Source organism: Dreissena polymorpha, chromosome 12 (genome assembly GCF_020536995.1).
Source record: "Dreissena polymorpha isolate Duluth1 chromosome 12, UMN_Dpol_1.0, whole genome shotgun sequence".
Taxonomy (NCBI): domain Eukaryota; kingdom Metazoa; phylum Mollusca; class Bivalvia; order Myida; family Dreissenidae; genus Dreissena; species Dreissena polymorpha.
This window is the reverse complement of record NC_068366.1, coordinates 22,629,854-23,177,447: the sequence shown is the minus strand read 5'-3', so window position 1 is coordinate 23,177,447 and position 547,594 is coordinate 22,629,854. Positions and strand designations below refer to the sequence as shown.

The 547,594-nt window shown below is 34.9% G+C and overlaps 16 protein-coding genes and 4 long non-coding RNA genes across 28 annotated transcripts in view; 8 read left to right on the top strand and 12 right to left on the bottom strand.

Annotated features, from left to right (window-relative positions):
• Positions 1 to 7,670: 7,670 nt before the first annotated feature.
• On the bottom strand, positions 7,671 to 33,524 carry LOC127852438 (transient receptor potential cation channel subfamily M member 2-like). Its single transcript, XM_052386393.1, has 8 exons — positions 33,062 to 33,524; positions 31,928 to 32,007; positions 29,490 to 29,664; positions 28,900 to 29,080; positions 27,452 to 27,615; positions 26,539 to 26,728; positions 25,845 to 26,049; positions 7,671 to 7,767 (listed from the first exon to the last, which is right to left on the bottom strand). Exons 1-8 carry the CDS (start codon positions 33,164 to 33,166, stop codon positions 7,671 to 7,673), a joined length of 1,197 nt encoding a protein of 398 aa, XP_052242353.1. The 5' UTR covers positions 33,167 to 33,524.
• A 2,498-nt stretch (positions 33,525 to 36,022) lies between these two features.
• On the top strand, positions 36,023 to 76,208 carry LOC127853061 (WD repeat-containing protein 3-like). Of its 2 annotated transcripts, none has more exons than XM_052387185.1 (24): positions 36,023 to 36,148; positions 40,904 to 41,088; positions 42,187 to 42,396; positions 42,730 to 42,848; positions 44,303 to 44,381; positions 44,941 to 45,039; positions 46,329 to 46,490; positions 47,250 to 47,347; positions 48,658 to 48,787; positions 49,217 to 49,407; positions 59,403 to 59,496; positions 60,992 to 61,093; positions 63,252 to 63,337; positions 63,707 to 63,848; positions 65,600 to 65,757; positions 67,001 to 67,112; positions 68,099 to 68,233; positions 68,797 to 68,847; positions 70,083 to 70,148; positions 70,814 to 70,903; positions 71,618 to 71,712; positions 72,791 to 72,919; positions 74,338 to 74,431; positions 76,022 to 76,208. In XM_052387185.1, the coding sequence occupies exons 2-24, from the start codon at positions 40,924 to 40,926 to the stop codon at positions 76,172 to 76,174; spliced, it is 2,760 nt and encodes a 919-aa protein (XP_052243145.1). In that variant the 5' UTR covers positions 36,023 to 36,148; positions 40,904 to 40,923; the 3' UTR covers positions 76,175 to 76,208. The 2 variants fall into 2 exon arrangements, with proteins under 2 accessions (XP_052243145.1, XP_052243146.1); XM_052387186.1 differs by having other exon boundaries at positions 36,037 to 36,148; positions 40,860 to 41,088.
• A 4,144-nt stretch (positions 76,209 to 80,352) lies between these two features.
• On the bottom strand, positions 80,353 to 81,988 carry LOC127853060 (uncharacterized). Its single transcript, XR_008036420.1, has 2 exons — positions 81,648 to 81,988; positions 80,353 to 81,561 (listed from the first exon to the last, which is right to left on the bottom strand). It is a non-coding gene; the product is annotated as an uncharacterized LOC127853060 (long non-coding RNA).
• A 1,283-nt stretch (positions 81,989 to 83,271) lies between these two features.
• On the bottom strand, positions 83,272 to 89,374 carry LOC127853058 (actin-binding protein WASF2-like). The gene is made up of 6 exons (XM_052387184.1): positions 88,820 to 89,374; positions 88,303 to 88,444; positions 87,569 to 87,695; positions 85,736 to 87,152; positions 84,964 to 85,133; positions 83,272 to 83,615 (listed from the first exon to the last, which is right to left on the bottom strand). Exons 1-6 carry the CDS (start codon positions 89,091 to 89,093, stop codon positions 83,610 to 83,612), a joined length of 2,136 nt encoding a protein of 711 aa, XP_052243144.1. The 5' UTR covers positions 89,094 to 89,374; the 3' UTR covers positions 83,272 to 83,609.
• Positions 89,375 to 120,679: 31,305 nt separating this feature from the next.
• LOC127852437 (jerky protein homolog-like) lies at positions 120,680 to 121,633 on the top strand. The gene has a single exon (XM_052386392.1). It carries the CDS (start codon positions 120,680 to 120,682, stop codon positions 121,631 to 121,633), a length of 954 nt encoding a protein of 317 aa, XP_052242352.1.
• A 98-nt stretch (positions 121,634 to 121,731) lies between these two features.
• On the top strand, positions 121,732 to 122,343 carry LOC127852436 (jerky protein homolog-like). Its single transcript, XM_052386391.1, has one exon. It carries the CDS (start codon positions 121,732 to 121,734, stop codon positions 122,341 to 122,343), a length of 612 nt encoding a protein of 203 aa, XP_052242351.1.
• Positions 122,344 to 127,782: 5,439 nt separating this feature from the next.
• LOC127853056 (uncharacterized) lies at positions 127,783 to 130,695 on the bottom strand. 2 transcript variants are annotated; one of them, XM_052387183.1, is made up of 5 exons: positions 130,476 to 130,695; positions 130,177 to 130,305; positions 128,691 to 128,807; positions 128,278 to 128,390; positions 127,783 to 127,885 (listed from the first exon to the last, which is right to left on the bottom strand). In XM_052387183.1, the coding sequence occupies exons 2-5, from the start codon at positions 130,207 to 130,209 to the stop codon at positions 127,825 to 127,827; spliced, it is 324 nt and encodes a 107-aa protein (XP_052243143.1). In that variant the 5' UTR covers positions 130,210 to 130,305; positions 130,476 to 130,695; the 3' UTR covers positions 127,783 to 127,824. The 2 variants fall into 2 exon arrangements, 1 of the variants encoding a protein (XP_052243143.1); XR_008036418.1 differs by lacking the exons at positions 130,177 to 130,305; positions 130,476 to 130,695 and adding an exon at positions 129,460 to 130,098.
• A 30,689-nt stretch (positions 130,696 to 161,384) lies between these two features.
• LOC127853057 (uncharacterized) lies at positions 161,385 to 163,495 on the top strand. The gene is made up of 3 exons (XR_008036419.1): positions 161,385 to 161,800; positions 162,972 to 163,027; positions 163,160 to 163,495. It is a non-coding gene; the product is annotated as an uncharacterized LOC127853057 (long non-coding RNA).
• Positions 163,496 to 180,217: 16,722 nt separating this feature from the next.
• Positions 180,218 to 192,724, bottom strand: LOC127852435 (uncharacterized). The gene is made up of 6 exons (XM_052386390.1): positions 192,612 to 192,724; positions 191,904 to 192,099; positions 191,549 to 191,695; positions 190,321 to 190,412; positions 190,028 to 190,098; positions 180,218 to 180,425 (listed from the first exon to the last, which is right to left on the bottom strand). Exons 3-6 carry the CDS (start codon positions 191,658 to 191,660, stop codon positions 180,218 to 180,220), a joined length of 483 nt encoding a protein of 160 aa, XP_052242350.1. The 5' UTR covers positions 191,661 to 191,695; positions 191,904 to 192,099; positions 192,612 to 192,724.
• A 1,077-nt stretch (positions 192,725 to 193,801) lies between these two features.
• Positions 193,802 to 196,574, bottom strand: LOC127854067 (uncharacterized). Its single transcript, XM_052389006.1, has 8 exons — positions 196,545 to 196,574; positions 196,058 to 196,433; positions 195,549 to 195,619; positions 195,134 to 195,217; positions 194,562 to 194,684; positions 194,267 to 194,401; positions 194,085 to 194,162; positions 193,802 to 193,921 (listed from the first exon to the last, which is right to left on the bottom strand). The coding sequence occupies exons 2-7, from the start codon at positions 196,069 to 196,071 to the stop codon at positions 194,125 to 194,127; spliced, it is 465 nt and encodes a 154-aa protein (XP_052244966.1). The 5' UTR covers positions 196,072 to 196,433; positions 196,545 to 196,574; the 3' UTR covers positions 193,802 to 193,921; positions 194,085 to 194,124.
• A 2,072-nt stretch (positions 196,575 to 198,646) lies between these two features.
• Positions 198,647 to 206,970, top strand: LOC127853896 (uncharacterized). Of its 4 annotated transcripts, XR_008036787.1 has the most exons (18): positions 198,647 to 198,819; positions 198,948 to 199,045; positions 199,323 to 199,351; positions 200,263 to 200,421; positions 200,734 to 200,823; positions 200,942 to 201,064; positions 201,349 to 201,477; positions 201,862 to 201,948; positions 202,303 to 202,421; positions 202,759 to 202,845; positions 203,137 to 203,226; positions 203,428 to 203,496; positions 203,728 to 203,908; positions 204,388 to 204,534; positions 204,788 to 204,864; positions 205,649 to 205,795; positions 206,260 to 206,339; positions 206,667 to 206,970. XR_008036787.1 is itself a non-coding variant. In XM_052388698.1 (17 exons), the coding sequence occupies exons 1-17, from the start codon at positions 198,808 to 198,810 to the stop codon at positions 206,683 to 206,685; spliced, it is 1,596 nt and encodes a 531-aa protein (XP_052244658.1). In that variant the 5' UTR covers positions 198,651 to 198,807; the 3' UTR covers positions 206,686 to 206,970. The 4 variants fall into 4 exon arrangements, 2 of the variants coding, with proteins under 2 accessions (XP_052244659.1, XP_052244658.1); XR_008036788.1 differs by lacking the exon at positions 205,649 to 205,795 and having other exon boundaries at positions 198,648 to 198,819; positions 206,265 to 206,339; XM_052388698.1 differs by lacking the exon at positions 205,649 to 205,795 and having other exon boundaries at positions 198,651 to 198,819.
• Positions 206,971 to 223,182: 16,212 nt separating this feature from the next.
• On the bottom strand, positions 223,183 to 230,661 carry LOC127854174 (uncharacterized). The gene is made up of 2 exons (XR_008036948.1): positions 226,739 to 230,661; positions 223,183 to 226,579 (listed from the first exon to the last, which is right to left on the bottom strand). It is a non-coding gene; the product is annotated as an uncharacterized LOC127854174 (long non-coding RNA).
• Positions 230,662 to 230,670: 9 nt separating this feature from the next.
• On the bottom strand, positions 230,671 to 473,811 carry LOC127854166 (uncharacterized). 4 transcript variants are annotated; one of them, XM_052389164.1, is made up of 3 exons: positions 473,684 to 473,717; positions 279,044 to 279,369; positions 230,671 to 235,915 (listed from the first exon to the last, which is right to left on the bottom strand). In XM_052389164.1, exons 2-3 carry the CDS (start codon positions 279,226 to 279,228, stop codon positions 233,371 to 233,373), a joined length of 2,730 nt encoding a protein of 909 aa, XP_052245124.1. In that variant the 5' UTR covers positions 279,229 to 279,369; positions 473,684 to 473,717; the 3' UTR covers positions 230,671 to 233,370. The 4 variants fall into 4 exon arrangements, with proteins under 4 accessions (XP_052245124.1, XP_052245121.1, XP_052245122.1 ...); XM_052389161.1 differs by lacking the exons at positions 279,044 to 279,369; positions 473,684 to 473,717 and adding an exon at positions 473,727 to 473,811 and having other exon boundaries at positions 230,674 to 236,257; XM_052389162.1 differs by lacking the exons at positions 279,044 to 279,369; positions 473,684 to 473,717 and adding an exon at positions 316,931 to 317,015 and having other exon boundaries at positions 230,674 to 236,257.
• On the top strand, positions 274,773 to 277,813 carry LOC127854173 (uncharacterized). The gene is made up of 4 exons (XM_052389171.1): positions 274,773 to 274,844; positions 274,953 to 275,147; positions 275,637 to 275,755; positions 276,085 to 277,813. Exons 2-4 carry the CDS (start codon positions 275,129 to 275,131, stop codon positions 276,508 to 276,510), a joined length of 564 nt encoding a protein of 187 aa, XP_052245131.1. The 5' UTR covers positions 274,773 to 274,844; positions 274,953 to 275,128; the 3' UTR covers positions 276,511 to 277,813.
• LOC127853026 (putative nuclease HARBI1) lies at positions 417,341 to 419,292 on the top strand (the record flags this gene model as incomplete). Its single annotated transcript, XM_052387152.1, has 4 exons — positions 417,341 to 417,439; positions 417,764 to 417,873; positions 418,220 to 418,321; positions 419,046 to 419,292. Coding segments are annotated over 4 exons (558 nt in total), but the record flags the coding sequence as incomplete, so codon positions are not given.
• LOC127854175 (uncharacterized) lies at positions 430,819 to 433,846 on the bottom strand. The gene is made up of 4 exons (XR_008036949.1): positions 433,406 to 433,846; positions 432,754 to 432,888; positions 432,215 to 432,333; positions 430,819 to 431,087 (listed from the first exon to the last, which is right to left on the bottom strand). It is a non-coding gene; the product is annotated as an uncharacterized LOC127854175 (long non-coding RNA).
• Positions 456,599 to 463,732, bottom strand: LOC127854171 (uncharacterized). Its single transcript, XM_052389168.1, has 4 exons — positions 463,526 to 463,732; positions 461,169 to 461,343; positions 458,951 to 459,135; positions 456,599 to 456,849 (listed from the first exon to the last, which is right to left on the bottom strand). Exons 1-4 carry the CDS (start codon positions 463,716 to 463,718, stop codon positions 456,608 to 456,610), a joined length of 795 nt encoding a protein of 264 aa, XP_052245128.1. The 5' UTR covers positions 463,719 to 463,732; the 3' UTR covers positions 456,599 to 456,607.
• Positions 473,812 to 497,541: 23,730 nt separating the features above from the next.
• Positions 497,542 to 504,708, bottom strand: LOC127854169 (uncharacterized). The gene is made up of 2 exons (XM_052389166.1): positions 499,532 to 504,708; positions 497,542 to 499,370 (listed from the first exon to the last, which is right to left on the bottom strand). Exon 1 carries the CDS (start codon positions 504,603 to 504,605, stop codon positions 503,205 to 503,207), a length of 1,401 nt encoding a protein of 466 aa, XP_052245126.1. The 5' UTR covers positions 504,606 to 504,708; the 3' UTR covers positions 497,542 to 499,370; positions 499,532 to 503,204.
• Positions 504,708 to 510,365, bottom strand: LOC127854170 (uncharacterized). The gene is made up of 2 exons (XM_052389167.1): positions 510,145 to 510,365; positions 504,708 to 506,100 (listed from the first exon to the last, which is right to left on the bottom strand). Exon 2 carries the CDS (start codon positions 506,085 to 506,087, stop codon positions 504,723 to 504,725), a length of 1,365 nt encoding a protein of 454 aa, XP_052245127.1. The 5' UTR covers positions 506,088 to 506,100; positions 510,145 to 510,365; the 3' UTR covers positions 504,708 to 504,722.
• Positions 510,366 to 539,994: 29,629 nt separating this feature from the next.
• The window catches only part of LOC127854167 (spondin-1-like), a 76,982-nt gene continuing 69,382 nt past the window's right edge, over positions 539,995 to 547,594 (top strand). The window contains exon 1 of the mRNA XM_052389165.1: positions 539,995 to 540,802. Coding sequence (XP_052245125.1) covers positions 540,607 to 540,802 — 196 coding nt within the window. The 5' untranslated portion in view covers positions 539,995 to 540,606. The remainder of the gene's footprint in view (positions 540,803 to 547,594) is intronic.

The window sequence follows — 547,594 nt, the reverse complement described above, 5'->3', positions numbered from 1 at the left end:
AAAAACAAACTTTCTTGCAGCTAGTTGCAAAAGATATGGGAAAAAGGTAAAGCTGAATATTTGGTAGACCCAACTACACGACTCATAAGTTGCACAGACTATGAGGAAATATTAAAGGACGTTCATTCAGAAATTATCCACAATTATTCAAGACACGAGAAGTTGTTAAAGAACTTTGCTGGGCCTCAATGTAATGAGGATCGTCTTAATAATGAAAGGGTCAACTTTGATGTCAAATTTACATCTGCCTCTTCTAAGGCAAAACAGGAACTTAAGACAGACTCGGACTTGCCTTTACAAAAAGTATTAGAACCAACAGAAGCGATACGAGCGAATTTTACCTTAGAAAATGCAATCTTTGCAGCAAAGTCCGATGGTTAGGAAAGAGAGCAGCTGAAAAGTTTGTCTTGGGCTCATATGTATATGGTAACCTTCATAAACAAGTACAATTCTCTTGCAATCTGCTTCATGGCACTTCATGTGATGAGGAAAATGACATTATTCCTCTTCCATGTTCTGAACAAAGTCCACAACTATGGGTAGCATACAACAGTCTGCACGAGTCAAAACTTACACCAGTTGCTTTTGTGTTGAAAACAATAAGCGAAGTTAGTGCAGGTGTTGAACATGTTCAGATAATGGCAAAATATGCATGCACGAGTCAAGAATTTGACATAATCAAAGGCAAGGCAGTATACACTCAGTCTCTGCCTTCGGCATGTGTGAAGTTTGTTCAATCTTTGACTACTGGTCGATTTAAGTCTTGTAAAGAAATACCTACTTTGAAAAAAGGAAGCTTAATATAATGAAACCACGCGAAGCTCTTGTTTGTCAATCATGGTTAGATCATAGCAAGCTGTCATCTGAAAGACCCATCTGCTCAGCACACTGTCCTAAATCTAAGTGGAATTCGTGATCTCCATGCAACATATGGTGCCATGAAGATGATCCATTGCTCTCAATGTGGAATGTGTTCACCTGGCTTTGAAGCAGATGCAGCTACTTGTATAAACGTCCCTGAAGCTGGCCAACAGGTTTCCACTGTCAAACTCTTTTCTTCTGCAAGCTTTAAAGCAAGTCTCAGGTCTTAGCAGGGTCTAGTGTCACTCTCGACTCAGCATTTTCGAGTGCTAGAGTTTATAATGATGAAACAGTAACAGGGGTATGTACAAATTGTTCAAAATTTTGCAAAATTGATAATGGAATTGTAACATTGCTGCACAAAAAGTCTGCTGCTGAAGAGAGTTCTCAGGGAACCACTGTTGATAGTCAGCAATCTATTGATGACAATATTTCAAATATAAACCCTTACGGTCCTGAAAATCTGATGGCTCTTGATATTTTTCAAGATGAGGCCTCATATCAGCATACAATGTTCATGGACACTTTATCCCAGGCTGAAAAACTTGTTCTGTCACCGATCCATGCTGTAATAGTTATATTGCGTTCTCGAACAAATAATATCCCATTCTCCAGATATGGATCAATATCTTTTGCGATAAAAGAACCAGTCAAAACTAAAGCTCTTCCTTGGCACACTTTTCAAAAGTTGCCATTTGTTATCATGGTCTCTAAGCAAGAAGATGGGAGCATTAATGAAGCTAAAATTAATATGGCAAAGATTGTTCATGCAAAAGAGCTTATGGAGCGTGAAGTGACTTGTCCTGTGTATGGTACCAAAAGACCATTTTACAGGTACTGTGATAAGGTTCATACACCTTTTACAGTAGCTGCCATGGAGAATCTAGCAAGTCAGCTATCAGATACAAGCACAGCTGTTTACCCAAATGGTTTGAGAAAAATAAATGTTGAGCTGATCCATGAGCGTGCTTCTAAAAGATTAACTATTCAGCTGTTCTCTGAATGGATAAACTCTGGTTTTATTATCGGAAGTGGCATAAAAGATGCGATTCTAATTGAAAACCAAAAAGCCACATCCAGCTGCCTTAACATGGAACAAATTGCAATCTAATATGGAACGATCTAGCAAAGTTCATACAAGAGAGTCAAACTAATGACAAACTTAATCATGATGAAGACCCAAATGAAACCATGAAAATAACACTCACTGATGTTGTCTTGTTCGGTGTTCAGAGGAAATGGCTCAATCCTAGCACAGATGTTTCAAATGCATCACAAAAAAACCTTCAACAGGTATTATTACCTGAAGATGAATTGAAAAACCTAACGTACCTATGCTGTGAAGAAGTAGAACTTCTCCTGAGGGAGAGCAGCAATGATGAAGGAGATTCAGGTAGTGTTGCACAGGGTGGAGTTTCTAACTTGTCTGAAAACCCAGAGCAAATTCTCAAGAATGGAATGCAAAACACAGTGTTACAAAGGATCTCAGCACCAGATGTGGACCGCCAGAACCCTGTTGCTGAGGATACACAAGGATACCTACAAATGGCTTTCCCGGATGTCTTTCTTACTGGTGATGCATGTCCACAACAAGAACGTCCTCGTAGCATTAAAAATAAATCAGGCAGCTACAAATTTGCTTACCTGTATTGGGTATGCGCACAAAAACGAGCGATGGTCAATACTGAGCTTCAATTTCTAGTTCATAGCATGATTAAACGAGAACATAGCAAGGGAAAGGCCAAGCTCGCTCTGAAAAGTGATGCCTTTGAAACAACTGGAATACCTGTAAAAGAGGATTTAATGCAAAATGCAGAGCTTCGTGACTGGACCGTATCAAACCTAATGATGTTCAAGTCATCAATACCGGATACAGCTCCATTCTGGAAAAGGTCAAGGGATGATGCAATAGCTGTTCAACGGGATTGGGAAGAAAGTGTTCCTTGGCGAAAAGACAAAATGCCAATGTCAATTATGCTGTTCCAGACTCGTGCTCCACCGTATAACCATCACCCGGCAATTCACAACGTCTGTCCAGGTACAGAGACCCTCTCCATCCAGAGTGACCAAGAATTTTTGGAAGGTCGGCGAAGAAACGTACTACAGTATCCAAGCATCGTATCGTTTATGTGCGCATTGATGGCAGAGATGGACACAACGTTTTTATCTAGAATTAGATATGATGGTGATGCCTATTTACACGGTTTGAATGGGGTGCAAATGCCAATCCACATGCTCATAGGCTGTATTTTAGTCGTGAATTCAGTCAGCACATGGACAGCTTGAAACTAAATATACAAAACTGCCTTCAGAGTGCCAAAGACGAATGCTTTAATACTGGCCAGGATCTCGACAATCCTCTTGTTCAGGACAATATCCGTACTAGGGTACTCGACTGTTGGGATCATGCTAGGAAGGATTACATTGAATATATGCGACCATTCTACACCAACTGGAATGCAGGTTTACTAGCAGATGGTAAAAACAAGACATATGATTTCATCTATGAAAGGACCTCCGCCATCTGCAGACTGAACATGGCAAGTGTGATAGACAATGCCCTCACAACCGGTGATTTTTCAACATTGGACACAATATATGTGACTGTTGTCAATGGAACATGTCGCCACTTAGGTCATACAGGAATAAACGATCAGCCTTCAAAGACAGATAAATGTGCAGTGGTTAAGAAAAAGCAATCAACATGCAAGGAAACAGGGAATAAACAGTCCACAGAGGTTATTACCTGTAAAAGGCGAAAACCGCAACCAATGAATAAAGTACCCACCATTGAGCCTGACAAACACAATAAGAAAATTTTTCAACTTCAGTTTGAATGTAACGACAAATGGTTTAATGGTCATGATCCTTTTGAGATTCTGCATGTTCTTAGCAATGCTGATGACAAAGCTGTTGTGCCAGAGTTTCTCAGAAAACCTCCAGTAATAGAGGTCAGTTGTTGCCAAAATAAAGACAATGGGGTGCAGGACTTAAATCTTGAGTTCTTTTCAGATACTGGTGACTCTGCTACAGAGTATGTAACTAAATATGCCTTTAAAGATGCAATTCCCACTAAAACATCTAACGAAGTGCTCATAACTGCAATGGAGAAGTTGCAAGATGGTGAACCAATAAATCAAGGTGCTGTTCAAAAAATGTACAATAGCCATGCCATTGCTGGAACAACATCTATCTTTCAGGCAACTCACCTCAATCAAAATATCCCACATGTTCTTTCAAATGTTAACATCAAAAGTTGCAGTGTATCTGGTTTGTCTCTGCTGAGAACTGACTATGATAAAAAAGATGGCGAAGATTACATTCTCCCACCTCTCATTAAACAATTTGATGGGCGACATGGCACAACAGCTGTTTTCATCGAATGTGGCAAAGAGTCGCCAAAACTGAAGGCAGAGATACAATGCAACATGTGTCTACATCAGTTTTGTGACTTGTTTGATGTTAAAGAAATTAAACCCAATGATGGCGGTGCAAGATTCTTACAATTTAAAAGAAGAAGTACTGCAAGAAATGGCAGATTGAATGCATTAAAGCTAATACCTTGCCATGGTATAAGAATGGCAAATCCCCGTGGAAAACTATATTGGCACTATTGTAGAACACTCTGCCTTTGGAAGATTCCTTGCCACAAAACTACTGACTTCTCACCAATTGCTGAAGATGCAGAATCTTTAAAGAAAGCTTGGATTGATCTATTCAATCAAACATTTCTTGATGGTAATGGACTTCCACCATGGGCATACAAATTTTGGAAACATCACCATCTTCCTCGAAACAACAACTCTGATTCAGATTCATCCTCAGAGGAAGATGTCGAAGAAAACCAGCAAGCTTGTGCAGTAGATGCATCTGATGACACTAATCTTAGCAAAATTAAAAGCAGTGAATACGATTCCGCTTCAAAACCGATAGCACGCCCCGGAAATGAACAGTTTTATCAAAACCCTGTTGATCGCTTGCGGTCTGCCCCGCAGCAGGGCATAGATTCCAAGCCATGTTTCAGTGATTCTGACGTTTTAGCCAATCCTGAAGGCATTGATTTTATGAAGAGCTGGCTAGGAGAGAATGTTATACCTTCTACGGCTGAAATACATGCTCATATTTCAAATCTCACAAACACGCAAGGAGTTTTGTCAAGTAATTCATTTGAAGCATCTTCATTAAATGATAAACAAAAGATGGCTCATGACATTGTTGTTGATTATGTTAAAATTAGATTAAATTGGGAAAAAAATAAACAAGCACCTCCCCCAAACCCCTTGCGTCTCATTCTAATGGGCAATCCAGGTACTGGAAAAAGCTGGACACTAAAATGCATTATAAGCAGTGTAATAAGCCTCTTACAATCTAACCCTGATTCAGATGCACAGGCAAGCACTTGGACAGACAGAATCAAACTTTCAGCTCCCACGGGAGCTGCATCAAGTCAGATGTACTTCAAGTCAGAGACTTTGCATCGACTTTTTTGTATACCTGTCCATCTAAATGAAAAAGATTTGCGTCTGGAAGAAACATCTGCCACATATTCCAGACTTATGCTCAATTTTGACCCCAAAAAATTCTTTCTCCTCATTGTTGATGAGTTTTCCATGCTGTCACGAGAGGTGTTTGCCTTTGTAACTGAACGACTGATTCAGTGCAACATTGATCTCGACAATATTGGCATTGTTCTTATTGGGGACCCAGCACAGATTCTTCCGATTGCAGCTGAACCTCTCTGGAGCGCTCGTTCATACACGCATGAAAACAAAAAATGCAGTTCCCTTTCTATTAATGGTTTGATAAGGTTTCGACAGGTCTTCAAATTTCCACCGTTACAAACAATACCAAACTATGCTAAATGGCAATCCTTAACATCGCCTAAAGATCGTCTTTTATCAGATGATATTACTGCTTGTCGGAAAGATCTGATGCTGGGCCAATTTGATGCTGTGTTTTTGACTGAAGTCAAAAGAACAGATGTTGATCCCATTAGTCAATGTTTCACTGGAAAAGTGCTTGTCAATATGAGGTATGGTAAAAAATGCAGGGAAAAAGAAATGCTTTTCCTTAGAAAAAACTGTGCAACAGAACGTGATATGAAGATGGACGGGAAGTGGAACAGTGCACATATCATCCATGGGTATCATTTTCATTCAAAAAACCATGAAAATAGGTCAACTGTTGAGTCTGAAAATGCAAAAGCTCTTCTCAGACATCACAAAATAACAGGAAATCCGATAATGCGAATAGACTCAATACATCGTCCAGCAGCGAAAGAAAAGAAGCTGAGAGCAATGTCTGCAAAAGAATTTGAAGGTGCCCCACCCAGCTGGCACGCATGCAGGGGAATGAGAGTTATGCTCTTACGTAACATTGCTCCAAGTATAGGTCTGTACAATGGATCATTACATACTTTGGTGGGTCCAATATATAACAGGGACAGCATTGTTGCTTCTTTAACTATTGCAGATTTGAAAACAGGAGAATTACAGGACTGCATTACTACAAAACCAATTGATACATGTGGAAAAGTACAGCAGATTCCCCCAAAGAGTGTATTGCTTTCTGTTGATGATGTTCCTTATTGTAAGGATACTGTTGATGAGTTTCCTTCAGGCGTACACATGACCTGTAAGTTTCAGGGTCCTAGTAACCCACCAGAAATGCCTGATTTTATGGTAATAGAAGCTTCCAATTACTCGGGCCCAAATATTTTAAGAATACCAGGATGCGAAAATTATGTCCCAATTCCTCCTGTTGAAAGTTATAAACAAAAAGCTGGAAAGACAAAGTCAAACATACCCATGACTAGAATCGCCTTGCCACTCGAAGGAGGAGATGCAGCAACAAGTTTTAAAGGACAAGGAGCTAATTTCCCATTGGCTGAAGTTGATCTGGATGGCTGGTTTCATGTGCCTGGCATATTCCTGGTTGCCATTTCTAGGGTTAGAAGTCCCGCCCATCTTCATATACGTACTTTTCCAAATTACATGGACCTTAAAGTACAAAGGCTTAAGGAAAATGTTCTTGATGCACAAGCATTTGAAGAAGCTGTAAAAGTTAAGTCTGAACGCATGTACCGACATAAAAACTGTGGCGACCCATTTTGGACTACTCATTATAATCATTTGGCAGACAGTATCATAGATCAAGCTTTTGCAAAAAGGCTAAGTATCAAAAAGGACAAAGAGGAACTGATTCGCATCGTGCAACTTATGTTTATAGACACCGATACAAATGTTATTATGAGAGTGCTTGAAAAGTTGATCGAAACCCAGGAATATCTGGTAGCTGAAGCAGCACCACACATAAGTCAAGAGGATTATGAAACCTTGACTAATTACCAAAAGAAGAAATCTGTTAAACCAAAGGTTTTAAAAAGACAATTTAACGATAAGTTATCTCTCGGAGGCCCATCATGTGACAAGAAAAGGAAATTACCAACCCCCCCAAAAAAATTGTCACCTCTTGATCCCATACCTAATGAAAATTTGCTGTCCCTAAAAACTCGACCTGATATTTCCAGACAAACATTTAAAGGTTTGCAAAACAGTGGAAATAATGTGTGCTTTTTGAATGCCCCAATTATAGCTCTTTGCCATACCAGAAGTTTTGATGCCTTCTTAAGGGAGTGTCAATACTTGCACCAGCAATGCTCTGGTTACCACCTTCAAAATGAGATTTGTCCTCTTTGTGCACTGAATGAGGTTGTAAATCGTGCCTATCGGCATCACAATTTACCCCTAAGGGATCTCCCTAAAATGCCAATTATAAAACTAACAGAGTCCCTGCTCCCTGGTTGGCGCCTAGGAATAGAACACGATGCGGATGAGTTCCTTGTTAAACTTTTTGACCGTCTTGATCAAACATACGATTGCCAAATCCACAAGGGAACTGTCAAAACTACAAAAACATGTCAAAGTTGCAGTTCCTCAAAAATCAAAGAACAATTCCGATCCCAAAGAATCTTAATCAATCTTGTAGATCTAGCAGAAACACAAATACGTATACAAGAGGGCATCAACAAATGGCTAATGGAACAGAAATTGCTTAATTGTGAACATTGTGGTGAAAAGTTACATGATGTCAAACGTGAATTGGTCAGACCGCCCAGTCTCCTGATAATAAATATTCATCGTAGTGCACAAAAGAGAATCTCTCTTGATAATAACATTTTTATTAACAATGAGACCTATGAGTTCAAAGCGTCTGTCAATCATCACCACCAACACTACACTACTGTTGGGTGTGTTGATAATAATCACTATATTTTTTACAGTGATGAGCGTGTTCAATTGTGCCACGGAAATTTAGAGGAAACAGAACAACAAAATTTTTCCATAAATACAGTGAGAACACCACTTGAAGAATGTGCCATTGTTTTAATATATGAACGACAATTGCATTTATAACTTAAAATTACATCCAGGAAATAAAAGCCATGTCTCTAATGGAACAAATTATATTCAGAAAACATGAGTACATGCATGTATGTAGGCACCTAACATACAACTGCTAGGCACATATAATCAATTTTGTTTACATAAATCTGATATTACAGACAAAATCATGTTCACCATCATATCAGAGATTTACGTATTAAATGCAAAGAGCGCATACGACACAATGGATGAGTCATCTTCGTCAAATCTATTTAACAAATAAACAAAAAACAAAATATCTACAAACATGTCGAGTGAATACAATCACAATAAATAGGTTGTCGGAATAAACATAGGAAATTTGTATCAAAACATAAATAGACTACTTATAACCTGTATCTTGTCGGCCCACTCTGACCCATCAACAATAGCCACGAGAGGTGTCGCCGAGCAGGGCATAGATGACAGGTCCCTCGGCAAGCGTCATCGGCTTCTTGTCTATTCGCCCTGCTCTGGCTGCATCTGTTGAAAGGCACATAAAATCGACAATTTTTACATAAATCTGAAATTACCATCATCAAATCTATTTAACAAATAAACAAAAAACAAAATGTCTACAAACATGTCAAGCAATAACAATCCCAATAAATAGGTTGTCGGAATAAACATAGGAAATTTGTATCAAAACATAAATAGACTACTAATAACCTGTATCTTGTCGGCCCACTCCGACCCATCAACAATAGCCACGAGAGGTGTCGCCGAGCAGGGCATAGATGACAGGTCCCGCGACATGCGTCATCGGCTTATTTGTCTATTCGCCCTGCTCTGGCTGCATCTGTTGAAAGGCACATAAAATCAAAAATTTTTACATAAATCTGATATTACCATCGTCAAATCTATTTAACAAATAAACAAAAAACAAAATATCTACAAACATGTCAACAATAACAATCCCAATAAATAGGTTGTCGGAATAAACATAGGAAATTTGTATCAAAACATAAAAAGACTACTTATAACCTGTATCTTGTCGGCCCACTCCGACCCATGAACTCAATCTTACTTTACTCTATGCTGGAAAATGCTGGATAACGGAAAAGCATCTTCATGGGATTGAAGGGTGATGAGTTACATGAAAGTTTATGTTGTGTGTTATGTAAATATATACACGTTTCATTGGGTTTTTGTGCATGTAAATATTGTAAAATTAATGTTGTTTGTTATGTAAATATACATGATGTTTGATTAGGTTTGTGTTAGCATTGGATATTAATTATTAATATATTATTGCATGTAAAATTGTAAATACTGTTAGATTAATGTTGTTGTGTTTTGTAAATATAATGTTCTCTAGTAATTAGTTTTTATGCTCTCCAAAATAAAATTTCGGCGGAGCATATAGTTGCCAGTTTGTCCTTCCTTCTGTCACACTTTTGTTACATTTTCTCATAGCACCTTTAAAACTTAACCAATCTCTTTCTTATATTTCCAATATTTCTATGAAAGTTAATAACAAATAATTGTTTTCATCATCAGTATAACAGGGTTTTTTTTTACTAAGAAAGTGACACCGATATTCGGCGTCTTCCCCTACCAGAATTTTTCCCCTAAAAATACCATTTCCCCTCCAAAAATATAATTTTTCGCCAAAATATAATATTTTACCCTCAAAGAATTTTTTTTCTTTTGGGAAGTCTACACTTATCCAATTTGTACCATGTACAACGATCTCTCTCTCTCTTTCTCTCGACGAACACTCAAATCTGGGAATCCCAGTGATTCTATATATAGCTCTTAAATTACGTCATGGAAACCGGGCAACTAATCGTATTAATCATGTGATTATTTTACTGGATTCCGGTCTTGCGCGAGAAGGGTGTTTCGTCAATTAATTACCGGAAACCAGTCTAATTTTTATATGGGTTATGTAAAAGCCAAGATATAAAATTTAAAACAGAAAAAAGTCTCACAATTGGCGTTCATACACGAACAAAATAAAACGTTCGGACTCGGAAAATATTAATTGCGTTGACGCATTTTTTAAGAATGAATTATCAAAAATCGTTGAAACTCAGCAGGATTCGGAAGTACATGTAATCAACATCGATTAATACTGTTGGATTATTGTGAAAGTGAAAGTAGACAATCGGCAGCTGCCGCACCTTTCCCTTCCAATACTGTAGCAGATCTAGATCGTCAACCCATTCATCATGAAATTGAAATCATAATATTGACATCGTTCCCCGGCCCCAGTTGAAAACATTTCCCATTATTAGATCAACACCTGCAACTTTATTTAGGACTTTGACTTTAATATCATACTTGTTCATGTGTTTAAGAACAAAAATGTCAGAGACATGCCTCTTTTTCTAAAAATCCCTTAAGTCTGTAGGCGAGTTATAGACATTGAAATGAACAGTTTTTATTTTTCCCCAAATATGTCTCTTTCGCGCTCGATTTTCCCCTTTTACCCAGCGTCCAGCGTCTTCCCCTTTTTCTAAAAAAAACCCCTGTACTATATGTTAATCTAGCGAAACACGAATACATTTATTTATTTTTTATTATTAATACTTGTAAAACAAATCTTTATTATGTACAACTTCTTTTTTAAATTCATGTATGTATGAATATAACACTGTATTATGTGAATTTGGAATAAGACATCAAACTGCGAATGGACATCATTTTGGTGATTTTCTCAAACAAAACTATTCATTTCATGATCTACATATATTTTGTAATACATTATCTATAATTTAAGCTTAATAAGAAATTTTCCATGACTTTTTCATTAACAGTGATTGAATTTGTATCATTTAAAGTGTATTTTGAAACCGTGTGCATGCGCGGCATGGACACAGTATCATTTCATGAGTTTGTTTTTTTTTATTAATAAGAAATCCAGTTTTGAAGTATAATCAATTTTAATGATGCTATTATATATGCAAGTATATGTTTAAAGTATAATTTGTAAAACTAAAAAAATGCAACATATAAAACTGCATATTATGCACTTTTGATAAAACACAATTTATTCCCAAATTGATGTCTTATTCCCAATTCACATAATACAGTGTTATATGATCTTTACGCGATCAATATGATATTTAAATATTCTTATTTGTTCTCACATTGACTTAATGCTTTGTATAACTATTTTGTAAATGACAAAAAACTGCAAAGTTTACGTCAATAAAACAATCTGTGTGTCTGTCTTATTTGGCATGTACATGTAGGTACCTTGCATGGACCTCTACCTTATGATGAGGTTTGAGGTCAATGGGGTCAATGTCACTGAGGCTAATAATAGATTCTAATGTCTCACTTTTTTTACAGTTTGTCATAGCACCTTCAATACCTAACCGATCTCCTTCATATTTGGCACGTATGTACCTTGCATGGACCTATACCTTTTGATTAGGTTTGAAGTTACTTGGGTCAAGGTAACTGAGGCTAATAGATTTTTCTGTCACTCTTTTGTTACAGTTTCTTAACAGATCTCTTTCATATTTGGCATGAAGGTACATTGCATGGACCTCTACCTTATGATGAGGTTTGAGGTCATTGGGGTCAAGGTAATTGAGGCTAATAATAGATTCTTCTGTCACACTTTTGTAACAGTTTCTCATAGCACCTTCAATTCTTTACTGATCTCTTTCATATTTGGCATGTAGGTACCTTGCATGGACCTCTACCTTTTGATGAGGTCACTGGGGTCTTGGTCACCAAGGCTTATAATAGTTTTTTTAGGTGGTTATTAACACATAGATTGACAAAGCCCGTCATCGGGGAGCATTCATCAGTTTCACTGATATTCTTGTTTTTAAGGCTTTTGTCAGTTGATTTTCTTAATTTTAAGTAAAATAGCATTTGCAAGCAATATCAGAAATGGAATAATTCTTTGACCGTGAAATAAAATTGTATAACTGAGCAATTGTTAAATTGCTAATAACATTTACAGGGTGCTGCATCAACGGGGTTCAAAATAATGTTGTGGTTACGGTTCCCCAACGGGGCCTTTTATTTTGCTGCGACCCTACATCATTATATTCAAAATTAAAAGCCAAAATAAAAAAAATCGCGATAAAATTAAAACTGTACTGGAGGAACGTTTTTTAGCCACGTCAACGTTTTTAACGGAGTGCGATTTTTATGCACGCACCGTTAGCATCATCGGCGAGGCACTTTATGTATTAAATGCATAGAGCGTCTGTGTTGCAATGGAGAAATCATCTTCTTTGTCAATGTTATTTAATGTTTTACGTAAATAGTAGTGCTGTGCCTCCGAACACAAGTGACACTCGGATTAATGTAGTGCTGTGCCTCCGAACACACGTGACACTCGGATTTTTTTTAAGTGCTGTGCCTCCGAACACATGTGACACTCGGATTTTTTTTTTTAAGTGCTGTGCGTCCGAACACATGTGACACTCGGAATTTTTTTTTAAAGTGCTGTGCCTCCGAACACAAGTGACACTCGGATTTTTAAACTACAAATGGGAGAAGAAGCCCGATAAGGTGATATAAGCCGAGCCTAGGAACATTGAATCGGATGGCGCCCGTTGATACCCCTGCCACTGAGCAGCTAATACGAGTTATAACTATAATTAAATGCGTTGATTCGATTACGATGCCAATCCTACTAAATTCGATTTAATTCTTTAATATATAGCCATAGATAGTAGAGTGCCCTGTACTCTGACTATTTGATACAGAAAGGTCAATGTTTTATCTTTACATGAAATAACGACGCGAGCTTTGGTTAATTATTACTTTGGTCATCCAATCAATAAGCGCGTAACAGTCTACTTTCGGACAAAGAGTAAAAATGGCTGAAAAAGTTGTGGCCAAAAAATTGTAATTATCAGATGCGCCTATGAAGCTAAAATAAAATGTGGCAGTATTTTGGGTTTCGGGATGGTAGCCCTCCCTATAAAATTACACATAAACTTTGCTTCACGTACCTGATTTACTCTATTTTTAGCTTACCTGTCACAAAGTTACATGGTGAGCTCACAGTACAGGCAATGTGTACTTTTGACAAAAACGCGTGTCCGCGGTGTTCAATTGTCCCAATGTGTGACATTTTGGGGGGGGGGGGGGGGGGCGGACACCTGAAATTGCCGCGATTGCACGCTATCGTAAACGGGAACACCCGTGATCACCGCGATGCTGCGCAGCCACCGTAAACACCTGTCTGTGAGGGTCATTCACACGTTTTAAATGTACATTTACAAAATAAAATCATATACTTTATGTACATGTTGATATTATGTGCACATTTTTTATGTGTACTTAAACTCGGGCAGTACGTTAAGTCGGAAACTGAAACTAAGCGTTTAGATGATCAATACTATTAACTTTTATGGTATTAATCAATGCAATTGCCCTTTTTGTTTTCACAAAATTGGGTTTCATTTTTCCCGATTTCCAGAAAATGACTTGTACATGTTGCATGAAATCTAAATATAGCGTGTTACAGCGTGTTTGATTTTTATTATATTCAGATGAAATGTCAATTCCAAATAATTTGCGAGCTACCCCGGTACTTGAGAAGAAATTCACTACGAAACTTTAAATCGAAATTAAAAGATCCCAATGTTGTCTGCGCTACGAAGATTTTGTGTCAAAAATAAATACACCCACGCCAATTTGTGCGCGCTTTTTATGGTTCAGAACAAAGAAAATGAAAATATCATGGGCATATATACATGTATTTATTTGTGGCTACAATTTGTAACAGAACATGAACTCTACACAACGCGCACACTAGGCGTCAGGTGATTTACGAATGTTGCAATACACCTGTTCTGATTGGGCGCTTATTTCATCAAATCTTTAAGTAGAAACATGCAGAAATTCATTTGAAAGTTTAGAGATATGGCGAATGTTGTGATTTTTGCGTTTCTATCACACTTTTATCTGTTTAAGCGAACAACGTAAAATGAACACCGCAACGAGTGGCGTTTGTTAAAGTACACGTTGCCTGTACTGTATGTGATTGTGTGTTGTCTGGCGTCCGTGCGTGCGTCTCTCAACAGTGTGTGTGAACAGTAGAGGTCACAGTTTCAATCCAGTCTTTATAAAATTTGGTCAAAATGTTTATCTTGATGAAATCTGGATTGGGATTGTTTTAGGGTTGTCTGGTAAAAAACTAGGTCACTAGGTCAAAAACTAGGTAACTAGGTCAAATAATAGAACAACCTTGTATAAACAATAGAGGTCACAGACAGACAAACAGACAGACAGACAGACTTTTTTATTCAAGACTTGCACATTGTACATCGTCTAAACACATATATTTACAACTAATATGTCAACATGTTTTCATCAAATATGTATGAAATTAAGTCAGAATGTTATCTTGATGAAATCTGGGTTGGATTGTATTTGGGTCATTTGGGGTAAAAAAACTAGGTCACTAGGTCAAATAATAGAAAAACGTTGTGTAGGCAATAGAGGTCACAGTTTTCATATATAATTCGATGAGAATGTTTATTTTGATGAAATCTGGGTTGGGATTGTATTTGGGTCATCTGGGGTCAAAAACTAGGTCACTAGGTCAAATGATAGAAAAACCTTGTGTAGACAATACAGGTCACAGTTTTCATCCAATCTTTATGAAATTTAACCGGAATGTTTATCTTGATGATATCTGGATTGGTGTTTTATTTAGTTCAAATAGGGTTAAAATCTAGGTCAAATCAACAACGACGGGTAAGACACCCCCGAACTCAGAGTTTCGGTTCGAGGGTGGGGAGGTGCCGATGTGTCACTCCTTAATGTGGCTTCCTGTGAACGCTTTGTTCTCAGGGAACGGTCCAAAGCCCGTGTAAACACAGATGGGGGAGAACACAATTTATGTGAGTAGGAATATAAACATACTAATGAAAGATTCCCAATCAATGTTTACATTTAGCATTTGTTATGCGTTATTTTGCCATTTACAGGAGACTTTTCACCCAAGAAAAACTACATCGCAGTCAGCGCACCAGGTAAAAGGCCTGGTAAATGGCCCAAATATCAGCCTCAGCGTAGTTTCTTTTCCTGTTCTTCTTAACTTTAATTTTATTTGATATTGAAATATATGTATTATATATAATATGTTTTTTACACATTTTATATAAATTCATAAATATTTAACAAAATCGTATAATCTCGCTTTAAAATTATTGTTGTTAGTTTAAAAGTTATTTAGCAGTTTTAAAGTTGTTCTGTTGACTCAAGTTGATGGTGTTTCTCCAACTGATGAGTCCCGGAAACACGGTACGAGTCGACAAAACATTAACAGTAAGTAAAGTTTGTAACTTCTGGTCATAAGCATTATTTCAATATGACCTACTGTAAGAGAAAGACGTATGGGAACCTTTTTATGCCCTCAAAGGGTGGCATATATTTTTGAACTGTCTGTCTGTCTCTCTGTCAGTCTATCTGTCCGTCCGAAAACTTTAACATTGGTCAATATTTTTGCAAATTTGAAGATAGCTACTTGATATATGGCATGCATGTCTATCTCATGGACCTGCAAATTTTGACAGGTGAAATGTCAAGGTCATTCTTCAAGGTCAAAGGTCAAATATATGGCTTCAAAGTGGTGCAGAAGGGGGCATTGTGTTTCTGACTAACACATCTTTTCTTATACCCTACTTAAAAGCAATTATTAATTAATGTAATTTTTGTGCTTGATCCAGAAGTTCACAAGTTTACTTTCTGTAATATTGGGCAGTCTGCAAAATTAACCCAAAGCCTGATTGCCAATGCGATGAAATCTCGGCTCTAGCGATAGAAAAAATGAATATATATTGCCTGAATTGCAATGAAAAAAATTCAGAGCAAATAAACCAATTACATGTTATAATCAATTACGCATTCCAGGTGTAAATTCTTACAGTGACAACGCTTAATTACTTCCCTTAGTTTTCTATCATTAGTCATCTCCCTTAGATATTATAGAGAGTGTAAAGTCTGGCTCGCCTATTTAAAAGTAATACTTTTGGTAAACTGAACTTGCATTCTACGCCGATAAATAAAATAATAGTGCGAGGGGTTTTATACATTAAGTAAAACGTTTAAATGTCTTTATTACAATAGCTTTGAAATAACGAAATAACCGTAACAGTGTTTATCATTCATATCATAAATAATGAAAATAATATTTCAAAATATTGTAAAAATCTCTCAGTGTCAGATGTGATGGAATAAAAGTTTGAAACCTGGGATACTGATTAGTTTGCAATCTTACCCCCCCCCCCCCAATTGCAATTGATATATAACGACTGTTGATATTACTTTCATAATAATGTCACTGTAAATTATTTTTTCTGGACATGAAACTCTTCTGGCTATGACATTTTAAAAGATTCATAGCCACATTGGCTATGAAGACAAAAAACTTAGTTTTGCAGACTGATATTGGGACGAAACACACCAGACGTTCGGGTCCATAATTTTCAAAATCCTCAAATATGAAATAGTTAATACGCAAATTTACTTAAAGGTTTTCCAAAATTTAGCAATTATAAATGTTTAATCATGAATTTGGTACATGTAAGTGTCTGGGGTGTCTTGGAGAGTACTTTTTTGTCAATAAGATAATAGAGCCAATGTTTGCACTATTGGTTTTATTTTCCCTAAGTATACACTGATGAAATTGAACACTTATCATAACTTATGGTTATAATAATAATATATTGTGTAGGTTGTTTAAAAAAAAGATATATACAGTCTAATAATCATATTAAGTCATAAGACATGTATTTCTTAAAAAAGAATGACATTATGTGTGTTCGCTGTAAAAATATTTTACAGAAAAAATCGACTTAAGCTCAATGTCACCCGAGTTGTTAAAGTGCATTTTGACGATATTGCCCTTGACTTTTGCCCATTTTGTAACAATGCCCTATTTTGAGAGGCCATTCTGAATTAAGTTCATGTCAAAGGGAAAAGTTATGCCTTAATAAATGAATATTACGAAACTAAACATTGTTACACTGTCGCTAATTTTTATGACACTTGATTGTTTATGGCTTAAAAAAGCTAGTGGTCCGGCCGAAATAACAACATCTGTAATTAAGTGGCCTAGGCTTAAATATAAACAATCTCTGCAAGAAGTACTGTATAGTTGCAATCATCATTTGCACAGAAAAAAATCTCAAATTTATTTGAACTCCACACTCATTCCATCACGCGAAACCCTTAAGGTGTCGCAATACTGGTATGGAATGAGTGATGTATTGGACGTCATCATTGATGACGTTCATTCGAACGAATGATAAAGGGGGCTAAGTTTCGTTAAGTTGAGGCATATAGTCGCGATTTGTGCTTCTTGAAAACTGGCCTAGCACGTTTGCTGAAATTTGACATGTATATGTACCAGAATGCGATCTACCTGTTGGCGTAGGCGTTATACCTGGGAAAAATCAAGTTTTTTGATTAAATCACGAAAAAGTTTCGCAAGTTTTACATAACCGGAATTACAAAATGCTCTATGTGGATATACCGAAACCCTACCGAAATCCCCGAAATCAAACTTTGATAAAAACAATGTTTCATTAGTGATTTCAGCGTATTTCGCAACGATCTATATTAAAATACGCAGTTTTTCAATACACAATCAATATTAATGGGGATTTCGTGGGATCTCGTGGATTTCTGAGGATTTTGGTAATTACGGGAAATTCGGTATTTCTTCACACCCGTCAAAATGGTCGACTTCGTCAGAATGAACGCTTAGAAAGTATTTACAAAAAAACATCATCTCAAACGATGTAAAGTGAACGCTACTTATCTGTTTTGTAGATAAGTATACGATCCATTGGAAAACACTAACATTTGACATAAAAAAATGCCAGTGGATATGGAAATCTTCATCGTTGGAAATAGCAGACGGCGTCGACCAATGGCGAAAAGAACGCGAGAAAGTATTAACAAAATAACATAATTAAAAATGATGTAAAGTGAACGCTAATTCGCTGTTTTGTAGATAAGTATACGATCTATTGAAAACCATAACATTTGACATAAAACACCCGTGGATATGCAAATCTTCTGCGTACCAAATACGAAATAGCAGACATCATGCGGCGTCTAATCTGAGTCTACGCTGTTTGCCAAGGCCGATAGTATAATGAATGGAAATGCACAAACTCAGCAACTGGCAAGCATATATGCATTAGTAGATTGTTTCGTGATTATTTAGAAACGACTACATAATTCTTTTGGTTCAGCCAGTGCAACTTAACAGAAATAAGTATAATAGTTTCTACACCTGACAACAATGTGCCAACTTTATACAAGGTAAGTTGTTTACATTATTTAAAATATTTCAAGCTTACAGTATACAACAATAAACAGCTGGTACAATGTAATGTCATCGTTTTAATTTTAATAAGCCCGTGGTTAATTACCCTTTTTAATCTTATGGTTCAATGCATCTCTAACACCTTCAATTGACATTCTCGGCTCGGGTACTACTTACCGGTACATGTACCCCGGGTACTCTTAACTTTACTTACATGTAGCCCGGGTACGGTAAAGAAACTTAAACATACCCGCAAATATTAGATTGTATCCGAGTTGTATATCTGCCAAAAATCCGATGTCGTTAAACATGCTAGCGATTAAAGTAAAACAATATTGTTTACCTTAAAGAAACTTCTCTTTAAAAAAAATCTGCATCAACATGCTTTTTAGTATGAGTGTTGAGAGGACGCTGTAGGAATAATCAAGTAATCAAGAATACGTCTCTGTTTGTGCTTTTATTTCCTTCATGTATAATGACGATAAGGATTGACGACTAACATTGACGGCAATGATAACAAGCATTGAAAACTAACACTAACGACAAGGATTGGCGTCTAGATGTAACATTGACGATTCTCTACAATAAATGAAATTAACAATAAAGAATGAATAATACGATTATAGTACAACAGATCTGCTATTCGAAGTATAATATGATAGCATACACTCATTAGAATAAAAGGTTTCATAAATAACAATTTGAAACATTTTCAATAAATATCGAAATATCTTATACAATATTTATTACACAGCATGAATTATTTGTTAAAACATAATATAAATACCAAATATGGTGTTCCCCATTTAACGGACCTCGCAAACCAAAAAATGTTTCTTTAAAAAAATCTATGACGGTAAAAAGTGAACGTGCGACATCGCGGAAAATATACTTGACAACGTCATACAATGACGCGACTTTAAACAATTTAAGATTTTAAATTGAATCACATTAATGATTGTAAAAATGAGTTTTGATAATACATTGTATAAATGCCATTTAACAGAAAATTGACATAAATGTAAACATAATTAATTTTTACAAAATAGCCGACAACAACCGATTTAGTGTTAAAATTCCCGGGTATGTTTTAGTATATTTACCGTACCCAGGGTACGAGCCTTACTAACTGTATTATTATTATATCTCACCGACTACCTTTACCTTGTTGTGTTTCAACCTGAAATTTATGTAAAATCCGGCTTTCTTTACTTTTATTTTTCATTCATTTGATTACGCAATTGTTGACGTATCTCGTGGAAAATTATTTGAATCTTTGGATTTTAGTGACGACAAGCTGGAAGTGTCAATTTATTTTTTACAATGAATCTAAGATGTATTTAATTTTTGTGTGTTTGTCATGCATAGTTCAGTGTTTTCCAGAAAAATTTGAGTAGCCAGTTATATGGCCGGCAACTATGCAGTAAAACCAAAGCATTTGTGACATTTACTTGATATATTTGGGAAAAGTAGCCGGCATCAAGATTTAATGTAACCGGCAAGATCGCTAGCAGCCGGTATTTAAAGAGAACACTGATAATAGTAAACTAAATCTCTACGACGGGATTACAGCTTTGTAAAATTGTTTTTTGGGTGATAATGGTTAGTAATTCATACTAATGTTATTAAAAAATATCGGCTTTAAATTTAATTTTGAGAATGGGATGGAAGAACAGGAAATGAAGAGCATACAGGGATGGAAATAAGTGGTTTACCGTGAACCCGGGGCAAGTAGATTTTGGCCTGGGCAACTCAATTTCAAAAGTTGGTAAACTTCTTTTTTTTAAAGCTTAAAACAATTCACTGCAATAAAAATTGAAATACAATTGATCACCATGGATCAATACTAGTTAAATAACATTCATTATTTAGGAATAGGACATGATTCAATTCAGGCTCATAATCAAACATCATGCATTGAACATGTGTTGTCACCAAATGTATTTAATTATCTATTATTTTATTAAAAGAATGTATAATATTCACATGTTCATATTTCTGGGCTCGTTATTCTTTATCTGGGCAACCAAAATACTAAAGATGGTTGCCCACAATAGTAAACAGTTAGTTTCAATCCCTGGCATATCATTGTATCTCTATTGTTATAAGCATTGCATTAAAGTTGTGATTGAGGTTAGCCTGTTGTTTATGGTATATTTACATTTTAGCTTGACTGTTATATATGAAATATATATAGTCGAGCTATCCTACTCAACCCGGCGTCGGCGTGCGCATTGGAATGTTTGCGTACCACCTCAAATATATTTCCTATGTCCATTGACATATTGCTTTTATATTTTGCATACTTCATTACCGACATAACCCCAATCTATAAACAAGAGCAGACAACTCATTTACTGTATCAAGCATTTTAACAGAATTAGGCCCTTTTTCACTAAGAATAATATGCATATTATTGATAAATCTATGTTAAAGTTTGCATATGACCTCAAATATTTTTTATGTCACTTGACATATTGCGTTCATACACCATGTATTTTGCTTATTAACCAACATGACCCCAATGTATAAACAAGAGCAGATAACTGTATCAAGCATTTTGTAACAATTATGGCCTTTTTTTCACTTAGAATAAGCATATAATTGATAAATGTATTATTAAGTTTGCGTACCACCTTTAAATTGCCATAACTTGTTTATTATGCTCCCCCCCCAAATTTTTTAGGGGGAGCATATAGTCGCCGCTTCGTCTGTCCGTCGGTGCAAAAATTTGTTTCGTACCCAATTTTTTTTGTACCCAAATTTATATATGTACCCTTTTTTTTTCGTACCCAAATAGTTTTTTGTACCCTAATTTTTTCGTTCCCTATAGGTTTTCATAACCAAATTTTTTTTCGTACCCAATTTTTTTTTACACAAATTTGTTAGAACCCAAATTTCTTTGAACCCATTTGTTCGTACTCAAATTTTTTTCGTACCCAAATTCGTTTTGTTCCCAATTTTTTTTGTACCCAAATTTTTATTTGAACCTTTTTTTTCGTACCCAAATAGTTTTTCGTACCCTAATTTTTTTTATAACCAATTTTTTTTCCGTACCCACATTTTTTTGTACCCAATTTTTTCGTACACAAATTTGTTCGTACCCAAATTTCTTCGTACCCATTTGTTCGTACTCATTTTTTTTTCGTACACAAATTTTTTCGTACCTTATTTTTTATTTGTACCCATTTTTTTCGTACCAAAATAGTTTTTTCGTTCCCTTATTTTGTTTGTACCCTTTTTATCGTACTCAAATTTGTTTTCGTACCCAAATTTGTTTTTTTTTCCTACCCACATATTTTTTCGTACCATTTTTTTATAGAAATAATCGATTTTCAATTTGATTTCATCTCTCCACTCATTCCATCACGCGAAACCCTTAAGGTGTCGCAACTCTAGTACTTGACGTAGGGGTACACATGTTGTAAGTTGAAAATGACAGCTATCTCATTATGTTGTCTTATGATTTAGTGACAAGCATTTAAGTTTTAACAAAACCCTGTGTGTTCTTCTAGGGTGCGTCACCTTTGAAATGCTGATTACATTTGAATCGAGGCATAAAGCGATATTTTGTCTTGTTGCTCTGCTTTTGCATTTATTTGTTGAGAACTATTTCGCGCGGCATACCCGGAAAATATCACACATAATTGTGATATCAACGGTGGCATAGAGGTGACATTCACTCCTCTTTTTTTAAATTGCACTCCTCTTTTTTCTATCTCGTGGCAACGACTTAGTAACTCGGGATCTCGAGTAAGCTATGTCGTGGCAACGAGATAGAAAAAAGAGGAGTGCAAAACTAAATAAAAGAGGAGTGCAATTAAAAAAGAGCGGTGCAGTAAATAAAAGAAGGGTGCATGAAACAAAAGAGGAGAGAATTTCGAGATCTCGAGATCCCGACATAGCTAACTCGTGGCCACGAGTTAGTCAGCCAATCAAATACTATCTTGTTCCCTCAAATTAATCAGCCAATGAAAACGTCCTAAAGGCAAGGCTCTGACATAACATAACATACTACTATTAGTACTACTATTACTACTACTACTACTACTGCTGCTGCTGTTGTTGTTGCTGCTGCTCCTGCTGCTACTACTACTACTACTACTACTATTACTACTAATACTGTTATTACTACTACAACAACAACAACTACTACTACTTCTACTACTACTACTACTACTACTTATACTACTACTACTACTACTACTACTACTACTACTACTTCTACTACTACTACCACTACTACTACTACTACTACTTCTATTACTACTATCGCTACTGCTGATACTGCTCCTCCTCCTACTACTACTACTGCTACTGCTACTGCTACTGTTGCTAGTAGTAGTAGTAGTAGTAATAGTAGTAGTAGTAGTAGTAGTACTAGTAGTAGTAGTAGTAGTAGTAGTAGTAGTAGTAGTAGTAGTAGTAGTAGTAGTAGTAGTAGAAGTAGTAGTAAAAGTAGTAGTAGTAGTAGTAGTAATAGTAGTTGTAGTAGTAGTAGTAGTAGTAGTAGTAGTAGTAGTAGTAGTAGTAGTAGTAGTAGTAGTAGTAGTCGTCGTCATAGTAATTGTCGTAGTCGTCGTCGTTGTCCGTCGGTCGGTCGTCCGTCGGTCGTCCATTGGTCGTCCATCGTCCTTCCTCCGGTCGTGGTCCGTCGGTCGTCCGGCCTCCGGTCGTTCGTCGGTCGTCCGTCGGTCGTTCGTCGGACGTCCGTCGGTCGTCCGTCGGTCTTCCGTCCTCAGGTCGTCCGTCTGTCTTCCGTCCTCCGGTCGTCCGTCGGACGTCCGTCGGTCGTCCGTCGGTCGGTCGTCCGTTTGTCGTTCGTCGTCGTCCGTCGTCGTCGTCTAAGTGGTAGTCGTAGTAGTTGTAGTGGTAGTAGATATCACAGCGCGAGGTTGGATTCAATTAATTTAATATATTTTGCTCATTTCTTTTAACAATAATACGCTAGTATTTTTATTGTCTCATCAAAGATGTGTTTTTAAAAACATATTGCAGGATAAATAGAATAGCAAGCCTCGCCGTGTTAACCACTCTTAAACTCGTCGGATAAATCCACAATAACACTAACATATTATTATCTTTATGATAGACAGAAATAAAACGAACAAAAAGTCAGTATTTACATATCTCTTTGATGTTAAACCTTTTATTTAGCCCTTAAATTTGTTTTGTACATGAATATAAATGTTTTTTATTTGGCTAAATGTTAATGTATGCTATCTCAACAAATAATGCATCTTCAATTTTATTTAACATAGGAGTACTTTAAATACTCGCAACTATTTGTTAAAGGAACACTTTTAGTATTGTTTTCCTCGCATGAATTTGAATATACATGAGTTTATATACACTAGATTTAATATGGCATGATAATATATTCAGTTATCAGATGACATTGGTCCTAAATGTTGCCATATTTGCGCAGGTTTTTGAGAGCTGTTTTCAAATTACCCTTACGCTTACTTTTACTAGTTATATTTGTTCGCTAAAAAAATAATGAATATCACCAAGCTATTTATAGAAACATAGTGGTTAAAAGTTTTAAGCTTAAGGTCAGTTTTTGGCATATTTATGTTCTAGAAACATATTTGGCATTTCACTTTTCCAAATTGTACAATAACACCCCTGCATTCTTTAGCTGCCCAGATTTCTCACATATGAGGGTAAATTATTTGTTTGGTATTGTATAAGCGTGTGTATGGACATAGTTTTGAGAAGATACAACGGTCTATACCGTTTTTCTACAGGCCTACAACTGACATTTAGCTTTGGACAAACATATTTATTGTGGTCGAATCTGTCCTTCTATTTTCAATAGGGCTGCTATAAATGTAACTTAATTGTCTGTATATCTTATGTAGAAACATCGCATAATTGTTTAAAGTATGCTTATAGACGCCGATAAATGTTAAACCTATTAAATATGCTGAAAACAATAATACTTATATTATTTTTAGCTTTCCTTAATATATCATGTCGGCAGAAGCAAATTTTTTAAGGGGGGCATGTCAAGATTTATTAATAGCAGTAGAAACCAACAAATGCATCAGGTCAGCATAGGTTTTTAGTAAAATCTAAACGATTGATACCAAATTGTATAATTATTCTGTGGTAAAGGTGTGAACAGTTGAGTAAGTTAATCACCATACTACGTGCAAAAGTATACACAGTTGGAAATGATCATCGTCCTCTTCAATGGAGTACGGTAATCATGTGGCAAACGTGTGAATAGTTAAGTATGGAAACAAGTTTTCGTTGTTGAGATATTATGTTAGGTTCAGTACTGTAATCCTAACTGTGTTAAGGGATGGAAACTAACGTTTTACACGGGCAACCATCTTAAGCATTTTGGTTTCCCAGCTAAAAACTTCGAGCCCAGTACCATCTGCATGTAGTGTCATGTGTAACTAATTCTGCCTTTAATTTAATACAATAATAGATAACTAAACAACACAATTGCTAACGTGACACATTGTCTGTGTAAAATGTTGAAACATCTCCTTGGCCTTTGTATTTGAATATTCTTAAAACAAATAATCCACAGTCACCAGTTTTTGCCCAGCCGGACTACTAACTATTGAATTTGAGTTGTCCAGGTCTAAATCTTCTTGTCCCGGGCACACCGTCAACCACTAATTTCCATCCAAGGTGTTGAATATGTGAAATTTGAAAATGGCAAAGACCTCATACTGTGACAAGTGTGAACGATTATATGATCACATTGTGGGGGAAAAGATAAATATCACTTCATATCTTGGAAAAAGTTTGCAAAGTAAAGCATTGTCTCAATCTGTGGAAAATTGCGAAAATATTAGTACAGTTATCATTTATCATGTTCAAAAAGTATTATTAAATTTTAAGGAACAAACTGCGAACAGTTGAGCAGCCTCTCTTATCGCGAAGAGATAAGAACATATATATCTTTAATCTGTGGAAAGCTGTAAAAAAGTTTTTGGACCATAGTGTGGTATTGGAAAAAGTTAATGCTGTGAGAGGTTCACATATTGTTTTGTTCTCCATTAAAATAAAGTGAATAGGAATGACATGTTTGTTCAATTTCAAAATACTGTGAAGGCAAATTCCAAACAACTTACATAAATAACAGTTTCAACACATCGGTCTCAAAATCATTTTGCTTATTGCTAGAACTAATGAATACAAATGAACACTTATAAATCTAAGAATGTCGTCAACCTCAATTATATGGCAGCTACGCAAACCTGACCTACCGTGATAATCAAAATTAATAGTTGATAAAAAAATCATTTATAATAATAAAAGGTTTATAATACTTTTTCTGCTTCTTTCCAGTACGGTCTTTGGCTTCAACTTCTTCTTCTTCGGCATTCAGGTAAGCGTAAGCAAGAATATCGGCTGCTCTGTTCGATCCCTTTATGATCACGGTGGGAGTATTGTTCTGTATGGCATGATGGACAGTCTCAAACGTGTCTGCTCTCCCTCCAAGAACCAGCTGAACAATGGGAACCGATACAGCATCTGAACATAAAGGTCATGTAGAGATATAACATTTAAGTTTGTTTCATTAATGTTTGTGATGGCCGAACTTACCGACACGCAGGCAACATTAATTTTATTATACAGATAAGTTGATGCAAAACAAATTTTAGGGCTAAATAAAAGATTTAACATCAAAGAGATATGTAAATACTGACTTTTTGTTTGTTTTATTTTTTGAAAGTTTGCAACTATTTATTCATAAGAATATTATATTTATGAACGCCTGCCACATAGAAACCTGCTCTATTACATAGACAAACCTATTTTGCTCATAACAACAGGTATTGTTTTAATCGTTTGACTATTTAATATGAATGTAATGGAGGTTTAATTCAACTTTCATGTATCAGATAATAATTCCTTCAGAAAAGAAACAAACTTTCACATGTAGCAAACAAAACAAGGCGATGTCAATCAAATTCCATCAAGGGTATTTACGAATTTGAGGAAAACACACTCAAAACTTACTTTCCCCAGTCTCCGTCTTCATGTGAGCAATCTCCTTCTCAAGTTTAGAACGGAATGGAATTTCCACATCAAACTTGTGTTGTGTAGCATTGTCCACGAGGATGAAGTGCGAGTGGTTTGGGTCAAGGAAGATTTCGTTTGGTTTCTGCTTTTTTTCTATCCTGTAGTTTGCGGGCCTGAGACCTTCACTCTGAAAAGGGGAAAGTTTCATTTATAATTGATAATAACCCAAACAGACAATTAATACCAGGACTTTAAAAGCTTAACTTATTTCACATATATGTTTAGCTACTTTTAGGAAGACAGTTAAAGTGCAATGTTTGTTTTCAGCAATAGTACCATACAATCAATGTTTACAAGACAAGACAACACACAAAATCGCTGCTATAGAGCCACTTTAATTATGTCTTCTGTACATGTTTATCCTTTGGAGAGCTTGTGGCATGCAGTTAGCCGCCCAGAGTTTTTAAAACTGAAATGTGACCATTTGGATTTATAACAAACGTTTACAGCGAAAACTAGTGTAAATTATGATCGTATTAACGAACGAAAATTTTATACAGTATGAATTTTAACTATCTCTTTTATAACACTCTAAAACAATTATTATTTTGTTTAAATGTACATATATTATTAGAATCTATCCATGGCAAAACATGCAATACATTCTTACATTACACGTTTTTTATTTCGACAAAGAAGACAATCAAGTGTGGATTTTTATGGGCATATCATTATGTTTTATAAATAAAACATTTATTGGAAATGACCACTGAAGTTCACATGCTAAAACTTAACATATTAAAATTGTTACAAATAAATGTTCATGTACAAAATAATTCATAAAGTATTCATAGTAGAAAACTAAACCCCATAATAGTCATTTGTACATAAGACATTGAAAATAACACACATTCTCCTCAATGAGCGACTCCTTGTTCTGAATGCAGCCCCAGGGCGCTATTCCAATGGCGATGGCCGGGTTCGTGGACGTAGAAGCAACCCTAAACTCCTTCACTGCCTCCCCCACGCCACGACCCACACCAGCGTGTATCCCTCCTGTCACTATCCAAGCTCCTTTTAAACGAGGCAATGACAGGGCTTTTACATACACATCAATTTGTAGTCACCAGAAGTTGGAAATTCCATATTCTGGTATAAGATGTTTGGTATATTTTGATAAATAGACTAATACGTAACGGGGTACTGTTAACGTGGCTGCTTATATCTCTGTATTCAACAAAAATCACTTACAGAGGTCAATATTTTAAAATAAATTTTCCTATTTAATCAAAACCATTTGACCCCTCAGGCATAGCCATTTCTGACCAAGGGCACAATTTGAGCAGACTTTAAAGAGTAACACTAAAGAATGATACATTTTAAATCTGAGAGCTTTTGGCCTCGTTGTTTGAAAAGAAAAGTTTTTCCAGCGATTTTAAACGGTGTACATAGTTATTACTCTATAAGCTTCATTTAACAAAAAACAGTTTGTAGAGTACACAATCGGATGTTACAACCAAATATTCAACAATGTTGGCCTAGGGGTTTCATTTGTGTGTGTTTTTTCACTTAACAATGCATTATTCAGTTCTGATGACCTATATTCAGTCAATGTGGCGATTTATATAACTCCGAAATATATTCACAAACGGATGACTAAATAGTGTGAACGTTCATGAATTTTTTTTGGAAATGCTGTTTTAGAAAACCTTGACGACAGATGCAAAAACGTTCTTTCAAATAAATATCAAGCGATACTAACCTAACCCTTAAATAGCAATTTTATTGCATTTTAACACTGAATTGCACAATATTATGTGGCTTACAAAATTTGTTTGATACAGACACACGTACGACGAAAAAAATGCCACAAAAAGCGCACCATGGGCACGTTTTGCTGAAGTGAACTGAAATATTATATAAATGTATTTTAACATTTAACTCAAAGCGTTTGAACGCTCAAAGACTGTATTTTCGATGTAAGGTTATGTTCAGATATTAACATATTTTCGAGAAAAACTACTTTTCTGACATATTTCTTTAAAGTCAGGTAATTTATTGGTGACAAGTTGCTATTTTTTTATTACCTTTTACATGTAAAGATAGTATAACATGTAAATGATTCCACAATGCAGAGCAATCAACAGAATATGAATAAAATGTATGTGCAAGATTGACCTTAAGCGAATAGTGTGTGGCCAGTTCTCTAACCATCTCAATGATATTGAAAGCAGTGAAACAGGGGAGGTCACTGCGCTAGTTTGAGGTCAAAAGCGATACACGTTTGAATTTGTGGCACTAAAGACTACGGTTATCGCAGGTGTCTACAAACGCAAGCATTATTTCTCACAATCCTACCTGTGGTGAGAGAGATCTTCATGAGACCTCGCCTCAAGGTGTCACGAAGTCGCTTATCTAGCATGAAGTTGTTTGCGCCCCCAGTGACTGAAATTAGCAGTGTGGGCTTGTCGAGACCCCACACGCTCATTAACAACTCCAGCATGCGACTCATCTTTGTATCCACGTCCACACGGATGTACTGTTTGTCGACAATGTAACAAATGTGAGACTCATCTTTTGTAAACATGTCAGGGGCAAACATTAAACTGGGCTCCCTCTCTCTGGCTCAACATTTGGCAAAATTCATTTGACTAAATTGTTAAAATGTGTCTTATTACATGTGAGCCAAAGGTCTTGAGTACCTCGCTGTCGAGATATGGAATCACATGACATACTATTTAATTTGACGTCTGCAAATACTTACATCGAAGTAAGGGGGTGCAACAAAACTGGAGAAAAAATTGCTTGGCAATAATAATCATTATTTTAACTTGTTTGAAATTGGCTTCATTCGATTTTGATTTTAGTGTTTCATATGACGTTCTTTTCTCTTTTGCCAAACGACTATCTATGATTTCAGCACATTGATTGGTATTACATTCACGTACCTTTCCAATGTTGCCTCCGTATCCAACAAACTCGATCTCTCCAAAAGCATTTGTCATTTTCTGTTTGGAATGCTTCTTGTAATCCCAATTCATGTTGGGACCAACGGGTTTGTCCTTTGCACATTCACTGTGCTGGCTTAGCTTGTAAGCACACTTGCAGTTTTCACCTTCTTTACTGATAAAAACAAATAATTGAACAGGCTAGTTGAATGTCGATCAAGAGATTTGTTTATTTTGAAGGGCTGAGATCACCAGATTTGTGATTATTACACATTAAAGTGATACAATAAGTAAATAAATTACCATGACCAATCAGTTAATTTTCATAGTTAATTTTCACAATTCTCTGAAGCTAAGAATTAAACAAAACAATTTGATTTAATTATGTTGCTGAAAAGGCAACACAGCTCAGTTGCGACCGGTAGACAAACAAGACAGTTTATCCAGTATTTGTATATTGTCAATAACTTATGCGAATACATGAATATGTACGAACACACTCGTGAAATAATAATGTTAAGGACATAAAGGGCCAGTTTAATGTTTTATAGACCATTCATATTTTTAAAATTTAGAATTAGCTTTTTATATATGTCAACTGATGAACATAATCGGTCTAACGTTAAAGTTTAAGAAACAAAACACTCAAGACTGCGATAAGATTATCTTGGTAAACCAACATCCTTTTCATTTCAAAACAGGACGTGCACTTACTTTTAACACACTTGTTTTTTTCCGTTTGAACAATACATGAAATGTGTTTTGATTTATGTTTCAAAACAATGAAATAAAAAATGACGAAATCGGAGTTCCTACATGTAAACAACATCTCAATAAAGACTAACAATATAATACAATTTAACTTCTACATTAACGGAATAATTTCATCATAGTATGCACAGTTATTTCATCACAACAACCAAGTCAATTCACCTAAACACACTGTACCTCAAAGCGAAACTCTCTATAGACCGAAATCCTCTAAATTACGAACAGATGCTCTGGTCCCGTTTCCCCCTATATATTTGAATGGACTACATGTGTATGACAACGAAAAAATGGATTCCTATAAAAATGGAAAATATATTTGTTTTACAAAAATTCACTTTGCAAAAACGTATGAATAAAGTTGATAAAATATATTATTATAATAAATTACAAATTATATAGAAGCAAATAGCAACAAGTCAGAAAATAATAAACAAGGAATCGACTTAGGAGGTAACCAACTGCGCTATCCTGATTGGTAAATAACCCTGTCCAACCAATGGATATAGAAAATAGAAAATCAAAATTATGACATTAAAATGCAAACATTAAAAGGGCTAAACAATCAATCCCAAATGATATACATATATAACAAAATGCTAATTAATGTTGTTCACAGAAGCGGCCTATTTGGTGGCTTTTTTATTGACCTAGTCCCTTTCATGGGCGAAATAAAGCGGTCTCTTATATGTTCCGATAACAGACAGTCATGTGAAGCGGTTCATTGCTTTGTTTCAATGCACACATTTGCCTCGGTAAACCGAAAAGGGTGGGAAATTACGCAAAACACAACAACAGTTGAACAGTTTTCGATTTTTAGGCCCCGCTTTGGGATTCGGACCACCTAAAGCGATACCTATGGAAAAAGGTTTTACACTATATTGCGACTCTATATAAGAATGTATAGTTTATAGTTAAATGAAATTGAATTTCATATACAATTATTTAAAAAACAATAGTTATACTTTCTAACTATAGTTAAACGTAACAATTATTTGTGGTTTAACATTTTCTCTACTTATGCTTTAAAAATGTTATGCACATTACAATATTGTATAATTTATTATGTTCAAACTAACACATAAATGGGTATAAAATCTAACAAAAAGTATAGACACTGATCACATTGATTACTATCCATGTACGTGTTCAGAAACCTCATATTTGCTTCTTAGGTCCCAAACAAATGACGATGAAGTTTACGTTTACGTTATTTTCTCTGCAATGCATTTCGGCATGATACTCAAGGCTAAAGCGTTTTATAATTAATTTAAATAGTAATTATGTAACAAATAATTACATTTTTGTTATAATATAACATATTGAAATAAATCTGAAGGACATATGCACATGTTTTATTGCGATTACCTTTAACTCTTAGTAAATTACACCTTCCTGAAAACCGGACATTTGGTCCGGTCGAGTTTGTGCTTGGTATAACGGGTTTTCACTCGGACCCATCCAGAACAACAACTATATACATTGACCACAATCTAAATTCATCATCAAAACCAAATCAAAACCAAATCATATAATAACAGAATCCAAACAAAAAACATCACAGAAATCATATAATAATACCACGTCAGTCAACTTCAACAAAACAACATAATTTAATCCAAGCAACTAAATAATATTATCAAAGCTCCTAATCATTTCACCACACTTACTCAGAAGAATCAGGTATAAAATAAGAACACTCCCGCATTTTGATATGCGTTCGGATCCATCTCGTCTCCTCGTCCATGTTCTGAAATTACAAGCAAAAAGATTCAATAGACGACAACTTGTTTGTAACAAATATCTGACTGTATTATATATAACAACAAGTGTTTTTTTAGAAACATTGAATAGTGATGGCCCTGCCATTACTGCTTCTAAAATATAACGAGAGGTCAAGAGGTCGATCACGTGAGACTGGAAGACGCTTATGGTTCTAAGCAGGTTTTCGTTTGTGTCCATTACACTACTATAACTTAACCGAGATATCATAAGAACAAATGCACTAAGCAATTATGATGAAGTTTGGGCGAAACATTTTACTTCTTAAGTTGCCACAACATTCCACTATAGCTATGTAATGAACGGCCCTATCCACGTGCTGTCAAAACGGACCGGAATCATTTTTAAATTAATCTTAGATATAATTGAAGCAAATGTTTCGATACGGTTTAATGAATATAGGTAAAAATGACTCTTAAAATGTTGACAACTTTTTAATGTAGCCATATTTTTAAAAATACCCGCCTACTTGAGACAATGTTTTGAAACGGACATAAACCATTTTGTAATTCCGCTAACATGTCAATTGAACAAACGTTCTGAGCAAGTTTCGTGGGGGTCGGAACGAAAATGTGAATTCTAGAGTGTTCTCAAGGTTTTATTATAATAAAAACTGGCACGTCCCCCGGCAGCAATTAATGCCAACGGACCAGATAATTTTCCCAACTTGTCCCAGATATCATAAGAACGAATGTTATTCACAAATTTCACAATGATTGGGCAAAACGTGTGACTAGAGTGTTAATAAGGTTTCACTATCGCTATGTAAAGAAAACGGACATAGTGACCTATTGTATTAACCCATCCATGCTTCTAACCCTGCCGATATGCCAGTATGACAATATGTCGGTCAATAAATGTGGCTTGTAGAATGTTCACAAGTAATATGTTGACGACAGACAACGGACGGCACATGAGGCACGACGAACGACGGACAAAAGGTGATCACAAAAACTCACTAAAGCTAAAATAGGTGTATGCAGAATGTAAACATGAATATTTAAATATCTATAACAACCCACTGAATGAAATTTCTTCATTTCTGCCATGACGCCACGGAATTTTTCCTGTATCGAAGGACTTCTCTCATAACTTGACTCATTTGAGTCAATTCTATCTGACTCCATCCTTATTGTATTTATCACGAATAAATATTCCAGTAAATAGAAGGCCCCTTAGTGTTTGATTGCATTAATTTATTTTATTTCATAGTATACAGACTTAACATTGCACAAAACACAGATGAACGTTTACTGTGACAGTTGAAAACAAAGCACTTCTTTACATAAATTTAAGCTTTCATCTGCATGACACAATAACAGCATATCATGCTACACAAGCTTATTACTAAACACCATGTTCCTATTCTAGTTTACATTGGTTTTAATGCGTTGAAAGAGCATATACAATTGACGTTTACATAGTCAATACGACACTTAAAATGGTTAATGAAACAACAGTGTTTATCTATCACGTTAATACTACGCGAAATCTGTAAGTGCGGCAGCCTTTACGAGAAGTAAGTATTGCACACTTGACTGGCAAGCACACATTAATTGCTATTTATAGGAACAATTTGAAATGTTAACTTGGTTTAAAAAAAACAGTGTTAGCCTATCTAAATGTAAGCAATACTTATCATTTCGAACTTAATTTAAAAGTATATACCTACATAATATGTTGTCAGTATTTTACTGTGCATGCGTTCGATGTATTTTCCCAGTTGATTGTGAATGTATTAGTATACAACCACCAGTTATTGGAGTATGTTGCAAGTATATTGTCTGCCTAATACCAGATCTGGAAACATTATTACAATAATCAAGCATTGAAGTGGCAGATAATTTAACCCTGAGTGAAGTATTTCATTATGACGTATATAATAAATTTCAGGCCTTTAACATTCACAAAGAAATTGTTATGACAACAGGCTGATTATACGCATCAGTTTTTGACATACCTGTACCCAAATATATGCAACCCGACGTTCATGCCACGCTTCGTCTATTTTCGCGACAATATTTTCTTATACAGTATAACTTATATTCTTATAACTGTACAGTAATTTTCTAAACTAAACTGTAACATAAATACTTCGACAGATGATATAAGTGCGAACATTAAATAAATTACTAACTCCATTTATTTGTGGCGAAACTTTCTCAATATTTACATAAAATATGTTTGTCTCCGCTGAAAATGCGTTGTTCTGGAACTATCAATACTTGCAACTGAAATATCATCAAGTGTGACCTTGTTAAACTGTTTTGTTGCTTTATTATGATGGAACATTACTGGACTGTATAGAAAATTCAATTATTATAACGAGTCTACGTCTGTATGTGTGTATGCAAAAGGTAATAACGGCATAAATAATATCAGATGTTCAAATACTGTGAAAGAAAAGTGAAATAATCAGCTTTTTTGTTATAGATGTATGTCAACCAGTGCGTTTGAAAAAAAGTAATGTACAGGTAGTGATCAAGATGCATGCAATAAGCAAGAAAGCACACTCAGAAAAGTACCATTGTGAAGATGATGACATGGATTGAGAAATTGCACTTTTAAAAAGAAGCAATTACCATGGTAGCTTGTTTTATTTTAAGATTTCTACTTTATTGCATAGTCGGCTGTTGTTATTGTACGATGATAAAGTTTTTTATTAAATTTGCATGATTGTGAAATCGTTCAATTGCAAGGGAATGTTGTGCTGCTTCATACACTTTTACAATCCCCGAATAAAAAAATACACATCATGCTGTTTTATTTTTTAATCAGTGTTACAATAGCAATAGTTAAAATCATGTTTTAATTTCTGAGACTTTAGATATTTAACCACCAGGGCGCACAATTTAAGAACACACACTCTTGCAGTGTGGAAGACATGCAGATAGAATAGTGTCCGTAGTTTCACAAATGTATGACTTTACGCAGTCCATGATGGATATGCCATACTTTTGAGATGGAAGTAAACACTCCAGTAAGAATTGTTAATTAAAGTTTACTAATATTAAATAAATGAAATTCGTTATCGATTTATATGGAGCGTTTTTATTTCATTTAAAGCTGTGCTTGAAATGAAAAAGTACAAAATCCGGCAACTTGTTTCAAGTTATAAAAAAAATTAATCGAATTTGCTTTTGGAAATAATTTGCCTTCATAAACAATTGAATTCTATTCCTTCATATGTAAAAGATCAAAAAACACATTTGTAATAATAAAATAAAAAAAGTTTGGAAATTATTTATTTTTTCCGCGGACTCTTACTTAGCATATGCAAATTTTGTCAAAATAGCTTGCAGTAATCCGTTTCTGGCATAGGAATGAACGATAGCATTGATGTCAATCCTCGGTAAACACACACTTGTAGAAATAGATCAAATGTTGTTGGGGCAGCGATTTAATTATGCCCAATACGTTGTCACGAATTTTCCTTCAATATTCCAAAATTCATTTTTTCAAATGCGGTAACCTTTGCCATTCAGGCGACTTTTAAAAACTCGAAGCAAAAATCAAACTTGATATTAAATTGCTTGAAAACAGGACTATGGGTTTCTTTGTGCTAAGACCTAACTGCTCATTAAATTAGTTTTTGGTAATTGATCCAAAAACAAATTACTTTTTACTGTTTACTATTTTTACATATTTTTCTGTAAAGCATACTTTTACGATAATGTGCAGACATGTATGGCCCAAGTTATTTTTGACAGATATTTAATAAACTTTGGTCCGTAAATAACGTGGAACCTATACTCATATTAAATAGAATTCAGCAAAAATAAAGTGATTCTTACGCGAATGTGTATCTAATTAATGTACAAGTAATGAATGTTTAAAATAGATTGTTATCTCACAGATCTATACACATTTTTTATGATACGTGGCTGACATCGTGATACACAGTATGGGTTTCATCACTTGCTATCTGGGGAGTTTTTAGTCCAAAAACAAGGTGGTGTGTAACCTACGCAGCAACGGTTGATCCGAATTTTACAACGCAAGTTTATCTGTGCAATTGTTTATAATTTTGTGGAACCACATGGCAAATATATAATTTTGTTGAAGTCAACTTCTTTGCTGATGACACTTTAAAATATTATTCATATTAGGTAATTTACATTTGATTATAATTACTGGTTGAATATTACATTTGATAAACGATTACTTTCAAAATATTGTTTATTTGAAGGCTTTAGAGATGTAGTCGGGCAGTTTCATATTCGGACAAATTAAAGCATTAGCCTTCCCAATCAAAACACAACGTCAACTGCACATGAAATAGAATATTGTTAATATTTACTTCTTCAAAAAAAAATTGCTATATTATGCGACATAAAATGTTTGGGAACCTATAATTTTGACCACCCAAATTAAAAAGAATTCTTAAGCCTTAGGTAATACTTTTGTTTGGGCCTGATGTAAAAGTTTTAAAGTGAGACTGCACGATTTTCATAAGTGCTAAATTGTAATATATTGATAAAAATATGTTACAATAACACAAAATAGCCAAGAAAAATTATACATTGAAGAAGAATTTCATAAAATGCAGCAAACACAAATTAGCACCCCGAGCCAATTGTGACAAAGATATTTTGTACATATTTTCCTACAATAACCAAAGCATTTGTCTTTTTATCAGGATCAGAGTAAGTGTTCATGTGTCCTATGAATAGATATCTTTGGAGGAAATTAAAATGATCTGTAAAACAAAATTGTGTCATATGAACGAATCTGCACTAAAACTAAATATAGATTCACATCGTACATACATGATATACATGCTGTAGTCTTAGGGCCCTCTCTTGCTGCCAGGGGAAGCAACCCACAGCTGCCATGCGGGGGAATTTTCGCGTTGATTACCTTTTATGAGGGATTTTTTTACTTCGTCTCTCATTACTTCATTTTTTTTTGTACATGTTTGCACTATAATATTTTAATGTGATTTACATAGATATACATTTAATCAAAGGTAAGTAGCACGATACCAGCTGGCAACATAGGTATAAAAGTAAATTTATTTTTTTATTTTTGGGAGGAGGGAATTTTTAGCTGAAATAGGGGTAAAAAGTATACTTTTTTCATGGTGGAAGCCGCCGATATTCAGCGGAAAAAAGTGCAAAACGAGGTCCCTGAGTCTGCAAAACTAACTTTTTTGTCTTCATAGCCAATGTGGCTATGAAACTTTAAAACTGTAATAGCCAGAGGAAATATTTCAAAGCCAGAAAAAAAATGAATTAATTTACAGTGACATTATTATGAAAGGACGACAACAGTTGTTATATATTGATTGCAATTGGGGAGTAAAATGAAAAAAGTACAAGCGTGTATTTTTCCTTAGCCACATACAAATAGGACTAAATGCAACATACTTGCTGCTCATATTTCCTGCGTTTCGCTACAGTCTCATCCGTTCGAGGTGGCAACTTCTTTTTTCCAGGGACAGAACTAGACGTCATAGCTTTCAGTTTAAACCTTGTTCACCTTATCAGAACAATAAAAGTGTAATTCTCGGCAGCAAGTATTTACCAGTAAAAATAAAAGCAGGCGCTCATGAGTATCAATCTTAATCAAATGAACGATAAGCACTGTTACTGTTATTTCATAATTTCAAAGCTATTTATAACACACATTCAACCATTTTACTTAATTTATAAAAACCCTTGCACTATTATTTTATTTATTGACGTAGAATGCAAGTTCAGTTTACCAAAAGTATTACGACATTTTAAATACACGAGCCGGACTTTACATCCTCTATAACATCTAAGGGAGATCAGTAATGAAAGAAAACTAAGGGAAGTAACCAAGCAGAGTCACTGAAAGAATTTATACTTGAAATGCGTAAATTGATTATTTATTGGTTTATTTTCTCTGTTTTTTTTCATCGTAATTCAGGCAGTTTTTCTTTCGCCAGAGCCGAGATTTCATCGCATTGGCAGTCAGGTGATGGGTTAATTTTGCAGACTGATGCTGACGATTTTGACTGTACAGACATTTTCGATTTCAGAATTAAATATCTGGCTTATTTCGCATTTTTCAACACATGTTCTTCTTAAATTTCATTTTAATTTATATTGAAATATAATGTTTATAATGTAAAATAAGTTTTTTCCACATTTTATATAAATTCATAAATATTTGACAAAATCGTGCAATCTCACTTTAAGATTACAACATTTTCCTGGCGTATATACAGGTCCATAAAAGAACTCATTCCCAATTTAAAAAATCCCAATTAGATTTCAAATGAGTGTTAGACAGTCCAGTGAATATATCTCAGATGTATTTCAATATATCCAACAACGTATTTCACTATATTTTTCTCATAATTTGATAATATATTATAAAGAGTTATATTGAATTAGGTTTTTCCCAAATTAGTGGAATAGTGTGAGAAAAATTTCCCAATCCTGAAATTGCATGTTTCCCAAATGGCTAGGAAAAGGTTTCACAAGTACTTTGGTTTACCGGATCATGTTGATTATGGCAACAAGACATTGTGGTTGTCTTGTTTTTCAAATAATCACTGAGTATTTATTGGTAAAAATCATTTGCACATGTTTTTATGCCTCTGGTAGGGTGGAATATAGCAGTCGCAATGTTCGTCCTACTGTCTGGCATTCTGTTTTCTGGAGGTTTTTTACCCAATGCTTTCAAAAAGTGAGGTGATTTTGGTATGTAAGTCTACGTACATAACCTACAGATGAAGTGTGAGTTTCAATCCAGTCTATTGATTTTTGGGGAAGTAACGGGCCTTGTACTTTCAAATTTTATCTATAGTAACTTAACATTATCCGGAGGTTTTTTTACTTGCATTCAGATATTGAGCTCATTTTTAGTATGTGAGTCTGCCTACATGACCTACAGATGAAGTATGAAATTCATTCCAGTCCATGATTTTGGGCGAAGTTATGGGCCTTGGACTTGAAATTGTTTTCTATAATAATTGTTTTCCGGAGGTTTTTCCACAACACTTTCTGATATTAAGCTGATTTTTGGTGTGTGAGTCCAACTACATGACATACAGATGAAATGTGAGTTTATTCCCAGTCCATTGATTTTTTGCAAAGTTATGGGCCTTGGACCTTTGAAACTTTCTTTATACATGTAATACAGGGCAACAGGCAACAGATAAAGAGTTAATGTCAATTAGTATTCACTACAAGGTTTTTGTAACATTTAGATTTTTTTCCTCAAAACTATTAGTCAATTATTTTTTGACAATTTGATAAAACTTACCTATTTTCTTCTCTGCATACTTTGTTCGGTACTACTTTTGTCCTTGACTATCATATCCTTTTGATTGAATATTGCATGATCCAGCTCTAGCCCAAACTGTTTTAACATTACCAAATTTCCAAACCCTCTCCATAAATGACAAGCTAGTGGAAATAATTTTACACAATATTATTTGTTTTTCAGAAACGGAATCGCTGCAGTGATTTGCACCAAATACTCTTAAAAGTGTATTTTCTGGATAGTTTGGGCCGCATAATGAATTGTAACATTTTCCAGCATTTTTACGACAAAACCAAAATTTTTAATAGACACCAACCCAAACCTGTGTCTATATTAACTTACTAAAAAATATTACAGCCGCAATAAAAGTAACAATATACACATGCAAATCAAATGCGATGCGGACCAAAACGGTACAACTTATATGACTAAGAATGAATTGCAATTTGTGTTCCCATTTTCATTATCACGTTATGTACAATCGATTTTTTATTTCAACTTGTTTTATTTTAGATACACGTACGTATCGTAAAAACAATAAAAGGATCCTTATCTGTTGCCCTGATAATAGTCGTTTTGTGGAGGGTTTTTATGCAACGCTTTCAGATATTCACCTGATATTTGGTGTGTGAATCTGCCTACATGACTTACAGATCAAGTTTGAGTTTCATTCCAGTCCATTTATTTCTGGGGAAGTTATGGGCCTTGGACTTAGGAATTTTCTTTAAAATAACACTTTCAAAATTGTTTCCTAAACGCTTTGAGATACTGTCCAAAGCCTGTTACTTTGTCAAATATCGATGTACTGAAACTTCGATGAATCGTCATGATGTTTTCGATTTGGATATAGCTTCTGTGTGGCGTCAAAATGCAGTAGAGGCATTGTGTTTTACAAACGCAGCTCTTATTTAAGTATTACTTAACATTAGTTGCTGTCAATTACAAAACGCAATGAGTATCAACTGCAAGTGCTTCAATGTAGACAAAAAATTAAAGGTGATGAGAAAGAAAAAAATTAACAGAATATTGTTTATTCCACCATTGTTTGTATCTAAATCCCTGTTAGAAAAAACTGCAATGTTACTGTTGGTAAATAATTATACTTCAGAAACTGTTAAGGTAAAGGTAATTTTGCAATAGATGTTTTAAAGTTATATTTTCATACAATAATTTATACTTTTATAGTAAAACCTTGTTTAATTATAATGTGTAGAAATAATTCATGTTGAAAGTATGTTTTCCCAAATTGGCAAACAATTTAAAAAAAACATTTCCAAAGTGTCAACCAATAATTTGAAAATTGAGTGTTGAAAATCCACCATTTTTGTTATTAAATGTGACATGATTTCTGATTCTTGAATGATTGGAGTTTTTTATTTGTTAGTGGAAGTTACAGGATTGCTATTGTTTACAGACATGTGGACACAAAAGAAGTTATAAAGTGCAGGAGATATAACAACATTTCATCATAAAAACTATATACAAATGGTCCAGGTGGAAGTAACATGCATATTTTCCTATATGTTTTTTGTTGGCATGAATTTTGGTTTATTTCTTGAAGATTTATCTGTTTTCATTTAGCAACAAGCACAAGTGCCCAATTTGTACATGTAGTCTTCTTACAGTCTGGCAGAGCTGTTGAGCCATGGGTCTCACCAAGCAGTACCTACGCTACACGGCGGATGAAGTGTTTGGTCTAGTGGGCACTGGCAAGTCCAACATTGTGTACATTGGTGCCATACCAGGCAAATACTGTGCCGTGGGGGCGTGTGAAAACGTCATCATCTGGGATCTGAGGACTGGAGAGAAAGTAACTATTAAGTGTACAGTAAAAATGCATTTAGTTTGTACTTTTTAAGTCCCAGCATGTACAGATGCCGGGGGCCTTATGGCCATTGGAAAATATGAAAAGTTTTTGTTTTACATAAATTATTTTTCGTAGGAAGCTTTGATACTTGAATGCATGATTTATGTGAAAACTATTACATCACTTAACTTACCTGACCTGCTTTTTGACCATGACACGGACCTACTTTTAGACTAGATTTATTCAAAGGCAGTGTTTTTTTCTTTAAATTAGGGGCAGGTATTCAGCCCCATTCCAAATGGGAAAAAATAGACATTTTTCCCGAATTGGACCTAAACATTCCCATTGAAGGTTTCCAAAAAAATAGTTCATCCCAGCTCTATAACGTTAACCTTAGTAAATATAATATTGATAACACTGTTATTCTCCATTTTGAAGCATTTGTTAGCAAAACAACAGCAATACTAATTTCAGCAATGCTGTGGTAAAAAGCTGAGACTTGTATGAATAGTATATATGAAAATTTTCAACAAACCAACATCACCAGACTTCATTTTGGCCCGGAAATTTACCAACATTTGGACTAATTCTTACCAGATCGGCCAATGAATCAATAGAGGAAGGCTTCTGCTGTGGCCATATGCATTTATTGAATGAGAATATCTTCAAAATTATGATTTAGGTCTTGTTCTTAAAAACGTTTCATGTTATGTTATATAAATGCCATTAAGTGATTTTTATTTGATGTTCATGTGCATTTATTATGCCCCCTTCGAAGAAGAGGGGGTCGTAAATTGTTTTGCACATGTCTGTCCGTCCGTCCGTCTGTCCACCAGATGGTTTCCGGATGATAACTCAAGAACGCTTAGGCCTAGTTTAATTTATAAAACTATAGTAGGTGAGATGGACTATTGGTGTGTTAATTTTTTCTTTCTTTATTGAAAGATTCTTAAAATATAGTTTTTATACATAACATATATTTGTTATAGTATATATATTTTGTTTTACCAGAAATATTGTTAATATGCAGCTTTAACTATTTTGTGTTTAGACATAAAGCAAAGATAACTACGGTGCATTTTACTTTAATTACATTCATAGCATCTAACGCTTAAAGGAGAAAAGCACGAAGTAACAGAACTTGCAGCGTCACCAGACAACCAGCATGTTGCTGTTGGTTACAGTGATGGCAGGATATGCGTGTTCAACTTGCAGTCTGGCGAGGCGGTGATCACATTCAGTGGTCACAAGTCTGCTGTGTCTGCGTTGGCGTACGACCAGACGGGATTGAGACTAGTATCTGGGGGCAAGGTATGGCATCTGTCAGGCCCATGGGAAGGTTTAATATTAAATAATGCATCTTTTTTTATTCCCTCAAAATGGCGGCAGATAGCAGTATCACTGTACATTTATGTGTGTGACTGTACGTCCATGTGGATGTTTGATACAAAATCCTTATCTCAGCCTTAACTTTGCCATGGATTTGAAATAACTTTGCAAAAATGTAAAGCTTATCAAGGGGGTGTGTAACATGCAACAGCTTGGTTGCCATCAAAAGAACAGAAATGGTAATTTAAATTTGTTGGTGTCTGTATCTATAAATGTATGAATCTACTACAACTGCGTTGTGGATTTTGTTGACAGGACACCGACCTGATTGTGTGGGACATTGTGAATGAGTGTGGCTTGTACCGACTTAAAGGTCATAAGGGCCTCATAACGGAGGCAGCGTTCTTCAAGCACAAGAACATCCTTGTTTCAAGGTGAGTTTATATTGTTCTCATGTATGCTGTGGTATAGGTAAGCTCCTGGTGTCTTCTTTAGGCTGCATGAAGGGATTGGGGGAAATTGTAAGGGAAGTATTAAACCCCTGCTGGTAATGGGTATAGAGGAGTTACTCTGTTGGTTAGTCTGTCAGTTTATCAGCACGAGTTTTTGCTTTCTTATTTCTTAGGCGATTAAATCGAAACTTGAAATATGTCATCACCATAATTGTATATCCCCATTGCTCAATTGGTTACAGAGAGTGTAGGATCTACATGTCCTGTTTCTAAGTTATTTGCCCTTGTACACAGCTGACAAAGCAGTGCAGGGTTATTTGCCTTTGTAAACAGCTGACAAAGCTGTGCGAGGTTATGTTTCATGTTTGTGACAATTCTCTTGTTTTTACTGCAATTCATTGTCAACCTCTGCTTAAAGTAGGGCATTTGTCAGAAACTGGTGTATGTAAATCGGATAAGCCATTAGTTAAGTAGGTTTACTGACCACTGTGATATAACTGAAATACTGTTAAATACAGTGAAAAGTATAATATATACAGGGAATAATCTACATGTGCGTCCGGCGTCTATGACGCACAAATATCGAAATAGACGCATTGTTTTGAAAAATGTGCGTCCACTGGGACGCATTGCTGAACTGTATCCGTTAACGCATACGCGAATCACGATAAGTACGAACCATCTTGTGTACGAGTCAAGAGTGTAGCAATGAACGCTGAGTTTAACAGAATGAGGCTTGAAGACTCCAACAAGTCTTTTGATTGGCTCTAGTCGAGCCGCTGCTGTATAATACGAACCAGTTAGAATCGACCTTTTAAATAGAATGTGTTATGATATTTTCTAGAGTCCCCGGATGAAACCTGCTTTAACTTTGTGTAACTTAGTCATAAATTATACAGAAAAAATGCCTCTGAAATAAGGTGTTGAAGCTAAATCCAAAACAAAAATCTAAACTTAAATAACGGTAGGTCAACGGCTCGCAATTCGGACATAAAAAATAATATTATCAAGCTCGCAATTCGGATGTTTACAATAATATTATCATCGATTTGAATCAAGTTGAAATGTTGTAACAGGTTACATTCATGTAACAGATAATGTTAAAGCCTATGTGAAGGCAAACAAGATACATGTAGTAATAACTCTGAATTTGTTTTTTTAGTTTCAACAAGTTTTTGAGATAATTAAAAGTTTAATGCAAGTATAGTTATTGAGCTAGTGTGATTTAGACTTATTTTCTTCACTACTTGGTATCTTGCAAAATTTGGGACCCTTTCTTTTTCAAGGTGGACTCATTAATTTTGGCCTGGGACTCATTGGTCTAAAATCTGCGAGTTCAGGGACCCATAGATAGTAAATTCTAGATTATTCCCTGTATATATAAACAACACATTTTTGATGTGCCGGTCATTCAACATAGCTGTTACTCATTTCAGCTCGAAAGACACATTTGTAAAGTTTTGGGACCTAGACACGCAGCATTGCTTCAAGACTTTGGTGGAACATAGGGCAGAGGTGAGTCATATTCAGTTCTAAAGGTATTTTCCTATAAAGACTCTAAAAAATGGAGTGAAATATTGGTTAAAGAGACAAAGAATGCATTCAATTTAATTGTATTTGACGTTTAATTTTTTAACTGTTGTATTATCATTTTTCCTTTACAGGAAGATCATATATTGTCTAGCTCTCCTTTTAAAGAAGATGTAGTGGAAAGGAATGATATTTTGGTACAATTTTTAAATGCTGTAAATGCAAATTTAAAACGACTTTAAATAAAAAACAGCTTCAACATATTGGTCTCAAAATAATTTTATTTATTATGAATTTAAGTAAAAACAACAACATCCAATGACATCATGAGCATAAACAAATGATGTCATCATACTGTTGGTGTGTGTTGTTTTCTTCAAGGCGGAAAACAAAATGTATGCCACAGACTGTTATTTCTTTAATGTAGACATGATATTGGGATGGAACTTAACATGAATTTGTTTAAGGGTAAGTAATAGTTGAAATAATCATATTTCTATACATTTTACCTACACCAATTCACACAGACACAATATTTCCCTAGGTGTACGGGTTTGTGTTGCTGCGTGATGACACAAGACTGGTCACTGGGTCAGCAGACAGTGAACTCAGGGTCTGGGACATACTGGACTCAGCACATCAGGTATCTCTCCAGCTTCCATAGGAGCATGAGCATAGTGTCATCCCAGCTTAGCCTGTGAAGTCCCCACAGGCTAATCAGAGACGACACTTTCCGCCTTAATTGGATACTGGACTGAGCACAACTGTTATCTCTCCAGCTTCCATATAAGCATCTACCCTTGTCCCATATATAAGCCTTGTTCTGGGAAAACGGGGCTTAATGATGTTTATAAAGTGCCTGCACAGGCTTATCAGAAATGACTCTTTACCCCGTAACTGGATTTTCCTTTAAGAGAGACTTCCTTAAAATGAAAAATTCCATAAAATTGGAAAGTGTTGTCCCAGATTAGCCTATGCGGACTACACTGTCTAATATGGGATCACACTCTACGCACATGCATTTAGCCTAGTTTTCCCAGAACAAGGCTTGTATGGTCATAACTATTGAAACAACCATCGCTCCTTTCCATGCATGATTGAAGGCTATAATTTTAAAAAAATTTGACATTGTTTTAGTTAATTAGAAGAATAGGGTCTTCATGTATGACATTATAGGTAGTTCTTTTGGAATAAGTCTGCACGTATGTAAATTAATGTGATTATCAGGACTGGTTTTATTACTGTTTGTGGATTTCAAGATTGAATCAGGTCAGACCAAGCATGGTCTATGAATCAGTTGAGAAACAGTCTCTTACGATTAACACAAACTGTTTAATATAAGAATCATGATGATATTTATGAGGGTTTTTATGCCCCCGGTAGTATGGCATATAGCAGTTGAACGTCTGTCTGTCAGTCTGTGCGTCTGAAAACTTAAACAATGGCCATAACTTTTGCAATATTGAAGATAGCAACTTGATATTTGGCATGCATGTGTATCTCATGGAGCTGCACATTTTGAGTGGTGAAAGGTCAAGGTCATCCTTCAAGGTCAAAGGTCAAACACAATAAATTCAAAGTAGCGTAGAAGGGGGCATTGTGTTTCTGACAAAGTGGTTTGGTACATAATACAGTAATGAGATTTAATTTGAGCCATGTTCTGGAAAACTGGGTTTAATGCATATGCTTAAGGTGTTGTCACAGCTTGGCCTGTGCTTATCGCACAGGCTATCCAGAGGCGACACTTTCAGCTTTTATGGAATTTTTCGTTTGAAGGCAATTCCTTCTAAACAAGAATGCAGCATAGAGGGAAAGTCTCGTCCCAGATGCATAATTCACGCTTATCTGGGACAATTCTTTACTCTCATGTTTTAAGTCCAGTTTTTCAAGATTGGGGCTCATTTACAACTCAATAGTGACTTATGTTCACAGGAGAGCCCCACTAAGAAGCCCCGTCTAGAGGTTAACCCCGAGGGGGAGGAGGAGGAGCTGGGTCCCCTGCACTGTGTCAAGGTCGGCTCAGTGTTCAGGTCAGGCCGTGACAGGCTGGTATCCATGGACACGGACAAGGAACAAAAAGCACTCATCTGCCACGTAAGGAAAACATTGGTAGATCTGGTAGATTTAACAAACATATATTTCCACTGCCTACAGGGCTTTTTGTCTTTTTTAACAAGATAAAAATCTTTTAAATAATATGATTATTACAATTTTAAAGTTAATTTTTAAAAATATAATCCTCTTGTTCAGAATTTTTTATTTATTTGAAGACAACAGGGCAAGCAAGTTCAGTTGCTATTGTGCTGGACTTCAATTGCAGTATTGCAGGTTACATCAGCGGCCCAATCTTGAAACTTATTTGGGGATTGATAATGAAATTCTTTCAACCCCTATTCTCACTCTATCTGTATTTTCATATTGGGCAGTCGTCAGTTACTGCTATAAGTAAGTGCACTGAGAGAGAACTGTTTAATTAGCTAAACCAGGAACAATGAGTTTGTGCACTGACTGCTGCAATATGACTAAATGAAAACTGTTTGCAGAAACTAGCATGCTTGCTTGGCACTTTCCCTAAGTCATGAAAAATGTGTTGGTTTATCCTTAAGCCTGCACATAATATCTTTGTATTACCAGAATATTGTTATGTCTTTTACCTATTCTCTCTGCGATAACACATGTTACTTAACAACTCACAAATGCTCCATTAATTATTCACAAACAATATTTAATAAAAATCAAACAAACACTGCCTTTTTCATGTGTAAGTAACCTTTTCTGCCAGACCAGATTGACTTGACCTGACTGCAAGGTCATATTGACTTGACTTATAGTGAGATGGCTGGGCTGTTTCAGGGAAGTGATAGAATACTGGAAGTGTTCACTCTGACATCGGAGGGGGACCTCAAGAAACGCTTGGCAAAACGCCAAAAAAAACAGAGGAAGAAAGATGGGTAAACATGGTTATGGTCTATATGCTTTGGCAAATAAAATGAAATACAATTCAGTTGCCTTATTTGCATTTGTGTGATTGTTAACCATGCAAAAGCAGGACTCAGAAGTTGAAATGCACAGTTTCTAGCGGTGCCTCCAGCTTGCATGTCTTGAATTTCGCATCTGCCGAGGCAAAAATATTTGAGACTTGTCCTGGGCAAACTTTTTAAAATGCTTTTGCATAGTGTTAGCCCTGATTAGTCGGCACAGGCTGAGCAGGGACAAAACATTCCACCTAAACCGGAGTGTTCTTTAGAAGATACTTTAAAAAAATAAGAATTCCATAAAAGCAGATAGTGTTGTCCCTGATTGCCCTGTGTGGAATGCACATGTTAATCTGGGACAACTTTTTTTGCACATAAATTAAGCCCAGTTTTTTCTGAGCAAGGCTCTCCAAACTCTTTCCAGCTCAGAAGCAAAGTGACAATGGCTATATGCAACCAGCATAAAGCCAGAACAGATTGCAAGTAACTCGCAGTTTTTTCAGGTTTAATGCTTGTTGCAGCTTATCAGTATCTAGGGTTGGAAATGAATCCTTTAAAACTTGAATCTAGTAAGAAAGGTCTCAAATTTAATTAGATTTTGTGAGGAACCAAAAATGTGTTGAAGTGCGTATTCAAGGTTAAATGGTTAATTGCTCTGTCTTTCAGTCTGCCTGCAGACAGCGAGGTCTCAGTGAGTCTCAATGCTCTGTCTTTCAGTCTGCCTGCAGACAGCGAGGTCTCAGTGAGTCTCAATGCTCTGTCTTTCAGTCTGCCTGCAGACAGCGAGGTCTCAGTGAGTCTCAAGGGTTAATTGCTCTGGGTTTCAGTCTGCCTGCAGACAGCGAGGTCTCAGTGAGTCTCAATGCTCTGTCTTTCAGTCTGCCTGCAGACAGCGAGGTCTCAGTGAGTCTCAATGCTCTGTCTTTCAGTCTGCCTGCAGACAGCGAGGTCTCAGTGAGTCTCAATGCTCTGTCTTTCAGTCTGCCTGCAGACAGCGAGGTCTCGGTGAGTCTCAATGCTCTGTCTTTCAGTCTGCCTGCAGACAGCGAGGTCTCAGTGAGTCTCAATGCTCTGTCTTTCAGTCTGCCTGCAGACAGCGAGGTCTCAGTGAGTCTCAATGCTCTGTCTTTCAGTCTGCCTGCAGACAGCGAGGTCTCAGTGAGTCTCAATGCTCTGTGTTTCAGTCTGCCTGCAGACAGCGAGGTCTCAGTGAGTCTCAATGCTCTGTGTTTCAGTCTGCCTGCAGACAGCGAGGTCTCAGTGAGTCTCAATGCTCTGTGTTTCAGTCTGCCTGCAGACAGCGAGGTCTCAGTGAGTCTCAAGCTGGAGGATGAGATCAGCAAGCACGCAGCAATCAAGATGTCCGCCAAGATTGTGGCAGCAGATGTCGTCATAGCAACGGGGAGTTCAGTCAAGGTGAATGTGACAGAAATATTTGGAAGACTGGGTCATGTAAAAAAACTGAGGAGCATTTGGGGTTCTTTCTTTGCTATTTATGCATGGTTAACTCTGAATTATTCAACGAACATTTTAACAGCAAAAATATTTCTTTATACCACTGAAACATAAATGTACAGGAATGGAATCTTACAAATAAAAAAGCATCTGTTAAGCTCAATATCTAAGTGTGTATATTATATGTGAAATTACATACTGAACATGTGATGGTTATAAGTAAAAAAGTAAAGTTGTGAACTTAACTTGTTGAACATTTTACAACTAACTTTAGTTACCATGTTATGATATTAATAAGTTTTCTGATCTTAACTTTTTGAAAAGGCATAGCATTTTGAAGTAAACCTCCTGAATTTCAAAAGAATTTGCTCAAAAGTGTCATAATTGTAGGTGGTGTGTCTGTTCACCAACAACACGGTGGGGTACTCTACAGTGGACCTGGTAGACAAGAAGACTACCACCAGTGGGGTGGGAGTGATCAGCCACTGCTCCCACCAGAGTGACGTGAGGACCCTGGCCTTCAGCTCGGACAATACTGCCCTGCTGTCAGCCAGCAGCGAGTCTGTGAAGGTCTGGAACAGGTAGGAACAATAGGATCATGTAATTCATGCAAACCATGCTCTTCAATTTTAACTTGATAAACACAGCCAGATAGATGTAATTTAGCCAACACCTGGACATTGGTCAACTCATGGACATTGGCTGGCATGTGGACATTGACCATGTGCTTTAGCCTTCATATAGATGGACTTGTTTTTATTGATATAACGTGTTAACATGTCCATTTTTGTATCACTGTTTGGACAAGCACTATTTTTGGGACTTGTTAATGTTTTATTACTGTCTTATGAACACAACATTATGAAAACTTCCATCTTGTATAAAAAAATGATGCCTTAAACATGTATTCCAGCTGCTGAAATGGTATAAGTATACACATCTTCTCAATAGATATTATAACATAAGGCTCATCAGGACCAGCTGGCTTAGTTGGCAGAATGCTGGAGTTCACATACTAGGATTGTTGGTTCCATGTTTGGCCTAGCCTAATAACTTTTGTTGTGATTGGTCATTAATTTTTTATCATTAAAAGTAAGGTATTTGTCAGTTAATAACAGAAAAATGTCCACTTAGAAATTGTAAACCAGCTTATTAGGAAAGGCTTGAGTCGTACTGAAATGTTATTGAAAACAGCAAAAAATCTGAATAAACAAACAAACAAATCTCCCTATTTCTGAAGTCATCTTTGTATTTCCAGGGCCTCCTTACAGTGTATCCGTACCATGTCATGTGACTATGCACTGTGCTCCCTGTTCTATTTCCAGGGCCTCCTTACAGTGTATCTGTACCATGTCATGTGACTATGCACTGTGCTCCCTGTTCTATTTCCAGGGCCTCCTTACAGTGTATCTGTACCATGTCATGTGACTATGCACTGTGCTCCCTGTTCTATTTCCAGGGCCTCCTTACAGTGTATCTGTACCATGTCATGTGACTATGCACTGTGCTCCCTGTTCTATTTCCAGGGCCTCCTTACAGTGTATCCGTACCATGTCATGTGACTATGCACTGTGCTCCCTGTTCTATTTCCAGGGCCTCCTTACAGTGTATCCGTACCATGTCATGTGACTATGCACTGTGCTCCCTGTTCTATTTCCAGGGCCTCCTTACAGTGTATCTGTACCATGTCATGTGACTATGCACTGTGCTCCCTGTTCTATTTCCAGGACCTCCTTACACTGTATCTGTACCATGTCATGTGACTATGCACTGTGCTCCCTGTTTTATTTCCAGGGCCTCCTTACAGTGTATCCGTACCATGTCATGTGACTATGCACTGTGCTCCCTGTTCTATTTCCAGGGCCTCCTTACAGTGTATCTGTACCATGTCATGTGACTATGCACTGTGCTCCCTGTTCTATTTCCAGGGCCTCCTTACAGTGTATCCGTACCATGTCATGTGATTATGCACTGTGCTCCCTGTTCTATTTCCAGGGCCTCCTCACAGTGTATCCGTACCATGTCATGTGACTATGCACTGTGCTCCTTGTTCTATTTCCAGGGCCTCCTTACAGTGTATCTGTACCATGTCATGTGACTATACACTGTGCTCCCTGTTCTATTTCCAGGGCCTCCTTACAGTGTATCCATACCATGTCATGTGACTATGCACTGTGCTCCCTGTTCTATTTCCAGGGCCTCCTTACAGTGTATCTGTACCATGTCATGTGACTATGCACTGTGCTCCCTGTTCTATTTCCAGGGCCTCCTTACAGTGTATACGTACCATGTCATGTGACTATGCACTGTGCTGCCTGTTCTATTTCCAGGGCCTTCTTACAGTGTATCTGTACCATGTCATGTGACTATGCACTGTGCTCCCTGTTCTATTCCCAGGGCCTCCTTACAGTGTATCCGTACCATGTCATGTGACTATGCACTGTGCTCATCCGTACCATGTCATGTGACTATGCACTGTGCTCCCTGTTCTATTTCCAGGGCCTCCTTACAGTGTATCCGTACCAAGTCATGTGACTATGCACAGTGCTGCCTGTTCTATTTCCAGGGCCTCCTTACAGTGTATCCGTACCATGTCATGTGACTATGCACTGTGCTCCCTGTTCTATTTCCAGGGCCTCCTTACAGTGTATACGTACCATGTCATGTGACTATGCACTGTGCTCCCTGTTCTATTTCCAGGGCCTCCTTACAGTGTATCTGTACCATGTCATGTGACTATGCACTGTGCTCACTGTTCTATTTCCAGGGCCTCCTCACAGTGTATCCGTACCATGTCATGTGACTATGCACTGTGCTCCCTGTTCTATTTCCAGGGCCTCCTCACAGTGTATCCGTACCATGTCATGTGACTATGCACTGTGCTACTTGTTCTATTTCCAGGGCCTCCTTACAGTGTTTCTGTACCATGTCATGTGACTATGCACTGTGCTCCCTGTTCTATTTCCAGGGCCTCCTTACAGTGTATCCGTACCATGTCATGTGACTATGCACAGTGCTGCCCTGTTCTATTTCCAGGGCCTCCTTACAGTGTATACATACCATGTCATGTGACTATGCACAGTGCTCCCTGTTCTATTTCCAGTGCCTCCTTACAGTGTATCCGTACCATGTCATGTGGCTATGCACTGTGCTCCCTGTTCTATTTCCAGGGCCTCCTTACAGTGTATCTGTACCATGTCATGTGACTATGCACTGTGCTCCCTGTTCTATTTCCAGGACCTCCTTACAGTGTATCTGTACCATGTCATGTGACTATGCACTGTGCTCCCTGTTCTATTTCCAGGGCCTCCTTACAGTGTATCCGTACCATGTCATGTGACTATGCTCTGTGCTCCCTGTTCTATTTCCAGGGCCTCCTTACAGTGTATCTGTACCATGTCACGTGACTATGCACTGTGCTCCCTGTTCTATTTCCAGGGCCTCCTCACAGTGTATCCGTACCATGTCATGTGACTATGCACTGTGCTCCCTGTTCTATTTCCAGGGCCTCCTTACAGTGTATCTGTACCATGTCATGTGACTATGCACTGTGCTCCCTGTTCTATTTCCAGGGTCTCCTTACAGTGTATCTGTACCATGTCATGTGACTATGCACTGTGCTCCCTGTTCTATTTCTAGGGCCTCCTTACAGTGTATCCGTACCATGTCATGTGACTATGCACTGTGCTCCCTGTTCTATTTCCAGGGCCTCCTTACAGTGTATCTGTACCATGTCATGTGACTATGCACTGTGCTCCCTGTTCTATTTCCAGGGCCTCCTTACAGTGTATCCGTACCATGTCATATGACTATGCACTGTGCTCCCTGTTCTATTTCCAGGGCCTCCTCACAGTGTATCTGTACCATGTCATGTGACTATGCACTGTGCTCCTTGTTCTATTTCCAGGGCCTCCTTACAGTGTATCCGTACCATGTCATGTGACTATGCACTGTGCTCCCTGTTCTATTTCCAGGGCCTCCTTACAGTGTATCTGTACCATGTCATGTGACTATGCACTGTGCTCCCTGTTCTATTTCCAGGACCTCCTTACACTGTATCTGTACCATGTCATGTGACTATGCACTGTGCTCCCTGTTCTATTTCCAGGGCCTCCTTACAGTGTATCCGTACCATGTCATGTGACTATGCACTGTGCTCCCTGTTCTATTTCCAGGGCCTCCTTACAGTGTATCCGTACCATGTCATGTGACTATGCACTGTGCTCCCTGTTCTATTTCCAGGGCCTCCTTACAGTGTATCTGTACCATGTCATGTGACTATGCACTGTGCTCCCTGTTCTATTTCCAGGGCCTCCTTACAGTGTATCTGAAACATGTCATGTGACTATGCACTGTGCTCCCTGTTCTATTTCCAGGGCCTCCTTACAGTGTATCTGTACCATGTCATGTGACTATGCACTGTGCTCCCTGTTCTATTTCCAGGGCCTCCTTACAGTGTATCCGTACCATGTCATGTGACTATGCACTGTGCTCCCTGTTCTATTTCCAGGGCCTCCTTACAGTGTATCTGTACCATGTCATGTGACTATGCACTGTGCTCCCTGTTCTATTTCCAGGGCCTCCTTACAGTGTATCCGTACCATGTCATGTGATTATGCACTGTGCTCCCTGTTCTATTTCCAGGGCCTCCTCACAGTGTATCCGTACCATGTCATGTGACTATGCACTGTGCTCCTTGTTCTATTTCCAGGGCCTCCTTACAGTGTATCTGTACCATGTCATGTGACTATACACTGTGCTCCCTGTTCTATTTCCAGGACCTCCTTACAGTGTATCCCTACCATGTCATGTGACTATGCACTGTGCTCCCTGTTCTATTTCCAGGGCCTCCTTACAGTGTATCCGTACCATGTCATGTGACTATGCACTGTGCTCCCTGTTCTATTTCCAGGGCCTCCTTACAGTGTATCTGTACCATGTCATGTGACTATGCACTGTGCTCCCTGTTCTATTTCCAGGGCCTCCTTACAGTGTATACGTACCATGTCATGTGACTATGCACTGTGCTGCCTGTTCTATTTCCAGGGCCTTCTTACAGTGTATCTGTACCATGTCATGTGACTATGCACTGTGCTCCCTGTTCTATTTCCAGGGCCTCCTTACAGTGTATTCGTACCATGTCATGTGACTATGCACTGTGCTCATCCGTACCATGTCATGTGACTATGCACTGTGCTCCCTGTTCTATTTCCAGGGCCTCCTTACAGTGTATCCGTACCATTTCATGTGACTATGCACAGTGCTGCCTGTTCTATTTCCAGGGCCTCCTTACAGTGTATCCGTACCATGTCATGTGACTATGCACTGTGCTCCCTGTTCTATTTCCAGGGCCTCCTTACAGTGTATACGTACCATGTCATGTGACTATGCACTGTGCTCCCTGTTCTATTTCCAGGGCCTCCTTACAGTGTATTCGTACCATGTCATGTGACTATGCACTGTGCTCATCCGTACCATGTCATGTGACTATGCACTGTGCTCCCTGTTCTATTTCCAGGGCCTCCTTACAGTGTATCTGTACCATGTCATGTGACTATGCACTGTGCTCCCTGTTCTATTTCCAGGGCCTCCTTACAGTGTATCCGTACCATGTCATGTGATTATGCACTGTGCTTCCTGTTCTATTTCCAGGGCCTCCTCACAGTGTATCCGTACCATTTCATGTGACTATGCACAGTGCTGCCTGTTCTATTTCCAGGGCCTCCTTACAGTGTATCCGTACCATGTCATGTGACTATGCACTGTGCTCCCTGTTCTATTTCCAGGGCCTCCTTACAGTGTATCCGTACCATGTCATGTGACTATGCACTGTGCTCACTGTTCTATTTCCAGGGCCTCCTCACAGTGTATCCGTACCATGTCATGTGACTATGCACTGTGCTCCCTGTTCTATTTCCAGGGCTTCCTCACAGTGTATCCGTACCATGTCATGTGACTATGCACTGTGCTCATACGTACCATGTCATGTGACTATGCACAGTGCTCCCTGTTCTATTTCCAGGGCCTCCTTACAGTGTATCCGTACCATGTCATGTGACTATGCACTGTGCTCCCTGTTCTATTTCCAGGGCCTCCTTACAGTGTATCTGTACCATGTCATGTGACTATGCACTGTGCTCCCTGTTCTATTTCCAGGACCTCCTTACAGTGTATCTGTACCATGTCATGTGACTATGCACTGTGCTCCCTGTTCTATTTCCAGGGCCTCCTTACAGTGTATCCGTACCATGTCATGTGACTATGCTCTGTGCTCCCTGTTCTATTTCCAGGGCCTCCTTACAGTGTATCTGTACCATGTCATGTGACTATGCACTGTGCTCCCTGTTCTATTTCCAGGGCCTCCTTACAGTGTATCCGTACCATGTCATGTGACTATGCACTGTGCTGCCTGTTCTATTTCCAGGGCCTTCTTACAGTGTATCTGTACCATGTCATGTGACTATGCACTGTGCTCCCTGTTCTATTTCCAGGGCCTCCTTACAGTGTATCCGTACCATGTCATGTGACTATGCACTGTGCTCCTTGTTCTATTTCCAGGGCCTCCTTACAGTGTATCCGTACCATGTCATGTGACTATGCACAGTGCTCCTTGTTCTATTTCCAGGGCCTCCTTACAGTGTATCTGTACCATGTCATGTGACTATGCACTGTGCTCCCTGTTCTATTTCCAGGGCCTCCTTACAGTGTATCCGTACCATGTCATGTGACTATGCTCTGTGCTCCCTGTTCTATTTCCAGGGCCTCCTTACAGTGTATCTGTACCATGTCATGTGACTATACACTGTGCTCCCTGTTCTATTTCCAGGGCCTCCTCACAGTGTATCCGTACCATGTCATGTGACTTTGCACTGTGCTCCTTGTTCTATTTCCAGGGCCTCCTTACAGTGTATCTGTACCATGTCATGTGACTATGCACTGTGCTCCCTGTTCTATTTCCAGGGCCTTCTTACAGTGTATCTGTACCATGTCATGTGACTATGCACAGTGCTCCTTGTTCTATTTCCAGGGCCTCCTTACAGTGTATCTGTACCATGTCATGTGACTATGCACTGTGCTCCCTGTTCTATTTCCAGGGCCTCCTTACAGTGTATCCGTACCATGTCATGTGACTATGCACAGTGCTGCCTGTTCTATTTCCAGGGCCTTCTTACAGTGTATCCGTACCATGTCATGTGACTATGCACTGTGCTCCCTGTTCTATTTCCAGGGCCTCCTTACAGTGTATCCGTACCATGTCATGTGACTATGCACTGTGCTCCCTGTTCTATTTCCAGGGCCTCCTTACAGTGTATCTGTACCATGTCATGTGACTATGCACTCTGCTCCCTGTTCTATTTTAGGGCCTCCTCACAGTGTATCCGTACCATGTCATGTGACTATGCACTGTGCTCCCTGTTCTATTTCCAGGGCCTCCTCACAGTGTATCCGTACCATGTCATGTGACTATGCACTGTGCTCCTTGTTCTATTTCCAGGGCCTCCTTACAGTGTATCTGTACCATGTCATGTGACTATGCACTGTGCTCCCTGTTCTATTTCCAGGGCCTCCTTACAGTGTATCCGTACCATGTCATGTGACTATGCACTGTGCTCCCTGTTCTATTTCCAGGGCCTCCTTACAGTGTATACGTACCATGTCATGTGACTATGCACTGTGCTCCCTGTTCTATTTCCAGGGCCTCCTTACAGTGTATCCGTACCATGTCATGTGACTATGCACTGTGCTCCCTGTTCTATTTCAAGGGCCTCCTTACAGTGTATCTGTACCATGTCATGTGACTATGCACTGTGCTCCCTGTTCTATTTCCAGGACCTCCTTACAGTGTATCTGTACCATGTCATGTGACTATGCACTGTGCTCCCTGTTCTATTTCCAGGGCCTCCTTACAGTGTATCCGTACCATGTCATGTGACTATGCACTGTGCTCCCTGTTCTATTTCCAGGGCCTCCTTACAGTGTATCTGTACCATGTCATGTGACTATGCACTGTGCTCCCTGTTCTATTTCCAGGGCCTCCTCACAGTGTATCCGTACCATGTCATGTGACTATGCACTGTGCTCCCTGTTCTATTTCCAGGGCCTCCTTACAGTGTATCTGTACCATGTCATGTGACTATGCACTGTGCTCCCTGTTCTATTTCCAGGGCCTCCTTACAGTGTATCTGTACCATGTCATGTGACTATGCACTGTGCGTCTTGTTCTATTTCCAGGGCCTCCTTACAGTGTATCCGTACCATGTCATGTGACTATGCACTGTGCTCCCTGTTCTATTTCCAGGGCCTCCTTACAGTGTATATGTACCATGTCATGTGACTATGCACTGTGCTCCCTGTTCTATTTCCAGGGCCTCCTTACAGTGTATCTGTACCATGTCATGTGACTATGCACTGTGCTCCCTGTTCTATTTCCAGGGCCTCCTTATAGTGTATCCGTACCATGTCATGTGACTATGCTCTGTGCTCCCTGTTCTATTTCCAGGGCCTCCTTACAGTGTATCTGTACCATGTCATGTGACTATGCACTGTGCTTCCTGTTCTATTTTCAGGGCCTCCTTACAGTGTATCCCTACCATGTCATGTGACTATGCACTGTGCTCCTTGTTCTATTTCCAGGGCCTCCTTACAGTGTATCCGTACCATGTCATGTGACTATGCACTGTGCTCCCTGTTCTATTTCCAGGGCCTCCTTACAGTGTATCTGTACCATGTCATGTGACTATGCACTGTGCTCCCTGTTCTATTTCCAGGGCCTTCTTACAGTGTATCTGTACCATGTCATGTGACTATGCACTGTGCTCCCTGTTCTATTTCCAGGGCCTCCTTACAGTGTATCCGTTCCATGTCATGTGACTATGCTCTGTGCTCCCTGTTCTATTTCCAGGGCCTCCTTACAGTGTATCTGTACCATGTCATGTGACTATGCACTGTGCTCCCTGTTCTATTTCCAGGGCCTCCTTACAGTGTATCCGTACCATGTCATGTGACTATGCACTGTGCTCCCTGTTCTATTTCCAGGGCCTCCTTACAGTGTATCCGTACCATGTCATGTGACTATGCACTGTGCTCCTTGTTCTATTTCCAGGGCCTCCTTACAGTGTATCTGTACCATGTCATGTGACTATGCACTGTGCTCCTTGTTCTATTTCCAGGGCCTCCTTACAGTGTATCTGTACCATGTCATGTTACTATGCACTGTGCTCCCTGTTCTATTTCCAGGGCCTCCTCACAGTGTATCCGTACCATGTCATGTGACTATGCACTGTGCTCCCTGTTCTATTTCCAGGGCCTCCTTACAGTGTATCTGTACCATGTCATGTGACTATGCACTGTGCTCCCTGTTCTAATTCCAGGGCCTCCTTACAGTGTATCTGTACCCTGTCATGTGACTATGCACTGTGCTCCCTGTTCTATTTCCAGGGCCTCCTCACAGTGTATCCGTACCATGTCATGTGACTATGCACTGTGCTCCCTGTTCTATTTACAGGGCCTCCTTACAGTGTATCTGTACCATGTCATGTGACTATGCACTGTGCTCCCTGTTCTATTTCCAGGGCCTCCTTACAGTGTATCTGTACCATGTCATGTGACTATGCACTGTGCTCACTGTTCTATTTCCAGGGCCTCCTTACAGTGTATCTGTACCATGTCATGTGACTATGCACTGTGCTCCCTGTTCTATTTCCAGGGCCTCCTCACAGTGTATCTGTACCATGTCATGTGACTATGCACTGTGCTCCCTGTTCTACTTCCAGGGCCTCCTCACAGTGTATCTGACCATGTCATGTGACTATGCACTGTGCTCCTTGTTCTATTTCCAGGGCCTCCTTACAGTGTATCTGTACCATGTCATGTGACTATGCACTGTGCTCCTTGTTCTATTTCCAGGGCCTCCTTACAGTGTATCTGTACCATGTCATGTGACTATGCACTGTGCTCCCTGTTCTATTTCCAGGGCCTCCTTACAGTGTATCTGTACCATGTCATGTGACTATGCACTGTGCTCCCTGTTCTATTTTCAGGGCCTCCTTACAGTGTATCTCTACCATGTCATGTGACTATGCACTGTGCTCCCTGTTCTATTTCCAGGGCCTCCTCACAGTGTATCCGTACCATGTCATGTGACTATGCACTGTGCTCCCTGTTCTATTTCCAGGGCTTCCTCACAGTGTATCCGTACCATGTCATGTGACTATGCACTGTGCTCCTTGTTCTATTTCCAGAGCCTCCTCACAGTGTATCCGTACCATGTCATGTGACTATGCACTGTGCTCCCTGTTCTATTTCCAGGGCCTCCTTACAGTGTATCTGTACCATGTCATGTGACTATGCACTGTGCTCCCTGTTCTATTTCCAGGGCTTCCTTACAGTGTATCCGTACCATGTCATGTGACTATGCACTGTGCTCCCTGTTCTATTTCCAGGGCCTCCTTACAGTGTATCTGTACCATGTCATGTGACTATGCACTGTGCTCCCTGTTCTATTTGCAGGGCCTCCTTACAGTGTATCTGTACCATGTCATGTGACTATGCACTGTGCTCCCTGTTCTATTTCCAGGACCTCCTTACAGTGTATCCGTACCATGTCATGTGACTATGCACTGTGCTCCTTGTTTGCCCCTGGAGACAGACACATTATACTGGGCACCAAGGTACAGTGAAATATGTTGAGACAGTATGAATTTGTTATGAACATGTAATTATTTCTCAGGAGACTTAATTATATGCATTTCTTGATTTTCTTTAAAAAAAATAAATTAATATTCATTATAGCCCCGCAAACAAAGTTTTTGTGGGTATTCTGAAGTCTGTCAGTTTGTAATGTACGTAAGTCTGTCATGCTGAACATGTGAACTTTGTGAGAAAACTAGCTAAGAGTTTCCCGCCTTTCAAAGTGAACTTTATAGATATGTTTTTTAACTAGGCAAAAGTGCAGGGTGTTTTTTGTATGTGGCGATATTCTTTGTATTGTTATGTGCCCTTGAACTTTGGCAAATTTTTAATACTTACATGATTGTACAGGAGCACACACTGTCGTGAACTCTTCTCTCAGTTGTCTGCATGTCATCATGAAACATTACAGATATGTTGTTCATCCTTTAGAATGCAAGACAATATTTTTGTGTCTGTCCTATTATTTTCAGAGTTATGTGCCCTTGTACTTATGCAAATGTCACCTTCAATTACTGTTCTTTTATAAACTGACCTGTATTGGGAGTGTTAGGATTCTGTTTGTTAGTAACAATAATGAATTTTACACAGGAAGATTTAACTTACTAACACATTAACATGAACAATAAATGTTTTCTAGATTGTTAAGATTTATTTGTGATCAGAATAAATTCCTAAATCCTGGAATTGGCTGTTTTCTTAAAGGAATACTGGAAGATAGGGTGAACTTCATGACTTATTAATTGAATTTAGACCTAGGGACCATGAGCTGCCGCAAAGATCTATGCCCTCTGTTTGGTTTATTTGGGCGTTTTAGAACTGGTAGGAAATAACACTGGTATTTTCTGTAAATGTGCCGTTTTAAAAAGTACCATTTCCACATGGTTAATAATATCAAAGTTTGATGTTGATGTATTGCTTTGTATACAGAAGAAACAAAGTATTATGAAGATAAGAAATTGTGTTTATGACATAGTGGCAAGTTAAACTGGCAAAGTAATGCATTAGAGTATTGATGGAAAGGTATTGATGTAAATGATGTTCTTTTTAGCACGACTATTATTTATGAAATATATATTGTGGAGCTATCCTACTCACCCCGGCGTCGGCGTTGGCTTTTCGGTTGGCGTTTCCGTGAGCGTGCAAATGTTAAAGTTTGCTTACTACCTCAATTATTTTCATTGTCCCTTGACATATGGCTTTCATATTTTGCATACTTGTTAACCATCATGACCCCAACCTATAAACAAGAGCAGACAACTGTATCAAGCATTTTGACAGAATTATTGCCCCTTTTTTACTTAGAATATGCATATTATTGATCAATCTATGTTAAAGCTTGCGTACTACCCCAAATATTTCCTATGTCCTTTGACATATTGCTTTTATATTTTGCATTCATTTTGTTTATACAGAGTGGCAAGCTGCAGGTGTTTGACATAGGCAGTATTAATGTGAATGTATTTGTTGATACAGAGTGGCAAGCTGCAGGTGTTTGACATAGGCAGTGGTTCTCTGCTGGAGGACATCGCAGCTCATAGCGGTTCAGTCTGGTCCATATGTATGGCTCCTGACAAGGTGGGCAGTTGCATCAGTTAATGAGTCTTGCTTTTGGAAAAATGGGCTGAATGCTTGTGCCAAAAATGTTGTCTCCAATTAGCCTATGCAGACTGCACAGGCTAATCAGGGACAAGACTTTCCGCTTGTATGAAATTGTTCATGTGTCAAGGAAGTATTATCTAAATGAAAATGCAGTATACACAGAAAGTGTTGGCCATGATTAACCTATGTGCACTGCACAGGCTTATGTGGGACGACACTTTAAGCACATGCATTTGTTCCCAGAGCAGGGCTTATATTTATAATATATAATGCTCAAAATGTTTTAAATCAGCCTTGTAAGTACTTATATCATACTCAGTTTAGTTAGTGCAGTTAGGACGAAATGTATGATAGCATTGTTTTAATGCCCCCGGATCGAATGATCTGGGGTATATTTTTTACCTGTCATTGTATACTGGATGATTTAACCTTGGTTAAAGTTTTGCAATGATGAATAACTTTTGCAATATTGAAGATAGCAACTTGGCATGCATGTGTATCTCATGGAGCTGCACATAGTGGTGAGAGGTCAAGGTCATCCTTCATAGTCAAATATATGGCTTTGAAGCGGCGTCAAAACTTTAACCTTGGTCATCACTTTTGCAATATTGAAGATAGCAACTTGATATTTGGCATGCATGTGTATCTCATGGAGCTGCACATTTTAAGTGGTGAAAGGTCAAGGTCATCCTTCAAGGTCAAAGGTCAAATTTATGACTTAAAGCGGCGCAAATGGGGGCATTGTGTTTCTGACATACACATCTCTTGTTTAAACCAGATTTTACACAGAGTCGAAAACGCCAGATTTTGGTGAAACTGTAGGTAGAGAGAGCTTTCATGGAGGGTAGGTTGGGGGTGTACTTTAGGTCATTAAGGTAGTCAAGGTAAATGTTATTTAAAAAGTTTTCTCTTAATTACTTCAGTTTGAATGAAGGTATTGCAATAGATTTTTTTTGGAAGATGCTCACATGCAGAAAAAGCTTGGGATTGCATTTGGGGTGAGTTGGATCAAGGTCGAGAAAATTGTTACTAAAAATAGAGAACGTACCGAGAGATTGCTTCTAGTTAATTTCTTTAGTTGAATTGACAAATTTTGATGAAATGTTCTATAGCTATCCTGCATGGCATTGGTAAGTTCAAGGTGAAGGTCGAGGTGACCATTACTTGATAAGTAAAATTTGTGTGATTGCAATGTTTTATTATTTGTATGAATAAAAGATGTATTATTTTTATTCAACTGTAATGGATAAAATATAAATTTGTGATGATTTATTTCAGGAAAATGGTCAAGTTAAAAAAAATATATATATGATTACTGTATACAAGAAGATTGAAATACAATATGTGCATTGTATAGTGGATGATTTAATTGATATGTATATTGTATACATAATAATTGAATGAATTGTAGTTTTGCGGATGATTGACTTTATATTTGTATACTTGTCTACTGAATGATGGTATTTAAATGAGTGATTGAATTTAAATGGGTTGCATTTTGGGAAAACCAGGCTTAATGCATGTGTGTTAAGTGTCGTCCCATTCTAGCATGTGCATGTTCTGCTTTTATATATAGGATCTTGCATGAGTGGTCGTTTTGTATTGAATTTATTAAACAAGTCATCTAAATAAAGATAAAAACGAGGCTTGCCGAGTTTTTATCTTTATTTAGATGACGAGTTTAATAAATTCAATACAAAATGACCACGTATCTAAGATTCTATTTATAACATGACCAACACATTTTCTTTTTATTTTATGCTCTTTTCACCGTTTCTTCACATTGTAAAAGAGTTTAACTGAAGAAATTCGCTGGAATAATGACGTCATTTCGTTAAAAAAATTACGTCATTTCACAGTTATATAACTAGTGCAATAACACCCGTGTAATAAATAAAATTGAGCATTACGTTATTTCACTCCTGGAGCGTAGGTCATGTTATAAATAATGTTTTAGTTAAAGGGGGTCTCTTCTAAACAAAAATACAGTCTAGGTGGAAAGTGTCGTCCCTGATTAGCCCTTGCGATTAGTGTGTGCGGACTGCACAGGCCAATCTGTGAGGACACTGTACACACACGCATTCAGCCCAGTTTTCTCAAGCGAGTCTTATTAGATTACTTTATGTATGTGTAGAGAGGGCTGATATCTGGGGGAGCTGACAAGCAGGTGAAGTTCTGGAACTTTGAGCTGGTGGCTGATGAACAAAACCCAACAGCAAGGTAACCATAGCAACACATTTGTAGATTTTCAGTCTGTATCTTTAAAGATTTTTGTAAATTAATTATATTCTTGTATTTGCCCTGTAAGGTATTCCTCATGAAAATTCTTCCCATGAAAGAATTTAGCCTCACGCAGCAAGGAGTGAGAATATGTCCTGTATCATATTGAATGCCTACCATTTTTAAAATACCAATGAAAAAATCATGTTCTAAAATAAGCAAAAGGATAAGGCTTAAGTTCGTAAATTGGGTTTATATGCTATCAATTATGGTGTCTATAATCAGATGTAGTAATGTCATTAAAAATTGTTATTCCATTGCCATTGTACATTATAATACCATGTGTACTAGTATGTTCATCCATGTCAGCAAACAGTTGAGCCTGGCCCACATGCGCACCCTACAGATGGATGAGGACGTGCTGTGTGTGCGGTGTAGCCCAGACCAAAGGCTGCTGGCCGTCTCCCTGCTAGACAACACTGTCAAGGTGTTTTTCCTGGACACTCTCAAGGTACACCTGTTTATTGCATAGACCAACTCAAGGTACACCTGTTTATTGCATAGACAATCTCAAGGTACACCTGCTTATTGCATAGACAAACTCAAGGTACACCTGTGTATTGCATAGACCAACTCAAGGTACACCTGTGTATTGCCTAGACCAACTCAAGGTACACCTGTTTATTGCATAGACCAACTCAAGGTACACCTGTGTATTTCATAGACCAACTCAAGGTACACCTGTTTATTGCATAGACCAACTCAAGGTACACCTGTTTATTGCATAGACCAACTCAAGGTACACCTGTTTATTGCATAGACCAACTCAAGGTACACCTGTGTAATGAATAGACAAACTCAAGGTACACCTGTTTATTGCATAGACCAACTCAAGGTACACCTGTTTATTGCATAGACCAACTCAAGGTTCACCTGTTTATTGCATAGACCAACTGAAGGTACACCTGTGTATTGCATAGACCAACTCAAGGTACACCTGTGTATTGCATAGACAAATTCAAAGTACACCTGTGTATTGCATAGACCAACTCAAGGTACACCTGCTTATTTACATCTGCCAACCTCGACTTTTTCTGTAATTAGCTTAAACCTGACTTACTCATGGTACCGCTGCTTATTGATGTCTGCCAACCTTGACCGGTCTCGTCCTGTAATTATCTAGAAGCTGACATACTCATTGTATGCCTGTTCATAGCCAGAGCATTGTGCTCCCTGTCTGGACTCAAACACAGACCAGCTTGATATCACGGCGAGCGCTATCCCAGTTGAGCTATCCAGGACGCCACACAAGCTTCCTCCATCAGTGACCATGTTCAGGCCTTGACAGGGTCATCTTCCTATCAAGAGTTGCCTTGTTTTGTCAGCATCTTTCTGATACTTTTTACTGACAATATATAACTCACTTGATTATTTCTCCAAGCAACCCATATTTATAAATTTTAGCCGCCAAACATAAGTATTGTGAACGATAAATAAATAACAGTTTGTTCGTTTGGTATAAGAAAACAAATATTCATTTCCTTGAGGTTGACCCTGCGTTTTGGTCAACCCTCAACAAACTCTGTCAATGTTTGGCTAAAGCCCTAGTTGTCAGTGTTGGCTTCAGGATGACAAATGCTCTGTCACCCACAAGGAAGTCAATCTTTATAGAAAATTTCATTAATTACTTAAACACATATTATAATAATTTGCTATGATCAGCTGAGGTCCGAAATGTTTTTTTACAGAGCCGGTTTCTGGGAAAACTGGGCTAAATGGTGTGTGTAAAGTGTGATCTAAGATTAGCTTGTACTGACAAAGAGACTTTATTTGAACACAAAATTCCATACAAGTGCAAAGTGTTGACCTTGACTAGACTGCACACTTATGGCACATAATTTTAACAGGATTTTCCTTTAAACTGGCTTAAATGTGAATGGGTCAATTTGTTTGTTCATCAGCAATTTGAAAACTTAATAACGAAGGATATATTTTAATGTGTTATTGTGTCAACTTATTTCCTTTGATAAATTTTTAAGTAACATTTTTATGTATTTCTATAAAAATTCATACATTGCTGCATAAACTATAACTTTTTCAATAAAGAATGTCAATATATCTTTGTTTTAATATTATTTTACACTTGGAATAAATAGTTTTGCTATTAAAATTATTACATTACTGCAGAGAGTATTGTCGTTTCATAATGCATATAAAAGTCTGCCATATGAATCATCACTCTTTCCTTGTATTGCTCCGCAGTTCTTCCTGTCCCTGTACGGCCACAAGCTGCCTGTGTTATGCATGGACATATCAGCTGACAGTACCCTCCTTGTGTCGGGTTCAGCGGACAGGAACATCAAGATCTGGGGCCTCGACTTTGGGGACTGTCACAAATCTATATTTGCCCATGACGACAGGTATACTATTCACATGCTGTACAAGTTGATTGTATGAAAATTGTCATAAAAACAGTCTTATATCAGCCTGATCTTCCTTTAGACTGCAAACAAAATTTGTATTGAAAAATGACTCATACAAACTCAGATAGATGTTTTAATTAAGGGGCAGCATAGAAACATACAGTTCTCATTGTATTTTTACAAATTTAATTAAAAGTGAAATAATATTTTGCATTTCATTATTAAACAACTTTTTGTTTAATTCCCCGTGCATTAGAACAGCCATATGGTTTTTTGTTATGAATAAACATTGTTTTATCAAAATTTATTTCTTATATCTCATTAGGATACACAAACTGCTATGTAAAATTTGCCATTGATGGTGTCAATCATTGATTTTGCATTTTAGTATAACGAGTATGAATTTCGTGGCATCAGTCATTAATTGATTCACTTCAGTGTAAAGTGTATGCAGTTTATTGTATCAAAATCATTGATTGTTATATTTCAGTGTCAAGTGTTTGCAGTTCATTGTCTCAATCATTGATGGTCTCATTTCAATGTAAATTTTTTGCAGTTAATTGTATCAGTCATTAATAGTCTCATTTCAGTGTAAAATGTTTGCAGTTCATTTTATCAATTATTGATAGTCTCATATCAATGTAACATGTGTACAGTTCATGGCATCAGTCAATAATTGTTTCATTTCAGTGTGACGTGTGTACAGTTCATTGCATCAGTCAATAATTGTTTCATTTCAGTGTGACGTGTGTACAGTTCATGGCATCAGTCAATAATTGTTTCATTTCAGTGTGACGTGTGTACAGTTCATTGCATCAGTCAATAATTGTTTCATTTCAATGTGACGTGTGTACAGTTCATGGCATCAGTCAATAATTGTTTCATTTCAGTGTGACGTGTGTACAGTTCATGGCATCTGTCATTTATTGTCTCATTTTAGTGTGACGTGTGTACAGTTCATTGCATCAGTCAATAATTGTTTCATTTCAGTGTGACGTGTGTACAGTTCATTGCATCAGTCAATAATTGTTTCATTTCAGTGTGACATGTGTACAGTTCATTGCATCAGTCAATAATTGTTTCATTTCAGTGTGACATGTGTACAGTTCATTGCATCAGTCAATAATTGTTTCATTTCAGTGTGACATGTGTACAGTTCATTGCATCAGTCAATAATTGTTTCATTTCAGTGTGACGTGTGTACAGTTCATTGCATCAGTCAATAATTGTTTCATTTCAGTGTGACGTGTGTACAGTTCATTGCAAAGACTCATTTATTCTTCTCTGGTGGCAAAGATAACAAGATCAAAGAGTGGGACGCAGACAAGTTTGAACATATCATCACCCTTGAGGTAAAGCCGTATGTATAACATGAGCATTTGAGTCTGGATCTGGGAAAATTGGGCTTAATTCATGTGCTTAAGGTGTCATTTGGATCAGCCTGTACATTCCGCAAAGGCTTATATGGTACTACGCTTTCCACTAAGACTGGATTTCTGTTAAGAAGAGATTTTATTTGAACAAAAAAAAATCGAAGAATAAAAGTGTCTTCTCAGTTTAGCCTATACGAGCTGCACAGGCTAATCTGGAACTGCACTTAACTCTGCATTAAGTCTTGTTTTCCCTGAGCAAGTCTAATATGGATTATGTCACTGAGTAATAGTCTCTGCATGTTATGGTAGTACAATGGCTACATTGTCAGTCATCAATGGATCAGGTTTTTGGACCCTCAAGTCCTACTTTATCATGCATTCTCACAGGGTGCCATGATTATAATCTGACTGTGACCTTTTTGCATGATTGTTTTGAAATATTGTTACTATCAATATATTGGTTTCTATACATGAATCAAGTGAAGTAGATGAAAGTGTTACTATCAATATATTGGTTTCTATACATGAATCGAGTGAAGTAGATGAAAGTGTGAAATAGTGGTATAATATTATTAAACTATAAAACTGATGCAAACATAGAACTGAGTATGAATATTGTAAACAAATAAATATACTAGTGAGGTTAACAACTTTTGGGTTTTTATAAAGTTTTCTTGAGTTACGGGTAATGATTGATGTTTCTCTCAGATTTATATAAAACTGAAAAATCTGAGAAAACCCATAATATTCCAGTAGTTAGATTTTGGGTTAGATTCGGTGCTGGAATTGGAATATCAATTAGCATGAGCCCTAAAGTGATTGGCCTCTTAAATTTGTGATGAGCCATTTGTTTTCAAATAAAACTCTTATATAGTCCTTTGAGAAATTACTGACAGAATAAATGTTGGCAAGTGTTTAAACAATATTTTTTAATAACAAGTTTATAATGTAGTGTTTTGTTGCAGGGTCACCACGGTCAGGTCTGGTGCCTTACTGTCAGTCCGAGCGGTAATGTGCTGGCCACAGCGTCCCATGACAAGTCCCTGCGCTTCTGGCAGAAGACTCATGAGCCCCTCATACTGCAAGAGGAGCGGGAAATGGTAGGCAGACCAACTAGTTAGCTGTTCAACATCGTTTGTAGGCTTTCTTTCTGTTCAACTGTGAAACATCCCTAGTCTATTATCGTATGTAGTATCAAATCACCGATTGGATGCAAAAAGGTACCTTGTGACATTGTAATAAGAAGGCACATGGAACCATTTTGCACCAATGGGACGTTCTATTGACATCAAAATTCTAAATGTGTATTAAAACATGAAAGCCTCTTGCTCTCCATTTTTGTATTATTTCTTACATTTATAGCATGTATTGTGTTAATATATGAGACAAGCTCTGGGAAAAAGGGGCATGATGCATGTACATAAAGTGTCATCCAAGATCAGCCTATGCAGTCTGCACAGGTTAATCAGGACCAACTCTATGCCTTTACTGGATTTTCATTAAAAAGAGACCACCTTAAAAAAAATGTCATGAAGGCAGAGAGTGTCGTCCCTGATTAGCCTGAGCAGACTGCACAGGTATATCTTGAAAATACTTTATGCACATGCATTTAAAGTCATTTTTCCCTGGGCCAAGGTAATATATGTGTATATGTCTGTTGCAGGAGAGGGAGAAGGAGTTTGAGAACACATTGGGACAGGAAGGAGAGGCTGTGGTAACTATGGAAACCGGGGATTCTTCTTGGGGCTAATCAGTTTACCCTTTCCGCTCTGAAACAAAATGAAAATGGCTATATGAAACCAGCATAAAACCGAAACAGCCTGAAAGTAACTGGCATATTGTTCAGGTTTTATGCTGTTTGCTGCTCATCAATAAATTAGGTTTGAAAATGAAGCCTTTCAAATTTGAATAAAGTATGAAAGGTCTATAATTTGATTTTCTTAGGGACAACAAACGCATCAAAATGCTTATATGAGTAGGGAAAGGGGGCTATCAAAATGTTGGCATATAATTCATCCATATTATGTCATTAATATATATTGACAAGTATGTTTAGAGTTGTTGTGCTTTTTTAAGCAAACAATGTCAACATATTTATTAGCATCTATGATAAATTTCCAAATGCAATATTTTGAAAGGAATGGTTGTGCAAAATTATGCTTTACCTGCTTGATGATCATATTTTTATTACATTTTAATTGAATGTTTAACCACAGTTTGTATTTTCGTCTCTGTTGAATTTTCATCCCCCCACAAACGAAATTTAGGGGGTATATAGGAGTGAGCTTGTCTGTCTGTCGGTCGGTTGGTCAGTCGGTCTATCGGTCTGTATTTAGTGTCCGCTCTCTAATTCAAGTTGTTTTCATCCGATCTTCACCAAACTTGGTCAGATGTTGTATCTAGATGATGTCTAGGTCAAGTTCGATATGGATCATGCCGGGTCAAAAACTAGGTCATGAGGTCACTTGGTGCGTTTTAAACATTCAGCATGGTTTCCGCTGTTTTATTTGAAGACAACATGCAAGATATTCTGTGTCAATGCGGCATGTGGGGGTATTCGTCACGTCTGTGAAAAAGCTCTAATTTGTTTTGATGTGCTACAGATGTTTTTTCGATTGTATGTGCCTCATTTTGGAAAACATGGGCTAAATGCAAGTGCGTAAAGTGTCAACATAGGCTAGCTTGTGCATTCTGCACAGGTTAATCAAGAACGACACTTTTCACTTTTATGGAATTTTTCGTTTAAAGGAAATCACTTCTAAATGAAAGTCCATTCTGGGCGTAAAGTGTTGTCCCTGTAAAGCCTGTGCAGACTGCACAGGCTAATGTGGGACAACACTTTTAGCACATGCATTAAGCCCAGAAATCACGTGTGTTTATCAATACAAAAAATACAACAGACACACAAAAAATACCAACTGTGGTCAACCTTTAAATTACATGTTCCAGGTTCCAGGGGAGACAAACACAGACACGGGACTGGCTGGCAAGAAGTCTGTGGAAACTGTGAAAGCAGTAAGTTAACGTTTGATATGTGCTGCATTGTTGTAATATAGTTTGCATTAAATATATTCCTGATTATGCTGTTCATGTTGATAGTGAGATTTAACAGTATGTTACATCCCATAGAGGATGAAACAACATTTTGTTAATATTTGTTCAATTTGGAAAGTTCTGTTATCTTTATATTTTGTGACATAAGGAGAAACGCTTATGTTAGGAATAAAATACACATTCTATGATTCGTAAGCATGGCCTAGTTTTTTGAGTGCTAGACTTTTACTCCAAGGGTCAGTGGTTTGAACCCAGCTGTAGATTACTTTTTTTTTTCTTTCTTTAATTTTATTTTTGTTTTATACTTTAACTATTTAGATCCAATGTTTACATTTATCAATTTAAAGCATTACATGACAACATTCAAAACATGCAAAAATCTGTGCAACGGTCCCTTTAAGCAGTCCAGAAATCTATTGTCCTTACAGCGTAGTATATAGGTATCCACACTAAACATGTGAGATAATTGTTAAAAAACTGTTTTTGCAAACATCTTTAGGCAGAAAGTGGCGTCCCTGACTAGCCTGTGCAGACTGCACAGGCTCATCTGGGATGACACTTTAAGCACATACATTAAGCATTGTTTTCTCAGAAGAAGGCTCATATTTTTTCTTTGTTGTTTACAGGCTGAGAGACTGATGGAAGCCATTGATGTGTACAAGGAAGAGAAATACAAGTGGTCAATCTACCGCCTGGAGGCTCAATCAGGCAGGAAGGTAGTATGAATAAGCTGAATGGATATTATTTAAGAGTTGATATGAAATATAGCATGCATTCATGCTCATACAAGCAAATGAGCGGCTATGAGAAAACGGTGCTGAATCAATGCATCTGGGTCAAGTGTGATGGCTGACTTCACAGGCTAACCTGGCACCACACTTTATGCACGTGCATTAAGCCCTGTTTTCCCAGAGCGATCTATTACCTCTAAATAAGGATGGTACATACACTTAAAATCCCCTTTAAAAGAACATGTTTAGCTGCTTGTTATTTAGGTTGATTAAAATTGTGGGTTTTTCATCTGTCTGTAAACAGTTTATGGTTACAATTCACTGCAATTTAATCAATAGGTCATAAGCCAGATGCTTAAATATTCATGCCTCAAAATTGTTCAGAGTTCTTAAAATAGTTGTAAAATAACGATACACATTTTGTATGCATTTGAATTTATCTAAAATTGCTTTTGTGTTGGATTGTCCCAGCCATGCTTTAGAACCTCAAGGAATTGTTTATTGGGCAGTAAACATTATTATTTTGATTCTTACATGTTTTGTTTAATATTTGTATGATATGATGGAAGTTTGCTTGGCTTACAAGATTTTAACACTATTTTTTTCTTCTACGGTAATATTGGCAGGTAACAAGTAATCAGGTTTTATAAAACTCGTTTAATCAAGTACAACTACCTTCTACGTACGTATGCCTTTCAGATTTCAGAACCGGACCCACATCCTATGATGCAGGCATTCAATGCCCAAACTCCAGAGAAATATGTGCAGCTTGTGTTGCGGAAGGTGAAATCCAGGTGTGTGCACCAGATTATTTATTGTTCAACATATGATTAATTGATCACAAGATGATTAATTGATCACAAGATGATAACCAGATGATTAATTGATCATCAGATGATTAATTGGTCACCATATAATTAATTGATAACCAGATCATTAATTGATCACCAGATGGTTAGTTGTGCACCAGATGATTAATTGTACACCAGATGATTAATTGTGCACCAGATTATTTAATGTTCACTAGATTATTAATTGTTCACCAGATGATTAATTGTTCACCAGATGATTAATAGTGCTTTTGTCAATAGCTGTGTTAATGTAAAGGAAGTTTAATAAAAAGAAACTATGAACTTTGATCAAATTTATATAAAGACATAATTATTAACTTTACTGAGGAATATTTAATAGTGAAAATGTCAAACATAGATAGTAAACAATTTTAAATTATCTTGTTTGGCATAGTTTTCCACCCTAATACATGTGCAGACCCTGAGGATGTATGAGTTGCCTTAGAAAAACTATGGGACCAGCTTTACTTTAAGTGACCAAGTCTCTGCGAAATCCCCAAACCATTATTCTCCACAAGGGTTGTAAATGTGTAACTGTTACCAACCACAAGGGCTGTGAAATTAGTTTTAAACCATGTGCAGTTTTACTGGCTTTGTCCCAGTGCTTACAGACTTTGACGTACACTAAGGGCCGTTGGCCAGAGGTCTACTGCTCATTTCCATCTCTGATATATTATAGTTATTGGATAACAAAACTGTGTACATGTATGCTAGTTTTTATTACAATTATAAACGGATAACAAAAGATTGTACTTAGGTTTCTATGGCAATTACAAACTGAAAATAAAATGTTTTATGCCGATTGCTATGGCATTGATAAACAGAAAATAAAAAATATGCCAGTTTGTTATAACAATGATAAACAGATAATAAAACTTTTCATACTGGTTGTTATCATGATGATAAACGTATAACATGCTATGAAAATGCTAAACAAGTAATAAAACGTTGCATGCTCGTTACTATGGCAATGATAAACAGATGACAAAACACTTTATGCTAGTTGCTATGACGATTTCAGCGAACTAGAGGAGGCATTGCTGGTGCTGCCGTTCCAGTATGTGATAGAGCTGCTTAAACTGCTTGACGAGTTCATCACCGCAGGCTGGGATGTGGAACTCAACTGCAGATGCCTGTTCTTTCTGCTAAGGTAGGCATGTGCGTAAAGTGTCGTCCCAAATTAGGCTGTGCAGTCAGCACATACTTATCAAGGACAGCAATTTCCACAATGGATTTTCATTACATAGAGACTTCCTTTAAAGCCGAAAGTGTCGTCCCTGATAAGCCTGTGCGGAGTGCAAGGCTAATCTGGGAAAACACTTAATGCATATCCAATAAAACCTGTTTAATCAGAACGAGGCTCATATAGGTTGTGCCCCCTTGTTCAGCTAGTAGGACCCATTTAGTACATAGCTTGTATAAAGAAAAGGAAACCTGTTTCAATACTGGTTAGAATGATTTAGTTATCTGTAATTCTCAGTGCCCTTTTCATCTGAGTATATTTTCACACAATTCCTTAGTTACAATTTCAATAAATACATAAATATCCAGCTAAATTATTGTTATGCTGCTTATTATCCAGTAAAACCCATACACGAATAAAAATAAAGTAAAGAATGGCACAATTTATGCATGTAAGTTATGCTAAATTAAATAGCTTTATCAGGTATTCGGTTTTATCCTGCCTCTGTTACAAACATTGACCTAATAAAGCAGGGTCGAATAAATTTTCCTTGGATACCTACATGCTTTTGTATGTCTCTACCACATATACAAACATGGCATCTCCGGTCAACAGTAAGTAGTGTATTCCTACGCACGCTGTGAAACATAGTTGAGTGTAACCTTTCCATTACACTACACAAGGGTGTAGTATTTTACCAATATCAGTTGCTATCGTAATTGTAGACCAAGAAAAATATTACATTCTCGATTCGTTTTTTATTTCTTCTCATATTTTCAATAGGAAAGTATTAAAAGGAACAGTTTAAAGTGGAACTAATTTTTACGTGACACAATCGGTAGTTATTCGGTCGTCAGGAATGTTGTGTACATGTAGGAGGCTCCACAAGAATAATTATATTGTTATGTCAATTTATCATTTGTTTTTTATAAAATGTGTCAACGGCATGAAGCAGGATAAATCTAATACATGGTTGGTGCCGAGAGGAGAAAGTTTATCCGGTTCGGCCCGAAAAAGAAAAATAGGGCTCGCTTTTTATTTTATTTTTCTAAGCCTCACCGGATAAACTTTCTCCATCTCGGCACCAACCATGTATTCTCTATCATGTTGGATAGCAAACATGATATGTATGACATCATCGAGTCTCACTCTGGGACAAGGGGTTTAATTCCTGTGTGTGAAGTGTTGTCCCAGATTTGCATGTGCAATACACACAGGCTTATCTGGGAGGACACTTTCCGCCTATAATGGACTTTTGTTTAAAAAAGAATTCCTTTGAACAAAATATTCTGCAAAAGCGAAAAATGTTGGCCCTGATTCGCCTGTGCAGACGAATTAAGTCAGGTTTTACCAGAGAGCATTTCACATGAATTGTTTGGTTCAAGGGTGCACCATGGACAGATCACCTCCTGCTCAGAGCTGCTGACTGTCATTGACCACATGAGGAAGGCTACACCGGACAGATTGTCACAGCTCAGAGTGAGTGAAACCTATTGATTGTAGCCTTGTTAGTGCCACCATTACCTTGTAAGTAGGGATTAAGTGAGTTTAGCCTTTTGTGTTTCATACCTAGTATTACCTTGAAAGTATGACTTAATATGTGTGTAACTGGATGAATGTAACTTAGTAAATGTTACTTATTAACTGTACTTAGTTAAAGCGGGTATATACGATTTTTATATGTGCTGAATTGTAAAATATTGATACAAATATGTTATAATAACACACAATATGCAAGAAAAATGATACATTTAAGACGAATTTCATAAAATACAGCAAATACAAATTAGAGCCCCGAGCCGATTGTGACGAAGATAATTCGTAATTATTTTCCTACAATAACCGATGCATTCGTCTTTTTAGTAAGTGTTCGTGTGTCGTATGAATCGATATCGCTGCAGGAATTTCAAATGAACCGTTAAACTAATTTTAGATTCACATCGTACATGCATGATATACATGCTGGCGAATTCGGCTGTACAGCCTTTTTCGATTTCAGAATTAAATATCTGGCTTATTTAGCATTTTTCGACGCATGTTCTTCTTAACTTTTATTTTAGTTTATATTGAAATATATGTATAATAAGTTTTTACACATTTTATATTAATAAATAAATATTTGACAAGATCGTATATACCCGCTTTAATGTTACCATAACCTGGTAAGTAGGGATTAAGTTAGTCTAACAATAAGAGTCTTACTGTGTATGTTTCTTAGTGTTTCTTATTAAGTATGTGTGTTACCTGATGAATATTACTTAGAAAGTGTAACCTATTAAATCTTACTTAGTTGTCATCATAATGTGGTGCGTAATTTACTGAGTGTAACCTTTTGTTTTCCGTAGTAAGTGTTACCTTGTTATTATGACTAAGTGTAAGTGTAATTTTTTTGTAATCGAGTACCGGTAAGTGTCACCTAGTAATGCCTAGTAATTGTAATCTTGAAACCTTGTGATTAACAAGTTTCTGTGCAATATGTTTAACCTTAATCATGGAAGCATTTTACAATACCAGTTATTTTTATGCCTCCCTTCGAAGAAGAGGGGGTATATTGTTTTGCACTTGTCGGTCGGTCGGTCCGTCCGTCTGTTGGTCCGTCCACTAGATGGTTTCCGGATGATAACTCAAGAACGCTTAGGCCTAGGATCATGAAACTTCATAGGTACATTGATCATGACTGGCAGATGACCCCTATTGATTTTCAGGTCACTAGGTCAAGTCACAGTGACTCGAAACAGTAAAATGGTTTCCGGATGATAACTCAAGAATGCTTAGGCCTAGGATCATGAAAATTCATAGGTACATTGATCATGACTGGCAGATGACCCCTATTGATTTTCAGGTTACTAAGTCAAAGGTCAAGGTTACAGTGACTCGAAATAGTAAAATGGTTTCCGGATGATAACTCAAGAATGCTTACGCCTAGGATCATGAAACTTCATAGGAACATTGATCATGACTGGCAGATGACCCCTATTGATTTTCAGGTCACTAGTCTTCAATTGTTTTTGCTTAATATTGAATGATTGATGCAGTCATATTGTTTTATCAAATTATTCAATTTTTCAGGACCGAGTTGGTTTTAATCTTGCTGGCCTGCAGTTCATACAGCGGGACATTGAGCTGTCTGAGGACACTGTGTTCTTTATGGATGCCACGGACCGCTTCAAAGAGAAAAAGAAAAAGTCGCAAAAGAAAGCAATATTAGCTATTAAGACATAGTTATGTATACAAATAAATAAAAAGCGTAATTTTATTGAAGTGTCATTTTCTTTATGTAAAGCATTGTTCTTAGTTTGTCTCATATTGATTTGCAACAGTGTACCTGTTAACATCACTTCCGGACCAGATTCAACGAACACCTGGTAAGAGTGTTGAGTGAAGATGGCATTATGTTGGCTCAAACAGGCATAGTGTGCAGTAAAAATAGAATAAGGCTGATTCACGTTGTCTTTTGGTTGAGTCTATTATACATTTGGTTGAGTAAATTTGGCATTATGTGTGGTCCAAATTTCATAATGTTGGATGAAAATGGTATTATGAATTGGTAAGGTTGAGTAATGCAGGCATTGAGTTGGGTCAAGTTGATATGACTGAGATTGAGTCTTTTTGGTGAAAGGAGCATGATGTTTAGTCAAGATTGCATTAGGTTGGGTCAAATGCATTATGTTCAGTCATGTTGTTATTTTATTTGTTCAAAAGGCAAAATATTTGGTTGAGTGAAATTGGCATTATGTTCGGTAAAGTAGATGCTAAGTTGAGTTAAATTAACCCAAGATTGATCAAAATTGTCCTTATATTGGGTAAAGTAATCATGGTACTAGTAAGTCTAGCTCAATTGGTCTTTTTCAGCTCAGGTACTACTTAATAGTACTCTGGGTATTCTTAAGCTTACCACAATGTACCCAGCATATGGAAAATACATGTAAAGGCACCAGCCATATTTTTTGTACATTTTTCATACCCCGGGTACTTTGTTGAGTACCCAGGGTATTTTAAGTAGTACCTGAGCCTATAATGACCAATCAAGTGTAAGTCTAGCTAACATAACGTCTGGTCAAGTTGGCATAGAGTTGCATTATGTGCATTATGTAAAGTCAAGTAAAAATTGTGTTGGGTCAAGTTTGTTTAAGGTTGAAACCAGTTTCTATTATGTTGATTTATGTTTGTATTATATTGGATCATTTGCACGATGTTTGGTCAAGTTAGCATGAGGTTCAGTCAAGTTGACGTCGTGTATGGTAATGTCGGCATCAGATTGAGTTAGTTCAGCATAAGGCCTTATCAAAAATAATACATGTGTTTTTATGCTCCCGGTAGGGTGGCATATAGCATTCGCACTGTCCTTCCGTGCGTCTGTCTGTCCGTCACACTTTTGCGTTTAGGTTTCGAAAAATGCTAATAACTTCTATGTCCCTTCAGATGTAACCTCCATATTTGGTATGCATATGTATATGAACAAGGCCTTTCCATACGCACACACATTTTGACCCCCTTGACCTTGAACTTAGGGTCCGCTTTTAGGTTTCGAAATGTGCGTTTAGGTTTTAAAAAAGCATTTTTCGGGGGCATATGTCTTCACATGGAGACAGCTCTTGTTTTTTATTATTTTTGTAAAGTCATTGTAGTGTAGTGTTTCTGTTTTAAACTCTTTATTCAATATAACGCATTGTATTACTATGCCTTGAACAATCCAACCATAGATAACATAAACTGATGACAAGTTGCTGTACCACTTGCCTGTTTGTAGCATCAACCAAAAAAAGGAAACATATTCTTAATAGTGAATTTTATTGGCAAACGTTTTTATTTCTGGAACTCAACTCAAGTACACCGACTTGACCTAAGTAAATACCACTAAACATTTGCTTTTGGCTAAACATAATGCCACTTTGACTCAATCCAATGTCAGGTTAAACAATTATAATGACATTTTTATTCCATAAACCTGTTTTTGACACAACAAAACTTAACTAAACCTATTGTCATATAGACACAACTTAATGCCAAATCAACTCTTATCATATGTCAGCTGAACTCCACATCACATCAACTTGTTTCAACTAGGTGTCTGAACTGAACATTATGCCATCTTGACCCAACATTATGTAAAATTTACTACACATGCCATTTTGACTCAACACAATGCTAACTTGAATGAACCAGCTTGACTCTACAGAATGAAAACTGGAATCAACGTTAAGCAAACTTGACCCAACATTATGTCAACTTGGCTCAGAAAAATGCCGACTGGATTCAACTAAATGCCAAGAACATAGCAGTTTCTTTCAACAAAGCAGTTTTGATGTTCTATGATAATCGGTGTGTTTTGTATTGTTATTGATTTTTCTCGAAATAAATGTTCTGTTTACAGTTTTAATAAGGCGGTTTATGCCCGCCATGGGTGTTGTCAACTTTTAGGTCACTGCTCCTCTATGCATATTCACCAAAAAAAATATGTTTCAACTTTGTTAGAATGTTTATCTTGACAATATATATGGCAATGTTAGATTTCGGTTCAAGTGTAATCAAAACTAGATCACTGGTTCAAAGCTAGGAATACATTGTTCACAATCTAGAAGACAAGTTAATATAAAATCTATGTGCGACCTAATTACGATAAAATTTAGCCTGAATGTTAATATCAAATCAAGGTCAAATTCTACTGGGTCACATGATGTAAAAAAATGAGGTCAAAGGTGAAATCTTCAACAATTATTGTACCTTAAATTTGGATGTTTGGGGTCATCATGTCCCTCTTGTTAGCTCGACTTTTCGAAGAAAATTAGAGCTATACTACTTGCCCCAGTGTCGGCATCGCCATTGGTTTAAGTTTTTTTATAAAGTCAAATAACTATCAAAGATAATTAACTCAAACTGGGAATACTTCTTTATGACAACAAGACGATTGTGTAGGTCAAGGTGCATAACTCTGTCAGATTTATTTTTATGCCCAATTTTATACTTAGAAAATTAAATTTTTTGTTTAGTTTTGTGTTAATGTCCACTTTATTCCTAAAGTATCAAAGCTATTGCTCTCATACTTCAAACACTTACTTACTATCATAAGGGGACTGTGCAGGCAAAGTTATGCAACTCTGACTGGCATTATGACAGAATTATGGCCCCTGTTATACTTAGAAAATTGAAAATTTGGTTAAGTTTTGTGTTTTGGTCCATTTAACTCCTAAAGTATCATAGCTATTGCTTTCAGACTTGGAACACTCGCTAACTATCATAAGGGGACTGTACAGAACAAGATGCATAACTCTGGTTGGCATTTTTACGGAATTATGGCCTATTTTTACTTAGTAACTTTGAATATTTTGTTAAATGTTGTGTTTAGATGCACTTTACTTCTAAAGTATCAAGGCTACTGCTTTCAAACTTCAAATACTTTCATACTATCATAAGGATACTGACAGTATTACTGTACCTAGCAAGTTGAATTTGACCTTGACCTTTAAATGACCTCAAATCTCAAGGTCAAATAAATAAATTTTGCTTTAATTGCCATAACTTCTTTATTTATGATCAGATTTGATACATACTTTCACAAAACAACACTTACCTGGTATACTACAATGGACTCCACCCAAACCATCCCCCACACCCCACCCCAAAATCCCCCCCCCCCCCCCAAAAAAATATTTTTTTTATGTTATTTTTTCCTTTTTTTCCCTTATTTTTGAAATATCATCTAATAAATGACCACACCCCCACAGTATTCCCCTTCCCCCCCCCCCCCCCCCCCCCACACACACACAAAAAGATTTGTTTTAAACATGGTAAAAAAACACCAATATTTATTTTTATTATTTTATTTTTGAAAGACCGTCCAACCATCCAAACCAAGCTATTGCTATCAAACTTGAAATATAATCTTATTAGTTTGTTTTATGTCTTTCCAAATGTTCAATAGATTGTGGAAAATATACCTAAACTCAGAATCGTCTATAATGTACCACTTTTTTAAAACATTAGTGCTCAATATGATTCAATTATGGTCCTCTTCCAGTTAAAATATTACTATATTACCTTGACATTATTGAATATGAACAATTTCCCCATGATGGCTTACGCTATACTGTCAATCACTCGAAAAGTCGAGCGCTCTGTCTTCTGACAACTCTTGTATATAGATAAATTCTGTTCAAACCAAACCAGCAAGCAACCGTCCAACGCAACGGAAACAGTTTGCTCTTTACCAGTAGTTGGCTTATGCATAGTGGTTATAAATTTTCTTTTCATTGACATAAATGTTACTACTTATTAAATGTTATATTTCTGTTCAGTTCAGTTACTCCCATGTCCGCGGGGAATGTTATGGTGATAACTTGATTTTCTCCATAAAACAAACACACATATTTAACCGTAGTAGTAAAAAAACAAAACCTGTGTGTGAAGTAAAAATTTAATGATAAATCAAATACCAATTAAGAATAATTTTCCATATTAGCCTCTTAAGATTTTACTATTCAAACAAAGCCATCTTTTTACAAATAGTTCCAATACTATTAAGAGTTCAACGCTATTTGTATATAACATGCGAAAATATTGGTAATATTTAAGTGTACACTTTATAATTAGCAACAGCAAAGTTTACATGATACAATCATCACCTTAGTTATATATCTGTTCATTCACGTTTTTAAATTGCTCAATCATCAAACCAACAAGCAATCATTCAGAGACTTGTTATCTACGTCTCTGATACAATTTATTTGACAGGAAATCTCTGTGTACATGTATGATGTAATATTTGTAAGAAGTCTTTAGCTCACCGTTTCTTCGATAACAGTAATTCGGTTGTAATAGTTTGTAATTGTCGTAACGATAGCTTTATCAGACTGGCATGTTTGGGTCTCGCTTCTTACAAACTCAATCTTCACTGAAATACTGACGTTGATTCTTCCTCCGCCGATTCTTGGGACGCTGTCGCGATGAAGGAGGTACTTGCCCTCTTTCACTTTTTCTCCAGACGACGAGTCACCCGATTTCAGCGTTAAAAATCGGCTGACGTCGGAGGGCAGTTGCCGCAAAAAGCTTCCTTTTGCAAACGCGTTGGACTCCATGTGCTTGTTCAATTTATTTTCCCAAAGCTTCCTTTTTTGCTCTTGGAATTTTTTTATCGCTTCCATCTCCTGGTCTTTCACCTTTTTGTTTTCAGTATTGTGCTGCATTCTAAACAGACTTGACGACCTCTCTAGGAATGAATACCTGCCACCCACCGCCAAGGTAACCTTTTTGGCGCCCAACAAACCCTTCGTACATATGGACACCCCTGGGGACGATAAGCTCCACGGCGTGCTCCAGTGTGTTCCATGGTTTCAATACAGCAGCGTCGTGTCGATATCCGTCATTGCCTTTTCTAGGCTCAAGAGTCCAATGCTGACCCTCGGCAGTCGCATTTCCTCCATAAAGTCGATACAGCATGATGTTATCCTCTTTTGGAGTTGTCATATAGTAGCTTCCGCCGGTGAAGTTGTTGAAGTGGTCGCCGTCCAAAACGTTGAACGGACCATAGTCGGCAGGATTAAATTGATAAACCACGTTCGTTTTACCATGGTGGTGGTCTCCTGATGCCATTTCAGCCTTTTTTATTTCGACTGAAACATGAAAGAAACAACTTATAATCAGTGACGATAGAACATGCAAATAATATGCGTATTATAATTTTTTTTTAATCTCATACCTGTGACTGTCCCTGTGCCTTCGTAGCTTATTGTGTATTATCAATACCCAAGGGAGCAGTTTAATTACGTATTGATAAGTTCGCTCATGACATCGTCATTCGTGGAAATGTGTGTGTTGATAAAACATATTGGTATGTTGTGCTCGACGATTTTATCATTTAGAACATTGATTACAAAACTGTTTTGTGTTTAAAGTGAAAGATATGTGTTATGGTAATGGCCCACATTCAGTACATATAATTTCAGTGACGAGCACGAGCGAATATCTAATCAATCATACATAATGAAACATATTTTACTTCGAGATAAAGCACAATCATTTTAAATTGTTTTCTGTCTCGAAATTAATGCAATCAAAATATCGTAACGCTATATATGATAATTACATGTGTTAACAAACAGTGTGTGTAAACATAAAAATATATAAAACATTACGTGTTTTATTGTTTTTAGTGTTTTATTGAAATTGCTGCTGGAATCACAAAAAGATTGTCAGACAAAAAAAAAGTTGTGTGATTAATTAACACAAACAGTAAATTAAAAAACAAAAACAAATGAAGAACAACATATCATAACGCCATTGTATAATACGCGCACGAATTCCCCTGTCATGTTGAAATACTTTAATGATTTACCGTCAAGTTATTGGTATTGTGAGCTTTACATGTTCACTGCTGCTATGGGGGAGGATTTCTTCCGCACATTCTCGGTGCGTCCTATAGGTAGAAACCTTACCCTTAAAGCAACGAGATCTCAGCCAGCTTACAAGGAGATCTCAACCGTAAGCCGTTCTTCAGAGATGGGATCCACAAAGACCTATGGGTACTGATTCGAGTGCTGTCCCGCTTCACAAATCTCGAATTATTGTAATAGTGAATATCAAACAATAAATTAATTTATTCAAATGGGATTCATAATTCATATAGACCTAGAAATGTGTCCGAATGACAGGGATGCTTTCGTAATTTATCACTCAAACTAATGTTGTTGTGTCGAGGTTTAAATTACAAAGGCAATTGGGTCCATTTGCGTTCAGATACCGTTCGACTGCCAGGGGACGTGTCATTTGAATGGCTGTGTTCGTACGAATTTGTACAATTTCGACGGCGACTATGCGGGCCCCTTCCAGATGCCGGCAGACCTCCGGAAAGGCATCAACCAATGTTTATTTATCGTCAGTATATCTATTAATTCTTACGCTTTTCAATACGATTACCATCCATATTTGTAATTGGAAGTTTACGAGGTAATTCCGAGCTAGAGGCTTCATGCTGGACAGAGTTTGCACATCAACCATGAAAATCAACTTAGTTTACTTAGGACAATTAGAACAAATGTTAAATTATGGCCGCAATTTCCATATATTGATTTTTTTACTGAGAGATTACTAATTTTTGGTGTGGTCCGGGTGAGCCGGAGAACTTGGAGGAAACCCCACCAGTATGGTATGGCGACCACCAACCAAGCTCTCATGCCCCTTGAAATTGGATCGAACCCGTGTTTACTAGGTGAGATGCGCGGGTATCAACTACTGCGCTAACCGAATAGCTACCACACCGGTATACACACTCCGGCTAATATAAAGGAACACGAATACAATCTATGGATGTTACACTTAAAATGTTAAAAGTATAAACTTTATTATACACCCACACCGACAACAAATAGTTTGGTTAATAGGAGTTATACATACAAGTAAATACTTGTACTTTGGTAAGTATTTGGAAATAAAACCAGTGTTGCATTTATAAGAGTTATACGAAGCATACAACATTTACCGTATTTTCATTTTATTGTAAAATTGAGTCAAATATAGCTCGTAAAAATAAATATTGAATCAGTGCTTAATGGCTGTGTCTCATATATAACATTTTACACATAAGTGATATGGAGGAGTCTGTGCGAGCTGAGGAGTCTTCCATCTCGAGGCTCGAGTTGGTGCCTCTGAATCCAGCTTTGTGTTACGACTGAAATGTACAAACATAAAAACCTGTGTTTATCAACAAGTGCAACCAATTAAAGTATACAAAGTATAACAAAATTAATACGGTACTTTTAGTCTAAGTTCAGTGTTTTATTCGTACCAATCAATCTCGAAGATAATTTTGCTTGGTATTGTTGTTGTTTTCGAAGTATAATTACATAACCGAAACGTTATATTTTCTAATTTTTCATTTTAACTTTCTTTTTATCGACAAATAAAAAACGTACTGTTGTGAATCTTACAACTAAACACATTTTGGCACTATCCGTGTTTTTCGGCAAAATTACCCTGTTTCGCTCTGATCCGTAGATTAGAAGATCAACCGGCCGTACGGCTTCCTGGTTCGATTACTACGCATAACAACTATTCAGTCGTGTAGTGACCGATAAACAATTATTATACCAACATAAGCTTGTTGTTTTTTAATTCATTATAACCAACGCATAATCTACTCACATGCTATCGGGGAACATGTAAATAGATTTACCTCCGCACTATGTTGAAAACTATTAACTTTGTATTTCAATAAATCTAAGCAGTACAAGTATGAGTTAAAGAAGCATAGTAAATATGCTTGAAAATAAATCGAGCAGAGATAGTTATAAATTTACATCTTTGCAATAAAAACGCATTTAAATCCATAAAAAATAATAGTAGTGCTTATCATATAGTTTCTGTTTTGCAAAAGCTGTGTTCTACGTACTGATGTTTTTCAAAAGCTGTGATCTATGGACTGCTGTTTTGCAAAAGCTGCATTCTACGACTCCTGTTTTGACAAAGCTATGCTCGACGGACAGCTATATTGCAAAAGATGTGTTCTACAGACTGCTGTATTGCAAAACTGTGTTTTACGGGCTACTTTATTGTAAATGCTGTGTTCTACGAACTTCTGTATTGCAAAAGCTGTGTTCTACGGACTGCTGTATTGCAAAACCTGTGTTCCATAGACTGCTGTATTGCAAAACTGTGTTTTACGGGCTACTTTATTGTAAATGATGTGTTCTACGAACTTCTGTATTGCAAATGCTGTGTTCTACGGACTGCTGTATTGAAAAAACTGTGTTCCACAGACTGCTGTTTTTCAAAAGCTGTGTTATACGGACTCCTGTTTTGCAAAAGCTGTGTTCTATGGATTCCTGTTTTGCAAACGCTGTGTTATATTTACTGTTCTATACAAAAGCTGCATTGCAAAAGCTGTGTTCTAATGACTACTCTTTTGAAAAAGCTGTGTTCTACGGACTTTCATATTGCAAAATCTGTGTTCACGGACAACTGTAGTGCAAAAGCTGTGTTCTACAGCTTAAATTGTTAAACACCAGCGATGAGCGTACATCGGATTCCCAATCGCTGCTGGACGAATTGCTCTCCTCGTCGCTACTTCCAATAGCGGGCCGCCTCGCGTCTATCATCGCCATCATGGCCGCCTGCACGCCGCCTCCAACGCATTTCCGAAGCGCCACGGTAGGTTCTGGTGCCGCCACGTGGTTCAGGATTTTCTTACCTACTCATGAAATTGCTTCAATTAAATCTAAGGAAAGTTGTTAATATATTGAGCCAAAAATATGCCTGAAACATGAAATATATGCTGGCTTTTTTCTTTTCAAACTATATACCCGACACACCGTCAAGTTTTATTTACTTAAAGAGAATCATGTTTTGAATGTTTAATCATGACAACGGTAACCTAACGATAACATAGACTTTGAACATATTAATGTTCAATGCAGATAAATGTTATCGAAAACAATCGCTTAGACGATGCAAAGCATAAGCATGTGTGCTTTTAATATCGTGTCGTGCTTGATAAACCTAATCTAAGACGCGCTATGGGAAAACGGGGCTTAATGCACATGCGCAAAATGTCGTCCAAGATTAGACTTTACAGCCCGCACATCTCATCAGGGACGACACTTTCCGTTGTTATGGTATTTTCCTTTAAAGGAAGATTCTTCTTCGCTTATCCTTTATGTACATGCATTAAACACCGTTTTCACAGAGCGCGGCTCAATTGTATAATTTATTTAACACTGCATAGCTCGCTAATGTGTATTTAACCCAGTCCCCCAACGACAGCACTTATGAGCTGATTGTGTACCACTGTACCTGATCTTATATCACTTAGTAAGGACAGCATATTAGGTCGTCCACTGGATCTAATGACGGGCGGGGGGTTGTCTGATAAATCAAAGAACGTGGACGCGACACGACATCGACGAGCCTGGAGGCTGTCTTGCTTGTCTTGCCGAACCAAAAGAGCGCCCATCAGTGGTGGCGGAGGCGGTGGAGTTTGTACATGCGTCGCCGAGGGAACACTTCCGGTAGAAGTTTTGCCGCCAGGTTGGGGTATCCGTTCGGCGTTTTTGTCTGCGTGGACAAGTGACGGCGGTGGTGGTGGTGGTAGTTGGGTCGATGTGCTAGTAAGCCCGACTGATGTTGTTTTTGCTGGCACTTTGGAATCCAACCGCTGAGATGGTGGCGGGGGTGGTGATTTAAGTGATTCCTTTTTACTGCAAACACTAGTTTTGTTTCCTTTGCTGGATATTTTGTCTTGGGACTCGAAGCGAATTGGCGGTGGAGGCGGAAATCTAACACTGGACTTTATGTTGACTGCTGGTGTAACTCTCATGCAATCGTCTTCGGGCAATGGTTCAAATATTGGTGGCGGGATCGCTTTTGGGATGGGTTCATCATCATAAACGAAGAGTGGTTCCGGTGGTGGTGGAATGAAATCATCTATTACTTGTTCATCCTCTTCCGATATGGAATCGTTCAACAGAAAACTTGGCGGGGGTGGTAGAGGCAGACCGGTGATCGACACACTGTTATCGTTTGAACAGGTTTCGTCGTCGTCCGGTTGTGAGTTTGATGCGATCGCACACAATACACGCGACTTCCGGTTGACCTGTTTGTACGAAACTTGTCCAACTGCCAACCGTGCTACGAGAGCGACTCGAGGAATCGCATTGTGGTTCGTTGCAGGACACATGTTTTGTCGTGAATCTGCCTCCGCTTCGAAGTGGTTAATTTTTATACCAGTATCAGCTTCAGTTGTACTTATATTTCGATCCGTAACAGGTTGTGCACATTCGGGCGTGACATTGACCACAGGAAGGGAGTCGTTATGCGACTGAGCCTTAATCAAAGCACCTCCAAGCGTGTGTTCTATCAAAGATGCGGGTGGAGGTGGTATGTTCTCGGCGAGTGAAGGCGCTTCAATATAACAAGCTGTGGACTGTTGGCTTTTATCGTTGTTGCCTTCATTCGTGTGAGTCTCATTTTGGACCGTTTTACTTCTTTTCCTGTTCCTATTCTTCTTCTCTCGATATTCTTCTTTTGACCTCTCCTCTCGTTTCTTCTTCTTCTTCTTTTGCATCTCCTTCCGCTGCCCCATGCTAGGCGAGTGCTCGATGGCTCCCGGCTTGTCCTTTGAGGCCCCCATTCCCTGTATGCGTTCCTTGTCCAAGTGGTAGTGCACGTGCGCCGCCACCTTTCGCACGCGCCGCTCGCGATTCTGTGTGTGCTGAAAAGTATTAAGATGCAGTAACATAACATTTAACAGAATTAAATGTGTCTTTACATATTGAATAAGCATAACTGTACGACTCTGGACGAATAGTTCGCCTTCGTCAACATGTAAATGAAGCTTAGGCGCAATATACTCTGAGGCGAAATCCTAGAGTTAGAAAGGTAATACATATTTTGTATATGTATAGTATATCTTATATTTTACTTTTTATAATTACATATTTTACTTGACTATAAAGAAACCAAAAACGTTGAGTTTCTGGGCAGACTAGTATATAAATGAAACTGAAACATCATAGCAAGCCGTTTGCGTTACGCTGCGATGTCCCTTGGACCTCCCCCTCCCCCTCACTGGTATGTATTGGCATGGCGATGTCCCAATTTATATGTTTATAACAAAATCACGCCTACCAGTTGCTTGTGGTGCCGATGTCCCTTGGCTCTCTCCTTCGCCACCACCTCCTGGACCTGCGAGTACCAGAGGTCGAAGAAGAACGAGGGGTTCGAGTAGAGCTTCATACTGGACAATCCATCATCCCTGAATGAAATAAAACTCGATGTGGGAAAACGGGCTTTAATACATGTCCGTTAAGTGTTGTCCAAGATTAGCCTGTGCAGTCCGCATATGCGAATTAGGGATGACACTCTACTGATCTTAGTTTTCGGTAAGATGGGACTTTCTTTACATGAAATTTACAATAAAAGCGGTGTCGTTCCTTATTAGCCTGTGCAGACTACACAGGCTAATCTTAGACGACACTTTACGCACATGCATAAAGCTCCATGTTTCCAGAACGAGGCTCAAACGTATTATAATAACAGGGTTAAAACGTTCTTGATTGACGTATGTTTACAGTATACAAGTTCTTTGTTAATCTGTGTATGCATCCTTGCACCCTTTCCAAATTTACATATTTTAAAACGAACGACATGTATGCGTACAGCCAAAGGTTTATAAGGACGACAATCCTGTCTATAGTTCACTCAGATTTCACGCGTTTGGTCGTTTAGATGGATGTGTGTTAAAAATCAGCTGGAAGACGACCCGATCCTCCGCATCACGAAACAAACAAGAAAGGCCTTAAGAAGGATTCACTCACATTTCTGGCTGTAAACGTAACATCATACAATCAGTGAATAGCTACCTAAATCTATCAAGACTGGAGAGGTCGGGTGGCATCTGGCAAGCGTTGTAGAGGTCGCGGACGGCCGCCGGCCGCCTGTCACGTGACACGATCTCTTGCTCAGCCTCCACGTACATTTGGTGGGACTCGAACAGGTGGAAATCTACAGTTATAAAAAAACGTACGTTTTTTAGAAACAACGCGCGTTAAACAGCGAATTTAAAATAGGAAGATCGTAGACAAACAAATAAACATACTTGAAAGGGGCGATTAAAGTTTCTGCTGCAGGGGAGATATATATAGTTGGTGGTATAAAGATAAAGATAAGATAAATAAGTAGACTTTAAAAACACCATTGCGAATGTTGTGTCAATTGCTTGTTCTAGACTGCAATGCTTAGAGCAAAGGACAACATATGAAAGCTTTTTCAGATTACTGAGCATACACGTAATAAATACTGACCCGTTATATATTTACTATATCGTAACTATTAATCAGCCACCACCTATACTACAAGAGAATGTGTTAAATGCTTTACCTAACGTTAGCGTCTCTGCCTTGTTCGTTAACGTCCGTACACGTTGCTCAAGAGCGCTTAGTCGATCAGTGATACTTAAACTCTCCTCTTTCAGTGCCACAAACATGTCCTCGGCGTGATGACGTAATGAGAGCAGCTGACGTATCACATTGATGAGCGTTACGTTCGTGACGTCAATTAGACAATCCGACTCAATTTTAAAGTCAACTTTAAACGCTTCAGACCCACATCGACTGACGTAAATGGGGTCAACAATCCGCTGAATAAACGGCATCTTTACTCTTAAAGTCTCAGTTGTCTGTGTGCGCGCGTCTTTTTAATCTTTCTTATTTCTTTATGCAATCTGTTTTCAGGTATTTAAAGTTCACAAAATGCGCATAATTTGCCTTGAAATAACATTACCAATTGTTCGTGTTTTTTATTGTTTGTCTTGCGTGTGAAGTGACCAATAAAATATCGAGTGCTTGTAATCCAGTACATAAACGTTGTTCACTCTTTACCATGACTTAATACGTTTCCTCAAAATGTATTTCGATAAGATTCACTCAGTTTATATTCCGGGTTCATACTAAAAGTTTAAAACGAAATTTGAACAAGCGTAAAACAGGAAAACTATCGCTCGCCGAGTTCACAAAGACTTGTCCGCTTTTTTTATTATCTAGTATGTATTTAAGGCAATTAACATGTGTGACCATTATATTTCGACTATTGTAATACATACGATAGAACTTTAAAAAAAAAAAGATATCCCCCCCTTTTCAATGGTTAATGTCACATTTTTTTGAGGCTTTAGAAAGTGTGCTTCTGATGAAAATGTCTAACTGCACGTTCGAACATTCTCCGGATATCAATTAAACTTATTTTATTTGAATGCATCATTTCCGCAGACTGGTGGAAGTTTCAAGATATGTTGAAGGCTTCATCTTTGTAAACAATCGTGAATTAAGCGATTTTTTTTATTTTAACACGTTAATCAAAACCACGTGTTACAGATGTGATAACGTTCACAGATCTTTTACTTGCCTATCAAAACGAAACAAATATATTAGGGTTAGGGTTTTTCCGAATCAATTTCCCTTTATTAAATAATGAGTTTCATATTTAATTAAAATAAAGAAATATCAATTTTTTCCTCGTTATACCTTAACGCTCAGTTGAGCTTTTTACTGAATTGCAGTTGTTGAAAAGCATTTGGGATTTTTCTTTAACTTGTATGTTTAGAGATACATGTACTCTCATTTTAAACTTCCTTTTTCAAGGCGTCCACAATGCCAAATGCATTATCAGCATTCAAGCGCAAAGGCCTTGTTTACATCAAATATAAAAATGTCTAATGTGCGAGAATTCAATCCCTATTGTTTACATACGGTAGTTTATTACATTTAATTTCCATGTTCAACTTCACGAGCGATTCGGTGTAAATACTGCGAAAAGAACGAATAGTTAAGAACAGGACAGTGCACTCATACCAGTACTTGATGTGATGTTCCGCCCATTTGGTTGAAGACCCCGTGTCACATTCGAAAGGATCTTATAATGAGACAGAGTACGATATAGCAATCATATAGAACGGAACCCATTGCCTCTTCGTGTACAAATGTATTGCCTTTCACTATAATACATAAGAATGTCGGAGTTTATTTAACAGTTACGTGGTAGTTTTGTGTTCAATACAGGGAATGGTTCCTAGGGCACATAAAACGATTAATTACGCAAAGAAGCATTGGTGGACAAATTTATCAACTTTATTTCGTTAATTCATAACATTTTATTTCCAATTTATTATAAGCTATATTTTTGGATATTAAAAAGCCTTAAACTATTCTAAAGATGCTACAACAATCATTTCCTTGATATTGCTTTTTAAATTAAAATAATTTTTATACAAAATTTGAAGTCAAATGATCATTAGATTTGCAATATTATATCCGTGGCGAGGTATTATTTTGACAAAATAATATGAAAGAAAACCAGAAATTAAATATTTAATAAAATTAGTGTTTAGTAAACATGTCAGGTAAACGATTGATAATTTAACATGTATGACAGAGGTCTATTTAATCATATTTTCTTTTTAGTTAATTGTTCACAAATTTTATACTAAAGTTCAAGAGGATATGAGGCCACAGCGGACAAACACGGAAACACGTCCGAAAGCGCTCTAGAAGCATGCACACCATTACTGCTAACTAAATCCCTGATGGATTTCAATCAATATATAATGTTCAATTCTTGACTAGATTGTCATTAGATGTGACGAGGATCGCGATTTCGATTCCTCAGCCGGCAATATATCTTTTGAGGTGTTTGGTTGTGAAATTATTGTACGGACATTATGTCATACATTTCATTCAAGAATGACCCCCCCCCCCCCCCCGCCTTTATATATTAACTGGTGCGAAAACGAAATCAGTATGCATATTTACGCCAGTGCAGATCATGTTTCAGTTTTTTAATTAAAAGCCTTTAATTTTGTAATCAAAGTCGGCATACTTATCGCCAATGAGCAAGTAGGAATAATCCGTTTAAGAAAATTTATTTTTCTCTGAACTCTGTTTGCATCTAAAAGTGTAACCAATGAGTAATGAAGGTGTTGTAAACTTACGTGGCGGCCAAATATATATAAGATCCAGAATTATTGAGAAATATATAACCCGTTCATGTGTCAAGTTGTCTATAGTAGTTGCTTTGTTTTATTCATTATATTGGTAAGTATACCGGACTTTATTTGGCGTTTGAAATATAGTGTTTTAAGTCGTGTAAATTATACGAATTTCTTCACGAGTAATTAATTTGTTGTGTGTTGATATTGTGTGAGTGTTGTGGTATGAGCATTGTTATAATCGTATAACACGGTCAATGTCGTCAAAAAGTGGCATACACACTATATAGTTATACCGTTATTCTTGATTACTATGTTAAACAATATAATAAATATACGCATATGGATTAGTGACTGCTAAAAGACAAATATTTAAAATATTTAACATATATAATTAAGTACATAATATATCATTATAAATTATTAATTTTCTCTTAAACTATTTTTTTTATTTTTAATATATAAGAAGTTGAAAGAATTTGCATGTACACAAAAAACTCGCTAATCAGACCGGGTATCCAAGTGTCAAGGGTCATTCACAGTTTGCAGCATCTGTTTTGATAACGGATTAGTAGAACGCCCACATATGGTGTAAAATGACACTCATTGGCACCTTTTGATAATTACTTGCGCATTTTAAAATAGTTTCTTAACTTTTAACGATATAAAACTAGCTACATTGAATTCGGAAGACTTAAACCGAAAGAAATAAAAATGCTTTATTCTATGTGATATTATTAAAAAATTTAACAGATTGTCTATATTATTACGTATTTCATTAGCATTAAAAATATATTATGCAAAGTTTATAATGTCTTTTTTATTAGCCGACTGCATTAGAATGTCAAATTTATTTAACGTTGGCCACCTTTGAAAATATAGTTTTAAATATTCCTTCTAATTTCTCTATATAAAGGACAAACAAGTACAAAGTGACACTCGTTTTCTATAGCGTGTCCGTTGCAAAACTTACATTTTCTATTTTCGCGTAGTATCAATTATTACAACAACAACAACAACAACATTTATTCAGCAGTAAAGCTTATACAATCTCATAGCCTACATTATATATATGCATTATACAATTTATAAGTAATGGTAGAATATAGAACTTGGACGATAGTGTTAACATGGTTAGTTATGAAGGGAATACATAAGTGCATCTGATATTGCAACTGCACATCTTATATTAATTAATTACTTACAAGACATACGATTGGAAGAATTTTCACTATTATTTGGAGAAATAAACATTTGTGCATACGAATGTTATATGTGGTTGTGTCTGGAATACAATTTAAAGAATCTTATCTACGTGGAATGTTTCAAATAAATTACTTAAAAAATTTAAGTAAATTACATAATGCACTGTTTTGTCATATTAAAATACAATTCTTTTTTGTGTATGTTATGAGATATATACAACGAAAACAACAACAACAACATCAATGAAGCTAATACGAGTTCATAGCCCTCACATATGAAAATGTGAAACCTTTGGTGTGCCTATTGTGAGTTAGGGATGGTAATTCTTATGGGTGATTTTAATTGTTCTGTACTTGATGACAAACCTAGAAGTTTGCTTATTGAGCAGTTCTTTTCAGACTCGCAGAATATACCTATAAACTGTTTGCCAGCTTGTAATGTTATGAAGTCTACATTTGTAGCATATGATGGTGTATATGAATCAGTGATTGACTATATTTGTTTTTCTTGTGACTGTATTGATCTCGTTTCGCATTGTGAAATTTTAGATGATGATTGTCTTAATGTATCTAGACACAGACCTGTCACAGTGGGCATTAACTTTCCTGTGTCAGACGATAAATTTAACATCAGTGAAGAATCTTTTAAACGTATTAGCTGGAAAAGAGCCACGGATGCACAAATTAGTGACTATGTTGGAAATGTTACAAACTCTTTGAATCAATGTACATTTATGTGACGTGCTGACAGGAGCGGCAGGAACTTGCATCGGTCATAGACCATTTCAGTCTCATTTAAAGCCGTACTGGGATAGTGGTTTACGTGAGTACCATAAATAGATGCGTTATTATAGGTTCCAGTGGTGTCGTGCTGGACGTCCGAGGAACAAAACTACCACAGAGTATATGTCCTATAAGACGGCAAAGAGGGACTTCCGGCGAGCCCATAGAAAAGCAGCAAATGGGAATATGATGCAGCTGAACCGGGAAATTGACGAATCTGCAGAAATGAATACAAATGATTTCTGGAAACAGGTCAACACACGTCGTATGGCCTATAACTGTAATAACTCCACATCGGGTATCAAGTTCGGTGAAATTGTACATCGTGACCAGAAAGCGATTACGGAACAATGGGGGTTTTATTTTGAAAGACTATATTCGCCATCTAACTCTGAACATTTTGATGACATATGGCGTGATCATGTGTCACAAAACGTTGGGCAACTGCGTGAGACATTGATACCTGACAACAACGCCACAGTAATGCCCGAAGGCATTGAGAGGTGTATACGTTCTTGTCCAAATGGAAAGGCTCCTGGATATGATGGTATAACATACAAGCATCTGAAGCCAGTAGCGAGTGCTATTTCGCCATTATAAGCTAATTTCTTCACTTCAATTCTTCATACAGTGTACATTCCTGACATTCTCAAGCGTGGTGTTATAATAACGCTTCATGAAGGAGGATCGAAACCAAAGGACAATCCGGATAGCTACAGAGCTATAACCCTTACTTCTATTGTGTTAAAGCTCTTTGAATCTGAGCTTTTACAACGATGTAGTACAATTATGATGGCCGACATTAACATTCAACAGGGTGGTTTCCAGGAGGGCCTTGGCTGTCTGATGACGTCATTCATGTTACGTGAAAGTGTCTATTTTGCACGTGAATATGGATCAAAGCTAAAGTGTGCTACCTGGATGGGAGACAAGCGTTCGATAAAGTGTGGCATGACGGCCTCTTTTACAAGCTCGAAACAAAAATAGACGACACTTCACTGCTCGCATTCATGGAATTATACGCGAACATGACTAGTTGTGTCAAAAATCGCGGCCATACATCGAAATAGTTCCCTGTTGGTCAGGGAACTCGCCAAGGCGGAAAAAGTTCACCAAACTGCTATCTAGTATATATAAATGGACTAATCAATGAACTTGAACATTCTGGTCTAGGTTTTTGTATGTACGGAATGAATATGAACAGTCCTACAGTAGCAGACGACATGATTCTAATTGCATTTTCAAAGCACGCACTTGATGGCATGATGTAAATATGCTATGACTATTCGTGTAAACGGCGCTTTGAATATAATCCATCAAAATGTGCAGTTATAGTATTCAACGAACAGCGATTCAGTCGACCTGAACGTACTTGGACACTCGGGCGTGAAGCTATACAGGAAGCAGAAACGTACACACATCTTGGACTGAAATGTGACCGTAACATGTCGAGCGGTGCACTTATGTGTGAAGCTTCGTCGAAGATGAGAGGTACTGTCAATTCTATCCTTCATTGTGGATTTAATCCTGCTGAACTTAATCCTATAACACTTCGTAAAATATATGTTAATGTGGTCTTGCCCAAAGCTTTATATGGCTCGCCGCTATGGTGCAACTATTCTAATGGTGACATAAATCAACTTGAAATATCCCATAGAAGATGTGTTAAACAAATTCTTAGCGTCGGTAGGTACACAAACACCGATGTTGCATTGTCATGCTTAAACATTGAATCCGCGGAAGAACTTTGAGAAGCTTGAGTTTTTCGGGCAACTGTGCCGGCTTCCAGTTAGATTCTTGGCCAAGAAAGTGTTCATACATAGACTAACACGATATTGCTTAGGGTGCATTAATATGCAAGGGCTGATTCCTGACATCTACAGACTATTACAAAAGTACAGTTTGATGCCTACCCTAGAAACATATCTGGAAAGTGGTGTATTCCCCGGAAAGATGGCATGGAAACGGACAATCAAAAACAATGTTAGAATTTCAAACAGACAAAGACGCTCAGACATTGCAAATAAAATTACATGTCGCGATGATTTAAAGCTATTTGAAGCTGATAGACCGCTTACCGCCATCGTCATTTCTTAGACTTCACCTTCACTTTCTGTGAACCACAAGTCAACGAAGATCCTAAGTATGGCGATGTCGAGGCAATTTGCAAGTAAATGTGCAATCTGTTACAAGTTCACCGACAGTATTGTGAACCATACTCTCTGGTTTTGTGAAAAACCAGAATCCAAAAGGAATAAGCTTATTGTTGAACTGTACAGAGTGATCGGGCACTGCAAATTTATGCAATTTATGGCTCTTCCCGTATTGACAATGAGTACCGGTAGACATCTAGTGTGTCTTGCATTAACAGTAACTGAAGATGGCCTGTTTAGCAATTTCGTTTCACTAAAATTCATATGTGATCTGTTTTAACTTGTTTATATTATATTCGCTGAAATGGACTATAATGTTTCTTTGTAATAACTTACAGGATGATATTGTCAGTATATTATGGATAACCTAACTTTAGCTTGAATTTTCGTTTAACGTAAAGTAAATTAAGTTATCGATAATAGCTTAATAGTGTGGTTTTATTGAATACTTTATAAGTTTATACGTTTACAAATATTACACCAACTTTCGCTTTCGACTTTGGTATGCGATATTGTAAATACATGTATAACAACAGCTGAAATGATATGTGTGTGTGTGTGGGGGGGGGGGGGGTGCGTGCGTGCGTGCGTGCGTGCGTGCGTGCGTGCGTGCGTGCGTGCGTGCGTGCGTGTGTGTGTGTGTGTGTGTGTGTGTGTGTTTGTATTTATTCATGCATATATATATTGTAAATTATGCCACTCTTCCTATGTTGGACATGCTTTGTGATTATTGTATAGTTATGATGTTCGAATCTTCGATATCGGAGGAAATAAAGAATATATTTACAATTAGGTAATCAGTTACACTCAAGCCACGTGTTGAGGAAAATGTGAACTGGTTTTCTTGTTCACTGTTTAGACGACCATTTATAATTATGTGGTTAGTGGATTTACATAAGTTAATTAATTTTTTGCCATTGCTATCAATGACTTTGTCTGGATTATTCCGTACGATCGATATAATATCGTTTGTATTTTCTGTGCTTGTAAATTCTAGAGAGTCAAGATGTTTGTCGAATTCTAAGATATCTGTTAAATTACCTGGCCTTGCATTAAGATGTTTTGCCTAACAACCCGTACTTTTCAATTCCTTTTTTCTATTTCATCAAAAAAAAATCAAAATCCTTATCAATAAAAACTTTTGAATTAACAGGTGGAATATGTGTATGACATATATACATATTAGAATCTAGGGCAAACAAATCATTTTTTAGCTTTACCGAGACTATTCTATATTGATTTACCTCTAGTATTGACATATCGATATATATTATATCGACCGCGTTCGATCTCTAATTTATGTGAAAAGTATGAGGCGAAACAATGCACTCCCTTCGAGTTCCCGACCAAGGTCGGTCAAGTGTGCGGTGTTGTGCTGGAGTAATGCACATGTATATTGTTTAAATTCTGTTGTGTTTTTTCACGTTCACTGTATATTCTATGTATTTTTTTTGTAAATGTATTTTTTTTTTGTAATAAAGAAAAAAAGTTTTGTTTTATGTCGTACCCCATTTTGATTTAATAGAAAATAGAATTCCATGTTAAACAATATTATTATGTAATTGAAATTAATTGAAATTATGTATATTTTGTAATAAAGAAAATAAAAAACTTCATTCATGTTTTATGTCGTACTCCATTTTCAATTAATTGAAATTATGTATATTTTGTAATTTAGAAAATAAAAAAACTTCATACAATCATGTTTTATGTCGTACGCCATTTGATTTAATAAAAATATAATTCACATGTTTAACAATATTTATCTAGAGGATAATACACGGCTTAGACGGGCCGGGCAGTGATAATCGGCCCGCAGGGAGCATAACGGCCCGAGGGCCGTTTGCGACCTGGGGCCAGTTATCACTGCCCGGCCCCGCTCAGCCGTGTATAAACGTCTATAATATATATCTTACTTTGTTTTGTTTATCTATGTTTTGTTTTCTCTTAAATTTATTACAGAACTAGCTTTCCGTACTTTTATTATCATTCAATTGATTACGCAGTTTGTAACCTATCATTTTATTTTATGCTTTCCGGTGGTTCATAGAGAAATATCAGTGAATTAAAACTGATAATTTCACTGTTTCAAACAATGAAAATTATCAGTGAAAATTATCGATAATTTTCACTGTTTACTGTGAAATGACGTCATTTTTTTGACGAAATGACGTCATTATTTCAGCGAAATTCTTTAGTTAAACTCTTTAACAATGTATATAAACTGTGAAACAAAGCATAAAATAAAAAGAAAATTTGATGGATTCGGTGGATAATCGATTTTAATTCACTTGTGATCATAAAAAAAATATATTTTCACTCGTGGCTGCGCCACTCGTGAAAATATTATTTTTTATGATCACTCGTGAATTAAAATCGATAATCCACCGAATCCAACAAATATCCTCTATATAATAGGGAGGAGTCTTTCTGATTTCACTTCCGCGCGCGTAAAGATCTGTGGCGGTAACAGGCTGAAAAAACTGACGGTATAAATTTTGTGTATATTTATAAAGCTTAGGACCCCAAATGATAATATATATTTATAGAAGACTGTATATTGTCGCACGGTTGTAATAAACGTGTACTTTACAGATTGAAAAAGTTCAATCATAATAATAAAGACTGTAATATTTGTTAACATTAAAAATTACAAATCTCACGATGTCATGAGACCACTAATGACGTCACAAACACGAACTTCGTGTGATATGTTTTACTTAAAATAGTACCATTTAAATAAATAATAATGTATTTGATATATTTATGGAATACTGTATATTGGTCGCACAGTTGTAGTAAACGTGTGCTTTCTGCATGCAGTGATTCATTTTGAAATCCACATCAATGAGTCCCTGGGCCTGGGACTCGCATATTGTGAAACAATGGGTCCAAACTGAAAACAATGGGTCCCAGATTGTGTCTTTGTAAATTATTTACAAATAATCTACTTAACATGATACGCGTTAGCCAGGGGGGACGATTGAACTTTACCGGTACGCAACACTTTACATCAAACAGCGTACCCTAACCCTTACAGGTTTTTTTTTTACTAAGAAAGTGATGCCGATATTCGGCGTTTTCCCCTACCAGAATTTTTCCCCTAAAAATACCATTTCCCCTACAAAAATATAATTTTTCACCAAAATATCATATTTTATCCTCATAGAAATGTTTTTTTCTTTTGGGAAGTCGACACTTATCCAATTTGTACCATGTACAACGATCTCGCTCTCTCTCTCTCTTTCTCCCGACGAACACTCAAATGTGGGAATCCCAGTGATTCTATATATAGCTCTTAAATTACGTCATGGAAACGGGCAACTAATCGTATTAATCATGTGACTATTTTACTGGATTCCGGTCTTGCGCGAGAAGGGTGTTTCGTCAATTAATTATGGGAAACCAGTCAAATTTTCATCCGGGTTATGTGAAAGCCAAGATATAAACGATAAAACAGAAAATAGACTCACAATTGGCGTTCATACACGAACAAAATAAAACGTTCGGACTCGGAAAATATTTATTGCATTGACGCATTTTTTAAGAAAGAATCATCAAAAACCGTTGAAACCCAGCAGGATTCGGAGGTACATGTAATCAACATCGATTAATACTGTCGGATTATTGTGAAAGTGAAAGTAGACAATCGGCAGCTGCCGTACCTTTCAATTCCAATACTGTACAGGGGACAAAAATTCCACTCGTCCGCTCGTATTGACGACTGAAATCTTGAAAGGACGAGTGAATTTCCCTAACGCTCTCGTCCTACAGGACGAGTGAAAAAAAGCTGATGTTAAAAATGAATTTTCTGACCAGTAAGACTATTTTTCATTTAATAAAATCATTTTCTAAAAGCATATCTATTTCGAAAGTAGAATGCGAATGAACCGGAAATTGTAATTGTAAATTTTATACAGCAGGTGCGTGTTGTTATGCGAGACTTGTGTCCCGAGTAAATATTGGCTTTTTGGTGTAAGCTTTGCGCTTACATGTTGAAAGGGAACCATGCGACTGCAGTCACTGTTAGTATTGACTTTTAAAGAATTATTTAAGCGCCAAGTACGGTTTTAAACCAGATTTCAACCAGTCTGAATTTCGTTTGAAAAATGTCTGCCATACGAGCGTTCTTAAAAGGGGGCGGGGGCGATGTTCAAACGTCCGAAACGGAAAGCACGCGAGCATTAGAAAAAATATTTATTTTGTGTTCCTCATAAATAAAGTAACTTATTTCACTGCTTAGCAGTGATATACTTTAGGAAATTTTATAAGTCATATCAGCCCTTTGCAATCTTTATTTCACACATATTTGAAGGACGAGTGCGTGTGTTTGCAGGACGAGTGAAAATTTTAATGCACTCGTCCTGCAGGACGAGTGCAGTTTATGAATATTTTTGTCCCCTGCTGTAGCAGATCTAGATTGTCAACCCATTCATCATGAAATTGAAATCATAATATTGACATCGTTCCCCGGCCCCAGTTGAAAACATTTTCCATTATTAGTTCTACACCTGCAACTTTATTTAGGACTTTGACTTTAATATCATACCTGTTCATGTGTTTAAGAACAAAAAGGTCAGAGACAGCTTCTTTTTCTAAAAAAAAACCCTGAAGTCTGTAGGTGAATTATAGACATTGAAATGAACAGTTTTTATTTTTTCCCTAAATATGTCTCTTTCGCGCTCGATTTTCCCCTTTTACCCAGCGTCCAGCGTCTTCCCCTTTTTTTAAAAAAAACCCCTGCCTTAACACCTAACACATAACAACTAACGCAACACCTTATAATCCTTTTTATCCTATATATTTCCTTAGTATCGGGGGCTACCGCCCCCAAACCCCCGCTTTGTCGATAGTGGTAAACAACTGCGTACCGGTAAAGTTCAATCTAGCCTAGCCAGGGCTCTTTTATGCAATTTTACAGCTAAAAACAGAAATAGGTTTATAGCAAGTAAAATCTTTAATACAGTCTTCACGCTAAATAATTAAGCCAAATTGCCCTTCAGGCTAATGAGCTGAAATTTTGAATAGCCCGAAGACATGTTCAAGAGCCCGAAGAGGTCAATATAAATTTTATTACTTTTTTGGCCAGGAACACCAAAATAGTTATTAACAATCAGAAAATTTACTTTCATTAGTAAAAACAGATGCATATTAATTGCGTTGACGCATTTTTTAAGAATGAATCATCAAAAACCGTTGAAACCCAGCAGGATTCGGAGGTACATGTAATCAACATCGATTAATGCTGTCGGATTATTGTAAAAGTGAAAGTAGACAATCGGCAGCTGCTGCACCTTTCCCTTCCAATACTGTAGCAGATCTAGATCGTCAACCCATTCATCTTGAAATTGAAATCATAATATTGACATCATTCCCCGGCCCCAGTTGACATTATTAGATCTACACCTGCAACTTTATTTAGGACTTTGACTTTAATATCATACTTGTTCATGTGTTTAAGAACAAAAAGGTCAGAGACATGCCTCTTTTTCTAAAAAAAACACCTGAAGTCTGTGAGTTATAGACATTGAAATGAACAGTTTTTATTTTTCCCCAAATATGTCTCTTTCGCGCTCAATTTTCCCCTTTTACCCAGCGTCCAGCGTCTTCCCCTTTTTCTAAAAAACCCCTGCACTCTCTTATTTTCAGTTCAGAAATCAACCCAGTTCCACCAGCAGAGACGTTCTCCATGGCCTGTGCGGCTTTACTTTGACGAAGACCTTGCAGTGAGCGAAATGTTGCAGGAAGCATAGACAAGGTGCAAAGTCATTTGGGCATCGGCCTTCTTAGCTGGTCAGTAAATACATTGATGGGTGTGATATAGTGAGTGAAAAAAGGTAAGAATTTAGCATTGAAAACAGCAAGCAGAATTAACATGTATTGAGCTCACCTCACAGCACAAAGCTAGTGGGTTGAGCCACTGTGGTCATTCTTTATCTGTCCTGTCATCAACATTTGATGAATAACTTAAGTGTTGCTGAATGATGATGTGGATTTTTTTGGAACGTTTGAACAAAAGGCTAAGATCAACCACCTTATGACTAAGAGAGTAAACTGAAAATAACGGTTGTCAATGGTTGTTCTTGCAACCAATCCTTAACATTTTCAAATGTTAAAATTCTTGTTGGCACAAATAGCTTGCGTGAGTTATCAGCTAAAATTTTATGAAGACAAACTCTTCTAGTGGTTATACCCCTATTAATTCATCAGGTTGTGCATAGACCTTGAAAGGGCTATTTGAAAATGAAGATTTTCCTGAAGAATTGCTTAATTCATCAGGTTGTGCATAGACCTTGATAGGGCTTTTTGAAAATGAAGAATTGCTGGAAATCAATGTAGGGCGCTTTAAAAACCTTATTTTCAATAAAAACCTGAAAAAATACTTAGAGAGTGCTTCAATTTGGTTTGAAATGTTTTAAAAATAACTGTGTGTTATTCTGATTTAATCCAGAAATCTGGATTCTGCACATACTGCACATTTTAAAGAGAGATATATATCTTGGTATTTTAAAGGGGTTTTCAGGAAAAATGTGAATGATATTAAACAGGTTGTGAAGGAAAATTAACCAGTCTGGTATTTACCAGTAATGCCAGTTATGGAACCACCCGATTTTCTGTTGTAGACATATTTTATATATGCTGGCAGCGAATGAGATATCTTGATGCATGTAGAACTGTAGCTTGCCATATCTGAAAGAATTTATATGGTTTGTGGAAAAGGTGTGCAAAAAACAATAGATGCATGACTTTTAACAAAACAATAGAAACACAAATATGTTTTCTGTTATTAGCGACATGAGGCACATTATTATTTATTCTTAATATCATTTTTTTTGTTTATCTTCAGATTTTTTTTTGGCTGGGGTCAAATTTGGGACCAAAATATAGCCCCATTCCACTCTAAAAAAGTATGTAATTTTCCCAAATGACTGATAGTAATTTCCAATTGAAGGTTTTATACAAACAAAACAAAAAACAATTCTTCTTTAAATCTTAAATTTTAGTTCATCTCCCCAGTCAAATCCAAACTAGGCAAATTTTTACAGGACAGTAGGTCCCGTAAAATGGGAAAAAATACATGACCTCTTCTTTTTAGCTCACCTGAGCGATAGCTCGGGGTGAGCTATTGTGATCACTCAGCGTCCAGCGTCCGTCCGTCCGTCTGTCTGTAAACAATTTGTAAACATCTTCTTCTACTAAACCATTGAGCCAATTTCAACTAAATTTCATGTGGAGCATCCCTAGGTCATGGGACAAAAGAATTGTTAAAAAAAATTTGATCACATAACCAAGATGGCCGCCATGACCATATATGGTAAAAACCTTAAAAAATCTTCTTGTCAGAAACCGCTCATCAGATTTTCAAACAATTTCACAGGGATGACCTTTGAAGGCTCCCCTGAAAAAGTTGTTCAAAGAAATTTGATTCGTCAAAAAACATGGCCGCAGGAGCTCGTTGAACTTTGCATGTTTATTCGTTTTTGCCTATTTTGTGAAAACTTTCAAAAATCTTCCACATTTTTTGTCCGATCCTTTCCAAATTTGCACAGTGTCTTTATATCAATGAGGACACGAACCCTACAAAAAATGAGCATTATTGGTCCATGAAGTACAGAATTACCTCCCCTTGAATTGAGAAAATGGTGTTTATGCAATAAAGCCCAAATTTTTCATCCAATTCTTTCCAAACTTGTAAGGATTTAGCATGGTTCAAACAAGGGAAACAACTACGGTTTATGCATTTTCTTTTTATTACAGATTTGCCTCCCTTTAATTCATTCAAAATCTCATTTTACAGCAGAGATTCCAAATCTGACCTTTTCCCATTTGATTATTCTTAAGTATTGGTCTTGTAATGCTGCTACTGCTTCTGCTACTTCTACTGCTACTACTACTACTACTACTACTTCTACTACTACTACTTCTACCACCACCACCACCACCACCACCACCACCACCACCACTTCTACTACTACTACTGCCACTACTACTACTACTTTTACCACTACTACTACTACTACTACTACTACTACTACCACTACTACTACTACTACTACTACAACTACTACTACTACTACTACTACTACTACTACTACTACTACTACTACTACTACTACTACTACTACTTCTACTACTACTACTACTACTACTTCTACTACTACTACTACTACTACTACTACTACTACTACTACTACTACTACTACTACTACTACTACACCACCACCATTCACAGTGACAAAAAACGTATTCACACAATGGCTGCTACTACAACTTATAGCCCATATAGACCGTTCCATAATTTAGTCATTACATAATTATCTCCCCTGAATTCTCTCCGCGTCCGCCATTACACTGCTGCTTTACAATCGGTAACATATATAAGAGAGCATCGATTATTCAACGGATGAATTTCTTTCTAAATTCTAAGGCCGTCATTACATGGTCTTGGTTGTCTTGGAAAACTAACACATTGACACATTAAAAAAGCATTTAATTAAATTAAATGCAATATTTTTCATTTGATTATTTGCATCAATCTTTAAATCGTGTATGCCTTTGCATTCCAGTGTTTAATTGCCCCTTTGTTCTGCATAATCCGATTATCTCGTTTTGATCAGATATTGTCCAGACTTAACTAACCACATGGTGTCATAAACCACACTGGGTGGCAGATGACAATCTGGTCATTAAACACAATTGATGATGCCACCATGTCTCATCTTCCTGGTAGTATTAAGCAGTCATTTGGTAAGATAATTTACCTCCGACATACTTAACAGTTGCGTAAATAAGATATGTTACATATTTTACAAATTAAAAGTTATGTCCAATATAGAATATCAGAAATTGTACACCGTAAAGATACTAGCCCGTTTAATTTATGAAAAAATAAAGTATTAAAAACAAGAAATATCTTTTAAAAAGATATACGGCGTTGATTGTGGTTTGAGTTTGTGAAAGGTAAAGAGTTCTAAAAATGAGACCAAGGATAGCGAATGTCTTTTTCTGTGCAGTTCTTAGCTGGATCACACGCAATACGGGATGGTACGCGGAGTTTTCGCGGCTTATTTTACATAATTACATATTGCTGGTCATAAACCTATAGATACAAAACAGAAAACCAAATGAAGAATGGAAGTGAAATTTAAACATATGAGTCAACCGGCCACACGCGAAGTATCCGTACATATTTTAAATATTTATACGCGCGTTCTTCGAACAAACCTGTTTTAGTGGTTTGTCGGGCATTGCTTTTTGATTCGATTATTAACAGTATCGAGAATCATCGCGCTCATGCTTAATACATTAGGCAATATGGTGGAATAATTCTTGTTAAATTAATTAAAAATAATATTTATCATGGTATTGTTGAAAACACATAAAGACTCTATTATTGACATACCATAATTATATCGCTGAATATCTTCATTTAACATCTTTTGTGGTCTAAAGAAAATCTCAGTTCACCTAGTTCACGGATAGGGTCTATATTATATAACAAACTGGCCACGAACTCAGGTCAGCACATAAGAGTCTTCGGACGCAGCAATGACCTGTAAATAAACCCTGATAACTCGCGGGTTGAAATGCAATTCATTAAAGTGAGGCCACGCTTCCACTGCTTTTTATACTTTTACATGTTAACATGTTGATAGGAATATGAAAGTCAGTACTAAAATGAGAACATAGCCTTTAAGTAAAAACGCCTCTGAAAATAAAAGGTGGACGCACAAACTGTATTGATGTCGAGATTGAGTGTAAAATTGTTCTATCTATTAAGCCTTTTCATTAGAGATAAAATTGTTTCATGCTGAACACGCAGTAAAACAGTATTACAAAGACGCGGACATGTTTCCAATGTTCTGATGGTATGCTCATATCAGCCTATGGGATAACTGAAGTGTATTCATTCTGAACTAGCCGCGGGAAATTTTATTTGAATTTTATTGGACAGTTACAAAGGTCAGGTAAGGTGAAAAGCTGGCGTATACAGCTAACGCCGAAAAAATTATAAAAATAAAACATTTAACGTATTAAGCGGGTATCGGTTAATTAAAACTACGTCATTCCGCATGAAGATTTGATGTTACGGCAATGCACGAACGATATCATAAAACAATAAATTACATTTGACACCAAACAGAGGTAAAAAATATTAAAAAAAATATATATGTATATAAATATGTGTGTTAAAATGTTAGATATGTGTCACTCATACTCACTAGTAACGAGTTTTCAATATACATGAGTACAGAGTTCAATTTGCATCATATGAAGTTGTGTTTTTTCAGTTGTATGTTAATATTCCTCAATAGCGTCATTATTTGTACAAAACCCATCAAATTAAAATTACATGTAAATACTGTCATGTCCTTTGCTTTTAATATGGCTTTGTAGTATGTTTATTTTCAAAGCACTCCTTACACTTTCTAACACTCATTTATTTATCACACTAGCGTCCTCATGCCATTGATAATTATATTTTTATAATTAGATGTATTACTATTGTAATTTATTGAAGCTTTTCTGCAAAAAAAAATATTACAGCTTATGCATAGAGCTCTTTATTGTGTCAAATTGTCGGCCTTTCAGTCTTCAGATAATCTTTAATTTGATGCTTATGCCGCATTTTTAAAGTTGCAAATAAATGTATTAATAAATTCGTTTGGCGCTTAATAATATATTTTTGAAATATTATTTAGGTGTTTTTTTATCGGAGTTTTTTTGTGTGGATTAATTGACTAAACATTTAGTGTCGTTATCCATATGTTTTGCGTTACTTCAAAGACCTATAAAATACAATTTTTAGTATTTTTAGCTTTATAGCTGTTAAATGATTCAAAGATGAAAATATAGATATATCACATAGATTGCATTCTCTTCATCTTCTGAATAATCACATAAAAGGTCGTCAAGATTAATATCACTCTCTCATGATAAAAAGCTCGTTTTTTTAACGTGACAAAATTCCATCTAAAAAAATTAATATAAATCCAAACCACATTTTTTTATCTCTGATATCAGTTAGAACAAGAAAAATAATGGAAGGCGTATCAATAATATCATACTTAATATAATATGTAATGATTTTGGAATGTAGATTTTTACCAAATGAGATCAATTACAAACAATTAGCGGTAATTAATTGCGCGAGAATCTTTTATAAGTATTAATTAAAATATAATCTGCTTGATGTTGCGGCTATTAAAATCAACACAACAATACATGCGTGAATTGTTTGTGAAACGTTAAAAGTAACAAGTCTAATCAAAGACATAGTATGAGCGACTGAACCAGCAAATTTTCGCCGATGATTACCACTTGATTACATATAAACAAAAACAAATACACGAAAGCATTTTAAACATTCTATTTGTAACAATCAATCTCAACTTCAAACAATCATTTTAACAACAAAAATGTGATAATCGCCTCACATTAATTCATTAAGTAATTTATTTATCCGACAACGGTGAAGCGGGTATTCTCTACGTCTTTGGCTTTTGGAATCACAGACTCGCACAAGTTAGCAGCAGTGTAATGGCGGACAGTCACGTGACTGACAATATGGCGGCGGTCAATTTAGCGATTATGGAACGGTCTATAGGGGGGCATACATGTTTTACAAACAGCCCTTGTTTCTATGGGATTTTAACCACAACTGTTCATGTTTATCTCCGACACATATTTTTAGGTCACCTGTCATGAAGTGACACGGTGAGCTTATGTGATCGTGTGATGTCCGGCGTCTGTTGTGCGTGCCTGCGTGTGTCCGTCCGTCAACAATTTGTTTGTGTAGACAGTAGAGGTCACAGTTTGCATCCAATCTTGATGAAATTTGGTCAAAATGTTTATCTTGATGAAATCCGGTTTGGGATTGTATTTGGGTCATCTGGGGTCAAAAACAAGGTCACTAGGTCAAATAATAGAACAACCTTCTGTAGACAATAGAGGTCACAGTTTTCATCCAATCTTTATGAAATTTGGTCAGAATGTTTATCTTGATGAAATCTGGGTTGGGATTTTATTTGGGTCATCTGGGGTCAAAAACTAGGTCACTAGGTCAAATAATAGAAAAACCTTGTGTAGACATTAGAGATCACAGTTTTCATCCAACCTTTATGAAATTTGGTCAGAATTCTTGATGAAATCTGGGTGGGATTGTATTTGGGTCATCTGGGGTAAAAATCTAGGTCAAATAAATAGAAAAACCTTGTTTTGACAATAGAGGTCACAGTTTTCATCCAATATTTATGAACTGTGGTCAGAATGTTTATCTTGATGAAATCTGGATTGGGATTGTATTTGGGTCATCTAGAGTCAGGAACTAGGTCACTAGGTCAAATCATAGAAAAACATTGTGTAGACAATAGAGGTCATAGTTTTCATCTGATCTTAATGAGTCAGGTGAGCGATTCAGGGCCATCATGGCCCTCTTGTTTAATTACAGGACCTACTGGCAACAGAATATAATAGTAAAAAACTTGGTATCATTGCTGGGATCAAGGTGTTATGATATAAAATGATTTATGATTAAAAAGCTATTAATTTCAATGAAACGAAAGTAGCTGATACTTGTTAACCTATTAAGCTACGCGTAGCGCGCATGTCAGATATGAGTGGTCAATACGGCCTAAACCGACAACGGCCTCGATAAATGACAACCAGCCTTTTTGGACATTGACAGCCAGATAATAACGGTTTGAATGACAATGATCATTATTATACATTACTATTGCTATTACAACCACACAAATTGATATCTGTATCATTTAAATTTTAATAATCAGATTTATGATTATCTTGTTAAGCGACTAGGCCGTCATGGATTTTGACCGTCCTGACCCGCATTCGTAAGATGCACAAAAATGGGCCAATCAGGTACCCTCGGAAAATTCTGTCAGCAGAAAGAGCGTTGGTACGGAAAAGCACGTGTATAAAGACGCTATCGCTATTTTTGCAACTCAGAAAACTGTCAGAGTTGTAAACAAACCTAGACAAACCAACGAATTTGTTCTCTTTTTTTTACGGACAATTGGTCCTGTAAAATTCCTCGACAAGCCGGACCTTACAAAATTTTACAGGACATGTCCGTCGGTCCGGCCATGTTTGGCTGAGACTGTCTCCCTATTTAGCTGTATTAGTTGAATAGATCTTAGTAAATATAATATTGAAATACATTAATTATAAATTTCATAGTATTTGTTAGCAATAAACAACAACAGCAATATCCCAATATAAGTGAAAGCTATTGGCCATTTCCCACAATTGTGAGAAAACACACCCTTAGATTCTAGCAAAAAATACTTTAGTCTTGAAAATGAAAGCATTACCCCACCCATAGCATCTTCTCTTTAAGAGACTTGAATTAACATATATGCTGATACAATTATATTCATTTGTCTTAAGTGTTTTTATGCCCCCGGTAGGGCGGCATATAGCAGTTGAACTGTCCGTCAGTCAGTCAGTCCTAACACTTTAATGGTCATAACTTTTTCAATATTTAACATAGCAACTTTATATTTGGCATGCATGTGCATCTCATGGAGCTGCACATTCTTAATGATGAAAGGTGAAGGTGAAGGTCATCCTTCAATGTCAAATGTCTAATATATGGGGTCTGTCCGTCCGTCCGAAAACTATAACATTGGCCATAACTTTTTCACTATTGATGATAGCAACTTGATATTTGGCATGCATGTGTATCTCCTAAAGCTGAACATTTTGAGTGGTGAAAGGTGAAGATCAAGGTCATCCTTCAAGGTCAAATGTCTAATATATGGCGTCTGTCCGTCCGTCCGAAAACTTTAACATTGGCCATAACTTTTTCACTTTTGATGATAGCAACTTGATATTTGGCATGCATTGTGTATCTCACAGAGCTGCACATTTTGAGTGGTGAAAGGAGAATGTCAAGGTCATCCTTCAAGGTCAAATGTCAAATATATGGCGTCTGTCCGAAAACTTTAACATTGGCCATAACTTTTTTAATATTAAACATAGCAACTTGATATTTGTCATGCATGTGTATCTCCTGGAGCTGAACATTTTGAGTGGCAAAAGGTGAAAATCAAGGTCATTCTTCAAGGTCAAATGTCAAATATGCTGTCTGTCCGAAAACTTTAACATTGGCCATTACTTTTTAAATATTGAAGATAGCAACTTGATATTTGGCATGCATGTAAATCTCATGGAGCTGCACATTATGAGTGGTAAAAGGTCAAGGTCATCCTTCAAGGTCAAAGGTCAAATTTTGCAATATTGAAGATAGCAACTAGATATTTAAAATGCATGCGTATCTCATGGAGCTGCACATTTTTGAGTGGTGAAAGGTCGAGGTCATCCTTCAAGGTCAAAGGTTGAATATATGGCTTCAAAGCGGCGCAATAGGGGGCATTGTGTTTCCGACAAACACATCTCTTGTTTATTTAAAATTTTCATTTTTTAATACATTAGTCTCTAAGGCAACATGCATAGCTACAGAATAAACTGTGCACAGATCCACTTGATACAATCAATTTCCAAGTAATGCTCATTTATTGCATTTTAGAAGGATGTGCAGAATATTGCTATATGAAGTAGTAATAAGGCCAAAAAGAAAAATAGTTGTGTTTCAGGTCACCTCCTGAAAAAAAGTAGGGTCGGTAGGTAGGAAAAACTTATTATTATTTAAAATTCTTTTTATTTTTCATGAAGGTCATTGACTACATTTAAATTGATCCTCGCTGTTTGTCAGAAATAAAATGATTGTTTTTGTTTATCTCTAAATTACGTGTTGCTACAAATTAGTTGACAGGAGCAGGCCAATCCCGAAGGAAGGCTCATTGTAAGCTCGACTGTCCAACAGACAAAAAAAAATCACCTTTTCTTCAGCAGCAAACCCACGAACTTCCAGTTTCGATCGCTTCGACTGTGCTGGGTTTTATCTGTGCCATACATTCTTTAAAGTCATGGAGTTTGAATAAGAATTCAAAGACTTTGTTCCAGCATGATGAAAACATTTGTTCAAATTGACAGACAAAATGGACGACGCCGTGTTTACAATCAAACGGAACGCCGGATATCGATTTTGCGGGAAAAACAGGCTGGTCCCCCGATTGCACAATGTGTATAATATAAAGCGTTCGCGGCGACGGGATGTTATTTTGCAGGTCACAATACAATAATTCTGGTAATCGCCGAATTCGACCGGACGGAGATGGAAAAAAATCGCCGAACTCGGAACTCGACGGGGAAAAATTAACAAAAAAGGCAAATATTGGATAAGTTTTTGGGTCGGCCCCAATAAGAAAGGGTCGGTCGGGTGACCGGAAACACAACTATTTTTCTTTTTGGCCAAAGGCATCAAACTGGGAATAACTTTGTGTAGTGAATATTCTGGTTAATTCTGGTTTAAAACACAAAATGATCCAAATGGTGTCATTTCACAATGATTCAGTGTCATTTCACAATGATTCAGATTTGTCCCACTTTCCTCGGGACAGTTATAGGCCTAGCCTCATTTTATTTAGCCATCTTTCTCCTGGGATTTAATAAACCAGAAACATTCACCATAGCATGTAATTTATTAAATTAACTTCTTTAAATGGATTGAAATATTATTACTAACATATATTAATTATGTTTCATATTAAAATCAAAGTGGTGAGTGGTTTCCTGCTGTTTTTATTAACACTAAACAATAACTTTATATAACTTAACAATCTTTTAACAGAAGGCTTGCATTGAGAGCATCATCTGTCTGTTTTGGGATTCTGCGCCTCAGGTTCCATTGGATAACCTGCCTCTGACCTAACCAGGTTTGCGTCAGTAGACTTGACCTTTGATAAAATGTCGGTATAATCAACATCTTACAATTTGTTTGCCCAAGTGATAATCCGTACCCAAAATTGGTTTGGTAACATAATATTTAACAAGTAATATTAGATTATGGCTCCACAACACTGAAGATGCGAATGATCGTGAATCAATCATTCGTGAATCACTGTCACTATCAATGGATATTGTAATGCCGGTCCGTCTGGTGGCCGTCAGACGGTGCCAACACCACAAATAACTAGTTGCAGCAAAGTAAAATATTAACATTGAATAATTTAAACAATGACTTTATATACATTAAGTCATTATATGTTTCTTTACTTATTCTTTATCTAATCGCTAGTCTCACAAGCAAAAGTTATCTACCTGAAAATCCATTGTCCAGATCAAACCATTCTCTATGAGTGCCCAAAAGGTACTGAAGCCAACGACAGTTTGGCCCTATTTATACTCGTAGTAAGATGACGTCATAAGCACTATTCTATGAATGACATCATAAGACTAAGCACAATCTCAATGAATGACATCATATAATAATAAACACTCAAGATGGCGGAAAAGAGAAAATACCGCAAAATCCTTGAGAGTTAAAATGTGATTTATGACAAAGGTAATCATTATAATATGATGAATTTATTAATAATATGCATAGAACTTATCAATATATTTATATATTGATTATGATAATATGGCATTTAATAATTAAAAAATAAACAATGATTTATCATGACATTGACATTCGTACCTAATGTACATTGTAACAACAAAGTAACAATATGCTTTTACATAGGTCATAGCAATATTTTGAGTGGTTTTGTGGCATTTTGTTGGTGTTGCTATATCTACCACACTTATCAGTCCTTACAGTGTACTACTCCTCCACACAAAAATTATGGCCAGTTTTTTATGCTCCCCCAACATTTTTGGGGGGAGCATATAGTCGCCGCTTCGTCTGTCCGTGCATGTGTCCGGCCATGCACAATTTTTGTCCGTTCTGTTTCTCAGCAATTAATGACCGGAATTCAATTAAACTTTATGGAAAGCTTCACTACCAAGAGGAGATGTGCATATAATCAGCCGGTTCTGGGCGGATGATTTTTCAGAGTTATGGCCCTTTGAAATTTTCCATTAACTGTACATAAAGTGCAATTCTTGTCCAGGCTATTTCTCAGCAACTAATGACCGGAATTCAATGAAACTTTATGGGAAGCTTCACTTCCAAGAGGAGATGTGCATATTATCAGCAGGTTCTGGTCAGATGATTTTTCACAGAGTTATGGCCCTTTGAAATTTTCCATTAACTGTACATATAGTGCAATTCTTGTCCGGGCTATTTCTCAGCAACTAATGACCGGAATTCAATAAAACTTTCTGGGAAGCTTCACTACCAAGAGGAGATGTGCATATTATCAGCCAGTTCTGGTCGGATGATTTTTCACAGAGTTACGGCCCATTGAAATTTTCCATTAACTGTACATATAATGCAATTCTTGTCCGGGCTATTTCTCAGCAACTAATGATGGGAATTCAATGAAACTTTATGGGAAGCTTCACTACTAAGAGGAGATGTGCATATTATCAGCCGGTTATGGTCAGATGATTTTTCACAGAGTTATGGCCCTTTGAAATTTTCCATTGTACATATAGTGCAATTCTTGTCCAAGCTATTTCTCAGCAACTTATAATGGTAATTCAATGAAACTTTATGGGAAGCTTCACTACCAACAGAAGATGTGCATATTATCAGCAGGTTATGGTCAGATGATTTTTCACAGAGTTATGGCCCTTTGAAATTTTCCATTGTACATATAGTGCAATTTCTTGTCCGAGCTATTTCTCAGCAACTTATCACGGGAATTCAATAAAACTTTATGGGAAGCTTCACTACCAACAGGAGTTGTGCATATTATCAGCCGGTTATGGTCGGATGATTTTTCACAGAGTAATGGCCCTTTGAAATTTTCTATAAACTATACATATAGTGCAATTCTTCTTCGGGCTATTTCTCCCCAACTACTGACTGGATTTCAATGAAGCTTTATGGTAAGCTTAACTACCTTGAGGAGATGCGCATGTTATTAGTGGGTTCTGGTTAGATGATTTAATTAGAGAGTTATGGCCCTTTGAAATTTTTAAGTTGCTAAACCATCCATCGTATTATTTTGTCCAAAGTTATGCCCCTCAAGACGTTTTTTTTTTATCTGAATATATAGTGCAATATTGTGACAAAAAAAACCTTTGGGGAGCATCACCCGTCTCCGACGGTTTCTTGTTACTTTGGCAGTCAAAGGTTCGAACTCACCAATGGGTGCAATATCCCTCCGTGCAAGTGTCAATAGTGTGGTACGTAAAATAATTTTCTCTTGTTTAATGGCAATGGTGTCTATTTTACGTTAATTTCTAATAAAAGACCTAATAATTATATATTTACTATGTTGCGCCACTTGTGTTGACCTGTTGAACAGTCTGCACCCCAATCCCACATGCATTCATTTTATTTCCCTTACCAAAAAAATTTATATGTCGCATTTAAGCAGTTTTTAAGCTGACAGATGATTCTTATTTGCAAGCTTGTGTAAGCTTGCATTTCACGAAACTTGCGCAAGCTTAGAATTTGAACCTCGCAGCAAGCTTGCGTGAGTTTGCGCAAGCTGGTTGATGATTCTTATTTGCAAGCTTGCCGCAAGCTTACGCAAGATTGCACTTTTCCATAGAATAGTACTTTTAAGTTTGTATACAACCTTCAAATCTGAAAATAGAAAAAGATTACAAATTAACAATTTATATTCACAGTTTATTTATTGTAGTTACATATCTACATAATTGACACATTCAAACATTTCAATGAATCTTTTTTCGGTTTATTAAAGGATATGTTGTACTCTGTGAGTCTGTGTTAAATATATTTCTGTAAGCTGATAATATGGCAGGAACAACATTGTTACTATTACACTTCTCAACATAGATGTCGTACATTTTGTGCACGATTTAGGCTGCCTTCAAAGTAATCTTTACCTGTCAAAGCTCTACAATAATGGGATTCCACACGCAGAAAGCTTTCAATGTGACCTTTAATGTCTTCAATAACTATCCTTGGAATGGCATTTCCTCTCATGGCATGTCTGCCTCTATTATCCGGACTTGTTATGGCAGTAGCTAAGCGACTTTTTAGAGCTGTTAGAATTTGCGCCTCGGACAATGCACGAGTGTCAATGAAGAATGTATTACAAACTTTAAATTGAATATTCTTGACTGAAAAAACATAGTGATTTGTTTGTGACCGTTGACTTGGCTTGTTTTGTTACGCATTTGAGACGTAACTTTAATCAGTTGTGATAAAATTTCTTTTCTTTCTTTGCTATATGTCCACTCCAAAAATTGTGAAAAATCATCTCTCTTTCTTCCCTGTTTATGTTTGTATGTTTATATGACATTTTCTTTTACACATTAAGTCACAACCTTCATGCAGGACTTTTCCTGATTTAATGACTCCTGAAGGTGTTACATTACTTTTTCCATCATTTCTTCTTCTCTTGGCTACATTTCTTATCCAGTCGCTTTCATTTCTAGTACCTTTTCGTGATTTTCGCTTCTCCTTCAATCATATCAGGCTTCATCACCTGTGAGGATGCATTTAAAAAATCTTCTAATCTGTTTGTGTCCTGTTCATGTCCCATTATGTCTGTCCCTAGGTCGTGTTCATGTAGTGTAGTATATGTCCCTATGTCCTGTTCATGTCGGGGAATGTCTGTTCCTATGTCCTGTTCTTGTCCGTTAATGTCTGTCCCAATGTCCTGTTCATGTCCAGTTATGTCTGTCCCTATGCCATGTTCATGTCTGGAAATATCTGTCCCTATTTCCTCTTCATGTCCCTTAATGTCTGTCCATATGTCCTGTTCTTGTCCGGTAATATCTGTTCCAATGTCCTGTTGATGTCCAGTTAATTCTGTCCCAATGCCATGTTCATGCCAGAAATGTCTGTCCATATGTTCTGTTCATGTTCCATAACATCTGTCTCTATGTCCTGTTCTTGTCCGGTAATGTCTGTCCCAATGTACTGTTCATGTCTAGTTATGTCCGTCCCTATGCCATGTTCATGTCCGGAAATGTATCACTGCTTTCAGTTTCGGTGACTCGTTCCCACATTCAACAAAAACAGCTGTTGTGCCATGGCAACAAATCAAATTGTTAATTGAGATGTGGGAGAATGTAATCTTCACTATCATTATTATCATAGTCAGTTCTCAGCAGAGATAGACCAGATACACTGCTATTCTTGATGATCACATTTGATAGAACATGTGATATATTTTGATTGAGGTGAGTTGCCTGAAAGATAGATTTTGTTCCAGCAATGGCATGGCTATTGTACATTTTCTGAACAGCACCTTGATTTATTGGTTCACCATCTTGCAACTACTCCATTGCAGTGATGAGCACTTCATTAGATGTTTTAGTGGGAATTGCATCTTTAAAGGCATATTTAGTTACATACTCTGTAGCAGAGTCACCAGTATCTGAAAAGAACTCAAGATTTAAGTCCTGCATCCCATTGTCTTTATTTTGGCAACAACTGACCTCTATTACTGGAGGCTTTCTGAGAAACTCTGGCACAACAGCTTTGTCATCAGCATTTCTAAGAGGATCATGACCATTATTTAAACTGTTTGTCATTACATTCAAACTGAAGTTGAAAAATTTTCTTATTGTGCTTGTAAGGTTCAATAGTGGGAACTTTATTCATTGGGTGGAGTTTTCGCCTTTTACAGGTAATAAGCTCTGTGGACTGTTTTATTTCTTGTGTCCTTGCATGTTGATTGCTTTTTCTTAACCAGTGCACATTTACCCATCTTGGAAGGCTGATCGTTAATTCCTTTATGACCTAAGTGGCGACATGTTCCATTGACAACAGTAACATATATTGTGTCCAATTATGAAAAGTCACCTGTTGTGATAGCACTGTCTTATCACACTTGCCATGTTCAGTATGATGATGGCTGAAGTCCTTTCATAGATGAAATCAACTGTATTCTTTTCCCGTCTGCTAATAAACCTGCATTCCAGTTGGTGTAGAATGGTCGCATATATTCAATGTATTCCTTCCTAGCATCATGCAGGCTTCTTGAAAAGGCCGGACCTCTGGTCTAGTCCGGCAAATTTTTTTACGGTCCGGCGAAGTTTCTAATATTGCCGGTCCTTATGACAGGCCAACCAACTAAATACCGAAAAGTCTTATACTTGCCAAAAGAACGATTACATCCAATTGGAATCACTCTTTTCGTGAATTTCGAGCCTTTTTGTCATTAAGAACACTAAGGTGTTGCTTGTTCCTAAGAGTACTCTCCGTTTGTTGTTGTTTTTCAAAAACCTCAATTTCATAATTCCGACATATTACCATCTATCCAATTACAAAGGTTGTAACAAAAAACTACACATGAAAAAATGCTTATACAAATGATCGAAATTGTCAAATTTGAAGTTGTCATCATCATATATAAGCAATGTTTTGCTTTATGTATCGTTGGAACGCATGAAATAACACGGAAATGTGCTTATATCAGTGTAATATCGCATTATCATTTTATTTTTGATAATATAAAACAGATAGTTTTGTAAAAGATTGATATTGTACGGAGAATATACAAGAGTATATTTTGTACAAGTTGACTTCATAATTACATATTATATTGAATGAATCACATATTTTAAAGTTACAGTGATTTACATTTGCATAAGAACACATAATGATTTGATGTTATATGTTCCAAAATCAATTACTTATAGTTGTTTAATACTTATACACAGGCTGCACATTGCAACAAATATGAGTTAAACTTTACTAAATTCTTCAGTTATAAACTCACGCTGTTCGGTCAGGTGAATTTTTGTCCGGACAGGCTTACTTTTCCATCAGCCTGTCCAGTTGACAGACACTGTTTGGGACTTTTCAGGAAGCCTTAGATGGCATGATCCCAACAGTCGAGTACCTTAGTATGGATAGTGTCTTGTACAAGAGGATTATTGAGGTCCTGGCCAGTATTTAAACATTCGTCTTTGGCACTCTGAAGGCAGTTTTGTATGTTTTGTTTCAAGCTGTCCATGTGCTGACTGAATTCACAACTAAAATACAACCTATGAGCGTGTGGATTGGCATTTGCACCCCATTCAAACCATGTAAAATAGGCATCACTATCATATCTAATTCTAGATAAAAACGTTGTGTCCAGCTCTGCCATCAATGCGCACATAAACGATATGATGCTTGGATACTGAAGAACATTTCTTCGCAGACCTTTCAAAAATTCTTAGTCACTCTGGATGGAGAGGCTCTCTGTACCTGGACACAGTGAGAGGTTGTGAAATGCCGGGTGAAGGTTGTATGGTGGAGCACCAGTCTGGAGCAGCATAATTGACATTGGCATTTTGTCTTCGCGCCAAGGAAAACTTCCTTCCCAATACTACGGATTATTTGGCTAAACTACGCACTACAGATTGTACTGAAAAACTACGGATCCATCGATCAAAATGGTCAAATTTCAGTTTTTAATCGTACTTTCGCTTATTTTCGGTCTTAACGGGTAATGTATCAATCATAATCATTTTGGCGCTTGCGTAGTAAAAAACGTTGAAATTCAAGCCTCCTGGGGAACGAGTGCTGATCGAGCTTGTTGAGTCGTCAACGAACGACAACTGACTTGCGTATTGGTTCGCAAATTTAGCCGAATATATACGATTTTACGTTGTTATCCAGTATACACATCTCTCTGTCTATTGCGGAGAATACCGACAATAGTCGATGTATCAGGATTGAGCACGCCTGTTTTAACACACGTCCAAGATGGCGGCAAGCAGACAAGAAATTGCGATTAACGGATATCATATGGTAATTGGGGAAAAATGTAATGCGTGTGTCAATTAACGCAAAATACTACGTTTGAGATTTAAAAAAAATATTTATCAGAAATCTGCAAAGTGAATGTGCGTCATGGAAACGAGTGTTGGAAAATTGTCTACTCACAAAGTTAAAGCATTTATTATAATAAGATGAGTATTGTTCGAAAATGGAAAGAGACAAACATGATTTTATTTATATGTTAGTGGATCTGTGTTTAATCAGATTCAAATGCGTATTCTGCTTTATTATGTTTGTCACGCTGTACAGTTTAATAAAATAGCATTGAACTGAGGTTGTCAAGTGCAAAATATTGAAAGCTAAACAAAATATATTATTTGAACTCCATTTAATACATCATTAACACAACAAGAACACTAAAAAATTGTTTGTCAATATTTGTTTGTTTTCCCCTTATGATATTTAATTAAAAAAAATACTTAATTAAATTAATAGCTATTCTTAAAGAGCTTATAACAGTCTATTATGTAAAGTTGGAAAACGACATGAATTCTAGAATGGACTGTTTCAGCTTCATTTGCTTTGTTTTGACCATGCAAATGTCAGTGGTCATAAAAACAAAGATTAAAGCCATAGATTACAGAGTTCTCTTTTAAAAATAGATGGACCTTTGCTCATGCACCGTTTGGGCAAACCCTCTTTGCTCATGCACCGCATGGGCATACCCCCTGTGCTCATACACCGCATGGGCATAGTCAGTACACTCCACGCGTTTTCCCCAAAAAACACGCTCCCTCCGCGTTTTTTTTCTGCTAGCGAGTGTTCACACGGCGTTTGGAGAGCGAGGTGAACTCGATAAAACGCTCGGCGTTACGCCGCGTTCGGTAATTCCCGTGGCGTGTATTCCTTTAGCCTAGTCTGTAAATGCAGACAATTTCCGTTCTTATCAGTGACCGCCGCGCAACGCCGCATTAGCAGTGTGCTACTGGGCATGCCAAAAAATAAAAATATTGTTATAATGAATTGTTTAAATACTGTAGTACATGTATAAAAAAGATAATTGTATAGAAAATTGATACGTATAAAAATTATGTTTTTTTATTCACAGGTACGTCTACAATATGAATGAATATAAGATATTTGACAAATTAATATTTAAATCATAACACATATAACACAAGAATAAATGTTCCGTAAAATTTCCAAATGAGAATAATAATAAGTAATCCGAAACACACTACGATTTTTAATGTTAACACGACGTTTACAAATGCTTCCAATATACAGTCATCATGTATATTTCCTGACAAAAGCGCGCGAAAATTATGCTGCAATGTGCAAGGTTAAGGTATACTCCTGCAAAGCGTGCGTGTATTGATTTTTTTATGCAAACTTTGTAGCGCAGAGAACATTGAATTTTGTTGATTTCGGTTAAATGTTTCTTTGGTATTTTTAACAAAATTATATCGCGAATAGGTTGATATTTCCTCCAAAATAATTTCATATCGAACACGCTGAATCTTTATCGTTACGGTATTTTAGTAGAGCAAAGCTTGTCTACTGACCTATTGTGTAGACTGCTGTCTGCGGTGTTTTGACAAAAGGGATAAACATGTGTGAATGTCACTCTGCGTATTTGGTCCATAATTACTGGTAAACATTGTTTTGAATGTCAACGCAACAAGAATACAACTGTGAATATTAAATGCAACTATCAACTCAATAGTTACCACCTTCTTTTAGCAATCAATGGAATAACATACCTACAAAGAGAAAATAAATGCAATAGCGAGCAGAGAATTGACTTTGTTCCGACAATTAAAACCATTCCTTATGCATTCGTTTAACGTGTTTTCTTGAGTAAGTTATGCCTTTAGACAGGAAGCGGCTTTTCTTTGATTACGTCAAACTGTCAATTCACACAGATTTGCGAGATTTTTAGGGTCCTTGGTCATTTGTTTACATGTTCAGTATAGAAAATCACCAGGTCCTGCTAACATGAAAACTTTGGATTAAATTATCAAAATAAAAACAATGTTGCAAACTGTATTTATATTGATTGGTAAGTACACTGCAACGCCGATATATCGCGGACCGGTATATCGCGTTGTCCAATATATCGCGCTTTGGCTATGGATCCCAAAATTCCAACAAGCATGATCACAAAATGACATGTTTTAATCTGAGAATTCGCTAACTTAAGCAAAAAACCGGTTCTACCTAGTATTAACACCCTATATTTCGCGGCTTACTATGGCACACAATGAAGCGTGAAAAAAATCGATAAGTGACAGCGTTGTTTGCACTCGGACGGGGTTGTTTTTAACACTTAAGAAATGAGCAATTCGTGTCACTGCATAGGTAATAATGGCAGTTTACTGGTATATAAAGCGTTAAATTTCGCAACTGATCATTCTGTCTCTGTACACGAAATAAATCGCAAATATGGCTACGAGCAATAGTGTCACACGCAAACGTAAACAGTTCTCGATTGTTGAGAAGATCGAGTTTATAGACAAGATAAAGGCTAGTCAATCCCGTACATCGATAATAAAGGAATTAGGTGTCCCCGAAGGTACGCTAAGAGGGTGGCTAAAAGATGAAGAAAAGCTACGAACAGCAATATCGGAAATGGACACCCCAGACCAGAAACGCAAACGGTTTAAGGGTGCTAATGATACTGAACTCGATAAAGCAGTAATAACCTGGTTCACACAGGCGCGTACCGAAGGTATGCCCATATCTGGCCCCAATATACAACACCAGGCCCTAAAATTCAACAAAATGTTACACCCTGAAAACAACTCGTTCGAGGGCAGCACCGGATGGTTGCGCAACTTCAAACACTGCCATGGTATAAAGCAAGTAACCATCCGGGGTGAGGAGCGTTCTGCGGACACAGAAGCAGCTGAAGCGTACCCGGAAGAGCTCCGAAAAATGATTGAAGATCAAGGTTACATTGCGTCGCAGGTATATAACTGCGACGAAACGGGACTCTACTACAAAATGCTACCCGACAAAAGCCTCGCACAGTCGAGTGACAATAAAAAAACACTCGGCTTCAAGCAAAGCAAGAACAGACTCACCGCTCTGCTATGCTGCAATGCGTCGGGTACCCACAAGCTCCAGCCACTGATCATCGGGAAGTACGAAAAACCGCGTTGCTTCCACCATGTCAATCTAAAAACGCTACCAGTCCACTACGACTTCTCGAGTAACGCGTGGATGACGGGGGCAATATTTGAAGACTGGTTCCACAAGAAGTTTGTGCCTGAAGTTAGGAAGTATCTTCGTCAGAAGAAACTCCCACTGAAGGCGCTCCTTGTGGACAACTGCGCCGCCCATCCTAAGGATCTCAAGTCGCGGGATGGACAGATAGTCCGCGGGATGGACAGATAGTCGTGTCTTTCCTGCCAAAGAATACCACATCTAAAATACAGCCATGTGACATGGGAATAATATCCACAACGAAACGGAACTACAGGCGACAACTAATCATGGCCATAATAGACAGTGACAAAAACCTGACGGACTATCTAAAGCAGGTCACAATCAAGGACGCTATGTACCTGTTCGCTACGGCATGGAGCGAAGTGTCCGCCTCCTGTATAGCAGCGTGCTGGCGGAAAGGCCTGGGTGACGCTGTCGGTGAACAAGCCGACAGTGACAGTGACTTCGATGAAGCCGATATAAGGGAAGCCGAACAACGAGTTGAGGACTACTATGGTTTCAACAACCACGACATGCTCAACGCCAAGCAAGCCCTGGGACCAGTGACGGAAGAAGACATCAAGACGTGGCTGACAGTGGACGACGAAGAACAAACATCAGCAGTGCTTACCGACGAACAGATAATACAAACAGTGACGGAACCCGAAGCGACGAAAGAAGAAGAGGAGCAAGAAGAAGAAGACGAGGAGCCCATTCCTGCTATGGCAGAAGTAGTGCGTTGCATTCAGGTGGGGTTACGCTGGGTAGAGAAATCTGCGAAAAGCACCCCAGCTGAAGTCATGCATTTTAGAAATGCACTTTACTGTGCGAGATCAGAAGCACGATCATCCTTGATACAGAAGGAATTAACTGACTTTTTTAATTTTAAAAGACAGTGATGTATATTTTGTTTTGAATATGTATGCTCTTGTAAATATGTGTATATATAATTGTTTTTATCTATATAAATGTTCGTTCTTGTAAATGTATTTGAATATGTTCATATGAACACCATATAAATAAACATGTACATATGCTTTATTAAACAATTAAAAAAAAATCGTATTGTCCGATGTATTTTTGTTCAGACTGCATATTCTTCTTGCTTGATATCTCGGTATGCGTGTAAATATAAAATAAAAACAAATGTAAACAAAAGTGGCATGCAGCCTATGTATTCTATACGACTATTTGTAACGGTAAACTCGTATTTGACAATAATAATTCTTCTTTAAGCTGATTCGCGAGCGATCGTACCTGAAAGTAAAAAAATATATAATTAACATTTTGGTTTTACGACAAAACTAATACAGATACGTATGTAGTTATGAAAATGTCATCTAAGAATTGGTTTGCAATAATTACGATACAAATATATAGCAGCGCCGCATATAAAATGAAAACATTGGGGAAATTTGACAAATTAATCGCGGATACGATTAAGTTAGACATTTCTCGAGCTACAATCTCTATATCACGCGCCGGATATATCGCGCTCGCCATCTTTGGACCCCACCAACCGCAATATATCGGCGTTGCAGTGTATTAGTTAAAAGATAACGTTTTGTTTGTCGTAAATCAACGAGTTTTCTATACAACAACAACTACTTCTACAACCACGTCGGGATCAATCTATCTTGGTTGTTTTTTGTTTTTTATTGTAAATATTATACTACATGTACATGTATGTACTTGTAATAAATGTAATTTTATTTAAAAATCAGGAAGTCAAACAAAACTAAATTGATCGTTATCTCGTAAAACGCGGAGTTTCCCCCGCGTTGCCAACGCCGAGGGCCACCGCTTCGGCTTATCAGTTTTGCCGATCGTTAACCGCCGCGTCCAAAATCGTGCAAACGCCGCGTATCGCGGGATTTTCTTAATCTCCCTCCAGGTCAATTCCCGCGGAGTAGCGAGGGAAATTGGGGAAAACGCGTGGAGTGTACTGTACCTTCTTTGCTCATACACCGTATGGGCAAACTCCCTTTGCTCATACACCGCATGGGCATAGGACCCCTTTGCTCATGCACCGTATGGGCAAATCCCCTTTGCTCATACACCGCCTGGGTAAACCCTCTTTGCTCATACACCGCATGGGAATACCCCCTTTGCTCATACACCGCATGGGCAAACCCCCTTTGCTTATACACCGCATGGGCAAACCCCCTTTGCTTATACACCGCATGGGCAAAAACCCCTTTGCTTGACACTAAACATGCATGGATCAGGCTCCATTAGCAATATTTGCTCATATATGTATGAACAAACAATATGCAATTGATTTATGCTGAATGAGTATGTGAAATATAGATAGGATATTTGTTGGTTTGGTGAAGTGATCATAGAAATTGAAATTATTTTTTTTGTGTGTGGCGAAGTGAAAATATATACTTTTTATGATCACCAGCGAATACAAATCGACAGTCTATTGAAACTAACAAATTTTCTTATTATTTTATGCCCCAGTTGACAAACTCACTGCTATAAAATCCATGTTTATTGAAAAATTCTGCTGGAACACGAGTTATATGATGCTATGTCATTTCACAATTTTGAGCCAGACGTCATTTGTGGGCCGTTGCATTTACTGTAGAAGATCAGGATTAAAAAAAAGAAAAATAACAGTGAAAAATATTGATACTTTTCACTGTTTGAACAGTGAAATATACATTTTATGTCACACATATTTCACTGTAAACCATCAAAAAGCATAAAATAATATGCTGTTGTTGTATATTTTTCAACACATCTGGATGCCTCATTTCATAAATAAGCAACAATTTTCATTATGCAAAGTCAATTATTTTATTGTTTTCCCTGTTTTACTTCATTTGGAAAGTTTTTGACATGTATCGAGACTTGTACATTAGGTTTCATTACATATAATTATGGTTTTAAAGAACAACATGCAGTTTTCAAAATTAAGGTATTAATGTCAATAATGTTTCTAAAAGGTCACCTTATTTCTGGCTGGTTTAAAAAGTAAAAATGCTAGAATCATTTTATTGCAAACATGTTTGTTCTTTGAAAAATGGTCATTAGTTATGCAAATAATCATAGTGCATCAAATCACACATAAAAAGACAAATAAATTAGCAATCTTGCAGTATTAACAATGAGGATCAATACATAATGTGTTTCATAGTGTTTTTTTTTTACTGAAAATTTACATTTCGCCTACTGAATGTAATAAGTCATGTAACTGACATTTTTATAAATTTTTACTTTTTTAGCCGGATTTTTTTCGAAAAAATCTCGGCTTATAGATTGATGTTGTCGGGCGGGCGGGGGGGCGGGCGGGCGGGCGGGGTGGCGGCGTGCTCGAAAATGTTAAAGTTCTTATTTCATGGTATAACTTTGGTATGCTTGGACCTAGAGTCTTCAAACTTGACATGAAGGTTGGCCAGGATTAACAGATGACCACTGGTCATTTCAAGGTCATTCATTTGAAGGTCAAGGTCACTGTGACCTTCAATATAAAAAATGTTAAAGTTGTTATAACTTTGGTATGCTTGGACCTAGAGTCTTGAAACTTGACATGAAGGTTGGCCATAACTAGTTAGTAACCACTGGTCATTTCAAGGTCATTCATTTGAAGGTCAAGGTCACTGTGACCTTGAATGTAAAAATGTTAAAGTTCTTATTTCATGGTATAACTTTGGTATGCTTGGACCTAGAGTCTTCAAACTTGACATGAAGGTTGGCCAGGATTAACAGATGACCACTGGTCATTTCAAGGTCATTCATTTGAAGGTGAAGGTCACTGTGACCTTCAATATAAAAATGTTAAAGTTGTTATAACTTTGGTATGCTTGGACCTAGAGTCTTGAAACTTGACATGAAGGTTGGCCAGAACTAGTAAGTAACCACTGGACATTTCAAGGTCATTCATTTGAAGGTCAAGGTCACTGTGACCTTGAATGTAAAAATGTTAAAGTTGTTATAACTTTGGTATGCTTGGACCTAGAGTCTTGAAACTTGACATGAAGGTTGGCCAGAACTAGTAAGTAACCACTGGACATTTCAAGGTCATTCATTTGAAGGTCAAGGTCACTGTGACCTTGAATGTAAAAATGTTAAAGTTCTTATTTCATGTTATAACTTTGGTATGCTTGTACCTAGAGTCTTCAAACTTGAAATAAAGATTGGCCAGTACTAGAAGATGACCACTGGTCATTTCAATGTCATTCATTTGAAGGTCAAGGTCACTGTGACCTTAAATGTTAAAATGTTAAAATTGTTATAACTTTGGTATGCTTGGACATAGAGTCTTCAAACTTGACATGAAGGTTTGCAAGCACATTTATGTGTCCAATCTATCTGCTAGAACTGGTGTGATAGAAACCTTTTGGAGTGATCATAAGGGTGTCTGGATTTCTGTGTCGGTATGTGAAAGCAAAACAATAAATAGTATTATTTCATCTAAGTTTATTTTCTTACATTTGATAATGAAATTGATGGAAACTTCAAACAATATGTTACTAATTTGCTAATAAAAAAATTGAGATCAAACTTTCCTAATTGTCAATTCAAGTTCATATTTGTGACCTTAAATGTTATTGTTGTTCATGTATATGCATGCATTCAAAACATAACACAAGGTTTGCTCATGCCTTGAAAAGTACTTACATTTCATTTTGACCTTTGAACAATATTTCAGTAATTTAAGTATTGCATTGACAAAAACACGAAAGGTACTTTCCTGTCATTTAAATCAAAAATCCGGCTTCAATGCGGTCATCTCCGACCGCGGAACTCTTGTTCCATTTTTGTGTTTATTAAGGTGACATACATCAACTGTTAAAATATTAAGTCAACATTTTTTGTAAAAATAATGTTTTTATCAAATTTTTGAAATTGACATACAGTCATTGAAATTCAGATTTAAATCTACAAGCAAGTCGGGCTAGTAATACGGGAATTTGTACTAGCCCAAGTCAGATTTTACTAGCCCAAACATTTTATTTTAAGTGCAGATAAACATAACATAAAACATCCAATGAATCATTCATTTATTCAATCTTTAGAATACAATACAACTCTCTTATTAATTTCATCCTTGTCCAAGTCAGCTTCCTCGTCATCTGAGCATCCTTGTCCAAGTCAGCTTCCTCGTCATCTGAGCCAGCCTCTTTTGGATCCTGAAATAGGAAGAAATTTATTTCACACACGGATTTCAAGCTACTCACAATTATAAATATGTACATAAAAATTTAATTAAAAAATTAACAGTAATTTGAAAATAATAATAAAAATGTTATTGATATTCAAGAAATAAGACATCTACTTTGTTATCTAAAACTTTCCTTTTTTATAGGTTATTAGACGTTTCACTGTACAATACGGATATATAATTGGACAAGCACACAGTTTGACGTCATTTTGGACGAGCCGTTAGGCGAGTCCAATATGACTTCAAACTGTGTGCGAGTCCAAAAATATCACGTACTGTACAGTTTAAACGTCAAATAAGCTTTTTATTCTATATCCCTTTCTGCTGCTCTTTGTTTCATTTTAATTTTGATTTTAAAATGCTTTAATTGCATCTATGCTATTTTCAAGACAAGCGTCCGTGTGAGTCCATTTTAGTACATTCGGATACTTTTTCTCGGTAACGGCTTTTATCGTTATAAAACAATTGCTTAGTGCAGTTGTACTCGACTGTCCAATATGGAAAAAATACAGACTTTTTGGATCCAATACCGGAATATATTGGACGGTCACGTGGTACATATGAAGAATGCCGATTGGATGAATTTATTGGATATAGAATAATATGTTTTATAATATTGTTGATTTATTTGAAATTATATAAGTGTTATTTAACTATAAGAACAATTGCTCTGTTAACTCATGATAAAACCTTTTTTTGAAAATGTCAGTTTTTTTTGTTGGTGAAATTGTATTGAATATTTTAAATAACATACTGAAAAATATAAATTAAATATCATTGTCCATGCATCCTCTATGTGTACTATTGCTATATCATGTATGAAGGGGCTAGGCAATTTTAACTTGCCACAAAAATTGCATATGTTTTTTGGAAATTTGAAAGCATATACTTAAAACAAGTTTTGAAGTAAGGATTTGTAGGATCAAGGAAACATACAGTTGTGTATGAAATAGGGATTTGTTAAATATTTTTAAGCAGACTTCAGGCTAGGATTTTCAGGGTCTAATTGTCTAATTCTTAGGAAAGTAAAAAATGTATTTTATGATATGTCAAGCATTATAAAATGAATACAATTTTAGTTATCAGAGGATTAATAATTCCAAATAAGCCATTATTTTTAAAAGGCTATTTTTCCTCCAAATTATAACCTTTACTAAATAAGCATACCAGTGAACTCTATCATCTTGTCTGACAACGTATATGTCTCCTAAATATCTTCCCACGTCCCCATCTTTAATGTGGCCACAGCTAATTGCTTCATGTGGTCTCTTATGTAAAAACATTGGTGGTTGAAATGGGATTTCAAGTATTGACACAAATATCTGAGTGGCTGGCTATTTAAAATTAATCGAAAACAATGAAATTAATTAATGGTGTGTTATAGTTTGTGTTTAGTGTAAAACCATGTATTTCACCATTATGTATTTAATAGTCTTTGAATCAACTGTGCATACATGAATTGCAAGTGAGGTAAAGTTTATGACAAAAATATTACCAACTGCGAAGTTATGGGGCAAAACTCCTTATTACAAAATTGATCTTGACACATGAACAGCTCCAGACGACATAAAGATTTCCAAGGCCATAACAATATGCCCCACCTTCAGCTTGGTTAATAAAACTGAAAAACTGATGGACTTCAATGTTGACATAACCTTACTTTCTTTTATCTTCTGCAATTTCTGTGGCAACTTTTAATCCAGATGTCCCAACTGCCTTGATTAAGTAGGGTGTCCTTGATTTGTCTTGGACACCCTGCAGCTGTCTGAATAACTAACAATTAAACAAGAACATAATTACATTCAATGAACTGATATCTTTCACCATCACTTAAAGGATACAACTCTGAACTGACCAAATCATACTAACATATGTCAACGCAAAAACAATATCCCTCTGCCTTCGGCGGGGGATAATAAGATAATGAGCATTGCACCAAAATGTGTCAAAATGTTTATTATCAAATTAGCATTTGTATGTAAAACATGAAAGATGTGTTTCTTCGAGCAGTTAATAAATCTTAATTGTTCATTATTTAAGGGAACAGAAAATGTAAGATGCACAGATTCTTACGTTTTGAGCAAATGACTCTTGCGAGTGAGACTCGAAAATACGCTCTACTGCTGCCCAGTTTTCTTGGCTGTAGGCGGCAACTGAGAGGACTGTGCCCAGGCCCTCAAGCTTGTAATCCTGTTATTAATAAATTTATAATATTGAAGTTAAGTTGATGTTCACCATCGGGCCGTAAAAATGGGGTGAAGAGCCAGGGTTTACAGGGGTAGATCGAATCCTCCAGCAAGTATTGGTGCCTTTCTTACTCAATGTTGTCCTCCATGAACTGGTACACTCCACCAGCGATTTTCCTTGTCAAATTGGGAAAAGTACCCGTACCGGTCCAATTGGGAAAAATTGAGTCGTGAAAACCTCAAAATTGGGAAAAATTGAGTCATGAAATCCTTAAATTGGGAAAATCGTGTCTTGAAGTTTGGGTCTTATTATATATAATAAATAACAAAATATTATAAAGAACACACAAAATCAATTACTAGTTGTTTTAATCTCTTATAAAGCAATGTCTCTCTCTTTCATTTTTTTGAAAATTTCAACAATCTTTGATGTTTGATCATCACTCACTTGCTGGCATCCCTCTCTGCACAACATCATTAGTGCTGTCAATGTGTCCTGTGATAGACGGTTCTGATTGGTCGTGCAAAGATTGTTTGAAATCTTGAAACCAAACTGCGTCAGTAAACGGGATCCACTTGCCTGATGACTCTTTTTTAGTTTTTTTGCATAATATTTGCTATTATGACTCATTTCAAACTACGATAAGGTTACAAACCGATGTAAAACAGTACGCTGGCTGCCTGACAAAAGAACCGGAAACAGTAAAGACTCTATTGATTGAACACGCTGAATAATAAAACCCGAAATTAATTGAGCGCGTGGTTACACACAACTATACGATTTTCTTTGTTTGCTCGCCGAAAGTTGGGTTTTGTTTCGAAACTTTCGATCGTTTTGAGAAAAAATTCGGACGCCGATTGGGATTTTTTCAGATGCCGATTGGGAATTTGGGAATTTTCGCTTGATTGGGAAAGTACCGTTTATAACTGGACCTTTATAAAAGAAATATTGTTTTTACAAACAATGAACTTTAACACAAAATACGTTTTTACATAAAATTGCAGCAAAAAACATCTCTAACTGCAACAGGTTTGACCTTGAAATTTATCTTGGTTCTTGCAAGGCCAAGATTCTGTGGACAATATCTTGGTTGCCTTGACTAGTGTCATTTCAGATGTTGTCTCAAGGCAAAAACGACTTTTAATTGCCACAAGAACACCATCAATGAGGGGGGCTATAAATGTCAAAGTTGCCTTTGGGCCCCGCAGCTGAATGTCTTGGTAGATTCTATTTTCCACCACCTCATTCACTTTTTCAATGGCCTGAGATAACCAACCAAAGTATACAGACTGAGGCATATGTGCAAAATTATCTTTTTTTGATGTAAATTTAAATATTCAAAAATTCCAAAAAGAATAAGTTAGCCACAAACTACGGTTATAGTGGATCTCAGCTCATCCACCATCTCGGTAGCTGTTTCCACATAGATCTGGGAATCTGCAAGGGCTATTGCTCTTTGCTGCAGCTTGGATGAGAGGATGTTCAGTGGCTCCAAACGTTCCTGTTAGTGTTAGATATAATTTTGTTGTTGATATGCTTAAACGAACTTTAAGTCACATAAGTTGTTGAGCATTGTTATTTGCATTAAAAATAATTAAGAAAGATTATTACGACTTGATTTTTCTATTTTATATGACAATCATTACACAAATAATGTTCACTGTATCAAACCTTTACAAAAAGGACATAAGGGACCACGCTCTTCTGTCTAAAAGCAATCGTGCCAGGCCTTCAGCCTTTGGGTTGGTGTGACTCACAGTTGATAGGTGGGCATGGTATGCTTTGAAGTTGTGTACCAAACTATCAACACCCTTGCCAAGATGTGGCAGCCATCGGGTACCAGTGGCTTTGGGAGGCATCAATGGTTTAACTTGTACAGCAGTGAAAGCGTTCATTAATCCTTTTTTGTTTTTGTACTGTTTGTGATACATAAAATAAGTCCAGTCAGCAAAGTAATCAGCTTATCATGAGTTTTGTTTTGTTTTATGGTGTCATGCCAGGCCAGTTCTAGACGGTTGAAGCAATGAATATTTACAAAATGTACGCCGATATCCTGTTTGAGCTTTGCAGCTAAACCATTGCGTACCCCTACCATGTTTGCTGCCCCATCAGAACCTAATCCGATCAGCTTTTCTGAAATATTAAGATTCATTTTAATTATATGTTTATAGAGTTTGATGTGTTTTTTGCATTATATCTGACATGATTTTATGACATAATGATTGAGTAGAGATACAAATTGGGACGAGTCCATTTGCCATTAAGTTTTTGTTATACCCCCTATAAACATCTACATGAAGTATTCAAAGAACAACTTTTGGCTACTGAGTGCATAATTTTGGATTGTAATCATGTAACTCATACCCAAAGGGTTTCATGATTGTAAAATGAAACTGGTGGTATTGTTTTCCAAATTGTCAGCTTTGCTGGTAACAATGTTCTATACCTTTCTCAAGGCCGTTTTCCACCAGTACATCATCGACAAAGGCCTTTAGATCACCCGCTGTTGTGCTACTTGGGGAGCCAATGGTCAAAAAGCTTTCTTGCACAAAGTCATGTCCATTAATTGCAGCCCTTACAAATACACACTCCTGTTCGTAACCAGAAAAGTCTGTTGTTCCGTTGATGAGCAACGAAAAACCCTTGGCTGCTTCCTTCATAGTTACCGTCTTGTCTTTTTCGGCACCTGCAATGTAAGAAAGAAACGCAAGAGCAGCTTTTCCATTGCGATAGGTTTAGCCAAGGTCAACACCATTGGCTTCAGTGACATTGCAAAGCCATGTGTAATCTGTTATGGGGCGGCCTTTTTTTCCCACAGCATGGGCATTTCTAAACAAATGCATCAACCGCTGGCGCTCTGATAAATGTAGTGATAGCATGGCTTTACCAGCTTGTGAACTGGCAATAGCTGCACTATCACTACATTTAGCAGCCGTGTTTGCCGTAGCGTCAATGTGGGCTTTGCTCAGCTCATGGTCACTGACAGCTGATTTTTTCAAATTGGTGCTACCAGTGAGGAAGGTGTTGCATCCTTTCAGCCCAGAACCTATGCTTTTTGTTCCATAAAACTCAATGCATGTAAAGCAAGTCATGGCCCCTTTACTTTCATCAAAATTTAGCCACGATCTCCCTTCTTTCCATGACTCTTTAAAAGGCCTGTCATTCCTTTTTTCCTCATATTTTGACCAACGCTTTTTGTTTTCCTCATTTTTTTCATCCTCAGTTTTTTTAATTGAAACATTTTGAGATAATTAACAATAAAATAAAAACGAAATCACCTGTTATATATCTGGATACTCTGTTTTCATTCCAAGTAATGTGTGTAGATGTTGACAGATTGCTTCAAACTCTTGCGTAGCTTTTAGCACTGACAGATCGCGGAAAGGTCACACTGACCTGTGGTATTGACCGGCTTGCTTACGAATTAATCGGATATAACGGGAACCAAACGTACATGGTATTATCTCCCTTTGCGAATGTACTCATATAGTGTTGACGTAGTGTGTAATTTGCCTTGACGACGAGGTAAACATCTTGTACAGCGTATATTCACTTACGTCATTAAAAAAAATGCAACCAATGAAAACATGTTTACATGAATGGAGTATTTATAAATAATTCGGTAAATTCACACTTTTGTCTTGAAACTTTTCTGAAAATAGCTTATGGAATTCCAAATTTCGCCATAATTTTTTACCGGACATGAGGTCCGACAATATTAGAATCATTTCCGGATTTTCCAAATTATTATCGGAAAAATCCAAGGACCGACGGTATTTCGGAAAGACTATAAATTGTATGATTTAGTTGAGAATTTAAACTACACCAACTATGATAGATTTTTCTAACAAATCAAAATATGTATGTATATTTTTTAAGCATATCAATATTAAAGTCCAAGTGATATGCAAGTATTTTACTGTTACTGTAGTACATGTATGCGCGTCAATGTAAACATTTTTTATATGCAACTACATACAATGACGCTTTATTGGACATTGTCGGCTTGGGTGCTTATCACATTTACCCCGCATACTCTTAAGTAAACTTAGCATATTACCCCAATACCCAGGAATTATAACGCTAAATCGGTGGTTGTCGACTATTTTTTTAATTAATTGATGCAGTTTTCTTAAATAGAAGTTTGTTTAAGATAAACAATATCGTTTAACTGTAATCGGTAGCGCGTTTTACTACATCAGTTTTAGGTGGAAATACAACTCGGGTACAGTATAATATCAACTGGATACGTTTAAGTATATTTACTCTACCCGAGGTTCATGTAAGTATACTTAAGTGAGTACCCGAGGTACATGTAAGTTACTACTTACCGAGCCGACAATGACCAATCAAGCTACAATGACAAATAGATGTGCAATATATAATAAGTGGTCCTCATGTAATGCAGCCAATGAGTGGACAGACTTTAAAGTAGAAAACACGCACAATGTAATGTATTATATTATACTATAATATATACTGTTTATATGAAAACCGTCTTTCTCAGAGCATGGCATATACAGTTTACCTGTGTGTTAATGGAGTGGAACCCATTTTATTGACATATTGGGGTTCACCAACTGTCGGTGCCTGTATCTGTATATGTGTTCCATCTACAACTCCAATGACATTGGGAAAGCCAGCAACATTAAAAAGTCTGTTTTCTGTTGTCTGACATCCCATAATGTTGTGGGCAGACAAATGTATTGCCTTACAATTTCAGGCAGTGTCAGGGCATCGATTTCTGCAGTAATTGACCGAGAGACTGTTGGTTGACTTACTGCATGGATGTCATTATCATTTAGTTGTATGCTTGATGAGGCAAAATAGCGAAGTGTTAATAATATTTTTTCAATGCTGTTGAGACTGTGGTTTCTTTGAGTTTGTGGAGATATAATATGTTCAAGCTGCTGGTTTAAAAATAAAATTCCATCTCTGTCAAATCTGTATCTTTCAATCAATTCAGTATTATTCAATTTATATAAGACATCTACACGTTCACGGAAGTTTTTTTCTTGGCATTCTGCAATGAAATGGTTTACAATTCAGCAGATGTTGTCATGTTAAACTAAATATACTATAGATAAACAGTACCTTTTTGCTGAAACTAATATAAAGGCTGTCCAGTTGACACTAATCATCAAGGTTGACACAGGTAAGATTCATGCTCACAGGACCTTGGGACAATATATCGGACAGATTGGATTTCAACTGGATAATGATTTTTATTAATCCAGTTCCAATGCTCCACAAACACAAAATTAAAAAATATATCAATTCTTCGACATTTGAACTTCTAGTTCGATTTTAAATGTTGAACAGTCTGGATGTACATTAAACATACCGAATCTTTTGATGACTTATTTCACAAACAAAAGAATGGTTCACGTTATCATACACCCAGACATCGTTTGAACCAAACAAACACTGCCATTGATTAAAAAAAAGTTGGTGGAAATTTTGATCCGCCATATTTGTTTTGAAGTTCTGGTGTGAGTAAATACCGACTGACTGAGTGTACAATTTCACTATATAACAGTTGTCTTAAACACCGAACCACAAAAGTACAAAATACATACCTTTTTATAAAAATTAAACGCAGAAAGGGTTGAAAATGAAAATATCATCTGTTATGTCGCCATATTTAAGGATTTTATCGAGAAGTTAAGGCTGCTATATATAATGTACGAACCTTAACTTCTAAGGGAAAAATAACAGTCCTAAGGATTTTCCTAAGGTTAAGATTTTTATGAATACAAACTTAGGGAATTTCGCAAAGTTAAGGGAGAAATCGCAGAAAACTAAGGAAATTATTTGTAACCTTAGGTAATTTTCACCTTAGGTGCTTTATGAATACCGGCCCTGACCCACATATTTTAGATAATGTGCGAAATGGACCAATCAGGTGACATTAAATAAGTATCTTAGGGAAAGGGGCCTTTATAAGGCCTTTGCTACAGAAGGCAAAACAGCCCTGTAGCATATTAGTGACATTGCATGTTTTATTTGTGTGCATATAATTGTAAGACTACATTGAGTGTATTTTTTTTCTACAAGACTTTAAAAAATAATTATATCGACTTTTAAGAAAATAATTTATTATGGAGAATTTCTAAAATTACAGAATCCTTTTGGATTTGAATAATTAGCATTACATGTGCATTTCATATAATTTTGATTATTTGTTATTTCTACAGCGCATTGAACAAGTATTGACGCAAATATGGGTGACAAATCAACTTTAGATGAAGAGTTTAGTGAATGCATTGAAAACCTCCATTTTAATAGCTCTTTTGACAGTATTGATGGAGAAATTAGTAAAGTTGATGGAGAAATTGGTAAAGTTTAATCATCAGCTCAGCTAAAAGAAATAACATTGAAGTAGCCTTCTATTCAAACAGAAAACAATTGCATATGGATAGTTTCGAATGCTTTGAGCGAGGTAATAAGTCGTTAGGAAGTGGTTCCCCTTGTTTATCGCTTTCTGTCAATAGAGATGACAGCATGCAATTGTATCCTGCAAACAGAAACAGGTAACGAAAGACTGTTTTTGATGCAAAAGACACAACTTTGTAAGAATTAATACAGAAAATCAAACATTTACTAATGCCACTACATTGCTGTGAACAATTCTCCAAGAAAAGAAACGCCTGCAAATTTTGATTCTCATTCATATAGAAAAGTACCAAAACAATTTAAGCAAATACAAAATCAAGGGAGCATTTTGAACTTCTTCATGCAATCCCCAAATAAATTAGAATGTCCACCAGGTTCCGTCTTCAATACTTTAACTCGGCCTACAATCCAGGTTATGAAAGACAAAATCGTGGATTCTACAGCACCCATTGATGAAATAGTCCCAAAACTGAACATTGAAATGGATGATGATAAAATACCAGCCTGGGGAACAGGTCAGTCATCTATTTGCCCATAAAAAAAGCTGGGAATGACCGTGTCTCCACCTGTATTTATATCAGTGACGATAGTGATTCAAACAGTCGGTACTCCTCACAAGCATCCAACGAAACTTTGCAAAAGCCTAAAAGTGATGCTGTAAAGCAGCTGTTTGATGCACAAAGGAGTTTACTTAAAGATTCCAAGCACAAATCTAAAGGGAAGAAGCAGACATGAAAATCATATACCAGAATTTCAAAAACTGAAATTGAAAGTGTAAAGAATGAAGCTGCAAAATATTTGCTAGGCGACAGTTTTGACATGAATACAGTTTTTAATTCTGATGTGGAAGATATTTTTAGTCCCATTCCTCAGTCTAATGTCAAAACAAAAGTGTTGCCAAAAGCTGTGATATCTGATAAATATGGCCTCCTAGGAACTGGTAATTATCCAAGATATTTAGATGAAAATATCAATTATTTTGAGCATCTCCCTCCAGAAGTTTTAAACCAACATATTTAAATAAAAAAAGTAAAATAGAGGCCCTACCTTAACTTAAGACACTACAACACATGATAACAATTTAACACCATAATCTTAACACCAAAAGTAATATATGTATGGGCCTCGAAGTCAGATGACCAGTAAACATCATGAAGTCCATGTAGAACAAATACACAGTAAATATAAAACAAACAAAATAATGTTGTAGTAATTTATAATAATTAATGGAATTATTATTTTTGTCATTTTAGTTAATCAATATTCATGAGGTATCAAAATTGTGTATGAATATTCTGGGATGAGTGATTTAAGCAACAATAGTATTAGTACAAACTAATTTGCATAGGCTTAATCTTATTTAGGATAATCTTACTTTTGATGGCCTTCATAATTTTGTTGGAGGTCGCCATCTCTACAGCCTTCCTGTCAACAAGCTGTTCTGGCTCAAAGAAGCCTTTTATCAACTTCTTAAAGGTGAAGGCAGCTCCTTTGCATTTGCATTTGCTGAGGACGCAGGAGAGACTATTCCTTGGCACACAAACCTCCTCATTCTTCGCCAGCCGCTCCATATTAGCTGGTGGGTCGTCAGTCAATGGGACGAATTGCTGGGAAAAAAATGATAGTTAACTTACAAAATTTTGCCTATCAAGCAAAAATGCCGATTGGTGTCTGTTTAAAATTGTAATAAAATGTCAGCACACTTTCTATTGTCATCCATTTTATATATGTCTACATATGCATCAATTATCTGTTCTGCATGGCCATTAATAATATGATGATCTGCAGCCTTAACTTTCTGAAATCACTGTATTGATGACATGATTGTAATTTCTGCGCCATTGAGTAAAATTTTGTTCTGGCTAAGTATATCGGCAGGTTTGCCGTTACCTATTTTTAAAATGTCCATACCCAGTAAAACATCATCTTTTATAATTATCTGTAATAATAACTTCACATTTTGTTTTATATCCATCAATTAGCAATTCTAAATCACATTTGCCAAAATCTGTCAATGGTTCCCTACCTGCATGTAGTAATTTGCCTTTTTTGATAAATGTGGTTTACATAAATCCTCAATTTTATTATAAATATTTTTAGAACCCACTGATTTTTCTGCACCAGTATCAACAACGTTATAAACATGCATCCCTTGAACACATCCAGCAAAATATATACTTTCTTGGGAAACCACGCCTAATTGGATTATTTGTTGGATTAGCAACACCAGGGCTTTTCATCAGGAAATTGGGAAGAGGCCAGGGGCCTTTCAAATTGGGAATTTCATGCGCGATAACTGCTCATTTTGGGAAGACCGTGTTTTTTAAAGTTTTTGAAACAGGGTCTTTTCATTGTGCAGAAGTATTAAAAGACACATTTTGGTGCATTCTTAAATCATATTAGAGCTCATTGCTTTCAATTTGGGAGATGCCCAATATGTCTTTTGAAGAAAAAAAAAAACCTGTACGAAATGTTCCGCCCGAAATCGGCACGGAATCGCAAACTAAATTCCGGGCGTAAAAAATATTTCCGGGCGTATTTTTCTAAATATGATTTTAAGAAGAGGGGCAGATTCCGGGCGTAATCCGGGCGGAAAACAGGGGCGAAATATTAAATGAGGTGGGACGGAATTTCAAATTACGGGCGGAAAGCAGTTTATGGGCGGAATTCAGATTACAGGCGGAATGTTAAAATTACGGGCGTAACTTATATTACGGGCGTAATTTAGATACCGGGCGGAAATCGGATTACATGCATATTGTAAATATACCCATATACCCATATAAGGACCGGCCATTTGAAAAAACAAAAGGCGATCGCAAAAGCTCACCATGAGCACTTTGTGCTCAGGTTAACTAAAAACTAGTCAAAAATATGACAAGATACATTTAACATAGTATCTTTATTTTTATTTTAAAATAATACATTTTAAAAACATGGATCACCATTTTATACTTCTGCAAATGCGGAACAAATGCTGAAAATCCCCGCATTTTTCCGCAGTCACAAAAAATGTGGAACTTATGCGGAAAATGTACGCATTTTCGTTCCGCATTTTGATGATACTTTTAAGATACAATGTAGCTTTTAAAGACAAACAACAAAAATATTCAATATAAATACATAAAAAATAATTTGATAGACATGCACTTTTTAAAAAACAAACTGTTCTTATACAAGCCAAAAATAAAAAAGTTCACTCTTTCACATTGAATGCGTTTTTTAAACTGCTTTCTTGAGTAGGAATTCCTCTCTATCACAGTATTGTTCAGGTCCACGATTCTCCCCCATCTTATGTCATAATCTGAAATGCAATTTGATATTTAGTACAACTACAGTTCACCAATTGCAAATACTGTTAACAGCTTATGTAGAATTAATTGCTTTTTCAAACTTTTTATCTGATCCAGGGCCCCTGAGCTAGGATTTGAAAAAGACAGGGTCAAAACTTGGCAACTAAGTACACTTTTGAACGTGCTTGGATATTTATCCCTGTGGAATATTTCAAACAACATGTGCTATATATGCGCATATTATTTAATATTACATGCATTTTCATTTAAATTTTTTTTTTTTTTAATTGATAAAACTAGTTTCACTGTTAAAATAAAATTAGTTTATTGAAAATTCATTGAATATTCTGTAAAATAATGTGATCAGAACCAATTAAAAACATGACTCGGGGTCAAAGGGGGCAGGTTTGGATCTTAGTGCGGCAAGGTACTGAGACACTCTGTTATAATTGACAGGCCTAGCCCTAAGAGGATCACTAATCATATAATTCGAATTAATCTTTATTTTGAACTTAACTATTTCAAACTTATAATACAATAACTTGTGTAGTAAAATTGTGATTTACCTATCAACAAATCCAGCTTTCCTTTGTCAAGGACCGCTTTGTGCTCATCATCCGGGCGCGCACACAGAGCAAATATAAAAAAGTTCATTTTTTCACAACTTGTTTTTTCATTCATGTAACAGTCTGTGCTTTCTTGCAAACAAATTCTTCAATTTGTGACGTGGCTTTTGAGGTCCGAGATGGGAAAATTTGTTATGCCACCAGCAACCTTTCTCACTAATGCTATGACATAATCTGAAAATGAAATGTTAATTTAAGTACTTACTATATATTTTAAAGAAATTTGTGTATTTCATTTTAGTTTCAAACTGTGTTGTTTTTCCTTCAGATGCCCGTCTTCTTTTCATCATCCTTTTACATTTCCCACTGGGACAGTACACAAATACAATTACAATTATATCAGTTAATAATCTAAATAATAGAGGAATGAAGGAGTAAAAATACAAACCTTTTATGCTGTTCTGCAGTATTCCAAAACCACAGGAATTTGGTGAGACCAAATCACAGTTAAACCTGAGCCAATTTGAACCTCTTTTGCAACGATCTTATTTTTCATTTCCACATTATGTGTATTAAATACAAATTGTTTTTGACACAGTACTCCCTGCAAGACATTTTTTCACTACAGTTTAGTCCTCATTTTGCTTAAGCATTATACTGACAATTTAGTTCCGAGTCAGTAATTTGCTTAACCGCTCGTTTTCAAACAGCAACTTCTACCACTCACTTCCTGTACCACTGAACCAATCCACTGAAGCCTGATAAGCCCAGATGGTTTATAAACATGTACAGATGTGACTCAGCATTTGGTGAATATTGAATGGGCAGCACAATACCTGAGATCAACTTTATCATTGTTTTGTTGAAAACACATTAAGAATCTACATATTTCTGGTCTAAAGAAAATTCCAGGTCACCTAGTTCACGGATAGCGTATTTATTATATAACTATTATTTTACTGGCCGCGAACTCCGGAGATGACCTGTATATAAACTCTGACATTCATACACTGGCCGCGAATTGACCCGGGTTGAAATGCAATGTATTAAAGTGAGGCCTCGCTTCCACTGCTCTTTATACTTTTACATGTTAACATGTTGACAAGAATATGGAAGTAAGTACTAAATATGAGAACATAGCCTTTAAATATAAACGCGTTGCGCTGGTAATTCTCTGAAAATAAAAGGTGTACGCACAAACTGTATTTATGTCGAGAATTGAGTGTAAAACTGTTCTATCTATTAAGCCTTTTCATTAGAAATAAAATTGTTTCATGCAGTAAAACAGTGTTACAAAGACGCGGATATGTTTCCAATGTTCTGGTGGAATACTCAAATCAGCCAATGGAATAAATGAAGTGTATTCATTCGTACCTAGCCGCAGGAAATTTTATTTGAATTTTATTGGACACTTACAAAGGTCAGGAGAGGTGAAAAGCTGGCTTAATTCAGCTTACGCCGAAAAAAATAATTTATAGAGTAACATGGAGAGAAACTGCATTCATATTGATGATATAAACAAATAATATTAAACTAGACTGTAAGTGGAAATTAAAAGTCAGCAATAGATAAAATATATTTAATTAAAATGTGTTATTGTTATCTCCTATTTTTTTTACCAGCAATATTGCCAATAATAATGCAAAATCTAAGAGTATAATTCATGATCACAAGTTCACAAGTCTGTCTCCTTTTCAGCTTCTCACAAATTAAGTATAACAAGAAATATCTTTAAAAAAGATATACGGCGTTGATTGTGGTCGATGTTTATGAACGATCAAAAGTTATCTCTATGAGATAAAAAGTAGCGGATGCCTTTTTTCTGCGCAGTTCTTAGCTCCATCACAAGCAAATCAATTACGGGGTGGTGCGCCAGATTTCGTGGCTTATTTTGCTTTATGTGATATTATTACTCAGATATCTATATTTACAGAATAGAAAAACACAAGAAACATGAAAATAAACGAGTGCATATAGGTAAGCCGGCAATACTCGAATCTTATTTAATTGCATAATTATAGTATAGTGAATTATTGTGCTCATGCTTAATAAACTGGTCTAAATGGATAAATATTTCTAATTAATTTTATCAAAATTGGTCCTTATCATGCAAACGTTGAAAACATATTAAAAATCGATGATTGACATACCACACTAATATCGCTGAATATCTTAATTTAGTATCTTTCTGATCAAAACAGACTTCAAGTGCACAAAGTTTACGAGACGGCGTTTATATAAAGATTTCTGCAACTGACCGCAAACTGACCTTGATACCTTGCGGATTGGCATGCAATGCATTAAAGTTAGGTAACAATTCTGCTGCTGAAACGACGGCTTGTTTAAAGCTTTAAACATTTTCTTGTTTAACGGTTAATTAAGTTAACGATTTTTAATATGTTCTTCAAAGCGTATATCAGGTTACTTAACAACAATTCTTATATGATCTAAAATTTTTGCGTGCACATAATGCAATATCGTAGTAATTACCAAATATGAGAACACAGCCTTTAAGCTCTGGCGCTGACCTTCTTCTAAATATAAAGGGACACGCACTCTGTATTGATGTCGAGAATTGAGTGTGAAACTGCTCCATCTCTCAACCCTAATTATTAGAGATAGAGCTACAATTGTTTCATGCTGAATACGCAATTAACTTTGTTGCTAAACGAACTGTAGTATCCCTGTCCCTACACTTCCCCAAAATAGAAAGTCGATGGAATAACATATTGATGTTAATGTGAAATCTGTTTGTAGATTGACCGTTTTCTACTGCGAAAAGTTTCAGGCCTACCGGCGGAAAATTTTATATTCGAATTGATTGGTCGTTTACAAAGGTCAGGCTAAGGTGAAAAGCTGGCGTATACAGCTAACGCCGAAAAATACTACAAAAAATGTTTTAGAATCTGAACATGAAAATCATAAATTAGATCAAAGCTTTATGCTGAATTAATTATACTGTGACTGAAATAGTTGTGTCTATAATGAATGTTCATTGATTGTACAAATGTATAAATAAAATTAAATATTTTTATTTAAAAACGTTTATTTAAAGTTATCAGTAACTGGTAATATTTTGTTCAGTACTTTGGTTTAAATTAAATTTATTAAGTTATTGTTCAGCTTCATAGAAATTAGAAAAGTCCAATATTACTCTCTGTAAAAACTACTAAGTTCAAAATTCCGTCATGTGGCTTCACAAATATTTTATAAGTATGAAATTCTGCCCCACGAAAGAAACAAAGTGCAAAATTCCGTCCACAAATCACCATCATACAAATTTTAAGTATAAAAATACGCCCGGATTTGTTTTACGCCCAGAAAAAACAGTTGAATTACGCCCAGAAATAATTTTAGTTCCGGGCGTAAAACTCATTCCGCCAGTTGTACGGGCGTAATTCCAACATTACGTGCCAATTCCGCCCTGATTACGCCCGGAATCCGCCCCATTATTTCGTACGGGTATATAAAAGTAAACATTCAAGATGGCGGAAAAGAGAAAATACCGCAAAATACTTGCGAGTTAAATGTAATTTATGACAAAGGTAATCATCATAATATGATGAATTAATAAAAAATATGCAAAGAACTTTACAATATATCAGTATATTGATTATACTAGTATAATATTTAATAATTATAGAATAAACAATGATTTATTCGTGACATTGACAATCGTACTATGTGTACATCGTAACTGACTATTTAAAGGTAATAATAGGCATTGACATAGGTCATAGCAGTATTATGTGAAAGTCTAAAATATATATGGTGCCAGGTTTTTCCAAATTATGCTTTCTAACGTTTCTTATTTTGTGAAATTCTAAAATAGATATGGTGCTTTTGATTAAAAAACCCATTTGTTTTTGCAATCTAACCTGCCTCAGTTTATCTTACACTATTTGCAAGGTCATCTTGCCTCCATTGGGCTGATCGCTTTTGACAAAGAACTCTTATTTTGCAGGAACAAAGCTTCGCCAAGTGCTTTGAACATATTTTCTGATATTTCCCAGTTATTGTCTGAATACGAGGTTACAGAAAATATTATTGACAAAAACACTTTTCCGAGCGCTTCAATCTTGTACATCTGTGAACAGTCAACTCTTTTACACAAATTTTGGGCATGGGTTGTAAATTTAATCATAAAAATAGCTTAATTTACCCAACAAATACATCATTACTATCGGTCCAAATGACGAGAAATTCACAGATACTAAGAGATCACTTAGTCAGTTTTCATGCTAAGGGCTTTATCAAATAACAAAGCTTTTTTTCCAGCAATACAAAAATGTAAACAGCTAATATTAAACTGAAGAATTTGTAGTCATTTATACATGTCCAATAATGCCATTTTATGATTGGGTTGTTTTATTACTTGATTCAACAAGTTGATACATAAAGGATATACATAAGCTTAAGCCTTCAAGCCCTTAGACAATAACATGTGTGCTTTGCAAGAAGATTTTCATCTAAAAAACCTATGTCATGTGTTCCAAGACTACGTACAGGCAGAGATCCAGATAAGATGCGTATCTATGTATTTTGGCATTGAAAAAGAAAAAAAATGCTTTTAAAATCGTCCCAGTACGTAACATTACGCAATACAAATCTTGGTACGTATTTGTGATTCAATTATAGTTTGAAAACCGTTTAACCAATAATCCAGTGGAGTGTTTACTGTAAGTTTAGCTATGAATCAAAAGTAAGTCAATCAAAAGAACTTTGTAATCAAAATGGCGGCCCATCGTGTTCTTATTTGTGAAAAGGGACGTTTCAAGCGAACAGCGGCTCCTGCAGGAAGTAACTGTATATTGCAATATGCCAGTTAAGTGATAAATATGATGATGCTTAACAAGAAATATCTTTAAAAAAGATAAACGGCGTTGATAGTTCAATGAATGAGATCAATGATAGCGAATGTCTTTTTCTGTGCAGTTCTTAACTGCATCACACGCAGTAAGGGATGTTACGCGGAGTTTTCGCAGCTTATTTTACATTATTACATATTGCTGGTCATAAACCTTTAGATACAAAACAGAAAACCAAAAGAAGAATGGAAGTTAAACTAAAACATACAGGACACTTGGGTAAATTTTTATATATATTCATGCACATTTTAAAGAAATTAAAGTTGATTAATGAAGAATAGTAGAATTCTCTACTATGTTTGTTCAAATAAATTGTTATCCATTTGTCCTCACACTCATATTGTAAGATATATTATTGTCCCAATCACCAAAGAGAAATATCTTTATTGGAATACAATTACCTTGAGAAGTATTATGAGGAAAAAACAAATAATAAGTATTGCTGAATAAAATGTAGCTTTTTCAGAAGTCCAACAGGGTATCAACATTCTTTTGAAGGTTGTCTCCCTTGGTCTTTGAAAGCCTGGTTACAGTAAGTGGACATAAGTGCAACTTTGAAGGAAGGTCCATTATAATGTCCCAAAATACTGCAGTGAAATGTTTATGAATCTTGACTCAATGACAGTATGACAGAGTGAAAATTAAAAAGTTCAAGATCTATAAGTTTCTCTTAAGTGTTTTACGAGTTATCGCTTTTCTTTTTTGCTAGTGCGTAGCTCAATTACATTGTTTTAATCATGACTACAAAATATTAAAGGAATTCAAATGGAACTTTACATTGCAGGCTCGGCCTTATTATATAGTATCTACAGGTTGAGCAATTTCTCAAGGCAATGAACTATACTAAAAAAATTAAATGGTATATTAAAATACAACGATAAAAAACACATTTTTTCATAAGCAAACTGAAAAAGATCTGGTAAATGGCTGGAGAAAATTGTAACATGACAAACAGTGAAGTTAGTAAATATTTGAAGTAATCATTAAATCAAGCAAAGACAGATGAAAATGTTAAAACTTTGACTTTTCCACAAATAAGTGATTCAAAATGCCAGTAATGCAATCTATAGAAATTCTTTTAAAACATCAAATTTCTTTGAAACATTTCCTTTTAAGTTTTAGCATGTGAAGATGTAAATTTTGCTACTTCTACTTTCCATGTAATTTATGGAGATTTAATGTAAGCTGAGCATTTTCTTTCATAATAGTCTTCACTATTAAGATCAACTTACTTAAGCAAATACCTTTATACCTTTATTTATTTTTATCAACTTACTGTTATATGAATTTGTAAATATGCTTAATTTCCTTCACAAATTTAAATCAGTATCAATACCAGGGAGGTAACCCATGACAAACCTAAGAATTAATTCTTCTGTCTGTCATGACTAAACCAACTCTTCACAAACAAGAGTGTACCTTTTATGGAATATTTATCTACAGGGGACAAAAATATTTCTAAACTTCACTCGTCCGAGTTCATTAGAATTTTCACTCGTCCTGCAAACACATGCATATGTCCTGCAAATATGAAATAAAGATTGTAAAGGGCTGATCTGACTAATAAAGTTTCTTTATATTACTGCTAAAACCACGCGTTTTGGACAGTTCGCGAACGTTTGGTCTTATCGTACACCGACTGCTGTGTTTTCCTTTTTTTAAATGCTCAGGTTTTTTTTCACTCGTCCTGTAGGACGAGAGCTTTAGGGATATTCACTCTTCCTTTCAAGATTGCACTCGTCAATACGAGCGGACGAGTATGATCCTCTACTATGTTTGTTCAAATAAATTGTAATCCATTTGTCCTCACACTCATATTGTAAGATATTTTATTGTCCCAATCACCAAAGAGAAATATTTATATTGGAATACAATTACCTTGAGAATTACTAATTGACAATTTTCACTTGTATAAATATTCAAATACATCACAATATAAAGAAGTGAAACTCCAGCTGCTGGAGCAGTATTGAATTCTTATTATAAACAATTAGTTGGTCCTTTATTTAAGGCAAGTGACCGATTGCCCAAACAGTACAAAACAGCACAACACAAAACAACATAAACACATATAAGAATAAAGCTGGTTTCACCACCTTGGAACGGTAAATGCAAAGCATTGGGGGTTAAAACCGGTTTTAGAGCGCTCAACCTCACACTTGGCCCAGAAATACTCATGATACATTGAAGTGTAAATACAATTTAACATAGCATTGTAACTCAGATTAAACAATAATAAAAGGGAATTGAAACGCATTCAATTTAATTACCATTTGATTACTCAAAAGTAGGAAAGAAACATTAAACCATTGATCAATTATTCAATACATTAATTAATTTTAAAACATTACTTTATGTTGTTGTCTAGTTCATTTAGATCATCCAAAAATGAGCACAACATCCTTGACACTGTGCTTTTGCTCACTCCATGCGAGTTTCCAACTTCGGAGTATAAGTTGGCCAGATAGCGTAAACTAATCTTAAATTCCTAAAAAAAGTTTTGGGGGGTACTGCATGATTTCTTTGGCTTCTTCGTTTATCCCGGATTTCAAGTAGATGGTGAATGTACTTTGGACTCCAGCGCTGTCTTTGAGTTTCTTGTGTATTAGATAGATGTTCAATATCTGATCTAACTAAAAAAAACACACTCTGTCATCAGCGCAATTCACCTAACATGACAAACGTGGAAACCATATTTTCCAACCTTAAAACACCTCTTTACCATCATTGACTTATGTTGGAAGTCATGAAATCCTATCAGATGGTTGCATAAGATTTGTTTATGGAATGTAAGTTTATTCTTACAAACTTCAAAAGATTTCTTAGTTTAGTAAACAGCTCGTATGAACTTTATGAAATTTGCCCAATATCTTTACAATAAAAAAATATTCAATGTATTTCATTCCTAGCATGATCCCAACAGTCGAGTACCTTAGTATGGATAGTGTCTTGTACAAGAGGATTATTGAGGTCCTGGCCAGTATTTAAACATTCGTCTTTGGCACTCTGAAAGCAGTTTTGTATGTTTTGTTCCAAGCTGTCCTTGTGCTGACTGAATTCACAACTAAAATACAACCTATGAGCATGTGGATTGGCATTTGCACCCCATTCAAACCGTGTAAAATAGGCGTCACCATCATATCTAATTCTAGATAAAAACGTTGTGTTCGGCTCTGCCATCAATGCGCACATAAACAATATGATGCTTGGATACTGAAGAACATTTCTTCGCCGACCTTCCAAAAATTCTTAGTCACTCTGGATGGAGAGGCTCTCTGTACCTGGACAGAGGTTGTGAATTGCCGGGTGATGGTAATACGGTGGAGCACGAGTCTGGAACAGCATAATTGAGCTTGGCATTTTGTCGTCGCGCCAAAGAACACTTTCTTCCCAACCCCGTTGAACAGCTTTTGCGTCATCTCTTGACCGTTTCCAGGATGAAGCTGTATCTTGTATTGATGAATTGAACATCATTAGGTTTGATACTGTCCAGTTACAAAGCTCAGCATTTTGCATTAAACCATCTTTATCAGGTATTCCAGTTGTTTCAAAGGCATCACTTTTCAGAGCGAGTTTGGCCTTACACCTGCTTTGTTCTCATTTAATCATGCTTTGAACTAGAAATTGAAGCTCAGTATTGACCATTGCTGGTTTTTGTGCACATACCCAATACAGGTATGCACATTTGTAGCTGCCTGATTAATTTTTAATGCTACAACGACGTTCTTGGTGTGGACAGGCATCACCAGTCAGGAAGACATCCGGGAAAGCCATTTGGAGGTATCCTTGTGTATCCTCAGCAGTTCTGGCGGTCCACACCTGGTGCAAAGATTGCATTTTCTAAGGAAATTTGCTCGTGTCTGCTTTTGTTGGTTCTAATAATTTTTGTAGAGACAAGTTCGAGTCTTATCATCCTGTTTTGCCTTAGAAGAGGCAGATGTCAATTTCACATCATAGTTGAGCTTTTTTTCAGATTTAGACGATCTTCATTATATTGAGGACCAGCAAAGTTCTCTAACATCTTCAGGTCTTGAAAATTTCCTGGTGAGTTCCTTCTGTATGTCCTTCAAAATTTTCTCATAGTCTGTGCTACTTATGAGTTGTGTAGTTGGTACTACCACATATTCAGACTAAGCATTTTCTCCATATTTATTTCCAACTTGCTGCAAAAAACTAGTTTTTCTGTAGTGTTTTATTGTACCCTTTCCATAATAATAAACGCGCTCTAAATTGAAAGCATCTTCATCGGGTTGTGGTCAATGATTAGGCTCTAAACCTTCATCTCTACAAGCTTTGGAATTTTTAATGTAATAAAAATTTACTTCGTGTAGAAGGGACATAAATTGACTCTCATTTGTCAGCACTGAGTTTATTGACATTTGTTTTTATTTGCTATGGCCTTCATTCAAATCTATGAATACCAACGGAAAGCTAGAGATGATCATTCTTTAATTGGTATTCCTCTTGTTAACATGTGATCAATTCGAATCGAATGACTGATGTACTCTGAGCCTTGAATGGTAAACTTAATGATGCAGTTGTTTGCATTCATACTGTACACTTTAATGTCGCATTTTATTCCTGTTTGCCAAAAAGTGCATTAATGAATTATCCAAGATACATTTATGAGTATCAATCCAATGATTGCATGCAATATGTTAGTGCATAGGCTCCACTATATTGCAGGTGTGTGGTTTCTGTGAGAAAGATGCCGTGGAGATCATCCAAACTTTTTAATTATAAGAGATAAATGCATACATGTCGAGCGTGAAAGGTAGACCAGCATGTTAACTATCCATAAATGTTAACCCTTTACCAAACTACACATTTTGGACTGCCCCAAATTGAAACAGATTGCAGACGAGAAATAATGTTGTAAAGGACTATTTATAAATTGGCTGGGTGGGGTAGAAATCATTGTGATAAAAGGAGAAATTGCTCATCATGAGCAATTTCTCCTTTTTTAAACCGGAAGTCCTGTTTTCAAAACGAAAACAAACTCTTCAGAAGGAAAGAGAAAGTCACATGCTTGAGTACATTTCAACCCATGCACATTGCATGCTTTTTTCGCATAAAAAACAGTGGAGTGATACAGAGCCATCTTGTTATATTTTACTAAGGATGGTGCATCTCAAATTTGTTTACCAGGTAAATCTGTGGAGCCAAATTTAAGCCTGCATTTTGTTGTCCCAGCTTTATCAGATCTGAGACAATAATCAGAGCATCTGTGTAGATTAAATCTATTTGTAAACAACAGAATGATGGTCTTCAAAAAGTGTATCTTGTTACTGGCTTACATCCATTAACAATTTTATTAAAGGATTTTTAGCTCCACTGGCCAGAGGCCTGCGGGGCTTATGTCATGGTCCTGTGTCCGTTGTGCGTGCGTGCGTCTGTGCGTGCGTTAACTTTTTTCTTTAAGCATCTTCTTCTCATAAACTACAAGTCTATTTCTGATAAAACATCTCACAAATGTTCCTGGGGTGAACCTCTTTCAAATTTGTTCAAATTATTCCCCTGGAGTCAAATTTTACCCTGCCCCGGGGATCACAAAATTGTGATCACAAAAATCACTTAATCTCCATGTCCCAGTCCTCAGTCTTTGGAACCTGGAAGGTATTTGCTTACTCACAGATGCATGTGTTGCTCTCAGACTGCCTAATCTCCATGTCCTAGTCCCATTTTGGATTGGAATGACAGTGTTGTGGTAAACAATGAATTTTTAGCAGGTACTGGAGTTTTCAAAACATGTGCAAGTAAATTTATTGATAACATCATAACTAGGCATTAGGGGTATAGTCAGAGTCTAGAAGTGTGGACTATTACATATTACACTTCCCCTACCTTAAAGAATGAAACTCTTCCTGGAGTTTGAAATTTACAAGTACTTTTTTTGTTTACATTAGATTTAAACATTTAAAACATATAATAATATAATTATTTAAACTTAACTTCAAAGTAAATTCAAAGTTAATCAACCATCTTCATCCTTCAGGGCCTGGATGGAATGTTCTTGATCGTGGAAAGAAGAAGGTCAGCTTTGCGTTTTGAGAGGGTCTTTAGGATCATTGATTTAACTTCCGTGGGAAGAGAGCTGATGCCTCTCGCAATCTCCCTGACTGCTGTCCAGGAGAATACTGGCTGTACCAGGAAGCATCAGGTGTTAAAACTGATGGATCAGCAGACAGCAGTGAGTGATGCTCCACGAATCAGTAGTCGACTGGAGAATTGATATTGCTGCATATTCCAGCGCAAGTAGTCTGCAGTCTGCGGAAAGGTTCCTCCATCCTTTTGGGGGCCAGCGTAGCCATGGTGCAAGTGTAATTGACTCATCAAATACAGATGCCAAATCGCGTATAGAAGGGGGTAGGAGTGGCATTGCCTCACTGATCAGAAGGGCCTTGGCATGTGATTGCATGAACGTGTTGGCAGACGTTGGCACATAGGGTTCCACCATAGACAATGGAGCTGGAGAATACTTCTTGGCCCTTGATTATCAGTGTTTGGGGTAGAGATAATGGTGTCGAACCTCTAATGAGGCGATGATTGTAGTGACCTCTTTGGTTCTCTGGAGAGGGGCGATTGCGGTGGTTGAAGATGGTTAAGTTTTTTTTAGAATTTTCCGACAATAAATTTCACACCTTATACACATTACAATAAAGATTATATCATCTCAAAATTGATATCACATTTCAACTATATCACAGTTATAAACTATAGCTTTGTAAGAGAAGTGACAAATACCCGCTCCGCCATATGGATAGAAGCTCATAAACCTATATTATCAGCTATGTCCTCCGGCTCCAAAACCTATATAATCAGCTATATCATCTGGCCCCCAAACATATTATATCAGCTTTGTCACCTGGGCCCAAAACCTATATAATCAGTCTAATTCAGCACACATTTTATAGACTTGTTTTGTCTTTATCAGATGTAAATGAACACACATTTTTAAGACTTGTTTTGTGTATGTACCCCGACCCCAAAACCTATATAATAAGCTATGTTCCCTGGCCCCCAAACCTATAATATTATCTATGTCTCCCGGCCCCGTAACCTCATATCAGCTATGTCCCCTGGCCCCAAAACCTATAATATCAGCTGTTCCCTGGCCCCACATATAAATACATTAAATATTGCTTTAAAAAATTTGTCGGTTCCAGCAAGATGTCCAAGTATGACCTTCCTGCTGTCAATTTCAGTGATCCACTGATTTCACTCAGAATATCATTCTTCTTAATGATCTCCTCAAGCATCCGACGAGAAATGTCAAGCATCTCTTGATGACAATCACAACCTGCAAGTGGGATCAAATAAAAGTGATATTATAAACTATGTGATGAATCATTAATATTTTTTTTGTCTTAAAAGTTGTTATTTCAAGTGACTATCAGCGTTCATTAAAGGAGTGTAAATATGCCTATCTCCAAGTATGCTTCACGTCACCTTTCATAACAAAAATGTATGATATCAGTCAATTTATGAAGGTAAACATAGTTAGACATAACATTAATATTTATAACAAGAGCTATCCATGATCAGCCACTCCACTTATTAGGGGCTGGAAATTTTTATGAAAGTTATTTTTACAAGTGTAATAGAGGTTATCCGCCCTTGTTAATTGTGGTCCCCGCAGGATCCTGAACAAGCAAAGGTAGTTTAAAGTATATTTCATTGACATATTCTGAGATATGGATCTTTACAAAAAAAATTAACTTAAAATGAAAGGCTTTTTTGAAAAAGTGGCAAAACTGTAGAAAAAATAATTTTAGGGTTACATGCCCTTGTGTTTTGTTGTCCTCACATGATAGTAAACAAGCATAGAAAGTCTAGAGCAAATATCTTCAATTGTTTCTGAGCTATGGACCTTAACAAAAAGGTATATGCGCAATTACGTGTCCAGAGCTTAAAGAACTAAAGCTTTGTCACATAATTGGACTGATGAAAATTTGATCAACCCTTCATAGTTGTCTTCCTGTTGCTGGCAGGGGTACTGGCGATGCTTTTGGAGGTGGTTGGAACCGGAACAGGTTCACTTGGAACTAAAACATGAATTCGGACATAAAGGGTAATGTAAAAAGAGATGATGTTACCAGTGTGTGTAAGGGGGGGGGGGGGGGTTAAATGTCACAAAAAATGTTTATAAAACATCCTTACTGGTCTAAAATTGTATATTGGTAAAGCAAAATCAAATTTTCTAAAAAGTTATACTTTTTATTGTAACACAACAAAAATATAAGAAGCTAAGGGGTTTTTTAATTTCTGTGCATCGACAGAAATTATTCTCTTCTTTTAGCCTTTCATAAAAATTATCAAGTATGCAAAAATCAACTATATTCCCTTTAATCGATTTGTACAATTATTATTTTGATTATGCATATGTTTTCAATGGTTTGGCTAAAACAACAATATCATTTGGGATTTATTCGCGCATGAATTTAGTAAGGCATAGCACTTCCTTTTCCAATACACAGTATTGACCATGTACATGTCGCCAATTGCATATCAATATCGAAGTAGTCCCATGCTCAATTTCCTTGTGCTTCTCATTGAAGCAAATCGCTTCATCGAAAAATAAAGCCCACTCACATGATAAATTCTAGTCAATCAGAATATTGTTAAATAGTGAAACCAAGGGCAATTATTTCATTATAAAGACTCAGTCAACAGTCAATTAAAGGTGAGTGATATTTGTTGTTACAAATTTTATAACTTTAATAAATGACAATGACATACTGTCCGGTTTTTGGCGTTTATTTTCCTCTCCTTGGTCTTGGGTATCTGATATAAAAAATCAAAAGATAATAGGTCAAATCTTTATGATTGTGTTTCTATTAAGTACAGTGCTTTCCCCAGGATTTTTTTCAGACGCCCTGGGGCCGTTGGGGGGGGCGAGGTATGGAAGGACTGCACCTTCCATACGTTATTATCCCCCGCCATAGGCGAACGGATATTGTTTTTGCGTTGTCCGTCCGTCCGGCACTTTTGTGTACAGAGCCATATGTTAGAAGTGCTTTGGCGGATTTCATTGAAACTTGGTATGAGTATAAATATGGTTAAGAGGATGGTGCATGCCAAATGCATTGTACACGATATCTGTAAATAACGGTGTTATGGCCCTTTGTATCTTGAAAAAATGCTTTTTAATATAGCACTTTTGTGCCCGGAGCCATATCTTGGATGTGCTTCGGCGGATTTCAATGAAACTTGGTATGAGTATATATATGGATAAGAGGATGATACACCTTTTGTTAATAACAGAGTTATGGCCTTTTGTATCTTGAAAAAATGCTGTTTAATATAAGCCTAGATTAACACATGAGCCAGAGCCATGAAACTTGCCATAGTTGTTATCAATCATCTGGGGGTGCTTCATATTCAACACCCATAATCCGAGGGGCAAAGGTCATGTTTCTTTGTATCTTGAAAAAATGCTTTTTAATATGAGCTTAGAGCTTTATTTCCATTAACACATGATCCAGAGCCATGAAACTTGCCATAGTTGTTCTTAATCATCTGAAGGTGCTTCACATTCAAGACCTTTAATCCTAGTTACTAAGGTCAAGGTCACACATTGAAGTCAAAGGTCACAAATTTGATGAATTATCCATTATTTAGTCATTCCTTTACCATGCATCAAGGGATTGTGTAATAACTGCCCACAATTGTTCTCCATTATCTAGCTGAGTGTCAAATATAAGATCAAGGTTGCTAGGGTCATGATCAAAGTAACACACAAAGGTCAAAATCACGAATTTTGATTAAATATGCCTTATTTGGTAAGGATTCTACCATACTAAAATGGATTCTCAAAATGTCCTGATGTAATTGTTCTCAATTATCAGGCAGTGCAAGATCTATGTGTTTTTGACCAAAGCTAAGGTTACGCATCAAAGGTCACACATTTGTAGAAATATTTATTATTTAGCCATTATTTTACTTAATAATATTAATGTATCAGTGGATTCTGTAATAACCTTCCATAAGGCCAGAGTTTTTTAATAAATAGATTTTCGGACCCGCCGACTCCTATTTTTGACGAAACCAAAAAAAATAAAAAATATATAATTTCAATTTTGGATTTTTTTTCGGGTGCCAAAAGCCGGGTTTTAGACACAAAACGCGTTTCGGGTTTTAGAGAAGTAATTTATTTAAAGCGTTTACCGATATCGCGTGTAAATGTATCATAAGCGCTTCTGTAACATCGATCATTTTTACTGAAAACATGCAAAATGGTGGCGAGACCACAAATTAATGCCTTTATACTGGTTTGGACTTATTATTTACCAGGATGCTAAAACAACAAAACAATTTATCAAAGCCACTAGTGACCAATCAATTGGCGATGTTGTGCGCAAACATGTTAATGAACACGACGAAATCGCTTCACTTGAAGCGTCTAAGACAATGATTGACACAGATAAGGTTAAGTGTGACCCATCTATGCCAGTGAATGTTTTGGTCGAGAGCGACTTGAAATGCATACATGCTATTTTAAAGTACCAAACCACACAGGATCGTAGTATTATAAAAGAAAATGCATTTGATGTCCTAATGGCGATGAGGAGGAATTACTGCTACCTTCCATCTGCCAGGTAAACCATTTGTAAATTATTTAAGAAATTTTACAATTTAATATATCAGGGGTTTTTCTGCCTATTTTGGGAAAAGGAGTCTGACCAAATTGGGAATTTTTTATCGACAAAATTGGTCATTTTGGGAATGTTTGCTTCAATGAAACGGCTCATTTGGGAAAAAATTGTGAATTAATCATGCTTAAATAATTCAGTGGTTTAACAAATAAATTTGTTTTTATTTGGTTATTTTGTCTTCTTCATGTAAACAGATGCAATATTGGGCATGTTCAACGCTAATTCAATTACTGCAGTTTTGTTTTTCAGTTACAGTTACACTCTGTGATAAGAATTGAACAGTCAAAACCTTATAGCAAATATTTTTGACCAAAACAAACACTGGTTAGTCACACAAGTTATAAGACACTTCATTCTTAAAAAAAAAAAAAAAAAAATTTTTTTTTTTTTTTTTTTTTTTTTTTTGGAAATTGGGATTTTTTTTTATAATTTCGGTTTGGGATCAGGTCCGTTTGCTTTGGGAGTGCCTCCGTTGTCCGGAGGCGCAGACAGTGCTGAAAAACCCCTGTATATGCAATATATTCATTATTTGGCAAACCTGTCATTGCAATTAGCAGGCTGACCAAAAATAATGATTTTATTTATTTTTTATATTAACCCTTTCAGTGTGAGAACCAAATTTTGAAGGCCTTTGCAAACAGTTTGGATCCAGATGAGACGCCACAGAACGTGGCGTCTCATCAGGATCAAAACTGTTTGCAATTCTGATAGTATTCTTTGAAAAAATCGATGAAAATGCTATTAAATTGTAGCAATTCAGCAGACGCCATTTTAGCAGACCCCAAATTTCCAAGCATGCAAAGGGTTAATTACTGATTAATTGATAAAATACAAACCATTATTATGCCCCCCTTCGAAGAAGAGGGGGTATATTGTTTTGCACATGTCATTCCGTCGTTCCGTCTGTCGGTCCGTCCACCAAATGGTTTCCGGATGATAACTCAAGAACGCTTAGGCCTAGGATCATGAAACTTCATGGGTACATTGATTATGACTGACAGATGACGCCTAAAAGATTTTGCAGGTCACTAGGTCAAAGGTCGAGGTCACGTTTTGGGGGGCATATGTCTCTGACCGCTGGATTTAATAAATCCAGATAATCTTGTTCAGTTATAATGTAAATATTTACTGCAGATTAAGAGCTCGTTACAGAGACATATACTGTGTACTCTATGATGCGTTTTCAATATATTGTTTCTTTGCATATGTGTGCAAAATTTCCCCATTGGCCTATTAAAATTGATTTGTACTTGTGTCATGATCATGACTATGTTAACCATTGTTTGGTAATAACATTGTAAGATGATGATAATAATAATTCCATGCTATGCTGTGTGTCATGTTTTCTGCGTATTTTTATAAGTTGATAGTATTCATTATAATTTAGTTTCATACTGCATACATTGTAAAAAAAATGTGTTATTCTATCTCAACATAATTCCTCTTTGCTATAAGATTGTAGTGGGAAACTTGTTCAGCTTTGTGTTTTACAATTTTAAATATTAAACCATCACAAGCTTAATCTTGTTAATTTTGTAACTAATAGATTTTGGTTTGTATTTTCTTTTAATACTCGAGCAACACTTGGCGTGTTTCATTTTTGAATTACATGTAAAAGATGTTGTTTTAATAGAGGAATATTAAAGTGCCTAGGCAGTGACATGGGGGATTGGATGACAGATTAAGATTTTTCAATTTGAAGATTGACTTTGCCAGAGTTTTTTTTAATTCAGATGTTCATTTTGTCTCAATAGGAATTACTTGCAAAAGACATATTTGCGTGTTTGTGCATTTTCATTTGTAACAGAAACTGTTTCGGATAAAAGAAAATTATGCAACTATAATTATATTCGTATGAAATGCAGGTATGTTAATAAATGTGTTTATTGCTAAATATTTGTATGAGAATGTTTAGAACATAATAAATTTCATTGACATTTATTATTTTGGTCACGAAATATACAAAGAACTTCATACCATAACATTTTTAGCATAGTGCATTTTTGGTCACCATCTTTTTTTTTTTTTTTTTTTTTCCGTCCTCCTACTGGACATGTTTTGGAAAAAAATCCGAAAATCTTTTTATTAAAAAACTCTGGCCTAATTCTTCTCCATCTTCTTCCTTGCTGTTTGTCATATTTAAGATTCATATCTAGGGTTAAGGTCAAGGTTCATGTCTAGGGCAAAGGTCTTCACACAATATACTTCATGTAAGGTCATACGATTCACATCAAGAGACAAGGTTACACAAATGCTTCATGTAAGGTCGTCTGCACTTTATTGTTAGCAAACCCATCACAGGTACAAAAGGCACAACCCTTCACTTATACCTTTTCTTTTAGTTCTACACCCATCCATAAACACAATTTATCTGGCGGGGGATATCAATTTAACGAATGTGCTTGTTTAATTTATTAAAGAACACTAGTGACATACTGATGGTGTTTTCAGAAGCAGAGGCAGCGGGAATGCCACTGAACGACGGCGTGTCCTTCATAGTTTCTATGATTAACATCGTAATAGTGTCAGGTGCCGTCATTGGTTGTCCATTCCCTGTCTTCGTGGCGTTTTTCCTCTCCAGCGTAACTTACTCTCTGGCCTTCCCTACCATTTACCGATATTTTTCTAAATAAACAACACAAACTAAAATTACTGCGCAATGTGAAACTTGGCATTTCTTAACGAAAAAAGGCGAATTGTTCCTTTCTGAAAATGAAGGAATAACAAAAAAGCTATATACATTTTTAAATTATACATACCCTCTATACAATAGTCTCTAGAGATAATATACACATATTGTCTCATACGGCACATGGACGTTGATTTTGGACTTTTGCTTGTGGAATACTAACACTATCGTACAGTTACCGTCTTTCGAACCTCACCAGCTTTCAAACCTATTTCTATTTTCCGTTTACCACGCATGTGCAAGCGTTTACGCATCATCAATCTGTGTGTACCGGTGCCACGTGACCATGGTAAATCACATGTTGATAGGTTACACCACAGTAAATTGTTGTTAGTGTACAGTCAACATCGCTGATCCACTTTGCACAAATTGACATTAGAGAAACATTTCTCTTTTCTCTCTCCTCTTTTCTGGATAAGAGAGCTGCAACGATTCACCAAAAGCTTGATTCGATTTTGGACAGTCCGATACCGATTGTTTCGATTCGATTCATCTTTCAACCTAGTTTTATCATATATTCACTTTTCTGCCTCAAAATAAACATTTCTGTTCAAATGTGTTGCATAACTAGATATCTTGGGCATGTGTGTGTTTGTTAGATATAGTTTGGTTGGTTCAACAGTGTTTTAAAAACTGTTGAAAGTGGGTTAAATTAACATTTGTAAGAAATATTTAGCAAGAAACTGCCAATTTTCTGACAAACTATGTCAATATTTCAATAAAACACATACAAAAAAGCAAATTATGAACTCAATATTAATATCAATAAACTTATAACTAGAAGATTGTGTTGACTACACAATAATATAATAAATAAATAAATAATAATAAGGCTGGCGACTTGAGTAGTTGCACTAGTGCTACCTCCTGCCAAATCAACGTTATGTTTGCGTTTGACATGTTGCATTAGATTAGTGGTTGAGTCGGACTTAGGGTACGCCACGGCCGTGAAGCACAGTTTACACGTAGTATTATCGGGAGGAATACCATCCCGAAACCCAAAATACTGCCACACTTTTGATTGTAGCTTCTTAGGCGCATCTGATAATTTCAATTTGTCGGCCACAACTTGTTCAGCCATTTTGACGCTTTTTCCGAAAGTAGACCGTAACGCGCTTATTGATTGGATGACTAAATTAATAAGTAACAAATCCCGCTGTAAGACTTATCAGGACGGCAAGTTATATATTATAGTAGTCGCGTATGTATGGTTGATGATAAAGTAAATAACGAAGGCTTTTGACGGTTCACTAAGCGTTCTATTTTTGCCGTCTTTAAAAGTCTGGATCACCAGGCACACTTAACAAGTTTAACAACATTTGTAAATATAACGTGAATAATAAAGTACATCTAAGGCTCACCCTTTGACAGTTAATTTCAAGTTGGTTTAATTTGGGTATACTTAGAGTTTAAATTTACGATTTATTTAGATTATATTTTATTTATCTTATTTTTACTTGGTTGATGTTGTCGATTCAGAGTTGGAAATTTGAATGAATCTGCCCTCTGAAACTCCTTCTTTTATAGACAGTATCAGCCAATCAGGCCGCACGTTATGAAATCCAGACCAATGAAAACAATCGTTACAAAGTGACATTGGCGTTCTAAAATGAATGATTCCGAGAAAATTTAGCTTCTGATGCAAAACTACAATTTTTTACAATTTAAATGGTTCGTTTACTTGATATTTTAGAAAGAACAATATTTTATGAATAAAATGGCACCACATATGGTTTCAATAGACAAAAATGTGATATCAAACGCCGGTTTCCAAAATAGACATTTACAGCTTCAAAACAAGATGGCGGATGAGAATTACAATTGACAAGTAAGTTGATTTTGATAACATGAGAAAACTGCATTAAATGCATTTACCAAATACATTCCCATTTAGCCATCAGGCTAAAACAATGACATATTAAATAAATAAAAGGGTGGCCCTTTTCGACGTTTGCTTATATAGCTCATATAAGCCAAATTTCATTAACAACATATTCATAAATACATTTGCCACAGTAATGAAATCCCATTGTTACAATATTGGTTAGTGACATAACCGTTATATAAATATATGGAATGTATCGAATCAACATTGAGTTATGGCTTGAGTGCTGTAACAACTAACTTGTTACAGCGCGCATCGTAATTACAGGTAAAGATAAAACCTATACCTTTCCGTATCAAATAGTTAGAGTAATGCGCGCTTACGTATCTATGTCTATATATTAAAGAATCGAATCGAATTTGGTAGGGTTGGTATCGTTATCGAAATGACGCATTTAAAACCGCTTTTCGATGCATCGGATCGAATCGTTGCAGCTCTACAGGCTAAGCAATGTTTCAGGTGTTTCCACAAAAAAGAGTATCAAAACACAAAGGATACTCACCATCAGCTATGATGAATGCATACAAAATGGTAATAGAAACTGGTTCACCAGTAAAAACTGCTGCTAGACAGTACGGTGTACCACACAACACCCTAAGAGATGAAGTGAAAGAAAGGGTAGATCTGCAGACTGTCATGACAGGACAGGGTCCGTTATTCTCCACTGAAGAGGAAACAGAACTTGTCAGTCATGTTAAATATATGGCAAACCTTGGTATGGTTTCACAATAAGTGAGGTTGTAGCCAAGGCAACTGACAATGCAGTGTTCTTGAAGAAGCGAACACATGACAACCCATTGTCAGTCAAGTGGTTTCATGGTTTCAGAAGACGTTTGCCTGAAATAAAGGTAGCAAAACCTAGTTAAACCTAGACCCCTTAGTCAGTGCAGAGCAAAATCCACAGATGAGCAGGCAGTAAACTCATGCTTTGACAATCTAGAAACTGTCATCAACTGTGCCCATTAAGTGATCACAAGGGACACACAAGTCTTCATTCATGCGCTGCTCCTTGAATATAAAAATTGGTGGAATTTGTGTACCTAACGCATTGCCACCACCAATGATTGTAGTGATTCCTGATCTTGATGAGGTTATGGCTGGGGCTCATGCATTGCCACTTACACCATTTGGGGGAGTGTTCAGTTTGTACACCTTTTTCATCAATTTTGTTTATACATTTTGACTTATTATGTAGATCATTGTTCTTCAATTGAGACTTCAATGGCTGCTAACATTGGACACATCTCATATATCGCTGCAAGCAGCGAGTCATTCGGCCTAATGACATATTCAGCTGCCCTTGTCATGGCCAATCAAGCACTGAAGAATAAAAGCATTAGTATAAACATAATCTGTTTAAGTAGTTAAATGTTTAAAGTTATTAACCGATTCAAGTTTTGTTGTTTAAACCAAAAGTTATGAACAATACTGTAAATGTGTACATGGTTCGAAAGCAGGTGCTCTTTGAAGGCGGCCATATTGGATTTTTTTGTGATAGGGTGGTGGAAACGTGAAGAGGACAACGACAACTAGCTAGGCATTGTATATGGGAGATAACCCTGGGTTATGGTTAGGGTTAAGGTAAGGGGTCGGGTTAGGGTTAAGGTAAACACTTTAAGGCTAACCCTAACCAAAACCCGACCCCTAACCCTACCCCTTACCCTAATCCTCTAAACCCCCCCCCCCCCCCATGTGCATTACAATACCAAGCCTCGTTCGTTGTCGTCCGTTTCACGGTGGAAACTACCTAGTATATTTCAAAGTTATGATTTGGAATATCCATACTTTCCATTCAGGTATGTAGCAAATATTATTTTTTTTTGGATGCATTCTTTATTTCGTTGTAATTGTAATAAAATTATTTGATTGCATCTTATATTTAGGGTTCGAAAGCCGGTTCGTCCACGCTATACTAATTGATATATCAGTTAAGTATACATAGATAACTATATATAAGTATCACAGATTAATGAATGACCAAAAATATATATGTTGGCATTCGCATACCTTTCACTTCGTCAATCGTGCGACATGCACGACAACAGGCATTCACTTTTGGGGTTATATCTCCCAATGCATCATCTTGCAATATTTTTGTAACAAGGTTTGAGCCGCTCAAAAACTTTTTTGACAAAATGTTGTCAAACTTTAAAATCCCTTCACAAATGATCAACTTTCTTAGTAATCTTCATCCTTGGAACAACCGATCTTTGTACGATAAACTTGTATTTTAACTTTTTCCATGTACATAAAATACTACTCATTTACAAAAATGTTATATTGTTTAGAGTTTCAACGTTTCATAATATTTCATCGCGCAACACATATTTTCATGTTTGATAATTTGAGGTCAGGTAGTCGTCTATTTGTGAAGTGCTTTTTCTCCTCAAAAATAATTGTTTCTTATAAACAATCCTTCATATAGGCATCAGTATGAAACTTAATAAGGGATAATTGAATTTATGAAACAATCGTGTGTGTTTTTTACAGTTCGAGGTAGAGTGATTCCGGAAAAAACTCATATTGCTGAGCCTGTTGTGGATTCGAAAACGGGTTCGAAGGTCTCCACATATGTGAAACCATCAGTGCCGAATTCTGCTGAAGCCAAGATAGAAGCTGACAGCTCTGTTGATGCTAATTGCATGTATGTTTATAGTGGCAATGTGGATAGTGTCTCCTATATAACAAATATATTTTCCTATAAACGATTGGAAATACCTTGGCATTTTGTGCTGAAGTGCAGCTTTATGCATTGGTAACCTTTATTTATGTTCTATTATATCAATATTTAGCCGAATTTGATCATATATTATAGTGTAAAACTCGCTTTTAATAGGAAACTGAAAAAGAATAAAAATAGATGTGATATGCAAATATATACTAAAATCCATTGTAGGATAACAGTAGATTTCTTGAGATAGAAATGTTAAAACTTCTTGAATTCATTTATTATGTATACAATTTATTGTGTTAAATAAATATTTACATTGTATGCATTTAATCACACTACCAGTATTTTGGATATAGGGTTATATAGAAAACGCCCCTGTGGCGAGCGTCCTTTTATAGCCGTAGCTAACCGTTTCCCTGTACCCGGCAATTTCACTGGCTGATTCAGGGTTAAAACCCTAATTCAAATAACCCTAAGTAGGTGCATTTGGGGTTAGTGCCGCTAACTTTTGGCCAATGAACAAAGTTTTGTTCTAGGTCAACCGATTTGGGTCAAACTTGGTGGACGACTTAGTTGGGACGACTGCCATCCAAAAACACCAAAATTTCCCCCCGCCCTGCCTCCCCCTTTTTTCATGCCAAACTTTGCAGCATAAAACCCTTAAATGAAGAGGTGAAGGTCAAAATTCTAGTTCAATGGACAGCATTTATGGACGTCTTAAACCGACAAACTAACATTGGTCAACACAAGTCTCCGTCCCATAACCCTGGCCCCTAAATTATGCAAATAATTTCCAGACCTTAAACCAGGGTACTGGGGAAGACTCTGGCCACTCACTTTCATTGATTGGAAACTTCAACGCTAGGGGCAATAATTGTTTTGCACATGTTGGTCCGTCGGTCGATCAGTTTGTCCGTGCACCAAATGGTTTCTGGATGATAACGCAAGAACGCTTAGGCCAAAGATCATGAAACTTCATAGGTACATTGATCATGACTGGAAGATGATCCCTATTGATATTCAGGTCACTAGGTCAAAGGTCAAGGTGTTTGGGGGGGGGGTCATATGTCCCAGACCGCGTAACACTTGTTATATTATTCTAATATTAAGTAACAGCATTAAAATAGGCATAATTTAATTTCAGAACAAGTCACCCAAAGGCAAGCAGCCGGCCAGGAAGAAGGCAAGAACAGAGCAGCAGTAAGTTGCTGTAATATAAGATGACATTTGTGCTGTAATATAACTTCAGGTTCGCCAATGTTTAGCTATTGATGTTTATTAGTGTTTAAGTTTACAAGTATAAAATGGCGTTTTACATGTGTTCCTTTTCAGATCATACTCTGCTGTGAAGCCTTATGAGAGGTTTCAAATTATAAACTCTCAGGTGCAGGAGTTGGCGGCGTCGTATGTTAAGCTGACCCTCGTCGCCGTCCATGAACCGGCCCCGGACCTCCACACGGTCTTCAGTATTCCAAAGAAGACCGCCGCGTCGGCCCTGGTCGACTTTCTGAAAATCCCAGGACCATCAGACGCTGCACCTGCCCCCGAACCCGTTGTACAAGGGCCGGCACAGATGCCATAAAGGCGCTTCCGTCTGTTATCGGGGTGCATTTTACCGCAACTGACCACTAAGCGTCATGAGAGCTATACTCGGCCAGAAATAGTAGGTTAAGCTGCTGATTTCATTACTTGTATTATATTTCTTAACTTTTTTCAAAAATTATAACAGATTTGTGCTCAGACACATGACGGCATATAGACTTATATAAATATATATATATATATATATATATATATATATATATATATATATATATATACAAAGTAAAAAAAAAAATCATATATGATATCGAATATACACGTGTTTTATTCAGTTTCCACAGTGGACCGAGACATCTTATTCATCCGGTAAGTGGTCTGGATGTGACTATTGTTTTGTTATGTGTTATGTTTTTATGTATGTTTATGTTATAATTTATATGTATTAGTATACATTGTAAGTACTGGTTCTGCCCAGGAAATAACTTGATTATTTGTTAATGTTTCTTTTTATATGCATGTATCTCTTTGTTGAAATTAATATGTATTCGTATACATTGTAAGTACTGGTTTTACCCAGGAAAAGACTTGACTATTTGTAAATGTTTCTTTTTATATCCTTGTATCTCTTTGTTGAAATTTATATGTATTAGTAAACATTGTAAGTACTGGTTTTACCCAGGAAAAGACTATTTGTAAATGTTTCTTTTTATGTGCATATATCTCTTTGTTGAAATTAATATTTATTAGTATACATTGTAAGTACTGGTTGTACCCAGGAAAATACTTGATTATTTGTTCCATTTGTATGCATTATTATTGATTAGTACTGGTTATATTTACTACCCAGGATTTTTGTCTGAAAATAAAGAGTATTACACATTGTGTAATAATAGTACAGACAGTCACTTGTTGTTATCAATATCGCCTTGAGCTAAGCAAAAAGATTTGGTATATAAGCAAGGGGCTAGGACCAGTCGATTACTGGTAAAAAGTAATGTTATATTTTGTAATATTTACAATATACTAAAAAGGTTTTAATTATAAGATTAAAACAACAAATTAGCCTGTGCGGACTACACAGGCTGATCTGGGACGACACTTTACTCATAATTAGGCCTAACCATCATATTTAACTCCGAAAAACATGAAATGCAAAAAGATGTTAGCCTGTGCAGTAAGCCTGTGCAAACGGCACACACTAGTCTGAAACTTGACGTATATATATATATTTAACATTTAATCGTAACCCTAAACCCGACAATTTCATTGGATGATTCAGGGTTAAAACCCTATTTCAAATAACCCTAGGGGTAGGTGTATCCAACCAAATGTAAAAAGTCACGATCTCAAGGGGCGCCTAAAAGTTTGCATTTTCTGCATAATGGGTAGTCCGGTACTAGACATTTGTATTGTATTATTAGGGTACATTGTGGAAAGACGACTGACTAAATGTGCGCCACATGTGTAAACGTTAACCTAATTTAATACAGCGAAATAAATTCGTCTTTATAAGTTTGGTATTTAAATGGATTTCATATGAAATTTAGCCGAGCGCGGGATCGTACTACGTCACCATTGAATAAATATTTCTCTTACCGTCGCATGCAGGTCATCTGGTACAAAAAATTCTGGTTTAAATGCTTAGCAGATTATGAATATCTTTTTATACTATCTGTAAGTATTCTATTGATTTGAAACTATTTAACTTATTTGAAACTAGTTTATTTTTACAGTTGTATGTAGCTTAATACTGAAACAAAAGAACACACACAAGATTTGTTATTTAGCCCTTTACAAAAGTATTGCGACTTCTTCCCGAATTGCACGACCACGAAATGACTGTTAAACTGTATGAAGCTATGGCTCTCGAGCTTTTTAAATAAATACCAGATGTAGTTGATACTCGTTTTGGTTTCATTTCATCGTTCCTCATACAGTTCTCTGGACCATATAAAGCAAATGAGTAGTTGAATTATTAATACACATAGTTAAATCGAAAAGTATTCTCTTTGACAATGACGTGACAGTATTTGTATACTATTGTTTTCGAATAAAGTAGGCTTCCAACAAATTAGAAAAGAAGACATTGATTAAAATCTATACGCGTTTCTGATTTCTTAAATCTCAATAGTCGTTGGCTTCCACTAAACGGCAAAAACAATAGCACTGCATGCATTATTAATTTTGCGTTGGGTATTGTCGCTCCAGCGTATTCCATGTTATTCGGGTGACCTACTGATTTTTAGGGTTGTATTGATTTGTAGGGTGATATTAAAACAAATTGATGACATTACGAATATACATTCTAGAGCTATAGCGGTCGGACGTATAAAAAGCTTAATGGAAAGAATGGACAAATTCAGGTTTAATGTTCGTCTGACATTTGTTGTAATCCTACTGGTTGTTTTGGAATACTGGAATACGTCATTGCTGCAACAGGTTGGGAAACGATTTAATCCTTATCAGTACGTATGATATTGTTTCCGTTTTAGGTACAAGTTAAGGCATATTTGATCGGTTTCAGCTACACCGCAGTGGTATTCATTTGTTATAAACTAAGTTGTTTTATCAATTTTATAAATTTGTTTGAGTTGTAGTCAGCATGCTGTCCCTCAACACTAATCTGCTTCTGCCATTTCTTGCCGTCCCTTGAATCGTAGACTACGTTAAACGCTAGTTGCGCCCATAGTTTACGCGTGTCATTTACAAAGTATTAATTATAGTCGTCTCATAAAACTGTATACTGTATCTTCAATAGTTACACACGCGCAAAATCAAAGCGAATTGCGTCGCATTAGGTGCTCAAATGGGTGCAATATTATCCTAACATTCAAGTTGTTTCAGGCATTGACTATAATTTTATGTACACTAAACAACACAATAATAATAGTTAGAAAAATGAAATTAAATAAACAAAAAATAAGAATAATTCTAGTAATTTTTTGAAGAGGCAACACTTTATATTTATGTTGTATATGTCGCTTCCCGCAATACATCACAATAATAAACTTCATACAATACGTTTGATTTAATAATTTGTTTATGTTTTCTATTTTGTTTAATAACAGTATTCAATCGGAAACCAAAACAATAACTCAATACTTTATTTCAGTACTTAGCGAACACCTAAAGAAAAATGTTTCGGTCTTTCATGCTTAGTCTATTGCACGTAGCAGTTAATCAGTGGTCAATATTATTGTGTTGCTGTAAGGAAATGCAGTGACTGTAAATGCACCTTGAGGTTGTTGGTTGTTTTTTTTTATACAAAAATGCGTCTTCTGTCATTAACATTTACACTTTTCAGCAGGTATGCAAAAATGTAAAACAAAAACATGAGTATTCTGAGTTCATATCACGTTTTCTCAACTGGTGTTTTTGCGTCGTGTTGGCTTCATTGATTTCTCCATGACATGATCATGTATTTAACTACTGGCATTGTCCAGGCAACACAATACTAAAAGTCGACCGAATAGTGTGATTGGTTACATTACATTAAGACAAGACGAATTTATTATATCATATTTTCGCTTGAGCTATCTTAATATATCTTATATAACGACACGACCATGATACGTTATATGTTTATATTAAATCATCCCAAAATACCTAACAATAGTGTTTGATAACACATTTAGGCGTCTCATTCGTTTGTCAATTAAGATGGTGTCTGCTATTTGCTGGCCAGTACATCGCGTTGAAAATTTAAATACGACAATTTAATTTTTAATAATCACATTTTCAGTTTTAAATACCATCTCACTTTTTAAAGCTCGTCGCCAATGCAATCTAATGCCATAAAAAATTGTCACATAGAGACCCAAAAGGGAACATACGTTTATTCTACTCAAAAACAACTATTGCCATTTAGCCATTCATGATGATATATAATATGAAAGTTCTTCAGTATTATTGCTTTGAAGTGGTCGTGGATTTATGGCCATTTGATAATTGACTTTTCAGACATCTGTATTGTTTATGGCAAAAACGTGTTTAAAACACGTAATTATCTAAAGAATAACAAGCATTATTTGCAACAATAAAGTTTTCGATTTAAAAAATCCTTAAAAACACTGACTATTTTATCGATAGCTTTAATACGACTGGAAGATGTTTTCATTTTTGTTTTAACGGATGACACATGGTTTTAAAAGAACCGTTTTGTTTCCTTCTGTTGCTGGTTAATATTGTATATGAATAGTTTGAATATTAATGTCGAAGTGCAAAATTCACATATTTGGAAAATTGGAAGATTATGTAGTCGGATACTATATACACAGTAAACAAATAGCTTTAACAAAAAGCGTTATTCTATTTAAAATTATTAAACATTAAGTGTGCCGAAACTTTGTGTGAATGTAATAATATACTGTTTATGTGAGTAAGAAAATAATTATCATAAAAATCAATCAAAAATAAAATGCAGCATTTTACATACAAAAAAAAACAATATTATTAGAAACCAAATTCCATTTCTTGGCGATTACCCTGTGACTCAGTAAATCGTGCGATTAAACATATATATATAATATATGATAAAAACAGAATACAGCATACTTTTTTGATTTGATTAATAGATTAATATGTAGATTGATACAGAGGATTTTTTTGTTGAAAGTATTACATATTTTATTTTACATGGTTAAAGCTTTTTTTTAAATATTGCCGATTCGTTAAGTACAGACCGGAATTAATAAGCGCCGTCAATTAAGGGCAATTAAGTGACGTCACTATACACTTTTATCAGGCATAATCTTGTTCAACATCAACTAAATACTTTAGGGTCACGTAGACAAGTTTCGTTTAACACGTCTCATATTACTCTTTGTTAAACTTAAACACATGTTTAAAAAACAATCTCTGATTGGCTTTATAAACTTGCGACATGCACTGCTACAGAAAGCTCGTCATTGTCGTCAAAATGTGTACCCGAAGAAAGCTCGTTATCACAAACAGGAAGATTAAACATGGCGCAATTAGGAGCATAGGCGTCTTTCACACCGTAGATTGCAACTTGGTCTCATGTGTAGAGAAACGTAACTAGAATTGGCATCAGTTTCCACAAAACAATTGATCAAATTGAGACACGCTTATCTCTCTTCATAAGTTAAAAGTTTATGACAGCGACGTCAAATGACGTTATTTTTATTGGGACGCATCTGCGGTCGTCAATGTTTTTCCGTTATTCTGCTTCAAACACTTTTCAAACACTTTCGTCTTTGTAGCACCATCTCCACCAGTTTATGAGTGCTGGGAAAGATCAGCATTGTATTTACGTATATAGAATGAATTCTGAGTGAATGATATTTCGCGTTGGGTAGCTGAGCTAGATCAGCATTTGCCTTTTTACAAAAAACGAATGCTGATCTTTTAGGGTACACTGGAGTGCAAAACCATCATTATTTAGTTATGCTGATGTTGAGTGCTGAGCGGTGGGCAAACTTCACGGAAATGTTACTGTTTTTAAGCCAGCCACTGTATCTAAATCGGACTATACTAGTCTTGTAAATGACGTAAACTTAAACGATAATCAATGATTCACATGGGAATATAATTCATATGATCAAACAAGCCTATACAATTCACGCTTTTGAAGGAATCTGGCTGCTTTGTGAAATTTGACAATATAATATGAGTAGGAAAATCATATTATTTCGTAAACAATAAATAATTTAGATAAACCTTTGCTAAACATAACAATGCCAACAATGCACTTGTCATAACTATTTTTGTTTATTTACCGGTTGTTATGCTTTATTGCCGGTAATAAGAAGTTATTTACATAAAGCATGACACATCTGGGAGATTTACTGGCCTTGGAAAGCTAAATAAAGATGTCAATTAAAATGCCACATGTACGACTCTTTTAAACAAATAGGTTTTAATAGGTTACTGTCTTATTGTTTTGAAATATTACAGGTGGGGTTAAAAATACAATGATGGCCTTTTTTGTTAAAGAAAACAAAATCGCTGAGATTCTGCATTTTCAGTGCGAATAAATAAGTTTTATGACGCATGCTTTCCAGGATCAATTGCAGATTATTGTTTAATATTTGTAAAAATCGTTTTAGTTTGCTATTTTTATCGCTTTTCATGCATTCAATGTAGTACATCGTGGTTCTGATTATTTACTGCCGAGTCCGATTAAAATGACGAACCACCGAAATTTACTGATGCAAACTTTACTATCGTGATTAAAAAGATTATCTAACCTTGATGTACTCGTTTTTAATTGACAACGCCGGGTCACATGCTCATCATGGATATTTCCATTAGGTCAGAAGCTTATGATATTCAGTGTGTACGTAATATAATACAGTAACGATAAATCTACACAAAGTAAAACTTCAGGAGAGAAAGCATGCGGTCCTTTATTTATGGAAAGGAACATATTGTAAAACATGGATTCACAAAACAAATGTATTACAGTCACGAGACAAACATTTTTTAATTATGTCAATTTACCAAAACGTGAAAAGGTCCCTTTAAGTCGAATATCCTAACGGTTATTGACTATTATAAATTAAGTGTATTTCGGGCCAAGCTCATATACCCAGTTGGGTCCATGTATTCAAACTGTTGCAAAAACCGAACCAAACCACAGGGAACATCAAGCAACGTTTGAATGACATCTGGCTATTTAAACTTTTACAAATATCTCGCCAAGATCAAATACCCCGTTTAAGTATGGGTATTCAATTATGGCGAATATCTAACTAAATTAAATCATATGGAACATGAAGCCTAGTTCGATATTCGCAGAAGTGTAAATACCCTATAACGTTACTTATAGCACTTGGTTACCGTTCATGCAGGCGGATTGCGGAAATGACGTAAATATATGTAAATAGTGTCGTTTGCGTTATGCTTAATAATGTGGAAATCTATCGTGCTTATTGTTTCAGTGAATACATTTACATTTTGGTCCGACGCGAAGAAGATGTGGTTTGTATGGGAAACATAATTGATAAGCGTTTGCAAATATACGTATGGCTTTTTGTATTTAAATAATATGCATACTGCGCCATGTTATTGTCACGTTTTATTGTCATACTAAGTTTACATTTCATCGTGGGAACCACGAACCCTTTACATCAACCGTCGTACATAATTAAAATGATTTGACAATATTCATAGTTTCAAATGTGGTAATTGGCAAGCCCGCGACCTAGACGGATACGGCTTTTATTATACTACTCTATTTAATAACGCAATGTGGGATCAGCGAACGTGTTCATCACACCTTTAAATACACATGGGAGACTTTTCTTACGCAACGCTTTTCACTTTTGAATATCTGAGTAATGAGTTAAGATTTTGATCTTGTCTTGCACATAATACAGTCTAATGATCGCATGCGCAATTTAAATCTAACAAGAGATGTGTTTGTCAGAAACACAATGCCCCTAATTGCGCCGCTTTGAAATAAAATGTCAATATATCATTTGGCAGGTTTAGAAAGTATCTCCCTTTTAAAGCTTTTACTTCCCTTGGATTGTATTTTTTACTTTTGACCTTGAAGGATGACCTTGACCTTTCACCACTCAAAATGTGCAGCTTCATGAGATACACACGCATATCAATTTGCTATCTTCAATATTCAAAAAGTTATGACCAAACTTTAACCAAGGTTAAAGTTTTGGGACACGCACAATGAATGACAGACAGGCCAAAAACAATATGCCGCCGATCTTTCGATCCGGGGTTATACAAATCAATATGTCTCGTATAAAATTTCAGGAGCGCAACAGCACAATCGGCATGTTGCAGGCTACCTTCCCCACTTGCTGGAGCATCCGATCGTCACGGATGAATAATTTTGTGGTTTGCTTGCCCATACTGTAGTCAAACAATTTTATATTAAAATATTTACTCATAACTGAGTGATTAAAGTTTTAAAAATGCTGCGTTCGAAAAATCACCAAGTGTACTACAACGCTATATAATTCCTATTTAATTTCAATTTCATCTTTCTCGGTGGGTTTTTACACAGGAAAACATACTATTAATACGAAAAACAATATGGCTTGTATGAATATTCATGAGCGCAATTTTGGGAGCCGGTCGGCAATTCAGACGCGACAGTTAATGCGTTTTACCTTTCACATTATTATTTTACGATGTACGATTTTAAGAATTATACATTTTCAGTGGATGTTTTTTTAATTGTCATGTTTGATATTTTAATGTTCATAAATTTCATTTAAATTTACATGACGTGTTAGATATGTGTTAAATTGGTACTATTTCAACAAAATCCGTTCGAAATGAGGGAGCTTTATGGATTAACGTACGTGTTGCGTTAGAAAAGTCTTCAAGTGTACAAACTATTTTACTATACTCACAGTTTCAAATGTAGCACTTGGCAAGCCCGCAACTCAGACGGACACGGCTGGTGATGCTAAAGCGACGCTTGCAGTGGATGGCGATACAACCACGTGTTCAATAACAGCGTCCGCTACAGGAGAATGGGTACTGGATCTGGAGAACTATTACCTCATAGAGGAGGTGTCGATACTTTCTGGTATGCCTTTACTGTGTTATTGTCCGCATGACTTAAATACACTAATCGAATAAGATGATTTAAAGAAACACCAACTATACGTGTCATGTGAATGTATGTACAACATGGATTACATTTAACTCATTTAAAATGTAACTTGCAACTTTTGTTTATTGTATATTATATTGAGTCTGTTTCTGTTCGTCTTGTTACATGTGACCCTATCTGCATATACCGTTGTTAATTACATTCAGAAAGTATATAACAATGGGTGTTAAATGTTCGAGATATATATCCAATAGACACTTATGGGTAAGATATTACTTTTTACATATCCGAATGTAGATCAAATCTAAACATATGCGTTACATCATAGAAGGTATACTTTTTTGTTGCACTAAGTCGTAACAATATGTTGATAACATATGTTGAAATCATTATATTATTTTTCTTTAAGACGTGAACCTAAAGTGTATTATAATGCTGTTATGACAAGTAAAATACAAATATATATGAAGATTTTTACTATAATTTTAAATTGATACTTATTAAAATAGTTAGAAGCTTATAACGCCAGTGCATGAATAATGTAATAATATAACACTTGTTCATTCTAATATAACTGTCGAGAGCCGATTTGAAATTTGTTAGAAATCTTGCCCTTAAGTCGCATCTTTTCATGACGATATTCATAAATATATCTGTAAATATAGATTTGTGTTACAGGCTCATGAACATGGCAATTGTCATCGGCTCGAACGATAATGCGACATGTACCGGTAGTAAGATAGATGTGAGTATAACCAGATACTTTCAGTAGTTAGGTATTGAATTAGATTTACAAGCATAACACTATTGTGCGTTAATGGTCTTTCGTTTTGTTATTTGTGTATAGTAGTTACTGACAGATTAGTTTGTTTAATCAATTTGTTTGTTTAGTCGTGTGTAACGTTGTATGATTACAAGGTTGACTTTGCCACGGCAGTCGCGGTGTCAGGAATAGATATTAACGAGTCGATCGAGTGGGAGTTATTTATTGCTCTGATGGCGGCTGGAAGGTCATATAGAACAGGACAGCAACAAACACCATGAATAGTAGCGGAATATTTTCTCCCAAACTGGTAGGATTGTTTTCCTCTCTGTGTCTGTATCCGGGTGCGTTGATTTTATGAGCATATCGGTTGAAAAATAATTCGTGTAGGGGGCATTTGATTGTATTTCTGCTCGTGTGTATATATACGGGCGTGTATACAATTGGCCAACAATAATAAATGCCAATGTTTGTTTATTACCTTTTAGACGAATTCATGCTTTTCAAACAATATCTTTCTGGAAGCAAAGTATGATGTAAGTCATAGAGAGTTGCGTTTGGACACGATGAGCATCGACGCGGTTCTCTTACATGGGAGGGCAAGTGAGTAAACAAGCTAAGGAATATATTCAAAAGCATGCATTTTAGAGTTGTATAAGTATCTCTTGTACATGCTAATTTTTTTTTAAAGTTTTGTTTTACATCTTTCTGCAAGTAAAAATGAAGTGCTTGAAGTACCGATTTGCTAGTTTGCTATAATAATAATACGTTATTAAGTTTTTGCCACGCACTGGGAATAATAAGCTTAATACAGACCTAAACAGTACAATGCCTTTAAAATAAATTTTTCTCTGAAACCGCAATGTACCTACGTTTATTTTAATTTTTTTAAACATTCATATATACCAAAATAAATAAAATTTATCTCATTCTACGATGCAGTATTTGATATAAAACATTGTGCAATGGTCATTTACACTGTGTTTTGAAACCCTGTTTTTAAAACTGTCAACACGACAGAGGCTACATTTGTATCAACTTGCTAAATAATTCAAAAAGTGTATAACGGAACATTGTCACTTTTGTTACAATCTAATTGTGACAATCTGTATTTATTTATAGTATAAATTTGGGTCAAAGAAATCACGTTACCGATCATCTTTTTTATATTTTATTTCATGTATAATATCCAATATTAATTTCATTGCAGATTTCCTTTTTAAACACATTTTTTATCGATTTCACTTCTCTTTTAATAGCATAAGCGTTAATGGGAAAAACGGTTTGGGTCACATTAAGAAGTTGTTTGATATCCATGTTCATTAATTAAATGTAAAATATAAGACGATATTCTCGTTTTTTGCTCGCTCATTACACGACAAAAAGGAAATATCCGCGGCAAACACATCGTTCGATATATCTGTTCTTTAATTTTAGTGTCAGCTTGGGATAAAGGTGATTACATTTTGACGTCATTTTGACAACCTACATGAATTTGAGACTTATATTATTAATTTAACTATTTTTACTAACAAGCGCACAAAATAAAGTGATAATTGTAATACATTTTTGCGATTCGATAGTGTATCGAGTATATGGTGAAACGTTTGGTAAACTCGTTATTTTAGTATATGAATTTCGAATAACACAAAATAAACTTATAAATATAACTTCTTTATTTTACCTTTCCTTTGCAATAACAAATGACTAAAACATATGGACTAGGTTAAAATAAAATTATAGATGGAGAGAATGAGCCACAACATCAAAGATACGAAACTACATGTAAATCAGGAATGATTACTCCAAGTGGCCTTCCTGATTTTAAGTAGCTGACAGTCAATGATAGTGAGCAAATCTGCAACATTAATCGCATTGTTATCCAAATCCGCAAAGTAATCGCAATGTTATCCAAATCAGCAAAGTCCCGCAATGTAAAGCAATTCCGCAATTTGCAAATCCGCAATGTAAAGCAATTCCGCAATATGCAAATCCGCAATGTAAAGCAATTCTGCAAAGTGACTAACTATCCAGATAAAAGCCAAATAAGAGCTGGGAGTTACCTATATCCGAGAAAACCCCATCTCCACAAAACACTAGTTTTTGTAATAAACTAATTTTTGTAATAATCAGAAGGTGACCACCCAAGAATGGATTTATACACAGCAATCCTAAGACAACTGGCCACACAAAAATAGCAACCTCAGCATTTTTTTAATATTGAAATTTTCATTGTAATAATCAGAAGGAAACCACCCAAGTATGGATTTATACTCAGCCATCCTAAGACAACTGGCCACACAAAAATAGCACCCTCAGAATTATTACAATATTGAAATTTCCAAAAAACATGTGTCTACCAAAGGAGACTGTCAGCTACTTGAATTTATCCGCCACAAGAAATTTTCGCAAGAAAATGCTTTCTGGCTGCCTCCCTGATATTATACATATATTTCAACAAATTGGGAGCCTCATGCCTATGTGAAACAATATAAACGGACATAAAAATGATAAAAGCATCAGTCCATTGACTGATGTTTTGAATTTGGGACTTGTCCTACCTTGGCCTCGTCTAGATGGTCCCATTTGGTCCTTGGTAAAGGATCCCCCCACCAGAACAATAATCCTGCAACTCCAATGAACCTTTTAACAGTAATGTTAAATTTACGTAACAAACTGGTTGTTCCAAATGCGTTTTCGGAGCTGCATTGGAACATGTCCGAAGACCTCATCGCTCGTACAACGAGTTCGATTAAAAGTGGAACTTGGGAGTGACCCAGATGCACCACCACCACCACACCCTGTGACCATGTTGGGAGTTGAGACAGATTGAACAACATGTGATGTCCAGGGAACAATATTCTTATCACGATTAATCTGCTCAAAATCAATGATATTACCCGCAGGTTTTACTAACGCGGGCTCCAGCAAGGCTGCCTCCATCTCTTTCGCAGGCGTCTTCCGCTTTTGTCCTCGCGGCATTGCGATGCGATACGATTTTTTAACAATAATTTCAAATGCAACAAGTTTCTCCAGCGCTGGAGATGAAAAGGAAGTGACATCAACTATTATTTATACCGTTCCCGAATAATTTCCTCGTTGTCAGATAATTTGTTTACATGCCGTAGGTATATGCTAAGAGACGAAAAAGTTCGAAACTTCAACAAAATAACCCGGTTTATATTTTAAAGAGATAAACCACATTGTTTCCTAGTTTTGTAATCTGAATTGCAAGGGTTAAGGGTTGTTCGTTGTTTTGTATTGTCGACCTTGGGATCACATTGACAAGAACGCAAGAACAAGATACGAAGGAACGAAATAATTATGCGATAAAACGAGATCATTTGTGTGCAATATATGATGGGAAGACATTACATTGTTCTTTTAATCGATTCACTTGCATTTAAAACATTCGATTTCATAAGTAATGCTCTGAAAATTTCAGTCGGAACTATCTGTGAACAAAAAGAGTGTACTATTCAAGGAAACGAACGCTTAAACAAAAATCTTCAACAGGCATGAAGGTGGTAACTGATTTTGATTAAGGTCATGACAACGTCTGAACACTGAATGCGAAAGTAAGACTAAGAGATTTCCACGTTTCTTATGAATTTGTTTAATTTGCAATCTATGATGAGGTCGTCGTTTTCCACACTCAGATACTTTTATGACCAAGTTCTTCAGCTTGCACGAATTGTTTAGCTTATTAGATTTAATAATAGTATGATTTAAGTGTACTTCACATAGCCGTATTAGCCGACGGCCAGCGATCTTAGACTTATTATGGGGTCTTAGCCTTATAGCACATCAACTTAACTAATGAATGCCATTATGTTATGTAACACAATTAGTCACAATTATTGCAAGTTGATTGCATACGTATAACTGCAGCCTAATGGATAAGATCATATTATTATTATTTAAATATCACTTTACGAATACGTTTATTTGTCGATCGCTATTCTTGAACGTTGTGTATGAAATGAGATGATTGATGTTGTTTGTAATTTATTTACAAGCATAAAAGAGCGGCGCAAAAACTGTTAACTCAGTGATACTTTTGTATTTTATTTATTTTTATGTCGTTTATAGACAATCCCAGAAATCGATATCTCCCGGATTACCCGCCCCTGAATACTCGCGCGCGCCTCAAAAACGGTACTGAAGAAAAAAAACAAGGAAGTGAAACGATCTGATCGAATATATTGGAGAATTAATTAAATAGTTTCTGATATCGAAATGATAAAATAAACGCTACCATGCCTTATGAAAAAAGTGGAGGGAAAGCACTGTGAAGAACTATGCTTTAGGCGTGTGCGGCTAAACATTCCCGCAATAATGAAAGGCCGTGACCAACTTTCAGAAGAAGAGGTAGTTGATACTAGGCGAATTGCATCAAACCGCATTTATGTAGAAAGGGCAATCATGCGTTTGAAGTCGTTCAAAATATTAAATAGCAAGATGTCGAACAAAGCATTCAAAAAGGGTAATAAAACTATCCTAGTGATATCTGCCCTTTGTAATCTGAGAGACCAACTGATCAGAGAGGACAATGAAATCTGATTTTAATCAAGGGGAGTATTAGAGTGGAGTTTGAAACAATTATACCAGCATTGACTGTTTAGCATGTTTATGTGGACTGTTAATTTGGTGATTTTATCTATACAAACACAACAATTGAGAAATGGCATTGTTTTTATTGCAGTAAAACAACATTTTTTAATTTGTATTGCATCTATAGATAAATAAATTATCATGTTTTTTTTTTATTTGCAGTGCTTTGTTTTGTTATTAATTAAACATGATTAAATATTTTAAAATTGTTTACAGAAAATGCATAAATGAATTTCAAATAAATTCTAAATATGAACTTGATAGAATGCTTTTATTGTTTAATTACTGCCATGGACACGACACTTACTTATACTAATATTAAAACCAAATAATATTAATGTTGTTTGCTATCACCATAAAGTATGTTATATTCAAATATCAACAATACAATATAATATGCTAATGGGTTTTTTACATGGATCATAATTATCAGTATTGATTTCATTCATGAAAAATTAACACCTTGGCATTTCTTGGTAATCATGTTTGGATTAAATGTTACAAAGTTCGCAAAGGGGATTGCTCTCTTATTTTCTTAACTGTCACAAATATCTATGGAAACCAGCCAAGGAAATCTCAAATTGACACCAGTTCTGTGTATTACTCCGCACAGATATGCTATTTCTTTCATGCACTTTATGGCTATTAGATTGGTGAAGTGTGTCTTATCAGTTGATAAATCACAAGTTGTTTATTTCAAACCCAGTATGTGACTAGATAAGAGATTAACACTCCCCCCATTAAATCAAAGTTGCATCATATACATCTATCACTATGACTTTTGTTTAAAAAAAAGCATGAATTGTTTCCTTTTAAAATGATTATTCCATTATGTGAACAATAGCCATTGAACGAAGGATGGCAATATAATATCCATTATCCATATTGGTACATGCACTCCCAAATAAATAAATACTCATGTATCCAGTTTCTCAAAATAGTATACCCTGGTATTTAGATATATTGCGGATGTATTAAAGTATATTATTAAAAAACATCATTTTATTTTGCCCATTACACATTAAACCCTTTAATCATGATAATCAGGATATCAGTGGCTTTCACAGTGTGGTCTTATTCTGAGCATCTAGGTTAAGAAGTATTTAATATGTGTACATAACTAGAATATTTCAGAATTTCATCATTTAATTAAGCACTAAAACATGCAACCAAATGGTATTATAATACTCACTTTATATGCATTTAATATAAGCTTCTAACCATGATAAAATTAAAAAAATGCTTGATACAATGCTTTTATTATTGAATTGCACATAGTTTATTATTTAACAATTTTATACGGTCAGATAAACCTCTTATTTTTATGGTAAAGCACAAGAAAAGTCATATGATATTTACATGATATAATTGTAAACACATTGGTAAAATAAGTCTGGCAATCCATCATAGAACATACAGGCTTTGACGGAACCCTAACATCCTACTATAAGCATGGTTGTTTATCATGAAGCATTGAAGGCTGTTTGATGTCCATTCAATTGCAAAAGATAAATAATTTGTTTGCAAAATACCCAAATAAGTTTCCTGCTACAGCTTAATTTTAAAATTGTTGATAAAATTAAAAATGACAATAAGCATTATATTCTTCTTTAGGCGCTTCATGAAGATCACCCTGTTACAGCTATGTACATGTAATGTGTTAATTCATTACATTTAAATGGTTCACACAAGTAAGCAACCAATATAATGTCTCAATCCAGCATTACTATTACATTTATGTACACATATTTTTGAAGGCGGGTGAGAATTCCAATCGCTTGAAATGGTTCTCATCAACTATGCGTACAAGCAAGTGTTTAAAATAAAAAGCTCTAACGCGTGGTAATAAACTGTCCATGAATTTTTTGTCGTATGGTACATCAATAATAATCTGATCACTTTCTGTCCAAACTAAAAATTTGCACATTGTAGTTCTAGTGCGGTACATGGTCGTCTGAACTTGAGTATAATAGCCGTTCCTTCCAGTAGGGCTGATGTACGCTTTTTCAGAGGCATCGAGGCGGACATCATATTTGTCAGACTTAATTAGGTCCTGGACTGGCTTGGTGGGGCATTTTATTTCAAGAATTGTGCAGTCATTTATTAATCCATCAGGGCTTGCTGCTAAATATAGTTCGTTAGACCTAACAACTAAATCCGATTGCCTGACTGTGAGTTCTTGAGTGGTCTCAAACCTTCTTCTTGCGATTGGCTCACTTTTTGTTCCATGCCGTGTTGCTGCTGATCCCTTAAACCGATGGTGTATGTGCCCGGTCACAAACTTCTCTGGATTACCACGCGCGGTCTTTGGTATATTGTTTATACTGCTTGCGGTTAAACGCACTCTACGACTGTCCAGCCACAGTGTGGAGTTCTGTTCTTTAGTCTGTTCTTCCAACAGTTTCACCTTTTCATCGTTCAAAACTATATACTTTTGCATAAAGTGTATACATGGGGTGCATGTGGGTATACATGGTTTTGTAGCATCTGACAGGTCATGCCGGCTGTGTTGAAGCGGTTGTCTTACAGTTGGTTTCGTCTCCGGTGCAGTAATGACCTTCTTGAGCATTGATGAATCACACCGCCATAAAGCGCTGACACTGCACTTGGCCGCAAAGTCAGCTAGATCACTGTGGTCTAAGAACTGAGGCCGTTTTGGAATAGAATCACATTTGATCTTTTTTTTAGTGGTATGATCGTCATTCACTATTTCCTGGAAATCCTCACAGGCTGTAAGAATCTTCGAGGCACCTCTACCCCACACCTGCCTTCTGTCGGTGCATCCCTCTCCAGCGACTCCATATTCCCATACCATAATTACTGCATACATCACAGCAGCAATATGGCTGCAAGAACGCCCGGCACGTGCTGGACATGTACATTGTCCAGTCACAATTCCTGCATCCGACACAGCAGCCCAGGATTAGTATTCTGACCTCCCGACACCGGGTTGACTGGGGGAAACAGTTGCCTTCATAAAGTGTAAATCGCCTTCCTTACAGTGCCATACATCCTCTAACCATCCACTTTCCACATAGTTCTTGCCATACAGGACACGGAAAGCTCTCATTTCTTTCCCATCATATGCCTTCTTCAGGATCATATAGTACACCAGGTTTTCATACACAAGCCTGGGCCAACCTTGTGGATTGTTCTTGGACCACGCTGAATCATCTGGTGGTATTTCTGTGAAAAAATCAAATTTTTCAAGCATTTTTATATATTGATTATTTATAACTATACTTTTACTAAATTATATGTTTATTCAAACACAGCCAGTAAACAATTAGTTTCTATTGATTATGCGTTATGAACAAACCAAGTAAGAAAACCATTGTTCTGTGTAGCAAGTAATTAAATAATGTAATTGATGATGATGTACATCTCTAAGACCAATACGAATAAAATGATAACCTTTTTACTAAAAGCGGTTTACACTGAACCAAACTAATTTAAAAGTTACCATAATCGAACACAAAAATCGGAATCCATCTTTTTTCGATGTATGTAAACATCCGTTTTAACATGTTCGTACTGTGCATTTCTAACGAACTGTTCCATTAATGAAGTATTAATTTACAGTTGTATTCGTAAACAACATTCTACTGAAATATCGTTTTAAATAAATAAATAAAAATAGCTTACTTATATGTCTGGAATCGTCCATATTTGATGTTTTATGTTAGGCCTATGCAATGAAGAACTCGATCAGCTGTTATCGGTCAAAATTCTTCAGTACCGTTTTTTCAGTAGCGGGTCACGTGATACCAATATGGCGGCGGTCAATTTATCGATTCTGGGATTGTCTATACGTAAATACCATAGCATGTGATAAATATAATTGAAGATTAAGAGTCAAATAATAAATAAGCTTATTATGCATGGGCAGAAACGTGTAAGCGCTTGGCAAGCCTCGTGTCATTAATTTCCACTATTTCTTACTCTAACCTTATAGTATCCTCGTAAGCAAACGAGCAACATTTGTTCACATTTTTTTTCAATGCAGTTAAATCATCAATTACAATGGGCAGGTTGGCTACTCTTTTTTAATAACTTGTGTATGATTCCCACGTAATTACGAAAATTTAACGACGTGTTTAACGTCATTTTTGCTTCTCCATTTTGTTGTTGATAATATACATTTATTTTAAGCGAATATGGTCGAAGGTAACAATTGTTTCGCAAACTTCGTCATATATTAAGTAAATATGATAAAATTTATCAAACATGCAATCTGAAATACACAACACGTTAAGGGTCGGGTCGGCACAACGAATCAGGGTTCGACGGGATGGTGGAAACGAAGAACTTAGTTACGCCTTAATAAATATCGGATGTTTTCAGTATGAAGTCAACCAATTTTATGGGTCCAACAAAACAAAACAAACAATGTTTGAATATAGAGAAGTAACTATTATTTTTTGTGATACTGTTTTATCTCATATAAACTGTTTTAATGCTAATACAATACCAATATAAACTTTTTAGAACGTTGAACTTTTGTTCCATAATTCAATTTATAGTGTAAGCAGTTACAGATTTTACATACTGGTTTAAACTCAATTATTTGAAAAACTTTTGCAGCTAAATCCTATACAATCGAAATGGGACTTACACAAGGGAAGTACGATGCAGAAAGAGTCGGGAACCAATCTTCTACCAGCATAGGAATATGGAGTCCGTCTAACAAAGGCCCTTACAGATATATCAGAATCAAGGCGAATCCACAAAATGACACCCTGAAACTCTGCGAGGTCCAAGTCAAGGGATATACTCAAGCAGGGACACCGTGTAAGAATATTCTTAATGATAATGCTATATAAGTGGTTATCCTGTCTACTATCATTTACTGGTGTTTGCATTACGACGTGAGTACGTGTATGTTTTTGATAGACATGCATTCAGTCTCGATACTGGTGTATGCTTTTCATTATGAAGTTAATAAAACACTCACATATTGCAGAACATAACCATACTAGTTGATCAATTGCTTGAAGCAAGATGATACTAATAATACCAAATACATGTACTTGTTTTCTGTATAATTGAAGGATATAAGATTCATGTCCTGTAAATAACGTACACCTCTGTTTTTTTGTAGATTTCCGGATTTTTACTGGTATTGTTATATCCAACGCTCCTGCCCGTACAGACTTCAAGGTGAAGAGCGTGATCAAGTGCACATCTATTTGTGTGCATCAAACGAAACCAGCTTGTCTTATCGCGCAGTTCGATCAAGCGACACAGAGCTGTGCACAGTTCAATGGAATTGAGCACAACAGGGACCCCAGTTATTCAAACAAAACAGTTGTGTGCGAGTTCACTGCGCATTTTTTTTCATAAAACATGTGGTTAATGTATTCAAAGTTTCGTTGCGGATGTTTAATGAATTTATGCAGTGTTTGTGAAGTTTACGCTTTAAGTTTTGCACGTTCTTTGGCTTATTGGTTGATACTGTTTTTCTTTGTACTAAAACTATAAGTAAACCATCAGTGTGCAAGAGAAATGTGCGTTTATTTAAACGGGCCATGTACATTTGAAATCACAGAAAAAAGAAATGCACGTGAATGACGATCGGAGTTTTACGATTGCGGCGGTTCAACTCGTTATGTTAGCAACAAATTAATAATTGCAGTGGTTTCAGGGAATTTGGTTTTGTTCTGCTTTTAAGATGGCCATTTAAACCTATATCAGTTAAGTTGTACTATCATAGTTATACTTCTGGATTGTACCATAGCACTGGACTTTGTCATTAACCAAGATTGGATCAATCATCCTACAGTAAAACGTCTTTAAATCGAGCATCGATAGCTCGAATACCTACCTAAGGTCATTTGAACTTATCAAATAGCCTCTGCTTAATTATTAATAACTCTTTAATAAATTGCCAATTTAAATCGAGCATCGATAGCATCGAGTTCCGTTTATATTTCACTTTAATATTAGTTTTTTATGTAAACGAACACGTTGTTTGGCGAAAATATTTTCGACAAATGAAAACTGCATTCGTTTGCTGTCAGGTAAATAGCGTGAAATATTTGTATCTGTTAAGTAATATGAACTATTTTCACGAGAAATTACAGGATTGAAAATGTGTTAATTATTGAAAATATATCACTATTATGCTCCGAAAGTAAAAACATAATCTGTGACTTAAATCATGTTTACTGTTCTTTTTATTATTAGTCACTTATGACGGTACTTTTTCTCGTCAATAAATTTTGTGTACTTTAATAATTGTTAAAGGAATCATCATTCCAGCGCAATGTGCGATTTTAATGAATAATTGCTGTGGATCTCAAACGTAGTTAGTAGCCGCTGGTCTTACCAATATAAAAGCGATTATGACCATCTTGGTTTGAGTCATCTTTATCAGAGCATAAACATATATTAATTGACCTTTACAACAACAACAACGTAGACAGGTCAATGTCACACAAAAAGGAAACGCATATGAGTGTTCGTAAACAAGATCGACACATAGATGTATGCTCCTTAAAATGACAAACTGTCAAACATTCAAGATTGCAGAGTTTTCAGAAAGTGATTACTCATAAATATAACTTGTTGTTTTTTCCCTTTATTTCGCAAAGTCGATATAATTGATGTGGAAAATAGCATGAAAAACTAAATTGGTGATATTTGAACGCTGGGCGCAGAATCTATTTGAAAAATATTGAAGATTTTTTTAAATTAAATTTGTATCAAGATGACTAGCTCAATCTTTTGCTTGGTTTTATTAATACCCTCGAGAAATTGTCTGGTATTCATCTCGGCAAAAGACGACCGAGGAAACACCATAGCAATTATAATTAACAATGAAGGAAGACATTGAATTATTTTAATATTATCCAACTCAATGTTGAGTGTTGATAAGTATATGTGACTTGTAATTGTTTTTTTCCCCCACATTTGCTTCTATGTTATCTTTACTCATTTGTTGGTGATTTGCTATAATGAATAGTGGAATGATTACATCAAAACTATATTTAAAAAAAATTCTAAGTTTACAAGGTGGTCCAGATTCAGGCTTCAGAGAAGATATAATGTGCCCGTTTATTTTCAGTATTGCATCACTTAACATCATCTCAAGCTTTTTCATCTTTTGACACAAATGATTGAATTATAAAGTAGTTTTATGCTGCAAACTTTGTGTTGAATTTATTAAACAATTGTGCATGGAGCATAAAGAACGGGTCTATATTGGTTATTATCAGCTTTGACACAATATAATACATTTATTAAAATAATTAACGGCTGTAATATAATATTATTTCCAATCATACATATCACACACATATGCTGATAAGTTTGAAGATAAATAAATAAAATATGTAATTATTAAATTAGCTTTGATACAAGTTCCCTTTTTTTAAATCCAGAACATTATTTGTTTGCAATTTAGAAAAGTGTGTTGACGTTGCTTGTTTTAAACTGTAAACAAAAGTTGTGCTTAACAATGTATTTTTACTCATATATAATATTGTTTATATTATTTATGTATAAGATCTATAATATATGACATTGCATATTATCGTTTCAGTATTACACATGTCTGATCTTAACATTAAGTTTATAGGACGTCACAATTTAATGTCAGCTATTATGTTAACGTACAATTCAACATGAGTTTTTTTTAACAAATAATTCATGATAAGTTTCAATTAAATATTTTGGGAAGATAATCCCTTTTAGCTATAGCGAAAGTTTCCATGAAGTTTAAGTCTGCATTTAAAAAGATATGTTTTTCAATTGTGCTTGTGTTTATTAGTCAAATAAACTTATCATATTCTTGTTGTTTTCATAGTTTGTATTTAATTCAAACCATAACTAAAAACGTATTTTCAATGGAAATCAATGACATTTCAGAGGATGTGTAGAAAATCAGTTCGATGTGTATAAAAACTATAGTATAGTTTTAAGTGACAATACTAATCACTAACGAACGTGTTCACATAAACGTGCTTTTCAAAATTGCCCTAAAACATAGCATTAGAGATAGATATCATATGTTATAAACGGTCTTTAAATTGGATGAGTCTGCTTTTGTTGTTTAGTAAAACATATATTGTAACCGTTTGTATTTGAAGCCGGTTTTACAATTTACCAATATCTTGTGAGACATGTGTCTTGTTCCTCTATAAAATGCTATAGGCATATTTTTAAATCTAAATACAAGGTTTATATTCAAATCGCCGTATGTTTTCTCGGTGATTCACATTTAACAATTATGTCTTATATGGGCACAACTCTATACATGCAATTGCCTATCCACATGTCTATATGTATTGCATTGTTTCGTAAATAAATTTTGGCGCGATCAGAGTTTGGATGCGCATTATCCCAATAGATGTTATAACCTAGTCCAAATTACCGAATCGTCAATCAAAGGAAATTGTTTACCCAATGGTCAAACTTGCTAATGAGTTAAATCGTTAATGCTATATAAGAACATCTTACGTAATAAGTGTAAATGTTTTGTAAAATAAGTAAAATTTGTGTATATGTCTTATATTTTCCGATAAATTATATTGGACTGGTAGTTTATAATACTGCTTGATTACGAGTTACATGCAGAGAGAGATATTTTCTCAATAGCAGTAAATAGATGTTACTAATGGTCGCTATCACATCAATTACGCTTTGAATATTTACACATATGTTTTCCTTACAGTAACGATTATGGACCAACAACGACAACATTACACAATAATATAGCTGGACTTAGGTGTCCTGCAAGTTATCGAATTAGCGAATAATTTTTCATTAACACATTGCTATCGTAGGTAATGTTAACTTGACGGAATTCAATTGAAATTGTATGTTTGCAAGATGCTGTAAGTCTGAATTCACATGCATTATTATGTGTTGTAATGCGTATGTTGAGCTTGATTATTAACCGCATTGTTGTTTCTGGCATAATTGTTCAAACGAAGCGTTATTAAACCTCCATACCGTTTGTATATCTAGTTTTATTGGTAAGACAGAACTATTTGTCCACGTTTAATTTCTTAAACATAATATGCTAGAAGAGATCGTCATTAAAATGAACAGCCAGTCGATGTAAAGGGTTTGGTTGTGAATTAATTAAAATTGATATTTTATCAAGCAATTGCTACTACTTTTACTACTGCTACTATTACCAATAATACTTTTACTGATACTACTACTACAACAACTCCTACTTCAATTTCTACTACAACTACTTCTGCTACCACTAATGTTACTACTACTACTACTACTACTACTACTACTACTACTACTACTACTACTACTACTACTACTACTTCTACTACTACGTGTGCTACTACTACGTTTACTACTAAGACAACCACTACTACTTTTACTACTACAACCTCTCCTACATCAACAACAATAACTTCAACTTCTTCTACTACTACTTCTACTACTAGTTATTACTGCTCCTTCTTCAACGACTACTACTGCCTATACGATATTTACTCCCATGACTACTGTTATTATACAACTACTATTTATTTTATGCTTTCCGGTGGTTTATAGAGAAATATCTGTGAATTAAAACTGATAATTTCACTGTTTCAAACAGTGAAAATTATCGATAATTTACACTGTTTACTGTGAAATGACGTCATTTTTTGACAAAATGGCGTCATTATCCCAGCGGAATTCTTTAGTTAAACTCTTTAACAATGTATATAAACTGTGAAAAATAGCATAAAATAAAAAGAAAAGTGTTGGATTCGGTGGAATATCGATTTTAATTCACGAGTGATCATAGAAAACATTAATTTGTTATGATCACTCGTGAATTAAAATCGATAATCCACCGAATTCAACAAATATCCTCTATTACTTCTGTTGCTGCTGCCAACTGTTATGAAAAAAAACAACAGTAAAAGCACGTGAAAAAATGTAGTCTCTCATGTGTCAAGTTTTATTTACCTCAAATTTCCATTGCAGTATAAGAGATTCAAAATACAACACCAAACGAACAATACAAAATATGTGTCAAAAATGCATGACATTGATACTCAAGTACATAGTAACTGTAAATGAAAAATAACTTTACGTAGTATTATAATTAAAGTATGAATACAATTGCAAATACATGCAAAATGGCTTTTTGTTATATTATACAATACATTTTAGGATTAATTATTTGATAAGATTTATCGCCCAAAAATTCTGTAAGAAACTTAATCTTCATTTTATATATGCCACAGTTTATATTGGTTGAAGTGAGGTCAGCAATTATTTAACCACATTACATCTTGAAACAACGAAACTCTTTACAACTCTAGAAGTAAAAAATGTTAGTCAATTTTAATGATACTATAATTAGGTCAGGGTGAAATCTGTGCCAATCTAGGTTTCAAACCAAGGAGAACAAAACTAAGACATACACTAACTTGAAGCAGATTATTAACACTGCAAGGTATTTAATTTACATTGTGAACGTATCTTATGACGAGTGGATGTTCCTAATACAAAATGACACATTTCGAGTTGTTAGAAAAGTGCGAACAATAAAACTCAAACCGGTATACCTTCACTGATAAGTGATTCTGATGAATAGTATTAAGATATATTTGCGCTAAGTGATAGTAAGAAATGACAAATGTATATGGAAAAAAATGATTACGTTGATTATTCAGTTTTGAGACAACAAAGGGTGGCCAATCACTTTTTTAAAAGGTAAGGTATATTCCAAATAGAACAAATTTATGTAGAAGAGTGCATTGCTAATACCATAAATATATGGTAACATCACTGCTTATATGGAAAAAAAAGGGTTACGTTGAATAACCAGGTTTGAGACAATAAAAGGTGACCAATCACTTTTTTTAAAGGTAAGGTATATTCCAAATAGAACAATTATATGTAGAATAGTGCATTGCTCATACCATAAATATATGGTAACATCACTGCTTGATTCCCGCCATGGACGAGCGGTGTGTTTGTGTCTCTATGTACGAATTTATTACAGGTTCGATCAGCGTCTTTCTTGAATGCCTTAGATGCGGACCTAACCCTGTGGAATTTCAGCTGGAAAAAAGGATCCAAAGCAGATCAAATATATCCGGGCTGAACGGGTATTCGCCGAAGAACTAATTTTGATCCAAGTAGACAATTACAAGACAAATCAGGACTGGATGTAATTCCGTCGATAGGACAAGGCTGCTCCACCAAGGGAGTGCTTAAAATCTCCAAATACGTCCGCTCCAAACGCGCTGCGCCGTCTTTATTGCTTTTCCAGACTTCACCAGCTGTTCACCCGGAGACCAAAACTGTTTCCTCAGCACGTTTAACGTTAACTTAGTTTTTTTGAGCTACCACCTACACTGTCCCGCTGCTCCGGTTCCTCTTCCGACGATGTAGAGATACCCCCATCCGACCAGAATCAATAACCATCCGAAAGCAATAGAGGACGTCGAGCTCGATGGATGATTGTTCTCCCTGGATTCAAAGAACCGCCCGCAAAAGTTCCCCTATCAGACCATCTTCAAACGATGCAGATAAATTCTATCCACCCGCCGGAAATTATTATTTGGCTCGGTGATTCTTTCGATAAGTCTTCAAGAAGATAAGCTGCGAATGACGCTCGAGCTGCTGAGAGTACAAATTAGTTGAGTGTTAATGTTTACACTCGGAATTTTCCACGCATGCACATTGCAGGTTGGCTAAACACTGGTAAGAGTAACGGCAAACATATGCAACGATATTGTATTGATTATTCGAAATGCTGGAAAAAAAACGAAAGTATAAATTACGTATGCGTTAATATTTGCATTAACCTTATTCATTAATAAATATGCGCTGATCTTATCATTAACCTCACCGATGTAAGTCCAAGTTTTTCTTGATTATAGTTATTAACATGTATACCTTCAAATTCATTTTACCATCTCATGCGTATCATTTAGAACCATTGTGTTTGTTTGCAGGCGATATATCAATTTCAAATAACATGTTGTTTTTTTTAAACAGACAGTTTAAATTCCACAATATTTTTTTGCTACTCGAATAAATATAGTAAATCTAACTGATGCCAATGACATTTCAGAATCTGTTCAAGGTTAACATGTGAAGGGTCACGTGACTTTGTGGGGCTCCCGATTAAACGTTAAAGGATGTAAACAGTCCGGTACGTGGTGTTGTGTTGTTGTTTTTTTTTCAAAAAAACTTGTTAAAACAATTTTTCTTAAGAATTTTAACTAGTGCATACACTACAAATTTTTATTCTGTTTATGGCAATTTAAAATACATCAGAATTACTTTATTCAATGAGCCTGTTTTTTTGTTCAAAAGTGCCACGTGAAATGCACCGCTGTTGTACTGAAACGATGAATGGACACGTTTGCACTTCTACGATCATGTCCGATCTTGATGGACAACGATGATTTGTTTAAATAGTTCTTTATCACAGCATATTTCATGTTTAATCATAATGCAACTATTGCTAGCTTTTGTTAAGTATTAACTTAGTTAAATGTAAAATTGATACGCTGTTATTTTTTTATCCACTTCGACGATACATATTTATTACTGTGATATGAACACTGTTCTCGATTCGAAGAGAAAAATCCACTCACCATATTTCTATTTCATATCGACCATCATTTCACTGTGATATGTAAACTGTTATTGATTGGAAGAGAAAGAAGCACTCACTATAATTCTATTTCATATTGACCCTCTTATGACTGGGATATGCAAACTGTTATTGATTGGAAGAGAAACAAGCACTCACCAAAGTTCTATTTCATATCGACCATCTTTGCCATAGCTGTAATCTCCACGCTTGCCATTCTCCCAGCGCACCTGAATTAAATTAGATTCTTGTTTTATACTGGAGGTTTTTAGTTTTGATATTTACATTTATCAATTTAAAGCTTCTAATGACATATGTTAAAACACCCAAAATATGTGAACAAGTCCCTTTGAAACGAAATACGTAAAGATAAGACATAACACAAATTAAAATTTAAAATGCACATGTTACTTTTCATACAATACTAACGCAGTTTGGCATACGAGACTTACATGTGCCTTTTGCGAGCCCTTACGTATAACCACTCCTTGGGTGGAAAAGGCAATGTCGCTCCATATAGCATCTAGCATTCTAGCATCTCGACCTATACATTTAAAAATGAAATATTCTAACAATTAATCGCTACTGCATTATTTAATACAGTTTATCATAGCCAATCATAGGCTTAAAACTGTCGCATAATTTTTTTAAATTGAAAAGTATGTATTTATGTGTGTGTGGGGTTTTTTCTTCTCAATGCTAACACATAATAATTTCGAGATAAAAAGAATATTTAAATGTTTTTAATGTGCAAACGAGGTGCTTCCATGGGTGTAGCACTTTAATACGTATTGTGCGGGTCATTTGGCGGTCAAGGTTATGCGACCTTGATTGGTCCGTTTGCGGATGCGTTATACATAGTAATGATGGGCAAACAATAAAAATAGTCCACTTATTGTATTTTTTTGGCATAGATTTATTTTATATTTAAAAACACTATCGCCTAGTGAACTTTCACCTGGCGCGGTAAAATTAGTCATTGTAAAATCATTATGGATGAAATATCCTTTTTGCATCCATATGACCATGCGAAAAATCGATAACGTGACAATGCTGCAGTAAGATTATGCTTGAAGTACTACTACTTAGGCGTGGTTATATTCTTTTTTTATGAATTATTTTGGTATTATTCTTCATGATGCCGTCAATATATTACTGTTTCAATAACACTGTTACAAGACAAAATGGCTGCTTGCAAAGAGATATTGTGAATTGTATTAATACATGTTTATATTTAGAGGGAATACCGTTGATTTCCCCTAAATAATATGCAAGCTTTGTCCTGAAGATGATAAAATATAAATAGTATATGCCTAATTTTTTCCAAATAAATAGGCAAAAGTAAAATAACACATTTGATCGATTTTGAATTCCATATAGTACCATTTACACCCGATAGTGTAACTGGCTTTAAAACTCGTGAATGAATTCTTTTCGGCGGTTAAAGAAACGAGTTTTATTCTAAAAATAACTCGCGGCTTTGTTAGTTTGCATTGTAGTGGTTGTTTTGACTTTTTTATTCTTAGAAGATGAAGCTATGGTCTATCGTTTTACGACACAAATGACAATAAATAAATTTCAACGCCACAATCGTGTTGCTTTATAGATATTTCTATTTATTGCCATACATCATTTATGTATTATTTGTATTCAATCTTCATTAAACATTATTTTAATTACCTGGTTTCACCCTACAGCCGACCGCCATTGTCTTCCCTGGTTTCAACGTACGTGGCGCGTCTGTCACTATGACGTCAAATGCGCCTAGACCATACCGATAAACGGTGGTCATGTTATCGAAATCCCATGTGACCTACACTTTAAAATCTAAAATAACAAGTAAGAAAGAAAATGATGTAGTAGTTTATATGTTTTAAAAGTATTAATAATTCTTTATATAGCTGGTTTGAACAGTAAATGTCAATTGAAAATAATCGTAAAATGTCCCTTCAATCAATAGTTATCATTATTTACCATATCTAACAATACATTTGGCAATACAAAGTTGATACGGAATGACTTTAAATGGTCAAACCATCTTCTGAGTGACCGACGACGGTTCCAGGCCCATGATGGTCTTGATTATCCCACACCCAGTCGGGACCACGGCGCACGCGGGAACTAATGACCGGAAAAGCGTCATTTTTGCTTTCAGCGTAAACCTTTGTCTCTATTTCCTATTCATTTCGAAACCGTGTCATTGAGACTTCTTGAATGTCTCGAATATCCTCCTAAATGAATCGAAAAGCAGCGGTGTGTATATCGGAGTGTATATACCACAATACATTTGAAACAATAACATGCATGGTGTATAAACTGCACACTGTAAACTCCATAATGTTGATTTAACATGATTTTAGACTTCAAGAACACAAAACACTACGAAATAAATTAAGGGACATTATATAGCCTGTATGTGTCAGAAAAATATTAAATGTGACTTCATGAACTAAACGCACTACAGCATAACTATAGATTTTTAAAATGATTAATATGATGCAAACTCACGTTTTTACTTGAAGACATGTTCGTAGGAATCTTCATGAAAAGTTAGTTACACATACTGAAAATGACAACTGTGTTTCCGTATGTGTGAGACGCAATTAGCAGTCAATTGATGCAACAGCATTTCAATCATACTTGATATTTTTTTTACGCTACTCCGTTCAGCAATAGTGGTAAAGCAAACATTAAGTAACGCATGCTTTTGAAACGATGAATCTATTTATGTTGCGATATTTACCTCATCCTCAATTGATAGCCCAGAAGAACTGCGCATAAAGCCCATTGACAAATCATCAAACAGAGATGCTTTTGTCTACACTATATCAAGGTTACATGAGCGAATCGAATCAAATTGATATTTAATCAAACAGGCATGTTTACAATTTAAATCACTCTGATATGCGTGACTTACATAAACAATGTTGTATTTATTCAAGCACGTGTTTCCTGTGGTCATTAGGCTTTACCGAATTTATTATATATTTGTTTTGAAATCTTACAAACCAGTGAATTAAATGTATTTAATTTCTGATTGCTAGATTTTTTTATTTTTGTTTTCGAAATTAGCTCTACCTAAAGAGACGTGATATATTAATGCTTTTTTACTAACAAAGGAAACGAACACAATGACAAATTTGACAATATACACAAAAACTCCTCTTCGCTAACCTCCGTCCATCTTGGTAGCCAAACAGCTTCTTCCGCCTTTCGGAAGCAGTGACGAGTTTTAACAAGCTCTACAAAACAAAGACGATCTACTGCATCATTTGTTTTTTTAAATCAGAAAATGAGTCATTGAACGACCTATATTAACATTTTAATATGCCATATGCCAAAAAGTACTGAGCGATTTGTGTTTGTTTTAAGTTTAACTTACGTGAGCTTGGCAGGAAAATACAAGCACAAGGGAAAGATTTTATAATACTTGGTATACACAATATGGATATGTGGAACGGGGACCGATAGTGTAAAAGCTTTGCGATATCAGGGTGTACATTATACCTAAGTCGATAATACACAGACAAGTTCTATGTATGTCGTAACCTAGTTTTTTTATTGAACCTCATTATTAACATATGGACAGGTAACCGTATATAAGTTTTATTAGCTTCAAATAATGTTCAAACATCGTCAAAATCGCCAACGCCGACGAAAAATACCGGCGTGCCTTTGTCTTCGATTTCTTCTAAACCTCTCATCAAAGACATCAATGTCTAGAATGGATGGATACGAAACAATTTCATGGTGACGAAAATATATAATATTTCATTTTTCATACATATATAGTTTGTGTTTGAACGGTACTGAACTGTTATGGTCAGTTTGTGAATGCAAGATTTATAAACTAACCAAAATAAAGACTTGTGCTTATTGAGAATTCCAAACGTAATGTTTGTATTCGTGAAATATTATGTTTTGCAATAATTGCCTTGTCTGTTTCCGTTGTGATGTCGGGTCCAGCTCTCAACCAAGTTTCCGTGGGTTTGCCGTCTGTTATAACAACAATCCTTGGACTCATAACGATCCCGCTACCTGTTGCAGCAAGGGCTTCAAAAACATGACGAATTAGCATCATGCCAACATGTTTTCATTCATAAGTTATCAGATATGAATTGCTCTAATTGATTTTATTCGAATATGTAAAAATTATTGACATCGGAATTGTATTCATAATATGATCGAAGTCCTTCATAAAATAATATATACCTACCTCTGCAACACCTAGCACCTGCTACACTCAACCAAAGGCCTCAATATAATGGACTTGGTCCACCCAATCGAAGATTATCTATATAAATACAAATTGAAACAGTAATTCAAACACAGTAATCGAAAACGTGTTTAAGATTACTATATCCATGCAAACATTATAGTCTTCAATTGGTCTTTTACCTATTTCCTCCCGAATCAACGTGTAGTTTGACGTTGGAAGTTGATGTAATTGCGTTTTGTGACCAAATGTAACTACGCCGACATACTCCCTTGTAAGTCCGAAACGCCCGTATTGAGCTGTCATCATTTCTAAGCCTAGAAAAAATGCCGTATTCATTTCCATGGAAAATGATATTGACACGGTCATATTAAATGATTTTGATTAGCATGTAATAAACATCTTCAAACAATTTTATAGTATTATCGAACAGTGCTAGTTATTTATATATAAACAACGTTAGTTAACACACTTTACCATTAAGAAATTCGTTCACAAATGTTTTGGCCTGCGACCATGCGTTCCCAGAAGCCATGCTCTCTGATATGTCGAGACAGAGAACCGTTCGTATACTTTCTTCATCGCTTGTTAATTGACTTGCTTCAACATGAAATGTTATATTGTTTAATACGTAACATGAATACTTATATTCAGCAATACGATCATCCTTCATTATAAATGATTAATACATTAAACGCGTGAATATCGTGCTGGTTTTTCATATATTTTTAAATTACCAAATTTTGAAAATATCTCAGAAAGTAAATAAGTTGTTTATTGGATGTTTATACAAATACATACGCTCTTCTGTATAAAACCTACACAATTAAACTGCAACATGATTGTAACGCATCGAACTGCCGTTGTCCGACTAGACAAAATTAATACAGAAGCAGAAATATCTCCATTAAGTTTATCATGATTGTGCTCGTTACCAAACGAAATGTGTATAATTAGTATGTACTGAATTGATTGATAAATACAGTTTACTGAATTATATCTTGAATTGAAAGTAAGCACGGATAAAAGTAATAAAACCTAATAGTAACCTTTTTTCAGCTCACTTTGCGATAACGCCTTCCAATAGTCATCATATACGAAGTCCCGATGTGTTTGGTGGATAACGTTTGTTTCTAAATAATACAAGCAATAATGTACAGTTGATATATTTTCATGTGTGTTATATTGTAGTAAATATTCGAAAATGTAGGGTTTGCATTGGAAAAAAAACTATACCAAGAAATGCCATTTACCCATGCAAATTACATTTTGCTGTGTTTTTGGCTACATACACACTTAGGCATTTATTTGTTTGTAAACAGTATACCGATGCTTGTATACGTTAGTTTAAATGTCAAACAAGTATTTGGTTGATTAGGTTTTAATAACAGCGTGTATTTTAATAATCATGTATACTAGCCTTTCCGTTATACAGTCGAATCATTTTATGTGCTGATTGGATACCTGCCAGATTAACTGGCGCCGATGCCGCCGACGCCGATTGTTGTATCGACACGTTTGGCGATGTTGAGGAGCTAAATGTATACAACATAAGTTTATAATTGCTTCTATTTATTATAACGCGATTGCATTCAAACCCTAAGGCTTATTTTGAATGCTCTTGATTCCGTTTCCTAGGACTAGATGCAGTACTTGTTGTCTATGGGGAAGATCTAAAGAACGCTCCCACAGTTGGGATCGAACCTGTGACCTCCAAATCGCTATACGGACACTGTATCCACTACGCCACGGTGACTTAAACAATAGAGACATAACACACTGTAATATACACGTCATATCAACAACGAAGTATGCATGTGTTACAAATCGAATGTTTAATATCACACATGTCTATAATTTATAAAGTTTCAATAAATTGCCATCTAAATGTATACCATGTACACATTACTACCTCGTTTCCTTATGCATGAATTAGTTTTAATTTAACGCAGTTCTGTATTAGCCTTACACACCTTGGGATTTGCATTGTGGACCGATGGTCACCCGTTCGAATTCCAATATTGACAACAGTTACGTTCGGTAGATTGTTTTGTGACCCGTCCGCGCGCCAGATTGTTCCAAGAGCACTGTTCGACGATGAATCATGATTTCGAACCGCTGTGATCACTCCTGCCAGTACAGAGGACACATCACCTGCCGGCTCGGTTGAATATCGAGGTACCTGAACACCCGGCTGTGAATAACCTGACTGTAGAGTTAGTAATGATTGTTTCAGTTCACTTATTTTATCTTCGATTTGCTTCAATTTTTTCTCATCGCTCTCCTCATTTTGAAGATGGTTTACATCTGCTTGGAGTTTACTTATTCGTACGTCAGTATCCCGAAAGTCTATTAAAGCATTGAAAAAAAGATACATTTATGTTCGAAAATTGAAAATCTTCAGTATAACTGCATGAACAGAATGCCAATATAAAATATGAAAGTTATTTTTCAACTTACCAGTCTTGAGGTCTTCGAGTTATGAGCCACTACAAAGAACAAAACAATAGTTATGCAGGTTACGATTGTATTTTATATTGCTCAATACCACACGCCAAAACGAAATGTTGTACAATGCTGTCACAGACGTGAAGCAAATGGCGTAATTTTAAATTGCGTAGAAGACAATGGTAATTAAAATAAAACTAACGTCAAATTGTGAGCATAATATAAACGCTACATTTCAATCAAACATTGCACACGTATAGTTGTCAGTTCAGTTTGAAGCATTTGTATGTGTGTTTTTAATGTACCTGAAATTTAATTGTTCTTGCCATTATTTCTATTCTAAACTATAGGAATGTTGCGTCACTTTTGGTGATTTTTTCCCAGTAATATGTTATTTTCGCAAATAATGCATACAACTATTTTGTGAAAAATGAAATAAAAACATAGGGTCCCTGGCATTGTTATGATTTTATTTGTAATTGCGGAACAAGCACTTGTGCATTAAAACTGCCTAATGTTTACGAGTGTCAAACTGTATTATAATAATTAATCAAAATTGCCTGGCAGACAAGTGTCGGTAGTTTTTAAGCGTCAGCACACCTATTTATATTGGATGAACACATATGCATTAGATAACAACAATATAATAATTAAGAAATTGTGTTTAATAATCTTTAACCGATACAAATCGAACTATCTCAGCCTTGTAACTGAGATTTAAAAAAATACTTAATAATATAATTTTGACAAACTTTTTAAAAGTACTTCTCTTATCTATTCGATATTTTACAAAATAAACAATTTCGCCGAATAAACTACACAATTTCGGGCATTAATGTTCACATTTTGAATAAATACCATGATGCTTGATGGTATGATTACTAGTCACACAAAAGAAACCAAAACAAAACAATTAAAAATAAATAACAACAAGATTACAATCCACAAGCCCGACATAGCCGCAAGTCCGTAATTGCGTATCCTAATAATATGTTCATGTTTAAGTACGATTTCAAAATGTTTGCTATGTTGGTTTATATGTAAATATCATAATTACAGCGGAAACGACGACAATGAAAACACCCTTTGATATATATACCCTTTCTTTCAAAGTAAAGCTGTGTAAAAACAAACGTTCCGGAATGTTCCTAAAACACGTACTTAAACATCGCCATATCCGAAAATTAGCATTGTCTCGGTGATAGGGTTCAAATGTCATCGATGTATTAAACTGGCGCAACACACCCTTAATTATCGCATATATTATATGAAATACATTGTAGTTGTCGTTTGCCAATTAAAAATGTTTAGTTTTCACCATAATATAAAATGCGACCATTGCGTATTAAACACAAAAACATTGATGAAACATAATGCTAATAGGAAGACTAACCACGTGCAGCCCTCTCCGCATCCTGTTAATGTGTTAAGTCGATTCAAAATAAACTTCGTTGTTGTTTGAATCTCTTTCACACCAGCCACACTCTGAATTCCCAAAAACATATGTCAAATAATTAAGTTAACTTTTGTAATATCCCGCATGATTCAATTCCTACTTGTTGGCATACATACATGGTACTACATCTTGAATAAGTTCCTTTAATGACATTTGTTGCATGACCGAAAACATACTGGTAAAACAAACTAATTTAAATACAATCGCAAACATTAGAGAAACCTTAATTTATAACATCGATATTGAAAGAAGGAGCAACATAATTCATTATATAAAAAAGTTCAACTCAGTATGTGTTAATACAATTATTAGTCTAACCGGAGAGTCCATTTCTTCGTCAAACAGCAATGCAATCGAAACAGGAAAACAGTGTACCTGTAGGTATTCTAACATTATAAAAATAGAAAACACGTAAACCCATTCTTACAGGTCGGATGATGCAACACATTTACAGAAGTGATAAATTAAAAATAATAACATCTCTCTTGACTTTTCAATATTTAGATAACATCTGATCTTCGTTTTAAAAAAATATTACCATAACAAACGTATTGCAATTGCCGTACATAAACTTTATATTTTCCATTTGCTTCCATGTTATCAAGTCGACTCTTAATCGTTTTTTGCGATACCGAATTCGTACTTCAATGTTTTTATACCACACAACTTATTTAATATCTTCATACTATGTTTTGAGTGTATTATAAGATCATTTAAAAAATGATTATGTAGTTTTTACTTGCTGCCATGTTTACCGTATCTTGGGAAACCGCAAGTGTCATTTACAGATTTTCCAACTTTCGATTTTGAAAATTAGACATGGAACCTCAGGTAAAGCCTTTTAAAGCTATTAACATACTCTGTACAATACGTTTTATAAGCAATAATATTGCATAATAGATCAAAATCGCTGTGGATTCTACCTATTTTAAGTAATGTATTTGTGTTTTATACATTAGGTTTTCATCAACATAAAGGATATCCAGAAGTGTAACAATAACATTGTTAAAAGACTGAAGTCTCTAAACGATTGTACGAAATCAACATGTCAACAATGGTAAATTTCAATTTTACTATTTGAAATCAATGTTTTAATGAAAGAACATAGCGTAAACTGTATGTGAAAATATGTAAATATGAAAACATATGGATGCATCATCATAATGGTAAATTTCAATTTTACTATTTGAAATAAATGTTTTTACGACAGAACATAGTGTAAACTGTATGTGAAAATATGTAAATATGAAAACATATAGATGCATCATTAATGAAACATAACCCAATTTCTAGTCTTCCGGAGATGTAAGAATCGTGTTACCACTTAATTTCAGCCCATTGGATATTGCACGAATAGCCAAAGGTAAGTTATATTTAACATACTTATTTTTAAATACAGAATATAGACTTTGCCATCTTAAGACATGCGTTAAATTGAAGCATAATATTTGATTCCAATGAAATAGTGAATCTTTTGGATTAATTCGACATAGCTAATTTAGTAAACCCTGACCTAGATTTTGTGCGTTATCTTTGCAGCGGTACTATAGATTAGGCATATTTTTGCTGATTTATGATGGTTGATAATTTAGAGGTTTTAAACTTGAGTGTTTTGTTACGTTTACTCTATCTGTTTAAGTGGGTTACAATTGAACATGTAGAAAACATGAAGTTAAACATTAGTACTGTCATTTGTTGAATGTATGGCGTTATCCGACTTTATCCGATTCATTCTCATTTTTCTTATATTTAAAAGAAAGCCCACAGAAATGTTAATGAAATTAAATAAGCCTGAATATTCCACACGAACTAAGAATAACATTAATGCAGCGCCGATAAATCATATAGAGGGCTTTTATAGACATTAGCGTGCTTAGCCGATCTGACAGTAGTATAGTGTTTGTTTTATTAGAAAATGTGACATGGTTAATTTCTGAAATTGTTTTAATAAATAAGCGACAAAGCAATATGAACTTTGATTGAATATTTATAAGTGATATTTTATTTTACAAAAAAAGCATGGCATGGTATTAAAAATTTATACGGCAATAGTCTTGACAAAATACAGTTTTTGATCTAGAACAATTGTATAATTAATACACCGTTGACAAATATTACGTTATTAGGATTTTACATGAGTTACCAAATAATTTAATGCACTTTCGTGAAGTTAAATAAAAAATCAAATGTTTTAACGGTTATTAATCATTTTTTAAATATAATACCAATAATATATACATATAGACAAATGATATTTTACTTGATTTAATTGAGATGTTGCGGACTTGGAAACTAGAATGGAAACGCTCACAGCACACACAGATGACACAAATGCATCAGATATTGCACGCCGATTTGATGATATTAAGTCACAACTAGACGACATACAAAGACTGCTGCATTTTCCAGACGCCAACCATGAATCTAAAAATGGTATGCATATGCAAAAATAGTCGGCGTTGGGCATTTAACATTTCAATAAATGCCTGAAATCAAGTGTATTATCATCTACTATTTAACATATGAAGATAGTATATTTTGAAGAGATTTAAGGAATTAAGCAAATTGTAACCGCGAGTGACTTTGTGTGTGCTTATACGTGCTTTACCAGAAAGACATGCTTCGTAAAAAGTTAACTTTAATTATATATACAGAAGTCTTATATTCATGTGTTTTAAAACATATTTCTTTTTATTTTACATTTTACCAAAAAAAGTTTCGTCGGTTATAGTTGTATTATTTTAGTCACTCGGATTATCAGGCAACATAAAAAGTATTACATTCCTGGCAGAGAAGACACTTGGCGAGCAGTGGCAGATAAATCACAAGAAAGAGGTAATACTCCCATTTTAGATCCGCATTGTCCATGACTTTGACAAGTAATGCATGTTCAATTCCTGTGAATCCGTTGACATGTTAATATTAATTTTATTGTCATACATATTCGTGTCAGCATTACCAAACACTGTCCGCTCACGATTCATCCCTATGGTACTGTGTTTGGACATCTCCGAGAGTATGTCGAGCAACAATGGATGGGGCCAGACCTTGGAGTTTGTTAATGATTTCCTAACCGGTAAGTCATGCGTTTTTGAAAATACTAAATGCACTCTTAAAAAGAATCACAATACAAACATCTGCTTACAATTTCTTCCGATTGGTACAAACGTGCAAGGGCTGACCGGCTTCTTTTGCGTTGGGTTTGATGTGCCCTCTTCATACTCGCAGACTTAGTGAGGTCCAATATGTCTTTGTTCGTTATCAAATTTTTAATCTACACTTACTAAGATTATTGTATTCGATATGTAACGTTTTTGAATAATTAACCCATTTCTCTGTGAATGTAATACAATTTTATAGAACTAAAAGAACTGAAAACAAACGACGAAAGATTGTTAGATGAATACATTGCTGTGACAACATTCGGGCACGAAACAAAGTTACAGACGGCACTGACGAATAATTATGACGAAATTAGAGAGACCATACGTATGTTAATTCGAAAAACACATTACATTTTAGATAAATTAAAGTTGTTAACACTGGGTCAATAAGTAAACAACATCGCAAATGTTGATATAAATCGACCATTTATCGAAATTCAATAATTTGTTAGAGAGAACAACTTTAAACGGCAAAATAGCCAATACCATTTACAAATTGTATATTCGGCATTTTACTTTATTACATGAAATACATAGTTTGTTCATCTACGCACTTTTTTCAAAAACATGTCTCTAGAGAATTTTTTTTACCAAGCATCAAGGTATGTGTTCATGTGGTTAACATGGACTGATATATTGTAAGACTATATCTCTACGTGAATTTCGATATGACTGTATAATTTCTTATGTGTATTTATATCATTTGCAGAGGGACTTATATTAGGCGGACCGAGTCCGCTTTATGGCGGCTTGTTAATAAGCATGGCAACAGCACATATTGCTAAAAGAAGATACGGTACTTTATACGTTCATATAATTAAACGATTTGAAAATTGGGGAATAGGCATCTTTATTAATGACTTTTTTATTTAACCTTTGACTTTTCCGGGGTCTTAGTCGGTATACAACGAACTCTCAATGTTTCAGATTAAGATATAGTAAACTACAACTTAAGTATTATAATTAACATTAGCCTTTTTAAGCGCAGTGTGTGAAATCAAACATTCGGAAGTAGCTATACAATGATATATTTGGCATCCATGTTACCGAAATATGTTTTATAACTAATATCAATTACTCTGATGATAATACATTTTTCCATTATTCTTATTTTTAAGTATGTAATTATATAACAAATATGTTCCCCTAGTTCCAAATATAAACGGCTTAAATTTATCTCCGAGAATAATTGTAATCACTGATGGCTGTCCAACGGACACAATGCTGCATGCTGGGCCTGACATTCAGGACGAAAGTAAAGTGGAACAGGTACTGGGATGCTAGACTTGTTAAACTGTTGTTGGTTCGAATATTGACATTAAATAATTGATGACCAAACCTATATTTTAGTATTTTCATGACTTTACTAATGACGAGTGACTAATAATGCGTAAGGAAAATGAGTTAGTATCGATCTCCTTTCAACATATCTACTGAAATGTGAAGTGTCTTCTGGTAAAATGTCGAAGCACGCCTCTCCTTTCAACATATCTACTGAAATGTGAAGTGTCTTATGGTATAATGTCGAAGCACGCCTCTCCTTTCAACATATTTACTGATATGTGAAGTGTTTTATGGTATAATGTCGAAGCACGCCATTTTGCAGACCGAGTCTCACCTAGCAGAAGCTGTTGAAGAAATTGATAAACGAGACTTTGAATTGTTTTTCATCGGCGTTGGGAAATGCAGAAAAGTATGTCGAGTTTCAATCAACAAGTTTCCAAATACGTTTTAAAGATCAATTTAAAATTCAAACGTATACTCTTCTAAAATAATTGTATATCATCGCTTAACTTCAAAGCCATTCAAATTGAATGATACTTGGCATTGGTGTTAATCTTGTATTAAATAATTGCCATGTTTATTTTTCATCTGTTGTAAATCATGTAGGATCAATACATGTGGGATGATCGTTTCGGTATTTATCGATGAATATTTTATCACAGTAAGCACATGTTCAATATTACCATTTTTTCTGATGAAGACGTTCATACAAAACATGTCGACGCTTTGCCAGTCTAAGATTTACTCGTACAAAGATGGAAGGAGGCTTGCTCGCTTTGGGTTCTTTGAGGTATTACTTCTTAAATCGTTGATTATATATTCAATGACAATCGATTTCAGTTGTCATGTATTGATGACTTTGTTATACATGTATCTTTATTTAATACAATACACGTATTGTATCATAAAGTATATAGCAGTAAAATGATTCGTTAAATAAAGTTTTTGATAACATGAGCTCTGGAAAAAAAATCTAATATTATTTTTACAGTCACAGTTGGCTACACATGGACTTGCTTTGACTTTTTCGTTAACAAACAGGCTCTCCGTTTGGGATGAGGTATAACTGGTTTCTTGAAGTGTTTTAATTGTTAGATCATCTTGCAATGCATTCTGTGCTAAAGGTACAGATGATAGAGAGATGACATATTTGAGTGCTGCAGTACACTATGAAAAACAAATCACCTTGCTGACACATTGCTTATGTAGACGTTTTCTAATACAACCAAATATTTCTTCATCATTAAATCTCGCCTTTAACTGTAAATACCGTATCACATATCGTAACCAGGACGATATAAAATTCATTCGTGCTGACACGAAGAGACGTTGCGAAAGGCAGTACGGGCCATTATGTCAAGAGAGTAATGACGCTAGTCTGCTGTCACTTGGAACCCGGGTACGCAGGGGACTAGCTTGGAACGATGGAAACTTTGACCTTAATGGGCCTGGTACTGTCACCGGAAATTTTGGTTTGCATTCACTTCTACCGTTTCGTTTCACCTATATTATATACTAGTATCTTGAAATAATTGTGCATCGGGAAATTGAACGACGCTATGAATTCAATGTCATTATATACTGATGTAACTTGTTTGTGTGTAGCTTTCGCGGTAATTATTAAGTACACAAGAAAGCAAATGATAGAAGAGAATTTCAAAACATGAGTCATGATTGTATTTACTATTTAGTCTTTGTTCTTTTGTAAAATATATGTAAACGCATTGTAACACCTGTAGCATAAAGTAATTAGCATGGATAGTGGATAAACCGCGTAAATATGTAATGCATTATGTTTGACTGGATAGTTTGTGTCCTATTTATTTAGTATAATAATCCGTGAAAACGACTGAACTATAGAAATGTGTTGAATGGTGTGCACGTAAACTCTTTAAATTTTTAATTATTGATATAATTGGTAATACACAAACCAATGCCATAATATGTTTAGATGGGAAACTATTGGTCACATGGGATTTGAATGACCACACAAGCAGCTACAGGTACACCAGGGAATGTTGTGAAGTGCAAGCAGTGGATGAACCAAGAGTGCTAAATCCTGCTGAGAGAATGGAGACCGGTTGTAAAGTAAAACCAGGTACACTACAATGTTTCGAATATAATGTAATTGTACGCCTCAGTTTTGGAAACCCTAAATTGATGTATAAATGAATTGAAGTATGGCGAGACTTATTTCCTTACATAAGTAATTGCACTAATCAATGTTGTGTAAGTTTAACTATAATTACTATAAATATTGATGTGAACCGTTTTTAAACAGATTTTAGGAATCGCGAAAAGAACGGCCAATGGTTGCGTTAAATTAAATGTTAAATGTCGTGTTGTACTAGGTGGAGATTGCGTATCACGGGAAATAGGTAACTCAAACAGAGGAGTTGTTCTGAGAGTGGAAACACCACATGCAACGGTATGTGTTTATGCACTGACATGAAAACGAAACTATATACCATTAAAATGTCGCATACTCGTATATATTTACTACGTATTACGGGCACGTGTTTTTCTTATGTCATGTACACTGTTATTATTCTAGTTTTCTAGTAGGCTTACAGTATATTAATTATTGAACGAACACATATGAATTCATTTCTAAGTTTATGCTTAAGTTTTGCTTTTTATGAGCATGTGTACAGCAGTCTGCAAAATAGCTTTCATCATTAAGCTACAACGACATGAGTATAATGATGTCTTCTCAGAATACTTAAGAAAACGTTAATATTGCCGGTAAATTGTTTCGTCATCAGTTTAAATTATCATATCCATATAAGTGTATGACGTTAAGTACAATTCTGAGGCAATGCGTCGCGTATTATGAACTTTTCGAATCATATGCATGCCCGTATGGTATTGCTAAAGTATGCTGTTTTGGGCGAATATCATCGATAACGTTCGAGCGATTACCTGTACATTCAATTCTTTTTCATTAATACAGAATAAATATGAAAACCGCTAGCTATTGTATATTTCATTTAATATAGGTGCACAAAAAGTTATAATAACACAATATTACATTGTACACGAGTGTGTGTTTTAGAATAGTTTAATTTATTTTACGGTTAATAAATCTTCAAAGTATGTGCTGATTCCTATCTTTTTACTTTGTCCTATAATGCTTTAAATCACTGTCATTGTTACCGCACGCAGTTTGTATTCTTGCCCTTTTCGCGTGTTTGTTTTTTTCTATGTTTCAGATTTGTTTACATGTAATAGTATTTTCAACGTTGCTTCTGCCGCGGATTTAGATAATATACCACGATACAGCCAACATACTATTACGACGTCAAAATAAAGATGAAAACGTTCTAGCATGACATTTCTTTAGATGGACAAAATCAGATGTATTTTTTTTATAAATATTTTGAATAAAAACAAGAATAAGGAAAAATGATGTAACACAGAAAGAAACATTGCAAGTGAACTGCAATTAATTCCATAATTTAAAATTAAATTACAACATGGTTCCGTTAAAATTAAATGATTTGTGGGTTGTATGGAAAGCGAAAATGAGCATATATAATGAAATGTCATTTTTAACTGCCCTATGTTCAATATTCGGTGAAAAGCGCCACCGGTCTACTTCTACTTTTTAGCAAGTTATTAGCCTTTTAATCTCATACGAAATTTAGTCTTATATGTTTAGAAAGGAATATATTTTGAAATTTTGTACTTTATTACCCTGTATTTTCTTATTAAGTTTTTAATACTATCAATTGTATTTTCATACAAATTTATTGTATTTAATTTAAAAATGATAAGTTTAAAACGAGTGTATTTACTCCAAACGTATTACTTTTATATTCAGATCAGGTGGGATAACGGGCATATAGGGAAATATTGTTATGGTGTGGACACCAAATTTGAAATCGAGCTTGAGCAAATGAGGTATTTTTCTTCATTCTCATCCCTTTGCACTATTATATATATCAGACATTGTATTGAACATATGTAGTTCTCTTTCTCCGTTAAACGTGTCTAGCATAAATTAAATCGTTATTCTAAAGACGCTTGTCGTATTTCACTTAAATATTTAAAAATATATTATTCTTAAGCGAGGTATAGACGAAATTAACAAATAAAACCGAAGACAAAGTTCAAATAACAAAATTACAATACCACATAATAAATATTTTTGAAAAACAACAGCCAACAAACATCGAGTGTGTTAAATAACTGTCATCGAGATTACGGAGTATAAAATGTATATTTCAGCACCCCAGAAGGAGTATAATGACGGTACTGGTTCGATTGACATCAAATTAAAAAAACACAAGACATTCTGGATTGTCCAGACTGCGCCATTATTTACAATGGCTTACCTTTGTTACCAATTGCATGGGAATGTGATCATACGTGTTCTTTAAGCAATGCAAAGAACATGGAAGAATTCTATGATATGAAAATGTCGTATTTCGTTTTGAAAAAGTTTTTTATTGAATCAATTGTCTCATGCACGTGTTGTTCTGATGAAACATGGATTTTTTTATGAACCACAATAAATGGACTTTGTTTGTAATCAATCATTTATTATCTTTCAGTATATTATATAGCTATATAGCTGTTATTCTTATTATATACACGCTTCGGGCAATCTTAAATAGTGAATACACTGGACGTTTTTCTAATTGGCGTTTACATTTGCTTCATAAATAATACTAATTGTTTTGATCTGTAAATGTTAACAGCAATCTTGAAGTTTAAATGTAGTGTGTCTGACAAGAACTAGATGGTGTTGTTCTGTGTCTTCAGTGGGTTAGGTTTAGCTGAGAAAATCATCGGAGTACGACACAAAAGGCATTTTTATTTAAATACCTTATGCGCCATACGTGTGATCATTGTAAATGTTGTTTTATTTAATAATTGTGAATGCAGTGATGTTGGTGGAATTGTATGGTCTTTTTTGGGAAAGTGTTTACTTGCCTTAAAAACAAGACTTTTTAATGATGAAAAAAAAAATTCCGGGGTTTCAATATAACTTTTTAATTTGTACTTTATAAACTGTAAACATGGAGCCTAAAGAGGTGAGTTGTTTTGATTTTCCACAAATATGGTTTACTTAGAGATTTTTCTCCAAAAAAGCGCCATGCTTTTCGACCAAACACACAGTATGTATGGTAAATTTGTAAATATAGATTATTCTTTAGAATCCGTCCCGAAATCGTTTTCCTAGTTCTATCCTTAATAAAAAATATTGTTAGCATTTCGCAATGTTATCGAAATTCTTACTCGTTACAGTCGCATCTTTTATCCATGTTGCCATAATTCAATATTTAACATTACCAGCGACATCAGATCTTCTGTTTTGTCGCAAATCGTTTTTTAACGGACACAATTCATCAAAATCTTTTACAGATACCTAAGTAGTATTGGGATACATAAGTTGTATTCGTAATCAACAAATCTCTCTTTCATGTGAATTACTGGGGGGAGGGTCTCGAGTTATATTGACATGGAGCAAGAAGTTGCGACTACTAAGTTTTCTCATGCATTCTGATACTATCATTTATGGTGACACCATTATTATAACCGTATTTACTCTAAGTTTTCGGACATTCTAAGTTTTCGTAAACCCCCTTATTTGGCAAAAATATATATTTTTCGTGACTCTTAATTTTCGGACAAGTAATGCGCGTTTTCGTCTATCATTAATGACTCTAAATTTTTGGAATATATATTTTACAGTGCTATTTTATCAGATGTTGGCACTGTATTCGCGTATCGTGTGAGTGATACTTTGATAATGGGGCTTTACACACGGATTAAGGCAATAAAAAACATGGGGGACGCATGCCTGAGTGCAATGGACCATGCCACTTGCGTAATTTGGTAATCTTCCTATTAAGAAAGCAGTATGTTTAACTTTTTGTTTTTTTACTTTTTGTTCTGTATCATTTCAGGCAAGAGTAAGCAAAGCTTTGAAGTTGTTTATACTTTAAAGTAGAAACACTATTAGGCATGGATTTATTTCCTTTTATTGTAATATAATTATAATTTTCAAACATTTAATATGTGTTTCATTATTTTCGGACACCTGATTTAAAAAAATATTTTCCGTATCTTAATCTGAAAACTTATTACGGTACTGCAGGACTTATTTCTTGATGGTTTGATATTTAATTCATTTTTTTCTTACTTTAATACTGATTAACTAGACATGAAATAAATGTAAGCACTTTGTATCAGGGGTAGGGCAGTCAAAAGAAAAGTCAATTAAATTTTCAGGATTTCACCAATTCGATTCCGTTATGCTAACATAATCTCGCCAACTCCCCTGGTTTTGGGGTATTATATGTTACATAACTATATACACTTGGAGACATTTCTAACGCAACACCTAATCATATCAATATATCTCCCTTATTTTTGAACGGCTTGTGTTGAAATTTGGACCAAGATTAATTCAACACATATCTGATAATTCCTAAAAATTTCATTGAAATTGAAAACCAACAAAATATAAAACTTAACAAATTAAAAACGTATCTTCAAAAGTCAAATTCGCAAACTCGTACAACGTTAAATAATAACAATATGAAAAGTAAAACGCATAAACTTACACGACTTAATAACTGACCGGCTTGCAAAATGCCGATTGAGCCGTTTCGCTCCTGAATATTCATACGAGCCATATTGTTTTTCTTAAACTTATGTTATGTTTTTCTTGTGTATAAACTTGCCTAGAATTATGAAATTAAAATTAAATTGGAATAACATTTATATCGCCTTTTACTACACTTGGTGATTTTTCCAATGCAACTCTTTTAAAACATACAAATCTCAGTTATGAGTAAATATTTTAATTCAAAATCGCACATGTGATCATTTGACTACAATAGGTGCAAGCTAACGATAAAATCATTCATCCGTGACGATCGGAGGCTAAAGTAAAATGCAAAGTGCGCGATTGCGCGCCTGAATATTCATACGAGCTATATTGTTTTGTAAATTAATTTTATGTTTTCCTTGTGAAAGAAACCACCTAAAGTAATTAAATTGAAATAATACTAGAATCAAATCGCGTTTCAACATTTCCACGTGCAAAAATATGTCACCACACCTACCACACGTGCCAAAGCGCCCAATCGCCACGGATGGATGATTTTATCGTAAGCTTGCATAGAATGTAGTCAAATGAGCGCATCTAAAATTTACCATCAAAATCTTTATTCATAACTGAGAAATTCAAGTTTGAAAAGTGATGCATTGGAAAAGTGTACATGTATTGACAGGAAGCCAAACAAACAAAAATACTATGCAGGAGAGTCAAATAACTACAAATTGTGCCTCTTTATCGAATATAAGAAAACTTCACACACAGATACATAGATAGACATACACTAAGAATACAACTAGGAATATCATTCATTTTATAATGTGACAAAATAAGTGGTCAGTGTACATTATGACTTAAACTTTGTCTATTTGACACCTTCTAAAACAAGCTATTTAAATAAACACATTAAAATGAAATTCCATCATGCTGGATTCATTTGTCAGATTGATAGCAAAAGAAGCATATGCATTTTATTATTTTAAACAAATGTTTCTTAATAAGTTTGTTACAATACTCTGACGTTTTACAAACGATTATTGAACACAATTGTATATGAAAATGAATACATGATTAAGAGTAAAGTGAATCTGTGAGATAATCCGCTATGTCAGTAATAACATATTTAGTGATACTATTTTATGCATTTTGTTTCAAATGTTTATATGCCATACATAACTGTGCGTGCCCTCGATTGTTTGCCAAAACAAACTATTTGCTGCATCTAGTAATGGCCAGTGTTGAAACTTTGCAACTTTATGATTATTACTAATTCTTCAACATGTTCTTCAAGACAGGTTGTTGTTGATTTTTTTCACCAGCTCTTGGTTAATATAAACGCCGTTCTGTTCATCGGGTTTGATTTTAGCTTAAGCATATTTAAAGTGTTGTGAAAGTTTAGGTTCAATTCAAAATAAGCAATATTTAATTGTGCTGCAAATATATGATGCAGCATTCGTCAGTTCGCTCGTACATGTGACATGTCTATTGTTTGTTTTATACGCTCAATTATGTTGACCTTTTCCATTACCAATCTATAGATTCTCCGTATTAAATAGCCCCTTGAGTTTTGGAGTTGGTTAATTTATTAGACTGCTAAAAGAACTAAAGAATGGCTTGATATTTGTAAACATAAACTACGTTCAATAATGTACATAGCGATGTTACATAACAGCTCTTTGTTTAAGTGAAGTTTAAATATATGTAAACACTGTTTCTGTTTCCGTTTCTCCAGTATTTTTAACGGTTTGACGATTGGTATGAAATATGATTAGGATAAAAGCCTTTCGAAATCGTTCACCTGACAAAACGTACACGAAAAAGTTTACCTAGTTGTGAAATTTAACTATTGCAATTCCAAAAGCTGTATACAAATGAAAACGCATAAAGTCAGTTGCGTTGTTCATAAAAATAACATTGGGGTCAGGATACATAGTAATCCACACGTGTAAAAATACAAAAACAAAGGAAACAATTAATAGTGTTTTTGTAAGCATTCTCTGTTCTTCCTTCTTTTTGTCAATGATTTGTTTGTTACTTGTCATTGTAAGTCGATTTTTCGTTAGTACAGCCAGTCGCAATATTATTGCTATATTTGCTACTACAATAATGATAAGAGGCATTAATACAAAGTAAACAATCTCATAATACAACCAAAAGGTAAGAAGAAAGTTGGCGACGTAACACGTTTGCGTTCCCGACATAGAAATGTCGACGTAAAAGGCCCATAAATAGGGAATCGTAACTGAAAATGCCAAAATACACATACATACAATTATTTTTACAACTCGGCTAAATACAAACAAAGTTGACAATTTCAATGGGAACCACACACCACACAATCTCTCTATCGTCCAACACATCAATATGTAATTTGAACACACCGAAGTGCTGGTGACTAAGTACTGGAAAGCTCGACATGAATGTGTCGTCCAATTATAAGAAACAATAGATTGGAGATGTTGATATGTGAATCGCAACAGGCATACTATAAAATCATTGAAACTTTAATCGAGTATATACAAAGCGGTTGTGTTGAAAGGCTTTATTTGCAAAATTAATGCAACTGTTAGTGGATTTGTCATAAAGCCCGGAATATTGGTGAAATAATAATAATAATCGATGAAGATATAATACACTTTTGTTTTCAAAAGGTAATCCAATAGCGACCCAGCTGATGGTAAAGTTGTTGTGTCGGGTTCATCTTATTGAGTGCAATTCTCTTCCGTGTCCGTTAGATTAGAATTAAGTACATCACATCGATATTGATCTGATTGGCGAGTTTGAACATCTGTCGACGTTATGTAGGTTTTAGTTGTGTTTTCCACGTTTATTGTTGCAGAAAATAATGTCGTAGAATCTGCAAGTGTGGCTTTGCTTGCCATCGTGCAGATAAAGGAAAGAAACGTCGCCATGCCTAAATAAACAGAAGAAGAACATTTTCTTCGTATGTAAGTGTTAACAAACATACAGTAATTGAGATGCAACTCCATGTTTATATATTATTCACTCGTTTATATAGTTTACGGGTACGATGAGGTTTGATCGCGGACTATTTAGAATAGTTCGTTTTCAATATCATTTCGTGCTAAAATACGTGTAAATGTATTCTATGACCTATTGTACGAGAAAGGCGAGCTTCTCTTGTATTTATTTAGCCATAAAAATAAATATGTAACATATACTTCTACTTTTACATCATAAGTCATTAAAATAGAGATTAATTCATAGAGCATAAATTACCTATATCCATTTTGAAATTTCGATTCGAATTCAATGGTAGATTGAAAAGTTTAAACAGATTTGTACAATATTTGTCAAAGAACTAAGCATATAATGTCAGAACACGATGACATAATGAATATTTTTTATTTTGGTATCGTTTATATGTTTTTATTGATTCCTACGTTGTATGTGCACATAGAGAATACTAGGTTAGCGTTGAATACAGAGAAGTTTATGTTGCGAGGCTTAGAACGCCGGAAGCGCGAGCCTTGGCGAGCGCTTTCGGTGTTCGAGCCGAGCAACATAAACTTCTCTGTATTCAACGCTAATCCTAGTATTCTATTTATCCCATTTGATTTTTCAACATGACGTTTAACATAAATAGATCTAATAACCTTAACAATAATTTTAATTCCGTCATTAAAGCGCTTAAAGTCTAACAAATGTAACCATGCGTAGTGATATACATGTATTTGTTCTGGTACGCGAAATAGTCTTTAAAAAATTCACACACAAACTGTAAAACAAGTAAAAATATCACCATATGCCTACATTCAATTTTACGCAGTATGCGAATTTTAACAAATTACGACCGCGAAAAGAAGATTTTACTTTACTATAATTTATTTTATTTTCGAAAGAAAATGATCAAAATCCAATATGGCGGCCATTACTCCTGACAAAATGCTGTCGATGTCAACATACATGTACACCATCGACGACCTAGTTCTGGCTACCATTACTTTAAATGTCGCTTTTTATGATTTTTGACTGGCGCGACTTTGTACAGGTCTGTCAATACTAAATAAACTGTACGCTGAAGTTTCTTTAGCTATCGAAGACCTTGACAATTTTGACGAGTAAACAGACAATTGCAGCGACTGACACTTTATTTGACAAAATATACAGGGCAATACGTTTTCCGACTTCGGACGACGAATTTCAGGACGCGCAGAACGTGTTTTTTATATAATGTTATGGGTATGCCGTGTATGATCCGATGCATCAATGGCGCCCATGTTAAAATCATTTCCCCGAGATCAGGGAACGACAAAAGTACAATCAAAAATCAAAACATGTAAGAACTAGTATCTTACCTTTTATTATCCTTTAAAATCCATCTAATAATCCATTTAACTCAATTATTGACGATTTTGCATCTAGGGTCTTTAATAATTATTTTAGCATAGTTAAATAAAGACCCTTATGCCATTCTATCACTTTATTCAAATGAGTATATGAACGCGATAAACTTTCTTCTTCGTCACACGCTACGTCATGTACTCTACATTACTGCTGTTCAAATGAACCGGAGCAGTTTATCTAATAATAGCCGTTGGTAAACTCGGTTGCATTTGCAGATTTCTGCATATAAACATAATTATGTTTAAACTTGCACAATGTTTTATTTATCTATGGTAAATGCCCTTATTGTACGAAAAAATAATCTAATATATAAATACACAAAGAATGGAAAACATTCAAGTACACAACAGATGAATGAGTACAAAATACCCGTGTACAAATGGGACGTTCCCAATTCCAGTGTGGTGCTATTTTTACCATCTTATACTTTACACAGCTCTATGCCTAACGTGAATTAAATAGGAAAGCAAACATAGCAGATTATTCATGAACTGTGCGATATGTGTATGGCTTGTTGTACATTCTTAATATTTAAGTTACATGTCAAAAGTATATGCTTTGGTTATAAACAATGCACATTACACTAAATAATGTCATATGACTAGATTTAAAGGTTGAAGGTCGTATAATTTTGAAGCTCAAGTTTTGTCGACTTTGTTTCTTATGCAAAATCATTCAGTGGTAAAGTAAATATAAATAAAAAAATAACAAAACAAAAATCGTGTAATTTTATATTTTATTTCAACATTTCTTTTGGTGAATATGTCATATATATTTTTTTCTGCAAAATATGCACATTTTCTTTTCATGGGTGACCTTAAAATTCGATCAATGAACCAAACAATATCGACCTAATTTTAGCGCATATCGCATGACGTCATTTAAAAAGTAGTCCGTGCACGCGACAGGTATATTCCACAGTGTTGAATACAAGCAAGTATATTCCACAACGTGTTATACCGTCAATGTCGCGGTGAAAAATGGGATTAATGTTAATATATCTCCGACAATGGAGTGGCTTTAAAAACAAAATTGAAAAATAATGAAAATCGTAACTATTAATTAGTACTCATTACATTTACATGAATAAACACAGTATACCATTTCGAACGTATTGGTTAAATCATTTTAACGCATTATTTTAGACCATGAATTGCTTTCGAGTTGTTGTTGTGAACTTATCACGCTAAACAAACCAATTATTGATACTATCGGAGTTCCCTTTTGCTAACAAACAAAACTTTCAAAAAAACAAGCTTAATAAATTGTGAACGACTTCAGTGTAGCAGTTAGATCTTGGCTATAATCATGATCCCCGCCGAAATGTGTTTGCTTGTATGACAACATTTGTTTTAGAAAGAAGAATAATATTTGTAAAGCATGGCACCTTTGTCATATATTTATATTTCAAGGATCAATTAGTTATATAGAAATGGAGTTATGCTGTAGAGAATAAAATATATGGAAATTAAAGAAAGGGAGGTAATTAAAAATGAAGACTATAAACAGTTACTGTTCTTGATCACTGTACTTTTCCCTAAACTCATGTATTCATTGTACAGTGAATACTTTAGTGTTCAAACTAAAATATAACTGATAAATGGAGATATTAAAAATTGAAAAGGTAAAATATTGACTATGAAATTACATTAAACTACGACCGAAAGAGTGATGGTTCAGTTCATGTTCACTGCACTTCTCATAGTTGCCATATGTTTATATTTCTAGTTTCAAGTAAATCCCTTCAGTAGATTTAGATTTATGCTCCGGCGAAAAAATTACGTTGAAATTAAATAAAGGGAGATGATTAAAAAACTGAAGTGGATAGAGTGATGGTTCTTAGTCACTGCACTTCTCCTACTTGCCATCTGTTTATATTTCAAGTTTCGAGTAAATCACTTCAGTAGATTGAGAGTTATGCTCAGGACAAAAATTCTCTTTGAAATTAAATAAAGGGATATAATTCAAAAACTAAGGTACATAGAGTTACGGTTCTTAGTCACTACACTTCTCCTTCTTGTCTTATGTTTATATTTTAAGTTTTAAGTAATTCCCTTCAGTAGATTAAGAGTTATGCTCCGGACAATAAATTACTATGAAATTAAATAAAGGGAGATAATTCAAAAACTAAGGAAGATATAGTTATGGTCCTTTGTCACTGCACTACTCCTAGTTGCCTTCTGTTTATATTCTAAGTTAAAGTAAATCCAATGAAAAGATTTGGAGTTATGCTCTGGACAAAGGACGGAAGGACGGACAGACGAACGGACAGACGGACGGAGACTATTATTATATCCCCTACGATTTTTTTTTCGGCGGGGATACTAATCGAATAAAACTATCTTCGCTGGATAAAACAGATCAGCGTTATGTTTACCTACATAAAGCATACATATTACTTGATAAAGGTGAATTATCAAAGATCATCGAGTCAATAACTTTATAGTATAACCTAATATATACATAAACACAATTGTATTGACTAAAACGATGGTCGTCGAATGATACGATATATAAATCATCTCGATGGTCCGGTATTCATAGCCTAATAGATTGTTTGGTCTTAAATAACAGGCGTTTATGCCCGTTTCTACACGTTAGAAATAACGTGTGTATGAACATCGCCGGGACGCATCAATTAACGTTCATATTTTTTTTAAATTTTTTGCGCGCATTTCATTGTATCCACTCAAAATGCAAATATAGCAACATATTTAGATAACCGATTTATTGTAATTCAAACTATAGCGCAATTATTGATTAGACATACATTGAATATTAATAATTGTACTTAATATTTTGTCGCATAGCAAAATTCTCCGTTTATGCGCTTTTCTATCAATAATAATCACAACAGCTATTTCATGAAAACATATATTGAGTACATCGGACGATCGTATGGTTAATCAAAATGTTTGAAAGCATGTTTACTTTTGCGAAATAACAACAACAACACTGTTTCTCATTCATCTAAACTTAATCCCATGCTTAACTCGTACGCGATTATTTGTATCTGTTTTTTATATTATTTACCAATTTTGCAATACCAATTTTTATATTGATCGTTTGAAGCTTAAAATAACATTGTTATTTTCACATTATAAATAATATTTAATAAATTGCCATTCATAGCGAAATAAAATACTTACCTTATCTACATCCCTTTAACCTTAAAATGAATTCTGATCGCAGCATGTGTATTTATATGGCTTGTGCGTATTGTTTTTCCTCCTTTTGTCACGTGATGTTGTGTATTGGTGGTTTCCATTGGTGTGGGCATCAACGCCCACTGGATCGCGCGTAAATTAACATTTAAAAGCACGTCAAACAATAACTTCACAATATAACTAAGCACTGTGCATATTTTGGTATTATGCGTTATTTTCAACCATTATTATTTATCTCAAATATTTCATCACACGTGTCTTTAATAATTTAAGATAATCTTTAACAGCCTGTAATAACATGTTCACACAATTATACAACTTAACTTTGTTGATTCGAGTGTTTAATTGGGGGTTTAAACCACATATTTATTTATTTATTTATTTATTTAACTTGATTGATTAATTGATTGATTGATTCATTCATTTATTCTTGAATTTATACATTATGCATTCATCCATTCATTCACTAATTCATTCATTCATTAATTCATTCACCAATGCATGCAAGCATTAAATCATGCGTTTATTTATGTAATTAGTTTTTTTATCCATTTAGTACTTTATTATTATATTCATCTATGCATTTATTTTAATTTATTTATTTATTCATTTATTAATTCATACAGTTATTAATTCACTTATTTATTAAGCCAGCTTTTCACTTATTGCTATATTTAATCAATTATTTATTCGTTTATTTATGTTTAAATTTATTTATCTATTTATTTATTTAATGATTTATTCATTCATTTTTTTATTTATTCATTCATTTATGTATGTATAGTTCTGATGTAAAATACACGTCTAAGTATGTGCTATTGTTGTCTTATATACTAAGATTGTTTGAGTGCACGGTTTTTGTCATAATACTTTGGAAGCTTAACGTGTGCACCCTATTTGTACATCATGTTCTACGTTAGCGTCTTTTAAGTCGCTTTGATGATTTATAACAAAGTTCGTCGCCCAAACGTTGCTGACATGTAGCTAAAAAATTGGACACCAAGTCCCGATTATGTCAATGTGAACATCGCTGTTTCAATCTTAGATATATAGAAAAGACTTCAACAACACACACTGGTATTTCAACAGAAAATTGTTCAGAGGTATGCAAGATTGCTAAATGTGAACAGCATTCTATTTACATTTAAGTGACATGTCAATTAAATTTCCTGGTTTTGTCATCATATTCTTATAAGTACTGCGTTTAGATAAGTGTGGGAGATCAATTAAACAGGGAAACATATTGCTTTGTATTACCATGTTTAATTACAGCCTTCGTTTAACGTAGAATTTAGTCAAATATTGTTGTTGAAACTTGTAGACTTCCTTCAAGTGCGCATGTTCTTAGTGATTACATGGTTAATACTAAACAAAAACAATGTAGTTGTGATTTATGCACAAAGATCACCACTGTCGCTTTGAATATATTTACAGAATGTTTCCGTATTTTAACAACTTGTTTAATGAATACATGCGTGTCAGTGGGTTCTTTTATACACTTTAAACACCTTAATACACGCAGTCACATTTGATGCAGGTAAATATATTGTTGAAAAAGGGCGTAAAATAAACAAATCATGCCATAACATTTTAATTTTCTAATTGCTTTTGTTGTAAGAAAACAGCAGTTTGTTGAAGTTGCGTGTTTTTCTAGACAACTTCACTTAGCAATGCCCTATAAAAGTTCAATCCTTTATTCTGAAAACTAGAAATACTTCTAACTTGACGTTTGGAAAATCGGATTTATAGTTGTGATGCATGCTATGTTATTTCCTTAAAGTCATCAAAGTAACAATGTAATAATTATAATGATTCCTTTATGATAGCTATCCAAACGAATTTAATGTTATCAGCGCTTTGATAATGAATGATGTTTTATGAGCCTATATATATGCCTCATGTTTAAAAGTGATTCATATCAAACATTACGTGTTGACCATTTTTCGTTTCAAGGCACAAGTTTTGAAATATCAATATTGCTGTTATTAACAAATTACATATATTTACAACATGATATGAACATAAGGAATCTCTTTGGCGCTCTGTAAAAATTACGCGCGTTCATTAAGACTCTAATTACCGCGATGGCATATTGAGAGTGTATAAGAGCGAGTTGTCTTTGAAAATGGTAATTCGTGATTTGCATCTGAAAGAGTACAGATTACTGAAGTGAAATAATAATCATATATCCACGTTGAAGACAGAATGTAGTTATGTATGTTGAGTAATTGTGGATTGGAACATTATTCCGGTTAAAGAAGTGATCGATACAAATTATTATTTGCTGTGTAAACTAGTTAAGAAGATTATCATCCATTGTCATTGATCGAATATCACTATTTCTCATAGAGGTGTCAATCCGTCTCTCTCTCTCTCTCTCTCTCTCTTCTCTCTCTCTCTCTCTCTCTCTCTCTACTCTCTCTCTCTCTCTCTCTCTCTCTCTCTCTCTCTCTCTCTCTCTCTCTCTCTCCTCTCTCTCTCTCTCTCTCTCTCTCTCTCTCTCTCTCTCTCTCTCTCTCTCTCTCTCTCTCTCTTTGTGACTCTAAAACTCCATTGTGCACATGTGATAATGACAATTTGTTAGTGACACAGCTAAATCGATTAAAAGCAATATATAAACCATTTTACATATTCTGCAATCGTATATAATTTGCATTATTTTTCAGCATTATGACTTAACGTGTACCGGAAACTGTTCTTTCTAAACAAATCATTCAGCTGATAGTAGCTGGTCAATGCTTGTGATTATCGAATGCAAGTCAAGAAAGACTTTTAGCGCCCTCACCGACCGTCTAGGGTGTCCCAAAAGACTTATAATTATTAGCCAACACTGTTGGGCTTATGTTGCACATCATTTTTTAAATTAGAGTTTAAATGATGTGTTTTTTCTGACAATTTAAAAATAAATAAATAAACAATAAGAAAACAACCATTTTATTTTCTTGTTTGTATTAAAGAAGTTTCAAGACTCAAATCGTGCTTTTATTCTAATAATAGTGACTTCCATGCAACTAAACATCGATAGAAAATTCACAGCATTTGTTAACACACAAATTATCCAATCTGTTAATAAGTTCCGACATAAGTTAATTTATTTTGAGTTTCTTTTCACTTCTGCATAGCTTTTTAAATGATGTTGTTATTTTTTTCAAAACGGTATATTCCTATCTTTCCAAGCATCTCATGATTTTTTGGAAAGTAAAAATAAAAGATTGCAGGTTTTTTGCGCACGCGTTACTTTGTGCATTAACAGACTATTTCTAGGGGAAAAATGGCAGCAAGACAAAACGGCTTCAAATAAAACCAGTTATTCGTAAACCATTTTTTGTGTGGTTGTTATTTTAAAAGTATAAGTAAAACTATGAAGCCAAATTGTTCTAATTAGAATTTTAAATGGCGTCCAAAATGTCATCACGTACTTTTCAAGCTTATTGTAAAGTTTGAATTGTTGAATCTGGTATATGCCGAATAGATAGTGAATTCTGATCGGTTAAATATCGTACTTGCCGTTTGTACTCGTATTTGGCCGAGTCTTGTGATATATTGGCGAGGTTCAGGCTCTATCGGACTAACAAGTTAACAAGATTTTCGTCAAATATTGTAAAGACAATAACGTATAGTTCTTTGTGTTTTTAGGACGTCCTGCGTATTCGCCATGGTTTCCAATCACAAACTATATATATATATATATATGCCATACGATACGTTTACATATTATTGATGGTTTGTTTCGTTTCTGTAATGCAATTATTGAGTACAAGAAGTTTAGTCTGACGAGTGTAATAGTCAATCTTTACAATTAATCACTCACAAATCACTCACAAATTGTGCACATACTTTGCGTTGAAACCATGTAAAACTGATTGTCCAAAAGTAATGACGAATCTATAAACTTAAAAAATATATCTTGACATATCATTTTAATAAACTATTATAAAATATACTATGACTACTACTAAAATATACTATTTTGTCAGTTAGATTATTATTATTTCTAACTATTACTTATTTCATCTGTAATACATTTATTTGAATGCGTTTTTGCCGCTTATCGTATAAAAATTATTATCACAAGAATGTGCATAAACTATGCATATAATTAGACAGATTACCGTTAAACTACAATAAGCGTTTTTAAATTTCGGTCACTTAAAATTACAGCACACAAACATAATTAAAATGTATTGGTTTTGGAGCCAAAAATGATCTTAATTCTTACTTATCCCTTTGGGGACCGTTTCAATAAACATTGTAGTACACATTTTACGATACGATACATTTTTCATAGATGCATAATTGCTTAAGTCCAGATTATATAATTATATATTTTCATTCATTTATTAATTTTCATTGGCATCTCTCACGACGTATACTTTAGATGAGCATGGTGAGTTAGTTCGTCTACGTATTTCTATTACAAAATTCTCTCGTAAGTTAATATTGTCGTACGATCGTTTATGAAACGGCCCCCTGATTGTTAAGAGTGTCCCGCGTAACTTACAGTTAGATATTCAAAATACGTTAATTCATATAACCTGATACTGCAGCGAAAAAGGACGTCAAGTTAAAGCTTATGTCCGCAATTTATAAAGGTACCTTTATATGGTAAAAAGCCAATAATGCATATTTATACGGAGTACTTAAAAAAGTAAATTAAAAAAAATGCACGCAACGGGTCAACAAAGATACATTAAAAACAACAACAAAGAAAGAAAAAACAACAACAGAAAATGCTATCTAGTCACGATGTTCATAGTCTCATAATTATGTTAGTATTAAAATATCTTTTTAGAAATCCACTGGATAATAAACCGATAAGACATGTAGTCTTCGCCTTCTTTTACCTATATGTTTGCTTGATACCAATAAAGACATTACCATAACATCTATACACGGATCATACATAATGCATGTTTTTTTATGAACTTGAAATGCTTCACAATTCTAAAAAAAATTCTGTACTTAGAGATGTGTTTATTACAATACCTTGCACAAAACTACACAACAACGGTAAAATACATGTAGTAAACTCCGTAATTGATACACGTAATTTGATTCACGTATGGCAAGCTCTTGACCCGGAGATACATATCGGACTCCGGTATTTTCTGCAGTGACTGTAAATTCTTTGTTGATGTTTTTGTTTTAGGATTGCCGCTTATGTTGGCTCCTCGCACGTGGAATGCTCCCTCCCATACCCATCCCGTTCTACTTATGTTCGTACGGATATTGATGGCGGGAAAGTTGAGGCCTTAATTGACCAAGATGAATGAGGTTTTGTACAAATTGGTTTTCCCTGTGCTTTATACGTTATTTTTTGCTCACTTCTTAAGAAACTATTGTATTTTTATCAAATTTGCTGTAATAAAATATCAAATGAATGGCAGCAATGGTTGTAAACTAACCAGAACCTTTAAAGTACTCAGCTGTGATTTCTTCAGAACAAATGTTCTGACCAAATTTCATGAAGATTGACTTAAAATGTTCATTTTAAAGTGTGATAAGCTTTCCTTTAATTTGACCCCGCGCCCTAATTTTTTTACCTCACATGACCCAGTTTCATACGCTGTCGAAATACATGTATCATTCGGACCATTCTTCTAACCAAGCTTCATTCAGGTCGGACAATACATGCATGTGGCCTCTAGAATGTTAACAAGGTAAATGTTGATGATGCATGATCCACGACCATTATTATATGTATTATCGAATTGTCTTAGAAAATATATCTTTAAATAAAACATGATATTTGCTGATGTTTTATTTTATCACATGAAAACAATAGGGATTATAAATTGTGTTTAATTATGTTAATCAAAATTGCGTTTTGTTCATATATAAATAAACAAAATATATTTACTTGATTGTTTACTTAGTCTTCGTTTTTTTATCTTTTATCTATCAGTAAGAAAAAAACGTGATCATACGCGTAGCATGAAATACATCAATTGGTAAACAATTGGCAACTTTGATCTGCTCCACCTTAGCATGAAAGGCGTAAAAATTAACTTTCCATCGATATATACGAATGAGACTAACAATTAAACATGAACATTTACAAATTAGTAAAACAATAATACCACAACTCATTCCTTTTGTATTACTTTAAAATAAACTATTTTTTGTGTGTTTTTACTAGTAACCAATTTGCATTAAGTGTCATAATTGCCGAGACATAGACCATTGGCTTACTGCACTAATAATTATAATACCATGTTGAGTACGTGATCCCCACGTGTCATCTTAAAATAATGACCTTACTATGCACAAACGGGTCACTAAGTGGTCCAGTGTTCATATAATATTATGATCTAAAAGAACAATCTTTTCGACAAGGTAGGAATACGTCGATTACCAGTTTCGATGATAGAACACAAGTCTTAATGCATTGTTTCTCATTAGCGACTTGATATCCGCCTTAATTGACAATGTGAAACTTGTCTGTTCAGAACACGACTAATTTAAATACTAGGTTAAGAACATCTCGAAATTTAAGAGTTATTATTCCATTTAAACAAAAATGTTAAACATGAATAACATCCTTGATCTTTTTACATAAATATAATGCACAAGAAATGTAGCAGAAAAGAACCTCAGGCAATAACACTCTCACTCAAGTTTATAAAGCGAATACAACATAAACAGAGAATATATTTATTTTCAGATGTGTTGTTATGACGTTTCAAGGAATACAATCATACAATAAACATCAACAATTTCATTGATTACGCTTTTGGTATTCACTTAGTGTTAGTATTTTCCAAAAAAGGCGATCGACGTTATCTACAAAAAGATGATAATATGGGAACATCTATTTCAGTTCATGTTATTTCATTAATATATTATTTAATGAAAATCTAATTAGGACCAACAGCTGTGACAGCGTGCTCGACTTATCCAGTTTTTGTCAGAGTTTCCGGCGATTTTTTCTAAAATGTCATCAGTTGGATCTGACGGCAGCGAGCCGATTATAGACGTCCAACCCAGCACTGCCGTATGTTATGGTCTAAATATGCTGCATTACAATAGCTAAAGAAATTATCGGATTATTATGCCAACATCATATATATTGACCTTGATCACAACCGTCCCATATATATTCCCTCGATATAAGAATTCTCTATATCCAATTTCATTATAATTATTAAGGAGAAACAATTTCAAAATGTACATGTACTAACAGAGACCTTTACCCGTACACCCCAGATCCGATTCCATGCTATATCTAGATATAAGGCTGTAGGCTCAATACAATAGCTGAATTTGTTATTGGATTATTTACCCGAAGTCATGTATCTATATTTTGTAACAGTGACCTTGACCCCATCGGCAATATAAAATGAAGTTTTGATAGAACTCATCTATGTTTGCATTTACATTACAATACATGTATCTAAATTTGTTTTGAGTAACTAAGCAGAATCCATGTTCTCTATTCTAAGTAATGGTGGCATGACCCTGATGACTTCACGTATGTCACATGCAACAATTGCAATGACTAGAAATTAGGTATTTATAATTTAGTTGAATTACCCATCGCTTAATATATTCTTGAGTTTTTAGCAGAGTTAATGTTTCTTTATCTCTTTAACTAACAATGACTTTGAAACCACCCACCTTATTTGCAATCAAAAACTAGGCCTGATACAAAGTATAAAATTTCATAGCAATAACTCACTTTGTTATAGAGATATTAATTCGAATCCCTTTCTGCTATTTTAGTAACAGTTACCTTAACCTCTCCCTCACAATGCTTGACCTACACGGTCATATCTATATAGGGAATACATTTGACACGTAAAAATGATATACTTTAAACCATTCCTGAGAAAACACTTCATCAAGGAACTTTATCTTGCTCATTTTTAAAGATGCAAATTTCAAAGAATAAATATGCCTTTAATCTTGACAAATGTGAAACTACAGTTACCATACTTGGCGTATGGGGTCATATTAATTAATATTGGGGATAAATACATGTAAGCTTGAATGAAAACCCTTCATTTTTAAGAGCAGGCTTATCAAAAAACTTTCAAATTAAACTCTGTATAAAAACAAAAACACCATAATAAGAAATACATTTATATATAATAAGAAACACACATTTTTACACATATGAAAATTATTAATAAAACTGTAGATCTTAACATTTTATAATGCATTATTTCCTTCGTACACAAATAGCATATACCAGGAAAAGGTGCATGTTGTGAGAGCTGTAAACAAAAATATATCACACTTGTTAAACATCTCATAAATTTGTTAATTTATTGTGTGATTGTCCGTTCAAGGATTGCCGTGATAAAACAGTGATTGCAACATTCTCGCTTTTAAATTTGAAAAATAATATATTTTGTACATACTCATTACAGTTTGTATATCTTACAAAATACCAGAGGGGGGAGGGGGGGGGGGGGGGAGCTTGAAGAGTCTTTATACAACTGAAGAATGTCTGCTCATATAATATATATATATTAAATGTTAAAATTTCAATGTGTTATATGTTAATAACAACAAGAGAGGCACAACGGCCCTATGTTGCACACCTAACAAACACTGCTTTTGTTTCATACAAAACGCAGTACATCACTCAATAATTAAATTTCTTAACAAGAGTGTCAGAAAGATTTTTCATAGATTTAACCATGTGACCTCCCATTTGACCCCACTTATCCTAAAATCGAACAAGACCAACATATTGCAAATATAATCACCATGACCAAGTTAACATTAACATTCAATCATATATGTGGCTTTTGGAGAACAACAAAAGTTTTTTTTTACATATATTTTAGCTAATTACCTAGTTGCTTGACCCTACGTGACCCAGAATCTAACTTGACCTTGATATTGCGAATATAAACATCTAACCAAGCTTTTCATCAGTATTGAATCTGGAGTAGAATAAAGTTTTTTTGGTTTTACCTGTTTGCCAAGTTGTTTACCCCACTTGAACCAATGATTCAAACTTGGTCTGGATTTTGTCAAGATAAACATTCTGACCAAGATTTATCAAGAATGAGCCACAACGGTTGCTCTAGAGTGGTAACAAGCTAATTTTTCACACAGCACGATTACGGACTCCACACAAAGACCTTTCGCAATTGTTCACCTTAAGCACTTCATATTCCGGCTTGGATAAAATATGCATCATAGTTCAATGTACATACATTTACAAAATTGGAATTAAAACATATGCATGAATCAAATAACAAGAGCTGTCTCCATAGAAAGACATGCCACCGAAAAACGATTTGATAGTCATGTAAGACAGCTAAATAACAGAACAAATTTTCGTAACCTAAATGCCGACCCTAACTTTAAGGTCATGGCCACAGTAGTCAAGATTTTTGTGTGTCTGGAAAGGTCTTTTCCATATACACATGCATACCAAATGTGAAGGTTATACTTCAAGAGACAAAGAGTTATATTAGCATTTTTCAAAACCTTAACACAGGCACAAGGGTTAAGGTCACAGGGTCAAAATGTTTTTGGTTATTGAAAGGTCTTGGGCAGATACACATGCAAACCAAATAAAAAGGTTACAACTCAAACCTTAACGCAGATTTCGAAACCTAAACACAGCAGTATGTTCAAGGTCAAAGGGGTCAAAATTTGTGTGGGTATGAAAAGGCCTTGTCCATATACACATGCAAACCAAGTATAAAGGTTACATCTGAAGCGACATAGAAGTTATGAGCATTTTTCGAAACCTAAACGCAGATTTCAAAACCTAATTCGGGACCCTAAGTTAAAGGTCAAGGTGAAAGGGGTAACAATTTGTGTGTGTATGGAAAGGCCTTGTCCATATACACATGCATAACAAATATGAAGGTTACATCCGAAGCAACATAGAAGTTATGAGCATTTTTCGAAACCTAAACGCAGATTTTGAAACCTAAACGCGGACCCTAAGTTCAAGGTCAAAGGGGTCAACATTTGTGTGCGTATGGAAAGGCATTGTCCATATACACATGCATACCAAATATGAAGGTTACATCTGAAGCAACATAGAAGTTATGAGCATTTTTCGAAACCTAAACGCGGATTTTGAAACCTAAACGCGGACTCTAAGTTCAAGGTCAAATGGGTCAACATTTGTGTGCGTATGGAAAGGCATTGTCCATATACACATGCATACCAAATATGAAGGTTACATCTGAAGCGGCATAGAAGTTCTGAGCATTTTTCGAAACCTAAACGCAGATTTCAAAACCTAATTCGGGACCGTAAGTTAAAGGTCAAGGTGAAAGGGGTAAAAATTTGTGTGTGTATGGAAAGGCCTTGTCCATATACACATGCATACCAAATATGAAGGTTACATCCGAAGCGACATAGAAGTTATGAGCATTTTTCGAAACCTAAACGCAGATTTTGAAACCTAAACGGGGACCCTAAGTTCAAGGTCAAAGGGGTCAACATTTGTGTGCGTATGGAAAGGCATTGTCCATATACACATGCATACCAAATACGAAGGTTACATCTGAAGCGACATAGAAGTTATGAGCATTTTTCGAAACCTAAACGCAGATTTTGAAACCTAAACGCGGACCCTAAGTTCAAGGTCAAATGGGTCAAAATTTGTGTGCATACGAAAAGGCCTTGTCCATATACATGTACACATGCATACCAAATATGAAGGTTACATCTGAAGCGACATAGAAGTTCTGAGCATTTTTTCAAAAAAAAGTGTGACAGACAGACAGACAGATGGACAGTGCGATCACTAAATGCCCACCTTCGGGGGCATACAAATAATCTCTTAAGCCCTCCTTTAAAAATCATGTACGTATTATCATAGCTTCAACCAAATACATGTTATAACATGGATATATAAAAAGCTTTAAATTTACAAATACCAATCTTCATCATTAAACACAAACTAATGGTGCAAATTTGATTATGTCACAGAGACTTAACTATAATAGAAGGGTACGTGCACAATAAATGTTACTACCAATCATAATACTACATTTGTTTCAATGTGGATTATATACAATAAGCATTACACGCACATAGAATGGTGCAAACACATTAAAACAAACAATTGATAATGTCATTATTAAGCTACACAATCTAGAAGACAACAGCAAGCAATGACCTACACGTACATACTTGTCATGCCTCTCAGCTTTCAAGTTGGCTTTACATTCCACAATCAAACAACACTTTTCATTTAATGCTTTCCAGTTGTTTATAGACAAATATTAGTGCATTAAAACTGATCATCCACTGTTTCAAACAGTGAAAATGAAAATATCAATAATTTTCACTGATTCACTGTGAAATGACTCGATTTTTAACATAATGACGTCATTATTGAAGCAAATTTCTCCCGTTAAATCTTTTAACAATGTAAATACAAGCTGACAAAAGCACAAAATTAAAAGAAAATTTGTTGGATTCAGTGAAGTAGCGAATTTAATTCATTCGTGATCATAGACAAAATATATATTCACTCGTGATCATAGACAAAATATATATTCAATCGTGGCTGCTCCACTCGTGAAAATATTATTTTCTATGATCGCTTGTTAATTCAATCGATATTCCAACAAATTTTACAAATATTCTCTATATATTATTTAGCAATAAAAACACTATAAACTAGAAATGGCGCGGCAGAAGCTGACGCGTATCCCCACACCGTATGTTTGACCCAGGGGCGCCCCAGGGTTGGTAATGGGACCACGCATAGTTGAGATTGACCGTATTGTCATAAGAGAAGTTCAGTATCAATTAGAAGTGAATCGGTGTAGAAATGAAGAAGTTATAGTAAAAGGCAATTTTGGGTGGGTGTGGCCTATGTGGGCGGGGCGCCCCAAGGTTGTTAATGGAGCCATGCATAGTTGAGATTGACCATATTGTCATAAGAGAAGTTCAGTATTAAATAGAAGTGAATCGGTGTAGAAATGAAGAAGTTATAGTAAAAGGCAATTTTGGGTAGGTGTGGCCTATGTGGGCGGGGCGCCCCAGGGTTGGTAATGGGGCCATGCATAGTTGAGATTGATCGTATTGTCATAAGAGAGGTTCAGTATCAATTAGAAGTGAATAGGTGTAGAAATGAGGAAGTTATAGTAAAAGGCAATTTTGGGTGGGTGTGGCCTATGTGGGCGAGGCGCCCCAGGGTTGGTAATGGGGCCATGCATAGTTGAGATTGACCGTATTGTCATAAGAGAAATTCAGTATCAATTAGAAGTGAATCGGTGTAGAAATGAAGAAGTTATAGTAAAAGGCAATTTTGGGTGGGTGTGGTTTATGTGGGTGGGGCGCCCCAGGGTTGGTAATGGGGCCATGCACAGTTGAGATCGACCGTATTGTCATAAGAGAGGTTCAGTATCAATTTGAAGTAAATTGGTGTAGAAATGAAGAAGTTAATGTAAAATAACCTAAAAAAAATGAGTGAAAATCTCTGACGCGGCCCCACCCCAACCCCCATAACTTTTGACCCAGGGGTCAGATCAAAATTACAAATAGTGCAGGATCGCACATATGCTCATAGCTACCATGTGTGTAAATTTCAAGGTTCTAGTGTTAATAGTGTAGGAGGAGACAGTGGCCAGGACGGACGGACAGACGGCAGAGATAACCACAATATCCCCACGCTTATAAAAAAGCGTGGGGATAATAAATATGCTGTGAATATAGAAGTTGCCTGTATAATACAAAATTATATATTTGAACAGGACTGAGGAAAGGCAACGTTCCCTGAATGAAAGCATGTGGTAATGGTGCAAGACAAATGTGGGTTAGCTTAATCTGGTAAGGTAGGTCAACTTTGTGTTTCCATCCACTAAGTGGAGATCGAATTGACAAAACTAAGCCTGGGTGCAATTTCATGTCGATAAGTGTCATAACACTAGCTCGATTCATTAATTAGTAAGTGTTTTTTTAATTTAGTACCTGTTATTTTACCCAAACCAAATCATATGCATTTCCGAAGTCTAGATAAAATGCATGTTTGTATTAAGTTACATCATACAGATGCTTTAATCTAGTCTTTGTCAGAAACTAAAAAAATAAATTTGGAACATTTACCATGACTTCAACCCAATCCACCTTACATGTAATTCCAAAGAAACCCCGATATAAGGAGTCTGTAGCAATAGGTATGGACTTATTGGTCTGAACTTTTTTAACGTTGACCCCAATCCACGCTATGCAATTCATTACCAGGTCTCGATATATGGCTTCAGTGTTTAAAGTTTTCCTAAAATAAACGTATCTATTTTGTTCTCGAGAGCCAAAACCAAAAGTTGTTGCAACAAAAATGTGTGTTTTCACAATTAACACAACACAATCATTGAATAATTGTGAATACTGAAAACACATTCTTTAAATGTGTTTTGAGATCTATCTACTTGTATGATCTCAAACGAATACCGCTTTAATCTATGGATTTGGCTCCACAAAATGACGAAATAGGATTAATTTACATTAAGCAATAACTTCATAGTGATGATGTCCACAGTATCGTTTTTTGGAAGTACAGATAAGTATTAAATATATATTTCCCAAGTTAAGATTTACATCTCAGATGTATTAAATAATATAAATAAATGAAAAACATAAAACCAAACGGAAGAAAAGACAGGATGAGAACTGTTGGACATCGGCAGAAACAATTTCGAAACCCTAATGTGTAACCAAAAGTGGTGCCATTTTATTCCACAATAAATCCAGTATTCATAAATGTACATATTTACAATTAAAAATTTAATTAAATAATAATGTTTCCTGTTTTCAAATTACATATTAAAGGAAACACTTTCATATTTTACACATAACACTATAAGTTTGTTTAAAAAGTAATACAGCTGGCGCGATTTAAAAAGAAATATATAAACAATTACTTGCTGTAATATGCAAACCTTTTTCTTCATACCAATTGCAGTATAACTATATAAACAAGAGCTGTCAGAAGACAGCACGCTCGACTATTCAAAGTGCTTGACAGTATTATGTAAGCTATCATGGGGAAATTGTTCATATTCAATAAGGTCAAGGTAACAAAGTCATATTCTAACTGAAAGAGAACAATAATTGAAACATATTGATATTTAAAATAAAATAATCAAAATAAATATTTGTTGTTTTTTTTAACCATGTTTCTTTTTTTTCTTTTCTGTTAAGGTGGGGGTGGGGTGGGGGGTGCGAGGGGGGTATCATGTGGGGTGTGATCATTAATTTGGGGGGGGATTCTGGGGTGGGGAGTGGGTGATGCTTTGGGTGGAGTCCATTGTGATAAGTCAGGTAAGTGTTGTTTTGTCAAAGTATGAATCAAATCTGATCATTAATAAAGAAGTTATGGCAATTTTAGCAATTTTAGCAAAATTTAATAATTTGACCAAGATAGTCAAGGTTATTCAAAGGTCAAGGTCAAAGTCAACTTGCCAGGTACAGTACCCTCATGATTATAAGAAAGTATTATCAGTTTGAAAGCAATAGCCTTTATACTTAAGAAGTAAAATGGATATAAACACAAAATTTAACAAAATATTCAAAGTTACTAAGTCAAAAAAGGGCCATCGTTCCGTCAAAATGCCAACCAGAGTTATTCATTTTTTCCTGTACAGTTCCCTTATGATAGTTAGCGAGTGTTCCAATTCTGAAAGCAATAGCTATACTTTAGGAGTTAAATGGACTAAAACAGAAAACTTAATCAAATTTTCAATTTTCTTAATATAAAAGGGGCCATAATTATGTCAAAATGCCAGTCAGAGTTACATTACTTTGCCTGCACAGTCCCCTTATTATAGTTAGTACGTGTTGCAAGTATGAAAGCAATAGCTTTGATACTTGAGGAATAAAGTGGACCTAAACACAAAACTTAACCAAATTATCAATTTTCTAAGTTTAAAAAGGGAACATAATTCTTACAAAATGCTTGATACAGTTGTCTTATCTTGTTTATAGATTAAGGTCATGTTGGTAAAAAAGTAAGCAAAACATGAAAGCAATATGTCAAGGGACATAGAAAATATTTATTTGAGGTGGTACGCAAACTTTAACATAAATTTATCAATAATATGCATATTTTAAGTGGAAAAATGTCCATTATTCATACAAAATGCTTGATACAGTTGTCTGCTCTTGTTTATAGATCGGGGTCATGTTGGTAAAGAAGTATGCAAAATATGAAAGCAATATGTCAAGGGACATAGAAAAGATTTGAGGTGGTACGCACACTTTAACATTCCAACACTCACGCTCAGGCCGACACTTGGGAGAGTAGGATAGCTCCATGTAAATTTCATATATAATAGTCGAGCTAAAATAGAAATGGAAACAAGCTATTCTAAACTGTCCAACCTAAATACCTTTACATGAGAACAAAGTCTGCAAATTACAATATACTACATCATTCACACTTAAATACATGTATTTTTATTAATAAGAGCTATCCAACAAACAACTTAAAATGTTAACATATCTTTTGTCCAAAGGGCAAAATTGTCCCAATATTTAATTTTTGTCTCAAAACTACACTTACGTCAAACATGAACTGTTTAATGCCCAAATATAACTTTTGACAGCCAAGTGAGAAATTGACCTTTGATTTACGACACCTGGTAATTGTCATATGTGGCATCTTACATTATGTAGCAATTAACAGTTTAATGACAAAGTCACACTATTGACAAGCTGTTTTATGGCAGAATTGTGCTTTTGACTTTCAAGTGTGACATTGACCTTCGCAGCTGGGAGACGGTGGTTACGTGTGACACGTTGTTTTATGGTAGCTTACAATGTGTTTTAAAATACATCCATATATGGCTAAGTTAAGGATAAGACAGGAATTTATTTTATGGCAAAACACGACTTTTTGTCTTAATGTGGCCATGGCTTTTGAGGTTGAGAGACGGGTATTACATTTGTGTCCAGATATTTCAAATCATCCAGACACTCTTAAAGACTGACAGTGTGTGTGTTATATGCAGCTTGCTTCGAGGAGGCATATACACATAGACACCTCATTCCATTTATTTACTGATTACATGATTCAGGGCTTTTTTCCTTCTTTGGGACCCGCCGAAAATCGGCCCTTTCCCCTCAGATTTTTTTCCCCTCAGCAGGTAAATTTTCCCCCAGACTTCATTTTTTCCCCTTAAAAAAAAAAAATTTTTTTTTTTTTTTTTTTTTTTTTAAACTTTAAATACATAAGTTAATCTGATCCAGTGTAGAAAATATAACATATTGCATAATTAAATTATCTGTTGCCTTGATTTTGTTTTAAAAACAGCAAAATATGTTGAATTGATTATTTAAGACTTTCCTTATTTTCCCCAAAATCCGGCGTTTTGCGCGATTTTTTCCCCCCAAATCCGGCATTTTGCGCGATTTTTTTCCCCTAAAAAAAGGCCAGGCCCTTTCCCCAAAATCAGATAAAAACCCCTGTGATTCATCGAACAAAATGAAAACAAGAGATGTGTTTTTCAGAAACACAATGCCCCCTATTGTGCAGCATTGAAGCTATATATTTGACCTTTGACCTTGAAGGATGACCTTGAACTTTCACCACTCAAAATTTGCAGCTCCATTATATACAAATGCATGCCAAATATCAAGTTGCTATCTTCAATATGCAAAAGTAATGACCAAGGGTAAAGTTTAGTGACAGACACACAGATACACAGACAAACAGGCCAAAAACAAGATACCCCCGATCATTCGATCCGGGGGCATAAAAATACAATTGTGTATACCATAGATGGTTATACCTTTTAATCACACTTTTTTTAATTATGACATTATTATTATTACTTGAGTTGTTGATTAAAAAGGTCAAAAAGCTAAATTCTGAGAGAATCAATTACGTAAGTACTCTCTAAAAGACCGGCGTAGATTCCACATAAGAATACAAACGTGCAGCGTTTATAGCCCTATTAAGTTTTCGAAGCGTTGCCTTCTCTCCTTTTCTGTTCCTCCATTTAACAAGGTACTTGAAAACAAATTCATACCTATTGTTCATACAAGCAGGGTCAGCATACATCTGGTTCAACTCCACATTGCTTAACTTAAGTTCAATGCCAAGCATCCAGCATTCTTTAATACCAATAAGTCTGGCAACTTTTGATAGATGTTTTTCTTCAGCTTGTTGGTTTAAATCATCGCTATCACATTTGTTTGCTAAATCCAGTTCGTTTTTGAACCAATAATGCATAGCCTCTGATCTTTCAACTGGATGACTTTCACTACATGCATCACAGTCTAATTCACTCTCGTAGTTGAACTGTGCCACTCTCAGCATTCCTTTATTGTGCTCACAGATTGTCATAGATGGACATTGAATATACATATCAAATGCTGTACCAGTTCGTGGTGTCTCTACAGAATGGCCAACAAAATCTTGCAAACTCTGACGAAGTTTGTGTCGAACTTCTTGACAAAGATTGGTGTCAATATCAGATGTAAGCTTCTTTGTACAACATGCTATCCTTGCATAAATGATGTAGTCGTTATACCAGATGGTTAAAGTGTATGTTGGGCGAATGGCAAAAATAGCCAATCCGTTGTACATGCGATCTTTGTTTCCTTCTTTTTTGATTTGCCAAGCGCCGATGCATACAGCAACAAGCCTATGGAAGAAAGATGGAGGCATAAACTTTTCGCAAAAAACAAACGCTAAAACTGGGGTTCGTTTGAATCGTTTGCAATCGGGTGAAGTGAATGTCTCTATGGGAGGCGGTGCATTTTTCAGTCGACAAGGAACAATGTGAAAATCAAGCAATTCGTCATTGTTACCTAAAATGGCATCCGTTTCATCGTGTCCACATTTGTTTAGTTCTGTTGCTTTTGGCTTTGCCATAACGTTTAGATGTTCCATATACTTAATGACATCATCTTTGTATTCTTTTATGTGAGGAGGGCTGTTGTTCATAATTTCATCGATAACTTGTGGTTTAAGAATTGCAAGCTTCTCATAGTCTTCCCAATCTTTAAGGACTTGGGGTTGTATTTTATTGAATTGTGTGACAAAACACTTGAAGGCGTCAATGATCCATTGGGGAGCAAGAACAACCAGGTGCTCCAGTTCAGATGTTTTGAAATAAAGGATATTGCCTTGCATGTGTTGTAATTCCAGAAACAATGACAATTCTTGTTTAGAAAGAACAAGTTGGGGCTTTTTGGAACGATTTACTTCTTCAATCTTATCCATGTGTACTAATTGCTCTCCATCATCTCTCAGTTTGTCCAGAGAATGTTCCATATGAATCCATCGAACTGGATACTTATCTGTTCCCCAGTATTCTTGCTTCTCAGCCAAACATTTGATTTCCTTTCTCATTTCAACAAAATCAGGATCAGTTGGAGATAGATTGCTCACTAAGAATGTTTTCTTGTGAATGTGTTTAAATATTGGTGAATCTCTTTCAAAGGACTTTAGTGCTTTATTAAAGTATTCATCCTTTTTGTTTTCTTTTTCTTTATCAGTTCCCTCCATTTTGTCTTTTCGAGTTCCAACTAAGATGACAGTTGGTTTTATTTCCCCTGTTGTTGACTTATAACCACTGCACATGTGGATTGCATTCAACCAAAACTTAAATACATTCAAATACGTACAGTCATTAACTAAACCACACCAAATTCCGCTACCATCCAACTCTTTTAAATCTTCATCCAAAGGTTTTGTCATGTCCATCAGCACTAAGTAGATTGACCTTTTATTCAAGAAGAACTGGTGAGTTGAATAGTACAGTGTCTGGCCTGCAAAATCCCAAACAGACACAGTGATCTCTTTTTCTGTTTTTTCTAAAGAAACTTTGATGTCCTTTGATGGTTTATGGTTGGTGTCATTCTGCATCTTTTCTACCAAAGGTGAGCACATTTGTACAAAATCTTGTTCATGCTGTTCAACATTGTTCCTCCTTTGCACTGGTTCAGTATGTATTTGATTTTCAGTTGGTAAAGCATCTACTTTGTCTTCTACATGTGAACCATCTAGGCTATCAGTGTCATCAATAGAAGCAGTTGCTGCATAAGTGTTCACTGGCATTTTGTCGAAAACACTTTCCAACCTTTTTATATATTTCTGTGACCTGTGTTCCTTATCCAAACACCAATCACCATCTTCCATCACTTGGCACCTGTGGAGATCGATACCATCGGTGCTTAACGGTGTGATGTTTTTATCTCTAAAGTCTTTAATCAGATTGTTCACAAGTGAAGTCTTCCCCACACCAAACATGCCAACAACCATCAGGCGTATATTCTTAACTTCTTCCTCTCCATCTTGTAATGCTTTAAAAAAAAGCTTAATGCCTTTGTCATCCAACTGTTTCACAGCATTTGGGATCTTATCCAACATATCTGGGTCAATTGGTTTTTCAGCAGCACCAATATCCTCATTGTAAACTTCCTTCATCACATACCTAGCGACATTTTGTTGATTCCAGATAACAAGCAGGATTTTAATGATCTCTTTGGTCTTACTAACTGAAAACTGTACACTAAAGCCAAGAACATTGACAAAGCGCCTCATATAATCTGTCAAAACATTGTAATTTCTATCATGGACTGACTCATGGGCAATTTTTGTGATTATTTCTTTTAGCAATGGCATACTTTTTTCCTCTGTAATCTCGTCAGCCAGTGACCGTAAAATGCGAGCAATCTCCAGTGTTTGAGGATCAATTCCCTCATCATTGCCCACAACAGGGGGATCAGGGGGATCATCAGTTGTTTTGCTCCTTTCTGCCATAATGTAGTTTACCCTGAAAAAAAGGATTAAGATATAAAGCAGTTAGGTTAAATTATCATACTAATGAGGTATTAAAATTTAGGTTTAAAGAATGTTCACTCAAGGAATCTGAATGAAAGCCGATTCCAAAGGAAATCAAATCATGAAGTTTAAAAAAAAGTGTTCCAGCCCACCAGATTTGAAATGCTATGTCATATCCATTTCCATTTAATAACTCTGTTTTCGAACATTCTTTTAAAGAATATAAATAAAAAGGTCATGATGGCACCAAAGATCTAACCTCAGTCTGACAAAGATGAGGGTTTCCTAATGTACCTGTGTGACCTATTATGAATAATTCTTGATTAAAGTTTACAACCTATCATTTACATATAGTTTATTATTATGTTTATTACCTCAACATTGTACTATATAATTATAAACATAAGTAATGCATAATCCTATGTACACTCTTAATCATAGGTTATGATTTGATCATAGATAAAATATATAAATCTCACAGAACAAACCTTAGTGGCTGAAAGAAATACACTAATTTCAAGTATTATTTTTATAATTCATATTATGTATGTGCCAAATAAGACTATAGACAGATAGACAAACAGCATATCTTTATACAAAATTAAGACTTTATATTTTAAATACATGTTACTCATGTCTATTATGAAAAGTAGTATCTACCTAACTTTTGGAATGTGATGAATAATACAAGTTTATGCATTATCCCCAAAGTCCGATTGACAAGTGTACCAAGTTTCAGCAAATGTGTACAGTTTTTAACAAGATATCACAGGATTCAGTTTGGCAAACTGATTAAATGACACAACAAGAGCTGTCAGAGGACAGCGCGCTCGACTATTTGAGTGCTTGACAGTATAACGTAAGCCATCATGGGGTAATTGTTCAAATTATTCAATAAGGTCAAGGTAATAGTTCACGTATATTTTCCACAATCTATTGAACATTTGTAAAGACATAAAACAAACTAATAAGATTTAGTTTAAAATTTGATAGCAGTAGCTTGGGTTGGAGGTTTGGACGGTCCTTCAAAAGTAAATAAATATTTGTTGGTTTTTTTAACCATGTTTCAAAGAAAAAAAAACTCTTTTTGGGTTGGGTGGGGGGGGAAGTGAGAGGGGGGTTTAATGTGGGGTGTGGTCATTTATTAGACGATCTTTCAAAAATAAAACAAGAAACTTTGGACAAAATAATACGATGGATGGTTAAGCAACTTGAAAATTTCAAAGGGCCATAACTCTCTAAATTAATCATCTAACCAGAACCCACAAATAACAAGCACATCTCCTCAAGGTAGTTAGGCTTCCCATAAAGCTTCATCGAATTCCAGTCAGTAGTTGGGGAGAAAAAGAATTGACTAGAATTGCACTATATGTACAGTTTATAGAAAATTTCAAAGGGCCATAACTCTGTGAAGAATCATCCGACCATAACCGGCCGATAATATGCACATCTCCTTTTGGTAGTGAAGCTTCCCATAAAGTTTCATTGAATTCCGGTCATTTGTTGCTGAGAAATAGCCCAGACAAGAATAGCACAATATGTACAGTTAATGGAAAATTTCAAAGGGTCATAACTCTGTAAAAAAATCATCTGACTAGAACCCGCTGATAATATGCACATGTCCTCTTGGTAGTGAAGCTTCCCATAAAGTTTCATTGAATTCCGGTCATTAGTTGCTGAGAAATAGCCCAGACAAGAATTGCACTATATGTACAGTTAATGGAAAATTTCAAAGGGCCATAACTCTGTAAAAAATCATCCGACCAGAACCGGCTGATAATATGCACATCTCCTCTTGGTAGTGAAGCTTCCCATAAAGTTTAATTTAATTCGCGTCATTAATTGCTGAGAAATAGCCCGGACAAAATTGTGCATGGACGGACGGACGCATGGACAGACGAAGCGGCGACTATATGCTCCCTATTTTGGGGGAGCATAAAAAAAGGGAAAAAAAAATTTTGGGGTTGGGGGGGTTGAGAGGGGGGTATAATGTGGGGTGTGGTCATTTATTAGATGATCTTTCAAAAATAAAAAAAGGAAACAAAAAATTATTTTATTTTTTTGGGGGGGGGGGGCAGGGATTCTGGGTTGAGGCGTGGGGTATTGTTTGGGTGGAATCCATTGTGGTATTAAGGTAAGTGTTGTTTTGTCAAAGTATTAATAAAATCTGATGATAAATAAAGATGTTGTGGCAATTTAACTAAAATTTACTCTTGACCTTCAAAGTGAAGGTCATTCAAAGGTCAAGGTCAAATTGAACTTGGCAGGTACAGTACCTTCATGAAATAAGAAAATATTTGAAGTTTCGAAGCAATAGCTTTGATAATTTAGAAGTCAAGTGAATCTAAACACAAAATTTAACAAAATATTGAGTTACTAAGACAAAAAAGGGCCACAATTCTTACAAAATGCTTGATACAGTTGTGTGCTCTTGTTTATAGACTATGGTCATGTTGGTAAAGAAGTTTGCAAAATATGAAAGCAATATGTCTATGGGACATTGAAAATATTTGAGGTGGTATGCAAACTTTAACATAGATTTATCAATAATATGCATATTCTAAGTGAAAAAAGGGCCATATTTCTTACAAAATGCTTGATACAGTTGTCTGCTCTTGTTTATAGGTTGGGGTCATGTTGGTAAAGAAGTATGCAAAATATGAAAGCAATATGTCAAGGGACATTGAAAATAAATGGGGTGGTACGCAAACTTTAATAAAGATTTATCAATTACATGTGTATATGCATATTCTAAGTGGAAAAAGGGCCATAATTATTACAAAATGCTTGATAGAGTTGTCTGCTCTTGTTTATAGGTTTGGGTCATGTTGGTAAAGAAGTTTGCAAAATATGAAAGCAATGTGTCAAGGGACATTGAAAATATTTGGGGTGGTACGCAAACTTTAACATTTGCAAGCTAACGCTAACGGGAACGCCGACACCGGGGTGCGTAGGATAGCTCCACTATATATATTTCATATATAATAGTCGAGCTAAAAATAGATGGTCACATATAATTTGGGTGAAATTAGGTCAAAAGATAATTAGCTTGTTCCAAACAGTAAGAAAGGGAAGGTCAAAAGCAAATTAGCTCCCCTATGCTGCTCCTATGGACTTGGTCAAATAAATAAGATGTTCAACTCCCATGCCATTGTAAAGCTTCAGCTTCAACACACTTGCTGCAATCAGGGCCCCAACAATGGAGCACTTACAACTTTTCACCCTATTAGTTTATTAAACAGACTACTTTAAGTTTAACTCAAGTATGAACAGATAGATCCATGTTTTTCTTGCTTTTTCATATGCATTTAAATGCTTTAATTTTCCCAAATACAAAATTGTCTTCTCATATATATAGTTTAAAGGGACTGTCAACCACGAATGACCAAAAAAGAAAAGTTCTAAAATACCGTATTGTTTTACAATTATTAGTTTATATTTATTAAAATATCACGACTGGTATATAACATTACTTGAAAAAAGTTCATATTTTCAGTATATTCGGTAATAAAATTTTGCGATGTGAAATCGAAAGTACATCACGAAAATTGGTGACATAATGATATACACACTATAAATAACACAAGTAGATTGATGATTTTATATTTAAAATATATGCAATTCACTACGCATGCACACTTTGCATTCCTGGGTAAACCATGTGACAATGATGATCAATCTACTTTCGTTATTTATAGTTAACTGGTCGTTACCTGGTAGACATACCAAGTAAAATTTATTACCGAATATACTGAAAATATGAAAACTTAACAATTTTTTTCAAGTAATGTTATATACCAGTCGTGATATTTTAATCAATAAAAACTAATAATTGTAAAAAAATGTGGTAATTTAGAACTTTTCTTTTTTGGTCATTCATGGTTGACAGTCCCTTTAAAAGGAAAATATGACCTAATGGTTGTACAAACAGATCAGGGACTGTGTCAAAACACACCATTGTGTTTCACTGTGAAAACAAAGTAAACAAGTGAATTTAAATATGAAAGTTGATTTTTTTCCAAAACAATTTACCAAACACTATTTTAATTACTTGTTGGAATATTTCAAAACACTTGTTTAATATAACATATATCTTTATTCTTTAATTTCCTTCAAACAGAGACCTGTAGAAATACTGATCTGTATTTGAATAGACTTACAACACCATCACTTTATTCTGCAGAGGCTGATTCCAAAGCAGATTCATTACTCTAATGAATGAGTATTTTTTTGAAGACATGTACTTACTGAAAATATTAAACAATAACCTGACAATATCCAATTAAATTGTAGATGGTATATTTAGATCTAGTGATGTACACTTAATCTACGTGTAATTTGTTGGCAATTGAACTCCAAATTTTATAAAATGTAATAATAATTACCCATTATTTATAAATATTTGAATACTATTGCTCGAATGGTCATTGTCGGCTCTGGTACAACTTAAATGTACCCTGGTTACTCTTAAGTATACTTAAATGAACCCTTGGTATGGTAAATATACTTAAATGTACCCAGGAATTCTTACACTAAATTTGAGCATTGGGCTCAATTGGTCATTGTCAGCTCGGGTACTACTTACATGTACCCCCGTTTAAGTATACTTACATGTACCCCGGGTACGGTAATTATACTTAAACGTACCCGGTCGATATAAGAGTAGACTGTACCTGAGTTGTATTCCCGCCCCAAATCTGATGTCTTAAAGCGCGCTACCAATTAACGTAAAATAATATTTTTTTATCTTAAACAAACTTCTCTTTTTTAAAAACTGCATTAACATGCTTTTTGAGTACGAGTTTTGATAATATAGAGGCTGTTTAACAGAAAATTTGACATAAATGTGAACATCATTAACTTAAAAAAAAATAGCCCTCAATGACTGATTTAGCGTTAAAATCCCCGAGAACATTTAAGTATATTTACCGTTCCTGGGGTACATGTAAGTATACTTTAGAGTACCAGGGTTGCATGTATTTAAGTGTAACAGGGTAGTCACTCACTAATGCTTTAATAATACTAACCCAATCAAGACTGTGAGAGAATGTCAGTGTGGGTGCTAATTGGTGACTGAATGAAGTTACGAACACTGCATGTTTTTATGTGGGATGTTTTTAGCTATAGAGTTTCACTGGTTTTATACACTAGTATAGTGTCATTCGTTAATAAAGTCTCGTAAGAGATAGATGTGATTTCAAATTGGCATTTTCCATTTGCCAGTAACTATTTATTCTAAGACTTAGTCTTCTGGTCGCTGGCCATCATTTTCATCATTATCGACATATCTATAATAAATAATATGTACAACCAACCCACTTGTGTTATAAATACACAACCTGGCTACATAAGTTGTACCTGAGCAGACAATGACCAATCGAACAATACTATCACAAAGTATTCTGGTGTAGTTTAAAAGGAACATCTACATGCATAATTGGTAAGATACATAATACTGTACTATGAATTTGTTTTGTTTTTTAAATAATTGAATGATCAATTTAATAAGATGGTCCGGGATGATATTTTATCACAATTGTCACAATGAGTTAAAATAAGAAAGTAACAATTCACAGACGATGTGATAAATCCCTGTAACTATTGTTTCACTCACTTAAAAAACAACAATTCCAAGTACAGTATTATGAATCTTTACAATTATGCATGTAGATTTCCCTTTTAAACTACACCAGAATACTTTTTATTAACATTATCAAATTGTAAACAAAGACTAAGAGAAAGAGCGAGGTTCCAGGCCTGCGCACGCATGTCAATAGCGAGCTGGGTAACAGCGATTTTATTTTGGGTAATGACGCACTTCTGTCGCTTTAGAAAATGCAAGTGCCCTACCTTGTCAATATCTATATATATAGTAAAACTATCTTTTTTTTTAAAGAAGACGTTTTGTTGGAAGATTTTTATTGATTTAGAATGAGTATGCATTATAATAAACAACAGGTAACTAAAAAAAATATTTAAAAAAAAAATAAATAAAAAAAAACAACAAAAAAAACAAACATTGCCATTGAGCGCCTATGGGTGCTACAGCTGATTTCAAATTAATTTAGTACAAAATTCCACAAATAAATATTGCTATGTCTATGCAGAGCTCCAGATAAGGGTCATATTTTCGTAATTAAGAATTATTTTCAACTCCGTTACGTATTTATTTTAAAATCTGGTCGTACCATTAAGAATTACAAAATCAAGTTACGAATATTATGTTTACATCGGTTCGTATAGATTTTTATTGAGTTCTTTTCGAGTATTAAAGATCTTTTCGGTGCAAATTATATAGAATGCTTATCGGGTTTGTTTAAAGAAGCGCATTTTTTCCAATAAAAGCGGCGTGTACTGTCTATCCGTCGAAAAAAATATGGCTTCGCCCAGAGGACGTCCTAAAAAACTGCTAAGCGTGCAAAAAAACTCGCCTAGTGTACGTAAAGAGAGCCGAAGTTGAATGTTAAGAAAGACATTATAGAAAAGATCTTATAATATGACACCCATTATTATTTATTTTAGGTCATTTAGAAAGGTTAAGAATTATTATCCAAAACTTAGTAGTAACGTTAAGAATAAAATTTCAGAGTTAAGAATTATTTTTGAAAATCTGGTAGTAACGTTAAGAATTTCACAAAACCTTATCTGGAGCTCTGTCTATGAACTCATTCAGTTGATTGAATCTATATTTGATTATACAGTCAAGTTACAATTACCAGATCATTACCCATAGCGGATCACTTTGAAGTTCAAGACTGCGTATCGCGATAAATAGTTGACATTTTTAGATGATATTTTGCACACAGCATCTTCAAGGCCTGTACTTTTAAAACACATTGATTGAGTCTTAATCAGGGCTACTCTTTGTCAAACATTTCGACATGTTTTGCTGACATGTATATACGACTTTGTTGACTTCCGTCTCGTTTCCAAATCGAGGTTGAACATTATTCGGGGCCACATGATATAACTCTGTTGAAAGTAAGAAGTTTACGCATTAATTTAAAGGCAATTTAGTAGTATTTCTGCCTGCAAAAGTCTATTTCACTTTTGATTCGTGTTTAAGATTTTGCGACACCTTGAATGAAATGAAGAATTAGAGCAATAACGGATCAAGCGTGATAACATGCGTATTGATAGTATATTATATTTAAATATATGCAAATCTTGTTGATTCTTTCAATAAATGATCTCAATCGTAATGTTTTATTTATGTTCCATGTTCAATATCGATGATTAGAAATGAATCAAACAATTTACATGGTTTATAAGATGCCAATATCTTTTAGATCTATTTAGGATTTTCAACAGATAATTCACACAAGAACACCATGCGTAAAGTTTAGATACAATATCACATATAGAAAACAATTAATAACAAATATATATATATATATATATATATATATATATATATATATATATATATATATATATATATATATATATATATATATAATTTATAACTGGCAATGTAACTTGTTCATTGGTAACAACTCAGTTCATGTTGCGACAGTTCAAAAAGCGTGTTAGATTCCCTCCTTAGTGGTTTTGATCACGTGATCCGTTATGGCTACAACTGATCCGTTAATGCTAGTCCAACTTGTTGACGCTCTCAAATATTAAGCTAATTTTTATATAGGCCCATATAAAAAGTATCTCTAAATTCTTTGCGCGTCTTATAAATGAGACTACCGTTAATGCAAGAATTATGAGGCAAAATAAAGGTATCACAAATACATTTTGCCTGCGTTTAAAATTAAGACTATGCGCTGAAACAGTAAGTAAAGGTAATATTTTATCAATCTGGTGTAAAAGAAGTCTCAAGACATTTATTGCTTTTCACCAGAACAACTTTATTACGCTACTGTTCCGGTATTGGTAACTTGGCTGTACTTACACTGTTATAAAACAGGCAATATTCAATTTGGCGTTGTTGCTTTTGTATTGCTATCACATAGCCATCCAGAACACAAATGGGACACATACAAAGTCTGGTTAACTATTAATTGCTTAATCTGTCATTGAAGCCTCAATGTATTAACAGAGAAGTGTTGAAGAAATAATTTATGGCCCACATTCTTTGTTAAGGACATATCACTTCCTGAATTTGAAATGGTCGTAGGTGGCGAAATCTTTTGGACACATTTTTTGACGATTTAGAGGACAAATTGATTTTGATCAGATGGATAAACTTTACATGCATATTTCTTGATAACAAACACATAGCGAACACTTAGATCTTACCTAGTTTTCAAAATTTATTCTTTGATTTCATCGCCCACTTTCGATTTTAAAATCGGAAGTAGGAATTTTTTATTATGAGGTTACACAATACTATGAACATCTTCGTACTAAACGTCCTAAGGCGTAAAACGACTCAAGATACAAGATACAAGATACAAACTTTTATTTCAAGTCGGTTAACAATAAATAACAGTATAACATTAGCTATGTATAGCTATTGACCGACACATATAAATAGTAATATGGTTATGTACAAGGCATAAATAAATAAATAAATTTTCATATTTCTTGTTAAAATATCAAAGGCATATTTAGTTTACTAACAAAGCACATGATAATAACTTAGCAACTATAAAATAACTAAGCAACTATATAATAACTTAGCAGCTATATAAAAGATATAAACACATAAAAAAGTAAGCTTGTAATTAAAACATAATTATTTACTTAAAGGATTTACAATAGTTGTGATGAAAGTATATTTACTTAATAATGATTAAGCTTATTTATAAAAAAGCATATATCACAGTGTGCATGAAACATAAGAAACATGCAAGCAACAAGCAGCCAAAATTTTAGCAACTTAAACAAGCAAGCAACAAAAAGCCAAAATTTAAGCACTTACATATTTAATGAAAGTATATTTTACTTATAATGATTTAACTTACATATTTATATTAAAATCAGGTTCGTTGCATGAGTAAAAAGAAAAGCGTATATCACAGCGTGCATGCAACACAAAAGCAAGCAAGCAACAAAATCTAAAAAATGTAGCACCTTAAACGAGCTAGCAACAAGAAGCCAAATAAAAAGTTTTTTTTATTTTTAAGCAACTAACATATTTAATAATAATCAGTTTCGTTGCATGAACAAGCTTATATCACAGTATGCATGAAAACATAGAGCATGCAAGCAACAACAAAAAGCAAAAATTTAGCAACTATGTTTGATACATGCAATAGGAGCAGCGGCAGCTCTCACCGTCCCAAGAGCTAACCAAACTGGAGAACTGGTTGAAATGTAATTGGTCCCTGAAATGTTGGGGGAGAGAGTTCCACAGTTTGGCAGCCCCGAAACGGAAAGAGTTGATGCCGTAACTTGATGTTCTTACTTGGGGGATTTCAGCAGTTCTGGTGTATCTAAAAGAATAGGAATTAGATTTAAGATTTACAAGGTCATTAAGATAAATTGGAGTTTGATTATTGACTATTTTAAATGTTTCCAAAATAATTGATCTTAGTCTCCTAATTTTTAATGAAGGCAATTTTGACTTATTCAATAAATCGTCATAAGTTGAAACATAATCGTCATAAATAAATCTTAATGCTCTCTCTTGAATTTTTTCCATTTTCTTTGTATTTACTTCCCCACAGTAATGCCATACTACAGGACAATAGTTAAAACTAGATAGGATAAAAGAATGATAGATGGTAAGTTTACCTAATTTGCAAAGGTGTTTTCCAATTCTTTTCAAAACATTTAATTGCCTTGAGGCTTTTTTACATATGTTAGATATATGGCTATTAAATTTAAGTTGAAAATCGATTGTGACACCTAATAATTTTACTTCTTCATCACATTTAATAGTGTGATTATTTCCAAGATTGAAGGATGTAATATGTTCTCTAGATTTTTTTCCAATGGCAATGCCTTGAAATTTATCTGGGTTGGCTTGCATTTTATTGTTTGAAAACCAAGCTATTAGTGTTTTGCTATCTTCTTCAAGAGTACTAACAACGTCTGTTAAATTCTGTCCTGAGTATGAAAGGGTGTTGTCGTCAGCATAATTATACAAGCTGCTATTTGAAATGAAATAAAAAATGTCGTATATAAAAATGTTAAATAAAACCGGCCCAAGAATAGACTCTTGAGGAACTCCTTTGTATAGGTGTAAAAACTGACTATTTAAATTTCCCATACGGACACACTGTTTTCTATGTGAGAGGTAACTTTTTAGCAAATCGGTTGAGTGTTCGGACACACCATATGCTTTAAGTTTTAGCAGTATCAAGTCGTGAGGGAGACAATCGAACGCTTTAGATAGGTCCATTAAAATTGCAGCAACAAATTTATTTTCATCCAAGGATTTTTTCCAATCTTCTATTATTTTTAAAAGTGCAGTTTGGCAACCATAGCCTTTCCTAAAAGCAGATAAAAGAGGGTTAAAATGATTGTTAAAATATGTTGTTAATTGTTTATTTATTGATCGTTCGAAGATTTTGGACAGTGTGGGTAAAATACTAACTGGTCTGTAATTTGCTTTATCTAAATTACTATTTTTTTTATGTAATGGTTTTACTTGAGCTATTTTAGGTTTATCAGGGAATGTTGAATAACTAATACTAGAGTTTATAATAACGGTTAAAGGACCAGTCAGAACAGGTTGAGCTGCCTTTAGCAATTTACTTGATATACCATCAATGCCTACTGCCTTTTTAGTGTTTAGTTTTCCAATTTGCTTTCCTACAAAATCTTCACTGACAGGATTGAAGGTAAAACATTGATTAGGTTTGATATTTAAGGATATCATAGATATGCTAGGGTGATTTTCATCAACTGTTATGGATTCATTTCCTATGTTTTGTGCCACGTTTACAAAAAAGTTATTAAATATTTCCCCTACTTGTTCTTGATTAGTAATAAGCTTGTCATTTTCGTTTAGAATGGTGTCTTTATTGATATTACTGCCTTTGTTGGTTAAAAAAGGTTTGACAGTTTTCCAGAAATCCTGAGATTTGCATCCCCCTGTACACCTTTCAATGAAGTAATTATTTAAGGATTTACGTTGTATTTTGGTTACAAGATTTCTTTGTTGTCTGTAATTTTCCCAATTTTTTGTATTCTTGTTATTTAAATATTTGTTATGGAGCATTCTTTTTTTATAAATTGCACTTTTTAATTGTTTATTCATATATGGCACTGGTTTCTTTTGGACTTTTTTCATTTTAATTGGTGCATGTTTATCAGCTACATTTAAAAAGTGTTCCTCAAAAGTATTATAAAGTTTATTTACATCTGGTTCGTTAAAGTCGACACGTGAAAATTGTGTTTCTAACTCAGTTTGAAAAGAAATGATATCAAAATTGTTAAAACTTCTGTAATTTCGATATTCTTGTTTTTTGGTGGGTATGCTATGTTTTAGCTGCACGCCAATAAGATTGTGAACATCACTTAAGCCACAATTAAAGTTACAAGTTTTCCTAAAAGCTACCCCGCTTGTAAATCGACCTCATATTTATAGGAGTACATCACAATAGCACTTGGAAAAAACGAAAACTTATAATAATTTTCAGTAGTATGGATCTGTCTGTAGGAGAGGGGATGCATGTAGTCCAACTTGTTGAAGCTCTCAAATATTAAGCTACTTTTTATATAGGTAATATTTGGAGCATATAAAAAGTATCTCTAAATTCTTTGCGCGTCTTATAAATGAGACTAGGATGCATGTGACGGGTGAATCTGGTGGGTCGCTCGATATATGATGGTAGGGGCACAGCCACTAAACCTTGAACAATTTTGAAAAACATTATTAATGTAGTGATATTTCGTCTGTCTTGTAGGGTCTGCCAACCAAGTTCCTGTTGCATGTAGGAGACACTGTCATACGGGGAATAGTTATGTTTAACCCAGCGGACTGCTCGGCGCTGTACATTTTCAATTTTTTGTATATTTTGTAAAGTGTGAGGGCTCCATACGGAAGAAGCATATTCAACCTGTGGTCTAACCATGGTCTTGTATGCGAGCTGGCGAATGTTGGAATTTCTCGTCTGTATGTTCCTGCGGAGAAAACCAAGAGATTTATGAGCGTTATTTGTAATTCTATTTATATGGGTGTTCCAGGAAAGGTCTTTTGAAAAATGTCCACACCTAAATATTTTGCATTGTCAACAGTTTCTAAAATTTGTCCATGGAGCCTGTAATTAAAAGAGAATTTGATTTATTTCTGGTTATGTTTCAAACTTGACATTTACTTGGGTTGAACTACATGTCCCAAAGATGTTCCCATTTCATTAGTTTATCTAGATCTTCTTGTAGAGTGGGGCAGTCATGCATATTGTTGATTGTAAGGTATACGGCAGTGTCATCTGCAAAAAAGCGAACTTGAGAGGTAATAGATTTAGGTAAGTCATTTATATAGAGAAGAAAAAGTAACGGACCAAGCACAGGCCCTTATGGTACCCCGGATGTCACTGGTACCTCTGATGATAGTTCTCCATTTAGAGCAACCCGTTGAGTGCGACCTACAAGGAATGATTTAATCCATGAGAAAGTATCTTTATCCACACCATGTTCCTGTAATTTGAAAAGCAGTTTGAGATGGTTTCCTTTTTCGAACGCTTTGCTGAAATCAAGCAACATTAGATCAGTTTGTTTTCCAGATGTCATATTTCGTGCCAGGTCATCAATGAGTTGTAGAAGTTGTGTTTCGCGGGAACGCTTTTCTCTGAAACCATGCTGTAAGTCATAAAGTATGTTATATTTATTGAAATTAGCGGAAACATTAGAAGCAACTATATGTTCTAAGGATTTACATAAAATACAGGTGAGAGAGATAGGTCTGTAATTTGCTGGGTCTTCTGTGTTCCCTTTCTTGAAAAGCGGTATTACATTTGCAGATGTCCATACTTTTGGGAGAATTCCGGAGTCCATGGATTTCTGAAAAAGGAGTGTTATTATTGGAGAAATTTGTGAACTTAATTCTTTTAGAACAAGAGGTTTGATGTTGTCTGGACCTGCTGCCTTGTCTGGTTTAAGATTTGATAGCAACTTCTGCACCCCATTGACACTGACTGTGATCTTTGGCATTGTAGGAAATTTTCTGAAAGATGAAGATGAAATTTCATTAAGATTTCTGAAAAAGGAGAGGCATGATTGAGAAAGGGTAAGGGGGGACATAGGTGTGAAAACGGATTGGAACTGTTGGTTCAACACTTTGGCCTTTTCTTGATTCACTGAAGTTGATTTTCCTGAAACATTGTCAAAAATAGTAGAAATACCTTGAGCGTCTTGTTTGGAGTTGTTTAAGAAACTATACAGTTTCTTCGGATTAAAGTTGGATCTGTTTTCTTGGGCGTCAGGGTCTTCAACGCCTAAAATAGACTCGATATATTTATTATAAGCAATTTTGGTATTTCGTTTTATAAAGTTTTTAATGTTTAGGAACATATTTCTGGTCTTATGAGCTCCATTGTTTTTGAGTCTGAAATAAAGTTTATCTCTTTTTCTCATTAGACGTTTTATTGGTTTGGTAATCCATAGTAATGATCTTCTTGTACCTATAGTTTTTGAGGGAATAAATTGTTTAATACCAGTTGATATCTCATCTGAAAAAATGACCAAAGCGTTAATGGCTTTAATCCGTTTCTTTTTCATATTTATACTTGAATATTCATATTATTAATGTAGTCGTTGTTGTTTGCTTATTTACGGCCTTTTAAATACCGCTGTAAGTAGTTTACAGTCAATTCGTACCTAAGACAACTCGCACGTACAGTAGCATGTTTTTTGGTCAACTCGCACGGTAGTCAACACGTACCTTATTCAAACTTTTGATGTGTTAAATGGTTCTAGATGGGTAATTTATGTTTACACACACATGAGAAACACTTGTAGAGTTTATTTAAATACTGTTTCTTTCAATGTTTTTAATAAATAACAAAGTTCACTTAATTGTTTATCCACAAAATAACATGGTATTCAAGATTTATTCCAAAGGCACAATTATAGCAGACATACATTTAAAAAGGTTAACACATATGTTTGTGGTTTTGCTTTTTATTTCAATATTTACACAATATATGTATTTTAACACACGTTTTCATACACATTGTAAAATATCAAAGCTTTACAATATGTACACAAGCAATGGGTTTTTATTTTGTGCTCACTCATCCTGTACAATGACCACAACCTGGCAATCTGCGTTGCTATTTGCGTGCGTCGCTGATAGCGGGTAAGTTGAAACTCAATTACCAGCTGCATGTTTCGTAGCGCAAGCTGATGTCTTCCTCTTTAGAAATAACTGGCGTCACTGTCGGTAGAACCCCAATTATCAGTATCACCAAGAGTTGAAGTAGACGACACAGGGCAAATCTGAAACAAATGAAGAGCCCCATGGTAAGGTGTCTGGAAAGTACTAGTAAAAAAATATATATGAAATTGACCCGATGCATTATGAACGCTGTATGTTAACAGAAATTATGGAAAGTCGCACAATGCCTGTTCATTTACAAGCATCACATGAGACTTAACTTGTATTCTTTAATAAAACTGACTGAAAGAAAAGGCGAAGGTCATATATTCTGAACGGATCTGTGTTCCATTCTGTGCCGAAGTTGGGCAGGGCTTGCATACAAACGCTATTTCCTTTCCATCGCGAATGGCGGGAAAGTACTCTTTTTGGGTAATGCCTACAATGACGAAAACATTCAGACCGACAGACCGACAGACAGACATTCAGACCGACAGACAGACAGACAGACAGACAGACAGACAGACAGACAGACAGACAGACAGACAGACAGACAGACAGACAGACAGACAGACAGACAGACAGACTGACTGACAGACAGACAGACAGACAGACAGACAGACAGACAGGCAGACAGACAGACAGACAGACAGACAGACAGACAGACAGACAGACAGGCACGCAGGCAGGCAGGCAGACAGACAGACAGACAGACAGACAGACAGACAGACAGACAGACAGACAGACAGACAGACAGACAGACAGACAGAACAGACAGACAGAGAGACAGACAGAACAGACAGACAGACAGACACACAAACACACACACAGACACACAGACACACATACACACAAACACACAGACAGACAGACAGACAGACAGACAGACAGACAGACAGACAGACAGACAGACAGACAGACCGACCGACCGACCGACCGACCGACTGACGGTACAAATACGCGTTGTCTGTCAAACAATTAGTTCCTTTGATTTAATAAAATTGACACAGGAAAACATTGAAAATCATTTTAATTGTTGCTGTTTTTTTCCATGTGTTTCGTATAAATGTTTAATGATACCAGTACAAGGATGTACCAAATAATTGACAGATCTTAACTCTTTCTTCCTGTTGCAAAGTGTAAAGAAATATTAATAGGGACATGACTGTGTTATACCAAATACTAGATCCCGTAAGAGTTGTCTCTACTGTTAATTTCGCATTAATATGATTATGCTTTATTGTTTGTTGTACACTTATAACTTCGGTATGAATGAATAAGCCTTTAAACACATAAGACTTAGGTGATATTAATTACACCGGCAAGACTACAACACTTCCACACCCACCTCCAACCTGCTGCCCCACTGAACTGGAAAACGCAAAACGTGTGAAAATTTTATCGCTTTTTGAAAGTTAATGTTATTTCATTTTCATAAAATGAAAAAAGTCAGATAGTGAACATATATATGGGAAAAAAAACACTTGATACTGTGATTTGAGATTATTTGGTCATGTCATACTGTTAGATGAAAGAGAATGTTATAGAATACTTAGAATACATTATGAGGAAATGACATACGATCACAAAATGCATATGCGGATCCAATGGGGGTGGGGTGTACCCCCTCCCCCCCCCCCCCCTAAAATCGCCAAAGTAAAGTTAATTCATTTGATGTTTCACACTTAACTATATCTAAATTACTTATCTAAACTCAATTCGAGAAGAGTTTGTCAAAGCCTTCGAAATCACTAATCTTGTGGAGCGCCCCCTGGACCCCCTAGCAGGGTGTTTCCCTGCACCCACCAGGTGCCCTAGCGGCCCCTGAACCCCCAGTAAATCTTTCAATATCCCGTCCCCCTTCCCCCCTAACCAGAAATCCTGGGTCCGCCCCTGAAAGGTACAGTGTGCGGCTCAAAAGGGGCGGAGTGGAATGCCGGTCTAGTCGGGTGATATTTTCCAATAACTTGCTTAATCCAAACTTTTTGCGCAATCTTGTAGTTATAATTTGGGAATCTTAGCACAGTATTTCAATTTGGCAAAATTACTTCAAATTTAATCAAATGTTGATACTTTTGTATCTACCAAACCAGAGGGGAAGGAGTATCGCAGCATGAAAGTGCAGAGCTCAGCACCTGTCTTTCTTGCGCTAGATGGATCGAATTGTTTGACATTTAAAGGTAAACGTAGATCCATATTACAATTGCAACTTAGCAGTGAGCCTTTAATTAACCACAACAATGTGAATTCGATTTTAATTTTACGATTATATTTGTGGTTATCAAAAGCAGCATTTAGGTTGCCGTGGCGTAGTGGATATGGTGGCCACCTAGTGACCGGGATGTCACGGGTCCGATCCTTTGATCCCGGGTTCTAGTCCCAGGAAACGGACTCAAGAACGTTTCAATTAGCCTAAGGCTTTCGAAGCATTCGAGCTTAATAAAAATGTTTCAAATGAAATAAACTAAGCAAAATACATGAAGTTGAACTGTAACATTTTTGACAGTTAGTTGTATGTGCATACTAATCTCTTGATATTTTAAATATTGTAACACAATTCGACGTCAATGGTAAATAAGAACTTTAAGTTGTTTTTTGTTTGTTAAAGGGGACAAACTCGTTCAGTCAAACTCATATACTACACGAAGTAGTAACGTCTTTTTGCGATGAATGGTTAACAACATCCTCATTCATTTAAACTTCGATTTTTTTTCAGCGAAGACAGACAATACCGGTAGATTAAGGTATAGCTTTTACCTTTTATGGTGTTTTAAACAGAAGATCAGCAGATGTCTAGAATATTCACAAATAGTAAAACGTGTTTTATCTATGTAGTTTATTACACATGTTCATCGTTGTACATGTTCTTTTTTTTCAGCGCTCAAACTCGAATTTACGATCACCTCATAACATGTTATCAAAGTTATTAACGCCAAACTCGATATATCGTATATGTACTTTCTGTATATGTTTACATTTTGTATTCACATTATTTCTCCGCATAATGACAAAAGGGTACTTTCAAATGAAATGCTCTACAATATGCAAAGAACAAGTATCATCGAAACTACTGCAGTCATAGTATTTACATAACAATTTACTAGAAGGGACAAAATGATAGCGACGGCTTATGCGATTAACAGGTTTCAAAAGCAATATTATCTTTTGATAAGCTTGTGAAAAAACCTAATATTATCCGTTGGAACAAACAACGCTGACCCATTTCATCCACAAATTAAAAAACTTTGATTTTGAAAGAATATGGGGTATGTCAAGTATAGTTATTTCTATATTTAGAATATTTCTTACAGAAATTCCTTTAAGAAAACAGCGCAGAAACTGATGAGACGCCGCATCATGCGGCGTCTCGTCTGGGTCTACGCTGTTTGCCAAGGCCTAGACGCCAGGTATAAATGGGTTAATATTTTAACCCACAGATTTGTGGGGTTTCACCAATTATCTAGTAAAGAAACGTTGGAACTTGGACACTTCACAAAAAAGTAATAGTATTTAAATCGTATTAAATGAATGAACATAGAGCATCGTCATAACGATGCTGCAGTCGCAAAATTTTTGCAAGCGTGAGAATCCCATAGGACATGTTTTGGATTGCTTCTATGTTATCTAAGTTGTTGGCTGATGACTGCCATGTCGTCCGGCGTTAAATGGGTTTGAAGGTTGCCAACACGAGAACACGTGAGAAAGAAAAACGTGGAAGCAAATGTCATAATTGTCATATGGCGCTCTTTTTGTCGTACGGACGAGTATACAGTCATTGTATTTGTTGTTTTCTCGTGTTGGAAACTTTGCGGGTTTTAAAATTGCTAACACGAAAAAACGGCAAATGCACCCACCAGGTGGACAAAAGGGCGCCGTTATGTCTGTATATTTAACGTTCTCTCGTGTTGAAAGGTTTGAAAGTCGCCATCACGACAACACGCAAGAACGACAATTATGCCCATTAGAACGACAACAAAGGCGAAAAATGTCAAAATTATCACTTACTAGTATTATGTGAGTTAATCGTGTATCGTTCATGACAACATGAACACTTAGAAATGTCAGCTCATTTTATTATAAAATATTATTTACATAACAATTTACTAGAAGGGACAAAATGATAGCGACGGCTTATGCGATTAACACATTTCAAAAGCAATATTATCTTTTGATAAGCTTGTGGAAAACCTCATATTATCCGTTGGAACAAACAACGCTGACCCATTTCATCCACAAATTAAAAAACTTTGATAATGAAAGAATATGGGGTATGTCTAGTATAGTTATTTCTATATTAAGAATATTTCTTACAGAAATTCCTTAAAGCAAACAGCACAGAAACTGATGAGACGCCGCATCATGCGGCGTCTCGTCTGGGTCTACGCTGTTTGCCAAGGCCTAGACGCCAGGTATAAATGGGTTAATATTTTAACCCACAGATATGTGGGGTTTCACCAATTATCTAGTAAAAAAACGTTGGAACTTGGACACTTCACAAAAAAGTAATAGTATTTAAATCGTATTAAATTAATGAACATAGAGCATCGTTATAACGATGCTGCAGTCGCAAAATTTTTGCAAGCGTGAGAATCCCATAGGACATGTTTTGGATTGCTTCTATGTTATCTAAGTTGTTGGCTGATGACTGCCATGTCGTCCGGCGTTAAATGGGTTTGAAGGTTGCCAACACGAGAACACGTGAGAACGAAAAACGTGGAAGCAAATGTCATAATTGTCATATGGCGCTCTTTTTGTTGTACGGACGAGTATACAGTCATTGTATTTGTTGTTTTCTCGTGTTGGAAACTTTGCGGAATTTAAAGTTGCTAACACGAAAAAACGGCAAATGCACCCACTAGGTGGACAAAAGGGCGCCGTTATGTCGCTCCTGTCTGTATATTTAACGTTCCCTCGTGTTGGAAGGTTTGAAAGTCGCCATCACGACAACACGCAAGAACGACAATTATGTCCATTAGAACGACAACAAAGGCGAAACATGTCAAAATGATCCTTATTATGTGAGTTAATCGTGTATCGTTCATGACAACATGAACACTTAGAAATGTCAGCTCATTTTATTATAAAATGTTATTTACATAACAATTTACTAGAAGGGACAAATGATAGCGACGGCTTATGCGATTAACACATTTCAAAAGCAATATTATCTTTTGATAAGCTTGTGGAAAACCTCATATTATCCGTTGGAACAAACAACGCTGACCAATTTCATCCACAAATTAAAAAAACTTTGATTATGAAAGAATATGGGGTATGTCAAGTATAGTTATTTCTATATTTAGAATATTTCTTACAGAATTCCTTTAAACAAACAGCGCAGAAACTGATGAGACGCCGCATCATGCGGCGTCTCGTCTGGGTTTACGCTGTTTGCCAAGGCCTAGACGCCAGGTATAAATGGGTTAATATTTTAACCCACAGATTTGTGGGGTTTCACCAATTTTCTAGTAAAAAAACGTTGGAACTTGGACACTTCACAAAAAAGTAATAGTATTTAAATCGTATTAAATGAATGAACATAGAGCATCGTCATAACGATGCTGCAGTCGCAAAATTTTTGCAAGCGTGAGAATCCCATAGGACATGTTTTGGATTGCTTCTATGTTATCTAAGTTGTTGGCTGATGACTGCCATGTCGTCCGGCGTTAAATGGGTTTGAAGGTTGCCAACACGAGAACACGTGAGAACGAAAAACGTGGAAGCAAATGTCATAATTGTCATATGGCGCTCTTTTTGTCGTACGGACGAGTATACAGTCATTGTATTTGTTGTTTTCTCGTGTTGGAAACTTTGCGGGATTTAAAGTTGCTAACACGAAAAAACGGCAAATGCACCCACCAGGTGAACAAAAAGGGCGCCGTTATGTCGCTCCTGTCTGTATATTTAACGTTCCCTCGTGTTGGAAGGTTTGAAAGTCGCCATCACGACACCACGCAAGAACGACAATTATGCCCATTAGAACGACAACAAAGGCGTCAAATGTCAAAATGATCACTTTAGCGCCATTTTTGTCGACCTTCTTCAAATAAAAAAAACGCCATAACGATATGGAAGAAATCAGACACCATATGCATCAGTGTATTACCCGTACATAAATTTAAGTGATGAAAATGAGACTGTGCATTTATTAAGAACGTGTGTACATTTTGGGAACTATGTTCGATATGCCTCTTAAACTGACTGCGTACTTTGCGTACTAGATTTTCGAAGAAAATGCCAACTTATATGGGGTACAAAAAACAAGACGGCCCTTAAAAAATCCTTTCAAACGTTCATACCGTGTGATTATCTGATTAAATATATCATAGGTGAATCAAATTGGTCACCATTGTGTGTACTTATGATGTAAATCGTTTGTTATTTGCCAAGAATATCTCCGTCCGGGCAACATTTTTGTCGTTTGATTAAACGATACCATTATTTCTTTACCGAGAATAATATTTTATAATAAAACGAGCTGACATTTCTAAGTGTTCATGTTGTCATGAACGATACACGATTAACTCACATAATTTAACCATCGCCGACTTTGGACAAAGAACGTTCAGAGACATTATCGAGGAAAATTATGATTACCTTCGGAACTCTTTAATTTTAAACAGTAATCTTTTATTAAGTGACAATGTTGTAAACGTTTACGTATATAGGTCATGCACTCTGCCTGTAAATCAAATATGCGTTTTATTGTGTTTCGTTCGTCAGAAATGATGCTTATTTAAGATTGTGATCACAGTCCACAACTCTAATAATAAAAAGAGCTGACAATTATAAATTATCATGGGGTTATGAGCGTTGAACAATGAACCAACATAATGCAACAATGTCTAAAATGTTGGACCTATGTCACTTCAGAGACACATCTCTTAACAGAGTTAGCATTAACATTGTATAAATGTGTATTTTACCAACAGCATAATTCTGCCAAAATAGAATCAAGGTGCTAGTAAATGTTGATATTCGACTACCATTACCATTTTTCCATAGACCGGGGCCCGTATTCGCCAAACATTCTTAGATTTAAGAGAATTTTATTTTTTCAATTGGAACATTCAATAATTGCTTTTTTGTCAACCTTGGCATTTACCACTTTTAGCTAGATTATTCTTTATGTAGACAATTTTATCAATGACAAAATCATCTGTGGTAGTCTGTATATTTGAATATTTAACGGGTTTTTGTTAGTTCTAAGTCTATTATAAGTCGAAGAATTGATTGGCGAATACGGTCCCGGGTAACTCATTGTTAAGTATATCTTGTGTTGTTGTTTTTTCCTGCGTAAATATACTTACGAAATGTGTTACAACTAATATGCACTGTTTATACTTACGCAATATCTTACCAAATAACACGCACGGTTTATACTTACGCAATATGTTACCAACTAAAACACGCAGTTTATACTTACACAATATATTACCTACTAATACGCATGGTTTATACTTACACAATATCTTACCAAAAAAAACACGCACGGTTTATACTTACGCAATATGTTACCAACTAATACGCACGGTTTATACTTACGCAATATCTTACCTAAATAACACGCACGGTTTATAGATCTACTCACACAAAATGTTACAAACAAATACGCAAGGTTTCAGTAAAGCCACTGATGTTGATATCAACACTCACTAGTTCCTTGATAATATTTTAGCAAAATTATGCAGTCGGAAAAAAATATTAAAAGTACATGTATAAAATGTATAGGCTAATTTTGTTCAGGATTTCATGATTAATGACGAACCTGATGGACACGTCACATGGCGGGTGATTAATTTGTCCAGCACCTGGCCATTTACTGGACATTTGCACAGCCAAGAGACGCTGTGTGATTATGTGGCCTTTATTGTGCTTTATAAAAACGATGTTGAGCGTGCATTAGAAGATCATTTTTTCTGTGTATTTTATTTAAGACGATTAATAGGTGGACCTTAAGTACAACGATTCGATGACGATGTAACAATGCATGTTGATTAAATGTTGAGTTATAAATCAAAGATTTTTGAGAATATAAAGAAACCAGACAGAAACATTGCAAAACAAATGGATAGACATTGGGATAACAGAGTAAACAGATACATAAAGACAATTCAAATATAGACAAAGCAAGAACGGTTGATAAAATTGTACCATCTAGACAAGAATCATTAAAGCGCAGTTATGAAAGAAATTCAGAAAGATGTAGATCAATCAGTTACTACAGAAAGTGCGAAGAGATAGGGAGTTAGGAATGACATTGAAGAACAGTATTAGTATTAGAAAACCTTTAACATAAAATATATTAGCTCAGATGGGTAACCGAGAAGGAGCATTTAGTGCGATAAAGATGTATAACAACAATTTATTTATTCTTTCCTTGTGTTACATAACTATCGCATGGTCATTAAGTTGTAGTTGGTATTCGGCCCTTTAACATAAATTTACGAAAATAATTCCGGCATTCTCCTTTTCAGGTCCTCAATCGAAAAGAAAGATTGGTCTGACAAGCTGATCGTATTTTGGCTTTATTACTGAAACTTAATACAAAGTTTTATTCGGATATTTATGTCATGTTAAATAATTGATAAATACGATTAGTAAGAGGACCGGTCTTATATATATACATCTTTTTTGTTAAATTTATTTTACTGTTACGTTATTTTATCAATCCGTATATTATCTACTGTCTATAATGTATTTAACCTTATATTTCTCATTTTAGGCAAAAAAAATCTAACTCGGTTTGCGCTCTAGTACCAGACAACACCGCATAGGTGAATGCAAATATATACTGATTGAACATGGAGTTAAAATATATTTTATTTGAGGTCACATGTAAAGGTTGAAGATATATTTAAGTGGATAGCCTGCCTTGCTTTTAACCAGGTATTTCCCTGAAGTATTAACTAGAAATTATCAGTACTGCGTATTAATTAAGCATTCTAGCTGTCAGATGGATATGTTTTGCTTTTAACCAGGTATTTCCCTGAAGTATTTACTAGAAATTATCAGTTCTGCGTATTAATTAAGTATTGTATCTGTCAGATGGATGTGTCGTGTACAAAAAGTGTAAGATGTTCCCTGTTCGCTATTTTTAGTCTCTAAAGTTTATGATTTTCTGTACATGTATTTACTTTGAATTTGCGAATATATGAGTGTCAGAAAATCATGTATATAAGAATGCAATTACATTTTTATTGAAAGCGGGTCTAATATATTTTGATTTTATGTTATTTTTTAACATGGGTGCAATGGTGTAACTTATATCGTGTTTAGCTTGTGATCAGATATTAAACTTATGTCTTGATCTGTAAGAGAGATGTGTCGTCTGCAAAAGAAGTTTCCTTTTTCTTAATGTTGTTTTATTTGTTAGTATTTAATTATCATAAATGTCCTCACTTAATTTGGAAGACATATGCGCATACGTAACATGAAAAGAGTTGTTGTGAATGGAAAGTATTATTTCACAATGTCTTTATTAAAACATATGGTATATTTCTTTTACATTATAGTTGATATTGTCGCTAGTTCATAATCAATCTTTAATTAGCTTATTGCCAAAATAATGTTTAATATTATTTATATAATGCGTTTTTATTACATTCCAAATACTTTGTTTAATTCCGCGGACAACCGTCTGAACCAGGACTTCTATTAGAATTCATGTCTTTTATGACGTAAAGACGTTCGCTTTCCCTGAGCATGACTGAAATTTCTATGTAATTGTTTGTAAGCGTGTAAATGGTGTTAGTTTTGTTAAGTTATGCGATTGTAAATGTTTTGCATTAGTTTCCATTTATGCCGAGACACTAACTCCTAATTCCAAAATTATTGTATTTGCTATTTTTCGCATTATGTTCAATGCGTATATCTCTTGCTCGTTCTAACGTGGACTTTTGTTTCGAGATCTGTTAAAAAAAAACAATAAATTTAAGTACAATGTATTATTTTTGTTGGTACAATGTCATATGTTTGCATCTTCCATTTCAGATTGATTTTTGCCGTTATCTCGTAAGTATTTTAAACAAGCTTCAAAGTCTATAATGCATGTATATAAGTCTTTCTTTAAACATCTGCGAAAATATCTCTATATTTCATGCAATGCGTATTATTATAAGCCTAAAGAATCATCATAACCATGATGTAAATCAATTCCGTAACGTATGAGTTCAGCTCTTTCATTACAAATTTACGTCATTATGTTCCTGTCTGTTTTGCGAAATGTATATGTTGTAAGAAATATATCACCAAACAAAAATAACTCAAATAACACTATTAGCATGTTATATATTACCTTCACTACAAAAAGAAATATGAACACAATGTGGCTGCATATTTATGAGAGATAGCCGGGGAGTTAATAATATTCCACTTTAGCCATGTACAAAAACTGCCCCATAGGGGTCACTTTTTTAATGGACCAGAACCACTGCAGGACGCATATGATCAATTTTCAAACTCGGCTGAACAAATTGAACAAATTGTCAAACAAAGTGTCGTGAAGGTTGCACTAAAATGTGACTTCTAGAGTTTTAACAAGTAAATATAAGAAGGTTTGACGTTTGCCATATAAGGAAAACTGCCCCGTCCCGTGGCGGCCAAGTGTTTCGACGAAACGGAACCATTTTCAATCTCAGTCAAGACATCAATGCAACAAACGTTCTGATCAAGTTTCATGAAGATTTAGCTACAATGCTATTTCGACAGTGTTAACAATGTTATATTCCAGTCATATATGGAAAAATACCCCACAAACAATCTTCAAGTCATCCGAACAAAAATATACAACAAGTGTTCTGACGACGTTTCATGAAGCTTCGACTATGAATTTAACAAGCTGTTTCTTGTATTTGACCTAGTGGTTTAGTTTTTGGTCTCACTTGACCCATTAACAAACTATGCCAAGATTGGCACAATTGTTTTGACCAAGTTCCATTACGATTTGACAATAAATGTGGCATCTACAATGCGCGCAAGCCTAATGTTGACGACGGACGACAGACAAAAGGCGATCACAAAATCGCACAATGAGCATGTTGTGCTTAAGTGAGCTAAAACGCTAAAAGCAAAACATTAAACAATTATATTATGTCAGTACATAATATATTTATCGTGTCTAACAATCCGCAAACGAGAAAACATACGGTTTAACATGTTTATGCAGATCTCTCTTATACAATTAAAAATTCTCTTAAACAAATTAAAGATTTAAAAAGCAATAATGGCCTTAAAATGTCATTCTTAAACTGTTATAAAATTTATTACAAATATCAAAGTTTATACTTTAAAAAACATTGCCTAAACAAGGGACAAAATTGTCACAAAACAGGGTTTTCAATTTTAAAAAAGTCTGATAAAGGGAGACAACTCAAAATGTGTATTGTAACTGATTTTTTATAGCTACCCCCTTGTTTTAAAATCTATTTTCAGTCGTGGCGAACTTGACCTTGGATATATTGACGTACCTTTTTCGCGCGACACACCGTCCAATGATGGTGAACAAATGTGCCAAATGATTTTAAAATCTCACAATGAATGACATAGTTATGGCCCAAACAAGCTCATTTATGGCCATGTTTGACCTTTGAACTCAAAGTGTGACCTTGACCTTGAATATATCGATGTAATGTTTTCGCGCGACACACCGTATAATGATGGTGAACAAATGTGCCAAATGATTTTAAAAACTCACAATGAACGACAAAGTTATGACCCTGACAAGCTTGTTCCGCCCGCCCGCAAGCCCGCTCGCCCGCCGACATTTGCCAATCTAATAACCATGTGTTTCCTTCGGAAAACCAGGTTAAAAAGTATACATAAATATTTCATTTCTAGGCACATTAAAACGACAAAAATTTGATTATTGAAAATATGTCCATAACAGAACTAATTTAGCCAGTAGCTGGCTGTATCTCCTACAAAAAAGGTTGTCTATACATGGTGCAATAGGTCACTTGTGAATTATTTAAAGATCAAATGGAGAGAATAGAATTACAGGTACTGACATATCATGTATATTGGATGAAGGGTCAAATTAAATTAATATAAAACAGTCTTTATATTTAACTGGGACTATCGTCGTCGTCGTCGTGAACCATCAGCATCATTAACAGAGCAATTTCAATACACACTACCATAGTCTCGTGGCAGCCATAATTTTCAACAGACATTCTGATCAAGTTTCACGAAGATTTGGCAAAACATGGACTTCAGAAAAGTAAACAAGGTTTTATACAGGCATTTTAGGAAAACAGCCCCGACCCCTGGTTACCATGTTTTTGCAACAGACTGAAACCATTTTTAATCTTGGCCCGGATATGATAAGAACAAATGTTCTGGCCGAATTTCATAAACATGTGACTCCCAGAGTGTTAACAAGGTTTCATTATAGCCAGATAAGGAAAACTGCCCCGAATCTTGATGGCAATGGTTTTCAACATATCGCAGCCATTATCAATCTCGGCCCAGATATTTATAGAATGTTATATCGAATACTACAGAATTATACCGCCTCCTTGGTGCAAAAAGGTATAAATTGATTTAATTTCATTTAGACAAATATATGACTTTATCAACGGTAGTATGATTGTTTACTCAAGCATCTCGATCATTCAGAAAATAAAGGTTGTCACGTGTCCTTGACGTGACGTCTGAACAAATATAAAAAGTGGATTCGCTGTCATAAACCTTAGGTACCCTTACTTCTCCATAATTTCTCGATTACGCTTAAGCACACTCTGCACTTGCGTACGTGCAACACAGAGCTCACTTGCTATCACGCGCAAACTTTTTCCAGATTCAAACACTTGACTCGCTCCTCTAAACATCATCATCATCATCATCCTCGTCGTCGTCATCATCATCATCATCATCATCATCATCATCATCATCATCATCATCATCATCATCATCATCATTATCATCATCATCATCATCCGTTCTGACAAAGTTTCATGGAGTTTGGACTAAAATTGTGATTTCTTGAGTGTTAACACGGTTTTACTATATCCAACTAAAAAAACTGTCACGCCCAAAATCGACCATGTTTTTAAACACACCGAAACATTTTAGAACCTAGCTGCGATATAATTAGAATAAATGTGTTGACCATATTTGATGAACATTTGATTATACATGTGACCACTAGATTGTTAACAAGCTTTTTCTAAAATTCGATCTAGTGACCATTGTTTTGACCTCAAGTGACTTTTTAAGTGAACATATAATCAGAACAATCTGCTGATTAAGTTACCTGAAGATCGGACGATGCATGTGGCCTCCAGAGTGTAAACAAGGGTAATATTTGCGACGCAAGACGCACAACAAACCACGGACAAGTTGCGACCGCAAACTATTTTAATATTTAAAAAAATGCTAAAATATTGCGTATGATGCAAAGGAAATCCCAGTAATGTCGTAAATAGAAGCGCATCATGCATTACAAGTTGTATTCTTGGATGATCAAATAAAAATAATTATTTTTTCACAACTTTTATTATATTCGTTATCGGATTGTTGTAGAAAATATATAATTATATAAATATGTGCTTTGCTTTAATTGTATTGTGTTACATGGACACAGAAGGGATGACAGTTAATGTTTATAAAAAATAAGTTTTGTTCCAATGAAAATAATTAAAGGATATGTACATAAATTTACAAGGCTCTAGAATTTTAACATTTTTAATCTTTAATTGATAACAGTTAAGAGAACGAACCGTGATCATATACAAAACGTAAAATACATTAATAAGTAAACCACTTGCTACAATGATCTTTGTTAACTTAGCAAATTGAAAGGCGTGATAAAAAAAACTCCCCATTGATATATACATAAGATACAAACAAATAAAAACGAAAAACAACAAATAACTAAAGAATTATACCACAAACCCTTCCCCCAAACGCAAGTGTCCATTGCCATTCTGTGTATTGTATCGTCTTTGTGAACTCACCAGAGATCTATCGTTTAAACACACATATAATTCGTAGTCGTATTTTCTCTTCAAGAGAACCATTATTTAATTTTATCAAAAATATTTGTGTACTTACTTTAAAATATACTAAATGCTTTGTGTACTGGTAACCACATTTCATGTAGTGTAATAAATGTTAAATACGGACACCCATGGCAAAGTGCAATAATGACACCATGTTGAGAACGTAATCGCCACGTTTCTTCTTTAAATTGTAACGCCGCTTAATGCATTGTGGTTCTTAAGTCGAATTGTTTTCATATAAGATTATGATCTTATAATCTATTAGACAAGGTTTTGCAGGAATACGTTGACTGACAGTCTCACCGAAAAGACACTAGTCTCAATTAAATTGTTTCTCATTATAGATGAGATAATCGCCTTAATTGGGAAGGTGAAACTCGTCTTTTCAGAACTACTTTGATACTATGTTTAAAAAATCTCAAAATTTAATAGTTATGATTCTATGAAAACAAACATATTATATATATGCATGGCATAATTGATCATTTTTTACAAAATATTATGCTGGCAGTCAAGTTTTTTTAAGCAAATACAACAACATAATAAAAGCATGCTTATTTTCAGATTCGTTATAATGACGAATCAATTAAAACATGATATTGCCATTAACAACTGTATCGATAAGTCTTTTTGCGTTCACTTTAGTGTCAGAATGATATATATTATATATATATATATATATATATATATATATATATATATATATATATATAATCAAAATGATATTTACAACAAGAGCTATCGAAAGGACTGCGTGCTCGACCTTTCAAGTTCTTGTCAGAGTTTATGCCGCCTTTTTTCAAAACCAAACTCTTTATTCAGTAGATAAGTTATTTTAGCCATCAAGCAGATAAGTATTTTTCCAATTGGTAAAATATCCCACGAGCCTAATATACTTAAATTTAAAGTGTAATCCATTTTTCGATATTTATTTATAGTGACCATAGACATTGACCCAGTGTGCCCAATATTCAAACAAAAATGAAATTATTGTTTTATCTATATCAGCTTGCATCACAATAGCTTAATTCATTCTCCAGATATGAGCAAAATTAATGTATACATTTTTAAACAGTGACAGTTTACCTTGATCACATCAATCCAATATATTTTCCCTGGATATAAGGAATTTTTGTTTCTTATTTATTACACTTGCAAAGTTTGTTTTCAAGTTATTGAGCACACATTATTCTTCAAAATTTACTAACAAGTCATTAACTCATACAACTGGAGTCCATGGTAAATTGAATACTATGCATGTATGTAAGCACTTTCAATACAATAGATGACTTTTTATTGAGTTAATTAGCAGAAGCTGATAATCTATGCTTTTTAACAGTGACCTTAACCCCATCTGCAATATAAAATTATGAAGTAATGGAATCTTTGTATTCAGTTGCGTGACATCAGCTAATTTGTGTTTTTAGTACTTACGCGAAATCCATGTTTTCTATCTGAATAATTGTGGCATGACCCTGACCTCATGCATGCCACAGGCATCTCTCGCAATAACTGAAAATAAGTTATTTACATATTTAGCTGCACTACCCATAGCTTAATGTATTTTTGAGAGAGACAATTGTTCCATATTTACTTAAATAACCTTGACCTTGATCCCACCTAGCCTATATGAAATCCAATACTGGGTCTGGATACAATGTATAAAGTTTCAGAACAATAAATCAATAAGTCACAGAGATATTGATTGGAATACATTTCTGTCTATATAGCGTATATGGAAAAAGATTATCTTGTTAAAAGACTTTTAATCATAAATAAATTCAAACGAATGTCACCAAACAGTTATTTCAAAACTATATGGCGAATAAATGTTACAGTTTCAAATGATATTTGAAATATTCCAAAGAAAAAAACTTACTGAATAACTTTTACTTGTCTTTTTTTCAATGCATACAAATGTTGAAGTAAATAAAGGCTCTTAATTAAAAAAATGAAAATAGACTAACCAAACTTGGCCTATGGTGTTCATTTAATAAGTGAAATTAATGCTGCACATTTAAGTTTGAGTTATATCCTTCAAAACAATACTGAGAAACCATCTTACCAAAATTTTAACCTAGCTAGGAAGCCGAAGCCGGTGCGAATAGACAGGGAGGGTTATCACGTGATTGCGACGTCCATGCCGAGACAGATATATTTCGCTTTTTTACCCTTTATTTCTTTTGTTTGATATTTTTTATCACGCTCACTTTCCAGCTTTATAAGATATGAAGGTGATTAGCGTTTAAATCGCATTAACAATTCACTGTATAGCTCGACTTTACTCACTGCGAATTTTCTTAGTGGAGCTGTAATTAGGTCATCCCGCTAAGAATTTTTGCACCGAGTAGTAGCGGGGTATTATGAGAATATTAATATAAAACAAACGCTAGTAATTTTCTTGCTGATATGGCTGGAAAGTGAGCGGCATTGAAAAATAATACGAGTAACAAAGGGTATAAAACGGCGAAAATACTCGTCTCGGCATGGACGTCGCCATCTTGACTATCACGTGATTAATCCTTCTGATTGAATAGATAGCATTTTCTTGCTGCAAAATTGAGCTACCAAAGTAACTGTGTAGACAAACAATTACAAAATAATAAGGAATCGATATAAACATAACTTAATTGATATAATTATTAGATCTTAACATTTTTCAAAGAATTAGATCCCTCTCATACGAATTAGCATATACAATGTCAATGGCATGTTTTGGTTGCTGTGAACAGAGTCTAGTCTATCAAACAATCAAATACGTGACATCTCTTCAATTCGTTAATTTATTTTAGTGTTTTATTTGAATGGTGGCCTTGATAAAATCAGTGGTAAGACTTAATTGATCTGTTCAATTTATTTAATATTTTAAAGACATGTGCAACAATCTCTATTAAATTTGTAAATTAATAAAGAATGTTATAACTTTATACAGTTTTCATATTTTACATAATATCAGATGTGAATAAAACTTGGAGCGTCTCTGTGTAACTGCCGTGCGTCTTCTTCCTTAATATATTATAAAAATTTCAAGCTGCGTTGTGTTAATTATTACAAGAATGGCGGTCGCTAGTTTGAGAAATATTGATACAGACAAATTGGAATACATCAACCAATTAATACATTTCTGAACTACACTAGTATCAAGATTTTTCATAGATTTGACCCTGAGACCTACTGTTATACCCCACCTGACCCTTAGTCGAACATTTCCCAGATATTGCCAAAATAAACACTCTGACCATGATCTATCAAATTTAAATCATTCATGTGTTATTAATATAGATGTAACCTAATAACGTAGTTGTGTTTACCACATTTGACCCATGATCGTACTTGAGCTTGCTATCGTAAATACAAACAAGTTTCAGCAAGATTGAATTACAACTGTGACTTCTGGAATAGAAACAACTGTTTTTGAATTGTTGACCTAGTTTTGCCCCACCTGACCAAGATTCAAACTTAGTCTAGATTTTTTCAAGATAAACAATTAACCACTACATATTCAGGTGAGGCAAAATTATGTATCGTAATTCAATTTACACACTCGTATACATCTAAAAACATATATATGAATTTATTTAAACAAAAATTGTTAAGCCATCCTGTAAAAACCTTTGTATGCACACATACTATCATTGCTTCAACATAATACATTTAAAGCATGGATATATAAGTACATTTCAATTTACATTAGAAATCACAATCTATCACATAAAACACAGATAACGAGAACAAGGGTGCTTATATCACAGAAGTTAAACTATAATAGAATGGTACATTCACAGTGAACGTAACAATAATAACAACACTACATTTGTTTCATATTGATAATAACATAGTATATTATTACATGCACAGGTAATCGTACCAAGACAAATAAAACAAGCGATTGATTATGCCAAAATTAAGCTACAAAATCTAGAAGGCAATATACATACGACAAAAGACCTACGCATATGTAATATACTTCTCAAGCCTATCAGTTTTCAAGTTGGCTTCACATTCCCCAATAACACAACACTCTAGATTATTTGTCAATAAATACACAATAAATAAAACGATTTAGATATTGATACATATAAATTCATAACACAAACAACAATATATGGTATTTGATATTAGATATAGGAATCAGGAATGAGGGGATGAAACGTGTCCGGAATAAAAGCAGGTGGTGGTGAAGGTTGCAGAGACATGTCTGTTAGATTGATCTGGTAAGCTTGGTAAACTTGTTTTTCCTCCCATTAACGAGCCCCGTCCCATATGCGATCTCAGTGTCATCAGTTCATAACCTTAGCTTAATTCATTCATAAATGAATAACCGGAAAATGGGTTTATTTCAATTTGCTCTTGAGTTTTCGAAAGCCGAAACCAGAAGTTATTGCCAATGACAACGAACAGTTGTTGCACCTCCCCTATAGTGGACAATTAACAAAGCACAATGACTGAGGAATTAAGAATGTATAAAACAGATTATTTGCATTTAATGGATTTTGATGAGGTCTATCCACTTCAAAATTCACTATATTAAAAGAATACCACTTTTAATTTATGAATTATTCATCACAAAATAACAAAAAGAAAAAATAACAAAGAGAAAAAACTTTATAATTATGATATGCAGACTAATGTTGTTTTTTCGCATTGCCCTTCCTATTACATTTATTCCTCAAGTTTCACAATTATATCTTAAATGTATAAAACAAACTAAAAACAACAACAAAACACATTTTAACAGACCAAAGACAGGTTGCTTATTAAAGGGCTTACGCAAAGTAATTTCGGAGCCCTAATGCGTAAGAAATAGTGGTAGCCTTTTAATCCACAATAGAACCAGTTAGCATATGTGTACATATAAACATTGTGAAATACAATACTCCAACAAATTATGCGACTTAAGAACAAATACATAAAAACAATAATGCTGTGTACAAATCTCTTTCTACAACCATCCAAAACGATGTAAGCATATAATTCGAAATTGTCCCACCTACATATCTTTCGATAAGGACAATTTTGAAAATATATTTGTACAAAACTCACTCTTCACTACACATATATTTGAATTACATTACAACCGTTCAAAACTAACATCTTAACATGTAAAAAAAAACACTAACATTCGTCCCTTAAGCGTGTATGTCCTCTTATTTCACTATCATCCTCTTATATCAACCATGAGCTGTTAAATGCCTTAATTTGACGTCTGACTTCTAAGTGTAACCTCGGGATAAAGGAAGCTGTTTAATGGCAAAATATGAGTTGACTCTTAATTATGCCCCGACTTTTGAGGTGGGTATACGGGTTTTTACACGTGACACATCGTCTAATGACAGTTTACAGATTTGTCCTGTTATTTTAAAATCAGTAACTACATTGCAAATGTGTGTGACACAGGAACGGATATCTGGGTACTTGTACAGATGGACAAAATGGATAACTTATAACATTTATTTATTGATTCGGTTATTCATTGAACGAAATATACCATGTTGTACACCATAGCTGTTTATACATATCCGTATGCTTATTTTTTTAATTTTGACGAAATCTTTCAATCATAATTGAGTTGTCGATTAAAAGTGCGCATTTCATACTGAAAGAAGCTCAATACTGACAGAATCAAGTACGTTAGCACTCTCTAAAAGACCGGCTTTGATTCCACATTAGAATACAATCGTGCTGCGTTGATTGCTCTATTAAGACTTCGCAGCGTTGCATTCTCTGCCTCTCTGTTCCTCCATTTAACCAAGTACTTGAAAACAAATTCATACTTATTGCCCTTACAATCAGGGTCAGCATACATCAGGTTTAACTCCACATTGCGCAACCCAAGTTCAATACCAAGCATCCAGTATTCTTTACAAATGACACTGGCCACTTTTGATAGATGTTTATTTTCAGCTAGTTTATTTAAATCATCGCTATCACATTTGTCAGCTAAAATCAATTCGTTTTTGAACCAATATTGCAAAGCCTCTGATCTTTCAACTGGATGACTTTCACTACATGCATCGCAGTCTAATTCACTCTCGTAATTGAACTGTGCCACTCTCAGGATTCCTTTATTGTGCAAACATATTTTCATGAATGGGCATTGATTATATACATATCAAAAGCTGTACCAGTTCGTGGTGTCTCTACACAATTGCCAACAAAATCTTGCAAACTCTGACAAAGTTTGTGTCGAACTTCTTGACAAAGATTGGTGTCAATATCAGATGTAATCATCTTTTAACAGCACGCTATCCTTGCATAAATGATGTAGTCTTTATACCAGATGGTTAAAGTGTATGTTTGGCGAATGGCAAAAATAGCCAATCCGTTGTACAGGCGATCTTTGTCTTCTTCTTTTTTGATTGGCCAAGCGCGGATGCATACAGCAACAAGCCTGTGGAAGAAGGATGGAGGCATACACTTTTCGCAAAAAACAAACGCTAAAACTGGGGTTCGTTTGAATCGTTCGCAGTCAGGTGAAGTGAATTTGTCTATGGAAGGCGGTGTATTTTTCAGTCGGCACGGAACAATGTGGAAATCAAGCAATTTGAAATTGCAATCTTCAGTAACATCTGTTTTAACTTGAGCACCATTGTCTTGTTCTGTTGCCTTTGGCTTTGCCATAACATTTAGGTGTTCCATATACTTAATGACATCATCTTTGTTTTCCTTTATGTGAGAAGGACTATTGTACATAATTTCATCAATTATGTGTGGTTTGAGAATTGCAAGCTTGTCATAGTCCTCCCAATCTTTTAGAAATTTGGGTTTTCTTCTACCGATATATGTTACAAAACACTTGAAGGCGTCAATGATCCATTGGGGAGCAAGAACAACCAAATGTTTCAGTTCATCAGTGTTGTAAAAAAGGATTTTGCCTTGCCTGTGCTGTAATTCCAGAAACACTAATAGTTCATCTTTCGAAAGAACAAGTGCGTGTTTTTTGGAAAGATTTACTTCTTCAATCTCATCCATGTGTACTAATTGCTGACCTTCATCTCTAATTTTGTCAAGAGACTGTTCCAAATGAATCCATCGAAGTGGATACTTATCTTTACCCCAGTAATCTTGATTCTCAGACACACGTTTGATTTCCTCTCTCAATTCAGCAAAGTCCGGATCAGTTGGTGATAAATTGTTCACTAAGAACATCCTCTCATAAATGTGACGTTCGCAGCGATTTTGGGTATTGTTGCGCAAATGACGTTGTTGAGAAAAACGTGATTTTAAAATGTCAATTAGGTTACCGCCTATTACACACTTTTCATAACTGCAATTCCATCTAAACAAGATGTATATACCCTTAATAACTAATAATAATACATCACACGCACTGGCAATATTGTTCCATGACATTTAGACCATAAACTAGGATATCGACAACAGACCTCAAAATATTTGTCGGAGTATTTACCCTTGTCGGATGTCCAAAATGGCGATGTCAACGAGTGAGAGCGATATACCTGGCTTAGTTTTTATAATACGTAAATGACACGGCTGATAAATGGAAGGATACATCGGCATACATCTCAGAAAGGTATTTATTGATTTTACGGCAGTTGTCACGGTAATATTTTGTTTGAATTAGTTAGAAAATGAGCAAAATATTTAACCCGGGAGTGAAATTCTGATATTTTTAGGTCAAACTTCTTTGTTTACTTATCCATAGCAACATCAATATAAACGGAGGGAAATTTCAAAATGTAAAAAAAAATGTCACAACAAAGTCAAGGCTCCACGATTGCTTATGAATATAGTCAAGACAGTATTTTTTAGATGAAATTAATGAGGTCGAATCTCTTTACTTTGGTGATAGTGACTTACAACCCCAATGCCCAATCAAAGCCATACATGAATATTCAGAATATTCATTATCAGATGAAAGTGAACCTGATGAGAAAAGCGATGTAGGTGATTATTCAGATTATTCTGATGATGATGATGATGTTCCCTTAGATTTTCATCAACGTGATAACGCTTCTTCCATTGAATGTACTGCACAAGACATCAATAACAAAAATCAAGTTGAAGAATTCTTTGACAAGTCATGTTGCTGTAAGCATCTGTACCAAAACCCTTGCAGTAAAGTTATAAGCCTCACTGACATAATTGAAATCAGAGATTCTTGTTTGACATTAAGCAATGAACATTTAGATTTGGTTGTAAAATCAGCCATTCTATGTCATCGCAACACTGCCAATTCTACTTTTTACTCCGGCCATGTCAGTAAACAACGACAACGACCTAGTCAAAAATACTTTATTAAAGGAAAACAAGTCTGTAAAGCTACATTTTGTTTTGCTTATTTAATAAGTAAAAACAAATTGCAAGCCATTGCTACTTCACTTGACAATGAAGGACTCGTACCAAGAATACATGGTAACAAAAACAAAATGCCACATAACACCATACCGTTTAATGAAAAAGTGTATGTTGTCAAGTTCATTAAACAATATGCTAGCGACAATGCTCTTCCATTACCTGGCAGGCTGCCACATATGAGAAAATTGAAAGTTTTATTGCTGCCCTCAGATAAAACTAAGCTAGACATTTTAAATGTTCTGCAAGAGTTATCCAAGGACTCCAGTGTTGGATCATTCCATGGCACATACAGTTCATTCTGCAGGTTATGGAATGAATTTTGTTACAACATTATCATTGGTCAGCCAAAAACTGACTTATGTAATAAGTGTCAAAATTTCTCTTCTTCATTAACTCAAAGTGGGATGCTTGATGAGAATGAAAAATCAGAAATACTTAACTTGTATGAAAAGCATGTACATTCTGCAACAACTCAAAGAGAGGCATATCGAGCAAAGTGTGCAGATGCAAAACTAACTTGCTCCACACACACATTTATTGAAGGTTTGTTTGTTTGTTAGCTGAAAAATATACTATGTAGTTGATTCAAAATTATTTTGGGTTATGACAAAATGTTTACCGGTAAATTTTAGGGCTGTCACGATTCACCGGTATACCGGTATATCGCGGTGCATGTCGTGAAAAAAATCGCACCGCGGTACGGCCTTGCCGCACCGGTTTTTTTAATATTATTATATTAGCACAGATATAAATACATTACATAATTATTTTGATATAGATATCATATTGAAAAATGTAGAAGCGGTTCAAAAGGGCTAAATAAATAATCCGTTAATATCCAGGTCAAGCAAGCGCTTCCACTTGTAGATGTTTAACTTTCACGTTTAAAATAAGGCGATGTATGGGTCCGTACCTTTTTTGGAATTAGGGACAGATTTCCTTTGCAAATAAGTTCATAATTATCCAAAAGATGTTTATTTTATTTCTTATTTTCTTTCTTTAGTATATCGATCGTTCAAAGCATGGCACTACCGAATCATGTTATCTTAAGATTCTGAAAGTCGAGGAAGAGTCAGAACGCTACGGATTTTCAATACTGGGCCCGCTGACTCCGCATTTTGAACATGCCCTTGAAGCGTTCAATTTACACAGATTGTAGTCACAGCTATTGTAAACAACATGGCGGACATTTTAGAAAAAGACGCGAACAATAACAATGACTACTTCTATCAAGTTTATTACAGTTTCTTTTACAGTTTCTAGTCATACTATGATACCAGTGTTTTCTGATTATTGAGTTTAATAAAGTTTGTAAAACTTGTAATTCTGCTATTTTCTTCACAGATACATATTCTGTAAAATATCGCGGTACGTACCGCGATACAGTGTTGCCGTACCACGATATACCGCGGTACGCTCACGGCGTATCGTGACAGCCCTACCGGTAATATTGAAATAAGAAATGAGATTTTTGTAGAACCAATATGAATATGTTTGAGATGACTTACAAACACAATATCACAAAATGTGCACTGTATTAATAACATGATACAATAAATGATTAATCAATATGAAAGTATATGACTTTCTAAATGTTTTCAGGATCAGAGCCGTGTTCATTGATTGGAGGACCTGTACATTACAGTTTTGATTATGCACAACAAGTTCATATTCCACATCACTATCTTAAGATAAACACAGATAAATATTAAACTCAGCTTTGAAGTTGCAAAGTTATCACCAAATTTGGTTAACACATGCTATCCCACATATTTGAAGGCTAGGGCCCCTTCAAACAAGCCTTATAAAAAACATGTTATGTATACAAATGAATTTGCACTGTCACACTTTCAAAAAAATAATTATTGATTATGTATGAAACGAAATGAGTGTTGAATTGATATATTTATTATACAAGTAAAACATAACTGAACAAGCATTTATTGATGTATTACAACTCTATGCATTTCAGGTTGGTCCAATCTTCTTCAGATCGCCTAGAAAGATAGAAGTGTTCGGTGTGTGCTCTGAAGGAACAGGTAATTGATATACATGTAATACATATAGATCAGTAATTGAATTCATGTGATAAGGTAAATAAATGGTATAAACGACTAATTGTTTCTTATGTTCTTTTTTCATTACAGAAAAGCAAGTATTCTACATAGCTGATGAGGGTCGATCACCAGGTAAAGGTGCCAACACTGTGGTAAGCTATCTGCACCACTACTTCCAGTGCTATGGGGCAGGTTAGGCACATGCACTCCTTCATGCTGATAACTGCAGTGGCCAAAACAAGAACACAGTCGTTTTGTGGTATCTAATGTGGAGAATAGCAAAAGGTGTGTATTAAACAAGTCATGTTTGGTTATATTGATTGTTTATTTATTATATGCCTTATAAATAAATATTTTGATAGTATTAATTAATAGTTAATAAGGGTTAACAGATTAGCTAAATTTAATTGGACCAATTCAACTTTTGCAGCGAAAAATTCCATTCCCTTTTTAGCTCAGCTGTTTTCAGAGAAAACTCGAGGTATTGTCATAGCCAGCTCGTCGTCCGGCGTCGGCCGTCCGCCATGCTAAAACCTTAACATTGGATCTAAAATCAAAGTGCTTCCACCTCCAACTTTGAAACTTCATATGAAGATTCACCTTGATGAGTTCTACATGCCACACCCATTTTTGGGTCACTAGGTCACAGGTAAAGGTCACTGTGACCTCTTAAAAAAATAATCTGATAATCTTTCATTTATTCAAAACTGCACCCGCAGTCAAGCTTTGGCACCCGTTATGCGGTGCTCTTGTATAATGTAATTATTCTTTTAGGTTTACATCACACAATTGAGTTCAGCATGATGATAGTTGGACACACCAAATTCGCTCCGGATCAACACTTCGGCATTTGGAAGAACAAGTGGAGACACATGGATGCAGAAATTTTGCAGGTAATTCTGCCACTATCAATGACCGAGTTCCATGTTGGAATATTTTAGTTTGGAGACATAATCAATAGACACGCATTTTTAGTTGATAAGTAAATATGTGCCTTATAACATACATGATTTAAAAATATTTGCTGTTCCAAACATGAAATCGCGTTTATAGAATAATTGATAAAAATCACTTTGATAGTATATTGATATTGCAAAACTGGTTTGTTTCATTTTTCACGGACAGATTTTCATAAAACATTTTTTTCATTTTTACTTCTTATTTGTGTACTTGGTTGTTATTCAAATGAAATGAATTAAATTTGGTATGCTCCATATTACAGGATGTTGCAAACAGCGTAGAAAAATCCTCCCGCAACGGGCACAACCACCCACACATTGTAGATGAGGATTTTGATTTCCATGACTGGCGGCTCTGCTTAAGCAAGTCTTTTGTGCCTTTGAAGGGACTTTTGAAGTATCATAAGTTTGTGTTTTCGTCAACAGAACCTGGTTTAGTTTCATGCAGTGAACTTGACAATGGTGAGGTAATAAAAGTAAGCTTATTAATAAAAGGAATAAGCTTCAATGACATTCTCCAGTCACAATTGCCAGTGACAATCTCAGGACCAGGCCTTACACCTGAACGAAAGTGGTACCTGCACGATCATATACGGGAATTTTGCAGGTCACAGGTAGCAAAAGACTCTACCTGTCCATTGCCTAATGTTGAAAAGCCTGGTAAAGCCACAAAGAAACGGAAAGTGTAATGTTTTGATGTTGAAGTAATATTGAATGTTCATGATTTGACAGGGTTGCCTTTTCCTTAATTTACATATTCTGTAAATGGACAACTTACTTGATAACTATTTGGACCAATAATTTGAATATAAATGTATTGTTATCACTGAGTAATGTAATATGCTAAGCACAGTGCTTCTTTAACATTACATAGAATACATTGCAATGTAGTGTTTATCATGTTATTGTGTTAATTTTATTTTTGTAAATTGAACGATATTGTAACATATTTTTATTGTCCTATTATTTATTAGTTTCCATGTCAACCAATAATACTTCTTATTTGATATTCTTATGATGTGATTTATACAAATGTTTCTAATTTGCAATGGCAATAATACACATATTACACATATGTTGAAATGTGTGGTCAAACACCTCAAGTGAGCATATTATGTTTGTGCATTTACTGCCCACTCAAAAAACATGCTGTAGTATTATTATCAATGGTATACTCATTATATTTATGAAATATAAAGACCTTTTATTATTATGCCCCCCTTCGAAGAAGACAGGGTATATTGTTTAGCACATGTCGGTCGGTCCATCGGTCGGTTGGTCCATCCATCAGATGGTTTCTGGATGATAACTCAAGAACGCTTAGGCCTAGGATCATGCAACTTCATAGGTAAATTGATCATGACTGGCAGATGACCCCTATTGATTTTCAGGTCACTAGGTCAAAGGTCAAGGTCAAAGTGACAAAAAACGTATTCACACAATGGCTGCCACTACAACTGACAGCACATATTTCATTCATTGTATTTGTGTGTCCAAAAACTTTAACCTTGGTTTGATAACTTTTGCAATATTAAAGATAGCAACTTCATATTTGGCATGCATGTGTATCTCACTGAGCTGCACATTTTGAGTGGTGAAAAGTCAAGGTCATCATTCAAGGTCAAAGGTCAAATATCATTGTATTTTTCTTTCCTAAAACTTTTGGGTATTTGGTATTTGAGACTAATTAATGACTTAAGATGCGCAGTAGGGGGCATTGCGTTTCTCAAACGCTCTTGTGTATTTATTTTTATATAAACAATTTCCATACGCATTTTTTGGGGTATAGTAAATTTAATAATTACATAAAAAGCATTGTTTTATTGAAAAAAAAAACATTTTTCAAATTCTGTTACCATGGAAACCATATTTATAAAATGGTATTACGGGACACAAATTTATTGCTTGTATGTGTAGAATTAAGTAAAAGATGCTTGTATGGAATAAAATATCATATATTGCTGCATATTGTTCATTTCCTAGTGTTTGTCTTATGTTCATTTTTAGGAAGCATATTTACAGCAAATGAGTCATTTTGCACTAAACAGTGTTCTTACGTTAAGGTCAATATCTCGAAAACTAACAATGATAGCAACCTAATTTTTTTTGCATTTTGTTTCTTAAAGATAGCGGAAATGAAATATGTAAAAACCTGAAAATGTGATTTTTTTACCAACATACCCATTTTTGCAGCGACTGCCACAAATATGATCTAATACTGGTGAATCTCGTTCAAAGGACAATATTGCTTTATATAAATATCTATTCATTGTATGTTCTTTGTCTTGATCATTCCCCGCCATTTGGTCTTTTCTAGTTCCAACTAAGATGACATTCGGTTTTATTTTCCCTGTTGTTGTCTTGTAACCACTATACATGTGGATTGCATTTAACCAAAACTTGAATACATCTAAATACGTACAGTCATTAACCAAACCACACCATATTCCGCTTCCATCCGACTCTTTGACATGTTCATTCAAATGTTTTGTCATGTCCATTATCACTAAGTAGATGGACCTTTTATTCAAGAAAAACTGATGTGTAGAATAGTAAAGGGTCTGGCCTGCAAAGTCCCAAACAGACATAGCGATCTCTTTTACAGTTTTCTTTAGAGAAACTTTGGTGTCCTTTGATGGATTATTGTTGGTGTCATTCTGCATCTTTTCTACCAAAGGTGAACACACTTGTGCAAAATCATCTTTTTCATGATGTTCAACGTTGACCCTCTTTTGCACTGGTTCGGTTTGTATTTGATTTTTAATTGGATCAGCATCACGATTTTCTTCTACGTGTGAGCCGTTTAGCCTTTTAGTGCTATCAGTAGAAGCAGTTTCAGCATCCGTGTTGTTGAAAGCACTTTGCAACCATTTTATATATTTCTGTGATTTGTGTTCTTTATCTAAACACCAATCTCCATCTTCCATCACTTGGCACCTGTGGAGATCAATACCATCAGTGTTTAAAGGTGTGATGTTTTTATCTCTGAAGTCTCTAATCAGATTGTTCACAAGTGAAGTCTTCCCCACACCAAACATGCCAACAACCATCAGGCGTATATTCTTAACTTCTTCCTCTCCATCTTGTAATGCTTTAAAAAAAATCTTAATGCCTTTGTCATCCAACTGTTTAACATCATTTGGGATCTTATCCAGTATATCTGGGTCAATTGGTTTTTCAGCAGCACCAATATCCTCATCGTTAACTTCCTTCATCACATACCTAGCGACATTTTGTTGATTCCAGATAACAAGCAGAATTTTAATGATCTCTTTGGTCTTACTAACTGAAAACTGTACACTAAAGCCAAAAACAAATTGCCTCATATAATCTGTCAAAATATTGTAATTTCTATCATGGACTGACTCATGGGCAATTTTTGTGATTATTTCTTTAAGCAATAGCATACTCTTTTCCTCTGTAATATCCGTATCCAGTGACCGTAAAATGCGAGCAATCTCCAGTGTTTGAGGATTAATTCCCCCATCAGCGCCCACAACAGGGGGTCATCAGTTGTTTTGCTCCCTTCTGCCATGATGTAGTTCACCCTGAAAAAAGGATTAAGAGTAGACATGAAGCAGTTAAAGATCAATTATCATACTAATGCGGTAATAAAATGTAGGTTTAAAGAATGTTCACTCAAGGAACATGAATGAAGGCTAATTCCAAAAGAAATTGAATCATGAAGTTAAAAAAAAGTGTTCCAGCCTACCAGCTTTGAAATGCTATGCCATACTTAATGATCCATTTTCATTTAATACACATTCTTTAAAAAAAAATAATAAGGTCATAATGACACCGAAGATCTAAACTCAGTTCTAATAAAGATGAGGGTTTCCTAATGTACCTGTTTGACCTATAATACTTGATTAAAGTTAACAACCTTTCATTTACATATAGTTTAGTATTATGTTTATTACTTTCGCAGTGTACTATATAATTATAACAAAACTAATGCATAATCCTATGATCACTCCTAACCATAGGATATGATATGGTACCATATAAAAATCACAGAACAAACCTTAGGGGCTGAAAGTAATACTTTGATTTCAAGTATTATTTTTATAATTTATATAATGCATGTGCCAAATAAGACTGCCAACAGATGTCGCAGTATTCAATTTGGCAAACTGATTAAATGACAGACAAATAGATGATCCTAGATAATTTGGGTGAAATTAGTTCACAATATAATTTGCTTGTTACAAACAGTAAGAAAGGGAAGGTAAAAACCAAAATAGCAAGGTGCTTAGCCCTTCTCCTTTTTGCAGCCCACTGCTGCTCCTATGGACTTGGTCGAATAAATAAGATGTTCAACTCCCATGCCATTGTAAAGCTTCAGCTTCAACACACTTGCTCCAATCAGGGCCCCAACAATGGAGTACTTACTACTTTTCATCCTATTAATTAATTCAACAGACTACTTTGAGCTAAACTCGAGTTTGAACAGATACAGTTCGTCTTGCCTTTTCACATGCATTTAAGCTAGCGCACCCGTAATGGGCACCTTTCCAAATATAATCTAATGTATTAATTTTTTAATCAGCATCATTTCCCTGCATTACATGCAAACTTTTTGGTAGGCTTTCCATGCTTTAAAAAAAAATATACTGTTTTTTTTTTCAAAACCACCCCTACGCTCGGCTTTCATCCAGTTTATTTGCACCCCTGGGGTTTATAAAAGTTCCATAATTCATCCAGATTTCCAAATATGGGCATGTAGTTGGTGTGTACAGATGTAGTTAATGTGTTTAATCTTTAAACAAGATGAAATAAGTATTCTTTCTTTTACAGACATTTACTTTTATAACTTGTTATCTATGGAAGAGCGCCATGAAATGTAAGTGGTTTCAGCCAAGTAGAAATTGGGTTGTTAAAAACAGAGTGTCATAAAATTCAAAATAGTATCATTTAAGTGATATGTTGAACTTAGCTTTTATAGATACACTATATACAGCAACAAGAGATGTGTTCGTCAGAAAGACAATGCCCTGTACTGCGCCGCTTAAAAATAAAAATTATATTTATCATTTCGCAGTTATAGAAATCATCTCCCTTTAAAGCTTATTACTTCCCTTGAATTGTGTCCAATCCAACCGGGGGAGGGGGGGTCTGTAGACAGTAAAAAATGACCAAGTCAGACATCACTGACAACCAAGGCCTGTGGTTTATGATTTATCAAAGAGATCTTAGCCAGAGTTTCTCATGTATCTATAGATATAAGTCCACAGGTATGTAATAAACCCTACCATTCACAAATTAGTACAGGAAAAAAATGATAATTATATCAATAAAAAAAAATTAACAAATCAATCATTTGAGTTATAAATAATCAAAATAAACAAGACATGAAACACAATGCCGCCTATTGCGCCGCTTTGAAGCCATATATTTGGCCTTTGACCTTGAAGGATGACCTTGACCTTGACCTTTCATCAATCAAAATGTGCAGCTCCACGAAAAGTAAGTAAGAGATTGAATGGAGAAATGATTTTTTTATATTTTGACCTTTGACCTTGAAGGATGACCTTTACCTTGACCTTTCACCACTCAAAATGTGCAGCTCCACGAGTATCACATGCATGCCAAATATGAAGTTGCTGACTGTGTTCAATAGTTCAATATTAAAAAAGTTACGAAGGTTTAAGTTTTAAGAAAGAAAAATACAAAGATATTTGACCTTTGACCTTGAAGGATGACCTTAACCTTGACTTTTCAGCACTCAAAATGAGCAGCTCCATGATATACACATGCATGGTAAATATCAAGTTGCAATGTTCAATATTGCAAAAGTTATCAAACTTTAACCAAGGTTAAAGTTTTGGGACAAAATGACAGAATGACAGACTGACAGGACAAAAACAATATACCCACAATCTATAGATCCGGGGAAAAAATTGTACAGTAACTGTGAAAAGAACTTAAATTCTTGGTAAGGAAATATATAATCTGAGATTTATAATTATATAAATTACTTCCCTTGAAAATAACTGTCTCTATCAAATCTCTACTTTTAGTAGCAAATAATTAAAAGCCACTACCGTGACTGTAGATTTACCACTCAAAATGTGCAGCTCCATGAGATACACACGCATGCCAAATATCAAGTTGCTATGTTCAATATTGAATAATTATCTCCCTTTAAAGCTTATCACTTCCCTTGGATTTGTACTCTTGACCTTAGACCTTGAAGGATGACCTTGACCTTTTACCACGATGTGTTGTCAATAACACAATGCCACCAACTGCGCCGCTTTGATTTATTTAACAAAAATATATAATTTTGCAGGTCATATAATTATGTCAATTTAAATCTTATTACTTCCCTTGGATTTGTTTTTTCGACCCCATGACCTAGTTTTTGACCCGGCATGACCGATATTCGAACTTGACCTAGATATTGTCTAGATACAACTTCTGACCAAGTTTCAGAAAGATCGGATGAAAACAATTTGAATTAGAGAGCGGACACGAAAAGTGTGACAGACTGACAGACTAACAGACAGACTGACAGATAGACTGACAGACTGACGGACAAGCGAAAACTATATACCCCCTTTTCTTCGAAAGGGGGCATAAAAAATAAGAACAAGAGATGTGTTTGTCTTAAACACAATGCCCCCTTCTTCGCCGCTTTGAAGCCATATATTTGACCTCTGACCTTGAAGGATGATCTCTTGACCTTGACTTTTCATCACTCAAAATGTGCAGCTCCATGAGATACACATGCATGCCAAACATCAAGTTGCTAGTTGAAGCGATATAGAAGTTATGAGCATTTTTCGAAACCTAAATGCGAAACCTAAATGCAAAGTGTGACGGAAAGACAGACAGACGGGCGGACGGATGGTCCGATCACTATATGACCTCCTTCTGGGGCATAAAAAGACAGATTTACCGTTTACTTTTTGAAATAAAAATAAAAATGCAACATGCATGATTCGTATTTTCAGCTGAAAATTCCCAAAATATTTCTAGTCTATCGCCTTAACTTCTTGGCCACCACAACTTTACATTAGTACCTGCGTAAATTAGATATCCATAAGTAAACAGGTAAAAAGGCTCTTTGATCATTGAAAAATCGCGGGAAATCATTACGGGTGCGCTACCTTAAATCATTTTTCCAAATACCAAAATGTCTTCACAGATAAATATGTTAAAAGAAAAATATGACCTAATGGTTGTACAATAAAACATCAGAGACTGTGTCAAAACAAACCATTGTGTTTCACTGTGAAAACAAAGTAAACAGCTGACATTTTTTGCTTACAAGAAAGGATCCTTTTTTCAGTGTTTCTAGTGTAGTGTATCTAATAATACTCTAACATTATTTTCTACAGTAGTGTAGGTTCCAGCTGGTGTCAATGCAGTATTTAACAACACAAAGAAAATAAGGACTTACAACGCCCACGAGGAAAGTGGTTTATAAGGTGAAAACATGTGATTATTTGCTCATCTTGAAAGATTTTATTAGAACTGGTTCATGTATCACTAAAGTATATGTTATTTGAGTTCTGCATATTGTTCCAAACTTAATATAGAATGCTTATATGAGGAATTATTATTTGACATTTCTCCACCCACTTCTGACTATTTCAGAAAGCGATATGTCCTTAATTTAAAGTGGCGAAATTTAGTGGACACATTTCTTTAACGATTTAGAGGAAAAATTATACAGATCTGATAGACAAACTTAACATACATATTTCTTGATATCAAACACATAGCGAACACTTAGATCTTACCTAGTTTCAAAATTTGATCATGGATTTCATCGCTCACTTTCGTTTTTAAAACCGGAAGTAGGATTTTTTTATTATGAGGTTACACAATACTATGAACATCTTCCTACTAAACGTCCTATGGCGTAAAACAACTCACTTAGATAAACAAAGAATATAAAAGAAAAACATAAACGACTTTAATCCGTTTTTTTTTCATATATAGTAATGGAATATTGATATTATTAGTGTGGTCATTGGTGTTACCTTATTTACGCCTGTTTTAATACCGATGTAAGGTTATATAAAATAGTTTACAGTCAACTCGTACCTATGTCCACTCGCACGGTAGTCAACTCGAACCGTGGTCAACGCGTACCTTATTCAAGCAATTGATGTGTTGATGAATTCTAGTTGGTTAATTTATGCATATTTTCACAAAATAACATTGTCATCACTTAATTGTCATCACAGAATAACTGTTTTTTTTTCAAAATTTACACCATAGGCACAATTATAGCAGAAACATTTAGAGAGGTTAACATATGTTTTCGTGGTATAACTTTTTATTTCAATATTTACACAATAAGTATATTTTAACACATGTTTCCATTCACATGGTAAAATATAAAAGCTTTACAATATGAACACACGCAAAGTGTTTGTATTTTGTGCTCAACTATTAAAGCAGGGCTGTTGCTGAGACTTCACCCCGCCTGTTCAAGTACCATAACGTGGCTATCTGCGTTGATGTTCGCTTGCGTCGCTGATAGCGGATAAGTTGAAACTCAGTAACCAGCTGAATGTTCCGTAGCGCAAGCTTTACCTCGGGGCTGATGTCTTCCTCATCAGGAATAACTGGCGTTACTGACGTTAGAACCCCAATTATCAGTATCACCGAGATTTGAAGTAAACGACACAAGAGAAATCATAAACAGATGAAGAGCCCCATGGTAAGGCGTCTGAATAATACTAGTAAAAACAATAAAATATATGAAATTGACCCGATGCATTATGAACGCTGTATGAAAATAGAAAATATGGAAAGTCGCACAATACCTGTTCATTAACAGGCATCACATGAGACCTTATTTGCATTATATAATAAAACCGACTAAAAGAAAATGCGACGGTCTAATATTCGGAACCGACCATTGTTCCGTTCTGTGTCAAAGTAAGACAGGGCTTGCATGCAAACATTTCCTTTTCACCGCGAATGGCGGAAAAGTACTCTTTTAGGGTAATGCATACAGTGATAAAAACTTCGCCAGCCCACCGTCACTCTTACGAACATTTAAAACATTGCAGGAGAAACATTATTTGTCGCTTATTTATTATCAGATATTTTTTTATTTGACAGACAGACAAAATGTTTTATTGACGTAGTCTTAACAGTTTTTTTGTCATTAATAAATAATTATAAATATCCTACAAAGAGTACAAATACGCATTATGTGTCCTACATTCCTTTGATTTGCACCTCGATTGAATAAAATTGTCATTGGAAAACATCGAAAATTAGTTAAATTGTTGCTGTGTTTCCATGTGTTTCGTTCAAATGTTTAGTGCTTGTTGATACCAGTACAAAGATCTATCAATTATTTGATAGATCTCAGCTCTTTCTGCATGTTGCATAGTGTAAAAAATATTCAAAGGGACATGACTGTATTATACGAAATACTAGATCCCGTAAGAGTTGTCTCTACTTTTAATTTTGTATTTATATGATTATGCTTAATAGTGTGTTGTACACTTGTAACTTGGGTTTGAATGAATAAACCTGTAGACACATACGACTTACGTTATATTAATCACACCTGCGAGACTACAACACTGCCCACCCACCTCCAACCTGCTGCCCCCCTACACTGTAAAACGCAAAACATGTGAAAATTGTATCAATTTTTGATTTTATGTTCATGAAATGAAAAAAGATCAAATAATAAACATAAATATAGACAAACTCAATTGATAATGTGATTTGAGATTATTTGATCACGTCTTACTGTTTGATGATAGAGCATGTTATAGAATACTTATAATATATTATGAGGAAATTACATAGGATCACAAAAGGTACATTATACGGCTAAAAAGGGGCGGAGTGGAATGTCTCTCCAGCCGGATGACATTTTCCAATTACTTGCTAAATCCAACCTTTTTGCGTAATCTTGTACTTCGTATGTGGGAATTTAAGCACAATATTTTATTTTTTTTTATTTAATTTTATCAGATTGTGAAACTTTTGGGTTTACCGGTCCAGAGGGGAAGGAGTATCGCAGCATAAAGGAGCAGAGCGCAGCACCTTGCTATCTTGTGCTACATGGATCGAATCGTTTGACATTTAAAAATAAAATTATATTACAATTGCAACTCAGCAATAATCCTTTAATTGGCCACAGCAATGTGAATTTGATTTTAATTTTACGAGTCTATTTGTGTTAAGCTAAGTCAGCATTAAGGTCGCCTTGGCGTAGTGGATATGGTGTCGGCCTAGCGACCGGGAGGTAACGGGTTCGATCCCTTGATCCTTGGTTCAAGTCCCAGGAAACGGACTGAAGAACGTTTCAATAAACCTAAGGCTTTCAAAACATTCGAGCTTAATAAATATGTTCGAAATAAAATAAACTAAGCAAAATAAATGATTTTGAACTGTAACATTTTTGACAGTTAGTTGTATGTGCAAACCTATCTTTTGATATTCTAAATATTGTAACATAATTCCACGTCAGTGGTAAATACGAACTTTAAGTTGTTGTGTTGTTGTTGTTTTTTTGTTAAAGAGGACAAACTCGAAGTCAAACTCAAATACTACTCGCAGCAGTAACGTCTTTTTGCGATGAATGGTTAACCATAACTTATTCATGTAAACTTCGATTCTTTTTATTTCAGCGAAGACAGACAATACCGGTAGATTAAGGTATAGCTTTTACCTTTTTATGGTGTTTTTATCAGATCAGAAGATGTCTAGAATATCACAAATAGTAAAACGTGTGTTATCTATGTTTGTTTTACACATGTTCATAGATGTACATGTTCTTATTTTACAGCGCTCCGACTCGAATCAGCGTACACCTGATAACATTTTATCAAAGTTATTAACACCAAACTCGATTTATCGTAAATGTAGTCTCTGTATATGTTCACATTTTGTATTCACATTATTTCTCCGCATAATCACAAAAAGGTACTTTAAAATGAAATACTCTATAATATGCAAAGAACAAGTATCATCAAAAATACTTCAGTCATATTATGTTCACAACAAAGTAATAATATTGAAATCGTATCATATTAATGAACATAGAGCATCGTTATAACGATGTTGCAGTCGCGTGATTTGTGCAGGCGAGAGAATCCCATAGGACATGGTTTGGATTGCTTCTAGGTTTTCTTAGTTTCTGGCTCATTACTGCCATGTCATTCAGGTGCTTAATGGGTTTGATGGTGCAAAAACGAGAAGACGTGAGAACGAAATAAATGTGGCAGCAAATGTCTTCATAGTCGCATTTGCGCTATTTTGGTCGTTCGGACGAGTATATTTGCTGTTTCGACTTGTTGGCCAGTTTCGCGGATTAAAAGTTGATAACACGACAACAAGCCAGAACGGCAAATGCAACCGCCAGGTTGACAAACGGGGCGCCATTCTGTCGCTCTGGTCTTCATGTTTTACCTCTCTCGTGTTAGATGGTTTCAGAGTCGCCATCACGACAGAAAGGCGACAAATGTCATAATTGTCATTTTGGGGCAATATTTGTCGAGACCTTCTTCAAACCAGCAACGTCAGAACGATATGGACGAAATCAGCCACCATATTCATCTACGTATTACTGCATGTACATAAATTAAAGAAAATGAGAATGTGCATTTAATTGGAACGTGTTTAAATTTCGGGAACTGTGGTTTTGCGTATAACCATTTTTCCATAGTCCGTAGCCCGTATTCGCCAAACACTTATTAGACTTAAGTATAAGAATAAAGATTTGTTTTTTCGAATTTTTAAGAATATAAAGAAACCAGACAGAAACATTGCAAACCCACATGGGTTGACATTTTGAATAACAGATAAAACAGCGACAAAAAAAGAAATCAAGTCAAGACCAAGCAAAAACGCTTGACAAAATTGTACCATCTAGACAAGAACTATTCAAGCGAAGTTATGAAAGAAATTCAGAAAGATGGAGTCAACTTGAAAGAGGTTCGTGGAAAACTTCAGTCAGATGATAAAATTGCCACTGCAAATACTGGGAAACGGCGATGTAGATCAATCAGTAACTACAGAAATTGCGAGGAGATAGGGAGTTAGGAATGGCATTGAAGGACAGTCTTAGTATTAGAAAACCTTTAACACAAAATATTTAAGCTCAGATGGGTAACCGAGTTAAAGCATTTAATCCGATAAAGATGTATAAGATGACAACAATTGGTATTTATTAAGTCTTTGTGTTACAGAAATATCGCATGGTCATTAAGTTGTAGTTGGTATTCGACACTTTAACGAAAATAATTACGGCACTCAGATTTTCAGGTCCTCTATCGGACATAAAAATGGGTCTGACAAGGTGATCTAATTTCGGCATTGCTACTGAAACTAAATACAAAGTTCAATTCGGATATTTATGTCATGTTAAATAATTGATAAATACGATTAGTCAGAGGACCGGTCTTAAAGATTTACATTTTTATTTGTTAAATTTATTTTACTGTTACGTTATTTTTTCTATCAGTGTATTATCTACTGTGTATAATGTATTTAACATTATATTTCTTATTTTAGGCAAGAAAAATCTAACTCGGTTTGCGGTATAGTACCAGACAACGCCGCATAGGTGAATGCAAATATATACTGATTGAATATGGAGTTCAAATATAGTTTATTTGAGGTCATATGTAAAGGTTGAAATGATACTTTAGTGGATATACAGCCTTGCTTTTTACAAGGTATTTCCCTGAAGTATTAACTAGAAATGATCGGTTCTGCGTATTAATTTAGCATTCTAGCTGTCAGATGAATGTGTCTTGCTTTTATCCAGGTATTTCCCTGAAATATTAACTATAAATTATCAGTTCTGCGTATTAATGAAGCATTCTAGCTGTCAGATGAATGTGTCTCGCTTTTCACCAGGTATTTTCCTGAAGTATTAACTAGAAGTTATTAGTTCTGCGTATTAATTAAGCATACAATCTGTCAGATGGATATGTCGTGCACAAAAGTGTAAAATGTTCCCTGTTCGCTATTTTTAGTCTTTTAAGTTTATGATTTTCTGTACATGTATTTACTTTGAATTTGCGAAGTTATGAGTTTCAGAAAATCACGCATATGTGAATGCAAGTATATTTTTATTGAAAGCTGTTTTAACTTTTAATATATTTTGATTTTATGTTATATTTTAACATGGGCGCAATGGTGTTACTTATATCGTGTTTCGCGTGTGATCGGATATTAAACTTATGTCTTGATATGTAAGATAGATGTGTCTTCTGCAAAAGAAGTTTGCTTTTTCTTAATGTTCGTTTATTTTTTATAATTATATTATCATAAATGTCCTCACTTAATTTGGAAGACATATGTGCACTTAACGTGGAAAGTGTTATTTCACAATGTCTTAATTAGAACAGATGGCATATTTCTTTTAAATTATAGTTGATATTGCTTTTGACGCTTGTTCATTATCAATCTTTAATTAGCTTATTGTCAAAATAATGTTTTATATAATTTATATAATTCGTTTTTATTACATTCCAAATACTCTGTGTTATTCCGCTGACAACCGTCTGCACCAGACTTCTATTAGAATTCATGTCTTTTAAGACGTAAAGACGTTCGCTTTCCCTTAGCATGACTGGGATTTCAATATAATATATTTTAAGCGTGTCAATGGTTTTACTTTCGTTATGCGATTGTTAAAGATTTGCGTTAGTTCCCCTTTATACCGATACACTAACACCTAATTCCAAAAGTATTGTATTTGCTATTGTTCGCGTTATGTTCAATGCGTATATCTCTTGCTCCTTCTAACATGGACTTTATTTTCTCTTCTATAATTGTGTGATATTTTAATCTTATTTAAATATTTATGTTAAATTATTGGAAACAACATATACTATTTTATGTAGCTACTGATAGACTTACACAGACAAGCTATATAGTTTGGCCGTTAACAATTATTATTGCGGCCTTTCCCATGAATTTCACTTTGATAATCTCAATACAAAACTAGATGACGTTATGTGTTTTAAATAAAATCCTGCATTATTATTATTGTTCTCGTTTTTATTTCAGTTAATGGTACCTCAGAAAGTTTTCAATGTGGTGTTCTAGTTTTTACAAACCATCAAGTAGGTAAATAGTTCTTCATTTGAAATGTACTCTCTCTTTTACGTAGAACTGTGTGATGCGAATATGGGCCTTATGTCATATGAGGCCACTGTAAAGTCATACCGCAAATTCTTGTCAATTAGGGGATGTATACTAATATAAATTGTGAAACTTGTGTTTCGAGATCTGTTCAAAACAACAATAAATTTAAGTACAATTCATTATTTTTGTTGGTACAATGTAATATCTTTGCATCTTCAATTTCAGATTGGTTTTTGCCGTTATCTCGGAAGTATTTTAAGCAACTTTCAACTTGTATAATGTATGTATATAAGTCTTGCTTTAAACATCTGCCAAAATGTCTTTATATTTCATGCAATGCGTATTATTATAAGCCTAAAGAATCATCATAATCATGATGAAAAATCTATTCCGTAACGTATGGGTTCAGCTCTTTCATTACAAATTTAAGTCAATATGTTCCTATGTATGTTTTGCGAAATGTATATGTAGGAAGAAATATATGACCAAACAAAACTAACTCAAATAACACCATTAGCATGTTATATATTACCCAGAACAGAAAGAGATATGAACATATATGAGAGAGAGAGAGAGAGAGAGAGAGAGAGAGAGAGAGAGAGAGAGAGAGAGAGAGAGAGAGAGAGAGAGAGAGAGAGAGAGAGAGAGAGAGACGAGGACTTAATAATGTTCCACTTCAGCCATATAAGAAAAACTGCCCTGCCTAGAGGTCACGTTTTTTAACGGACCGGGACCACTGCAGACCTCGGCTGATTTATCATTGAAACAAATGTTCAGACAAAGTTCAATGAAGATGGGACAAAAGCCCTATATCCCGGCGGACAGATTTTTGACGCATATGATCAATTTTCAAACGCGGCTGAAGAAATTGAACAAATTGTCAGACAAAGTGTCGTGAAGATTGCACTAAAAATGTGACTTCTAGAGTTTTAACAAGTAAAAATAACAAGGTTTGACGTTTGCCATATAAGGAAAACTGCCCCGTCCCGTGGCGGCCAAGTTTTTCGACGAAAAGGAACCATTTTCAATCTCAGTCAAGACATCAATGCAACAAACGTTCTGATCAAGTTTCATGAAGATTATGCTAAAATGTTATTTCTACAGTGCCAACAATGTTTCAATCCAGTCATATAAGGAAAACTGCCCCACTAACAATCTTCAAAGTAATCCGAACAAATAATAAGAACAAGTGTTCTGACGAAATTTCAAGAATGTAACTTCAAGAGTGTTAACAAGCTGTTTCTTGTATATGACCTAGTGGTTTAGGTTTTTGTCTCACTGGACCCATTTACAAACTATGCCAAGATTGGGACAAATGTTATGAACAAGTTCCATTAAGATTTGACAATAAATGTGGCATCTACAGTGTGCGCAAGCCTAATGGTGACGAATGACGACGGACAAAAGGCGATCACAAAATTGCACCATGAGCATGTTGTGCTTAAGTGAGCTAAAACGCTAAAAGCAAAACATTAAACAATTATATTATGTCGGTACACAATATATTTATCATGTCTAACAATCCGCAAACGAGAATACATACGGTTAAACATGTCTATGCAGCTCTCTCCTATACAATTAAAAAATCTCTTATACAAATCGAAGATCTTTTTAAAAAGCAATTATGGCCTTAACATGTCATTCTTAAACTGTTAAAGGGGCCTTTTCACAGATTTTGGCATTTTTTAACTTATTCATTAAATGCTTAATATTGATAAATATAAACATTGGATCGTAAAAGCTCCAGTAAAAAATGAAGAAAAAATTCAAAAAAAGGAAAAGAACATTGCCCGGAGCAGGTTTCGAACCAGTGACCCCTGGAGTCCTGCCAGAGTCCTGAAGTAAAAAAGCTTTAGCCTACTGAGCTATTCCGCCGAGTACACATTGTTGACGTATTTTATACCTTATATAAGCAATCTTCGTAGTTTCACAAAATTTAACGACAAAAACAGAACTCTCCAAATTATTCAATCGTTTCGCGTTGCAACGCTTTATAATTTTTAGGTTTTAAAATCGTCAAAAGATGCATATAATGGCTATATTAGAGCATGGTTAATGTTCAGTATTACTGTTTCCTCACAAATATCATAACTAAAACGAAAACTTACGAATCTGAAACAACTTTTTTCAATTTTGTCAATTTACCAAAGCGTGAAAAGATCCCTTTAAAAGATGTATTACAAATATCAAAGTTAATATTTTTAAAAACATTGCCTCAAAAAGTATTCATAAATATTTCATTTCTAGGCACATTAAAACGACAAAATGTTGATCATTGAAAATATGTCCAACACAAAATGTATATATGGGTATTAAAAAAAAAAGATTTATTAATGGAGGATAACTAAGTTAGCCAGTAACTGGCTATATCTCCTACAAATAAGGCTGTCTATACATGGTGAAATAGGTCATTTGTGAATTATTTAGAGATCAAATGGAGAAATTAGAATAACAGATACTGACATATCATGTATATTGGATGAAGGGTCAACTTAGATTAATATAATTAATATAAAACAGTTCTTCATGTTTTACTGGGACTGTCGTCGTCGTCGTGAGCCATCACTATCATAAACAGAACAATTTCAATACACACAACCCTAGAATTTCTTTATTGATTTTAATCATCATTAGAAAGAAGCAACTTCAACCTGTGTTTGAAGGTTGCACTTAAGCCAAAACTATAAAATAAACTAATCTCGTGGCAGCCATAATTTTCAACAGACATTCTGATTAAGTTTCATGAAGATTTGGCAAAACATGGACTTCATGAAAGTAAACAAGGTTTAATACTGACATTTGAGAAAAACTGTCCCAACCCCTGGTTACCATGTTATTCAACAGACTGAAACTATTTTTGATCTTGGCCCGGATACGATGAGAACAAATATTCTGGCCGAATTTCATAAACATGTGACTTCCAGAGTGTTAACAAAGTTTCACTCTTATAATAGCCATATAAGAAAAACTGCCCCGAATCCTGATGGCAATGGTTTTCAACAGACCGCAACCATTATCAATCTCTGCCCAGATATTTATAGAACAACCGTTCTGACCAAGTGTCATTCAGATTGGGATGAAATTGTGATTTTTTTAGTTTTAACACTGTTTTACTACATCCAAATAAAAATCTGGCACGCTCAAAATCGACAATGTTGTTAAATAAACCGAAACATTTTAGAACTCAAGAGAGCTATCATTAAAACATTTTTGACCATATTGGATCAAGATTGGATTATAAATGTGGCCACTTGAGTGTTTTTATTAGCATTTACTAAAATTTGACCTAGTGACCAAGGTTTTGACCTGACGTGACTCAGTTTAAAACTAAGTGAAGATATAAGAGAAATTCTGCTGATTAAGTTGATTAAATTTGCTGTTTCCTGCTGTTGTGCTCAGGTGAGCTTAAATATTGCAAATGATGCAAAAGAAATCCCAGACATTTCGTCAATAAATGCGCAGTATGCATTCAAACTGTATTACTGTATGATCAAATAATAATAATTCCTTGTTCCACAACTATTATTATATTCATTATCGGATTATTCTAGAAAATATATAATTAAATAAAAATAGGTTCCTTGCTATAATTTTATTTTGTTACATGAAAACAATAAGAATGATGAACTATGTTTATAAAAATTATGTTTTGTTCCAATATAAATAATAAGAGGATATTTACATAGTTTTGTACAGAGTTTCTACACTTTTTTATCTTTCATTGATAACACTAAGTTAACATGTTAAAAGAACTAACATTAATGATACACAACACGTTAAATACATTAATTAGTAAACAATTAGCAACAAGGATCTGTACTACCTAAGCATAATGAAAGGCGTGAAATTAACTGCCCATTGATATATACAAAAGATTCACACTATTAAAAACGAAAAATAACACATAAATAAACAAGAGGGCCTGAAAGGGCCAAAGTCGCTCACCTGAGATAAAAAGAAATGCCCTGTTCTTTGCAGCCAAATATATCAATTGAACAAATGTTCTAACCAAGTTTTATCAAGAATGAACAACAAATGGCCCCCTGGCGGCCATGTTTTTCAACAGACTGGAACCATTTTTGAACTCGTCCAAGATATTATTTGGACAAATCTTCTGACAAAGTTTCATGAAGATCCAACAATAAAATTTGCCTCTACAGTGTTAACAAGGCAAATATTCATGATCTACAACGGAAGACAGACAATTGACAAAATATTATATGCTCATAAAGATTGTCACCATGTGTGAAGATCAGCAAGTGTCATTCAGATTGAGCTAAAAATGTGACTAAAAGTATTCACAATGTTTCACTAAAAACAACTGTGGTAGTGCGTTCTCGTTCGCTTACGCAAGTGAACCGGTCACGGGACGGTAACGAGTTATGTAACTTTGTGAGCACTTGTGTAATACGGAAATATGTATCGAGGCTAATTAAACAAGAGGGCCTTAAAGGGCCAAAGTCGCTCACCTGAGATAACAAGATATAATTGGGTCAAATCTTCTGACCAAGTTTCACGAAGATCGGAAAATAAATGTGGCCTCTAGAGTGTTAACAAGGTTTTACTGTAGCCATATAAGAAAAAATGCCCCGCCCCCTGGCGACAATGTTTTTCAACCAAACGGCATCATTTTCGAGCTCATCCAAGATATTATTGGGATGAATCTGCTGACCAAGTTTCATTAAGATTGGACAATAAGTGTGGCCTCTAGAGTGTTAACAAGATTTTACTATAGCCATATATAGCCATATAAGGAAAAATGCCCCGCCCCTTGGCAGCAATGTTTTTCAAGCAAAGGTTACCATTTTTGAACTCATCCAAGATATCAGTGGGACAAATCTTCTGGGCAAGTTTCATGAAGATCAGAAAATAAATGTGGCCTCTAGAGTGTTAACAAGGTTTTACTATAGCCATATAAGGAAAAATGCCCCGCCCCCTGGCGGCCATGTTTTTCAACCAACTGGCATCATTTTCGAACTCGTCCAAGATATTATTGGGATGAATCTTCTGACCAAGTTTTTTTAAGATCAGACAATAAATGTGGCCTCTAGAGCGTTAACAAGATTTAACAATAGCCATATATTGCCATATAAGGAAAAATGCCCCGCCCCTTGGCAGCCATGTTTTTCAAGCAAACGTGACCATTTTCGAACTCATACAAGATATCATTAAAACCACTCTTCTGACCAAATTTCATGAAGATTGGACAATAAATGTGGCCTCTAGAGAGTTAACAAGGCAAATGTTGACGCCGCACAACGCACAACGGACGACGGACAAAAAGCGACGTTGTGCTCAGGTGAGCTAAAAACGCTTATTTCCGGTCAGGATGACACCACTGACTGGTTGTTATTCAATTAACTAAAAGCGTCCAGTCGGATACGTCTGAATGCACTCAAAGAATGAATCTATAAGTGAAAACCAAAGCAGCTTTAACGAAAATAACTAAATTGTATTCTAAGAACTAGGAAAATGAAGAACAATGACAGAGAATTAAGAACATGTACAAGCCAAGTCTAAAGAATCTAAGCATCGTTAAAAATGAACAAATACAGCAAATACCTTAATGAATGTAACAAGAGGGCCTGAAAGGCCCAAAGTCGCTCACCTGAGATAACAAGATATTATTGGGACAAATCTTCTGACCAAGTTTCATGAAGATCGGAAAATAATTGTGGCTTCTAGAGTGTTAACAAGGTTTTACTATAGCCATATAAGGAAAAATGCCCCGCCCACTGTCAGCCATGTTTTTCAACCAACCGGCATCATTTTTGAACTTGTCCAAGATATTATCGGGCTGAATCTTCTCACCAAGTTTCATGAAGATCGGACAGTAAATGTGGCCTCAAGAGTGTTAAAAATATTTTCCTATAGCCATATAAGGAAAAATGCCACGCCCCTTGGAAGCCATGTTTTTCAAGCAAACAATTATTTTCAAACTCATCCAAGATATCATTGAGATCAATCTTGTGACCAAATTTCATGAAGATTGGACAATAAATGTGACCTCTAGAGTGTTAACAAGGTTTACTATTGTCATATATAGCCATATAAGGAAAACTGCCCCGCCCCTGGTGGCCATGTTTTTAAAGCAACCAAAACCATTTTCGAACTCATCCAAGATATCATTGGGACAAATCTTCTGACTAAGTTTCATGATGATCGGAAAATAAATGTGACCTCTAGAGTGTTAACAAGGTTTTACTATAGCCATATAAATAAAAATGCCCCACCCCCGTGGTGGCCATGTTTTTCAACCAACCGGCATCATTTTTGAACTCGTCCAAGATATTATAGGGATGAATCTTCTGACCGAGATTCATGACGATCAGACTATAAATGTGGCATCTAGAGTGTTAACAAGATTTTACTTTAGCCATATAGAGCCATATAAGGAAAAATGCCCCGCCCCTTGGCAGCCATGTTTTTCAAGCAAAGGTTACCATTTTCAAACTTATCCAAGATATCATTGGGACAAATCTTCAGACCAAGTTTTATGAAGATCGGAAAAATGTGGCCTCTAGAGTGTTAATAAGGTTTTACCAGAGCCATATAAGGAAAAATGCCCCGCCCCCTGGCGGCCATGTTTTTCAACCAACCGGCATCATTTTTGATCTCGTTCAAGATATTATTGGGATGAATCTTCTGACCAAGTTTCATGAAGATTGGACAATAAATGTGGACTCTAGAGTGTTAACAAGATTTTACTATAGCCATATATAGCAATATTAGGAAAAATGCCCCGCCCCTTGGCAGCCATGTTATCAAGCAAAGGTTGCCATTTTTTAACTCATCCAAGATATCATTAAGACAAATCTTATGAGTAAGTTTCATGAAGATCGGAAAATAAATGTGGCCTCTAGAGTGTTAACAAGGTTTTACTATAGCCATATTAGAAAACAAGGGACAAAATTGTCACAAAACCAGGTTTTCATTGTGAAAAAAAAATCTGATAAAGGGAGAAAACTGAAACTGAAGTTTTGAAATGAACAAACAAAATTAACCCCCTTTGTAAGTTTGTTTTAAAAAAAAATATATTTTTAGTCGTGGCGACCTCGACATTGGAGATATTGACGTGATTCTTTCGTGCGACACACCGTCCCATGATGGCGAACAAATGTGCCAAATGATTTTAAAATCTCACAATGAATGACATAGTTATGGCCAGGAAAAGCTCATGTATGGCCATTTTTGACCTTTGAACTCAAAGTGTGACCTTGACCTTGGAGATATCGACGTAATTATTTCGCGCGACACACCGTCCAATGATGGTGAACAAATGTGCCAAATGATTTTAAAATCTGACAATGAACGACATAGTTATGGCCCGGACAAGCTTGTTCCGCCCGCCCGCCAGCCAGCCCGCCCGCATTCGCCAATCTAATAACCAGTTTTTTCCTTCGGAAAACCTGGTTAAAAAGCCCCGCCCCCTTGCGGCCATGTTTTCCAACAAAAGGGAATCATTTTTGAACTCGTCCAAGATTTTATTAGGATGAATCTTCTGACCAACGATTGGCAATCGATTTCATGACGATTGGACAATAAATGTGGCCTCTAGAGTGTTAACAAACTTTTACTATAGCCATATATAGCCATATAAGAAAAAATGCCCCGCCCCTTGGCAGCCATGTTTTTCAAGCAAAGGTTACCATTTTCAAACTTATCCAAGATATCAGTGGGACAAATCTTCTGATTAAGTTTGATAAAGATCGGAAAAATGTGGCCTCTAGAGTGTTAATAAGGTTTTACCAGAGCCATATAAGGAAAAATGCCCCGCCCCCTGACGGCCATGTTTTTCAACCAACCGGCATCATTTTCGATCTCGTTCAAGATATTATTGGGATAAATCTTCTGACCAAGTTTCATGAAGATTGGACAATAAATGTGGCCTCTAGAGTGTTAACAAGATTTTACTATAGCCATATATAGCCATATGAGGAAAAATGCCCCTCCCCTTTGCAGCCATGTTTTCAAGCAAAGGTTACCATTTTTGAACTGATCCAAGATATCATAAAGACAAATCTTCTGAGTAAGTTTCATGAAGATCGGAAAATAAATGTGGCCTCTAGAGTGTTAACAAGGTTTTACTATAGCCATATAAGGAAAAATGCCCAGCCCCCTTGCGGCCATGTTTTTCAACCAACCGGCATCATTTTCAAACTCTTCTAAGATATTATTGGGATAAATCTTCTGACCAAGTTTCATGAAGATCAGACAATAAATGTGACCTCTAGAGTGTTAACAAAATTTTACTATAGCCATATAAGGAAAAATGCCCCGCCCCTTGGCAGCCATGTTTTTCAAGCAAACGTAATCATTTTCGAACTCATCCAAGATATCATTCAGACCAATCTTCTGACCAAATTTCATGAAGATTGGACAATACATGTGGCCTCTAGCGAGTTAACAAGGCAAATGTTGACGGCGCACAACGCACGACGGACAAAAAGCGATCACGTTGTGCTCAGGTGAGCTAAAAATGAAATTAGAGTAACCAAATTTGGCCTTTGCGTTTTATTTACTATGTGAAATTAATGTTGCACGTTTAAGTTTGAATTAGATCCTTCAAGACAATACTGAGGAACTAGCTTACCAAAATATAAAACTTAGCTCGGAAACCAAAGCCGATGCGAATAGACAGAGGGGGGTAATCACATGATAATCAAGATGGCGACGTTCATGCCGAGACAGCTTTATTTCGCCGTTTTTTACGCTTTATTACTTTTATTTTATTTTTTCATGACGCTCACTTTGAAGCCATATATGTAATAAAGAGGATAAGCGTTTAAATCGCATTACAAATTCGCTTTATAGCTCGACTTTACTCACTGAGAATTTTCTAAGTGGAGCTGTAATTAGGTCATCCCACTAAGAAATTTCGCAGCGATTAAAGGCGAGATATTAAGAGAATATTAATATAAAACAAACGCTAGTAATTGTCTTGCTGCTACTGCTGGAAAGTGAGCAGCATTAAAAAAATACAATTAACAAATTGAGCTAAAATAGTAACTGTGTCGAAAAAAATACAACATTATAAGGAAAACATATATACATAGAAACATAATTGATATAATTGTTAGATCTTAACATTTTTCAATGAATTAGATCCCTCTCATACAAGAAGCGTATACAATGTCAAGGGAATGTTTTGGGTGCTGTGAACAGAGTCTAGTCTATCAAACAATCAAATGCGTTTATCTAATCAATTCGTTAATTTATTTTGGTGTTTTCGATGAATGGTGGCCTTGATAAAATCAGAAGTAATTCTTTATTGATAAGTCCAATTTATAACATATTTTATAATATTTAAAGAAATTAAAATTTGTTAATTAATATAGATTGTTAACAGGTTATAAAATTTACATATTTTACAAAATATCAGGGTTGCATTTGAAAATTCTTTTCAGTGAAAGAAACGTCAATAAAACTTAAAGCGTCGCTGTATAGCTGCCGTACGTCTGCTTATTCAATATATTATAAACATTCCAAGACGTGTTGTGTGTCAATTATTAAAAGAATGACGGTCGCTTACTTGAGAAATATTGATACAGACAAAATGGAGTACATCAACCAATAAATACATTTCTGAACTACAGTAGTATCGAGATTTTTTACAGATTTTACCCCGAGACCTACAGTTATACTCAACCTGACCCATAGTCGAACCTTTCTCCGATATTGCCAAAATAAACACTCATGCTCCATCAAAATTAAATCATTTATGTGTTTTTTAATACAGATGTCACATAATAACGTAGTTGGGTTGACTACCATTGACCCAGAATCGTACTTGAGCTTAAAATCGCAAATACAAACATTCTGAACATATTTCAGCAATATTGAATTATAAATGTGACTTCTGGAATAAAACCCTTTTTTTAAATTGACATGTTGACCTAGTTTTTACCCTACTAGACCAAGATTTAAACTTGGTCTAGATTTGTTCAATATAAACATTGAACACTACATATTCAGGTGAGACACAATTATGCATCATAAGTCAATTTACACACTTGTAAAAAACATATATATGCATCTAATTAAAAAAGCGTTAAGCTATCCTTTAAAAATCTTGAAGGCACAAATAGTATCATAGCTTCAATAAAATGCATTTTAAGCATGGATATTAAAGTAGTCATGTACATTAGAAATAACAATCTACAGCATAAAACACACATAAAGGGCACAATGGTGCTTACGTCACAGAAGCTTAACTTTAATAGAAGGGTACATTCACAGTAAACGTAACAATCATAACAACACTACATTTATTCCATATGGATAATAAAATAGTATATTATTACATGCACGGGTAAAGGTACCAAGACAGTTTAAACAAATTGATTATTAAAAAATTAAGCTTCAAAATCTAGAAGGCAATACACAAAAATAAGACCAAATGAACTACCTATATGTTACATACTTGTCAAGCCTCTCAGTTTTCATGTTGGCTTCACATTCCACAATTACAGAACCCTCTCGATTATTTGTCAATAGATACAAAATAAATAATACGCTAAAGATATAGATACAAAAAAATCAAAATACATAATATTGTATTTGTTATTATATATTTGAAACAGGACTGAGGGGATGCAACGTGCCCTACATAAAAGCAGGCGGTGGTGAGGGTTGCAGCGACATATGTTAGATTTATCTGGTAAGCTTGGTCAACTTGTTGTTTCCTCCCATTTACTGGAGATTGCATTACCGAGCCCCAACCAAGTATGCAATCTCAGTGTAATCAGTTCATTACCTTAGCTTTATTAATTCATAAGTTTATAACTGGAAAATGGATTTATTTAAATTTGCACTCGAGTTTTCGAAAGCAGAAACAAGAAATTATTGACCAAAAGTTATTGCCAAATGATAACGAACAATTATTGCCCTTCCCCTAAAGCGGACAATTAACAAAGCACAATGACTGAGAAATTAAGAATGCGTAAAACAGAATCTATGATTTAATGGCTTTTAATGAGGTCTATCCACTTCAAAAATCAATATATCAAAGGAATACCGCTTTTAATCTATGAATTATTAATCACACAATAACACAAAGAAAAAAATAACAAAGAGCAAAAACTTTATAATTATGATATGCAGACTAATGTTGTTGTTTTTTGCATTGCCCTTCCAATTACATTTATTCCTCAAGTTTCAGAATTATATCTTAAATGTATTAAAGAAACTAAATAAAAGAAAAACATTTTAACAGACCAAAGACAGGTTGCTTATTAAAGGGCTTGCGCAAACGCAATTTCGGCGCCCCAATGCGTAAGAAATAGTGGTAGCCTTTAAATCCACAATAGAACCAGTTATCATATGTTTACAAATAAACATTGTGAAACACAATACTCCAAAAAATTATGCGACTTAAGAACAAATATATAAAAACAATAGTGCTGTTTACGAATCTCTACAACAATCAAACACGTTGTAAGCTAATAATTCGAAATTGTCCCACCTATATATCTTTCCATAAGGACAATTTTGAAAATATTTTTGTACAAAACTCACTCTTCACTACACATATAATTGAATTACATTACAGCGGCTCAAAACAAACAACTTAAAATGTAAACAAGAGGGCCAAAATGGCCCTAGTTCGCTCACCTTTTTGAACTTTACCATCATATCATTAATAAGACAAACATTTTGACAAAGTTACATGAAGATTGGGCATGAAATGTGACTTCTACAGTGTTTACAAGGTTTTTCTTTTTTTGACCTAGTTTTTGACCCAGCATAAACCAAGTTTCCAACTCGATCGAGGTATCATTGAGACAAATCTTCTGACAAAGTTTCATGAAGATCGGACAAAAAATGTTGCCTGTAGAGTGTATAGAAGGTTTCTCTATAGCCAAATAAGGAAAACTGCCCAGCCCACTGGCGGCCATGTTTTTCAACGAACCAGAACCAATTTTGAACTGAACCCAAATATCATTAAGACAAAAAATTTGAAAAAGTTACATGAAGATTGGGCATGAAATGTGACTTCTAGGGTTTACAAGGTTTTTCTTTCTTTGACCTAGTGACCTAGTTTTTGACCCAGCATGACCCAGTTTCGAACTCGATTGAGGTATCATTGGGAAAAATCGCCGGACCAAGTTTCATGAAGATCGGACAAGAAATGTGGCCTCTAGAGTGTTCACAAGGTTTCTCTACAGCCAAATAAGGAAAACTGCCCCGCCCACTGGCGGCCATGTTTTCAACGGACCAGAACCACTTTTGAACTCAACCAACATATCATTAAGACAAACATTTTGACAAAGTTACATGAAGATTGGGCATGAAATGTGACTTCTACGGTGTTTACAAGGTTTTTCTTTTTTACCTAGTGACCTAGTTTTTGACCCAGCATGAACCAGTTTCGAACTCGATTGCGTTATCATTGGGACAAATCTTCTGACCAAGTCTTATGAAGACCAGACAAGAAAAGTGGCTTCTACAGTGTTTACAAGGTTTCTCTATAGCCAAATAAGGAAAACTGCCCCGCCTACTGGTCGCCATGTTTTTCAACGGACAGGAACCACTTTTTAACTCAACCAACATATCATTAAGACAAACATTGTAACAAAGTTACATGAAGATTGGGCATGAACTGTAACTTATACAGTGTTTACAAGGTTTTTCTTTTATTGACCTAGTGACCTAATTTTTGACCCAGCATGACCCAGTTTCAAACTCGATCGAGATATCATTAGCACAAATCTTCTGACAAAGTTTTATGAAGATCAGACAAGAAATTTGGCCTCTAGAGTGTTTACAAACCAAATGTTGACGACGGACGGACGGACGGACATACGACGGACAAAGACCGATCACAAAAGCATACCTGAGCAATCAGGTGAGCTAAAAAGACACTGACATTTGTCCCTTAAACGTGTTTGTACTCTTTTTTCACTCTCCTCCACTTATATCAACCATGAGCTGTCAAATGCCTAAATTTGACGTCTTACTTTTAAGTGTCGATATGTTACCTCGACCTTTGAGGCTGCGATGCTGGGACCAGGGTGATAACCATGAAAACATTGTTTTATGACGATATACAAATGTATCAAGTCATTATTAAATCTATCAATATATGGCAACATTATGGCTTATAAAGGAATAAGCAAGCTGTTTAATGGCAAAATATGAGCTGACTCTAAATTATGCCTCGAACTTAAAGGTCGGTATACGGGTTTTTACACGTGACAAATCATCTAAGGAAAGTTTTCAGGTCTGTCCTTTTATTTAAAAATCAGTAACTAAATAGCAAATGTATGTGAGACAGGAATTGTTGAACGGACATCCGGGCACTCGTGCAGATTGACTGAATGGATATCTCATTACATTTATATATTGATTCAGTGCTTCATCGAACGAAATATACCATATTGAATAGTATATAGTTGGTTTTACCTATTCGCATAGTTTATTCTTTAACTTTGACTTAGACTTTCAATCATAATTGTTGATTTAAAATGAGCATTTCATACTAAAAGAAGCTCAATTCTGAAAGAATCAAGTACGTTAGCACTCTCTAGAAGACCGGCTTTGATTCCACATTAGAATTCAATCGTGCTGCGTTGATAGCTCTATAAAGATTTCGCAGCGTTGCCTTCTCTGCCTCTCTGTTCCTCCATTTAACCAAGTACTTGAAAACAAATTCATACTTATTGCCCTTACAATCAGGGTCAGCATACATCAGGTTTAACTCCACATAGCGTAACCCAAGTTCAATACCAAGCATCCAGTATTCTTTACCAATGACACTGGCCACTGTTGATAGATGTTTATCTTCAGCTAGTCTATTTAAATCATCGCTATCATATGTGTCTGCTATATCCAGTTCATGTTTGAACCAATATTGCAAAGCCTCTTTTCTTTCAACTGGATGACTTTCACTGCATGCATCGCAGTCTAATTCACTCTCGTAATTAAACTGTGCCACTCTCAGCATTCCTTCATTGTGCAAAAATATTTCCATGAGTGGACATTGAATATACATATCAAAAGCTGTACCAGTTCGTGGTGTCTCTACACAATGGCCAACAAAATCTTGCAAACTCTGACGAAGTTTGTGTCGAACTTCTTGACAAAGATTGGTGTCAATATCAGAGGCAATCTTCTTTGAACAACACGCTATCCTTGCATAAATGATGTAGTCCTTATACCAGATTGTTAAAGTGTATGTTGGGCGAATGGCAAAAATGGCCAATCCGTTGTACAGGCGATCTTTGTTCTCTTCTTTTTTGATCGGCCAAGCGCGGATGCATACAGCAACAAGCCTATGGAAGAAGGATGGAGGCATAAACTTTTCGCAAAAAACAAACGCTAAAACTGGGGTTCGTTTGAATTTTACGCAGTCAGGTGAAGTGAATTTGTCTATGGGAGGCGGTGCATTTTTCAGTCGACAAGGAACAATGTGGAAATCAAGCAATTCGTCATTGTTACCTAAAACGGCATCCGTTTCATCGTGTCCACATTTGTTTAGTTTTGTTGCTTTTGGCTTTGCCATAACATTTAGATGTTCCATATACTTAATGACATCATCTTTGTATTCTTTTATGTGAGGAGGGCTGTTGTTCATAATTTCATCGATAACTTGTGGTTTTAGAATTGCAAGCTTCTCATAGAATTCCCAATCTTTTAGGACTTGGGGTTTGATTTTAATTATATGCGTTACAAAACACTTGAATGCTTCAATGATCCATTGGGGAGCAAGAACAACCAAATGTTTCAGTTCATCAGTGTTGAAAAAAAGGATATTGCCTCGCCTGTGTTGTAATTCTAGAAACACTGATAATTCTTCCTTAGAATGAACAAATGGTTGTTTTTTGGAAAGATTTATTTCTTCAATCTTCTCCATGTGTACCAATTGTTCAATGTGTACTAATTGTTGGCCTTCGTCTCTCATTTTGTCGAGAGAATGTTCTAAATGAATCCATCGAACTGGATACTTATCTGTACCCCAGTATTCTTGCTTTTCCGCCAAACATTTGATTTCTTTTCTCAATTCACCAAATTCCGGATCAGTTGGAGACAGATTATTGACCAAAAATTTCTTCTCATAAATATGTTCAAATATTGGTGAATCGCGTTCAAAAGACATTAGTGCTTTATTAAAATATTCATCCTTTATGTTTTCTTTTTCTTTATCATTCCCCACCATTTCGTCTTTCCGAGTTCCAACTAAGATGACTGTTCGTTTTATTTCCCCTGTTGTTGACTTATAACCACTGTACATGTGGATTGCATTCAACCAAAACTTAAATACATCCAAATACGTACAGTTATTAACCAAACCACACCAAATTCCGCTACCATCCAACTCTTTTACATCTTCATCCAAAGGTTTTGTCATGTCCATCAGCACTAAGTAGATTGACCTTTTATTCAAGAAGAACTGATGAGTTGAATAGTACAGTGTCTGGCCTGCAAAATCCCAAACAGACACAGTGATCTCTTTTTCTGTTTTTTCTAAAGAAACTTTGATGTCCTTTGATGGTTTATGGTTGGTGTCATTCTGCATCTTTTCTACCAAAGGTGAGCACATTTGTACAAAATCTTGTTCATGTTGTTCAACATTGTTCCTCCTTTGCACTGGTTCAGTTTGTATTTGATTTTCAGTTGGTAAAGCATCTACTTTGTCTTCTACATGTGAACCATCTAGGCTATCAGTGTCATCAATAGAAGCAGTTGCTGCATAAGTGTTCACTGGCATTTTGTCGAAAACACTTTCCAACCTTTTTATATATTTCTGTGACCTGTGTTCCTCATCCAAACACCAATCACCATCTTCCATCACTTGGCACCTGTGGAGATCGATACCATCGGTGCTTAACGGTGTGATGTTTTTATCTCTAAAGTCTTTAATCAGATTGTTCACAAGTGAAGTCTTCCCCACACCAAACATGCCAACAACCATCAGGTGTATATTCTTAACTTCTTCCTCTCCTTCTTTTAATGCTTTAAAACAAATCTTGATGGCTTTGTCATCCAACTGTTTCACGGCATTTGGGATCTTTTCTGGGTCAGCTAGTTTATTTAAATCATCGCTATCACATTTGTCAGCAAAATCCATTTCATTTTTGAACCAATATTGCAAAGCCTCTGATCTTTCAACTGGATGACTTTCACTACATGCATCGCAGTCTAATTCACTCTCGTAATTGAACTTTGCCACTCTCAGCATTCCTTTATTGTGCAAACATATTTTCATGGATGGACATTGAATATACATATCAAATGCTGTACCAGTTCGTGGTTGCTCTACACAATGGCCAACAAAATCTTGCAAACTCTGACGAAGTTTGTGTCGAACTTCTTGACAAAGATTGGTGTCAATATCAGATGTAATCTTCTTTGAACAACACGCTATCCTTGCATAAATGATGTAGTCTTTATACCATATGGTTAAAGTGTATGTTGAGCGAATTGCAAAAATAGCCAATCCGTTGTACAATCGGAATTCGTCACCTTCTTGTGCGATTGGCCAACGGCGGATGCAAACAGCAACGAGCCTATGGAAGAATGATGGAGGCATAAACTTTTCGCAAAAAACAAAACCTAAAACTGGGGTTCTTTTAAATCGTTTGCAGTCAGGTGAAGTGAATTGTTCTATGGGAGGCGGTGCATTTTTCAGCCGACAAGGAACAATGTGGAAATCAAGCAATTTGAAATTGTAATATTCAAAAGCATAAGTTTCATCTTGTCCATCTTTGTGTTGTTCTGTTGCCCGATTGTTTTCGTCTTCACGTGTCAAAGGCTTGGCCATAACATTCAGATGTTCCATGTACTTAATGACATCATCTTTGTTTTCCTTTATTATTTGAGGACTATTGTTCATAATTTCATCTATAATTTGTGGTTTGAGAATTGCAAGCTTCTCATAGTCTTCCCAATCTTTAAGAAATTTGGGTTTTCTTCTACTGATATGTGTTACAAAACACTTCAAGGCTTCAATGATCCATTGGGGAGCAAGAACTACCAAACGTTTTAGTTCAGGTGTGTTGAAAAAAAGGATGTTGCCTTGTCTATGCTGATCTTCCAGAAACACTAATAGTTCATCTTCAGAAAGACGAAATTGGTGTTGTTTGGAAAGATTTACTTCTTCAATCTTATCCATGTGTACTAATTGTTGGCCTTCATCTCTCATTTTGTCAAGAGACTGTTCCATATGAATCCATCGAAGTGGATACTTTTCTTTCCCCCAGTAATCTTGGTTCTCAGACAAACGTTTGATTTCTTCTCTCAATTCAGCAAAGTCCGGATCTCTCATTTTGTCAAGAGACTGTTCCATATGAATCCATCGAAGTGGATACTTTTCTTTCCCCCAGTAATCTTGGTTCTCAGACAAACGTTTGATTTCTTCTCTCAATTCAGCAAAGTCCGGATCAGTTGGTGATAAATTGTTTACTAAGAATATCTTCTCATGAATATGATTTAATACTGGTGAATCTCGTTCAAAGGACAAAAGCGCTTTATTGAAATATCTATCCTTTGTTTTTTCTTTGTATTGATCATTTCCCTCCATTTGATCTTTTCGAGTTCCAACTAAAATGACAGTTGGGTTTATTTCCCATGTTGTTGACTTATAACCACTATACATGTGAATTGTATTCAGCCAAAACTTAAATACATCCAAATACGTACATTCATTAACCAAATCACACCAAATTCCGCTTCCATCCAACTCTTTGACCTTGTCCTTCAAACTTTTTGTCATGTCCATTAGCACTAAGTAAATCGACCTTTGATTCAAAAAGAACTGATGTGTAGAATAGTACAGTGTCTGGCCTGCAATATCCCAAACAGAAACAGTTATCTCTGTTTTTATTCTTTCTAGAGGAACGTTCGAGTCTTTTACAGGTTCATCTTTGTTGTCGTTCATCTTTTGTACCAATGGTAAATAGTTTTGTACAAACTCATCTTTTACATGTTGTTCAGTATAGTCCCTATTATTGTTCATTTTTTCTGGTTCAGTTTGTATTTGATTGTCAGGAACATCAGCATCTATTTGTTCTTTTACAGGCAAACCTTCTATGCTATCAGTGTAATCAGTAGAAGCAGTTGCTAAATTAGTGTTCAATGGAATTTTGTTGAACGCACTTTCCATCCTATTTTTATATTTCTGTAACTTGTATTTTGTTTCCAAACACCAATCCCCATCTTCCATCACTTGGCACCTGTGAAGATCAATACCTTCTGTGCTTGACGGAATAATGTTTTTATCTCGGAAGTCTTTAATCAGATTGTTCACAAGTGAAGTCTTCCCCACACCAAACATGCCAACAACCATCAGGCGTATATTCTTAACTTCTTCCTCCCCATCTTGTAATGCTTTAAAAAAAATCTTGATGGCTTTGTCATCCAACTGTTTCACAGCATTTGGGATCATATCCAGTATATCTGGGTCAATTGGTTTTTCAGCAGCACCAATATCCTCCTTGTAAACTTCTTGCATCACATACCTTGCCACATTAGGTTCATTCCAGATTTTAAGCAGTATTTTAATGATCTCTTTGGTCTTACTAACTGAAAATTGTACACTAAAGCCAAGAACATTGACAAAGCGCCTCATATAATATGTCAAAACATTGTAATTTCTATCATGGACTGACTCATGGGCAATTTTTGTGATTATTTCTTTTAGCAATGGCATACTTTTTTCCTCTGTAATCTCGTCAGCCAGTAACCGTAAGATGCGAGCAATCTCCAGTGTTTGAGGATCAATTCCCTCATCATTGCCCACAACAGGGGGATCATCAGTTGTTTTGCTCCCTTCTGCCATGATGTAGTTTACCCTGAAAAAAGGATTAAGATATAAAGCAGTTAGAGATAAATTATCATACTAATGAGGTATTAAAATTTAGTTTTAAAGAATGTTCACTCAAGGAATCTGAATGAAAGCCGATTCCAAAGGAAATCAAATCATGAAGTTTAAAAAAGTGTTCCAGTCTACCAGATTTGAAATGCTATGCCATACTTAATTACTTAATTATCCATTTCCATTTAATAACTCTGTTTTCGAACATTCTTTTAAAGAATATAAATAAAAATGTCATGATGGCACCAAAGATCTAACCTCAGTTCTGACAAAGATGAGGGTTTCCTAATGTACCTGTGTGACCTATTATGAATAATTCTTGATTAAAGTTTACAACCTATCATTAACATATAGTTTATTATTATGTTTATTACCTCAACATTGTACTATATAATTATAAACATAAGTAATGCATAATCCTATGTACACTCTTAATCATAGGTTATGATTTGGTCATAGATAAAATATATAAATCTCAGAGAACAAACCTTAGTGGCTGAAAGAAATACACTAATTTCAAGTATTATTTTTATAATTCATACTATGTATGTGCCAAATAAGACTATAGACAGATAGACAAACAGCATTCCTTTATACAAAATTAAGACTTTATATTTTAAATACATGTTACTCATGTCTATTATGAAAAGTAGTATCTACCTAATTTCTGGAATGTGATGAATAATATAAGTTTATGCATTATCCCTAAAGTCCGATTGACAAGTGTACCAAGTTTCAGCAAAGTGTCTACAGTTCTTAACACGATATCACAGGATTCAGTTTGGCAAACTGATTAAATGACATAACAAGAGCTGTCAGAGGACAGCGCGCTCGACTATTCGAGTGCTTGACAGTATAACGTAAGACATCATGGGGTAATTGTTCAAATTATTCCTTAAGGTCAAGGTAATAGTTCAGGTATATTTTCCACAATCTATTGAACATTTGTAAAGACATAAAACAAACTGATAAGATTTTATTAAAAATTTGATAGCAAGAGCTTGGGTTGGAGGTTTGGACGGTCCTTCAAAAGTAAATAAATATTTGTTGTTTTTTTTTACCATGTTTCAAAGAAAAAAATACTCTTTTTGGGTTGGGTGGGGGGAAGTGAGAGGGGAGTTTAATGTGGGGTGTGGTCATTTATTTGACGATCTTTCAAAAATAAAACAAGAAACTTTGGACAAAATAAAACGATGGATGGTTTAGCAACTAGAAAATTTCAAAGGGCCATAACTCTCTAAATTAATCCTCTAACCAGAACCCACAAATAACAAGCACATTTCCTCAAGGTAGTTAAGCTTCCCATAAAGCTTCATCGAATTCCAGTCAGTAGTTGGGGAGAAATAGCCCGGACTAGAATTGCACTATATGTACAGTTTATAGAAAATTTCAAAGGGCCATAACTCTGTGAAGAATCATCCGACCATAACCGGCCGATAACATGCACATCTCCTTTTGGTAGTGAAGCTTCCCATAAAGTTTCATTGAATTCCGGTCATTTGTTGCTGAGAAATAGCTCAGACAAGAATTGCACAATATGTACAGTTAATGGAAAATTTCAAAGGGTCATAACTCTGTGAAAAATCATCCGACTAGAACCCACTGATAATATGCACATGTCCTCTTGGTAGTGAAGCTTCCCATAAAGTTTCATTGAATTCCGGTCATTAGTTGCTGAGAAATAGCCCAGACAAGAATTGCACTATATGTACAGGTAATGAAAAATTTCAAAGGGCCATAGCCCTGTAAAAAATCATCCGACCAGAACCGGCTGATAATATGCACATCTCCTCTTGGTAGTGAAGCTTCCCATAAAGTTTAATTTAATTCGGGTCATTAATTGCTGAGAAATAGCCCGGACAAAATTGTGCATGGACGGACGGACGCATGGACAGACGAAGCGGCGACTATATGCTCCCTATTTTGGGGGAGCATAAAAAAAGGAAAAAAAAATGGGGGTAGGGGGGTTGAGAGGGGGGTATAATGTGGGGTGTGGTCATTTATTAGATGATCTTTCAAAAATATAAAAAGGAAACAAAAAATTATTTATTTATTTTTTTTGGGGGGGGGGCAGGGATTCTGGGTTGAGGCGTGGGGTATTGTTTGGGTGGAATCCATTGTGGTATTAAGGTAAGTGTTGTTTTGTCAAAGTATTAATTAAATCTGATCATAAATAAAGATGTTATGGCAATTTAACTAAAATTTACTCTTGACCTTCAAAGTGAAGGTCATTCAAAGGTCAAGGTCAAATTCAACTTGGCAGGTACAGTACCCTCATGATAGTAAGAAAATATTTGAAGTTTGGAAGCAATAGCTTTGATAATTTAGAAGTCAAGTGAATCTTAACACAAAATTTAACAAAATATTGAGTTACTAAAACAAAAAATGGCCACAATTCTTACAAAATGCTTGAAACAGTTGTGTGCTCTTGTTTATAGACTATGGTCATGTTGGTAAAGAAGTTTGCAAATATGAAAGCAATATGTCAAGGGACATTGAAAATATTTGTGGTGGTATGCAAACTTTAACATCGATTTATCAATAATATGCATATTCTAAGTGAAAAAAGGGTCATAATTCTTACAAAATGCTCGATACAGTTGTCTGCTCTTGTTTATAGGTTGGGGTCATGTTGGTAAAGAAGTATGCAAAATATGAAAGCAATATGTCAAGGGACATTGAAAATAAATGAGGTGGTACGCAAACTTTAATAAAGATTTATCAATTACATGTGTATATGCATATTCTAAGTGGAAAAAGGGCCATAATTTTTACAAAATGCTTGATAGAGTTGTCTGCTCTTGTTAATAGGTTGGGGTCATGTTGGTAAAGAAGTTTGCAAAATATGAAAGCAATATGTCAAGGGACATTGAAAATATTTGGGGTGGTACGCAAACTTTAACATTTGCACGCTAACACAAACAGGAACGCCGACGCCGGGGTGCGTAGGATAGCTCCACTATATATATTTCATATATAATAGTCGAGCTAAAAATAGATGGTCACATATAATTTGGGTGAAATTAGGTCAAAAGATAATTAGCTTGTTCCAAACAGTAAGAAAGGGAAGGTCAAAAGCAAATTAGCTCCCCTATGTTGCTCCTATGAACTTGGTCTAATAAATAAGATGTTCAACTCCCATGCCATTGTAAAGCTTCAGCTTCAACACACTTGCTACAATCAGGGCCCCAACAATGGAGCACTTACAACTTTTCACCCTATTAGTTTATTAAACAGACTACTTTAAGTTTAACTCAAGTATGAACAGATAGATCCATGTTTTTCTTGCTTTTTCATATGCATTTAAATGCTTTTATTTTCCCAAATACAAAATTGTCTTCTCATATATATAGTTTAAAGGGACTGTCAACCACGAATGACCAAAAAAGAAAAGTTCTAAAATACCGTATTGTTTTAAAATTATTAGTTTTTATTGATTAAAATATCACGACTGGTATATAACATTACTTGAAAAAAGTTCATATTTTCAGTATATTCGGTAATAAAATTTTGTGATGTGAAATCGAAAGTACATCACGAAAATAGGTGACATAACGATATACACACTATAAATAACGCAAGTAGATTGATGATTTTATATTTAAAATATATGCAATTCACTACGCATGCACACTTTGCATTCCTGGGTAAACCATGTGACAATGATGATCAATCTACTTTCGTTATTTATAGTTAACTGGTAGTTACCTGGTAGACATACCAAGTAAAATTTATTACCAAAAATATGAAAACTTAAAAAAAAATTCAAGTAATGTTATATACCAGTGGTGATATTTTAATCAATAAAAACTAATAATTGTAAAAAAATGTGGTTATTTAGACCTTTCCTTTTTGGTCATTCGTGGTTGACAGTCCCTTTAAAAGGAAAATATGACCTAATGGTTGTACAAACAGATCAGGGACTGTGTCAAAACACACCATTGTGTTTCACTGTGGAAACAAAGTAAACAAGTGAAATTAAATATGAAAGTTGATTTTTTTTCCAAAACAATTTACTAAACACTATTTTAATAACTTGTTGGAATATTTTAAAACACTTGTTTAATATAACATAAATCTTTATTCTTTAATTTCCTTCAAACAGAGACCTGTAGAAATTCTGACCTGTATTTGAATGGACTTAAAATACCATCACTTTATTCTGCAGAGGCTGATTCCAAAGCAGATTCATTACTCTAATGAATGAGTATTTTTTGAAGACATGTACTTACTGAAAATATTTAACAATAACCTGACAATATCCAATTAAATTGTAGATGGTATATTTAGATCTAGCGCTGTACACTTAATCTACGTGTAATTTGTTGGCAATTGAACTCCAAATTTTATAAAATGTAATAATAATTACCCATTATTTATAAATATTTGAATACTATTGCTCGAATGGTCATTGTCAGCTCTGGTACAACTTAAATGTACCCTGGTTACTCTTAAGTATACTTAAATGAACCCTTGGTATGGTAAATATACTAAAATGTACCCAGGAATTCTTACACTAAATTTGAGCATTGGGCTCAATTGGTCATTGTCAGCTCGGGTACTACTTACATGTACCCCCGTTTAAGTATACTTACATGTACCCCGGGTACGGTAATTATACTTAAACGTACCCGGTCGATATAAGAGTAGACTGTACATGAGTTGTATTCCCGCCCCAAAGCCGATGTCTTAAAGCGCGCTACCAATTAACGTAAAATAATAGTTTTTATCTTAAACAAACTTCTCTTTTTTAAAAACTGCATTAACATGCTTTTTGAGTACGAGTTTTGATAATATCGAGGCTGTTTAACAGAAAATTTGACATAAATGTGAACATCATTAACTTAAAAAAAAATAGCCCTCAATGACTGATTTAGCGTTAAAATCCCCAAGAAAATTTAAGTATATTTACCGTTCCTGGGGTACATGTAAGTATACTTTAGAGTACCAGGGTTGCATGTATTTAAGTGTAACAGGGTAGTCACTCACTAATGCTTTAATAATACTAACCCAATCAAGACTGTGAGAGAATGTCAGTGTGGGTGCTAATTGGTGACTGAATGAAGTTACGAACACTGCATGTTTTTATGTGGGATGTTTTTAGCTATAGAGTTTCACTGGTTTTATACACTAGTATAGTGTCATTCGTTAATAAAGTCTCGTAAGAGATAGATGTGATTTCAAATTGGCATTTTCCATTTGCCAGTAACTATTTATTCTAAGACTTAGTCTTCTGGTCGCTGGCCATCATTTTCATCATTATCGACATATCTATAATAAATAATATGTACAACCAACCCACTTGTGTTATAAATACACAACCTGGCTACATAAGTTGTTCCTGAGCAGACAATGACCAATCGAACAATACTATCACAAAGTATTCTGGTGTAGTTTAAAAGGAACATCTACATGCATAATTGTTAAGATACATAATACTGTACTATGAATTTGTTTTGTTTTGTTAAGTAATTGAATGATCATATTAAATAAGATGGTCCAGGATGATATTTTATCACAATTGTCACAATGAGTTAAAATAAGAAAGTAACAATTCACAGACGATGTGATAAATCCCTGTAACTATTGTTTCACTCACTTAAAAAACAACAATTCCAAGTACAGTATTATGTATATTTACAATTATGCATGTAGATTTTCCTTTCAAACTACACCAGAATACTTTTTATTAACATTATCAAATTGTAAAAAAAGACTAAGAGAAAGAGCGAGGTTCCAGGCCTGCGCACCCATGTCAATAAGCGAGCTGGGTGACAGCAATTTAATTTTGGGTATAATGACGCACTTCTGTCGCTTTAGAAAATGCAAGTGCCCTACCTTGTCAATATCTATATATATAGTAAAACTATCTTTTTTTAAAGAAGACGTTTTGTCGGAAGATTTTTATTGATTTAGTATGAGTATGCATTATAATAAACAACAGGTAACTAAAAAAAATATTTAAAAAATAAATAAATAGAAAAAAAAAAAAAATTAAAAAAACATTGCCATTGAGCGCCTATGGGTGCTACAGCTGATTTCAAATTAATTTAGTACAAAATTCCACAAATAAATATTGCTATGTCTATGCAGAGCTCCAGATAAGGGTCATATTTTCGTAATTAAGAATTATTTTCAACTCCGTTACGTATTTATTTTAAAATCTGGTCGTACCATTAAGAATTACAAAATCAAGTTACGAATATTATGTTTACATCGGTTCGTATAGATTTTTATTGAGTTCTTTTCGAGTATTTCAGATCTTTTCGGTGCTAATTATATAGAATGCTTATCGGGTTTGTTTAACGAAGCGCATTTTTTCCAATAAAAGCGGCGTGTACAGTCTATCAGTCGAAAACAAATATGGCTTCGCCCAGAGGACGTCGTAAAAAACTGCAAAGCGTGCAAAAAAAACACGCCTTTAGCATAGAGTACGTAAAGAGAGCCGAAGTTGAATGTTAAGAAAGACATTATAGAAAAGATCTTATAAGATGACACCCATTATTGTTTATTTTAGGTCATTTAGAAAAGTTAAGAATTATTATCCAAAACCTTTGTAGTAACGTTAAGAATAAAATTTCAGAGTTAAGAATTCTTTTTGAAAATCTGGTAGTAACGTTAAGAATTTCACAAAACCTTATCTGGAGCTCTGTCTATGAACTCATTCAGTTGATTGAATCTATATTTGATTATACAGTCAAGTTACAATTACCAGATCATTACCCATAGCGGATCACTTTGAAGTTCAAGACTGCGTATCGCGATAAATAATTAACATTTTTAGATGATATTTTGCACACAGCAATTTCAAGGCCTGTTTTTTAAAACGCATTGATTGAGTCTTAATCAGGGCTACTCTTTGTCAAACATTTCGACATGTTTTGCTGACATTTATATACGACTTTGTTGACTTCCGTCTCGTTTCCAAATCGAGGTTGAACATTATTCGGGGCCACATGATATAACTCTGTTGAAAGTAAGAAGTTTACGCATTAATTTAAAGGCAATTTAGTAGTATTTCTGCCTGCAAAAGTCTATTTCACTTTAGATTCGTGTTTAAGATTGTACAACACCTTAAATGAAATGAAGAATTAGGGCAACAACGGATCAAGCGTGATAACATGCGTATTGATAATATATTATATTTAAATATATGCAAATCTTGTTGATTCTTTCAATAAATGATCTCAATCGTAATGTTTTATTTATGTTCCATGTTCAATATCGATGATTAGAAATGAATCAAACAATTTACATGGTTTATAAGATGCCAATATCTTTTCGATCTATATAGGATTTTCAACAGATAATTCACACAAGAACACCATGCGTAAAGTTTAGATACAATATCACATATAGAAAACAATTTATAACAAATATATATATATAATTTATAACTGGCAATGTAACTTGTTCATTGGTAACAACTCAGTTCATGTTGCGACAGTTCAAATAGCGTGTTAGATTCCCTCCTTAGTGGTTTTGATCACGTGATCCGTTATGGCTACAACTGATCCGTTAATGCTAGTCCAACTTGTTGACGCTCTCAAATATTAAGCTACTTTTTATATAGGCCCATATAAAAAGTGTCTCTAAATTCTTTGCGCGTCTTATAAATGAGACTACCGTTAATGCAAGAATTATGAGGCAAAATAAAGGTATCACAAATACATTTTGCCTGCGTTTAAAATTAAGACTATGCGCTGAAACAGTAAGTAAAGGTAATATTTTGAAACAGTAAGTAAAGGTAATATTTTATCAATCTGGTGTAAAAGAAGTCTCAAAACATTTATTGCTTTTCACCAGAACAACTTTATTACGCTACTGTTCCGGTATTGGTAACTTGACTGTACTTACACTGTTATAAAAAACTAAACAGGCAATATTCAATTTGGCGTTGTTGCTTTTGTATTGCTATCACATAGCCATCCAGAACACAAATGGGACACATACAAAGTCTGGTTAACTATTAATTGCTTAATCTGTCATTGAAGCCTCAATGTATTTACAGAGAATTGTTGAAGAAATAATTTATTGCCCACATTCTTTGTTAAGGACATATGATATCACTTCCTGAAATGGTCAGAAGTGGCGAAATCTTTTGGACACATTTTTTGACGATTTGGAGGATAAAATGATTTTGATCAGATGGATAAACTTTACATGCATATTTCTTGATAACAAACACATAGCGAACACTTAGATCTTACCTAGTTTTCAAAATTTATTCTTTGATTTCATCGCTCACTTTCGATTTTAAAATCGGAAGTAGGAATTTTTTATTATGAGGTTACACAATACTATGAACATCTTCGTCAATCTCTTGCACGACGGTCACATTACATTCACCTCTGTGTTGGGCTCAGAACGTACTATTGTTTTGAAAGCGTCTCATTCATCAATCTGAACGCATCGGACAGTGGGCTACACCACACCGTCTCTCTGATGTACGTAGGCGGCCGTCATATTGGATTTGGAACTACTTTAGAAAACAAGATGGCGGCCCCCTCGTAAAGAGGAACAAGAAATATCTTTAAAAAAGATATACGGCGTTGATAGTTCAATGAATGAGATCAAGGATAGCGAATGTCTTTTTTTCTGTGCAGTTCTTAGCTGCATCACACGCAGTACGGGATGTTACGCGGAGTTTACGCGGCTTATTTTACATTATTACATATTGCTGGTCATAAACATATAGATACAAAACAGAAAACCAAAAGAAGAATGGAAGTGAAATTAAAACATACGAGTCAACCGGCCACACGAGAAGTTTCCGTATTTATAGGCGCGTTCTTCGAACAAACCTGTTTTAGTGGTTTGTCGGGCATTGCTATTTGATTCGATTATTAACAGTATCGATAATCATCGCGCTCATGCTTAATACATTGGACAACATGGTGGAATAATTATTGTTAAATTAATCAAAAATAATATTTATCATTGTATTGTTGAAAACCCATTAAGAATCTACATATTTCTGGTCTAAAGAAAATTCCAGGTCACCTAGTTCACGGATAGCGTATTTATTATATAACTTTTATTTTACTGGCCGCGAACTCCGGTGATGACCTGTATATAAACTCTGACATCCATACACTGGCCGCGAATTGACTCGGGTTGAAATGCAATGTATTAAAGTGAGGCCTCGCTTCCACTTCTCTTTATACTTTTACATGTTAACATGTTGACAAGAATATGGAAGTAAGTACTAAATATGAGAACATAGCCTTTAAATATAAACGCGTTGCGCTGGTAATTCTCTGAAAATAAAAGGTGTACGCACAAACTGTATTGATGTCGAGAATTGAGTGTAAAACTGTTCTATCTATTAAGCCTTTTCATTAGAAATACAATTGTTTCATGCAGTAAAACAGTGTTACAAAGACGCGGATATGTTTCCAATGTTCTGGTGGAATACTCAAATCAGCCAATGGAATAAATGAAGTGTATTCATTCGTACCTAGCCGCGGGAAATTTTATTTGAATTTTATTGGACACTTACAAAGGTCAGGAGAGGTGAAAAGCTGGCTTAATACAGCTTACGCCGAAAAAAACACTGATAGGAGTTCTGATTGAATAAACATGCGCTGCACTTTACCTCATATGTATACGTGTTCTGATTGAATAAACATGCGCTGCAGCCTTACATGAACTTAGATCAAACTACAGAACTTAAATAAATAAATGATAGAATTTGGTTGATTTCTGGTTCTTAATGCTGATTTTTACCTTCGAAAAATTTCATTTAAAACAAACGCATTTTCAGGGATTTGTAATACTCTCGTCAGACGACACTTGCCAATTAAGTCAGTAAAGGCGATGTGAGAAGTAAGGGGAACAACTCTTAAGAAGAACGAAAGGGCAAAAGGCAATGAGCAATGACATTGTATTTTTAAACTGTTCGATTTTTTAAAGAGTGTGTTTCTATTATATTTTGTATGTGTTATTTAGAAGTCTTCTAAACTAGTAATATGTTTCTCCACATTTTGTGATCGGAATATCATAATTAAAAATTGTGTTTTTTTTTTGTAGAAACAAACAATAATTAGTCTTACCTGCAGGAAGCAGCGCCAGAATGGCCAAACAAAGGTAAATTCCTTGCATGAAGGAAAACACTATCGCCGCAGTCCAATATTAAACAGTTTTCTTAAAGCATAAATAAAATATTACTTCTCTGACGAAAGTCAGAATAGAATATGAGGACAGTTTCAAAATCCGCCCCTTTTTAATTATCAGAAAATGTTATCAGGGTATCACTGTCTTACATTTACCTGGTACGAACTTTTGGACCGTAAACACATGTACTTATATCGGTCTATCTATGATATCCATCGCAGTACCATTGGTGTATATGTTTATCGTCCGTTTATCATATATATGTATATGGTAAGCATGTATCAATGAGTCCCACAAAGATTGTTTGTGAATATTTAGAACTTGTGTACATGTCCTATATTGAAAATTACACAATTATTTATATAATTTTCGTTATTCAAATTAATGTCAGATACTGAAAGTTTGCTTCTAAGTTATACATATAAGTAAAAAAAACGGTAGTCATTTTCGGAGAAGTTAAATAAAATTTAGAAACTTATTAATTTACTGAAATAGTTATCGGTACGTAAAATTTGATTAAATGCATGGCCCATTTGATATGCCGATTCGAAAATAAACGGATCACAAAGCGACCATGAACATGCAAATCGCAAGTACTGGTATTTAAGCTTGACTGTTTAACTACACGATATATATGTTGTCGTTCATCCGTCCGCATGAAAAAATAATATGAAATAAACATGATCGTCGATTTGAAGAAAATAAACAAAAACACAATTTGTCGCCTTGGCCTAGTGGATATGGTGTCCTAGTGGATATGGTGTCCGCCTAGCGTCCGGGATGTCACGGGTTCGATCCCCACTGTGGGAGCGTTCTTAAGATCTACCCCATAGGCACCAGGAAACGGACCCGAACGCGTTTATAGGCTTTTAATTATGTAATCGAGCTAAAATAAATATTAAAACTAAAGCAATTGACGCATTTGGACCAGTCTCTAAATCAGGAAGTAAACCCGAAGTATTCCCACAAATGTTCATAAATAATCAAGTTATTTTCATCAGACAAATGTACCTGCAGGTCTTAAGAGGCAGAGCCACCGGGTTAAAAGGCTGCAACAAAGAGTGTCAACGTATTGAGAAATATGTAATAAACGCACATGTTCATTATAATCGATTTAATAGAGTGAATAAAAACGAATTGACGTTGACAGTCGCGTTGGTTGTGGATAATTGTTCCACATTTGTCCTCATTTGTGGTGTGGTGTCTGGAAGTAAAGAAAAAAATTAAGCTGTCGCGACGATTTCAACATTCACCTTGATTCATATTTTATTCGAACATGTGGAACTGTTCACTGGAAATTTATACATATGTAAGGCTTACGTGTCAATAATATTGGTCGTTACACGTGTGGAATTTCATAAAATAATTACTTTTCAAAGTAATGTCAATTTTTTATGAACACATCTTACACCTGAAGGTCGACATTTTCTGCTTGTATGGTATATCAAGCAGCAACGAACTCTTTCATAGTAAAAGACCCTCTGCATGCACGAAGGAAATTTCTTTATGCTATTTCAACATGTGGGAGTTGGTCGAGTAAATCTGGGGTGAGACTTTACAAAAAAGCACCTTTGTGTGGGTTCCTTCTGAGCCAGTGGCTGCCATATGTATGGACCTGGAGTGTGTCTCGGTACTCATCTTGAGACGGATTCTGAATAGTTGCAGAAATCTCCAGCTAATCAGTCGTAACTTAAAAATGTTCAATGTTGATGTGGTCTTGTGCAAATTACCGGAGCACCCGAAGATAGCCGTACCAGTCCGTAGCAAAACAAGACGCACCGGGAGCTGGTATTGAACCCGGGTTGCCTAGGTAGGAAGCACATGTACCAATAAGCCGGAGAGCCTAAAGTCCATGTTTCTCACGACACATCTTATGTGCGAGTCTCGCTCTGGGTGAACGGGGCTTTTCCACAGGTTTTGGCATGTATTGAAGTTTTGTCATTAAATGCTATATATTGTTAAATGTAACAAGAGCGATATTTGATTTCAATATTTTATAATGCTGCTTAATGGAATTCTGTTTGTTTTAATTTACAAAAGTGAACGTAAAACTTACGATAAGCGTCAACTTTATTTCAACGACATGAAAGATTACCCTTTGATTTTATCAACTAGTAATCTTATACAAGCGATATGACTTCTTATATAAAATCTACTGGAGAAGTCCCCACTTGTCACAGCGATCCAGTTATCACTATCGTGATATCATGCGATGGACGATACTGTCTGTAGCCATACATGTACATCGCACAGTGTACACTTGGACTGAACTATAACCCACCAAGGGCCGGTTGAATACACAAAAGGCCGACGGTGCACATACTGAATGCAAGTGCATTTACTCAAATGTGCTTTCAAGGGACATTATTTAGAATTTTACAGAAACGCATATGTTTAAATACGTTTACTATATTATTGAGTGCATGGTCATAATGTCCGATACAGTTTTAAAGAAGGCATAACGTATTGTACAAAAAGTGTGTGGGCATGAATACATTTTATGAAAGTGTTAAGTATATAAGATTCAGCAATAAAAGTACTTAGGAATATACAGTGTTGTTTTGACAAAAATATTGCAAAAAGGCCCGTATAAGAACGACCGAAGTACATTTATATAACTTTGCGTGTCAAGTACGTTATAACTGTGTGATTGAAAATGTAAATTAACCGGTATAATATTTTATATTGTATAAGCGAAACTTGTAAAATCAGGGCCGTACGCAGGAGGTTTTGACTGGGGGGAGGAAACAGCGAGGGTGTGGGCCCTTTATTATTTTTTCTAATTTGTCACTTTTCAATGTGAACTGTAATACAACTTATTTTGTAATATAAATTTATGGAATAATACAAGTAAATAAGCGCCTTTCTGAAGTCTAAAGCTTCAAGTATTGGTGTGATTTTAATTATGTTCAAAACCGGACCAACACATGTCGCAAACAAATCTTCTCCAGCAAGTATTCCGAACAAAATACTTGTTGTAGTAACCCTTTTCCTCGTAACCACAATTTATATAAGAACATAGCCGAATATCAATGAAGCTACTTTTGGCATTGAGAGGAAGTTAAATGCTTCGAACATAATTTGAGACTTGTTCTGAGAAAACTGGGCTTAATGCATGTGCGTAAAGTGTCATCCCAGATTAGCCTGTGCAGTCCGCACAGGCTAATCAGGAACGACACTTTCCGCCTGAACTTGATTTTCGGTATGGTGGGACTTCCTTAAAACTCAAAATACCATAAAAGCGGAAAGTGTCGTCCCAGATTAACATGCGGACTGCACATGCTTATCTGGGACGACACTTTACGCACAAGCATTATGCCCAGTTTTCTCAGAACGCGACTTATTTTTATGTGGTTTTCGTAGCGGATAGATGTGTCGTTTTCTGAGATATTCATCTAAACAAAATGCTTGAACCAAACGATGGAAACTACGACCGAAAAAAATATATAACTTGTGACATGTCCACATACGTATAGTTTTCTGAGTAATGATTAAAATACGTTGATGATTATTTAATGTTGATAGGACTACATCCGCTGTAAATTATTAAGGAAATACATACAGTTTTACGTAAGAACGATTGATAAGCCCAAATGAACGTGTCTTCCGATCTTGCCTCAGTAAGTACGCGGATATGAAATCATTTAAAAAGATATTTCATAAATATCAACGGAATTAATTATCGACGAACACCTTAAAAAAAGTTCTTATAAAATTCAATGAAAACGAATGAATATTGCTTTGATTATATTATTTTTTATGAAATGCTTTTAAGTGTAATATAGAATTCTATTTGGGAAATAACATTTGATTTCAGTGTTTTCACTGAATGACACCATCTGTAAAATTGCTAAATGTTGATATAATTACACCGGTTTACCAGTGTCAGTTAAGTTCTCTGACAGTTAATGAAGTGTGTTGAATACTTTGACCCGTGCTCTCTGAAAATGGATGTTTAATGCATGTGCGTAAAGAGTCGTCCCAGATAAGCCTGTGCAGTCCACACAAGCTAATCAGGGACGACACTTTCCGCTTTTATGTTATTTTCTGTTATAAGAAAGTATCTTCAAAGCAAAAATACAGTGAATGCGAAAAGAAAGTGTGGTCCCTGATTAGCCTGTGCGGACTGCACAGACTAATTTAGGACGACACTTTACGCACATGCATTAAGCCCCTAAACTTGAATTAAACTTACAAACGGCATTACATTGTGGAATATATCTCATTGGTGAGTGCACTTGGAATTTGTTAACAACCATCGGTGTAGGTTAGTTTCTCCATTCTTGTCTTCAGAAAGCTCGTCATATGTGTCGTGTTCTGAGAAAACTTGGCATAATGCATGTTCGTAAAGTGTCGTCCCAAATAAGCCTGTGCAGTCCGCACAGGCTAATCAGGGACGACATTTTCCTGTTTAATGGTATTTTTCGTTTAAAGGAAGTCCCTTCTTACCGAATATTTGTTTAGGCGGAAAGTGTCGTCCCTGATGAGCCTGTGCGGACTGCACAGGCTAATCTGAGACGACACTTTACGTACAGGCATTATGCCCAGTTTTCTCAAAACGCGACTCATATTAAAAGCACTGGAGAGCAATTTACAAATGGATATCATATACATTACACTTAACAGTTTTCATATAATATTGATATTCCAATTAAAAATTGTTTAACACTGAAACCGCTTAAGCAATTGTGTAAAATTTACAAAAAGTTCTTATTCCATTGATTTAGATCATGTTTTTCGTCTTATTTTGAAAATACTCGCACATTTAAAACAAGAAATATCTTTAAAAGAGATATACGGCGTAAATAGTTTAATGAATGAGATCAAGTATAGCGAATGTCTTTTTCTGTGCAGTTCTTAGCTGCATCACACGCAGTACGGGATGTTACGGGGAGTTTTCGCGGCTTATTTTACATTATAACATATTGCTGGTCATAAACCTATAGATACAAAACAGAAAACCAAAAGAAGAATGGAAGTGAAATTTAAACATATGAGTCAACCGGCCACACGAGAAGTATCCGTATTTATAGGCGCGTTCTTCGAACAAACCTGTTTTAGTGGTTTGTCGGGCATTGCTATTTGATTCGATTATTAACAGTATCAATTATCATCGTGCTAATGCTTAAAGTGATATTATGGGCATTTTGCACTGTTGAATTGAGCTGAAAAGAATTAACAGGTCAAAATAGTTAGTTAAAATGTGGTTACTGATTAATTATCTGCAACTCACCTTGCTACCAGTTGTTTATTAAAATATATTTTATATTCGATATTCTTACGTGACCCACCCAGTCCTGTAAGCTGAAATGATCCGTAAAACAATTTCGTGTCTTTGTGTCGTATGAACAAATCTGCACTAAAACTAAATTTAGGTTCAACTCGTAAACGCATGATCAGTTGTCAAACGAAAGTACGGTTGATATTCAAATGCATTATTTTTCTCTTTCTGGTATATTGTTTTAGTATGATGATGCTGCATTAATTAATATAAGTGTATATGAAGTAGAAACATCAAAAATAATCAACGGTTGCGGTAGACACCTATAAACTGTTACATGCTCATAATATCACTTTAGTACATTAGGCAATATGGACGAATAATTATTGTTAAATTTATCAACAATAATATTTATCATTGTATTGTTGAAAACACATTAAGAATCTATTATTTACATACCATAAGTATATTGCTGAATATCTTCATTTAACATATTTCTGGTCTAAAGAAAATTCCAGGTCACCTAGTTCACGGATAGCGTCTTTATTATATAACGATTATTTTACTGGCCGCCAACTCCGGTGATGACCTGTATATAAACTCTGAATGTCCGCGAATTGACCCGATATACCTCGCGGGTTGAAATGCAATGCTTTAAAGTGAGGCCTCGCTTCCATTGCTCTTTATACTTTTACATGTTAACATGTTGACAGGAATAAGGAAGTAAGTACTAAATAAGAGAACATAGCCTTTTAAGTATAAACGCTCTTGCGCTGGTAATACTCTGAAAATAAAAGGTGTACGCACAAACTGTATTGATGTCGAGAATTGAGTGTAAAACTGTTCTATCTATTAAGCCTTTTCATTCGAGATAAAATTGTTTCATACATTAAAACAGTGTTACAAAGACGCGGATATGTTTCAAATGTTCTGGTGGTATATTCAAATCAGCCAATGGAATAAATGAAGTGTATTCATTCGTACCTAGCCGCGGGAAATTTTATTGGAATTTTATTGGACACTTACAAAGGTCAGGCTAAGGTGAAAAGCTGGCTTATGCAGCTTACGCCGAAAAATTGAAATGTGTGTTTTAGGTCGTCTTTTTCAAGATAACATTCTTTAAGTAATAATTTAATGTAGATCTGTGAATTCCCACAACGTACTTAAAGACTTGTTAAAATTTAAAGATGCCATTACTGACATACTGATAGGAGTACTTATAATATTGACATCGAGTAAATTTAAAAATTAAATCGACTGTTTTTGTTATATTTTGTGAGATACGAGGATTGCTTACATAAACTTGATAAAGTATGAAACACATCACTCATTGTATGAGCATGGATGGCCGATTGATCAAAACGGTAGACTTTTACTCCATGGGGTCAATGGTTCGAGCCCATTTGAGGGTTACTTTTATATTTTTATTCAATTTTATTCTTTTTTTTATTGCAGCTTTTTAGATTCAATGTTTGCATTCATCAATATAGCATAGAGTCTATTATGAAAAAATAATTTGGGGAGTTCTAATGGTATAGTTAGATTTTGTGACATTACAAGGATTGCTTATATAAAGTATAAAATAAACCACTGACTATATGGGAGCACTGATGGCCCATTGGCATTGGTTTAAGCTTTTACTCCAAGGGTCAGTGGATCGAGCCCAGTTAAGGAAGATTTCCTTTCTTTTTTTTCCTTTTTTTATTGAGGTTTTTTGCTAAAATGTTTACTTATCAATTTAAAGTATTTAATAACAAACTTCAATACATGTCTAATTTGTGAAAATGTCCCTTTGAAATTGCTAGTTTTCCTCTTACATGCCCTTGTATTTTAAGATAGAATACTTTCCTCTCCAGAGGATAGAGGTATGGGTTTGAATCCCATCGGGGGCTTCAGAGGATGATTCATTTTGAGACAAATGTTAATTATTGCTTAAGTGTATCCCAAAATTAACCTAATATTAATTATATAACTGCGAAAGATAATTCAAAATAATGTTTGTTTTTATATACATTGTGATTCATCGACATGAACATTCAATTATGCAAGAAACATGTATGATTTGAGGGAAGAATACGACAGCAAACTTAGAATGGAAATTCATTTTATATTGTTAAGTAACTAAAACTATAAATGTTGTAAAGCTTGTGTATGCCGTCCTTGCTTCTGGACAGCAGAACAGCTTAGGCATAAATGATTACTCTTTTTCTTTAGAATCAACATTGATGCATTATTACTTAAGCAAAGTTGAACTTTTTAAAAACTCGAATTGGGAACTGAATTTTTCATATTCGTTGCTTGCAATTTACCAGTACTGAACATAATGTTACTGGTGAATAAATGCCTTCTCTCTTTACACTTTACAGGGATATGGTGTTTTTCATAAATATCCAGGTTAATTTGTATAAGACCTCGTATCATATTTATATACATGTAAGCTACCCAGTATACATTTATGATGATGACATTTTGTGTTTGGCCCTAAATTTACAGAGAAAATATACTACAGCCGCATGTCACCAGAATTGTTAAAAAGGCATTTAGACAGTATTGTCCCTGACTTTTGCCCATTTTGACATATTCTTATAAACATGAAGGCCACGATTACCCTGTATCACTCCACTGCTAAAAAAGGCTGAAATAAATATTCTCAGCATGTGCAAATACTTAAATATAGGCCTTATTTAAGCACATGTACACTTTTGTGACCCCCTGGGCTGGGTCAAATTTAACCCCAGGCGCATAATTTGAGCAAACTTTGTAGAGGACTACTATACCTCACTACATACAAAATGTGGTAGCCTTAGGTCCTAGAGTTAAGGATAAGAATATGTTCACAGTTTTCACAAAATAAGCAAGATATAAGCGTATATAATGTTCAATTTTGTGACCGCGGGTCAGGGTCAAATTTGACCCAAAGGGCATAATTTAAACAAACTTGGTAGAGGACTATAAGATGTTACTGCATACCAAATTTGTTAGCCGTAGTCCGAATTGTTTTCGACAAGAAGATTTTCAAAGATTTCACAAAATAGGCGCTTTATAAGCGTTTATTCAATTTTGTGACCCTCGAGGCAGGGTCAAAGTTGACCCCAGAGGTATTGTTTGAAAAAAATTGGTAGAGGTATATTAGATGCCACTACATACCAAATTTGGTAGCCCTAGGCCAAATGGTTATGAACAAAAAGATTTTGAAAGTTTTCACAAAATAGGCCTTATATAAGCATATGTTCAATGTTGTGACCCTCGTTGCAGGGTCAAACTTGACTCAAGGGGCATAATTTGAACAAACTTGGTAGAGGACTATAAGATGTCATTACATACCAAATTTGGTAGCCCTAGGTCCAATGGCTATGGACAAGAATATATTTGTAGTTTTCACAAAATAAGCACTTTATAAGCATATATTCAATTTTGTGACCCCCGGGGCAGTTTCAAATTTGACCCAGGGGCATTATTTGAACAAACTAAGAAGAGAACTATTACATGTCACTTCATACTAAATTTGGTAGCCCTATGTCATACAGTTATGGACAAGAAGTTTTTAAAGTTTTCACAAAATAGGCCTTATATAAGCATATGTTCAATTTGTTTGACCCTCAGGGCAGGGTCAAACTTGACCCCAGGGGCATAATTTGAACAAACTTGGTAGAGGACTATAAGATGTCACTACATACCAAATTTGGTAGCCCTAGGCCCAATGAATATGGACAAAAGATTTTTAAAGTTTTCGCAAAATAAGCACTTTATAAGCATATATTAAATTTTGTGACCCCCGGGACAGGGTCAAACTTGACCCCAGGGGCATAATTTGAACAAACTTGGTAGAGAACTTTATATGCCACTACATACCACATTTGGTAGCCCTAGGCCCAATGGATATGGACAAGAAATTTTTAAAGTTTTTACAAAATAGGCCTTATATAAACATATTTTCAATGTTGTGACCCTCGGGGCATGGTCAAACTTAACCCCAGGGGCATAATTTGAACATACTTGGTAGACGACTATAAGATGCCACTACATACCAAATTTGGTAGCCCTAGGCCCAATGGTTATAAACGAGATTTGTAAAGTTTTCACATGATAGACCCTATATACGCATATGTTCAATTTTGTGACCCCCGGGGCAGTGTCAAATTTGACCCCAGGGGCATAATTTGAACCAATTTGGTAGAGGACTATTAGATGTCTCTATATACCAAATTTGATAGCCCTAGGCCCAATGGTTATCGATGAGGAGGTTTAGAAATTTTTCACAAAATAGGCCTTAAATAAGCAATTTTCAATTTGTTGACCCCCGGGGCAGGGTTAAATTTGACCCCAGGGGCATAATTTGAACAAATTTCGTAGAGGACTATTAGATGTCTGAACATACCAACTTTGATAGCCCTAGGCCCAATGGTAATGGACGAGAAGATTTTGAAAGTTTTCACAAAATAGGCCTTAAATAAGCAATTTTCAATTTTGTAACCCCCGGGGCAGGGTCAAATTTGACCCAGGGCATTAATTTGAACAAATTTGGCCAGTGGAGCTAAAAACTGATTCTTTGTTTAGCGTGCAAAGGGGATGGAGGAACATTTGTTGGTGCCTTTTTAAAAAGTTGTTTCATTGTGTGGAAAATTGAGTTAAAAAAAGTATACACAATGCCTTATATGTGGCAAATTCCAACAATGTCTGTGGTTTTTCATGTAAAAACAAGAGATATGTTTGTCAGAAACATAATGCCCCCTATTGCGCCGCTTTGAAGCCGTATATTTGACCTTTAAGGATAACCTTGACCTTTCAGTACTCAAAATGTGCAGCTCCATGAGATACACATGTATGCCAAGTTGCTATATTCAATATTGCAAAAGTTAAAGGAAATGTTTAAGTTTTCGGACAGACAGTTAGCACATATAAGTTGGTTTTACAAATTCACTGAGTGTAAACATTGGGCACTTATATAGCTCAAAGTGACCGAGAAACAAATTCTTGTGTTCTGATTTACATAAATGTATTTACACTTGCAAAATTCAAAGTTAAGAATGGGAATTGTTCTCTTATTGCCAACAACTGCATAAATCTTAACATTGTAAACTGGTTGTTTTGTCTTTATTACTACTTTTGTACATTCTTTTGTATTGCTCTCTTTATATTAACTTTCAACATATATATTATATCCAGTAATTGTAGATATCATATGTTTTGTGATGTAAATGTGTAGGGTTCTTGTAACTTGTCACACCCATTTCCATTTCATAATGCCTTAACACTGATATAGGATATTAGTGATTTTTTATTATTGTATTTATCTAAACTTATTCTCTATGCTGATGAAAGTGTCATCCTTTATTTTCACAAAGATCCTAGTATCATCAGTAGTGTTTTTTGTAAAGAACTTGAAAATTGTATTAAATGGTTAGTGGATAACAAACTGTCTTTACACCTTGGAAAAACTGAATGTATAGTGTTTGGTTCCAAAAGGAAATCTAAACTTCATAATTTTAATGTATAATGTAATGATCACACTATTGTTTCTCAATCATCTGTTGAACACCTTGGTTCAATATTCGACACTGATCTTGCTGCTACATCTATTGTTAATAATATTATTAAAAAGGTGAACTCAAGAATAAGATTCTTCAGGGGTGTAGCTAGCATTTTTTGAGCTGTAGGCCCGAATATGTTACATAAAAACAGGGTGTGTGTGCGGGGTCCTCCCCCGGAAATTGTTTAAATCCCATAACGCCTGTGGTGAAATTTAAAGCATATCTAGACAAATAATAAGGTAAGAAATATAAGACTTTGGCCTGTATTTCTTTGATATTTTACTTTTTTATCTCAATGTCAGAGAACTAAATTGTATTATCTTTATACCTAAGAACTAAATTTTAAAATAATATGGAACAGAGAAACATTTAAAATTGTAACACTAAATTATTCACAAGTCAAACCATGGGAATTCTTTCCAATAATACTGTCTGCATGTCTATATAGAAAGAAGTAAAGTTGATAATTGGAAGATATGTCCTTTGAACAAGACCAGAATCCATTGCCTGAGGATCATGTCAATATGAAATGCAGATTTCTTACACCTCACCACCTTCAGGGTCAACATTTTAATGCATTTTTCAAAGTTGAAGCAATTTTAATTTGTTCATGTTTCAAAAAAAAATGTAGGCCCGGGCCTGCTGTGCCTAATAGCAGCTAAAACCCTGTTCCTGTATAGACAAAACCACTGTTCAAATATGGAATTAAGAAAATTGTTATGTAACTCATTGGTTCAATGCCATTTTGACTATGCTAGCTCTTCAAAGTACAATGGTATAAGTAAACAGTTACAAAATAGATTACAAGTTGTACAGAATAAAGTTGTTAAATTTATTCATGGATATGACTCTAGAACATCTTTGAAAGAAAAAGATTTTAGTAGTATTGGTTGGTTAAATGTTCAAAACAGAGTTAAGCAAATAACACTCAACCATGTTTATAAAATTGTTAACAAGAAATGTCCTTCTAACATGACCTTTTTTGTATTATAATATTAGTTGAGTGTCTGATATACATAGTGATAACAGTAGACATAGTAAAGATAACTTTTATTTATCTCAATGTCCTCAAGTGAATGGTTTTACCAGCACTACTTTTAATTATAAACGATCAAACACTGGAACTGTTTACCTGCTGATGTAAAGATCATTATAAAAGAATAAATATGAATTTGAAAACAGAGTGAAAACTTCTCTCACAGACAATATGAAATTGAAAGAAGATGCTGATTTTATTTGTTACTAGTAGTCTTATTGTTTAAATTAATGTTTTATGTGATTGGTTTGTTATATATATATATATATATATATATATATATATATATATATATATATATATATATATATATATATATATATATTTATTACTGTTGTTCAAATAAGTCATCAATAAAGTATTTGTATGTACATTTAATTGTGATCACAAGATAGTAGTATACATTGTGTAACTAATGCTCTCTAATAATACATACTAATTACTATTTGATCTCAAGACTATATTCTCAAGTTTAAATTAATGATATTTTTATGCGTATTAATGCCACCATTTTTGTACATTTTCCACTCATCTATAGGGCCCCATTGGAAATAAGTTGCAAACCTTTCATGGGACATCCTGTGGTATATATATCATTTCTTGATTTTAACATCTTGTAACTACTTGTTATTTCAGATCTCTGCCAAATACACTTACTATTTACTTGTAACTGAATTTAAATGATTAACTTTAACTGTGATATTCAAAATGTGAAATATCAATGCATTGTGATCCAAAACCTGTGATAATTGTTTTCCAAGTGTTAAATGTTGTAAATTGACTGTATTGTATGATCTGTCCTTGTATGACATATATATACATATGCATGAATAAATCAATATTTAGAAAATAGTGACTGACACTGTTTCCAGACATATTACAGTTAAATTACTTCATGTCAGTAATGGCAGTCAGGGATGGAAAATATCTTTTAACAATTGTTGCCTGCACTGTCAACCATATTTAGTGTTTTTGTTTCCCATCTAAAGAGTACTGACCCAAAACCATGGCCATTCCTGTGATATGTATCTTAAAGTTTCTTAAAAGATAAATAATATAAATTTTAACAAATTCACTGCTCAGTTTTAACATTTCCAATACAGTATGTCTTATTTTGAGAGGCCATTCTGAATTGAGTTCATTTCCAAGGGCAAAGTTATGCCTTAATTTAATAATATTACCAACTGAACATTGTAACAGGCTGTCCCTAATTTAAAAGGCACTGGATTGTTTTAGGCTTTGAAAAGCTAGTTGCCTGGCCGGGATTATAACAACATCTGGAATTAAATTGCCTAGGATACAATATAAACAATATCTGCCAGAAGTACTGTATGGTTGCCATCATCAAATGTACAGAAAGAATTGTTTTTCAAATTCAATCAAGCCCCACTCATTCCATTCCATGAAACCTTTCAGGTGTCTCAATACTGGTTATAGCCCCACTGAGGGCTGTATGGCTATGGTCCATATACAGTTTGTGACTGCCTGGCTGGTCACTATAATGCCATTGGGACCAACGTGGAGTTTACTATTTCTTATATTACATCCAAGAGTTTTCTCTGTACCACTGTACAGTGTTGTACGATTGTTTATGGTATAGAACATAAACATATTTATTAAATCTCAAAGTTAGTCGCCTGGAGCCATCATCAGCAATGTTGCAATTAATATAATTTTAGAAATACTGATTCTTTTAAGTTTGAATAATGTTGATGTTTTCACTTCAATAAACAACTAATTTGCTTGCTTAACATTTTATTAAAATTTGAATATTTTGCATGCAATAATATCTAATTTTAAACAATATCATTAATAAATATTCTATTATATTACTCCTTTAAGATATTGGTCATTATATATCTATATTATCGGTTGATTTAGTGCAAATTTGTTGGTGTGTAACCCGAACTATATTTTCGGTGTAATATCTTCCGCCTAGAGGCGTTAGACATATCCTTCCACCAAATACACCCGAGAGACGATCGCCGTTATGGCGGAATTGTCCGAGGAGTCCCGATTGCTCATTCATGTCATGATCATTCCCAATCGGGACTCCTCGGACAATTCCGCCATATCGGCGATCGTCTCTCGGGTGTATTTGGTGGAAGAATATGTCTAACGCCTCTAGGCGGAAGATATTACACCGAAAATATAGTTCGGGTTACACACGAACAAATTTGCACTAAATCAACCGATAATATAGATATATAATGACCAATATCTGTAAAGAGTAATATAATAGAATATTTATTAATGATATTGTTTAAAATTAGATATTATTGCATGCAAAATATTCAAATTTTAATAAAATGTTAAGAAAGCAAAATAGTTGTTTATTGAAGTGAAAACATCAACATTATTCAAACTTAAGAGAATCAGTATTTCTTAAATTATATTCATTGCAACATTGCTGATGTTCGGCTCCAGGCGACAAACTTTGAGATTTAATCAATATGTTTATGTTCTATACCATAAACAATCGTACAACACTGTACAGTGGTACAGAGAAAACTCTTGGATGTAATTTAAGAAATAGTAAACTCCACATTGGTCCCAATGGCATTATAGTGACCAGCCAGGCAGTCACAAACTGTATATGGACTATAGCCATACAGCCCTCAGTGGGGCTATAATCAGTATTGAGACACCTGAAAGGTTTCATGGAATGGAATGAGTGGGGCTTGATTGAATTTGAAAAAACGATTATTTCTGTACATTTGATGATTGCAACCATACAGTACTTCTGGCAGATATTGTTTATATTTTATCCTAGGCATTTTAATTCCAGATGTTGTTATAATCCCGGCCAGGCAACTAGCTTTTCAAAGCCTTAAACAATCCAGTGCCATTAAAATTAGGGACAGCCTGTTACAATGTTCAGTTTGGTAATATTATTAAATTAAGGCATAACTTTGCCCTTGGAAATGAACTCAATTCAGAATGACCTCTCAAAATAAGACATACTGTATTGGAAATGTTAAAACTGAGCAGTGGTGTTGTAAAAATTTATATTATTTATCTTTTAAGAATCTTTAAGATACATATCACAGGCATGCCCATGGTTTTGGGTCAGTACTCTTTAGATGGGAAACAAAAACACTAAATATGGTTGACAGTGCCGGCAACAATTGTAAAAAGATATTTTCCATCCCTGACTGCCATTACTGACATGAAGTAATTTAACTGTAATATGTCTGGAAACAGTGTCAGTCACACTTTTCTAAATATTGATTTATTCATGCATATGTATATATATGTCATACAAGTACAGATCATACAATACATTCAATTTACAACATTTAATAATTGGAAAACAATTATTACAGGTTTTGGATCACAATGCATTGATATATCACATTTTGAATATCACAGTCAAAGTTAATCATTTAAATTCAGTTACAAGTAAATAGTAAGTGTATTTAGCAGAGATCTGAAATAACAAGTAGTTACAAGATGTTGAAATCAAGACATATTATATATACCACAGGATGTCTCATGAAAGGTTTGCAACTTATTTCCAATGGGGCCCTATAGATGCGTGGAAAATGTACAAAAATGGTGGCATTAATACACATACAAATATCATTAATTTAAACTTGAGACTATAGTCTTGAGATCAAATAGTAATTAGTATGTAATATTAGAGAGCATTAGTTACACAATGTATACTACTATCTTGTCATCACATTTAAATGTACATACAAATACTTTATTGATGACTTATTTGAACAACAGTAATATATATATATATATATATATATATATATATATATATATATATATATATATATATATATATATAACAAACCAATCACATAAACATTAATTTAAACAATAAGACTACTAGTTACAAATAAAATCAGCATCTTCTTTCAATTTCAATCATATTGTCTGTGAGAGAAGTTTTCACTCTGTTTTTAAATTCATATTTATTATTTTGTAATGATTTTTACATCAGCAGGTAAACAGTTCCAGTCTTTGATCGTTTATAATTAAAAGTAGTGCTGGTAAAACCATTCACTTGAGGACATTGAGGTAAATTAAAGTTATCTTTACTATGTCTACTGTTATCACTATGTATATCAGACAATAAACTAATATTATTATACAAAAAAGGTCATGTTAGAAGGACATTTCTTGTTAACAATTTTATAAACACGGTTGAGTGTTATTTGCTTAACTCTGTTTTTAACATTTAACCAACCAATGCTACTAAAATCTTTTACTTTCAAAGATGTTCTAGAGTCATATCCATGAATAAATTTAACAACTTTATTCTGTACAACTTGTAGTCTATTTTTTAACTGTTTACTTATACCATTGTACTATGAAGAGCTAGCATAGTAAAAATGGCATTGAACCAATGAGTTACATAACAATTTTCTTAATTCCATATTTGAACAGTGTTTTTGTCTATACAAAAACAGGGTGTAGCTGCTATTACGCACAGCAGGCAACTTTTTTTGAAACATGAAAAAATTAAAATTGCTTCAACTTCGACAAATGCATTAAAATGTTGACCCTGAAGGTGGTGAGGTGTAAGAAATCTGCATTTCATATTGACATTATCCTCATGCAATGGATTCCAAAGGACATATCTTCCAATTATCAACTTTACTTCTTTCTATATAGACATGCAGACAGTATTATTGGAAAGAATTCCCATGGTTTGACTTGTGAATAAGTGAGTGTTACAATTTCAAATGTTTCTCTGTTCCATATTGTTTTAAAATTTAGTTCTTAGGTATAAAGATAATACAGTAAAATTTAGTTCTTTGACATTTAGATAAAAAAGTAAAATATCAAAAAAAATACAGACCAAAGTCTTATATTTTCTTACCTTATTATTTGTCTAGATATGCTTTAAATCTCACCACAGGCGTTATAGGATTTAAACAATTTTCAGGGGGGTACCCCGCACACACACCCTGTTTTTATGTAACATATTCGGGCCTACAGCTCAAAAAATGCTAGCTACGCCCCTGAAGAATCTTATTCTTGAGTTCACCTTTTTAATAATTTTATTAACAATAGATGTAGCAGAAAGATCAGTGTCGCATATTGAACCAAGGTGTTCAACAGATGATTGAGAAACAATAGTGTGATCATTACATTATACATTAAAATTATGAAGTTTAGATTTCCTTTTGGAACCAAACACTATACATTCAGTTTTTCCAAGGTGTAAAGACAGTTTGTTATCCACTAACCATTTAATACAATTTTCAAGTTCTTTACAAAAAACACTACTGATGATACTAGGAACTTTGTGAAAAAAAAGGATGACACTTTCATCAGCATAGAGAATAAGTTTACATAAATACAATAATAAAAAAACACTCATATCCTATATCAGTGTTAAGGCATTATGAAATGGAAATGGGTGTGACAAGCAACAAGAACCCTACACATTTACATCACAAAACATATGATATCTACAATTACTGGATATAATATATATGTTGAAAGTTAATATAAAGAGGGCAATACAAAAGAATGTACAAAAGTAGTAATAAAGACAAAACAAGCAGTTTACAATGTTAAGATTTATGCAGTTGTTGGCAATAAGAGAACAATTACCATTCTTAACTTTGAAATTTGCAAGTGTAAATACATGTATGTAAATCAGAACACAAGAATTTGTTTCCCGGTCACTTTGAGCTATATAAGTGTCCAATGTTTACACTCAGTGAATTTGTAAAACCAACTTATATGTGCTAAATGTTTGTCCGAAAACTTAAACATTTCCTATAACTTTTGCAATATTGAATATAGCAACTTGGCATACATGTGTATCTCATGGAGCTGCACATTTTGAGTACTGAAAGGTCAAGATTATCCTTAAAGGTCAAATATACGGCATCAAAGCGGCGAAATATGGGGCATCATGTTTCTGACAAACATATCTCTTGTTTTTACATGAAAAACTACAGACATTGTTGGAATTTGCTACAAATAAGGCATTGTGTATACATTTTTAAACTCAATTTTCCACACAATGAAACAACTTTTTAAAAAGGCACCAACAAATGTTCCTCCATCCCCTTTGCACGCTAAACAAAGAATTAGTTTTTAGCTCCACTGGCTAAATTTGTTCAAATTATGCCCCTGGGTCAAATTTGACCCTGCCCGGGGGTTACAAAATTGAAAATTGCTTATTTAAGGCCTATTTTGTGAAAAATTTCAAAATCTTCTCGTCCATAACCATTGGGTCTAGGGCTATCAAAGTTGGTATGTAGAGACATCTAATAGTCCTCTACCAAATTTGTTCAAATTATGCCCCTGGGGTCAAATTTGACACTGCCCCGGGGGTCACAAAATTAACATATGCGTATATAGGGTCTATTATGTGAAAACTTTACAAATCTCGTCCATAACCATTGGGCATAGGGCTACCAAATACGGTACGTAGTGGCATCTTATAGTCCTCTACCAAGTTTGTTCAAATTATGCCCCTGGGGTCAAGTTTGACCCTGTCCCGAGGGTCACAAAATTTAATATATGCTTATAAAGTGCTTATTTTGTGAAAACTTTAAAAATCTTTTGTCCATATCTATTGGGCCTAGGGCTACCAAATTTGGTATGTAGTGACATCTTATAGTCCTCTACCAAGTTTGTTCAAATTATGCCCCTGGGGTCAAGTTTGACCCTGCCCCGAGGGTCACAAAACAGAACATATGCTTTTATACGGCCTATTTTGTGAAAACTTTAAAAACTTTTTGTCCATAACTGTATGGCATAGGGCTACCAAATTTAGTATGAAGTGACATGTAATAGTTCTCTTCTTAGTTTGTTCAAATAACGCCCCTGGGTCAAATTTGAAACTTCCCCGGGGGTCACAAAATTGAATATAAGCTTATAAAGTGCTTATTTTGTGAAAACTGCAAATATATTCTTGTCCGTAGCCATTGGACCTAGGGCTACCAAATTTGGTATGTAATGACATCTTATAGTCCTCTACCAAGTTTGTTCAAATTATGCCCCTTGAGTCAAGTTTGACCCTGCGTCGAGGGTCACAACATTGAACATATGCTTATATACAATGTATGGCCTATTTTGTGAAAACTTTAAAAACTTCTTGTCCATAACTGTATGGCATAGGGCTACCAAATTTGGAATGTAGTGACATGTAATAGTTCTCTTCTTAGTTTGTTCAAATAATGCCCCTGGGGTCAAATTTGAAACTGCTCCGGGGGTCACAAAATTGAATGCTTATAAAGTGCTTATTTTGTGAAAACTTCAAATATATTCTTGTCCATAACCATCCGGCCTAGGGCTATCAAATTTGGTATGTAGTGACATCTTATAGTCCTCTACCAAATTTGTTTGAATTTTATCCCTGGGGTCAAATCTGACCATGCCCCAGGGGTCACAAAGTTGAACATATGCTTATATAATACCTTTTTTGTGAAAACTTAAAAGAAAATTCTTGTCCATAACCATTAGGCCTAGGGCTACACAATTTGGTATATAGTGACATTGTATAGTCCTCTACTTAGTATTTTCAAATTATGCCCCAGGGGTCAAATTTGACACTGCCCTGGGGGCCACAAAATCGATTATATGCTAATATAGTGCCTATTTTGTGAAAACTTTAAATATCTTCTTGTCCTTAACTATAAGGCATAGGGCTACCAAATTTGGTATGTAGTGACATCTTATAGTTTTCTACCTAGTTTGTTCAAATTTTGCCCCTTGGGTCAAATTTAACCCTGCCCGGGGGGTCACAAAACTGAACATACGCTTATATGGGGCCTATTTTGTGAAAACTTTAAAAATCTTTTTGTTCATAACCATTGGGCCTAGGGCTACCAAATTTGGTATGTAGTGGCATCTAATATACCTCTACCAAACTTTTTCAAATAATATCTCTGGGGTCAACTTTGACCCTGCCCGGGGGTCACAAAATTGAATAAACGCTTATAAAGCGCCTATTTTGTGAAATCTTAAAAAATCTTCTTGTCGAAAACCATTCGGACTACGGCTAACAAATTTGACCCTGACCCGCGGTCACAAAATTGAACATTATATACGCTTATATCTTGCTTATTTTGTGAAAACTGTTAACATATTCTTATCCTTAACTTTAGGACCTAGGGCTACCAACTTTTTTTATGTAGTGAGGTATAGTAGTCCTCTACAAAGTTTGCTCAAATTATGCGTCTGGGGTTAAATTTGGCCCAGCCCAGGGGTCACAAAAGTGTACATGTGCTTAAATAGGGCCTATATTTAAGTATTTGCACATGCCGAGAATATTTATTTCAGCCTTTTTTCCAGCAGTGGAGCGATACAGGGCCATCGTGGCCCTCTTGTTTATAAGAATATGTCAAAATGGGCAAAAGTCAGGGACAATACTGTCTAAATGCCCTTTTAACAACTCTGGTGACATGCGGCTGTAGTATATTTTCTCTGTAAATTTAGGGCCAAACACAAAATGTCATCATCATAAATGTATACCGGGTAGCTTACATGTATATAAATATGATACGAGGTCTTATACAAATTAACCTTGATATTTATGAAAAACACCATCTCCCTGTAAAGTGTAAAGAGAGAAGGCATTTATTCACCAGTAACATTATGTTCAGTACTGGTAAATTGCAAGCAACGAACATGAAAAATTCAGTTCCCAATTTGAGTTTTTAAAAAGTTCAACTTTGCTTAGGTAATAATGCATCAATGTTGATTCTAAAGAAAAAGAGTAATCATTTAATGATTTATGCCTAAACTGTTCTGCTGTCCAGAAGCAAGGACGTCATACACAAGCTTTACAACATTTATAGTTTTAGTTACTAAACAATCTAAAATGAATGTCCATTCTAAGTTTGCTGTCTTATATATCCCTCAAATCATACATGTTTCTTGAATAATTGAATGTTCATGTCCATGGATCACAATGTATATTGTAACAAACATTATTTTGAATTATCTTTCACAGTTATATATTTAATATTAGGTTAATTTTGGGATACAATAAAGCAAATATTAACACATTTCTCAAAATGAATCATCCTCTGAAGCCCCCGATGGGATTCAAACCCATACCTCTTTCCTCTGGAGAGGAAAGTATTCTATCTTAAAATACAAGGGCATGTAAGAGGAAAACTAGCAATTTCAAAGGGACATTTTCACAAATTAGACATGTATTGAAGTTTGTTATTAAATACTTTAAATTGATAAGTAAACATTTTAGCAAAATAACTCAATAAAAAAAAGAAAAAAAGAAAGGAAATCTCCCTTAACTGGGCTCGATCCACTGACCCTTGGAGTAAAAGCTTAAACAGATGGGCCATCAGTGCTCCCATATAGTCAGTGGTTTATTTTATACTTTATTAATATATAAGCAATCCTTGTAATGTCACAAAATCTAACTATACCATAAGAACTCCCAAAATTATTTTTGTCATTATAAACTCTATGCTATATTGATAAATGCAAACATTGAATCTAAAAAGCTGCAATAAAAAAAGAATACAATTGAATAAAAATATAAAAGTAACCCTCAAATGGGCTCGAACCATTGACCCCATGGAGTAAAAGTCTACCGTTTGGATCAATCGGCCATCCATGCTCATACAATGATAATGTGTTTCATACTTTATCAAGTTTATGTAAGCAATCCTCGTATCTCATAAAATATAACAAAAACAGTCGATTTAATTTTTAAATTTACTTGATGTCAATATTATAAGTACTCCTATCAGTATGTCAGTAATGGCATCTTTAAATTTTAACAAGTTTTTTAGTACGTTGTGGGAATTCACAGATCTACATTAAATTAGTACTTAAAGAATGTAATCTTGAAAAAGACGAGCTAAAACACACATTTCAATTTTTCCTCTTTACGAGGGGGCCTCCATCTTGTTTTCTAAAGTAGTTCCAAATCCAATATGACGGCCGCCTACGTACATCAGAGAGACGGTGTGGTGTAGCCCACTGTCCGATGCGTTCAGATTGGATCATTCCAAGCGTTCATCATTGAGGTTACAGTACACTAAACAATCTCTTGCACGACGGTTACATTGCATTAACTGCATTAAAGAAAACCATCTCATACCATGATATCTTATATCAGTCTTAATTAATTATTATAAAATTGATATGTTTTTTTTTTTATGTTAAGAAACCAACATACATAAATACGTCGAAGAAATGCCTAACGTCACTCAATAAAAAATATGTACAATTGTTTACATTTGTGAAGTGCATGGAATGATTACATCTGTGTAAATGGGCAATAAAATAGTTTCAAAGAGTTGCATTAAAACTCACAAGTTTTTGCACGATTTATCGTACATTTAAAAGTCATATTTCTTAATTAAATGCATGCGATCTTAAATATCCACTCAAATATACATTGTATGCGTTTGTTCGGTTTTAGCTATTTGGTAGACAAAATGGCGTGCTGAGCCTTATGCAGAGTTGTATGTGAGAGCAAGGAACGCCAACTCTGCGTGGAGATTGCATCTTCGTACTTAACGTCCTAAGGCGTAAAACGACTCACACAGATAAACAAAGAATCTTAAAGAAACATCTATCTATCTATCTATCTATCTATATATACTGTCTTACAATCCTTTCGGATATTATCGACAGGTGCGCACTCAGTGCAGGTAAAAGTGTTATAAGTGAAAAAGTGAGAATGTTAAAAGTATGTTAGATTTATTAAAAGTGATTAAGGTTAAAAGCTGATAAGAACATGTCTCACAGAGTTCAAGGGGGCAGAAGGGGAAAGCAGGGACTGCTTAAACACTTCAAGATCAGGATGTAAAACTGTAGTGGCAGGGAGGTTGTTCCACATCAAAATAGCACTTGGAAAAAATGAAAACTTATAATAATTTGCAGTAGTATGGATCTGTCTGTAGGAGAGGGGATGCATGTAGTCCAACTTGTTGAAGCTCTCAAATATTAAGCTACTTTTTATATAGGTAATATTTGGAGCATATAAAAAGTATCTCTAAATTCTTTGCGCGTCTTATAAATGAGACAAGGATGCATGTGACGGGTGAATCTGGTGGGTCGCTCGATATATGATGGTAGGGGCACAGCCACTAAACCTTGAACAATTTTGAAAAACATTATTAATGTAGTGATATTTCGTCTGTCTTGTAGGGTCTGCCAACCAAGTTCCTGTTGCATGTAGGGGACACTGTCATACGGGGAATAGTTATGTTTAACCCAGCGGACTGCTCGGCGCTGTACATTTTCAATTTTTTGTATATTTTGTAAAGTGTGAGGGCTCCATACGGAAGAAGCATATTCAACCTGTGGTCTAACCATGGTCTTGTATGCGAGCTGGCGAATGTTGGAATTTCTCGTCTGTATGTTCCTGCGGAGAAAACCAAGAGATTTATTAGCGTTATTTGTAATTCTATTTATATGGGTGTTCCAGGAAAGGTCTTTTGAAAAATGTCCACACCTAAATATTTTGCATTGTCAACAGTTTCTAAAATTTGTCCATGGAGCCTGTAATTAAAAGAGAATTTGATTTATTTCTGGTTATGTTTAAAACTGGACATTTACTTGGGTTGAACTCCATGTCCCAAAGATGTTCCCATTTCATTAGTTTATCTAGATCTTCTTGTAGAGTGGGGCAGTCATGCATATTGTTGATTGTAAGGTATACGGCAGTGTCATCTGCAAATAAGCGAACTTGAGAGGTAATAGATTTAGGTAAGTCATTTATATAGAGAAGAAAAAGTAACGGACCAAGCACAGGCCCTTGTGGTACCCCGGATGTCACTGGTGCCTCTGATGATAGTTCTCCATTTAGAGCAACCCGTTGAGTGCGACCTATAAGGAATGATTTAATCCATTAGAAAGTATCTTTATCCACACCATGTTCCTGTAATTTGAAAAGCAGTTTGAGATGGTTTACTTTTTCGAACGCTTTGCTGAAATCAAGCAATATTAGATCAGTTTGTTTTCCAGATGTCATATTTCGTGCCAGGTCATCAATGAGTTGTAGAAGTTGTGTTTCGCGGGAACGCTTTTCTCTGAAACCATGCTGTAAGTCATAAAGTATGTTATATTTATTGAAATTAGCGGAAAGATTAGAAGCAACTATATGTTCTAAGGATTTACATAAAATACAGGTGAGAGAGATAGGTCTGTAATTTGCTGGGTCTTCTGTGTTCCCTTTCTTGAAAAGCGGTATTACATTTGCAGATGTCCATACTTTTGGGAGAATTCCGGAGTCCATGGATTTCTGAAAAAAGAAGTGTTATTATTGGAGAAATTTGTGAACTTAATTCTTTTAGAACAAGAGGTTTGATGTTGTCTGGACCTGCTGCCTTGTCTGGTTTAAGATTTGATAGCAACTTCTGCACCCCATTGACACTGACTGTGATTTTTGGCATTGTTGGAAATTTTCTGTAAGATGAAGATGAAATTTCATTAAGATTTCTGAAAAAGGAGAGGCATGATTGAGAAAGGGTAAGGGGGACATAGGTGTGAAAACGGATTGGAACTGTTGGTTCAACACATTGGCCTTTTCTTGATTCACTGAAGTTTATTTTCCTGAAACATTGTCAAAAAGAGTAGAAATACCTTGAGCGTCTTGTTTAGAGTTGTTTAAGAAACTATACAGTTTCTTCGGATTAAAGTTGGATCTGTTTTCTTGGGTGTCAGGGTCTTCAACGCCTAAAATAGACTCGATATATTTATTATAAGCAATTTTGGTATTTCGTTTTATAAAGTTTTGAATGTTTAGGAACATATTTCTGGTCTTATGAGCTCCATTGTTTTTGAGTCTGAAATAAAGTTTATCTCTTTTTCTCATTAGTCGTTTTATTGGTTTGGTAATCCATAGTAATGATCTTCTTGTACCTATAGTTTTTGAGGGAATAAATTGTTTAATACCAGTTGATATCTCATCTGAAAAAATGACCAAAGCGTTAATGGCTTTAATCCGTTTCTTTTTCATATTTAGTAATGGTATATTCATATTATTAATGTAGTCGTTGTTGTTTGCTTATTTACGGCCTTTTAAATACCGTTGTAAGTAGTTTACAGTCAACTCGTACCTAAGACAACTCGCACGTACAGTAGCATGTTTTTTGGTCAACTCGCAAGGTAGTCAACACGTACCTTAATCAAACTTTTGATGTGTTTATTGGTTCTAGATGGGTAATTTATGTTTACACACACATGAGAAACACTTGTAGAGTTTATTTAAATACTGTTTCTTTCAATATTTTCACAAAATAACAAAGTTCACTTAATTGTTTATCCACAAAATAACATGGTTTTCAAGATTTATTCCAAAGGCACAATTATAGCAGACATACATTTAAAAAGGTTAACACATATGTTTGTGGTTTTGCTTTTTATTTCAATATTTACACAATATATGGATTTTAACACACGTTTTCATACACATTGTAAAATATCAAAGCTTTACAATATGTACACAAGCAATGGGTTTTTATTTTGTGCTCACTCATCCAGTACAATGACCACAACCTGGCAATCTGCGTTGCTATTTGCGTGCGTCGCTGATAGCGGGTAAGTTGAAATTCAGTTACCAGCTGCATGTTTCGTAGCGCAAGCTGATGTCTTCCTCTGGCGTCACTGTCGGTAGAACCCCAATTATCAGTATCACCAAGAGTTGAAGTAGACGACACAGGGGAAATCTGAAACAGAGCCCCATGGTAAGGTGTCTGGAAAGTACTAGTAAAAAAATTTATGAAATAGACCCGATGCATTATGAACGCTGTATGTTAACAGAAATTATGGAAAGTCGCACAATAAATGTTCATAAACAAGCATCACATGAGACTTTACTTGTATTCTTTAATAAAACTGACTGAAAGAAAAGGCGACGGTCATATATTCTGAACCCACCTGTGTTCCATTCTGTGCCGAAGTTGGGCAGGGCTTGCATACAAACGCTATTTCCTTTCCATCGCGAATGGCGGGAAAGTACTATTTTGGGGTAATGCCTACAGTGACGAAAACATTCAGACAGACAGACAGACAGTACCGGTAGATTAAGGTATAGCTTTTACCTTTTATGGTAACAATTTACTAGAAGGGACAAAATGGTAGCGACGGCTTATGCGATTAACAAATTTCAAAAGCAATATAATCTTTTGATAAGCTTGTGGAAAACCTCATATTATCCGTTGGTACAAACAACGCTGACCCATTTCATCCACAAATTAAAGGTTAAAAAACTTTGATTATGAAAGAATATGGGGTATGTCTAGTATAGTTATTTCTATATTTAGAATATTTCTTACAGAAATTCCTTTAAGCAAACAGCGCAGAAACTGATGAGACGCCGCATCATGCGGCGTCTCGTCTGGGTCTACGCTGTTTGCCAAGGCCTTTTTCTAGACGCCAGGTATAAATGGGTTAATATTTAAACCCACAGATTTGTGGGGTTTCACCAATTGTCTAGTAAAAAAACGTTGGAACTTGGACACTTCACAAAAAAGTAATAGTATTTAAATCGTATTAAATTAATGAACATAGAGCATCGTTATAACGATGCTGCAGTCGCAAGATTTTTGCAAGCGTGAGAATCCCATAGGACATGTTTTGGATTGTTTCTATGTTTTCTAAGTTGTTGGCTGATGATTGCCATGTCGTCCGGCGTTAAATGGGTTTGAAGGTTGCCAACACGAGAACACGTGAGAACGAAAAACGTTATGTCGCTCCTGTCTGTATATTTAACGTTCCCTCGTGTTGGAGGGTTTGAAAGTCGCCATCACGACAACACGCAAGAACGACAATTATGCCCATTAGAACGACAACAAAGGCGACAAATGTCAACATTATCACTTTAGGGCCATTTTTGTCAACCTTCTTCAAATAAAAAAAACGCCATAACGATATGGAAGAAATCAGACACCATATGCATCTGTGTATTACCACCCGTACATAAATTTAAGTGATGAAAATGAGAATGTGCATTTATTAAGAACGTGTGTACATTTTGGGAACTATGTTCGATATGCCTCTTAAACTTACTGCGTACTTTGCGTACTAGATTTTCGAAGAAAATGCCAACTTATATGGGGTACAAAAAACAAGAAGGCCCTTTAAAAATCCTTTCCAACGTTCATACCGTGTGATTATCTCATTAAATATATCATTGGTGAATCAAATTTGTCACCATTGTTTGTATTTATGATGTAAATCGTTTGTCATTTGCCAAGAACATCTCCGTCCGGGCAACATTTTTGTCGGTTGATTAAACGATACCATTATTTCTTTACCGAGAAATATATTTTATAATAAAATGAGCTGACATTTTTAAGTGTTCATGTTGTCATGAACGATACACGATTAACTCACATTATTTAACCATCGCCGACTTTGGACAAAGAACGTTCAGAGACATTATCGAGGACAAATTATGATTACCTTCGGAACTCTTTAATTTTAAACAGTAATCTTTTATTAAGTGACAATGTTGTAAACGTTTACGTATATAGGTCATGCACTCTGCCTGTAAATCAAATATGCGTTTTATTGTTTTTCGTTCGTCAGCAATGATGCTTATTTAAGATTGTGATCACATTTCACAACTCTAATAATAAAAAGAGCTGACAATTATAAATTATCATGGGGTTATGAACGTTGAATAATAAACCAACATTATGCAATAATGTCTAAAATGTTGGACCTATGTCACTTCAGAGACATATCTCTTAACAGAGTTAGCATTAACATTGTATAAATGTGTATTTTACCAACAGCATAATAATGCCAAAATAGAATCAATGTGCTAGTAAATGTCGATATTCGATTACCATTTTTCCATAGACCGGGGCCCGTATTCCCCAAACATTCTTAGATTTAAGTATAAGAATAAATATTTTTTTCAATTGGAACATTCAATAATTGCTTTTTTTGTCAACCTTGGCATTAACCACTTTTATCTAAATTATTCTTTATGTAGAAAATTTTATCAATGACAAAATCATCTGTGGTAGCCTGTATATTTGAATATTCAACGGGTTTTTGTTGGTTCTAAGTCTATTCTAAGTCTTAAGTCGAAGAATTGATTGGCGAATACGGTCCCGGGTAACTCATTGTTAAGTATATCTTGTGTTGTTGTTTTTTCCTGCGAAAATATACTTACGAAATGTGTTACAACTAATATGCACTGTTTATACTTACGCAATATCTTACCAAATAACACGCACGGTTTATACTTACGCAATATGTTACCAACTAAAACACGCAGTTTATGCTTACACAATATATTACCTACTAATACGCATGGTTTATACTTACACAATACTTTACAAAAAAACACGCACGGTTTATACTCACACAATATGTTACCAACTAATACGCACGGTTTATACTTACGCAATATCTTACTAAATAACACGCACTGTTTATAGATCTACTTACACAAAATGTTACAAACAAATACGCATGGTTTCAGTAAAGCCACTGATGTTGATATCAGCACTCACTAGTTCCTTGATAATATTTTAGCAAAATTATGCAGTCGGCAAAATTTATAAAAAGTACATGTATAAAATGTATAGGCTAATTTTGTTCAGGGTTAATGATTAATGACGAACCTGATGGACACGTCACATGGCGGGTGATTAATTTGTCCAGCACCTGGCCATTTACTGGACATTTGCACAGCCAAGAGACGCTGTGTGATTATGTGGCCTTTATTGTGCTTTATAAAAACGATATTGAGCGTGCATTAGAAGATCAATTTTTCTGTGTTTTTTGTTTAAGACGATTTATAGGTGGACCTTTAGTACAACGATTCGATGACAATATCACAATGAATGTTGATTAAATGTTATAAATCAAAGATATTTGAGAATGTAAAGAAATCAGACAGAAACATTGCAAAACGAATGGGTAGACATTGGGATAACAGATTAAACAGATACATAAAGACAAATCAAATCTAGACAAAGCAAGAACGGTTGATAAAATTGTACCATCTATACAAGAATCATTAAAGCGCAGTTATGAAAGAAATTCAGAAAGATGTAGATCAATCAGTTACTACAGAAAGTGCGAAGAGATAGGGAGTTAGGAATGACATTGAAGAACAGTGTTAGTATTAGAAAACCTTTAACATAAATTATATTAGCTCAGATGGGTAACTGAGAAGGAGCATTTAGTGCGATAAAGATGTATAACAACTTTTTTTTTTCTTGTGTTACATAAATATCGCATGGTCATTAAGTTGTAGTTGGTATTCGGCCCTTTAACATAAATTTACGAAAATTCCGGCATTCTGCTTTTCAGGTCCTCAATCGGAAAGAAAGATTGGTCTGACAAGCTGATCGTATTTTGGCTTTGTTACAGAAACTTAATACAAAGTTCTATTCGGATATTTATGTCATGTTAAATAATTGATAAATACGGTTAGTAAGAGGACCGGTCTTAAATATATACATATTTTTTGTTACATTTATTTTACTGTTACGTTATTTTATCAATCCGTATATTATCTACTGTCTATAATGTATTTAATCTTATATTTCTCATTTTATTCAAGAAACATCTAACTCGGTTTGCGCTCTAGTACCAGACAACACCGCATAGGTGAGTGCAAATATATACTGATTGAACATGGAGTTAAAATACATTTTATTTGAAGTCACATGTAAAGGTTGAAGATATATTTAAGTGGATAGCCTGCCTTGCTTTTAACCAGGTATTTCCCTGAAGTATTAACTAGAAATTATCAGTAATGCGTATTAATTAAGCATTCTAGCTGTCAGATGGATATGTTTTGCTTTTAACCAGGTATTTCCCTGAAGTATTAAAGGGGCCTTTTCACAGATTTTGGCATTTTTTTAACTTATTCATTAAATGCTTTATATTGATAAATGTAAACATTGGATCGTAAAAGCTCCAGTAAAAAATCAAGAATAAAATTAAAAAAAGGAAAAGAACATTGCCCGGAGCAGGTTTTGAACCAGTGACCCCTGGAGTCCTGCCAGAGTCCTGAAGTAAAAACGCTTTAACCTACTGAGCTATTCCGCCAGGTACACATGCCCAACGTATTTTATACGTTATATAAGCAATTTTCGTAGTTTCACAAAATTTAACGACAAAAACAGAACTCTCCAAATTATTCAATCGTTTTGCGTTGCAACGCTTTATAATTTTTAGGTTTTAAAATCGTCAAAAGATGCATATAATGGCTATATTAGAGCATGGTAAATGTTCAGTATTACTGTTTCCTCACAAATAACATAACCAAAACGAAAATTTGCGATTCTAAAACAACTTTTTTCAATTTTGTCAATTTACCAAAGCGTGAAAAGATCCCTTTAACTAGAAATTATCAGTTCTAAGTATTAATTAAGTATTTCATCTGTCAGATGGATGTGTCGTGTACAAAAAGTGTAAGATGTTCCCTGTTCGCTATGTTTAGTCTTTTAAGTTTATGATTTTCTGTACATGTATTTACTTTGAATTTGCGAAATGTATGAGTGCCAGAAAATCATGTATATAAGAATGCAATTACATTTTTATTGAAAGCGGGTTTAATATATTTTGATTTTATGTTATTTTTTAACATGGGCGCAATGGTGTTGCTTATATCGTGTTTAACTTGTGATCAGATATTAAACTTATGCCTTGATCTGTAAGAGGGATGTGTCGTCTGCAAAAGAAGTTTGCTTTTTCGTAATGTTCGTTTATTTGTTAGTATTATATTATCATAAATGTCTTCACTTAATTTGGAAGACATATGCGCATACTTAACATGAAAAGAGTTGTTGTGAATGGAAAGTATTATTTCACAATGTCTTAATAAAACATATGGTATATTTCTTTTGAATTATAGTTGATATTGTCGCTAGTTCATAATCAATATTTAATTAGCTTATTGCCAAAATAATGTTTAATATAATTTATATAATGCGTTTTAATTACATTCCAAATACTTTGTTTAATTCCGCGGACAACCGTCTGAACCAGGACTTCTATTAGAATTCATGTCTTTTAAGACGAAAAGACGTTCGCTTTCCCTGAGCATGACTGAAATTTCTATGCAATTTTTTGTAAGCGTGTAAATGGTGTTACTTTTGTTAAGTTATGCGATTGTAAAAGTTTTGCGATAGTTCCCATTTATACCGAGACACTAACTCATAATTCCAAAATTATTGTATTTGCTATTTTTCGCATTATGTTCAATGCATATATCTCTTGCTCGTTCTAACATGGACTTTTGTTTCGAAATCTGTTTAAAAAAATAAACAATTAAATACAATGTATTATTTTTGTTGGCAAAATGTCATATGTTTGCATCTTCCATTTCAGATTGATTTTTGCCGTTATCTCGTAAGTATTTTAAACAAGTTTCAAAGTCTATAATGTATGTATATAAGTCTTGCTTTAAACATCTGCGAAAATATCTCTATGTTTCATGCGTTTTATTATAAGCCTAAAGAATCATCATAACCATGATGTAAATCAATTCCGTAACGTATGGGTTCAGCCTTTTCATTACAAATTTAAGTCATTATGTTCCTATGTCTGTTTTGCGAAATGTATATGTAGTAAGAAATATATCACCAAACAAAACTAACTCAAATAACACCATTAGCATGTTATATATTACCCTCACTACAAAAAGAAATATGAACAAAATGTGGCTGTATTTATGAGAGAGAGAGAGAGCCGGGTACTTAATAATGTTCCCCTTCAGCCATATAAGAAAAACTGCCCTGCCCACTAGTGGTCACGTTTTTTAAAGGATCGGAACCACTGGAGAACTCGGCTGATATATCATTGAAACAAATGTTCAGACCAAGTTTAATGAAGATAGGACAAAAGCCCTATATCCCGGCGGTCAGATTTTTCGACGCATATGATCAATTTTCAAACTCGGCTGAACAAATTGTCAGACAAAGTGTCGTGAAGATTGCACTGAAATTTGACTTCTAGAGTTTTAACAAGTAAAAACAAGAAGGTTTGACGTTTTCTTTATAAGGAAAACTGCCCCGTCCCGTGGCGGCCAATCTCAGCCAAGACATCATTTCCACACACGTTCTGATCAAGTTTCATGAAGATTGGGCTAAAATGTTATTTCTACAGTGCTAACAATGTTTCAATCCAGCCATATACGGAAAACTGCCCAACTAACAATCTTCAAAGTCATCCGAACAAATAATTAGAACAAGTGTCCTGACGAAGTTTTATGCAGGTTCGACTATGAATGTAACTTCTGTTAACAAGCTGTTTCTTGTATTCGACCTAGTGGTTTAGTTTTTGGTCTCACTTGACCCATTTACAAACTATGCCAAGATTGGGACAAATGTTCTGACCAAGTTCCATTAAGATTTGACAATAAATGTGGCATCTACAGTGTGCACAAACCTAATATTGACGACGGACGACGGACAAAAGAGGATCACAAAATCGCACCATGAGCATGTTGTGCTTAGATGAGCTAAAACGCTAAAAGCAAAACATTAAACAATTATATTATGTCAGTACACAATATATTTATCATGTCTTACAATCCGCAAACGAGAAAACATACGATTTAACATTTCTATGCAGCTCTCTCCTATACAATAAAAAATTCTCTTATACAAATTGAATATCATTTCAAAAAGCAAGTATGGTCTTAAGGTAGAGCCACTGTAATGGGCACCTTTCCAAATATAATCTTATGTATTATTTTCTTAATCAGCATTATTTCACTGAACTACATGTAATTTTTTAGGTAGGCTTTCCACGCTTAAAAAAAAATATACTGATTTTTCAAAACCAGCCCACGCTCGGCTTTTGTAAAGTTTATTTGCACCCCTGGGGTATATGAAAGTTCCATAATTCACCCAGATTTCCAAAAATGGGCATGCAGTTGGTGTGTACAGATGCAGTAAAGGTGTTTTAAGTTTAAACAAGATGAAATAAGTATTCTTTTACAGACATTAATTTTTATAACTTGTATGGAAGAGCGCCATGAAATGTAAGTGGTTTCAGCCAAGTAGAAATTGGGTTGGTTAAAAACAAAGTGTCATAAAATTCAAAATAGTATCATTAAAGTAATATTTTGAACTAAGTTTTTTATAGATACACTATTTACAGCAAAAATACCAAGAAATAGACAGATTTACCGTTTACTTTTTGATATTTTCGCGAGCGCATAACGCTATTGAAAATATGAAAATTTTGTACTTCGATGCAAAGCTTGGTTTATACAGGTAGTTATTGTAATTTGTGTGTTATTGCTGGAAAACCGGACTACTATTTAACAATAAACATAGCTGGTATGCTATATTTAATCAAATTACGTTAAAAAAAAGAAATAAAACGCGTCGCAAAAAGTATGCGTTGTCGGCAGGATTCGAACCTGCGCTGTAAGATCCCAAAAGATTTCTAGTCTATCGCTTTCACCACTCGACAACGACAACTTCACATTAGTACCTGCTTAAATTAGATATCCATAAGTAAAGAGGTAAACAAGCTCTTCAATCTTCGAAGAAATCGCGGGAAATCATTACAGTGGCTCTACCTTAAAATGTCATTCTTAAACTGTTATAAAATTTATTACAAACGTCAAAGTTAATTAATATTTTCAAAAACATTGTCTCAAAAAGTATACATAATTATTTCATTTCTAGGCACATTAAAACGACAAAAGTTTGATAATTGAAAATATGTCCAACACAGAATGTATGTATCCATATTAAAAAAATAGATTTATTAATGGAGGATAACTCAGTTAGCCAGCAGCTGGCTGTATCTCCTACAAAAAAGGCTGTCTATACATGGTGCAATAGGTCACTTGTGAATTATTTAGATATCAAATGGAGAGATTCTAATTACAATACTGACATACTATGTATATTGGATGAAGGGTCAAATTATATTAATATAAAATAGTTCTTCACGTTTTACTGGGATTATCGTCGTCGCCGTTAACCATCATTATCATTAACAAAAACAATTGCAATGCACACTACCAATAGTATTTCTATATTGATTTTAATCATCATCAGAAAGAAGCAACTTCAACCTGTGTTTAAAGGTTGCACTTTAGCCAAAACTATAAGCTAAACTAATCTCGTGGAAGCCATAATTTTCAACAGACATTTTGAGAAAGTTTCACGAAGATTTGGCAAAACATGGACTTCAAGAAAGTAAACAAGGTTTCAATATAGCCATTTAAAGAAAACTGTCCTTACCCCGGGTTACTCTTTTTTTCAACAGACTGACACCATTTTGATCTTGGCGCGTCAATAATTGTAAACTACACTTTCGTCCGTTACTTCGTCTTTCAATAGCATAACTTTTCGCAAGTACTTGATAAGTTGTTTATTTCCGTCTGTTTTCAATTTCCCCCTTTCTTTTGATCAAATTTTAACATATGTTAATAAGTCGACATAGAATTCTAAAATTAAAAATATAACAGTTACGATCGTAGCAGACTTCGAGCCTCTGAACTGTTCACGCACAAGATAAATCGCTGATGTATTAAACAAATCGTCATCAATACTGAGCATAAAAATCGAGTTGAAGTGACGTTATTTAGCCTTTACGAACTTTGTCATAACTTTGAATTTTACAACGATATAGAATAAGCATCATTCATGTGTTATAACCTATTTGATGAAACTTAAAATTAACGGCGTTTTTATTAGACTATATAATTACACAATTCGAGGATATATAAGCTGAATTCTAAAGCTAGTGTATAGATTCCTCAAATGCTGCTTTCAATTTAACAGCTGTGTGGATTAGATGTAAATATTGTGACGATGCTTTAAACGATTGTCAAACTAAATTAATGCGGATAAGACTTTGTATCTTCCGTGTAGATTAATTGTGTGGTCTCTCGTGAATCATAGTGAACACTCCACTACTTATTAGTTAAGCTGGTTAAAAGCAACTTGATTGCTTCCGCGATAATGCATGGTAGAAATCGTTCATGGTATGGATTATAAACTGTTCAATCAAATTTCAATTTAGAAGAAAATAAATGTATGCTTAACATTTAGCACACTCGTTAACTAAAAATAAAATGATATCGACGATCAAATCACGAAAATGTATTGCAGTTTTTTTTAATCAAGTTGGTTAGCGTGTGTGCTGTTGTCATAAAATACTGATAAGCATATACAATGCTCGAAATTAGCGTTTTTCGAAGAAACGCGAGTTTAGAACGTTTAATTTGACGTCATGTTTATGCGGCATACGATGCAATAACTATGTCAACGCAAAACGCACGCCGTATTCTTCTCATTTTGTTATGGAATTGATTTACAAACAAATATCAATATTTTCTATGCAAATAACGGCACTTAACGTCCCACATTTTGACACTAGTGTGTTTATCAGTTTTTAGGGGAAGGAGAATGGCAGCATAAAGGAGCAGAACGGCGCACCTTGCTATCTTGCGCTAGATGGGTCGAGTCGTTGACATTTTAAAATAAAACTTATGATTACAATTGCAACTCAGCAATAAGCCTTTAATTAACCACAACAATCTGAATTTGATTTAAATTTTACGATTATGTTTGTGTTTAGCTAAGTCAGCATTAAGGTCGCTGTGGCGAAGTGGATATGGTGTTCGCCTAGCGAACGGGAGGTAACAGGTTCGATCCTTTTATCCTGGGTTCTAGTCCCCGGAAACGGACTCGCGAATGTTTCAATAAGCCTAAGACTTTTGATTGCATCGAGCTAAAAAAAAATTGTTTAAACTTTAGTAAACTAAGCAAAACAATATGAATGAACAGTCACATGTTTGACAGTTAGTTGTATATGCATACCAATCGCTTAATATGCTATTGTTACAACATTCCTTCACGTTATTTGTTAAAGGGGAACAACTCGTTTAGTCAGACTCAAATACTACTCGCAGCAGTAACGTCTATTTGCGATTAGTGGTCTAACCATAACCCCATTCATTTAAAGTGTAAACATCGATTCTTTTTTATATTTCTGCGAACACGGACAATATTGGTAGATTAAGGTTTTAGTTTGTACCTTTGTATGGCGTTTTTATCATAAAATCAACATATGTCTAGAATATCCACAAAGAGTTGAAACTATCACATCTGTTGTCTATGTATTGTTTTGTAATGTTCCTAGATGGACAGGTTCTTATTTTACAGCGCTCTAACTCGAATTAAAGTACGCCTGATAACATTTTGTAAAAGTTAGTAACGCCAAACTCGGTTTTTCGTACATGTACTCTTTTTATATGTAGACATGTTGTATTTACATCATTCCTGCGCGTTATCATAAAAAGGTACGCTGAAATGATATGCTCTTAAATATGCCAATAACAATTTATTAGAAGGGGCATATCGATGGCTAATGCGATGAACATATTTCATTCGAAAGCAATATTATCTTTTGATAAGCTTGTGGAAAACCGCATCTTAAAGGGACCTTTTCACATTTTGGAAAATTGACAACATTAAAACAATGTTGAACAATCGCACAGTTTCGTTGTAGTTATGATATTTGTGAGGAAACCGTTATACTGAACATTAAACATGCTCTAAAATATCGATTATATGCATCAATGATCAATTAATCAATCGCACATGATCAATTTTCAACATTCAGAAAGGGCCGATTAAAAAAATTATTTCTAGAGTGATTACACTGTTTCAATAAAGCCATATAAGGAACAACTGCCTCACTCACAATCTTCAAAGTCATCCGAACAAATAATAAGAACAAGTTTTCTGACGAACTTTTCCTTTTATTTGACCTAGTGGTTACGTTTTTGATCACTCAAGTGAGCTCAAACGCTAAAAGCAAAACATTAAACATTTATATTATGTCATTTCACAATATATTTAACAAGTCTATATGCAACAAAATGTTACAATTTGCAAAAGTAAACTTACGAATTCACATGTCTGTGCAATCTCTCTCTGTTAAACAATAAACAATTCTCTTTAACAAATTGAACATAATTTCACTAAGCAATTATTGCCTTCAAATTTCTTTCTTAAACTGTTCGAAAATTTATTAAAAAATATCAAAATTAATATTTTAAATAACATTTTCTCAAAAAGTATATTTATCAATCAAATATATAATGCGTGTAATACCAAGACAGAGAAAAGGCAGTAGCTCTAAATTGTATGAGAGCCTCTTTATAATACCATACGGTTTTACACGTAGACCGTTTTCACATTTCCAGCAGTAGCTCTTCGTTGTATGAGAGCCTTTTATAATAACCAACGGTTTTACACGTAGACCCTTTTCACATTTCCAGCAGTAGCTCTTCATTGTATGAGAGCCTTTTATAATACCCTACGGTTTTACACGTAGACCCTTTTCACATTTCCAGCAGTAGCTCTTCGTGGTATGAGAGCCTTTTTATAATACCCTACAAATTTACACGTAGACCCTTTTCACATTCCCAAGATCGAATTTCGTTGGAGATGCCTTGCTTGATGAAACGAATCGAAAATGAGACTGCCGATGTAGAAACTGCGATTGCAGTGCTTAAAAGATACAATATTCAATATAATAACACACTTTTGTTTAATTTACCATTAAACGTTTAAAGGGGCCTTTTCACAGATTTTGGCATTTTTTAACTTATTCATTAAATGCTTTATATCGATAAATGTAAACATTGGATCGTAAAAGCTCCAGTAAAAAATCAAGAATAAAATTAAAAATAGGAAAAGAACATTGCCCGGACCAGGTTTCGAACCCGTGACCCCTGGAGTCCTGCCAGAGTCCTGAAGTAAAAACGCTTTAACCTACTGAGCTATTCCGCGGAGTACACATGCTGAACGTATTTTATACCTTATATAAGCAATCTTCGTAGTTTCACAAAATTTAACGACAAAAACAGAACTCTCCAAATTATTCAATCGTTTCGCGTTGCAACGCTTTATAATTTTTAGGTTTTAAAATCGTCAAAAGATGCATATAATGGCTCTATTAGACCATGGTAAATGTTCAGTATTACTGTTTCCTCACAAATATCATAACTAAACCGAAAATTTGCGAATCTGAAACAACTTTTTTCAATTTTGTCAATTTACCAAAGCGTGAAAAGATCCCTTTAACAGTTGAAGTAAATGTGTATAATTCGATATGTTTTAATTTTTTAGTTTAAAATAAAACAAGAGGACCCTGCGTTGTAAAGAACTCACCTGAGACCAACAGCACTTAACTATTCTGAGAAGTTAAACTAAGGAAGAATAAAAGAAGTATATTAAACACATATATTTCATTTCTATGCATAATAGTACGGCAAATGTTTGCTATTTATTAATATGTTCAGCACAAAATGTATATATACATATTAAAACATAAGATTAAGTAATGGGGGATAACTCAGTTAGCCAGTAGCTGACTGTATTTCCTACAAAAACGGCTGTCTATACATGGTTTGAAAGGGCCTTTTCACGTTTTGGTATATTGACAAAATTGAAAAAAGTTGTTTTAGATTCGCAAATGTTCGTTTTAGTTGTGATATTTGTGAGGAAACAGTAACACTGAACATTTACCATGCTCTACTAAATTATAAAGCGTTGCAACGCGAAACAATTGAATAATTTGGAGACTTCTGTTGTTGTCGTTATATTTTGTGAAACAACGAAGATTGCCTAAAAGGTATCAAATACGTCTGTTATACATACTTGGCAGGATGACCGAGCGGTTTACAAGGTTTTTACTCCAGGACTCCAGGGGTGAGTGGTTCGAGCCCTGCTGATATTTACTTGTTTTCTGTTTTTAATTTTATTCTTGATTTTGTACTGGAGCTTTTTAGATCAATATAAAGCATTTAATGACAAACTTAAAAAATGACCAAATCCGTGAAAAGGCCCCTTTAATAGATCACTAGTGAATTATTTAGAGATCAAATGGAGAGATTCCAATTACAGCTACTGGCATACCATGTGTATTGGATTAAGGATCAAATAAGATTAATACAAAACAGTTGTTCATGCTTTACTGAGATTATCATTGTGTGATTTGCTTGGAGAATTATTATAGTATTCTGAAATAATGGCAATATTTAATTATAGTAAACATAAACAGTCAAAACTAACAACAGCGGTTTGGTCAAGGGAAATGTCCAAAGTGACCATTGTCAACATGTGATCGCTGTCATTGCCACTTTAAATTGGTTTGGTCAGTTGGTTGTATTGCTACGTCGTTACCCAACCCAGTCGTTTGCACACAGGGTAAAACAAAGGCTAGTTGCCGATCACTTATCATTATAACATAAATATATACTATTGAATACTACAGAATAATATCGCCCTCAGTGCAAAAAGGTCTAAATTAATATAATTTCATATTTTTAAACTAAATATATGACTTTATCAACGATAGTATGATTAGGCACTCATGCATCTCGTTCATTCAGTAAATAAACGTAATCAATTACAACATTATAAGGAATACATATATACATAATTGATATAATTGTTAGATCGTAACATTTTTCAAAGAACTAGATCCCTCTCATTCAAAGTACCATAAAAAATGTAAAGGGCATGTTTTTGGTGCTGTGAACAGAGTCTAGTCTATCAAACAATCAAATGCGTGACATCAATTTGTTGATTTAGTTTGGAGTCAAATTTGGACGCTTCAAACTCACATTTTCATTTGACTCATACTCCTTCTTAATTTCTCACTTACGCATAAGCACACTCTGCACTTGCGTACGTCCAACACAGAGCTCACTTGCTATCACGCACGAACTTTTTAAAACCATATTCAATGTGGTAAGTACAATGTAATAATAAGTGGTCATTTAATTAGCGATAATCGCGATAGCGATAATTTCTTTAAAAGTGTAACAAACTCTGACATATTTTATTTTGAAGATACCACCCATAATTATCCCCGGAAAAAAACATTCTCAACACGCTGTTATTTGTTTTCTTGCATCATCATCATCATCATCATCATCAGCAGCAGCAGCAGCAGCATCAGCAGCATCATTCGTTTTGACCAAGTTTCATGGAGTTTGAACAAAATTTTGATTTCTTGAGTGTTAACACGGTTTCACTATATCCAACTTAAACAAGAAATGTGTTTGTCAGAAACACTATGTCCCCTTCTGCGCCGCTTTGATTTTTTTTACCTTTGAACTTGAAGGATGACCTTGACCTTTCACCACTCAAAATGTGCAACTCCATGAGATACACATGCATGCAAAATATGAAGTTGCTATCTTCAATATTGCAAAAATTATTGCAAAATGTTAAAGTTGGGGCAAACAAACAAACAAACAAACAAACAAACGGACAGGGCAAAAACAATATGTCCACCACTATAGTGGCGGGGGACATAATAGCCCAACATCGACCATGTTTTTAAACAAACCAAAACATTTTAGAACCCAGTTGAGATATCATTAGAATAAATGCGTTGACCATATTTGATGAACATATGATTATAAATGTGACTACTAGAGTGTAAACAGTCTTTTTCTAAAATTTGATCTAGTGACCTAGGTTTTAACCTCACGTGACTTTTAATCTAAATGAACATATAATCAGACAAATCTGCTGATTAAGTTACCTGAAGATCGGACAATACATGTGGCCTCCAGAGTGATAACAAGGGCAATATCATCGATGCACGACGCACAGCAAACCATGGAAAAGTTGCGACCGCAAAAGCTCATCATGAGCACGTTGTGCTCTGGTGAGCTAAAATATTGCGTATGATCCATAAGAAATCACAGTAATGTCGTAATTAAAAGCGCACCATGCATTACAATTGTATTCTTGGATGATACAATAAAAATAACTATTTTTTCACAACTTTTATTGTATTCGTTATCGGATTGTTTTAGAAAATATATGATTATATAAATATGTTCCTTGCTGTAATTTTATTGTGTTATATGGAAACAATAGGGATGATAGTTTATGTTTATTAAAATTTAGTTTTGTTCCAAAAAAAATAATTAAATTATATTTACATGAATTTACAAAGGCCCTAAAATTTCAACATTTTTTAATCTTTAATTGATTACACTTAAGAGAACGATTCGTGATCATATACAAAACGTAAAATACATTAATAAGTAAACCTCTAGCAACAATGATCTTTGTTACCTTAGCATATTGAAAGGCGTGATATAAACTCCCCATTGATATATACAAAAGAAACAAACAATTAAAAACGAAAAATAACAAATAAGTAAAAATATATACCACAAAGCCTTCCACCAAACGCTAGTCTCCATTGCATTTCTGTGCATCGTATCGTCTTTGTGAACTTACCAGAGGTCTATTGTTTAAACACACATATAATTCGTAGCCGTGTTTTTTCTTCAAGAGCAATATTATACATTTGTTATCTTAAATAACTGTGTGCTTAATTTAAAATATTTTCACTGGTAACCACATTTTATGTAGTACCATAAATGTTAAAAACAGAGACCATTGGCTTACTGCATTAATGACATCATGTTGAGTACGTAATCGCCACGTTTCTTCTTTAAATTGTTTCGAATCAAAATGCATTTTGGTTCTTAAGTGGTCATGTTTTCATATAAGAATATGATCAATCTGTTACAAGGTTTTGCTGGAATTCGTTGACCGACAGTCTCACTGAAAGTTTATCGATGTGACAATCACCTTAATTGGTATTGTGATACTAGCCTATTCAGACCTAATTTAAACGTTGTTTAGAACATCTTTAAATTTAACATTTATGATTCCATGAAAGCAAACATGTTAGATATAGTCAAGACATAATTGATATTTTAGCAAAAATATTAAGTAGAATTTCAAGAGTCAGTCACCACAATAGCAGTCAAGTTTATTAAGCAAATACATGTACAATAACAAAAATAACAAGAGGTTGCCAAGCAATATGGTCCCCTACTGGTGAAACTCCATCATTGTCAGTATATATATATATATATATATATATATATATATATATATATATATATATATATATATATATATATTGAACAAATTAACAAACGTCGCATGGGTATAAAAAAATTGTATTAATATATGCCGATCGGTTTCGCACAGCTCATCAGGGCATATAAAATATACAACAATAACGTCAAATTGTCAAAGTAACAACGTCAAATGACGTTACTTATATTATGACGTCAAACGTCAAGTTATAACAATGAATTTAACAGGGGCTTAAATAAATCAATAAAAAATACCTCTACATGCCGCATTGACACAGAATATGTTGCATGTTGTCTTCACAAAAAACAGCAGACACCCTGCTCAATGTTTAAAACGTACTAAGTGACCCTGTAACCTAGTTTTTGACCCGACATGGACCATGTTCGAACTTTACCTACACATCATTTACATACAACTTCTGATCAAGTTTGGTGAAGCTCTGATGAAAACAACTTGAACAAGCAAATTCGTTGAATTGATATCCCCCGCCAGTATGCTTCTGGACACAAAAGTGTTATATTTGACACTCAAAAAAGCATTTTTTCAAGATACCAAGGGCCATAACTCCGTTATTAACAGATGGTGTACAAAGCGATTCGGCGTGCATCATCCTCTTATCCATATATATACTCAGACCAAGTTTCAATGAAATCCGCCAAAGCACTTCCGAGATATGGCTCCTGACACAAAAGTGCCGGACGGACGGACGGAAAGACGGACAGAAAGACCGACGGAAAGACGAACGGATGGAAGGACAACGCCAAAACAATAAGGCTAATGTTCGAACTTGGCCTTAAGATCATCTAGATAAAACTTCTGACCAAGTTTGGTGAAGATAGGATAAAAACTACGTGTATTAGGGAGCGGACACCATGCTGAATGTTAAAAACCACACTAAGTGACCCCGTGCCCTAGTTTTTGGCCCGGCATGGCCCAGGTTCAAACTGGACTTAGAGAGAGATCATCTTAATAAAACTTCTGACCAAATTTGGTGAAGATCGGATGAAAACTACTTGAACTAGAGCTTTGTCACAGACGTGACGTATACCCCCACATGCTGCACTGACACTGACTATTTTGCAGGCTGTCTTCACAAAACAAGAGAAGCAAATTTATGGTGATTTTTAATAATTATTATTCCATTATAATTTATGGCCATTTTGACCTTTGAACTCTTGAATTCGTTCGCATGACACGCCGTCCAATGACTGTGAACAAAATTAATGTACAGTCATTTAAAATCTCACAATGAATGACACAGTTATGGCCCGGACAAGATCATTTATGGCCATTTTTCACATTTGAACTCACAGTGTGACCTTGACCTTGGAGATATCGGCATAATTCTTTCGTGCCACACACCGTCCAATAATGGTGAACAAATGTCCAAAATGATTTTAAAATCTCACAATGAACGACATAGTTATGGCCCGGAAAGCTCATTTATGGCCATTTTTGACCTTTGAACTCAAAGTGTCACCTTGACCTTGGAGATATCGATGCAATTCTTTCGCGCGACACACCGTCCAATGATGGTGAACAAATGTGCCAAATGATTTTAAAATCTCACAAAATGAATGACATAGTTATGGCCCGGACAAGCTCATTCATGGCCATTTTTTTACCTTTGAACTCAAAGTGTGACCTTGACCTTGGAAATATCGATGTAATTCTTTCGCGCGACACACCGTCCAATGATGGCGAAAAATGTGCCAAATGATTCTAAAATCTCACCATGAACGACATAGTTATGGCCCGGACAAGCTCATTTATGGCCGTTTTTAACTTTGAACTCAAAGTGTGACCTTGACCTTGGATATATCGACGTAATTCTTTCGCGCGACACATCGTCCAATGATGGTGAACAAATGTGCCAAATGATTTTAAAATCTCACAATGAACAACAAAGTTATGGCCCGGACAAGCATTTTACCTTTAATCTCCAAGTGAGACCTTGACCTTGGAGATATCGACGTAATTCTTCCGCGCGACACACCGTCCCATGATGGTGAACAAATGTACCAAGTCATTTTAAAATCTAACAATGAATGACGTTGTTATGGTCCGGAAAAACTTTCTGTTTGAAACGTACTTAGTAACCCCGTGACCTAGTTTTTGACCCGGCATGACCCATATTCAAACTTGACCTAGACATCATCTACATACAACTTCTGACCAAGTTTGGAGAAGATCGGATGAAATTTTCGGGACAGACAGACCGACAAAGTGACTCCTATATAGCCCCCATTACCAGTAATGGGGGTATAATGAGAGAGCGGACAACATGCTGAATGTTTAAAACGCACTAAATGACCCCGTGACCTAATTTTTGGCCCGGAATGGCCCATGTTCAAACTTGAACTACACATCATTTAGATACAACTTCTGACAAAGTTTGGTGAAGCTCTTGATGAAAACTACTTGAATTATAGAGCGGACACCATGCTCAATGTTTAAAACGAACTAAGTGACCCCGTGACTTAGTTTTTGACCCATCATGACCCATATTCGACCTTAACCTAGACATTATCTAGATACAACTTCTGACCAAGTTTGGTGATGATCAGGTGAAAACTACTAACTTGAAATAGAGAGCAGACAACATGCTGAATGTTTTAAACCCACAATGTGACCCCGTGACCTAGTTTTTGACCCAGCATGACCCATATTCGAACTAAACCTAGACATCACCTAGATACAACTTCTGATCAAGTTTGGTGAAGGTCTGATGAAAAGTACTTGAATTAGAGAGCGAACACTTAAAACGGACCGACCGACAGACGGACAGACCGACCGACAGTTCACTCCTATATACCCCCTAAACTTGGTTTGTGAGGGTTTAACTACGCATCACAGTTCAATGTAACACAACTGGAATTAATGCATAAAGTTAAAATTATTTGTTAAGCCAACCTTTAAAATCACTCATATAGTAAATATTGTATTAACGCTTGAACAAAATACATGTTAAAACATTGATGTATAAGTAGCTTTAAATTTACAAATACTTATCAATACCATAAAACACAAACAGGGGTTGCTTATGTAACAAAGGTTTAACTATAACACAAGTGTCCTTTCACAATAAACGTAAAAACAAATAACAAACCTACACTGGTTTAAATGTGGATTATAATAAAGAATATCATTACACGAACAGGTAATACTAAATAGTGACAAAACAAGAAAGTAAATGATAATTTCATAATTAAGCACGCTACATAATCTAGGAGACAATTAAAAACAATAGACCTTCACGTACATGCAACATACGCGTAATGCCTCTAAGTTGTTGAATTGTCATTACAATCCACAATGAAACAGCATTCTTATTTTTTAACAAGAAATACCCCATAAATAAATATGCTATGGGCGTGGATGGTTGCCTTCATAATGCAAGATACAAAATTAGATATTTGAAACAGGAATGAGTGGAGACAACGTGCACATAATGAAGGCATGTTGCGGTTAATGTGGCAAACATGTGTCTGTTAGAATGATCTGGGCAATTTGTTTCCACCCACTTAGCGAGATTTAATTAAAGAGAACAAACTCACGTGCAATCGAATGCCAATAAGTTTTCTTACAATAGCTTTTTTTCATTCAATAGCTAATGAACGAAAACATGTTTTTAAATTTGGTACCGATATTTTGACCCAAACCAACTCATATGTTTAATCGAACAGCTGTCCATCTAGTGTTCAGGCAGAAACATTTTAACAAAATAAATTAAGGAATGGTACCATTGATCTCAAAACTATCAACCTTACACGCCATTCACGTGACTTATCGATAAAAGGTTTCTTAAGCAATGTTTCTCGAGTAATTGGTTTGATATTTTTCTTTTCATTGAGGCCCTTCATGGTGGCTCCAATCGTCTCTATGCAATACGTGAACAAGTCTCGATTTATGGTTTCAGTAATAAAGATACGTTAAAATACAATAGATGTGTCTTTTTGTTCTCGTCGTGAGACGAAACAAACTGCTGTTGCCTCTCGTTAACGCAAGTGCCCCCCCCCCCCCTAAAAAAAAAAACCACAAAAAACAACACACACACACACACATGCGAAAAGCGAACATTAACAATACGAAATAACTGAAGAATGATGAGTGCATAGAACATATTCTTTGCACTTAAACAGACGGAAGAATAGAAATGGTGATTTCTATATGGCAGCGCAAAAAAGTTAAGATACCCTTAATGCGTAAACATCAATGCTAGCATTTACATCCACGATTGATCCAAATAACATACAATTACATATAAACAAAAAGAAACTCAATAAAAAAAATGTTCACTGATATCCAATATCTTATTTTCAAATTTTACACAGTTAACTAAAGCTCTGTATAACAAGTGAGTACTGAGAACGAAGAATCTAACGCCTACATATGATGCGACTTAAGAACAAATACATACAACGAATTAATACTAGATACTTATCTTTTTCTACAAAACAAGAGCACCGCATAGCGGATGCCAACGCTCAGCTGCGAAAGCTTGTCAGAATTATTTTTTTAGAGGTCACAGTGACATTGACCTTTCACCTAATGACCCAACAAGATATGTGTTTGTCAAAAACACAACGCCCCCTACTGCGCTTTTTGAAATAAAATTTCTATTTATCTTTTGGCAGGTATAGACATCATCTTCCTTTAAAGATTTATTACTTCCCTTGGATTTTGTCCAATTCAACCGGGGGTGGGGGGGGGGGGTCTGTAGACAGTTAAAAATGACCAAGTTAGACATCACTGACAACCAAGGCCTGTGGTTTATCAAATAGATCATAGCCAGAGTTCATCATGTATGTATGGACATAAGTCCACTGGTATTTAATGAAAACTAGCATAAACAAATTAGAACAGGTAAGAAATGATAATTATATTAAGAGATGTGCTCGTCAAAAACACAATGCCCGCTATTTTGCCGCTTTGAAATAAAATTGTTATTTATCATTTGGCAGGTATAGAAATCATCTCTTTAAAGCGTATTACTTCCCTTGAATTTTGTCCAATCCAACCGGGGAGGCGGAGTGTCTCACAGTCAAATATGACCATGTCAGACATCACTGACAATCAAGGCCTGTGGTTTATAAGAGATCATAGCCAGAGTTGATCATGGATCTATGGACACAGGTATGTTATGAACATCAAAGAAATTATAATAATATCATTTTAAAAAAACTTTGACAAATCAATCATTTGAGTGATAAATAATAAAAACAATAAATCTGTACAGTAACTGTGAAAAGAACTTCAATTCTTGGTAAGAAAATATATAATATGAGATTTATAATTATATAAATTACGTCCCTTGAAAATAATTGTCTATAAGAAATCTCTATTTTTAGTAGCAAATAATTAAAAGCCACTACCGTGACTGTGATTGACCACTCGAAATGTGCAGCTCCATGAGATACACATGCATGCAAAATATCTAAAGTGGCTTTGTTCAATATTGAATAATTATCTCCCTTTTAAAGCTTATTACTTCCCTTAAATTTGTATTTTTTACCGTAAACCGTAAAGAATGACCTTGAACTTTTACCACAATGTGTTTGTCAGAAACACAATGCCGCCTACTGCACCGCTTTGATTTATTTAACAAAAATATATACGTTGGCAGGTCAGATAACTATGTCCATTTAAAGCTTATTACTTCCCTTGACTTTGTTTTTTCGACCCTAGACCTTAAAGGATGATGTTCGCCTTGAAATTTTACCACTCAAACTGTGCAGCTCCATGAGATACACATGCATGCCAAATATCAAGGTGCTATCTTTAATATTTAAAAAGTTATGGCCAATGTTAAGTTTTAAGCACGACGCCTACGGCGGACGGCGGACGCTGGACGACGAGCTGGCTATGACAATAGCTCGGGTTTTCTCTGAAAACAGCCTCGCTAAAAATGTATTAAGCAATATCAAAAAAAAAGTAAGCTAGCGATTCCCACCTCTTTTTATAAATTAGCTAGATACTTTTACACGAAAACTATTAACATATATAATACATCCTTCACACTTTAATACACTTATATTTACAATAAATTACAACCGTTTCAACAACAACCAAAATCGTTGTTCATATGTACATTTATGTCTCATATTCCATTTAAGCTAAAAACTCGACTTATGCCAAATACTAGCTTTTGGCCTCTCAGTGTGACCGTGCCTATCAGCGTGACCTTTGGGGTAGGGAGACGGGCAGTTCACTTGACACGCCGATTTGTTATGGTTGCCATTATAAAATGCCATAATGAACTACAAAGTTACAGTCGGGAAAATATGTTTTATGGCAAATTTCAGCCTCAGAATATTAAGTTCGACTTTGACCTTTGAGGCCGGTTTAAAATCCAACGCGTCGTTATAAGATGGTTTACATTCTTGCTAAGTTATTAACAAATACATTAATACAGTATATGGCAAAGCTAATGCTTATGCAGGAGGTTGCAAGCTGTTATGAATATGACTTGACTCTAAATGTGACCCTGACCTTTGTGGAAGGCATAGGAGTCGTGTATTACAAACACCCGATAGTTATCATTCGTGCCGACTTGTTTAAAATAATTAACTTTATAGCAAAGTTATTGCTGAGACAGGTTTTGTTTTACGGACATCCGGAGACGGACTATTATATACAGCCTTCTTCAAAGGGGACATAAAATTGATATCTCCTCCCATTAATTTATTTATTAAATTATTTTTAGGATGAAAGGAACAAATACCATGTTTGATACCAAAGCTGCTTAAACCTATTTATCATGCTTTAGTTTAAATATGAAACAAGAGGGCCAAGATGACCCTAGTTTGCTCACCTGAAAGGAGTCGGTTCATTCAATCTTAACCAAATGTCAAACTTTACCTAGATATTGCCCAGACAAATTTTCGGGTCAAGTTTCGTCATTATTGAAACAAAACTCTGGCGCATGGAGTTTTTTTGTTTTTTTAAAATTTGACCTGGTTACCTTTATTTTGAGTTGACCCCCCGAACTAAACATCAAACTTTGCTTACAAAAGTAAATATTATGACCAAGATTCATTAAATCTGAAACAAAATTGTGATCTCTAGAGTGTTTACGAGAATTTTGTAAAATATAAAGAAAAATTCGACAATCTAAGGGCAATAATTATGGCATTAATTATGTGATTTTGCTCATTATCAAAATTGATTAAGATTTTTCAGCAACTTTGATGAAGAATGCTTGAGAAATGTGAATGCTAGAGTATTTACAAACCAAATGTGGACGGACGGCGGACAAAGACTTATCCTAAAACCTCACCTGAGCAATCAGGTGAGCTAAAAAGTGTGTTTCACCGAACTGAGCCATTTTTCAACTTGTCCGAGAAATCAATAAAACCAATGTATTGACTAAGTTTCACGATGATGAGTAAAAAATGTGACTTCTATAGTGTTCGATCACAAGGTTTCTCTCTAGGCACATTAGGAAAACTTGACCGATCGGGACCATTTACGAACTCATCTGAGATATATAAAACCAATCTTTTCACCAAGTTGCATGATGATTGGGCAAATTATGTGACTTCTAGAGTGTTCACAATATTTTTACAATATTAAAATAAGAAAACTGCCCCCCCCCCTCCGGCAGCCATGTTATACAACTGACCGGAACCATTTTCGAACTCAACTCTCGTATCAAGGAAACAAATGTTCTGACCAAATGTCATGAAAATTGGGCCAAAAATGTGACTTATAGAGTGATCACGTTTTCAATCTATACATTTAGAGAAAAATGACAAGCCCACTGGCGACCATGTTTTTCACCGATCTGGAGCATTTTCAATCTCGTCCGAGATATCAATAAAACCAATGTTTTGACCAACTTTCATGATGATTGGGCAAAAATGGTGACTTTTAGTCCGTTTACAAGGTTTCCCTAATGCCAAATAAGAAAACTGCCCCACCCACTTGCGGCCATGTTTTTAAACAGACCAGAACCACTTTTAAACTCATCCAACATATCATTAAGACAAACATTTTGACAAAGTCACATGAAGATTGGGCATGAAATGTGACTTCTACAGTGTTTACAAGGTTTTTATTTTTTTTGACCTAGTGACCTAGTTTTTGACCCAGCATGATCCAGTTTCCAACTCATCCAGATATCATTGGGACAAATCTTCTGACCAAGTTTCATGAAGATCAGAGAAAAAATGTGGCCTCTAGAGTGTTTACAAGGTTTCTCTATAGCAAAATAAGGAAAACTGTCCCGCCCACTGGCGGCAATGTTTTTAAACAGACCAGAACCACTTTTAAACTCATCCAACATATCATTAAGACAAATATTTTGACAAAGTTTCATGAAGATTGGGCATGAAATGTGACTTTAACAGTGTTTACAAGGTTTTTCTTTTTTTTTTACCAAGTGACCTAGTCTTTGACCCCGCATGACACAGTTTCACACTCGACCCAGATTCTTTTGGGACAAAGCTTCTGACCAAGTTTCATGAAGATCGGAAAAGAAATGAGCCCTCTAGAGTGTTTACGAACAAATGTTAACGGACGGACGGACGAACGACGGACAAAGAACGGTCACAAAAGCTCACCTGGGCGATCAGGTGAGCTTAAAAAAAACATCAAACCTCGAATAGCAATTAACACATAAATTATACACAAAATTACACTGTATTTTTATTAAAACATTAATAGTCAAAGGGGATTAACTACTGTAAACTTAAATGCAATATTTAGAAGAGTTGTCTCGCATTTTACATGACCTTAATTCATGATTGTTATCAAGCCTTTTTACTAAATAAATATAAGGAAAACTGCCCCGTCCCCCTGGCAACCATGTTTTTCAACGGAACGGAAACATTTTCAAACTTAACTCACGTATCTAGGAAACAAAACTTCTGACAAAATTTCATGAAGATTGGCCAAAAATGTGACTTCTAGAGTGTTCAAATGTTTTCACTATATACATATCGAGACAAATGCCCAGCCCACTGGCGGCCATGTTTTTTCACCGATCTGGACCATTTTCGAACTCATCCGAGATATCAACAAGATCAATGTTTTAACCAACACTCATGATGATTGGCCAAAAATTGTGACTTCTAGAGTGTTAACAATGTTTCTCTATAGCCAAATAAGGAAAACTGCCCCGCCCACTGGCGGCCATGTTTTTTTTTTAACGGACCGGAACCACTTTCGAACTCAACCTACATATCATTAACACAAAGTTACATGAAGATTGGGAATGAAATGTGACTTCTACAGTGTTTACAGTCTATAGTTTTTTCTCTTTTTTGACCTAGTGACCTAGTTTTTGACCCGGCACGACCCAGTTTCGAACTCGACCGAGATTTCATTGGGACAAAGTTTCATCAAGATCGGACAATAAATGTGGTATCTTGAGTGTTTACGAACAAATGTGGAAGGACGGACGGACAGACGACGGACAAAGACCGGTCACAAAAGCTCACCTGAGCAATCAGGTGAGCTTATAATAAATTTCAATCATAATTGAGTTGTTGCTTAAAAAATTAGCATTTCATACTGAATGAAACTCAATTCTAACACAATCAAGTACGTTAGTGCTCTCTAAAAGCTAACTGGCTTTGAAACCCGTTTAAGTACAATCGTGCAGCGTTGATAGCCCTATTAAGTCTTAGCAGCGTTGCCTTCTCTGCCTCTCTGTTCCAACATTCAACCAAGTACTTGAAAAAAATTCATACGTATTCTTCTTACACGCAGGGTCAGCATACATCTGGTTCAACTGCACATTGCTTAGCCCAAGTTCAATGCCAAGCATCCAATATTCTTTATCAATGATCCTGGCAGCTTTTAAAATATCATCGTCAGCTAGTATGTTTAAATCATCGCCATCACATTTGTCTGCCAAATCCAGTTCGTTTTTCAACCAATAATGCAAAGCCTCGGCTCTTTCAACTGGATGACGTGGTTTGCATCCTTCACAGTCTTATTCGCTCTCGTAATTAAACTGTGCGACTCTGAGCATGCCTTTATTGCGGATTTTTTTTCCATGGATGGACATTGAATATACACATCAAATGCTGTAGCAGTTCGTGGTGTTTCTACAGAATGACAAACACAATCTTGCAAACTCTGCCAAAGTGTGCGTCGAACTTCTTGACAAAGACGAAAGTCAATATCAGACGTATGCTTGTTTGAACAACACGCTATTCTTGCATAAATGATGTACTCTTTATACCAGATGGTTAAAGTGTATGTTGAGCGAATTGCAAAAATAGCCAATCCGTTGTACAATCGGTATTCGTCCCCTTCTTGTGCGATTGGACAACGGCTTATGCAAACAGCAACAAGTCTATGGAAGAATGATGGAGGCATAAACTTTTCGCAAAAAACAAATCCTAAAACTGGGGTTGTTTTGAATTGTTTGCAGTCAGGTGAAGTGAATTTGTCTATGGGAGGCGGTGCATTTTTCAGTCGACAAGGAACAATGTGGAAATCAAGCAATTTAAAATTGTTATCTGCAGAGGCATAAGTTTCATATTGTCTATCTTTGTGTTGGTCTGTTGCCCGATTGTTTTCGTCTTCATGTGTTAAAGGCTTCGCCATAAATTCAGATGTTCCATGTACTTAATGACATCATCTTTGTTTTCCTTTATGTAAGAAGGACTATTGCTCATAATTTCATCTATAATTTGTGGTGCGAGAATTGCAAGCTTCTCATAGTCTTCCCAATCTTAATGAAATTTGTTTGTTTTTTTCTACTGATATGTGTTACAAAACACTTGAAGCCTTCGTTGATCCCTTGGGGAGCAAGAACAACCAAATGTTTAAGTTCAGGTGTGTTGAAAAAAGGATATTGCCTTGTCTATGCTGTACTTCCAGAAACACTGATAGTTCGTCTTTAAAAAGAGCAAATTGGTCTTGTTTGGAACGATTTACTTCTTCAATCTTATCCATGTGTACAAATTGTTGGCCTTCATCTCTCATTTTGTCAAGAGACTGTTCCATCGAAGTGGATACTTTTCTTTACCCCTGTTGTCTTGATTTTCAGACAAACGTTTGATTTCTTCTCTCAATTCAGCAAAGTCCTTATCTTTTGGTGATAACTTGTTCACTAAGAAGATCTTCTCATGAATATGATTTAATACTGGTGAATTGCGTTCAAATGACAAAAGTGCGTCATAAAAATATATATCCTTTGTATTTTCTTTGTCTTGATCATTCCCCTCCATTTGATCTTTTCGAGTTCCTACTAAAATGACAGTTGGTTTTATTTCCCCTGTTGTTGACTTATAACCACTATACATGTGGATTGCATTCAGCCAAAACTTAAATACCTACAAATACGTACACTCAGTAACCAAACCACACAAAATTCCGCTTCCATCCGACTCTTTGACATTGTCTTTCAAACTTTTTGTCATGTCCATGAGCACTAAGTAAATTGACCTTTGATTCAAAAAGGACTGATGTGTAGAATAGTACAGTGTCTGGCCTTCAAAATCCCAAACTGAAACAGTTATCTCTGTTTCAATTCTTTCTATAGGAACGTTGGAGTCTTTTAAAAGTTCATCTTTGTTGTCGTTCATATTTTGTACCAATGATAAACAGTCTTGTTCAAATTCATCTTTTTCATGTTGTTCACAATAGTTCCTGATATTGTGCATTTGTCCTGGTTCAGTTTGCATTTGTTTGTTAGAAACATCAGCATCCATTTGTTCTGTTACAGGCAAACCATCTATGCTATCCGTGTCATCAGTAGAAACAGTTGCTGAATTAGTGTTCAATGAAAGATTCTGGAAAGCACTTTCCATCCTTTTTTATATTTCTGTGACTTGTATTTTGTATCCAAACACCAATCCCCATTTTCCTTCACTGTGAATATCAATACCATCTGTGCTCGAAGGAATAATGTTTTTATCTCTGAAGTCTTTAATCAATTTGTTCACAAGTGAAGTCTTCCCCACACCAAACATGCCAACAACCATCAGGCGTATATTCTTAACTTCTTCCTCTCCATCTTGTAATGCTTTAAAACAAATCTTGATGGCTTTGTCATCCAACTGTTTCACGGCATTTGGGATCTTATCTGGGTCAGCTAGTTTATATTAATAATCGCTATCACATTTGTCAGCTAAATCCAGTTAATTTTTTAACCAATATTGCAAAGCCTCTGATCTTTCAACTGGGTGACTTTCACTGCATGCTTCGCAGTCTAATTCACTCTCGTAGTTGAACTGTGCCACTCTCAGCATTCCTTCATTTTTCTGAAAGATGTTCATAGATGGGCATTGAATATACATATCAAATGCTGTACCAGTTCGTGGTGTCTCTTCAGAATGCCTAACAAAATCTTGCAAACTCTGACGAAGTTTGTGTCGAACTTTGGGACAAAGATTGCTGTCAATATTAGATGTATTGTTCTTTGAACGACATGCTATCCTTGCATACATAGTCTTTATACCAGATGGTTTAAGTGTATGTTGGGCGAATGGCAAAAATAGCCAATCCGTTGTACAGGCGATCTTTGTTCCCTTCTGTTTTGATTGGCCAAGCGCGGATGCATACAGCAATAAGCCTATGGAAGAAGGATGGAGGCATAAACGTTTCGCAAAAAACAAAACGCTAAAACTGGGGTTCGTTTGAATTTTTTGCAGTCAGATGAAGTGAATTTCTCTATAGGAGGCGGTGCTTTTTTTCAGTCGACAAGGAACAATGTGGAAATCAAGCAATTTGAATTTGTTATCTTAAGTAGCATCTGTTTCATCTTGAGCACATTTGTCTTGTTCTGCCGCCTTTGGCTTAACCATAACATTTAAATGTTCCATATACTTAATGACATCATCTTTGTTTTCCTTTATGTGAGAAGGACTATTGTTCATAATTTCATCAATAACTTAGCACTAAGTAAGTCGACATTTGATTCAAAAACAACTGATGTGTAGAATAGTACAGTGTCTGGCCTGCAAAATCCCAAACAAACACAGTGATCTCTTTTTCTGCTTTTTCTAGAGAAACATGGGTGTCACTTGATGGTTTATTGTTGGTGTCATTCTGAATCGCTTCTACCAAAGGTGAGACCATTTGTACAAAATCATCTGTTTTATTACAAGCATTTTCCAACATTTTCATATATTTTTGTGACTTGTATTCTTTATCTATACACCAATCCCCATCTTCCATTACTTTGCATATATGAAGATCAATACCTTCAGTGCTTGGGGGAATAATGTTTTTATCTCTCAATATAAAGAAGTGAAACTCCAGCTGCTGGAGCAGTATTGAATTTTCATTAAAAACAATTAGTAGGTCCTTTATTTTAGGCAAGTCTTTTATCAGATTGTTAACAAGTAAAGATTTTCCCACTCCATACATGCCAACAACCATGAGGCGAATATTCTTATCTTTTTTCCATCCAATTTGAAAAATCTCAATTGTTTTGTCATCCGACTGTTGACCAGCATTTGGGATCTCGTTAGCCAGTGACCGTAAATTTCGAGCAATCTCCAGAATCTCATCATTGCCCACAACAGGGTGATCATCAGCTGTTTTGCTCCCTTCTGCCATGATGTAGTTTACCCTGAAGAATGGATTAAGACATAAAGCAGCTGGAGCTGAATATCATACTAATGAGGTATTCAAATTTAGGTTTAAAGAATGTTCACTCCAGGAATATGAATGAAGGCCAATTCCAAAAGAAATTGAATCATGAAGTATAAACAAAGTGTTCCAGACTACCAGCTTTGAAATGCTATGCCATACTTAATGGTCCATTTCCATTTAATACCTCTGTTTACCAACATCCTTTTTAAGAATATAAATATTCAGGTCATGATGGCACCAAAGATCTAACCTCAGTTCTTACAAAGATGACGGTTTCCTAATGTACCTGTTTGACTTGAATAAAGTTAACAACCTATCATTTACATAATTATAGTTTATTATTATGTTTATTAGCTTCACATTGTACTATATAATTATAAATATAAGTAATGCATAATCTTATGTTCACTTATAGGTTATGATTTGGTCCAAGATAAAATAGATAAATCTCAAAGATATAACCTAAGCTGCTGAAAGTAATACACTGATTTCAAGGTGTTTTTTTTAATTTGTATAATGTATGTGAAAAATAAGACTGCCAACAGATAGACAAACGGCATTCCTTTATACATAATTAAGACTTTATATTTCAAAAACATATTAATCAAGTATATTTTTGAAAAGTAGTATCTACCTGACTTTTGGAATGTGATGAATAATATAAGTTTATGCATAATCCCCAAAGTCCGATTGACAAGTGTACCAAGTTTCATCAAAGTATTTTCAGTACTTAACAAGATATCACAGGATTCAGTTTGGAAAACTGATTAAATGACATACAAAAAGATGGCCACAGATAATTTAGGTGAAACTAGGTCACAAGATAATTTGCTTGTTCAAAACATTAGAAAGGGATCGTCAAAACCAAAATAGCAGGGTGCTTAGCACGTCTTCTTTTTGCTCCCCGCTGCTGCTCCTATGGACTTGGTCTAATAAATAAGATGTCCATTCAACTCCCATACCATTGTAAAGCTTCAGCTTCAATATACTTTCTACAATCAGGGCCAGAACAATCGAGTACTTACTACCTTTCATCCTATCAATTTATTACAGACTACTTTCAGTTTAACTCAAGAATGAACAGATACAGTTCTTCTTGTTTTTTCACATGCATTTAATAATAATTTTCCCAAATACCAAAATGTCTTCTTATATATATATGTGTGTTAAAAGTAAAATATGATTTAATGGTTGTACAAAAAAGATCAGGGACTGTGTCAAAACACACTATTGTGTTTCACAGTAAAAACAAAGTAAACAAGAGAATGTTGATTTTTTTCCAAAACAATTTTCTAAACACTTTTTACATGACTTGTTGGAATACATTGAAAGACTTGTGTAATAAACCATATATCTTTATTCTTTACATTCCTTCAAACAGGGTCCATGCTACAAATTCCAGAAATACCAACCTGTATTTGAATGGACTAACAACACCATCATTATATTCTGCAGAGGCTCTTTCCAAAGCAGATAAATAATGCTAATGAATTAGTATTTTTTTAAGACAAGTACTTTAATATTGAAAATATTTTATTTTAAATAATCTTACAATATCCTATTACATTATAGATGGTATATTTAGATCTAGTCGTGTACACTTCATCAGACGTGGAATTTAATGGACATTGAACTCAAAACATGTAATAATAATTACCCATTAATGGCCATTATTTATAACAAGGGCTGTTTGTAAAACATGCATCCCCCGCATATAGGCTGTCAGTTGTAGTGGCAGCCATTGTGTGAATACGGTTTGTGTCACTGTGACGTTGACCTTTGACCTAGTGACCTGAAGATCAATAGGGGTCATCTGCAAGTGATGATCAATGTACCTATGGAGTTTCATGATCATAGGCCTAATTATTCTTGAGTTATCATTCGGAAAACATTTTAATGTTTCGATTCACTGTGACCTTGACCTTTGACTCAGTAACCTGAAAATCAATAGGGGTCATCTTCCAGTCATGATCAACGTTCCTATGAAGTTTCATGACCCTAGGCGTAAGCATTCTTGAGTTATCATCCGGAAACCATTCTACTATTTCGAGTCACTGTGACCTTGACCTTTGACCTAGTGACCTGAAAATCAATAGGGGTCATCTGCCAGTCAAAATCAATGTACCTATGAAGTTTCATGATCCTAGGCGTAAGCACTCTTGAGTTATCATCCGGAAACCGTTTAGTATTTCGAGTTACTGTGACATTGACCTTTGACCTAGTGACCTGAAAATCAATAGGGGTCATTTGCCAGTCATGATCAATGTACCTATGAAGTTTCATGATCCTATGCCTAAGCGTTCTTGAGTTATCATCCGGAAACCATCTGGTGGACGGACGGACGGACCGACGGATGGACTGACATGTGCAAAACAATATACCCCCTCTTTTTCGCAGAGAGGCATAAATATTTTAAAACTATCACATAAGCACACTTCTGGTACTTTATTAATGTTCATTACAAATCTGTAAAAGTCACATGCAGAACAGGAAAAGAAAAGGCAATGCCTATTTTAACAGTTCAAAAAAATGTTCAAACAAACATTTCTAATGGAGACTTACCCAAGTGCTGCATCTGATTTCAAATTTGTTTAACCCTTTATCACTTAGATAGGTATCTTTATGCATTTATTGTCCCTCAGAAAGTAAAATTTAATTGAAGACCTTTCTTACAAAACTCATGTTTTAAAGGCTTCATTTCCAACCCTTAGTTAATGATAAACGAGAAGCAAACTACATAAAACCTGAACAGACTCGCAGGCTGTTCTGGTTTTATAAGTTTATAAGTTACTCGCAGGCTGTTATGGTTTTATGCTGTTTGAAAAAGCCATTTTAACTTTGCTTTGTATAGGGGAAAGGGTTAGTGCGAAATTCCACAAATAAATATTGCTATGTCTATGAACTCATTCTGTTGATTGAATCTACATTTGCTTAGCTTTCCATACATCCCCCCCCCCTCCAAGACGTTTCCTCTCCAGACATCCCCCCCCCCAAGACGTTTTCTCCCCAGACGTTTCCCCTTCATTTTAGTCTTAGTGCAGACGTTCCCCCCCAAATAAGTTCATAATTGTTTGGTTGAAGTATAATCTTGATTAATTATAAAAATTATTTTTTTGTGTATGACGTATTTAATTAACTTTATCTATGAAGCAGCTTGATCGTTGTTTTTTTGGTTTAAGAATATATTTTTTGTTGTTGTTTAACTGTGTAAGGAATGCATGTAAATCATTTGTTAGTGCATGTTGGTGTACAAGTTGAATAAATGGAATATTCTAAAAAATCTTACTGAGTATACATGTTGCTCATTAGGGAGTACAAATGCAACCAATAATAATGTGTAATCCAGACCCGTTTTGAATACACAATTAATACCTTATTTCAATTTGAGTAAACCTGGGCAGGGTTGTGAAACTGTAGTCGTTTGTTGTTTTTAATCCAATTAAATACGGGCAATTGGTGAATTTAACAAGAGCTGTCAGAGGACAGCGCGCTCGACTATTCGAGTGCTTGACAGTATAACGTAAGCCATCATAGAGAGGGGGGTATAATGTGGGTGTGTGGTCATTTAATATAATCTTTCAAAAATAAGGAAAAAAGGGGGATTCTGGGTGGAGCATGGGGGATGGTTAGGGTGGAGTGCATTGTGGTATGTCAGGTAAGCGTTGTTTTGTCAAAGTATGAATCAAATGTGATCATAAATAAAGAAGGTGTGGCAATTTAAGCAAAATGTTCAATTATCTTAGAATAAGAGGGGCCATAATTATGTCAAAATGCTTGATACAGTTGTTTGCTCTTGTTTATAGATTGGGATCATTTTTGGTTAAGAAGTATGCAAAATATGAAAGCGATATATCAAAGGACATAGAAAATATTTGAGGTGGTACGCAAATTTTAACATAGATTTATCAATAATATGCATATTCTAAGTATAAAAGGGGCAATAATTCTGTCAATTTGCTTGATACAGTTTGCTGCTCTTGGTTATAGATTGGGGTCATGTTGGTCAAGGAGTAAGCGAAATATAAAAGCAATATGTCAAAGGACATAGAAAATATTTGGGGTGGTACGCAAACTTTAACATTTAGCTCCACTATATATATTTCATATATAATAGTCGAGCTAAAAATGGTAAAATCACATTTATATCAATTTCAAAACTGTTTTCCTTGTAACAGTTAAATATGATAAATAAATAAACTATGTTACTATGGCCTATATCAGCTTTTCAGAACACAATATCTATAAACCTAGTCATCATTCACCAAAACTTAGCATCTCAGTTTCACAAACACAACATCCCTACACCACAATGTCATGCACATGGACAATATTGACCTTCATTTAACGAAAGGTTAATCATTTTTATTTTAAAGATCTTATTATTTAAAGCGACAGAACATTTTTTTCCTAACTATTTTAATCGAAATAAGCATACACTAGCTGACATTTAATCTCAAAATGAACATAGTTTTAGGAAATGTATCATCGATTAGAGCTCAACACTTAACTCTACATTTAACTTAATAACCTGCCCTGCCTATTCTGTTTTAACCTAGTTAAGGACAGAATACAGACTGAGTAATACCAAACTTTAAAAAAAGCAAAATGACAATCTTTTATAAATTTTATGATATGAGAGTGAAATAAGAGGATTTTTACTTTTGACATGACAACAGCCTTCATTCTGGTCATGAAGATATATGAAAGATTTATTTATATTAAGAAATGAAAAAGATGTCGAAAGTGTAACATACATTATAAATCCGCCCCTGTTAAATACAACAGATGCATCTATGACTACCATTTATACAACTATTAATTAAGTCAATTCAAATCAATTCATTAATAATAATTAATAAAGTGTTAAACTATTTAAAAATGTTTTTGTATGATAATGTGCTATTCTCATCTTATGAATGACTATCCCCCTTTAAAAATATCACCTTATCTCATCAAGGCTGATTAGAGAGCCTGTATATTGCACCAGCAGTACCCGTAATACAATAGCTGTTATCTTGTATAATACACTTGCTAATCTAATCAACGCTTGTATATTGCACCATAAGTGCCTGATGTCTTGTATAATGGTAGGTGTGTGTTGTAACTTAATATTAGCGAAAACATTAAACTGTTGTCACATTGTTTTGGCTAAAGATTAAATTTGTTTTTTTTTTAATTTTTAAATTGGGATTGTTAATAGAATAAATAGTTAATATTCTGCATAACTAAACATATTAGTGTCAAACTTTTTATTATTAGATAATCTTGATGACAGACTGAATCAATATGTAAAATAAATCGAACAAAAAAATGTATGAAGTGATATACATGTAAAGACGTCAAAATAAAATTCAGAAAATGGGGCGTGGTCAACTGTATAGGTTGTGACATCTTATGTACCGGTCCTTTCATGTACCCCTTTGAAACTTTACTTACCACCTATATATGATGTAGGTGTTATTGTCCATTCATTCATAGCACTGACTGATTTGACTCAAGTGTTGATAGTGAGTCAAATTTTAGTATATCGAATATTGTTCCGATTATAACATTGCAATTCATTGTACTGAATCATTTTTTATTGCTATCAGAAAAGTTTTAGCAATTTAGAAAAAAGTTAAATAAAACTGAGCAAATTAGTATCTCAGTTCTTACTAAATAAAATATTGCTGAATTATATTTTATATATTTTGTGTTATTTCAATTTATAATGTAATGTTATTACCTAAGAACCAACATTTTGAATCTAAATTTGAATATAAAAATGTAGAAACTAAAAAATGTGAATTATACTTGAAAATGGTTCACATAAGTGTTCACATAAGTAGTCATAAACTAATTGTGTTTCCATTGTAAAGAACCGAAAATTGAATCTAAATAACATTAATAAAATGAACCTTATACAATGGTTACAGTATCTTAAATGGAGACTGTTGACACATCTGGTGCTCAACAGCTGCTCTAAATTCCTCACCTATGCCAGGTGTGAAATGTCATGTTTTTTAGTAAACATTCCACACCAAGTTTCCAAGTTTATTACATTTAAGCTCAGTTCATGCATAACATGACAATATGAGCAACAATAATACAAAGTGCATAAATAGGTACATAGTTGAAGGGGCTACATACTATACAGCAATTTTACATTTAGAATATTTATATGTTATACAACAAATACAAAGAATATTTTAACATTGAGAGCTTAGGGGGAACATACAATAATTTAATATATAGAGAAGCAAACACATATATTAAAATTGTTTCAATATTTCTTTAACGAACAAACAAAGTTTCCAGTACGTACTGTGGTTGTGAAAATCGATGGACATTAGCGATTTAAATTTTATTATATTTGGTCTCGTGTAATATTTTTTTTATCAATGAAACGTTTTCTTAAATTATCGAGAAAATAACATTTGAGTAAATAATGAAATTCATCGTCAATATGAGTATTGGAGTTACATAAACAACATAGTCATTGGTTCAATTCTATCCCATGCCAACTTCAAGCTTTGACGGGTAACCTATTATTTCTTGTGCGAATTGGTATCATGTATTTTAGAAAATTATCTGGAGTGTTAACTACGTAAGATTCAAAACCAAATGTGTTTTTAAACAATCTATAATTACTGCATTTACTATAAGTAGTAATATCTGAGTACCATTCGTTTATAAACAGATCGGTTAGTTTTTGTTTCATACTTTGAATGAGCCAGGTGCAATTTGGAAAATCATGAGATTGCCAAATATTCATCATTCCACATTTAACAAAAATGTTCCGTATACACTCTATTCAGTCGAACTTAGTGCGTTCCATTGCATGTATATTACATAAGATGTTGTAAATTTGATGTGAGCTTAAAACACAGTGGATAGACTTATTTAGAAAAAAAAAGAAATCATTCTAGTTTCAATATCAATTTGAAGGGGCTTTACTCCAGTTTCCCCGTATATAATACACGAGGCTGTACTGGCCTTAATTCCTTATATAATTTTCAAAAATTTCAACTAAACTTTTTCCAATACATAATTATTTCCAAACCCCCAACATTCACAACCGTACAAAAGAATAGGTTTAATCATCTTGTTAAATAGATTAGTTTAAATGTCTGTTTGTAAAGCAAGATTATTACATTTATTGATCAGACAGTACATAGCTTTGATTGCCTGTTTGGCTAGATTCTTTTTTGTTTGTAAAAAAGAGCCACTACTATTGAATAAAATGCAGAGGTATTAATAATTTTTCACAACTTCAAGGGGTTGGTTTTTATTGTAAAATACATGATTAGCTTGTCTACCTTTGCTAAATATAACAATTGTTGACTTGTCTGTGTTAACAGTTAGTTTCCATGTGTCACAATATTGAGAATAAACATTTAAACAATTTTGTAGATCTTTAGCTTACTCTGCTACGATTACAGTGCCGTCAGCGTATAATAACACAAATAGTTTAAATTAAGATATCGTTGTCATTTGAGTGGATTTGAAAATTTAATCCATCTGCATATCTACTATTATCAAAATTAGAATGTAGGTCATTCAAAAATAATGAAAATAGTATGGGTGATAAATTTTCTCCTTGCCTAACTCCAACTGAACATGAAAAATAGTTTGATCTTTCGCTATTACATGATACATGATTTAGCGTTGTTGTACATATTTTTGACAATATTTAAGAACTTTCCATTTATACTGTCTTTGCCTAACTTATACCACAATAACGATCTATTTATTGTATCAAATGCAGCCTTGAAATCGATAAAAACACAAAACAATTTTTTCTTTTGAGTTTTTAGAATATTTATCAGCGCATATAAGACATATATAGTGTCCGCTTTTTTGAGCATTTTTCTTTTTGAATGTGTTATAGCATGATTAATTGTTTTCTTGTATGTTTTACTTGTTCTTTTTAGATTAAGACCATGCGCTTCAGATTTCTTATTCTTATATAAATATTTGGCTCGGTGAAAATTTGTCCAGGCTTCTTTACAATTTCAGTCATACCATTTGGGCTGGTTGCTATATTTTAATTTATTTACATTTTTATGAGTGCCAAAGCTGATTAACATCTGTTTTGATACAGAAAATCAATTTTAGAGACTAAATGGTCTATGTCTTTTATTGAATTAGAATCCGCGTTTTCAAAAGCTTCGAGATCCCGGATGATGTCATTGACATTTAAAGTACTAATATTTTCAACAAATGCATTATATTTATCGTGATCCCACAATTTCATGTTTTCATTGTTATCATTATATTGTTATTATTAGTATTATTACTATTATTGTCGACTGTTATTATAGCTATAATTATTTTTATTATTATTATTATTACATGTATTGTTATATTTATGTTATCATCATAATCATTATAATTATTATTAACATCATCGACATTTGTATCAGCAAAAATACAAGTTTCACAAACATCAACATTATCACAATCATTTAAACATATACATGTATTGGTAACAGTAACAATTTTCCTTTTATGATAATTTGGAAATTCGAGCAGCATAGTAACGGGATTGTGCACATCTGAAAGTAATGGACAAACAAGAGTGCCAAACTGTCACAAGATACGCCCGTTCAAAGGTTTTGGACACCATGCTCAATGCTTGAAATGCACTAAGTGACCTCAAGACCTAGTTATTAACCCGGCATGACCCATATTTAAACTTGACCTAGATATCATTTAGATGTAACATTTGACTAAATTTGGTGAAGATCAGATGAAAATTACTTCAATTAGAGAGCGGACACCATGCTAAGTGCTTGAAACACTATGTGACCTCATTTTTGACCCGGCATGACCCATGTTCGAACTTAACCTACATATCATCTAGACACAACTTCTGACCAAATATGGTGAAGATCAGATGAAAACTACGTCAATTACGGAGCGGACACCATGCTAAATGCTTGAAATGCACTAAGTAACCTCTTGACCTAGTTTCTGACAAGACATGACCCATATTTGAACTTGACCTGCATATCATCTAGACACAACTTCTGACCAAATTTGTTGAAGATCGGATGAAATCTACTTCAATTAGAGAGCGGACACCATGCTTAATCCTTGAAATGCACTAAGTGACCCCGTGACCTAGTTTTTGGACCGGCATGACCCATATTCGAACTTGACCTAGATATTGTCTAGACACAACTTCTGACCAAGTTTGGTGAAGATCGGATGAAAACTATTTGAATCAGAGAGCGGACACTGCTGTGGACGCCAACCGCAGCCGGCCAAGGGTAAAACTATAATACGTCCCGTTTTTAAAAACCGGCGTATAAAAACCAAATGGGTCCTTCTTCACAAGTGACACATTCCTCAAATAATTAGAACAATTGACAACAACATTTATACTTTTATTTAATTTTACATAACAATCACATACTTCAGCACATATTCTCATAATACATTTTGTACATCAAATCATAAAGTTTGGTTGTAATTAAATATTAATTTTAATACATAAATAAATACATAATACATAAAAATAGCACACAAAAAGCAAAACACATTTATCATTCACAAAATTGTTAATGAGATACTTTTATTTGATTATTGGCAAATAGTAAAAATACAAATATACACAAAAGTAGCACATAAAACGCATAGCACATTTATCATTCAAATCATCAGAGTTTTTTCATTTATTGGCAACCAGTACACAAACAAGCATAGTACAAAAAATTACACATGAAAAGTTAAAAAATAAGAGAATTTACAGCACATGTAAAGCAAAGCACATTTATCATTTAAATCATAGATTTTTTTTTCATTTATTGGCAAACAGTACATTAACAAACATACATCATAGAACATAGAAATAGCACATGAGCAACGAACATGTTATACATGTCACACTTCAGTTCTTCACTCTCCATCCTCGCCGTAGTCTTCAATATTGGTCGAGATAGGTCCTGTTCCAACCAGATGGCTTGACCCCCGGAGCAGCTTCGTTGTGGTGAAGTCATCCTCATTCTCATATCGGTTCCAGATTTCAAAGAGTTTGTCATGGAGCTTCTTGTACTGCTGTCTGTGGTTCCTCGTCACCATCTGCTTTGACACCAACCGAACTATGAGCGTGACGTCGTCCGCCTCTGTACGCAACATAGGAACCATCACATAGAATGGGAGCTTGTTCCAATTGGCTCTACTGTTGAGGCCCCTGTGCCAAACCTCAACGTCATTGCTGGTCTGGCCGTCTCTCGAAAAACGCTCCAGTTGTCCGGTCTCCAAAGGTTCTTTGGGGGGGGGGGGAAACGGGGTGGTACATAAACGGACTGGTACATAAGGCGTGACATTCAAATGTTTACCTAATTAATAGAATATTGAAAAATATTTCAAACTCTCATAACTTTCTTATTATTTGCCTGGTTTTGAAAATATTTTCATCCTTGTGTTTCTTTTAATTTTAAAGAGTATTTTATAGAGGTAACACCTGATTACTACAATTCAATGTAAAATGTTCATACTAGCTGTACTGGGGCATTATATTTTAAATGTTATATAACAATTTTATTACTTAAAAAATGATCTTTATTACGTCAAAATAATTTGATTTTCAGTTAAAATTTGAATATAGTTATTATTCTTTATTAAAAATCACAACTTATGGCTTATATTCATTATGTAACTATCATTTTATGCCTTTAATTCATTTTGGGAAAAAAGAATGATTAAAAAATGTAGCAATTATACTGAACATTTTACATGGAATTGTAGTAATCCAGTATACATATATAAATCAAAGGACGTTTATTGCAGATATCTAAGTCCTTGATGAAAAATAGAATTCAAACATTATATGATTATCAAAATTGACTTACCGGTTCCACTTGTTACATTAATCACAATAAATAGCTTCTTTAGTTCACTAACAATGTTCTTACAATCTTAACAAAGATACGACATAATTTATTCTAATACAAGAACACTAAAAAAATATTATATCCAATTCACAAACTCCGCAAATGTCTATCACTATGACATGTATGTATAATATTATTGCAGTAAATTCTATAATTTTCTAAATAACAGGATCAATCAGTGTAATATGTTTTTTAGTATATATAGGTATTATTGAATTTGTTTGTTGCAAAATGAAATCATTAATTGCATAATTATAATTGTTTAGGTTGTAACATACCATTCCACTTAAAATGATCATCAAAGAACATCAAAGATGTGCTTTTACTAAATTCATTCATACAATAGTTATAATTGTTTAATTTGTAACATACTATTCCACTTCAAATGACCATCAAAAAACATCAAACAGAGCTCCAGATAAGGATTTGTGAAATAAGTAACGGTTTACTGGCACTGACAGAAAGAAAAGGAGTAACGCTGAAAATCAATTAGTACCTGAACTAACATATCCAAAAATACAGGTAGTACTGTACTACCCGTGTTCTTGGATATTGAAGGAAGGATGTATAACTGACTTTACAGAAAAAAATGCAGTAATTATTATAAATATATTTAGTTTCTTAAACAGTTACTTTATACGTTTTCCATTATGAATTATGATGCAAATACAACTACACATTAAACTCGTGACTAAATACTATTTCATCATTTTTCTTGACAAGAAAACACAAGCCAACTAGTAAGCTAAGTATATGAACACTAATGTCACTGTCACATCTCGATAGATTTTTTGCTTAAGCAGTTAACTGTCAAAGTTTGCATAGACTAATTCGGTAATTAAGGAAAAGCGCCTTTAGTTTAGAGACCAACAAATCACGCCCCGCTGATGCGGACGCATCGGTACCGCCAATTTTTTTTCGTAAATGCATAAAAGGAATATTAAAGGGAATAAAGTCATAATTTTAAGTCCAGTTTATAAAAATAAATGCGTAAACCTTCATGAAAAAGCCGTATTTACGGCTGTACGGCCCTTATCTGGGGCTCTGATCAAAACTGTGCTTTAACTCAATTTTTCAATGATCTCAATGAATGAAAGAAACATTGCAGGCATTTATAAAAACAATAATAATTAGATCTATTTAAACTGGCAAATTTGTTAGAGGCTGCCCTAAAAAAAACCATCAAAAATCATTCATTAATATTTTAATCACTCAAGACTTCTAATATAAATTTTCATAATATGTAGACATTTTACCCGCAAAAAGAGGGTGAAACGTCTATGGAGGAAACGTCTGGGGAGGAAACGTCTTGGGGAGGGGGGAGAGGATTGCAATAATTCAACTCAGCTTTATAACCCAAGGGGTTGCTGAGAGCTGCCATACCAAAAATCATCAGAGGCTCTGGGAGTACTTTTATATGGACTAGGGGGGGGGGGGGAACGTCTGCCAACCATTTGATTTTATAGCTACTTACACTGTTTTCGGCACTGTTAACAGGAAATATTCAATTTTGCGTTGTTGCTTTTGTATAACTATTGCATTGCCATCCAGAACACGATTGAGAAATATACCCAATCTGGTTTACTATTAATTGTTTAAATCTGTCATTGAAGCCTGAAGGTATTTACAGAGAACTGTTGAAGAAATAATTTATGGCCCATATTCCTTTTTAAAGTGACGAAATCTTTTGGACACCTTTTTTTACCATTAAGACTAAGAGGTCATTAATTATATTGATCTGACAGAAAAACTTTATATACATATTTCTTGATACAACCACATAGCGAACACTTAATGCAATAATACAACTCCCAGCTATTGACGTATGTACTCATTAAAGCTCAGAGCATTCAAGAAGAACTAAGCGAACACTAAGATCTCACATAGTTTTTTAAATGTATTCATTGATTTCATCGCTCACTTTCGGTTTAAAAATCGGAAGTAGGAATTTTTTTTATATGAGGTTACACAATACTATGAACATCTTCGTTTATAACGTCATAATGAGTGATAGGACTCACACAGAATCGATAAACAAAGAATCTAAAAGAACGCATAAATGGCTTTAATCCGTTCCGTTTCTTTTAACGTAATGAACTGTTGATATTATTAATGTGGTCGTTGTTGTTTGATTGGTTATATTAAAATAGTTTACAGTCAACTCGCACGGTTGTCAACTCGCATGTTTTGTGTTCAACTCGCACGGTAGTCAACTCGTACCGTGGTCAACGCATTCCTTATTCAAACTATTGATGTGCTAATGTATTCTAGATGGATAATTTATGCATGCACACACATTAGAAACACCTTTAGAGTGTATTTAAATACATTTTATTTCAATATTTTCACAAAACAACATAGTGACCACTTAATTGTTGATTCACAAAATAGCATTTTTCAAGATGTATTCGATAGACACAATTATAGAAGACATACATTTTCAAAGTTTAACATATATGTTCGTGGATTTTACTTGTTATTTTAATATAAACTCAATAAATGTATTACAACACATGTTTTCATGGCGCATGTACAATAAATAGACATACATATACATGTATAACAAAATCATATTTATAACATAATCAGTATTTAAATGCATATTTATCATATTAATAATACAAAACTTGTCAGCGTTGTTACTATGTTAATTATTTTCCGAAAACCATATTCTTGGTCGTATCTGAAATAAAATAGTAAAACAGTTTTAAAAAAGCTAAATGTGAAATTATGACTCGTAAAATTTACCGCGATTTCTTAACAACTCTTTTTATCTATACTTTATAAATTTGATATACATTGTATTTGCTCAATGCACAACATTATTGTAACACAATAAGTAAATCAATATTTACCATAATATTACGATTTCTTTTTTTATGTTATTTGACACACAGGTATGTTTCAAAATGAACCTATTATTAAACAAAGAACAGGTATACAAACAGTCACTCACCAACATGACTACTGATCTTTTCGCATAACTATGATATTTAAATATCGCGGAATTTAATACATGTACTTACTGCGGGTGTCTAGAATTTGTACATGTACATTTATTCGATCCAATACATGTAACAAAAGAAACAGGAAATCACAAAAATAGTCTGATATCAAATTACATGTACATGGAACATGTTTGTATGTTATTGTTGGCGAGCTATATATGTATACATACGAGCAAGGGTTTTCGAAAGGTTAACAAAAAAAAAATATCTAATTAAGAACAACAAGGGAAACTTCATGCAGAAACAATTGACACAAAACATGAAGCATGAAACGCAAACTGTACTCACGCTTGATGTAAGGCATGTCAATGATTCTGTAAAGAGGGCAAACACGAGAGAAAAGAGTTTAACATTCGGTGATTTTATTATGAAGTGCATGTAATACATGTACATACAAAGTTAAAAAAAACATTATACGATCTGCAATGTGAATGAACATGTACATTTCGATTTTGCAGACCGTACATTTGTATAATGTTGTTGTTGCACATGTATTTCACCGCGAACCACCTAGACCGTGGTGGTCTACCGTGAGATCAATTTCCCGATAACGCCGAGACTGACACCGTAATTCGCCACGGCGAAATCACTCTGTTCAACGGTGTATCGCGGTGAGATAGTCATTGTCCACTCTGGGCTGAATCACGGTGATGCGTGGTGGATGGCAGAAATCGCGCTGGACGTAGTATACATTTGTGACCGATACTACTTTATTAAAGATAACAACCTATCAATTACAGATAATTTATTATAATGTATATTATCTGAATATTGTACTATATAATTATAAACATATGTCATGCACAATCCTATGTCCACTCTGAATCATAGGACATGATTTGGTTCAAGATAAAATAAATACATATAAAAGAATAAACCTTAGCGGTTGAAAGAAATACACTGCTTTCAATTATTTATTTTTTATTTATATAAAATATGTGCCAATTTAGACTGCCAACATATAGACAACAATTATACAAATTAAGAATTTATATTTTAAATACATGTAAGTCATGTATTTTATTAAAAGTAGTATCAATCTGACTTTTGGAATGTGATGAAAAGTTACAGTTTATTCATAATCCATATAAATAATTCATAAAGTCCCATTGGTAATTTGCATCCAAGTGTCTTCAGGATAAATAAATATCAGGATCAGTTTGGCTTACTGATTGAATGACAGACACATAGATGGTCACAGATATTTTGGACGAAATAAGATCTCAAGCTAATTTACTTGTCCCAAACAGTAAGAAATAATATATCAAAAGTAGAATAGCAGTGTGCTTAGGTCTTTTCTTTTGTTTTTGCTCCCCATTGTTGCTCCTTTGGACTTGGTCTAATAAATGAGATGTTCAACTCACAGGCCAGAGGGACATATTTGCAAAGAAATGGAGTATCTATGGCATGTACATTCTAAAGAAAACTATAAAGGCTAAACGCGAATTATTCTGCCGTTGAAAATAGCCCTTAAATCTTAATTGCTGCAATATGAGTAATGAAGGAGACCTTTATACCATTGATTCGATTCCGAGGTACTTCGGCTCGTGATACAATATTATTTTCAACCAGAGCTCTGCTGGTAGTGCTTCTCTGGATGCAGATCAATACAAAAAGTGTGATAATCTCTTAAAATTGAATATATTTTTGCAAACATTCATTATGTAATAAAATTACTATGCTTATATTCAGATATAACCGGTGGTAAAGGTAATAACCCATTAGAAACTTAAACTTCCTTATATTAAACAATTGATTTGAAAATTTCATCTTGCTTCCAATCTTGTCACATTTTAGGTGAATCCTTAAGAGATATTTCCCTTAGACCAATAGTCATTTAGGCAGACCTCTGGAAAAAAACCATTCATTTTTAAAACGTCTTGTACATTTGATTTCGGAAACAGTTGTTCAACGTTAAGTCAGCCTCTGCCAGACCTCAAGATAATTTTTCAAGCCTTGAGGTATTCATTCATGAAATTTTGATTTCATACCTAGAATACAAACACCAATAATTTTCAGAGGTAGTGTATAATGCTTTATTCACGTCTCCCTCCCTCCTACCCCACCCACACTTGAATTTGTAAACATCTTTTTGTGCAAACTGATTTCTAAGCTAATATAAAACAAATTTCTTAGACTCCAGTAATCCATATTACTTACAAGAAATCGGCTGTACTTTAGCATATGTATTTTTTAATTAAAAGCCTTTTAAGTGAATGTTTTGCTGGTGGTTACCAAATTACAACTTGGATTCTATGAATTTAAGATTTATAAGTGAGGAAAAATACATGTATGAAAATGGTTTTAGTGTTAGTTCACATAATCAAGGATGTTTATCTAAATAGGGATTAATGCTTTTAAGTAATATGAATTACTGGAATGTTAGAACTATGTTATTTTCAGCTTACTGCAAATAAGATGGACAGGCAAATGTTCCACGCGCGTTCTTTTTTTTTTAAAGGTATTTGTACAATATTTACCTTCAACATGCATCGTATGACGCACATCAATGACTGGTTTGCTGTCTATAGAACAAATCATCAACTTACCGTATATGCAATGCATCAGCTCAATTGTGGCGCAAAAGTATTTGCCAATATCAAGTGACATGTCTTACATTGAGATTAGCGAGCATAAGTAAATAAGAGCTCAACTTTAATTTAAACTAAACACATTTCAGTTACACGGATCGTTGGTTGTGTATTTACAGACAGGTGGATTTACGAAAGAGAAGTTAATAGATAAATGAATGGTAAACACATTTCTAGAAAGTTTCACAATAATAAAATATGTACATATTCCTCTTGTCTCTTAAAATATCAAATCATGCATACTCCCTAAATAAATTGATAAGTGTACTAAGTTTCGTCAAAGTGTCTTCAACACGTTTTATATAAATATAGTTAAATATATACAATATAAATGACAAACACCGCTATCATGTCATAGTGTAATCCGAAGGTCACTGATAATTTTGTGCAATAATGTAAGAAGATAATTTGGTTGGCGTAAACCTACAGAAGAAGGGAACGGTCCCGATCAAAATAGCAAGAAAACTTAGCATTGCTCCTTTTTTTGCCCCCCCCCCCCTCCCCTCACACACACATTGTTGTTCCTATGGACTTCGTCTAATAAATGAAACGTTACATTTGAAGAAGTGAGACGAAGACGTGAGACATAACCGCTGAACGTGAAATCAGCCGTATGCCATTTATATTGTGGAAATCAGAAATGTAATTTTTTTTGAAAATGTAAATCATTTTGGCTTAGAAAACTTTAAATCAACTTATTTTACTTTAACAACACCTTAAGTCTCTTACGTGTGCCCAAATTTACCTAATGATCCATTCAATCACAACGTTTGATTCATCTATATGTTCACGTACACGCCTCCATATTATTATTTTTTTTGCACTTACAGTTTAATGCATCAACCAATCGGATGACGATTGCGCTTATTAATAGTCTGAAAGCTTTATCTGACTCAGAATATGACTACTTGAATCGACGTAGTACATCTGAATACAGCAACTTTTAAACTTCATACATGTGTTGCTCTACGTAATTGATACATCCAAATACGGAAGGAGTATTGGTAAAATATTTATAAAACTGTAAATATAACATGCAGTATCTATGCATGTATGCACATTTTATCATAAACTATGAATGATAAAATGTTGGTGCTATGTAACGTTAAAATCTTGAGTGCTGCAATATGTGTAATGAAGAAAAAGATTCCACCATTGACTTGATTATTTAACTTTTGGGCTCGTGAGGCTATAGAGCCCTATCAGATCAATACAAGTGAACATCTTACAAAATATAATATTCAATATACAACTAAAATACTATGCTTCTTTACTTATAACAAGTGCCACAATTAATTTCAAGTTAAATACTTAAATTAATTGCATTACGCAATGTCAGGCTCTCCACCCTGCCTCATTTTAGCCGCATTCTGTTCCTTTATAGGTTCTTAATATTTCCATTAGAAAGACACTTACTAAGGCAGATGTATGGCCAAAACATTAAAAAATAATGTTACCAGTATTTATCCGATCAAAAGGTTGTTTAACATCAGCTAATAACATAGATACAATTATTTTTACCACCCTGTGGTATTTAAGACTGAAATTTTGAATACAATGCCTATGAACAACACTAGTGTTGTTCAGAGGCATTTTTCTATACCGTATATGGCTCCCTTCCTACTACCCCACCCACGCATGAATGTATTTGTGCATAAATGCGAACACATTTTTTTAAACTAAAATAGTTATAATACTTCAGTATCCATGTTACTTAACACCATTAATTCCGATTGAAGGTACATATCCATCAATATGTGTAATTACACATTTAACATTTAATTGCATGTATTGTTCGGGACTAATAAATCTTAAATTCATTCAATGAAAGTCTTTTTTTATTACACCCAGCAAAAAAAAACTAACATGGTATATTATTTATTATTATTTATTAATTCAAAACCTGGATTGATGACACTGTTAACATTTTAAACAGGCGTTATTGTCAATGACTGTGTTTTCTAAGGATTTTATTGTTAATTAGAAAATATGAATGTCTTAGCAATGACCATACCATTATTTTAATTAAAGGGGCCTTTTCATGTTTTGGTAAATTGACAAAAAAAAAATTATTTCAGATTCGCACATTGTTGATGTAGTTATGATATTTGCGAGGAAACAGTGATACTGAACATTTATCCATTGCTTTAAAATATCCATTAAATGCATCTTTTGACAATTTAAAACCTGAACATTATAAAGCGATACAACACGAAACGATTAAGTAATTTCGATAATTATGCTGTTGTCGTGAACACGGTGAGGAATGCAATTTCAAATCGATCGGATGAACGAACATAAACAGCATATATATCTTAAGTATCATTAAAATTTAACAAACGCTTACGTTCTTTTCGCAATTAATTGGTTGGTTTCATTTCTAGCTCACTTTCGGCTTAAAATCGGAAGAAGGCGTGTTTTATTTTGAGGTTATACAACACTATGAAAATTGTGATAATAAACGCTCCTAAAACACACATACACGTCGTAAATACTTTAAAAAAAAAATTCAATGAAGTAATAATAAAACAATTTGTAAAAATATATGTATTACATAATTTAAGGAAAAAAAAGTTTGTAATACAATTGTTAGATTATACGGATGAATGTATAAATACATATAGTAATGTACTGAATGTAAAGAATATAAAAAACTGTAAGTTCATCTTATTTTCATCCCAATCTAATAACATTGTTACGGGAACATAGGGGTTATTAAGGAATTGTTTGTTTTCATGTGTTCTGTTCATATTTTTGGCAAACAATGACTCTTATTTTTCTGACACCCAGATTTTTCCCTTTCATAAATGACTTTAAATTTACGGACAGTTGAATTTTTAGCGCTTGTGTATTTAAATAACACGCGTGTTTTTATAACCGGATGAAGGCCATACAACTGGAAAACAAATCCAAGAAGGCAGTGGTTGACATTTGCGTTATTTGGGTGAATTTGAATGTCAACTGATTAAAGGCTATGGCTTTACCTGATAGCTTAAAGAGTATGCATTTGAAATAAAGTAATAATTAAATACACAATAAGTTCACATATTTGTGTTGTATTATTTGCGGTCTGATGTCAAGTAGATTCTGTTATGATGATCGATAAGTTTTAGTGTTTCAGTGTTATGTTATTTACTGCTACATCGCGCATCAATTTTATCATATCGCTACTTTGATAGCTGCTTGATATTACGCTGCCTGATATATTTTGTATATTTCAACAGGAAGTTGCTATATAAGTCCATGTTTGGACGTAGTTAATATTAATCGTAATCAATTATACAGATATCATTTTTGTTAAAATTGAACCAGATTCAACAGTAATTTATATTTTATATACACAAAAAACAACACAAACAGCAACAAACATATTTAACGATTTTTTAGCGCAAGTACTCATTAAAGCATTTAATAACACATCAAACGTCAACTATCATATTCATTCCCGTAAACAATGCAGCGTCGTAGGGTTAATTTTCACCATTTTTTATAAATGGGGACGTAGATGTATGATAAACAGAGAAACAGCCTCGCCAATAATTTTATTCAAAGCCTCGCCTTATATATTACAAAACAATCAGGCAGTCAAATGTTATTATCTATATATAAAGCAACATGCCCTATTTAGAACGTGTCTTGCAAATAGGCTGCAAATGCATTGAGCCATATTTTTGAAGATGTAATCGAAAATAACAATCGACGAAATCGTATCTTCCATATTTTGGTTTAGTTTGATAATATAAAGTTGTAAGAAGTTGCTTACCATCAGGCAGATTATGTAAAAAGAGAATATCATATTGCGATTGCGTATGTGTGTGTGTGTCTTTATTTCCGCACACGAAAACTTAGACTAATAACGGTAGGTCTGATCTTGTTTTACACTAGGAACTACTCTAGAGCTTTCATCTTTTTCCTCATATCTTTGAACTGTTAGGCTATGGAAAGGAATATCCGCCAGTCCATTCATGTTGCCAAATGACAATTACATATTGCTAAATGACAATTGCATGTTGCTTTGTTTTATTTCTTATAAAATAACTGCGTCTTCCTTGCGTCTTTCTGCTTGTTTCTATCAGTTAGTGAAATCTTGCTTGCATACTTCATTTTAATGTTGACTCGATGAATGTTAATCTTCTTGTTGCTGAATTATTATCATTTCAGTACTTAGTAATGCTAGAAAAGGCATATTGATTGTAAGATTTACTAAGCGAAATGTAGAAGCACAAGGCAGCAGCTCACATGAAGTAAACCGAATGCCGAATGCATTAAGACGACTGCATTAGTAATACTAACTTCATATAAGACGGAGAATCAGAGTTTTTTTTATAGTTTTCGGTAGTTTTCGTAAAAGGTTAACACCAAGTATGGTGTTGTATTATATATCTACCAGAACAATTACTCTACCTCGTCGTTTCGAACGCATTTTCCACTGTTCTTATTCAGGTAAATTGTTCTTGTTTGTGAACTTGTTTATTAGGTAAATTGCATACGATTGTAATCCCCATTTCGAACGTTGGGTTGTCATTTGGTTTGTGCTAAAGGTATATTTGAGGTTAATGGACGTAATCTTGTTTTCATTTACATTTCAAACGTACCACTGTCAAAACGTCCCATAATTAATCATCATTGTGACGAAGATGAGTTATGATGTTAAAAACGCCTAACTGTTGGCTGGTATACATTTAACTACTAATCTGCCTTACACTGTCTTTATCTAATCAAGTCGTACTTATGTTGGTAAAATCGTGTCTTATTCAAATTAGATTTAAATTAGTTTTTACTAGTTTATCATCAATACCACATAGAAGAAATTTATATATAATTGAAATGGAAAGCAATGTGAGAAAATAAGTATGCTCAGTTACCACCTCATTTACAAACAAAAATAATTATGTTTTGTGGAGTTTAATGGTTTGTCTTTGTCATTGCAAATGTTTATATTTCTAATACTGTTTTATACTATTATCAATATATGATGACCATCTTACACCTATTTCTGTTTATTGGGTACGGGATGGTTTTGGATAGGTACCAGTTGACCAAAAAAACAGGTATAAGTTGACCAAAATGGGTTTGAGTTGATCACAGTACGCTTGAATTGTTACCTAGTATTCAAGCCAGTATAGATAGCGTCTTGAAAGAGACACATTTCGATGGAAAATTTTCTTTTATAGACTTAAATGGTAGATCAATTTTGTTTGTCTTTGCATTTATATTTATAATGTGTAGCTCAGTGACCCAGTACATGTTTACGGTTTGTAACTCAGGGGTCCGGAGTTCGATCCTCACATGCTGATTTCTGTCATGGGAGTTTCCTCTGGCAAGACAGCAGAGCCCAAGCCTAGTACTGGTGAAACCCAGGAAGCATAAATAAATGAATCTTTGCCTTAATATAAGTTAAATACACGGGCATAACACCATACAAATTCTTGATTTGATATCCCCCGCCAGCATGCTTCTGGACACAAAAGTGTTATATTTGACACTCAAAAAAGCATTTTTTTTCAAGACAACGATATTAAAAGATGGTGTAAAATGCCATTTGGCGTGCATCATCTTCTTATCCATATATATACTCATACCAAGTTTAAATGAAATCCGCCAAAGCACTTCCAAGATATGGCTCCGGACGGAAGGAAAGACGGACAGAAAGACAAAACGACGGACGGACGGACAAGGCCAAAACAATATCCCTACGCCGATGGCGGAGGATAACAAACAATTCAAGATGATAGTTTATGTAGAATAATTGGGAGGGAGATGAAGATTTTCCATAAAAATGGTAATTAGATGATCAAAGCAATAAGATCATATTTCTGTGATAAAATTATAGAAACTTAGATCAGCAAGTGTAATATCTGTCTACATAACAGTTATTATCTCTCGACTCTATCAGTATACTACATAATAGTGACATGTTTTTGTAAATAACAAATACTGTACATGAATACATTTGCAAATATGAGCCAGCAGCAAAAAACATCTGCTTTTTTAAGGCAGGCAGCACATTTATTGAATGTCGACACAAGTGACAATAGCACACAACAACATCACCTGCATTAGTATACAGTTATCAGAAGTACTAGTGCTGCAAAGGCAATTTTTGCACCCGACAGAAAAAGCAAAAGAAGGAGGCATGGGCATGCAAATACAAGAACTGTGGCAGTGTCAGCACTGGACTATTATACCCAGGTGTATTCAGGTAGGCATCACTAAAGAGGCATATACAGCTTATTTTATTGCGCAAACTTAAGAAGTTATTTACTATTGAATACTTCTTAATTATTGTTTAGATTACCTTCCTGTACTTTCAATTTGTACTGGAATCCGCCTACATAATTAATGTTGGGGAAAAATGCTTTTAGCAGATTACTCTAAAAAGGTTTATGGTTTGAGTTCCATAGTTAAGGGTATTTCTAAATACTTTTGAATAAAAAAAAATCCTAAGTGTACCCGTCCTTTTTCCAATTGGGCAAAAAAAATGCCGCAATACAGAAAATCAAACTGCACAACACGACACTCATAAGTACAATTTAACTTGTGTATCAAGTTAGGTCAGGTCCAAACTGCAAAGGCTATACCGGTTACTCTGCTGGTATCAGTTACAGAATTAAAATGTTTGTTTGCCCTTAAATACAAGGCTAATAACTATTATAAGATATCAGTTATACAATTGCATATACTTAACGTCTCTTAATAAGGCCTAGGCTCTTGCATCAGTCAAGCTAAATATTAAATGATTTCAACCTTAACAAGACAAATGTTTTGCATTCAGTCCCCTGCTGTTAATGCAGGTCCCTGGTTACAACTAATCACCACCTCATGAAGGAGCTAGACGAGACCCGGGAGAGACACCAGCACAGAGGTTAATACGATTAACTGGAGCTACACGCAGCTTAAGAAACCCTTGAGGAACCAGTCTAAATGTTTTGTTTATGATAATAGAGTGTGCCGCGTGTTTTATTGCTTAGGATTTGTGCTACTTCGTATCCATTATCCGAAGTGGTATATTATTAAGAATTAGAAAAAATAAGGCAAATCTTAATAAGAAATGTTCTGCTAGTAATGAGGTTATATGCTTTTCCACATTTATTCTGTCTTATATAAGAAAAAGGTGAACACAAACAGCAATTGAGTTTGTTACCAAAAATGTTTTCCATATATTACTTCTTTTACATTGAATAAGTTAACTTATGTAAAAAAAGTTTGGCAAAGAAAATGATGGGTATTATTTTTGTGTGGTTTGATTGCATTTATTTTACACAAATTATATAACCATGATGAAGTATATGTAATAAACAAATATAAATCAGTTTATTTACTGTGCTTACTGGCATTCACATACATGTATAACCAGACAGTAGTCAAATGTCACATGTATATGTAGGTTTTTATCTTATAATAATGCGCCAGTGTATAGATGGTTTTGGAAACAATTTCATTATCATGGTAAAATTGCATATGTCTAGTCATAAGCAGTATGTGTGGAATACGCAAGCAACATGACCAGAAGGATAATTTTACTTTCACATGATGTTCATGTAATGTGTGTCTCACCCTAAAATTTGTGTATTCAGTATGCCATGTAATACATATATTTCAAATAAAACTGTTAAAAGGGTCATTCAGTGTTTAGATTATGTTGACACGCTATTTCATGATGGATAGTTTTATGTACCGTCATTACAAAGGCCGTAGCCAGGGTTTTGAAAAAGGGGTCGCGAATTTTTCCATCAACAATTGTTATTGAGCAACGAAGTGGCGAAGGGGAAAGGTGCGGAAGAGGCTGTCCCCCTCCTGCAATCGGGGGGTTTGGAGGTCCACCCATAGAACATTTTGAAAATGAAACTTAAAATCTGGTGACTTTTTATCTTATTTAGAGACTGAAGTTATACAGATTGTTATATGAATTCCACTTTCATTGACCATACTAAGTGACTGATAAAAAAACCAACGCATCGCCCCCCCCCCCTGGCTACGGCTTTGTTACAAGACACACAGCAACAACATTATTGATCCTCGGTCTGGGAAAATCGGTCTTAATGCATGTGTCATGTGTTAATCAGGGATGAACTTTCAGCTTTAAAGGAATTGTTCGTCAATAAAGTCTCTAGCGGAAAAAGTTGTCCCTGATAAGCCTATGCTGACAGTACAAGCTAATCTGAGACAACATTTTACGCACATGAATAAAGTCTCATTTTCCCAGAGCCAGACTCAAATGTTGAAGCAATGCTCTTTAAAGTAAAGAATATATCCAATTAAGATCAGCAATAGTAGTTTGCAATTTATTGAAAATCTCATAATTTTTCAAATAAAAAAGATTTATTCATTATTGACAACAAGATGCAATTAATTGATATGTTTCCAAAACAACAACACAATTGGCATTTCAAACGTACATTATGACTCCTTATCAGAGTGTACAGATAACAGAGGCATATCTGCAGCACTGCGCTTATATGCCCTAACACCCATTTTTGCATTAAGATTCTGAAGTAAATTTTTCCTTTAGACATTTTTGTGATCAAAATCTCAAAAATACAATATATTGTTTACAATTTGTTTGTAATGTGTTAAAATAAGAAACACATGTGGATTGTTAGCCATAATAAAACTTGTTAAGGGAAAATAAACCAAAAAACTAAAAGAAAGTTCAAAATCAGATGCACTAATAGTAGCGGAATCATTCGTAAAATGATTAAGTGCTAGTCTATAGATGCATTTCAACATTATTGTTTCACAAGAATAGCTTGATGTGGATGTTCTGCTATTTTAGTGGTATATTGAATGCTTACTGAGGTGACTAGAGATCCTCACACAATGCCGCATTGTCATGATAAGACCTCATAAACATGGGAATTGGTTTAACATTTCAGAAGATCAAGCAACATTGGGCTTAGACCGGACCTGCAATAACACAGCAGATATATCGGGTTTTGATGGCATTCACACTTACGCGAGAACACGACCAATTTACTCGTCTCATCAAAGTCTTTTAGTCATGTTAAAGAGACAAAGAAATAATACTAGACTGATTTACTAACTGTATGCACTTGTTAGAATTTGGTATAGTTCCTCATTTTTTCAGTCGAAAATAACAAATGATCTGATTATACTCCACACACTAGGATACCATAAGCTTACAAGATAACTATTGATGCAAAGCATCGAAGGGCGTCGGGAATTTCAGTGTAAAAGGCACTCAATGAAGTTACATGGAACAATTTTTTTCTACTGTAAATATTAATATATTGGCCGATTATTTAAAACAAAATAGAAAAAGATACTGGTATAACCATTATCTATGATTGTGTGTTATAACCCCCAACTAACCATTAACTATAATGTTGTATTATAACCCCCAAATAAACATTATCTATGATTTTGTGTTGTAACCCCAAAATATTTCAGAGTTCGTTTTATTTACATTGGTTTCCTTTTTTTCTGGCATCCTTGTGCAGTTTTCATAAATGGAACAGAACTGTGTAGGTTTTAAAAAATCTGCTTCATTTTGTAAGCGTAATTTCATATTTTTTCTCAACTTCAATTGGAAATGATTCTCAACTTATTCTTACGTTGCTCATTTACGATAGGGATTGAGTACTCGTTTATATGAAAACACTGTAAAAGTTTAAATGTGTATACGAAGACCCCACCCCTCCCCCACCCTCTCAAACATATATTTCATGGGCATAATAAAAACAAAAAATGGTTACAATAAAACAGCATATTTATTTAAACTAAAATGTCTACATCAAAACAAAAAGTTAACATAGAACACAAATAAAATAATTTGATTCTACTGGGGCTCGAACCTTGGGCCTCTAACATGTGAAGCGAGCGTGTAACCACTTGAGAATCACCTTCTAACTAAAATATTAATAAGCTATTAATAGTCGGTTTAAATGTAAACCCGGAAGTTTAAACGCTGGATAGTGAGCGGCGTTAAAGGTCCATAACAAAGGGTCCATACCACTGGCAATTATAATTTATTATTATTATTTCCAAATAGTAAATTGTATATCACAACTAATTGCAAAATTTTGAAACTTTTTACCAGCCGGTTAACTTTTTATACTTGGTTGAATATACCCACCCCTTGACTCGGTTGGGCGTTTTCTATGGATTTACCCTATATCCAAAATATATTGTATTTTGTAATGGGATATACATATATTTTGACAATTAACTTAATAAACGTACTCGACTGGATTCTGTTAGTAGATACAGAATTAAACAAGAGGGCCATGATGGACCTGAATCGCTTACCTGACTAACCTTGCCACATCAACCTAAATTCTATCAGACCCATATACAATCCTAAGCCAGATTTCATCAATTAATACATTCTGACAAAATTTCATTAGGACGTGATGAAAGCTGTGACCTCTTTTATCTACACAAGGTTATACTAGAATTGACCCGGTGACCTACTTTTTGACCCCAGATGACCCATATACGATCAAAAATCAGATATTATCACGATAAACATTCTGACCACCTTTCATTAAGTTCAGATGAAAACTATGACCTCTATTGTCTACACTAGGCTTTTCTATGATTTGACCTAGTGACCTAGTTTTTTACCACAGATGACCCAAATACAATCCCAACAAAGATTTCATCAAGATTAACATTCTGGCCATATTTTATTAAATTTGGATGAAAACTGTGATCTCTACTGTCTACACAAGTTTTTTTTTAACTTTGACCTGGAGACCTAGTTTTTGACCCTACAAGACCCAAATTCGATCCCAACCCAGATTTTAACAAGACATACATTTTGACCATATTTCATTCATATCTGATTAAAACTGTGACCTCTATTGTCTACACAATGTTTTTTCTATGATTTGACTTAGTGACCTAGTTTCTGACCACAGATGACCCAAATACAATCCCAACTCAGATTTCATCTAGATAAACATTCTAATCAAATTTCATTAAGATTGGATGAAAACTGTGACCTTTATTGTGTACACAAGTTTTTTTTTAATGTTTTGACATAATGACCTAGTTTTTGACCCCAGATGACCCATGTACAATCCCATCCCAGATTTTATCAAGATAAACATTCTGACCAAATTTCATAAAGATCGGATGAAAACTGTGACCTCTATTGTCTACACAAGGTTTTCTATTATTTGACCTAGTGACCTAGTTTTTTACCCCAGATGACCCATATACAATTCCAACCAAGGTTTTATCAAGATAAACATTCTGACAAAATTTCATAAAGATTGGATGAAAACGGTGACCTCTATTGTCTACACTAAGTTTGTCTATTGTTTGACCTAGTGACCTAGTTTTTGACACCAGATGACCCAAATACAATCCCAACCCAGATTTTATAAAGATAAACATTCTGACCAAATTTCATTAAGATTGGATGCAAACTGTGACCTCTAATGTCCTTGTCTACACAAGGTTTTTCTATTGTTTGATATAGTGACCTAGTTTTTGACCCCAGATGATCCAAATACAATCCCAACCCAGATATCATCAAAATAAACATTCTGACCAAATTTCATAAAGATTGGATGTAAACTGTGACCTCTACTGTCTACACAAACAAATTGTCGACGGACGCACGCACGCACGCACAACGGACGCCGGACAAAACACGGACACATAAGTTCACCATGTCACTTCGTGACAGGTGAGCTAGAAGTGTCAATGAAAGAAAATTGTGCCTTTGTTGTCCAATAATATATGCACTTATCTGGATAAAATGGCAAAAACGACAACAAATGGTATAGTGAAAAGAAACTTGACGTTTTATGTCACTTGCAGTGTGATGAAATGCATATATTGTACATATTTATTTAACACAACATATTTTCTACACACTGAATGAATTTCAGGAAGTTTTACCTTCCTATCTCAAGAAATTTTACTTTGAGCATGCCTACCCCAATTCATTTACACGCAATAAACTTAAGTATACATATTGGGGGTTTTCTAGTTCTTTATTTAAAGCTACAGTTATAAACCATGACATGTGAAGAAATTTAGCTAACTTTGAATTAATATTGATATGATAATACATAAACAAGAGCACCGCATAACGGGTGCCACGCTCGGCTGCGAAAGCATGTAAGAATTAATTCGCTTTTAGAGATCACAGTGACCTTGACCTTTGACACAGTGACCCAAAATGGGTGTGGCGTGTAGAACTCCTCAAAGTGCATATGAAGTTTCAAAGTTGTAGGTGGAAGCACTATGATGTAAGAGGCAAAGTTAAAGTTTTATATTAGAGGTCACAGTGAACTTGACCTTTGACCTAGTGACCCAAAAATGGGAGTGGCGTGTAAAACTCATCACGGTGCATGTACATATGAGGTTTTTTAAAGTTGTAGGTGGAAGCACTGTGATGTTAGAGGCAAAGTTAAAGTTTTATATTAGAGGTCACAGTGACCTTGACCTTTGACCTAGTGACCCAAAAATGGGTGTGGCATGTAGATCTCATCAAGGTGCATGTACATATGAAGTTTCAAATTGTAGGTAAAGCACTATGATGTTATAGGCAAAGTTACATTTTTATATTAGAGGTCTCAGTGACCTTGACCTTTGACCTAGTGACCCAAAAATGGGTGTGGCGTGTAAAACTCATCAAGGTGCAAGTACATATGAAGTTTCAAAGTTGTAGGTGAAAGCACTTTAATTTTAGAGCCGATGTAAAGGTTTTAGCACGATGGCGGACGTCAGACGACGAAGAGGCTATGACAATACCTCGGAGTTTTCTCCGAAAACAGCCGAGCTAATAATACAATCTTAAGGTCACCTAAAGCCAAAAGGCAACATTTGCATAAAGGCGCAATTCACCACAATATGTCAAAGTTTTCCCAATATTACGTAGCATAAAGATGTATAAATTATCATGTTTTTTAAACACGTAGCACAATAATATACAACTTATATTTGAATAAAAACAGCCAGATTAATGACAACTAGATGTATATAATTATGTATCAGTATAAAGCCATTGCGTTATTTTGACTGGCCGCGTGTCATTTGAAAGCCATAATTTTAGGTACCACTTTAGATAAAATACTTTTTGCGTTTGTGACTTTTGGTAGTCCCTGGTTGTTTTAAGCAATGAAAGTATCCCTAAAGTTATCCTCTACGGAACTAGAAATTATGGCTTTCAAATGACACAAGGCCAGTCCACATCCCGTAATGTGTTCAGCTGTTGGTCGCTTTAGAGTTCCTCTACGCAACAGCACGTCTAACAATCTAATGTTTTTTGCCTTTAAGGCTTTTCATGACTTAAACAAACTGAATTATGGATTGCAGTAACAGTAAAGATTTGGGCCAAATTGTCAGTAATTTTACATGTTTTAAGCATAGATTCAAGTGCTTCAACATCATCAGGATCACTGTGGGTGTTGCAGGTTGCCTGGAGAACACGTTCACTAGATCTTTCTGTTTATGTGACTGTCCAGCATATGATTTTTGAAAACCGACAAAGAGTTATCAAAACTGCTTACACAATTACAAAACGTTTCAAAACAGTGTGTGTTCAGGGTCCGTGTATATACCGTCTTTTCCTTTTTCATTTAACATTCGAAACTCTTAAACACGAAGATTAACGCATATAAGTTTATATTCCGATTTTCTAATAACCGAAACTTAAACAAAATACGAAAACAAAATTAACTTCTTTATATCGTTTTTTGTTGTACTTATTATACAACAAAAAACGAAATTGATTTCCCTGTTCATATTTTGTTCCAATTCATATGACAAAAAATAAATGTTTGAAAATTGGAACGGGTTGTTTGATCTCGTTTACCGTTCTTGGTTTGAAAAAAACGGTACACGAAAAACGAGTGGCGTTTGCGGGATGTGCTGCTGTCTTGGGGAGGTAACTCTTTAGTGGCTTTTTGCGCGTATTTTTCTCCCTTACATAAGACTTAATCACGTATTTCCATCAGCATGACTTCCTACGTGCTTTTTTCGTGGAGGTAAAGACACGCCCGTAAGGGACAGAGACGTGGATATTTTCAGTTGTTTTTCCAGGTATTGTATTTTTCCAATTTGAAATGATCATAATCTTGACATCGAACGGTTTTCCAACGTACCGGTATTTCATGCTGATCCAACCGATTAGATAGGGCTATAATATGCCTCTTATGACACTTCTTGTTAAATTCGTTTTAATTCTAGTTTCATTGGGGAGTTCCTTACATTTTAAGAGCTGCAATACCCCGTCCCCTGAGTTCCGTATTCCTATTTGTATTACCCGTTAAACCCGCATGACAATTTAAGGACACAATAATCGACGGCGGCTGCTAAAATGTCCCTATGTTTTACTTTTAACGTCACCTTGTATAATAGAATAAATAAAAAAAATGTTTTAATCTTATGGAACGGTAAAGTGCAAGGTGTCTAATATATAATTTCCAATTCGTTCGATTAATAACAAATAAATGTTGCATTTAACAACTGCATTGTGATATGTCTAGTGATTTTAGCTTTAAAACAAGAGTTATAACCAAACACCTTATATGAAACCGCTTTGCACTTAAAGAAAATGAAATTAACTTAAATATAATTAATAAATGTGCCAATTTAATAACTTATTAAACAACATATTTAATGTTCCTGAAAGAGCGCGCAAGATATATTTAATGCTAACAAGATATATACATTCCAATGATATTATAACGCCGCTTAATATTTTTTCCTTTAAACGTTACGTTACTTAAAGAAGGCGAATATCATGCGTCACGCCTATAGAATCTACTTGCACTCGTTGAAATGTTCCGTTTAAGACCTCGGTTGTCTCCTGAAATGAAACTCGAATGCCATTATAGAAAAATGTTTACATTTGTAACAATACGTGTATGATTTGCTGAGTCAATGATATATATGAGGAGCGCGCCATCAAGCGTTCGCTTGCATGATCTGTTAAAGTACATTTATTAGTCGAAAAGTGTATTATTTTATTCGTTTTATACACATCCAGTTCATTTTAACAGTCCTTCAAAATTTGGACAAAATCTGTACACCAAACAAAAACGTTATAAAAAATAGATATATAAATTTGTAACAACGTCAGAGTTGTAGCTTATTAAATAAAATCCATTGGCATAATGTACTATACTTAGCGTTGATTTTTCTTGTATTTAAATGATGTGTTCTCGCAAAGAGTTTCAAATAATTTTATAATTGTTATAAGCAAATTTTCTTTATTCTATAAAGGGAGCACCAAATATAATCATGCTGATAAAATTTAAAAAGAACTCAGTGCGTGAACCGATAGCTTTATAACAACATAAATTAATACATTCAGGACCAGTGTCGCAGCCTACATTTGCAACTTGTTGCAAATCACTGGTTGGATGCAAGAACTGCATGGACACCTGGTACGAGAGCCCACCGCCTGCCAGTTACCCGAAGTGTATGAGCCAGGACGGCACACAACGTGCCATGACAGGGCTTTATGAGGCCGTGCATGCTCTTAGGAATAATTCACCATACTACTTGAATGTACATGTGTATATGTTTAGCAATAATGTGGATTTTTTATTTCATTTCTTAAACAGAAATGAATAGAGTGTAGTAAATAATTCGATTTTTGTTTATTACTTGAAGAGAAAGGCTACGCCGAACAAAGATATTTTATTGTGCAATGATTATTGTTATGCATGTTATTCATTAAATCAAATCCAATGACTTGAAACAAAAGCAGGCATGTATATTGGTATATAACTTTACTGTTGATCTATCCATTATTCCATTAGACGAGCCAAAAAGAGCTGTGCCAAGACTCGTCTATTCTTCCTCTATAATACATGTAATAGTGAACATTTTATTATTCAAAATAATAGTTTCAAAGGGAGGAAACTGTGCACTAAGATTAATCATGAGTTATCATCCAAATAAAGCTGCGCAGCGCCCCTCGTTTTCCGTTTTCCGTGTATCGTTTTATCAAATCAAGAACGATAAATGAGAGCAGGCGCTTTGTTTCAATTTTCAAACATTGATTTTTTTTAATTTAAATTGAAACGAAATAAGAATAGACATACACGTTTCGTGTTTTGTTTTGTAATTAGTAAAACGAAAAACGATATAAATAAGTCGGTTTGTTCTTTGCTTTTTGTATTTGTTTCGGTTATAAGAAAATCGGAATATGATCTAATATGCGTTCATTTTCGTGTTTCGTGTTGTCGAATGCAAAACGAAAAACGATAAGACGGTATGTACACGGACCGTTCAGCCATGTACTAACCTAAACCGGAAAATCAAACCTGCGCCCATTAAGAGCAACAAAAATAGCTCAGGGAAACTTTGCAAGACACATCATACAATCATGTAGAGACGTTTCAGTTGATACACTATCAACACTTCCACCATTTACACGCATTATGCCATGATCATCAACAGAGATGCCAATCACTTTCTGAGCTTCGGAACAAATTGGCACTGTTGTCTTCACATATGTCGAAAATTTAAAACCCGTCTTCAAATGCACAGCAATCTGAGTAATATTAGGCATTCCTGTACCTCAAACTAAAATACAAAATTAAATTCACACAATGCTTATTTCATGAATTTTCCTCTTTAAGTTTTATTCTGACGCCTTATATGATCATTGGTTATAAGAAAAATCAATTTTCAGCACAACAAGCACATTACATATTGACAAGTCGTTGAACTCAACTTATCGCTTGTGAAAAGAATTCACCATTTATATGGATAGCTCAGAAATTTAATATACCTATGCTCCTTCATAAGATTTATTACTTAAAGTAATGAATTTATTTTTAAAAAGTGTAATATTTGGAATAGTTTTTAATATTTATAATAACAATCACAAATATTTTTAATGATGTGCCTGTCCTGGGATTTCTAACCAAAAATCTTTTAAAAAATGTAATTTTACCAAACTATGAACACAGTGCCTTTAATAAAACAATTATAATATTAATATGTTTCATGTTCATCTGGATTAGGAAATGAGAAGACAGTTGATGAGAAAAAATACTAAAATTTGGCACCAGAAAAGTCAATAACATTGTATTTATATTTAGTTTTTACACTTACTCCATTTCTTTCTCATAAGCATCAATGTCAGCCTTGTTAGACGACGCAGTTGAGATTTTCGTGATGGCCTCCCCAGCACGCTTTCCATCTTCTTAAGATTTCTATTTGCAATAAGCGTTATGTTTAGAGTGGTTAGGAAGTTATTTATCTTCACCGGCCTGCCCAAACTGACTTTCATTGCTGAAAAGAGAATTTAAAATGATAAGAACATGAAAACGAAATAAGGCCGTAGTTACTTTATAATGACATCACAATGTATTTTCATAGAATCCATTCGTATCATCATTACATTATTAAATAACATGAATGAGCAATCAATTGGATTTAACAATACAAATGCGAAACTAAATTTGAAAACTGAATATGATGGACACCGGAATGTTTCCTTATATATTACACGATAAACAAATATTCACTGGGAATGACACTTGGATTTTAAGGGGTCTGAAAATGTGTAAGAAGTTCAAAGATAAATGGCAATTGTACAATAATTTAAACATTGATAGAAATGGCAGGTTGAAAATTGACGACATGCATACCTGTTCCAAGCTTCGTATTTACGTCAAAGCATGGCATGCCCCTGATCTTGAGATGGTGCTGCTTTCCATATGCAACACGGTTGACTTCTCTACAGTCAGTGTTTTCACAAACAACGTACAAATAACCACTGAGGCCATTTTGTAGTTCGCCAACAATGTTATATATTGTCACGGGAATGGGACAAAGATATCAAAACTGACCATACTGTAATTTGTTTAGCAAAACCTCCAGTTCAACGAGTCAATCAATTTTCTTAAAAACTCCACCCACTTCTGCTTACTCTTTTCACGCCATTTAGCAAATGCGAATAGCTTTTACGTGAGTCATTTTTACACAAATCCCCATCGAAGAGCTCGGTAAATGAAAAATTGTTATCGAACACAACGTTGTCTATCGGTGTTTGCTTCTTTTTCGATTTTGCAAATCGCTCGCTTTTATTTCGCACTTTCGTTTTGCTAAAAAAATGTCAACAACCGTGACGTCATGAACACAAATATTTTATGAAACGAATTAATTTAACTTATATTTGTATTGTATAGTTATTAAATCTTAAAGAGATAAACAAATTTAGCTCTAATATAAAAAAATACAAATTTATTTCGTGTATTTAATATAATTTCCGAACTTTACCGTATATATCGCTTATAGCCGACACGCTTTCCGAATACGGCGATATCGACCGACTATTCCCGATCTCACTAGGCACCTACTGCCTTAATGAGTGACTGTAGTGTAACGGTTGTCAATAAAGCAATAAACTGTGTAATCGCTGTCGTCTTGTAAAATTGAAGAAATAACGCGTTAACCAAAACTCGAACAGCAAAAGTCTGCGCTATTGTTAGGAAAACCACAAAATGAATATATTTTGATTATGGTTTGTTTTTATACAAAACAAGAAAGTTTCGCGTATTACCCCACTCCCTGTGATTTTTCCCCTGTGATCAGTTATTAATTAAACAATTAGCTTTGCATTATTGGCAATAAATGATGTAATAAATGTAATAAGCACAAATTCAATACTTATTTACACTAATTTACACACCAATTCACCACTTTGCAAGATATTCTTACAACAAAAATATATATATTGATCCATAAAATAACTTCTCCTCCCATGGGCGAAAAAAAAACGCATCACATACTAGTCGCCGCACACAAGTGCGACGCCAATTATTACGGGGGTCCCTGGGTGCAGAATATTGACTTAATTTTGACTTGAATTGAAGGTTTTACATTTAATTACATAAGGATTGGATGATGTATATTAAGACTAGACATGTTAAACATCTTGGAAAAAAAGCAAAAAGCAATAAGTCCATTTGATATTTTGAAGGAAACAATATTTTCGGTGTTGAGTTTTAATAATATAATTATGATTTAATAAAAATAGTTTTTTTCATGAGAAGATAAAGCTATTTGAATCTTGTGCTAATTTGACCTACTTAGCGACTTAATACGAAAACATATTTTTAGCTGCCCCTCGCCCTTTTGGCCATGTCTTCCAACGACCCGGCACCATCTTTAAACTCTGCCAAGATATAATTTGATCATGTTCTGACAATATTTCATGTCGATTGGATAACAAATGTAACTTTATTTCGTTTATAAGGTTTCACTTTAGCCTTATAAGGAAAACTACCCCGCCTCTTAACTGCCATGTTTTAAAAAGAATCAGAATCATTTTTCAAACAGTGACTTCTAAAAAGTTAACAAGGTGTCAAGATTTCCTATTAACAAATTTTTGACCGAGGTTCATAAATAGTGGATTAACACATGTTACTTATGTATCTTCCAGAGTATTAACAAGCTTTCTATTTTATTTGACCTCGTGACCTTAATCTAGTTAATTAATCTCGTGTGACCCAGTTTCAATATCGACCAAGAAAGCAATGAGACTAGTGTTCTGACCAAGTTTAATGGAAAAAAACAAACATAGTCAATACAAAATACATTATTTGATTTTGTCAAACGAAACAAAAATACATATAAATAGTGCAACTACTTTACAAAAAGAGGATCATGGGCCCAAAGGTGATCAACTAAGACTCAATGGAATTAAACTATTCTCAGAAGATGCAGTTCATAATAAGAAAAGTACTTTATGAAACACAACTAATTTATATGTACATTTTGTTTAATTTCGGTGATATGATCAGATGTTTTGACCAAGTTTCATAATGATCGGGGTAAACAGGTGACTCCTGTTAACAAGACTTTACTAAAGCTATACAAGGAAAGGAAAATTGCCTCACCCTATGGCGGCAAAATTGTTCAACGGGAGATACCATAAGAACAAGAGTACTGAAAACGTGTCGAAAAGATCGATTAAAGAATGCGACTTCCAAAGTGTAAACAACTTTTAATTTATTTTACCCAATCACCCAACTTTAAAACCTAACATAACGCAGTTTCTATCAGTTTCCATTTCATCCGAGCTTTCATTTTGACAAATGTTCGGTTTAAGTTTCATGAAGACAAATGTGGCCTATAGTGTTAACAACGGTTTACTTTAGCCATACAAGGACAACTATCGCGCCCCTGGATTAAACAAGTTTTCTTACTCGGCCGATATATCAAAACAACACATTTAATGTCCACGTTTTTAAAAAGATTAGACTTAAATGTGACTTCTAGGGTGTGAACAATGTTGCATTATAACCATATAGGGAAAACTGCACCATTTTGTTTTGTTAATAAACCGGAGGCATTTTTTGAACCCGGCTTATATATCATCTGAACAAATGTTCGGACTAAGTTTTATAAATATTTGACTAAATATGTGACTTCTAGAATTTTTACAGAGCTTTGCTAAAGCCATACACGTTTGACTGCCCCATCACTTGCGGCAATATTTTTCTATGGGGCCGGAATATTATTTCGAACTCAACAGATTTAGAAAAAATTGAAGCAATTGTTTTACCAAGTGTTAAAACACAGAAAATGCGACTTATAGTGTCAATAATTTTTATTTAACCTAGTGACCCAGTTTGTTTACCTCTTTTGACACTGTTTTAAACTCAGCCTACATTTTATAAGGGATAATGTTCTGATCACTTTTCATGAAGATTGGAAATAAAAGAGGCCAATAGAGCGTTAACAAGTTTTCACTATAGCTGTATAAGAAAAAATGCCCCGCTCCATGGCGGCCATTTTTCAACGAGCCGGTCCCATGTTCCATCTCAGCCGATATATCATTAGAAAAAACAGCCTGACAAAGTTACGTGAACACGGTGCCTATACCACGTGACTTTTTAAGATCTTTGTTGGGAGAATAAAGCGCGAACCAGTTAACATTTGGAATGATGTCTTTTTTAATATTTCACCATTTTAAATGGGATAAAGTGGAGAGCCCGCTCATTCGTGAGAGTTTTCTATCGGAATTATGATCTTTTTTAACACATAAATATTGTTTCAGTAAAGTGCAACCTCGCGTTTGTAATATGAAGTCCTCACACTGATCCGACATTTTTCTAACCGTTCAAACGCGAAAAAATACTTATCTGTTTAAAACAAATAGACAGTGAAAAGACAGTAGCTCTTTATATCATGAGTGCCTTTGTATAATTCTGTTCCGGTTATGCACATAGACCCTTTTTACATTCCCGATGTCTAGCTCTGTGTGAGTTGCCTTCCTTGATGTAACGAATCGAAAATGAGGCTGACGATGGTGAAGGGATTGCGATTGCTTAGTAGATATTATAGTGTTAGAAAGATAAAATGCTGAACAAGAGTTACGCGGTCGGAGACAATGTCCCTAAAACAAGGCTTTGAACTCGTGATCCCAATTGACATGACGCCTGGACGATGATCGCTCCGCCCATTTAATCACGTGGTTTAGCGATTAGCAAACCTAGACAAGCTAACACCAAAATGGCTTCTTTGCCTATAGATTGCATATAGATTTACGCGATATTCCGGATGATTTTTATGGACTTTTTCACACCATATAACACTTGTAAAGGGGGTTTGAGTCATTTAGTTTTTATGCAATTGCAAACATTTACGTTTATAGAGAACATCAGGGCCCGGTTGCTCAAAGCATCGTTAAGATAACATTACCGTTAAGCTTTACCTCTGTTAAGTACCCTAACGCAGCGTAATTTAATCAGCCGTTAACTTCATGCTGCTCAACAAGTTTTAACGCTAGCGTTAGTTAACGCAACGTTAAGACTTTAACGTCCATGTTAAATCCCACAATCCATTCCGAAATTTCCACTTCCTGTTCCAGTTATCCAATTCCAAAATGGCATCAACAGCAGACACATCTTCACCTGAATTAAAAAGAAAGAAAAGAAATATTAACTTCATCAGTTCAGAAATCTTAAAACTGGAAGAGCTTGTAAAGGATGAGAACACTTTTTTAATACTAGCAAATAAATTTTCCAACACTTTGAACAATAAACTGAAAAAAGATATGTGTGCAAAAATAGCAGAAGAGATCTCTGCTCAAGGAGTAGCATTAAGATCTGCAGACGAATGCAGCAATAAGTGGCAAAACTTGAAGCGAGAAAGTAAAGCTGCAGTCACGAGTGAAAAATTAGAAAGGCGTAAAACTGGCGGAGGGACCCTGACAGCTGTGGCCGATGACAAGAAAGTTCGCATTGCCGAACTGTATAAAGATTCGGCATCTTTTAATGGGATTCCTGTAGGAATGGACAGCGATGAAGCTGGTTTGTTTTTAAAATAATTTGTTTTTAATTAAAAGCAACAACTAATAGCAAGTAACATTTCTGTAAACCATGAACTGTCAACAGCCGTCTGCTTTGATAAACAGCTATTTATAGTATCAGGGATTTTCCCAATTGCCATACATTATTTAATCCAATAATCATTCTATTTTTATCCACGTGACATCTCAAAATGCATAAGAAAATTAAGGAATCATAATCAAACAATAACACTCATCAATACATATGGAATCATGTCCATAAGTATCCAATTTAGCACATTAACCCTGTTAAAACACATGGCTTTCCGCCATTTATGGGTACAGTATTTTCTTAGTCTCTTCTGTTGTGGGCTATATAGGTTACACACAATACTGATGTTGTTTGTTTACAGATGGTCGTCACTTTCTCTCCAACATGCCAGTTGCGTCGGCTGAGGGATCCCCAAATCAATAAAAATCAACGGAGCAGTTAAGGTATATGAAATAATGTTTCTAAGATAAAATAATAGTAAAACAAGTACAACTATCAATGGAGCAAAGTATAAATATTAAATTTATATATTCATATATATAGCTACTTCCTCCAAAATTTCTACTACAATAAATCAATACATATTTCTTCTACTATTAATTGTAATTTGTACCAATAATATTACTATTAGTAGTTTCTGTTAATTCTAGCATTTACTTATACTAATATAATTGACTAATACTAGTAGTTTTGACTAAACTCTTATAGTTAATGGAACTAAAAGAAGTTACTACTATAATGGCTAGTTACTGAAGTAGCCATCGTCGCTGCAACACCAACCACACCAATACTACTATCAATAATACTATTATTATTTGTGATAATTGTATTATGTACTATTTAATGATCAAATGCTGTAAGAAAACTGTATTTAAAATATATGTAACTACATAATCTTCATCATACAAGTTGCTAGTGTTTATTGCATATATAATTGTTCTTACTTCAGTGAGTGTTGTAATAAAGAGCATGTTAAGAAACAAAAGAAGTTCGCAACCAAATCAGATGAACTTCATTACTGGCAAATACAATATTTCAAGGGGGAGGTGAAACAACAGGAACGGGAGGTAAGAATGTGATAACAATGTGACATTATGTATTCTATATTATTATTCATATATCATACTTACATAAATAAAATAAATTCATCAACACTAATTATTTGTATAAACAAAGGTATTTATTTATGACAATTTATTGACTCAGATATCAAATGACATACTAAGCAAAATACAACATATTAAAAATGATATGTACTCTGGTAATTAATGTAACACTTGAATAACACGGAAATTTAAAAAACAAATATAAATAATATTAAGTACAGATATGTAATAGCATTTTTTGTTTTTAAACATTATTTCAATCGTAATAAAAAATAACATGAAAAAACAATTGCTTCCATATGATTAAGTTGCATTTACAGTATTATGCGCAAATAACAGTTCTGGAAACCTGGCCCCGATTTTTCGAAAATTCTTAAGTCAAATTATTTTAGTTAAGCTGGTAAAAACGAGCTTAAGTTGATCGCTTAAATTAGTCCGATTTCACGAACAAATTTACGGAATTAACTTATTAGCTTAAGAACGTTATTTTAAACCAAGTACTTAGCAGGCCTAAGTCTGTTATTGCGGCTTAAATATGGCGGAGATACGGCGTCGTATTCGTCAGTTGCGAAGAGTTGTCAGGATAGAGAGAGTGTTTCAAGATAGGTTGAATCCGCTTGAAGTACTGTCGGACGAAGAGATTTTTCGGCGGTATCGCTTCCGTAGTAGAACAATAATGGACATTGTTGAAGTGCTGTTCCCCTTCTTAGAGAGGCCGACGAAGCGCTCGTCACCTCTCCCACCACTTTTGAGCGTTTAAGTAACGCTTTATTTTTTGGCCTCCGGAGCCCACTATGTGGTGATAGGGGACGTTCATGGAGTTTCGGCGCCCTCTATATGCAGATCCGTCAATTGCGTTGTGAAACTGCTGGCGCGAATGGGCGTGCATCGGATAAAATTTCCAAGATTACTTGGCGACACGAAGGCCAAGTTTTATTCCATTGCAGGTATATTATGATAGCTATCATTCTTTTTCTACTTACAATTTTCTGCATAAAATATTGGTGATTTTTAACCTTCATTTTGCTTGTTATTTTCGAGACTAAGGGCGAACAACCAGTTGTCCCCCATTCAGGTAGGTATCGGGTAAAAAGTAAACAAACCAAACGCAAACAAGTTCTGCATCTCAGATCTCTGAAATCGTAATATGTACTGTTCATTTGTACGTATACAATTTTTTTATCGACTGATATACTTATAGCTCTTATTTGTGTACATTAGTATATTAATGCTGTATTGCCATATAATTTTGCGACCAAGAACTTTTCATCAATAAAAGATTAGCTGCAATATACACTGATAATAGCTATTAAAACTGTGCCTGTTGCATTATTCAATTGATGCCCAACATTTATTACGTTTCTTTAAGGTATTTCATTCAAACATCTCATTAATGTGGGTTTATTTTAAATATTGATTGATATTCTTTTGTCACTGTCACACTTGACTGTCAGTTTCTGGAAACATTTGTTTTAGCAGCAATTTCATACCAGTTAAGAGTATATTCTATTCTGTAATATTTTTTATTTACTGAAGAAAATACCAGAAACAAGAATAAACAATGTAAACACAACATAGAAAAATATCAGTTTTTGTCTTCATAGTTAAGGTTCATGTAGAGGCTTCATTTTGAAAAATGTGGGACCCCTAGCATTGAACTCAAATTTTACTAAAGGAAGAGTGCCACATTGATAATGTATACATATATGCTTTAATGGATGTTTTTCCTTCAAACTGCTACCAATTTTGTACATCAACGTATAATAACATCCACAAAATCAATCAAAATACAAAGAGATTTTAACACTAAAATATACATTATTTTCAAAAATCTGAATCATGTTTATTCCACGTATTTCGGCGGAAAATTATATAACTAGTGAATGATATCGACATTGACGAGGGCAAGTTACGCTTAAATAGTAAAAAAAGTTTGCATATCTAGAAATATCAAAACTCGAACACATGTCATTTCATCACCATGGGGGCAGCCATTTTTAAATTAATAAAATAGAAAGAAACATGCTAAAAACTCACTCATCGCCTAATTGACATTCCATACGGTTGACGATGACAAATGCATTGGATTGTAATCTTTCCGTTGATGTTTGCAAACTGCACGATCAGACCTCATTAACACTCAAAAGAATAACTATGTAAGAAGCATTTTACCAATGTTTACAATCGTTGTCGAATCACATATACTTTATTATTGCGCATAAAATAGTACGCTTACAGACTGACAGAAAGATCTAGATTACTCCGTTCAATTCATCACGGTATACTATTCTATTGATAATATATAATAATACATCGCTTTAACAATCTAAAAGTAGTAATAATTCTTTTAAACGGAGTTTTTAATAACGAAAGTGAAAACAACGGAAGTTGGTTGGATATTCTGTGAGATGAACTTCGGCTCCAGAAAAACAATACAAATTAACTAAAAAGACGTGTGGGGGACAATTTTCAGCTGGAAACTATTTCAAATAGGGTAAGTGATGATATCTCTACGCGGTCATTTCTGTTGTTTAGTGCGATCTCTTGCTGATTAATGTTAATAGTTGTTTTACAAGTTGCCACCAAACTGTCAAAATAAGCATGTGTTATCTCAGGTATGTGTATACACATACCCGGTTTTCTCACCACTGCACGTGGTTTCGACCGATTTGTTTTGCACGTTTTTCTACGGATCACAGCGATGGCCACGCTTTCAAATGGGTAGAAGGAATCGAAATATAAAATCAATCGTTTTGCCAATTTCTTTATATTCCTTTACAATTTTATATGTCGTCTGCAATCTATTTCAGTTTGAGATGGTTTAAAATTTGCAATTTGGTTGAGAGGTAAATAACAAAATTGTTAAGCCTTTGAAATAGAATTGTGACTCTTATTATCCACCATACCTGGATTGTTAGAAAGTAGTTACGTTTTAGTTATTTTTAGAACTATGTTTAGGATATTTATCCATAAAAGGCAGTTTAATAAAAACTCATTTGTTGTTTTATGACAATAATTTTCTGTGAAATGTTGCTAACTTGACATTGTATATGTATATAGCTTTGTATTTATTCAACTTAAGGTAGTGCATATCATTCCTAACTTTAGATTGAGATTTTGTAAATTAGTGTAAAAAAGAATTGGTTTTAAACCAAAATACGAATAAAGCACACAAATATTGAATGTTAAAAATGTGTTTATGTTATTCTATCCGTCTTTAGCTTTAAAATGATATATAGTTTGACCATATTGTACCACATTCAATGAAGAAAAACCAAAGCGAATTTTTAATGAATTTTATCCCCCCCATGAACCTTAAAACAGACAAATATCAATTTTATGTCGCACACATTTCCCTTTAAACAACCGAAAAGCATAAATTAAATTATTTTTATTTTGTTGTTGAACGTTCTATGTTAATTTACTCGGGTTTCCAAATGTTATTGGTGTCATAGACTGCACCCATGTGAAAGTTCTGGCACCAAGAGAATACGAGGCTGACTTCGTAAATCGCAAAGGCTACCACTCACTCAATGTACAGGTAAATTATGTGAAATGTGTTTATTATTGTAAAACATCAAACATTCGCTTTTTATTGCATTATTTTAGAGTCTATGCTTTCAAACATAATGGAAAACTAATAAATTGGCTATGCAAATTAACAATGTGCAAAATGTGCTTAATAAACACATCCTTTTTTTTCCATTTAATTTACATAATGAGGGTACTTCTGCAGTGCAATGTTACTATGGATTTTGTAAAAATTTTAGATGGCCCAGTTTGAATCGCATAAGAAAATGTGTGAATATCAACATTTTGAACACAGATGCGAACTTCTGTATGATGCTACAATTGCTGCTTTCAGATGGTGTGCGATTCTGGCTATCGTTTTTTGAACGTGGTGGCAAAGTGGCCAGGAAGTGTGCATGATGCCAGGATATTTAGAAATTCCTTACTTTGTCAGCATGTAGAAAACGGTTAAGTTTTGTTTATAATGCAAATATTGTTGTAATACAATACAGTTATTACCATATAAAGTTTTAGTTAATCCATATTGAAAAATTATATATTTTTGAATAATTTAATTGACCTTGACAGAGTTTCTTAATAACTACACTGTCCATTCATTCGGCCGTTCTTTAATGCACCTTCATATTTTTGCATATTTTAAGGGTCATGTACTAAGAAGCTGCCTTTGTTTATGACCAAATAGAGAAAAAAAGGTTCTTGAGAATGTTGCTTATATACACTGAATACCGAATACTTAATTAATAATGCTTAGTTGTGTATCATATGCAATTTGCTTGATGTAATTTAACATTGATGTATTCATTGATGGATATATCTTGGGTGACAGTGGGTACCCCAGTAGACGTTATCTGATGACCCCTTACTTACAAACAAGGAACAGGGCACAGGAAAGGTAAACCCCAAAATCAATCACTTGTTTGTGAGAAATTACACATTTCTTGAATTGTCTATTGTGGGTGTGCATATCGAGATACTCAGGTGCATGTAATTCATAAATATTTTACTACTTCTACGATTTTACAGCGCCCGCGAATGTTGTCTTTGGGACAAATTTATGTCATTAATAAAATATATATTTTTCAGAATAATATTAACAAAAAAGATTTTGTATTAAGAAATCAAAGTTAAAAAATCATTACTTGTTTACCAACATGACTCCAACATATAAACACGAGCAGACAAATGTATCAAGATCATCTTATAAATGAACCCATCCCACATTATACCCCCCTCTCAACCTCCACCTCCCCCAAAAAAAATTGTTTCCTTTTTTTATTTTTTAAAGATATAAGGGTATGGGGAAGTAGTACCGGTGGGAAACTTGACCCATTCAGCCTAAGTACCAGTTCATAGATTGTTAGAGATTGTCCCGAACCTCTCGCTAAATTTGAAAGAGGACCTGATCCATGCTGCCTTTACCTTTATCAATGAAAATCAGCAAGGTATGCCGATTGAGAAAATTTAGCTAACTCAATCGGACTATCTCTGATTTTTTCGGAGGTCGCCATTGTGAAGAATTTTTCATGGTATGGTAACTAAGACGAGCAGTTTCGTTGAAGCAGCATTGCAAAAATCATATCATGCAATCATTATAATAACATTTAATGTTATTTCAGATACAACCGATCACTACTGAGGACCAGGGTTATTGTGGAGCAGGCATTTGGCGTTTTGAAACGTCGCTTTGCTTGCTTGGCGTATGGCCTGCGATGCCACCCTGGAAGATGCTGTAGCATTATCATTGCTACTGTATTCTTACACAATTATGGACTTGACTGTGGTGACATCTTGGAACCCAATCAGGATATGGATGTGAATCAACCCCCCAACATTGCTAATCAAGAAAACAACAATGGAATTTAATACAGGGATATATTTGCTGAACGTTATTTTTCTTAAAAGTTTTCCTTGCATGTATATACATATGTGTCGTGTTCTAAAAAAAACTGGGCATAATGCATGTACATAAAGTGTTGTCCCAGATTAGCCTGTACAGTCGGCACAGTCTAATCAGGGACGACACTTTCCGCTTCTATGACATTTTTGTTAAAAAAAATCTCTTCTTAGCAAAAATCCAATTTAGGCGGAAAGTGTTGTCCCTGATTAGCTGCCTGTGTCGACTGCACACGCTAATCTGGGACAATACTTTACGCATATGCATTATGCCCTGTTTTCTCAGAACGCAACTCATATACAGACAAGAAATGTTTATGAAACAGGTATGCCCCCCCTAAATGCTATAATATCAACACAACTATATAAAATAACTGTTAAATACATATTGCTTTGTATGAAAAACATAACATTAACCCTTTCCCACTTGGAAGCAAAGTGAAAATTGCTATGAGCAAACAGCATAAATCCAGAACAGCCTGCATGTAACACGCTGTCTGTTCAGGTTTTATGCTGTTGGCTGCTCGTCTGTATCTTGGGGTTGGAAGTGTGGCCTGTAAAAGTTGAATTTATTGAGAAAAGTCTTTAATTAAATTAAACTTTCTAAGGACTTCAAATCCGTCAAAATACGTATCTAAGTGATAAAGGGTTAAAAAAACAATGTCAAGATATTATGGCAAGAAATTATCTATTTGTTTCAATATAAGTGTTATGTTAAGTTCATGTATTTCCTTTTCTTGGACAATTTTATTTTCATATTAAATCTGCTTTGCCTCCCAGGCTCTAATCTCGCTGGTAATTCGCCGGCTTTCAAGATCGTACAACTCTTCCTCCACATCAACCTTCCGTTTCTTCATTGATTTCTTGTCTGCATGATAATAAAACACAATATATTATAGTATTTGCTTTGTGATAGTTCATGCTTTAAAAGGAATATCCTGATTGGATTCCAAGATGTCGCCACAGTCAAGTCCATAATTGTGTAATTACATGTATACAGTAGCAATTATAATGCTACCTTTTTTTAGCTTACTTGATTTCTCAGGTGAGCTTTTGTGATCGATCTTTGTTCGTCGTCTGTCGTCCACATTTGGTTTGAAAACACTAGACGCCACATTTCTTGTCCGATCTTCATGAAACTTGGTCAGAAGATTTGTCCGTATGATACTTTGATTGAGTTCGAAACTGGGTCATGCTGGGTCAAAAACTAGGTCAGTAGGTCAAACTAAGAAAAACCTTTTACACACTGTAGAAGTCACATTTCATGCACAATCTTCATGAAACTTTGTCAAAATGTTTGTCTTAATGACATATTGGTTGAAAAATATGGCTGGCAGGGGTGGGGGTTGGCGCATTTTCGCCAGGGGAGTGGGACAGTTTTCATTATATGAGTATAGAGAAACCTTGTGAACTGTCTAGAAGTGATATCGTGAAACTAAGTCAAAACTTTGGTTTTATTGATATCTCAGACAAGTTGCAAGGTCTCAGTTTGGTGCAAAAAAACATACTTTTTAGCTCACCTGATTGCTCAGGTGAGGTTTTGTGGTTGGTCGTTGTCAGTCATATGTCCGTCCGGCCACATTTGGTTTTTAAACACTCTTGCATTCACATTTCCCAAGCATTCTTAATCGAAGCTAAATGGCTACAAGATCTGAGTCAAGTTTGATAATGAGCAAAATCGCAAAATAAATGACATAATTATTGCCCTTAGATTGTCAATGATGAAACTTGACCAGGATGTTTTTCTTGATGATATCATTGCAAAGTATGACATTGGTTCATGTGGGATCAAAACCTTGGTCACAAGGTTCAAATTTTTCAAAAACCTTTAAAAAAGGGTGAGCGAACTAGCGCCATCTTGGTCCTCTTGTTTTTAAACAACGTCTGTTTTGATTATTGTGATTTCTTATGAAAAGCGTGTTAACAATTACGTAACCTTTAATAATACATGTATTGTTTTAATTAGTATTTAAGTGGCTTATAATCACCCCTGTTTTTCTCTGGTGTCACTCCTGTTGAAACTTCCGACTCCAAGAGTATCTCGTATTTGTTAGAAAATTATTGATATTGAAAGAAACATATTTCTACAATTGATAAACCATATTTAATGTATTTTTCCACAGAAATAAAATAAGGGAAATTTACAAAGTGTTATATTTTGCACAGTTGTCCATGTTTACGAAACTTCATCACACTAACTTGCCTTTATTACAACGGAAGAAAGACATAGTTTATCCAGCTTTGTGAACTTACATTACATTCCCGATCGATATGCCACTGGAACATGGTTCCGTGGTGACAGCTGCAGGTGGGGAGCATTTCTGCACGCTGCAGGTGGCTGTTGAAGAGGACGGTTGACCCTCTTTTGGCGGCCTGTTCTCCTTCTCGAATGTGCCTACATAATCACACAGTGATTCATAAGATTAAAACAAGCAACTGTTATAAGTTATTATTACAAAAATTCTTCACAATCAAGCCAGTTTTCTTAAGTTGTAGATTAATGGAATACAATTCCAGTGATCGCTTGTTCTATCCTCGGTTTTTGCCAGGCCCGATTTATGCCAAGCCATTGATTCTCGCTCGCTCTAGCTCATAACCCGGTAGACAATTTATTGACTGAATTACAGTTGCTGGGTGCACAGGGACATTTGATGTAAATGATGCCCGATTGTACAATAATTTACATTTGTAAACATTTAACTGAAATATCACACAAACGCTATGCAAATTACTTACTTTCCATACCCCCCGGTATTCCGTCCAGTTGGTGGGGATTTCGATCGCGAAGAATACCGGCCACGATCTCTTCTTCAATGGAGAAGTCCACCCTTCCATGGCCAGTTGATCTGGAATCGTCGACTTTACTACGCACTGAAATGAGATCTCATTTTGATGCGCAATCAAATAGATATTTAATTGTAGTGTTATTGCGTTTCATTCATTTAAATTGACGTTATTAGCTTTTTAGCATAATCGGGCATTCCATGCTTTGGGAGAAACTCCACCGGTCCGGTATGGTGAACGCCAGCCGAACTTTGTACCGCGAGTCCGAATTAATGAGGCGATTCCGACAGGAGGCTGCATTATGTTGTGGAATCAGTGCGTGTCCCAGCACTCTAAACTAGATCTACTTAGCCTAGACTAAGAAATACTGTGATCAATTGTGAATGATCAATCTACTTTTTAAACTTTTTTTAACTATGATGTGATCTTATGCTGTATGTGTGTGTGTGGGGGGGGGGTGCATATAACCCAGAGAAAACACCAACTGCCACCAACAAAAATCACATTTTCAGGGAGCAGGAATCGAGCCATTATTTTGAAAATTTTACAGGGGCTTTGGCAAATGAAAATAATAATATAATGCAAGCGTATATATATCCACGGTTTAAACTGGGTATATTTCACATGAAATGTTTGAGGCATTTTGACATACAAAACATTTCATGAATTGGTTTTTGTTTGTTTGGTCCTTTTCTTGGTGTTTACCGAATTTCTCTTGTTGTCTTTTACTACATGTGGTTCTCCAACGAATATGTATTCGCTTAGCGCATTTGTTAAATATTTGAAATTTAATTGGAATTGTTTTTTCGTTGCTATAGTCCCTCTAACAACCGCTATAATAACGCCATGAAGTTCATATAATGATATTTGCTTTGCATTGTCGCCATAAAACTTTTTTCCAATAATACGATATTGCAATACAGCTTAGTTATGAATATACTGAATACACCCATTAATGTTACATGGAATGCTCCGTATACTGAATTTGGGACAGTTCATTTTGCAAATGTTAATTCGTTCATAACTTAAAATTAGCGCGTATGTTATTCAATAGTAATAACATTTGATAACTATGAATGCATTACAAAATGAATTGTGTTGACAATACGATTAACAAAACTGATATGTTAAAAAAAAACTCATTACACATTCTCATGACAAGCTGTGTAAACCGAAATAGTGACATCAACCAATGAAATTGGACCGTGTGCAAAAGCGCGTCATCACCCGCGAACGACCATTTCAGTTTAACCGTTCATAAGTGTGAGACGTTCATTTAAAATTGGAAACTATGAAAAATTCAAGACATGGATGTTTTAGATGGATTATAGTGCTATAGTCGATTTATATGCTTGAAATAATAGTGGTGATTTTGACAATTGAGCTAACATTGGTGAAGATTTCAATATGCATTGGGACATATAGATTAACATGTCTCCATTTGCACTTGGTAACTGGATGAAATTGTCTAATATGATTCAGAAATGGTGAACTCAAAACCGAATGATGACATTCAACCCTAGTTAACCCATTTATGCCTAGTGGACTATCTCATCCTTCTAAATTGGATCAATTTATTTCCAAAATTAGGGATGTCTAGTATATTTATTTCTATATTTAGAATATATTCTTACATAAATTCTTTTAAGCAAACAGCGCAGACCCAGATGAGACGCCGTATCATGCGGCGTCGCATCTGGGTCTACGCTGTTTGCCAAGTTTTGCATAAATGGGTTAACATGAAAAAACTGGAACTTTTACTTGAAATATAGAAACAGTAATGTTATTGGGATGCCGTAAATGGATGAACCTGTTGAATTTACCACACGGATCGTTTTACACACTTAACATGTAGACTATCCAATGTCTTTAGTGAGACAATTTGAAATTCGTTTCCATTAAGGCATTATATAAGTGCCTCAAGCAGCTTTCTACTCGTTCATGTACATGTTTCATTGAATGAAATGCGTACGTTGTCGTTTGTATAAAGCTTTGGGGAATTACATATTTGACTTCATTATGGATACAGTAGTTTCTTAAGGAATGGACATAAACATGATGAAAGGTAAGTCCTTTCTAGTCTTTTATGTTGAATATTTGTTAACCGAGAACGGTGTGTTATGCCATAATTATAACATGTTTCGCATGCAATTGGTCTTGTACACCAGTAACTATGAAAATATCTGCACAATGCATTTTATTTCACTTTTTAATGACCTCGTTTGAGATGGATTTCACTTAGACGAAATGCGTACTGTATTGTATCGCTTATATTGTAAAAAGCACCTAACTTACCACTGTTCTTAGAGTTCTTGAACATGGTGCGGATCTCCTCAACTCCCCGATTTTCTGAGCATACGCCTGAACTGTAATTTTTTATATTTTAAAGTTTTATCAGCGTATATACGAATGAGCAACTTAGCATGAATAAAATCATTTCTCTTTTGCGAACATTGAATGATTTGTTCCGAATGTAATAAATCGTGGTTGTTTATAAATGTGTAAAGAAAATAAGAAATTAAAAGAATACTATAGTAGATCTCGTTTTACAAATTACTGAAAATAAACCTCATTTATTATCAACAATAACTATTTAGTATTATTACACAATAAACATTAACTTTTGCAAAAATCTGAAAATTTACAAACGCGTTCAAATCCAGGGCGATTTTCTCCCAGCATAGCTTCTTCTCCAGCTTGCCTTGATTTGCCCCTTGAAATCGCCCAAAAATCTCTTCCTGGGATTTTATAAGTTCTAAGGCAAAGGCCTTTTCTTCCTTTGACCAATTATGACAGCGTTTCTTGGTTTTTTTTCGGCCATTTTGTTTTGTTTGTAAACAGACGACTTTTGGAAGAGTACCGATTGTACCCAAAACTATCGGCAAGATAATCGCATAAAAATCGCTTAGCTAAACTCTTCGCTCAACTCGTTTAAGAAATCGGTTTAAGTTGCAGTACTTAGCTTAACCACTAAATGGGGTTTAAGTCTTAATTTAATCTTTATAACTTCAGAATTTCGTATTCATAAAGAACCTTAGGTTAATACTTAGGTAAGATTTCCCCTTAAAAACTAAGGCAAAATTATTAAATTTCGTCTGTGCGACGATTCGTACTATTGTCATAACCGCCTTTCCGAAATCTATAATTAGGTAGCAAAATGGCGGACACTTGTTTAGCGAAATACGTGGTGATCAAATTGAACGGGTTTTACTAGTGTGGATGGTGGGTATTTGATACAAAAAGAATATATATGTGAGGTTTACGGATTCGGTATGTATCGAAACAGTTGCCACGTCATTTCTGTATCGATAACATACTTTTCTCTTCGACCTTCTTTTCAACAACAATAAACATATACAAAATTGGAAAAACTCGGAAGTAAAATATATTCAATTAAATCAAAGCATAGCAAATTCACATTATTAAAACATATAACAAACCATTTAAGAAGTATTGGTATGTACCGGTAAACTGTTTTTTTGTATTCACACTATTGTTAAGAATTTTATGTCTCTTTACAGGAAGTGCCCCTTTTCAGTCAAAGTAAGACATCATCACAGAAGCTGTGATGTGTGCCATTGGAAATGACACCGTAACGTGATGGGCACTGCTCCATTAAACCTGGACAGCACCTATTTGCAGCTGACAGGGTCAATGTTAATGATCAATTCATTAACACTTTATATGCAGTAGCTTAACTGATTTCACACTCTTTCAAAAAAATTACCATTGAAACATTCATTTTTCAACACACACCTACACTCACATACACCCAGCCAAACATGTTATTATATAACTACATCATAAGTACATTTTTTTTGGCAGAAATGTTTACTGGTAAAAATTTACTGGGGTATAATTTGTGTTCATGTGCATAAATTACTTAAATGAACAACAGTACCTGTATATGTTTTTAAAATTTATATAGCTTTTTTTTAATCCTGTAAATATAAAAAAATAAAATAAAAACAGGTAATGTTACTTAATCAATTTCACTATTTACAGTGCTGAGAGTCATGAGGATGCTTTAGAGGATGCTATTTTGCCAATGTACTAATGTTTTATTGTCATGTGATTTTATAAAGTCAATTAATATTTCTTACATGCATGGTGCAGCATTATCATATTATATTGACAATTCCAGATAGAGTAACAACTAGGAATAGATTATTGGCAATTTTTGCTTAAACAATACCTTAAAATTATTGTCCTTATTTATTTAGCTCAGACAGATGCAGTTCAAGTCAGTCCCAACCTCCCAAAAGACTGTAAGAAGTTACAATAACAACATACCATTGCCATTTGCAAACGTTTCTGAATATGAGCAAACATAAAAAAACAATAATAAATCATATCACAGATAAACATACCTTTAAACAAGCCATGTGTTTGTGAAACACTATGTCCCCATATATATGACGTTTGACCATGAAGGATGACCTTGACCCTTCACCACTCAAAATGTGCAGCTCCATGAGATACACACGCATGCCAAATATTAAGTTGCTATCTTCAATATTGCAAAAATATTATTAAAATGAGCGGTTTGGGCCACATATATTTGAAGGAAGACCTTTTCCTTGACATTTAACCACTCGAAATGTGCAGCTCCATGAGATACACATGCATGCCAAATATGAAGTTGCTATCTTGAATATTGAAAAAGTTATTGCAAATGTTAAAGTTAAAGCAAACAGACCAACGTGCAGACCAACGTACAGACAGACAGGGCAAAAACAATATGTCCCCCACTATAGTGTTGGGGGACATAAAAATTGTGTTTTACATATAAAGGTATATCAAATGATCAATTCAAGTTTTCACGTTTTAAAATTTCTCACAGAAAGGAGTGCACAACAACAGAGAAAAATCCTTTTAGATGTGTGGTCTCACATGCTTGGTAACTATACATGTTTATTCATCTAGACTATATTATGCTTGTTTGTTTTAATGAATATGCCATGAAACAAAATTGAGTGATATGAACACATATGTCATTTAACCACTTTGTAACAAATACTATGTAAACAAGGGACGAAATTGTCACAAAAGAAGGTTTTCAATTGGAAAAAAAAGTATGATAAAGGTAGACATTTAAAAATGTCCTTTTTTACTGATTGTTCCTTGTTCCTCAATTGTGTAACTGAAATTACCTGTTTAGTGGTAATTAACATGTGAAGTTTAAAAAAAGCCCAATGGAAAAAAGTTACAGTGACCGACATACCATAATATTTTTGGCAATTCAATTGGAAACAATTTTTTACGCCTATCATGAAACTCATCAAATACTGAATGGAATCTTATTTATTCAGTTGTAGTCATTGCAGTTTGGATGCCATGAACAAACTGAAAATGAAGAAGCTCCAACTTCAAATCAAATAGTATGAGGCGCAGCTGGCAAAGTTACAAAAAGAATGACCTTTATTGAAAAACAACTAGTCAAATCACTAAGAGAAGGGCAGTTAAATGGGCATATTGACTGTGAATGATTAAAATAAGTTTAGATTAGAGGTATTTACTTAAATATTGCTAAACATTTCGAGCCCCATAGGAATAAGATAATCTCATGGCTTATGTTTTTTTTAATTTAATAAAAATAAAAAACGATTATATATCTGTAAACATTGAACTTTTGTCTTTATATATCGATAATATGCCTATTTAATAATTAGGTAATAAACAGTCAGACAATTCATGCATGATGAGGTTCATTAATATTCCAATGAATTCATGCAAACACAATTATTTTTTTGCGTTCATCAGGATGCAATGTTTAAAAAAATGTGGTTGCAATGACATTTCGGTAATGCAAACCGTCCCCATTGCCATCATAGTCTTCAGGATGGTCAGGTAGTTGATCCATGTGCACATCATCCATAGGAATATTCCTGGCTTTGCATATATGTTGTGCAAAACACTGCAGCACATGATGACCCTACATTATACAATTTAACTATTCAATTTGTGTAGGGATTTTTTTCTGTTAAGTATGTTGTTACTACATATTCTGTTGTCTTCTTTTTAATTAAATGTTTAGTATATATAATATTGAAATAAATTATACATGTACACAATAAAAAATATAATTTATGTGTTCTTACAATAAATGTTTGTCATTAATTAAATAAAACTCACTTGCATGCTTTGAGTGGCTCCATACGGATCTCACTGTGATGCACACCCCATCTCCGCTTCAGTTGCCCAATTCCACGCTCAACCACAGATCTGGTTCTCTTGTGTGCACTAGTTGATTTAAAATAGAGCAAAATAATACAATAAGAAAATGTGTAACAATTAAAATTTGTCTCCATTACAAACATACCATGTAAATGCTGCTGCTCTATAGTACTTTAAAATAGTACAGGTTTATTTGCATACTACAAATTCATTTAATGATTTGATATCTTATGAGGTTGCAGGAGTATATATGTCACCCAAGTGGATGATCAAGAGGCTAAGGTTTTGTGCTTGATTCATACTAGTTGGGTGGGGGACAAGTTCATTATTTCCACCAGAGACAAAATTGAAGTGATAATTTAAATCATTGAAACATACTTGCTATACACTTACATGTTGTAGTTATTTTGGTGTTCACCAACAGGTCTTAAAAAAGGTGTTAGCAGCCACCGATTACATGGGTATCCTGAATCGCCTAAAAGATACTGATGTCTTTCAGGATTTATATTGTCTTCCATGAACTGGAATAGTCCGCTGTTGCGGAGGATTCTCGAATCATGTACAGATCCAGGCCATCGAGGAACAACGTCTCTTATGATGTTACTGGCATCAAACATGATCTGTCAAGGAACCAAAATCATTGCTTTTGTATTCATACATGTATGTAAATCAAAGTGATTAAAATGAGGTAAGAACGGCTATGTATGTAGTGTTTATTTTATTTTAAGTTTATGTAATTAGTGTAATTTAAAGTTATGTCATTAATTGAGCATTGCTGAGAATAATAAGTGGTAGGTGGCAGACAATCTTGCATTCACAATATTCAAGCATCTCTGCCAATAATAATTGTTTAAAAAAATTAATATAAAATAACAATACAAAATTTACCTGGGCATTAATCGAATGATAACCCATTCTGTTCACGAATAGAGGTTCATCTACATGTGGTGCCTGAATCTGAACATGTGTTCCATCGACAACACCAATGACATTGGGAAATCGAGCAATGTTGAAGAAATCTTCCTTTTGTTGCCGGATGTCCCATAACATTTTTGGCAGGTATATAAATTGCCTTACTATGTCTGGGGTGATCATTGCTTCTACAACATCGTTTACGGCTCGAGACACAGTAGGCTGACTTACATTATGTAGGTCTCCATCGTTTAATTAAATGTTGGATGTTGCAAAATAACGAAAAGAAACTAGAATTTTTTCAATGCTGCTAAGACTTTTGTTTCTTCGAGTTAAAGGGGAAATTACATGCACTAGCTTTTCATTTAAAAACAAAATACCATTCCTGTCAAGTCTATATCGTTCAAGCAACTCCATATTAGACAATTTATCCAAAACATCTGCGCGTTCACGAAAATGTTTTCTAGGCATTCTGCAATAAAATTGATAAAAACTATCACATATTATGTAAATAAAGAAAATACTAACACGTAAATGCTGTTACACCGATGTTTTTGTGATTTCAATGACTCGGATATTTGGTGTCATAATGATGAATTTGCAGAATGCACAAAAGACATACCAAATCATTCGTTGATAAATAATACAATCGAACGATACGGTTTGTGTTATCGTACACTCAGATTTATTTGGAATGTGTACATTACAAAATCAGTATCAAAATGAAAACAATCCACTTTGTTTACGCAATTTTGCTTCCGGTGTTCATGAATACAGGTAATAAGTTGGGAAATTATCTCCCTTTGCAATACATAGTAACATCAAAAGCCGAATGTCAATTCGTAAAAATGTAAAATAAGTACCTTTTAGTGATGAAAACACGATAAAATGATTCAAATACTAAACGTCGTCTGCGTGGTCGCCATTTTTAAGGATTTTCTGTGAAAATTAAGGTAGGTATGCAACTGCCTTACATTTTAAGGGGAAAACGCTTGACTTAAGGATTTTGCTAAGATTAATTTCTTTATGAATAAGACCTTAGTTGTTTTTTTTTAACTTTGAGGGAAATTCCACTTAAAATTTAGGTTATTTTATAAAACTAAGGTAAAATTCCACCTTAGGTGCTTTATGAATACCGGCCCTGTTATCGAAAATTATGAATATTGTTTTTTTTAACTATGATTTTATTCAGAATACAATGTTTCTATATATCTCTTTTGAAAATCACAAACACTGACTTTTGTTTGTTTTGTACTTATCAACAACTAATAAATTTTACTGTAATGAAAATGCATACAAAATTAAAAAGATCTATTACGTTTCAGTTTTAAATACTTGTTAAGAATAAGTCTTTAAGTGTGCAATATATTTTTCAGACACAACTACTTGATACAAAAATTCGCATGCTACTTGCAGAGGAAAAGAGCAGGGAACAGAAAGTTGTGGATGATTTCATCAATGGCACATTTTTCGAGGACTAATTGAAAACCATTTTTAATACATCTAAATAAGCACATGTATCAACTCTTTGACTAAAAATAATAATTTTAAATTTGTTATTTTGCTTTTAAATTATTGAATACAAAATTATTAACATTGATTATTTTAAATGTTGTTCATCAATAATTGTGTTAGATTATGCACTTTATATTTAATGTCGTTACATAAATTCGAGAAACAGTTTTTCTTAATTACGCGAAATATCTGTTGACAATGTAATCGCGTATGTGAGTCCCGCTTCCGTTTCCGTTCACAGCATGATTGAAGACTGCATCTGTATTGTCTTGATTTTCATCAGAATCAATGTCAGGTTCGTTTAGAGCGATGCAAATGTTGTATAGTATCACGCATGCTGTTGTTATCTTGCATACCTTTGCCGGCGACAATCTAACCTGCAAATATTGAAATAATATATCTGTTATAGGCATATTAAATAAACAAACCTTTAATGATTTCTAGCTTAAATTATGTAACGAACATTCAAATACTTTCTTTAGTATGAAAGTAACAGATTTACTTGAACTTTGCATATGTATGATATTGTTTTAATCCCCCGCCATAGGCGAAGGGATATTGTTTTGTCGTTGTCCATCCGTCCGTCTTCCTATCCGTCCATCCAGAACTTTTGTGTCCGCAGCCATATCTTGGAAGTGGTTTGGCAGATTTCATTAAAACTTTGTATGAGTATATAAATATATGAATAAGAGGATGATGCACGCCAAATGGCAGTGTACACCATCTAATAATAACGAAGTTATGGCCCTTGGTATCTTGAAAAAAATGTTTTTTTGTTTACCGTCCTTGAACGGTGTGTTGAGCGAAAGTATTAGGTCGATATCTCCAAGGTCAAGGTCACACTTCTAGTTCAAAGGTCAAAATGGCAATAAATGATCTTGTCTGGACCATAACTATGTCATTCATTGTGAGATTTTAAAATGACTCTGTACATTAATTTTGTTCACAGTCATTGGACAGCGTGTCATGTGAAAGAATTCAAGAGTTCAAAGGTCAAAATGGCTATAAATGATAATTGCATAATAATTCTTAATAATTGCCATAAATTACATTCTCTTGTTTTGTGAAGACAGCATGCAAAATAGTCTGTGTCAATGCGGCATATGGGGGTATACGTCACGTCTGTGAAATAGGTGGGGGATATGAATTCAATTAATTTGCGTGTTCAAATACAGTATTGACATTTGTAATTATTCCAAATATTATTGGATTAATAGTGTATGTGCGTGCGAGAGTGCGTGCTGTGTGTGCGTGTGTATGAGTGCGTGTGTACGTAAGTGTACACGTATTTGTGTATTATTATTATTATTATCATGTTGTGTATTATTTTTAAAATGTAAGTGTTAAAAAATAATTAGAAATCAAAGTTATTTAAATGCAACAAAAAGGAAATATACAAATGCATAGTGTTATTGTTAGATGGCAAATGTACATACCGGTATTCACCGTATGATAATGTTGTTGAAAAGTGAATGTTTAATCCACTTTGCTTCATTACAAATACCTCAGAGTGGAGCACAGCAAATCTACGCTTCAGTCTTCCAAAGCTTCTTTCAATGATGGTTCGTGTCCGAGCGTGGGCTTGCTGGTATCTTTCATTGGCCACGGACTTTGAATTGGTAACTGGGGAATATGAAATTCATTTAAAAATTGTAAATTGTATTTACATATTTAATGATCTGCTGTTTATAAATAAAATTGGCAACTATGTGAGATGCTTTTTTATATTGGTACAAGTCGTGGGTCAGAGGCAGCCATCCGGTTAGCTCAGTATATATAGTGCCGTAGTATCAAGGTTTCGAGATCTATATGTTGACTTTAATGAAGTCATATGTAAGAAAAAACTGGACGTCTGTGTCTTAAATTTTAATACAGGAGGAGAAATTGGGAGAAAAATACATCAGTTGATACAGTAAGTGTCCCGTAGTCGAACACCGCACGAGATGCAATTTAATTTCAGCGATTACTTAATAATATTCAAGCCTTTTTTCCATTAACTTTAATATATAACACGTTGTATTTAGCTTAACAATTTTAACATACCCACTATCTCCTAAGAGCACACCATCAGCAAAGTTCTGATTTTCCCTCTCCAGTTTTGCACAAAGACCAGATGTCCTGAATATGTGGGTATCATGGCATGACCCTGGCCAACTGGCATTGACACTTGTAAATTTCCTTGTATTACAAAAAAAAACACAAAATCACAAAATAAACTATACGTGAACACATGGACATCGTATTTGAAAATTAAAATGACAAATCAAAGTAATTTTACGTGTAGCATAATTTACCCATTTAAATAATCGTTTTAAGTAACGACCGTTTTGAATCTTCAAGGGCTTCATTTAATTATCTCCCATGTTTGTAATATTTCCATTACTTTTTTATCAAACAAAATAAACATGCAACCAATGATGAAGAAAAATGATTACAGGTTAGTTGAACATGTGAAACTTTGTCTATGTATTAAAAAACTAGATATATGTTTATAATATACTGAGTACATTTGTATTTGACTTGATTAAAGTAGAAATGTCAATGATAACAATGCTTATACAAATTATGAATGCTGACATGGAAATTAAATTTAAAAAAAATAACCGTTTGGATTTAAATTATTTTCTTTTTAATTTTCATATGATACCACTATAGTCCAATACGATGAAAACACATTAAACAGTATTAAGTTTACCTTGATGATAACAGACAGCTTGGACATTTATGCTGTGAAAGCCTTTTCGATTGATATATGAAGCTTCATCATTATGAGGTGCCTGAATGCGATGTATGTACCATATATGCAGCCATGTAAATTCGGAAATCCAGCAACTGCATAAAAGCCTTGTTTAACTCTTTCCTTCTCCGCTGGTGATGGCAACACAACGAACTCGTGCAAGTGCTTGATGATGGCATCCGTTACATTTTCAACAACTCTAGATACCGTACATTTGTGGAATCCTAGAGTGTCTCCAATGACTGAATAAAATGCTCCAGTACCAAAAAATCTCAATGTTATGAGGATTTGTTGGATTGATGTCAGCGCATGGTTTCTGTTTGTTTGCCGTTGCAAATCGTCCTTAAGAAGATTTTCCAAGAAAGAGACTCCATTCTTTGAAAAACGATAACGTGCAATAAACTCTTCACTAGTTAATTCATCAAGATGATGTGACAATCGAAGTTCCTTTGGTTTCCTAAATGGCAGAACAGCTATAGCAGCCATTTTAAAACCTAGCGTGAACTGTTTAATTGTGCTTTAAACCTCAATTAAAGTTAACGGCAGAAACTGACGTTAAACTGGCCGTTAAAAGCCAGCGTTATTTTGAGCAACCCAATGTTAACGCTAACCCTGATTTTATCAGGCCCGTTATCATTTAAGACTTAACGATGCTTTGAGCAACTGGGCCCAGCTATTTATAACGTCTTTTTTTCCAGTACATTAAACACGCTCTCAAACGCTTGCGCGCTAATCGAAATCGAACCTGTTACTATGTGCAATGGTGGTATTAGCAATTTATTAACACTTCTACATTGGTATTTACACAGGTTATTTACGAAAATATTAACGAAACATTTTCCCTCGTGTATTTGACACGAAATATCGCTTTATAACTGGAATTTCGATGAAGTTTCACGCGCTTTCTGACGCCGAGTGGGTACCTAAATCCCACATGTTATTAGGTATGAAAGTGGTATTAATAATATTTAACATTGCTTATTGGACATTTATCAATCACCATAATTGAAAGTGCAAAACAACACAATCAGTTTGGTCATTGTCTGATATAAATAAGCGTTGTATGAAGGAAAATTCAGTCGGGCTACTTAATAAAGCTACCAGTTACAGACGCACGCGCAGGTACCGACTACCACAAAGTTTTCGCATTTATTGGTTATATCAGTAATACTAACTCTTATGTAATGGAATTTATCGATACGTTTGTATTAAAATAGTAACAAAAAAAGGTTTTCAATTGTTTCTCACACACACAAAAACTCGATTAATAACAGGGAATTTTGTTAAGTTACGCAAATTGGGTACCAATATTATTATTTTACATGCACACGTGATATAATTCATACTTACTTACACATACATAAATGCTTAGTTATTGCTTATATGACATTTCCAGTGTTTGAAATAAAATAATGTTCTATAAGGGGGATTTTGGTAAATCTCCACACTGAAGCTTCCATTCGCTCTTGTCAAGACCGCATTTCCGCGTTGGAAATCTTTCTGGATACCGTCTAAAAAAAATGGCGGACAGTTCGTTGCTAACTCGTGCGCCCGATTAATCGATCGCTGATTGGTAGATCAATTCTTAGATAAGGATTTGATTGACAGGCGGCGTCATGTCAATTTCAATAGGGGTAAACTACTGTCCAAGGCCAATGCACATGTGAAGTATCTAGCCAATCGTTCAATTTGTTGACGAGTTATTAATCGGAAACAATGTTCATACTTATTGTGACAGTGACCTTGACCTGTAATATAGTGACCCCAATTTCTATGGAGGCCATAATTCGCCCCATGGGTGCAAAAAGGTACCATGTTACATTACAATAAGAAGGCACATGGTATCTTTTTGCACCAATCAGTTCCTATACTGTCCGAGGCCAATGCAAATGGGAAACGATTTTCCCACTTAGGGACCCCAATTTCAAAAGGTGTCATATACTCCCCAAGTCCAATGCACATGGGAATAATCAATAGGTCAATTTGGTGACAAGATATTGATCGGAAAAGTTTTCACACTCATTGTGACAGTGACCTTGACCTAGTGACTCCAAATTCAATAGGGCTCATGTACTGTCCAAGACCAATGCACATGTGAAGTATCAAGCCAATCGGTCGATTCGTTGATGAATTATTGATCGGAAAAGATTTACATACTTATTGTAACAGTTGCCTTGACCTTTGACAAAGTGATCCCAATTCCAGTAGAGAGCATAAAAATGTCCAAGGCCAATGTACATGTAAAGTATCAAGCCAATTGGTCAATTCGAAGATGAGTTATTGATCGGAAACAATTTTCACACAAATTGTGACAGTCACATTGACCTTTGACCTTGTGACCCCAAACTCGATAGGATTCATCTACTGTCAATGGCTTATGCACATGTGAAGTATCAAGCCAATCGGTCAATTCGTTGATGAGTTATTGATCGGAAACGATTTTTACACTTTTTGTGGCAATGACCTTGACCATTGACCTAGTGACCCCAATTTCAATAGGTCACATTTACTTTCCAAGACAAATGCACATGTGAAGTATCAAGCCAATCGATCAATTCTTTGACGTGTTTTTGATCGGAAACGAAGTGGTCTACCGATATACCGACAGACAGACCGACCGACATCTAGCAAAGCCGTTCCTAGATGGTAACATCTCTACAGGTCCATCCTATGGTATTTACATTTCGCAGTTGGTACGTTATGCCAGAGCATGTTCATGTATTAAAGATTTTAATGATCGTAATCTTATATTAACGAACAAATGGCTAAAACTAGTGTTTTTTTTGTATCATAACCTAACAAGTAAATTCGCTAAATTTCACTCAAAGTATGGTGATTTAATTTCAAAACATAAAAATTCTTTAAAATAGCATTAAATTAATGGAATTTCCCATCCATCATTTTATGGAGATGTTTTGAAACGTGTTCGCAAATTAAAATATGTTAAAGAAAATGTTTATATTAAACTTTTCAATATAAATAACTCGTTTTTAACAAAAGGATATGATGCTAACGTACTTAAAAACACGTGTTTGTTGGTTTTCGATTCACTATATCTTTCTTCTCTTAAAATTTGGAATCAGTAAATGATATTATGGGCATTTTTCACTGTTGATTATAATTGTGTCTTTGTGTCGTATGAACAAATCTGCATGAAAACTACATTAAGACTCACTTCGTACATCGAATCATGAACTTCACGGGCGTCTGTCTATAACACAATTTTAAAATGCGTAAATAAATAATTAGAAAAAATAAAACGACACATAACTATAAAAACAGGACTGAATGCCAAAAAGTTAATCTCAATTTTTACATTTTCATCGATATCATAAACACCGCGGGCGCCAGTCTAAAGCACATGGCATAAATCAGCGTGAAGTTGTTTCCTGTGTCTGCAGGTTTTTACACGACAATGGTTCTATTGTGCATTCGCACTTGAGAATCGTTAACTCATATCTGTATACACCCCCGAAGAAGTCATACGACCAACTTTCACAGCTGTTATCTACATGCATAGGTCATTGGGTTTATAGCGTTCAATTTTCATTTTATTTTCTCTCTGACATGCGTTTCTTGTTTGATTTATTTTTTTTGCAGTCACATAAACAACCAAGCAATGTTATATGGAACTTTTACAGCCATTATTGCTGCTTCTTCCTGTATTTGCGCGATGATGATCTGAATTATTAACTTTATGATGCTATATTCCTAACTCTTTTTCTATAAAGAAGGAATGTAGTTGACACTTGTTCGTAGTTTCATTTCATCGTTCCTCAAAAAGTTGTAACTCTGTTGCTCTGGTCCATTTCCTACCATTGAGTAATTAAATGGTAATTAAATTGAATGCGTTTTAATTCCCTTTTATTATTGTTTAGTTTGAGTTACAATGCTATCAGGTTAAATTTTATTTACACTTAAACGTATTATGAATATTGCTGGGCCAAGTGTGAGGTTGAGCGCTCTAAAACCGGTTTAAACCCCCAATGCTTTGCATTGACCGTTCCAAGGCGGTGACTCCAGCTTTATTCATTTATGTGTTATGTATGTTGGTTTGTATTGTGCTGTTTTGTGCTGTTTGGGCAATTGGTCACTTGCCTTGCCTTTAATAAAGGACCAACTAATTGTGTATAAAATGAGAATTCAATACTAATCCAGCAGCTGGAGTTTCACTTCTTTATATTGTAGTATATTTTAGATTGTGTTTATTTTGATCTACTTTAAACACTTAGTTTAAAATAAAACAAGAAGGACATGAGTCCTGTAGAGCTCATCTGAGACCCAAAGTACTTAGCTATTCTGAGCAGGTCGACTTCAGAAGAATAAACTTAGTATAAACATATTTCATTTTTTTACACATTACTACTTCAAACAGTTGTTACTTTAAACATTTCAAACTCACAATCTTTATGTTCATTTTAAAACATTAGATTAGGGGATAGCTATGTTATCATGTAGCTTGTTGTATCTCCTACCAAAAAGGCTGTCTATACAAGGTTCAATAGGTCACATGTGAACTATTTATAGATCAAATGGTGAATTTCCCTCTACAGATATTTACATACTATGTATATTGGATGAAACCATAATCATAAAAAAACTAGCTTCAATATCACACTATCAGGGTATTTCGTTAATAATTTTGAACCATCCTAAGGAAGAAGCATTTTCAACCTGTGTTTAAAGGTTGCACTTAAGCCAAAATCACAAGCTTAACCTAAAAATCTCGTGGAAGCCTTTTTTCAATAGCACGGAACCATTTTCGAACTTAAATGAAATATTTTAGAACAAATATTCTGAGCAAGAGTGATACAAACTGGGAATAACATGTGACTTCCAGAGAGATAACTAGATTTAAACATATTGGGCGATATTAGGAAAACTGTCCCAAACTCTGACTCCAGTGTTGTTCAACAGACTTGATATTGGCTCAGATATCATTAGAATAAATATTCTGAGCAAGTTTCGTGCTGATTGAACAAAAATGTGACTTCTAGCCTGTTAAAAAGGTTTCACTCCAATCATGTTAGGAAAACTTCCAGGCCCCTTGGTGTCTATAATTTTCATGGGACTGAACCATTTTCAAGCTCGGCCCAGATATCATAAAAACAAAATGTAAGTTAAATTTCATTAAGATTTTATTGAAATATGACTTAAATTAAAGAGTTTCCATAAGCTGTTTCTAAAATTTAAAGTTGTGTCCTAGTATTTTACCTCACATGACCCAGTTTTAAATTATTTTCTGACCAATTTTCATGAAAATGAGCATACATATATGTCTTCTTGAGTGAAAATATGGTATCAAACGAAAAAATATTCTAACAAAGTTTCATTGAATACTTGACCAAAGATGAGACTTCTACAGTGTTAACAAGGCTTTACTGTATCCAAATATGGACAACTGCCCCATCACCTCGCGACCATATTTTTCAACAAACATAAATCATTTAAAAAAACATCTGAGATATCATTACAACAAAAGGCCCATATCAAATTTCATGAAGATTGGACTATAAATGTGACTAATAGAGTGTTAAAAAGCTTTGTCTTGAATTTGAAGTTACCACGTTTTTTGACCTGAAGAGTTACAGTTTCAAACTCGACCAATATATCATTTGAAAAGTATTTAGAAGGTAAATGTTGACGGTACACAACAAACGAAGGACAAAAGTTGATTACAAAAAGCTTGCCTGAATCACGTTGAGCTCAGGTGAGCGTGTGATACAAAGGGTCATTTCATCAGTAAATGCGTGTGCAGTGCAAGTGTTTTCATGAATGATCAAATAAAATAATACTACAACCATTACTATTTGCATTATCGCATTGTTTTACAAACAATATCCTTAAATACAATGTAATTCCTTATTGTTATTTTATTTACTTACATGAAAACAATAGCGATGATAAAATATTGTGTTGTGTTCCAAAATTACTAAATGATATCATATTGATCTATTTCTTGGTCTTGTCATTTTTATCTAAAATTGGTAACACTCAGTTACCTTGTTAAGAGAACATACCGTGAGCATTCACAAAACGTAAAATATATCAATTCGTAAACAAATGGCAATAATTATCTGCTCTACTTAAATATAATATTGAAGGTGTGAAATTAAGTTTACATTGGTATATACAAAAGGTACTTACAATTAAAAACGAAAAATAACGCATACATAAAAAATGATACTACAACCCCTTCCCAAATAAAAATGTTGCATTTTATCGTCATAAGGTGGGTCTTTGGGATAAAAATATATACCGGTAAGTTTGATAAGCTGTAACATGTCTCATAAGCTTATATGGCATTGAAAAAAAGGCCCACCTTTGTCAAAACTTCCAAAAAATAGTAATCAAAATTTCCATATGGAGCCCATATGGGGAATCTGACGAGATAAAATGATATCAATCAAAACATGTTTTAGAAATCAACTCACAAAAAATGTGCCTTAGTTGTATTCATTGAAAATTTGAAGAATATCCAAACTTAGTAAACGGGCTCAATTTTATATTTGTAATTAATACATAGTTTATATGAAATTCCTCCATTTCTGAGAAAAAACTAATTAAACAACTTTTAGCGCAGAAGCTTAGGCCGAGTAGCATTGCTTGCAATTTCTGCGAAAAAGCAGGCTAAAATTTTAAAACTGTGCATAAACACAAATACAACATAATAACAAATACATACACACATATGAACATTATTAATTAATGTGTTAGATAATTTACAATGCATTATTTTCTTCTTAAACACAAATCATGTAATAGGTAAAGATGCATGTTGTGGGTGCTTTAAACAGAGGTCTATCACCCTAGTTCAATGTGTGACGCATCACCAATGTTTTATTTTTGTGTGATTTTCCTTTCAATGGTGGCGATCTTTAAATCAATTGTTAGGCTTGATTGACTTGTTTAATATAGTTTTACGATATTTTAAAGTTTTATTTTAAACACCCTCTATTAAATATGTAAAATGATATTTTGTAAACAATATATACAGTTTGCATATTTAACAAAATAGCATGAGGACTTTTGATAAGAAAAATTTTGAAGAGCCTTTATCCAATTAAAGTATGTGGGCTCATTCAATATAAGTAATTGTGACAAGATTAGGTTGTGTAATGATTAAATAATGACAAGAGACCTTTGTCGATTAGCCGAAAACATAGATTTTTATTAAACACCAAATGAAGAACAGCAACCAATAAATACCCATTTTAAAAAGATTAAAACAGCATTTACAAGTGACACTAAAACATATTTATGCATTAAATTTGCATTATTTTCCATTAAGCCCTCCTATAAAAATCTTTTAGTCGCACATCATAACTTCAACAAAAAAAATATTTTAAAGAATGGCTATATAAGTAACTTCAAATATACAAATAACAATGTCAATCATAAAACACAAAACATACAAACGAAGGATGCACAGAGGTTTAACAATAATAGGAGGGTACGTTCACAATTATCCTAAAAAACAATAACAATACTTCATAAGATAATGAATGATAAGATAATGTTGATTCTAAAATGGAATATTCTTACATGGACATGCAATCGTGACAAACAGATGATTAAAAAAACATTAATTATAAAAAACATAAGCTTAATAATATAGAAACAATAAAAAACATAAGACCAAAAAGATCTACGTGTACATGTAATATACTTGTCATGCCTCTAAGATTTAAACTTGATTTTACATTCCACTATGAAACAAGTTTCTATATTATTGAACAATAAACAATAATATGAATATGCAATAGATATTAAAGGTTACCTTCACGAGGGGATGCAACGTGTCCTGAATGCAAGCAGGTGGTGGTGAAGATGGAAGGCAAATGTCAGGTAGATTGCTTGGTAAACTAGGTCAACTTTTGTTTCAAACCACTAAGTGGAGATCAAATGAGACCCAACCCACATGCAGTATGATGCTAATAAAATCAATACAATAACTCAATTCATTAATTACTTGTTAAATGGAAACGTAGGATTTTTCATCAAGTACGGTTATTTTGCCCCAATCCATCTCATGTTCAATTCCAAACAATGTCTAAAAATATTTTGATTAACCTAAATACAAATCTACATGTTTTCATTGAGAGTCTTGGCAGAACAAAATAGGAATAGTAACCTTGAATTCAACCCAATCTATTATACATGCAATTTCAGGGAAAGGTGTCTTAAGCAACGATTTTCGAGCAATTTATCTGAAAATGTTTTTTTCTTGTAACAGTGACCCTTCATAGTGGTCCCAATCCACTTCATGAAAATCATAACTAGATCACGATATACGGCTTCAATGTTTGTTGTTTCGTTAAAAAAAAAATTCTAGAATTCTTAAGATCCGAAACAAAAAGCTGATGCCACATGATACCGAAACAGTGTTGCCCCCGAAAGCTAACAACTCACAAAACGCAATAACTGAATAATTATAAATTCAGAGAACAGATTATTTGCACCTGATGGCTTTTGATGAGATCTGCCCACTTTCAATTTAAAAAGTATATTGCTTTTAATCAACGAGTTAGGTTCCAGAAAAGAAACATAAAAAAAGCAATTACTTCATATTTGTGATGTGAAGATAAATGCTGTTTTGCATCGCCATTCCCAAATCCCAAATTAATATATATTTCACATGTTTCAGTGTTATAACTTAAATTTAATAGAAAAACAAGAGCTCCGAGGTCGGAAAAAAAATGCCCCTCCCCCCCCCCAAAGAATGCTTTGAACTAGTGGCCACAATTTTAATATGGGCCATCTACTTACAAAGGCCAATGCACATGTGAAGTATTAAGCCAGTTGGTCAATCGTTGATCGGAAACAATTTTCAAACTTATTGTGATATTGAACATGACCTTTGACCTAGTGACCCCAATTTCAATGGGGGTCATCTACTTTCAAGGCCAATGTCAATGTGAAGTATTAAGCCAATCGGTCCATTCGTTGACGAGTAATTGATCGGAAACGATTTTCATACTCTTTGTGACAGTGACCTTGACCTTTGACCTAGTGCCCCCAATTTCAATAGGGATCATCTACTGTCCAAGACCAATGTACATTTGAAGTATCCAGCCAAACAGTAAATTCGTTGGGAGAAATTGATCGGAAACGATTTTCACACTTATTGTGACACTGGCCTTAAACTTATACCGAGTGTACCCAATTTTGATAGGAGTCATCTTCTGTAAGAGTACTATGAACAGGTGAAATTTCACGCCAATAGGTCGAATCGTTGATGAGTTATTGCTTGGCACCGACAGACCGACCGACATCCAGCAAAACAATACGAGTCCTCTTCTTTGAAAGGGTGCATATAAGTAAAACATTTAAACAGACGGAAGAAAATACAGGATGATTTCTTTAACGCAAAGGCAGAAAATTTCGGGGCCCTAATGCATAATCAAAGTGGTAGCATTTTAATCAATGATAGATTCAGTCATCATAAATTTACATATTAACAGTTTAAAAATAAATAAATAATAATAATGTTTACTTGTGTTTATGTTGTTTTGTATTGTGCTGTTTTGTACTGTTTGGGCAATCGGTCATTTGCCTTAAATAAAGGACCTACTAATTGTTTATAATAATAATTCAATACTACTCCAGCAGCTGGAGTTTCAATTTTTTATATTGTTACAAATATCATCTTATATGAAATACTTTCGTAGTATTACAGCCAACGATAGCTTTGTTTAACAAGTACGTACTGAGTACGAAGAATGAGTACGAAGAATCGAACTCATACATATAATGCGACTTATAACAACAAATACGTAACAAAACACTAAAAGATGCTGTATAAAAATATATGTTTACAAGCAATTCAGCCATATCCTTAAATAAAATGTAATCAGACCAAGTGATTCAACAAAATTTAACTAAATACCTAAACCTTAAAACAATTGTGCAAATCACCATGTAATACATCATTTACAAGTCAATACACTAATACTTGCAATAATCTACAGGTGTGTCAAAAAATTACTTACAGATCCGTTAATGCTCAAAATCATTGAATACTTGCAATAAAATACAAATGTTTCAAAAAATTACTTACAGATCCGTTAATGCTCAAATCAACAAATACATCGTAAAATGAAGTTATCCCATAGAAAAATCAGTAAGCCTTATAGCAATAAAAAATAATTCAAATATGGTCCGGTAACATTCGTTAAAATACAATACACGTGTCTTTTTGTTCTCGGCGTGAGACGAAACAAACTGTTGTTGCCTCTCGTTAACGCAAGTGCCGCCCCCCCCCCCCCCCCCCCCCACACACACACACAAAGCGAACATTAACAAAACAAAATAACTGAAGTACGATTAATGCATAGAACATATTCTATGCACTTAAACAGACGGAAGAACAGACGGGGTGATTTCTATATGGCAGCGCAAAAAATGTTAAGGTACACCTAATGCGTAAACAATAATGCTAGAATGTTTTTCCACGATTGATCCAAATACCATACACTTACACATAAACAAAAAGATACTCAATTAATAAATGTTCACTCATATCAAATATCTTACTTTCAAATTTTATACAGTTAACTATACCTGTGTTTAACAAGTAAATACTGAGTACGAAGAATCTAACGCCTACATATGATGCGACTTAAGAACAAATACATACAACATATTAATACTAGATACCTATCTCTTTCTACAAAAAATTGTATTAAGCAATATCAAAAACTAAAATGTAAGCAAGCGATTCATAACTGTCTTACCTAAATACTTTTACATGAAAACAATTACAATGTAATACATCCTTACACTTTAATACACTTATATTTACAATAACTTACAGCCGTTTCAACAACAACCAAAATCGTTGTTCATATGTACATGTATGTCCTATATTCCATTTAAGCTCAGTACTCCACTTATGCCACACACTAGCTTTTGGCCTCTCAGTGTGACCGTGGCCTTTCAGCGTGACCTTTGGGGTAGGGAGACGGGTAGTTTACATGACACGCCGACTTCTTATGGTTGCCATTATAAAATTCCATATTAAATTACAAAGTTACAGTCGGGAAAATATGTTTTATGGCAAAATTCGACATCTAAATTTCAAGTTCGACTTTGACCTTTGAGGCCGGTTTAAAATCCAACGCGTCGTTATAAGATGGTTTACATTCTTGCTAAGTTATTAACAAATACATTAATACAGTATATGGCAAAGCTAATGCTTAGGCAGGAGTTTCCAAGGTGTTATGAATATGACTTGACTCTAAATGTGACCCTGACCTTTCTGGTAGGTCTAGAGAGGCGTGTATTACAAACATCCAGAAGTCTTACGATAGTTAACGTGTGTGCCGACATGTTTAAAATAATTCACTATATAGCAAAGGTATTGCTGAAACATGTAGCGTTTAACGGATATCCGGACACTCGTAAAGACGGATTATTATATACAGCCTTCTTCAAATCATAATTGAGGTGTTGACTAAAAAATTAGCATTTCATACTGAGTGAGCTCAATTCTGACACAATCAAGTACGTTAGTGCTCTCTAAAAGCTAACTGGCTTTGAAACCACATTTGAATACAATCGTGCAGCGTTGATAGCCCTATTAAGTCTTAACAGCGTTGCCTGCTCTGCCTCTCTGTTCCTCCACTCAACCAAGTACTTGAAAACAAATTCATACGTGTTCTTCCTACACGCAGGGTCAGCATACATCTGGTTCAACTGTGCATTGCTTAGCCCAAGTTCAATGCCAAGCATCCAATATTCTTTATCAATGATCCTGGCAGCTTTTAATAGATCATCGTCAGCAAGTATATTTAAATCATCGCCATCACATTTGTCTGCCAAATCCAGTTCGTGTTTGAACCAACATTGCAAAGCCTCGTCTCTTTCAACTGCATGACGTTTTTCGCATCCTTCACAGTCTAATTCACTCTCGTAATTGAACTGTGCGACTCTTAGCATGCCTTTGTTGTGCAAACTTTTTTCCATGGCTGGACATTGAATATACACATCAAATGCTGTAGCAGTTCGTGGTGTTTCTACAGAATTACCAACAAAATCTTGCAAACTCTGCCAAAGTGTGTGTCGAACTTCTTGACAAAGATTGGTGTTAATACCAGATGTAAGCTTCTTTGAACAACATGCTATTCTTGCATAAATGATGTAGTCTTTATACCAGATGGTTAAAGTGTATGTTGAGCGAATTGCAAAAATAGCCAATCCGTTGTACAATCGGTATTCGTCCCCTTCTTGTGCGATTTGCCAACGGCGGATGCAAACAGCAACGAGTCTATGGAAGAATGCTGGAAACATAAACTTTTCGCAAAAAACAAAACCTAAAACTGGGGTTCTTTTGTATTGTTTGCAGTCAGGTGAAGTAAATTGGTCTATGGGAGGCGGTGCATTTTTCAGTAGACAAGGAACAATGTAGAAATCAAGCAATTTGAAATTGAAATCATCAAAGGCATAAGTTTCATCTTGTCCATCTTTGTGTTGTTCTGTTGCCCGATTGTTTTTGTCTTCGCGTGTCAAAGGCTTTGCCATAACATTCAGATGTTCCATGTACTTAATGACATCATCTTTGTTTTCCTTTATGTAAGAAGGACTGTTGCTCATAATTTCATCTATAATTTGTGGTGTGAGAATTGCATGCTTCTCATAGTTTTCCCAATCTTGATAAAATTTAGGTTCTTTTCTACTGATATGTGTTACAAAACACTTGAAGGCTTCAATGATCCATTGGGGAGCAAGAACAACCAAATGTTTCAGTTCAGGTGTGTTGAAAAAAAGGATATTGCCTTGTCTATGCTGTACTTCCAGAAACACTGATAGTTCGTCTTCAGAAAGAGCAAATTGGTGTTTTTTGGAACGATTTACTTCTTCAATCTTATCCATGTGTACTAATTGTTGGCCTTTATCTTTCATTTTGTCAAGAGACTGTTCCATATGAATCCATCTAAGTGGATACTTTTCTTTACCCCAGTAATCTTGATTCTCAGACAAAAGTTTAATTTCTTCTCTCAATTCAGCAAATGCCGGATCAGTTGGTGATAAATTGTTCACTAAGAACATCTTCTTATAAATATGATTTAATACTGGTGAATTTCGTTCAAAGGACAAAAGTGCTTCATAAAAATATCTATCCTTTGTATTTTCTTTGTCTTGATCATTCCCTGCCATTTGATCTTTTCGAGTTCCAACTAAAATGACAGTTGGTTTAGTTTTCCCTGTTGTTGACTTATAACCACTATACATGTGGATTGCATTCAGCCAAAACTTAAATACCTCCAAATACGTACACTCAGTAACCAAACCACACCAAATTCCGCTTCCATCCGACTCTTTGACATTGTCCTTCAAACTTTTTGTCATGTCCATTAGCACTAAGTAAATCGATCTTTGATTCAAAAAGAATTGGTGTGTAGAATAATACAGTGTCTGGCCTGCAAAATCCCAAACAGAAACATTTATCTCTGTTTCAATTCTTTTCAGAGGAACGCTGGAGTCTTTTAAAGGTTCATCTTTGCTGTCGTTCATCTTTTGTACCAATGATAAACAGTCTTGTACAAATTCATCTTTTTCATGTTGTTCAGAATAGTTTCTGATATTGTTCATTTGTTCTGGTTCAGTTTGTATTTGATTTTCGGGAACATCAGCATCTATTTGTTTTTTTACAGGCAAACTGTCTATGCTATCAGTGTAATCAGTAGAAGCAGTTGCTGAATTAATGTTCAATGGAATTTTGTTGAAAACACTTTCCATCCTATTTTTATATTTCTGTAATTTGTGTTTTGTATCCAAACACCAATCCCCATCTTCCATCACTTGGCACCTGTGAAGATCAATACCTTCTGTGGTTGGAGGAATAATGTTTTTATCTCGGAAGTCTTTAATCAGATTGTTCACAAGTGAAGTCTTCCCCACACCAAACATGCCAACAACCATCAGGCGTATATTCTTAAATTCTTCCTCTCCATCTTGTAATGCTTTAAAAAAAATCTTGATGGCTTTGTCATCCAACTGTTTCACGGCATTTGGGATCTTATCTGGGTCAGCTAGTTTATTTAAATCATCGCTATCACATTTGTCAGCTAAATCCAGTTCATTTTTGAACCAATATTGCAAAGCCTCTGATCTTTCAACTGGATGACTTTCACTACATGCATCGCAGTCTAATTCACTCTCGTAATTGAACTTTGCCACTCTCAGCATTCCTTTATTGTGCAAACATATTTTCATGGATGGACATTGAATATACATATCAAATGCTGTACCAGTTCGTGGTTGCTCTACACAATGGCCAACAAAATCTTGCAAACTCTGACGAAGTTTGTGTCGAACTTCTTGACAAAGATTGGTGTCAATATCAGATGTAATCTTCTTTGAACAACACGCTATCCTTGCATAAATGATGTAGTCTTTATAACAGATGGTTAAAGTGTATGTTGGGCGAATGGCAAAAATAGCCAATCCGTTATACAAGCGATATTCACCCTCTTCTTTTGTGATTGGCCAAGCGCAGATGCATACAGCAACAAGTCTATGGAAAAAGGATGGAGGCATAAACTTTTCGCAAAAAACAAAACCTAAAACTGGGGTTCTTTTAAATCGTTTGCAGTCAGGTGAAGTGAATTGTTCTATGGGAGGCGGTGCATTTTTCAGTCGACAAGGAACAATGTGGAAATCAAGCAATTTGAAATTGAAATCATCAAAAGCATAAGTTTCATCTTGTCCATCTTTGTGTTGTTCTGTTGCCCGATTGTTTTCGTCTTCACGTGTCAAAGGCTTGGCAATAACATTCAGATGTTCCATGTACTTAATGACATCATCTTTGTTTTCCTTTATGTGAGGACTATTGTTCATAATTTCATCTATACATGTAATTTGTGGTTTGAGAATTGCAAGCTTCTCATATTCTTCCCAATCTTTAAGAAATTTGGGTTTTCTTCTAATGATATGTGTTACAAAACACTTGAAGGCTTCAATGATCCATTGGGGAGCAAGAACTACCAAACGTTTTAGTTCAGGTGTGTTGAAAAAAAGGATGTTGCCTTGTCTATGCTGTACTTCCAGAAACACTAATAGTTCATCTTCAGAAAGACGAAATTGGTGTTGTTTGGAAAGATTTACTTCTTCAATCTTATCCATGTGTACTAATTGTTGGCCTTCATCTCTCATTTTGTCAAGAGACTGTTCCATATGAATCCATCGAAATGGATACTTATCTTTACCCCAGTAATCTTGATTCTCAGACAAACGTTTGATTTCCTCTCTCAATTCAGCAAATGCCGGATCAGTTGGTGATAAATTGTTCACTAAGAACATCTTCTTATAAATATGATTTAATACTGGTGAATTTCGTTCAAAGGACAAAAGTGCTTCATAAAAATATCTATTCTTTGTATTTTCTTTGTCTTGATCATTCCCCGCCATTTGGTCTTTTCGAGTTCCAACTAAAATGACAGTGTGTTTTATTTCCCCTGTTGTTGACTTATAACCACTATACATGTGGATTGCATTCAGCCAAAACTTAAATATATCCAAAAATGTACACTCATCAACCAAACCACACCAAATTCCGCTTCCATCTAACTCTTTGACCTTGTCATGCAAACCTTTTGTCATGTCCATTAGCACTAAGTAAATCGACCTTTGATTCAAAAAGAACTGATGTGTAGAATAGTACAGTGTCTGGCCTGCAAAATCCCATTCAGAAACAGTTATCTCTGTTTCTTTTCTTTGTAGAGGAACGTTGGAGTCTTTTAAAGGTTCATCTTTGTTGTCGTTAATCTTTTGTACAAATGTTAAACAGTTTTGTACAAACTCATCTTTTTCATGTTGGTCAGTATAGTTCCTGATATTGTTCATTTGTTCTGGTTCAGTTTGTATTTGCTTGTCAGGAACATCAGCATCTATTTGTTCTTTTACAGGCAAACCTTCTATGCTATCAGTGTAATCAGTAGAAGCAGTTGCTGAATTAGTGTTCAATGGAATTTTTTTGAACGCACTTTCCATCCTATTTTTATATTTCTGTGACTTGTATTTTGTATCCAAACACCAATCCCCATCTTCCATCACTTGGCACCTGTGAAGATCAATACCTTCTGTGCTTGGAGGAATAATGTTTTTATCTCGGAAGTCTTTAATCAGATTGTTCACAAGTGAAGTCTTCCCCACACCAAACATGCCAACAACCATCAGGCGTATATTCTTAACTTCTTCCTCTTCATCTTGTAATGCTTTGAAAAAAATCTTGATGGCTTTGTCATCCAACTGTTTAACAGCATTTGGGATCTTATCCAACTTATCTGGGTCAATTGGTTTTTCAGCAGCACCAATATCCTCATTGTAAACTTCCTTCATCACATACCTAGCGACATTTTGTTGATTCCAGATAACAAGCAGGATTTTAATGATCTCTTTGGTCTTACTAACTGAAAACTGTACACTAAAGCCAAGAACATTGACAAAGCGCCTCATATCTGTCAAAACATTGTAATTTCTATCATGGACTGACTCATGGGCAATTTTTGTGATTATTTCTTTTAGCAATGGCATACTTTTTTCCTCTGTAATCTCGTCAGCCAGTGACCGTAAAATGCGAGCAATCTCCAGTGTTTGAGGATCAATTCCCTCATCATTACCCACAACAGGGGGATCATCAGTTGTTTTGCTCCCTTCTGCCATGATGTAGTTTACCCTGAAAAAAGGATAAAGATATAAAGCAGTTAGAGATAAATTATCATACTTATGAGGTATTAAAATTTAGCCTACCAGATTTGAAATGCTATGCCATACTTAATTATCCATTTCCATTTAATAACTCTGTTTTCGTACATTCTTTTAAAGAATATAAATAACAAGGGCTGTTTGTAAAACATGCATGCCCCCCATATGGGCTGTCCGTTGCAGTGGCAGCCATTGTGTGTTACGTTTTTTGTCACTGTGACCTTGACCTTTGACCTAGTGACCTGAAAATCAATAGGGGTCATCTGTGAGTCACGATCAATGTACCTATGAAGTGTCATGATCCTAGGCAAAAGCTTTCTTGAGTTATCATCCGAAAATCATTTTACTATCTGGGTCACCGTGACCTTTGACCTTGTGACCTCAAAATCAATAGGGGTCTTCTGTGAGTCATGATCAATCTACCTGTGAAGTTTCATGATCCTAGGCATATGCGTTCTTGAGTTATCATCCGAAAACCATTTTACTATTTCGGGTAACCGTGACCTTGACATTTGACCTAATGACCTCAAAATCAATAGGGGTCATCTGCGAGTCATGATCAAGCTACCCATGAAGTTTCATGATCCTAGGCGTATGCATTCTTGAGTTATCATCCGGAAACCATTTTACTATTTCGGGTCACCGCGACCTTGACCTTTGACCTAGTGACCTCAAAATCAATAGGGGTCATCTGCGAGTCATGATAAATCTACCCATGAAGTTTCATGATCTTAGGCGTATGCGTTCTTGAGTTATCATTCAAAAACCATTTTACTATTTCGGGTCACCATGACCTTGACCTTTGACCTAGTGACCTCAAAATCAATAGGGGTCATCTGTGAGTCATGATCAATGTACCGATGAAGTTTCATGATCCTAGGCCCAAGCGTTCTTGAGTTATCGTCTGACAACCACCTGGTGGACGGACCGACAGACCGACATACCGACAGACCGACATGAGCAAAGCAATATACCCCCTCTTCTTCGAAGGGGGGCATAAAAAGGTCATGATGGCACCAAGAGATCTTACCTCAGTTCTGACAAAGATGAGGGTTTCCTAATGTTCCTGTGTGACCTATTATGATAATTCTTGATTAAAGTTTACAAACTATCATTTACATATAGTTTATTATTATGTTTATTACCTCAACATTGTACTATATAATTATAAACATAAGTAATGCATAATCATATGTACACTCTTAATCATAGGTTATGATTTGATCATAGATAAAATATATAAATCTCACAGAACAAACCTTAGTGGCTGAAAGAAATACACTAATTTCAAGTATTATTTTTATAATTCATATTATGTATGTGCCAAATAAGACTATAGACAGATAGACAAACAGCATATCTTTATACAAAATTAAGACTTTTTATTTTAAATACATGTTACTCATGTCTATTATGAAAAGTAGTATCTACCTAACGTTTGGAATGTGATGAATAATACAAGTTTATGCATTATCCCCAAAGTCCGATTGACAAGTGTACCAAGTTTCAGCAAAGTGTCTAAAGTTCTTAACAAGATATCACAGGATTCAGTTTGGCAAACTGATTAAATGACACAACAAGAGCTGTCAGAGTACAGCGCGCTCACCTATTTGAGTGCTTGACAGTATAACGTAAGCCATCATGGGGTAATTGTTCAAATTATTCAATACGGTCAAGGTAATAGTTCAGGTATATTTTCCACAATCTATTGAACATTTGCAAAGACATAAAACAAATTAATAAGATTTTATTTAAAATTTGATAGCAATAGCTTGGGTTGGAGGTTTGGATGGTCCTTCAAAAATAAAGTAAATAAATATTTGTTGGTTTTTTAACCATGTTTCAAAGAAAAAAATACTCTTTTTGGGTTGGGTGGGGGGGTGAGAGGGGGGGGGTTAATGTGGGGTGTGGTCATTTATTAGACGATCTTTCAAAAATAAAACAAGAAACTGTCGGAGACGGGTGATGCTCCTCAAAGTTTTTTTTTGTCACAATATTGCACTATATATTCAGATAAAAGGAAACGTCTTGAGGGGCATAACTTTGAACAAAATAATACGATGGATGGTTTAGCAACTTGAAAATTTCAAAGGGATATAACTCTCTAAATTAATCATCTAACCAGAACCCACAAATAACAAGCACATCTCCTCTTGGTAGTTAAGCTTCCCATAAAGTTTCATCGAATTCCAGTCAGTAGTTGGGGAGAACTAGCCCGGACTAGAATTGCACTATATGTACAGTTTATAGAAAATTTCAAAGGGCCATAACTCTGTGAAGAATCATCCGACCATAACCGGCTGATAATATGCACATCTCCTTTCGGTAGTGAAGTTCCTATAAAGTTTCATTGAATTCCGGTCATTTGTTGCTGAGAAATAGCCCAGACAAGAATTGCACAATATGTACAGTTAATGGAAAACTTCAAAGAGTCATAACTCTGTGAAAAATCATCTGACTAGAACCCGCTGATAATATGCACATGTCCTCTTGGTAGTGAAGCTTCCCATAAAATTTCATTGAATTCCGGTCATTAGTTGCTGAGAAATAGCCCAGACAAGAATTGCACTATATGTACAGTTAATGGAAATTTTCAAAGGGCCATAACTCTGTAAAAAATCATCCGACCAGAACCGGCTGATAATATGCACATCTCCTCTTGGTAGTAAAGCTTCCCATAAAGTGTAATTTAATTCGGGTCATTAATTGCTGAGAAATAGCCCGGACAAAATTGTGCATGGACGGACGGACATATGGACAGACGAAGCGGCGACTATATGCTCCCTATTTTGGGAGAGAATAAAAAAGGGGAAAAATTTTTTTGGAGGGTGGGGGGGTTGAGAGGGGGGTATAATGTGGGGTGTGGTCATTAATTAGATGATCTTTCAAAAATAAAAAAAGGAAACACAAAATTATTGTTTTTTTTTTGGGGGGGGGCAGGGATTTTGGGTTGAGGCGCGGGGTATTGTTTGGGTGGAATCCATTGTGGTATTTAGGTAAGTGTTGTTTTGTCAAAGTTTTAATAAAATCTGATCATAAATAAAGATGTTATGGCAATTTAATTAAAATTTACTCTTGACCTTCAAAGTGAAGGTCATTCAAAGGTCAAGGTCAAATTGAACTTAGCAGGTACAGAACCCTCATGATAGTAAGAAAATATTTGAAGTTTGGAAGCAATAGCTTTGATAATTTAGAAGTCAAGTGAATCTAAACACAAAATTTAACAAAATATTGAGTTACTAAGACAAAAAAGGGCCACAATTCTTACAAAATGCTTGATACAGTTGTGTGCTCTTGTTTATAGACTATGGTCATGTTGGTAAAGAAGTTTGCAAAATATGAAAGCAATATGTCAAGGGACATTGAAAATATTTGAGGTGGTATGCAAACTTTAACATAGATTTATCAATAATATGCATATTCTAAGTGAAAAAAGGGCCATAATTCTTACAAAATTCTTGATACAGTTGTCTGCTCTTGTTGATAGGTTGGGGTCATGTTGGTAAAGAAGTATGCAAAATATGAAAGCAATATGTCAAGGGACATTGAAAATAAATGGGGTGGTACGCAAACTTTTATAAAGATTTATCAATTACATGTGTATATGCATATTCTAAGTGGAAAAAGGGCCATAATTATTACAAAATGCTTGATAGAGTTGTCTGCTCTTGTTTATAGGTTGGGGTCATGTTGGTAAAGAAGTTTGCAAAATATGAAAGCAATATGTCAAGGGACATTAAAAATATTTGTGGTGGTACGCAAACTTTAACATTAATAGAGAGCCCTGTGACTCCAGGCTGTATCCCACAGTGATCTGTGATATACCCACACATACCATAGAGAGCCCTGTGACTCCAGGCTGTATCCCACAGTGATCTGTGATATACCTATACATACCCTAGAGAGCCCTGGGACTCAAGGCTGTATCCCACAGTGCTCTGTGATATACCCATACATACCATAGAGAGCCCTATGACTCAAGGCTGTATCCCACAGTGATCTGTGATATACCCACGCATACCCTAGAGAGCCCTATGACTCAAGGCTGTATCCCACAGTGATCTGTGATATACCCACACATACCATAGAGAGCCCTGGGACTCAAGGCTGTATCCCACAGTGATTTGTGATATACCCATACATACCCTAGAGAGCCCTGTGACTCCAGGCTGTATCCCACAGTGATCTGTGATATACCTATACATACCCTAGAGCCCTGGGACTCAAGGCTGTATCCCACAGTGCTCTGTGATATACCTATACATACCCTAGAGAGCCCTGGGACTCAAGGCTGTATCCCAGAGTGCTCTGTGATATACCCATACATACCCTAGAGAGCCCTGGGACTCAAGGCTGTATCCCACAGTGCTCTGTGATATACCCATACATACCCTAGAGAGCCCTGGGACTCAAGGCTGTATCCTACAGTGCTCTGTGATATACCCATACATACCCTAGAGAGCCCTGGGACTCAAGGCTGTATCCTACAGTGCTCTGTGATATACCTATACATACCCTAGAGAGCCCTGGGACTCAAGGCTGTATCCCACAGTGCTCTGTGATATACACATACATACCCTAGAGAGCCCTGGGACTCAAGGCTGTATCCCACAGTGCTCTGTGATATACCCATACATACCCTAGAGAGCCCTGGGACTCAAGGCTGTATCCTACAGTGCTCTGTGATATACCCACACATACCCTAGAGAGCCCTGGGTCTCCAGGCTGTATCCCACAGTGCTCTATGATATACCCACACAAATCCTAGAGAGCCCTGTGACTCAAGGCTGTATCCCACAGTCCTCTGTGATATACCCATACATACCATAGAGAGCCCTGTGACTCAAGGCTGTATCCCACAGTGATCTGTCTTATACCCACACATACCCTATCACCCATACATACCCTAGAGAGCCCTGGGACCCAAGGCTGTATCCCACAGTGCTCTGTGATATACCCATACATACCCTATCACCCATACATACCCTATGGGGCCCTGGGACACAAGGCTGTATCACACAGTGCTCTATGATATACCCATACATACCCTAGAGAGCCCTGTGACTCCAGGCTGTATCCCACAGTGCTCTGTGATATACCCACGCATACCCTAGAGAGCCCTGTGACCCCAGGCTGTATCCTACAGTGCCCTGTGATATACCCATACATACCATAGAGAGCCCTATGACTCAAGGCTGTATCCAACGGTGATCTGTGATATACCCTACGCATACCCTAGAGAGCCCTGGGACTCAAGGCTGTATCCTACAGTGCTCTGTGATATACCCATACATACCCTAGAGAGCCCTGGGACTCAAGGCTGTATCCCACAGTGATCTGTGATATACCCACGCATACCCTAGAGAGCCCTGTGACTCCAGGCTGTATCCCACAGTGATCTGTGATATACCCATACATACCATAGAGAGCCCTGTGACTCCAGGCTGTATCCCACAGTGCTCTGTGATATACCCATACATACCCTAGAGAGCCCTATGACTCAAGGCTGTATCCCACAGTGATCTGTGATATACCCACGCATACCCTAGAGAGCCCTGGGACTCAAGGCTGTATCCCACAGTGCTCTGTGATATACCCATACATACCATAGAGAGCCCTGTGACTCCAGGCTATATCCCACGGTGCTCTGTGATATACCCATACATACCCTAGAGAGCCCTGGGACTCAAGGCTGTATCCCACAGTGCTCTGTGATATACCCATACATACCATAGAGAGCCCTGTGACTCCAGGCTGTATCCCACGGTGCTCTGTGATATACCCATACATACCATAGAGAGCCCTGTGACTCCAGGCTGTATCCCACAGTGCTCTGTGATATACCCATACATACCATAGAGAGCCCTATGACTCAAGGCTGTATCCCACAGTGCTCTGTGATATACCCATACATACCCTATCACCCATACATACCCTAGAGAGCCCTGGGACTCAAGGCTGTATCCCACAGTGCTCTATGATATACTCATACATACCATAGAGAGCCCTGGGACTCAAGGCTGTATCCCACAGTGCTCTATGATATACCCATACATACCCTATCACCCATACATACCCTAGAGAGCCCTGGGACTCAAGGCTGTATCCCACAGTGCTCTATGATATACCCATACATATCATAGATAGCCCTGTGACTCCAGGCTGTATCCCACAGTGCTCTATGATATACCCATACATACCATAGAGAGCCCTGGGACTCAAGGCTGTATCCAACAGTGCTCTGTGATATACCCATACATACCATAGAGAGCCCGCTCTGGGACTCAAGGCTGTATCCCACGGTGCTCTGTGATATACCCATACATACCCTAGAGAGCCCTGGGACTCAAGGCTGTATCCCACAGTGCTCTGTGATATACCCACACATACCCTAGAGAGCTCTGGGACTCAAGGCTGTATCCCACAGTGCTCTGTGATATACCCACACATACCCTAGAGAGCTCTGGGACTCAAGGCTGTATCCCACGGTGCTCTGTGATATACCCATACATACCCTAGAGAGCCTTGGGACTCAAGGCTGTATCCCACAGTGCTCTGTGAGGCCCCCTGGGTAGTGTCGTCCCCACTGTCACTGGATATCTGACGTATGCGTTTCCGAGGCTGCTTGGCAACATCCGGTGAGGTGCTCTCCTGACTGGCCATTCTGATTCTCTTCAGCTGCTTCTTGCTACGTCCTATCGAGAAATGAGCCTTGCTATGGTAAAACGGAGTTAAATTCATGTGTGCATAGTGTTGTCCTTGACAGGCTGATCTGGGACAACACTTTCTCCCTTAACTGGATTTTTGTTACAAAGCGACTACCTTAAGACAACAAAATAAGAGCATCGCATAAAGGGTGCCTACAATCGGATGCGGGTGCAGTTTTGAATAAATGAAAGCTTGTCAGTTTGTTGTTTTTTTTTTTGTTTTTTTTTAGGTCACAGTGACCTTGATCTTTGACCTAGTGACCCAAAAATGGGTGTGGCATGTACAGTACAGTCCACACGTTTTCCCCCAAAAACGCGCTCCCTTGGCGGGGCATTTGTCTGCTAGACAGTGATTCTGCGGCGGGGAAGGCGAGGTGTACTCGCTAAAACGCTCGGCGTTCCGCCGAGTTTGCTCATACCCGCGGTGTTTATTACTTAAGCCCAGTCGGTAAATGCAGACAATTTCCGTTCTTATCAGGACACCGCCGCGCGACACCGCGGTAGCAGTGTGCTACTGTGCATGCCAAAAAATAAAAACATTGTAATTAAAAATTGTTTAAATACTGTGGCTTATAAAAATAAAGATAATTGTATAAAAAAATTAATATATGTTTTTATTCACAGGTACGTCTACAATATGAATATATAACACGTAAAGCGTTTTGACAAATTAATATTCAATTCATAACACATATAACACAAGAATAAATGTTCCGAAAAATTTCCAAATGAGAATAATAGTTTGTACTCCGAAACACGCTTCCTATTTTTAATGTTAACATGACGTTTACAAATGCTTCCAATATACAGTCATCATGTATATTTCCCGACAAAAGCGCGCGAAAATTATGCTGAAATGTAGAAGTTCAAGGTTTATGCGAGGAAAGCATGCGTGTATTGATTTTTTTATTCAAACTTTGTAGCGAAGAGAACACTGAATCCTGTTGATTTCGGTTAAAAGTTTCTTTGGTATTTTTTAACACAATTATATCGTGAATAATTTGATATTTCCTCCAAATTAATTTCAATTCAAACACGCCTTATCTTTATCATTACGGTATTTTAGTAAAGTAATTATTGAAACAGTTATTGTACTGTATACTGATTAAAGAGAACATCTGGATGGAACTGGATTATGTTTTTGGCGTTATGAAAACACGCAAAGCTTGTCTACTGACCTATTGTGTAGACTGCTGTCTGTGGTGTTTTGACAAAAGAGTAAATAGGATGTGTGAATGTCACTCTGCCGATTTTGTCCATAATTGACCACTCGCCAGCTGTCAATCAAACTCATGAAATAATCAATAAGATTCCGTTTATTGCGGCCACATGGTCTGACAAACAAAGACTGTCGGAGTAATGGATAAAGCGTTTTATGAAAACACAACTTAGTGGGCGGAGTGATCTCGTATTTGGTAACTGGTCAATGATAATTACCGGTAATACATTGTTTTGAATGTCATTATTTTATATACATATGTACTTGTAATGAATGTAATTTTATTTGAAAATCAGGAAGTCAAACAAAGTTAAATTGATCCTTATCTCGTTAAACACTGATTTCCTCCGCGTTGCCTAACGCTGAGGGCCGCCGCTTCGGCTTATCAATTTGCCGATCGGTAACCTCGGCAGCACCAATCATGCAAACCCCGCGGAACGTTCTTTATCTCCCTCCGTGGGCGTGTCCGTGGAGTAGCGAGGGAAATTGGGGAAAACGCGTGGACTGTACTGTAGAACTCATCAAGGTGCATCTACATATGAAGTTTCAAAGTTGTAGGTGGAAGCATTTTGATTTTAGAGCAAAATGTCAAGGTTTTAGCACAACGCCTACAGCGGACGGCGGACAAGCTGGCTATGACAATACCACGGGTTTTCTCCGAAAACAGCCGAGCTAAAAATTAAACACATGCATTAAGCCCTGTTGCAGATTGGGGCTCAAATAAAGCAATTGGTGTTCAAATTCTATGCCAACTCGTAGCCCAGCACATTTACAATACGATTAAGTCGAGCAAACGATTTCACCAATAAAGCATAAGTTCTAAGATCCAAGAAAGGTAATCAAGAAGTGATGTCATAGCAACCAACCAACCTATATCTATGAGAATGTTGATGGCAGCCTCTACATCTCCATTGCCATCAATTAGTGCTTTTCTGACCTCTGACTCATCAAGAAGTGGAAACAGCGGGCGCACATCACGAATTTTCTGGTCCAGACTGTCTAGCATCACGACATCATCATCGTCTGAGTCATCTGGGAATGCTGGCAGAGTTCTCCTGAAAAACGTTGTGTTCAACATAAATACGCTACAAGCCAAAAGTGTCGTCAGATTGCACGGGCTGGGACAATGTCTTACCCACATGCTTTGAGAGTTTTGGTTTGCCTGAGGCGGAAAATCAAATTGAATTAAAGACCTTTTTTCTAACATTCAATTTTCAAAGGCTTCATTTCCAACCCTAAGATACAGATGAGCAGCAAACAGCATAAACCTGAACAAACTGCGCATAACTCACAGAATATCAAAGAATACTATATGGCCACATGGTTGATTGGATGAAAATGACTTAATTTCTGAGCTGAATTTGTTCGTACTTAAATTTTCATATATGTACCGTATTTTTCGGGTTATATGTCACACCGGAATGTAAGACGCATCCCCTTTTTTTTACATTATTTTATTTTTGTCCATACATAAGACGCTCTAGCGTAAATGACGCACATAAATCATCATTAAATATTTCCAAAATGCAGTCACACATGTTTATCCATTAAATGTTTAATCCTCTTTCGTGTTTTATTTCAGATAGAAAATTCATCTTAAAAACGATGCTGGCATTTGTTCTCTCACATGCTCATTGTATTTATATATTTTTTTCCATTAAATTTATTTGAACGTATTAATATAAACAAAAGCGTCATTCAGAACAATGTATTACCGGTAATATTTGACCCTATCCGCAAGCCGTTGCATTCGCACATTTTGTATCTGTTTTGCCAAACATCGCAGTGTAAACACTGCTGATCATGTTTTCACAATAGCCAAAATTAAATCTAGTCTTGACCAGATTTTCCTGTAAATCAGTAAACAGAACATTTTCTGTTTCAATAATAAACTACCTAAATGAGCGTAATGTCAAAGATACAGCATTCTCTTCGCTACACAGTTTTTCTAACAGAACAAACAAAATACATGAGCTATAGATGTGACTAGCGTAAACGTGGCGTTAGCAATAAAATTGGAAATACGAATTTAAATAAGCGCATTTGATAATACAACAAAACAAAATAAAAAACAATTATTGTGTAATAAACTGCATTTAGGCTATAAATGCAGCATTTGCTGTTTCATAAAAAATAAATGTACCATTTTATTAAAATAGTATAGCGATGTTTGTTTGTTTTAATGTGTATTGTTTGCAAAACTTTTGTAGGATAAAGTATACCGGCATTCTCAAATTGGTAACTCGAGCATTTTTATGATGAATATTAAAATGAGGCCTGTTATGAGAAGGGCTAATATTCTTATTGTGATAATCTTAATACAAGTGTGCAGACGTGTGGTGTACCAGGCTTACCAATAAACACTTTTAATCCACACTGGGGACATCGTCTCCCATGGAGAGATTATGTTCGTTCATCTATCGCAGATTGTTAAAGGGTATTTGAGATCTCAGGTTTGCATACATGTGGTATCGCAGGCATACCAATAAACGCTTGTAATGCACGCTGGGGACATCGCTGACGGATTCTCCGATGTCGACGACCATGGCGAATAAATGATGTGAATTTTTATTGTGCCCTATCTGATTGTATACTTATTGTTGTTATACTCTGCTTCTCATTGATATTGTGTTTGTTTGTTGTACTTTGTTATTTTTTGTTTCAAATTGTTGTAAAAATCGTAAGGTTAGCTCGTAAAATAAATTTAGCAGACGACTACTTTTTGTTGCGTTGTTTTATTAACGTTACGGTACTGTATAGTACCCCAATAGTATCGTTAGTAGTGTGTAACCGACTATGTGTAAAATAAAATTGTGTTACAAAAACAGCGAAACAAATTACCGGCAATGGTTATCAAACTCGCGGATTTATGCAATTCTGACTTAAAAATTTGACATTCTGACTTTGGAAAAATCGATTTTGTACATACATAAGACGCTCCGGGGCATACGACGTATGTTACTTTTGCCTGTAAAAAAGTCGAGACTTTTACCCCGAAAAATACGGTACTTTCATTATGGCAAGTCAGTTTTTATTAGCACACTTAACACAATATCAATCTAAACATTTTAAACATGTCAATGCTTACTTTTTTGAAGTGCTCACTCCATTGAATCCCTTCCCATTTTCTTTTGTAAGCCAGGGCGAGGAGTTTGCAGATTTCTCAAGTGGGACTTTCTCCTGGCGGTCAATGAGCTTTGGCCTTGTTTTGAATATAGGTGAATCTGGGCTGGAGAGTGAGGAGGATGAAATGCCTTTACCATCTGGAAAAATAGAAAGAAAATGAATGCCGTTTTTGCACTTTGCTAAAATATTAACAAATTTTCTGGCTGCATATTTATTCATGGATTATCTTTTGAACACATGAACTGATGCAAAATGACAACTTAAGCCAATATGATTAATTACAATTTATGTTTTCTTTAATTATACAATTTATGCAAAACAACATTTGCAAAGAATTAAACAAATTTTCAAACAAGAGCTGTCTCCACCGGAAGACACATGCCCCCGAAAAATGCTTTTTCGAAACCTAAACGCAGATTGCGGACAAACACGGACCCTAAGTTTAAGGACAAGGTCAAAGGGGTAAAAATTTGTGTGCGTATGGAAAGGCCTTGTCCATACACTTGGAGACTTTTCTAATGCATCACCTAATCATATCAATACTGCTCCCTTATTTTTTAACAGATTGTGTTGAAATTTGGACCAAGAATAATTCAACACATGATAATTCCTGAAAATTTAATTGACATTGAAAAACATCAAAATATAAAACTTAGCAAATTAAAAACGTCACTTAAAAAGTCGAATTTGCAAACTCGTACAACGTAAAATAATAACATTGTGAAAAGTAAAACGAATAAACTTACACGTCTTAATAACTGACCGGCTTGAAACATGCCGATTGAGCCGTTGCGCTCCTGAATATTCATACGAGCCATATTATTTTTCTTTAATTAATGTTATGTTTTTCTTCAAGACTGGTATAAAAACCTCACCTAGAATGATGAAATTGAAATTAAATTGGAATAACATGTATATCGCGTTTTACTACACTTGTTGACTTTTCTAACGCAACAATTTTAAAACTTACATATCTTGGTAAAAGGTAAACAAAATTATTTAAAATTGCACATATAATCATTTGACTACATTGTGTGAAAGCTAACGATAAAATCATTCATCCATGATGATCGGTAGCTTTAGCAAGTGGGGAAGGTAGCCTGCAAAATGCAAAGTGCGCGATTGCGCTGCTGAATATTCATACGAGCTATATTGTTTTGTAAATTAATTTTATGGTTTCCTTGTGCAAGAACCCACCTAAAAAAACTAAATGGAAATAAAACTAGAATTATATCGCGTTTCACTATTTTCACCTCCAAAAATATGGAACCACACCTACCCAACGTGCTTAAGCGTCAAATCGTCACGGATGAATGATTTTATTGTGAGCTTGCATAGAATGTAGTCAAATGATTGTAACTATGTAAAAATTTTAATCAATATCTTTGCTCATAACTGAGATATTCAAGTTTGAAAAGTGATGCGTTAGAAAAGTCCCCAAGTGTATACACATGTATACTAAATATGAAAGTTACATCTGAAGGGACTTAGAAGCTATGAACATTTTTCGAAACCTAAACACAAAAGTGTGACAGACAGACGGACGGACAGACAGACGGAGGGACGGACAGTGCGACTGCTATATGCCACCTTACCGGGAGCATAAAAACAAAATAACTCTTGACAAAAATAAGTTTTACCCCTGAAAAGTTCATTTGACCTCTGAAAATGTCAAGCACGGGGTAATTTGACTCCTGGTTTTCAAAATGTATTGATATTCCTGAGACATAACCTATAGTCATGGTCATTGTTGACAAATCTAAAATCCTCATATATTAGTGCTTGTGACAAGAACTGCGCCAAAGTATGTCATTGGACTACTGTTATGAATATTGTTTATAAGAAATTTAAAATTTGAACAATTTCACTCAGCATAGAATTGTGTACAGCATACATGCTTTTGGACATGCTGAGGAAAATTTGAACAAAGACTTTTGGGGCCCTAAACAGTCTGACCAACACAGCTAACAGACCTAAAGATCTAACCCTGTTATCAAATGAACACTTGGACAAGCTGTCTGCAAGTACAGAACCACAGACCGTTCTTAAAATTATATCTTATACAACACAATTGAGCTGCGTTCAGAGAAAACTGGGCTTAATGCATATGCGTTACCGGTAATAGTTGTCCCTTATTACCCTTTGCAGTCAACACAGGCTATTCAGGGACTAAACTTTTCTATTTAATGGAATTTTTGCTTGAAGAAAAAAAAATTCTTTTCTAAAAGAAAATCCAGTCAAGGTAAAAAATGTTGTCTCTGAATATCTGGATAAGTCCAGTTTTTGCAGAAAGAGGTTAAGATGATTGAAGTCCAAAACCTGGGGTGGAGTGAAAGTTCAGTGGATTCTTGTCCGGTGTTCCTGGAGGTATAGTGCTAGTCTGTGATGGTGAGAGGGTTTCTAAATCTGACGAGGACTGAGAACCATTCTGACTGGAGCCCTGCTCTTGGCCGTCTTTCCGCACAAATCTGTACTGCAACAATGATGTCAATTTGGACGTCCCTCCACTCATCCTCAAGGCTTTCTGGTTCCTATTAAAAAAAATGTTTTTATGCTGTTTGCTGCTCATCATTATCTGAGGTTTGGAAATGAAGCCTTTAAAACTTGAATCTAGTAAAAAGGTCTTTAATTAAACTTTCTAAGGGACTACAAATGCATCAAAATACGTACCAAAGTGGTAAAGGGTTAACAGATGAATTTGTCAATTTGTATGGCTATCTGTTAAAAATACATAGCTAAAACTGATTGCACTGATGTCCTATCTGAAAAGAATAACTGGCATTTCAACAAAATATACGCATCAAAATTAAACTTAATCAAAGCTCTAATAATTACAGAAATAAATGGAAGAAAGATCAAAACAGCGTTTTAACATTTAACTTCCTGATTTTTGTTATCAATTTTTACAGTAATATTGACACCTTATATGCATATTCTGCTTTATAACATTCAACATGTGTGTACAGTTTACAGGAATAGCATTGAATTGAAGATGTGAAATGCAAGGTATTTAAAGGTAAATAAATTAAATATATTAATTTAACTCCTTTTAATACATTATTAACACAGCAAGAACACTTAAGTGGCTTTGTTAATATTTGTTAATGTTTTCCCCATATGGTATAGTCATTTACTGTATTAACTTCAAAACATTGAAAGAGGCTATGTTTAAATTGTGTATTTAATAATCTAAAATCTATGAGATTATTAAAAAAATAACATGCATGTGAAAGAATATTAACTTTATATTATCTGATTGTAAGCAGAAATTAAAGCAGCACTTTAAATATAAACATGCAATCAAACATGCAGTTCAACTTTAATTCTGTTATTTACAATTAGATTTATAATGCTTCCTTGCTCATTGTTTTTCGTGCTAATTTTCTGAATCCAAGAGACAAAGCTTTAACAAATAAAAGTGAAAAAAATCACCGTATGTACATGAATATGATTATACACAGATCACCAAACATATAAATAAAATCATGTTTTTATATTTTTCGAACGAATTCTTTGCCAGTAGACTGAACTCCAATTTTCCAACACTGGATTCCGTGACACGCATTAACTGTGCAGATTTGTAATAAATATTTGTTGTTTGTATCTTAAAAGTAGTCTTTATTGTTAATTGATGCACGCAATTCCCTATTCCCTACTAACTATATGATACCAGTAATAAATTTGATTGTTATTTGTGATTTTCACATAGAATGTAATTTTTATTTTCCTTGTCCTCCATCTTGGACGATTACATAAAAACAGGCATACTCAATTGTGGTATAACCACTATCTCTAGTATCCTCTGCAGTAGAGAGGTGTGAATAGCAACGTACAATTGCATATATACCAATAGTTAAGTCAGTTGTCGTTCAGCAAACACTTGACATGCTCTGTTGGCACTTGTTCTATGGAATTATCGCTGTATAACATTTATAATCTTATTGAGTTCATTGGGGAAAAGTACCAATATTTTGGGAAATTTTGATCTTTTTTTTTTTAGGAAAAAACCCTTCTTTTTGAGATTGGGAAAAGGCCGAATATCAGCAGTAAGTTTGGGCGAAAAAAACTGAAAGCATTGATTATACTGGTACGCAAACCATTTTTGTTTTTATTGGAGTGTGAAAATATGTCTTGGTGTTTTTTCATATTACTGAACCATAAGTTAGAGTCAATTCCCTTTCAAAAGAACTACAGAAACATTAAATTGAGCCTTAAAAAGTTAGCCTTTAAATGAGCATGTATATATGACAAGAGCACCGCATAACTGGTGCCAAAGCTCGGCTGCGGGTGCAGTTTTGAATAAATGAAAGCTTGTCAGATTATTTTTTTAAAGGTCACGGTGACCTTGACCTAGTAACCCAAAAATGGGTGTGGCGTGTAGAAGGTGCATCTAAATATGAAGTTTCAAAGTTGTAGGTGGAAGCACTTTGATTTTAGAGCAAAATGTCTAGGTTTTAGCACGACGCGGACAGCGGGCAACACGACGAGCTGGCTATGACAATACCTCGGGTTTTCTCCTAAAACAGCCGAGCTTATAAAACTGAAAGTGCCGATTATACATGACATATAATGGCAAATACTGGCCTAATGGTGACAATACATTATGTCATATTACATATTTGACAAGCACTTTCCTTTTGGTTAGTAAACATGTCGTGTCTAAGTGGCTGCACACTATGTTATATATTACAGGGTTTTTTTGGCCCGATTTTATAGCCGAAATTCGGCTATGTTCCCAATCCCAAAAAGTATACTTTTTTCCCTAAATGTGGCAAAAAATTCCCAATTTAAAAAAAATAAAAAAAATATTTTTTTTTTTTTTTTTTTTTTTTTTTTTTTAGAAAGAAGTCTTATCTGTATTTTATCTCAATTTTAATTCAATTACATCTACAAAGTATTATATGATTTTCTTTTGATTTGAATGATTATAAAGAGTTAAATCAAATTTACCATTTCCCTAATCAGTGGACTTTTCGTGTGGAAAAAAAGGCTAATGAATTTATTTTCCCAATTTCATGAAAATGCCGATAAAATTCCCAATTCCAAAGCCATGGGCTATCTTCCCAAAAAGTGGAAAAAAAACCCTGCATTTGCACGCTATAATAAGGCTAACGGGAACGCCGACGCCGGGGTGCGTAGGATAGCTCCACTATATATATTTCATATATAATAGTCGAGCTAAAAATAGATGGTCACATATAATTTGGGTGAAATTAGGTCAAAAGATAATTAGCTTGTTCCAAACAGTAAGAAAGGGAAGGTCAAAAGCAAATTAGCTCCCCTATGCTGCTCCTATGGACTTGGTCTAATAAATAAGATGTTCAACTCCCATGCCATTGTAAAGCTTCGGCTTCAACACACTTGCTACAATCCGGGCCCCAACAATGGAGCACTTACAACATTTCACCCTATTAGTTTATTAAACAGATTACTTTAAGTTTAACTCAAGTATGAACAGATAGATCCATGTTTTTCTTGCTTTTTCATATGCATTTAAATGCTTTAATTTTCCCAAATACAAAATTGTCTTCTCTTATATATAGTTTAAAGGGACTGTCAACCACGAATGACCAAAAAAGAAAAGTTCTAAAATACCGTATTTTTTATAATTATTAGTTTATATTGATTTAAATATCACAACTGGTATATAACCTTACTTGAAAAAAAGTTTATATTTTCAGTATATTTGGTAATAAAATTTTGCGATGTGAAATCGAAAGTACATTGCGAAAATAGGTGACATAACGATATACACACTATAAATAACGCAAGTAGATTGATGATTTTATAAATTAAAATATATGCAATTTACTACGCATGCACAATTTGCATTCCTGGGTTAACTACGTGACAATGATGATCAATCTACTTTCATTATTTATAGTTAACTGGTAGTTACCTGGTAGACATACCAAGTAAAATTTATTACCAAATATACTGAAAATATGAAAACTTAACAATTTTTTTCAAGTAATGTTATTTACCAGTCGTGATATTTTAATCAATAAAAACTAATAATTGTAAAAAAATGCGGTAATTTAGAACTTTTCTTTTTTGGTCATTCGTGGTTGACAGTCCCTTTAAAAAGAAAATATGACCTAATGGTTGTACAAACAGATCAGGGACTGTGTCAAAACACACCATTGTGTTTCACTGTGAAAACAAAGTAAACAAGTGAATTTAAATATGAAAGTTGATTTTTTTCCAAAACAATTTACCAAACACTATTTTAATAACTTGTTGGAATATTTTAAAAGGCTTGTTTAATATAACATATATCTTTATTCTTTAATTTCCTTCAAACAGAGACCTGTAGAAATTCTGACCTGTATTTGAATGGACTTAAAATACCATCACTTTATTTTGCAGAGGCTGATTCCAAAGCAGATTCATTACTCTAATGAATGAGTATATTTTTGAAGACAAGTACTTACTGAAAATATTTAACAATAACCTGACAATATCCAATTAAATTGTAGATGGTATATTTAGATCTAGTGCTGTACACTTAATCTATGTGTAATTTGTTGGCAATTGAACTCCAAATTTTATAAAATGTAATAATAATTACCCATTATTTATAAATATTTGAATACTATTGCTCGAATGGTCATTGTCGGTTCTGGTACAACTTAAATGTACCCTGGTTACTCTTAAGTATACTTAAATGAATCCTGGGTATGGTAAATATACTAAAAGATACCCAGGAATTCTAACACTAAATTTGAGCATTGGGCTCAATTAGTCATTGTCAGCTCGGGTACTACTTACATGTACCCCCCGTTAAGTATACTTACATGTACCCCGGGTACGGTAAATATACTTAAACATACCCGGTGGGTATAAGACTAGACTGTACCTGAGTTGTATTCCCGCCCCAAATCCGATGTCTTAAAGCGCGCTACTGATTAACGTAAAATTATATTTTTTATCTTAAACAAACTTCTCTTTTTTTAAAACTGCATTAACATGCTTTTTGAGTACGAGTTTTGATTACATAGAGGCTGTTTAACAGAAAATTTGACATTAATGTGAACATCATTAACTAAAAAAAAAAATAGCCCTCAATGACTGATTTAGCGTTAAAATTCCTGAGAACATTTAAGTATATTTACCGTTCCTGGGGTACATGTAAGTATACTTAAGAGTACTAGGGTTGCATGTATTTAAGTGTAACAGGGTAGTCACTCACTAATGCTTTAATAATACTAACCCAATCACGACTGTGAGAGAATGTCAGTGTGGGTGCTAATTGGTGAGTGAATGAAGTTACAAACAATTCATGTTTTTATGTGGGCTGTTTTTAGCTATAGAGTTTCACTTGTTTTATACACTAGTATAGTGTCATTCGTTAATAAAGTCTCGTAAGAGATAGATGTGATTTCAAATTGGCATTTTCCATTTGCCAGTAACTATTTATTCTAAGACTTAGTCTTCTGGTCGCTGGCCATCATTTTCATCATTATCGACATATCTATAATAAATAATATGTACAACCAACCCACTTGTGTTATGAATACACAACCCGGCTACATAAGTTGTACCTGAGCAGACAATGACCAATCGAACAAAACTATCACAAAGTATTCTGGTGTAGTTTAAAAGGAACATCTACATGCATAATTGTTAAGTTACATAATACTGTACTTGGAATTTGTTTTGTTTTTTAAGTAATTGAATGTTCATATTTAATAAGATGGTCCAGGATGATATTTTATCACAATTGTCACAATGAGTTAAAATAAGAAAGTAACAATTTACAGACGATGTAATAAATCCCTGTAACTATTGTTTCACTCACTTAAAAAAAAACAATTGCAAGTACAGTATTATGTATCTTTACGATTATGCATGACTGTAGATTTTCCTTTCAAACTACACCAGAATACTTTTTATTAACATAATCAAATTGTAAACAAAGACTAAGAGAAAGAGCGAGGTTCCAGGCTTGCGCACGCATGTCAATAAGCGAGCAGGGTGACAGCAATTTAATTTTGGGGAATGACGCACTTCTGTAGCTTTAGAAAATGCAAGTGCCCTACCTTGTCAATATCTATATATATAGTAAAACTATCTTTTTTTAAAGAAGACGTTTTGTCCGAAGAATTTTATTGATTTAGTATGAGTATGCATTATAATATACAACAGGTAACTAAAAAAAATAAATAAAAAAAAAATAAATTAAAAAAAATTAAATAAATTAAAAAAAACATTGCCATTGAGCGCCTATGGGTGCTACAGCTGATTTCAAATTAATTTAGTACAAAATTCCACAAATAAATATTGCTATGTCTATGCAGAGCTCCAGATAAGGGTCATATTTTCGTAATTAAGAATTATTTTCAACTCCGTTACGTATTTATTTTAAAATCTGGTCGTACCATTAAGAATTACAAAATCAAGTTACGAATATTATGTTTACATCGGTTCGTATAGATTTTTATTGAGTTCTTTTCGAGTACCGGTATTAAAGATCTTTTCGGTGCTAATTATATAGAATGCTTATCGGGTTTGTTTAACGAAGCGCATTTTTTCCAATAAAAGGGGCGTGTACAGTCTATCAGTCGAAAAAAAATATGGCTTTGCCCAGAGGACGTCCTAAAAAACTGCAAAGCGTGCAAAAAAACACGCCTTTAACATAGTGTACGTAAAGAGAGCCGAAGTTGAATGTTAAGAAAGACATTATAGAAAAGATCTTATAAGATGACACCCATTATTATTTATTTTAGGTCATTTAGAAAAGTTAAGAATTATTATCCAAAACCTAAGTAGTAATGTTAAGAATAAAATTTCAGAGTTAAGAATTCTTTTTGAAAATCTGGTAGTAACGTTAAGAATTTCACAAAACCTTATCTGGAGCTCTGTCTATGAACTCATTCAGTTGATTGAATCTATATTTGATTATACAGTCAAGTTACAATTACCAGATCATTACCCATAGCGGATCACTTTGAAGTTCAAGACTGCGTATCGCGATAAATAATTAACATTTTTAGATGATATTTTGCACACAGCAATTTCAAGGCCTGTTTTTTAAAACGCATTGATTGAGTCTTAATCAGGGCTACTCTTTGTCAAACATTTCGACATGTTTTGCTGACATTTATATACGACTTTGTTGACTTCCGTCTCGTTTCCAAATCGAGGTTGAACATTATTCGGGGCCACATGATATAACTCTGTTGAAAGTAAGAAGTTTACGCATTAATTTAAAGGCAATTTAGTAGTATTTCTGCCTGCAAAAGTCTATTTCACTTTAGATTCGTGTTTAAGATTGTACAACACCTTGAATGAAATGAAGAATTAGGGCAACAACGGATCAAGCGTGATAACATGCGTATTGATAATATATAATATATTTAAATATATGCAAATCTTGTTGATTCTTTCAATAAATGATCTCAATCGTAATGTTTTATTTATGTTCCATGTTCAATATCGATGATTAGAAATGAATCAAACAATTTACATGGTTTATAAGATGCCAATATCTTTTCGATCTATATAGGATTTTCAACAGATAATTCACACAAGAACACCATGCGTAAAGTTTAGATACAATATCACATATAGAAAACAATTTATAACAAATATATATATATAATTTATAACTGGCAATGTAACTTGTTCATTGGTAACAACTCAGTTCATGTTGCGACAGTTCAAATAGTGTGTTAGATTCCCTCCTTAGTGGTTTTGATCACGTGATCCGTTATGGCTACAACTGATCCGTTAATGCTAGTCCAACTTGTTGACGCTCTCAAATATTAAGCTACTTTTTATATAGGCCCATATAAAAAGTATCTCTAAATTCTTTGCGCGTCTTATAAATGAGACTACCGTTAATGCAAGAATTATGAGGCAAAATAAAGGTATCACAAATACATTTTGCCTGCGTTTAAAGGGATCTTTTCACGCTTTGGTAAATTGACAAAATTGAAAAAAGTTGTTTCAGATTCGTAAGTTTTCGTTTTAGTTATGATATTTGTGAGGAAACAGTAATACTGAACATTAACCATGCTCTAATATAGCCATTATATGCATCTTTTGACGATTTTGAAACCTAAAAATTATAAAGCGTTGCAACGCGAAACGATTGAATAATTTGGAGAGTTCTGTTTTTGTCGTTAAATTTTGTGAAACTACCAAGATTGCTTATATAATGTATAAAATACGTCAAGAATGTGTACTCGGCGGAATAGCTCAGTAGGCTAAAGCGTTTTTACTTCAGGACTCTGGCAGGACTCCAGGGGTCACTGGTTCGAAACCTGCTCCGGGCAATGTTCTTTTCCTTTTTTTAATTTTTTTCTTGATTTTTTACTGGAGCTTTTATGATCCAATGTTTACATTTATCAATATAAAGCATTTAATGAATAAGTTAAAAAAAATGCCAAAATCTGTGAAAAGGCCCCTTTAAAATTAAGACTATGCGCTGAAACAGTAAGTAAAGGTAATATTTTGAAACAGTAAGTAAAGGTAATATTTTATCAATCTGGTGTAAAAGAAGTCTCAAAACATTTATTGCTTTTCACCAGCACAACTTTATTACGCTACTGTTCCGGTATAGACCAGTTCATTCTATTGTTTTCATTCCTGATTTTCGCGCATGCGCACTGCACTGGTAGTCAAAAGCATTGCTTACAGCTAACGCAAAGCATATGGATAACGAGACTTGTTTAGTCAATAAATCGATAAGAAACTAAAAAAACAACACCTAAATAATATTTAAAAAGTATAATATTAAGTGGCAAAATAATGCATTAACACATGTATTTGCATTTTAAAAGAACGCGTCATTAGCATCAAAGTAATAAAGATTGTCTGAAGACTGAACGACAGACAATTCGACACAACAAAGAGCTCTATGCATTAGCCGTATAATTATTTGCAGAAAAGCTTCAATAAAAATAATGATACATCTTATTATAAAATTACAATTATCTATTGCATGCGTAAACTAGAGTAATAAAAAAATAGTGATAGAATGTGTCAGTGTTTCATTGAAAATAAACGTACTACAAAGCCCTATTAAAAGCGAAGTTCATGACGATATTTACATGTAATTTTAATTTGGATGGGTGTTGTTCAGAGAATGACTTGAGGAATATTAACATACAACTAAAAAACACAACCTCACATGATGTAAATTGAACTGTGTATTCATGTAAACTCGTTCCTAGTGATCGAGTATGAGTGACAACTATCTAACATTTAACACACACACACACAAACACACACACACAACATAATATATATACATATATAATATAATATATACATATTGTTTCATTATTATTTACCCCCAATGATGTCAAACGTAATTTCTTGTTTTTATGATGTATTTCGTGCTCTGCCGTAACATTACATCTTCATACGGAATGACGTATTTATAATTAACCGATGCCCGCTAAATACGTTAAATATTTTTTATTTACATTTTATAATTCATAAATACTTTATTTTTTAATAAACAAAACGGGCTTGTATCTTTACCGTGTTCAATTTCCGATAATCTTTAGACTTCAAATTTGTACAATATGTAACATATCTAATTTAAGCAACTGTTAAGTATGTCGGCGGTTAGTTTATTCAACAAAATGCCTAGTTACTTAATACTACCAGAATGAAGACATGGTGGCATCATCAATTGTCATCTGCCACCTTGTGTGATTTATGACACCATGTTGTTAGTTAGGTCTGGACAATATCTGATTAAAACGAGATAATCGGATTAGGCAGAACAAAGGGGCAATTAAACACCGGAATACAAAGGCTTAAACGATTTTAAGATTGGTGCAAACGGTCAAATGAAAACTATTGCATTTAATTTAATTAAATGTTTATTTAATGTGTCAACATGTTAGTTTTCCCGGACCAGGGTATAGGTCCCTGCCCAGACAAATACCATTATGGTTAATTTGTAAATGTTTTTTATTTGGAATTGATCTATATATTCATTGTGTTCAATCTTATTTGTTTCAGTAACGTAGAACAACTTGTTGGCATGTTGAAAAATAAAATATAAATATAATCGTTTAAATATAACCGATCACGCTCTATTTCTCCCCATTGATTGTATCTTTCTTTTGACTACCAATAAAGCCAGGATGTAAACACGCAGGTGCGCGTGACGTCACGCGTGAACTGGTCTATTGGTAACTTGACTGTACTTACACTGTTATAAAACAGGCAATATTCAATTTGGCGTTGCTGCTTTTGTATTGCTATCACATAGCCATCCAGAACACAAATGGGACACATACAAAGTCTGGTTAACTATTACTTGCTTAATCTGTCATTGAAGCCTCAATGTATTTACAGAGAATTGTTGAAGAAATAATTTATTGCCCACATTCTTTGTTAAGGACATATGATATCACTTCCTGAAATGGTCAGAAGTGGCGAAATCTTTTGGACACATTTTTTGACGATTAAGAGGACAAAATGATTTTGATCAGATGGATAAACTTTACATACATATTTCTTGATAACAAACACATAGCGAACACTTAGATCTTACCTAGTTTTCAAAATTTATTCTTTGATTTCATCGCTCACTTTCGATTTTAAAATCGGAAGTAGGAATTTTTTATTATGAGGTTACACAATACTATGAACATCTTCGTCAATCTCTTGCACGACGGTCACATTACATTCACCTCTGTGTTGGGCTCAGAACGAACTCATTCGGTACCCCTCGCAGATTATCTTATCCGATGTTTGACGGAAAGGGCCGAGAATGTGCGATTGAGAACGAACTATTGTTTTGAAAGCGTCTCATTCATGTCATGATCATTCCAAGCGTTCATCATTGAGGTTACAGTACACTAAACATTCTCTTGCACGACGGTTAAATTGCATTAACTGCATTAAAGAAAACCATCTCATACCATGATATCTTATATCAGCCTTAATTAATTATTATAAAATTGATATGGTTTTTTTTATGTTAAGAAACCAACATACATAAATACGTCGAAGAAATGCCTAACGTCACTCAATAAAAAATATGTACAATTGTTTACATTTGTGAAGTGCATGGAATGATTACATCTGTGTAAATGGGCAATAAAATAGTTTCAAAGAGTTGCATTAAAACTCACAAGTTTTTGCACGATTTATCGTACATTTAAAAGTCATATTTCTTAATTAAATGCATGCAATCTTAAATATCCACTCAAATATACATTGTATGCGTTTGTTCGGTTTTAGCTATTTGGTAGACAAAATGGCGTGCTGAGCCTTATGCAAAGTTGTATGTGAGAGCAAGGAACGCCAACTCTGCGTGGAGATTGCATCTTCGTACTTAACGTCCTAAGGCGTAAAACGACTCACACAGATAAACAAAGAATCTTAAAGAAACATCTATCTATCTATCTATCTATCTATCTATCTATCTATCTATCTATCTATCTATCTATCTATCTATCTATCTATCTATCTATCTATCTATCTATCTATCTATCTATCTATCTATCTATCTATCTATCTATCTATCTATCTATCTATCTATCTATCTATCTATCTATCTATCTATCTATCTATCTATATATACTGTCTTACACTCCTTTCGGATATTATCGACAGGTGCGCACTCAGTGCAGGTAAAAGTGTTAAAAGTGAAAAAGTGAGAATGTTAAAAGTATGTTAGATTTATTAAAAGTGATTAAGGTTAAAAGCTGATAAGAACATGTCTCACAGATTTCAAGGGGGCAGAAGGGGAAAGCAGGGACTGCTTAAACACTTCAAGATCAGGATGTAAAACTGTAGTGGCAGGGAGGTTGTTCCACATCAAAATAGCACTTGGAAAAAATGAAAACTTATAATAATTTGCAGTAGTATGGATCTGTCTGTAGGAGAGGGGATGCATGTAGTCCAACTTGTTGAAGCTCTCAAATATTAAGCTACTTTTTATATAGGTAATATTTGGAGCATATAAAAAGTATCTCTAAATTCTTTGCGCGTCTTATAAATGAGACAAGGATGCATGTGACGGGTGAATCTGGTGGGTCGCTCGATATATGATGGTAGGGGCACAGCCACTAAACCTTGAGAAATTTTGAAAAACATTATTAATGTAGTGATATTTCGTCTGTCTTGTAGGGTCTGCCAACCAAGTTCCTGTTGCATGTAGGGGACACTGTCATACGGGGAATAGTTATGTTTAACCCAGCGGACTGCTCGGCGCTGTACATTTTCAATTTTTTGTATATTTTGTAAAGTGTGAGGGCTCCATACGGAAGAAGCATATTCAACCTGTGGTCTAACCATGGTCTTGTATGCGAGCTGGCGAATGTTGGAATTTCTCGTCTGTATGTTCCTGCGGAGAAAACCAAGAGATTTATTAGCGTTATTTGTAATTCTATTTATATGGGTGTTCCAGGAAAGGTCTTTTGAAAAATGTCCACACCTAAATATTTTGCATTGTCAACAGTTTCTAAAATTTGTCCATGGAGCCTGCAATTAAAAGAGAATTTGATTTATTTCTGGTTATGTTTAAAACTTGACATTTACTTGGGTTGAACTCCATGTCCCAAAGATGTTCCCATTTCATTAGTTTATCTAGATGTTCTTGTAGAGTGGGGCAGTCATGCATATTGTTGATTGTAAGGTATACGGCAGTGTCATCTGCAAATAAGCGAACTTGAGAGGTAATAGATTTAGGTAAGTCATTTATATAGAGAAGAAAAAGTAACGGACCAAGCACAGGCCCTTGTGGTACCCCGGATGTCACTGGTGCCTCTGATGATAGTTCTCCATTTAGAGCAACCCGTTGAGTGCGACCTATAAGGAATGATTTAATCCATGAGAAAGTATCTTTATCCACACCATGTTCCTGTAATTTGAAAAGCAGTTTGAGATGGTTTACTTTTTCGAACGTTTTGCTGAAATCAAGCAATATTAGATCAGTTTGTTTTCCAGATGTCATATTTCGTGCCAGGTCATCAATGAGTTGTAGAAGTTGTGTTTCGCGGGAACGCTTTTCTCTGAAACCATGCTGTAAGTCATAAAGTATGTTATATTTATTGAAATTAGCGGAAAGATTAGAAGCAACTATATGTTCTAAGGATTTACATAAAATACAGGTGAGAGAGATAGGTCTGTAATTTGCTGGGTCTTCTGTGTTCCCTTTCTTGAAAAGCGTTATTACATTTGCAGATGTCCATACTTTTGGGAGAATTCCGGAGTCCATGGATTTCTGAAAAAAGGAGTGTTATTATTGGAGAAATTTGTGAACTTAATTCTTTTAGAACAAGAGGTTTGATGTTGTCTGGACCTGCTGCCTTGTCTGGTTTAAGATTTGATAGCAACTTCTGCACCCCATTGACACTGACTGTGATCTTTGGCATTGTTGGAAATTTTCTGTAAGATGAAGATGAAATTTCATTAAGATTTCTGAAAAAGGAGAGGCATGATTGAGAAAGGGTAAGGGGGACATAGGTGTGAAAACGGATTGGAACTGTTGGTTCAACACATTGGCCTTTTCTTGATTCACTGAAGTTGATTTTCCTGAAACATTGTCAAAAAGAGAAGAAATACCTTGAGCGTCTTGTTTGGAGTTGTTTAAGAAACTATACAGTTTCTTCGGATTAAAGTTGGATCTGTTTTCTTGGGTGTCAGGGTCTTCAACGCCTAAAATAGACTCGATATATTTATTATAAGCAATTTTGGTATTTCGTTTTATAAAGTTTTTAATGTTTAGGAACATATTTCTGGTCTTATGAGCTCCATTGTTTTTGAGTCTGAAATAAAGTTTATCTCTTTTTCTCATTAGTCGTTTTATTGGTTTGGTAATCCATAGTAATGATCTTCTTGTACCTATAGTTTTTGAGGGAATAAATTGTTTAATACCAGTTGATATCTCATCTGAAAAAATGACCAAAGCGTTAATGGCTTTAATCCGTTTCTTTTTCATATTTAGTAATGAAATATTCATATTATTAATGTAGTCGTTGTTGTTTGCTTATTTACGGCCTTATAAATACCGTTGTAAGTAGTTTACAGTCAACTCGTACCTAAGACAACTCGCACGTACAGTAGCATGTTTTTTGGTCAACTCGCACGGTAGTCAACACGTGCCTTAATCAAACTTTTGATGTGTTTATTGGTTCTAGATGGGTAATTTATGTTTACACACACATGAGAAACACTTGTAGAGTTTATTTAAATACTGTTTCTTTCAATATTTTTACAAAATAACAAAGTTCACTTACTTGTTTATCCACAAAATAACATGGTTTTCAAGATTTATTCCAAAGGCACAATTATAGCAGACATACATTTAAAAAGGTTAACACATATGTTTGTGGTTTTGCTTTTTATTTCAATATTTACACAATATATGGATTTTAACACACGTTTTCATACACATTGTAAAATATCAAAGCTTTACAATATGTACACAAGCAATGGGTTTTTATTTTGTGCTCACTCATCCAGTACAATGACCACAACCTGGCACACTGCGTGCGTCGCTGATAGCGGGTAAGTTGAAATTCAGTTACCAGCTGCATGTTTCGTAGCGCAAGCTGATGTCTTCCTCTGGCGTCACTGTCGGTAGAACCCCAATTATCAGTATCACCAAGAGTTGAACTAGACGACACAGGGGAAATCTGAAACAAATGCAGAGCCCCATGGTAAGGTGTCTGGAAAGTACTAGTAAAAAAAATTATGAAATTGACCCGATGCATTATGAACGCTGTATGTTAACAGAAATTATGGAAAGTCGCACATTACCTGTTCATTAACAAGCATCACATGAGACTTTACTTGTATTCTTTAATAAAACTGACTGAAAGAAAAGGCGACTGTCATATATTCTGAACGCATCTGTGTTCCATTCTGTGCCGAAGTTGGGCAGGGCTTGCATACAAACGCTATTTCCTTTTCATCGCGAATGGCGGGAAAGTACTATTTTTGGGTAATGCCTACAATGACGAAAACATTCAGACAGACAGACAGACAGACAGACAGTACCGGTAGATTAAGGTATAGCTTTTACCTTTTATGGTAACAATTTACTAGAAGGGACAAAATGGTAGCGACGGCTTATGCGATTAACAAATTTCAAAAGCAATATAATCTTTTGATAAGCTTGTGGAAAACCTCATATTATCCGTTGGAACAAACAACGCTGACCCATTTCATCCACAAATTAAAGGTTAAAAAACTTTGATTATGAAAGAATATGGGGTATGTCTAGTATAGTTATTTCTATATTTAGAATATTTCTTACAGAAATTCCTTTAAGCAAACAGCGCAGAAACTGATGAGACGCCGCATCATGCGGCGTCTCGTCTGGGTCTACGCTGTTTGCCAAGGCCTTTTTTCTAGACGCCAGGTATAAATGGGTTAATATTTAAACCCACAGATTTGTGGGGTTTCACCAATTGTCTAGTAAAAAAACGTTGGAACTTGGACACTTCACAAAAAAGTAATAGTATTTAAATCGTATTAAATTAATGAACATAGAGCATCGTTATAACGATGCTGCAGTCGCAAGATTTTTGCAAGCGTGAGAATCCCATAGGACATGTTTTGGATTGTTTCTATGTTTTCTAAGTTGTTGGCTGATGATTGCCATGTCGTCCGGCGTTAAATGGGTTTGAAGGTTGCCAACACGAGAACACGTGAGAACGAAAAACGTTATGTCGCTCCTGTCTGTATATTTAACGTTCCCTCGTGTTGGAGGGTTTGAAAGTCGCCATCACGACAACACGCAAGAACGACAATTATTCCCATTAGAACGACAACAAAGGCGACAAATGTCAACATTATCACTTTAGGGCCATTTTTGTCAATCTTCTTCAAATAAAAAAAACGCCATAACGATATGGAAGAAATCAGACACCATATGCATCTGTGTATTACCACCCGTACATAAATTTAAGTGATGAAAATGAGAATGTGCATTTATTAAGAACGTGTGTACATTTTGGGAACTATGTTCGATATGCCTCTTAAACTTACTGCGTACTTTGCGTACTAGATTTTCGAAGAAAATGCCAACTTATATGGGGTACAAAAAACAAGAAGGCCCTTTAAAAATCCTTTCCAACGTTCATACCGTGTGATTATCTGATTAAATATATCATTGGTGAATCAAATTTGTCACCATTGTTTGTACTTATGATGTAAATCGTTTGTCATTTGCCAAGAATATCTCCGTCCGGGCAACATTTTTGTCGGTTGATTAAACGATACCATTATTTCTTTACCGAGAAATATATTTTATAATAAAATGAGCTGACATTTTTAAGTGTTCATGTTGTCATGAACGATACACGATTAACTCACATTATTTAACCATCGTCGACTTTGGACAAAGAACGTTCAGAGACATTATCGAGGACAAATTATGATTACCTTCGGAACTCTTTAATTTTAAACAGTAATCTTTTATTAAGTGACAATGTTGTAAACGTTTACGTATATAGGTCATGCACTCTGCCTGTAAATCAAATATGCGTTTTATTGTTTTTCGTTCGTCAGCAATGATGCTTATTTAAGATTGTGATCACATTTCACAACTCTAATAATAAAAAGAGCTGACAATTATAAATTATCATGGGGTTATGAACGTTGAATAATAAACCAACATTATGCAATATTGTCTAAAATGTTGGACCTATGTCACTTCAGAGACATATCTCTTAACAGAGTTAGCATTAACATTGTATAAATGTGTATTTTACCAACAGCATAATTATGCCAAAATAGAATCAATATGCTAGTAAATGTTGATATTCGACTACCATTACCATTTTTCCATAGACCGGGGCCCGTATTCGCCAAACATTCTTAGATTTAAGTATGAGAATAAATATTTTTTTCAATTGGAACATTCAATAATTGCTTTTTTTGTCAACCTTGGCATTAACCACTTTTATCTACATTATTCTTTATGTAGAAAATTTTATCAATGACAAAATCATCTGTGGTAGCCTGTATATTTGAATATTCAACGGGTTTTTGTTGGTTCTAAGTCTATTCTAAGTCTTAAGTCGAAGAATTGATTGGCGAATACGGTCCCGGGTAACTCATTGTTAAGTATATCTTGTGTTGTTGTTTTTTCCTGCGAAAATATACTTACGAAATGTGTTACAACTAATATGCACTGTTTATACTTACGCAATATCTTACCAAATAACACGCACGGTTTATACTTACGCAATATGTTACCAACTAAAACACGCAGTTTATACTTACACAATATATTACCTACTAATACGCATGGTTTATACTTACACAATATTTTACAAAAAAACACGCACGGTTTATACTCACACAATATGTTACCAACTAATACGCACGGTTTATACTTACGCAATATCTTACTAAATAACACGCACGGTTTATAGATCTACTTACACAAAATGTTACAAACAAATACGCATGGTTTCAGTAAAGCCACTGATGTTGATATCAGCACTCACTAGTTCCTTGATAATATTTTAGCAAAATTTTGCAGTCGGCAAAATTTATAAAAAGTACATGTATAAAATGTATAGGCTAATTTTGTTCAGGGTTAATGATTAATGACGAACCTGATGGACACGTCACATGGCGGGTGATTAATTTGTCCAGCACCTGGCCATTTACTGGACATTTGCACAGCCAAGAGACGCTGTGTGATTATGTGGCCTTTATTGTGCTTTATAAAAACGATATCGAGCGTGCATTAGAAGATCAATTTTTCTGTGTATTTTGTTTAAGACGATTTATAGGTGGACCTTTAGTACAACGATTCGATGACAATATCACAATGAATGTTGATTAGATGTTATAAATCAAAGATTTTTGAGAATGTAAAGAAATCAGACAGAAACATTGCAAAACGAATGGGTAGACATTGGGATAACAGATTAAACAGATACATAAAGACAAATCAAATCTAGACAAAGCAAGAACGGTTGATAAAATTGTACCATCTATACAAGAATCATTAAAGCGCAGTTATGAAAGAAATTCAGAAAGATGTAGATCAATCAGTTACTACAGAAAGTGCGAAGAGATAGGGAGTTAGGAATGACATTGAAGAACAGTGTTAGTATTAGAAAACCTTTAACATAAATTATATTAGCTCAGATGGGTAACTGAGAAGGAGCATTTAGTGCGATAAAGATGTATAACAACATTTTTTTTTCTTGTGTTACATAAATATCGCATGGTCATTAAGTTGTAGTTGGTATTCGGCCCTTTAACATAAATTTACGAAAATAATTCCGGCATTCTGCTTTTCAGGTCCTCAATCGGAAAGAAAGATTGGTCTGACAAGCTGATCGTATTTTGGCTTTGTTACTGAAACTTAATACAAAGTTCTATTCGGATATTTATGTCATGTTAAATAATTGATAAATACGGTTAGTAAGAGGACCGGTCTTAAATATATACATCTTTTTTGTTACATTTATTTTACTGTTACGTTATTTTATCAATCCGTATATTATCTACTGTCTATAATGTATTTAACCTTATATTTCTCTTTTTTTTTAAGAAACATCTAACTCGGTTTGCGCTCTAGTACCAGACAACACCGCATAGGTGAGTGCAAATATATACTGATAGAACATGGAGTTAAAGGGATCTTTTCACGCTTTGGTAAATTGACAAAATTGAAAAAAGTTGTTTCAGATTCGCAAATTTTCGTTTTAGTTATGATATTTGTGTGGAAACAGTAATACTGAACATTTACCATGGTCTAATATAGCCATTATATGCATCTTTTGACGATTTTAAAACCTAAAAATTATAAAGCGTTGCAACGCGAAACGATTGAATAATTTGGAGAGTTCTGTTTTTGTCGTTAAATTTTGTGAAACTACGAAGATTGCTTATATAAGGTATAAAATACTCCATGTATAAGTACACGGCGGAATAGCTCAGTAGGCTAAAGCGTTTTTACTTCAGGACTCTGGCAGGACTCCAGGGGTCACTGGTTCGAAACCTGGTCCGGGCAATGTTCTTTTCCTTTTTTTAATTTTATTCTTGATTTTTTACTGGAGCTTTTACGATCCAATGTTTACATTTATCGATATAAAGCATTTAATGAATAAGTTAAAAAATGCCAAAATCTGTGAAAAGGCCCCTTTAAAATACATTTTATTTGAAGTCACATGTAAAGGTTGAAGATATATTTAAGTGGATAGCCTGCCTTGCTTTTAACCAGGTATTTCCCTGAAGTATTAACTAGAAATTATCAGTAATGCGTATTAATTCAGCATTCTAGCTGTCAGATGGCTATGTTTTGCTTTTAACCAGGTATTTCCCTGAAGTATTAACTAGAAATTATCAGTTCTAAGTATTAATTAAGTATTTCATCTGTCAGATGGATGTGTCGTGTACAAAAAGTGTAAGATGTTCCCTGTTCGCTATTTTTAGTCTTTTAAGTTTATGATTTTCTGTACATGTATTTACTTTGAATTTGCGAAATGTATGAGTGCCAGAAAATCATGTATATAAGAATGCAATTACATTTTTATTGAAAGCGGGTTTAATATATTTTGATTTTATGTTATTTTTTAACATGGGCGCAATGGTGTTGCTTATATCGTTTTTAACTTGTGATCAGATATTAAACTTATGCCTTGATCTGTAAGAGGGATGTGTCGTCTGCAAAAGAAGTTTGCTTTTTCGTAATGTTCGTTTATTTGTTAGTATTATATTATCATAAATGTCTTCACTTAATTTGGAAGACATATGCGCATACTTAACATGAAAATAGTTGTTGTGAATGGAAAGTATTATTTCACAATGTCTTAATTAAAACATATGGTATATTTCTTTTGAATTATAGTTGATATTGTCGCTAGTTCATAATCAATATTTAATTAGCTTATTGCCAAAATAATGTTTAATATAATTTATATAATGCGTTTTAATTACATTCCAAATACTTTGTTTAATTCCGCGGACAACCGTCTGAACCAGGACTTCTATTAGAATTCATGTCTTTTAAGACGAAAAGACGTTCGCTTTCCCTGAGCATGACTGAAATTTCTATGCAATTTTTTGTAAGCGTGTAAATGGTGTTACTTTTGTTAAGTTATGCGATTGTAAAAGTTTTGCGATAGTTCCCATTTATACCGAGACACTAACTCATAATTCCAAAATTATTGTATTTGCTATTTTTCGCATTATGTTCAATGCATATATCTCTTGCTCGTTCTAACATGGACTTTTGTTTCGAAATCTGTTTAAAAAAATAAAAAATTAAATACAATGTATTATTTTTGTTGGCAAAATGTCATATGTTTGCATCTTCCATTTCAGATTGATTTTTGCCGTTATCTCGTAAGTATTTTAAACAAGTTTCAAAGTCTATAATGTATGTATATAAGTCTTGCTTTAAACATCTGCGAAAATATCTCTATGTTTCATGCAATGCGTTTTATTATAAGCCTAAAGAATCATCATAACCATGATGTAAATCAATTCCGTAACGTATGGGTTCAGCCTTTTCATTACAAATTTAAGTCATTATGTTCCTATGTCTGTTTTGCGAAATGTATATGTAGTAAGAAATATATCACCAAACAAAACTAACTCAAATAACACCATTAGCATGTTCTATATTACCCTCACTACAAAAAGAAATATGAACAAAATGTGGCTGTATGTTAATCCTTGTTGTTGTTTTATAGTTTAAAATATATTTAAAGACTATTTATGAGAGAGAGAGAGCCGGGTACTTAATAATGTTCCCCTTCAGCCATATAAGAAAAAATGCCCTGCCCACTAGTGGTCACGTTTTTTAAAGGATCGGAACTACTGCAGAACTCGGCTGATATATCATTGAAACAAATGTTCAGACCAAGTTTAATGAAGATAGGACAAAAGCCCTATATCCCGGCGGTCTGATTTTTCGACGCATATGATCAATTTTCAAACTCGGCTGAACAAATTGTCAGACAAAGTGTCGTGAAGATTGCACTGAAATTTGACTTCTAGAGTTTTAACAAGTAAAAACAAGAAGGTTTGACGTTTTCTATATAAGGAAAACTGCCCCGTCCCGTGGCGGCCAATCTCAGCCAAGACATCATTTCCACACACGTTCTGATCAAGTTTCATGAAGATTGGGCTAAAATGTTATTTCTACAGTGCTAACAATGTTTCAATCCAGCCATATACGGAAAACTGCCCAACTAACAATCTCCAAAGTCATCCGAACAAATAATTAGAACAAGTGTCCTGACGAAGTTTTATGCAGGTTCGACTATGAATGTAACTTCTGTTAACAAGCTGTTTCTTGTATTCGACCTAGTGGTTTTTGGTCTCACTTGACCCATTTACAAACTATGCCAAGATTGGGACAAATGTTCTGACCAAGTTCCATTAAGATTTGACAATAAATGTGGCATCTACAGTGTGCACAAACCCAATATTGACGACGGACGACGGACAAAAGAGGATCACAAAATCGCACCATGAGCATGTTGTGCTTAGATGAGCTAAAACGCTTAAAGCAAAACATTAAACAATTATATTATGTCAGTACACAATATATTTATCATGTCTTACAATCCGCAAACGAGAAAACATACGATTTAACATTTCTGTGCAGCTCTCTCCTATACAATAAAAAATTCTCTTATACAAATTGAATATCATTTCAAAAAGCAAGTATGGTCTTAAGGTAGAGCCACTGTAATGTGCACCTTTCCAAATATAATCTTATGTATTATTTTCTTAATCAGTATTATTTCACTGAACTACATGCACATTTTTAGGTAGGCTTTCCACGCTTAAAAAAAAAATACTGATTTTTCAAAACCAGCCCACGCTCGGCTTTTGTAAAGTTTATTTGCACCCCTGGGGTATATGAAAGTTCCATAATTCACCCAGATTTCCAAATATGGGCATGCAGTTGGTGTGTACAGATGCAGTAAAGGTGTTTTAAGTTTAAACAAGATGAAATAAGTATTCTTGTACAGACATTAATTTTTATAATCTGTATGGAAGAGCGCCATGAAATGTAAGTGGTTTCAGCCAAGTAGAAATTGGGTTGGTTAAAAACAAAGTGTCATAAAATTCAAAATAGTATCATTAAAGTAAGATTTTGAACTAAGTTTTTATAGATACACTATTTACAGCAAAAATACCAAGAAATAGACAGATTTACCGTTTACTTTTTGATATTTTCGCGAGCGCATAACGCTATTGAAAATATGAAAATTTTGTACTTCGATGCAAAGCTTGGTTTATACAGGTAGTTATTGTAATTTGTGTGTTATTGCTGGAAAACCGGACCACTATAACAATAAACATAGCTTGTATGCTATATTAAATCAAATTACGTTAAACAAAAGAAATAAAACGCGTCGCAAAAAGTATGCGTTGTCGGCAGGATTCGAACCTGCGCGGGAAGATCCCAAAAGATTTCTAGTCTATCGCTTTTACCACTCGACATCGACAACTTCACATTAGTACCTGCTTAAATTAGATATCCATAAGTAAACAGGTATAAAAACTCTTCAATCTTCGAAGAAATCGCGGGAATTCATTACAGTGGCTCTACCTTAAAATGTCATTCTTAAACTGTTATAAAATTTATTACAAATGCCAAGTTAATTAATATTTTCAAAAACATTGTCTCAAAAAGTATACACAATTATTTCATTTCTAGGCCCATTAAAACGACAAAAGTTTGATAATTGTCCAACACAGAATGTATGTATCCATATTAAAAAAAATAGATTTATTAATGGAGGATAACTCAGTTAGCCAGCAGCTGGCTGTATCTCCTACACAAAAGGCTGTCTATACATGGTGCAATAGGTCACTTGTGAATTATTTAGATATCAAATGGAGAGATTCTAATTACAATACTGACATACTATGTATATTGGATGAAGGGTCAAATTATATTAATATAAAATAGTTCTTCACGTTTTACTGGGATTATCGTCGTCGCCGTTAACCATCATTATCATTAACAAAAACAATTGCAATGCACACTACCAATAGTATTTCTATATTGATTTTAATCATCATCAGAAAGAAGCAACTTCAACCTGTGTTTAAAGGTTGCACTTTAGCCAAAACTATAAGCTAAACTAATCTCGTGGAAGCCATAATTTTCAACAGACATTTTGAGAAAGTTTCACAAAGATTTGGCAAAACATGGACTTCAAGAAAGTAAACAAGGTTTCAATATAGCCATTTAAAGAAAACTGTCCTCACCCCGGGTTACTCTTGGCGCGTCAATAATTGTGAACTACACTTTTGTCCGTTACTTCGTCTTTCAATAGCATAACTTTTCGCAAGTACTTGATAAGTGGTTTATTTCCGTCTGTTTTCAATTTCCCCCTTTCTTTTGATCAAATTTTAACATATGTGAATAAGTCGATATAGAATTCTAAAATTAAAAATATAACAGTTACGATCGTAGCAGACTTTGAGCCTCTAAACTGTTCACACACAAGATAAATCGCTGATGTATTGAACAAATCGTTATCAATACTAAGCATACAAATCGAGTTGAAGTGACGTGATTTAGCCTTTACGATCTTTGTCATAAATTTGAATTTTACAACGATATAGAATAAGCATCATTCATGTATTATAACCTATTTGATGAAACTTAAAATTAACGGCGTTTTTATTAGACTATATAATTACACAAATTGAGGATATATAAGCTGAATTGTAAAGCTAGTGAATAGATTCCTCAAATGCTGCTTTCAGTTTAACAGCTGTGTGAATTAGATGTAATTATTGTGACGATCCTTTAAACGATTGTCAAACTAAAACAATGCGGATCAGACTTTGTATCTTCCGTATAGATTAATTGTGTGGTCTCTCGTGAATCATAGTGAACATTCCACTACTTATTAGTTAAGCTGGTTAAAAGCAACTTGATTGCTTCCGCGATAATGCATGGTAGAAACCGTTCATGGTATGGATTATAAACTGTTCAATCAAATTTCGATTTAGAAGAAAATAAATGTATGTTTAACATTTAGCACACTCGTTAACCAAAAATAAAACGATATCGACGATCAAATCACGAAAATGTATTGCAGTTTTTTTTAATCAGGTTGGTTAGCGTGTGTGCTGTTGTCATAAAATACTGATGAGCATATACAATGCTCGAAATTGGCGTTTTTCGAAGAAACGCGAGTTTAGAACGTTTAATTTGACGTCATAAATATGCGGCATACGATGCAATAATTATGTCAACGCAAAACACACGCCGTATTGTTCTCATTTTGTTATTGAATTGATTTACAAACAAATATCAATATTTTCTATGCAAATAACGGCACTTAACGTCCCACATTTTGACACTAGTGTGTTTATCAGTTCTTAGGGGAAGGAGAATGGCAGCATAAAGGAGCAGAACGGCGCACCTTGCTATCTTGCACTAGATGGGTCGAGTCGTTGACATTTTAAAATAAACTTATGATTACAATTGCAACTCAGCAATAAGCCTTTAATTGACCACAACAATCTGAATTTGATTTAAATTTTACGATTATGTTTGTGTTGAGCTAAGTCAGCATTAAGGTCGCTCTGGCGAAGTGGATATGGTGTTCGCCTAGCGAACAGGAGGTAACAGGTTCGATCCTTTTATCCTGGGTTCTAGTCCCCGGAAACGGACTCGCGAATGTTTCAATAAGCCTAAGGCTTTCGATTGCATCGAGCTAAAAAAAATTGTTTAAACTTAAGTAAACTAAGCAACACAATATGAATGAACAGTCACATGTTTGACAGTTAGTTGTATATGCATACCAATCGCTTAATATACTATTGTTACAACATTCCTTCACGTTATTTGTTAAAGGGGGACAACTCGTTTAGTCAGAATCAAATACTACTCGCAGCAGTAACGTCTATTTGCGATTAGTGGTCTAACCATAACCCCATTCATTTAAAGTGTAAACATCGATTCTTTTTTATATTTCTGCGAACACGGACAATATTGGTAGATTAAGGTTTTAGTTTGTACCTTTGTATGGCGTTTTTATCACAAGATCAACATATGTCTAGAATATCCACAAAGAGTTGAAACTATAACATCTGTTGTCTATGTATTGTTTTGTAATGTTCCTAGATGGACAGGTTCTTATTTTACAGCGCTCTAACTCGAATTAAAGTACGCCTGATAACATTTTGTAAAGGTTATTAACGCCAAACTCGGTTTTTCGTACATGTACTCTTTTTATATGTAGACATTTTGTATTTACATCATTCCTGCGCGTTATCATAAAAAGGTACGCTGAAATGATATGCTCTTAAATAAGCCAATAACAATTTATTAGAAGGGGCATATCGATGGCTAATTCGATGAACATATTTCATTCGAAAGCAATATTATCTTTTGATAAGCTTGTGGAAAACCGCATCTTAAAGGGACCTTTACACATTTTGGAAAATTGACAACATTAAAACAATGTTGAAGAATCGCACATTTTCGTTGTAGTTATGATATTTGTGAGGAAACAGTAATACTAAACATTAAACATGCTCTAAAATATCGATTATATGCATCAATGATCAATTAATCAATCGCACATGATCAATTTTCAACATTCAGGAAGGGTCGATTAAAAAAATTATTTCTAGAGTGATTACACTGTTTTAAAAAAGCCATATAAGGAACAACTGCCTCACTCGCAATCTTCAAAGTCATTCGAACAAATCAAAGAGCAAGTTTTCTGACGAACTTTTCCTTTTATTTGACCTAGTGGTTACGTTTTTGGTCACTCAAGTGAGCTTAAACGCTAAAAGCAAAACATTAAACATTTATATTATGTCATTTCACAATATATATAACAAGTCTATATCCAACAAAATGTTACAACTCGCAAAAGATAAACATACGGTTTCACATGTCTGTGCAATCTCTCTCTTATACAAAAAAAATTCTCTTTTACAAATTGAACATAATTTCAATAAGCAATTATTGCCTTCAAATTTCTTTCTTAAATTGTTCGAATTTTTTTTAAAATATTAAAATTAATATTTTAAATAACATTTTCTAAAAAAGTATATTTATCAATCAAATATATAATACATGTAATGAGAGCCTTTTATAATACCCTACGGTTTTACACGTAGATCCTTTTCACATTTCCAGCAGTAGCTCTTCGTTGTATGAGAACCTTTTTATAATACCCTACGGCTTTACACGTAGACCCTTTTCACATTCCCAAGATCGAATTTCGTTGGAGATGCCTAGCTTGATGAAACGAATCGAAAACGAGACTGCCGATGTAGAAACTGCGATTGCAGTGCTTAAAAGATACAATATTCAATATAATAACACACTTTTGTTTAATTTACCATTAGAAGTTGAAGTAACTGTGTATACTTCGATATGTTTTAATTTCTTAGTTTAAAATAAAACAAGAGGACCCTGCGTTCTAAAGAACTCACCTGAGACCAACAGGACTTAACTATTCTGAGAAGGTTAACTAAGGAAGAATAAAAGAAGTATATAAAACACATATATTTCATTTCTATGCATATTAGTACGGCAAAAGTTTGCTATTTATTAATATGTTCAACACAGAATCTATATATACATATTAAAACATCGGATGAAGTAATGGGGGATAACTCAGTTAGCCAGTAGCTGACTGTATTTCCTACAAAGACGGCTGTCTATACATGGTTTGAAAGGGCCTTTTTACGTTTTGGTATATTGACAAAATTGAAAAAAGTTGTTTTAGATTCGCAAATGTTCGTTTTAGTTATGATATTTGTGAGGAAACAGTAACACTGAACAAAAAACATGCTCTTATATAGCCATCATATGCATCTTTTGACGATTTAAAAACCTGAAAATTATAAAGCGTTGCAACGCGACAAATTGAATAATTTGGAGAGTTCTGTTGTCGTTATATTTTGTGAAACAACGAAGACTGCTAAAAAAGTTATAAGATACGTCTGTAATACATACTTGGCAGGATGGCCGAGCGGTCTACATGGTTTTTACTCCTAGACTCCAGGGGAAAGTGGTTCGAGCCCTGCTGATATTTACTTGTTTTCTGTTTTTAATTTTATTCTTGATTTTGAACTGGAGCTTTTTAGATCCAATGTTTCCATTTATCAATATAAAGCATTTAATGACAAACTTCAAATATGACCAAATCCGTGAAAACCAGTATTCTGAAATAATGGCAATATTTAATTATAGTAAACATAAACAGTCAAAACTAACAAAAGCGGTTGGTCAAGCGAAATGTCCAAAGTGACCATTGTCCACATGTGATCGCTGTCATCACCACTTTAAATTGGTTTGGTCAGTTGGTAGTATTGCTACGTCGTAACCCCACCCAGTCGTTTGCACACAGGGTAAAATAAAGGCTAATTGCCGATCACTAATCATTATAACATAAATATATACTATTGAATACTACAGAATAATATCGCCCTCAGTGCAAAAAGGTCTAAATTGATATATTTCATATTTTTAAACTAAATATATGACTTTATCAACGATAGTATGATTGTGCACTCATGCATCTCGTTCATTCAGTAAATAAAGGTAATCAATTACAACATTATAAGGAATACATATATACATAATTGATATAATTGTTAGATCTTAACATTTTTCAAAGAACTAGATCCCTCTCATTCAAAGTACCATAAAAATGTAAAGGGCATGTTTTGGGTGCTGTGAACAGAGTCTTCTCTATCAAACAATCAAATGCGTGACATCAATTTGTTGATTTATTTTGCAATCAAATTTGGACGCTTCAAACTCACATTTTAATTCGACTCATACTCCTCCATAATTTCTCGCTTTCGCATAAGCACACTCTGCACTTGCGTACGTCCAACACAGAGCTCACTTGCTACCACGCACGAACTTTTTAAATCCATATTCAATGTTGTAAGTACAATGTAATAATAAGCGGTCATTTAATTAGCGATAATCGCGATAGCGATAATTTCTTAAAAAGTGTAACATACTCTGACACATTTTATTTTGAAGATACCCCCCATAATTATTCCCGGAAAAAAACATTCTCAACACGCTGTTATTTGTTTTCTTGCATCATCATCATCATCATCATCATCATCATCATCATCAGCAGCAGCAGCAGCAGCAGCAGCAGCAGCAGCAGCATCAGCATCATCCTTCGTTTTGACCAAGTTTCGTGGAGTTTGAACAAAATTTTGATTTCTTGCGTGTTAACACGGTTTTACAATATCCAACTTAAACAAGAAATGTGTTTGTCAGAAACAATATGTCCCCTTCTGCGCCGCTTTGATTTTTTTCCTTTGACCTTGAAGGATGACCTTGACCTTTCACCACTCAAAATGTGCAGCTCCATGAGATACACATGCATGCCAAATATGAAGTTGCTATCTCCAATATTGCAAAAATTATTGCAAAATGTTAAAGTTGGGGCAAACAAACAAACAAACAAACAAACCAACGGACAGGGCAAAAACAATATGTCCCCCACTATAGTAGCGGAGGACATAAAAGCCCAACATCGACCATGTTTTTAAACAAACCAAAACATTTTAGAACCCAGCTGAGATATCATTAGAATAAATGTGTTGACCATATTTGATGAACATATGATTATAAATGTGACTACTAGAGTGTTAAAGGCTCTATAAGGGTGACAAATCCAATTATTATGCATATCAACTGGTCTGATTTTTACCGGATTTCAGTTACTCTTGCATAAAAACTACTAATAAAACAGCTTAGGTACGACGTTGTCAAGAATTATGGAAGATAAACCCGTTTCATAATTGGAAGAAATGTTTACATTTTTGCAACTAACGTGATGTGTAGCCTCAGAACGGTGACATATGCTAAAAATAGCCGAAAGAAAATTCAAATTTATTCTATTTTAAACAACTTTTAACCAGCAGCAATTAAATTATTAGATCACTACAAACGTTTAAACCATTTAGAAGAGACCTATTTTCCGGGTGATACCGGAAAACGTTAAAAATCATCGTTATATTTTTGGTGACCTGAGTCACTTTCACTTTCTCTTTTCCGAGTACACAGCGATGTAAATAAACTGATTGTTTGTGAACACAATTGACATGGAGGAGCTAAAATATTGCGTATGATGCAAAAGAAATCCCAGTAATGTTCTCATTAAAAGCGCACCATGCATTACAAGTGTATTCTTGGATAATCAAATAAAAATAACTATTTTTTCACAACTTTTATTGTATGCGTTATCGGATTGTTTTAGAAAATATATAATTATATAAATAGTTCCTTGTTGTTATTTTATTGTGTTATATGGAAACAATAGGGATGATAGTTTATGTTTATTAAAATTTAGTTTTGTTCCAATAAAAATAATTAAAGGATATTAACATGAATTTACATAGGCCCTAAAATTTCAACATTTTTTCATCTTTAATTAATAACACTTAAGAGAACGATTCATGATCATATACAAAACGTAAAATACATTAATAAGTAAACCACTAGCAACAATGATCTTTGTTACCTTAGCATATTGAAAGGCGTGATATAAACTCCCCATTGATAAATACAAAAGATACAAACAATTAAAAACGAAAAATAACAAATCAGTAAAAATATATACCACACACCCTTCCCCCAAACACAAGTGTCCATTGCATTTCTGTGTATCGTATCGTCTTTGTGAACTCACCAGAGGTCTATCGTATAAACACACATATAATTCGTAGCCGTATTTTTTTCTTCAAGAGCAATATTATACATTTGTTATCTTAAATAATTGTGTGCTTAATTTAAAATATTTTCACTGGTAGCCACATTTTATGTAGTACCATAAATGTTAAAAACAGAGACCATTGGCTTACTGCATTAATGACATCATGTTGAGTACGTAATCGCCACGTTTCTTCTTTAAATTGTTTCGAATCAAAATGCATTTTGGTTCTTAAGTGGTCATGTTTTCATATAAGAATATGATCTTACAATCTGTTACAAGGTTTTGCTGGAATTCGTTGACAGTCTCACTGAAAGATTATCGATGTGACAATCACCTTAATTGGTATTGTGATACTAGCCTATTCAGACTTAATTTAAACGTTGTTTAGAACATCTTTAAATTTAACATTTATGATTCCATGAAAGCAAACATGTTAGATATAGTCAAGACATAATTGATATTTTAGCAAAATATTAAGTAGAATTTCAAGAGTCAGTCACCACACTAGCAGTCAAGTTTATTAAGCAAATACATGTAAAATGACAAAAATAACAAGAGATTGCCAAGCAATATGGTCCCCTACCGGTGAAACTCCATCATTGTCAGTATATATATATATATATATATATATATATATATATATATATATATATATATATATATATATATATATATATATATTTATTTATTTATTTATTTATTTATTGAAAAAATAAACAAACGTCGCATGGGTATATATTGTATTAATATATGCCGACCGGTTTCGCACAGCTCATCAGGGCATATAAAATATACAACAATAACGTCAAATTGTCAAAGTAACAACGTCAAATGACGTTACTTATATTATGACGTCAAACGTCAAATTATAACAATGAATTTAACAAGGGCTTAAAGGTCAATTTCAAAGAAAATCCAAAGTCAATATTTTTAACGCTATTTACATTGAAATATGATTAAATTATCGGGAAAATAACGTTTGCGTGTTGTGTTTAACATGAAAAAGATGCTTTTGTTGACTTTAATGATCGTAACTCGCAAAGCGTTGATTCGCTTAACTCCCCTGTTCTACCCTGTTTTGTGACGTCACAGCTGAACAAGCATTTTCGCGTCCGCTTAGAAGATTAGCGATAGTTCAGAATTCGGGTTTGTATTTTTCTGTTTTTATTGATATTTTCGTGAAATTGTTTTCACAGTAATAGGGAAAATGGTTATCTGTGCGGCCTTTGGCTGTAAATCACGTTCTGGAAAAGATAATGTGATACATTTTTTTCCAGTTTCCGAATGACAAAAAACTGAAGAAGATTTGGTGCACTAAAATCGGTCGTGATAGCCATGTTTCCAAACACAAACTGTTTTCTACAAATAAAAACAGCCGCGTCTGTTTCTGCCTCGGCATCGATCCACAGAATCACGCCGCGTCTTTACACTCGGCGATTACCCGAGTAAAAATATTTACAAATATTTTTTGTATACTATAGCAAAGGTTGAATATTTTTTTAATTAACGAAAATTAGAAACAAATACAGATAATACGCTTATATATTTACTTCTGCGCGATTGTGTTAACATTTCGTCAGCTTCTCTGCATACTTCATACAATTACCATCGGATGTCATCTGTCAAAACAATGATAATTCCGAATATGTCGGATTTCCATTTTTAACATAAAATTTTGGTAAATATTGACGAAACAGTGCTCGAATTCATAAACACAAACTTTCTCCATTTTTTCTCGCGAGGTATCTCGCGAATTATTTGCCATTGACAATTCCTTCGAATAAAATAAAAATAAAACACGCTGTATCGTTATCGTTACACTCTTTTAGTTCGTTCATTATTGAACAATTACATTGCATTGCATACATTTGTATTGTACTGTATACTGATTGCACACAAAAATCATCGTGTACAATTCATATTATTTTGCAACGACCAATAAACAAATTAATTTATATTAGATATCATAACATGTTCAAGTTGTTTCTGTATTTAAACATTTGTTTGTTTTTAAATTGTCAAAATTATTTATAATTTGTGTCGTCTGTGTATGGTGTATGTTGGATGGTTCTCATTTGTTTTTAGAAATTATTTTGACAATAAATATCGTTATTTTAAATGGTTTAAGCAAGTCTCGTTTCCGAGATCATATACGGGAATTCACTATGTGAGCAACTTCGACATGTTTACTGATCTATAAAAAACATTATTTTGACAGTCGGCACGTGCTTATCTAAAGTTTGTGTGTCGTAATATACAGGATATTGGATGTTCAGGGCTTGATTGGGCAATAAAACAAAGACGCGGTCTGCGGTTTTCGGTAGAACGTTTGTACTGACCAACATAATATTTAATAGTTCACGTGCTTATCTTACATGTAGGGATTAAACCACGGGTCGAAGCCACTGTGTGCTTGTTAGGGCCATAAAACACAATCCCGATGGCTATTTTTCAGTAGCACGTGTGGTCAGAAACTAACAAGTTAGAGATAAGTTAGAGTAATAAATCACAGAGATTGTGATCTGAGAACTGCATGGAGTCTGAAATGAAACAAAATGCCGACAAATCAAAATGATCGCAGCCTAATGTTTTCAATATAAACTTCGACATGTAGACATATATGATGCAATTATTAAAATCAATTATGGGTTCGTCGTGGCTACAAACTGAGAAAACCATAAACAACACGAAATTATCACTAATCCAGGTGCGGGAGCCTACAACTAGGTGCGAGCACGGTTTCCTTTTAGCATCGGTGTCTAAAAAGACAACAACACTGTCATGTGCATGGGTGTGAAATACATGTTGAAATTTGGAAAATAATACATATTCCGTTGAAATCTGCTAACAATCCCGACTGTATATTTGACACTAGAATTTGTAAACGGCGCGCTAACATAAAACAATCAGAAGTGTGTTTCGGATTACAAATTGGTATTCTTAATGGGGGAATTCAACAAAACAAATATATTTGTAATATATTTGTAATGAATTAAATATTACTTTGTTAAAAAGCTTTCCGTGTCTAAATGTTTTGATAATATAATGCATGAAAAGCACGATTTCCAGGAGGATTACACCCGGTTGCTATCATCATTAACTAACCACGATTTTATCGTGGAGGAGTACACATACGGATTAGTGTGGTAGGTATTTAACAAAGCCATAACACTGCAATAAAACCAATTAACTGATTGATTGATAGTGACATGGGGGTTATTCATAGGCAATCAAATTACCGCTAATGAGTATCACACGCGCATTTTTTTTGCAAAAAAAATAGGATATTAAGTTTTTCATTGTCGTCCATAAATAAGACGCTTCGAAAAAAAGTCGCTTCTTTTACCCCCGAAAAATACGGAAGTGTGTTTTCTGTCTTCTGAAATTTTATTGAACTTTACATTTGCACTAACTATGCATAAGTGGAAAAGATTACGAACTAGACCAAACATGCGCGATGAACAGTTAAGAGCATCGATGTAATTACATCGATGGGTGTAACTGATTAGAATTATTGTTATAAGTTAAATTATGTGTTACAATAATACGATTTCTTTCATTTGCATTTATTAACAAAGAAAGAATACAATTATTTAAATAGATGATAAAAAATCTAATAACGAACTGTTTGGTGCTTTTCCCAGCCATTTTTGGAAAAGGAGTCTGGTCTAATTGGGATTTTTAAATCGATTAAATGGCGTGTAGTGTACATATACGGTCTAATGTCATACAGTTCATCTTCATAATGATCAGATTCGTCAGAAAAGTCCATAATTTAACATAATAGTATTGATATAATAGCAATGCAGTTGATCGTCTCGGCAGAAATAACGCTGTTAATATTGCGGATGTACAGCTCTGACGTCACAGCAAGGGAGGTAAGTCAGTCAAACTTTTGGAAAACGGTGCGTTATTGGGAGCTTTACCTGGTGATTTATGGCATAAGGCGCAACGCTAAATTATTGCAAATATGTTTATTCCGCATTTTAAACATTTATCTTTGATATGATAAAGTTTTTAAAAGTGTTAAAATTGACCTTTAAATAAATCAATAAAAAAATACCCCCACATGCCGCATTGACACAAAATATGTTGCATGTTGTCTTCACAATATATATATATATATATATATATATATATATTGAAACAAGGGACAAAATTGTCACAAAACGAGGTTTTCATTGTGAAAAAAATCTGATAAAGGGAGAAAACTCAAACTGAACTTTTGAAATGAACAAACAAAATTAACCCCCTTTGTAAGTTTGTTTAAAAAAAAATAATCTATTTTTAGTTGTGGCGACCTTGACATTGGAGATATTGACGTGATTCTTTCGTGCGACACACCGTCCCATGATGGTGAACAAATGTGCCAAATGATTTTAAAATCTCACAATGAATGACATAGTTATGGCCAGGACAAGCTCATTTATGGCCATTTTTGACCTTTGAACTCAAAGTGTGACCTTGACCTTGGAGATATCGAAGTAATTATTTCGCGCGACACACCGTCCAATGATGGTGAACAAATGTGCCAAATGATTGTAAAATCTGACAATGAACGACATAGTTATGGCCCGGACAAGCTTGTTCCGCCCGCCCGCCAGCCCGCCAGCCAGCCCGCCAGCCCGCCCGCATTCGCCAATCTAATAACCAGTTTTTTCCTTCGGAAAACCTGGTTAAAAATAAACAAACGTCGCATGGGTATAAAAAATTGTATTAATATATGCCGACCGGTTTCGCACAGCTCATCAGGGCATATAAAATATACAACAATAACGTCAAATTGTCAAAGTAACAACGTCAAATGACGTTACTTATATTATGACGTCAAACGTCAAATTATACAATGAATTTAACAAGGGCTTAAATAAATCAATAAAAAAATACCCCCACATGCCGCATTGACACAGAATATGTTGCATGTTGTCTTCACAAAAAACAGCAGACACCCTGCTCAATGTTTAAAACGCACTAAGTGACCCTGTAACCTAGTTTTTGACCCGACATGGACCATGTTCGAACTTTACCTACACATCATTTACATACAACTTCTGATCAAGTTTGGTGAAGCTCTGAAGAAAACAACTTGAACAAGCAAATTCGTTGAATTGATATCCCCCGCCAGTATGCTTCTGGACACAAAAGTATTATATTTGACACTCAAAAAAGCATTTTTTCAAGATACCAAGGGCCATAACTCCGTTATTAACAGATGGTGTACAATGCAATTTGGCGTGCATCATCCTCTTATCTATATATATACTCATACCAAGTTTCAATGAAATCCGCCAAAGCACTTCCGAGATATGGCTCCTGACACAAAAGTGCCGGACTGACGGACGGACAGAAAGACCGACGGAAAGACGGACGGATGGAAGGACAACGCCAAAACAATATCCCTCCGCCTATGGCGGGGGATAATAATTAGAAAGCGGACACCATGCTCAATGTTTCAAAACGCACTAAGTGACCCCGTGACCTAGTTTTTGACCTAGCAAGACCAAAAAAAACTTGACCTAGACATCATCTAGATACAACTTCTGACCAAGTTTGGTGAAGATCGGATGAAAAGTACTTGAATTAGACAGCGGACACCATGCTCAATGTTTAAAACGCACTAAGTGACTTGTGACGAAGTTTATGACCCCACAAGGCCAATGTTCGAACTTGGCCTTAAGATCATCTAGATAAAACTTCTGACCAAGTTTGGTGAAGATCGGATAAAAACTACGTGTATTAGGGAGCGGACACCGTGCTGAATGTTAAAAACCACACTAAGTGACCCCGTGCCCTAGTTTTTGGCCCGGCATGGCCCAGGTTCAAACTGGACCTAGAGATCATCTTAATAAAACTTCTGACCAAATTTGGTGAAGATCGGATGAAAACTACTTGAACTAGAGCTTTGTCACAGACGTGACGTATACCCCCACATGCTGCATTGACACAGACTATTTTGCAGGCTGTCTTCACAAAACAAGAGAAGCAAATTTATGGTGAATTTTAATAATTATTATTCCATTATCATTTATGACCATTTTGACCTTTGAACTCTTGAATTCTTTCGTATGACACGCCGTCCAATGACTGTGAACAAAATTAATGTACAGTCATTTAAAATCTCACAATGAATGACACAGTTATGGCCCGGACAAGATCATTTATGGCCATTTTTCACATTTGAACTCACAGTGTGACCTTGACCTTGGAGATATCGGCATATTTCTTTCGTGCGACACACCGTCAAATGATGGTGAACAAATGTCCCAAATGATTTTAAAATCTCACAATGAACGACATAGTTATGGCCCGGAAAGCTAACTTATGGCCATTTTTGACCTTTGGACTCAATGTGTGACCTTGACCTTGGAGATATCGATGCAATTCTTTCGCGCGACACACCGTCCAATGATGGTGAACAAATGTGCCAAATGATTTTAAAATCTCACAAAATGAATGACATAGTTATGGCCCGGACAAGCTCATTCATGGCCATTTTTTTACCTTTGAACTCATAGTGTGACCTTGACCTTGGAGATATCGATGTAATTCTTTCGCGCGACACACCGTCCAATGATGGCGAATAAATGTGCCAAATGATTCTAAAATCTCACCATGAACGACATAGTTATGGCCCGGACAAGCTCATTTATGGCCGTTTTTACCTTTGAACTCAAAGTGTGACCTTGACCTTGGATATATCGACGTAATTCTTTCGCGCGACACACCGTCCAATGATGGTGAACAAATGTGCCAAATGATTTTAAAATCTCACAATGAACAACAAAGTTATGGCCCGGACAAGCATTTTACCTTTGAACTCCATGTGTGACCTTGACCCTGGAGATATCGACGTAATTCTTTCGCGCGACACACCGTCCCATGATAATGAACAAATGTACCAAGTCATTTTAAAATCTAACAATGAATGACGTTGTTATGGTCCGGACAAACTTTCTGTCTGAAACGTACTAAGTGACCCCGTGACCTAGTTATTGACCCGGCATGACCCATATTCAAACGTGACATAGACATCCTCTAGATACCACTTCTGACCAAGTTTGGTGAAGATCGGATGAAATTTTCGGGACAGACAGACCGACAAAGTGACTCCTATATTACCTCCATTACCAGTTATGGGGGTATAATGAGAGAGCGGACAACATGCTGAATGTTTAAAACGCACTAAATGACCCCGTGACCTATTTTTTGATCCGGAACGGCCCATGTTCAAACTTGAACTCCACATCATTTAGATACAACTTCTGACAAAGTTTGGTGAAGCTCTTGATGAAAACTACTTGATTTAGAGAGCAGACACCATGCTCAATGTTTAAAACGAACTAAGTGACCCCGTGACTTAGTTTTTGACCCATCATGACCCATATTCAAACTTAACCTAGACCTTATCTAGATACAACTTCTGACCAAGTTTGGTGATGATCGGATGAAAACTACTAACTTGAATTAGAGAGCAGACAACATGCTGAATGTTTAAAACGCACAATGTGACCCCGCGACCTAGTTTTTGACCCAGCATGACCCATATTCGAACTAAACCTAGACATCATCTAGATACAACTTCTGATCAAGTTTGGTGAAGGTCTGATTAAAAGTACTTGAATTAGAGAGCGAACACTTAATACGGACCGACCGACAGACGGACAGACCGACCGACAGACAAATACACTCCTATATACCACCTAAACTTGGTTTGTGAGGGTTTAACTATGCATCACAGTTCAATGTAACACAACTGGAATAAATGCATAAAGTTAAAATTATTCGTTAAGCCAACCTTTAAAATCACTCATATAGCACATATTTTTTAAACGCTTGAACCATATACATGTTAAAACATTTATGTATAAGGAGCTTTAAATTTACAAATACTTATCAATATCATAAAACACAAACAGGGGTTGCTTATGTAACAAAGGTTTAACTATAACACAAGTGTCCTTTCACAAAAAACGTAAAAACAAATAACACACCTACACTGGTTTAAATGTGGATTATAATAAAGAATATCATTACACGAACAGGTAATAGTGACAAAACAAGAAAGTAAATGATAATTTCATAATTAAGCACGCTACATAATCTAGGAGACAATTAAAAACAATAGACCTTCACGTGCATGCAACATACGCGTAATGCCTCTAAGTTGTTGAATTGTCATTACAATCCACAATGAAACAGCATTCTTATTTTTTAACAAGAAATACCCCATAAATAAATATGCTATGGGCGTGGATGGTTGCCTTCATAATGCAAGATACAAAATTAGATATTTGAAACAGGAATGAGGGAAGACAACGTGTACAGAATGGGGAGACAACGTGTACAGAATGAAGGCAGGTTGCGGTTAATGTGGCAGACATGTGTCGGTTAGATTGATCTGGCCAATTTGTTTCCACCCACTTAGCGAGATTCAATTAAAGAAAACCAACCCACGTGCAATCGCATGCCAATAAGTTTCCTAACAATAGCTTTTTTCATTCAGTAGTTAATGAACGGAAACATGTTTTTAAATTTGGTACCGATATTTTGACCCAAACCAACTCATATGCAATACCAAACAATGTCTATATAAACTTTTTGTTATTTTTGTTGGTATGCATGTTTGATCGAACAGCTGTTTTCATCTAGTGTTTAGGCAGAAACATTTTAACAAAATAAATTAAGGGACGGTACCATTGACCTCAACACTATCCACATTACACGCCATTCCAGTGACTTATCGATAAAAGGTGTCTTAAGCTATGGTTCTAGAGTAATTGGTTTGATTTTTTTTCTTTTAAATGTGACCCTTCATGGTGATCTCAATTGTCTCTTTGCAATTCCTGAACAAGTCTCGATATATGGCTTCAGTTATGGAGATTCGTTAAAATACAATACACGTGTCTTTTTGTTCTCGTCGTGAGACAAAACGAACTGTTGTTGCCTCTCGTTAAAGCAAGTGCCGCCCCCCCCCCCCCCCCCCACACACACACACGAATAGCGAATATTAACAAAACGAAAAAACTAAAGAATGATGAATGCATAGAACATATTCTATGCACTTAAACAGACGGAAAAACAGACGGGGTGATTTATATATGGCAGCGCAAAAAAGTTAAGGTACACCTAATGCGTAAACAATAATGCTAGCATGTTAATCCACGATTGATCCAAATACCATACACTTACATATAAACAATAAGAAACTCAATTAATAAATGTTCACTCATATCAAATATCTTACTTTCAAATTTTCACAGTTAACTAAAGCTTGTTTAACAAGTGAATACTGAGTACGAAGAATCTAACGCCTACATATGATGCGACTTAAGAACAAACACATACAACAAATTAATACTAGATACCTATCTCTTTCTAGAAAAAATTGTATTAAGCAATATCAAAAAATAAAATGTAAGCAAGCGATTCCCTACTGTCTTACCTTAATACTTTTACATGAAAACAATTACAATGTAATACATCCTTCACACTTTAATACACTTATATTTACAATAACTTACAGTCGTTTCAACAATAACCAAAATCGTTGTTCATTTGTACATGTATGTCCTATATTCCATTCAAGCTCAAAACTCCACTTATGTCAAACACTAGCTTTTGGCCTCTCAGTGTGACCGTGGCCTTTCAGCGTGACCTTTGGGGTAGGGAGACGGGTAGTTTACATGACACGCCGACTTCTTATGGTTGCCATTATAAAATTCCATACTGAATTACAAAGTTACAGTCGGGAAAATATGTTTAATGGCAAAATTCGACCTCTAAATTTTAAGTTCGACTGTGACCTTTGAGGCCGGTTTTAAATCCAACGCATCGTTATAAGATGGATAACGTTATTGCTAAGTTATTAACAAATACATCAATACAGTATATGGCAAAGCAATTGCTTAGACAGGAGTTTGCAAGCTGTTATATGGCGAAATATGACTTGACTCTAAAAGTGATCCTGACCTTTGTGGAAGGCCTAGGGAGTCGTGTACTAAAAACACCCAGAAGTCTTACGATAGTTAACGTTTGTGCCGACTTGTTAAAAATAATTAACTATTGCTGAGACAGGTATTGTTTAACGGACATCCGGACACTCGTACAAACGGACTTTTATATACAGCCTTCTTCAAAGGAGGCATAAAATTGCTATCTCCTCTCATTTATTTATTTATTAAATGATTTTTCGGACGAAAGGAACAAATACCATGTTTTATACCATAGCTGGTTATACCTATTTATCATGCTTAAGTTTAAATATGAAAAAAATATTTCAATCATATTTGAGTTGTTGATTACAAATAAGCATTTCATACTGAATGAAACTCAATTCTGACAATCTAGTTCGTTAGTGCTCTCTAAAAGCTAACTGGCTTTGAAACCACATTTGAATACAATCGTGCAGCGTTGATAGCCCTATTAAGTCTTAGCAGCGTTGCCTTCTCTGCCTCTCTGTTCCTCCATTTAACCAAGTACTTGAAAACAAATTCATACGTGTTCTTCTTACACGCAGGGTCAGCATACATCTGGTTCAACTGCACATTGCTTAGCCCAAGTTCAATGCCAAGCATCCAATATTCTTTATCAATGATCCTGGCAGCTTTTAAAAGATCATCGTCGGTTAGTTTATTTACATCATCACCGTCACATTTGTCTGCCAAATCCAGTTCGTTTTTGAACCAACATTGCAAAGCCGCGGTTCTTTCAACTGGATGACGTTTTTGGCATCCTTCACAGTCTAATTCACTCTCGTAATTGAACTGTGCGGCTCTCAGCATGCCTTTAGTGTGTAAACATTGTATCATGGTTGGACATTGAATATACACATCAAATGCTGTAGCAGTTCGTGGTGTTTCTACAGAATGACCAACAAAATCTTGCAAACTCTGCCAAAGTGTGCGTCGAACTTCTTGACAAAGACGAAAGTCAATATCAGACGTATGCTTGTTTGAACAACACGCTATTCTTGCATAAATGATGTAGTCTTTATACCAGATGGTTAAAGTGTATGTTGAGCGAATTGCAAAAATAGCCAATCCGTTGTACAATCGGAATTCGTCACCTTCTTGTGCGATTGGCCAACGGCGGATGCAAACAGCAACGAGCCTATGGAAGAATGATGGAGGCATAAACTTTTCGCAAAAAACAAAACCTAAAACTGGGGTTCTTTTAAATCGTTTGCAGTCAGGTGAAGTGAATTGTTCTATGGGAGGCGGTGCATTTTTCAGCCGACAAGGAACAATGTGGAAATCAAGCAATTTGAAATTGTAATATTCAAAAGCATAAGTTTCCTCTTGTCCATCTTTGTGTTGTTCTGTTGCTCGATTGTTTTCGTCTTCACGTGTCAAAGGCTTGGCCATAACATTCAGATGTTCCATGTACTTAATGACATCATCTTTGTTTTCCTTAATGTGAGGATTATTGTTCATAATTTCATCTATAATTTGTGGTTTGAGAATTGCAAGCTTCTCATAGTCTTCCCAATCTTTAAGAAATTTGGGTTTTCTTCTACTGATATGTGTTACAAAACACTTGAAGGCTTCAATGATCCATTGGGGAGCAAGAACTACCAAACGCTTCAGTTCAGGTGTGTTGAAAAAAAGGATGTTGCCTTGTCTATGCTGTACTTCCAGAAACACTGATAGTTCATCTTCAGAAAGACGGAATTGGTGTTGTTTGGAAAGATTTACTTCTTCAATCTTATCCATGTGTACTAATTGTTGGCCTTCATCTCTCATTTTGTCAAGAGACTGTTCCATATGAATCCATCGAAGTGGATACTTTTCTTTCCCCCAGTAATCTTGATTCTCAGACAAACGTTTGATTTCTTCTCTCAATTCAGCAAAGTCCGGATCAGTTGGTGATAAATTGTTCACTCAGAATATCTTCTCATGAATATGATTTAATACTGGTGAATCTCGTTCAAAGGACAAAAGCGCTTTATTGAAATATCTATCCTTTGTTTTTTCTTTGTCTTGATCATTTCCCTCCATTTGATCTTTTCGAGTTCCAACTAAAATGACAGTTGGGTTTATTTCCCCTGTTGTTGACTTATAACCACTATACATGTGGATTGCATTCAGCCAAAACTTAAATACATCCAAATACGTACACTCATTAACCAAACCACACCAAATTCCGCTTCCATCCAACTCTTTGACGTTGTCCTTCAAACTTTTTGTCATGTCCATTAGCACTAAGTAAATCGACCTTTGATTCAAAAAGAACTGATGTGTAGAATAGTACAGTGTCTGGCCTGCAAAATCCCAAACAGAAACAGTTATCTCTGTTTTTATTCTTTCTAGAGGAACGTTCGAGTCTTTTACAGGTTCATCTTTGTTTTCGTTCATCTTTTGTACCAATGGTAAATAGTTTTGTACAAACTCATCTTTTACATGTTGTTCAGTATAGTCCCTATTATTGTTCATTTTTTCTGGTTCAGTTTGTATTTGATTGTCAGGAACATCAGCATCTATTTGTTCTTTTACAGGCAAACCTTCTATGCTATCAGTGTAATCAGTAGAAGCAGTTGCTAAATTAGTGTTCAATGGAATTTTGTTGAACGCACTTTCCATCCTATTTTTATATTTCTGTAACTTGTATTTTGTATCCAAACACCAATCCCCATCTTCCATCACTTGACACCTGTGAAGATCAATACCTTCTGTGCTTGGAGGAATAATGTTTTTATCTCGGAAGTCTTTAATCAGATTGTTCACAAGTGAAGTCTTCCCCACACCAAACATGCCAACAACCATCAGGCGTATATTCTTAACTTCTTCCTCTCCATCTTGTAATGCTTTAAAAAAAATCTTGATGGCTTTGTCATCCAACTGTTTCACAGCATTTGGGATCTTATCTGGGTCAAATGGTTTTTCAGCAGCATCAATATCCTCCTTGTAAACTTCTTGCATCACATACCTTGCCACATTTGGTTCATTCCAGATTTTAAGCAGTATTTTAATGATCTCTTTGGTCTTACTAACTGAAAACTGTACACTAAAGCCAAGAACATTGACAAAGCGCCTCATATAATCTGTCAAAACATTGTAATTTCTATCATGGACTGACTCATGGGCAATTTGTGTGATTATTTCTTTTAGCAATGGCATACTTTTTTCCTCTGTAATCTCCTCATCCAGTGACCGTAAAATGCGAGCGATCTCCAGTGTTTGGGGATCAATTCCCACATCATCGCCCACAACAGGAGGATCATCGGTTGGGTTGTTCCCATCTGCCATGATGTATTAAACCCTGAAGAAAGGTTTAGACATACAGCAGTTAAAGATTAATTATGATACGATAATAAGGTATTAAAATTAAGGCTTAACGAATGGAATTCAATTGCTAAGGAAACTGAATCATGAAGTTCAAAAAGAAAAAAGAAAATGTTACAGAATACCAACTATCAAATAATATGCCATTATTTAGTGATCTAATTCCATTAAATACCTATGTTTACCTGACATTCTTTAAAAACAAAGTATATAATAAGGTCATGGTAGCATCAAAGATCTAACATCAGTCCAGCAAATATCAGGCTATGTTACCTAATGTACCTATGTGACCAATAATACTGGATTAAAATTAACACCCTATGAGTTATAGACAGTTCATTATGTTTGTTACCTTCAAATTGTACTACTAGTATATAATGTTCACATTTAAGGGAATGAAATTGGTACCACATAATGGTGACAAAACAGAGTTTGTAAGTAATACACTGATTTCAAGTAGTATTTGTTTTGTATAATTTATACCATGTGTGTGCCAAATAAGGCTGCAAACAGATAGACAAAAGGCATTCCTTTATACAAAATTTAGAATTCGTATTTTAAATACATGTTACTCATGTCTATTATTTAAAGAAGTATCTACCAAGCTTTTGGAATGTATTAAAAATGAATAATGTTCATATATTTACTATTTATAATTTATAATGAATAATGAAAACTTTATGCATAATCCCTAAAGTCGAATTGATAAGTGTACCAAGTTTCATCTAAGTGTCTTCAGTACTGAACAAGATATCTCAGGATTCAGTTCAGCAAACTGATTAAACAGGGTTCCCAGCTTTTTGTATGAACAAAATTCCCAGATTTTTCACTGATTTTTAACTGATGGAAAATAAAAATTCCAGGATCATAATTTCGACTTGTTTCTTGTTTTAGACACAAAACATGTTACATATTACAAGGTTATAATTATATATATATATATATATATATATATATATATATATACACACACAGCTGCTATATAAACAGAGAGAAAGAGAGAAAGAAGAAGGTATTTACTAATAGTACACTAAGCAACATGTATACTACAAAGCCACCATAGCAATTCAGAGGAATCGATTTCTGTTTTAATTGTATGGACTTTTCGACACAAGTCGGAAAAGTCTGACCAAACAAAATTCCCTGATTTTTCCCTGATTTCAGGAACTTTTCCTTAATTCCCTGACTTTTCCCTGACTGGAAAAAGTAAGTCTTTTTCCAGGTTTTCCCTAATTTCCAGGTTGGCTGGGAACCCTGTTAAATGACAGACAAATAGATGGTCACAGTATAAAATAATTTGGGGGAAATTAGGTCACCAAATAATTTGCTTGTTCTAAACATTAAAAAAGGGAAGGTCAAAAGAAAATTAGCTGCTCTATGCTGCTCCTATGAACTTGGTCTAATAAATAAGATGTTCAACTCCCATGCCATTGTAAAGCTTCATTTCAACACACTTGATACAATCGGGGCCCCGACAATGGAGCACTTACAACTTAGCATCCTATAACCTATTAATTTATGAAACAGACTACTTTGAGTTTAACTCAAGTATGAACAAATAGTTTTTCTTGTTGTTTCACATGCATTTAAATGTAATAATTTTCCAATATATCAAAATGGCTTCTCAGATATATACCTTTAAAGGAAATTATTAACCAATGGTTGTACCAAATGATCAAGGACTGTGTCAAAACACACCAGTGTTTCACTGTGAAAACAAAGAAAACAATTGAAATTAAATATGAATGTTGACTTTTTTTCCAAAACAATTTACCAACTATTTACATTACTTGTCGGAATAGTTTTAAAGACTTGTGGAAACCATATACACATAACATATCTTTCTTCTTTATATTCCTTCAAACAGAGACCTGTATAGGTCATTGCTTTAAATTGCCAGAAATACTGACCTGTATTTGAATGGACTCACAACACCATCTCTATATTATGCAGAGGCTGGTTCCAAAGCAGATTCTTTACTCAAATAAATGTATTTTTTTAAGTACTTATTGAAAATGTTAAACAATAATTTGACAATATCCATTTAAATTGTAGATGGTATATTTATATCTAGTGATTTTCACTTCATCTACATGTAATTTGTTGGAAATTGAACTCTTTATTTAATAAAATGTAATAATAATTACCCATTATTTATAAAAACTTTAATCCTATCACATTAGCACACTTATGGTACTTCAGTCATGTTCATTCCAAAAAATCCAAGTCTGTAAAAGTCACAATTGCAGAAAAGGAAAAGAAAAGGCAGCGCCTACTGTAACAGTTTAAAATAATGTTGAGACAAACATCGCTATTGGAGACTGACCCAGGTACTACATCTGATTTCAAATTAATTTAGCCCTTTACCACTCAGATACATATCTTTACACATTTGTTGTCCCTCAGAAAGTTAAATTTAATTGAATGCCTTTCTTACTAAATTCATGTTTTAAAGGCTTCATTAATTTTACAACCCTTAGTTACTGATGGGCAGCAAACAGCTCGCAGGCAGTTTTGGTTTAATGCTGTTTACAAAAGCCGTTTAAACTTTGTTTTGTATAGGGGAAAGGGCTAGTGGAATAGTGCAAAATTCCACAAATAAATATTGCTACTGGTCAGTGAGTATTTCTCGGACAAAATGTACAGTTTTTATTTAATAACTTAATTAATAACAAAATAATACGAAACATTTTATTAAAAAAATTACTGATACATCCTGGGTTTGTTATCTAAAAAGTGAATGTAAACAAAAAAGTTTTTGATGTGCGCTTGCGTATGTACTAGGGTTGTATATGGGGTCATTAAAGGGAGGTAATTTTCCTCTTTACAGATGTATTTACCGGACATATAAATAAGTTTAAATAAAACTTTAACATTAAAATGACGTAAATACATTAATTTGATAGTGAAATAAGTCGCAATCTGAGAGTGTAAATAGATTAATAATTTGTTTCCAATAAATGTTCGAACAAATATCTATAAATAAACATGTTTATTTATAGATCTTTGTGGAAAGAAGATTATTATTTTCAAGGGAGAAAATCCCAGAAACAGTAAATTTAAAATTTTAAATCAGATTGTTTCTATTATATTTAATTGTTTACTTAGTACATTTTGTGAGCAATTCAGATATATGTATACAGCAAATTGTGTGGAATTATAATGTAATAAATCTATAATTTTAATCATGTGTGCGTGTGAAACACATCAGTTTTAAGTAAAATAAGAGATTGTAATACAAGTAATTAAGACCTGCTCTATTACAGTAGACAAACGAAAATCTCAAGCAGACAGATCGGGTTTCAGTAAGGGATTTCTTTTGAGCATGCACAGGATATTAATAACCCCCCGCATGGAGGTCGCATTACATTCAGACGAAATTTGAAAACATCACACTTGTTTAACTTTAATACAAGCATTTAACGAATTGTTCCTGTCAATTTCAAGAAAACAAACATCTGTAAGTATCTGATGAAGCAAATTGCGTTGCAGCGTTACAGTACACAAAATGAATAGAACGTCCGGTAAATAATGCTGTCCGACAAATACTTGCTAACGAGTATGTCTTAACAGGTTTTTTTTTCCTTCTTTGTGACCCCCCAATCATCGGCCCTTTCCCCTCCGATTTTTTGTTCCCCTCAGCTGGTTAATTTTCCCCTAGATTTCATTTTCACCTCCAAAAAAAAAAAAAAAAAAAAATTTTTTTTTTTTTTTTAAACCTTTAAATATATAAGCTAACCTGATCCAGTGTAGAAAAAAGAAAAATATATCATAATTAAATTTTCTGTTTCCTTGAATTTGTTTTAAAAACAGTAAAATATGCTTAATTGATTATTTAAGACTTTCCTTATTTTCCCAAAAATCCGGCGTTTCGTGTGATTTTTTCCCCCAAAATCTGGCGTTTCGCGCAATTTTTTTCCCCTCAAAAAAGGCCAGGCCCTTTCCTCACAATCAGATAAAAAAAAAACTGCATGTCTATGAACTCATTCAGTTGATTGAATCTATATTTGATAATACTTACACTGTTTACAGGCAATATTCAATTTAGCTGTGTTGCTTTTGTATTACTATCGCATTGCCATCAAGAACACAAATGGGACACATACAAAGTCTGGTTTACTATTAATTGCTTAAATCTCTCATATTGAAGCCTCAATGTATTTACAGAGTGAGAGAATTGTTGAAGAAATAATTTATGCCTATATGGCCCACATTCTTTGTAGTGGCGAAATCTTTTGGACACATTTTTTTACGATTTAGAGGACTAAATGATATTGATCAGATGGATAAACTTTTACATACATATTTCTTGATAACAAACACATAGAGAACACTTAGATCTTACCTAGTTTTCAAAATTTATTCATTGATTTCATCGCTCACTTTCGATTTTAAAATCGGAAGTAGGAATTTTTTATTATGAGGTTACACGATACTATGAACATCTTCGTACTAAACGTCCTAAGGCGTAAACCGACTCACACAGATAAAAAAGAATCTTAAAGAAACGCATTAAAGGCTTTAATCCGTTTCTTTTTCATATTTAGTAATGGAATATTCATGTTAATGTGGTTGTTGTTGTTTGCTTATTTACGGCCTTTTAAATACCGTTGTAAGATTATATTAAAATAGTTTACAGTCAACTCGTACCTAAGACAACTCGCACGTACAGTAGACACTCGCATGTTTTTTTTGGTCAACTCGCACGTTAGGCAACACATACCTTATTCAAACTTTTGATGTGTTAATTGGTTCTAGATTAGTAATTTATGCATACACACACATGAGAAACACTTGTAGAGTTTATTTAAATACTGTTATTTCAATATTTTCACAAAATAACACAGTTCACTTAATTGTTTATCCACAAAATAACATGGTTTTAAAGATTTATTCCAAAGGCACAATTATAGCAGACATACATTTAAAAAGGTTAACATATATTTTCGTAGTTTTTGCTTTTTATTTAAATATTTACACACTATATGTATTTTAACACACGTTTTCACACATATGGTAAAATATCAAAGCTTTACAATATGTACACAAGCAATTAAGGGTTTGTATTTTGTGCTCACTCATCCTGTACAAGGACCACAAGCTGGCAATCTGCGTTTCTGTTTGCGTGCGTTGCTGATAGCGGGTAAGTTGAAACTCAGTTACCAGCTGCATGTTCCGTAGCGCAGGCTGATGTCTTCCTCTTCAGAAATAACTGGCGTCACTGTCGGTAGAACCTCAATTACCAGTATCACCCAGAGTTGAAGTAGAAGACACAGGAGAAATCTGAAACGAATGAAGAGCCCCATGAAAGGTGTCTGAAAAGTACTAGTAAAAATAAAATAAAATATATGAAATTGACCCGATGCATTATAAACGCTGTATGTTAACAGAAATTATGGAAAGTCGCACAATACCCGTTCATTAACAGGCATCACATTATACTTTACTTGTATTATAGAATAATACTGACTGAAAGAAAAGGCGACGGTCATATATTCTGAACGCATCTGCGTTCCATTCTGTGCCGAAGTTGGGCAGGGCTTGCATACAAATGTTATTTCCTTTCCATCGCGAATGGCGGGAAAGTACTATTTTTGGGTAATGCCTACAATGACAAAAACATTCTCCCCGTAACTGTTACGAACATTCAAAACAGTGCAAGAGTAACAGTGTGTGTCACTTATGTATTAATAAGATATTTTTATTTGACAGACATACATACAACAGACATACATACATACATACATACATACATACATACTACAGACATAAATACATACATACATACATACATACATACATACATACATACATACATACATACATACATACTAGCATACATACATACATACATACATACACATACATACATACATACATACATACATACATACATACATACATACATACATACATACATACATACATACATACATACATACATACATACATACATACATACATACATACATACATACATACCTACATACATACATACATACTACAGTACATACATACATACAGTACATACATACGATACATACATACATACATACATACATACTACATACATACTACATACATACATACATACATACATACATACATACTACATACTACTACATACATACATACATACTACATACATACTACATACATACATACATAGCATACATACATACATATCATACAAGTACAGACATACATACATACATACATACATACATACATACATACATACATACATACATACATACATACATACATACATACATACATACATACATACATACATACATACATACATACATACATACATACATACATACATACATACATACATACATACATACATACATACATACATACATACATACATACATACATACATACATACATACATACATACATACATACATACATACATACATACATACATACATACATACATACATACATACATACATACATACATACATACATACATACATACATACATACATACATACATACATACATACATACATACATACATACATACATACATACATACATACAGACAGACAGTCAGACAGACAGACAGACAGACAGACAGACAGACAGACAGACAGACACACAGACAGACACACACACACAAACAGACAGACACACAGACAGACAGACACACAGACAGACAGTCAGGCAGACAGGCAGGCAGGCAGGCAGGCAGGGTAGTATATATACATTTCAATATAAATTAAAATAAAAGTTAAGAAGAACATGTGTCGAAAAATGCGAAATAAGCCAGCTATTTATTTCTGAAATTGAAAACGGCTGTACTGCCGAATTCGCCAGCATGTTTACCATACATGTACGATGTGAATCTAAATTAAGTTTAACGGTTTATTTGAATTCCTGCAACGATATCTATTCATACGACACACAAACACTAACTCCGATCCTAATACAAAGACGAATGATTCGGTTATTGTAGGAAAATATGTACGTCACAATCGGCTCGGGGTGCTAATTTGTCTTTGCTGCATTTTATGAAATTCGGCATTAATGTATATTTTTTCTTGCTTATTTTGTGTTATTGTAACATATTTTATCAATATATTACAATTAAACACATATAAAAAATCGTATAATCTCGCTTTAACAGTTTTTGTAATTGACAAATAGTTATACATATCATAAAATGAGTACCGTTACAAATACGCGTTGTCTGTCAAACATTTAGTTCCTTTGATTTGCATCTCGATTTAATAAAAATTGACACTGGAAAACATCAGGGCCGTCGTGGGCCGTCGGCCGGTCAGGCTATAGCCTTACCACTTTTTGACAAAAAAAGAAAAAAGAAGGCTGAGGTAGGAGATTAATTGCTTCATCTCTTCTGGATCAGACAAATTTTGACATGCTTCCTTATTTACAAAAAAAAAGCCAATTTTTAATACAAAACTGATGCTGTTGCAAAAGTGATTAAATCCCGGTAGTTCTATCCGTTTTCTAACTTCGTTGTTTTCCGATGGTACAAACGAGTCACCGTACACTCCATTTTTCCCGGATGTTAATACCGGAATATGCAGACGAATTTTTTTCAAAGAATCGAGGAAAGACATCAAAGTGAGTAAAATGATAACCATAGCTATGTTGCAATAATAAAAATACACGAAAAATGCTATATGCCCTTCCGTTCACATATTGAAGGAAATGAATTGTCCAAGAAACCCCTAATTATAGCTGAACCTAAGAAATGCAATCTTGTACCGTAACTAGGATGGCATTGCTTGTGCATGTGTTGATTATTGCCTGACGTTCAATTGAAGGTATTTAAGGTATGAGACAGATCATCTTGTATCGAAATCCCTTGACCCTGTCCCTTCACATTAAACAAAACGAAAAAAAGGGCTATATCATGGTGTCAATCTGTACAAAAGATAAAACTACGGAAGCCCATTCGTGACATACCCATCTTTTTTATAAATCCAATCTGCTCATTTCTACTAGGCATTAATCTTATATTATATTGCAAATAATGAATCCCAACATTGGCAGATATTACCACAGAAGGTGCCAACCTAAGTTGGCCAACCGATAGTTGGACAAGGATGGCCCAACGTTAGCATGCCAACGCCAACATCATGTCAACGTAATGCCGACGTTTGGCCAACGTCGGTCTGCTATCTGGGGTCTTCATTATTTTCTTTTGCAAATCTAAGAATAAACATACACGAAAATACTTAAAGAAAGCCGAATGATTTATTTGACCCAATAAATTTTCATGGGATATCCAAACAAATATACAAAGAGGCTAAATGAGTTAAGATCTATTTGGCCTCAAACCTGCCAGATGTCACGATTTAGCCTTTATGTTTCAACAAACTTTCTGGGGGGAGCATGCCCCCGAACCCCCCTTGTAGCTTCGCGCCTTTGGCGCTCGCAAGTCTCCGGCACTTAGAGCCTGACCATTTTGAAAAGTCCGACGACGGCCCTGAACATTGAAAATCATTTTAATTGTTGCTGTTTTTTCTATGTGTTTCGTATATATGTTTAGTGATACCAGTACAAAGATCTACCCATTAATTGATAGATCTTAACTCTGTCTGCCTGTGGCAAAGTGTAAAGAAATATTACAAGGGACATGACTGTGTTATACCGAATACTAGATCCCGTAAGAGTTGTCTTTACTGTTAATTTTGCATTTACATTTATATTTATTATTTCAATATTATATATGATTATGCTTTATTGTTTGTTGTACACTTATAACTTGGGTATGGATGAATAAGCCTGTAAACACATATGACTTAGGTTATATTAATTACACCGGCTAGACTACAACACTTCCACACCCACCTCCAACCTGCTGCCCCACTGAACTGGAAAACGCAAAACGTGTGAAAATTGTATTGCTGTTTGAAAGTTACTGTTATTTTATTTTCATACAATAAAACAAGTCAAGTAGTGAACATAAATATGTAAAAAACGCTTGATACTGTGATTTGAGATTATTTGGTCATGTCATACTGTTAGATGATAGAGAATGTTATAGAATACTTAGAATACATTATGAGGAAATGACATACGATCACAAAAGGCATATGCGGGTCCAATGGGGGAGGGGGCGCACGCGGCGTACGCCCCCCCCCCCCCAAAAAAAAAATCGCCAAAGTAAAGTCAATTCATTCGATTTTTCACACTTAACTATATCTAAATCACTCATGTAAACTCAACTCGAGAAGAGTTTGTCAAAGCCTTCAAAATCACTAAAATTGTGGAGCGCCCCCTGGACCCCCTAGCAGGGTGTTGCCCTGCACCCACCAGGTGCCCTAGCGGCCCCCTGGACCCCCAGTAAATCTTTCAATATCCCCCCTCTCCCCCTTACCAGAAATCCTGGGTCCGCCCCTGAAAGGTACAGTGTGCGGCTCAAAAGGGGCGGAGTGGAATGCCGGTCCAGTCGGGTGATATTTTCCAATTACTTGCTTAATCCAAACTTTTTGCGCAATCTTGTACTTATAATTTGGGAATCTTAGCACAGTATTTCAATTTGGAAAAATTAATTCATAATTTAATCAGATTTTGGTACTTTTGTATTTACCAAACCAGAGGGGAAGGAGTATCGCAGCATGAAAGTGCAGAGCTCAGCACCTGTCTATCTTGCGCTAGATGGGTCGAATCGTTTGACATTTAAAAATAAAGGTAGATCTATATTACAATTGCAACTCAGCAATAAGCCTTTAATTAACCACAACAATGTGAATTCGATTTTAATTTTTCGATTCTATTTGTGTTTATCAAAAGCAGCATTTAGGTCGCCGTGGCGTAGTGGATATGGCGGCCACCTTCCAACCGGAATGTCACGGGTTCGATCCTTTGATTCTTGATTCTAGTCCCAGGAAACGGACTCAGGATCGTTTAAATAAGCATAAGGCTTTCGATGCCATCGAGCTAGTTAAATATGTTTAAAATAAACTAAACTGAGCAAAATAAATATAGTTGAACTGTAACATTATTGACAGTTTGTTCCATGTGCATACCATATATTGACATTCTAAATAGTGTAACAACATTCCGCGTCGTGTTAACATTTAGTTGTTTTTGTTTTGTTGTTAAAGGGGACAAACTCGTTCAGTCAAACTCAAAAACTACTCGCAGCAGCAATGCGATGAATCGTTAGGGGCCGTCCATAAAGAATGTCACGCTTTTCTTGACCATTTTAACCCCTCCCTCCCCCCTGTCACAAACTGTCACAAAATCTTGAACCCCCCCCCCCCCCCCCTTAAAGTACGTCACAAACTCACACTTCCGAACATGTTATTTTGTTAATACTTATTTCAAATTTAATCTAAAATACAATTCACTATTAAACCGTATTAACATTTCACTTAAAAGAACTTTCACATTATTAAAATAACTTTAATACTAGAATAGTTAATTGTCAACAGTTGTCACCGTTTTTCACTGAATAACATGTTTAATTCAAAAATGTATACTGTGGACATCATCCATCCATGGTTAATTGAAGTGTTCATCCATAGTTACGACTGGCATCAATGAATATGTATCCATGTGTTATCCTCTAATAAAAACAAAATTATAATTAATATTTTCTTTCAACCCTTTACTAACTAAAAAATGGAACAATCCAATAAATTATTTCGTCATTTACTAATGAAATCTGCGTGGAGATTGTGCCTATTGAATAAGCCGGCCCAGCCAAGGTGCCTATTAAAAAATCGAACAACACATTTAGGAGATACACACTTCGTCTTATTTTGACGTACAACTAATTCAAATGTTTCATAATTTTTTAATTAGTTTTAAATTCTACTAAAGAAATAATAAATAAATTAGAAATATTTTTTTTAATAAATGTGTGACATCACGCATGGCCTGACCCCCCCCCCCCCCCTTCCCCATGTCACAAACTGTCACACTTTCTTACACCCCTCCCCCCACGTGGAGCGTGACATACTTTATGGACGGCCCCTTAACCATTACCTCATTCATGTAAACTTCGATTCTTTTTTTTCAGCGAAGACAGACACTACTGGTAGATTAAGGTATAGCTTTTACCTTTTTATGTTGTTTTTATCAGAAGATCAGCAGATGTCTAGAATATTCACAAATAGTAAAACGTGTGTTATCTATGTATTTTTTTACTCATATTCATAGACGGACATGTTCTTATTTTACAGCGCTCCAACTCGAATTAACGTACACCTCATAAAATTTCATCAAAGTTATACACGCTAAACTCGATGTATCGTAAATGTACTCTCTTTATATGTTTACATTTTGTATTCACATTATTTCTCCGCATAATCACAAACATGTACTTTGAAATGAAATGCTCCACAATATGCCAAGAACAATTATCATCGAAACTACTTCAGTCATATTATTTACTTCACAGTTTACTAGAAAGTGGCATATGGCTTATGCGATGAACACATTTCAAAAGCAATAATATCCTTTGATAAGATTGTTTAAAACCTCATCTTATCCGTTGAAACAAAGAAAACTATATTTGGTCGTTCGGACGAGTATATTTGTTGTCTTCTCGTGTTGGCCATTTTACGACATTATACGTTGTTAACACGACAGCAAGGAACGGCAAATGCCCTGAATAAAGAAAACTATATTTGGTCGTTCGGACGAGTATATTTGTCGCTTCTCGTGTTGGCCATTTTACGACATCATAAGTTTCTAACACGACAGCAAGCCAGAACGGCAAATGCCCTCGCCAGATTGACAAAATGGGCGCCGTTGTTGTCGCTCTGCAGAAAATTGTATAAATATAGATTACTCTAGTCAATCCAAAAGATAATCTTTATTCGGATAAAATTAACCGAAGGCAAATACCTTGGTTAAATCTTATCCATAACTTGACGGAAACGAGAACCTGTTTGAATATATATTGTTTTATACAATCATTTTCCAAACAAAGATATCCTGATGTTGAAACAAAAGTAATCCACTGTATAAGACAACGGGTGGGCATAGTTTACGATCTCTTGTGTTGGAGGGTTTGACATTCGCCATCACGAAAACACACAAGAACGACAAATATACCTATGAGAACGACACAAAAGCGACAAATGTCATAATTGTCATTTTTGCGACATATTTGTCGACGAACTTCATACCAGCAAAAACGCCAGAACGATATGGAAGAAAAATCAGACACGAAATTCATCTGTGTATTAGTGTCCGTACATTAATTTAAGTGAGTGAAGAAAAGGAGAATGTGCATTTATTTACAACATGTCTAAATTTCGGGGACTATGGCCGACATGCCTCTTAAACTAATAGACTTATTGCTTACTAGATCTTCGAAGAAAAATACCCACTTATCTGGGGTGAAAAAAACCATGACGGCCCTTTAAAAATCCTTTCATACCGTATGCTAATCTGATTAAATCTATCAAAGGTGGGTAAAATCGGTCAGCGTTGTTTGTACGTATAATGTAAATCGTTTGTCATTTGCCAAGAATTACTCCGTCCGGACAACATTTTTTGTCGGTTGATTTAACGATGACATCATTTCTGTACCGAGAAATATATGTTATAATTAAATAAGCTGACAATTCTAAGTGTTCATTTTGTCATGAACGATACACGATTAACTCACATAATTTAATCATCGCCGAAGTCTGGGAAAGAAACTCTAGAGACATTATCGAGGAACAATTATGATTACCTTCGGAAGACTTTAATTTCAAACAGTAATTTTTTATAAAAGGTATGTGTAAACGTACACGTATTGTAGGTCATGCACTCTGCGTGTAAATCAAATATGTCTTTTATTGTTTTTCGTTCGTCAGAAATGATTCTGATCATGTCATCACATTCCCCACCTCTAATAATAAAAGTGCTGGCAATTATAAATTATCATATGGTTATGAACGTTGAACAATGAACCAACATAATGTAATCATGTCTAAATGTTGGACCTATAAAACTTCAGTGACATATCTCTAAATTAGCACATGCATTTTATAAATGTGTATTTTACCAACAGCATAATTCTGCTAACATAGTACTTAGCAAGGTACCAATAAACGTTGATATTCGACTAATGAACTTCCGATGACGTCCGATTTTTGCATTACCATTTTCCACCGGCATGGTCCGTATACGCTAAACAATTATGAGACTTCAGTATGAGAATAAAGAATATGATCTCTTAAATTGGAACAATCAATAATTACTGAAACTTTTAGTCAATCTTGGCATTAACCTCTTTTATCTACATTATTCTTTATGTAGAACATTTTGTTAATGACCAAATCATCTGTGGTAGAATGTATATTTGAATATTGGACGTATTTGTCTTTGTCCTAAGTCTATTTTAGTCATAAGTCCAAGAATTGATTGGTTAATACGGTCCCGGATGACTCATTGTTAAGTATATCTTGTGTTTTTTCATGCTTTAATATACGTACGCAATATGTTACCAACTCATACGCACGGTTTATACTTACGCAATATGTTACCAACTATTACGAACTGTTTATACTTACGCAATATGTTTCCAACTTATACGAACGGTTTATACTTACGCAATATGTTACCAACTAATACGCACGGTTTATACTTACGCAATATGTTACCAACTTATACGCACGGTTTATTCTTACGCAATATGTTACCAAATAATACGCACGGTTTATACTTACGCAATATGTTACCAACTCATACGCACGGTTTATACTTACGCAACATGTTACCAACTCATACGCACGGTTTATACTTACGTAATGTGTTACCAACTCATACGCACGGTTTAAACTTTCGCAATATGTTACCAACTAAAAAACACGGTTTATACTTACGCAATATGTTACCAACAAATACGTAATATGTTACCAACTAATACGCATGGTTTTATTAAAGCCATTAATGTTGATATCAATATTTACTAGTTCCTTGAAAATATTAAGCAAAATTGTACTGTCGGTAAAATTTATAAAATGTACATGTATAGAATGTATAGGCTAATTCTGTTCAGGATTTCATGATTAATGACAAGCCTGTTGGACACGTCACATGGCGGGTGATTAATTTGTCCAGCACCTGGCCATTTACTGGACATTTGCACAGCCAAGAGACGCTGTGTGATAATGTGGCCTTTATTTTGCTTTATAAAAACGATATCGAGCGTGCATTAGAAGATCAATTTTTCTGTGTATTTTATTTAAGATGATTTATAGGTGGACCTTAAGTACAACGATTCGATGACAATATCACAATGAATGTTGATTAAATGTTTAGTTTTAAATCAAAGATGTTTGAGAATATAAAGAAACCAGACAGAAACATTGCAAAACCATATGGGTAGACATTGAGATAACAGATAAAACAGCAACAAAAGACAAATCGAGTACACAAACAAGCAAAGCAGAAACACATTACATGTCTGTATTATGTATTTAATTATTTTTGACACACCATCAAAATAGTTTGCTCAAAAACAAAACGTTATTGGTACATCATAAAAATCTTATATACTCCTCTGCTTAAATGTTTTATGTGTAAGCATCATGAAAACAATTTACCCGGAGCTGAGTGAGAAAGGGAAGTTATGTTTTAATGCACATCAACTGAGATAAACAAAATAAGAAATATTTCACAGGCACTTCCGACTCCAAGACACCTATTTGGATACAGACATAACCACTTTTTTTCTTTATTTACATTCATCTACGCTCTGAGGTTGTTCAGCTGTTTCAATTTGAACAAAATCCACAGCACAGGTAAAGTGCACAATATTTTGATGAACGTGCATCGGGTCATATTGTTGCCAAATCTGGACGCAGCAAATATTCATTTCTTTACGATCGTATACACATTTAAATAAATCAGCTGTAAACGTTTGAACAAAATTCACAAAGCAGTTGATAAAACAAAAGTGAGGGTACCTTGCATTAACTAATTTTCATGCCGGTAATTATTATGACCCATGTCATTACACTTGTGTGTTTTGCATTTGGCTAAAAAGCAATGGTATGCCTAAGAGCTAGTAAATGTTGTTGTTGTTGTTGTTGTTATTGTATATTCTATATAATGTATACACAAACAAAAGGCCACAATTCAGCCTTAACTTGTCACAGCAACTATCCCTTTGTTTACGACCATCTACACATATGGTAACATATGGTATATTAAGCTGTGAATGTTTGATCTATATATGACAAAAGGGTAAAAAAAAGATTCCGTTCTTTACGAACATATGCGCATTAAAGTAAATCAGCTGTTTAGGTGTGAACTAAACCCGACAGATAAAGATGAGTTCAGTACGATATTTGTGGAGACTATATATTCTACTGTGAAAACACAATATACAAGGGGCCATCGTTCAGCCATAATTTCAGGTGAAATTTCATTCTAAACATTTAGGCAATTCAGTTTGTAAATTTTAGCGAAATCCGTAACGCAGTTAGTTAGCAAAACACAACATGTTTGGGTCTTCATGCATATATTCCATGATTAAAGTATAAAAACACACAAATGGACATAACTCCAAAAGCCTTAGTCGAAGCCGAAATTCTCTTCTTTACACAAGAAGGTCATTCGACTGAAAAAGTTCGAGTGAGATCCACCCAGTCATTAAATAGCAGTAGAAAACATAAAAAAATGTTGAGGACATATTTATTTTGATATAGAAAACAAATGGCTAAAATTCTGCCAAACTCGTCGCAGCCAAAATTCAGTTCTTAAAGTTCTTACACGTTAAGGTAATGTAAATATGAAAGTTGCGCGATGCAGCCGGTACTCAGTGGGGTAATTAAAACATTGAATCTATGTATTACATGATAATAAAGAGACAATTCTAATATATGCAAACATTCGTTGTAACCAAAATTATTTTCACATATTTAATCTAAACATTTACCGGTAGGTCATTCACCTGTGAGCGCGATCCAGCAATTAGTTTAAGCAGAGATATAAAACACAGGCTTCAAGACGTTCTAACGTACTGACGGACAGGCCATGCTGAAAACTCCGTGGAGACATAAAGAATCATGCGAATGAAGTCATTATGGTTTATGTAATACTTACGCTATTAATTTCTCAGCGTTAATTTTCAAAGGAGTGGAGGGGCATGCGTATACGGGATAGGACTGGGATAAAGTGAGGTTAGTTGGAACTGACTTCCAAAACCGCGTGGTTTTGATGTATTTTTTTTTTTTTGCTACGGAGTAATTTGTTTTTTTCACTCTGTTAGCCACTTAATATTTATATTTCCTTAAAATGAATACTCCGTCTCGGCCTACCTGTTAATGCATGCATCAATATCGAAAGCTTACATTTTGTTGTTGTTTTTCTACCCAAACTACGTTTAACAAAATCTGAAAGTATTTACCGTATTTAAAGCTAAAACGCACCTTTAAAACGACTACGTTTCGCATTATGATTTTACAAAGAATTGTCTGTCGGACATTGACCACGGTCCATTACCTGTACATTGAAAGATAACATTTCGCGGAATATATAGCTATTTCTAGTAAATGTGGTTATGTTACTTGTGTATGATCAATTATATGTAGTATTATTACTAACCTGACGTACAAACGCTCTGTTTCTATCACTGAAGAATATAGTACTTGATTAAGTATGTAAAGGGGCTTTTTCACATATTTTGGCATGTACTGAAGTTTGTCATTAAATTCTTTATATTGATAAATGTAAACATTGGATCTAAAAAGCTCCAGTTGAAGAAAACAAGAATGGAATTAAAGAAAGATAAAAAGTAACCCTCAACTGGGCTCGAACCACTGATCCTTGGAGTAAAAGTCTGTCGCTTAGACCACTCGGCCATCCGTGCTCATGCAATTCGAGATGAATTTTATACTTATAAAAGCAATCATCATAGAATCCCAAAATATAAAGACAACAACTGAACTCTCCAAATTATTCAATCGTTTCGCGTTGCAACGCTTTATAATGTTCATGTTTTTAAATCGTCAAAAGATGCATACATGTATATTGGATATTTTTAAGCATGGGAAATGTTCAGTATTACGTTTCCTCGCAAATATCATACATACAACGAAAGTTTGCGAATCTGAAACCATTTTTTTCTCATTTTTTTCAATGTAACTGAACGTGAAAAGGCCTCTTTAATTATCTAATGTTTTTACAACTTGCTTCAGTGTTCGATTTTGTTTTATTACCCCCTGTACGTCGATAATCCAAACTGAGTTGGATAATTTAAACTGAAGAAAAAAATGCCGGCCGAAACTGAAACTGAAAGGTAGGTGATTATTTTATCATTTCTGCTTATTTAGTTACTATAAGGACGTAATTGTTCTACACATGTGATAATGAATGTCTGACACACACATGCGTTTTGCAGTGATTTAATAGTTTTCTAGTAAAAAACGATAACTTTGTCTTCGGAAATGCTAATTTTCATGAAATGCAACCTATTTGTTGAATTATTTACACGTTAATTGACAAACGAGCGAACGAAACTGTAGCAGAGATATGCCAAATAATATCATGAATGTCCTTTAAATATTTACTGTTTACACCTAGCGTGTTTCTGTGTTAAAATCATGTGTTTGCAGGACGGGTATACAAGTTTATGGATAAATCGAAACTGATCTGAAAATTTCTGTTGATAAAAACCAAACTCAAAATGGATAATGCACACACTGCGATGTATTAAACATGTTTTCCAAAGACAGGTTGGATGTAACGAAAAACTCACACGATGTGTGTAATGGAATATACAAATACTTTCAACGAACACAAACATTCTTTTATTTGTTATTAGTGAAATCTATTGCAACGGAATTGAGATTAGAAGCAAAATAAGCATGCGAAATTTGCATTGCACGTACACAGAGATACCATAACACGTGTACCATCTCATTTTGGATAGCTTGAAAAGCATAGAAAATTAAAAATGTCCCTACTTATTATTTAATAACTTGTTCTTATGCTTATGCCGCATTCAAACATTGTATTCGGTACTTGTTGTATAATACGTTGCATTTATGCTACAGCATGATTAATTTGCAGGTTCTAACCATCTGTACATAGTTCTGATTCAATACGAATATCTGAATCGACCGAATTTTCGTCATCACAGTTCATTTCATATGGTGTTGTTACTTTAACTGGTGTATTTGCAGTTTTTGTGCTTGAAGAACACAACTTAGTGTATAGTACATTTCCATTAACATGTATATCTTTCCATGTTAGCTTTATTTATGATGGGATAATACCTTCATGCTGCTTTGATTAATAACCGAATGTGTTTAGTACGGGATCAAATGCAAACTCCCTGTATTTCAAGAGCTTGTCACCATGGTGCTCTATGCCGTGTTTTATTATTTCACTCAAAGTTTGTTTATCGTTACTGCAATACACGCAAACGTATTTTAACCTGTTTTTTGCGATTCCAATCCTTCAAACGGGCACTCCTCTGGCGATGGGCAGGCACTTTGATTAACTTTTTCTATCACTTTGATAACGCCGTTTTCAATAGTGAGTTGCTGATGTTGTTCATCTATGTTTTGTGGAGTAATATCAGCATATTTTTTGTCCGATAATCTAATTTGCCGGTTGTTTCATCTAACGTAAGTGCTCTATTTTTTATTGTTCTACCTTATGGTTAGTTGTGTTATGGATTAGTTTTTTTTCAGGCATTTAAAGGACTCTGTTCAATTATAACATCTGTAGTTTTCCATTATCTTCTGTTTTACCTGAAAATAAAACAAAATCATTATTTATGATGATTGTTCAACAATGCTTTGTTGTCAAGAACTAAATAAATCTCGAAATATTTTACAAGAGTGTTCATTTTACATAGATCTTTACATAAAGACATCTTGCAGTTTGGTCATTATCCATCGACTTGCTAATGTTAGTTTGGAATTATTCATTCACTAGTTAGGTCATTATCCAATTTGCATATTCTTGTCCCAAACAAATACGAATATATCGCGTTTTCGAGCATTTACGCCAATTAATTTTTTTTGCATACATATATGAAAAGTTAATACATAAGTCCAAGCATTAAAACATTAAAAACCTTCGATTATAATTGTTTATGGCCTAAAACTTTCGACAATTTCATTTACTTTTTCCAGATGTTCAAACCTTTCCATTTTATTTCGACGTAATAGTTTTTAATACTTACGGGTTTATTAGCGCATTTTATCCGGCAAATAACATTTTATCAAAAAGAAACGTTTATTATGTCACAACTTACCTTAAATAAACGTGTTATTAGAAATAGTTCACTGGAGTCTTTGTTCCTGTCGCCATTTTTTCTTCAGTTTGAATTATCCTACTCAGTTTGGATTATTGACGTACAGGGGGTGTTTATGATCGACGTACTTTAAAACATAGCTTGTATGAAAGAGAAATTCGGATTTTTACCCATATTTGCGTAATAGCATACCCTGGTAGCATATCACGTGCTTATTGCATGCAGGTTATTTATATTTCTAAGACAATCATTTATAATACTACATTTTGGCTATTTGTGTGTGGTCAAATGGACAATAAAGTTATTGTATATACCATTGTCACGTTCTTGTTTTTTTTTCATTAACAGGCGTATTACATTCATTTATACACGAAACACCGTTCGGGGCTATTCTATCGTTACTTTTTTGTTTTGTTTTGTTGTTGTTGTTTTTTTGTTTAAAAATACTATTGTTTTAGGTGAAAGTTTGGTTTTATTCTTGTTCTCTCCATCTCAAAGTCCGTGTGGCATTTTGCATATTTCACAGTAATTTTTTATGTGTCTACATCGGTTAATGGCTTTTCGAAACACAAATACTTTTCCACATAACTGATGATGGTGTCATATGTCCAGTGAAGTTGTCAATGATTTACAATTTTACCAGAGGCGATCTGGCTTTCCCTCACATAACGTTGTGCTGAACGTTAGAAGGACGCCAAGAATTATACATTTTGAAAAAACAACACCAGGAAAGATGTAGATAAAAAGAAAACACTTTGCAAAAAGAACAAAGGGTTATTTTTTGTAGATTTCTAAACGTTTGGATTAATATAATTACTCGCTGTGAATGTTATCGTACTTGACTGGTCTTGTAGAAAAACATAATGTTATGTAGTCTGCTTTGAATATTAAAGTTAGAAACACAACTTTGACTTCATTAACATCTATTCATGTATGCTCTTATTTCGTATGTTAAAATAACGAACTAAAACAAAACGTGCAAGAAGTAACAAAGTAAACGGCAATTTCATGGAGCTGATGAAGTTTCAATCCTGTTTGATGAAATCAACCAAATAGTAATTAAAACAACTGCAACCATATTTAATGTTATAAGTGTTACCAATACAGTTATGTATTTTAACCAATTCATATAGCGTTGAAAAGGATTTTCTTCTGATTTAGTGATACCTTTAAGCAGGTGGTAATTATATTGTCCAATCAACCATACCGCTTTTAGCTACTTTTGCAACGTATTTAAACAATTCTACAAGTACACATACAATTTAGTGACTGTTGTGATCGGTTGTAATGTTGCACATTGTCAAGAATGTCAACAGACCCATTCTAATAAACACGTATTTTTAATAAGCACCAGTAACGCGTGATTTGAACAACGCAATTGTTTGCAGTATACGCATACGCCAAAAGACACATGGTAAAACCGGGCCCTCAACAGCCCGTATGTATCATAACCGCAGCGTCACACATATATCTAGGGCGGATCCTGTCACCATAAACCACGGGTAATGTGCGCGTGGCGACGTAAATGGGCCATCCGCGTGGCAAGAAGACCCGAGGACACGGTCAAATGGCCACATCTGTTTTATAGAGAAAGAGGCTTGTTTTTCATTAGTAAACAAATATAAAATTCATCGAAAGATGTTATTAAACACTAATCATCCACTAAGTTACTGTATAATATTACGAATTTCAGTGTTATTTTACTTCTGTACACATATTTTATTAAATGTAATGTTCTTATATTTTCCTGTACATTGTAAGAGTGCATGTTGCGTAAATTATATATTATACATGAATGTTGTGCTTCAGTTAGAAGCTTACCCGCATACACATCATATTACTAAATTTTCCGGTATTTTACAACTGAAAACGTACATAGGGGGACTACAGTTTCCGGTATTGAACAACTGATAACGTACACATGGGGACTAAATTTTCCGATTTTTAACAACTGATAACATACACAGCGTGACTATAGTTTCCGGTATTTTACAACTGATAACGTGCAAAGGGGGGGGGGGGGCTAGATTTTCCGGTATTTTACAACTGATAACGTGCAAAGGGGGGGCTAGATTTTCCGGTATTTTACAACTGATAACGTCCACAGGGGGACTATAGTTTCCGGTATTTTACAACTGATAACGTGAATTGGAGGACTAGAGTTTCCGGTTTTTTACAACTGATTACGTACATAGGTGGACTAAAGTTTCCGGTATTTTACAACTGATAACGTGCATATGGGGACTAGAGTTTCCGGTATTTTACAACTGATAACGTATATAGTTGGACTATAGTTTCCGGTATTTTACATCTGATAACGTACATGGGGGAATAGAGTTTCTGGTATTTTACAACTGATAACGTACAAAGGGGACTAATGTTTCCGATATTTAACAACTGATAACGTACATAGGGGGACTAAAGTTTCCGGTATTTTACAAATGATAACGTACATAGGGGGACTAAAGTTTCCGGTATTGAACAACTGATAACGTACACATGGGGACTAAATTTTCCGATATTTAACAACTGATAACATACACAGGGTGACTATAGTTTCCGGTATTTTACAACTGATAACGTGCATAGGGGGGCTAGATTTTCCGGTATTTTACAACTGATAACGTACATAGGGGGACTATAGTTTCCGGTATTTTACAACTGATAGCGTACACAGGGGGACTATAGTTTCCGGTATTTTACAACTGATAACGTGCATTGGAGGACTAGAGTTTCCGGTTTTTTACAACTGATTACGTACATAGGGGGACTATAGTTTCCGGTATTTTACAACTGATAACGTGCATATGGGGACTAGAGTTTCCGGTATTTTACAACTGATAACGTATATAGTTGGACTATAGTTTCCGGTATTTTACATCTGATAACGTACATGGGGGAAAAGAGTTTCTGGTATTTAACAACTGATAACGTACAAAGGGGACTAATGTTTCCGATATTTAACAACTGATAACGTACATAGAGGGACTAAAGTTTCCGGTATTTAACAAATGATAACGTACATAGGGGGACTAAAGTTCCCGGTATTTTACAACTGATAACGTACATAGGGGGACTTAAGTTTTCGGTATTTAACAACTGGTTTCCGGTATTTTAGATCTGATAACGTACACGTGGAGACTTAAGTTTCCGGTAGTTTACCACTGATAACAAATGTTAAGGCCTTATTTTCGATGACTGTGTTCTGAGAGTAATGTGGAATACACCACTCACTGGCATTTACGTGAAAACGTCAGTTCATAAAGAATCATTGAAATCGTGTCAGCATCCGTATCACGAACATCAGCCACACAAAACTATCTAAGAAATTATACATCGGTCTATGGTAAATTGTTCACTTACAAACACTCACACATTTGTTGGGTTTTCCGTCATTTTTGCTTTTTCAGTTTTCCTATCTAATTAGATTATAAGTGATGTTATATACGTGCGAATTAAATAGGCGCCTTTACGACAGTTGAGCAAACATATCTTTTTGAATAATAACGTGTCCGCATGTTAGCGGATTTATATAAAACGACTAAAAAGTACACACTTAAGGATATCATATTACTCGTATGCACACATATCAGTTGATAAAACACAGCATATGATACAAGTTCGCTTTAACTTTAAAACATTGTTTAATTCTGTATAATTATCCAAATCCATGTTCATTAGAAGCCGCGGCGGTCCATAAATGATATTTTCTATTGTCCTGTTGTAGGATGATCTATTTTACGGAATGACTTTTTATGTACTTATACATCGTTTTGGTCGAAATTACGTTAAATGCCATTGTGTTTTCTTTATTTATTTTGCAGAACCAATAATTATTTACACTGTTGCTGTCGATAGGTAAACATAGATTGCTTTGTATAAATTGGGGACTGCTGTTTTTCCGCAAGATTTCCGAAGTATCCAGACATTGGCAATGGCAAAGGCTTGTCAACTTCTGAGTTATTGTGTTTCTGATGGTTTCCTTTTCAGTTTGAAAAATGTGGACTACAGGAGTGTTTAATAGGTGAGAGGTTAGTTATTATATGGCTGTGTATTTTATATTAAGTATTAAACAAAGAAGTACTTTTGTGACATGCCGAATTGTGTGACAACTGTTCATGGTTTATCGTATTGATATGATACCAGCTTATTATTTGCTATAACGTATCGTAATATGTTATTTGTCTTTTCGAATTAACGTAACAATTAGCGCAAATCGTGGCTTATTGAGATGAGACTATTATGAAGCTATGTGAAGTTATATACATCTAACTATAATTAAGAACATTCGTTTTTATTCGAACTAGTCTTAAGTACAATTTAATATTTATATATACAATGTTTGTTAAATGGTTCTCGCAACGATTCTCTGTTATACATAAGTTTCATTTTGAATACATAAAATCGTGTAACATTATTGGTTTCAGAACATGAAAGAAACATCGTAAACAAAAACGGTACAAATATCCTGATTTATCATCGCTTTTGCATATGAAGTTTACAATAAAAATTAAATGATGATAATAAGGTTATTCGGAAAATGTTGAAATGTAATAATTTACCGTTTTATTTTGGAAAATTTTATTGTCCTATGATATGAAAGACTTCAAATTGAAATTGTTTCAACTAATCGATTTCATCATATCTCCAGAGAGCCTCTGTTTCGCTATAAAATGGCAGATGAGTAAATTATTGTTCAACTACCTTTATTATGTTTGCCTTTTTGTTCCTTACACATTTCATTCGGTTAAGAATTAGATGTAAACAAATAATTCAATACGTGTTCTGTCGAGAGGCAATACTAGGGTCTAATTAATGCTTTAATGGAATAACATGACATCACGTTCATGCGTTGCATCGATAGCATTCTTGTTGTTACTAACAAATGCTTGTTTACATCGAAACAAGCTTTATCTCAGTCATATTTACCGAAAATATCGCACTAGTTACCCGCGTTCTGAAATGTGTTCAGAAACAAGAGACTATATTGGTTATTTATGATTAAAAATTGCATTTTAAGGACATTCCAAAGCATTCACCTAATTGTACTTAATTTAACTGTTAACATGCGTACGGCTTACGTTTTAAGACATATATTCCTTGGGAGAGGGACGCAAAATATTGCATTAATGGGCCATCTTGTCTTACATTCATCACAATTAAACCGAGACAAAGAAGTCGCCGACCGATTATACCATGGGATACACAAAAGAAGTCAAAACCAGAGTACGGACTAGAACTAGTTAAATTGGGTGTGTGTCGACCTAATAATGATAATTGTAAACTAAGGCTAGATTACATACATTAAGTCATCGTCTACTCGCGGTGTAAGTAGCCCAGACTGGTTAATTCACAGGTCTTGGTGACATTGCACTCGACAGATTCACTTAGTGTGGTCAGAAAAAAGCCACACGCCCAGGTTTATTCATTCCAAAAGCAATTATCTTCGACCAAAACATATATAATTTTACACTCATCATCATGCATAGATAAGGATGTGGCCTTTTAGTTTTATTGTATCAAAATACAAGCAAATACAGAGATCACGTTATTTTGTCGATTATAAGCTGAATAAGGAACACGATCATTGCTACCTTTTCAATGGAAAGATTGAGTACATCATGACCATAGTTAAAAAATATATTTTTTATGAGAAATGGCTCAAGAAGTTTGTTTCATGACCTGTGTTCTAGTTAGTTTGTGTAGTTCTTGATGTGTATTTTGGCAGTGTGTGCTTTGTAAATCTGTTGGCGTTTTTTATTAAAACGGGCTCGTAAGCATAGGCGTGATTGTTGTTTGTAGCACCATGGGCTATTACGATTGGATAAGGCTGCGTAGATGTGGTTCAGTTTTAGCGTGCGCACTGGGATACTCAGTTTGGCCATAGTCATATAAGATGAAAGTGAAAACATGGCGTTATTCATGTGCGTAAAGTGTCGTCGGTAAACACTTTCTGCCTAAATTGGATTTTCGCAAAGAAGAGACTTCCTTTAAACGAAAAATTCCATTAAAGCGGAAAGTGTCATCCCTGATAAGCCTGTGCGGACTGCACAGGCTAATTCCGGACAACACTACGCACATGCATTAAAGCCCGTTTTCTCAGAGCGATGTTCATATGAGCCGCGTTTTGAGAAAACTGGGCATAATGCATGTGCGTAAAGTGTCGTCCCAGATTAGCCTGTGCAGTCCGCACAGGCTAATCAGGGACGACACTTAACGCTTTTATGACATTTTTTTGTTTACATGAAATCTCTTCTTAGCTAAAATCCAATCCAATTTAGGTGGAGAGTGTCGTCCCTGATTAGCCTGTGCAGAATTTACGCACATGCATTATATGTATATAATATATATGTATATATATATATATATATATATATATATATATATATATATATATATATATATATATATATATATATATATATATATATATATATATATATATATATATATATATATATATATATATGTGTGTGTTGGTCTTGTTACGGGGTACTGGATCCGGGCCCTTTGTGAAACTGTACACTGCATTTCAGTTCAGCGCATCATGACCAATTCGGGTATATATGTTAGGATTGATCGGAGATGGCCATGAGCGATTTAATTATACACGAACAAATGCTCCAACATTTTGAGTGTGATAGAGATTCTTCATCAGCTGAATGAGACAATGACATTGTTATCTTCGTTGACATGTTAATAGACCTTTAACTGTTATAAAACTGATTTATTTAAAGACAAAACAATTCGTATTTTCGAAACAATTGTCTTATTGTTAATACGTAAAATATTACAATATGATGTGGCGGTCATTAAAGAATTATAGAATTTTTAATTATGGTTTGCATCTTAATGAATACATGTTTTGCATACAAATCATGATATTATAGGAATAACCAATTTCATTCATAAACAAATGAGTAAAATGCCCTTGATTTGCACTGAACCTTTCCAGCCATATTATTCAATTAAATTTTAATGTTTTTTTATGTGCAAGTAATTCGAACATTTTATTTTTACCAACCATTTTTTATTTTTCGCTCGCCTTTAATGAAGGATGACCTGCGCATGTAAACGTTGATCCGCGCAAATGTATATAACTAGGTCTTACGCCTATGCTACGTGTGGTTATGTGATTGATTTATTCTCTGGAGCTATTGTAACAACGCCTTAATGTGCGACAATAAGATAATGGGTAATTATTTCTCAGCTTAACGAGCCTTTATGAAATCGTCATGCAAAAAAAAACCACTTCAGAATGTCTTGTTGTTTGACCACATTGTTGAGGCTCCGAGGTTGGTCATGGAGAGGCGTAGGAAACATAGGGAAACACAGTTCTGATCTGTAGAACCGCATTTGTCATATGCTTATATTTGTCATACACTCGCAAAAAATACTATCTTAGTTTTCACATATGGGTCGTGCTCTGTGAAAATGGGGTATAATGCATATGCGTAAAGTGTCGCCCAGATTAGCCTGTGCGGACTGCATGGGTTAATCTGGGACGACACTTTACGCATATGCATTAAGCCCATTTTCACAGAGCACGGCTCATATGTATTCTCCTAAACCGCCGCAACACTTGTATGTCAGAGGCAATGACGAAATGGGTTGTCATCTGTAGAACCTCGACGTGTCAATACAGTTTCTTTTTCAGGCAGGCTCAATGTTTCCTGCCATACATTATCCCTCAGTGGTTCGTGTTCATGCATAGCTGAAGAATGTGTCAGACCGTTTGGTCGGCTTCTCAAAAGGGATACATTGCAGCGGAGTGGACTCTTGTGCATGTCGTGGTCTAGTCTGTTGTACCCTGTTCGCAGTCTGAAGATGATCACGTGTTCTGCTCTGGACAGGTGCTGGTAGATGTCATGTGGCTGTCGAGTACTTGACGATTGTATTTTAGATTAAATAAAATAAAAATAAAAATTATTGATTGGCCAAAAAATTGAGGCTTCGTACATTTCTTTTTAAGTTTATTCTTGTTTAAGAATTCTTTATCAGAAAAGTTACATTAGTCAAATTTGTAATGTCAATATATTAAATGATAATGCAGAGGATATTTGTTTATGTCAGTGTAAGATCGTTTGTTATTTCACGAGTGATCATAGAAAATATATTTTCACGAGTGGCGCAGCCACGAGTGAAAATATTATTTTTGTATGATCAAGAGTGAAATAACAACGATCTTACACTGATACGAACACATTTTCGGTTTCTTTTATGCCCTTTTGTCAAGAAAATAATTAACAGCTGTTTCCCTCTCGCTGAAAAGTTACCACTTCTCCTGTGGCGTGCCTTAATACATTTCAAAACACAAAAAGACGTCATTAGTGTGACGAAATGACGTCATTATACTAGCGAAATTCTCCAGTAAAACTCTTTTACAATGTAAATAAACGGTGAAAATGCATTAAATAAAAAGAAAATTTGTTGGATTCGGTGAAATGTCGATTTTAATTCACTCGTGATAATAGAAAAAATATATATAATTATTTATGATAATCTAAAAATATAAAAAGGAATTCCGAAAATGTGTTATTTTCACCGGTGAAAATACCAATTCGTTTATTTTCACTGCTGTTATTTCACTGCAAAAATGTCATATTTTATCATTAGGTATAAAAGAAATCATTATTTTCATCCTCCCAATCACTGTCATCATCATCATCATCATCACATCATCATCATCATCATCATCATTATCATAATCATCATCATCATCATCATCATCATCATCATCATCATCATCATCATCATCATCATCATCATCATCATCATCATCATCATATTCATCATCATAATCATCATCATCATCATCATCATCATCAACAACAACATCAAAAATTTCATTTGCCGTTAAACATAATCGTAACAGTTAGAACCTTAAGATGTAACATTTCAAATAGTGCAATGCTTGTAGATGTATTCGATCAAGAAACGTCAAGGATGGATTGACGAAGTTTTCGAAGGATTAAAGTGACTTGTTCTGTCTGAAGATTTAAAATACTTATTTGTGGTATTCTTTAAGCCAGTCCAGCATCGAAACACGTGGCGTTAGATTAAACAAGTTTTGCAAAATAAGTATGTTGTTTTTCAATCGAAGCTGCCACCTGTATTATATTAATGGTTATCTGGCAATAAAGTATACGTGTACGCATAGTGTAAATGTCGTTATCGTAAGCATTTTACCTTTTTGCACTTTCTGATTGTATTGCCTAAACCAGCATTATTATATCACACGGCATTAATGCCAGGCTGAACATGTAATCATGTGAAAACATCAAAACATAGCGTGAGAATGCAATGCCTGTGCAATCATATATGTTTACTAAAGAATCATGTAAATTAAAACTGATCAATTTATCACTGAAATCCAAATGAAATTGTAATAAAACTTTCAATAAGGTGTAAAATAATGCTGGATTCATTTTGATATCAGTTGCACCCTCGGTGCTATACTTGTTCGATGCATACCGAGCAAGTAAATGCTCAATATTACATGTTGAAATCCGCATTAAAGTGGCTCTGACATAATTATCCATACGTATGGCTAAATCATATGCGCACATGCAGGGGATTCTAAATTCTTGTTATATTTCATGATTAGGGAAGCTGATGTGAGTCCTCGCTCCCGGAAAACATTCCATGCATTTGCGTAGTGTCGTCCCAGATTAGCCTATGCAGTCCGAACATTCTGCTTTATAGATTTTGTTTTCAATTAAAAGAAGTCTCTTCTAAAAAAATCCTGTCTAGAAGGATAGTGTCGTCTATTATAAGCCTGTGCGCCCTGCATAGGCTTACACGGGGCAACACTTCAAGCACATGCATTAAACCCCAATTTCCAAAAGTGCGACTCATATGATTTACTAGTCACATGTTTAAATGCGGTTCGTTGCTGGTAGTACGTATGTGCATGGTTGTAATTCTAGTTTCATTAAACAATATGTTGTATTGGATTTCAAATTTACAAAAGCGTTAACATATAATTATTTCGATACACCGACCATGTAATAGCTATTAAAATCATTTTGCTGCCCGGTGCATAATATCATACTTCACTCGTATTTGCCGATTAACACGCGTTTGTTGCATAGAGTTGACATGGCATGATCAATATAGAATAACAGGTTACTGCCTGATCTTTTTGTAATATATCAGGCAATGCTTAGAATAATATAACGGCGAGGCTTTCCGAGCTGTTATTTTATTCGTGCCAAGCCTGATATATTACAAAAAAGATCTGGCAGTAACTTGTTGTTCTGTTTATCATACCTCTACGTCCCCGATTTGAAAGAAAAAATGGAAAAAAACACACGCTAAAACGCTACATTTTTAGCTAGAAAGAATATGATTTGGTTTGTATGACGTGTTAATAATGACGCCATGAGATTTTGCGCTTTATATTTATAAAACATGTTTTTTGCTGTTTGTGTTGCATTTTGTGTTTAAACTATATTACATCTTGGTATCGAATTGTTTGTTTTGTTGAATCTGATTCGACTTTACTCAATATTATTACTTTATAGTTGATTCCGAGTAATATGACCATCCTCCACGCATGACTGATATAAGAACTTCCTGTTGACCATGATATAAAAAATAGATCTATATCAGGCAATGTTTTATCACATGCCATACCCTGTTTTCCATGTAATATAACCACTACGAATATTTTTATCTTACACATGTGTAATATACTTTTTAAGCGTTTTCATTGGCTTATTTTCGTTTGGTTGACTAATCGCATTTTGTTATTTTACTGAAATGACGTTACAACGTCAAATGACGTCACAAAAGATTTCTCTTCTAAATATTTATTGAATTTGCTCATTTAAAAGCATGTGATAAAAAAGATCTGAAACTCGTTGTCATTTCATACCATGTTTTATTAAACTCGTCCAGGAAATTCGTTAGTAAGCTTGCCAATGGGCAAAGGCTCGCTTACTTGCAAAATTCCTGGACTCGTTTAGTAAAATACAGTATGATATGACAACTCGTGCCAGATCCTATATATATCAGGCAGATATCAATGCGGTGGTATGATAACTAAAAACGTTGAATTTAGACATTTATGTTTTGCAAAAGTTCTACTAATTTTATGTTACATATGGAAAACGATGCCGATCTAGATCAACCCGAAAATAATCATTGGTTCTAACATTGACCGCAAGATGTTTAAAATCCAATCAATTATTTTATGCCGCAATCTGTTCATTTTGTTTCCTGATTTACGTATACACCGGTGTTTTACGAGTTCTCAACAATTAACAATGCATAATTTTGCACGAAATCGGTTAATTAACTTAATGCAAGGTCGTAATCTTTATTTTTCATTATTTCCTAATTAGAGCGATGAATTAGCTGTCAACGTTTATTTTGCACTTGCGATTTAAGTTCGACTGGATCGTATACGACGCCCTTGCAGCTAAACGTCGTAATGCATTATTCCTTTAAACCATTCGACGGACAATAAGTTTCCAGCAGTTCCGAGGGGCCGCTAACCACGAAATAAAACGTTCGACGATCGCTTCGGCCCTATAAATGACTTCAGACGTTATAAAAAAATATCCACAGATTTGAGATCCAACGATTTTACGATTCCACAAACTTTCTCTTAAAAAAAATGAATGAATACCCAACCTGGATTGCGGCAGCTTCAGATAAAGTGATTTTGGTACGTTTCTTTAAAAATTTGATAATAGTATAGTCCATATAAAATAGTGTTAGGGTTTAAAATCCATCGTAGTGTCATAAGCATATTATCTGAATTCGGATTGTCATTATTATGTAGGCAAATATATTAATTAAGTAGTACTACCTGTAACATAGTGTTTGATCTCAACAATATTACGATATTACTGTAATTCGTTTACTGTTGTGCTGTATCAGCATCATAAACGCTCCGACGAAGTGAGTACAAAAATAAGACAACGGTTGAACACATATACATGTAAAAAGTTGCGCTAGTAAGGTTATGCAACACGAGATGAACATGCTTTTTCGAATTTTCTTTGGAAGTTTACTATCAAATGTCAGAACATAATATTGTAAATTATTGTTCAAGTGTTTTTACATGGATCTTGTCACATAACGATCTTATCGGAGTGTTTTTTGCCAACTATTCTAACCGCTGAATGCAATTACTGCTATGAAATATGTGCTTGTTATCAAATGTTGAACCTAGTGAGGCTAACGAGTGCTATGCGGTCTGAACTGCGACGACAGTGTGCTACACGTCAATGTTCCCTCTAACATGAGCCACTTTCCCTATATATGAGCCGCGCTCTGAGAAAACGTGGCTTAATGTGCGGAAAGTGTTGTTCCAGATTAGCCTGTGCGGTCCGCATAGACTAATCAGGAACGACACTTTCCGCTTTAATTTTGTGTATTTATTGTTTCGTTTAATGGATTCTCTTCTACGCGAAAATCCAGTTTAAGCGAGCAGTGAGACGACACTTGACGTACAAGCATCAAGCAAAGTTTTCCCAGAGCGAGTAGCGTATCATTGTGCCTTTTACCAGTTAGATATGTATTCTTACGCATTTGTAGTCCATTCGAAAGTTTAATTTAATTAAATAACTTTTTTTTACTAAATTCAAGTTTTTAAGGCTTCATTTACAACCATTAGATACTGATGAGCATCAAACAATATAAAACCTGAACAGACTGCGAGTTACTCATAGGTTGTTCTGGTTTTATGCTGTTTGCAAAAGCCATTTTCACTTTGCTTCTTATGGGGGAGAGGTTTTAATTGCAGTCTCCTCTTCACAAGAGCATGCTGTTTTCATTGTGATCGTTGTCTTATTCCTCTTCCGTCGGTTCAATATTTTGATCAACACTAGTATCGCAAGTATACGCGTTATAATTATTACTTAACGCATTAACCCATTTATGCCGAGTGGACACTCCAATCCTTCTTAATTGGATCTATTTATTTCCAAAATTAGGGATGTCTAGTATATTTATTTCTATGTTTAGAATATTTCTTACAGAAATTCCTTTAGCAAACAGCGTACACCCTGATGAGACGCCGCATCATGCGGCGTCTCATCTGGGTCTACGCTGTTTGCCAAGGTTTTTTTCTAGACGCTAGGCATAAATGGGTTAAAATAGCGAGAAATATCAGTGTCAACAATGACCATTTTCTTTATTGTTTAATAACTTCAAATGAGACATTACTTAAAAAAGCTCGATTCAAACACTTAATCATCGTCATTATTGTAAGTGCCATAATGGACATGCATTCATTCATTCAAAATCTTTTTTTTTTATTAATTCCATTATCATAGTTGCTATCGTTATCTGCGTCATCAAATCTTAACATGTATAATCTTAATATATATATATATATATATATATATATATATATATATATATATATATATATATATATATATATATATATATATATATATATATATATATATATATATATATATAATCATTTAATTTAATTATAAGTATTCATCTTTAGTTTGAAATTATTTTTCCCTTCATCAGCCTTTGCCATCAAAATAAGTGTAAACATTTTCATTGCCGGGGTTGATCATACTTTAATTTCGAGCAAACATTTAGCAAAACAGTAATATCAGGAGCAGCCAATTTCTAAATATCAGCCTTTGCCATCCAAATAAGTGTATTCATTATAATTGCCGTGTTTGATCATACTTTAATTTCGAGAAAACATTTAGCAAAACAATATTATCAGGAGCAGCCAAATTGTAAATATCAAGTGTTCCTGTTAACGACTGCCAAAGTGCTCTTTATGATTATGATTATTTTAATTTTAAGCTTTTTGGTATTTTTCCAATAAGCAGTTGGTTTTTTTATTCATCACACCGATCTCCTTTGCATACCCTGCCACCAAACAACCGTACCATCTAATCCTCTTTAAAACATGTAATTCAGCAATCCAATACTAGGCAGAGCAGTTTTCAGTTTAACAACAAATACAGCACTTGAGGCATAATAGCACATAAGTAAATAACAGGGGATCAACGTTCGGAATTTTTATAAAATATTACATTCAATTATCAAGGCCGCTAGGACCAGACGTGTCTCAAGTCTGGATCTCCTAATTCCCCGATATACTTCTAATACGAAGTCTCTAATTTCCGCACCGTATCACGGGTTATGTTTAAATTAGGCTTAATGCTTAAATGTTATTGATATAAGGGACAAACATGGATATTAGATTTGTGTTGTTATTAGCAGATCAGTATTTGGGTCTGTATAAAACATACTGACCACAAGTTATATTTCTTGGTGCGCGTTTCCTCGTGTATTTTTTTTACTTAAAAATGTCGATTCGGCTTGTCTTTCGAGATATGCCCAAGTCTAAAAACTGTATTCATCTCACGCCGTTTCTATTTTACTTTGTGATTGAATGATTGATTGACTATTTAATACCGAATATGATCAAAGTGATTTGTCAAATGATATTGAACGTTTTAAATTTATTAAGATAGTTAATTACTTGCTTTGTAAGCGTGCGAATCAAATGTTGTTGTTTTAAAATGAACACTACGAACAGTCGAAATCACAGGAAGACATTGAGCTAACATGATTGAAATAAACAGCTGACATTTCTGCATGGCTATCAAAGTGGATTTATATGTTGTATACTTTGATCATTACGCAATATGAAATATGAACTTGGTTTTGGCAGTGGTTATTTAGTATGTATTTACACCAGATTACATGCACACCATTTTTGTTTGAAAAAATATTTTATGCAAATGAAACAAGTGGGGCGTGTCGTAACTGTCAACGTTAGCCAATCCGCGACAATGAAATTTACAACGTTTTGCAGTAGAATGTATTTTGGATATATGAAAAGATAACTCGGTTAAAGGTACAATTTGCGCGACACCGCGGTTGTGTTTAACACTTGTGGTACATATCGCACGCTGTACGATAGTTTTTTTTCTGCACACTGTTTGTTATTTAGACAGTCTGTTTTGTAACAGTGCGATAACGGTTTTCACTAGTGAATAAAACGGAGAGTGATTTTTCTGTGCTCGCGTGTGCCGATAGTATCGAATGTTAATGAAGTTACATATATGAAACTACTTCAATTTCTGGTGGATGTTAAAATGTAATTTCGTAAATTTTCGTCAGATAATTACATCAAAGAAAACAAGTGCGAGCAGAAAAATAATTATGACCTTGATAGTAAAATAAATATTAGAAATTGGACTGGGATTTTAAAGAAATTAGTTTATTTTTAATTACTAGTATTCGTTTCTATTCGCGTATCATTTTGGATTTACTATGGGTGTATTTAACGTGAAAGTATCGACGCTATTTGTTTTGGGTGTTTTGGCGGTAGTCGAGTGCGGATTAAACGTCTGCTCCCGGACTCCGATCCACACAACAGCCAGCCGAACCCCCGGGGACAACGGTTTTAGCATTCTCGTTAAGGGATTGCCTAGCGACGGGCGTTACATTCCCGGAGAGACGTACACCGGTGAGTAGCAACGACAACAACAGCAACTGCTTTCGTGTTTAGATGGTGCTAATGGTGATGATGGCTTATATGATGAAGATTATGTTGACGATAATGTTGTTGCTGTTCATGATGTTGATGATGAGGAGGATGTGTTGGGGGGGGGGGTGATAATTATGATGCAAATGGCTGAAACTATCTAGTATGTTGATGAAAACGTGTTTAATAAGCATCAATATTCTTTGTTTTATCATTAATATAACATTTGTAAAATTTACGTTTGCCGTCTTTTTCTCAACTTAATCAGTAGCCATTTAACGTTATATTAAACATCAATATAATAATTGCCCTTAACAATTATGGTGACTAGCTAGTGGATTGTTAAATATCCTTAATCCGTATGTCGTTCTTTTTTACTGTAAACGGAAATACCACAATAATTATTGTTGCACAAAACAACACCAAAGCATTCCTGTGGTTAAAACGCATATTCTTTAGTAATATGTAAACCGATGAAACATTGGAACATGATTTGATGTAGATTTTTTGTTATTATATGATGGAGAACGTCTCCTAGTGGATGAGATTTGAATTGATGCGATTATTACGCATTCACTTTAATCGCTATAAAGGCTGACAGAGTATGTTATAACATTATGTATCATTTTATAGTATCGGTTGAAAGGATATCGCGATTTATATCTGTGGACAATGTTTACTGTCTTTGAAATGAATGCAAACAGATTCTATGTTAACGATCAACACCTAGTTGCAGAACAGAGCACGGCGCGTGCAAGTATTTTTGCGTAGGGCAGAGATGTTTTCTTTCCCAATAAATCAGTGGCCAGCTTATTAAGGAGCAAAACAATATACAGAGATATTTTAGACTCATTTAGTGCAGTCAAATATGACGAGGGTCGATTATCCGAGCGAAAGCTTTACGCGTGTGTTATGATAAAATCGGTCGCCGTTTGTCTTTATCATGTATTAAAGAATATTATTTATATTTATAAATATATCAACGTTTTCAATCGAACGTGCGATTCAAAAGGTAAAAAGAAAACTGTATTCCATGAAGTCCATTTCCAGACATTTTAGGCTTTACGTCCATGATTACATAATTATATGCATGTAGAGACACAAACGATATTTTAAATATATGTGAAATCGAGAAAGTTTCATTTTAAAATAAAAAGAATGAAAATTTAACACAATCTAACGCGGTTGTGCGTTTATCAATGTCATTAATTATTTCAACCACACTCAATCCATTAATATTTTCTTTTATCTTGCTGGCTGCATTATTGATGCATTTATCTGAGATTATGAAGATAGGATTTATTATGTTTGTTTCTGGCGTAGAAATGGTATGAAAACGAATCTTTTGCATGTTCGCGTTGCTAGTGTCATAAGCTGCATAAGGACACAAGCTGCGTAAGTTGGTGTAATGTTTAATGCCCGGCGCTCGATATTATCTACCGGTGCTTCCGACCAGTTTGTAATATGCAGAAAGGAAATCCGCAGAATAAACACCGCATCAAAGATGCACTTGTAAGATGATATCAATTATGATAATTATTGTGATTAAACTGTTCAATTCGCACGTTGAACAGGATTGTTTTGCTATGCCGTTTAAAACGAACGATACTAAAATAATTCTCATTGAAATTGTTTAAACAGTTTATTTAGTTCAGTGTAAACAATTTAATAGTTGTGAACGTCCAGAATAAACTCGCTAAACGAACATTTAAGTCACAATAAAAACGTAATTTAAGTAACAGATTTTACTCTACGTTTGATTACCAAGACTGCGAATGTTTCTCGGGCGATCACAGTTAAAATGTCAAAAGGTAGAGTGACTTCCTCTTTGATGGGATTTCATGAGTACATTCATAGCACAATAGTCTATTGTGGAACGCGTTATTAGTTTAGTCGCTGATGTGTGTAATGTAGATGTGTCCATATAAACATTATGTAGGTAATAAAATGCACTGTTTGACAATTTGACGAGATATCAATCGAGATTTACATTAATGAATGTATATTTCACTTTCTAGTTTCTGCAGATCACAAATCAATCCAGCAGGTATAAACTTCGTTCAATTTCGTTTTAGAACAAACACTTGTATCTCTATTCTATATGGGATTAACATCGAATTCTTGGCTAAAACGTATTAAATATCATCACCTTGCCAATCATAGTCATTATCCGTGATATTAACAAAAGAAATGAGCCGTGCTCTGAGAAAAGGGTTTTAATGCATGTGCTAAAAGTGTCGTCCTAGATCAGCCTGTGCAGTCCGCACAAGCCAATCAGGGACGACACTTTCTGGATATTAAAACTGGATTTTTGTTAAGAAGAGACTCTCGTGAAAAAAAAATCATAATATCGGAAAATCCGCACAGGCTAATTAGGGACGCCACATTACGCACCTGAATTAAACCCCCTTTCCAAAGAGCCCTGCCGAAATAATATCGTCACCATTGAACAATGTCGCATTTCATTTATTATCTGCATCAGCTCACACATGCAAGGTTGTGCATGTTTATGTTTTTGTTTCGCTTAGTAAAAAAAAGATAGTTTACAACATACAATAATATTGGCCAACTGTTGTTTTTTCTATTTTTTGCCTACCGCTGTACACCGCAATGCAATCAATGCACTATGTTTAATATATTTTTAAAATCGCGAATCAATGTCTGTTCACACTCAGTAAAAAAGATAAAGTACAATCCTACATCCGAGCAAAATACCCATTGACGACACAAAAATGTCTTAATGAAGACGAGAGCAATCCAAAAAGTCAGTCAATTTCTTTGACCTCTGCGCGTAAACATCCCTAATTTCATTCACACAATAAGCCCTCGTCGGCTTTGACCAAACCATGCCCTGGGAATGGATTAAGATAGAAGATAGATAATCAATATAAATAGTTTCGTGCCCTATCTTCCGTAATCTGTACGGAGCCCAAGACACGGTTTCTATTCAACCGATCGTTGTTTTTTGAAAGGGCATCTTGAATATCGACGAAGAGATTAGACATTTGAACATAATAAATTCGATTTACCACTGAATAAAATGCGAATTGTGGTCAGGGCAAATATGTGTGTCGTTAAATGTTGCTCGTTTATTAAATAATTTATTAAAAATGAGAGTAGATATTACAAGAGAAACAATATCCAAAAAACGTATACAACAGAAAGATTAAAATTACAATGGAATACAAAAGAAAAATACTTATACAAACAATGTAATTCAATTTATGATAATATTGCTATATATTGAACGAGATTTTTTCCTTTAACAAATGGCACTGATAGCGTTTATAGACGTTCGATTGAGTTATTTTTAATATGTGTGCGAACTCACACGTATGTAACTTTACACAAACGCTCATGCATAACTTCCAATGCTATACGAGCGAGTATATATGGGCCTTGTTCTGTAAAAAGAGGATATAATGCACGTGCGTAGTGTCGTCCCGGATTAGCCTGTGCAGTCCGCACAGGCTTATCAGGGACGACACTTTCCGCCTTTACTTGTTTTTTGCTAAGAAGATACTTTTTTGAAACGAAAAATATCATAAAAGCAGAAAGTGTCGTCCCTGATTAGTTTGTGCGGACTGCACAGGCTAATCTGGGACGACACTTTACGCACATTCATTTAACCCCCTTTTCACAGAACAAGGCCCATATCTACAGCCTTAATGAGACACTAATGCAGTTGGACATGGTGTGAGGTTTATTGTCCAGTATACTGCTACTTCGACATCATGCGTAACATTAATTGCTCTTAACGTGTCCAGCAACGTTGGGTTTGCGTATTATGATGAACGAAAGAAGTGATGACAAAACGTAACTTCTCTCTTAATACAATTTCGATTACTTGTGCAGCATATTACATGCAAATTGCGTCTAATTGATGACCTAGAGTCCGGACCTGGCTGTCCGATTGGCGTTGTAGTAGGTACACGCGCTCCTCAGCTCGGAGACACGAATTCACTTCCCATTCCGCATCTTAGTTTGGTAGGTGGTCATCTTACCGGAAAGATGTTTTTCCCCCGGATGCTCCAGACCATCCGGAACAGGTGGGGTTTTCTGCGAGTACTCCGGCTTGGCGGTAACCATACCAAGCAGATGGGTTTCCGACTGGTTCTTCGTTTTTTCTCACAGAACAAGACAACATAGAATGTATTTCTTTAAATAGAAGAAATTGCAGATTTAAATAAATATTAAGCGTTAGTAGTGTAAGTTTGTAATGTATGAGTGCCGGAACACCCTGCAGATCCTCGCATCATGCAGCTCAGGAAAAACTTCGAAATGCAAACACAGGTTTCAGTATGTTGTTATCGGTCAATATGCGTAATGCATCAGTGCTCCTATGTGAAAGGGTCAGACTCGTTGACAGAGGGTGAGTACACAACTGTTTTGGAGTTGTTTTATTGTTCATTCACAAACTCAATACAGTTCTCGCACATGTCAGGCTGCCTTTTGCAAAGGTAACAATACACCTTGATTGCTTAATCAACCGAGATATTAAATCACACATCGTTTATCAGAGCAAGCGACATTTATTTTAACGAAGTTGAATGACACACACACAATCGGACATGGGACAAGGCGTTGCTGTAACCTCATTTGTATTCAAGTCACAACAAACCTCGACGTGCTCAGCTCCTTACATTTGGAAGCAGATATCATTGAGAGCCTTTGATCCTCAGCGCGTGCAATGAACAATAAACATAACATCTTACTACATTGGGCACGCTATCTGATGTGGTTAAACTTGTATTAAAGCATATGTATGAACTCTCCATCTCAAAACATTTTAAATGAATGAACACGGTTCATGGCTTGGAATCAAAGTTGTAGGGACCGTCCAAACAAATGAAAGCGAAAATCAGTGCCCCAGATGAGGACGCAAATGTGCTGTAGAAAGGACATTGACTTCATTCCATGCGGTTAACCCCATTTTCTTGTATACACGTTCTCACCAATGACTTATAAGTTAATCCTGAAGTCTTCAACCGGGCCGTAACGTTGTCAATTGCCATGCGCCGGCACAAGTATGAATTGGGAATTGACAAAAACTGCAGCTCAATCACGCACAATATTGAATGATGAATGACCTTCACGTGCAGTTGGATATTTTGCACAATTGGTGTAAAAAGGTACCATGTGCCTTCTAATTTTTCAATGTCACGTGGTACCTTTTTGCACCAATGGGGTGATTTGTATTTTCTTTCTGCGGTGGAATCGAAATTAATCATTAGGTTGCAAGTAGATACATGTATATGCAAAGATGTTTTATCCTGGTTTTTGGCAAGTGTTTTAGTTTAGTGAAGAAGGGTTTATAATTATTTCAGGAACATATGTGTATGTGTTCGATGAAATACCAGTAGATAATAAAGAATTAATTGTTAAAAGAATTATATGTTGGAAAGCTGACCGACGCAGGTTAATAGTTATACAACATAATGGAACAATATATAATATATAATAATAATAGACTAAAAACAAGTTCATTTTAACAATTAAGTATTAAAAAAAAGCATTTATAATTAAATGGCAATGTACTTAAACCTGCCAGTTTTATTGTCATGTAAATGTATGTGTAGTATTGTATTGTAGTTAATTTTAACCAATTAAATCCCGATACTGACAACAATAAGATGATTCTTAATACGTGGCATTATTGGGAACGCGAATGGTTTGAAAAGTCTGTCATCCTGTGTGATTTGTGTAAACTATCCAAAGTATTGTTGGGTCCAAATTATTGAAAATTGCACATGCCGACTTTAAACAAATTATAGTAATTGACACTCGGTATTTTCCATGCGACGATTGGATAGAGAAATACTCGAGCAAATTTTAAACCGTCTTTCGAGCGGACCACCTTGTATAGCCAGGCGCTTAAATTTTCAAGTTCTTGTTTTCATTCAACAATTATCAAAACCTCTCTCAACGGCTTTAACGTTCGTGCAATATATACCCTCTGAGAGCGCTGCATATTGTCGACATTAGCTGTAACAGCGATATGTTTAAATGTGCTGATTTATGCAGCGTACAAGATTATGAAGTCGCTGACGAAATCTTATTGAGCAGTGCCAAAATACAATAACTTACACACACGAACTTGCAATCACTTCTGAGCATTATAACCTAAGGTGCTTGGCCAAGTTATTTGTGACTTGTTGGTCCTATGCAGGCTGTCGGGTATACTGATGCAGCAGCATTATGTTTCAAGTGTTTTTGTGGTAATGCGAAACCAAGCTGTTTATTTGGTTTTATCGAGAAAGGAAATATTGCACTGTCATCAAATAATTTTACCATTACAACAGTCTTTATATCTATTGTACAATATTTCAAGAATGGAATTCGGTAGTGAATATTTGAAATGTAACATGTTTTGTACCGAAACAAAAGTGTATACCAATATTTTATAAATAAAATTATATTTATTTTCATGTAATTGTAAAGTGACTGTCAAGGTAATTTCTTACCTTTCTCAATTCATACATAAATATTAAGGTCAATTATCCAATATCCAATCATATAATCATACCCACTTAAAATACTACCCGATCCCATAAATGTCATTAATAACAAATAATTAACTGCCATGTAATAATGCACGTGTTATTGCCGACGGCACTTAATGGTCTTGTCTATAAAAATGATATAAAGGTAAACATATTCTAGTGATTCTCAATAACTTCACCACCAATAAGCAAACAAAGTGACATATTAAAACATCGTCATCTTGTAAAACGAGCAAATATGCGCAGTTTATTTGCACTGTTTAAGATTTCA

Excerpts from the sequence above, each read along its gene's own strand:
- LOC127852438 (XM_052386393.1), bottom strand. The coding sequence starts at position 33,166 with ATGGAGTCAGATAGAATTGACTCAAATGAGTCAAGTTATGAGAGAAGT. Across the intron at positions 32,008-33,061 it reads AAATGAAGAAATTTCATTCA|AACATGGACGAGGAGACGAG; the intron begins GTGGGTTGTTAT and ends TTGTAATTTCAG. Across the intron at positions 7,768-25,844 it reads ACTGGAAAGAAGCAGAAAAA|TTTTGACAGTTCCCTTGTGG; the intron begins GTATTATAAACC and ends ATGTTTTTGTAG.
- LOC127853061 (XM_052387185.1), top strand. The coding sequence starts at position 40,924 with ATGGGTCTCACCAAGCAGTACCTACGCTACACGGCGGATGAAGTGTTT. Across the intron at positions 48,788-49,216 it reads CAACGGGGAGTTCAGTCAAG|GTGGTGTGTCTGTTCACCAA; the intron begins GTGAATGTGACA and ends TCATAATTGTAG. Across the intron at positions 74,432-76,021 it reads ACAGATTGTCACAGCTCAGA|GACCGAGTTGGTTTTAATCT; the intron begins GTGAGTGAAACC and ends TCAATTTTTCAG.
- LOC127853058 (XM_052387184.1), bottom strand. The coding sequence starts at position 89,093 with ATGCCGTTTATTCAGCGGATTGTTGACCCCATTTACGTCAGTCGATGT. Across the intron at positions 88,445-88,819 it reads GGCAGAGACGCTAACGTTAG|ATTTCCACCTGTTCGAGTCC; the intron begins GTAAAGCATTTA and ends TTATAACTGTAG. Across the intron at positions 85,134-85,735 it reads ACTAAGTGATATAAGATCAG|GTAAGAAAATCCTGAACCAC; the intron begins GTACAGTGGTAC and ends TTTCATGAGTAG.
- LOC127852437 (XM_052386392.1), top strand. The coding sequence starts at position 120,680 with ATGGCTACGAGCAATAGTGTCACACGCAAACGTAAACAGTTCTCGATT.
- LOC127852436 (XM_052386391.1), top strand. The coding sequence starts at position 121,732 with ATGGCCATAATAGACAGTGACAAAAACCTGACGGACTATCTAAAGCAG.
- LOC127853056 (XM_052387183.1), bottom strand. The coding sequence starts at position 130,209 with ATGGTGGATGAGCTGAGATCCACTATAACCGTA. Across the intron at positions 128,808-130,176 it reads TGAGATCCACTATAACCGTA|GATTACAAGCTTGAGGGCCT; the intron begins GTTTGTGGCTAA and ends TATTAATAACAG. Across the intron at positions 127,886-128,277 it reads ATTGCAGAAGATAAAAGAAA|AGACCACATGAAGCAATTAG; the intron begins GTAAGGTTATGT and ends TTTTTACATAAG.
- LOC127852435 (XM_052386390.1), bottom strand. The coding sequence starts at position 191,660 with ATGACCACCGTTTATCGGTATGGTCTAGGCGCATTTGACGTCATAGTG. Across the intron at positions 190,413-191,548 it reads CGGCTGTAGGGTGAAACCAG|GTCGAGATGCTAGAATGCTA; the intron begins GTAATTAAAATA and ends TTAAATGTATAG. Across the intron at positions 180,426-190,027 it reads CGATATGAAATAGAACTTTG|GCTTGTGTATGAAAACCTGG; the intron begins GTGAGTGCTTGT and ends AGGTTGGCCCAG.
- LOC127854067 (XM_052389006.1), bottom strand. Across the intron at positions 194,685-195,133 it reads GCAAAGTGAGCTGAAAAAAG|CAAGTCAATTAACAAGCGAT; the intron begins GTTACTATTAGG and ends TTCATGTTGAAG. Across the intron at positions 194,402-194,561 it reads TGTGAACGAATTTCTTAATG|GCTTAGAAATGATGACAGCT; the intron begins GTAAAGTGTGTT and ends CATTTTTTCTAG.
- LOC127853896 (XM_052388698.1), top strand. Across the intron at positions 203,909-204,387 it reads TACTGTCACCGGAAATTTTG|ATGGGAAACTATTGGTCACA; the intron begins GTTTGCATTCAC and ends TAATATGTTTAG. Across the intron at positions 204,865-206,259 it reads TGGAAACACCACATGCAACG|ATCAGGTGGGATAACGGGCA; the intron begins GTATGTGTTTAT and ends TTTTATATTCAG.
- LOC127854166 (XM_052389161.1), bottom strand. The coding sequence starts at position 236,244 with ATGGCAGAAAGGAGCAAAACAACTGATGATCCCCCTGATCCCCCTGTT.
- LOC127854173 (XM_052389171.1), top strand. Across the intron at positions 275,756-276,084 it reads TGGATGCAGAAATTTTGCAG|GATGTTGCAAACAGCGTAGA; the intron begins GTAATTCTGCCA and ends TCCATATTACAG.
- LOC127854171 (XM_052389168.1), bottom strand. The coding sequence starts at position 463,718 with ATGAGTGGAGGGACGTCCAAATTGACATCATTGTTGCAGTACAGATTT. Across the intron at positions 459,136-461,168 it reads GGAGTGAGCACTTCAAAAAA|GAGAACTCTGCCAGCATTCC; the intron begins GTAAGCATTGAC and ends AACGTTTTTCAG. Across the intron at positions 456,850-458,950 it reads CAACATTCTCATAGATATAG|GACGTAGCAAGAAGCAGCTG; the intron begins GTTGGTTGGTTG and ends ATTTCTCGATAG.
- LOC127854169 (XM_052389166.1), bottom strand. The coding sequence starts at position 504,605 with ATGGAACAGTCTCTTGACAAAATGAGAGATGAAGGCCAACAATTAGTA.
- LOC127854170 (XM_052389167.1), bottom strand. The coding sequence starts at position 506,087 with ATGGCAGATGGGAACAACCCAACCGATGATCCTCCTGTTGTGGGCGAT.